At 45.4% G+C, this 488,650-nt stretch overlaps 1 protein-coding gene across 3 annotated transcripts; it reads right to left on the reverse strand.

The window, feature by feature from the left end:
• Positions 1–17,833: 17,833 nt before the first annotated feature.
• tulp4a (TUB like protein 4a) lies at positions 17,834–486,844 on the reverse strand. 3 transcript variants are annotated; one of them, XR_013499659.1, is made up of 15 exons: positions 484,829–486,844; positions 384,383–384,511; positions 344,349–344,510; positions 317,115–317,295; positions 239,504–239,638; positions 196,763–196,929; positions 180,218–180,442; positions 155,642–155,876; positions 121,402–121,546; positions 118,915–119,059; positions 114,485–114,578; positions 106,092–106,235; positions 48,757–51,245; positions 21,255–21,935; positions 17,834–21,119 (listed from the first exon to the last, which is right to left on the reverse strand). XR_013499659.1 is itself a non-coding variant. In XM_078229991.1 (14 exons), the coding sequence occupies exons 1-14, from the start codon at positions 485,078–485,080 to the stop codon at positions 21,819–21,821; spliced, it is 4,620 nt and encodes a 1,539-aa protein (XP_078086117.1). In that variant the 5' UTR covers positions 485,081–486,844; the 3' UTR covers positions 17,834–21,818. The 3 variants fall into 3 exon arrangements, 2 of the variants coding, with proteins under 2 accessions (XP_078086117.1, XP_078086119.1); XM_078229991.1 differs by having other exon boundaries at positions 17,834–21,935; XM_078229993.1 differs by lacking the exons at positions 17,834–21,119; positions 21,255–21,935 and adding an exon at positions 78,207–78,300 and having other exon boundaries at positions 51,056–51,245.
• Positions 486,845–488,650: the final 1,806 nt, after the last annotated feature.

A 488,650-nucleotide genomic window follows, 5' to 3' on the forward strand; every position in this document is an offset into this window, starting at 1 on the left:
GTGCTTGATGATGATCAGAACCCAATCCTTGTCACTAATGACATTCAAACAGGGCTGCATGCTAGCCCAACCTTCCTCACATGTTCCTCCCCACTATTTTCTCTCCAATGCCTTCCATGATGGTGACCTTTGCATTGAAATCAGAAATTGCATTGACAGGAAGCTATTCAATCTGGGAAGACTCCAGGCAAAAACCAAGCTCTCTAATTAGCTATTTCCTGTTTGCCAAAGAATGTGCATTCATTGCTGGTTTTGGACTGGTGATGCAATGACTTTTTCAATTCACGCAACAATTTTGGCCTTCTGATAGCACAAAGAAACCTGAAGTAATGTACAAGTCTGCTCCAGGAAATCCCTGTCCACTCTGCTTTACATGGACTGTCAAACTAAGATGTTCAGCCACTTTCACTTGAGTTGCCTTTGGAATAATAGCAGACGAAACACTGAGGTGCTCATCTGAGCTGGCATGCCAGACATCTACACCATAATGAGACAGTCGCAATTGAGTTGGACTGGTCATTAGCCAGAGGGCCTTTTTAATAACATGGTACTCATTTGCTGGTTTACTTGGAGTTTACAAGTAAGCATCACTTGCACTAGTTGCCTCAGGGCAAACCAATGTTGCAGCAGCAACCAGACACCTTATGTGCATATGGAAACAAACAACATCTGGTACATACATAGTTAAAAAGCATCTTTGGCATTGTCCACAACACAAGGAGTACACTAGGAAGTTCTGAGGAACAAAGGGACCTTGGCTTGTTTGTCCATAGATCTCTGAAGGCATGTTAGTGGGCATATGGGATATTTGACTTTATCAATCAAGGCATTGATTACAAAAGCAGGGAGATCATGTTGGAGTTGTATAGAATTTTGATGAGATTACAGATGGAGTACTATGTGCAGTTCTGGTCACCACATTATAGGAAGGATGTGATTACACTGGAGGGGGTGCAGAGATGATTCACCAAATTGCTGCCTGGGATGGAACATATAAATTATGAAGAGAGGTTGGATAGGCTTGGATTGTTTTTGCTGGAGCAGAGAAGACTGAGGGGTGACCTGATTGAGGGGCATGGACAGGGTGGATAGGGAGCAGCTGTTCCCCTTAGTTGAAGGGTCTTTCAAGAGGGGACACAAGTTCAAGGTGAGGGCCAGGAGGTTTAGGGGGATGTGAGGAAAATCTTTTTTACCCAGAGGTTGATGATGGTCTGGAATATGCTGCATAGAGAAGAATTGTCTCACATCCTTTAAAAAGTACCTGAACACTTGGGGTCAACCCCTTAGCTCCAGCCTGAGCTGCCTCAACCCCCAGGTCCCTTGGTGGACCCTCCCTCTGCAGCCTGGCAGTGGCAGAGAGGGGAACTTGGGCAGAGCACTTCCTTTCTTGACCTTGCTCGGTGTCTTAACGCAGTTGGTCCTTTGTTGTCAGGACCATCACCAAAGCCCACATGGTGCAGTTCCCGCTTTTGGGGTGGGGGTGGGGGGATGCACCACGGGAGGACTTTGAATCGGGCTTCAGGCCTGCTGATTACATGTAAAAGAGGGGATTTCCATAATTATCAGTTTCCCACCCACTGTAGGCGGGAACCTGATCAGGACCAGTGGGTTGGGTGAATAGCATTGAGTTTGCCGCCAGCAGGAATCCCGATTTAGCCCAGATGCCCGGTTCAGCAGGCCATCAGGATTCCCAACAGCGGTGACCTGGGCGGATGAATCCTGGCCTTAGCCTTTCTGGCTGAATGTTCCTAAGTCGTGATTTGCCTGTCCCCTTCATCACTGTGGGTTAAGAAAACTAATCCAAAGCAAAGGTGGGATATAAATGGGTATTATTCAACCAGGTTTAAAACATCTGGTAGAAATACATCATTTATTCATCTTTTGGATCCTTACAGAGGGTCTTTTGAGAACATTACAAAAATTATATATGCACAGAGGAAAAAGTTGTGAGGTACATTTAGTCTTTACAAAAACAACAAAGAAAGCAATTACATCAAAGACTGAAAATTTTAATTAGTAAGCAACAATAAGTTAGTGTACATTGCTTACACAATTAAAAAAAAAGGGCAGTTTATTGTTTCGCTAATAAACTTGTACCAGGAAAGCCCACTGCAGGGGCAGGGTTCTCTGCAGGACATATTTCAAAATGTTGCATTATAACAAGATTTAAACATTATTTGCAGGGATTGAGCTTTATAACTGGGAAATATTCCAACACAATTTCAATATCAACACAAGTGCAGTTTTTATAATAAAAATAAAATATTAATACAGCAAATTAAAAAGAACCTTAAAGTACCAGGTCATTCTGTTTTTTTAATTTTAGTTTCCAGCACACACTTCTAATTACAAAGTTGTCTCTGAGGCAAGCTGCACTGTGAAAGCTAACTCTCAAAAAGCCTTTAAATCAATGCCCAATAATATAAATATCAAAAATACCGATAAAAAATCACAAAGTAAGAAACTGATAGGATGCAAAGGTTAAAGATTTTAAAAAAATTCTACATTGGACAATAAAGTGAAGGAAGGCTGTGAAAACAGAAAGGAGAAAGAGAAACAAGTAGAAATGTTAAGACCCATACAAATATTACAACCAATCTGTACAATTCTAACAAACTACATAATCAGTAATAACCTGCCTAGGAATGCAAATGCATTCTGCATCTTTGTAGCATATAACCCTTCAGCTTATATCAAAGCATCAACAATAACAAATCTAAAGAATACCGAAAAATCTCTAAACAACATTAGTTACATAAACATTCTTTATAAATAATAAAATACAGAAAATGTATATAAAACCACCAATATTATAATGTAAAAAAATCCCTTAACCACTTGCTGTAAGCAAACTACAGTTTATATTCATGACAATGTACACTTGAATGAGAAAATAACGTAGGTTTAAAGATATTGCACACCGAAATAAAAGGAAACATGCTATTGATGCAGTGCACAGAAATCTGTGTAACATAAAACCAACACTTTTTATTATGTCTAATCAACTCAGAGTTAATCAACATAATCAAAATAAAAAAAGGCCTCAAATGTTTTAAAAACATATTTTAGCCATGATGAAATATTAATTTCAAAGTTAGTGTGTTATTTTAAGATATGCCAAAAGAGAAGTATTCTTAAAACGTTAAAAGCCGAGCAAGTTATATTTGATAGTTTTGAAATTCAAATTATCGGGAAAACACAGATATTTTTTCATTTAATGAATAAAGGCTACACTGTTTGTAACTCACCTTCGTACAGATGGCTGAGAAAAAGTAATTTCTGTACCATATAGTAATCTTCTAAAGTGGGCAAGTTAACTGTTGTAAGCAACTAGTGGAAACATTACAAAACTTAATGATCTTCATGTATCATCTGAAAGCAAACCCAGTAACTTCGATTTTACTCAAGTTGTTTTGATAGCTATAATAATTTATTTTTAAAGCTCATGGTCTGGTCTTTTTATTAGTATCCTTACTTGCCACAGCATTTAGCTTGAAGAGAGGAACACTATTTTTTATACAGAGTAAGAATATGGATTATTTGACCAATGGTACCAAAATTAGCATGTTATCCAGGAACACTGAGGTGTATGGTGTTCAAATGTGCACTTGCTAAGCTGTGGTGTAGATATAAAAGTTCTAGCAGCCTGAAATTCAAGTTTAGTGCATAATCAGAAATTGTGCGAGTCCTGAATTAACAGAGAATTGTTAAAATGGACCATCAGTTCAAGCCACAGATACTCAATCATCCATTAATTAAGCCTATTCTTGCAAGCTATTTTGTTTCCAAATTCCTCAGCTTATAAAACACCTGGTTCTTCTGAACCTGAAAATTTTTAAATAACAAATTTCTCTTGCTGTACTTCTGATTTCAACATATAAAACTTGGATGACCTTTGTACTAAATTTTAAACCTCTGATTTCAGATACGCACATAACCCTTGCTTAAAAAGAATGCTTCATCAGTTTGAACTTTGGCAATTTTACAAGATGAGATATGATTGATGTGCAGCTAATGTAAAATATTTGTTAAATTAAAAGCATAATATTACAGATGCTGGAAATCTGATATACAAGCAAAAAGTGCTGGAAATATGCAACACGTCTGGCAGCCTCTGTGGAGAAAGGAACCGAGTTAATGGTTCAAGTCAAATATAATTTATTCAGCACTAAAGGAAGGCAGGAATGTGATGGGTTTTATGCTGTTGTAAAAGGGAGGAGGAGCAAGAACAAAAGGTAAGGTCTAGGGCAGGAATGATTTAATCACAAAGATGTCCTGGAACAAAAGGCAAAGGGTAATGGTTGTGGTAAAGAAACAAAGGTTTTGTGGCAGTTGGCCATTGGCTGGCGGCAGAAACGGGGTTTCCCATTCTATACAGTCCCTCCTGCCAGGAAAACTGCAGCTGGGGTTTGTTTGCCATCAGCAGGACCGGGAGATTCTGCTGGCAAGAACAGTCAGAAAATTCCAACCAAAGCATATGTCCAGCGTAAACTATGGAAGAATAATGAACAGCTCTGTCTGAAAGCAAAAAGGCTGCGTTTAATTGTGCCATCACATTAGGGGAAGCTTCTTGCATGTCAGTCTCAGCTGCTGTATTAAAACAAACAAGCTGGCTTGACAGAAACTAACAATACTATGTAAACCAGAGTTGTCTTTCATATGGTCTATGGGCTACTGTCCGGCCCACCAAAGTTTTGTATTCAACCCACCAACCACTGTGGTGATCCCTTTAAAAATGATTTAAAATGTTAAATGCTGCTGTCACCTTAAAATTTGTGTCTTTCTTAATGGATTTTCCCACCAGCTTTTCTCAACACCAATATTTAAAAATGGAGGGCGTGCCACGCTCCCGCTGTAATGTGAGCAGAGAATTTGGCACCCAACCAGATCTGTTCACTGCAGCAGGATGGAAAAATCTCACCGGCACGAATGGTGGTAACATTCTGGTCCGAGAGTGGGCTTGGGGGCTGAGTCTGTGTTGCTGGGACAAGGTTAGTGACCGAGTTAGGGATTGGGAACTAGGAATGGAAAATAGCTGCCACAAGTAGCAGCGAGAATGTGTGAGATAAAAGAGAGGGACTGGAGAGAGAGATAAAGGTTGAAACAGAGAGTTAGGGGAAGAGTCATCATCACCTACTCCTATGATCTCTTCAGCAATCCCTCCTACCAACGATCCTCCTGACTGGCCCCTCCCACATTTCATGGAACCAACAACAACCCCTGGTGCTTCACTGGCACCCCACCTCCCCCCAGAGGAAAAATGTGAACTTGTCCACTTTGGCAGGAAGAATAGAATAGGAGCATTTTATTTAAATAGAGATTGCAGAATTCTTGAGGTACTGTGGGGATCTGGCTGCTTTGGTCATAGAGTCAGAGAGGTTTACAGCATGGAAACAGGTCCTTCGGCCCAACTTGTCCATGCCGCCCCTTTTTTGTTTAAACCCCAAAGTTAGTCCCAATTGCCCACATTTGGCCCACATCCCTCTATATCCATCTTACCCATGTAACTGTCTAAATGCTTTTTAAAAGACAAAATTGTACCCGCCTCTACTACTACCTCTGGCAGCTTGTTCCAGACTCGAACCACCCACTGTGTGAAAAAATTGCCCCCTGCACACTTTTGTATCTCTCCCCTCTCACCTTAAACCTATGCCCTCTAGTTTTAAACTCCCCTACCTTTGGGAAAAGGTATTGACTATCTAGCTGATCTATGCCCCTCATTATTTTATAGACCTCTATAAGATCACCCCTCAGCCTTCTATGCTCCAGAGGAAAAAAGTCCCAGCCTCTCCTTATAACTCAAACCATCAAGTCCCGGTAGCACCCTAGTAAATCTCTTCTGCACTCTTTCTAGTTTAATAATATCCTTTCTATAATAGGGTGACCAGAACTGTACAAGTGTGGCCTTACCAATGTCTTGTACAACTTCAGCAAGACGTCCCAACTCCTGTATTCAATGTTCTGACCAATGAAACATAGAAACATAGAAAACATAGAAAAGCAACAGCACAAACAGGCCCTTCGGCCCACAAGTTGTGCCGAACACATCCCTACCTTCTAGACCTACCTATAACCCTCCATCCTATTCAGCTCTATGTACTCATCCAGGAGTCTCTTAAAAGACCCTATTGAGTTCGCCTCCACCACCACTGACGGCAGCCGATTCCACTCGCCCACCACCCTCTGTGTGAAAAGCTTACCCCTAACATCTCCCCTGTACCTACCCCCCAGCACCTTAAACCTGTGTCCTCTCGTAGCAGACATTTCCACCCTGGGAAAAAGCCTCTGAGAGTCCACCCGATCTATGCCTCTCAACATCTTATACACCTCTATTAGGTCTCCTCTCATCCTTCGTCTCTCCAAGGAGAAAAGACCGAGCTCCCTCAGCCTATCCTCATAAGGCATGCCACTCAATCCAGGCAACATCCTTGTAAATCTCCTCTGCACCCTTTCAATCTTTTCCACATCCTTCCCATAGTGAGGCGACCAGAACTGAGCACAGTACTCCAAGTGGGGTCTGACGAGGGTCTTCTATAGCTGCATCATTATCCCCGGACTCCTAAACTCAATCACTCGATTGATAAAGGCCAGCACACCATACGCCTTCTTAACCACCTCCTCCACCTGCGGGGCCGATTTTAGAGTCCTATGGACCCGGATCCCAAGGTCCTTCTGATTCTCTACCGTACTAAGAGTCTTTCCCTTTATATTGTACTCCTTCATCCCATTTGTCCTACCAAAATGGGCCACGACGCATTTATCTGGGTTGAAGTCCATCTGCCACTTCTCCGCCCAGTCTTGCATCCTATCTATGTCCCTCTGTAACTTCTGACATCCCTCCAGACTATCCACAACCCCACCAACCTTCGTGTCGTCGGCAAACTTACCAACCCATCCCTCCGCTTCCTCATCCAGGTCATTTATGAAAATGACAAACAGCAAGGGTCCCAGAACAGATCCCTGGGGCACACCACTGGTGACCGACCTCCATTTAGAAAAAGACCCATCTATACCCACTCTCTGCCTCCTTTGGGCAGAGAGTGAAGAAGGGGCTTGGAGCTCCGAAAGCTTGTGTGGCTTTTGCTACCAAATAAACCTGTTGGACTTTAACCTGGTGTTGTTAAACTTCTTACTGTCCTTTGGGCAAGCCAGTTCTGGATCCACCAGGCAGCAGCACCTTGGATCCCATGCACTCTCACTTTTTCTAGAAGCCTTGCATGGGGGACCTTATCGAACGCCTTGCTAAAATCCATATAAAACACATCTACCGCCTTCCCTTCGTCAATGTGTTTAGTCACATTTTTGAAGAACTCCACCAGGCTCGTAAGGCACGATCTGCCCTTGACAAAGCCATGCTGAGTATTCTTGAGCATACTAAACCTCTCTGAATGCTCATATATCCTGTCCCTCAGGATCTTCTCCATCAGTTTACCAACCACTGAGGTTAGACTCACCGGTCGGTAATTACCTGGGCTATCCCTATTCCCCTTCTTGAAACCAAGCATCCTTAATGCCTTCTTCACCACTCTGCCACCTGTGACTCCACTTTCAAGGAGCTATGAACCTGTCCCCTAGATCTCTTTGTTCTGTAACTCTCCCCAAAGCCCTACCATTAACTGGGTAAGTCCTGCCCTGGTTCAATCTACCAAAATGCATCATCTCGCATTTATCTACATTAAACTCCATCTGCCATTCGTTAGCCCACTGGCCCAATTGATCAAGATCCTGTTGCAATCCCAGATAACCTTCTTCATTGTCCACCAGGCCACCAATCTTGGTGTCATCTGCAAACTTACTAACCTTGCCTCCTATATTCTCATCCAAATCATTAATATAAATGACAAATAACAATGGATCCAGCACTGATCCCTGAGGCACACTGCTGGTCACAGACCTCCAGTTTGGAAAACAACCCTCTACAACCACCCACTGACTTTGTCATCAAGCCAATTTTGTATCCATTTAGCTACCTCACCTTGGATCCCGTGAGATTTAACCTTATGCCACAATCTACCATGCAGTATCTTGTCAAAGGTATATGAATCAGAAAAATTTAGTATGCAGACAGCAAGTGATTAGGAAGACAAATGGGACATTATCATTTATTGCAGGAATTTTGAGTATGTACGTTTTTCTACAGTTGTACGGACTGTTCGTGAGACTACATCTAGAGTACTATATGATGTTTTGGTCTCCTTACTTAAGATTGGAGAAGGGATCATATAGGATGTGTTGGAAATGTCGAGGGATGATCCTTTCTATGCAGAGGCTGCTGGTGGAGAAAGTGAAGGGTTATGGGAGAGTGTTTTTGGAAGGAGGGGAAGGAGTGAGAGCAAAAAAGTGGGAAATAGATCAGACAGGGTTGAGGGTCCTGTCAACTCCATTGAGGAAAAAGGAAGATATAACAGATTGTTGTGGAAAGTTGCATCATCAAAACAGATGTGTTGGAGACAGAATGGAAAGGACAGCAGAGTGTGATTAAGTATAGTTGAGGTAACTATGGGATTCCACAGCCCATTTCCAACCTATCTACAGAAATGAGCCATGTAAAGGTGAGAGGGTGTAATTGGAGTCCTTTGATGCCTGGGATTTTCTGGCTCCACTGCAAGCCAGCAAGTTGGCTTCAGCGGGACTGGAAAATCCCAGCCAATTATTTTTTCCAGTTCCAAGTGAGAGCAGGAAAGGATATTGATATAGTCATCAATCTACCAGAAACAGAGTTAGAGGGGGAAACCTGAGAAGGGCTGGAACAAGGAATGATGCACTGATCCTATAAAAAGACAGAAATAACTAGGAAGATGATGGCATAATGGCATTGTCACTGGCCTATCAACCAGAGACCCGGGGTAATGCCTGGGAACCTGGGTTGGACTCCCTCCATGGCAGATGGTGAAATTTGAATTCATTAAAAATCTGGAACTAATAAATCTAATGATGACCATTGTCATAAAAATCCATCTGTTTCACTAATAGAAACATAGAAGATAGGAGCAGGAGGAGGCCATTTGGCCCTTCGAGCCTGCTCTGCCATTCATTATGATCATGGCTAATCGTCCAACTCAGTAGTCTAATCCTGCTTTCTCTCCAATGCCCTTTATGGAAGGAAAACTGCCATTCTTGTCTGGACTATGTGTGGCTCCAGATCCACAAATAATGTGGTTGACTTTTAAATGCCCTCTGAATAAGCCTAACAGGCTTCCAATTGCTTGTAATTTTAATTCACCACCTTGCTCACATTTCTGTCTGCAGCCTGTTGCAGTCTAACCGTGAAGCAAAGTGCAAGCTTGAGGACAGAACTTCATCTTCCCCATTTACTTTACAGCCAATAAATGCTGGCTCAGCCAGTGAGGCCCACATCTCATGATTAAATAATGAAATACAAAGACATACAGCAACCCCTCTTATTCTGAGGAAATGAACAATGGAGAAGTTGTTCACTGACTAAACATGTTCAGCCAGACGTAGGAAGGTGATGTTGATAAATTGGATATCCCTAATGAAGAGGTAGTTAGGGCGAGGAAACAAAATTGCTGAAATGACATAGGGTGTCAGAAGAGCAATGTATGCAGGTGGGAAGAGATTGGACAAGGGGAAGAAAAATACAATCAAGCTAGGAAGTGGGGCAGTAAGCTTAAATGATGGGTCTACCTGTTCATGGATTTTGGGAAGGAGGTAGAAGCAGGCTTGGACATCCAATCTCTCTACACCTTCATCTCCCACCAGGACAGTCTTGAGGGTTCTCCATTTCTTCCTTGACAGTGGTCGACTCATCCACATCCGCCTACTTCCATTTGGCTGAATTTGTTCTATCATGTGGAATATTCTTTGTTCCAGTCCTACCCAGGCCCCCTTTCAACAACTTGTTTTCCAATGATAATTGTTTTGGTATCATTCCTGCAATTGCCCAGACTCGGAAAACTTAATCAACACAGTGTTCAATTTATTTCACTAACATGTCTCCCTTTTTACAGATATTCATTATGAGCCCACTAACTCCCATTGCTACCTTCGTCTCCATCGCATCTGTTCCAATGATGTAACCTTCCACAACAGCTTGTCTTACTTTTTCCTCAAACGAGGATTGTTCCCACTGTGGTTGACAGGACCTTCAATTGTATCCGACCCATTTCCTGTACTTCTGTTCCCTTGTCCTCACTTTCCACCTCATCAGCTTCCATATTCTAAGGATCATCCTCCACTCCAGCACGATGACACCATCAAACACATCCACCCACCCCCCTCCTTTTTCAGCATTTTGAGGGACTGCTCCTCCCCAGAATATCCTGGTCAACTCCTCAAACATCCCAACACATCCTTCCTGTACACCCCCCTTTCCAGGCAATTGCAGGAAGTCTAACACCTGCCATCTGAGAACCATAGAACATTACAGCACAGAAACAGGCCTTTTGGCCCTTCTTGGCTGTGCCGAACCATTTTTCTGCCTAGTCCCACTGACCTGCACCTGGACCATATCCCTCCACACCCCTCTCATCCATGTACCTGTCCAAGTTTTTCTTGAATGTTAAAAGTGAGCCCGCATTCACCACTTCATCTGGCAGCTCATTCCATACTCCCACCACTCTGTGTGAAGAAGCCCCCCTTAATATTCCCTTTAAACTTTTTCCCCTTCACCCTTAACCCATGTCCTCTAGTTTTTTTCTCCCCTAGCCTCAGTGGGAAAGGCCTGCTTGCATTCACTCCATCTATACCCATCATAATTTTATACACCTCTATCAAATCTCCCCTCATTCTTCTACGCTCCAGGGAATAAAGTCCTAACCTATTCAACCTTTCTCTGTAACTCAGTTTCTCAAGTCCCGGCAACATCCTTGTAAACCTTCTCTGCACTCTTTCAACCTTATTAATATCCTTCCTGTAATTAGGTGACCAAAACTGCACACAATACTCTAAATTCGGCCTCACCAGTGTCTTATACAACCTCACCATAACATTCCAACTCTTATACTCAATACTTTGATTTATAAAGGCCAATGTACCAAAAGCACTCTTTACGACCCTATCTACCTGTGATGCCACTTTTAGGGAATTATGTATCTGTATTCCCAGATATCTCTGTTCTACTGCATTCTTCAGTGTCCTACCATTTACCTTGTATGTTCTACCTTGGTTTGTCCTGCCAAAGTGCAATACCTCACACTTGTCTGCATTAAACTCCATCTGCCATTTTTCAGCCCATTTTTCTAGCTGGTCCAAATCCCTCTGCAAGCTTTGAAAACCTTCCTCACTGTCCACTACACCTCTAATCTTTGTATCATCAGCAAATTTGCTGATCCAATTTACCACATTATCATCCAGATCATTGATATAGATGACAAACAACAATGGACCCAGCACTGATCCCTGTGGCACACCACTAGTCACAGGCCTCCACTCAGAGAAGCAATCCTCCACTACCACTCTCTGGCTTCTTCCATTGAGCCAATGTCTAATCCGATTTACTACCTCTCCATGTATACCTAGCGACTGAACCTTCCTAACTAACCTCCCATGAGGGACCTTGTCAAAGGCCTTACTGAAGTCCATGTAGACAACATCCACTGCCTTCCCTTCATCCACTTTCCTGGTAACCTCCTTGAAAAACTCTAACCTCCTTACCTCCTTTCTCCTCATTGCTCCGGGCCCCAAACACACTTTGCAGATTAAGCAAAGCTACTTAAGTACTTGCACTTCCTTCAATTTAATATATTGTGTTTGCTGCTTACAATGCAGTCTCCTCTATACAGGGGGAGACCAACACACCTTGGGTGACTCCTTTGTCCTCTCAGTACACTAGCATGACCCCACATTCCCAATTGCTTGTCATTTTAATTCACCACTACCTAACTCACATTTTTGTCCTTGGCCTGCTGCAGTATGACTATGAAGCTCAAGGCAAGCTCAAGTTCCCTATTTTGATTTTTTTTCATTCTGACAATCTGAATCTTGGTCTTCACGTTTTTGCTTTTAACATAGAACATAGAACAGTACAGCACAGAACAGGCCCTTCGGCCCACGATGTTGTGCCGAGCTTTATCTGAAACCAAGATCAAGCTATCCCACTCCCTATCATCCTGGTGTGCTCCATGTGCCTATCCAATAACCGCTTAAATGTTTCTAAAGTGTCTGACTCCACTATCACTGCAGGCAGTCCATTCCACACCCCAACCACTCTCTGCGTAAAGAACCTACCTCTGATATCCGTCCTGTATCTCCCACCATGAACCCTATAGTTATGCCCCCTTGTAATAGCTCCATCCACCCGAGGAAATAGTCTTTGAACGTTCACTCTATCTATCCCCTTCATCATTTTATACACCTCTATTAAGTCTCCCCTCAGCCTCCTCCGCTCCAGAGAGAACAGCCCTAGCTCCCTCAACCTTTCCTCATATGACCTACCCTCCAAACCAGGCAGCATCCTGGTAAATCTCCTCTGCACTCTTTCCAGCGCTTCCACATCCTTCTTATAGTGAGGTGACCAGAACTGCACACAATATTCCAAATGTGGTCTCACCAAGGTCCTGTACAAAAAACAAAAGAACAAAGAACAATACAGCACAGGAACAGGCCCTTCGGCCCTCCAAGCCCGCGCCGCTCCCCGGTCCAGGATTGAATCCTGAATCCAGGATCCCCGCCCAATTTTCCAGCCTATCTACATACCAATATCCTATCCACCGAGCTGTCCCTCACAGCTACGATGCTTTGTTCATTACAACCTATTAACTCACCCCCACCCCCCTATTCCAGACCATGTGATCCCCAGGGAGAGGCGAAAACCCAGAGTGAAAAACCCCAGGGCCAATATGGGGAAAAAAAAAAATCTGGGAAATTCCTCTCCGACCCCCTGAGGCGATCGAAACGAGTCCAGGAGATCACAATGGCCCTGATCGGAAAATGCTTCCCAACCCTAGTCATTTCCACTTCTGCTTTACGAACACCATCTGAATTCCCTGCCCCCGAGACAGGTTCCCAACTATCCGCAGTCTCGCTCTGTACTGGCACCAGCAAGATGATCATAGAATGAAGCCTTGAAACGAGAAACAAGGAACAATTAGCCCGCGCCGCTCCCTGGTCCAAACTAGACCACTCTTTTGTATCCCTCCATTCCCACTCCGGTCATATAGCTGTCTAGATAAGTCTTAAACGTTCCCAGTGTGTCCGCCTCCACCACCTTGCCCGGCAACACATTCCAGGCCCCCACGACCCTCTGTGTGAAATATGTCCTTCTGATATCCTACAACAGCCCTCCACCTCATCCACTACTCCACCAATCTTGGTGTCATCAGCAAATTTACTGATCCACCCTTCAGCCCCCTCCTCTAAGTCATTAATAAAAATCACAAAGAGCAGAGGACCAAGCACTGATCCCTGCGGCACACCGCTAGCAACCTGCCTCCAATCCGAAAATTTTCCATCGACCACCACCCTCTGTCTTCGGTCAGACAGCCAGTTACCTATCCAATCGGCCAACTTTCCCTCTATCCCACACCTCCTCACTTTCATCATAAGCCGACCATGGGGGACCTTATCAAACGCCTTACTAAAATCCATGTATATGACATCAACTGCCCTACCTTCATCAACACACTTAGTTACCTCCTCAAAAAATTCTATCAAATTTGTGAGGCACGACTTGCCCTTCACGAATCCGTGCTGACTATCTCGGATTAATCCGCATCTTTCTAAATGGTCGTAAATCCCATCCCTAAGGACCCTTTCCATCAATTTACCAACCACCGAAGTAAGACTAACCGGTCTATAATTACCAGGGTCATTTCTATTCCCTTTCTTAAACAGAGGAACAACATTCGCCATTCTCCAGTCCTCTGGCACCATCCCCGTGGACAGCGAGGACCCAAAGATCAACGCCAAAGGCTCTGCAATCTCATCCCTTGCCTCCCACAGAATCCTAGGATACATTTCATCAGGCCCAGGGGACTTATCGACCTTCAGTTTATTCAAAACTGCCAAGACATCCTCCCTCCGAACATCTATTTCCTCCAGCCTATTAGCCTGTAACACCTTCTCTTCCTCAAAAACATGGCCCCTCTCCTTGGTGAACACTGAAGAAAAGTATTCATTCATCACCTCGCCTATCTCTACTGACTCCATACACAAGTTCCCACTACTGTCCTTGACCGGCCCTAACCTCACCCTGGTCATTCTTTTATTCCTCACATAAGAGTAAAAAGCCTTGGGGTTTTCCTTGATCCGACCCGCCAAGGACTTCTCATGTCCCCTCCTAGCTCTCCTAAGCCCCTTTTTCAGCTCATTCCTTGCTAACTTGTAACCCTCAATCGAGCCATCTGAACCTTGTTTCCTCATCCCTACATAAGCTTCCCTCTTCCTTTTCACAAGACATTCCACCTCTTTTGTGAACCATGGTTTCCTCACTCGGCCATTTCCTCCCTGCCTGACAGGAACATACCTATCAAGGACATCCAGTATTTGTTCCTTGAAAAAGTTCCACTTTTCATTAGTTCCTTTCTCTGACAGTTTCTGTTCCCAACTTATGCCCCCTAATTCTTGCCTAATCGCATCATAATTACCCCTCCCCCAATTGTAAACCTTGCCCTGCCGTACGGCCCTATCCCTCTCCATTGCAATAACAAAAGACACCGAATTGTGGTCACTATCTCCAAATTGCTCTCCCACAACCAAATCTAACACTTGGCCCGGTTCATTTCCCAGTACCAAATCCAATGTGGCCTCACCTCTAGTCGGCCCATCCACATATTGTGTCAGGAAACCCTCCCGCACACACTGCACAAAACCTGCCCCATCCAAACTATTTGACCTACAAAGGTTCCAATCAATATTTGGAAAGTTAAAGTCCCCCATGACAACTACCCTGTGACCCCCACACATATCCATAATCTGCTTAGCAATTTCTTCCTCCACATCTCTATTACTATTTGGGGGCCTATAGTAAACTCCTAGCAACGTGACCGCTCCTTTCCTATTTCTAACTTCAGCCCATATTACCTCAGTGTGCAGATCCCCCACGAAGTGCCTTTCCGCAGCCGTTAAACTATCCTTGATTAACAATGCCACTCCTCCACCTCTTTTACCAGCTTCCCTACACTTAGTGAAACATCTATACCCCGGAACGTCCAACAACCATTCCTGTCCTTGTTCTACCCACGTCTCCGTAATGGCCACAACATCGTAGTCCCAAGTACCAATCCACGCCCCAAGTTCATCTACCTTGTTCCGGATGCTCCTTGCATTGAAGTAGACACACTTCAACCCACCTTCCTGTCTACCAGTACCCACCCTTGACCCTGATACCTTCCCCAATACCTCACCACCCTCACTGACTTCTGGACTTTTGAACAGAGTTCTTCATTTATTGCCATTAAAAATCATTCTGGACAATGCTTTGCTTCCTTACTACAAACATTATTCTTTGCCTTTTTGTTCTAAAATACTTATTCTTCATTGCACCTCTATTTTTCAAGTAACAAATCCCCCCTAACAACTGGAAAAAGCAATGGCAGTATTGAAGAAGCTGTCACTAGCAAACTGTAGCTTGCTTATCTACTCAAGTATTTGGTGATTTTATAGAGAAGCAGGCCTGTAAAGGTTACTTTATATTCTGATAGTTTCTAATGAAATAGATTTTTATTTTTATTTTTTAAACTAATTTTCTTAGTTTATGCAGTCATTATTCTGAATTTTACTTTGTGGTGGCACTTAATTTAAGTGTCACTAAAATATTTTTGTTTCTTAAAAAAGACATTTTTAATGAATTCTGGAAATCTTTTGTGAAGAAATTTGCGGTATATTAACAATGTAAAATTTACTATCAATAAATTAAATTTATATTTTGACATGGAAAGAAAAGCAGCAGTAAATGGAAAGAGTGTGTTTGAACCTAGGACATACTTTTAAAGAACTAGGAACATATTTTAGTGCCTGTGCTTTTTGGTGTAGGCTGAATGTGGGAGTTTAAGCCAAAAATGTAGCACTTCCACATTAAGCTCCAAAAATCAGATTTGTGTTCCTGTAATCCTGATTACTGGTACGAAAAGTTGTTAAATATATATTTTTAGCTATTTTGCTTGAACAATGAAGATAACTTCACAATAAATGACAATTATAATGTTAGGTAAGGAAGCATCTTTGCTTAGATAAGGCATAGAATTTAGTTTATGCCGAAACTATATAAAACATTGGTTAGGCCACAGCTAGAGTATTGTTTAGAACATAGAACATAGAACAGTACAGCACAGTACACACCCTTCAGTCCACGATGTTGTGCCGAACCTTTTCCGAAACCAAGATCAAGCTATCCCACTCCCTATCATTCTAGTGTGCTCCATGTGCCTATCCAATAACCGCTTGAAAGTTCCTAAAGTGTCTGACTCCACTGTCACAGCAGGCAGTCCATTCCACACCCCAACCACTTTCTGAGTAAAGAACCTACCTCGTACATCCCTCCTATATCTTCCACCATGAGCCTTATAGAACCTTGCAGTTCTGGAATCCAAATTATAGGAATGATGTGATAGAACTGGGAAAGGGTGCAGAGGAGATTTACCAAGATGTTGCCTGGTAAACGAAGTTATGAAGAGAGATTGGATAGGCTGGGATTATTTTCCTTGGAGCAGAAGATACTGAGGGGGTCATGACTGAGATGTTTAAAATTATGAGAGACTTAGGAAAAAAAAAATTCTCCTTGTTGGAGGGATCAATGCCTAGGGGGAATAGATTGAAGGTTTCGGGGGGATGTCAGGAAAATCTTTTTCACTCAAAGGGTGGTGGGAGTCTGGAATTCACTGCATGAAAGGATGGTATAGACAGAGATTCTCATAATACTTGAGAAGTATTTTGATGTGCCAAGGCATACAAGGCTATGGGCCAAGTGCTGATAAATGGGATTAGAATGTTAGGTGATTTGTCTTTGATTGGCACAGACATGATGGACCAAACTGTGCAGTATGCCTTTATGACTCTAAATAGGTATTTTCTGATAGGAGTAATCTCTTAAATAACTATTATTTCACCTTCCATGTCCCAGACCTCTTAACATTGGACGCTTGCTTCTAGACTGAACTACTATGATGAAAAAGGGATCCAGCACCTCTTCTATGGTAAGAAAAATCACTATAAGTGCCCAGTCTCTTTGCTTGTTAATCTGTCAGGAAATACACTTTTAGAACTTATATTTTCTGACACTAGAAACACTGATGGATAGAAAATAGTGGATATACATGCCCACAAGTAATAATCTCCAATAAACAAGTTGGAGCATAACCACATACTACTACCTCAAATCACTCCATGAATTCATTACTTTTCATAATGCAGGACGCTGGTGGGATAGAGTCATAGAAGCAAACAGCGCAGAAAAGGCCCTTTGGCCATTAAATCTGCACCAACAATAACTACCACTAAAGGCACGCTGATTGGTTATTGTTTCGGTTATTGCTCCATTTGAAATAATAGCAATCTTGTTGTTCATGTGTGAGGAGATCTTCACCAAAAGATTGTGAAATCTTTTGTAAATTCATTAAGTAATAATCTGCAGTTCATTAGAAGAAAATAGTAGTGTGTGCATGTTATAATCATATATCTCCACCTATTCTCTCTGCAGGCTGCATTTTACCTACTGAGTAGGTAAAATGCAGTTGAAAGACGTAAGCCTGTACCAATAGCGAAGCTCCTTGTCAATAATACAACATCTTGCTTATATGAATCAGTAGTCCCCAATTTGCTGTGTTGATGTAGCAACTTAATTATTACTTATAATGCATGAATCATGAATAACATTTTGTTTCTCTTTTTATTGACAATGGATAATACCCCTCCTCTCAAATAAGAAAACTTCAGCTCAGAGAGAAAAACATTTTAATTCATTCAATCTGTGAGGTTAAGAACAGTGAAAGGACAGCCAGAATGCAGATCATGCTGTCCAAAGTGGAGGAGTGGAAAAGTGTAATAAGGATTTGAGAATTTAGAAGAATGACAGCATTCTTGGTAAGTAGATATAGAGCCCGACATGGTGTTGTAGGTGAGGGTCAACTTGAATCTGTTTGAAAGGATAATGGCGAGAAAAGGGAAGGAACCAGTTAACATCAGAGGAAAATATAAAAGAGGTCCTGTCTGATCAGCATCAGGAGCGAGGTTTCAAAGAATAGAACCTGAAGGGGAGTAATCTCTTGCTCATTATCATATGCAAATTGGAGTAGTGATAAATAGATTAGGGAGGTGAACACATGACTGAAGGGTGGTATGGGAAAGAAGGGTTCCATTTTCATGAGATATGGCACCACTATTCAAACAGGAAAGAACTGTACCATTGGTACAGGTTTCATTTGAACCAGACTGGGTCAAGGGTCCAAGCACACAGGATAAATGGGTTGCAAGGACATTAAACTGTTAAAGTATAGGGTGTGGGGGGGGGGGGGGGGGGTGTTCAAGTGGAAAAGGTGGTATGTCAAAGGTCTTGAGAGAAATTGGAAACGTGAAAATAAAATATTAATGCAAAAGAACAGGTGAGCATGTGCGTACAAATGTAAGGCATGTAAAGAACAAATTGAACAAATTGCAGGTGCAAATACAACTTGAGGACTATAACAAGATATCCATTACTAAGACAGTTTAACAGAGCACAAAGATTTATTTAATAATGACCACAATACAATGATCTTTCTGGGAAGATAGTGCACAAGGCTTTCGCGCCAGGCACAAACTGGTCTTGCGCCAAATACCATATACCCGGCTGAGTTTTGCCGGCATGATCGGCTTCGCGTCCAGAAAGGGCATGAAGCCAATTTAAATATTAATGACATGCTTAACATATCCGGCATGGCCATTTTCCCCCCTCGACGGCAAGAGGTCATGCTGATGAGAACCACAGCGGGTCCCCATCCAATGGGGATCAGATGCAATGGCCATGCCAGAATGATCGGAGGCCACTGAAGCCCCCAGGTGGTCGGGGCATAGCTGGGCTGTGCGCAAGGGGCATTGCCAGCCTTGCAGTGCCCACCTGACACTGTCCACCGGGCACCATAACTGTGTCAAGAGGGTGAGCCCTGAGTGGGAATGGGACTATGATGGGGGCAAGAGGGGAGCTCTGCAGGTGGGAAGCAGAGGGGTTTGTGACACTGAACTCATCAGGCAGGTCCTAATGCTCCAATGCCAGTGATCCATGTTGCTTTGGTTACACAGGTTACACTGCCACTGATGATGGCTTGGGAGGGGGGGGGGGGGGTGACAATGGCACAGGAGAGAATTGTGCCCATTTTATGGCACTTAGAAAAAATAAATGAGGCAAAATGTGATTCTTGCCTGTAGAGGGAGTGGGTGGAGCCTATTCTCACCAGGCAGCTGGCTGTTGAGCCCTCGGGGTGCCATTGCACAGGCACCCCAATCTCACGGTGCATTGTGTACACTGGGGGTTCTGTCACTCCTGTCATCACGGTAGGCAGTCTCAGGGTACCAGGCTGGCACTGCCAGCCCTTGCCCCCAACCATCCAGGGGCTGCAGTGGCTTCCAGTCCAACTGGCGGTGGTGGGGACTATACATGATCCATGCAGGATCACAATGGTAACTTAAGTCTTGCACCCTGCAAAGCTCTGGGAGAATGTGGTCTAATGTCTAGAAAGGTTCCCTGCAAGGAGAATATTGTTGCAATGCACAGTACCGATGAACCAGAGATTGTGGGGCTGACCCATGCGGATATGGACTCATCACTCTCACAATATCTTCCCAAGGGGCGAGGCTCCAGAATGCCTGTGAAAGATCAAGGACAGGTGGGGAAGTGCTAAACTTGGCAAGGAATGTCCTGTCCAAGAGGTAACCTGGCCAACAACGCCCACGTCCCATGAATGAACAAATAAATAAAAGTAAAGACGATGAATAAGTTCAACAGTAAATTGAAGGAAATAAGCTTGAAGGGCAAAGAGGCTACAGGTGAGGAATGATACTGATTGGATTCCACTGGAGAGCGCTGGCATGGATTCGGTGAGCCAAATAGCCTCCTTTTGTGTTGGCATGATTCCAAGACTAGTAAGGAGTCCAACGCTGGAGGCTGTAAATACAGGATAGTCAAATATATACCAATAAGGAACTCAGGAAAATCCTCTTTACTCAGAGAATAGTGGGAATCTGGAATCATAGAATCCATACAGCGCATAAGGAGGCCATTTGGTCCATCAAGTCTGCACCTACTCTCTAACAAAGCATCTTATCCAGGATCTATCTCCACAACCTCACATATTTATCCCGCTAATTCCTCTATTCTACACTTCTTGGGACACTCAGGTGCAATTTAGCACAGCCAATCAACCTAACCTGCACATCTTTGGACTGTAGGAGGCACCCGGAGGAAACCCAATGCAGACACAGGGAAACATTACACAGAAACCCAACACTGGAATTAAACCCAGGTCCCTCGCGCTGTGAGACAGCAGTGCTAGCCACTGTGCCAGTGCTGCCCATAAGTCACTGCAACATGAAGTCGATCAGGCAAATATCAAAGAGGCATTTAAATGGAACCTAGATAAGAGGGAGAAAATGCATACTGTTGATTAGTTGATGAAGAGGAACAAGACTCATCTGGGGCATAAACACTGATATAGCTCTGTTTGACCAAATATCTTGTTTCTGTGCTATAAAAGTTTTTGTAATTCTATGAACTGTTGCCGCTGCATAAAAATTCCTATTGTTAATGGGAAATATCAATACAAGTTCAATAAGGATACTAAAATGTTTGATCCAAATTTCTAAAAAAGCTAGTTTTATTCTTTCTTCCCAAGCATGTGCATTTGAATCTGAACTCATGATGTTGACTGGAAGCTATTTTTCAATATTAAAGTTTTCATGACTTTGCAATACAATAAACATTAACCATCTTCAAGTGCTTGCCTAGCACCTGTGACAGCAAACACTACAGCTTATAGTGACAACTACTACTTCCCCAATTGCCTCACACCTGCACCACTGTTGAAACCAACAGACAAGCTATGTTACAAAAACATAGAAAAATATAGTGCAGCCTAGCATTTTGTAGCAGGACACGTTTAGGTGCATTCGGTCCCTCTTCTGTCCAGATATGGTGGTTTGCTTATCATTTGGGAAGGCAATCCGCTATCAGGGATACATGTGCAATCAGCCTGTCATTAAAAATAAAAAAAATTTCAAAGTAATAAAAGTTGCTGGCACAATGACAATATGTCCAACTGAATGATAATTAGCACTATAATAGCTCAACAAAAATACAAAATATTAATTTCAAAGCAAAAACATACCACCTCAAAAGTGATGTTTTGAAGACTTCAGTCTTCTTGTAGTTGTAATTCAGAAGCTCCTTAAATTGTTCTTTCCAGTGCTTAACAGTATTGACACAACCTAGCTATCTATTAACACCATATTTAAAAGTCAGCATTTCATTCCGGTTCCCAGGAATCCTTTGTATTATTCAAGTATGATTAGTGTTATTAAAAACCGCAGAGAAAGCAAGTTTCTGTAACAGTTGCAGGGAGAAAAAAAATCACATCATAATATAAGGCCATCTAGTTAACAGGTAAACTTATTCTACTGGGTTATTCAGACAAGCATGGGGCAGCATGTACTCAGCTGCAAAAGTCTACAAAGCAGCAAGGTCTCTGAACTGTAATCATCCTAGCATGCATCATAGAAACATGCTCTTTCCCTTTCCTGTTACTCCAAGACCAAACAGGTGAACTGTGATCCTCTAAAGTGAAAGGCAGCATTGTAGCTACTTAGACCAACTCAGTCAGAGTGCACTCATCAATGTGAATTCCTGGCATCTTTTGATCCTCAGCTCCAGAAAGCACTTTGGTTCTTCCCATTCATTTCAGCCGCTGTGTAACATTTGCTAGTGCAACAGCAAAAGCCTGCACTGCAGAAAATGGATATTGAAAATCCAGGATGTATGCATTACCATCAATTCTTCCAAATTGCATCACCTGCAAAAGAAAATAAATTAAAGGCTATGAAAATAGAACACTCCTTTTTATTTGAACAGAATTGGAAGCGGATCAAAGTGCACTAAATGAACCATATCTGACATACTGTCTGTATCAAGAGTTTTCAAGGACATTACCAAGAACATTGTTTAGACACTTAGGCCTGGATTTTTCACTCCCATCTGTGGCGATTGTGTTGTCAAGCCTTCAACGGCAGGTATTTAGCATAAATGTATTAAGATTTACTTACATCAAGATGTATTAACTGTGGTAAACCACTGTTATCTGTCATCTGTAGTGGTTAACCACCGTAGTAGTATTTCTCAGTACCTGTATATGTGGCACATCCCTGTTGGTTCCGCCCAAGTCTCCTCCCCCTGGTCCGGGTATAAAGGCGGTGGCTCCTCCCCCTTGCCTGCAGTTCAGACCAGATCACCGACAGGGATGGCTCCAAGTTCTTGCTAATAAAAGCCTATTTGTCTTGCTCACAACTAGTCTTGACTCGATTGATAGTGCATCAATTTTATTAGCAAGTTTTTTTTGAAGAATGGAGCAGTTACTAAAACCCGAAAGGCTGAATCTGGACCCGCAAGCTGCTGGAGCTTCGAACACGTTTGACCACTGGCTGCAATGCTTCGAAGATTACATCGAAGCCTCCGCTGCCATCAGTACAGATGCTGACAAACTGCGGGTGCTCCGTGGCCGGGTAAGCGACGTAGTATAGGCTACGATCCGAGACGCGGAAAATTACACGACTGCTATCGAACTGTTAAAGGGCCTGTATAATAAACAGCCTAATGAAGTCTATGCGAGACACCTCATCACTACGCACAGACGACAGCCAGGTGAATCAGTCGACGAGTTCCTGCGCGCGTTGCGTCTGCTTGCCTGGAACTGTAACTGTAGGTCTGTGACTGCCGCCCAATATACAGACGACTTAATCCGGGATGCCTTTGTCACGGGCATCGGAACTACTTATATCCGGCAACGGCTGCTGGAACAGGGTGTGCTGGACTTAAAGAAAACGGTGCAACTGGCTGAATCCTTAGAGGTGACCTCACAATACCTCGAAGCCTACTCACCTGACCACATGGACGCATCGTGGACACCGCGGCCGTTGCTACCGGGAGGACCACAGCCCTACGCCGCCCCACGCCTCACCGGTGACCTGACCACTGCAGCAACCTCTGGAGGCCTGAAATGCTACTTCTGCGGCCTGGGTAAGCACCCCTGACAACGCTGCCCGGCGAGGGAGTCGTTCTGCTCTGCGTATGGGAAGAAGGGTCACTACGCCAAGTCCTGCCGTAAGTCTACCCCCAAATCCACGAGCGCCGCTTGTGACCCGTGGGGGCCGCCATCATGGACGCCCCCGGCCGCGTGCGACCCGCGGGGGCCGCCATCTTGGACGACCCCGGCCACGTGTGACCCGCGGGGGCCGCCATCTTGGATGACTCTGGCTGCGTGCGACCCGCGGGGGCTGCCATCTTGGATGACGTCATGGTCCGTCGGCGACCCGCGGGGGCCGCCATCTTGGACGGCAACGGCCGTGAGTGACCAGCAGGGGCCGCCATCTCCTATCTCATCAGCCCCCTACGGCTACCTGCAGGATTCAACGGTGGCATCGGTGAACCTGGATCAGACGAAGCCTCATCGTTTCACTGAGTCCATGATGGACATTGAGGTAAACGGGCATAGGGAGCATTGTTTGTTTGACAGTGGGAGTACGGAGAGCTTCATTCACCCTGATACGGTGCGCCGATATGCCTTTTCCTTGCGGCACGTCAAGCAGACGATCTCCATGGCATCGCAATCCCGCTCCGTGAATGTCCTCGGCTGCTGCGTGGTGACCCTGAAGGTGCGGGCCACGGTATACAATGACTTCAGGCTCCTCGTGCTGCCACACCTCTGCGCTTCCGTACTCCTGGGGCTAGACTTCATGACCCATCTGAAGAGTGTCACTATACAGTATAATGGGCCTTTTCCACCGCTCTCCGTCCACAATCAGCAGCGTCTAAATTGCCCACCGCGCACCACCTGCAGTCTCTCAACTCTTAAGATCGCCCCTCCCTCCTTGTTTGCGAATCTCACCCCCGACTGCAAGCCCATCGCCACCAAGAGCAGGCGGTATAGTGCTGGAGACAGGGCCTTTATCAGGTCCAAAGTCCAGCGGCTCCTCAAAGAGGGGATCATCGAAGCTAGTACCAGCCCCTGGCGAGCACAAGTGGTAGTCGTTAAGTCCGGGGAGAAACACAGAATGGTCATTGACTACAGTCAGACCATTAATCGATATATGCAGCTGGATGCGTACCCCCTTCCCCGCATATCTGACATGGTCAATCAGATTGCACAATATCGGGTGTTCTCCACCATTGACTTGAAGTCGGCGTACCACCAGCTCCCTATCCGCCCGGAGGACCGCCAATATACGGCGTTCGAGGCGGATGGTCGCCTTTATCACTTCCTTAAGGTCCCCTTTGGCGTCACCAATGGGGTCTCAGTCTTCCAGTGCGAAATGGACCGAATGGTAGACCAGAACGGGCTGCGGGCTACCTTCCCGTACCTGGATAACGTCACCATCTGCGGCCATGACCAGCAGGACCACGATGCCAACCTCCACAGATTCCTGCACACGGCTAGTCTCCTTAACCTGACCTACAATAAGGAGAAGTGCGTGTTCAGTACACACCGCCTCGCCATCCTCGGCCCCGATCCCGACCGTATGCGTCCCCTCCTGGAACTTCCCCTTCCCACTAGCCTCAAAGCACTGAGAAGATGCCTGGGTTTCTTCTCGTACTATGCACAGTGGGTCCCCAACTATGCGGATAAAGCCCGTCCGCTCATAAAATCCACCCTTTTTCCCTTGACGGCGGAGGCCCGGCTGGCCTTCGACCGCATTAAAGCTGACATCGCGAAGGCCACGATGCACGCTACAGACGAATCCATCTCATTCCAGGTGGAGAGTGATGCGTCTGATTTCGCCCTAGCCGCCACCCTTAACCAGGCGGGCAGACCCGTGGCCTTCTTTTCACGAACCCTCCAAGGCCCCGAAACTCGACACTCCTCTGTCGAAAAGGAGGCCCAAGCCATAGTGGAAGCTGTACGGCACTGGCGCCACTATTTAGCTGGTAAACGGTTCACCCTACTCACGGACCAACGATCCGTTGCCTTCATGTTCAACAACATGCAGCGGGGCAAGATCAAGAACGACAAGATATTACGGTGGAGGATCGAACTCTCCACCTCCAATTACGATATCTTGTATCGGCCCGGGAAGCTCAATGAGCCACCTGACGCCCTGTCCCACGGAACATGCGCCAGTGCACAGGTGGACCGGTTACAGGCTCTCCACAACGACCTCTGCCACCCGGGGTCACCAGGTTTTTCCACTTCATTAGAGCCCGAAACCTGCCCTACTCAGTTGAGGATGTCCGATCCATAACTCGGAACTGCCAGGTCTGCGCGGAATGCAAGCCGCACTTCTACCGGCCATTCAGGGCCCACCTCATAAAAGCCACCCGCCCCTTTGAACGCCTAAGCATCGACTTCAAAGGCCCCCTCCCCTCATCTGATCGCAACATATACTTCCTCAATGTCATTGACAAGTACTCACGTTTCCCCTTTGCGATTCCCTGCCCAGATATGTCCTCGGCCACAGTCATTAGGGCCCTGTGCAGCCTCTCCACTCTGTTTGGTTACCCCAGCTATATCCATAGCGACCGGGGATCCTCCTTCATGGGTGAGGAACTGCGACAGTACCTGCTCTCCAAAGGCATAGCCTCAAGTAGGACTACTAGCTACAACCCCTGGGGTAACGGACAGGTGGAGAGAGAGAACGCCACTGTCTGGAAGACCGTTTTACTAGCACTATGGTCTAAAGGCCTTCCAGTCACCCGCTGGCAAGAGATCCTACCAGAGGCACTACACTCCATTAGGTCCCTCCTATGTACAGCAACCAATGCCTCCCCCCACGAACGGATGTTCGTGTTCCCCAGGAAGTCTTCCTCAGGGACTTCACTACCATCGTGGCTGGCATACCCGGGCCCTGTCCTGCTTCGGAAGCATGCCAGGACCCGTAAGTCTGACCCCCTGGTTGAAAGGGTACAACTCCTCCACGCCAACCGCCAGTACGCCTACGTGCTGTACCCCGACGGGCGGGAGGACACAGTATCTATCCGTGACCTAGTGCCAGCAGGTGACTCAGGGATCTCTATAGCCCCCAACCCCTCACCCCCAACCCCCGACTTTGTCCCTACCATGTCAGAACCACTACTCACTCCTCTTGCCCCCGTGTACAGCTCGCCTGAGCCCCAGGAGTCGTCACCACGCACCCGATGGGCGGACGAGACCGTGGATGACAGCTACGTTCCGGCGCTCGAAACGACACCGCGACCTGAAACCACGTCGGAACCGGCACTACGGCGATCGCAGCGGAAGAGCAAGCCTCCGGATAGACTAAATCTGTAAATATTGTTCACTCTGCCTCAACCCCGACGGACTCTTTTTTAAACAGGGGGTGAATGTGGTAAACCACTGTTATCTGTCATCTGTAGTGGTTAACCACCGTCGTAGTATTTCTCAGTACCTGTATATGTGGCACATCCCTGTTGGTTCCGCCCAAGTCTCCTCCCCCTGGTCCGGGTATAAAGGCGATGGCTCCTCCCCCTTGCCTGCAGTTCAGACCAGATCACCGACAGGGATGGCTCCAAGTTCTTGCTAATAAAAGCCTATTTGTCTTGCTCACAACTAGTCTTGACTCGATTGATAGTGCATCATTAACATCATGAATACTCATTAAAAGGCATGGTCGCAGGAATCATCCCCTGCGCTGAATCAATAAGACTGATAAAGAACAAAGAACAGTAGAGCACAGGAACAGGTCCTTTGACCCACCAAGTTTGTGCTGACACAGATGCCTCTCTAATCTAATATTTTCTCGTCTCTACATGGTCCATATCCCTCTATTCCCTGCCTATTCATATATCAATCCAGATGCCTCTTGAACGTTGTTATAGAATCTGTTTCCACCACTTCCTCCGGCAACGTGTTTCAGGCATTCATCACCCTGTGTGTGAAAACTTGCCCCTTACTTCTCTTTTAAACTTTCCCCCTCTCACTTTCAACCTATACCCTCTAGTAATTGACCCTTTGACCCTGGGAAAAAGACTGACTATCCACTCTATCCAAGCCTGTCACAATCTTGTAAACCTCTATCAGGTCCCCCCTCGTCCTCTGATGCTCCAATGAAAACAATCCAAGTTTGTTCAATCTTTCTTCATAGTCCATATCCTCCAGATCAGGCAACATTCTGGTAAATCTCTTCTGCACCCTTTCCAATGCATCAACATCCTTCCAGTAGTGTGGTGACCAGAATTGTACACAATACTCCAAATGTGGCCTAACCAAAGTCGTATACAGCTGCAACATAATTTTCCAATTCCTATACTTAACGCCCTGACCGATGAAGGCCAGCATGCCATACGCCTTCTTGACCATCTTGTCCACCTGAGTTGCCACCTTCAGGGAATTATGGATCTGCACGCCTAGATCCCTCTGTTTGCTAATATTTCTAAGGACTTTACCATTTACTGTATACTTTCCTTCTGCAATAGACCTTCCAAATCGCATCACCTCACATTTGTCCGGGTTAAATTCCATCTGCTACCTTTTGGATCAGGTCTCCAGCCGATTTACATCCTGCTGTAGCCTCCCTGTGCACTGTAGGGATTCTATGATTCTATGATATATATTACAAACAACAGAGGCCTAGCATTGATCCTTGTCACAGACCTCCAGTTAGAAAAGTACCCTTCCACTGCTACTCTCTGTTTTCTATGCCCAAGCCACTTTTGTATCCATCAGTTCACCTTGGATCCCATATGACTTCACCTTCTGTAACAGCCTTCTGTGAGGAACCTTGTTGAAGGCTTTACTAAAGTCCATGTATACAACATCTACTGCCCTGCCCTGGTCAATTTTTCTTGTCACTTCCTCAAATAACTCAATCAAGTAGCAACAGTTGGATGCACTTAGATGCAGGTGGCGGAAAATGTCATAGACAGGAGTTACAGAGATGTGGTCACACCCAAGGTGCAGGCAGATAGATGGGTGACCGCCAGAAAGGGCAGGCAGTCAATGCAGGAATCCCCTGTGGCTGTCCCCCTCTCTATCAGGTATACCGCTTTGGATACTGTTGGGGGGGGGATGGCCTATTGGGGGAAAACAGCAGCGGCCAGTGAGTGGCACCACAGCTGGATCTGTTGTTCAGCAGGGAGGGTCGAGGCACAGAAGAACAATAGTCATAGGGGACTCCATAGTCAGGGGTGCAGATAAGCGCTTCTGTGGTCATGTAAGAGACTCCAGGATGGTGTGTTGCCTCCCTGGTGCCAGGGTCTGGGATGTCACTGAACGGCTGCAGGGCATCCTGAAGGGGGAGGGTGATAAGGCAGAGGTCATGGTACATGTTGGTACCAATGATTTAGGTAGAAAGAGGGATGAGGTCTTGCACCAAGAATTCAGGGAGTTAGGCAATAGACTAAGAAGCAAGACCTCTCGGGTTGTAATCTCTGGATTACTCCCAGTGCCACGAGCTATTGAGTACAGAAATAGGAGAATAGCACAGATGAACGCGTGACTTAAGAGTTGGTGCAGGAGGGAGGATTTTAGATTCCTGGACCACTGGGACCATTTTTGGGGAAAGTGGGACCTGTGCAATCAGGACGGTCTACATCTGAACAAGAGCGGGACTACCATCCTTGCTGGTGGGTTTGCCAGTACTGTTGGAAAGAGTGTAAACTAGTTTGGCAGGGAGAAGGGACCCAGACTGTTAGCAGAATATGGACACAGTATAACAAAGAGAAGCAACCAAGTCAGAAGGAATACAGCAGTAGTAAGTTCCAAGGGAGTAAGACAAGGCTGGAGGGCCTCTACTTTAATGCCAGGAGTATTAAAGTTAAAACAGATAAGTTAAGGGCAAGGATTGACACTTGTGATTATGATATAATAGGCATCACAGAGACGTAATTGAGTGCGGGGCAGGATTGGCAGCTCAACGTCCCGGGATATAGAATCTTCAGGTGAGACAGAGGAGGAGGCATTGCATTATTAGTTAAGGAGACAGTTACTGCAGTAAAGAGAGATGATATCTTGGAGGGGGCATCAAATGAAGCTTTGTGGTAGAATTTAGGAATAAAAAAGGGACAGCTACGTTGCTAGGTGTTTATTGTAGATCCCCAGGTAGTCAGCGGGAAATTGAAGAGCAAATATGTGCGCAATTCGCAGAGGGATGTAAAAATAGTAAGAGGGTAATTATATTAGGCGATTTCAACTTTCCCAATATTAATTGGGATAGCCATCATGTTAAGGGCTTAGATGGAGCAGAGTTCTTAAAATGAATACAGGAAAACTTCTTAGGTCAATATGTGGAGGATCCAACAAGGGAAGGAGCTGTGCTTGACCTAATTCTGGGGAATGAAGCCGGACAGGTGGTTGATATATTGGTGGGGGAGCATTTTGGTGATAGCGACCTCAACATGGTTCAATTCAAATTTGTTATGGACAAAGAAATTGACAAGTTGCAGAAAAAGATTTTGGATTGGGGGAGAGTAGATTTTTAAAAAATTAGGCAGGATCTGGCCAAGGCAGACTGGAACGAGTTACTGTGGGGAAATCTATGGAAGAGCAGTGAGGGCTGATCAAAGATGAAATGGGTACAGACCCAACATGTTCCCTCTAGGGTAACAGGAAGCTGTAACAAACCCAGAGAACCATGAATGACCAGAGACATTCAGGATACAATGAGAAGGAAAAGAGAGGCTTTTAACAAGTCTAAGGGGTAAGGGGAGTAAGTCTGTGGAGGCATTAGTGGAGTACAGAAAGTGCAGGATGGAGCTTAAGAAATCAATTAGGAGAGCAAAGAGGAGGTATGAGAAAGCATTGGCTGGTAAAAGTAGGGAAAATCCTAAGATATTCTATAAGTATATCAATGGGAAGAGGATAACCAAGGAAAGAGTAGGGACCACTAGGGACCAGGGGGAAATCTGTGGGTGGAGGCAGATGTAGGGTGTTAAATTAATATTTCATATCTGTCTTCACCTATGAGAATGGGAAGGTAGTTATGGAACTTGGGAAGAGAGGCTGTGAGGCTCTAGAGAAATTATCATAGGGAATGACAGGTATTGGAGGTACTGGCGGGCTTAAAAGTGGACAAATCTCCAGGTCCAGATGAATTGTGTCACAGACTGTTGTGGGAGGCAAGGGAGGATATTGCAGGGGCTCTGACCCAAATTTCTAATTCTTCCCTGGCCACCCGGGGAGGTGCCAGAGGACTGGAGACCAGCTAATGTGGTCCCACTATTTAAGAAAGGTTGTAGAGACAAGCCAGGGAACTACAGACCAGTGAGTCTCACGTCTGTGGTTGGGAAACTACTGGAGAAGATTCTGAAGAGAGAATCTATCTCCATTTGGAGAGGCAAGGTTTGATCAGGGATAGTCAGCATGGTTTTAGAACATAGAACATAGAACATTACAGCGCAGTACAGGCCCTTCGGCCCTCGATGTTGCGCCGACCAGTGGAACCAATCTAAAGCCCCTCTAATCTACATTATTCCAATATCATCCATATGTTTATCCAATAACCATTTGAATGCTCTTAATGTTGATGAGTCCACTACTGCTGCAAGCAGGGCATTCCACGCCCTTACTACTCTCTGAGTAAAGAACCTACCTCTAACATCTGTCCTATATCTCTCACCCCTCAATTTAAAGCTATGTCCCCTCATGCTAGCCATCACCATCCGAGGAAAAAGGCTCTCACTATCCACCCTATCTAATCCTCTGATCATCTTGTATGCCTCTATTAAGTCACCTCTTAACCTTCTTCTCTCTAACGAAAACAACCTCAAGCCCCTCAGCCTTTCCTCATACGATTTTCCCACCATACCAGGCAACATCCTGGTAAATCTCCTCTGCACCCTTTCCAACATTTCCACATCTTTCCTATAATACGGCGACTAGAACTGTACGCAATACTCCAAATGCGGCCGCACCAGTTTTGTACAGTTGCAGCATGACCTTCTGGCTCCGAAACTCAATCCCTCTATCAATAAAAGCTAATACACTGTACGCCTTCTTAACAACCCTATCAACCTGGGTGCCAACTTTCAGGGATCTATGCACATGGACACCCAGATCCCTCTGTTCATCCACACTACCAAGTATCTTACCATTAGCCCAGTACTCTGTATTCCTGTTACTCCTTCCAAAGTGAATCACCTCACACTTTTCCGCATTAAACTCCATTTGCCACCTCTCAGCCCAGCTCTGCAGCTTATCTATGTCCCTCTGTAACCTGCCACTTCCCTCCGCACTGTCTATAACTCCACCGACTTTAGTTTCATCAGCAAATTTACTAATCCATCCTTCCACGCCCTCATCCAGGTCATTAATAAAAATGACAAACAGCAGTGGCCCCAAAACAGATCCTTGCGGTACACCACTAGTAACTGAATTCCAGGATGAATATTTCACATCAACCACCACCCTCTGTTTTCTTCCAGCTAGCCAATTCCTGATCCAAACCACTAAATCACCCTCAATCCCATGTGTCCGCATTTTTTGCAAAAGCTTACCATGGGGAACCTTATCAAACGCTTTGCTGAAATCCATATACACCACATCAACCACTTTACCCTCATCCACCTCTTTGGTCACCTTCTCAAAGAACTCAATAAGGTTTGTGAGGCACGACCTACCCTTCACAAAACCGTGCTGACTATCCCTAATCAAATTATTCCTTTCTAGGTGATTATAAATCCTATCTCTTATAATCCTTTCCAATACTTTGCCCACAACAGAAGTAAGGCTCACCGGTCTATAATTACCAGGGTTGTCCCTACTCCCCTTCTTGAACAAGGGGACAACATTTGCTATCCTCCAGTCTTCTGGCACAGTTCCTGTAGACAATGACGACACAAAGATCAAAGCCAAAGGCTCTGCAATCTCCTCTCTAGCCTCCCAGAGAATCCTAGCATAAATCCCATCCGGCCCAGGGGACTTATCTATTTTTACCCTTTCCAGAATTGCGAACACCTCCTCCTTATGAACATCAATCCCATCCAGTCCTACAGCCTGCATCTCAGTACTCCCCTCGACAACACTGTCCCTCTCCAGTGTGAATACCGATGAAAAATATTCATTTAGTGCCTCTCCTATCTCTTCAGACTCCACGCACAACTTCCCACTACTGTCCTTGACTGGCCCTAATCTTACCCTAGTCACTCATTTACTCCTGACATACCTATAGAAAGCTTTAGGGTTTTCCTTGATCCTACCTGCCAAAGACTTCTCATGTCCCCTCCTGGCTCTTTTTAACTCTTTCTTTAGGTCCTTCCTGGCTAACTTGTAACTCTCAAGTGCCCTAACTGAGCCTTCACATCTCATCTTAACATAAGTCTCTTTCTTCCTCTTCACAAGAGATTCAACCTCCTTAGTAAACCTGTCTGCTTCCTCCCTGCCTGACAGGTACATACTTATCAAGGACGCGTAGTAGCTGTTCCTTGAACAAGTTCCACATTACAATTGTGCCCATCCCCTGCAGTTTTGTCAGAGGGATTGAATTTTTTGAGCATGTAACCAAGTCTGTGGATGAGGGTAGTGCGGTTGATGGATTTCATCAAAGTCTTTGACAAAGTCCCACATGGGAGACTATTAAGAAGGCCAATGCACATGGGATACAGGGTGATCTGACAAGGTGGATTCATAATTGGCTTAGCAGTAGGAGACAGAGGGTGGTGACAGACAGCTGCTTTAGTGACTGGAGGCCAGTGACCAGTGGTGTACCACAGTGATCCGCGCTGGACCCCCTATTGTTCATCATTTATATAAATGACACAGATGACTATGTGGGGGGTAGGATCAGTAAGTTTCCCGATGACACAAAGATTGGCCAGATGGTTAACAGTGAGGTTGAGTGTCTTGGGTTACAGGAAGATATAGACGAGATGGTCAAATGGGTGGATAAGTGGCAGAAAGAATTTAACCATGAAAAGTGTGAGGTGATGCACTTTGGAAGGAATAATTTGACAAGGAAGTATATTATAAAAGGTCTGATACCGGGAAGTTCCGAAGAACAAAGGGACCTTGGCATGTTTGTCCATAGATCTCTGAAGGTGGAGGCAGGTTAATAGGGTGGTGAAAAAGGCATAAGGCACATTCGCCTTTATTAACCGGGGTATAGATTACAAAAGCAGAGAGGACATGATGGAGTTGAAAAGAACTTTGGTGAGGCCACAGCTAGAGCACTGTGTGCAGTTCTGGTCGTCACATTATAGGAAGGACGTGAACGCACTGGAGGGGGTGCAGAGGAGATTCACCAGGATGCTGCCTGGGATGGAGCATTTAAGTTATGAAGAGAGGTTGAATAGGCTTGGGTTGTTTTCGTTGGAGCAGAGAAGACTGAGGGGCGATCTGATTTTTTTTCTTTATTCTTTATACATGAATAGGATAGGAATAGAGGGATATGGTCCCCGGAAAGGTAGGGGGTTTTAGTTAAGTCGGGCAGCATGGTCGGGACAGGCTTGGAGGGCCGAAGGGCCTGTTCCTGTTCTGTAATTTTCTTTGTTCTTTATAGAAGATTACGAGGAGCATGGACAGAGTGGATAGGGAGCAGCTGTTTCCTTAGTTGAAGAGTCAGTTACGAGGGGACACAAGTTAAAAGTGAGGGGTGGGAGGTTTAAGGGGGATTTGAGGAAAAATCCTTTTACTCAGAGGGTGGTGATTGTCTGGAATGCATTGCTGGAGGGGTGGTGGAGGCCGGATGCATCGCATCCTTTAAAAAGTACCTGGATGAGTACTTGGCATGCCATAACATTCAAGGTTATGGACCAAGTGCTGGCAAGTGGGATTAGGTGGGCAGGTCAGGGCCTCTCATGCATTGGTGCAGACTCAATGGGCCGAAGGGCCTCTCTGCACTGTAGTATTCTGTGATTCTGTGAAGTTTGTGAGACACAATCTCCCCTTCACAAAACTATGCTGCCTATCGCTAATAAGCCTATTCTCTTCCAGATGTGAGTACATTCTGTCCCTAAGAATCTTCTCCAATGGTATATAAGTAACATGCACCTGGAAACATGCACTTCACTTGGGACTTCAAGCCTTGCATCGTGCACTGTGGCACCTCAGTTTCAGGCTTTGCTACTAGCAACAGAATGCTTTGGGGTGGGTGGGGGACGGGGGTGTTAATCGTCAAGACTCTACCTAACACACCAGTGCTAAGGCAGGGGTGGCTCAGAGTCTGCTGCAGGGTTAGGGTTGCACAGCCAGAGATGGGGTTTGGGACAGGGAAGAATGGAGAAGGTAGGACTTATGCAAGACTGGGGCAAATAGAAACATAGAAACATAGAAACCCTACAGTACAGAAGGAGGCCATTTGGCCCATCGGGTCTGCACCGACCACAATCCCACCCAGGCCCTACCCCCACATATTTTACCCGCTAATCCCGCTAACCTACGCATCTCAGGACACTAAGGGGCAATTTTTAACCTGGCCAATCAACCTAACCCGCACATCTTTGGACTGTGGGAGGAAACCGGAGCACCCGGAGGAAACCCACGCAGACACGAGGAGAATGTGCAAACTCCACACAGACAGTGACCCGAGCCGGGAATCGAACCCGGGACCCTGGAGCTGTGAAGCAACGGTGCTAACCACTGTGCTACCGTGCCGCAGTGTGATGGGGAGGGGGCGGTCAGTGTCCTCTGTACTTGATTGGGAAGAGTGTCTCTAACAGAGTGACATTTGTGACTTGGGGTTAGATCGGGAGGCTGGTAAACTGAAGAAGCACTTCACTTTATATTACTTATCTTGCCAAGATCACCTTGTTTCAGTCTAGGAGCCTAGAATGTTGTATAAAGGCACATAGACATCACGGGGGGAAAGGAGGAGGAGTACTCAAGCCACAGATGGCACACTCAGTCCAGAGAGGCATCTGCAGTCTAAAGATGGGAAATAGGTAGTGAGAGGTATTCGAAGGTCTCATAGCAGGAGGGAATATAATTTGAGGCTTTGTAAATCTTTGTAAATCTTTCCATGTTCCACCCCTCGCCCACTACTATTTCTGTGGCGGGCGGGTAGTAAAATTTCAGCCTGTGTCTTTATTCGCTATTAGAGGTCAAAACACATAGGTTTGTACAGCATTAACGGTGCCCGAACAGGAACCCAATCAATGGTAACTGTAAAGGTTGCTCCAGGTTGGACTCTTAAAGCCTTTAAGCGATTCTGAACAAACCTGATGTTTATACTGAGCAAATAAATGCAGTATAGCGAATCGTAGTTTAAACAGGGTGGTGGTAACCCTATAGCCAGCTACGAGAGAGGCTTAGACCTATCTTCTGGATTGATTTACATTCCTGATACATGAGGCGTAGGGGGAGTAGGAACTAATCTTTCAGCGTAAGCGAGTTCCTGGGCTAAATTGCCTGTCTTCCTTCCATTAATTTAATCTAGAAGCAACAGGGAAAAGGGCAGAAGAGTTAAGAAAGTATCCAAATTAGAAATGGCCCAAATGGGCAGAACATTATAATAAGTTACTGGGTATGGGAGCTGCAGGTCAGAGTGGAATGAGGGATATAAAGCTCCAGATAAGCGCACTTCAAAAGTGAGTAAAGCTATTGCGATAGCTAGTCCGTTAGAAGACTTACACAGTGATAAATCAGAGAAAATGAAGTTAAAGGATGAGTTAGAGAATATGATAGAGAATATGAAGTTATGAGAAGTGAATGAGAAGTTAAGAGAAAAAAATGAGAAGTTACGTGGGAAAGTAGTGGAGCAGGAACAAAAGAATCAGATAAATTTATTATACATGAATTAGTTTCAAACTCAATGTGGGAAAGCATATCAAGAAATTAAACTTGTCAACAGCAATCAAGACGCTGCCAAAAGGGCTGTGACTGAGCTGAGTGAAAAGTGCATGAATTTGCAGGCTGTGTTTAATGTTCTGCCTCAAGTTAGTAAAGGGAATGGAAGCTCCGGCGCTGAACACTTAAAGTGTCAGCAGGAGACTAATAAATTAAAATCTACATTGTTGATAGTTTTTTTTATAGGCATGATGTCTGTTGACTGGGATCCCCCACCTCCCTTTCGGAGGCACCTCAGCACCCTTAGAAGTTGCCCCTGTTCCGATGTATCCTGTGACTTCTAGTCGCAAGGTAGGCAAGGAATTACCAGGAGATGCTGTTGATTGGGAAGAAATGAATGCCTTAAAGAACCCCACCTCCATATGCAGTTCCGAGGGCAGACTTAACTGCGCCCCTCCCCGACCAATGGATAGTCTTGCATAATTAGAAAATGCTATGCCCATGAACCCCATTAAAACAGACCATATGGGGCAAGGAGCAGGAGCTCAAACTCTCACTTATATTGCAAAGAACTTCAAGGGATCCTTTGTAAATTAATTGCCAAGATGCAGAAACTGCATATAGCGGCACGGTAGCACAGTGGTTAGCACTGCTGCTTCACAGCTCCAGGGACCTGGGTTTGATTCCCGGCTTGGGTCACTGTCTGTGCGGAGTTTGCACATTCTCCTCGTGTCTGCGTGGGTTTCCTCCGGGTGCTCCGGTTTCCTCCCACAGCCCAAAGATGTGCGGGTTAGGTTGATTGGCCGTGCTAAAATTGCCCCTTAGTGGCCTGAGATGCATAGGTTAGAGGGATTAGCGGGTAAATATGTAGGGATATGGGGTTAGGGCCTGGGTGGGATTGTGGTCGGTGCAGACTCAATGGGCCAAATGGCCTCTTTCTGCACTGTAGGGTTTCTATATAGATTCACTTCTGTGCAGTAGACATAGTGAGAAACTCAGTTCAGTTACAAAACAGACAACACGTGCTTGGGAAAAGCTAATTAACAGCCTAGGGAAGATTTTTGAATTGTTTCATTCTGAGTGCACAAAAGGAAATATCCACTCCACATCCACCATGTCAAGAACCCTTAGGATCTTAGGTTTCAATCAAGTCGCCGCTTACTTTTCTAAATTCCAGCAGATGCAAGTCTAGCCTGTCTAACCTATCCTCATAAGACAGCCTACCCACTCTAGGTATTAACCTGGTAAATCTTCTCTTAACTGGTTCCAACGAATTTACATCCTTCCTTAAAAAAGGTGACCAATACTGTACAGAGCATTCCAAATGTGGTCTTATTAGTGCCCTGTGCAACTGAAACATAGTAAGAAGTCTCACAACACCAGGTTAAAGTCCAACAGGTTTATCTGGTAGCAAATACCATAAGCTTTCGGAGCGCTGCCCCTTCGTCAGAAGGGGCCTCCTGATCTCCTGATCTTGCAGAATCTTACTAGCTGTTCTGTCTGGAGACAATACACATCTCTTTAACCTGTGTTTAATGTTCCCTCCACCCACATTATCTGTACCTTTAAGAACTGGCTGGCTGTAGAGATTTGCATTCTAATTAGTATTCTGTAACTTGATGTTGTGTCTCTGTGCACTGTTGGAGAACAGATTTTCACTCCATCTGACGAAGGGGCAGCGCTCCGAAAGCTTATGGTATTTGCTACCAAATAAACCTGTTGGACTTTAACCTGGTGTTGTGAGACTTCTTACTGTGCTTACCCCAGTCCAACGCCGGCATCTCCACATCACAACTGAAACATACCCTCCCTACTATTGTGTTCAATCCTCTCACAATAAATTATAACATTCTATTAGCTTACCCAATTACTTGTTGTACCTGCATACTAGCCTCTCACACACTCATCTCCACCCACCCCCCTACATACACAGTCTATCTCCCCTCACACACACACACACACTTACTTCTCTCTCTCACACACACTTACTTCACACACACACACTTACCACACACACAGTAGGACACCCAGATCTCTTTTACACTTCTGCAATCTCTCACCATTTACATAATTTGTCTCTTTTATTCTTTCTGCCAAAATTGACAATTTCATATTTCCCCACATTATACTCTATTTGCCAGATCATTGTCTGGTCATTTAACACACACATATATATATATATATACATATATATACTATCTCCTCTTCACAACTTACTTTCCTACCTATGTTTGTGTCATCAGCAAATTTGGCAACCATCCCTTCAATACCTTCATGCAAGTCATTTGAATGAATTGTAAACAGTTGCAGTTCCAGCAGTGATCCCTGTGGTACACCACTCATTACATTTTGCCAACCTAAAAATGACCCATTTATGCCTACTCTCTGCTTTCTGTCAGTCAGCCAATTTTCTATCTATGCCAGCATATCAACCCCCTATACAAGGGTTTCCCAAACTGAGATCCTTGGAACCCAGGGATTCCATGGATGCCCCCAGGGGGTCTATGGCATGATAGACAAATTTGTAAAAGTTGAAAAATGCTGCAGAGCTGCTTGTCCAATCAGAGGCTGGCTTCTGGAGAAGCATATAGTGGGTGAATATGTGTGTGTGTGTGTGTGTGTGTGTGTGAGTGGGGGCGGGGGGGTGCTGAGTGCATGAGTGAGAGGAGAGTGTTTGAGAGAGGGGATGAGTATGAGAGAGAAGAGGAACATGTGTGTGTGTGGGGGCGGGGGAGGGGGGGTTAATTGCATGAGAGAGAGGAGAGTGAGTGTTTGAGAGAGGGGATGAATATGAGAGAGAAGGGGAACGTATGTGTGTGTGTGTGTGAGGGAGAGAGGACATGTGTGTGAGAGGGGAGCGTTTTTGTGATGCCAGATGTTAAGCTAACTGGCATGCTTTTTCTTGATTTCTGTCTCCTTCCCTTTTAGAATAATGGAATTACATTTGTTGTCTCCCAATCTAATGGGAACTTCTCTAAATCTAGGAAGTTTTGGAAAATTAAAACCAATGTATTAACTATCTCACTAGACACTTCTAAGTCCCTAGGATAAAGTTCAGCTGGACCTGAGCACATGCCAGCCTGTGTCTGCAACAGTTTACTGAGTGCCACTTATAGAATCATAGAAACTCTACAGTACAAAAGAAGGCCGTTCGGCCCATCGAGCCTGCACCAGTAACAATCCCAACCAGGCCCTATTCCTGTAACCCCATGTATTTATCCTGTTAATCCCCCTGACCCTAAGGGGCAATTTAGCATGGCCAATCCACCTAATCTGCACATTTTTGGACTGTGGGAGGAAACCGGAGCACCTGGAGGAAACCCATACAGACACGGGGAGAATGTGCAAACTCCAGACAGACAGTGATCCGAGGCCAGAATTGAACCCGGGTCCCTGGCGCTGTGAGGCAGCAGCGCTAACCACTGCGCCACCGTGCTGACTTTCTCTACTATTTTTTTCCGAGTTCCCCCTCTCTTCCATTTCCTAGTTTAAAGCTGATTCTGGGATGTTACTTGAATCCGCGAAAGCGAAGACAGATGCAAAATACCTGTTCAATTCATCTGTCATCTCCTTCTCTTCCATGATCAATTCTCCGAAAATCACTTTACATCGAACTAGCACTCACTTTAGAACTCGTTTATATTCATAAAAACTCTTATTATCTGTTTTTATGTGCTTGGCTAGCTTTCTCTCCTTTTTAATCTTTTAGACATATTTTGCTGTTCCTTACATTCTGTCCTATATGCATCAGGTACCACCTGTCTTTGCATAATTATATGCTTTTTCTTTAAGTCTGAGACAATCTTTAACCTTTCTAGTTAATCACAGATGGGGGTGGGCCTGTCCCATGGATGACTTCTTATTCGTTGGAATGTATCTATTCTCTACATTCTGAAATACCCCCTTAAATATTTGTCACTGCCTCTCTATTGACCTATCCCTTAAGCTAATTTGCCAGTTCAATTTAGCCAGCTCTGCTTTCATGCCCTCATAAATGTCCTCATTTAAGCTTAAAAACATAAGCCGGGATTTCCACCCCACCTTCTGGCGGCAGAGGTAGCTGGCCATTGGCCGGTGGTGGGATCTTTTGGTCCCCGCCAAAATTTAAGGTGTTTTGTATGGCTCTCCTGCCCTGTCACCCGGGAACCCACCACAGGAGATTGCCTTTCGCAGGACCGGAAGATCCAACTGATGATAAAGGCCCGGAAGTCCTGTCCATTGACTCAGATCCACTCCTTTTGCTCTCAAATTGAATGTAAAATCATGCTAACTAGGGGCGCTTTCACTATGAAATCAGTACTTACTCCCACAATACCAGGTCTGGTTTAGCCAGCTCTCTGATTGGCTCCAGATTAAGCTGTTTTAAGAAATTATCCTGAAAACATTAAATTTTCCTCTTATCTAAGCTACCTTTGTGCAATTGACTTTTCCAGTCACTGGGTAGGATTTTTCTCCCACTGCAGCAGCAGCAGAAGGCAGCACAAGCTTGCTGACAGCGGGATCTTATGGTCCTGCCGTTGTCAACGGGATTTCACATTGAACGCAAACCTTGCCATTAGGAAACCAGGGTTGTATCATAGGTGGAACTATAAGATCTCACCAGCATGAATAGGAGCAAGATTTTGGCATGATGTAATTCCCAAGGTCCAATTATTTCTTCCTTTATCTTCCACCGTACCAGGTGTACTGTTAAGGGGCCTGTACACGATTCCCACAAGTGACTTCTTGCCTTTACCATTTCTCATCTCCGCCCAAACTGTTTCCACATCCTGGTTTCCTGAACTTCCCTCTCTATTGTGCTAATACTATCATTAATTAACACAACCATCCCTCAACCATTTATTCCTTTCCTGTCTTATAAATATCCTTCAAAATTTAGGTCCCAGTCCATGATCTGCAGCCATATAATGGCTATCAAATCATATCTATTTATTTTTATGTTCTCTCAGTTCTTCTGTTTTGTTTCAACTTCTACATGCATTCAGATACAGAGCTTTTAGTTTCATCCTTTTATTCTTTTCATAACCTTACAGCACTTAAAGTGCAGGTCCAGGCATTTTTTAAAGGTCTCTGCCTCCACCACCAACCCGGATAGCGAATTCAAGACACCCACTATCCTCTGCATACAAAAGTTCTTCCTCATGTCCCCCCTACACCTTCTGCCACTTATCTTGACTCTATGTCCCCAAGTTCTAGAATCCTCCACCAAGGGAATCAATTTTATCCTGTCCACTCCATCTTGTCCCCTCATAATTTTGTACACTTCAATTAAGTCACCCCTCAGCCTTCTTTGTTCCAAGGAAAATATCCCTAATTTATTTAATCTCTCTTCATAGCTACACTTTTTTACTCCTGGCAATATTCTTGTAAACATCCTCTGCACTGCCTCCAGAGCAATTACATCCTTCCTGTAATGTGGTGTCGAGAACTACACAAAATACTCCAGTTGTGGCCTCACCAGTGTTTTATACAATGCTAACATTAGAGCGTCATAGAGATTTACAGTATGGAAACAGGCCCTTCAGCCCAACTTGTTCATGCAGCCCTTTTCTTGAACGACTAAGCTAGTCCCAATTGTCCGCATTTGGCCCATATCCCTCTATACCCATCTTATCCACGTAACTGTCTAAATACTTTTTAAAAGATAAAATTGTAGCCGCCTCTACTACTACCTCTGGCAGCTCATTCCAGATACTCACCACCCTTTGTGTGAAAAAATTGTCCCTCTGGACACTTTTGTATCTCTCCCCTCTCACCTTAAACCAATGCCCTCTAGTTTTAGACTCCCCCACCTTTGGGAAAAGATATTGACTATCTAACTGATCTATGCCCCTCATTATTTTATAGACCTTTATAAGATCACCCCTAAGTCTCCTACGCTCCAGGGAAAAAAGTCCCAGTCTATCCAGCCTCTCCTTATAACTCAAACCATCCAGTCCCGGTAGCATCCTACTAAGTCTTTTTTGCACTCTTTCTAGTTTAATAATATCCTTTCTCTAATAGGGTGACCAGAACTGTACACAGTATTCCAAGTGTGGCCTTACCAATGTCTTGGACAATTTCAACAAGACGTCCCAACTCCTATATTCAATGTTCTGATCAATGAAACCAAGCATGCTGAATGCCTTCTTCACCACTCTGTCCACCTGTGACTCCATTTTCAAGGAGCTACGAACCTGTACTCCTACATTTCTTTGTTCTATAACTCTCCCCACGCCCTATCATTAACTGATCTGGTTCGGTCTATCAAAGTGCATCACCTCACATTTATCTAAATTAAACTCCATCTGCCATTCATCAGCCCACTGGCCCAATTGATCAAGATTCCATTGCAATCCTAGATGACATTCTTCACTGTCCACTATGGGAGGAGCTATTCGATAAATGGCAGAACCATAAAGGGTGTAGATACGCAGAGGGACCTGGGTGTGCAAGTCCACAGATCCTTGAAGGTGACGTCACAGGTGGAGAAGGTGGTGAAGAAGGCATATGGCATGCTTGCCTTTATAGGACGGGGCATAGAGTATAAAAGTTGGGGTCTGATGTTACAGATGTATAGAACGTTGGTTCGGCCGCATTTGGAATACTGCGTCCAGTTCTGGTCGCCACACTACCAGAAGGACGTGGAGGCTTTGGAGAGAGTACAGAGGAGGTTTACCAGGATGTTGCCTGGTATAGAGGGGCTTAGTTATGAGGAGAGATTAGGTAAACTGGGGTTGTTCTCCCTGGAAAGACGGAGGATGAGGGGAGACTTAATAGAGGTGTATAAAATTATGAAAGGCATAGATAGGGTGAACGGTGGGAAGCTTTTCCCCAGGTTGGTGGTGACGTTCACGAGGGGTCATAGGTTCAAGGTGAAGGGGGGAGGTTTAACACAGATATCAGACGGACATATTTTACACAGAGCGTGGTGGGGGCCTGGAATGCGCTGCCAGGCAAGGTGGTGGAGGCGGGGACACTGGGAACGTTTAAGACTTATCTAGATAGCCATATGAACGGAGTGGGAATGGAGGGATACAAAAGAATGGTCTAGTTTGGACCAGGGAGCGGCACGGGCTTGGAGGGCCGAAGGGCCTGTTCCTGTGCTGTATTGTTTTTTGTTCTTATGACACCAATCTTGGTGTCATCTGCAAACTTACTAACCATTCCTCCTAAATTCTCATCCGAATCATTAATATCAATGACAAATAACAGTGGAGCCAGCACCGATCCCTGAGGCACGCCGCTGGTCACAGGACTCCAGTTTAATAAAACATAAGAACTAGGAGCAGGAGTAGGCCATCTGGCCCCTCGAGCCTGCTCCGCCATTCAATAAGATCATGGCTGATCTTTTCGTGGACTCAGCTCCACTTACCCGCCCGCTCACCATAACCCTTAATTCCATTACTGTTCAAAAATGTATCTATCCTTGCCTTAAAAATATTCAATGAGGTAGCCTCAACTGCTTCACTGGGCAGGGAATTCCACAGATTCACAACCCTCTGTGTGAAGAAGTTCCTCCTCAACTCAGTCCTAAATCTGCTCCCCATTATTTTGAGGCCATGCCCCCTAGTTCTAGTTTCATCCACCAGTGGAAACAACTTCGCTGCTTCTATCTTATCTATTCCCTTCATAATCTTATATGTTTCTATAAGATCTCCCCTCATTCTTCTGAATTCCAATGAGTATAGCCCCAGTCTACTCAGTCTCTCCTCATAAGCCAACCGTCTCAACTGCTCCATGTGTGCTGAGTTTCTGTAGGAAGTCCGTAGTGTCGCGACAGAAGCTGGGGTTCTTTGTGCAATGGGTTTCAGGATGCCCTCGATGTAGCTGGAGAGGTTCTCACACAGGGTCCCACTGCCTGATACGATGGGACGGCCGGGTGTGTTGGCCTTGTGTATCTTTGGTGGCAGTAGAGATCTCCAATGCGGGGAGTAGGGATGAGAGCACGGAGGCTGATTCATCGCCTGATGAATTCCTCTGTGTCTGCTGCGAGACTAATGGGGTCCATTTTGGTGGTGGGGCAGAAATTGAGCCTTTGGCTGAGAACTTCGATTTCGTCTGGTTGAAGTGTGTAATCCAACAAGTTGACAATGGACCTCCCTGCAGTGGTACTGTTTTCTACTGTGGTACCGGGGGAGGCTTGGTTGCTGTTGGTCGTGATGCCGAGTTTCTCAAGTTTCCTGTTCTTGGTGTGCATGTAGATGGCGTAGTTCCGTTGTCTCGTCTGCTTGGCAGTATTTCGCAGCTGGTCTGCGTCCTGAGCGCAAGTTGAGAATATGGACTCTATCTTGGTTTCCAGGTTGCGGTATCTGCTGTAGAGCTGGTGTATGAGGTGGTTGAGGAGTGTGAGGCAGGTGCGACGGCAACGTGTCTCAGCGTAGTCTGTGTTATAGGTTGACCTGAGTGGGTTTGAGATCTGTAGTCCTTTTGGTATCTTGTCTGCTTTCTTGCATCTTTGTAGAAACTTGATGTCTGTGTCGATATGCACGATCTTCTTAGAGATCCTCTCCACTTGGAGCCGGCGGTTTGCGGTGTTGATGGTAGCCATGATGTGGAGATGCCGGCGTTGGACTGGGGGAAGCACAGTAAGAAGTCTCACAACATCAGGTTAAAGTCCAACAGGTTTATTTGGTAGCACAAGCTTTCGGAGTGTCGCTCCTTCTTCAGGTGAGTGAAGAGCTGTGTTCACAAACAGGGTATACATAGACACAGACTCAATTTACAAGATAATGGTTGGAATGCAAGTCTTTACAGGTAATCAAGTCTTTACAGGTACGGACAATGTGAGTGGAGAGAGGGTTAAGCACAGGTTAAAGAGGTGTGAACTGTCTCCTGCCAGGACAGTTAGTGAGATTTTGCAAGCCCAGGCAAGTCGTGGGGGTTATAGATAGTGTGGCATGAACCCAAGATCCTGGTTGAGGCCGTCCTCATGTGTGCAATGGGACCCTGTGTGAGAACCTCTCCGGCTACGCCGAGGGCATCCTGAAACCGATTGTACAAAGAACCCCCAGCTTCTGTCGTGATACTACGGACTTCCTACAGCAACTCAGCACACATGGAACAGTTGAACCAGGAGCACTCCTAATCACAATGGATGTCTCGGCACTCTACACCAGCATCCCCCACGACGACGGCATTACTGCAACTGCCTCTGTACTCAACACCGACAACTGCCAGTCTCCAGATGTAATTCTGCAACTCATCTGCTTCATCCCGGACCACAACGTCTTCACCTTCAACAACCAGTTCTTCATCCAGACACATGGAACAGCCATGGGGACCAGATCCGCATCTCAATATGCCAAAATCTTCATGCACAGGTTCGAACAAGACCTCTTCGCCGCACAGGAACTTCAACCGACGCTATACACTAGATACATCGATGACATTTTCTTCCTTTGGACTCATGGCGAACAATCACCGAAACAACTATATGATGACATCAACAAGTTTCATCCCACCATCAGGCTCACCATGGATTACTCTCTGGAATCTGTTGCATTCTTGGACACATGCATCTCCATCAAGGATGGTCACCTCAGCACCTCACTGTACTGCAAGCCCACGGATAACCTCACGATGCTCCACTCCTCCAGCTTCCACCCTAAACACGTTAAAGAAGCCATCCCCTACGGACAAGCCCTCCGTATACACAGGATCTGCTCAGATGAGGAGGATCACAACAGACACCTGCAGACGCTGAAAGACGCCCTCATAAGAACAGGATATGGCGCTCGACTCATCGATCGACAGTTCCGACGCGCCACAGCAAAAAACTGCATCAACCTCCTCAGAAGACAAACACGGGACAAAGTGGACAGAGTTCCCTTCATCGTCCAGTACTTCCCCAGAGCGGAGAAGCTATGGCATCTTCTCCGGAGCCTTCAACATGTCATCGATGAAGACGAATATCTCGCCAAGGCTATCCCCACACCCCCACTTCTTGCCTTCAAACAACTGCACATCAAACAGACCATTGTCCGCAGCAAACTACCCAGCCTTCAGGAGAACAATGACCACGACACCACACAACCCTGCCACAGCAACCTCTGCAAGATGTGCCGGATCATGGACACGGATGCCATCATCTCATGTGAGAACACCATCCACCAGGTACATGGTACATACTCTTGCGACTCGGCCAACATTGTATACCTGATACGCTGCACGAAAGGATGTCTCGAGGCGTGGTACATTGGCGAGACCATGCAGACCCTACGACAATGAATGAATGAACACCGCTCAACAATCACCAGGCAGGAGTGTTCTCTTCCTGTCGGGGAACACTTGAGCGGTCACGGGCATTCAGCCTCTGATCTTCGGGTAAGCATTCTCCAAGGCGGCCTTCACGACACACGACAACGCAGATTCGCCGAGCAAAAACTGATAGCCAAGTTCTGCATACATGAGAACGGCCTCAACCGGGATCTTGGGTTCATGTCACACTATCTGTAACCCCCACGACTTGCCTGGGCTTGCAAAATCTCACTAACTGTCCAGGCTGGAGACAATTCACACCTCTTTGACCTGTGCTTAATCCTCTCTCCACTCACATTGTCTGTACCTGTAAAGACTTGATTACCTGTAAAGGCTCACATTCCAACCATTATCTTGTAAATTGAGTCTGTGTCTATGTATAGCCTAGTTGTGAACATAACTCTTCACTCACCTGAAGAAGGAGCGACACTCCAAAAGCTTGTGCTACCAAATTAACCTGTTGGGCTTTAACCTGATGTTGTGAGACTTCTTACTGTGCTTACCCCAGTCCAACGCCGGCATCTCCACATCGTGGAATTGCGGATAGTGAAGAGGATTGTCAGAGGATACAGCAAGATATAGGCCGGTTGGAGACTTAGGCGGAGAAATGGCAGGTGGAGTTTAATCCGGACAAGTGTGAGATAATGCATTTTGGAAGATCCAATGCATGTAGGAATTATACAGTAAATGGTAGCACCCTTCGGAGTATTGACAGGCAGAGAGATCTGGGCGTACATGTCCACCAATCATTGAAAGTGGCAATGCAGGTGGATAAGTCAGGGCACTGAGTATAACAATTGGCAGGTCATGCTGCAGCTGTACAGAACCTTAGTTAGGCCTCATTTAGAATATTGTGCGCAATTCTGGTTGCTAAGTGTAGCAGCCAGAAGGATGTGGATGCTTTGGAGAGGATACATTGCCTCGTCTGGAGGGTATTAGCTATGAGGAGAGGTTGGATAAACTCGGTTTGTTCTCACTGGAACGAAGGAGGCTGAGGGATGACCTGATGACCTGGAGGTCTATAATGGCATGGACAGAGTGGATAGTCAGATACTTTTTCCTAGGGTAGGAAAGTCAAGTACTAGGGGACATAGGTTTAAGGTGCGTGGGGAAAGGTTTAGAGGAGATGTGCGAGGCAAGTTTTTTACACAGAGGGTGGTGAATGTCTGTAACGTGCTGCCCGGGGAGGTGGTGGAAGCAGGTACGATTGCGGCATTTAAGCGGCAACTAGATGAATACATGAATAGGATGGAAATGGAAGGATATGGACTCTGTAAGTGCATACGGTTTTAATTTAGGCAGGCATCATGTTCGGCACAGGGCCGAAGGGCCTGTTCCTATGCTGTACTTTTCTTTGTTCTTTGTTCTAGTCTCCACTGGAATGTCACACATTTTCTTCTAAGATTCTAAGATTTTTCCTACGTTGTTCACTCGAATTATTAGTAAAAGATGATGGTATACTGCTTGTCTGTTTATTGCATGTGCTTTATAAGGTTACGATACCAAAATGTGAACAGATCTTTTAATTATTAATTTTTGTAAATATGAAAAATAGATTCAAGAACCTATATAATTAGCTTGAAAAATGTTAGTGATACACTTAGCAATTTACTAAACTTAGTTCTTGTGACTTTGCTATTTAAGATGGCAGAAATTATCAAATAATTATTAAATAACAAACATTCAAAATGTCCTCAGCAATTAAATGACCTGTAGAGCCACATAGGCCATTGATATCTTATTTAATTCCTTGGAAACCTTAGATGACTTCAGCATTGATAAAGATTTATTACTGAAAATGGCTATTTTAACTTGCTTACAAACTGCAGTGATTGAGAAAACATCTAGAAAAAAATAAAGATGTTGCATTTTGGAATTTTCAATCTTTTACCACCTAAACGGTAGCACAGTGAGGGCGGCACGGTAGCACAGTGGGTAGCACTGATGCTTCACAGCTCTAGGGACCTGGGTTCGATTCCCGGCTTGGGTCACTGTCTGTTTGCACATTCTCCTCGTGTCTGCGTGGGTTTCCTCCGGGTGATCCGGTTTCCTCCCAAAGTCCACAGTCCAAAGATGTGCAGGTTAGGTTGACTGGCTATGCTAAAATTGCCCTGAGTGTCCTGGGATGTGTAGGTTAGAGGGATTAGTGGGTAAAATATGTAGGGATATGGGGGTAGGGTCTGGGTGGGATTGTGGTCAGTGCAGACTCGATGGGCCGAATGGCCTCTTTCTGTGCTGTAGGGTTTCTAAGATTTCTAAAGGGACAGAATTTTTTCGAAGAAAGGATTATATCTAAAAGTTAAGAATTATGATTACGATATTTTCATTTAAACTGCCTGTTTTTGTACGTGCCAGCAAATTGGATGTTAGAAAGTCTGGACATGCAGGAAAATACAGTTGTTGAATACAGTTCATTTTGAAGCACCCTCACATTAAGGAATACATCTCTATAAGTATTCCTTCCACTTGTAACCTTCAGTGCCTTGTTCAAACCATAAACCTTCTTGTGTTTCATGAACACCAAACCAGCACCCTCTTATGGATCATAAGCACCATGCCAGAACTCTCCCATAGATATTATGAACAGCAAACCAGTACCCTCTCATGGTTCGATGTGTACTAATAATTTTGAAATAAAAATCAACAAATGAATAGACCATAATATGTCATAGCATCACGTTGACTGTGATGTGTTGCAGCAATTGATTTTATACACATTATTTTACAATACCTGTCGGCCTTCCAACTCGATTTGGAAGTTTTTTGCTGATTCTTGTGTCACTCTTCCTCCAAAGTCCAACTGATATACTTGTGTTGCCTCATTCCAGAGTGGTTGCTTGTTAGCCATTACATACACAAACCCTTGATTTCCCAACTTTCCGTCCTCTTTTTCATTTGCTCTTCGACTTTTCAGCTCATCAATTTCATTTGCTGTCCTTAGGTTCCTCTTAGTTTTCCAAACCTTTTTGGTGCTCTGGCTCTGATTCATTAACTCATCTCCACTAATGAATAACTCTGGCTCACTTTCTGAACTGTCTTGAAACTCACTTATTTTATTCAACTTTTTGGATTTTATCTGATCCTTTTGGCTTTTGATTTTTTTCTTTTCTCTTCCGAGTCTAGGGCTAGAAATGAGAGAGTTGAAGTCTGTAAGTGCCTTCGCCTCCTTTTTTATTTTTCCTTCAGTTACTGCTTGCATATTTGTCTCCTCTGGTCTGCTGTCTAACCGTTTACGGCTTTTCTTATCATATTTATCAGTTCGCTGGGGTACAGGAGATTCTGTCAGAGAGAGAACCTCTTGGAAGCTATTTGCTGTTTCCACAATCACCTCAGTTCCTGTGTGATCTTGATGCTCTGCTGTAAATGGGGGCATTCCAGGTTTCTCAACAAGTAGGTCTGGCTTTGAATTCAAAGTTCCCGGTGAACTATGCATTGGAGAACAAGCACTGTAGGCATTCCATTGGTGTAAAGTAATCTGGGGAAGTTGTAAACTAGAAAATGTATTATTGGTTGGATACATTGGTGGCAATTGGCAACACCCAATGTTAGCTGTATAACCAGATTGGACAACTACAGAAGGGTCCTGCTGTGGGTATGGTGGCGGGCCTATAGCATCTGAAGAAGGAAATGAAGTTTGAAATGCTGCAATAGGAGATGCACTGTAACTTACTGGATATGGTAAAGTAAATCCAAAATTTGACTGGAAAGTGACTGTTGGGCTGGTGGGAGATTTAATAGGAATAAACGGTACATGAGCTATTTCCACATGCGATTGCTCCAGGATGAGACTTGGCGGTTTATGACTCCCTGTTGCAGAAATCTGAGTTGGACGTTCTTGTGGGATCCAAATCTCCTCACTTCCTGCTGGGTCCCACTGATATGGAGGTGGCCGCTTCATACTCATGTTGATTTCATTATTTAGTGCAATATGCCTAATGGATTTCTCAATTTGGCAATGCTGCAAAATAGATTCATCCTCACTGAAAGCATTATTAACATATTCAGTTCTATCATGACAGCTGTCTGGGGGACTGAGGAGATTATAAGATGACTGAGAAGAGAGGGGTGATGTACTAGTTGAGTGGACAATTACAGTGCTATGCTGAGAACCACTCCCATTAGGTAGTTCTGATCTAGTATTAATGTTAGTATTGTTGCTTCCATTGTTGATGCACTGACTGCAGGTATAGAGAGCAGGAGGAGACCTGAGAGAAGTTTGTTGGTACTGTGCAGACACTGAGCTGCTTTTTGATTTGTGACCATGTTGAACAACTCTATGGGAATCTAACAGTTGAGATACCTTCGCTGTGGCATCTTTGCTATCACTCCGCAATGGCATTTGTATAGTGTTACTGTCAACACGCTGACTTCTATTAGTTGCATCAGGATAAGGTGGTGGATCCCCACTAGGAATAACACAGTGAGCTACACTTAGCCTGTTCATTGTACCATATACCTGTTGTATCTTCTTAACATCTGCTGAAGGCAAGCGTAATGATGATTGTCCTGGGCCTGGAAGGGTGCACATATTTTGATTGCTCAATATTCTCATGCGAGGCCTGCACACTTCTTCAACATTTCCACTGCTATCAAATGTTGTGATTCTTTCATAACCTAGTGGGGTCTGAAGATGTCCAGTAGGAAAGAGGGAAAAATCTGTTTTTTTTAGACAAATGTCCACTGGTGGAGCAGTGGCAGAGGAGATGGCTGAAGCTGTTGTAGTTCCTGGATATGGAGGGGGTGGATGTGCATTTATTTTAGCTAACTGCATTTCAGGATTTGTGCAGAATGCCACCGTGTTGCCTTCAATCAACTGTGGCATTGTTCGCATCGGTTTGATTTTTTGACAAAGTTCAGGTTCTCGTTCCACAAGTTCCACAGCAGCATTCTGTACCATCCCTGAGATCTGTGGTGATGGCTGTTGTGATCCACCAGTCATTCGGCCAGTTTCCAAGCTTCCAAAGATTGCCTGACCTGGATTAGAAAATCTACTGGAAATTGCATACTGGTTGGCACTGTCCAAAGTGCGTTCCCCTGCTCCTGCAGCAACTGTTTGATTAGTTAAAACATCAAGTTGCACATTCTGGTTGGCTAGTAAAGACTGGACAAGTCCAATACTTTGAGTAGGGGACATTGCTTGAGCAGAACTATGGATTGGTGCAATGGGAATGTTGACAGTGCAAGGAGGGTTGTTTTCTGGAGCTCCAGATGTTCCATTCACTGTGGGAGAGAGGGAAAAAAAGAAAACAACTTTTAAAAACTCAAAATATTTGTCATGCTCTTGGTATACCCCCCCAAAAAGCAGACAATTGTGTTTTTCTAATGATCTTCAATTGCATTGTACACAACAACCACTTTGTACAGTTTTAAGAGGAAATTTCTTTTAGTTTGCCTATTAACAGTGTCTATGCTTAAAACAAATGAACATGTGAAGAGGTGGTATAATTAAGCCCTGGTTTGATGCAATATTTAAATGAATTATTTATTATAAATATATTTATTATAAATTTATTATAAAGTATAATAAATTATAAAAGGTAATTTTAGATGCCACAGCGAAGACAATAACGACCTGATAGAGGTGTATAAGATGTTGAGAGGTATTGATAGAGTAGATTCTCAGAGGCTTTTACCCAGGGCTGAAATGGTTGTCACGAGAGGCCACAGGTTTAGGTTGCTAGGGAATAGGTATAGAGGAGATGTTAGGGGTAAGTTTTTCACTCAGAGGGTGGTGGGTGCGTGGAATCGGCTGCCGGTGGTGGTGGTGGAGGCGGATTCAATTGAGTCTTTTAAGAGACTTTTGGATAGGTTCATGGAGGTCAGTAAGATAGAGGGTTATAGATGAACCTAGAAGGTAAGGAAATTGTTCGGCGCAACTTGTAGGCCGAAGGGCCTGTTTGTGCTGTAGCTTTTCTATGTTCTATGTTTTAATTTGGAAGCTATAGTACTGCATCATACCACTGGGCACCGGGGAGATTGGGAGGCGGGCGATGGGGGAGGGTGCCAGTGCGCATGTGCCGATCTCCCCACTAACAGATTGGCGCATGCACAGTGGCCTGCTCAGCGCACGGATGCTGGCCCTCTTGGGTGGGATTATGCCCTATGAGACAGGAGTGCTGACCACTGTGCCACCATGCCAAATTTACAATGCTCTGTGAAGTGCTTTATGACTGCAATAAATTGTGCTATATTTCTCCTTCTAGTTAATTTCTTCTAAGGAACCTAAAATGCTTCTCAATAATTAATAATTTTGGTGAATATTGGTCCTCCAGTCTCTTAGTTAATTCTTGTTATGTTTTGCTACCAGGTTTCTCAGGCTGGACCAGACTTTGGAGTAGATTAAAAGTTTTATTGCTTATGGTGCTAAGAAAGGAGGGACCATGATATCATCATAAGTCTTGTCATCTAAGATATAGTAATGAAATCTTTCTGTACAGGACTTCCAATTCTCAGGTTCTTCCTTGAATGGGCCAATGGCACCAAACTATCCCACCATTTTATGGTGATACCGGGATCTGCTCAGCAACTTCCCTTTAGGAGCTTTCTTTAATGTAAATGGTCCAGGTTATTTTGTAATGTAAATTGTAATATAAGCCAATTCTAGCAGCTTGTCTTGGTTTTAATGTGCTGCAAGAAATTTCTCTGTCTCACTCTACCTCCATGCCTTAATCTAACTGCACACATTGCGAGTTCTGCAGCCTGAACTCTTCAGGGTGTCAGTTTTAATTTTAGGTATAGACCTTTTTTTTTCTGCCTAACAACCCGACTGATCTGATACCAGGGGGATTTGGCTGACCTGATGCTGATTCTGCTCCAAAGTTCAAAGTTTCATTGGTATAAGTTCAGCTTTGACTTTCTTGCCTGAAAATAATTTAACCTGTTCCCTGTCGCCAGTATTCTTTTGCATCCTGTTATGTATGCACTTTCAGGATAAAAGAATGTGCAGTTCTAGCACGTGGAGTTGAATGCAAACAACAACACGGGTTTATTGAACAGCTGTTAACTCTAAAAGGTTGTCTAGACTAGAAAGCAGCCGATGACATCATAAACTATACATGTGACTAGACACTTGAAGACACTGTGCAACAACATAACAACAATAACTCCAAATATATAACATACTTCATCTCATATTCTCAGGTTAAGGCCAATTAAGACCGAGATGAGAAAGAATTTCTTCACTCAGAGGGTGGTGTGCCTTTGGAATTTTCTATCGCAGAGGGTTGAGGAAGCTTAATCATCGAGTATATTCAAGACAGAAACAATAGATTTCTGGAGACTAATGACATCAAGGGATATGGAGAAAGTGTGGGAAAACGCCATTGAGGTAGATGATCAACGGTGCTTTAATTGAATAGCGGAGCAGGCTCGATAGGCTGAATGACTTCTCTGGGTGCTCTGGTTTCATCCCACAGTCCAAACATATGCAGGTTAGGTGGATTGACCATAGTAAATTGCCCATTAATGTCCCTAGATGTGTAGTTTAAATGGGATTAGCCCCCAGGATAAATGTGTTATGGGGATAGGGCAGGAGAGAGGGCCTGGGTAATATACTCTGTCAGAGAGTCGGTGCAGACTCGATGGGCCAAATGGCCTCCTTCTGCACTGTAGGGATCCTATAATTGATTTACACACTGCAACTAGTGTAAGCATTCACCTTTTGCGATCCCTCAACCACCCTTCCATTCTTGTCCTTTCAGATCCCCAAATACTGCCATCTGGCACCGCAGCCTGAAGGTCTAGAAGTGCAGAAAATTGAAGATGAAGAAACACTGTCATTTGACTGCACACTCTTAGCCAGATACTGGTACTGTGCATACTTCAGAAAATAGAGGGAAGATCATTCATTGCAGCCAGGGAAAGAAGCCTGGAGACTATCCTTTCCAACACAGTAGTGATGGCCAGTTTCATTAGAACATTTGTGGACCTGACAACAATGCTGCACCTGATTGATGGCTGATGTCTCAGCTTCACCTGCAGCACAAGCAAATTACTCATTGCCTGAAAACTGCAGTGGAAATTCAGACTGAAGGCATGAAAACCTCACCTGGCTTCCAAGCAGGCTTGGATTACTACCATAATTTATTTTTTGATTTTATTTCTATAGGAGGAGGCCATTTCACCCATAGAGTCTGCACTGACACTTCTAAAGAGCATTTTACACTAGCCCAACCCCCCTGCCCTATACCCGTAACCCCGCGCATTTACCATGGCTGATCCACCTAACCTACAGGAAATTTAGCATGGCCAATCCACAGAAAGTGGCTAGTTGGCCTATTGAGTCCATGCTAGTTTTCTGTGGAGCAACCAAGTTAGTCCCATGAACCAACTCTCACTCTGTATCCTTGCTATATTTCGCCCCAAGTGCCTTTCGAGTTTTCTTTTGAAATCGTTAATCATCTCCACTTCCACCACCTTTATAGGTAAGGGATTCCAGTTTATTACCACTCCCTGCTATGTTCTTCCTCACATCCCGTCTGTATCTCAAAGGGGTAGTTGGGGGATCGCAAAAGGTGAATGCTTACACTAGTTGCAGCGTGTATATCAATAACAGAGTCCTAACAGTGTAGAAGGAGGCCATTTGGCTCATTGAGTCTGCACCGACTCTTGCCAAAAACTTTAACTCTATGTCCTGTAGGCCTGTTACTTTCTGATAATTGGAACAGCCATTCTTTATTTACTTTAGTCAAATGTCATAATCTGGTACACTCCTCAGATCTCCCTGGAGAATAACTGTAGCTTCTCAATGTAGCTAAATTCCCTCATCTCTGGAAGTATTCTGGTAAATCTCATTTGCATACTCTCAAGGACCCTCACATCCTTCCTAAAGTGTGGTCACTAGAACTGGAGGCAATACTCTAGCTGTGGCCTAACCAAAGGTTCAGCATAACTTCCCTGTTTTTGTTCTCTATTTATGAATACCTCTATTTATGAAACCCAAGATCCTATGAATTTTCACATCCCTTTATCCCTGTGCACTCTTTTTGAACTGTTATCAATTATATATATGGCCTCTTCTAGCACTTCTCACTTCCCTGTATCAAATCCCATCTCCTTACTTTCTGCTCATTCTGTCAACCTCTTGTCCTGCTGCAGTTGATTATCATCCTGACTGCATCACTGAAAAATTTTGAAATTTTACTCTGTATTCTAATATTCAAGCCGTTAAAAAGCAGTGCTCCGAACATGGAATCCCTACAGTGCAGAAGGAGGCCATTCAACCCATTGATCTGCACTGACTCTCCAAAAGAGCATCTTACCCAGGCCCACGTCCCTTGCCCTATCCCTGTAGCCCCATGCATTTACCATGGCTAATCCACCTAACCTACAAATCTTGGGACACTAAAGGGCAATTTAGCATGGCCAATCCACTTAACCTGCACATCTTTGAACCGCGGGAAGAAACCGGAGAATCTGGAGGAAACCCACACAGACACAGAGAGAATGTGCAAACTTCACACACAGTAACAGAAGGCCAGAATTGAACCCAGGTCCCTGGCACTGTGAGGCAGTAGTGCTAACCACTGTGCCATCATGCTGTCCCTTGAGAAACATCACCGTCGATCATCAGCCAGCCTGAAAAACAACCATTTATCATGGCTCATTGTTTTCTGTCATTAAGTCATTATTTTTATACACAGGCTGACACTGACCCCCCAATTCCATGAGGCTCAATTTTGTCAAATCAGCCTTTTAAGTGGCACTTTGCCACAGTATTCCATCACACTCCTGATTTGTGCCTTGTAGATAGAGGACAGGCTTTGGGGAGTCAGGAGGTGACTTATTCTTTGCAGAATTCCCAGCCTATGATCTGCTCATGTTGCCACAGTATTTAGGTGGCTAGCCAAGGTTAGTTTCAGATAAATAGTAACCCCGAAGATTTTGGTAGTGGTAGGATTAAGCGATGGTAATATCATTGAATGTCAAGGGGCAATGGTTTGATTCTCTCTTGTTGGAGATGGTTATCACCCGGCACTTACGTTACTTGCCATTTGTCAGCCCAAGCCTGAATATTGTCCAGGTCGTGCTGCATTTGTACATGGACTGCTTCAGTATCTGGGAGTCAGGACTGTCATCAGAAAACATCCCGGCTTCTTGACCTTATGATGGAAGGAAGATCATCGGCAAAGCAGCTGAAGATGGTTGGGCCTAAAACACTATCCTGAGGAACTCCTGCAGTGATGTTTTCCTCATGATTTCCATTAATTCCAGTTTTGCTAGGGCTCCATGATGTTACAATCGATCAAATACTGCCTTGATGTCAAGGGAAGTCACTCTCATCTCACCTCTGGAATTCGGTAATTTTGAACAAGGCTGTAATGAGGTCAGGAACTGAGTGACCCCGACAGAACCCAAACTGAGTGTCAGCAAGCAAGTTATTGCTAAGCAAATGCCGCTTGACAGCACTGTTGATGACCCTTTCCATTACTTTACTGATGATCAAGAGTAAACTGATGGAGCTGTAATTGGCTAGGTTGGATCTGTCCTGCTTTTTGTATACAGGTCATACCTGGGCAATTTTCCATATTACCAGGTAGATGCCAGTATTGAAACAGTACTGGAACAGATTGGTTAAGAGTGCGGCAAGATCTGGAGCATAAGACTTCAGTACAATTGCCGGAATGTTATCAGGACCCATAGCGTTTGTAGTACTCAGTGCCTTCAGTCGTTTCTTGATATCATATGGAGTGAATTGAACTGGCTGAAGGCTGGTTTCTGTGATGCTGGGGTACAGGAAAGGATGTCCCAAGGCATGGTACATTGGGGAAACCATGCAGACGCTACGACAACGGATGAATGAACACCGCTCGACAATCACCAGGCAAGACTGTTCTCTTCCTGTGGGGGAGCACTTCAGCAGTCACGGGCATTCAGCCTCTGATCTTCAGGTAAGCGTTCTCCAAGGCGGCCTTCACGACACACGACAGCGCAGAGTCGCTGAGCAGAAACTGATAGCCAAGTTCCGCACACATGAGGACGGCCTAAACCGGAATGTTGGATTTATGTCACATTATCAGTAACCCCCACAGCTTGCCTCCTGGACTTGCAGGCTATCCTGTCTGGAGACAATACACATCTCTTTAACCTGTGCTTAATGCTCCCTCCACCCACATTGTCTGTATCTTTAAGATCTGGTTGGCTGTAGGGATTCGCATTCTAATCAGTATTCTGTAACTTGATTTTGTGTCTCTATGCCCTGTTTGAGAGCACATTTCCACTCCATCTGACGAAGGAGCAGCGCTCCGAAAGCTAATGGTATTTGCTACCAAATAAACCTGTTGGACTTTAACCTGGTGTTGTTAAAACTCTTACTATGCTGGGGTACTCCAGAGGAAGTGAAGATGCATCATCTATTCAGCAATTCTGGCTGAAGATTGCTGCGAATGCTTCAGCCCTATCTTTTGCGCTGATGTCCTGAACTCTTCCATCATTGAGGATGGGGATACTTGTGAAGCCTCCTTTTTTAGTGAATTGTTTAATTGTCAACCACCATTCACAACTGGACGTGGCAGGACTGCAGAGCTTAGACTTGATCCATTGGTTGTGGAATTGCTTAGCTCTATTACTTGCTGTTTATGCAGTTTGGCTTGCAAGTAGTCCTATGTCAGAGCTTCACCAGGTTGACAACTTATTTTTAGGTATGCCTTGCCCTGCCTCTTGCATGTCCTCCTGTACTCTTCAGTGAACTAGAGTTGGTCCCCTGGCTTGGTCAGGGGATATGTCAGCCATGAGGTTACAAATTGTGCTTAAGTACAATTCTGCTGCTGATGGCCTACAGCATCTCATGGATGCCCAGTCTTGAGTTAGTAGATCTGTTCTAAGTCTATCTCATTTAGCATGGTGATAGTGTTGCACAACATGTTGGAGGGCATCTTCAATCTGAACTTAATCGGGCACAGGGATTGTGCGGTGGTTAGTCCTACCGACACTGTCATGGACAGATGCATCTGCATAGGAAGGTTGATGAGGATGAGATCAAGTATGTTTTTCCCTCTTACTGGTACCCTCACCACCTGCTGCAGACCCAGTCTCTCAGCCTTTAGGACTCGGCAGGCTTGGTCTGTGGTGGTGCTATTGAGTGATGAACATTGGTGATGAACATTGAACTCACCTACCCAGAGTACATTTTGCATTCTTTCCATCCTTGGTGCTTCTTCCAAGTGGTGTTTAACATGGAGAATTACTGATTCATCAGCTGAGGCATTATGTAGTTATCTTGCCCATGTTTAATTCCCTGGGCAACTCTACCTCTGCTGGGTCTGTCTTGCTGGTGGGACAGGACATACCTAGGGATGGTGATGATGGTGTCTGGGACATTAGCTGTAAGGCATGAATCTGTGACTATGTATGTCAGACTACTGCTTGACTAGTCTGTGAGATAGCTCTCCCAAGTTTGGCACAAGTCCCCAGATAAGGAGAATTATGCAGGATTAACAGGACTAGGTGTGCCGTTTTCACTTCTGGTGCCTAGATCAATGTTGGGCGGAGGAGGGATGGGGGTGGGTGGTCTGTCTGGTTTTATTTTTTTCAAGATACGCAGTGGTTTCATACAACTGAGTGGCTTGCTAGGCCATTTTAGAAGTCATTTAAGGGTCAACCATATTAGTGAACTAGATGGTTATTATGATAATCATTTCATGATCATCATTAGACTTTTAATTCCAGATTTTTACTGAATTTGAATTCTACCATCTGCTGTGGTGGGATTCAAGCACGGATCCCCAGAACATTACCCTGGGTCTCTGGATTCCTAATCCAGTAATAATATCACTACACCACCGCCTCCCCATTCAATCTTGGGAGTGAAGGGGATGGTTATCAGAAGTCCCCTTCTGACTGGGGTCACCTCATAGCCCACTGCCTCCTGGACTCCCTCCCCACCTCCAGCCTATCCTCTGGGACCTTGATCATCCCCTCATAACTCCCTAGGCCTTCCCTACCCTCCCTGCCCCAGTACCCTTGCCACTTACCTTTCCCCCGGTTACCAGGACCTCCAGGTATCTCACTGCAGTTCCTCTTTCAACCACAGCAGAGCTACTCCTGGAGAGACTGGAGGAATTGGCTGGCAATTCTCCAAGGCAGGACTTCCCCGCAGGGATGGGTGGAAGCCCCACCTTATGCTAATCAACGCTTGTTACTGAGTGAAATGATATTGGGCCTGTTGGAGTCAGCAGAGATGTATTGCCTGACAACTCTTCGATAGTAAGAAGTCTCACAACACCAGGTTAAAATCCAACAGATTTATTTGGACAGGTTTATTCCAAATAAACCTGTGGGACTTTACCCTGGTGTTGTGAGACTTCTTACTGTGCTAACCCCAGTCCAACGCCGGCATCTCCACATCAACTCTTCGATAGGCAGGGGCCTAGTCCCTTCCACTGGTAGATCAATGTTATTGCACCGTTTCCATTCCTTACCTCTAATCATGGTGATTTTGTTCTTGACTGCTCTGGACCATCCTCTCTTTCCAGTACTGTAATACCATCTTTAATCAATGCTGTCACTCCCCCACCCTCCCCTTTTCTTCTTTTCCTGTCTTTACTAAAAATCTTTTACCCACAGAATCACAGAATCCCTACAATGCAGAAAGAGGCCATTCAGCCCAACGAGCCTGCACCGACAATAATCCCACACAGGCCCTATCCCTGTCACCCCACGTGTTTTCCCTGTCTACCCTGCTAATCCCCCTGACACTAAGGGACAATTTAGCATGGCCAATCAACCTAACATGCGTATCTTTGGGGTGTGGGAGGAAACCGGAGCACCAGAGGAAACCCACGCAAACATGGGGAGAATGCGCAAACACCCAAGGCTAAAATTGAACCCGGGTCCCTGGAGCTGTGAGGCAGCAGTGCTAACCACTGTGCCACCATGTCGCTCCAGGGATACTTAATGCCCAGTCCTGCACTTCTTTGTGCAAGATCTCTGTTATAGAAACATATATTCTATTTATCAACCTATGCTTGTAGTTTACCAATCTTATTAATCACATTCTGTGCATTCATATACACATTTTTAAGTTTTTTACTTGTCCCCCTTACTTTGACTTATTATTGCCTAATCTAATTCTATCAAATAGTCCAAGTATTCTATATACCCTGATACTTGCTCCCTGGAATATCTTCCTTATCAGTTAATATTTCTCTATTTTCCAATGCCAATTTCTCCCCTCTCCACATTGAAGTTCCCCTCAGGTTCACACCTCCCCATCAATTTAGTTTAAATCTTCTCAACAGCACGAGCAAACCTGCCCACAAGGACATTAGTCACAGTCTCCTGATTTTGAGGTGAGTGCAACATGCGAAGCCTACATGTTACAGCACTTAGGGTTGCTTTACTCATTTCCTCCATTTTCCCAGAACATGTTCCCTGCAAGGCTGTGGCAGGGCTGCATATGAGACAGAGATCAACATGGGAGTGGGAGGTGTATGGAATGGTTGGGTTAGAAAGGGGGAAGGAAGACAGAGACATGGGAGGGACAATAGGCAATGGTGGGGTTAGAGAGAGTGGAGAGAAGATGGAGGCACAAGGGAAATGGGCAATGATGGAGTTGGCAAGGGGAACTCGAGGATGATGATAGACAGAAACAAGACTGAGGATGGGAGAACTGCAGCCTAACAATAAAGACTGGAAATAGAAACATTATAGGTAGAATAGGAACAGATCAGCACTAACTGAATGGGATGCTCGCAGACTCCAAGGGGGGATTATCATAGAAATCATAGAAACCCTACAGTGCAGAAGGAGGCCATTCGGCCCATCGAGTCTGCACCGACCACAATCCCACCCAGGCCCTACCCCCACATATTTACCCGCTAATCCCTCTAACCTACGCATCTCAGGGGCAATTTTAACCTGGCCAATCAACCTAACCCGCACATCATTATGACATGAAAGGGTAAGCTGGACAGAAACTCGTACAAGGGAATGGGTGGGGAGAGGAAAGGTTTGCACATGAGAGCGGTGTTGCACAGAGACTCATAGGGGAGGGGCATAGGGGGAAAGGATACACCGTTGTCAGCAGGGGTGAATGGGGGAGATCACTGAAAGGCCCTGATCTAAAGCAAAGTGAAAGGTAAAAAGTAAAATTGCCATAGTTCCAGATGACCATAGGCTCCTTTCCCCTTGAGGTGGAGAGCTGACCGGTGGTGGTTTAACCTCAGGATCACCACACCTCAGGCGAGAGGCAGGGTTGAGCAGGTGGGCCTTCATGAATAATCTCATGCCAGTGTGGGAATTGAACCTGCGCTGTTGCCATCACTCTGCATCATTAGCCAGCTGTCCAGCCAGCAAAGTACCAAGGTACAAAAGTAAAGTTAATCCTGGTGCTTTGCAGGCATGCTCCAGAGCTATGCATGCACAACAAGTTCCCGCTCCATGAAGGGGCAAGGCTGTGTGCTTATTTGGGATAAGGCACAAAGAGAACAAAGAACAAAGAAGAGTACAGCACAGGAAACAGGCCCTTCGGCCCTCCAAGCCTGTGCCGCTCCTTGGTCCAACTAGACCAATCGTTTGTATCCCTCCATTCCCAGGCTGCTCATGTGACTATCCAGGTAAGTCTTAAACGATGTCAGCGTGCCTGCCTCCACCACCCTACTTGGCAGCGCATTCCAGGCCCCCACCACCCTCTGTGTAAAAAACATCCCTCTGATATCTGAGTTATACTTCGCCCCTCTCACCTTGAGCCCGTGACCCCCCGTGAACGTCACTTCTGATCTGGGAAAAAGCTTCCCACCGTTCACCCTATCTATCCCCTTCATAATCTTGTACACCTCGATTAGATCTCCCCTCATTCTCCGTCTTTCCAGGGAGAACAACCCCAGTTTACCCAATCTCTCCTCATAGCTAAGACCCTCCATACCAGGCAACATCCTGGTAAACCTTCTCTGCACTCTCTCTAACGCCTCCACGTCCTTCTGGTAGTGCGGCGACCAGAACTGGATGCAGTACTCCAAATGTGGCCTAACCAGCGTTCTATACAGCTTCATCATCAGACTCCAGCTTTTATACTCTATACCCCGTCCTATAAAGGCAAGCATACCATATGCCTTCTTCACCACCTTCTCCACCTGTGTTGCCACCTTCAAGGATTTGTGGACTTGCACACCTAGGTCCCTCTGTGTTTCTATACTCCTGATGACTCTGCCATTTATTGTATAACTCCTCCCTACATTATTTCTTCCAAAATGCATCACTTCGCATTTATCCAGATTAAACTCCATCTGCCACCTCTCCGCCCAATTTTCCAGCCTATCTATATCCTGCTATATTGCCCGACAATGCTCTTCGCTATCCGCAAGTCCAGCCACCTTCGTGTCATCCGCAAACTTGCTGATTACACCAGTTACACCTTCTTCCAAATCATTTATATATATCACAAATAGCAGAGGTCCCAGTACAGAGCCCTGCGGAACACCACTGGTCACAGACCTCCAGCCGGAAAAAGACCCTTCGACCACTACCCTCTGTCTCCTATGGCCAAGCCAGTTCTCCACCCATCTAGCCACTTCTCCTTGTATCCCATGAGCCTTAACCTTCTTAACCAACCTGCCATGTGGGACTTCGTCAAATGCCTTACTGAAATCCATATAGACGACATCCACGGCCCTTCCTTCATCAACCGTTTTTGTCACTTCCTCAAAAAACTCCACCAAATTTGTAAGGCACGACCTCCCTCTTACAAAACCATGCTGTCTGTCACTCATAATGAGATTGTTCCTTTCTAAATGCACATACATCCTGTCTCTTAGAATCCTCTCCAACAACTTCCCTACCACGGACGTCAAGCTCACCGGCCTATAATTTCCTGGGTTATCCCTGCTACCCTTCTTAAACAACGGGACCACATTCGCTATCCTCCAATCCTCAGGGACCTCACCCGTGTCCAAAGAAGCGACAAAGATTTCCGTCAGAGGCCCAGCAATTTCATCTCTCGTCTCCCTGAGCAGTCGAGGATAGATGCCATCAGGCCCTGGGGCTTTGTCAGTTTTAATGTTCCCTAAAAAACCTAACACTTCCTCTCTTGTAATGGAGATTTTCTCTAACGGGTCAACACCTCCCTCCGAGACACTCCCGGTTAACACGCCCCTCTCCTTCGTGAATACCGATGCAAAGTATTCATTTAGGATCTCCCCTATTCCCTTGGGTTCTAAGCATAATTCCCCTCCTTTGTCCCTGAGAGGTCCGATTTTCTCCCTGACAACTCTTTTGTTCCTAACGTATGAATAGAATGCCTTAGGATTCTCCTTAATCTTGCCTGCCAAGAACATCTCGTGACCTCTTTTTGCCCTTCTAACTCCCCGTTTGAGATCTTTCCTACTCTCTCTGTATTTCTCCAGAGCTCCATCTGTTTTCTGTTGCCTGGACTTAACGTACGCCTCCCTTTTCATTTTAATCAGATCCTCAATTTCCCTGGTTATCCACGGCTCTCGAATCCTACCTTTCCTATCTTTCCTTTTTACAGGCACATGCCTATCCTGCAACCTTATCAATAGTTCCTTAAAAGACTCCCACATGCCAGGCGCGGACTTACCCTCGAAATCCTCTCCCAATCAACATCCACCAATTCCTGCCTAATCCGGCTATAGTTAGCCTTCCCCCAATTTAGCACCCTGCCCGTAGGACAGCACTCATCCTTGTCCATTACTATCCTAAAGTTAACAGAGTTGTGGTCACTATTTGCCACATGTTCCCCTACCGAAACTTTGACGACCTGACCGGGCTCATTTCCCAGAACTAGGTCCAGTATAGCCCCCTCTCTAGTCGGGCTATCTACATACTGTTCCAAAGAACCTTCCAGTACGCATTTTACAAATTCCTCCCCGTCCGGACCCTCAGCTCTAAGCACTTTCCAGTCTGTGCCAGGGAAATTAAAGTCCCCCACTACAACAACCCTATTTTTTCTGCACCTATCCAGAATCTCCTGACATATCCTTTCCTCCACTTCCCGTGGGCTGTTGGGTGGTCTGTAGTACACCCCCAGCATAGTGACTGCACCCTTCCTGTTTCTGAGTTTCACCCACAGCGACTCAGTACATGACCCCTCTAAGTTGTCTACCTTTTGCACCGCGGTAATATGCTCCTTAACTAATATCGCTACTTCCCCACCTTTTTTAGCTCCTCCTCTGTCTCGCCTAAAACACTTATACCCCGGAATATTCAGCTGCCAACTTGGCACAGCTTGGTATGATGGACAATGTCATGGCTTTACTGTCGCTGGTCTTGGTTCTATCTGATTTGATAATGGACTGCAGTTGGGATGGTCAGGGTTAGCTGCTGCCCTGATAGATAGATAGATACCCTACAGTGCAGAAAGAGGCCCTTCGGCCCATCGAGTCTGCACCGACCACAATCCCACCCAGGCCCTATCCCCATATCCCACCCACTAATCCCTCTAACCTAGACATCTCAGGACTCGAAGGGGCAATTTTTTAGCATGGCCAATCAACCTAACCTGCACATCTTTGGACTAAAAGGGAAGCCTGTAAAAGGGAATAAGTAATACAAAGGGGGGTATTCAAAACCTTACGGAGCAGAGGAAATGGGGGTGGGGTAAATCTTCTCTGTATATGACTGTGCACAATAGCTTCGAGATGAGGAGGGGTGAAGTTCACAGTGGGCATAAGGACATCAACAATTATGGGTTCAGGTGGGAGGGTTGAAATTTTAACCATAATTACTATGGGATCCAGGATTAGAATCATAGAATTATACAGTGCAGAAGAGGCCCTTCGGCCCATCAGGTCCGCACCGACACATTAGAAACACCTGAACTCCCACCTAATCCCATCTGCCAGCACTTGCCCCATAGCCCTGAATGTTATGATGTCCCAAGTGCTCATCCAGATAATTTTTAAAGGATGCATGCGACCCGCCTCTATTACCCTCCCAGGGTAGCGCATTCCGGACTGTCACCACCCTCTGGGTAGAAAAGGTTTTACTTCACATCCCCCCTCACCTTGAACCTATGCCCCCTCCTGACTGACCCTTCAACTAAGAGGAACAGCTGCTCCTTATCCACTCTGTCCATTTCTCTCATAATCTTGTACACATCGATCAGGCCACCCTTCAGTCTTCTCTGCTGAAATGAAAACAACCCAAGCCTACGCAACGTCTCTTCAAAACTCAAATGTTCCATCTCAGGCAGCATTCTGGTGATTCTCATTTACGTCCCCCTTCAGTGCAATCACATCCTTCTGATAATGTGGCGACCAGAACTGCACTCACTACTTTAGCTGTGGCCTCACCAAAGTTCTACACAACTCCAATATGACTTCCCTGTTTTTGTAATCTAAGCCTCGATTGATAAAGGCAAGTGTCCCACATGTCTTTTTCACCATCCTACTAACATGCCCTTCCGCTTTCCAAGATCTGTGGACAAACACACCAAGTTCCACAGAACTTCCTTGTGTCCTATTATTCATTGAGTACTTTCTTGTCAAATTACTCCTTCCAACGTGTATCACCTCACACTTTTCAGGGTTAAATTCCATTTGTTAGACTATTCCCTCTATACCTTCTTGTAGTCCAAGACACTCCGCCTCACTGTTTAGCACCGGCCAATCTTTGTGTCATCCGCAAACTTACTAATCCCATAGTCATCAATGTCATTTATATAAATGGTGAATAACAGGGGGCCCAACACAGATCCCTGTGGTATGCCACTGGACACTGGGGAAACCATGCAGACGCTGCGACAACGGATGAATGAACACCGCTCGACAATCACCAGGCAAGACAGTTCTCTTCCTGTTGGGGAGCACTTCAGCGGTCACGGGCATTCGGCCTCTGATATTCGGGTAAGCGTTCTCCAAGGCGGCCTTCGCGACACACGACAGCGCAGAGTCGCGGAGCAGAAACTGATAGCCAGGTTCCGCACACACAAGGACGGCCTCAACCGGGATATTGGGTTTATGTCACACTATTTCACATAAATATTTCTGCTTTTTTCCTCCTGAGTCTTTATCATGCGATCCTAGAATCAGAATTTATGTCACACTATTTGTAACTCCCACAGTTGCGTGGACCTGCAGAGTTTCACTGGCTGTCTTGTCTGGAGACAATACACATCTTTTTAACCTGTCTTGATGCTCTCTCCACTCCCATTGTTTTGTTTCTTAAAGACTGGATTAGTTGTAAGTATTCGCATTCCAACCATTATTCATGTAAATTGAGTCTGTGTCTTATAAGTTCTGTTTGTGAACAGAATTCCCACTCACCTGAAGAAGGGGCTCAGAGCCTCGAAAGCTTGTGTGGCTTTTGCTACCAAATAAACCTGTTGGACTTTAACCTGGTGTTGTTAAACTTCTTACTGTGTTTACCCCAGTCCAACGCCGGCATCTCCACATCATTCCAGTCACTAAAGCAGCTTTCTGTCATCACACTCTGTCTCCTACAACTGATGTGGAGATGCCGGCGTTGGACTGGGGTAAACACAGTAAGAAGTTTAACAACACCAGGTTAAAGTCCAACAGGTTTATTTGGTAGCAAAAGCCACACAAGCTTTCGAGGCTCTGAGCCCCTTCTTCAGGTGAGTGGGAATTCTGTTCACAAACAGAACTTATAAGACACAGACTCAATTTACATGAATAATGGTTGGAATGCGAATACTTACAACTAATCCAGTCTTTTTTTTAGCCTGTCTTGATGCTCTCTCCACTCCCATTGTTTTGTTTCTTAAAGACTGGATTAGTTGTAAGTATTCGCATTCCAACCATTATTCATGTAAATTGAGTCTGTGTCTTATAAGTTCTGTTTGTGAACAGAATTCCCACTCACCTGAAGAAGGGGCTCAGAGCCTCGAAAGCTTGTGTGGCTTTTGCTACCAAATAAACCTGTTGGACTTTAACCTGGTGTTGTTAAACTTCTTACTGTCCTACAACTGAGCCAATTTTGAATAGACTTTTGTCAAATTACCCTGTTTCCCGTGTGAATTTACCTTCTTTACAAGTCTCCCATGTGGGACCTTGTCAAAGCCTTTCCTGAAATCCATATAAACTACATCGACTGCAGTACACTCATCGGCACACCTGATTACTGGAGGATGTTGGAGAAAATGGGTGAGAGCTCTACCTGGACAAGAATATTTACATGAGGAAGGTCAAACCTGGTTTCAAAATTAACCATCCTACTAACAAGAAACAATGATGTAGTAACAATACAAAAGTGGAAAAGAATCTGGACAGGAGGGATCGGAGTCAGTGTGGAAGAAGCCTGAGCTGTATTCAGGGGGCCATTTTAGGAAGCAGCCTCAACCAGCCTGCACTCAAAAGATGGAAATGGAGTCAGGGCTGATGAGAAAAGATTTCCTTGAGAAGGTTCCATAGGAGGCATTGCCTTTTTTTGCACTTTAGGGAGACAGCCTTGTTGCTCCATTTGAGTTTTAATAGAGAGGTATGAGAGAATGTTAATGAGGGCAAACATATAGGAAGCACAACAGCTACATATGTGCCAGGTCAGTGAAAGCCTATAATGTGTTTTATTCAATTGGCATGGATAATGGGACGAAGGGCATGCAGCCATTGCTGAAGTGCAAGTTAAGCTTGATCAACATACAAGATTGCAGGAATGCTTTTGGTAAGGTCACACATATCTTATAAATGTTCAAAATGCTCACAGATTTTGTGAGATTGAGATGCAAAGTTTCAGGTTTGGCATTGTGGTCTCCCAGATATGTGAGTGAGCGCTCCAGCTGCATCAGCAAAAATCTATTAGCGCAGAGGCAGCTCTGGTGCAAGGCATTGGCTGCGATCCTTCCAAACAAATTGTGTTTAATTAGCGAGAAATTGGGGGTTATTCATACTAGTTTTTTCAGTGAGCCATGGACCACAATTTTTCGACACTTAGTGCAATGAAGGAGCCACTAGGCGATTCTCGCTGGAATGGACCCTCCGGGCATGTGACCCGCCCAAAGTGGCTGTCGTTTTATGGCAGTAACAAGGGAGAGCTGCATATAAGCGCTAACGATGGGCACGAAGGCGATCACATCAGAAAGATAGCCAAAAGAAGTGCCTCATGATTCACTGATGGAGAGCTGGGTTGTCTGCTGGGCACTGAGGAGGAGAGGCAGGCAATATTCTTCCCCCCAGATGGGCAATGACCCAGGGGTCATGCAGTCAATGGGAGTCCGTGGCAGCATCTGTCAGTGCCCATGCGCTGGCACAGGGGACCTGCGACTAGTGCCGAAAGAAGATGAACAGGCTCCTTCGGATAGGAAGGATGAGTGTCCATCCCATCCTGATATCAGTCCCATCTGTCACGCCTGCAATGTCGATCCACCCCCTGACACCCCGCAGTGTTCCAGCACCCGGTCCCCAGAACCTACATCGAACCCCTTATTTTGAGTTGATTTATTATTGTTGTTTGTATTAATATACAGTGAGAAGTATTGTTTCTTGCACACTGTACAGACAAAGCATGCCATACATAGAGAAGGAAAGGATAGAGTTACAGTCATAGCTAGGGTGTGGAGAAAGATCAGCTTAATATGTTGGTGGACTTTCTTAACTATGGCGTCGGCATGGAGAGACCAGGACAGGTTGTTGGTGATCTGGACACCTAGAAACTTCAAGCTCTCAACCATTTCCACTTTGTCTCCGTTGATGTAGACATGGGCTTGTCCTCCACTACGTTTCCTGAAGTCAATGACTATCTCATTCATTTTGTTGACGTTGAGGGAGAGACTATTGTCATTGCACCAGTTCACCAGGTTCTCCAGCTCCTTCCTATACTCCATCTCATAATTGTTTGAGATTTGACCCACTGCAGTGGTGTCATCAGCAAACTTGAAAATAGAGTTGGAGGAGAATTTGGCCACACAGTCATAGGTGTATAAGGTGTATAGTAAGAGGCTGAGGACACAGCCTGGCAACATCTGTCACAACCCCGGCCTGCCGAGGCACAGCCTTAACAAACCCCACCAACCAATGCCACCCCCGACACCCCTGGCCCTTTCAGGCATCAGGTTTCAATCTCCCCTTCTGACCCTGCAGGATAAGAGGGCCCATAACTGCTGAGGGCAGGAGAAAACTGGAGATGGGGTCCCTGAGCTGCATCTCCTCACTGCCTTTGAGGAGCATGCACTGGAGCTGGCAGGGTGAGTGAGAAACGATGGGTCAATGACAGCCAGGTCAGCGTGCGACTTGGCAGTGAGCATCTGCAAAACCTTAACTCATATGATATATCTCAAATAAGTGGCATGCTGCCCAGACCTTTGCACTGAGCCTTGTGTCCTACGTTGCAGAAAATGACCCCAATGCCTCCAGCCTGTCTGGAGTTGCTGCACCCTCTGTTGCTCCCACTGAGATGCCCCACGACAGCTTGAAGGAAACCTTGGAGGAAGGCCCCGAGGAATCCATCGAGGCCAGCACAATCCATTCGACACAATCAACTTGCACAGATATTATCACCACAGTGGGACAAAGTTAATGGCGAGGCTTCTCGATCACTTATTGGTGCACACGACACAACCGTAGATGCACATCGGGTGGAGGCAGGCATGTCCAAGACCTTAGGCTTGCAGAGGTCTGTCAGAGGCAAGGAATCAGCTGGCCCCAAGCCAGGTGCCAGGCCGCTCAGATTGGTTATCCAAAAGCTGCTGGAGATGCATCGATGCGTGGAGATGCCCACTCACCTGAAGAAGGGGCTTGGAGCTCCGAAAGCTTGTGTGGCTTTTGCTACCAAATAAATCTGTTGGACTTTAACCTGGTGTTGTTAAACTTCTTACGGAGATGCATCAGCAGTACCAGGGAATACAGGAGGGGCTGTCAGGAACTCTGCAGCAACTGGAGGCTTTTTGGAGGAGTTCAACAGATTTCTGTCGCAGGAGGGTAGTACCGACACTGCATGGTATCCAGACTAACACTGCAAGGGCGGCATCTGCAGTGGAAAGCCTGGGGCAGGAAATGGACTCCATGGGTGACAGGGTCCAGGGCATCCTGGAGACACAGCGGGCTATGGCGGAGACACAGCAGCTCATGGCCAAGGGTGTTGCTGGCATTCTGGAGGTACAGCGGGCCATGTCCATGGGTCTCAGGGGCATTCTGGAGACACAGTTGGCCATAGCTGGGGCTCTCACAAGCATTCTGGAGACACAGCAGGCCATGGCAGCGGGCCTCGAGAGCTTGGCCCTGTCTCATAGGAGTAATGCTGAGAGGCTGCAAAGCTTGGCTTGGCCACAGCTGAGGGGCTCCGAAGTCTCAAAGGACTATTGCAGAGGGCTTGCACACCAGAGCCAGGTGACACTGAGGCCTCTGGAGCTTACGCCAGCTGCCTCACTGTTCAAGGAGTGTCCCCAGGGCTAACGGGAACCCCGGGAAGGAGGAAATGCTGGAGCCCATGCTGGGTCTTTCCAGCCAGGAGGCCCCAGACATCCCCAGGCCTTCCCCCTTTCCTGCTACCGGAGCATCTCACGGGCAATGGGATGAACAGGATGGAATGGCTATATCACTGTCACCCGTAAGTTGGCCGGGGTCCTCCAGGTCTCAGCCTCCCATTCTGGGGGGGAAGATGGGGGGGGGGATCCGTGAGGTATGAATAGGCCTCATAAGATTAAGAAATTGTAGGGTCACCAAGAGGGCACGGGTGAAGGACTGCATTAATTAGATTTAGGAAAAAAGGCACTGTTTAGAATCACACACACCTGTTTTATTGCATGGTTAAATATCTCCACTTGATGTAACTGCGCTTAGTTTCACCAATAAATGTTATTGCACCCCACAGCTGTGACTAATCTGTTTAATTTAGCCTTGAATATATTCAATGACCCAACCTCCACTGCTGTATGTGGAACTGCAAAGATTAACTACCTTCTGAAAGAAGAAATTCTTTTTCATCTCTGTCTTAATGGATGATCACAGTAAGAAGTTTAACAACACCAGGTTAAAGTCCAACAGGTTTATTTGGTAGCAAAAGCCACACAAGCTTTCGGAGCTCTAAGCCCCTTCTTCAGGTGAGTGGGAATTCTGTTCACAAACAGAACATATAAAGACACAGACTCAATTTACATGAATAATGGTTGGAATGCGAATACTTACAACTAATCAAGTCTTTAAGAAACAAAACAATGTGAGTGGAGAGAGCATCAAGACAGGCTAAAAAGATGTGTATTGTCTCCAGACAAGACAGCCAGTGAAACTGCAGGTCCACGCAACTGTGGGGGTTAGAGCTCCGAAAGCTTGTGTGGCTTTTGCTACCAAATAAACCTGTTGGACTTTAACCTGGTGTTGTTAAACTTCTTACTGTGTTTACCCCAGTCCAACGCCGGCATCTCCACATCATTAATGGATGATCCCTTATTCCAAACTGACACCCCTCGTTCAAGACTCCCCCATAAGGAGAAACATTCTCTCAGCATCTTCTGTGTCATGCCCCCTCATAATCATATGTGTTTCAATAAGATCACATCTCATTCTTCTAAACTTAACAGAGTATAGACCCATCATCACCATCTCCCATCTCTGGTTATATCCTGAGTAACTGACAGGATAGACTCACCAAAGGGGTGAGAAAGTAGTACACAGAAGGGAGTTGTCCTGGGAATCCTCAATATCGACTCTGGACTCCATGAAGTCTCATGGCATCTGGTCAAACGTTGGCAACAAAACCTCTTGCTGTTGACCATCTGCCATGCCCTACTCAGCTGATGAATCAGTACTCCTCCATGCTGAACACCACTTGAAAGCTGCACTGAGGGTGGAAATGGGTGGGGAACTTCATTGATCTTCACCAAGAATGGCTCGGTACTACCACTCCTGACCGAGCTAGCCGAGTCCTGGAGAACATAGCTGCTAAACTGGACCTGTGGTCAGTGGTGGGGGAAGAATCTACTTGATCTCGTCCACACTAACCTACCTGTCACAGATGCATCTGTCTATGACAGCACTGGTAGGAGTGACCATCTCACAGTCCTTATGGAGACAAAATGCTGTCTTCACATTGAGGGTATCCTCTAACATGTTGTATGGCACTACCAACATCTAAATGGGATAGATTGCGAACAAATCAAGCAACACAAAACTGGGCATCCATGAGGTGCTGCAGGGCCATCAGCAGCAGCAGAATTGCACTCAACCACAATCTGTAACCTCATGGCTAGCATCTTCACCACTCTACCATTATCATCAAGCTGGGGGATCAATAAGGAGTGCAGGAGAGTATGTCAGTAACAGCACCAAGCATATCAAAAAATGAATTGTCGAACTCATGAAGCTACAACACAGTACTATTTGTATGTCAAACAGTGGAAGAAGCATGCGCTAGACAAAGCTAAGCAATCCCATAATCAACAGATCAATCCAAGCTCTGCACTTCTGCCACATCCAGTCATGAATGGCGATGGACAGTTAACAAGTGGAAGAGGAGACTCCACAAATATCCCCATCCTCAATGAGGAGGAACCCAGCACATCAGTGTAAAAGACAAGGCTGAAGCATGAGCAACCACAAGTGCCAAGTGAATGATCCATCTTGGTCTTCTCCTGAAGTCTCCAATCATCGCAGATGCCAGTCTTCAGCTAATTCAATTCACTCCATGTGCCATCAGGAAATGGTTGAAGGCACTGGATCCAGCAAAGACAATATTCCAGCAACAGTACTCAAGGCTTGTGCTCCAGAACTACCTGCACCCAATTGGCAATGTAGAAAATTGTTCAGGTATATATTGTACACAAAAGTCAGGATAGATCCAACTAGTCCCATTAGTCTACTCTCGGTCAACAGCGAAATGCTGAAAGATGACAATGCTATCAAGTGGCATTTACTCAGTTATACCTTGCTCGCTGAAGCTCAGTTTGGTTCTGCTATGGTCACTTAGCTCCTGACCTCATTACAGGCTTGGTCCAAATATGGACATAGGAGATGAACTCGAGAGGTAAGGTGTGAATGACTGCCCTGACATAAATGCAGCATTTGACCAGGTATGGCATCACAGAGCCAAACCTCCAGTTATTCGAGTCATACCTAGCACAAAGGATGTGGCTGATGGAGGTCAATCATTTCAGTCAGAAAACAACACTGCAGGAGTTTTTCAGGGGAGTGTTCTAGGCCTGAACATCTTTAGCTGCTTCATCGATGAAGGTGCGGCACGGTGTCACAGCGGCTAGCACTGCTGCTTCACAGCTCCAGGGACCGGGTTCAATTCTGGTCTTGGGTGACTGTTAGTGCTGAGTTTGCATGTTCTCCCTGGTCTGCGTGAGTTTCCTCTGGGTGCTCCGACATGCAGTGAATTGAATTATCCCACAGACCAAAGATGTGCAGGTTAGTTGGATTGGCCATGCTCAACTGCCCCTCAGAATCCCAAAATGTGTAGGTTAGGGAATTAGCCATGGTAAATGTGTGGGGTTACGGGGATAGGGTGAGGAAGAGGGCCTGGGTAAAATACTCTGTTAGAGAGTCGGTGCAGACTAGATGGGCTGAATGGCCTCTTCTGCATTGTAGGGGTTCTATGACCTCTATCAGCCTCCCTCCATAATAAGGTCTGAAACACGAATATTAACTGATGATTTCATTGAATCATAGAAACCCTACAGTGCAGAAGTCTGCAGAGAGATTCGGCCCATCGAGTCTGCACCGACCACAATCCCACCCAGGCCCTACTCCCATATCCTATACATTTACCCGCTAGTCCCTCTAACCTATGCATCTCAGGACACTAAGGGGCAATTTTAGCATGGCCAATCAACCTAACCCACACATCTTTGGACTGTGGGAGGAAACTGGAGCACCCGAAGGAAACCCGCGCAGACACGAGGAGAATGTGCAAACTCCACACAGACAGTGACCCAAGCCAGGAATCGAACCCAGGTCCCTGGCGCTGTGAAGCAGCAGTGCTAGCCACTGTGCTACCATGCCACCCCGGACTTGTCAGATTAATGGCCAGCCAGCATTGAACGCATGGTGTAAAATACTGAATGCTGCTGGGAAGGAGGGTACCAAGAAAAGGGAGGATGCTGACTGGCATTTCCAATGTGAACCCTCAGGGGAACAGCTGCTGCAGGGCTGTCAAGGGAACTGCTGATCCATAAAAAATAAATATTGAAGAAAAAACTGTGCCATGAGTATCTAGGCAGCACAATCATACACAAACCTCAGTCCCTGGACACATGTGTTAACTTTATTTGAGCCCTAAACTTTCATCCTGCGCTGGATCGAGTTTGCAGCTTAAATGTAAATGGCACCAACCTTAAAGGTACAGGGGCAACATAGAATTCCGGTCAATGGGAATTTAATTAATTAAATCGGCTTCTTAATTGTTAGCAGGCATTCTTCCAACACATGCACGCATCTGCCGACCAAAATATTGCACAAGTGCACAATGACATTGGGACATATGCCCAACGACTTCACGCTTGATTTCTCACGCTTCCTGGATTTTTATGAAGATGTCACTAGTGCGGTTGACAGAGGGGAACCGGTGGATGTGGTGTTTTTAGATTTCCAGAAGGCATTCGATAAGGTGCCTCACAAAAGGTTGCTGCAGAAGATTGGGGTACACGGAGTTGGGGGTAAGGTGTTGGCGTGGATTGGGGATTGGCTATCTAACAGGAAGCAGAGAGTTGGAATAAATGGGTCTTTTCTGGTTGGCAGTTGGTGACCAGTGGCGTGCCGCAGGGATCGGTGCTGGGGCCTCAACTGTTTACCATTTACATAGATGATCTGGAGGAGGGGACCGAGTGTAGGGTATCAAAGTTTGCTGATGACACGAAGATGAGTGGGAAAGCGAATTGCGTGGAGGATGTGGAAAGTCTGCAGAGAGATTTGGAAAGGCTGAGCGAGTGGGCGAGGATCTGGCAGATGGAAAATAACGTTGGCAAATGTGAGGTTATCCACTTCGGAAGAAATAATAGTACATTGGAATATTATTTAAATGGAGAAAAATTACATCATGCTACTGTGCTGAGGGACCTGGGGGTCCTTGTGCACGAATCGCAAAAACTCAGTCTGCAGGTGCAGCAGGTGATCAAGAAGGCGAATGGAATGTTGGCCTTTATCGCGAGCGGGATAGAATATAAAAGCAGGGAAGTCTTGCTGCAACTATACAAGGCACTGGTGAGGCCGCAACTGGAGTACTGTGTGCAGTTTTGGTCCCCTTATTTGCGAAAGGATATATTGGCCTTGGAGGGAGTGCAGAGAAGGTTCACCAGGTTGATACCGGAGATGAGGGGTGTAGCTCATGAGGAGAGATTGAACAGATTGGGTCTGTACTCGTTGGAGTTCAGAAGGCTGAGGGGTGATCTTATAGAGACATATAAGATAATGAAGGGGCTGGATAGGGTAGAGGTAGAGAGATTCTTTCCACTTAGAAGGGAAACCAGAACTAGAGGGCACAGCCTCAAATTAAGTGGGGGCCGGTTCAGAACAGAGTTGAGGGGGAACTTCTTCTCTCAGAGGGTAGTGAATCTCTGGAATTCTCTGCCCATTGAAGTGGTGGAGGCTTCCTCGTTGAATATGTTTAAATCACAGGTAGATAGATTTCTGATCGATAAGGGAATTAAGGGATATGGGGAGCAGGCGGGTAAGTGGAACTGATTCGCCTCAGATCAGCCATGATCTTGTTGAATGGCGGGGCAGGCCCGAGGGGCTAGATGGCCTACTCCTGATCCTATTTCTTATGTTCCAGGTCAGGCACTCTCCCAACCTTTGACGTAAAGTTCTGGCCCTGAACAATATCCAAGCTTGGGCTGATAAGTGGCAAGTGACATTCCCCCACACAAGTGCCAGGCAACAATCATTTCCAAAAGGATCAAATATAATCATGTCCCATTAACATTCAATGGCATTATCATCACTGAATCCCCCACTGTCAACATCCTAACAATTACCATTAACCAGAAATTGACCTGGATGAGATGTATATATATAATTACTGTGGATACAAGAGCAGGTCAGAAGCTGGGAATTCTGCTGTGAGTAACTCACTTCCTGACTCCCTCCACTACCTACAAGGCGCAAATCAAGATTGTGATGGAATATTCTCCATATATATGGATGAGTGCAGCTCCAATAATACTGAAGAAGTTCAAATACCAAACACAGCGGCAGCTGTATGTACCCTCTACAAAATGCACTACAGCAACTCACCAAGGCTCCTTCAATAACACCTTCCAAATCCCCAACTTCTACCACTTAGAAGGATGAGGGCAGCAAGTGTATGGGAACACCATTGTCTGCAGGTTCCCCTCCAAACCATAAACCATCCTAACTCGGAAATATGTCGCCGTTCCTTCAGTCGCTGGGTCAAAATTCTGGAACTCTCTTCCTGTGAGCACTGTAAGTGTACCTATACCACATCACAGAATGATGTGGAGATGCCAGCGTTGGATAGGGATAAGCACAGTAAGAAGTCTCACAACACCAGGTTAAAATCTAACAGGTTTACTTGGTAGCACAAGCTTTCGGAGTGTTGCTCCTTCCTCAGCTGAGTGAAGAATTGTGTTCACCAGCAGGGCATACATAGACACAGACTCAATTTACAAGATAATGGTTGGAATGCGAGTCTTTACAGATAATCAAGTCTTTAAAGATACAGACAATGTGAGTGGAGAGATGGTTAAGCACAGGTTAAAGAGATGTGAATTGTCTCCAGCCAGGATGGTTAGTGAGATTTTGCAAGCCCAGGCAAGTCGTGGGGGTTACAGATAGTGTGACATGAACCCAAGATCCCGGTTGAGGCCATCCTCATGTGTGCAGAACTTGGCTATCAGTTTTTGCTCAGCGATTCTGCGTTGTCATGTGTGTGTGTGTGTGTCTCTGCAAGACGTGCCAGGTCATCGACACAGATGCCATCATCTCACATGAGAACACCATCCACCAGGTACACGGTACATACTCTTGTGACTCGGCCAACACTGCCTACCTGATACGCTGCACGAAAGGATGTCCTGAGGCATGGTACATTGGCGAGACCATGCAGATGCTACGACAATGGATGAATGAACACTGCTCGACAATCACCAGGCAGGAGTGTTCTCTTCCTGTTGGGGAACACTTCAGTAGTCACGGGCATTCAGCCTCTGATCTTCGGGTAAGCGATCTCCAAGGCGGCCTTCACGACACATGACAACGCAGAGTCGCTGAGCAAAAACTGAGAGCAAGTTCGGCACACATGAGGACGGCCTCAACCGGGATCTTGGGTTCATGTCACACTATCTGTAACCTCCACAACTTGTCTGGACTTGCAAACTCTCACTAAATGTCCGGGCTGGAGACAATTCACACCTCTTTAACCTGTGCTTACCCTCTCTCCACTCACATTGTCTGTACCTGTAAAGACTTGATTACCTGTAAAGACTTGCATTCCAACCATTATCTTGTAAATTGAGTCTGTGTCTATGTATACCCTGTTTGTGAACAAAACTCTTCACTCACCTGAGGAAGGAGCAACACTCCGAAAGCTTGTGCTACCAAATAAACCTGTTGGACTTTAACCTGGTGTTGTGAGACTTCTTACTGTGCACATCACAGAATCCTGCAGTGCAGAAGAGGCCCTTCGACCCATCAAGTCTGCACCAATGCATGAAAGGCCCTGACCTGCCACCTAATCTTACTTGCCAGCACTTGGCCCATAGCTTTGAATGTTATTGCATGCCAAGTACTCATCCAGGTACTTTTTAAAGGCTGTGAGGCATCCCACCTCCACCACCCTCCCGGGCAGTGCATTCCAGACTATTACCACCCTCTGAGTAAAAAGGTTTTTCCTCAACTCCCCCCAAACCTCCCACCCCTCACTTTTAACTTGTGTCTCCTCATAACTGACTCTTCAACTAAGGGGAACAGCTGCTCCCTATCCACCCTGTCCATTCCCCTTATAATCTTGAACACCTCAATCAGGTCACCCATATAGACTGCAGCAGTTCAAGAAGGTGGATCACCACCATCCTCTAAAGGGCAAACAGAGATGGGAAATCAGTGCTGGCCTGGCAGAGACAATCACACCTTGTTAAAGAAATTTTTAAAAATCATCCCCAAAATCTAGTTGTACTTTGCTAAATTCTGAACCACAACAGTGCCACACAACAGACATGTGAGCAAAATTCTAGCCCATGGAATAAAAGGGAAGAAATGGTCTGAGTGACAAGAAAGAGTTGTGATAAATAGTTTTTTTTCAAATTGGAGGAAGGTTTTCAGTGGAGTTCTGCAGGGATCAGTTTTGGGACCCTTGTTCTTCCTCATATATATTAATGACTTAGACTGTGGTGTTTCTGTGGCTGCGGACGAGATTCTAGGATGATGTTTTGCCTCCCTGGTGCCAGGGTCCTGGATGTCTCTGAGCGGGTATCCTGAAACGGGAGGGTAAGCAGACTTATGTCATTGTCCACTTTGGCACTAATAACATAGGCAGGAAGAGGGAAGAGGTCTTGCAAAGATAATTCAGGGAGTTAGGTAGGGAGCTAAAATGCAAGACCACCAAGGTAGTAATCTCAGGATTACTCCCCGTGCCAAATGCTAGTGAGGCTTGGAACAGGGAGATAGTACAGTTGAACACATGGCTAAAGAGCTGGTATAGGAGGGAGGGCTTTAAGATATATGGATCACTTGGGTGTCTTCTGGGGAAGCTAAGACCTGTACAAGAAGGATGAGTTTCACCTGAACAGGAGGGGCACCAACATCCTGGGTGGGAGGTTTGCTAGTGCTGTTCCAGAGTGTTTAAAACTAGTGTAGCATGGGGGTGGGTACTGGACAGCAGGCCAACAAGTGTAGGGACTGGGGAAAAAAATGAGACTGAGATAAACATAACGCAGAGTAAAAGCAGGCGAGGGTAGCCACGGGGCTCAGGGGGACTGGAGGTCTGAAGTGCATTTGCTTCAATGCAAGAAGTATAACAGGTAAGACAGATGAACTGAGAGCGTGGGATTATGATTTCATTGCAATTACAGAGACATGGTTAAAGGAGGGACAGGACTGTCAGCTTAACGTTCCAGGGTATCGTTGTTTTAGATGGGACAGAAGGGGAAACAAAAGGGGTGTGGGAGTTGCATTGCTGATTAGGGAGCACAGCACATCTGTGTTGAGGGAGGACACATTGAAGGGATTTTGTAGTGAGGCATTATGGGTGGAGCTCAGGAATAAGAAGGGTGAAATCACAATGTTGGAAGTGTACTGTAGATCTCCCAACAGCCTGCAGGAGACAGAGGAGCAGTTGTGTAGTCAGATACTGAAGAGGTGTGAAAAAAGCAGAGTAGTTGTGGTGGGTGACTTTAAGTTTCCCATGTTGACTGGCCTCTCCCTTAGATGTGGAGATGCCGGCGTTGGATGGGGTAAACACAGTAAGAAGTCTCACAACACCAGGTTAAAGTCCAACAGGTTTATTTGGTAGCACAAGCCACTAGCTTTCGGAGCACTGCCCTTTCATCAGGTGAGTGGGAGTTCTGTTCACAAACAGGGCATATAAAGACACAAATTCAATTTACAAAATAATGGTTGGAATGCGAGTCTTTACAGTAATCAAGTCTTAAAGGTACAGACAACGTGAGTGGAGAGAGGGTTAAGCACAGGTTAAATAGATGTGTATTCTCTCCGGCCAGGACAGTTAGTGAGATTTTGCAAGACCAGGCAAGTCATGGTGGTTACAAATAGTGTGACATGAACCCAAGATTCTGGTTGAGGCCGTCCTCATGTGTGCAGAACTTGACTATCAGTCTCTGCTCAGCGACTCTGCGTTGTCGTGTGTCGTGAAGGCTGCCTTGGAGAACGCTTACCCGAAGATCAGAGGCCGAATGCCCGTGACTGCTGAAGTGTTCCCCAACAGGAAGAGAACACTCTTGCCTGGTGATTGTCGAGCGGTGTTAATTCATCCATTGTCGTAGCATCTGCATGGTCTCCCCAATGTACCATGCCTCGGGACATCCTTTCCTGCAGCGTATCAGGTAGACAACATTGGCTGAATTGCAAGTGTATGTACCGTGTACCTGGTGGATTGTGTTCTCACGTGAGATGATGGAATCCGTGTCGATGATCCGGCATGTCTTGCAGAGATTGCTGTGGCAGGGTTGTGTGGTGTCGTGATCACTGTTCTCCTGAAGGCTGGGTAGTTTGCTGCGGACAATGGTCTGTTTGAGGTTGTGCGGTTGTTTGAAGGCAAGAAGTGGGGATGTGGGGATGGCCTTGGCGAGATGTTCGTCTTCATCAATGACATGTTGAAGGCTCCGGAGAAGACCGGGGAGGTTTTGATTGGGGAGGCCATGCTGACGCTACGACAACGGATAAATGAACACCGCTCGACAATCACCAGGCAAGAGTGTTCTCTTCCTGTTGGGGAACACTTCAGCAGGCATTCGGCCTCTGATCTTCAGGTAAGCGTTCTCCAAGGCAGCCTTCACGACACACGACAACGCAGGGTCGCTGAGCAGAGACTGATAGCCAAGTTCCACAGACATGAGGACGGCCTAAACCGGGATCTTAGGTTCATGTCACACTATTTGTAACCCCCACGACTTGCCTGGTCTTGCAAAATCTCACGAACTGTCCTGGCTGGAGACAATACACATCACTTTAACTTGTGCTTAACCCTCTCTCCACCCACATTGTCTGTACCTTTAAGACTTGATTACCTGTAAAGACTTGCATTCCAACCATTATCTTGTAAATTGAGTTTGTGTCTTTATATGCCCTGTTTGTGAACAGAACTCCCACTCACCTGATGAAGGGGCAGCGCTCCGAAAGCTAGTGGCTTGTGCTACCAAATAAACCTGTTGGACTTTAACCTGGTGATGTGAGACTTCTTACTGTGCTGTCCCTTAGAGTCAGGCACTCAGATGGAGGGCAATTTGTTAGATGTGTCCAGGAAGGCTTTCTGATACAGTATGTTGACAATTCAACCAGGGAGCGGGGCGTACTAGACTTGGTATTGGAGAGTCAGGTGTCAGGTCAGGTGATCGATGTTTCAGTGGGGGAGCATTTTGGGTTTAGTGACCATAATTCCATAAGATTTCGGGTAGTCATGGATAAGGACAAGAGTGGCTCTCGGGTGAGGGTGCTTAATTGGGCAAGGGCCAATTACATCCAAATTAGACAGGAACTGGGGAATGTGTATTGGGAGTGGCTACTTGAGGGCAAATCCACGTTGGTATGTGGGAGGCTTTTAAAGGCCAGTTAATTGAAGTGCAGGACAGGCATGTCCCTTGAGGGGGAGGGGTGATTCAGTGGTAGGGGAAATTAGAAAACCCAAATTGAAGGAAGAGGTAAGAGTGCAGGTTAGCGATGTGGCGGATGGTTACCAGACAACAAGAGAGGGACAGAACGGGTGAATGTCTTTATGCACCAAGGAATTATAGAAGAGTAGGGAAATTTACCAGTAGAACAAGTTTAAAAGCTTTGTATCTAAATGCACGAAGCATTTGGAACAAGATTAATGAGTTAATGGCGTGAATAGAAACAGAAGGGTATACACACAACAGACATAAGATCATACATACAATCCCTACAGTGCAGAAGGAGGCCATTCGGCCCATCAAGTGTGCACCGACCACAATCCCACCCAGGCCCTATTCCCATAAACCCACATATTTACCATGCTAATCCCCCTGACACTAGGGTTAATTTAGCATGACCAATCCACCTAACCGGCACATCTTTGGAGTGTGGGAGGAAACTGGAGCACCCGGAGGAAACCCACGCAGACATGGGGAGAATGTGCAAACTCCGCACAGACAATGACCCAAGGCCGGAATTGAACCCTAGCACTGTGAGGCAGCAGTGCTAACCACTGTGCTACCATGCCGACTTATTTAAAGTTTATTTATTAGTCACAAGTAAGGCTTACATTAACACCGCAATGAAGTTACTGTGGCATTCCCCTAGTCACCACACTCCAGCGCCTGTTCGGGTCAATGCACCTAACCAGCACGTCTTTCAGACTGTGGGAGGAAACCGGAGTATCCAGAGAAAATCCACGCAAACATGGGGAGAACATGCAGGCTCCGCACAGACAGTGACCCAAGCCGGGAATCGAACCCAGGTCCCTGGTGCTGTGAGGCAGCAGTGCTAAAATTGATTTGGTGATGATTACTGAGACATAGTTACAAGGAGACCAAATCTGGGAATTGAATATCCAAAGGTACTCAGCATTTCGGAAAGATAGACTGAAAGATAGACTAAAGGAAAAGGAGGTGGTGTAGCTTTGCTGGTGAAAAGGATCAGTGCTGTAATGAGAAATGACATAAGCACAGGAGATCAAGATGTGGGGGGGAATTTTATCATTTTGAGTCTAAGTGCCGGATCTGGGCGTCAAATAGATCCACGCCTGGAATCCTCTTTCTAGCGCGCCCATACACGTTTTGCTGGCTCCAGCGCGATCCGCGCTGTGTGCGGGCCTTAGCGCTGGTGGACCGATCGGAGCTCTGAACTGCGCATGCGCAATTTGAAAAAAAATCTGACAGCGCACCCGGGCATGGAAAAAAAGCAGACAGCGGAGAGAGCGGCTCTCTGACGGTCATCCTCTGGTCGGGGGTGGGGGGGGAAGGGGCTGTGATGTCTCATCCCCTGCGGGGGGTGGGAGGGGAGGGGGTGTGATGTCTCATCCCCTGGGGGGGGGTTGGAGAGGGGGTGTGACCGATCATCCCCTGGGGGGAGGGTGTGACATCCTCTGGCCAGGGGGGGTCCGCTGTCTGTCTGTGGCCGATCCCTCCTGGCACCATCACTGGTACACTACCAGCCACAGCCATCTCTCCCGCTCTCTTGTACCTGCAGGGAAGAGTAATCTGTGGCTGGAAAATATTTCAAAATATGGATGGGGGGATATATATTTTGAAATATTTTCCCAAATTTTTGATTGTCAGGATTATAATTTTGACACTATCTTCCAAAGGGAATTCCTCTAATTCTGTGCAATGTTCAGATGAAAACAAGATGAAAGGATCCAAGGCTGCTCCAGAGGCAGATTAGCTGCACCCAACGTTGCCCATGCAAATCACATTCATAAGTAGAGGCACATCTGCCATTGAATGTGAGAGAAGAGTTGCCAATACAAACTTCTTTTCACTATGGTTGATTTTCCAGATGTAGTAATCTTGAATCTTATTTTGAACCAAGTTCCACCACGGGGACAATTCTTCCAAGTTCACCACATGACTCTGAACATTTGCGCATCAACAATCCAGTTACAGATCACAAATGTATTATACAGGTCACTAATTGCTCACTAGGACACTGTAGTTTAACTACCTTTCCCATAGATAATTAGGCAGCACAAAGAAGATGCTACATTATTTTCAGTTTGCAAGATTCTCCCAAGTCCATCCTCCCCCCTCTCTGCTCTCTCTGCTGTATTTTTCTTTCGCGCCTGGGCACGCTGCTTTGGATTTTTTTTCGAACTGCGCATGCGCAGTTCAGAGCTCCGATCGTTCTGGCAGCGCTAAGCCCCACCCACAGCGCGGATCGGACTGGAGCCGGCAAAAAGCGTATGGGCGCGCTGCAAAGAGGATTCCGGGCTCGGATCTGCATTACGCCCGGATCCGGCCCTTAGACTCCAAATGGTAAAATAGGGCCCATAGTGTTCAATTGTGATCGCCACAATACTAGAAGGATGTGGAGGCTTTGGAGGGGGTACAGAAAAAATTTACCAGGATGTTGCCTGGTATGGAGGGCATTAGTTATGAGGAGAGGTTGGAGAAACTTGGTTTGTTCTCACTGGAATGACAGAGGTTGCGGGGCGACCTGATAGAAATCTACAAGATTATGAGAGGCATGGAAACAGTGGATAGTCAGAAGCTTTTTTCCAGGGTGGAAGAGTCAATTACTAGGGGGCACAGGTTTGAGGTGTGAGGGGCAAGGTTTAAAGGAGATGTACGAGGCAGATCTTTTACACAGAGGGTGGTGAGTGCCTGGAACTCGTTGCCGGGAGAGGTAGTGGAAGCGGTAGTGACTTTTAAGGGGCGTCTTGACAAATACATGAATAGGATGGGAATAGAGGGATATGGTCCCCGGAAGGGTATGGGGTTTTAGTTAAGTCGGACAGCATGGTTAGTGCAGGCTTGGAGGGCCGAAGGGCCTGTTCTTGTGCTGTAATTTTCTTTGTTCTTTGTTGAAATGTTTTTTTTTTGGATGGCAACAAGTAACTCGTGGGGTGCCACAGGGTTCGGTCCTTAGGCCTCAGCTATTTACAATCTATATTAATGACTTGGATACAGGGATAAAGGCTCTCGATCCAAATTTGCAGATGACACAAAAATAGGCGGGACAGTAAGTTGCAATGACGAAATAAGAATCTTACAAATGGATATAGATAGGAGAGTGGGCCAAAATGTGGCAGATGGAGTTCAACGTGGATAACGCAGCAGGTGGATGCACTGAGGAGCATACAGGAGGCAGAGAGTGTGATAGACACTAGTTACAGGGAGGTTGCCACACCACAGGTTCAGACAGGTAGATGGGTGACCGCCAGGAGAGGCAGGTAGGTAATGTAGGAGGCTCCTGTGGCTATTTCCCTTTCAAACAGGTATACCGTTTTGGATACTGTTAAGGGGGATAGCCTGTCAGGGGGAGATACCCGCAGCAGCCAGGCCTGTGGCACCACACCTGGTCTGCTGTAGAACAGGGTTGGGCAAAGAGCAAGCGAGCAGTAGTAATAAGGGACTTGCTAGTTAGAGGCACAGACAGGCGTTTCTGTGGCCGCGATCGAGACTCCAGGGTGGTGTGTTGCCTCCCTGGTGCCAGGGTCAAGGATGTCTCTGAGCAGTTGCAGGACATTCTTAAGGGGTGGGGGTGAGCAGCCAGAGGTCGTTGTACATTTTGGTACCAACGACATAGGTAGGAAAAGGGATGAGGTCCTGAAATGTGAATATAGAGAGTTAGGGAGAAAACTAAAGTGCAGGACCTCGAAGATAGTAATTTCTAGACTACTACCGGTGCCACGTGCTAGTGAGAGTAAGAATAGGAAGATTAGGCAGATGAATGTGTGGCCTGAGAGCTGGTTCAGGGGGCAGGGATTTAGACTTTTGGATCATTGGGATCTTTTCTGGGGAAGGGCTGACCTGTTCAAGAGGGACGGGTTACACCTGAACTGGAGGGGGACTAACATCCTGGCGGGGATTTGCTAGAGCCACTCTGGAGGGTTTAAACTAGTTTGTCAGGGAGGTGGGATCCAAAGCAGTAGGGAGACAGAAGAGAAGATTGAGGACAGCACAGAAGTTAAAAAACAAAGAACGAAGAAAATTACAGCACAGGAACAGGCCCTTCGGCCCTCCAAACTTGCACCGACCATGCTGCCTGACTTAACTAAAACCCCCTACGCTTCCGGGGACCATATCCCTCTATTCCCATCTCATTCATGTACTTGTCAAGACGCCCCTTAAAAGTCACGACCGTATCCGCTTCCACTACCTCTCCCGGCAACGGGTTCCAGGCACCCACCACTCTCTGTGTAATAAATCTGCCTCGTACATCTCTTTTAAAACTTGCCCCTTGCACCTTAAAGCTATGCCCCCTAGTAATTGACTCTTCCACCCTGGGAAAAAGCTTCTGACTATCCACTCTGTCCATGCCCTCATAATCTTGTAGACTTCTATCAGGTCTCCCCTCAACCTCCGTCGCTCCAGTGAGAACAAACCAAGTTTCTCCAACCTCTCCTCATAGCTAATACCCTCCATACCAGGCAACACCCTGGTAAATCTTTTCTGTCCCCTCTCCAAAGCCTCCACATCCTTCTGGTAGTGTGGCAACCAGAGAGCACATTAAGTAGTAAAGGCAGTGTCAGTAATCCTAGCACCAGACAGATCAGACAAAAGCAAGACAGAGAGCAAGGGAAGTCCAGATTAAACTGCATTTATTTCAATGCAAGAGGCCTGACGGGCAAGGCAGATGAACTCAGGGTATGGATGGGTACGTGGGACTGGGATATTATAGCAATTACTGAAACATGGCTAAGGATGGACAGGACTGGCAGCTCAATGTTCCAGGGTACAGATGCTATACGAAAGATAGAACAGGAGGTAAGAGGAGAGGGGGAGTTGCACTTTTGATTCAGGAAAACATCACAGCAGTACTGAGAGGGGATATGTTCGAGGGTTCGGCCACTGAGTCTATATGGGTAGAAATAAGAAGGGGGAAATCACTTTGATAGGGTTGCACTATAAGGCCCCCAAATAGTCGGCGGGTAATTGAGGAGCAAATATGTAAAGAGATTACAGATAGCTCCAAGAAAAACAGAATGGTAATAGTCGGAGATTTTAACTTTTCCAAATTGACTGGGACAGCCATAGTATTAGAGGGTTGGATGGAGAGAAATTTGTTGAATGTATTCAGGAGGAATTTCTCATTCAGTATGTGGATGGCCCGACTAGAGAGGGGGCAAAATTTGATCTCCTCTTGGGAAATAAGGAAGGGCAGGTGACAGAAGTGTCAGTGAGGGATCACTTTGGGACCAGTGACCAAAATTCTATTAGTTTTAAGATAGCTATGGAGAATGATAGGTCAGGCCCAAAAGTTAAAATTCTAAGTTGGGACAAGGCCAATTTTGATGATATCAGGCAGGAACTTTCAAAAGTTAATTGGGGGTGTCTGTGGGAAGGCAAAGGGACGTCTGGTAAGTGGCACGCTTTCAAAAGTGTGTTAACCAGGGTTCAGGGTAAACACATTCCTCTTAGAATGAAGGACAAGGCTGGCAGAAGTAGGGAATCCTGGATGACTCGGGATATTGAGACCCTGGTCAAGAAAAAGGAGGAGGCACATGACATGCATAGGCAGCTGGGATCAAGTGATTCCCTTGAAAAGTATAGTGGGTGTAGGAGTAGAGTTAAGAGAGAAATCAGGAGGGCAAAAAGGGGACACAAAATTGTTTTGGCAGATAAGGCAAAGGAGAATCCAAAGAACTTCTACAAATACATAAAGGGCAAAAGAGTAAGAAGGGAGAGAGTAGAGCCTCTTAAGGATCAACAAGGTCATCTATGTGCAGATCCACAAGAGATGGGTGAGATCCTAAATGATTATTTCTCAACGGTACTTACTGTTGAGAAAAGCATGGATGTTAGGGAACTTGAGTAAATAAATAGTGATGTCTTGAGGAATGTACATATTACAGAGAAGGAGGTGCTGGAAGTCTTAAAGCGCATCAAGGTAGATAAATCCCTGGGACCTGATGAAGTGTATTCCAGGACATTGTGGGAGGCTAGGGAGGAAATTGCGGGTCCCCTAGCAGAGATATTTGAATCATCGATAGTCACGGGTGAGGTGCCTGAAGATTGGAGAGCGGCAAATGTTGTGCCTTTGTTTAAAAAGGGCTGCAGGGAAAAGCCTGTGCCAATTACAAGGGGGCACAGTTTCAAGGTGAGAGGGAGAAAGTTTAAGGGAGAAGTACAGGGGACGTTTTTCATGCAGAAAGTGGTGGATGCCTGGAACGCACTGCTAGAGGAGGTGGTAGAAGCATGCACATTAGCAACATTTAAGAGGCATCTGGATGGGCACATGAATAGGGAGGGAATAGAGCAATACGGACCAAGTAAGGGCAGGTCTTTTTTGTTTAGTTAGGGCATCATGATCGGCACAAGCTTAGAGGGCTGAAGGGCCTGTTCCTATGCTGTACTTTTCTTTGTTCTTTGTTTGGAAGTGTTGTCAAATGTGATGAGGATAGGCTTGAACTTCAAGAGGACATATATATTGGTGGATTGGGCAGAAAAGTGGCAGATGAAGTTCAATGCAGAGAAGTGTGAAATGTTTCATTTTGGCAAGAAGAATGTGGAGAGACAGTATAAAACAAAAGGGAGAAATTTTAGAAGAGGTGCAAGAAGAAAGGGACCTTGGTGTATATGTACGTAAGTCATTGAATGTGGCAAGGCATTTTGAGAGAGCAGTTAATAAAGCAAATGGTATCCTCGGTTTTATTATTAGGGGCGTTCAGCACAAAAGTAAGGAGGTCATGTTGAACTTGTATCAAACACTAGTTAGGCCTCATCTGAGATACTGCGTCCAGATCTGGGTGCCATTCTTGAGGAAGGATGTGAAGGCATTGGAGAGAGTACAGAGGAGATTCACAAGAATGATTCCAGGGCTAAACAACTGTAGTTATGAGGATAGATTGGAGAGGTTGGGTCTGTTTGCCTTGAAGAAAAGATGACTGAGTGGAAACTTGATAGCGGTATTGAAAATCCTAAGGGGTATGGGCAGGACAAATAATGATAAGCTGTTCTCTCTCAGGAGTACATCAAGAGCAGATTCAAAATATGAGATAAAAGGAGTCTAAAGCCGAAGGTGAGTTAACTGTGGAGCATCTGCGAAGGTGAGCAAGTCGGGGATAGCATGTTTAGTGAGGTGATCACACCGCTGATGAACACTGAGCAGGCAGAAAGGGCATGGGTGACCATCAGGCAGAGTAGAGGAAGGCAGGTAGTGCAGGAGTCCCTTTCTAACAGATATACCGTTTTGGATACTGTTGTGGGAGATGATTGTACAGGGGAAAGCAGTGACAGCCAACTTCATGGCACCATGGGTGGGTCTGCTGCACAAGAGGGGAGGAGGAAAAAAGTAGGGCTATTGTGGAATCGGATTCAATTGTAAGGGGAACAGACAAGCGTTTCTGTGGCTGCAAAAGGGACTCCACCATCGTATGTTGCCTCCCTAGTGCCAGGGTTAGGGATGTTGAATGGTTGCCAGGCATTCTGAAGGGGGAGGGCAATCAGACAGAAATCATGGTACATATTGGTACCGACGATAGCGATAGAAAAAGGATGAGGTCCTGGAGCAGAATTTATGCAGCTATGAATTTAATTAAAAACAGGACTCTGAAGGTAATAATCTCTGGATTACTCCTGGTGCCACTTGCTAGTGAGTTTAGCAATAGAAAGTTAGTTCAGATGAATGCGTGGCTGGAGAGATGGTGCAGGGGGAAGGGCTTTAGATTTTTGGAACATTGGGACCATGTTTGGGAATGATGAGATCTATACAAGATGGATGGGTTGCACATTAACTGAAATGGGACCGGCGTACTTGCAGGGAGGTTTGCTAGTGCTTTTGGAGAGGATTTAAACCAACTAGGCAGGGGGGATGGGATCCTGAAAGAAGGATCAGCAGCAGGAAGATGAACAGCCAAAATTAGAAGAGACACCAAATGAGTCAGGAAGACATAGGCCAGTTAAGGCACAAGGGACTTTAGCAAGATTGGGTGGTATTTATTTTAATGCAAGGAGTCTGACGAACAAGGCAAATGTGTTGTTAAACATGGGGATATGATGCCATTGCTGCCTCTGAGACATGATTGTGAGAGGGACAGAATTGGCAGCTCAATATTCCAGGATATAGGATCTTCAGGCGAGACAGGGTAGAAGATAAAAGAGGAGGGGGTTTTGTAATTTTGATCAGGGAGTCAATTGCAAGAGTAAGGAGGGACAGCATTTTAGAATTTTCTTCTAATGAAGTTTTATGTGTAAAAGCACAAAGGAGCAATCACATCTCTGGAAGTGCTCTATAGACCCTCTAACAGTCTGAGGGAAATAGAAGAACAGATATGTAGGCAAATTTCAAAGAAGAGGACAAGTAATAGGATAGTGATAGTGGGGATTTCAACTTCCCCAACATCAACTGGGGTAGTTATAGTGTGAAAGGTTTAGAGGGAATGGAATTCTTATAAATCAGCCAGAAATCAAAGTTCTAAACTGGGGGAAGGCTGATTTTAATAAAATCAGATATGATTTGGCCAGAGTGGAATGGGAGTAGACATTTTCAGATTAATATGTGACGAAACAGTGGCTACACATGCTTAAAACTTTCATCTAAAACTCCTCTGCTTTTTCAGCAGAAGTGTTAAATTATTTTAAATGCATTAGTATTTCAACTAGCACATAGAGAAAGATAAAAGTTTAAGATTATTCAAGAAGGAAATAAGGGGAACATAGAGCCAACGTGTTCCAATAAAGAGAAAGGGTGGGACCATCAAATCCTGGAAATTGAGGGATATATAGCATTGGATAAAGGGGAAAGGGCTCAAAACAGCAGGAACCCTAGAGGAGTATAGAATGTGCAAGAGGGAACAAAAGAAGGAAATTAGGAGAGCAAAAAAGGGACATGAAAGGATACTGGCAAGTAGAATAAAGGAAAATTCTAAGTTGCTTTACAAGTATATTAAGGGTAAAAAATAAATAGAGAAAGAGTAGGGCTCATAAAGGAGCACAGTGGTGATATGTGCGTGGAGTCGCAGGATCTAGATAAGGTTCTAAATGAATACTTTATGTCAGTGTTCACTAGTGAGAGAGACGATGTGGGTATAGAAATCAGGGAGGGTTGTGATACTACTAAACAAATTAACATAGACAAAGAAGAGGTTCTGAGTGGACTGAAACACTTCAAAGTAGATAAATCTCCAAGGCTGGATGAAATGTATCCCACGCTGTTGAGTGAGGCAAGGGAGGAAAAAGCAGGGGCGCTGGCAATAATTTTCTACCAGAGAGGTGCCGGAGAAGTGGAGAACAGCCAACGTGGTTCCATTATTTAAAAAGGGAGAAAGGGATAAACCAGGAAACTATAGACCTGTCAGTCCAACCTTAGTAGCAGGGAAACTATTGGAAAACATTCTGAGAAACAGAATTAATCTGCATTTGAAAAGGCAGGGATTAATTAAGAACAGTCAGCAGGTTTTGTTAAGGGGAGCTCATCACTGACCAACTTGACTGAATTTTTCGAAGAAGTGACCAGGTGTGTAGATGAGATTAATGTATTTGACGTAGTCTTCTTAGACTTCAAGAAGACTTTTGACAAGGACCCACATGGGAGACTGACACCATGGGATCCAAGGAAATTTGACAAATTGGATCCGGAATTGGCTGATTGGCAGGATGCAAACAGTGATGGTTGAAGCCTGTGTCCAATTGGGTCCTGCAGGGATCAGTGTGGGAGCTCTTGCTGTTTGTGGTTTATGTAAATGATTGAGACTTGAATGTAAGAGGGATGATCAATAACTTCAGGTGTTATAAAGGGGAGGGTGATCCACTCTCTGAGAGCTAACACCAAATCACACCTCACTTTATAATCTATTAAAAGTGTGTAAGAAATAGTACAATCTGCTTTTCAGCAAATTTTAGTGGTTAAATCAAAATAACTACCTGAGACTCTGTAAAATCAACAAAATAACACTTTGTTTATCTAACCAACAGTGAACAGGTTAACTAAACTATTAACTAACCAAATAAAACACTATTCTAATGGGATGCAGTTTAAATATAATTCCACTTATTAACAAAGAAAATAGAATGTTATTTTTGTCACTCTCAGAAAACAACCAGGTTTCATCTCCTGGAATCTTCTGTCTTCTTTCTTCTGCCTTCACTATCAAGATGAGCCTTTCTTTTGGTACTTTTTCTATTCAGATGAGGCTTTGAGCTAAAAGCTATTAGCTGTGGCAGAGACAGTTGCTATGTCAGAGAGCAGTTGCTGTCTCTCTCTCTCTCTAAAGCTGTGAGCTGTGGCATGATCAGTTGCCGGCTGGCTCTTATACCCCTGATACATACCAATATCCCCACAATAGGATTGGTTCTCAGGTTGCCAAAGCATCAAATTTAAATCTTGTTAGCCAAGTGCCTAATTTAAACTGATTCAGCAAAATTCAAAAAAAGCAACCTGTTATCTTGGCAACACTACTGCCTGGCCCCTCGATACAATATTTCAGTCTGTGTATTGCATGCACCTGTATCTCTTTTAACTCTCTAAGCACAGCAAAAACATTTTTCTTAACAGAACTATGCAATGCTTTCTCCTCTTAGCATTTTACAATTTTTAATAATCTTACAAACACCAAATTCTAACATTCTACTCAACTACGCAACACCTCCCTCTTAAGAAACAAAATGAACCATCATCATGGCTTTACTTTCTTTCTTTTAAACTCGCAATAAAGCATCCGCAATAACATTTTCACGACCCGCAACATGTACAATCTGTAAATTAAATGTAACATAAAACTCCAATTAAATAATCTGGTGTCCTTGTCCTTAAATCTTTCCAGAAATGTCAAAGGATTTTGATCAGTATACACAATCGTCTCTGATGCGTTGTTTGTAACATAAACATTAAAATGTTGTAAGGTCATTACTAAACTCAATAACTCAATTTTCAATTGTGGAATATTTTGTCTGGTGGAATTGGGTTTTTCGAAAAATAACCGATTGGCTTTTCAATTCCACAATCATCTTCCTGAAAAAACACAGCTCCAACCCCTACATCGCTGGCGTCAATGGCGACTTTAAAGGGTTTCAAAAAGTTTGGTGCGGCTAAAACAGATGCGGTGGTTAACACTGCTTTCAAATTCTCAAATGCCTCCTGCATTGTTCTGTCCACCAAAATTTCATGTTGCTTTTTAACAAGCCTGTCAACGGTGCAACTACACTACTAAAGTTTGGTACAAATTTTTTGAAGAATCTGCTCAATCCTAAAAATTGTAGCACTTCCTTCTTCGATGATGGTCTTGGAAATTCCTTGATGGCCTTCGTCTTCACGTTTCTCTGTGTCATCCGTCCGTATTCGATGTCACTTCCGCTTTTGCAAATTCTGTTTTGGCCAAGTTTATGACCAACTTTGCCTTCCGTAGTCTCTCGAAGAGCTCTGCCAAATGCTCCATGTGATCTTTCCATGAATGACTAAAGATCACTAAGCCTTCTATGTAGACAGCACAATTAGTCAATCCTGTCAAGTCTTTGAAAAGCAGCTGGTGCGTTTTTCATCTCAAAGCGCACAATTTTAAATTGATATAGCCCATTTGGGGTTACAAAGGCAGAAACTTCTTTGGCTCTCTCTGACAAAGGTGCTTGCCAGTAACCGCGAAGTAAGTCCAACTTTGTGATGTAAGTAGCTTGCCCGACTATTTCCACACAATCCTCCAGCCTTTGAATTGGGTATGAATTGGATTTAGTCACAGCGTTGACCTTCCGATAATCATGGTATTCTGATCATCTTCTGCAGAATCGTTGAGTACAATCAGGTTTGGAGACCAACATGATCGGTGAACTCCACTAGCTTTGACTTGACTCTATGATGTCTTCTTGTAGCATCACTTCCACTTCCTTCTGAATCTGTGCTGTTTTGGGAGGATTAAGTTGATAGGGGTGTTGTTTTATCGGAACAGCATTCCCTACGTTACCCTCATGTACAATGGCATTAGTCCTCCCCATTCTATTTCTACATAGGTCCTCATAGCACTGTAACAAGTCTTTCAATTCAGTTCTCTGTTCTTGGGACAGATAGCTCACTATCCTATTCCATTCCTTATGGACTTCTTCATTATTCAATTTATTCTGAGGCACATCAAAATCCAAAACATCTGGATTTGATTCCGCACTCTGAGTGGCAGTAACTAATACCTGGTTCTCTGGTTCCCTTTCCCTGTCATAGTACTGTTTTAACATGTTCACATAACATACCCTACACAAATTTTCTCTATCTGGCATCTTTACCAGATAATTCATGTGACTTAACTTCTTCTCAATCTGATAGGGGCAAGTAAACCTTGCTTTGAAGGGATCTCCAACCACCGGTAATAGCACCAATACTTTATCCCCACGGACAAACGTATGAATTTTAGATTTCTTATCTCCTTCATTAGGTGCTGTGCCACCTTCAAATGTTGTCTAGCTAATTCACCCACTCTGTTTAATCTTTCTCTCACCTCAGATACATAATCCAACTGTGAGATCTCTGACTTTGGACCTACCAACTTTTTCTTAATTAATTTTAAAGGTCTTCTTACTTCTTGTCCGAATATCAATTCAAATGGAGCAAATAGAGTCGATTCATTTGGAGCATCTCCAATAGCAAATAATATAAACTCTTATCCCAATCAGTTGGGTAATCCTAGCAATAAGCCCATCAAAATGGTCTTTTGGGTTTGATGCCACCTTTCCAATGCACCCTGGGATTCAGGATGGCACGCACTCCATGTAAAGTGTCTGATGCCTAAACTATCCATGACCTCCTTAAATAATTTGCCAGTAACATTTTTGGGGCAGGTGTGACCTGTACAATAAGGACGGGTTGCACTTGAATCCCAGGGGGACCAATATCCTGGCGGGGAGGTTTGCTAAGGCAACTGGGGAGAGTTTAAACGAGAATGGTTGGGGGGTGAGAATCAAATTGAAGTGACTGGGAGAGAGGAGGTGAGCTCACAAATAAAGAAAGCTTGCCGACAGTGTGAGAGGGAGAATAGGCAGGTGATAGAGAAGGGGAGCGCTCAGACTGAAGGTTTGAGATGTGTCTATTTTAATGCAAGGAGTGTTGTGAACAAAGTGGATGAGCTTTTAGAGCATGGATCACTACTTGGAAATATGATGTGGTGGCCATTACAGAGATTTGGATGACTCAGGGACAGGACAGGTTACTTCAAGTGCCGGGTTTCAGATGTTTCAGAAGGGACAGGAAGTGACAAAAACGGTTGACGAAGGAAGGGCCGTGGATTCAGTAAGGCATTTGACAAAGTCCCTCATGGCAGGTTGGTTAAGAAGGTTAAGGCTCATGGGATTCAAGGGAGAGGTGGCTAGATGGGTAGAAAACTGGCTTGGCCACAGGAAGAAGTTTAACAACACCAGGTTAAAGTCCAACAGGTTTATTTGGTAGCAAAAGCCACACAAGCTTTCGGAGCTCCAAGCCCCTTCTTCAGGTGAGTGGTGTTGTTAAACTTCTTACTGTGTTTACCCCAGTCCAACGCCGGCATCTCCACATCATGGCCACAGGAGACAGAGGATAACAGTCGAAGGGTCTTTTTCCGGCTGGAGGTCTGTAACCAGTGGTGTTCCGCAGGGCTCTGTACTGGGACCTCTGCTATTTGTGATATATATAAATGATTTGGACGAAGGTGTAACTGGTGTTATCAGCAAGTTTGCGGATGACACGAAGATGGCTGGCCTTGCGGATAACGATGAACATTGACGGACAATACAGCAGGATATAGATAGACTGGAAAATTGGGCGGAGAAATGGCAGATGGAATTTAATCCAGATAAATGTGAAGTGATGCATTTTGGAAGAACGAATGTAGGGGGGAGTTATACAATAAATGGCAGAGCCATGAAGAGTATAGAAACACAGAGGGACCTAGTTGTGCAAGTCCACAAATCCTTGAAGGTGGCAGCACAGGTGGAGAAGGTGGTGAAGAAGGCATATGGTATGCTTGTCTTTATAGGACGGGGTATAGAGTATAAAAGTTGGAGTCTGATGTTGCAGCTGTATAGAACGCTGGTTAGGCCACATTTGGAGTACTGCGTCCAGTTCTGGTCGCCGCACTACCAGAAGGACGTGGAGGCTTTAGAGAGAGTGCAGAGAAGGTTTACCAGGATGTTGCCTGGTATGGAGGGTCTTAGCTATGAGGAGAGATTGGGTAAATTGGGCTTGTTCTCCCAGGAAAGACGGAGAGTGAGGGGAGACCTAATAGAGGTGTACAAAATTATGAAGGGTATAGATAGGCCTCAACGTTGAGGCCGTCCTCGTGTGTGCGGAACTTGGCTATCGGTTTCTGCTCAGCGACTTTGCGCTGTTGTGTGTCGCGAAGGCCGCCTTGGAGTTTGTGTCTTTATATGCTCTGTTTGTGAACAGAATTCCCACTCACCTGAAGAAGGGGCTTAGAGCTCCGAAAGCTTGTGTGGCTTTTGCTACCAAATAAACCTGTTGGACTTTAACCTGGTGTTGTTAAACTTCTTACTGTGTTTACCCCAGTCCAACGCCGGTTTCTCCACTTTGTTCTTATGACAGGGAGGGAGGCAAAAGAGGTGGGGGAGTGGCACTGTTGATCAGAGATAGTGTCATGGCTGCAGAAAAGATGGACACCATGGAGGGATTGTCTACAGAGTCTCTGTGGGTGGAGGTTAGGAACAGGAAGAGGTCAAAATAACTTTACTGGGTGTTTTCTATAAGCCACCCAATAGTAACAGGGATGTTGAGGAGCAGATAGGGAAACAGATCCTGGAAAGGTGTAATAATAACAGAGTTGTCGTGATGGGAGATTTTAATTTCCCAAATATTGATTGGAATCTCCCTAGAGTAAGGGGTGTAGATGGGGAGGAGTTTGTTAGGTGTGTTCAGGAGGGTTTCTTGACACAGTATGTAGATAAGCCTACAAAAGGAGAGGCTGTACTTGATTTGGTATTGGGAAATGAACCTGGGCAGGTGTCAGATCTCTCAGTGAGAGAGCATTTTGGAGATAGCGATCATAATTCTATCTCCTTTACAATAGCATTGGAGATAGGATCAGACAACTTAGAAAAGTGTTTAATTGGAGTAAGGGGAATTATGAGTAAGGGGTGTAGATGGGCAGGAAATTGGAGGCTTAAATTGGAAAGAGGTTTTCTCAGGGAAATGTACGGAAGAAATATGGCAAATTTTCAGGGAATATTTGTCTGGAGTTCTGCATAGCAATGTTCCAATGAGACAGGGAAGTTATGGTAGGTTACAGGAACTGTGGTGTACAAAGGCTGTAATGAATCTAGTCAAGAAGAAAAGAAAAGCTTACAAAAGGTTCAGGGAGCTAGGTAATGTTAGAGATCTTGAAGAGTACACCGCTAATAGGAAGGATCTTAAGAAGGAAATTAGGAGAGCCAGAAGGGGTCATGAGAAGGCCTTGGCAGGCAGGATTAAGGAAAACCCCAAGGCATTCTACAAGTATGTGAAGAGCAAGAGGATAAGACGTGAAAGAATAGGACCTATCAAGTGTGACGGTGGGAAAGTTTGTATGGAACCGGAAGAAATAGCAGAGGTACTTAATGAATACTTTACTTCAGTATTCGCTATGGAAAAGGATCTTGGTGGTTGTAGTGCAGACTTGCAGCGGACTGAAAAGCTTGAGCATGTAGATATTAAGAAAGAGCATGCTTTTGAAAAGCATCAAGTTAGATAAGTCGCTGGGACCAGATGAGATATACCCCAGGCTACTGTGGGAGGCGAGGGAGGAGATTGCTGAGCCTCTGGCGATGATCTTTGCATCATCAATGGAGACGGGAGAGATTCCGGAGGATTGCGGATGTTGTTCCTTTATTCAAGAAAGGGAGTAGAGATAGCCCTGGAAATTATAGACCAGTGAGTCTAACCTCAGTGGTTGGTAAGTTGATGGAGAAGATCCTGAGAGGCAGGATTTACGAATATTTGGAGAGGTATAATATGATTAAGAATAGTCAGCATGGCTTTGTCAAAGGCAGATCATGCCTTACGAGCCTGATTGAATTTTTTGAGGATGTGAATAAACACATTGATGAAGGAAGAGCAGTAGATGTAGTATATATGGACTTCAGCAAGGCATTTGATAAGGTGCCCCATGCAAGACTTATTGAGAAAGTGATGGGGCATGGGATCCAAGGGGACATTGCTTTGTGGATCCAGAACTGGCTTGCCCACAGAAGGCAAAGAGTGGTTATAGATGGGTCATATTCTGCATGGAGGTCGGTCACCAGTGGAGTGCCCCAGGGATCTGTTCTGGGACCCTTACTCTTTGTGATTTTTATAAATGACCTGGATGAGGAAGTGGAGGGATGGGTTGGTAAGTTTGCTGATGACACAAAGGTTGGAGGTGTTGTGGATAGTGTGGAGGGATGTCAGAAGTTGCAGCGAGACATTGATAGGATGCAAGACTGGGCGGAGAAGTGGCAGATAGAGTTCGACTCAGATAAGTGTGAGGTGGTTCATTTTGGCAGGTCAAATAGGATGGCGGAATATAACATTAATGGTAGGACTCTTGGCAGAATGGAAGATCAGAAGGATCTTGGGCTCCGAGTTCATAGGACGCTCAAAGCAGCTGTGCAGGTTGAGGCTGTGGTTAAGAAGGCGTATGGTGTACTGGCCTTCATCAATCGAGGAATTGAGTTTAGGAGCTGTGAGATAATGTTGCAGCTACATAAGACCCTGGTCAGACCACACTTGGAGTACTGTGCTCAGTTCTGGTCGCCTCATTACAGGAAGGATGTGGAAGCCATAGGTAGGGTGCAGAGGAGATTTACAAGGATATTGCCTGGGTTGGGGAGCATGCCTTATGAGGATAAGTTGAGTGAGCTCGGCCTTTTCTCCTTGGAGAGACGAAGGATGAGGGGTGACCTGATAGAGGTGTATAAGATGTTGAGAGGTATTGATCGAGTGGATAGTCAGAGGCTTTTTCCCAGGGCTGAAATGGTTGCCACAAGAGGACACAGGTTTAAGGTGCTGGGGAGTAGGTACAGAGGAAATGTCAGGGGCAAGTTTTTCACTCAGAGTGTGGTGGGTACGTGGAATGGGCTGCCAGCAACGGTGGTGGAGGCGGATTCGATAGGGTCTTTTAAGAAACTTTTAGATAAGTACATGGAGCTTAGTAAGATAGAGGGTTATAGGTAAGCCTAGTAATCGCTAAGGTGGGGATATGTTCGGCACAACTTTGTGGGCTGAAGGGCCTGTATTGTGCTGTAGTTTTTCTATGTTTCTATGTTTCTAAAATTGGGCCCTTAGTCTGATTGAATCTCCCTGGGTAATCCATACCAGATAAAGAAATCAAGCAACTCCTCCACAATTTTTTTTGCCTTGATATACTGTAAAGGAATTGCCTCTGGAAACCCAGTGGGCACATCCATTACAGTTGGCAAATGCAGTTTCCCACTTTTGGTTTTAGGGAGGGGTCCTACACAATCAATTATAACCCATGTAATAGGTTCTTCAAATGCGGAAATTGGCATCAAGGGCACTGGTTTTATCACTAGTTGTGATTTTCCTACCATCCGATATGTATGACAGGTATGGCAAAATTCAACATCTTTATGTAATCCAGGCCAATAAAAATGCCTGGAGCATTTTAGCCTGAGTCTTCCTCACTCCTAGATGACCAACTACTGGTAATTTATGTGCTACCTGCAATACTACCTGTCTGTTTTCTACTGACAACACAATCTGGTGGACTTTCGCCCATTTCTCATTTGCACTAACCTGCCAAGGTCTCCATTTCTGCCTTAAGATTTTATCCTTAACGTAATAGCAATTTGGAATAGACTATGATTCCTTTTCTGTATAGGCTTTTCTGGTATAAATCCTTTATTGTCTCATCTTTCTGTTGTAACTCCATTAGGAAGTTCATTAGGAACTCCATGAGGAAGGAAGAGTAGTAGATGTAGTATATATGGACTTCAGCAAGGCATTTGATAAGGTGCCCCATGCAAGGCTTATTGAGAAAATGAGGGGACATGGGATCCAAGGGGACATTGCTTTGTGGATCCAGAACTGGCTTGCCCACAGAAGGCAAAGAGTGGTTATAGATGGGTCATATTCTGCATGGAGTCGGTCACCAGTGGAGTGCCCCAGGGATCTGTTCTGGGACCCTTACTCTTTGTGATTTTTATAAATGACCTGGATGAGGAAGTGGAGGGATGGGTTGGTAAGTTTGCTGATGACACAAAGGTTGGAGGTGTTGTGGATAGTGTGGAGGGATGTCAGAAGTTGCAGCGAGACATTGATAGGATGCAAGACTGGGCAGAGAAGTGGCAGATGGAGTTCAACTCAGATAAGTGTGAGGTGGTTCATTTTGGCAGGTCAAATAGGATGGCGGAATATAACATTAATGGTAGGACTCTTGGCAGAATGGAAGATCAGAAGGATCTTGGGCTCCGAGTTCATAGGACGCTCAAAGCAGCTGTGCAGGTTGAGGCTGTGGTTAAGAAGGCGTATGGTGTACTGGCCTTCATCAATCGAGGAATTGAGTTTAGGAGTTGTGAGATAATGTTGCAGCTATATAAGACCCTGGTCAGACCACACTTGGAGTACTGTGCTCAGTTCTGGTCGCCTCATTACAGGAAGGATGTGGAAGCCATAGGTAGGGTGCAGAGGAGATTTACAAGGATGTTACCTGGGTTGGGGAGCATGCCTTATGAGGATAAGTGAAACTAGAGGACATGGGTTAAGGGTGAAGGGGGAAAAGTTTAAAGGGAATATTAGGGGGGGCTTCTTCACACAGAGAGTGGTGGGAGTGTGGAATGAGCTGCCAGATGAAGTGGTGAATGCGGGCTCACTTTTAACATTTAAGAAAAACTTGGACAGGTACACGGATGAGAGGGGTGTGGAGGGATATGGTCCAGGTGCAGGTCAGTGGGACTAGGCAGAAAAATGGTTCGGCACCGACAAGAAGGGCCAAAAGGCCTGTTTCTGTGCTGTAATGTTCTATGGTTCTATGAGTTCTTATCACTCCTCCAGCAGAATATCTCTAATAGCCTCATATGTCTTTAATGCTCTCACCCATCTATCGAAATTGCTCTGTTTAATTCTTTCAAACTTGATACAAGTCTGACCTGGTTCCTTTCTTACATTTCTGAACCGTTATCTATATGCTTCTGGTGCCAATTCGAAAACACTCAAAACAACTTTCAACTTTCTTTAATTCTTCATACCTTTCTGACACCTCCTCTGACAGCGCTGCAAACACCTCAGTAGCCCTGCCTACCAACTTGGTTTGAATTAACATTACCCATGGCTCCTCTGGTCATTTCATCTGTGTAGCCTATTTCTCAAAGAAAATGGAAAAGGTTTTTGTGTTTTTTCATCAATTTTTGGTAATGTTTGGACATATTTGTATATATCCCTACCAGGTGGTTGGCTATGCTGAGCTTGCTTACCATCACTTCCATCTTGTACTTTTACTTCTGTAATTTGAAGTATTTTTGCTTCCAATTCCAACTTTATCTTTTCCAACTCTCTTTTTTTCTCACTCCAACCTTTTAGGTTCACTTTCTAATTCCAATGGTCTCGTTTGTAATATAATTTTTTCTAACTCCACTGCACTTGACTATTTTTCTAATATATATATAGAAATGCTTGGCTATCTCCGTTACAATTACAGCTTTCCAATAATCCCTGGTTAAACCCAATTTTAGCCTATTTGCCAATTCTACAAGTGTTATATTTTTCTGTCTTTCTAAACTTTCTTGGCAAATTTGGGAAGCATCTTCAGCCCCCAGAACCTCTTTAGCAATGTTAAGAGCCGTTTCCCCACTTTTGATTTAACCGGCTTGTTGTCGGTTAACAGATCTTCCACTTCTCACTTAATGTTCATTTAAAGATCTCAGATGGTTCAAATCCAGGACACGAGCCCCCAATCTGTTACAAAGGGGAGGTTGATCCCCTCTCAGAGACCTAACACCTAACCACTCAAAGAGAAGTACAAAGAACAAAGAAAAGTACAGCACAGGAACAGGCCCTTTGGCCCTCCAAGCCTGCGCCGATCATGATGCCTACCTAAACTAAAACCGTACGCACTTACAGAGTCTGTATACTTCCATTCCCATCCTATTCATATATTTGTCTAATTGCCCCTCAAATGCCACTACTGTACCTGCTCCCACCACCTCCCCAGGCAGCGCGTTTGTAATAACTCCACAGAGGCAAAAGTCCCGTCACCAAGTTACTTTATTTACACCATACATCTGTACACAGCCAACTCTCCAGTTGCTCCCTGCTGAATGCAGGCTGGGAGTCGGACACACCTGCTTTAAATGGGGAGCATGAGACTCTTTGATTTAACCATCAATTAAGACTCATCAAGTATGTCTTTTGATACCAACCAAAAGACTCATCAAGTAGTTCATACTCTAGCAAGCCAACCTCATTAGCCTGGCTGAAGTCATCACATTCCTCCCCCGCAAAGTCCGAGGACTCCCCTCGGTTTGCTTCCCTCAGGGATCTTTTCCTCCGCTTCAGCGCCGGGTCAGGATCCTAAAACTCACCCTCTGATGTCAGCGGTGTGTAATGGTTGGGCGCCCGTCTTTTCTGCAGCGAACGCAGGAGGTCTGGTTCCTCGTCCACTTCAGGTGGTAGAGGAATCGCTGCAGCTTCGTCCCGTGTCCATTTCGGACCTTGAGGTCCCCATCAAGGGTGCAGGGGAGGCGGTACTAGCTTGTCGAGGGGGACTCTGCTCGTCCCTAGGGCTGCAGGATGGACTCGGCTCCGGAACGGGTGGAGGGCTTGAGGCCTGGATCTAGTCCAGGTGTTTCCTTACCACTGCCTCGCCTACGCCTACTCAGTAGGATACCGGTCCGGTTCTGTACTCGACTGCCCTTCCTTTTCAATCTGGGCATATCTTTGCTCTGCCATTGCCAGAGTCCCGGAGGCATACACTATTGGCCGCTCTTGGCCGTTCTGCCAGCTGTGTGCCAGGACTGCGCCAATTCCATATGGGGACACGTTACAGGTGAGTACCAATTCCTTCTTGGGGTCATAATGTACCAATACATTTTCGGATCAGAGTTGTTGTTTAATTTTCTTGAAGGCCCTGTCCTGATGAGCCGACCATTCCCAAGTTTGTCCCTTTTTTAGCAACTGGTGGAGGGGATCCAGAATGGAGGCCCTATTCTGTATGAATTTCCTGTAGTATGTTACCAGTCCTAAAAATGACCGTAGCTCCTGGATGGTTGTGGGAGCCTTTTATTGTCTTTTATTGCTTGCACCTGATCTGCCAGAGGATGTAGGTCCGATTTATCCACTTTGTACCCGAGATAGGTTCCTTGTTGTGCTAAAAAGACGCATTTCTCCCCTTTCAAACGCACTCCCGCTGCTGCAAATCTCTTGAGAACTTCCTCCAGGTTCTGCAGATGTTCCGCTCTTGTTTTACCCGTAATGAGGACATCGTCTAGGTAAATTGCAACCTGTGGTAACCCCTGTAGGATGCTCTCCATGGTCCTTTGGAATATGGCACAAGATGATGAAACCCCGAAAGGCAATCTTTTATTCTGGAAGAGGCCTTCCAGCGTATTTACTGTGGCGAATTTTTACGAATCCTTGTCCAGCCGTAGTTGCAGGTATGCGTGGCTCACGTCCAGTTTTGTGAATAGGAGTCCTCCTGCCAACTTTGCGTACAGGTTCTCAATCCAGGGAATTGGCTATTTGTCTAGCTGAGAGTAACGATTTATCATCTGTTTGAAATCGCTGCAAAGGCGCACTGAGCCATCCGGCTTTAAGATAGGAACCACGGGTGCAAAAAAAACTTTCTTTTGTCACTCTCAAAATACAACCATGTTTATCTTCCAGAATCTTCTGAAAGCATTTCATGGTTCTGTTAAAGAAAGGTGTTTTTTTTTGCTGTACTTAGAGGTGGGCAGCACGGTGGCACAGTAGTTAGCACTGCTGCCTCACAGTACCAGGGACCCAAGTTCGATTCCCGACTTGGGTAACTGTCTGTGTGGAGTCTGCACCTTCTCCCCGTGTTTGTGTGGGTTTCTTCTGGGTGCTCCGGTTTTCTCCCACAGTCCGAAAGATGTGCTGATTGGGTGCATTGGCCATGCTAAATTCTCCCTCAGTGTACCCGAACAGGCGCCGGAGTGTGGTGACTAGGGGATTTTCACAGTAACTTCATTGCAGTGTTAATGTAAGCCTACTTGCGACTAATAAATAAACTGTAACTTTAACTTTTAAAAGAGATGCAGGTGCATGCAGTACACAGACTGAAACATTGTAGCGCGAGAGGCCAGGCAGTTGCCAAGACAACAGGCTGTTTTTGAATTTTGCCCAATCAGTTTAAATTAGGCACTTAACTAACAGCAGCCTATTGGACCCCAGAACCAATCCTGCTGTGGGGATGTTGGTATGTCATCAGGGGTATAATAGCCAGCTCCCAGCTCCAGAGAGCCAGCCAGCAACTGTTCTTTGAAGATAAAATCTGGCTGTATTTTGAGAGTGACTAAGAAAAGTATTTTTTTGTTAATAAGTGGGAAATTGTATTTATCTAAACAGCATCCCATTAGAATCTTCTGTCTTCCTTCTGCCTTCACTATCGAGATGAGGCTTTCTTTTGGTACCTTTTCTATTCAGATGAGGCTTTGAGCAAATAGCTATTAGCTGTGGCAGAAACAGTTGCTGCGTCAGAGAGCAGTTGCGGTCTCTCTCTCTCTCTCTAGAGCTGCGAGCTGTGGCAAAGAGCAATTGCTGGCTGGGTCTCTGTGTCCAGCTAGTCTGAAAATGGAAGAGTTCCAGATCCTTTTTTCCGGTGAGTTTTCACGCCCAACCTTATGCATTCTGTCTCTGAAAAGATGGGCTAGTCAGTTTCTAGCCACCGAGGCTGTGGGTGGGGCTTAACTTGCCAGACAGCCTGTAGAGGGAGGTATTGCGCATATGCAGACCTCTCATGCTGCACATGCACATTAGCAGGGGTCTGACAGACAGAGAGCTGTCAGGCCCTTGTTACTGCAGACAGCCTCAATTAGCTCCCCACCTCCACCCCCCCCCTCCCCACCCCGCAGCCTGAGATGCAGACCCTGCCGCCCAGAGTCCCTCCTTCCCTCATCGATCACAGGCAGAGTGACAGCAGGTCCCCTCCCCTCATTTGGCCCGCCCCCACATTCCCCAACCCCACACTGATTTTGATTTGTCATATGTATTAGTATACAGTGAGAAGTATTGTTTCTTCTGCACTATACAGACAAAGCATACCATTCATAGAGAAGGAAAGGAGAGAGTGCAGTATGTAGTGTTACAGTCATAGCTAGGATGTAGAGAAAGGTCAACTTGGTACGAGGTAGGTCCATTCAAAAGTCTGATGGCAGCAGGGAAGAAGCTGTTCTTCAGTTGGTTGGTATGTGACCTCAGACTTTTATATCTTTTTCCTGACGGAAGAAGATGGAAGAGAGAATGTCCAGGGTGCATTGGGTTCCTTAATTATGCTGGCTGCTTTCTGAGGCAGCAGGAAGTGTAGACTGAGTCAATGGATGGGAGGCTGGTTTGTGTGATGAATTAGGTTACATTCACGATCTTTTGCAGTTTCTTGCGCTCTTGGGCAGAGCAGGAGCCATACCAAGCTGTGATACAACCAGAAAGAACGCTTTCTATGGTGCATCTGTAAAAGTTGGTGAGAATCATAGCTGACATGCCAAATTTCCTTAGTCTTCTGAGAAAATAAAGGCGTTGGTGGGCTTTGCTAACTATAGTGTCGGCATGGAGGGGACCAGGGCAGGTTGTTGGTGATCTGGACACCTAAAAACTTGAAGCTCTCGACCATTTCTACCTCATCCCCATTGATGTAGACAGGGGCATGTTCTCCGTTACATTTCCTGAAGTTGATGACAATCTCCTTCATTTTGTTGACATTGAGTGAGAGATTATTGTCATCCCACCAGTTCACCAGATTCTTTATCTCATTCCTGAACTCTGCTTCGTCATTGTATGAGATCCAATCCACTATGGTGGTGTCATCAACAAACTTATAAATCGAGTTGGAGGGGAATTTGGCCACACAGTCATAGTGTATAAGGGGGCTGAGGACACAGCCTTGTGGGTTCTGTCCCTGGCCCCGCATGGCATACCCCATTGGCCCCACATCCTGGCACTGTCCCAACAGGCCCGACCCCTGGCACTGCCCAGTGGGCATTGCCCAGGTACCTGATGGACATTGTCCTGGTACCAGGCTGGCATTGCCCTGGTGCCAGGTTGGCACTGCCAATCTGGCACTGTCCAAGGGGCACCCCTGCCTTGCACTCAATGGCCTCCAATTCCACCGGCAAGGCCAACACGACTGCTCCCCATTCATGGAGAGCAGGTGTTTTCCTTCCTTATGAGAGAACCTCTCATAAGGGCCATGAAGCCATAAAGGCAAACAAGTCCAGATGATTGAGTGCCGGGCTCGCTAAATACATGAAATTCAACATTTAAAATGTTAAAAAAATCAATCAGCCTCTCACCCATTTCTGGCGAGAGGCTGACTGCGCTGGAAATCTGGGTGTCTTAAAATCGCGACAGGCATGGAAATGGGTGCCATTCGCGCTAGCCGCTTTACGCCTGATTTTTATGACATTTTCCTACTGCAAAATGGGCGTAAAGAAGTTGTAAAATTCTGCCCAATGGGTCGAATGGCTCCTTCTGCACTGTAAGGATCTGTGAATCTGTGACCCATTGCCATAATAAAAGTGAATGCTGCTAAAACAAAAACTTGCCCTTAGCTTGGGGCAAGTTTAAAGACATATCTGTCTTTATATGTGCCTAGTGTTATTGGAAATATTTTGAGAAATTCTGCAGGTATAATGAACATTAAATGATCTAAGCTGTATTTGTATGGAGAGCAGGAGGATGTGTACAATTGCCTGTACACTAAGAAGCTCAATTCAGGATTCAATCTATGCAATCAAGGAATAAAACAGGTTGAGCCTAATCTTAGTTTAAATATATCTATATAAATATAGATAAGACTCACCCGCAAGATCGTCCTCATCTTCACTGAAAACACTGGGATTGAATATAGACATATTGATGAAGTCCATTGTGAGCTTCCGTACTTCTGGTAAGTAAATTGTCATTTGTCTGGGCTGAAGGTGGAGCAAGCTGGTTTTGTAGATTACTAAGAATGACAAAATAATTTTTGTTAATTATATGCAATTCTAAATATGCTAAAACATAAATGAATAAATGAAGCTGAAAATAAACAGAAAAATATTTATGCCTTATCCAAAGCGATATAAACAATTTATCTCACTTGCTGTTTTTGGTGACTTTTCTGTAGAAATTTGCCTACCCAACAACAAAAACTACAATTCAAAAGTATGAGTAATTTTTGAGAATGGAAAAAATTTTGTATTAAAAAATGGGTAACACACATGCCCATAAAGTAGAACCTTAATGCATACTTGAGACCATCTTTCAGGAAGTTACTTGCGGTAATTAGCTTCATTTTTTAAAATACAGAAGGTAGATTAGCTCAGTTTTTGAGGAAAATTGGGTCTATGTTAAAATAGTCAGTCATTTGTGGCAAGAAGGCCATTTGGCCATTATGCCGGCTCTATGTAAAGCAATAATTCGATCCCCATAGCTCTGCAAGTTTATTTCCTTCAAGAGTCCATCTAATTTCTTTTTTAAGTCATTTCCACTTCACCATTCTTGTTGCTGGACCCACTGATTTATTGTGAAATTGTTCAGTTGCATTTACCTATTCTCACTGGTGGTGAACAGAAACTCTCCTTGCTAAAAACCTCCAAATGAAGTGTCTCAGTAAAATTTTCCCTGTTCCACACCTTCCCAAACGGTCATGGGAAGGTAGTAGAGCAGATATGTGGACAAATCTCAGAGAAGTGTAAAAATAATAGGTAATAATAGTATTGGATTTCAACTTCCCCAATATTAATTGGGACAGGCAAAATGTGAAAGGCTGAGAGGGGGGCGGAATTCTTAAAGTGCATTCAAGTGAGCTTTTTGAGCCAGCACGTCGAAAATTCCCCAAGAGAGGGGAATGTTACTTGACCTAATTTTAGGGAATGTAGCCAGGCAGGTGTGAGAGGTGTCAGTGGGGGAGCATTTCAGTGATAGTGACCATAGCTCGGTAAGATTTAAGGTAGTTATGGCAAAGGACAAAGATGGACCAGAAATAAAGGTTCCAAACTGGGCAAAGGCTGAATTTAATAGGATAAGACAGAACCTGGTCAAAGACTTGTAAAAAGATCCACATCAGAGCAGTAGGAGTCTTTTTCCCAGGGTGGAAAAGTCAATTACTAGGGGGCATAGGTTTAAGGTGCGAGGGGCAAGGTTTAAAGGAGATGTACGAGGCAAATTTTTTACACAGCGAGTAGTGGGTGCCTGGAACCCGTTGCTGAGGGAGATAGTGGAAGTGGATACGGTAGTGACTTTTAAGGGGCATCTTGACAAGTACATGAATGGGATGGGAATAGAGGGATATGGTCCCCGGGAGGGTAGGTGGTTTTAGTTAAGTCGGGCAGCATGGTCGGTGCAGGCTTGGAGTGCCGAAGGGCCTGTTCCTGTGCTGTAATTTTCTTTGTTCCTTGAGTCATTGAAAAATTAACTAGAGTACAATGCCAACATGTTTCCGTAAAAGTAAAGGGTGGGAGCAACTTGTCCAGAGAACCCTGGACATCAAGAGATATGATGTGGAGATGCCGGCGTTGGACTGGGGTAAGCACAGTAAGAAGTCTCACAACACCAGGTTACAGTCCAACAGGTTTATTTGGCAGCTGCAAATAAGGTGTATAAGATGTTGAGAGGCATAGATCGGGTGGACTCTCAGAGGCTTTTTCCCAGGGTGGAAATGTCTGCTACGAGAGGACACAGGTTTAAGGTGCTGGGGGGTAGGTACAGGGGAGATGTTAGGGGTAAGTTTTTCACACAGAGGGTGGTGGGCGAGTGGAATCGGCTGCCGTCAGTGGTGGTGGAGGCGAACTCAATAGGGTCTGTTAAGAGACTCCTAGATGAGTACATGGAGCTTAATAGGATGGAGGGTTATAGGTAGGTCTAGAAGGTAGGGATGTGTTCGGCACAACTTGTGGGCCGAACGGCCTATTTGTGCTGTAGTTTTTCTATGTTCTATGTTCTAAGATACGCTGCAGGAAAGGATGTCCTGAGGCATGGTACATTGGGGAGACCATGCAGATGCTACGACAACAGATGAATGAATACCGCTCGACAATCACCAGGCAGGAGTGTTCTCTTCCAGTCGGGGATCACTTCAGCAGTCATGGGCATTCAGCCTCTGATCTTCGGGTAAGCAATCTCCAAGGCGGCCTTCATGACAACTCAGAATTGCTGAGCAGAAACTGATAGCCAAGTTCCGCACACATGAGGAGGGCCTCAACCGGGATCTTGGGTTCATGTCACGCTATCTGTAACCCCCACAACTTGCCTGGGCTTGCAAAATCTCACTAACTGTCCTGGCTGGAGACAATACGCACCTCTTTAACTTGTGCTTGGCCCTCTCTCCACTCACATTGTCTGTACCTTTAAGACTTGATTATCCAAGTGTATTGTCTCCAGACTGGCTGTCCTGTCTGGAGACAATACACATCTCTTTAACCTGTGCTTAATGCTCCCTCCACCCACATTGTCTGTATCTTTAAGACCTGGTTGGCTGTAGAGATTCGCATTCTAATCAGTATTCTGTAACCTGATTTTGTATCTCTGTGCCCTGTTTGAGAGCAGATTTCCACTCCATCTGACGAAGGAGCAGCGCTCCGAAAGCTAATGGCATTTGCTATCAAATAAACCTGTTGGATTTTAACCTGGTGTTTACCCCAGTCCAACGCCGGCATCTCCACATCACAGGAGAGGTGCCAGAGGACTGGAGAACAGCTAATGTGGTACCATTATTCAAGAAGGGAAGAAGGGAAAATCATGTAATTACAGGCCAGTGAGTCTAACATCAGTGGTAGGGAAATTATTGGAAAAAAATTCTAAGGGACAAAATTAATCTCCACTTAGAGACATAAGGATTAATCAAGGATAGTCAGCATGACTTTGTCAGGGGGATATCATGTCTAACAAATTTGATTGAATTTTTCGAGGAGGTAACTAGGAATGTAGATTACGGCAGTGCAGCTGATGTAGTCTACATGGACTTCAATAAGGCTTTTGACAAGGCCCCGCATGGGAAACTGATCAAGAAGGTAAGAGCTCATGAGATCCAGGCAATTTAGCAAATTAGATCCAAAACTGGCTTAGTGGCAGGAGGCAGAGAATAATGGTCCAAGGTTGTTTTTGTCTCTGGAAGCTTGTGTCCAGTGGGATACCGCAGGGATCGGTGCTGGATCCTTTGCTGTTTGTCATATACATTAATGACCTAGGCATGAATGTGAGGCATATGATCCGTAAGCTTGCAGATGACACAAAAATTGGTGGTGTGGTAAATAGCGAGGAGGAAAGCCTTAGTTTACAGGATGATATAGATGAGCTAGTCAGATGGGCAGAACAGTGGCAAATGAAATTTAAGGTGATGCCTTTTGAGACGACTAACAAGGCAAAGGAGCATACAATGAATGGTAGGATGCTAGGAAGTACAGAGGATCAGAGGGACCTTGGGGTGCATGTCCAAAGATCCCTGAAGGTAGCAGGACAGGTAGATAAGGTGGTTGAGAAGGCATATGGGATACTTGCCTTAATTAGCTGATGATGTGAAGATGCCGGCGTTGGACTGGGCTAAGCATAGTAAGAAGTCTCACAACACCAGGTTAAAGTACCATAGGTTTATTTGGTAGCACAAACCACAAGCTTTCAGAGCGCTGCTCCTTCATCAGGTGAGTGGGGGTTCTGTTCACAAACAGAGCATATAAAGACACAAACTCAATTTACAAAATAATGTTTGGAATGCGAGTCTTTACAGGTAATCAAGTCTTAAAGGTACAGACAATGTGAGTGGAGAGAGGGTTAAGCACAGGTTAAAGAGATGTGTATTGTCTCCAGCCAGTATAGTTAGTGAGATTTTGCAAGCCCAGGTAAGCCGTGGGGGTTGCAGATAGTGTGACATGAACCCAAGATCCCGGTTGAGACCGTCCTCATCTATGCGGAACTTGGCTATCAGTTTCTGCTCAGCGATTCTGTGTTGTCATGTGAAGGCCGCCTTGGAGAACGCTTACCCAAAGATCAGAGGCTGAATGCCCGTGACTGCTGAAGTGTTTCCCAACAGGAAGAGAACACTCCTGCCTGGTGATTGTCGAGCGGTGTTCATTCATTCGTTGTCGTAGTGTCTGCATGGTCTCCCCAATGTACCATGCCTCGGGACATCCTTTCCTGCAGCATATCAGGTAGACAATATTGGCCGAGTTGCAAGAGTATGTACCGTGTACCTGGTGGATGGTGTTCTCATGTGAGATGATGGCATCCGTGTCAATGATCCGGCACGTCTTGCAGAGGTTGCTGTGGCAGGGTTGTGTGGTGTCATGGTCACTGTTCTCCTGAAGGCTGGGTAGTTTGCTGTGGACAATGGTCTGTTCGAGGTTGTGCGGTTGTTGAAGGCAGGAAATGGGGCTGTGGGGATGGCCTTGGCAAGATGTTCGTCTTCATTGATGACATGTTGAAGGCTCCGGAGAAGATGTCGTAGCTTCTCCGCTCTGGGGAAGTACTGGACGATGAAGTGTACTCTGTCCACCATGTCCCGTGTTTGTCTTCTGAGGAGGCCGGTGCGGTTTTTCGCTGTGGCGCGTCGGAACTGTTGATCAATGAGTCGAGCGCTATGTCCTGTTCTTATGATGACATCTTTCAGCATCTGGAGGTGTCTGTTGCGATCCTCCTCATCTGAGCAGATCCTGTGTATACGGAGGGCTTGTCCGTAGGGGATGGCTTCTTTAATGTGTTTAGGGTGGAAGCTGGAGAAGTGGAGCATCGTGAGGCTATCCGTGGGCTTACAGTGAAGTGCTGAGGTGACCGTCCTTGATGGAGATGCGTGTGTCCAAGAATGCAAACGATTCCGGAGAGTAGTCCATGGTGAGTCTGATGGTGGGATGGAACTTGTTGATGTCATCATATAGTTGTTTCAGTGATTGTTCGCCATGAGTCCAAAGGAAGAAAATATCATCGATGTATCTAGTTTATAGCATCGGTTGAAGGTCCTGTGTGGTGAAGAGGTCTTGTTCGAACCTGTGCTCATCCGCTTCATCCTGGACCATAATGTCTTTACCTTCAACAACCAGTTCTTCATCCAGACACATGGAACAGCCATGGGACCAAATTCGCACCTCAACATGCCAACATCTTCATGCACAGGTTCGAACAGTACCTCTTCACCGCACAGGATCTTCAACCGATTCTATACATTAGATACATTGATGACATTTTCTTCCTTTGGACTCATGGCGAACAATCACTGAAACAACTATATGATGATATCAACAAGGTCCATCCCACTATCAGACTCATCATGGACTACTCTCCGGAATCGATTGCATTCTTGGACACACGCATCTCAATCAAGGATGGTCACCTCAGCACTTCACTGTACCCCCAAGCCCATGGATAACTTCACGATGCTCCAGTTCTCCAGCTTCCACCCTAAACACGTTAAAGAAGCCATCCCCTACGGACAAGTCCTCCATATACACAGGATCTGCTCAGATGAGGAGGATCGCAACAGACACCTCAAGATGCCCTCATAAGAACAGGATATTGCACTTGACTCATCGATCGACAGTTTCGATGCGCCACAGCGAAAAACCGCACCGACCTCCTCAGAGGACAAACACGGGACACGGTGGACAGAGTACCCTTCATTGTCCAGTACTTCCCCGGAGTGGAGAAGCTACGACATCTTCTCCGGAGCCTTCAGCATGTCATCGATGAAGACGAACATCTCGCCAAGGCCATCCCCACACCCCTCCTTCTTGCCTTCAAACAACCGCACAACCTCAAATAGACCATTGTCCGCAGCCTTCAGGAAAACAGTGACCACGACACCACACAACCCTGCCACAGCAACCTCTGCAAGACGTGCCGGATCATCGACACGAATGCTTTCATCTCACGTGGGAACACCATCCACCAGGTACACGGTACATACTCTTGCGACTGGGCCAATGTTGTCTACCTGATATGCTGCAGGAAAAGATGTCCCGAGGCATGGTACACTGGGGAGACCATGCAGACGCTACAACAATGGATGAATGAACACAGCTCGACAATCACCAGGCAAGAGTGTTCTCTTCCTGTTGGGGAACACTTCAGCAGTCACGGGCATTCAGCCTCTGATCTTCGGGTAAGCGTTCTCCAAGGTGGCCTTCACGACAACGCAGAATCACTGAGCAGAAACTGATAGCCAAGTTCCGCACACATGAGGATGGCCTCAACCGGAATCTTGGGTTCATGTCACACTATCTGTAACCCCCACGGCTTGCCTGGGCTTGCAAAATCTCACTAACTGTCCTGGCTGGAGACAATACACATCTCTTTAACCTGTGCTTAACCCTCTCTCCACTCACATTGTCTGTACCTTTAAGACTTGATTACCTGTAAAGACTCGCATTCAAACCATTATTTTGTAAATTGAGTTTGTGTCTTTATGTGCCCTGTTTGTGAACAGAACTCCCACTCACCTGATGAAGGAGCAGCGCTCTGAAAGCTTGTGGCTTGTGCTACCAAGTAAACCTGTGGGACTTTAACCTGGTGTTGTGAGACTTCTTACTGTCCTTAATTAGCTGAGGCATAGAATATAGGAGCAGGGGGATTATGATGAGATGTATAAAATGCTTGTTAGGCAGCTAGAGTAGTGTAAGCAGTTCTGGTTCGCCATGCTACAGGAAGGATGTGATTGCACTAGAAAGGGCGCAGAGGAGATTCACCAGGATGTTGCTGGGCTTATAGTGTTCCAGCTACGACTAAGAGATGCTGGATTGGTTGTTTTCCTTACAACAGGAAAATTTTAAGTCACCTAATCAGGCTGTACAAAATTATGAGGGAGATAGATAGGGAAGATAGCAAGAAACCTTTTCCCTTAGTAGAGGTCAATAACCTATGGTCAATAACCATAGGTTTGAGGTAAGAAACAGGAGATTTAGAAGGAATTTGAGGAAAGATTTTTTCACCCAGAGTGGTGGGAATTTGGAACTCTGCCTGAAAGGGTGGTAAAGGCAGGAATCCTCAGAACATTTAAGAAGCATTTAGATGAGAACTTGAAAAGCCATAGCATACAGGGTTACGGACCAAGTGCAGGAAAATGGGATTAGAATAATATGTGTTTGATGACTGGCATTAACACGATGGGCCAAAGGACCTCTTTCTGTACTGTTAAACTCTATGACTATATGTGATCCACCCCTCACTGAAGACCCTTTTATCTCATGGTGAAACGGTGGAAAGGGGTCATATATGAACAGGTGTCCCTTGTAGCCAAGTAGCCTGTTGTAAGTTTTGGAGGCTTGAAGAAGGGTTAGAATTGCTGACTGCTGCAGGATAAAAGCATCATGGATGTTGCAACAATAACAGGTTTTCACTTAGATGAGTTTCTTGCTATGGGTCACACACCAACTGTGTAGCCCTTATTGCTTCCTTGGGGAACGTCAGAACCATGTACAATTATGTGCCTTTTCATCCCGGATTTCCCTCCTTTGTAGTTAGGGTTAGGGGGGAGGAGAGGTGGGGTGTAGACGCCCACGGCCTCTCCCGGATATTTCTGCAAATTATGGCATGTTGTTAATGTATCAATCTGCTGCTGGAAAGCAATCAATTGCAAACTATGAAAGGATAGCTGTATATTTAAAGAACTGGGAAGGCTGTCCTTACTGATTTGAAGATCCAAGATTTTGTAAAGGGGGTGCCCTAACTTAGTCATAATCTCCTTGGTGAAGCAAAGCCACCTGAGGCTCCTGTCTCATCCCAATTTAAGATTGATGCTCCTGGATGGGCTTTCTAAAGACTGCCCTTTTTCTCGCTCTTCCCATAGATTTCTCTTTCGACCTCTGCACATGTTGCAGAGCAAGTGGCACTGCAACTCTGCCTATATACTTATGCAAGGCAATGTATTCGTGCATTATGTCAGCCCATTGATGTCTATAATGTCACAATCTTGCTCATGTGACCTCTGCAGACACTTGCACGGTATGTATCTGCACGCTCCATTCCAGTCACAACCTCGCCAGAAGGAAGTGACCAGTGGCACTTTAACTCTGTAGGTATGTCTGCATAGTGTTGTTACAAGCACATTATGAGAATTAATTTACTAGCCATTAGGTCTTATTGTGTTTTATGAGCCATGTAATTTAGAGTAATGTCATTAATTCCATTAAGCTATTTGTTCATAAATGCTGGCCTATGCCCACATCCATGAAAGAATTAATAAAAATTCCAAACCTGCTCCTATGCAGCCTGTTAATTTTGAATTCCTACCTGCACCCAGATTACTTGGTAGAAATGAAGCCAGTCCCACAATCTTGAATTTTGTCCCCCAGATGTTAGATGTGACCTGAGCAAGATAGTTGTGCTGAAAAAAAACAAGTACATTTTCTTTCAAAATGCCACTTTATTGTATTGTGAGCTGGTTATCAAGCAGATGCAGGAAAAGGTACTAATTTGAACTTGATATTAAGGTACACGGTTGGGACAAGGTCAGAGTTTTAGCTAATTCATGCTTGCAACTTATGTGGAATAATTAACACTCATGCTGGATTTAAAGAGAATAATGTTCACTCTCCAACACAAACAGCCATCATCTTAACATACATTCCGAAACACAAAATTAGACAAATCTCCAATATGTTGAACTAGTGTTGAACTTGCAGGGGCCCTGGCAGACATATTAAAAATGTCAGTATTCACGGGGGAGGTGCCGGATGATTGGAGGGTGGCTCATGTTGTTCCGTTGTTTAAAAAAGGTTCCAAAAGAAATCTGGGAAATTATAGGTCAGTAAGTTTGACGTCAGTGGTGGGCAAGTTATTGGAAGGTGTGATAAGGGATAGGATCTACAAATATTTGGATAGACAGGGACTTATTAGGGAGAGTCAACATGGCTTTGTGCGTGGCAGGTCGTGTTTGACCAATCTATTAGAGTTTTTCGAGGAGGTTACCAGGGGCAGTTTTTGTGCAGTGTGTGCGGGAGGGTTTCCTGACACAATATGTGGATGGGCCGACTAGAGGTGAGGCCACATTGGATTTGGTACTGGGAAATGAACCGGGCCAAGTGTTAGATTTGGTTGTGGGAGAGCAATTTGGAGATAGTGACCACAATTCGGTGTCTTTTGTAATTGCAATGGAGAGGGATAGGGCCGTACGGCAGGGCAAGGTTTACAATTGGGGGAGGGGTAATTATGATGCGATTAGGCAAGAATTAGGGGGCATAAGTTGGGAACAGAAACTGTCAGAGAAAGGAACTAATGAAAAGTGGAACTTTTTCAAGGAACAAATACTGGATGTCCTTGATAGGTATGTTCCTGTCAGGCAGGGAGGAAATGGCCGAGTGAGGGAACCATGGTTCACAAAAGAGGTGGAATGTCTTGTGAAAAGGAAGAGGGAAGCTTATGTAGGGATGAGGAAACAAGGTTCAGATGGCTCGATTGAGGGTTACAAGTTAGCAAGGAATGAGCTGAAAAAGGGGCTTAGGAGAGCTAGGAGGGGACATGAGAAGTCCTTGGCGGGTCGGATCAAGGAAAACCCCAAGGCTTTGTACTCTTATGTGAGGAATAAAAGAATGACCAGGGTGAGGTTAGGGCCGGTCAAGGACAGTAGTGGGAACTTGTGTATGGAGTCAGTAGAGATAGGCGAGGTGATGAATGAATACTTTTCTTCAGTGTTCACCAAGGAGAGGGGCCATGTTTTTGAGGAAGAGAAGGTGTTACAGGCTAATAGGCTGGAGGAAATAGATGTTCGGAGGGAGGATGTATTGGCAGTTTTGAATAAACTGAAGGTCGATAAGTCCCCTGGGCCTGATGAAATGTATCCTAGGATTCTGTGGGAGGCAAGGGATGAGATTGCAGAGCCTTTGGCGTTGATCTTTGGGTCCTCGCTGTCCACGGGGATGGTGCCAGAGGACTGGAGAATGGCGAATGTTGTTCCTCTGTTTAAGAAAGGGAATAGAAATGACCCTGGTAATTATAGACCGGTTAGTCTTACTTCGGTGGTTGGTAAATTGATGGAAAGGGTCCTTAGGGATGGGATTTACGACCATTTAGAAAGATGCGGATTAATCCGAGATAGTCAGCACGGATTCGTGAAGGGCAAGTCGTGCCTCACAAATTTGATAGAATTTTTTGAGGAGGTAACTAAGTGTGTTGATGAAGGTAGGGCAGTTGATGTCATATACATGGATTTTAGTAAGGCGTTTGATAAGGTCCCCCATGGTCGGCTTATGATGAAAGTGAGGAGGTGTGGGATAGAGGGAAAGTTGGCCGATTGGATAGGTAACTGGCTGTCTGACCGAAGACAGAGGGTGGTGGTCGATGGAAAATTTTCGGATTGGAGGCAGGTTGCTAGCGGTGTGCCGCAGGGATCAGTGCTTGGTCCTCTGCTCTTTGTGATTTTTATTAATGACTTAGAGGAGGGGGCTGAAGGGTGGATCAGTAAATTTGCTGATGACACCAAGATTGGTGGAGTAGTGGATGAGGTGGAGGGCTGTTGTAGGCTGCAAAGAGACATAGATAGGATGCAAAGCTGGGCTGAAAAATGGCAAATGGAGTTTAACCCTGATAAATGCGAGGTGATTCATTTTGGTAGGACTAATTTAAATGTGGATTACAGGGTCAAAGGTAGGGTTCTGAAGACTGTGGAGGAACAGAGAGATCTTGGGGTCCATATCCACAGATCTCTAAAGGTTGCCAGTCAAGTGGATAGAGCTGTGAAGAAGGCCTATAGTGTGTTAGCTTTTATTAACAGGGGGTTGGAGTTTAAGAGCCGTGGGGTTATGCTGCAACTGTACAGGACCTTGGTGAGACCACATTTGGAATATTGTGTGCAGTTCTGGTCACCTCACTATAAGAAGGATGTGGAAGCGCTGGAAAGAGTGCAGAGGAGATTTACCAGGATGCTGCCTGGTTTGGAGGGTAGGTCATATGAGGAAAGGTTGGGGGAGCTAGGGCTGTTCTCTCTGGAGCGGAGGAGGCTGAGGGGAGACTCAATAGAGGTGTATAAAATGATGAAGGGGATAGATAGAGTGAACGTTCAAAGACTATTTCCTCGGGTGGATGGAGCTATTACAAGGGGGCATAACTATAGGGTTCGTGGTGGGAGATACAGGACGGATATCAGAGGTAGGTTCTTTACGCAGAGACTGGTTGGGGTGTGGAATGGACTGCCTGCAGTGATAGTGGAGTCAGACACTTTAGAAACATTTAAGCGGTTATTGGATAGGCACATGGAGCACACCAGGATGATAGGGAGTGGGATAGCTTGATCTTGGTTTCAGATAAAGCTCGGCACAACATCGTGGGCCGAAGGGCCTGTTCTGTGCTGTACTGTTCTATGTTCTATGTTCTAAAGTGGATGAAGGAAAGGCGATGGATGTTGTCTGCCTGGATTTCAGCAAGGCCTTTGACAAGGTCCTCATGGGAGGTTAGTTAGGGAGGTTCAGTCACTGGGTATACATGGGGAGGTAGTAAATTAGATTAGACACTGGCTCAATGGAAGAAGCCAGAGAGTGGTTGTGGAGGATTGCTTCTCTGAGTGGAGGCCTGTGACTAGTGGTGTGCTGCAGGGATCTGTGTTGGGTCCATTGTTGTTTGTCATCGAGATCAATGATCTGGATGATAATGTGGTAAATTGGATCAGCAAATTTGCTGATGATACAAAGATTGGAGGTGTAGTGGACAGTGAGGAAGGTTTTCAAAGCTTGCAGAGGGATTTGGACCAACTAGGAAAATGGGCTGAAAAGTGGCAAATGGAATTTAACGCAGACAAGTGTGAGATATTGCACTTTGGAAGGACAAACCAAAATAGAACGTACAGGGTAAATGGTAGGACTCTGAAGAGTGCAGTTGAACAGAGGGATCTGGGAATACAGGTACAGAATTCCCTAAAAGTGACGTCACAGGTGGATAGGGTCGTAAAGAGTGCCTTTGGTACATTGGCCTTTTATAAATCGGAGTATCGAGTATAAAAGTTGGAGTGTTATGGTAAGGTTATATAAGGCATTGGTGAGGTCGAATTTAGAGTATTGTGTACAGTTTTGGTCACCTAGTTACAGGAAGGATGTAAATAAGGTTGAAAGAGTGCAGAGAAGGTTCACAAGGATGTTGCTGGGACTTGAGAAGCTGAGTTACAGTGAGAGATTGAATAAGTTGGGACTTTATTCCCTGAAGCGTAGAAGAATGAGGGGAGGTTTGATAGAGGTGTATAAGATTTTGATGGGCACAGATAGAGTGAATGCAAGCAGGCTTTTTCCACTGAGGCTAGGGGAGAAAAAAACCAGAGGGCATGGGTTAAGGGTAAAAGGAGAAAAGTTTAAAGGGAATATTAGGGGGGGCTTCTTCACGCAGAGAGTGGTGGGAGTGTGGAATGAGCTGCCTAAGAAAAACTTGGATGGGTTCATGGATGAGAGGGGTGTGGAGGGATATGGTCCAAGTGCAGGTCAGTGGGACTAGGCAAAAAATGGTTCGGCACAGACAAGGGCCAAAAGGCCTGTTTCTGAGCTGTAATTTTCTATGGTTCTATGTAGATATGTTAAATGCAATTTGTTTTGTAAACCCATAATTATTTCTGTTTTTCTGAATAATGACATGATTATTTGCAAAAAATATGAATTTAAATGTCAATTTGAACTAATTATTTAATTTTAGAAAAGTAACAAGAACTACAGTAAAGAATCAAACAAACGCATCTGGCATCATACCTGTGTGATATCTTCTAAAGGAAATTCTTTGCGAGTTAAACTTGGGGAACCAATAGAAGGTTTTCTAATTGGTAATCGTGGAGACTTTGATATCTCCTGGCTAGCCCTTGAGAGTTTGGGTGATTTTCTAGCATCGAGATTGATTCTGGTGAGAAATGCACATGAATTAGCATGATGCTTGGGCAATTATGACAATTCACTCAAGTTCCTCAAGTCCCTCACTAATTAGGGCTAATTTTAGCAGACTTGTGCTCTTCTGGTTGAAATGAAATAATTTAGAATCACACTTGGGACATGGTTCAATAGTCAAATACTAAACAGGACAAAGGTCTTTCAAGTTATTGGGGGGTATATAAAATGTTTTCCGAAGCATTAGGTGCTTTTTAATTTAGTTTTATTCTGTAATCAATCTTCTGAAAAGTGGCACTGAATTTCACTAGACTTAAGGGCACAATCTGCTGTGATAAAATAAGGATGGATATTCAACTGGAGCCAAGAGTGCATAGTATTTCAAATTCTGGAGTCCCCTCCTACTTGTCATTCACATGCTGCCCCTTGGTGTGAGTTCCTACATGTACCTTGCTATGCCTAGCCCTACTGCATTAAAACCACTATCAATCCTTCCATAATCGAGATTTGTCACCCTACTTGTCTGACATCCATCATTTCACAAGTAGAAATTTTCTCCAACTAAATACTTCGAAGGCACTGTTTTTGAACACCACCGAAATCTCTGTTCCCTAGCTACTGAATCCACACTTTCATAGCCACTGTCTAAGGCTGATCTAGGCTGTTAGCAATCTTGACATTCCATTTGATCGGGATAAGCTGGCAAACACATATTCTTGCCAACCACATCCACCTCCATAATTGTCATCTGTCACCACTCGACTCAGATTATGCTGCAGAAACCATAATACTCCATTACCTTGTACCTTCCAAGCTGATTCAAAATACTGATCCCCACACCCTCACATTAAATTTCACACATCTATTACCCCATCTGCTTGTTGACATACATTGGCTGACAATGCTTTGATGTTAAAATTTACATCCTTGAATTTCAAATCCTTTTATGGCCTTGTCTTTCCCTGTATCTGTAATCTCCTCTAGTCCTGAAAGCCTTCATTCTCTCTATTTCTGGTCCTGTACGCCCTCCCAATTTTGATCATTCCATGATGCTGCAGTTCTGAAATTTCCTCCCTCCCTCTCTTTATCATCACCGACCCTACTCCTCTTTTAAGGAACTCCTAACAACTGATCTCTGACCAACACTTCAGTTACTTATCCTATTATCTTCTTATTTGGTTAAGTGTTAAATTTTACGAATGCCTCTGTTAAGTGCCTAGTAACTAACATATAAAGAACAAAGAACAATACAGCACAGGAACAGGCCCTTCAGCCCTCCAAGCCCGTGCCGCTCCCTGGTCCCAACTAGACCATTCTTTTGTATCCCTCCATTCCCACTCCGTTCATGTGGCTATCTAGATAAGTCTTAAATGTTCCCAGTGTGTCTGCCTCCACCACCTTGTCCGGCAGCGCATTCCAGGCCCCCACCACCCTCTGTGTAAAATACCTCCTTCTGATATCTGTGTTAAACCTCCCCCCCCTCACCTTGAACCTATGACCCCTCGTGAACGTCACCACCGACCTGGGAAAAAGCTTCCCACCGTTCACCCTATCTATGCCTTTCATAATTTTATACACCTCTATTAGGTCACCCCTCATCCTCCGTCTTTCCAGTGAGAACAACGCCAGTTTACCCAATCTCTCCTCATAACTAAGCCCTTCCACACCAGACAACATCCTGGTAAACCTCCTCTGCACTCTCTCTAAAGCCTCCACGTCCTTCTGGTTGTGTGGCGACCAGAACAATATACATATACAAGTACTATATATTTTTGAATAGTTGAAATAGGCCATAATTTTTTCATGGGATAGGGGCGTCACTGGCTGCCCAGCATTTATTGCTCATCCCTAATTGCCCTTGAGGGAACATTCATGAATCTACCAATTGCTATGGATCTGGGGTCACATGTAAGGTCACCTAGTAACGACAGCAGATTTCTTTCCCTAAAGAACATTAGTGGACCTGATGGGTTTTTACAAAAATCAACAATGGTTTCATGGTCAGCATTAAATTCTAGACTTTTATTCAATTCGAATTTCATCGTTTGTTGTGGTGGGATTTGAAACTGAATCCCCGGAGTTTTACCCTGGGTCTCCGGAATACTAGTCCAGTGACTATCCCACTATAACACTGCCACCCATTTAAATCATGATCTGATTGAATGACAGAACAGGTTCAAAGGGCTGAATAGCCTACCCTCGCTCCAATTCCTTATGTTCTTAAACTTCATATTTACCAGCAACAATGATAACAATAAAGCAAGACCAAGACTAATGGGAAAATGTTTTTTTAAAAAACTGTTTCATTTTAAAAGAACCCAAGTTATCAAATTTGTTAGTCCTGAGTAGTTTGTGTACCTGGGTAGTTTGGGGGATTTGCTAGCTCGAGAGATCTTTGGAGATTTCTTGCCAATCCAGTCATCACTTAGTTCTATATCACTGGAGTCAGAACAGTTACAACTATCAATCACTGCTGACATCAAGTTGTTTCCATAGATTTCATCTAGTAAAAGCATACAAGAAAAAAAAATTAACATCTGGCCCAAAAGCACATCCTATATACTTTTAAAAGGCATGCTATTATAAAAGTCATGAATGTTTTGTATTGCATGAATAATAGAGTTCAAGTTTTCAAATATAATTTGAGAAAATGTCTCAATTAAAAGAGTTAGAAATATAATTTAGAGATACATATAATGGTACAATAAATGCTTGGTTGCACCATTTTGAGAAAAGTCCAATTAAAAACTGAGCATTTGCCCCCCCAATTTACGAGTACAGGACCTTTTCACATGAAGGAAAATAAAACATGGTCACGGTTCCAGATGTGGCCAGCTATCACGTCACATGCATTTCAAAAGCCATGTTTCTTCATCTGGCTACTATTGGTGACAGGAGAAAAAGCACACAACCTTCTGCTGGGGCTGCAACAAAAATTGACGTTTGTCACTTCTGTTGTATTAGCATAACATTCTGTCTTAATTATGATTGGACAAGAGAAATAGAAGCCAAAACCAAAAACAGATTGAATGCAAAGAACAGTAGAAATTACTGTTGTCAAATGAACTTAAAGCATTTCTGAAAGACAATTCAACGGTTGTAAAACAAACAAAGACATTTTTTTTTACAGATGTTTTTTAAATGTGTTAACCGCTAATATCATCGAAGGTAGCTTGGACTAAAGTTACAGTCATGTAGTGACGTGCAAAAGACTTATTTTATCTGCATTGTTTGGGGTAAAAAAACATTGCCTGGAGAGTGCATCAAATGGAAAATCAGACTGTAGATGTATTTTTAAAAAATCGCACATGGTTTTCTTAATTATAATGACTGTAAGGATCCCCCCATCCTGCTCTCTGCCCTATTGGCAATTCATGCTCAGAAAGTATAACTAAAAATCTACACATATTCAAACTGCCATATTGGGTATTGTTAATTTTAGAAAAATCAAGTAGTTACAATAAATAGTGAGATAATAAGTAAATTATGATACTACCTTGAATTAATAGGCTAGATCTTCTGGCCTCTGGATGGTCATACATTGGAGGTATTCTGTCTCCAAAGTCCCAACACAAGGATCCCATGGGAATTGATAGAAAAGTTACAACTTCCCCTGCTTCTGGAACCCTCAGATGAAGTCTCCAACTCAAGGTACCAAGGAAAAGTTGGACTGAAAAAAACAGGTCCAACTCCTGGGTAACTATACAACTGAACACCACCATCCTCCCTGCAACCCACTAGCCCAACAACCCCTAACTCCCATTTCTGACCCACTAACACTCCAAGTCTCCCTCCCCGACCTTCCGACCCGCTGACTCTCCAACAACCCTGACTCTCCCATGACCCTCACCCACCCCCGACTCGCCCCAACCCTCCGAGCGGCATCAACCTGATAATTATGCTAAACCCCTCATTGAAATATCATTAGTGGGCTGGATGGCCCATTTGGCAGTGCAGCTGACGAACCAGCAAAGGCTGGTACCTCTCTCTCAGTATCTCTCTCTGAACAAAATCCTTGGTATTTGACCACTTCAGCTTCTTCAGAAGGAAACATTTGCCTGCATACAATTAACATCCAGTACACACAAACAGCTGTTACAGCTCAGACATGCAGCCACAATGGTCCCTCATTGAGAAAGTCCCCTTGGAGTCTCCAAGAAACCCAGGAAAAAGGCCACAGCGCATTTTGCTAACATCCACTGTTCTGCCCACAAGCTCCTTATGTGTCAGGGAGGGATTGTGAGGAGTGAAGCGTTTCATAACAAGGGGCGGTTGGCAACTCTCTGAAGGCTATATGGTTGTACTGTTAACTGCCGTCACTGAAAGGGGCAGGGAGTTTGGGGGGGTGGGGGTACAGTCTACTGCCAACTAAATGTAATGTGTCGGGTCATACTGTGGTTGCCCAGTTCTTTGGAGTCTGTCAACCTGCCTGGAAGAAGGTGGCATGATGCTCATTCAGGAGGTTCCACCAAGCCTCCTTCCTCCCTGTGAGACCAAAATGCTGCTTCTCTCATCCATGCTAGCCCTGATCTTCCTTTCAACTGTTCCTCATCATTGATTAATCAGCTATCTCTCAGAGGTTACACATAATCAGATGTTAGAGGAAGAGGCAATGACAATGAAGGTCATGAAGCTCATGGGCATGGGGCCACCGAGTGACATCCACTTTCACCCTATCATGATGCACTCCATAAGTGTTGAGGTGAAGGAAAGGAAGATGCAGACATGAGGCCATGTTGCAAGATGAGGGAACATGGGGCTGTGTCAGTGACAGTGCAAGCTATCTGGTGTGAGCGGCAGCTCCTGTAAAGCAGCACTGTGTGGGGGAAATGCTGAGGGTTGGTCAGTCCTCAACTGTTGGATCACAATGGGATTAGGGAGGATGTTAAAGTGAAAGGATGGATGGATTACATTGCTGACTGTGCCTCTAGCTCTTTTCCACATCCTCAGTTCGAAGATGATTTTGGTTTGGAGCCAGGCCAGCTTGCATTATAACTGCTGACTGGCACTGAGGCACACAGGAGGTAGCGAGAGCACTGGAGCCAGCCCAGGCATGACCAAGCACCACAGGAGCTGGCCCCAGAACATCAGAGGGCTGCCACAGAGGCTCAAGTGCCAGACGCCCATCAGGCTGAGGTGCGGATAAGAAGACAGCGATACTATAGGCCACTTGTCATAGAATCCCTACAGTGCAGTAGGAAGCCATTCAGCCCATCGAGTCTGCACCGACAACAATTCCACGGGGACCTGTGTGGGATCTCTCAATCTTTCTCGCACAGGTGCATCCGTGAGTTCACAAATGCCCTGTATGTCAGGGCATCAGACTACATCACCTTCTACCTGGATCAGGATGCCTGGGTTGCAGGACTCAGTACCATCGCTAGTAACACTCCAACACTCCAAGTCTCCCTCCCCGACCTTCCGACCGCTGACTCTCCAACAACCCTGACTCTCTCCCCTGACCCATGACCCTCACCCACCCCCGACTCGCCCCAACCCTCCGAGCGGCATCAACCTGATAATTATGCTAAACCCCTCATTGAAATATCATTAGTGGGCTGGATGGCCCATTTGGCAGTGCAGCTGACGAACCAGCAAAGGCTGGTACCTCTCTCTCAGTATCTCTCTCTGAACAAAATCCTTGGTATTTGACCACTTCAGCTTCTTCAGAAGGAAACATTTGCCTGCATACAATTAACATCCAGTACACACAAACAGCTGCTACAGCTCAGACATGCAGCCACAATGGTCCCTCATTGAGAAAGTCCCCTTGGAGTCTCCAAGAAACCCAGGAAAAAGGCCACAGCGCATTTTGCTAACATCCACTGTTCTGCCCACAAGCTCCTTATGTGTCAGGGAGGGATTGTGAGGAGTGAAGCGTTTCATAACAAGGGGCGGTTGGCAACTCTCTGAAGGCTATATGGTTGTACTGTTAACTGCCGTCACTGATGGCAAGTCCAGGGGGCAATCGATGGCAACAACGTCACCCTTAAAGCAGCGTATCAACAGGGAGTGCCCTTCATCAACAGAAAGGGATTTCACTCCCCGAATATACAGCTGGTGTTCAACCACCAGCTCAACATCATGCATATCTGTGCACGGTTTCCTGGGCGCATTCATCCTAGCAAACAAGCCTTCAAGGGTAACCCTCAGTTGAGGGGTTGGCTAGAGGGGGACAAGGGTTACCCGCTAAGGTCATGGCTAATGCTGCCTGTGTAGAGGCTGGAGACCGAGATGGAGACCCACTACAATGAGGCTCACTCTGCCACCAGGAGCATCATCAAGCGGTGCATAGTCCTTCTAAAGACGCGATTCTGCTGGTTGGACTGCTCTGGCAGGATTCTTCACTGTAAGAAGTCTCACAACACCAGGTTAAAGTCCAACAGGTTTATTTGGTAGCAAAAGCCACTAGCTTTTGGAGCGCTGCCCCTAAGGGGCGTTGGACTGTGTTTACCCCAGTCCAACGCCGGCATCTCCATATCAGGATTCTTCAATACAGCCCCCAGAGGTTTGCAAAGATCAGTCGCTTGCTGTGTGCTCCACAATCTTGCCCAGTAGCAAGGCAACATGTTGGAGGAGGAAGATGAAAAGGCGGTCTCATCAGACGAGGAAGAGGAGGACAGTTTTGAAGAAAAGCATGAAGAGGACCCGGAGAATGCTGGACAGGCGGTGGCAGCCAGGTGCTATAGGTCCAGACGACCAGGGTGACCTTCATAGCCTCCAGATTTTCCAGCTGTCAGGCAAAGATGGGAAAATCTGATGCCCGAGCAGGAGACAGAAGTCCCCTGCAGCCCATGCCCCCATTACCTTGTGATTTCTAGCACCCGCACCTCAAAGTGGGTGTGGACCTACAGCTTGGTCCATCGAGGCAGCACTGACCACAATCCCACCCAGGCCCTACTCCCATAACCTCATGCATTTACCCCAGCCAGTCCCCCTGACACTAATGGGAAATTTAGCATTGCCAAACCACCTGACCTGCACATCTTTGGACTGTGGGAGGAAACCGAAGCACCTGGAGGAAATCCACGCAAACATGGGGAGAATGTGCAAACTCCACACAGACAGTGATCCAAGCCGGGAATCAAACCCGGGTCCCTGACACTGTGAGGCTGTGCTAACCACTGTGCTACCCCCATGGGCACTGGAACAAGCCTGTTAGGGGAGGTAATGGGGGATGGTGGTGGTTTGGAGGGAGATGCTGGTAGCTGGGGTGATTGAAGGTTGCAAAGGTTTCTCTTTAGATGACAGAGGTTATGGACAGGGCCTGATGCCAGGGGAAGACAGGTGGGTACTCACCCTTGAAGCAGGTCATTCATCATCTTCTTGCACTGAAGTGAGGTCCTCTTGGTAAGGCTGTTGCAAGTCATTGGCTGAGCCACTGCATCCCAGGCATCTGCCACCACATTGGCATGAGGTCTCCTGCCAACCCTTGGGAACACGGTGCCCCTCCTCACGACAACATCCTGCCGTTGTCCGCATCAAGGAAGCGAGATGCAGCTCTTTTTGTTTCCATGTTGATTGATGAAGTGAGAGTGGAGGTTGCAGGGAGCATTTATGTACTGTTCCTGCTTGCAACAGCTAGGAATGATTCTGGACGCCAGCAAATCAGGTGCCGCTGGAGTCAGAGAATCCACATAATTCATGTGGGGGTCAGTTTGGTCTATTTGAGAAGGCTGAATCATATCTGTCCAGCTCTGTCAGTGAGAACATGAAACACGGGGAATATTGTGAACGTGAAGCTGGGAAAGCTGATCTGCTGAGATCTAGGGGCGGCATTGTGTAGGTGCCCAATGACCCAGTGTACTAGGAGATCTCCTGCCATCTCCAACACCCCCCCCCCCCCCCCCCCGCCAATCGTACCCCCCTCCCTCGCACCCCTGCAGAGCACCCGTTCTCTCCACCCTGTCATAGCTCTATACCTACTCAGGCCCCATCCCCTCAGCACTTCCCCGTGACAGGTATGGTGCCTGGTGGGCACCATGGACACTGCCCTGCCCTGCCGTTGACCATCCAGGGGCTTCAATGGCCGCTGATGCCCCCAGCGAGGCCATCATGTCTGGCCCCACTGGTAGAAACCAGCTGTGATTCTTGCAGGTAAGGTAAATGAGACTGAACGAGAGCATCCAGGACTCGTTAATGACATGCTAAACATGTCAGGGCGCAAAGCCGATTTCGCCTGCAATACAGGTACTTTCAGTAAGGCAAGAAACAAGGTGTGTTACTAATTTTTCGTCTCCCACCCAATCTTATCACTTTGCCTCGCCGAAAGCTGGATGGGATGAGGTCATAAGATCACACCCCAGGTGTGGTGGTGCGCGGCTCCGGTGATTCCTTTCCCGCTGGCCATAATAGCAGGCTCCTGTGCCAGATTCTTTTTTGGTAGCCTCATTAATTATGCATAGGCACGACGCCTCTGAATTTTCTGGACAGCAGGTATCCAATTGGTCCTCCGTTGTCAGCAGGTGAGTTCGAAGGTTCCAGCGCAATATGCAAAGACTAGTCCAGCACGCTCTCCAGCTTCTCTGCCTTCACCAGACTGTGCAGGATGTCCGGAACCAGAATCATAGAATCTCTACACTGCAGAAATGTCATTTGGCCCAACAAGTCTGCACCGACAAATTTGATTGAGTTTGTTGAAGGGGTAACCAAGAAAGTCGATGAGGGCAGTGCAGTTGATGTTGTCTACATGGACTTTAGCAAGGCCTTTGACAAGGTACCACATGGTAGGTTGTTGCATAAGGTTAAATCTCATGGGATCCAGGGTGAGGTAACCAAATGGATACAAAATTGGCTGGATGACAGAAGACAGGTGGTTGTAGAGGGTTATTTTTGTAGAGGCCTGTGACCAGCAGTGTGCCTCAGGGATCGGTACAGGGTCCACTGTTATTTGTCATTTATATTAATGATTTGGATGAGAATTTAGGAGGCATGGTTAGTACGTTTGCAGATGACACCAAGATTGATGGCATGGTGGACAGTGAAGAAGGTTATCGAGGATTGCAGCAAGATCTTGATCAATTGGGCCAGTGGGCTGACGAATGGCAGATGGAGTTTAATTTAGATAAATGCAAGGTGATGCACTGGTCAATCGAACCAGGACAGGACTTACTCAGTTAATGGTAGGGCGTTGGGGAGTGTTATAGGACAAAGAGATCTAGGGGTACAGGTTCATAGCTCCTTGAAAGTGGAGTAACAGGTGGACAGAGTGGTGAAGAAGGCATTCAGCATGCTTGGTTTCATTGGTCAGAACATTGAATACAGGAGTTGGGACATCTTGTTGAAGTTGTACAAGACATTGGTAAGGCCACATTTGGAATACTGTGTACAGTTCTGGTCACCCTATTATAGAAAGGATATTATTAAAGTAGAAAGAGTGCAGAAAATATTTACTAGGATGCTATTGGGACCTGAAAGTTTGAGTTATAAGGAGAGGCTGGATAGACTGGGACTTTTTTCTCTGGAGCGTAGAAGGCTGAGGGGTGATCTTATAGAGGTCTATAAAATAATGAATGGCACAGATCAGCTAGATAGTCAGTATCTTTTCCCAAAGATAGGGGTGTCTAAAACTAGAGGGCACAGGTTTAAGGTGAGAGGGGAGAGATACAAAAGTGTCCAGAGGGGCAATTCTTTCACACAGAGGATGGTGAGTGTCTGGAACAAGCTGCCAGAGGTAGTAGAGGCGGGTACAATTGTGTCTTTTAAAAAGCATTTAGACAATTACATGGGTAAGATGGGCATAGAGGGATATGGGCCAATTGGGACTAGCTTAGTGGTTTTTTAAAAAAGCGGCAGCATGGACAAATTGGACTGAAGGGCCTGTTTCCATGCTGTAAACCTCTATGACTCTCTGAAGAGCAACTTACCCAGGCCCACCATCACCCCCGCCCTCTCCCCGTAGCACCTTGCATTCACCATAGCTAAATCATCTAACCTACACACCTTTGGACACCAATGGGCAATTTAGCATGGCCAACACCCTTGGAGGAAACCAGGACACCCGGAAGAAACTCATGCAGACACGAGGAGAACGTGCAAACTCCACAAGACGGTCACCCAAGGCGAGAATTGAACCTGGGTCCCTGGTGCTGTGAGGCAGAAGTGTTAACCACTGTGCCATGATAGCAAAAACCAAAAGCAAGAAGCAAAAGGCAAATGGCCTCAAGAAAAAGGCAGTATCGGTTTTCATAGTCACAACCCTTGAGGCTCTTATTCGAGGAGTCTGGGCCCACCAGCAGGTGCTCTACCCCAGGGACGGCTCAATGAAGCACATGGGCAGCACGGTGGCACAGTGGTTAGCACTGCTGCCTCACAGTGCCAGGACCCGGGTTCGATTCACGGCTTGGGTCATTGTCTGCAAAATTTGCACGTTCTCCCTGTGTCTGCATGGGTTTCCTCCGGGTGCTCCGGTTTCCTCCCATAATCCAAAGATGTGCTGGTTAGGTACATTGGCCATGCTAGATTCTCCCTCAATGTACCCGAACAGGCACCGGAGTGTGGCGACTGGGGGATTTTCACAGTAACTTCATTGCAGTGTTGATGTACGCCTACTTGTGACACTATTAAATAAACTTTAAACTTTAAAACTTAAAAACCTCACCTTTCCCGCCTGAGAGGCTGTTGCCCAGGAAGTCAGTGTGGCTGCCACCCACCTGCGAAGTGTCGATCAGTACTGGAAGCGAGCGGATGGATGAATTATCTGCTCCGCCAAAATTCTCTCTCAGTTCCCTTGACTACCAAATTCTCAACATGGCATCATGCACTCAAATGAGCACTCTCTTCACAGATCTCACACATTCAGTCATAGAGGACACATCAACACTTACTCTCTCGATAAGACTTTCAAAACATCACCATCCCAACTGTCCTGCTGTTCACAATTCATTCTCTGTCCCTTCGGGGTAGCGCACCATACACAGGGTACATGCATTTCACCCAACCTCCACCCCAGCCCTTCTGATCACATCTTTCTTTTGTCTCCAAGCAAGCCAAAGTTGTGCACAAGCAAGAGTGAGCCCAGGCCGGGATAGGGACAATTAAGATGCTCATCCTCAGCGAGCTCGAGGAGGCTGCTGCAGAACTCACTGGAAGACAAGGGATAGCTCCTGTGCCAATGCAGAGTTGATCTCTCACATCAATCTAGTACAGATCTTAGCCCTGTCACTTCACTGAATTCTGCAGTTTACACTTGTACGCAGAATTAGCTTCAGTGCATTCACAAAAACTGTCCTTTTATATATTTCAGGTATCAACAGATCATGGCCAGCAAGCCAGCCCAGCCCAGCTCCGAGCCCCCAGAGAACACCTCAGAGGTATCACGGCGCTCGCCTCCACTCACCACCAGTGGAGAGACGCACACCTCATGGGGATAGCTATACATCACATTTGGGGTCACATGCTTGAGAACACCTCACAGACACTCCCCTGCAGCAGTCTGAGGTAGGAATAGCCCAGGTATCCGGCACTCAGAGAGCTGGTGGAGACCAGTCACTTGCTCAATCTCAGTCAGGCGAAGAGCCTCGAGAATCAGCTGTCCGCTCACTGATGGAGATGCAAAGTCAGAGAACGGAATATTGGACAGAGATTCAATAGTCATTCAGCAGACTAGATCACACAATGGAGGAATTCCCATCCATGTTCCGGCTGATGTTGTGGCTCCAACATGTGAGCATCTTGAGGCCACCATGGGAAAGTCTGCAACCACCATGGCGACCTTGGTCCAGCAGATCCTCCTGGATTTGTGCTTGGCCATGCACTCCATGGCCACACACTCTGGTGAACACCATCAGGATGTAGGTAGGTTACATCGGAACGAGGCACATTGATCTCCCTCCAGGTGCCCCATCTCCTGCAGGAATCATGCTGGGGCCCTCTGGAAACCCACAAGGAGGATGAGTGTCAGCAGGACACCCTGGGACCTCCATCCAGGACACTCCAAGGGTGTTCATTTGCTCAAAGTTCCCTCTGTCTGTGCCCACACCAACTCCAGCAGTGCCAAGGGTGCTCCTGCCCAAGCAAGAGATCCTAATCAGACTGAGGCCCTCTTGGGCTTGGACCACCAGTCAGCAGGCTGTTCGCAGACCTGCTCTGGATGTCGGGACTGCACCAAGATGTACTGGTAAGGTTAGAAAAGTTATAAAGTTTTGATGCCCCCTCAGGGTCACAGGACCTCTATCAATGTAAATAAATTACTCATTTTTAAAACAATTATATGGATACAATAGATGATAATGTGGTCAATTGGATCAGCAAGTTTGCTGATGATACAAAGATTGGAGGTGTAGTGGACAGTGAGGAAGGTTTTCAAAGCTTGCAGAGGGATTTGGACCAACTAGAAAAATGGGCTGAAAAATGGCAAATGGAATTTAACGCAGACAAGTGTGGTTATTGCACTTTGGAAGGACAAATCAAAGTAGAACGTACAGGGTAAATGGTAGGACTCTGAAGAGTGCTGTTGAACAGAGGGATCTGGGAATACAGGTACAGAATTCCCTAAAAGTGACGTCACAGGTGGATAGGGTCGTAAAGAGTGCCTTTGGTACATTGGCCTTTATAAATCGGAGTATCGAGTATAAAAGTTGGAGTGTTATGGTAAGGTTATATAAGGCATTGGTGAGGCCGAATTTGGAGTATTGTGTACAGTTTTGGTCACCTAGTTACAGGAAGGATGTAAATAAGATTGAAAGAGTGCAGAGAAGGTTCACAAGGATGTTGCCGGGACTTGAGAAGCTGAGTTACAGAGAGAGATTGAATAGGTTGGGACTTTATTCCCTGGAGCGTAGAAGATTGAGGGGAGATTTGATAGAGGTGTATAAGATTTTGATGGGTATAGATAGAGTGAATGCGAGCAGGCTTTTTCCGCTGAGGCGAGGGGAGAAAAAAACCAGAGGGCATGGGTTAAGGGTGAAAGGAGAAAAGTTTAAAGGGAATATTAGGGGGGGCTTCTTCACGCAGAGAGTGGTGGGAGTGTGGAATGAGCTGCCAGATAAAGTGGTAAATGCGGGGTCACTTTTAACATTTAAGAAAAACTTGGACGGGTTCGTGGATGAGAGGGGTGTGGAGGGATATGGTCCAAGTGCAGGTCAGTGGGACTAGGCATAAAATGGTTCGGCACAGACAAGAAGGGCCAAAAGGCCTGTTTCTGAGCTGTAATTTTCTATGGTTCTATGGTTCTAATGGTCAGATGAAAGCATTTAAGTTTGGATCTTTGCAACCCTCTTATTCTGAGGTCCAGTGTGCCTCATTCCCTTTTAAGATCAACATTCATGTGATGTCAATCTGAGTGCAACTTGCTACCAGATCCTTGTGTGTTGTCAAGCAGAAGTGTTTAACTCTTTATTTGGAGTGCATGATGGATGATTATCAGCCCTTAATCCTCAAAAGATATCAATGGCTGAGGAGTGTGCATCAGATATCTCTGGGCATCTGGAGTATCCTAAAGCAAGAAATGCACTTCAGGATGCGAACACTACAGTAGTCAACATTTCCTTTGTGACAGTGTTTCCATCCAGGAAGCGTCTAACCTCGACTCACATTGCTTTCTTCCTTGCTGGACTTTAAGTCAACACAGTGAGCACATTAGCAGGACACCAACAACCACAGCAACAATCTAATTCTAATGACTCGTGAGCTCTTAAGGCCCCAATGTGATTGCAGGACCCATCTTCTCAGTCGTGGTTTGGTTATTCTCTCAGAAGTCACAAAATGGCTTGGAGGTCTACAGGAGATGTCACCTGATAACTTTATTTGTCTTGGAACCTTTCAACTATGAGGATATCACAGGCACACCTCCAATATCTCAGAGTGCCTCAGCGGGATTTATTCTGGAAAGTGGGGGATGTGGGGGGGGAAGAGAGAGAGAGCTCTCCTTACCCCCACCTCCGGGGCACAATTTCCTCCAATGGGGTCAGGCCGCCAGTACCCCATTAGTGGGGAGAATTCAGTCCCAGACTCACTAATGATATGGAATGGAGATTTCTGTATGATAAGCAGCTCCACGCCGATTTCCTGCGTGAAGCAGATTACGCCAAAAAAACCTAGTCTCGGAGACGTGCGGAGCTCATGATGTCCAGCGGGAAGCCCGCGGAATAACCTCTGCTGATGTCTCCCGGCCTGCTGTGCTACTTGAGCAGCCCAGCAGGCTGGGAGAATCGCCCCCACAATGTTTTGGCCTTAACTGCTTTCTGGGATAGCAAATTCCACAGGCTCACCACTCTCTGGGTGAAGACATTTCTCCTCATCTCAGTCTTAAAAGGTTTATATCTTATCCTTAGACTATGACCCCTAGTTCTGGACACCCCACCATTGGCATCACCTTTCCTGTATCTACCCTGTCTAGTTCTGTTAGAATTTAGAGGTTTCTATGAGATCTCCCCTCATTCTTCTGCACTTCAGCGAATATAATCCAAACTAAATCAATCTCTCCTCATACGTCAGTCCCGCCATCCCAAGAATCTGGGAGAAGTCGGACTAGCAACATCTACCAAGAAGTGGGAAGCGGAAGAACACCTCCAGTGATAAACAAGAGTTACAGCATCAGGTAGAGGCGGCTGAGGGACTTCACTGGTGCATTCTGGGAGAAGTCAGACCAGCAACATCTACCAAGAATTGGGAAGCGGAACATCTGGTGTCAAGGAGCGGTAAGCCCGAAACACTACATTAGAGTTTCCCTCTCTCCCTCCTCCTCTGACCAAAAAAAAGGCCACTGTGAGGAGGTAAAAGTGAAGGTAAGAGTTTTATAAATTTTCTTAAATAATTGAATTGGTGCTCGAAATGTCGGTAAGTGGGGTTAAGGGCTGCACTTGTGAGGTGTGAGAGATCCGTGACGCTTCCAGCATCACGGATGACTACGTCTGCAGGAAGTGCACCCAATTGCAGCTCCTTAGACCGCATGGATAGGTTGGAGCAGCAGTTGGATGCACTTAGGAGCGTGAAGGTGGCGGAAAGCGTCATAGATAGGAGCTTTAGAGACATGGTCACACCCAAGGTGCAGGCAGATAGATGGGTGACCGCTAGAAGGGGCAGGCAGTCAGTGCAAGAATCCCCTGTGGCCATCCCCCTCTAGCAAGTATACTGTTTTGGATACTATTGGGGGAGATGGTCCATCAGGAGATAACAGTAGCAGCCAGAGCAGTGGCACCACGGCTGGCGCTGTTGTTAAGCAGGGAGGGACAAAGAGGACTAGAGCAATAGTTATAGGGGACTCAATAGTTAGGGGCAGATACGTGCTCCTGTGGATGTGAGAGAGGCTCCAGGATAGTATGTTGCCTCCCTGGTGCCAGGGTCCAGGATGTCTCTGAATAGGCAGAAAGCATTCTGAAGAGAGAGGGTGAACAGCCAGAAGTCATGGTTCATATTGATACGAACGACATTGGCAGAGAGAGTGATGAGGTCCTGCAGCAGCAATTTAGTGAGTTATGTAGAAAGTTAAAAAGCAGGACCTCGAGGATTGGGCGGCACGGTAGCACAGTGGTTAGCACTGCTGCTTCACAGCTCCAGGGTCCCGGGTTCGATTCCCGGCTCGGGTCACTGTCTGTGTGGAGTTTGCACATTCTCCTCATGTCTGCGTGGGTTTCCTCCGGGTGCTCCGGTTTCCTCCCACAGTCCAAAGATGTGCGGGTTAGGTTGATTGGCCAGGTTAAAAATTGCCCCTTAGAGTCCTGGGATGCGTAGGTTAGAGGGATTAGCCGGTAAATATGTGGGGTGGGATTGTGGTCGGTGCAGACTCGATGGGCCGAATGGCCTCCTTCTGCACTGTAGGGTTTCTATGATTTCTATGATTGTAATCTCAGGATCTTTTCGTGGACTCAGCTCCACTTACCTGCCCGCTCACCATAACCCTTAATTCCTTTACTGTTAAAAAATCCTGTGCCACGTGCTGGTGAGGCTAGGAATAGGAAGATAGTGCAGCTCAACACGTGGCTAAACTGCTGGTGTAGAAACATAGAAACATAGAACAGTACAGCACAGTACAGGCCCTTCGGCCCGTGATGTTGTGCCGAGCTTTGTCCGAAACCAAGATCAAGCTATCCCACTCCCGAGCATTCTGGTGTGCTCCATGTGCCTATCCAATAACCGCTTGAAAGTTCCTAAAGTGTCCGACTCCACTATCACAGCAGGCAGTCCATTCCACACCCCAACCATTCTGAGTAAAGAACCTAACTCGGACATCCCTCCTATATCTCTCACCATGAACCTTATAGTTATGCCCCCTAGTAACAGCTACATTCACCCAAGGAAATAGTCTCTGAACGTCCACTCTATCTATCCCCCTCATCATCTTATAAACCTCTATTATGTCGCCCCTCATCCTCCTCCGCTCTAAAGAGAAAAGCCCTAGCTCCCTCAACCTTTCCTCATAAGACCTACCCTCCAACCCAGGCAGCATCCTGGTAAATCTCCTCTGCACTCTGTCCAATGCTTCCACATCCTTCTTATAGTGAGGTGACCAGAACTGCACACAATATTCCAAATGTGGTCTCACCAAGGTCCTGCACAGTTGCAGCATAACCCAACGGCTCTTAAACTCAAACCCCCTGTTAATAAACGCTAACACACTATAGGCCTTCTTCACGGCTCTATCCACTTGAGTGGCAACCTTCAGAGATCTGTGGATATGAACCCCATGATCTCTCTGTTCCTCCACATTCCTCAGAACACTGCCGTTGACCCTGTAATCTGCATTCAAATTTGTCCTCCCAAAATGAATCACCTCGCACTTATCAGTGTTAAACTTCCATCTGCCATTGTTCGGCCCAGCTCTGCATCCTGTCAATGTCTCTTTGCAGCCTACAACAGCCCTCCACCTCATCCACTACTCCACCAATCTTGGTGTCATCAGCAAATTTACTGACCCACCTTCAGTCCCCTCCTCCAAGTCAATGATAAAAATCACAAATAGCAGAGGATCCAGCACTGATCCCTGTGGTACACTGCTGGTAACTGGTCTCCAGTCTGAAAATTTTCCATCCACCACCACCCTCTGTCTTCTATGAGACACAGTAAGATGTTTAACAACACCAGGTTAAAGTCCAACAGGTTTATTTGGTAGCAAAAGCCACACGAGCTTTCGGAGCGCTGCTCCTTCGTCAAGTGGGTGGGAGTTCTGTTCACAAACAGGGCTCAGAGACACAAACTCAATTTACAGAATAATGATTGGAATGTGAGTCTTTACAGGTCATCAAGTCTTAAAGGTACAGACAATGTGAGTGGAGAGAGGGCCGAACACAGGTTAAAGAGATGTGTATTGTCTCCAGACAGGACAGTTAATGAGATTTTGCAAGTCCAGGCAAGCTGTGGGGATTACAAATAGTGTGACATGAACCCAATATCCCGGTTGGGGCCGTCCTCGTGTGTGTGGAACTTGGCTATCAGTTTCTGCTCAGCGACTCTGCGCCGTCGTGTGTCACGGGCATTCGGCCTCTGATATTCGGGTAAGCGTTCTCCAAGGCGGCCTTCGCGACACACGACGGTGCAGAGTCGCTGAGCAGAAACTGATAGCCAAGTTCCGCACACACGAGGACGGCCTCAACCGGGATATTGGGTTCATGTCACACTATTTGTAACCCCCACAGTTGCGTGGACCTGCAGAGTTTCACTGGCTGTCTTGTCTGGAGACGGTACACATCTTTTTGGGCTGTCTTGATGCTCTCTCCACTCACGTTGTTTTGTTTCTTGAGGACTTGATTGGTTGTGGGTATTCGCATTCCAACCATTGTTCATGTGGGTTGAGTTTGTGTCTTTATGTGCTCTGTTTGTGAACAGAATTCCCACTCACCTGAGGAAGGGGCTTGGAGCTCCGAGGGCTTGTGTGGCTTTTGCTGCCGGATGGACCTGTTGGACTTTGACCTGGTGTTGTTAAACGTCTTGCTGTGAGGCAGCAGTGCTAACCACTGTGCCACTCCTGTTCACACTGGCATGGAGAAGCTGAGCTGAATGGCCTGTTTCTGTGCTATACAGTAAGAGGTCTGACAACACCGGGTTGAAGTCCAGCAGGTTTATTTGTGGCGGATGCCACTGGCTTTCGGAGCAGGCTGTTCCTTCGTCGGGTGGGTGGGAGTTCTGATCACAAGCAGGGCACGGGGACGCAAACTCAGTTTGCAGAGTAATGATTGGAATGCGAGTCTTTGCAGCTCGTCAGGTCTAGGGGGTACAGACAATGTGAGTGGAGAGAGCGTTGAGCACAGGTTGGGGAGATGTGTGTTGTCTCCGGACAGGACAGCTAGTGGGATTTTGCACATCCAGGCAAGTTACATCTGAGGCATGGTACATTGGGGAGACCATGCAGACGCTGCGACAACGGATGAATGAACACCGCTCGACAATCACCAGGCAAGACTGTTCTCTTCCTGTGGGGGAGCACTTCAGCGGTCACGGGCATTTGGCCTCTGATCTTCGGGTAAGCATTCTCCAAGGTGGCCTTCACGACACACGACGGCGCAGAGTCGCTGAGCAGAGACTGATACAGTAAGAAGTTTAACAACACCAGGTTAAAGTCCAACAGGTTCATTTGGTAGCAAAAGCCACACAAGCTTTCGGAGCTCCAAGCCCCTTCTTCAGGTGAGTGGGAATTCTGTTCACAAACAGAGCATATAAAGACACAAACTCAATTTACATGAATAATGGTTGGAATGCGAATACTTACAACGAATCAAGTCTTTAAGAAACAAAACAATGTGAGTGGAGAGAGCATCAAGACAGGCTAAAAAGATGTGTATTGTCTCCAGACAAGACAGCCAGTGAAACTCTGCAGGTCCAGGCAACTGTGGGGGTTACAAATAGTGTGACATGAACCCAATATCCCGGTTGAGGCCGTCCTCGTGTGTGCGGAACTTGGCTATCAGTTTCTGCTCAGCGACTTTGCGCTGTCGTGTGTCGCAAAGGCCGCCTTGGAGAACGCTTACCCGAATATCAGAGGCCGAATGCCCGTGACCGCTGAAGGCCAAAGATGTGCGGGTTAGGTTGATTGGCCAGGTTAAAAAAATTGCCCCTTAGAGTCCTGGGATGCGTAGGTTAGAGGGATTAGCGGGTAAAATATGTGGGGGTAGGGCCTGGGTGGGATTGTGGTCGGTACAGACTCGATGGGCCGAATGGCCTCCTTCTGCACTGTAGGGTTTCTATGATTCTATGAAACCTGTTGGACTTTAACCTGGTGTTGTTAAACTTCTTACTGTGTTTACCCCAGTCCAACGCCGGCATCTCCACATCAGAGACTGATAGCCAAGTTCCGCACACACGAGGACGGCCTCAACCGGGATATCATAGAAATCATAGAAACCCTACAGTGCAGAAGGAGGCCATTCGGCCCATCGAGTCTGCACCGACCACAATCCCACCCAGGCCCTACCCCCACATATTTACCCGCTAATCCCTCTAACCTACACATCTCAAGACTCTAAGGGGCAATTTTTAACCTGGCCAATCAACCTAACCCGCACATCTTTGGACTGTGGGAGGAAACCGGAGCACCCGGAGGAAACCCACGCAGACACGAGGAGAATGTGCAAACTCCACACAGACAGTGACCCGAGCCGGGAATCGAACCCGGGACCCTGGAGCTGTGAAGCAGCAGTGCTAACCACTGTGCTACCGTGCCGCCCTACCACTGTGCTACCGTGCCGCCCTTGGGTTCATGTCACACTATTTGTAATCCCCACAGCTTGCCTGGACTTGCAGAGTCTCACTGGCTGTCCTGTCTGGAGACAATACACATCTCTTTAACCTGTGCTCGGCCCTCTCTCCACTCACATTGTCTGTACCTTTAAGACTTGATGACCTGTGGAGACTCACATTCCATTCATTATTCTGTCGATTGAGTTTGTGTCTCTGAGCCCTGTTTGTGAACAGAACTCCCACCCACCTGACGAAGGAGCAGCGCTCCGAAAGCTCGTGTGGCTTTTGCTACCAAATAAACCTGTTGGACATTAACCTGGTGTTGTTAAACTTCTTAGTGTGTTTACCCCAGTCCAACGTCGGCATCTCCACTTCGATGAGACAGCCAGTTACTTATCCAATCAGCCAAATTTCCCTCTATCCCACACCTCCTTACTTTTTTCATGAGCCTACCATGGGGAACCTTATGAAAAGCCTTACTAAAATCCATGTATACGACATCAACTGCTTTACCTTCATCTACACACTTAGTTACCTCCTCAAAGAATTCAATCAAATTTGTGAGGCAAGACTTACCCTTCACGAATCCATGCTGACTATCGCGGATTAAGCTGCATCTTTCCAAATGGTCATAAATCCTATCCCTCAGGACCTTTTCCATTAACTTACCGACCACCGAAGTAAGACTAACCGGCCTATAATTATCAGGGTCATTCCTATTTCCTTTCTTGAACAGAGGAACAACATTCGCCACTCTCCAGTCCTCTGGCACTATCCCCGTGGACAGTGAGGACCCAAAGATCAAAGCCAAAGGCTCTGCAATCTCATTCCTTGCCTCTCAAAGAATCCTAGGATATATCCCATCTGGCCCAGGGGACTTATCGACCCTCAGGTTTTTCAAAATTGCTAATACAGCTTCCCTCGGAACATTTGCCTCCTCCAGCCTAACAGCCTGTATCCCACTCTCATCCTCAAAAACATGGTCCCTCTCCTTGGTGAACACTGAAGAAAAGTATTCATTCATCGCCTCTCCTATCTCTTCTGACTCCATTCACAAGTTCCCGCTACTGTCCTTGACCGGCCCTAACCTCACCCTGGTCATTCTTTTATTCTCACATAAGAGTAAAAAGCCTTGGGGTTTTCCTTGATCCGACCCGCCAAGGACTTCTCATGCCTCCTCCTAGCTCTCCTAAGCCCTTTTTTTTTAGCTCATTCCTTGCTACCTTGTAACCCTCAAGCGACCCAACTGAACCTTGTTTTCTCATCCTTAGATACGCTTCCTTTTTCCTCTTGACAAGACATTCAACCTCTTTTGTGAACCATGGTTCCCTCACTCGGCCATTTCCTCCCTGACAGGGACATGCCTATCAAGGACACGCAGTATTTGTTCCTTGAACAAGCTCCACTTTTCATTTGTGCCTTTCCCTGACAGTTTCTGTTCCCATCTTATGCTCCCTAATTCTTGCCTAATCGCATTATAATTACCCCTCTCCCAATTATAAACCTTGCCCTGCCGTACGGCCCTTTCTCTCTCCATTGCAATAACGAAAGACACGGAATTGTGGTCACTATCTCCAAAGTGCTCTCCCACAACCAAATCTAACACTTGGCCCGGTTCATTACCCAGTACCAAGTCCAATGTGGCCCCCACCTCTTGTCGGCCTATCCACATATTGTGTCAGGAAACCCTCCTGCGCACACTGTACAAAAACTGCCCATCCGAACTATGCAACCTATAAAGGTTCCAATCAATATTTGAAAATTTAAAGTCACCCATGACAACTACCCTGTGACCTCCACACCTATCTGCTTTGCAATTTCCTCCTCCACATCTCTATTACTATTTGGGGGCCTATAGAAAACCCCCAACAACGTGACCGCTCCTTTCCTATTTCTAACTTCAGCCCATATTACCTCAGTAGGCAGATCCCCCTCGAAGTGCCTTTCAGCAGCCGTTAAACTATCCTTGATTAACAATGCTACTCCTCCACCTCTTTTACCACCTTCCCTACTCTTACTGAAACATCTATACCCCGGGACTTTCAACAACCGTTCCTGTCCCTGTTCTAACCATGTCTCCGTAATGGCCACAACATCGTAGTCCCAAGTACCGATCCACGCTCCAAGTTCGCCTACCTTATTCCGAATGCTCCCTGCATTGAAGTAGACACACTTCAACCCACCTTCCTGTTTGCCGGTACACTCCTGCGACCTTGTTACCCTCCTCAGTAACTCACTACACTCAACACTGGCTTCTGGGCTACAGCTCATTTTCCCAACCCCCTGACAAATTAGTTTAAATCCCCCCGAAGAGCTATAGCAAATTTCCCTCCCAGGATATTGGTGCCCCTCTGGTTCAGGTACAAACCGTCCTGTTTGTACAGGTCCCACCTTCCCCAGAATGTGCTCCAATTATCCATGTAACTGAAACCCTCCCTCCTACACCATCCCTGCTGCCATGTGTTTATCTGCACTCTCTCCCTGTTCCTCAACTCACTATCACGTGGCACCAGCAACAAACCAGAGATGACAACATGGTTTGTCCTGGCTCTCAGCTTCCACCCTCGCTCCCTAAATTCCTGTTTTAAATCCCCGTCCCTTCTCTTACCTATGTCGTTGGTACCAATGTGTACCACGACTTGTGACTGTTCCCCCTCCCCCTTAAGGATCCTGAAAACACGGTCCAAGACGTCATGGACCCTGGCACCCGGGAGGCAACATACCATCCGTGAGTCTCTTTTGCTGCCACAGAACCTCCTATCTGTCCCTCTAACTATCGAGTCCCCAATAACTATTGCTCTCCTGCTCGCCCCCCCTTCCCTTCTGAGCCACAGGGACGGACTCAGAGCTGGAGATCCGGTCACCGTGGCTTACCACTGGTAGGTCGTCCCCCTCAACAGTATCCAAAGCGGTATACTTGTTGCCAAGGGGAACGACCACAGGGGATCCCTGTACTGACTGTTTCCTCCCAGCCCCTCTCACCGTCATCCATCTATCTTCATTCTTTGGAGTAACTACATCTACATCTAAGTGAGTGAGGCCGGCGGGGGCCGGGGAAGGGGCCCCCGGGGGCGGGCAGAGGAGGACAACGCGAGCCTGGGACTTCCCCGCGGCCTCCGGGAGCCTCGATCCCCGCTCCGCCGACCCGGCTGCTCCCACTAACGGCAGCGGGCATCGAGCTCTCGCGGATTCAAAAAGTAACGGCGGCCCCCAGGGCGGGGGCGGCCTCGTCTCGGGGCGGAGGGAGCAGGATCCGCGCCCACCCGGCCCGGGGGAAGTGCGGCGGGAATCCCGCTCCCCACCCCCCCCCCCCCCCCACCTCGCCTGCCCGCCCCCGGGGGCGATCCCATTGTGCCTGGCCCGAGTGGGATCCCCGCGGCCACGTGTAGCCGCCTCTCCCCAGCCCTGGGCCTGTCCGGCTGGCTGGCCACATGTCAGCAGCGTGCCTGGGCCCAAGGCCGCCCGGGGCTTTGGAACCCGTGCTCGGGACCCGCCTCAAACTCAAACCGCCGCCCGGGAGACGTTGGCGCGGCCGTGGAATGTGGTTCAAACGGCCCGAGTGGAACCCCGGGGCCCCCGGCCGCTAACCGCCTCCTGGGCCCTGGCTGACTGGCAGCTTAATCCGCATGGTGGTGCGCTCTTCCCCCTCCCCTCTCCCTCTTTATCCTGTGACAGCTCCGGCACTCTCTCTGATCTGGATTGTGCAGCTTTGTTGCCATGGCAATGTGCCAGCAACATTTCACTGGACACTCCAACTTGGCCAAGAACAAAGCACAGGACTCAGTGTGTTCCCCTTGCTGTCAGGGGGCAGCTCCCCTTCCCCTCCTGGGGCTCCCATCCATGCCACAAAGTTTCAGGCACTCCTGGGGCTGTTCAGGCTCTAGCTCCAACTATCTCAGCCTAATTTCACAGCAGATAAAAATGCCCAGGGATAATGGTGCCACCCAGCTTTTCAATGTGTTGAGTGGTCCTTTCTGCCAAATGGATATTGCCGGTTCCCTGGTCACCTCCACTTTGAATAAACACCACCACCACCTTGGGCTACATGAGGGGCAGTTTAATTGTTCACTGACATGTGGGGAGTTCACGTGGAACAAGCAGTCAAATCATGTGGTGTGACTGAATTAAACCAAAATAACAAGTTATTATGACAAGTCAATTGACTTGGCGCTCTCTCTGCTGAGCTCAGTAAGCCCTTTACACCAGTACTGATGTCAGAAAACATCAAAAAACATGTTTTTTATGTCAAAAAACAGAAACCCACTTCTGCATCATTGGTCTTTTTCATTATAAGTCTTTTTGGTTTGGAGGTCTGTTAATAAATTTTTGAGTTGAATTCTTATGCAGTTAACAAAGAATAAATGTTTATTGCAGCATGCAACTTATCATAATTTAATCACTAAAATAATTTGTGCTCTAAGCACCATACTATAATTAGTCATAGCTATTCGACCCATAAAATCTATGTTGACTCTTTGTAGAGCAATTCGATCCAGTCTCATTCCCATGCTCTGTGCCTATAGACACTCACCCTTTATTTCACTTAAGTGTCGATGCAATTTCCTTTTGAAATCATTGAGCAGCTCTCACCACTCACATAGTTCCAGATCTTCCTCATATCTCCCCTACATCTCTTGCCCATTACCTTATATCTGTGTCTCCTATTCATTATACTATCAACTAATGGCAACTGCTTTTCTTTGCCTCACCTAAACCTGTAACATGTTGAATTGCTAAGGACAGGAAATGAGCATTGGATCAAGAAGTTATAACTTTACTGAGCTATTTTAAGAATAAACTTGCTAAATGTAATGAAAAGCTTTTATATCATTCCTCCACCATATGCTATTAGTGGGTGGAGCTCAGGAATAGGAAGGGCATGGTGGCTAGCACTGCTGCCGCAGTACCAGGGACCTGGGTTCAATTCCCGGCTTGGGTCACTGTCTGCATGGAGTTTACACATTCTCCCCATGACTGCGTGGGTTTCCTCTGGATGCTCCAGTTTCCTCCCACAGTCCAAAGATCTGTGGGTTAGGTTGATTGGCCATGGTAAATTGCCCCTTAGTGTTAGTGGGGTAAATACGTGGAGTTACGGGGATAGGGCCTGGGTGGAATTGTGGTTGGTGCAGACTTGATGGGTCAAATGGCCTCCCTCTGCACTGTAGGGATTCTATAATTTGATGAAATCACAATGTTGGGAGTGTACTAAATACCTCTCAACAACCCACAGGAGACAGGAGCAGATGTGTAGTCAGATACTGGAAAGGTGTGAAAAAAAGCAGGTTAGGTGTGGTGGGTAACTTTAACTTCCCCAATATTGATTGGGACTCCCTTGCCAGGGGCTCGGATGGAGAGCAATTGGTTACATGTGTCCAGGAGGGCTTTTTGATACAGTATGTTGACAATCCAATCCGGGAGGGGGCTATACTAGACTTGGTATTGGAGAATGAGCTGGGCCAGGTGATCAATGTTTCAGTGGGGGAGTATTTTGGGCTTAAAATCATAGAATCTACAGCACGGAGACAGGTCCTTCGACCAGAACTGGTTCATGCCAACCAAAATGCCCACCTAAACTAACCCCATTTGCCTGCATTTGGCCCATATCCCTCTAAACCTTTTCTGTCCATATCTGACCAAATGCCTTTTAAATGTTGTTAACGTCCCTCCCTCAACCACTTCCTCCGGCAGCTCATTCCACATGCATACCACCCTCTGTGTAAAAAAAAAGTTGCTCCTCAGGTTCCCATTAATTTTTTCCTCTCTTAACTTAAACCTATGCCCTCCAGTTCTCCATTCCCCGTCCCTGGGAAAAAGACCGTGCCTATTCATGCCTCTCATGACGTTATACATCTCTATAAGATTACCCCTCAGTCTCCTACACTCCAAAGAAAAGAATCCTAGCCTGTCCAACCTCTCCCTATAACTCAGTCTCTTGAGTCTTGGCAACATCCTTGTAAATTTCTTCTGCACTCTCTCCAGTTTAATAACATTTTTCTATAGCAAGGCGACCAAAACTGAACACAATACTTCAGTTGCAGTTGTACAGGACACCAACGTCCTGTACAACTGCAACATAACTTCCCAACTTCTATTCTCAATGCCCTGACTGATGAAGGTCAGCATGCCAAAAGCCTCCTTCACTGCCCTATCAACCCGTGACTCCACCGTTAGAGAATTATGCACCTGAACTCCAAGGTCCCTCTGTTCCACGATACTCCCTAAGGTCCTACCATTCACCGTGAAAGTCCTACCTTGATTCGATCCTCCTGCAAGTTTTGATAACCTTCTTCACTGTCTACAATACCACCTATTTTAGTGTCATCTGCAAACTTACTGATCATGCCTTGTACATTCTCATCCAAATTGTTGATATAGATAACAAACAGCAATGGGCCCAGCACCGACTCCTGAGGCACACCACTAGTCACAGGCCTCCAGTCCAATAAACATCCTTCCACCATAATCCTCTGCTTCCTACTATCAAGTCAATTGTATATCCAATTTGCCAGCTCTCTGGATTCCATGTGATCTAGCCTTCATCAACAGCCTACCATGTGGAACTTTATCAAAGGCATTACTAAAGTCCATATAGACGACATCCATGGCCCTTCCCTCATCAACCATTCTGGTCACTTCTTCAAAAAACTCCACCAGGTTAGTGAGGCATGACCTCCCTCTCACAAAACCATGCTGACTATCGTTAATGAGTTTATTCCTTTCTATCTCTAAGAATCTTCTCCAACAACTTCCCCACCACGGACGTCAAGCTCACCGGCCTATAATTACCTGGGTTATCCTTCCTACCCTTCTTAAATAACGGGACCACATTAGCTATCCTCCAATCCTCTGGGACCTCACCTGTGTCCAGTGACGAGACAAAGATTTGCGTCAGAGGCCCAGCGATTTCATCTCTCATCTCCCTACATATTTACCCACTCATCCCTCTAACCTACGCATCTCAGGACACTAAGGGCAATTTTTTTTTTAGCATGGCCAATCAACCTAACTCGCACATCTTTGGACTGTGGGAGGAAACCGGAGCACCCGGAGGAAACTCACGCAGACACGAGGAGAATGTGCAAACTCCACACAGACAGTGACCCAAGCCAGGAATCGAACTCAGGTCCCTGGAGCTGTGAAGCAGCAATGCTAACCACTGTGCTACCGTGCCGCCCAATTCTTAGGGGGCCCTATTTGCAGTGAAGTCGAGTAGAGTAATTGTAGATTGAGGAGTAGAATATTAGAATTTGGTGTTTGTAAAATTATTTTAAAATTGTAAAATGCTAATAGAAGAAAGCATTGCATGGTTCTGTTAAAAAGGTGTTTTTTTCTGTGCTTAGTTTTAAAAAAATGCAGGTGCATATGGGGTCCCAGAATGAAACATTGGAAGGGCCAGGCAGCAGTGTTGCCAAGACAACAAACAGGCTTTTGGTTTTTTAAAAATTCAGCCAATCAGTTCAAATCAGGCACTTGGATACCAGCAACCCATTAGATTTGAATTTGATGGATTTAGCAACCGGGGACCAATCATATTGTGGGGATATTGATATGTCATCATAGGTATAAAGGAAGGAGGCAGTGAGACAATAAACAGAGAAAACAGAAGTTCTAGACAGAAGAATTAACAGAGAAAGCCAAGAATATTCCGGAAGACTCATTGTTCCACAGGACCAGGCTGAGGAGAAGGCAGTTGGTTTGTTCACTACATTTATTTATTTATTTTAAGTTAAATTTGTGTAAAAAAATCGGAGGTTTTTTTTTAAAACAGGAAGTGGGCCCAGCAGGAGTCTGGGAAGGTTTTTGGAGGGTTTAAAAGTAGGCCGCACTTTTGAGCGGGCAGCGTCGTTAGCGGGCAGCAGAGTGAGCAGGAGGCAGAGTGAAAGCAGTAGGGCTTTGGCTCACAGGGCTTGGGCGAGCAGGGGTGAGTTAATTCATTTTTTGCTGTTTCTACCTGGTACTGGCAGGGTATCTAGAGAGGATGGGTGTGAAGGCAGTGCAATGTTCCTCTTGCACTATGTTCGATGTGAGGGACGACGACAGTGTCCCTGCTGATTACACCTGTGAGAAGTGCATCCATCTGCAGCTCCTCCAAAACCGTGTAAGGGAACTGGAGCTGGAGTTGGAGGAACTTAGGATCATTAGGGATGCAGAGATGGCCATAGACAGAAGCTTCAGGGATACAGTTACTCCGAGGAATGAAAATAGATGGGTGACGGTGAGAGGGGCTGGGAAGAAGCAGTCGGTGCAGGGATCCCCTGTGGTCGTTCCCCTTAGCAATAAGTATTCCGCTTTGGATACGGTTGAGGGGGACGACATACCAGTGGTGAGCCGCAGTGAGAGGATCTCCGGCACTGAGTCCGTCCCTGTGGCTCAGGAGGGTAAGGAGGAGAGCGGGAGGGCAATAGTTATTGGGGACTCGTTAGTTAGAGGGATAGATAGGAGGTTCTGTGGCAGCAAAAGAGACTCGAGGATGGTTTGTTGCCTAGCGGATGCCAGGGTCCGTGACGTCTCGGACCGTGTTTTCCGGATTCTTAAGGGGGAGGGGAAACAGTCACAAGTCGTGGTACACATTGGTACCAACGACATAGGTAAGAGAAGGGACGGGGATTTAAAACAGGAATTTCGGGAGCTGGGCTGGAAGCTGAGAGCAAAGACAAAACATGTGGTCATCTCTGGTACGCTACCGGTGCCACGTGATAGCGAGTTGAGGAACAGGGAGAGAGTGCACTTAAACATGTGGTTGCAGGGATGGTGCAGGAGGGAGGGTTTCAGATACGTGGATAATTGGAACACGTTCTGGGGAAGGTGGGACCTCTACAAACAGGACGGGGTGCATCTGAACCAGAGGGGCACCAATATCCTGGGAGGGAAATTTGCTACGGCTCTTCAGGGGGATTTAAACTAATTTGTCAGGGGAGTGGGAAAAGGAGTTGTAGTCCGGAAGTCAGTGTTGAGGGTGGTGAGATATTGGGGAAGGTATCAAGGTCAAGGGTGGGTACCGGTAGACAGGAAGATGGGTTGAAGTGTGTCTACTTCAATGCAAGGAGCATCCGGAACAAGGTGGATGAACTTGGGGCGTGGATTGCTACTTGGGACTACGATGTTGTGGCCATTACGGAGACGTGGGTAGAACAAGGACAGGAATGGTTGTTGGACGTTCCGGGGTATAGATGTTTAGGGAAGCTGGTAAAAGAGGTGGAGGAGTGGCATTGTTAATCAAGGATAGTTTAACGGCTGCGGAAAAGCACTTTGAGGGGGATATGCACACTGAGGTAATATGGGCTGCAGTTAGAAACAGGAAAGGAGCGGTCACGTTGCTAGGAGTTTACTATAGGCCCCCAAATAGTAATAGAGATGTGGAGGAAGAAATTGCTAAGCAGATTATGGATACGTGTGGGGGTCACAGGGTAGTTGTCATGGGGGACTTTAACTTTCCAAATATTGATTGGAACCTTTGTAGGTCAAATAGTTTGGATGGGGCACTTTTTGTGCAGTGTGTGCAGGAGGGTTTCCTGACACAATATGTGGATAGGCCGACAAGGGGTGAGGCCACATTGGATTTGGTACTGGGAAATGAACCGGGCCAAGTGTTAGATTTGGTTGTGGGAGAGAACTTTGGAGATAGTGACCAGAATTCGGTGTCTTTTGTTATTGCAATGGAGAGGGATAGGGCCGGACGGCAGGGCAAGGCTTACAATTGGGGGAGAGGTAATTATGATGCGATTAGGCAAGAATTAGGGGGCATAAGATGGGAACAGAAATTGTCAGGGAAAGGCACTGATGAAAAGTGGAACTTTTTCAAGGAACAAATACTGGGTGTCCTTGATAGGTATGTCCCTGTCAGGCAGGGAGGAAATGGCCGAGTGAGGGAACCGTGGTTCACAAAAGAGGTGGAATGTCTTGTGAAAAGGAAGAGGGAAGCTTATGTAGGGATGAGGAAACAAGGTTCAGATGGCTCGATTGAGGGTTACAAGTTAGCAAGGAATGAGCTGAAAAAGGGGCTGAGGAGAGCTAGGAGGGGACATGAGAAGTCCTTGGCGGGTCGGATCAAGGAAAACCCCAAGGCTTTTTACTCTTATGTGAGGAATAAAAGAATGACCAGGGTGAGGTTAGGGCCGGTCAAGGACAGTGGTGGGAACTTGTGTATGGAATCAGTAGAGATAGGCGAGGTGATGAATGAATACTTTTCTTCAGTGTTCACCAAGGAGAGGGGCCATGTTTTTGAGGAAGAGGTGTTACAGGCTAATAGGCTGGAGGAAATAGATGTTCGGAGGGAGGATGTATTGGCAGTTTTGAATAAACTGAAGGTCGATAAGTCCCCTGGGCCTGATGAAATGTATCCTAGGATTCTTTGGGAGGCGAGGGATGAGATTGCAGAGCCTTTGGCTTTGATCTTTGGGTCCTCGCTGTCCACGGGGATGGTGCCAGAGGACTGGAGAATGGCGAATGTTGTTCCTCTGTTTAAGAAAGGGAATAGAAATGACCCTGGTAATTATAGACCGGTTAGTCTGACTTCGGTGGTTGGTAAATTGATGGAAAAGGTCCTTAGGGATGGGATTTACGACCATTTAGAAAGATGCGGATTAATCCGGGATAGTCAGCACGGATTTGTGAAGGGCAAATCGTGCCTCACAAATTTGATAGAATTTTTTGAGGAGGTAACTAGGTGTGTTGATGAAGGTAGGGCGGTTGATGTCATATACATGGATTTTAGTAAGGCGTTTGATAAGGTCCCCCATGGTCGGCTTATGATGAAAGTAAGGAGGTGTGGGATAGAGGGAAAGTTGGCCGATTGGATAGGTAACTGGCTATCTGATCGAAGACAGAGGGTGGTGGTGGATGGAAAATTTTCGGACTGGAGGCAGGTTGCTAGCGGAGTGCCGCAGGGATCGGTGCTTGGTCCTCTGCTCTTTGTGATTTTTATTAATGACTTAGAGGAGGGGGCTGAAGGGTGGATCAGTAAATTTGCTGATGACACCAAGATTGGTGGAGTAGTGGATGAGGTGGAGGGCTGTTGTAGGCTGCAAAGAGACATTGACAGGATGCAGAGCTGGGCCGAACAATGGCAGATGGAAGTTTAACACTGATAAGTGCGAGGTGATTCATTTTGGGAGGACAAATTTGAATGCAGATTACAGGGTCAACGGCAGTGTTCTGAGGAATGTGGAGGAACAGAGAGATCATGGGGTTCATATCCACAGATCTCTGAAGGTTGCCACTCAAGTGGATAGAGCCGTGAAGAAGGCCTATAGTGTGTTAGCGTTTATTAACAGGGGGTTGGAGTTTAAGAGCCGTGGGGTTATGCTGCAACTGTACAGGACCTTGGTGAGACCGCATTTGGAATATTGCGTGCAGTTCTGGTCACCTCACTATAAGAAGGATGTGGAAGCGCTGGAAAGAGTGCAGAGGAGATTTACCAGGATGCTGCCTGGTTTGGAGTGTCGGTCTTATGAGGAAAGGTTGAGGGAGCTGGGGCTGTTCTCTCTGGAGCGGAGGAGATTGAGGGGAGACTTAATAGAGGTTTATAAAATGATGAAGGGGATAGATCGAGTGAACGTTCAAAGACTATTTCCTCGGGTGGATGGAGCTATTACAAGGGGGCATAACTATAGGGTTCATGGTGGGAGATATAGGAAGGATATCAGAGGTAGGTTCTTCACGCAGAGAGTGGTTGGGGTGTGGAATGGACTGCCTGCAGTGATGGTGGAGTCAGACACTTTAGGAACATTTAAGCGGTTATTGGATAGGCACATGGAGCACACCAGGATGGTAGGGAGTGGGATAGCTTGATCTTGGTTTCAGATGAAGGTCGGCACAACATCGTGGGCCGAAGGGCCTGTTCTGTGCTGTAATGTTCTATGTAAGACACAAAACCTGGTTGTAATTTAGACAGTGACTGGAATTCTATTTTTTTTTTTTGTTAATGAGTGGGAATTGTATTTATCTGAACAGCATTCCATTAGAATCGTGTTTTATTTGTTTTGTTAATAGTTTAGTTAACTTGTTCACTGTTAGTTTGATAAATAAATTGTTAGTTGTTGACTTTAGAGAGTGTGTCAGGTAGTTGTTTTGATTTGACCACTAAAAGTTGTGAAGTGCAGATAGTGCTACTTCACACTCACTTTTACAGATTATGAAGTGAGGTGCTCCTCTTTGAATGGTTAGGTGTTAGTTCTCAGAGGGGATCCACCTCCGCTTCATAACGTACTCTCTCTCTAGTTATTCTTTTTCCTTTAATATACTTAAAGAATCCCTTTGGATTCACCTTAATGCTCTCAGCCAAAGCTACCTCATGCCCCCTTTTAGCCATAATTCACCCTTAATTCCATAAGATTTCGGGTAGACGTGGATAAGGACAAGAGTGGCCTTAGAGTGAGGGTACTTGATTGGGCCAGGGCCAAGTACATCCAAATTGGACAGGAACTGGGGAATGTGGATTGGGAACGGTTATTTGAGGGCAAATCTATGTCTGGCATGTGAGAGACTTTTTAAAGGCCAGTTGATTGAAGTGCAGGATAGGCATGTCCCCACAAAAATGAAGGATAGAAATAGCAGGATTCGGGAACCATGCATGACAAGGAAAATTGTAACCTTTGTCAAAAGGAAACATATAATAGGTCTAGGCAACTAAAAACTGACGATGGCCGAGGAGTATAACGTAGGAAGGAACTTAAACACGGAATTAGGAGGACTAAAAAGGACCATGAAATGTCTTAAGCAAACAGGATCAAGGCTTTTTAGGCCACTCAAGGACAATGGAGGGAAGTTATGTACGGAGCTACAGGAAGTGGGTGAGATCCTTAATGACTATCTACAGGCATTTAGAGAGGCAAGGATTGATTAGGGACAGTCAGCATGGCATTGAGTGGAAAATCATGTCTCACAAATTTGAGTTTTTTGAAGGGGTAACCAAGATGGTAGATGAGGGCAGTCGATGTTGTCCACATAGACTTTAGCAAGGCCTTTGACAAGGTACCACATGGTAGGTTGTTGCATAGGGTTAGTCTTATAGAGGGTGATCTTACAGAAGTCTATAAAATAATGAGGGGCATAGATAAGGTGGATAGTTAACATCCTTTCCCAAAAGTAGCGGAGTCTAAAACTAGAGGGCGAAGGTTTAAGGTGAGAGGGGAGAGATACAAAAGGGTCCAGAGGGGCAATTTTTTCACACAGAGGGTGGTGAGTGTCTGGAACATGCTGCCAGGGGTAGTAGTAGAGGTGGGTACAATTTTGTCTTTTAAAAAGCATTTAGACAGTTACATAGGTAGGATGGGTATAGTGGGATGTAGGCCAAACGTGGGCAATTCGGACTAGCTTAATGGTAAAACCTGGGCGGCATGAACAAGTTGGGCCGAAGGGCCTGTTTCCATGCTGTAAACCTCTATGACTCTATGAGTACTTTGTATCAGTATCCACCAAGGAGAAGGACATGACGGATGTTAAGGTCAGGGATGGGTGTGTGAACGCTTGAGAGAATGTCAATATATTGAAGGAGGAAGTGCTAGATATCTTGAATTGCATTAGAGTAGACAAGTCCCCAGGGTCGGATGGGATCTATCCCAGATTACTGAGGGAGGCAAGGGAAGAAACAGCTGGGGCCTTAACAGATATCTTCACATCCTCTTTGACCACAGGCGAGGTTCCAGAGAACTGGAAAATAGTCAATGTTTAAGAAAGGAACAGATATAATCCAGGAAATTATATGCTGGTGAGCCTGACATCTGTGGTGGGAAGCTTTTGGAGAAGATACTGAGGGACAGAGTGTATGCATATCTGGAAACAAATTGACGGTCGGTGCACATTTCTGGTCGGTGCAGACTCGATGGGCCGAATGGCCTCTTTCTGTGCTGTAGGGTTTCTATGATTTCTATGATGACTAGTTAGTGACAGGCAGCGTGGTTGTGTGCGGGGAAAGACGTGTCTCACTAACTTGACTGAGTTTTTTGAAGAGGTATCAAAGTTAATTGATGAGTGAAGGGCTGTAGATGTAGTTTATATGGACTTTAATAAGACATTTGACAAGGCCCCACATAGCAGATGGTACAAAAATGTAAATCACATGGGATTCGCAGTGGGTTAGCTATATGGCTTAGTCATAGAAGATAGAGAGCAGCAGTGGAAAGGTGTTTTTCAGAATGGAGATCTGCAGCTAGTGGTGTTCCGCAAGGATCAGTGCTGGGAACTCTGTTGTTTGTAGTGCATATAAATGATCTGGAGGAAAATGTGGGTGGTCTGATTGGTAAGTTTGTGGATGACATGAAGATTAGTGGAGTTGCTGATAGTGCCAGGGATTGTCAGATGATACAACAGGATATAGATAGATTGGGACTTGGGCAAAGAACTGGCAGATGGAGTTTAATCCGGACAATGTGAGGTGATGCATTTTGGAGGATCAAATTTAGGTGTGAATTATACTGTGAATGGCAGAACCCTTAGGAATATTAACATACAGAGGGATCTGGGCGTGCAAGTCCACAGTTCCCTAAAAGTGGCAACACATAAGACATAGGAGCAGAATGAAGCCACTCGGCCCATCGGGTCTGCTCCGCCATTCAATCATGGCTGATACTTTTCTCATCCACATTCTCCTGCCTTTTCCCCATAACCCCTGATCCCCTTATTAATCAAGAACTTATTTATCTCTGTCTTAAAGACACTCATTGACCTGGCCTCAACAGCCTTCTGTGGCAAAGAGTTCCACAGATTCACCACTCTCTGGATGAAGAAATTCCTCCTCATCTCTGTTTTAGAGGATCGCCCTTTAGCCTGAGGTTGTGTCCTCTGGTTCTAGTTTTTCCTACCATTGGAAACATCCTCGCCACATCCACTTTAACGAGGCCTCACAGTATCCCGTAAGTTTCAATAAGATCCCCCCTCATCTTTCTAAACTCCAATGAGTACAGACCCAAAGTCCTCAACTGTTCCTCATACGACAAGCTCTTCATTCCAGAGATCATTCTTGTAAACCTTCTCTGGACCCTTTCCAAGGCCAGCACATCCTTCCTTAGATACAAGGCCCAAAATTGCTCACAATACTCCAAATGATGTCTGACCAGAGCCTTATACAGCTAAAGTGTAGAGCCTTTTACACCCAACACAGGTGGCCAATCTGATTAACAAAGCATATGGCATGCTTGCCTTCATCAGCTAGGTCATTAAGTACAAGAATTGGGAAATCATGTTGCAGCTTTATAAAATCTTGGTTAGGCCAGATTTGGAGTACTACGTGCAGTTTTGGTCATCACACTACCAGAAGGACATAAAAGTTTTGGAAAGAGTGCAAAGAAGGTTCACCAGGATGTTGCCTGGACTCTTGGGCGTTGGCTATGAGAGAAGGTTGAATAAACTAGGATTATTTTCACAGGAAAGACGGAGGTTGAGGGGAGGCCTGATAGTGGTCTACAAAATTATGAGAGACATAGACAGGGTGGGTAGTTAGAGGCTTTTTCCTAGGGTGGAAGTATCAATTACAAGGGGGCACAGGTTCAAGATGAGAGGAGGAAAGTTTAAGGGAGATGTGCAGGGGACGTTTTTCACGCAGAGAGTGGTGGGTGCCTGGAACGCGCTGCCAGAGGAGATGGTGGAAGCAGGCACATTAGCAACATTTAAGAGGTACCTGGATGGGTACATGAATAGGGGGGAATAGAGGGATATAGACCAAGTAAGGGCAGAAGGTTTTTTTAAGTTTAGTTAGGACATCATGATCAGATGGACTTGGAGGGCTGAAGGGTCTGTTCCTGTGCTGCACTCTTCTTTGTTCTTTTTTCTCATGGAATTAACATCATAATCTTTCAGCAAATCTTCCTTGAACCTTCTTTGCTCCAAGGAGAACAATTCCAGATTCTCCAATCTAACATTGCCTAAAGTCCTTCATGCCTGGAACCAGTCCTGTAAATCTCCTCTGTAGCCTTTCAAGGTTTCTTCAGATCTAATTAATGAGCTTTAGGCAGAAGATACTGCCTGCTTTCTGACTCTGTACATAGTTCAAGTTCTACTCCAGCATAATGCCTAAGAAGGTTTCAAATCAAACTGTGCAAATGTTCTTGTAACAGCAAGAAGTTTGGAAAGATATGTTGTATCCCAATGGCTGCTGTACTTCGCTCTAACCTATCCCTCCCATTTTACAATCTTCCAAGTTACTGATCCAATAAGGAGTATTATTTGCTGAACACCCCTTTGTGCTCTAAGCAATTAGAAAAATACAAATATTTATTATTCATTGTTGATTGGGCAAGTCATTAATTTTAGCTTAGGACTAAAAAGGTAAAAATCCTAGCACACAAATAAATTTTCAATTCGATATCCAATTAATGGAAGATATTTAAATGCTATTTTAAACAAACGTTGTTGAAATTTATCAATGCCAATACATACAAGCTCAGTCCTTTTCGGTCTCCACTTTGCAATTTGAAATTATCCGATTTCTTATCCACTGATCAATATTTCTCCTAAAATAATTTTAGAAATGTTTTCAGTTTTAAAAAGTGGAAAATTAAGTCTAAAAGTCTAAATTAACTGATAAGTCTAAAAGTCTAAATTAACTGTTAAGTCTAAAAGTCTAAATTAAGTCTAAAAAGTAAAAGTACTCATATCCTTCCTGTAGTGACCAAAACTGGACGTAATGCTCTTTTTGTGGTCTAACCAGAGTTTTACAAAGGTTCAGAATAATGTACATGCTTTTGAAAGTAGAAACTGCAGGGACACTGGTCATAATCTTTCAGTCTTCCCTGGATTCTATTCCAAGGTGCCAGAGAACTGGAGAATTGCAAAAATTATGCACTTGTTCAAAAATGGTTGTAAAAATAAGCCCAGCAATGACTTCAGTGGTGGGGTAACTTCTAGAAACAATTATTCAGGTTTAATACCTCTATTTATGAAGTCCAAGATCCCAACATCTTTGCATATGAAGCCTATTGCAGATAAAATTATTCAATTCTAATTTTAATGTAAAATTCTAATTCAATTCTAATGTAAAATCTATTCATACCTGTTTTACCATCAGTTTTGGGGTCCATTATGACAAATTCTGGTCGAAGCTTGCTTATTCGCCTTCCTTTTAAAATTGGCACTAGTCCACCCAAGTATTCCAGGTACAGGGTGTAGCATGGTCCCCCAACCTCTGGATCATCTTCTGTACGTTTCATAGTGCAATGCAGTCTTTCGTTTCCTGCTGTCGGGTAACTGACAAAATCCCGCATATTATTTGGGTCTGGAATGGGAGGCTAAACAAAGATACAAGCACTGATTACTTAAATAATCAAATTAATTAATAAACATCATACTTGTATGACAGAAATAAACTTTCTATATAACAAAGCCAAATATAACTGATAAATTTCATCTGGCAGCTCAATGCCTATATCCAACACTTCCTAGGTTGTATCAGTAAAGCATACCTCCCTGTAATCCAAGGAAGCTGATGGTGATAGGTCATGGTGATAGAGGAGAAAATGGTTGTCACTAGAAGGCTTCAAAATTGATAAGGAGGAGATATTGGATAAAAGGTTGGTACTGAAAGTTGACAAGGCACAGGGACTGAATAAGATGCATCCAAGGGTATTGAAGGAAGTATGAGTGGAAATTGCAGGGGCGCAGGTCATAATCATTCAGGGGAGGTGCCAGAGAACTGGAGAATTTCAAAAATTATGCTCTTGTTCAAAAAAGGTTGTAAAGATGAGCCCAGAATTTACAGACTAGTCAGTAGTGGGGAAACTTCTAGAAACAATTATTCGGGTTAGAATTAATGTGGGTTGATTAGGAAGAGCCAGGACAAATTTCTGAAGGGGAAATTGTGTTTAACTAACTTGCTGATGTTCTTTAAAGAGACAACAGAGAGGGTTAATGAAGGTAATGGTGTTGATATGGGTACATGGACTTCCAAAAAACACTTCTTACAGTGCCAGACACCAGACATATGAGAATAGTTATAGCTCATGGATGGAATAAAAGGGACAGTAGGAACATGGACACAGAATTGACTAGGTAATAGGAAACAGCGAGTAATGGTTAATAGTTATCTTTCTGGTTGAAAAAAGGTTTATAGTGGAATTCTCCAAGGGTTGGCAGTCCAGAGGAAGTTCACTAGGTTGATCCTAGACATGGAGGAATGAGGAGAGGTTGAGTAGGTTGGGCTTACATCATTGGAGTTTAAAAGAATGAGAGGCGATCTTATCGAGACATATAGGATTCTCAAGGGCCTTGACAGGATAGATGCCGAGAGATTATTTTGCCTTGTGAGAGAGTCCAGAACCAGAGGGCATAATCTAAGAATAATAATCTAAGAGAATAAGCAATTAGATGGTAGATGAAGTTCAATGAAGAGAAGTATGAGGTGATGCATTTTGGTTGGAAGAACATGCAAAGACAATATGAAATAAAGGGCACAATTCAAAAGGGTGTATCGGACCAGGCGGACCTGGGTGTGAATGGTAGGACAGGTGGAGAGAGCAGTTAATAAAGCATATAGTATCCTGGGATTTATTAATAGGAGCAGAGAGTACAAAAACAAGGAGGTTATGCTGAGTTTTTATAAGACACAAATGAAGATTATTTATTAGTGTCACAAGTAGGCTTACATTAACACTGCAATGAAGTTACTGTGAAAATCCCTAGTCGCCACACTCCGGCGTCTGTTTGGGTACACTGAGGGAGAATTTAGCATGGCCAATGCATCTAACGAGCACATTGTTCGGACTGTGGGAGGAAACCAGAGCACCCGGAGGAAACGCACACAGACATGGGGAGAATGTGCAGTGAACCAAGCAGAGAATCAAACCCGGGTCTCTGGCACTGTGAAGCAGCAGTGTTAACCACTGTGCCACCATGCTGACCTCAGCTGGAGTGTTGTGTACTGTTATAGGTGCCATACTTTAGGAAAGGTGTAAACACATTGGAGAGAATCTATGTTTCTAGAATGCAGAAGAAGTTACAAGAATGATTCCAGGGATGGGATGAGAAACTTCAGTTATGAAGATAGTTTGGACTGTTCTCCTTGGAAAGTAGAAGGCTAAGAGGAGATCTGATAGAGGTATTCAAAATCATGAGGGGCCTGGACAGAGTAGATGGGGAGAAACTGTTCCCACTCATAGAAGGATTGAGAACAAGAGGAGTCAGGTTTAAAATGGTTTGCAGTAGAAGCATATGTGATGTGAGAAAAAAACTAGCATGTGGTTCAAATCTGGAATGCACTCTGGAAGTGTGGTGGAGGCAGGTTCAGTCAAGGCATTCAAGAACAATTAGATGGTTACTTGAATAAAATAATTGTAGGGTCGCAGGGAAAAAGCAGAATACGACTAAGTCATAATGCTCATTTGGCGAGCCGGTGCACAGATGGCCAAATGGCCTTCTTATGCACTGTAACAATTCTATGATTCATGTATAATTCCCTGAAGTAGTAAATGTCTTTTGAAACTCGCATGCTTGTCAACTGTGTTACGACGCGGAGGTGGTTTTTTCCCTCTGCTTGATTTTGGAACCACCCAAAGGGATATACCTCGCCTCGTAATCTTGTATGAGTGTGTGTGAGGTAGTAGGAAGTTACTGGTTTTGGTAAATTATAGCAGGATCTGACACTCTCTATCATAAACATTTAACAGGTCTTTATTTTTAAGCTTATTAAAATAATTAACAAACCGAATAACATCCCAATAGAATACTGTTCAAATATTACAAGACTCCTTCAGAAATAATGAGATAAATCATTACAGAATTCAGCCACTCTCAACTATTATACAACCAGACATCTTCTGGAAGTATCAACTTTCTCCGGTAATGCTCCCGTCTGGAATTCTGAGTTGGTCTCTCTCGCTCTATTTCGATGGTGATTTCATGAATACATAAAACTGCAGGATTTCCTGGCCTTCCCTCCTTATGACTCAAGAGGTGGCAAGCATACTTTGACAGTTAATGACGTCAGCGAGGCCCATGACTCATGGAGTATGAACTCCCTGATTGAGGTAATGATTGCCTGCCCAATCAGGGAGTCTCACCTCTCTATATAATGAGAAGTGTCAGATCTACTGACACTCTTGATTCTGACTTTGTATTTGATGAACTCTTAGGAGTGGAGATAAATTTGTAAATAAAGGGAATCTGGTGAAAGGACACTGGCCTCTGAGGAGTTATTTCAGTGGTGATGAGGAAAAAGAACAACCCTAAGGAATCTGCTCGCTAACAGCTGGCTTTGCTTGTGGGTAAGCCATTTTCAGGCATCATGCCTGTTTGGGAAACTGGAATCTTTTGATCCTGCTGTGGAGGACTGGGCCCAATATGTAGCACATGTTTTTTTTTTAGGGCTAACAACATTGTGGCAAATGAAAAGCAATGGGTCATTCTTCTGGCCGCTTGTGGACCATTGGCATTTGTCATTATTCGCAGCTTAACTTACCTAGAGGCACCAGATACCAAAACCTTCCAGGAATTGGCAGACCTAGTGAGGGAATATTATGACCCTAAGCCACCTCTGATCCTGAGAAGATACCGATTTTACTTAGCATTCTGGGAGATGGGGGAAATTTGTTACAGGTTTCTTAACAAGGTTGAGATGACTGGTGGAAACATGCAAATTCAAGTTGATGCTTAATGAGATGCTTACAGACCATCTGGCATGTGGGATAAATAACGCATCTTTCCAAAAATGCTTGTTGGCTGAAGCCCAACTGGACTTCAAACAGGTGCTACAGCTGGCCTTATCATTGGAAAATGCTGCAAGTGGAGCACATCAGTTGCAAGGTATCCTGATAAAAGTGGACACCCATGCCAGTTCAACTGAGTTCCGGGACCGCCACTTGAGTGCAAGCAATTACATAGCCTCCCTCGGGAAGTATCTGGATACAAGTAAACCCAGGTCTGGCCGCAGTACAGCCCCAAAACAAAGCCAAGCTTTGACCAGACAGTCCCTTCAGAGTCCTGCCCGGCAAGGCATTGTTGCCGGTATGGAGAGTCGGAAAAGCAAAACAAGCCTTCAAAATCTAGATTTAGGAAAACTACACATAGGCCGATGCCCAGGAGAGTACAAATCCATGAAGGTCTACCTACATCCGATGTGGAACAATTAAACTGCTAGCAGTGTCCAGATCAGACTCAACTAAGATAACGGTAAGATTAAATGGACATCCAGTATTAATGGAGTCAACACAGGTGTGGCCGTATCAGTGGTTGGAGAATCAGTGTTCAGTAAAATTCACACTGGATTCCAACCCTTAACTTTAATCAAGATTTCGGCAAGACTGAGAACTTATACAGGGGAACCTCTGAGCATTGTGGGTACAATCTTTCTTCCTGTCTCTTACGAAAGGCAACTAGTTTCGTTACCATTAATGGTAGTGGAAGGCTCGGGCCCGAGCCTAATGGAGCAAAACCCGTTGAGAGGTATTCACTTGGATTGGGTAAACATCATCCTGTTAGAAAATGATCGCTTAAATTAAGTCCTGCTCAAACACCCAGAAGTTTCTCGAGAAGGTCTAGGAACTATAAAAGGAACCAAGGTGACAAAGAACAATACAGCACAGGAACAGGCCCTTCGGCCCGCCAAGCCTGCGCAGCTCATGTGCCCACTAGACCATTCTTTTGTATCCCTCTATTCCCAGTCTGTTCATGTGGCTATCTAGATAAGTCTTAAACGATCCCAGCGTGTCCGCCTCAATCACCTTGCTTGGCAGTGCATTCCAGGCCCCCACCACCCTCTGTGTAAAATACATCCCCCTGACATCTGTATTGAACTTTGCCCCCTTCACCTTGAACCCGTGACCCCTTGTGTTCGTCACCTCCGACCTGGGAAAAAGCTTCCCACTGTTCACCCTATCTATGCCCTTCATAATTTTATACACCTCTATTAGGTCGCCCCTCATCCTCCGTCTTTCCAGGGAGAACAACCCCAGTTTACTCAATCTCTCTTCATAGCTAAGACCCTCCATATCAGGCAACATCCTGGTAAACCTTCTCTGTACTCTCTCCAAAGCCTCCACGTCCTTCTGCCAATTCCAGAACTGGACGCAGTATTCCATTATGACCGTATATGTCGACCAGGAAGCAGTCCCGCGATTTTGCGAGTCCCGCCCGGTATCTTTTGCTTTAAGGGAAAAAGTGGAAACAAATTAGACTAGAACAGGAAGGTGTCATAAAACCTGTCCATTTTGCGGAATGGGCAGCACCAGTCATGCCTATTTTGAAGTCAGATGGTTCAGTCCACCTTTGCGGGGACGCCAAACAAACAATAAATTATTATTCACAGCCGAACAAATATCTGATTCCCCGGGTGGAGGATTTATATGCAAAATTGTCAGGGGGACTCGTACTCTCGAAACGAGATATGAGTCATGCTTATTGCAGTTGCAGCTGGATGAGGATTCGCAGAAATACTCCACGATCAATACTCTAAAGGACCTCTATCAATACACAAGGTTACTTTTTGGGGTATCGTTGGCCTGCTCGAACTACCAGAGAACAATTAATGTGAAGTTGGGTGGAATAATTGTAGATTGAGAGGTAGGAAATTAGAATTTGGTGTTTGTAAAATTGTGAAATGCTAGAGGGGGAAAGCATTGCATGGTCCAGTTAAAAGATGGTGCTTTTTCTGTGCTTAGAGATTTAAAAATGTGAGTACATAGAGAGCCCAAACTGAAACATTTGTATCAAAAGGCCACGCAGCAGTTTTACCAAAACAACAGGTTTTTGAATTTTTTGAATTTAGCCAATCAATTTGAATCAGGCACTTAGATACCAAAAACCTATTAAATTTAAATCTGATGGTTTTGACAATCCTACTGTGGGAAATATTGATATGTCATCACGGTATAAAAGAAGGGGGCAGTGCTCTACTGCCACCTGCCAGAGCTAACATCTCTCAGCTCTCAACTCTCAAGAGAGAATCACTGGCTTTCATAACTTCATCTATGTCTTAGAGAAAGCACCATCTAGGTAGCAAAGGTACCAAAGAAAAAGGAAATTCCAGACAGAAGAATCAACAGAGAATATTCCAGAAGACACAAAACCAGGCTGTAATTTAGAGAGTGACTAAATTCTATTTTTGTTATCGAGTGGGAATTGTATTTATTGGAACAGGATACCATTAGAACCATAGAACCATAGAAAATTACAGCTCAGAAACAGGCCTTTTGGCCCTTCTTGTCGGTGCCGAACCATTTTATGCCTAGTCCCACTGACCTGCACTTGGACCCTATCCCTCCACACCCCTCTCATCCATGAACCCGTCCAAGTTTTTCTTAAATGCTAAAACGCATTTACCACTTTACCCGGCAGCTCATTTCACACTCCCACCACTCTCTGCATGAAGAAGCCCCCGCTAATATTCCCTTTAAACTTTTCTCCTTTCACCCTTAACCCATGCCCTCTGGTTTTTTTCTCCCCTAGCCTCAGCGGAAAAAGCCTGCTTGCATTCACTCTATCTATACCCATCAAAATCTTATACACCTCTATCAAATCTCCCCTCAATCTTCTACGCTCCAGGGAATAAAGTCCCAACCTATTCAATCTCTCTCTGTAACTCAGCTTCTCAAGTCCCGGCAACATCCTTGTGAACTTTCTCTGCACTCTTTCAATCTTATTTACATCCTTCCTGTAACTAGGTGACCAAAACTGTACACAATACTCCAAATTCGGCCTCACCAATGCCTTATATTAGAATCTTGTTTTATTCGGGAATAGTTAGAAGGGATTTATTCAGTTTGTTAATAGTTCAGTTAATTTGTTCACTATTAGATAAATAAATTGTTATGTGTTGATTTTTGACTGAGTGTCAGGGATTTATTCTGTCTTTAACCACTAGAAGTTGCTGAAGAACGGGTCACACCACTTCACACATGCTTTTTACAAATAAGGGCGAGTGTATCGGTGTTAGTTTTCAGAGGGAGGATCAATCTCTGCTTTATAACACAAGGTTTACCCCAAGTGACCATTTATCTGGATGATGTTCTCATCGCAGGTAAAACAAAGGCAGGACACCTGCAGAACCTGGAGGAAGTTCTTAGTTGATCACGAGCCACTACAGGGGCTACTAAGAGAGGACAAGTCTTATACACCTTTGACTTCCAAAAGGCCTTTGACAAGGTGCCTCACGGGAGACTGCTGAGTAAAATAAGGGCCCATGGTATTCGAGGCAAGGTACTAACATGGATTGACGATTGGCTGTCAGACAGAAGGCAGAGAGTTGGGATAAAAGGTTCTTTCTCAGAATGGCAACCGGTGACAAGTGGTGTCCCGCAGGGTTCAGTGTTGGGGCCACAGCTGTTCTCTTTATATATTAACGATCTAGATGACGGGACTGGGGGCATTCTGGCCAAGTTTGCCGATTATACAAAGATAGGTGGAGGCGCAGGTAGTATTGAGGAGGTGGGGAGGCTGCAGAAAGATTTAGACAGTTTAGGAGAGTGGTCCAAGAAGTGGCTGATGAAATTCAACGTGGGCAAGTGCGAGGTCTTGCACTTTGGAAAAAAGAATAGAGGCATGGACTATTTTCTAAACGGTGACAAAATTCATAATGCTAAAGTGCAAAGGGACTTGGGAGTCCTAGTCCAGGATTCTCTAAAGGTAAACTTGCAGGTTGAGTCCGTAATTAAGAAAGCAAATGTAATGTTGTCATTTATCTCAAGAGGCTTGGAATACAAAAGCAGGGATGTACTTCTGAGGCTTTATAAAGCACTGGTTAGGCCCCATTTGGAGTACTGTGAGCAATTTTGGGCCCCACACCTCAGGAAGGACATACTGGCACTGGAGCGGGTCCAGCGGAGATTCACACGGATGATCCCGGGAATGGTAGGCCTGACATACGATGAACGTCTGAGGATCGTGGGATTGTATTCATTGGAGTTTAGGAGGTTGAGGGGAGATCTAATAGAAACTTACAAGATAATGAACGGCTTAGATAGGATGGACGTAGGGAAGTTGTTTCCATTAGCAGGGAAGACTAGGACGCGGGGGCACAGCCTTAGAATAAAAGGGAGTCACTTTAGAACAGAGATGAGGAGAAATTTCTTCAGCCAGAGAGTGGTACGTCTGTGGAATTCATTGCCACAGAGGGCTGTGGAGGCCGAGACGTTAAGCGTCTTCAAGACAGAAATTGATAAATTCTTGATTTCTCGAGGAATTAAGGGCTATGGGGAGAGAGCGGGTAAATGGAGTTGAAATCAACCATGATTGAATGGTGGAGTGGACTCGATGGGCCGAATGGCCTTACTTCCGCTCCTATGTCTTATGGTCTTATGGACAAAGTGGTGCCACCGATAGCATTGGCCTGTATCCAGCAGTGGGTGCTATCATTGGACGCCTACAAATATCAGTTGGAACACTGGCCGAGAGGCCACGTGGCAAACATGGATGCTCGAGTAGACTGTCTTTAGCAGATGCCCCATCAATGGGTACCACAAGTAGAAGAGATGGTAAAGACTATGAATTTTCTGGATACCCTTCCAGCAGTCGCACATAATATGTCTTTGGATGCAAAAGGACCTTGTCCTCGCAAAAGTTAAACAATTAGTGCTGACGGGAGAAATGGAAAGACTAGTACTGCCCCAATTCCACCCATATTGGAATAGATGAGATCAGCTCACTGCAGAAGATGGCATACTGGCATGGGGGGGCATGATGGACACCCTGGAGTATCCAAAATGAAAGTGTTGGCAAGAAGCTTTGTTTGGTGGCCCGGAATGGACGCAGACATAGCAGCACTTGTGGATCGGTGCCAGCAATGCCATCAAAGACAAAAGTTGCCACCAGCAGTTCCCCGACAACCATGGGAATGGTTGGGTAGGTCATAGACTCAGCAGCATATGGATTATGCAGGCCCATTCTTGGGCTCAATGCTTCTAGTCATAGTGGACGCATACTCCAAGTGAATGGACATCCATATGCTGCATTCGAAGACCACAACAATAACAGTAGAGAAACTTTGCACCTCCTTTTCAATAGCGCTAGTCTCTGACAATGGGCCATCTTTTGCCAGTCAGGAGTGCACAAAGTCCATGAAGGTGAATGTGATTCAACATATCAGGACAGCATCATACCATCCATCATCGAACTGCCTCGAGGAGAGTTAAGACTTTAAAACCTGGGTTAAAAAAACAACTGGCAGCCTCAATGGACACCAAGTTCTCCCATTGGCTATTTGATTATAGGACAACCTCCCATGTCACTACAGGAATAGTGGCCACAGAACTGCTCATGGGCAGATGACCCCTCACTAGATTGAGTTTAATCATCTCGAACCTGGGGGAAAAAGCGGAAAGGCAAAGGGTATCCAGAAGTCCAATGCCGAGGCCACGGCAACAGCAGCCAGGAGAGACAGAATTGCAGAATAGTACAGTGCAGAAGAGGCCCTTTGGCCCATCGAGTCTGCACTGACACATGAAAGGCCCTGACCTGCCCACCTAATTGCACTTGGCCCATATCTTGAATGTTATAGCGTGCCAAGTACTCATCCAGGTACTTTTTAAAGGATGTGAGGCATTCTGCCTCCACCATCCTCCCAGGCAGCGCATTCCAGGTTGTCACCACCCACTGGGTAAAAACGTTTTTCCTCAAATCCCCCCTAAACCTCCCACCCCTCACTTTTACTTGTGTCTCCTCATAACTGACCCTTCAACTAAGGGGAACAGCTGCTCCCTATCTACTCTGTCCATGCCCCTCATAATCTTGAACACCTCAATCAGGTCACCCCTCAGTCTTCTCTGCTCCACAGAAGACAACCCAAGCCTATCCAACCTCTCTTTATAACTTAGATATTCCATCCCAGGCAACATCCTGGTGAATCTCCTCTGCACCCCTTCCAGTGTGTTCACATCCTTCCTCTAATGTGGTGACCAGAACCTCACAAAATTTCTATACAACCCCATCATGACCTCTCTGCTTTTGTAATCTATACTCCCATTTATAAAGGTGAGTGTGCCATTTGCCTCTTTCACCACCCTATTAACCTGCCTTTCCCCCTTCAGAGATCTATGGACAAACATACCAAGGTCCCTTTGCACTTTGGAACTTCCCAGTGTCAGACTATACTTCCTTGTCAAATTACTCCTTCCAAAGTGCATCAACTCACACTTTTCAAGGTTAAATTCCATCTGCTACTTATCCACCTGTAAGGGACTGAGGAAAATTTGTGGGGAAGACAGTTACCAGTGTTCTTTGTCCCTGGTGGGTTTCAGTGTCCTGTTTGCCGGACGGGTGCTGTGAACAGGATGCTGTTGGTTGAGTGATGTGGGCTGGGCCAATGGGATTGCTCTGGGGGCGGGAGGAAAAAAAGGCGCCAGGAAGTGAAGCAGCTGCAGAGAGAGAGCTTTTTCCAGGCAGTGAGAATTCGGTTTGGAGGGAGAGGCAGCCAGGCGTTCCCCTGCCTGTTCTTTTCATTACCGACGAGGAGGACAGCCTTCAGTGCACTCGACCTACGTTGCTGCACAGATAGCTCGCGGCACCTCTACCTCCTGCGGCATCATCTTCCACACGTCTGTCTCTCCTGGAGTGTGTGTGGGTGTCGTGAGTAACTGGTGGGGACTATACAGTCCAACTGGAACAGTATCTACAAATGTGTTACTGAGGATGAGTTTCCCCATATGTGCACCAACGGAGGGCCCCCAACGGTTATAGATCAGAGCTCACTGTTTTATGTCTGTTAATGATATGTGTTATTAAATTTATTTTTGATATTCCGATTACAGTACTGACATTTATGGGTAAACAGGGAATTAGCCAAATCAACATCAACCGCTAGGAATTCGGGATCCTGTTGATTGAATATTTAAATAGTAGCCCCATATAGTGGTCAACAGGGGGTTACACACCCATTTGACCATCTCATCTATATCTTCCTGTAACCCAAGACACTCAACCTCACTGTTAACCACTCGGCCAATCTTTGTGTCATCAGCAAATTTACTGATCCTACCTCCTACATAGTCATTTATATAATTTATATAATTGACGAACAATGGGGGGCCAGCACGGATCCCTATGGTACGCCACTGGTCACTGGCCTCCAGTCACTAAAGCAGCTGTCTGTCATCACCCTCTGTCTCCTACCGCTAAGCCAATAATCAACCTTATCAGATCACCCTGTATCCCATGTGCATTTGCCTTCTTAATAACTCTCCCATGTGGGACTTTGTCAAAGGCTTTGCTGAAATCCGTGTAAACTACATCAACTGCACTACCTTCATCCACACACTAGGTTATATGCTCAATCAAATTTGTTAGGCATGACCTCTCTCTGACAAAACCATGCTGACTATCCCTAATCAAACTTGCCTCTCCAAATGGAGGTAGATTCTCTACTTCAGAATCTTCCCCAGTAATTTCCCAACCACAGACATGAGACTCATTGGTCTGTAGTTCCCTGGCTTGTCTCTACAATCTTTCTTAAATAGTGGGACCACATCAGCTGTTCTCCAGTCTTCTGGCATGTTCCCGGTAGCCAGGGAGGAATTAAAAATTTGGGTCAGAGCCCCTGCAATTTCCTCCCTTGCCTCCCCCAACTGCCTCGGACACAATTCATCCAGACCTGAAGATTTGTCCACACTTAAGCCTGCCAATACCTTGTTAATTCCTATGAATTTCTCTAGAGCCTCAGTGTCTCTCTCCGAGTTCCATAACTACCTCCTCATTCTCATGGGTGAAGTCAGATGTTAAATATTCGTTTAATATCATACCAATGTCCTCTGCCTCCACCCACAGATATTCCCCCTTGGTCCTTAAAGAGCCCTGGTTATCCTTCCTGCTGATATACTTCTGGAATAAGACAACGGAAGGCCAGTGAAGTAATGGTAAATCATGATGCCAAGGGTCCCTCATGGCTACCAGGAACAGTTGACTCTAGGATGGGGTCGGTATCCAACAAAAGATGCATATGTGAGGCCATCTAGAAAAAACATCTGGGCCAGGTGTGGGCCCTGAAATCACAATTCATTTAAGAACCATCTATGCCCAGTGGGCCGAGATCTATGGAGCATCTTCAGGGCTGACCTACCCAGGCTCTCCGTCGTTCTTACCTGGATAGTCACATGAGCAGCCTGGGAATGGAGGGATACAAACGATTGGTCTAGTTGGACCAAGGAGCGGCACAGGCTTGGAGGGCCAAAGGGCCTGTTTCCTGTGCTGTACTGTTCTTTGTTTGTTTGTTCATAGTTAGGACTTCAGAGTTCAAAATGGACACTGGACGAAGCCAAGGTTACTCCTTTGCTTCCCGAGGAATGGAGTGAACTGGAACTCCAGCGCTCATGTCATAAGAGATGAGCACCTGTTTGATACATCCCGTACAAATCAGACACCGAGTTGAAGGAATTGGATTCGGCGCTAATATGCTGCAAGAAACCCCTGAGGGGCGTGAACTGCTGAGGTTCCTTGGACCTAAGAGCTTAGAAACAGGAAAGGCGCAGTCACTATGTTGGGGGTGTACTACAGGCCCCCCAACAGCCCAAGGGAAGTGGAAGAATGGATATGTCAGGAGATACTGGATAGGTGCAGGAAATATAGGGTTGTTGTAGTGGGAGACTTCAATTTCCCTGGTATAGACTGGAAATCGCTGAGGGCAGGGACTCTGGATGGTGAGGCATTTGTAAAATGTGTACAGGAGGGTTCGTTGGAACAATATGTGGACAGCCCAACTAGAGAGGGGGCTATACTGGACCTGGTGCTGGGGAATGAGCCCGGTCAGGTCTTCAAAGTTTCGGTTGGGGAACATGTGGCAAATAGTGACCACAATTCTGTTAGCTTTAGGATAGTGATGGAAAAGGATGAGTGGTGTCCCAAGGGTAAGGTGTTGGATTGGGGGAAGGCTAACTTTATTGGGATCAGGCAGAAATTGGCAGCTCTTGATTGGGAGAGGCTGTTTGAGGGTAAATCCACATCTGGTATGTGGCAGTCTTTTAAGGAACGGTTGTTAGGGCTACAGGACAAGCATGTGCCTGTAAAAAAGAAGGATAGGAAGGGTAGGATTAGAGAACCGTGGATAACCAGGGAAATTGAGGGACTGGTCAAAAGGAAAAGAGAGGCGTATGTTAGGTCCAAGCAGCTAAAAACGGAGGGAGCTCTGGAGGAGTATAATGAAAGTAGGAAAATACTCAAACGGGGAATTAGAAGAGCAAAAAGGGGTCACGAAATGTTCTTGGCAGACAGGATTAAGGAGAATCCCAAGGCATTTTATTCATACGTTAGGAACAAAAGGGTTGTTAGGGAAAAAATCGGACCTCTCAGGGACAAAAGTGGGGACTTATGCTTGGAGCCCAAAGAGGTAGGGGAGATCCTAAATGAATACTTTGCGTCGGTATTCACTAAGGAGAGGGATGTGTTGACTGGGAGTGTCTCAGAGGGGAGTGTTGAACCGTTGGAGAAAATCTCCATTACAAAGGAGGAAGTGTTAGGTTTGTTAGAGAATATAAAGACTGACAAATCCCCAGGGCCTGATGGAATCTATCCAAGGCTGCTCAGGGAAACGAGAGGTGAAATCGTTGGGCCTCTGACGCAAATCTTTGTCTCGTCACTGGACACAGGTGAGGTCCCAGAGGATTGGAGGACAGCCAATGTGGTCCCGTTATTTAAGAAGGGTAGGAAGGATAACCCGGGTAATTATAGGTCGGTGAGCTTGACGTCCGTGGTGGGGAAGTTGTTGGAGAAGATTCTTAAAGATAGGATGTATGCACATTTAGAAAGGAATAAACTCATTAACGATAGTCAACATGGTTTTGTGAGAGGGAGGTCATGCCTCACGAACCTGGTGGTGTTTTTTGAAGAAGTGACCAAAATGGTTGACGAAGGAAGGGCCGTGGATGTTGTCTATATGGACTTTAGTAAAGCGTTTGACAAAGTCCCTCATGGTAGGCTAGTGAAAAAGGTTGGATCCCATGGGATAAAGGGGGAGGTGGCTAGATGGGTGGAGAACTGGCTTGGTCATAGAAGACAGAGGGTGGTAGTGGAAGGGTCTTTTTCCGGCTGGAGGCCTGTGACTAGTGGTGTACCGCAAGGCTCTGTATTGGGACCTCTGCTGTTTGTGATTTATATAAATGATCTGGAAGAAGGAGTAACTGGGGTGATCAGTAAGTTTGCGGACGACACAAAACTGGCAGGACTTGCAGATAGTGAGGAACATTGTCAGAGGCTACAGAAGGATATAGATAGGCTGGAAATTTGGGCAAGGAAATGGCAGATGGAGTTCAATCCTGATAAATGCGAAGTGATGCATTTTGGTGGGAATAATGTAGGGAGGAGCTACACGATAAATGGAAGAACCATAAAGGGTGTAGAGACGCAGAGGGACCTGGGTGTGCAAGTCCACAGATCTTTGAAGGTGACGTCACAGGTGGAGAAATCATAGAAATCATAGAAATCATAGAAACCCTACAGTGCAGAAGGAGGCCATTCGGCCCATCGAGTCTGCACCGACCACAATCCCACCCAGGCCCTACCCCCACAAGGTGGTGAAGAAGGCATATGGCATGCTTGCCTTTATAGGACGGGGCATAGAGTATAAAAGTTGGGGTCTGATGTTGCAGATGTATAGAACGTTGGTTCGGCCGCATTTGGAATACTGCGTCCAGTTCTGGTCACCACACTACCAGAAGGACGTGGAGGCTTTGGAGAGAGTACAGAGGAGGTTTACCAGGATGTTGCCTGGTATGGAGGGGCTTGGTTATGAGGAGAGATTGGGGAAACTGGGGTTGTTCTCCTTGGAAAGACGGAGGATGAGGGGAGACTTAATAGAGGTGTATAAAATTATGAAAGGCATAGATAGGGTGAACGGTGGGAAGCTTTTCCCCGGGTCGGTGGTGACGTTCACGAGGGGTCATAGGTTCAAGGTGAAGGGGGGGAGGTTTAACACAGATATCAGAAGGACATATTTCACACAGAGGGTCGTGGGGGCCTGGAATGTGTTGCAGGGCAAGGTGGTGGAGGCGGACACACTGGGAACGTTTAAGACTTATCTAGACAGCTATATGAACGGAGTGGGAATGGAGGGATACAAAAGAGTGGTCTAGTTTGGACCAGGGAGCGGCGCGGGCTAATTGTTCCTGGTTTCTCATTTCAAGGCTTCATTCTATGATCATCTTGCTGGTGCCAGTACAGAGTGAGACTGCGGATAGTTGGGAACCTGTCTCGGGGGCAGGGAATTCATATGGTGTTCGTGGAAGTGGAAATGACTAGGGTTGGGAAGCATTTTCCGATCGGGGCCATTGTGATCTCCTGGACTCGTTTCGATCGCCTCAGGGGGTCGGAGAGGAATTTCCCAGATTTTTTTCCCCATATTGGCCCTGGGGTTTTTCACTCTGGGTTTTCGCCTCTCCCTGGAGATCACATGGTCTGGAATGGGGGGGTGGGGGTAAGTTAATAGGTTGTAATGAACAAAGCATCGTAGCTGTGAGGGACAGCTCGGTGGATAGGATATTGGTATGTAGATAGGCTGGAAAATTGGGCGGGGATCCTGGATTCAGGATTCAATCCTGGACCGGGGAGCGGCGCGGGCTTGGGGGGCCGAAGGGCCTGTTCCTGTGCTGTATTGTTCTTTGTTCTTTGTTCTTTTGTTCTAAGGGGGGAGGGCTGTGATGACCTCAACAAGACCATGAGGCTGGCTTCTTGGAGTATGAGCTCCCTGATTTAGGTAACGATTGCTTGCCCAATCAGGAAGTCTCATTTCTGTGAATAATGAGGAGTGTCAGGGCACTCTAGATTATGACTTTGTACTTGAAGCACATTTAGCAGTGGAGATAAGTTTGTAAATAAAGGGAATCTGGTGAAGGGACACTGGCTTTTGAGGAGTTATTTCACAGGGGAAGTTGAGAAAGTGCATATAGGCATTAAATAGAGGGCGGGAGTAAAATAGTCCCCCTTGGGAAATAAAAAAGGGCAGGTGGCAGAAGTGTTAGTGAGGGATCACTTTAGGACCAGTGACCATAATTCCATTAATTTTAGGATAGCTATGGAGAATGATAGTTCTGGCCCAAAAGTTAAAATTCTAAATGGTGCTGCGGGGGCAGATGGTTACAGACAGGAATTTTCAAAAGTTGATTGGGGGAGTCTGTTGGCAGGCAAAGAGATGTCTGGTCAGTAAGTGGGAGGCTTTCAAAAGTATGTTAACCAGAGTTCAGGGTAGGCACATTCCTTTTAGAGTGAAGGGCAAGGCTGGTAGAAGTAGGGAACCCTAGATGACGCGGGATATTGAGGCCCTGGTCAAGAAGAAGAATTAGGCATATGACATGAATACACAGCTGGGATCAAATGGATCCCTTCAAGAGGATAGAGGTTGTGGGAGTACAGTTGAGAGAGAAATCAGGAGAGCAAAAAGGGGACAGGAGAATGCTTTGGCAGATAAGGCAAAGGAGAATCCAAAGAGCTTCTACAAATACATAAAGGGCAAAAGAGTAATAAGGGAGAGAGTAGGGCCTCTTAAGGATCAACAAGGTCATCTATGTGCAGATCCACAAGAGATGGGTGAGATCCTAAATGAATATTTCTCATCAGTATTTACTGTTGAGAAAGGCATGGATGTTAGGGAACCTGGGGAAATAAATAGTGATATCTTGAGGAGTGCACATATTACAGAGAAGGTGGTGCTGGGAGTCTTAAAGCGCATCAAGGTAGGTAAATCCCCGGGACCTGAAGAAGTGTATCCCAGGACATTGTGGAAGGCTAGGGAGGAAATTGCGGGTCCCCTAGCCGAGATATTTGAATGATCGATTGTTGCGGGTGAGGTGCCTGAAGATTGGAGAGTGGCAAATGTTGAGCCTTTGTTTGAAAAGGGCTGCAGGGAAAAGCCTGGGAACTACAGGCCAGTGAGCCTCACACCTGCGGTGGGTAAATTGTTGGAAGGTATTTTGAGAGACAGGATCTACAGGCATTTAGAGACGCAAGGACTGATTAGGGACAGTCAGCATGACTTTGTGAGTGGAAAATCATGTCTCACAAATTTGATTGAGTTTTTAAAGTGGTAACCAAGAAGGTAGATGAGGTCAGTGCAGTCAACGTTGTCGACATGGACTTTAGCAAGGTCTTTGACAAGGTACCGCATGGTAGGTTGTTGCATGAGGTTAAATCTCATTGGCTAGGGTGAGGTAGCAAAATGAACACAAAATTGGCTTGGTGATAAGGCGTTAGGGAGAGTTGTAGAACAAAGAGATCTTGGGATACAGGTTCATAGCTTCTTGAAAGTGGAGCCACAGGTGGAGAGGGTGGTGAAGGCAACATAGGGCATGCTTGGTTTCATTGGTTAGAACAGTGAACACAGGAGTTGGGACGTCTTGTTGAAATTATACAAGACATTGGTAAGGCCACACTTGGAATACTGTGTACAGTTCTGATCACCCTATTATAGGATCACCCTATAGAAAGGATATTATTAAACGAGAAAGAGTGTAAATGGGGCAGCACAGTGGTTCGCACTGCTGCCTCACAGCGCCAGGGACCCGGGTTTGATTCCTGACTTGGATTACTGTCTGTGTGGAGTTTGCACATTCTCCCTGTGTTTGTGTGGGTTTCCACCGGGTGCTCCGGTTTCCTCCCATTGTCTGAACGACGTGCTGGTTATGTGCAGTGACCCGAACAGGCGCCGGAATGTGGTGACTAGGGGAATATCACAGTAACTTCATTGCAATATTAACGTAAACCTTACTTGTGACTAATAAATTGCCTTCGCGACACACGACAGCGCAGAGTCGCTGAGCAGAAACTGATAGCCAAGTTCTGCACACACAAGGACGGCCTCAACCGGGATATTGGGTTTATGTCACACTATTTGTAACTCCCACAGTTGCGTGGACCTGCAGAGTTTCACTGGCTGTCTTGTCTGGAGACAATACACATCTTTTTAGCCTGTCTTGATGCTCTCTCCACTCCCATTGTTTTGTTTCTTAAAGACTGGATTAGTTGTAAGTATTCGCATTCCAACCATTATTCATGTAAATTGAGTCTGTGTCTTTATAAGTTCTGTTTGTGAACAGAATTCCCACTCACCTGAAGAAGGGGCTCAGAGCCTCGAAAGCTTGTGTGGCTTTTGCTACCAAACAAACCTGTTGGACTTTAACCTGGTGTTGTTAAACTTCTTACATGGTGACAGAAGACAGAGAGGGTGGTTGTAGAGGGTTTGTTTTTCAAACTGGAGGTCTGTGACCAGTGGTGTGCCTCAGGGATTGCTGCCGGGTCCACTGTTATTTGTATTAATGATTTGAATGAGTGTTTAGGAGGCATGGTTAGTAAGTTTGCAGATGACACCAAGATTGGTGGCATAGTGGACAGTGAAGAAGGTTATCTAGAATTGCAATGGGATCTTGATCAATTGGGCTGATGGATGGCAGATGGACTTCAATTTAGATAAATGCAAGGTGATGCATTTTGGTCGATCGAACCAGGACAGAACTTACTCAGTTAATGGTAAGGCGTTAGGGAGAGTTGTAGAACAAAGAGATCTTGGGATACAGGTTCATAGCTTCTTGAAAGTGGAGCCACAGGTGGAGAGGGTGGTGAAGGCAACATAGGGCATGCTTGGTTTCATTGGTTAGAACAGTGAACACAGGAGTTGGGACGTCTTGTTGAAATTATACAAGACATTGGTAAGGCCACACTTGGAATACTGTGTACAGTTCTGATCACCCTATTATAGGATCACCCTATAGAAAGGATATTATTAAACGAGAAAGAGTGCAAATGGGGCAGCACAGTGGTTAGCACTGCTGCCTCACAGCGCCAGGGACCCGGGTTTGATTCCTGACTTGGATTACTGTCTGTGTGGAGTTTGCACATTCTCCCTGTGTTTGTGTGGGTTTCCACCGGGTGCTCCGGTTTCCTCCCATTGTCTGAACGACGTGCTGGTTATGTGCAGTGACCCGAACAGGCGCCGGAATGTGGTGACTAGGGGAATATCACAGTAACTTCATTGCAATATTAACGTAAACCTTACTTGTGACTAATAAATAAACTTTATAACTTTTACTTATAAAAGATTTACTAGGCTGCTACCAGGACTTGATAGTTTGAATCATAAGGAGAGGCTGGATAGACTGGGACTTTTCTCCGGAGCATAAGAGGCTTTGGGGTGATCTTATACAGGTTTATAAAATAATGAGGGGCATAGACAAGGTAGATAGTCAACATCTTTTCCCAAAGGTAGGGGAGTCTAAAACTAGAGGGCATAGGTTATGGTGAGAGGGGAGAGATACAAAAGGGTCCAGAGCAGCAATTTTTTCACACAGAGGGTGGTGAGTGTCTGGAACAAGCTGCCAGAGGTACTAGTAGAGGTGGGTACAATTTTGTCTTTTAAGAAGCATTTAGACAGTTACATGGGTATAGAGGGATATGGGCCAAACATGGGGAACTGGGACTAGCTTAGTTGTTAAAAAAAAGGGCAGTATGGACAAGTTGGGCAGAAGGGCCTGTTTTTTACATGCTGTAAACCTCTATGACTTTCTTTGATCTTATCATAAAATACTGATTCTGCCTCAGCTGGAATGCTGTGTCCAATTCTGGGCACCACAGTTTAGGAAGGAATGACTTTAGCATAATTATATCAGGGATAATGCTTTTCAGTTACACGGAAACACTGGAGAGGTTGTTCTCCTTGGAGAAGAGAAGGTTGAGAGGCAGCGCTCCGAAAGCTCGTGCTACCAGATAAACCTGTTGGACTTTAACCTGGTGTTGTGAGACTTATTACTGTGCCTACCCCAGTTCAACGCCAGCATCTCCACATTAGGAAATTTGATCGAGGTGTTCAAAATCACGAGGGGTCAAGACAGGGTAAATCGAAAGTTGGCAGATGGGTCAACTTGATTAAAAATGATTGGGGAAAGAAGTAACCATAGAATCCCTACAGTGCAGAAGGAGGCCATTTGGCCCATCAAGTCTGCGCCAACTCTCTGATGGAGTATTTTGCATAGGCCCTATCCCTGTAAGTCCACATATTTACTCCAGTAATCCCCCTAACCTACAGATTGTGTGATATTGAAGGGCAATTTCACATAGCCAATCCATCTAACATGCACATCTTAGGACAGTGGGAGGAAACTGGAGCATCCAGAGAAAACCCACGCAGACACCAGGAGAATGTGCAAACTTGCACATTTGCGGGCGGCACGGTAGCACAGTGGTTAGCACTGCTGCTTCACAGCTCCAGGGTCCCGGGTTCGATTCCCAGCTCGGGTCACTGTCTGCGTGGGTTTCCTCCGGGTGCTCCGGTTTCCTCCCACAGTCCAAAGATGTGCGGGTTAGGTTGATTGGCCAGGTTAAAAATTGCCCCTTAGAGTCCTGGGATGTGTAGGTTAGAGGGATTAGCGGGTAAATATGTGGGGGTAGGGCCTGGGTGGGATTGTGGTCGGTGCAGACTCGATGGGCCGAATGGCCTCCTTCTGCACTGTAGGGTTTCTATGATTCTATGATTTCCACACAGATGGTCACCTGAGGCTGGAATCGAACTTGGGTCCCTGGCATTGTGAGACAGCACACTAACCACTGTGTCAGCATGCCACTCCGAATGGCAATACTAAGAACTTTGTACAGCAAATGACTAGGTCTGAAATGCACAAAATCGTAAATAGCACAAAATCTAGCTCAAGAGAGTATATACTTCTGGAAATTTGGCAATTGCAGAAGGTGCAATACCTGCCCCTTTATTTCCTCTCTCCGCACCATTTAAGGCCCCAAATACTCCTTTCAGGTGAAGCAACATTTCACTTGCACCTCCTTCTATTTGATCTATTGTTACTAATGTACATACGAGGGACTAAACGCAGACTGGGTGACCGCTTTGCGGAATACCTTTGCTCAGCCTGCAAGTCATGGCCCCAACCTTCTTGTTGCTTGCCATTTCAACTCAGCATCTTGTTATCATGCTCACATGTCTGACCTTAGCCTGCTGAAATGTTTTAGTGAAGGCCAACCCAAACTGGAAGAGCGGCACTTCATTTTCTGATTATGCACGTTACAGCCCTCAAAACTCAACATTGAGTTCAACAACTTTAGACTCTGAACTTCCTCCTTCATCATAACCCTTTTTTCATATCAAAAACATTTTTTGACTCAATGTTACCCCCCACCTCTCCCCCAACCAACCATCTGTCACTTGTTCTTAAGTTTTGCTTTCACTGAGCTATTTTATTCACCTTTATTCTCCCATTAACACATTCTGTTATCTTACCTTTATGCCACTATCAGCACCTTTCATAGCTCCTCACACTGCTTTCTCTGTCGCCTGTTCTCCTAGCTCCCACCAATCACTGACCTCCTCTGCTCTAGCTGCTTCACCCTTTCTTACGCAGTATATAATCCATCACATTTCTCCCTCTCTATAATCCTGAAGAAGAGTCATTCGGCTTGAAATGTTAACTCTATTTTCTGTCTCCGTAGATGCTGTAGTAAGAAGTCTCACACCACCAGGTTAAAGTCCAACAGGTTTATTTGGTAGCACAAGCTATCAAGGATGGCTATCAAGGATCTCCAGGAAGATCGCGCATATCGACACAGACCCAGTCCAACACCGACATCTCCATTCCATAGATGCTGCCAGAGCAGCTGAGCTTTTCCAGAATTTTCTGTTTTTATTTTCAGAATCCAGCATCCACAGTATTTTGCTTTAATTCAGGAAATTTGGATTTGTTTTATTCTTTCATAGGATGTGAGTGTCACTGGTTGGGACAGCATTTTTACTTCCCATCCCTAAATGGCCTTCAGAAGGTGGCAGTGAGATGCCTTCCTAAACTGCTACAATTCATGTGGTAGATACACCCACAGTACTATTTGGGATGGGATAGGGAGTTTCACAATTTTTACTCAGTGACAATAAAGGAATGGCAATATAGTTCCAAGACAGTATGGTATGTGACTCAACTTCCAGGTGGTGGTGTTTCCATGTATCTGTTGACCTTGACCTTCTAGGTTGGGGTAGAGGTTGCGGGTTTGGAAGGTGCCAAAGGAGCGTTAGTGAGTTGCTGCAGTACATCTTGTAGATGGTGTACACTGCTGCCACGTGCGGCGGTGGTGCAGGGAGGGGAAGAGATGCCAGTCAAGTAGGTTTTGTCCTGGATGATCAAGCTTCTTGAGTATTGATGGATCTGCACTCATCTATGCAAGTGGAAACTATTCCATCACACTCCTGAGTTATGCCTTGTAGATAGTGGCCAGGCTTTGGGAAATCGGAAAGTGCATTACTCTTTGCAGAATTCCCAGTCTCTGACCTGTTCTTGTAGCCAGAGTATTTAAGTGGTTGTTCCAGTTCAGTTTCTGGTCAATGATAAGATTATACTGTGCCTTTAAGAAATGTATTTTAATCATGTTTCTTTGCAGGTTTTTTTCAAGCAACTCCTAGCACTTTATTTTTGGCACCGCTTTGTCTGTAGCCAGTGTCCTCTAGTTGTTACTAAAGCAATATAATGGACATCTTGTTTATTTTTAAGCTGGACTAATGCAGTGTCCTGGGGTTTTATGAGCCTTTTGGAATTGCTGAGTACAGCATGATTGATAGGCCAGGTGCTGTCAGGGGACGTTTTTTTTCACAGTAAAATCCAAGGTTTTAGTTTTGTTTTGCTCAGAAGCTGTTTGGACTTGAGGTGGAAAACAGTGTTTCTTGTTTCCCTCTCTATGGAGTTGAAAATTCTGCTGTCCTTGAGTTGCTGTTAGAAGCTAGTGGAGGAAGGCAGCAAATTTCTGTCTCTCTCTCTCCAGAGATGTGCAGAAGGTTCCTGGACTGGGAAGCCTCAATTCACAGCAGGTGTTAAAGTTGCAAAGTCAGCATCACGTGAGCTGTTTTTTTATGCCAAGTCTGGAAAGAGGTGTATGTTTGCTGGGGTGTTGTTTGACTGATTATTGTAATTGTTTTTTCTGATTATGTTTTAACTGTATTCTTAAATAAACTTTGTTTGATAAAAGCTTCCTAGTGGGTCACTTGAATCATACTGTATGCTCACCTGTGCCAAAATCAATTGTAAAACTTAGGGTCTAGGCTATTTTCATAAAACACCTTGGAGTTTGTGGCCTGGGTCCAGAATATTGATAGAGGGGATTCATCCATGGTAGCACCATTAAGTGTCAAAGGGAGATAATAGGATTCTTTCTTGTTGGAGATAGTCACTGCCATGTTACTTGCCACTTATCAGCCGAAATCTGAATGTTGTTCAGGTCTTGCTGCACATGGGCACAGATTGCTTCAGTATCTGAGGACTCGCGAATAGTGCTGAACAGTTTGCAGTCATCAGTGAACATCCCACTTACGATGGAGGAACGGTCATGGCTGAAGACAATTTAGGTGATGTTAGGGCCAGTGTGTGTGGGTGGAGGCCTTAGGTAGCATTAATACAGCATGGGAGTGGGTGTTGAGGTGTAAGGACTAGATAGCCTAACATTTAAAAAGACAACTGGGACAAAGTCCTAGAGAAAAAAAGGAAGGCCTTTTCACCAGCCTATCTCTGCACATGGCAGCCCCTATGGCTGCTTCTGACTTGCAACTGAGGTATTGGACCTGACTCTATTCCCCGCCTCCCCCTCCCCATGCTGGCAAACAAAAAATGTGGAGATGCCGGCATTGTCTGCTTTCTTGCATCTTTGTAGAAACCTGATGTCTGTGTCGATATGCACGATCTCCTTGGAGATCCTCTCCACTTGGAGCCGGCAGTTTGCGGTGTTGATGGTAGTCATGATGTGGAGATGCTGGCGTTGACAAAAAATGCACTGTTGAGGGCACGTTTTCTGAAGACGAGTATGCTGAAACCAACCCCCCCGCTCCACCCACCCACAAAAAAAAAGAAAACAATAAGCCGAGGTAATTTGATGTTCCCTGAAATCACCCTGGACAACAAATTGTGTCAGGATGATTTCCTATATCATAAGATCGCTCTGGGTTAAAAATGTAGAAACATAAAAAGATTTATGGGCCGTTTGGCCTATTGTATTCATGCAATCCAAAAAAATCAGTCTAATCCCATCTTCCAACTCTTTCTCTGAGTCAGCATGCAGCAACCATTAAGTTACATATTATTCATTAAGGGACAACAAACATTCAATTGTTCGAGTCATTATGAATGAGGGCGATTACTATACATCAATAGCCTCAATATATATAGGCCTAGCTAGGTAGGGACATGACTGGCGCAACTTGTGGGCTGAAGGGCCTGTTTGTGCTGTGGTTTTTCTATGTTCTGTGTTCTATATAGAAAAATGCTGAGTTATGATCTGAACAAACAAGCGAAAATTGAAATAATAACGCTGGCGAAGAGTATTTTTCTCTAGTAGCATATGGGAATTGCAAATGAGCACATAATACTGAGTATTAATCATAGAATCATAGAAACCCTACAGTGCAGAAAGAGGTCATTTGGCCCAGAAAGAGGCCATTTGGCCCATCGAGTCTGCACCGACCACAATCCCACCCAGGCCCTACATATTTACCCACTAATCCCTCTAACCTACGCATCTCAGGACACTAAGGGGCAATTTTAGCCTGGCCAATCAACCTAACCTGCACATCTTTGGACTGTCTTACCTTCATTTTCACAGCGGCTATGGATGTAACATCTTTTAATGTTGCCCTAATATTTAAAATATCTACCTTAATCTCATAAAATTCTTGATGCTTTAAAGTAAAAATCATAAATACCTTAATTGTTGATATAAATGCAGCAGTGAGGTATGAGCAAAGACGAGGTGGCAGTGTTAATTTACTGAAGTCTTTCTCATCACGCAAAGAAGTAGCTATAGCCTGTTGACATAATAATTGCAAGTTGGCAATCCTGTGCTCCACTCGAACAACATATAGTGCAGGTCCAGAAGCAAGAAACAAACGCGAGTCACGGTGACCCCAGCAGATGGCTGTAATGGGACGCTGGGAAGAGAAAAAAGGTACAATTTTGCTGATTTGTATAATTCAAGGCATTTAAAGAACTTTATCTTGCCTTTTTCAACATGCAGAATACACAGCAAGATGATAGGCAAAATGTACAAGATTGAGGGTTAACTAAAGAGTATGGGCAGCTCTACGGCTAAGCATGCTATACAGGGGCAAGTGAAGAGAAGGTGCTGGAGTTACCATCAAACTCTTAGGGCAGAAATTTCTCCAAAAAATACTAAGTGTAGGACGGGCGACAAAATTGTACATTTTCTCGCCTGCTTTTTCAGCGAGGTAGAAAATGGTAATTAACGGCATTTCGTGCAATACAGAGGTATTAATGTGAAACTCCCAGTAGGAAGGTGGGGTGAAGTCTCAGCTCGCCTATGAGGCTGACTGTTGAGCTCGAGGGGCGCCAATGTGCATGCGCCCTGATCTCCCAGTAAGCTGTGTACACAGTACACTGGGAGATCTGTTGCCCCCCCTCCCCCTCCCTCCAATCGCAGTTCCCCCCTCTTCTACAGATCTCCCCCTCGCCTCCCTCATCAGGCTCCGTCTCTGCCCACCCCCTTGGCACTACCAGGGCGCCATGCTGGCAGTGCCAGAGAACCAGGCTGGCACTTCCCCATGGGCACTGCCTGGCCCTGCCTCTGAAAACCCAGGGTGCTTCAATGGCCTCCGGTCCCACCGGTAAGGTCAACACATCTGGTCCCCATTGGTGCGGACCATCTGTGATCCTCATCTGGTGAAGGGACTAAGGTAAGTGAGCCCAGAAATTGTGCCCGGGGCTTGTTAATGACATGTTAAACATGTCAATAATATTTAAACCAGCCTCATGCCCTTTCTGGGCGCGAGGCTGGTTTCGCCAGCAGAATGGGGCTGGCAAGATCGTGAGAGGTGAGAAACAGGGCACGAGCCCAATTTTCTTCGCCTTTCACCCTATCGTACTGGCTCGCCACACTGATCGACTGGCCGGTAAGATCGTGCCCTTAATTTTTCAAATTAAATATTGGCAAAGCAGGTTTGTAGGCTAAGTTTCGAAAGTTCGTCAGGCTGTTGCTTGATTAGTCTGTGAGACAGCTCTCTCAATTTTGGCACTTGCCCTCAGATGTTAGTAAGGAGGACTTTGTAGGGTCGTCATGATGTGGAGATGCCGGCGTTGGACTGAGGTAAACACTTAATAGTGTTAATAGAGGTGTATAAAAGACTTAATAGAGGTGTATAAAATTATGAAAGGCATAGATAGGGTGAACGGTGGGAAGCTTTACCCCAGGTCGGTGGTGACGTTCACGAGGGGTCATAGGTTCAAGGTGAAGCGGGGGAGGTTTAACACAGATATCAGAAGGACATATTTTACACAGAGGGTAGTGGGGGCCTGGAATGCGCTGCCAGGCAAGGTGGTGGAGGCGGACACACTGGGAACGTTTAAGACTTATCTAGATAGCCACATGAACGGAGTGGGAATGGAGGGATACAAAAGAATGGTCTAGTTTGGACCAGGGAGCGGCACGGGCTTGGAGGGCCGAAGGGCCTGTTCCTGTGCTGTATTGTTCTTTGTTCTTTGTCCATCTGCCATATTCTTGTCCTCTCACTTAGCCTGTCCGAATGCGTTTGAAGCATCTTTGCATCCTTTTCACAGCTCATATTTCCCTACTTGGTGGAATCAGCAAATTTGGAAATATTATATTTGGTTCCCACATCCAAATCATTGGTAGATTGTGAATAGCTGGGGCCCAAACACTAAAAATCTGTGCAATAACCCACTGGTAAAAGCTCGGCCAGGTAACAGGAAACAAAGTTGGCATAAATGGGACTTTTATTGATTGGCAGGATGTGACAAGTGGTGTGCCACAGGGATTAACCCTGGACTATCTGGATAACAAAGACACTTAAATCAGACTCCTATTTATTGGCTACAGCTCAATCTTCAACATCATTATTCCAACAAAACTCATCTCCAAACTCCGTGGCCTAGGGCTTCGCTCCTCCCTCTGCGACTGGATCATAGACTTAACTCTTAGACTGCAATCAGTAAGGATAGGCAACAACAACACCTCCACGATTGTCCTCAACACTGGTGCCCCGCAAGGCTGCGTCCTCAGCCCCTTATTTTTTATACACCTATGATTGGTCAAATTTCCCTCCAACTCAATTTTCAAGTTTGCTGACGACACCACCATAGTCGGATCTCAAACAATGACGAGACGGAGAACAGGAAAAAGAGATAGAGAATCTGGTGTATTGGTGCGATGACAATAATCTCTCCCTCAATATCAATAAAACCAAAGAGATAGTCATCAATTTCAGGAAGTGTAGTGGAGGAGGTACCCTATCTACGTCAGTGGACTAAAGTGCAAATGGTCGAGAGCTTCAAGTTTCTAAGTGTCCAGGTCACCAACAACCTGTCCTGGTCCCTCCAAGCCGATGCCATTGTTAAGAATGCCCACCAATGCTTCTACTTAGGAGGCTAAGGAAATTCAGCATGTCCGCTACGACTCTCACCAACTTTTATAGATGCACCATAGAAAGCATCCTTTCTGGTTGAATCACAGCTTGATATGGCTCCTGCTCTGTCCAAGACTGCAAGAAACTACAAAGGGTTGTGAACAAAACCCAGTCCATCACGCAAACCAGCCTCCCATCCATTGACTCTGTCTACACTCCCCGCTGGCTCAGAAGGGGAGGTGATGACTTAGTGGTATTATAGGAGAGCGATGGTCTAGCAAGCCACTCAGTTGTACCAATCATTACAAAATCTCAACAAAGAAATGAAACCGGATAGACCACCTGGCATCAACCTAGGTACCGGAAAACACAGCGGCAAAACAAACAGCCCTGTCGACCCTACAAAGTAAGAAGTTTAACAACACCAGGTTAAAGTCCAACAGGTTTATTTGGTAGCAAAAGCCACACAAGCTTTCGGAGCTCTTAGCCCCTTCTTCAGGTGAGTGGGAATTCTGTTCACAAACAGAGCATATAAAGACACAAACTCAATTTACATGAATAATGGTTGGAATGTGAATACTTACAACTAATCAAGTCTTTAAGAAACAAAACAACGTGAGTGGAGAGAGCATCAAGACAGGCTAAAAAGATGTGTATTGTCTCCAGACAAGACAGCCAGTGAAACTCTGCAGGTCCAGGCAACTGTGGGGGTTACAAATAGTGTGACATGAACCCAATATCCCGGTTGAGGCCGTCCTCGTGTGTGCGGAACTTGGTTATCAGTTTCTGCTCAGCGACTCTGCGCCGTCGTGTGTCGCGAAGGCCGCCTTGGAGAACGCTTACCCGAATATCAGAGGCCGAATGCCCGTGACCGCTGAAGTGCTCCCCAACAGGAAGAGAACAGTCTTGCCTGGTGATTGTCGAGCGGTGTTCATTCATCCGTTTTCGCAGCGTCTGCATAGTTTCCCCAATGTACCATGCCTCGGGACATCCTTTCTTGCAGCGTATCAGGTAGACAACGTTGGCCGAGTTGCAAGAGTATGTACCGTGTACCTGGTGGATGGTGTTCTCACGTGAGATGATGGCATCTGTGTCGATGATCCGGCACGTCTTGCAGAGGTTGCTGTGGCAGGGTTGTGTGGTGTCATGGTCACTGTTCTCCTGAAGGCTGGGTAATTTGCTGCGGACAATGGTCTGTTTGAGGTTGTGCGGTTGTTTGAAGGCAAGAAGTGGGGGTGTGGGGATGGCCTTGGCGAGATGTTCGTCTTCATCAATGACATGTTGAAGGCTCCGGAGGAGATGCCGTAGCTTCTCCGCTCCAGGGAAGTACTGGACAACGAAGGGTACTCTGTCCACTGTGTCCCGTGTTTGTCTTCTGAGGAGGTCGGTGCGGTTTTTCGCTGTGGCGCGTTGGAACTGTTGATCGATGAGTCGAGCGCCATATCCTGTTCTTATGAGGGCATCTTTCAACGTCTGGAGGTGTCTGTTGCGATCCTCCTCATCCGAGCAGATCCTGTGTATTCGGAGGGCTTGCCCGTAGGGGATGGCTTCTTTAACGTGTTTAGGGTGGAAGCTGGAGAAGTGGAGCATCGTGAGGTTATCCGTGGGCTTGCGGTACAGTGAGGTGCTGAGGTGACCGTCCTTAATAGAGATGCGTGTGTCCAAGAATGCAACCGATTCCGGAGAGTAGTCTATGGTGAGTCTGATGGTGGGATGGAACTTGTTGATGTCATCATAGAGTTGTTTCAGTGATTGTTCACCATGCGTCCAAAGGAAGAAAATGTCATCGATGTATCTAGTGTATAGCATCGGTTGAAGGTCCCGTGCGGTGAAGAAGTCTTGTTCGAACCTGTGCATGAAGATGTTGGCATATTGAAGTGCGAATTTGGTCCCCATGGCTGTTCCGTGTGTCTGGATGAAGAACTGGTTGTTGAAGGTGAAGATATTGTGGTCCAGGATGAAGCGGATGAGATGTAAAATTGCATCTGGAAACTGGCAGTTGTTGGCGCTGAGCACTGAGGCCGTTGCAGCAATGCCATCGTCATGGGGGATGCTGGTGTAGAGTGCCGAGACATCCATTGTGACGAGGAGCGCTCCTGGTTCAACTGCTCCATGTGTGCCGAGTTTCTGTAGGAAGTCCGTCGTGTCGTGACAAAAGCTGGGGGTTCTTTGTACAATGGGTTTCAGGATGCCCTCGACATAGCCGGAGAGGTTCTCGCACAGGGTCCCATTGCCCGATACGATGGGACGGTCGTGTGTGTTTGCCTTGTGTATCTTTGGGAGGCAGTAGAGATCTCCAACGCGGGGAGTACGTGGGATGAGAGCACGGAGGGTGTTCTGAAGGTCCGGATCAAAGGTCTTGATCAGAGTGTTGAGTTGACGGATGTGTTCTTTGGTCGGATCTGCAGGTAACTGTCTGTAGTGTTCCTCGTTGTTTAGTTGTCGGTGCACTTCTTTGCAGTAATCCGTTCTGTTCAGTATGACGATGGCCCCTCCTTTGTCCTCTCGGAGCAGCCATTTCCACCCTGGGAAAAAGCCTCTGAGAGTCCACCCGATCTGTGCCTCTCAACATCTTATACACCACTATTAGGTCTCCTCTCATCCTACGTCTCTCCAAGGAGAAAAGACAGAGCTCCCTCAGCCTATCCTCATAAGGCATGCCACTCAATCCAGGCAACATCCTTGTAAATCTCCTCTGCACCCTTTCAATCTTTTCCACATCCTTCCTGTAATGAGGCGACCAGGACTGAGCACAGTACTCCAAGTGGGGTCTGACGAGGGTCTTATATAGCTGCATCATTATCCCCGGACTCCTAAACTCAATCCCTCGATTGATAAAGGCCAGCACACCATACGCCTTCTTAACCACCTCCTCCACCTACGGGGCCGATTTTAGAGTCCTATGGACCCGGACCCCAAGGTCCTTCTGATCCTCCACAGTACTAAGAGTCTTTCCCTTTATATCGTACTCCTTCATCCCATTTGACCTACCAAAATGGACCACGACGCATTTATCTGGGTTGAAGTCCATCTGCCACTTCTCCGCCCAGTCTTGCATCCTATCTATGTCCCTCTGTAACTTCTGACATCCTTCCAGACTATCCACAACCCCAACAACCTTCGTGTCGTCGGCAAACTTACCAACCCATCCCTCCACTTCCTCATCCAGGTCATTTATGAAAATGACAAACAGCAAGGGCCCCAGGACAGATCCCTGGGGCACACCACTGGTGACCGACCTCCATTTAGAAAAAGACCCATCTATACACACTCTCTGCCTCCTTTGGGCAAGCCAGTTCTGGATCCACAGGGCAACAGTACCTTGGATCCCATGCCCTCTCACTTTTTCTAGAAGCCTTGCATGGGGGACCTTATCGAACGCCTTGCTAAAATCCATGTAAACCACATCTACCACTTTCCCTTCGTCAATGTGTTTAGTCACATTTTCGAAGAACTCCACCAGGCTCGTAAGGCACGATCTGCCTTTGACAAAGCCATGCTGAGTATTCCTGAGCATACTAAACCTCTCCAAATGCTTATAAATCTTGTCCCTCAGGATCTTCTCCATCAGCTTACCAACCACTGAGGTTAGACTCACCGGTCGGTAATTTCCTGGGCTATCCCTATTCCCCTTCTTGAAAATAGGAACCACATCCGCAATCCTTCAATCCTCCGGCACCTCTCCCGTCTCCATCGACGACGCAAAGATCATCGCCAGAGGCTCTGCAATCTCTTCCCTCGCCTCCCATAGTAACCTGGGGTACATCCCATCCGGACCCGGCGACTTATCTATCTTGATGCCATTCAAAGATTCCAGCACAACCTCTTTCTTAAAGTCCACATACTCAATATTTTCAGTCCACCGCAAGCCCACAGTACATCCACCCATGTCCTTCTCCTCTGTGAAAACCGAGGCAAAATACTCATTAAGCACCTCTGCCATTTCTACTGGTTCCGTACTGATTTTCCCACTTTCACCTTTTATAGGCCCTATTCCTTCATGTCTCATCCTTTTACTCTTCACATATTTATAGAACGCATTAGGGTTTTCCTTAATTCTACTCGTGACCCCTTCTGGCTCTCCTAATTTCCTTCTTTAGTCCCTTCCTACAAGCCGTATACTCATCTAGATCCCTATCTTCGCCAAGCTCTCTGAACCTTTTGTATGCTTTCCTTTTCTTCTCGACTAGGTCCTGCACAGCTTTCGTGCACCACGGTTCCTTTAACCTATCAACTCCCCCCTGTCTTCTTGGAACATTGTCCTGTAGAACCCTAGACAGACATTCCTTGAAAAACTGCCACCTCTCTTCAGTAGATTTCCCCGAGAATACCTCCTTCCAATTTACTCCTCTAATTTGCTGCCTTATGTCTTCATATTTCCCCTTACTCCATATAAATGCTTTCCACGCTTGCCTGATCCTCTCTTTTTCCAATGCAAGCACAAAGGAGATAGAGTTATGATCGCTATCCCCAAGATGCTCTCCCACTGAGAGATCTGACACCTGTCCAGGCTCATTGGTCAGTATCAGATCACCTCTGAAATGATCCTCTGAAATGATCTAGCAAGCCGCTCACGTAGATCAAACTGCTTCAAAGGCACCCAAGAAGAATAAAACCAGACTACTAGGCTACATAGCAAATGACAAAGATCCACTCTGCCCAGTCAATTCTGCAAAGACCTACTCAGAAACATCTGAGGATTTGTGCCAAAATTGGCTGTGCCATAGGATCAGTCAAGTGACAGCCTGGCACAGTCATATTCACAGAATAATACCTTCCTTCAATTCCCTTCCTAACAGTACTGTAGGTATAGATAGACTGTAGCAGTTCAAGAAGGCAGCTCACCACCACTTTCTTAAGGAAAATTACGATTGGCCAATAAAGGTGTAACTGGGGTGATCAGTAAGTTTGCGGACAACACGAAAACGGCTGGACTTGCAGATAGTGAGGAACATTGTCAGAGGCTACAGAAGGATATAGATAGGCTGGAAATTTGGGCAAAGAAATGGCAGATGGAGTTCAATCCAGATAAATGCAAAGTGATGCATTTTGGTAGAACTAACGTAGGGGGGAGCTTTACGATAAATGGCAGAACCATAAAGGGTGTAGATACGCAGAGGGACCTGGGTGTGCAAGTCCACAGATCCTTGAAGGTGACGTCACAGGTGGAGAAGGCAGTGAAGAAGGCATATGGCATGCTTGCCTTTATAGGACGGGGCATAGAGTATAAAAGTTGGGGTCTGATGTTGCAGTTGTATAGAACGTTGGTTCGGCTGCATTTGGAATACGGCGCCCAGTTCTGGTCGCCACACTACCAGAAGGACGTGGAGGCTTTAGAGAGAGTGCAGAGGAGGTTTACCACGATGCTGCCTGGTATGGAAGGGCTTAGTTATGAGGAGAGATTGGGTAAACTGGGGTTGTTCTCACTGGAAAGACGGAGGATGAGGGGTGACCTAATAGGGGTGTATAAAATTATGAAAGGCATAGATAGGGGGTGAACGGTGGGAAGCTTTTTCCCAGGTCGGTGGTGACGTTCACGAGGGGTCATAGGTTCAAGGTGAAGGGGGGGAGGTTTAACACGGATATCAGAAGGACGTATTTTACACAGAGGGTGGTGGGGGCCTGGAATGTGCTGCCGGGCAAGGTGGTGGAGGCGGACACACTGGGAACATTTAAGACTTATCTGGATAGCCACATGAACGGAGTGGGAATGGAGGGATAAAAAAGAATGGTCTAGTTTGGACCAGGGAGCGGCGCGGGCTTGGAGGGCCGAAGGGCCTGTTCCTGTGCTGTATTGTTCTTTGTTCTTAAATGTTGGCATTGCCAGTGATGCCAAAATCCCAAGAATAAATAAAAAATATCCTCAGCCATTTTCTATCTTGATAAAAGGGTTCCAGCCAGTTAAATCTTTACTGGTATGTATAATGGCTCAATTCTGGTATAATTCTAGTAAAAGTTTTTTGCACCTTCTCTAGTGCTTCCGTATATGTTATTGTAATATGGAGGCCAAAACATTTCAGTTCACCAAGTATGGTATACCCATGATTCTATACAAGTCTAACATAACTGATCTGCTTTTTAGTTCTGTCCATCCAGAATGAACCCCAGTGCTTTGCTTGCTTTTCTTTTTATTGGCCTCAAAACCTATGTCACTACATAAATTATTTCTCTATATCCACATCTGGATCTCTCTGCCCCTTAACCCCATTTACAGATATTGGGCAAGATTCTTTGCTCTCCCCTCGCTGACAGCAGGATCTTTTGGTCCCGCCGCTATCAATGGAAATTCTGACTGAAGCCACCCCACGCCACTGGGCCAGCGGGACCAGAGGATCCTGCCAGCATGAACAGCCAGAAAATTCCAACCACTGTTCCTACCCAAATGTGCCACTGCAACTTAACTGACCTAAAATTGTTCATATCATTTGAGATCATTTGCTTTCAACAACTTTCGTTTGATGCCAACTGCACTCAATTGCAATCATTTTCACCATAGAATCATAGAATCATACAGTGCAGAAGGTGGCCATTCGGCCCATTGGGTCTGCACTGACCACAATCCCACCCAGGCCCACCCAGGGTATTAGCTATGAGGAGAGATTGAGTAAACTAGGGTTGTTCTCCCTGGAAAGACGGAAGTTGAGGGGCGACCTAATAGAAGTTTATAAAATTATGATAGGGTGAACAGTTGGAAGCTTTTTCCCAGGTCAGAAATGACCAACACAAGGGGTCACAAGTGCAAGGTTCAAAACAGATATGCGGGGGACGTATTTTACACAGATGGTGGTGGGGGCCTGGAATGTACTACCAAGCAAGGTGGTTGAGGCAGACACGCTAGGATCATTTAAGACTTATCTAGATAGCCACATGAACAGACTGGGAATAGAGGGATACAAACGGATGGTCTAGTTAGGAACACATGATCGGTGCAGGCTTGGAGGGCCGAAGGGCCTGTTCCTGTGCTGTATTGTTCTTTGGACAGAGATTGACAGTGTGGACAGAGACTGACACAGCCCTATCCCTATAACCCTATGCATTTACCCTAGCTAGTCCCCCTGACACTAAGGTGCAATTTAGAATGCCCAATCCAGCTAACTGCACATCTTTTGGACTGCGGGAGGAAATCAGAGCACCCAGAGGAAACCCATGAAGACACGGGGAGAACGTGCAAACTCCACACAAAGTGACCCAAGCCAGGAATCGAACCCGGGTCCCTGGCGCTGTGAGGCAGCAGTGCTAACCACTGTGCCACCGTGCCATCCATTTTCCTATTATCTGATGTCAATTGTTCTCATTTGCAGTTGCAAACAATTGTCTGGTTATCATTCTACTTCATTTTCTCTCAGAACTGACCATTTAGCTATCACTTTCACACAGAACTATACTTGTGATGTCAAATGATAGTTATCAACAGACATCAATTTGCTGTCCTGCAGTGACGATATACAGCCAAATTTTTCCCAAGTCCAAGTTGATTATGTACCATGTACACTCCATCTCCTTCCCCATCCCTAAACATCCCCCGTCTCTCCTTCATCTCTCTCCCCTCCTATCCTGGCTCCTCCCAACATTTTCCCTCCATCTCTCCCCCTCCCCTCCTCAGCTTTCTCTCCACCGGAGTTGTCTCACGGACTAATCAAGCAACAGCCTGACAAAGTGATACTCATGGAATTGTATCTTACACATAATGTCCCAGACACCACCACCATCATCATTCTTGGGTACGTCCTGTCTGATAGGCAGGATAGAACAAGTGAACAGTCGGGAGGGAGCTGCCCTGGGAGACCTGAACATTATTTTTGTGCCCATTCAGTCTCATGGTACCAGGTCAAATATGGACAGGGAAAGATTCTGCTGATTACCATGTACTGTCTCCCTTCAGCTGATGAATCAAGTACTCCTCTGTGTTGAAAACCATTTGAAGGAAGCACTGAGGGTGACAAGGGCACAGAATATATTCTGGATGGTGGTCTTCAATATTCATCACAAAAAGAATGCCTCAGTAGTACCACCACAGACTGAGCTGGCTGGGTCCTAAAGGCCATTGCTGCTGCACTGAGACTGCAAGGCGGCCTTCACGACACACGACAGCGCAGAGTCGCTGAGCAGAAACTGATAGCCAAGTTCCGCACACGAGGACGGCCTAAACCGGGATGTTGGATTTATGTCACATTATCAGTAACCCCCACAGCTTGGCCTCCTGGACTTGCAGAATCTCACTAGCTGTTCTGTCTGGAGACAATACACATCTCTTTAACTTGTGTTTAATGCTCCCTCCACCCATATTGTCTGTACCTTTAGGACCTGGTTGGCTGTAGGGATTCGCATTCTAATCAGTATTCTGTAACTTGATTTCTGTGTCTGTGCACTGTTTGAGAGCACATTTCCACTCCATCTGACGAAGGAGCAGCGCTCCGAAAGCTTATGGTATTTGCTACCAAATAAACCTGTTGGACTTTAACCTGGTGTTGTGAGACTTCTTACTGTGTTCACCCCAGTCCAACGCCGTCATCTCTACATCAACACTGATACTGCAGCAGGCAGTGAGGGAACCAACAAAAAAGAAAAACATAATTGACTTCATTCTCACTAACCTGCCTGTCACAGATGCATTGTCCATGACAGTATCAGTAGGAGTGACTGACCACCATACAGTCCTTGTGGAGACAAAGTCCTATCTTCACATTGGGGATATCCTCCATTATCTTGTATGGCACAACCATTGTGCTAAATGGGACAGATTTCGAACAGATCTAGCAACTCAAGACCAGGCATCCATGAAGCACTGTGAACCATCAGCAGTAGCTGACTTTCTGTCAACCACAATCTGTTATCTCTTGGCCTTACATATCCTCACTTTACGATTAGCAACAAGCCAGTGGATCAACCCTGGTTGAACGAAGAGTATAGGAGGGCATGACAGGAGCAATACCAGGCGCACCTCAAAATGAGGTGTCAACCTAGTGAAGCTACTACACAGGACTACATGCCAAATAGCATAAGCAGCAAGTAATAGACAGAGATAAGCAACTCCACAACCAATGGATCAGATCTAACCTCCGCAGTCCTGCCACATCCAGCCATGAATGGTAGTGGACAATTAAACAACTCACGAGAGGAGGAGACTTCACAAGTATCTCCATCCATAATGATGGAGGAACAAAGAACAAAGAACCGTACAGCACAGGAAACAGGCCCTTCGGCCCTCCAAGCCTGTGCCGCTCATTGGTCCAACTAGACCATTCGTTTGTATCCCTCCATTCCCAGACTGCTCATGTGACTATCCAGGTAAGTCTTAAACGATGCCACCACCCTACTTGGCAGCGCATTCCAGGCCCCCACCACTCTCTGTATAAAAAACGTCCCTCTGATATCTGAGTTATACCTCGCCCCTCTCACCTTGAGCCCGTGACCCCTCGTGATCGTCACCTCCGACCTGGGAAAAAGCTTCCTACTGTTCACCCTATCTATACCCTTCATAATTTTATACACCTCTATTAGGTCTCCCCCATTCTCCGTTTTTCCAGGAAGAACAAGCCCAGTTTACCCAATCTCTCCTCATAGCTAAGACCCTCCATACCAGGCAACATCCTGGTAAACCTTCTCTGCACTCTCTCTAAAGCCCCACGTCCTTCTGGTAGTGCGGCGACCAGAACTGGACGCAGTACTCCAAATGTGGCCTAACCACCGTTCTATACAGCTGCAACATCAGACTCCGGCTTTTATATTCTATACCCCGTCCTATAAAGACAAGCATACCATATGCCTTCTTCACCACCTTCTCCACCTGTGCTGCCACCTTCAAGGATTTGTGGACTTGCACACCTCGGTCGGTCCCTCTGTGTTTCTATACTCTTGATGGCTCTGCCATTTATTGCATACCTCCCCCCTACATTAGTTCTTCCAAAATGCATCACTTCACCTTTATCTGGATTAAATTCCATCTGCCATTTCTCCACCCAATTTTCCAGCCTATCTATATCCTGCTGTATTGTCCGACAATGTTCATCGCTATCCACAAGTCCAGCCATCTTCGTGTCATCCGCAAACTTGCTGATAACACCAGTTACACCTCCTTCCAAATCATTTATATATGTCACAAATAGCAGAGGTCCCAGTACAGAGCCCTGCGGAACAACACTGGTCACAGACCTCCAGCCAGAAAAAGACCCTTCGACTGCTACCCTCTGTCTCCTGTGGCCAAGCCAGTTTTCTACCCATCTAGCCACCTCTCCTTGTATCCCATGAGCCTTAACCTTCTGAACCAACCTGCCATGAGGGGCTTTGTCAAATGCCTTACTGAAATCCATATAGACGACATCCATGGCCCTTCCTTCGTCAACCGTTTTTGTCACTTCCTCAAAAAACTCCACCAAATTTGTAAGGCACGACCTCCCTCTTACAAAACCATGCTGTCTGTCACTAATGAGATTGTTCCATTCTAAATGCGCATACATCCTGTCTCTAAGAATCCTCTCCAACAACTTCCCTACCACGGACGTCAAGCTCACTGGCCTATAATTACCCGGGTTATCCCTGCTCCCCTTCTTAAATAACGGTACCACATTCGCTATCCTCCAATCCTCAGGGACCTCACCTGTGTCCAACGAAGAGACAAAGATTTCTGTCAGAGGCCCAGCAATTACATCTCTTGTCTCCCTGAGCAGTCTAGGATAGATGCCATCAGGCCCTGGGGATTTGTCAGTTTTAATGTTATCTAAAAAACCTAACACTTCCTCCCTTGTAATGGAGATTCTCTCTAACGGGTCAACACCTCCCTCTGAGACACTCCCAGTCAACAAGTCCCTCCCCTTTGTGAATACCGATGCAAAGTATTCATTTAGGATCTCCCCTAATCCCTTGGGTTCTGAGCATAATTCCTCTCCTTTGTCCCTGAGAGGTCCGACATTTTCCCTGACAACTCTTTTGTTCCTAACATATGAATAAAATGCCTTAGGGTTCTCCTTAATCCTGTCTGCCAAGAACATTTCGTGACCTCTTTTTGCCCTTCTAACTCCCCGTTTGAGTTCTTTCCTACTCTCTCTGTATTCCTCCAGAGCTTCATCTGTTTTCAGTTGCCTGGACCTAACGTACGCCTCTCTTTTCTTTTTGATCAGATCCTCAATTTCCCTGGTTATCCACGGCTCTCGAATCCTACCTTTCCTATCCTTCCTTTTTACAGGCACATGCCTGTCCTGCAGCCTTATCAACTGTTCCTTAAAAGACTCCCACATGCCAGACGTGGACTTACCCCCGAACAGCCTCTCCCAATCAACGGCCACCAATTCCTGCCTAATCCAGCTATAGTTAGCCTTCCCTCAATTTAGCACCCTACCCTTAGGACAACACTCGTCCCTGTCCATTACTATCCTAAAGTTAACAGAGTTGTGGTCACTATTTGCCACATGTTCCCCTACCGAAACTTTGACGACCTGACCGGGCTCATTTCCCAGAACTAGATCCAGTATAGCCCCCACTCTAGTTGGGCTATCTACATACTGTTCCAAAGAACCTTCCAGTATGCATTTTACAAATTCCTCCCCGTCCAGACCCCCAGCCCTAAGCACTTTCCAGCCTATACCAGGGAAATTGAAGTCTCCCACTACAACAACCCTATTTTTTCTGCACATATCCAGAATCTCCTGACATATCCGTTCCTCCACTTCCCGTGGGCTGTTGGGTGGCCTGTAGTATACCCCCAGCATAGTGATTGCACCTTTCCTGTTTCTGAGCTCCACCCACAGCGACTCATTACATGACCCCTCTAAATTGTCCACCCTCTGCACCGCTGTAATATGCTCCTTAACTAATACCGCTACTCCCCCACCTTTTCTAGCCCCTCCTCTGTCTCGCCTAAAACACTTATACCCCGGAATATTCAGCCGACAGTCCTGTCCTTCTGTTAACCACGTCTCCGTCACCGCAACCACATCCAAATTCCGCGTAAGCATTAAGGCCCTGAGTTCGTCTGTCTTACCCGTTTCGCTACTTGCATTGAAGCAGATGCACTCCAGACCTCCAGGCCCACTCAGGCCATCCTGCTCCAGAATGCTCTTCTTCTTAGCTAGCCTTGCCCTGGCCCCCAGCTCGACCCCAGCCTCAGTACTTACTGACCTACTGTTTTGATCCCCACATTGAGCCCAGCACATCAGTGCAAAAGATAAGGCATTTGCAATAATCTTGAGCCAGAAGTACCGGGTGGATGATCCATCTCGACCTCCTCCGGAGGTTCCCAGCATGATAGATGTCAATCTTCAGCCAAGTTGATTCACTTCATGTAATATCAAGCAACATCTGAAGGCACTGGCTATGGGCCCTTACAAATTTCCAGGGAAGTAATGGCTGCTGCCAGAAGGACAGCCACCAAAGACACAGGATTAAGGAGCAACCTTGGCCACAAGTAATGCCAAGAAGACAGCCTCTGAATGAGGATCATTCTCTCCTCCTTCCCTACCCCCACTCCCACCTGCGAAGACCCACAAGCAACACATAAAGGATTACAGAATTGGTCATCATGTTCCTCGTATAACAACAAGCCTGCCCACTACTGAATTAATATCAACTCCAGAGAGATAGTTGGTCATCAGTTGTTCACACAAGGGCCTCAATTGGCGGCGGAGTGGGAAGTCCAACCATGGACCTTCCTGCCCGTGACTTAATTTTTCCAGAAGCAGGAAAGTAGCGTGGTGTTCACATGTACCCTCCTGACTGGTTAAGTGCCCTTCCTGTCTCCAAACATGCCAAAAGAGGGCATAAATTATGCCACTCTGTGAACCTTGCCATGGTTACAGTCAGCCACACCCACCAACCCCCTGAACATAATAAAATGTTGCAAGGCATTCTGAAGGGGGAGGGTGAATAACCAATGGTTGTGGTACATATCGGTGCTAACGACATAGGTAAAGAACAGGATGCAGTTCTACAAGCAGAATATTGGGAGTTAGGACATAAATTGAAAAGTAGGACCTCAGGATTACTACCAGTATCACATGCTAGTGAGAGTAAAAATAACAGGATATGCCAGATGAATACGTGGCTGCAGAAATTGTGTAGGAGAGAGGAACTCAGATTCCTGGGAAATTGGGGGCAGTTCTGGGGAAGGTGGGACCAAGACAAGCATGGTTGCATCTGGGCAATACCAGGACCATTGTACAAAGCAAAAATGGAAGGCAGAAAAAACAAGAGCAAGAAACAAATGCAGCCAGAATGCAAAATAAAGCTAAGATGACTAACAAGGAGGTTAAAAAGACAAGTCTTAATCTGCGGAGCATTCACAATAAGGTAGATGAATTAACAGCGCAGACAGATGTAAATAATTGTGATATAGCTGCAGTTACAGAGACAAGGCTGCAGGGTTTCCAAGGATGGGAACTGAACATCCTGGGGCATTATCATTATTTCCCAAAATAGGATTGGTTTCTGGTTGCAAAACCATCAATTTCAAATTCAATAGGTGCCTGGTTTAATTTAAGTTGATTGGCTAAAATTCAAAAACAGCCTGTTGTCTTGGCAACACTATTGTCTGACCTCTCGATACAAATGTTTCATTTGGGCTCTATGTACTTGCATTTTTTTTTACCACCTTTTTAAATAGACAATTTTACAAACACCAACTTCACAACAATAGGCAATGGTTCATATATAAAGAACTTGTGCATGAGTTACAACAATTATTTGTCTATTGCATCATTTTTAGAAAATTATCATGACTATACTGAATTACATTATCAGATCATTCTGAGTTTGGTAAAAGTATATCTCTATAAGCAATATTTTTACTTTAAATCAATTTTCTGATATATAACTATTATAATGGAGTTGCTTTTTGAAGCAATTTTATTAAAGTCAAAATTACTGACCCAATTTCTATACCTGAGTGGGACTTTCCAGTGTGTAAATATGTTCTCCATGATTATTATAGAACTTAACAGCAGTATTTTTCACGACCGGAAGACCTCCTGACTCGTAAGGTTGACTTTGCTTTTCCATGCCTGCTACTGCAAGTAAGTCCCCCTGGGTGCTCCACTGTACAACTGCATCTAGAATAATAAGGCAGACAAATAATTAATTTACTACAACTAATTAACAATATATCAGTAATCTTTTTAAGTTTTCAAAAGTACACAAAACTGTAGCATGTAGCATCTCAAAATAATTTTTAAAGGTTAAGTTTCTTATTAATAATTTAGCTTATTTGGTATTGAAAAATAGACTTGAAACTTAGGTGTTCATTCTAAACTTACATGCAGAAAGTATTCTGAAAGTAAATATTCAAGTGAAAACATAAAAACTGACAAGTTATTATGGAAACCAATCCTCAAAGAATAACTTAGTATGCAGAAAATGTTTAAACTTCATGGAAAATGTCACTAATTTTTTCAGCATGAGTATACAACAATGGTGTTGACGTAAGTTCGCTTCTGGTTCATGTGTATGAAATGTATTCTTCCATTTTGTGAGGCTATCAAAGTACATGGTTAGCAGAGACCCCAACTCCAGCCTAGGTCCAGCAGTACAGATGGTGAAGAGGGTTGGTTCCAAAAGCGACGTCAGATCACGTGTCATCTGAGAAAAGGGTAATTGAAGGAAGAACCGTTCCCAGTTACTTCATACAAATGATACTAATAACAATACAGATAACCTACAGCAATCAAGTTAAGCGGCACGGTGGCATAATGGTTAGCACTGCTGTCTCACAGGGACCTGGGTTCAATTCCTGGCTTGGGTCACTGTCTGTGCAGAGTTTGTACATTCTCCCCATGTATGCGTGAGTTTCCTCCGGGTCCTCTGGTTTCCTCCCACAGTCCGAAAGACGTGCTGGTTAGGCATATTGGCCGTGCTAAATTCTCCCTCTGTGTACCCGCCGGAGTGTGGCGACGAGCAGATTTTCACAATAACTTCACTGCAGTGTTAATGTAAGCCTACTTGTGTCTAATAAATAACTAAATAAACAAGAGTGTGAATCCATATGTTGCAACACAAGGAAGAATATCTTGAACCAATCCAGCACTTCATGTGACTTATTCCAATTAGTCATATTGGGCCAACGAGGGAATTGTTTAGAATGTTTCAACTTCTGAAGAGCAATTCCCCTGAGCCCTGGGACCCCCTGTGGAAAGCTCTAACTCTACTTTGGACAGTTCCATGGCACTCACCAGAATAGTTACCCAGGAAATGTTAGACAGGTCCATCGCCTAGGTAACTCCAAAACTGACCCCCATCACCCACATCTTCTTCACCCCCCACAACCCCCGGCCGCCTTCCCAATTAGCCTGGACCCAACTACCACCAACTGACCCTGCCACTCGTGACCACCTGACTGACTCCTGATCCAAACCAACTATCCCCAATGAGTCTTACTACCTGCCTGACCCGATCATCCCCCATGATGATTACTCACTCACCTACCTACCAACTCACCCTCCTCACCTATCCACTTAATATATCACCTACCCTCCTCCCCACCTACGATCTCACCTACCTTATCCACCCATTCATCAACTCCCTCATTCACTATCACTAAAACTGGATTTTTAAACTTACCATATGGCAGCTAGTGCCATAAAAAGGGGAGCTGTCCTGTCTTCCCCACTCTACTCCGCTTCAACATAATTAGCTGACAGATGCTGCACAATGGAAAACCCCGGAAGAAAGGCACAGCAGTGCTGAGTTAGGGAAATTTCCAAGTGCAGTGACAATCATTGTTACTACGCAGAAGATTCATGCATTCCTTTTCCATGCGCTGATTTAAAATCTTCAAATCTTGTTGCATGGCTGTGGTTCTTCTGGGTTTGCAGTCTCAAACTTGTCGATCATCGTTTAAGCCTTCTGTGCATATCAAAGCTTTTGCCTTGCGCAGTCTGCCATAATGACCAATCCTGTTGAATTGGAAGCATTGGACTGCACTTTTCATAAAATCATATCATAGAATCCCTACAGAAAGAGGCCATTCAGCCAATCAAGTCTCCACTCTTCAAAAAGGCATCCCACCTAGCCTTCCCTGCCACTCTTTCCCCTTGACCCTGCATATTTACCATGGCTAATCTACGTGACCTACACATCTTTGGACTGTGGGACGAAACCAGATTATCTGGGAGAAACCTACACAGACATGGGGAGAGCGTACAAACTCCACACTGACAGTCACTGAAGGCCGGAATTGAACCTGGGTCCATGGCACTGTGAGGCAGCAGTGCTAAAAAAAACTGTGCCGCCATGCCACCCGGTGGAAGACACTGGGTGACACTGATCTCACGTGTCAGGGCGCTTTGCTACTCAGTGATAGAATGGTCGCTGTGCTGGCCTGTTATGATATTGCTTTCTGTGACTAAGGGTGACTTTGGGCTTACATAGCTCAACGAGTTTTCTAAGGATTGGCCTCTATCATGTTTCATTTTCTCCCCTTAAATATTATTCTAACTATCTAAGTGTTAGATCTTCATTTGCCAATGGGTCTTTTGATTTTTCATTTAAGCCTGAAGCAATGCTGTATCAAGAATCACTTCCTCTAAATTACTCAATTTTGTGATTAGTCTGGGCCTTGACTTGTTTGTGTGGATTTGTGATCTATGTTAAAAAATTTTCAAAGTACATTTTCAGCTTTAGAACCTTTTGAATTTCAAGATGGCGAAGCACTTCACTTGGGGACAAAGGCACTCGCAGGTTTTGGTGGACTTTGTACAATGGTGATGCCGTTCTTTTTGAAAATAAAAATTTTAACGTCTGTCCGCAAACCTCTTTTGTTCAGCATTTTAACTTTTTAGACTCATGAGTCAAATTGGAGCTGCTTGCTTTTTACTGAGGTGGACAGTCGCAATGTTACTAAAATATTTAACTAGTTCTTTTTTTTCCAGATGAGCTTAAGATGCCACATGTTTACGCTGCGACTGGGGATTGAGTTTTAGCAACGGTTTCTTTTTAAAATGACACTTCTGACACTGAATTACTTCAAAGATATTTCAGGATTTACTACAGCCTAGAATTTTCTAAGATTTAGTTCAGCCTTGCAAAGTCTGCTGGTATGGCGTTCTAGGATTAGAAGTTGGCTTTTCATGTCTAAGTTTAAAGTTTATTTATTAGTGCCATAAGTAGGCTTACATTAATACCGCAAAGACGTTATTGTGAAAATCCCCTAATCACCACACTCCGGCACCTGTTCAGGTACACTGAGGGAGAATTTAGCATGGCCAATACACCTAACCAGCATGTCTTTCAAACTGCGTGAGGAAACTGGAACACGCTGAGGAAAGCCATGCAGACACGGAGAGAATGTGCATGATTTCACACATGCAGTGACCCAAGCTGGGAATCAAACCCGGGTCCCTGGTGCTGTGAGGCAGCAGTGCAAACCACTGTGCCATTCATGCCTGGGCCTGGCCATGCTGGCCAGCAACAGGTCCAAGTAGTGGGCAGGTGACAGGCTCACCCAACCTGACTGCCTGCCCCTCTACCACGGCTACATTTGTGGCAGGATTGCCCTGCAGAGGGAGCATATGGTGTCCATGCTTGAGGCATTCTGCAGCCGTAGAGTGCTGCAAGGCCTGGATTGCATCATTACTCCAGAATTGATATTTTGGTTTAATTAGTTAAGTTTCCTTTCACATTTTTGTTTCAGTTACATGCCTCACCAGGGCCTTCTCTCTTCAGCCAATTCTTGTTTAATGAATTAATTTTTGTTTTACTAAAAAGTTTACTAAAAACCTGTACTTAGGTTGAGAAGGGTTGCAGCCCCAGTTTGATTATTTTCAGGGGCTGCTCCTGAATTTTTAGTTGCACTTTGGCCCCACACTCCTGATCTTTGGTCACCCAATACGGAGAGGGAGCAGGGAGGGAACGTCAACCTGCTCCAGGACCAGATCATGGCAGTGGGCATTCCAGGGGATCATCCAATCCAATTGTCTATTCCTTTACCCTGGCTACATTCCAGCTGGGAGCCCTTGGAGAGGGACCACGCAGTGTCCACCAGTACACTTGAGCCCACCCACGACCGGTGGACTCTACAGGGGCTGGAATACATAATCAGCCCTGGTAGCATTTTAATTTGATTTGTAGATTTCCTTTGTAGCTTTTATTTTTTCCTACAGTATCCCATAAATGGTTGTCACCCTTTCTCATTTATTGATCTTTTGTTTAATTTATTGACTTTTTTGTATTATTAAAAGAGAACTTAAATAGGGGATAAAAAACATTTCAATTAAATTTAAGTTTCTTCCTAAAGTTTTGTTGTTTGTTACTGTACCTGTTTAAGGTGATTTCAATTAGTTTATTTGTTAAATAGTTTATTTTTAAATATTATTTGGGCAGCATGGTGGCACAGTGATTAGCATCGCTGTCTCACAGTTCCAGGGAGCTGGGTTCTATTCCAGCGTTGGGTGACTGTCTGTGTGGAGTTTGCACAATCTCCCCATGTCTCTGTGGGTTTCCTCCAGGTGCTCCAGTTTCCATGCCCCTCCCCCCCCGCCCCCCCAGTCCAAAGATGTGCAGATTAAGTGGATTGGCCATGCTAAAATTGCCTCTTAGTGTCCAAAGATATGTAGGTTAGATAGATTAGCCATAGTAAATGTGTGTGGTTACAGGGATTGGGCAGGGGAGAGGACCTGGATAAGATACTCTGTTAGAGTCGGCACAGACTCAATGGGCCGAATGGCCTCTTCTGCACAGTAGAGATTGAATGATTCTTTAATACCACATAAATAGGAACTAGCTGGAATACTGGGTGGAATTGGAGAAGAACACTGAGACTGAACAAGTTAATAAGCTCTCTTGATAACAAAAAGTTGTGTTTTGGTTTTGGCTTCACCAATCGGCGTGGTGAACATTAGTAATAGAGGATGGTGGCTTAAAGGTGAAGACTGGAAACAAACATTTCTTTTCAGACAGAAGTTTGTAATTGGAAGTACTTTGGAGAGGAATGACTGAACCAAAGTGTATGGTATCAGGGATTTCCACTATTCTTCTGCGAACTTGAACCTTATGATCAATCATTAGTGTGAGAAGTAATAATCAAACTAGGCAATAGTTTCCACATTGGCAAAATAGATCTCTCTGTGCCCTCCGCTGAATTTTGTCAGGGGGCAGTCTTCAATGATATGAGTCATTGATTGGGATGCACCACAGCTACAGTGTGGCTTCCCTGCAAGTCCCCGCTTCTGCCGATTTGCAGCACAAAGGCCTTGGCCAGTGCGGAAACTGCTGAGGCAGTTTGAAGTTGGATAGGCTTCTTTAATGAAGAACTGGTTTTTCGTGGTGGCATATTGATTCCATTCCTGCTGCCGTAGGGCCTCTTATTCCTTGGCATAGTGGCCTTAGCCACACAGGCTGGCAAGATGGGAAGAGAGCAGACAATGGATTGGTAAGGTTGGTAAGATTGGTAATGACAAGCCTGGATTGATGTAAACCTTCTTGTTGCAATCTCCCTCTTGATGTGAAGGATGTTGCTCAGGACTGGGAGGCAGGAGAGTTTAATTGGATGTTAGGATGAGTTGTGCCATACTGGTCAGCTTATGATGAAAGTAAGGAGGTGTGGGATAGAGGGAAAGTTGGCAGATTGGATAGGTAACTGGCTATCTGATCGAAGACAGAGGGTGGTGGTGGATGGAAAATTTTCGGATTGGAGGCAGGTTGCTAACGGAGTGCCACAGGGATCAGTGCTTGGTCCTCTGCTCTTTGTGATTTTTATTAATGACTTAGAGGAGGGGGCTGAAGGGTGGATCAGTAAATTTGCAGATGACACCAAGATTGGTGGAGTAGTGGATGAGATGGAGGGCTGTTGTAGGCTGCAAAGAGACATAGATAGGATGCAAGGCTGGGCTGAAAAATGGCAAATGGAGTTTAACCCTGATAAATGTGAGGTGATTCATTTTGGTAGGACTAATTTAAATGTGGATTACAGGGTCAAAGGTAGGGTTCTGAAGACTGTGGAGGAACAGAGAGATCTTGGGGTCCATATCCACAGATCTCTAAAGGTTGCCACTCAAGTGGATAGAGCTGTGAAGAAGGCCTATAGTGTGTTAGCTTTTATTAACAGGGGGTTGGAGTTTAAGAGCCGTGGGGTTATGCTGCAACTGTACAGGACCTTGGTGAGACCACATTTGGAATATTGTGTGCAGTTCTGGTCACCTCACTATAAGAAGGATGTGGAAGCGCTGGAAAGAGTGCAGAGGAGATTTACCAGGATGCTGCCTGGTTTGGAGGGTAGGTCTTATGAGGAAAGGTTGAGGGAGCTAGGGCTCTTCTCTCTGGAGCGGAGGAGGCTGAGGGGAGACTTTATAGAGGTTTATAAAATGATGAAGCGGACCGATAGAGTGAACGTTCAAAGACTATTTCCTCAGGTGGATGGAGCTATTACAAGGGAGCATAACTATAGGGTTCGTGGTGGGAGATATAGGAAGGATATCAGAGGTAGGTTCTTTACGCAGAGAGTGGTTGGGGTGTGGAATGGACTGCCTGCAGTGACAGTGGAGTCAGACACTTTAGGAACATTTAAGCGGTTATTGGATTGGCACATGGAGCACACCAGGATGATAGGGAGTGGGATAGCTTGATCTTGGTTTCAGATAAAGCTCGGCACAACATCGTGGGCTGAAGGGCCTGTTCTGTGCTGTACTGTTCTATGTTCTATGGTGCACTTGAGATAATATGCATTGTTGTGCTGAATGGGGCTATCTACATTACTGATATGGGATGAGTGTACCATACTGGTGCACAGTGCTCTGCAATCACCTCGGCAATGGCAAGACCTGAGTTCCTTAAGATTTCAGCTCTGGACCCCACAAAGAGCCAACAAGATGTTGCTCAGGACTAGGAGCCAGGAGAATTGAGTTGGTTGGAGGGTACTCAAGATGATGCGCATTGTTGCGTTAACTGGGTTATCTATAAAGTTGCTGTGGGATGAGTTATGCCATACTGGTGCACAGTTGTCTGCAATCGAGTAAACAATGGCAAGAGCTGAGATCCTTAAGGTTTGAGCATCTGCATCCCACGAAGAGCCAGCAGGTTTGCTGAGGAGATTGTTTCACATTTTGATCTTTACTCCTGTCTTGCTCAGATGTTCTTTGTATGTCACTGTTCGGTCATGAGTGTCACCAAGATAAAAGGGATGTTGTTTGTTATTCTGTCTCTTGCCATTCAAGGAAATGTTAAGTTCCCTTTTGGTGCTGGCAGTGTGGAGGTGGAACATACTTGAGACAGTCTGAGCTGCTGGATTGAAGGCACCATGTCCTAACAGTATTGGCTGGCTTTGCAACATCATTGTTTCGTGTTGCCTCTAATGTATAAAATGTCTGAGCCTGGGGCATAGCAGGTATCATCAGAATAGATGAAATTCCAAGGGTTGAGACTAGAACAAATCTCTTGGGAAGTCCATGGGGCTACTTTCTCCAGTCTCGTCCTACAAAGACAAGATGGACTGAAAGGCCACCTTCTGTGCTGTATCATTTCTATGGTTCTATGTGCACCCTGAACCATCTAACATGGAGTAAGAGTTCAATGGCATCCCACAGAGAGAGGACTCTGAGATTTTGACAATAAGACCAGTATTATGGTCCTGGACCAGAACCCCACGGTATATTATGAAGCCAGATTAGAGACCTCAATTTTTCTTTCTTGGCATAAATGTGAAGAAAGGATGCTCCACCCCAAGAATAATTCCATTGATAAATCAGGGATCTTTTTATCAAAACAAGCTTCATTCACAACACAATTAAGTACAACTCTAACAAAATGAAACAGCTTAACTCACAACAGTTAATAATCTTTAATCATGAAAAGAAACAACACTCATTTGAAATTTATCACTGTTTCAGTCCCAAATAAGCAACATTCTTCTTACAAACTTAAAACCCACTTCGAGTATTGTTGCCAATCACAAACATACTTGCTATAATGAGTGTAGACAGCCTTGGAGTTTTCAGAGAGATAAAGAGCTTCGAGAAGCCTGGAAAGATCTAACTTTAACCAGAATTCCCACTTGGAAATAAGTGGACGTATTAGTGAGAGGTAACATGGTTTTGTGAAGGGGAGGTCGTGTCTCACGAACTTGATCGAGTTTTTCGAGGAAGTGACGAAGATGATTGATGAGGGTAGGGCAGTGGATGTGTCTACATGGACTTCAGTAAGGCCTTTGACAAGGTCCCTCATGGCAGACTGGTGCAGAAGGTGAAGTCGCATGGGATCAAAGGTGAGCTGGCAAGGTGGATACAAAACTGGCTCGGTCAAAGAAGTGGAGATGCCGGCGTTGGACTGGGGTAAACACAGTAAGAGTTTTAACAACACCAGGTTAAACCTGGTGTTGTTAAAACTCTTACTCGGCCAAAGAAGACAGAGGGTAGCAGTGGAAGGGTGCGTTTCTGAATGGAGGGCTGTGACAAGTGGCGTTCCTCAGGGATCAGTGCTGGGATCTTTGCTGTTTGTAATATATATAAATCATTTGGAGGAAAATGTAACTGGATTGATTAGTAAGTTTGTAGACGACACAAAGGTTGGTGGATTTGCGGATAGCAATGAGGACCATCAGAGGATACAGCAGGATATAGATCAGTTGGAGACTTGGGCAGAGAGATGGCATATGGAGTTTAATCCGGACAAATGTGAGGTAATGCATTTTGGAAGCTCTAATACAGATAGGAAATATACAATAAATGGCAGAACCCTTAGGAGTATCGATAGGCAAAGGGATCTGGGTGTACAGGTACACAGGTCACTGAAAGTGGCAATATAAGTGGAGAAGGTAGTCAAGAAGGCATACGACATGCTTGCCTTCATCGGCCGGGGTATTGAGTTTAAAAATTGGCAAGTCATGTTGCCGCTTTATAGAACCTTAGTTAGGCCGCACTTGGAATATAGTGTTCAATTCTGGTCGCCACACTACCAGAAGAATGTGGAGGCTTTGGAGAGGGTACAGAAAAGATTTACCAGGATGTTGCCTGGTATGGAGGGCATTAGCTATGAGGAGAGGTTGGAGAAACTTCATTTGTTCTCACTGGAGCGACGGAGGTTGAGGGGAGACCTGACAGAAGTCTACAAGATTATGAGAGGCATGGACATGGTGGATAGTCAGAAGCTTTTTCCCAGGGTGGGAGAGTCAATTACTAGGGGGCATAGCTTCAAGGTGCGAGGGCAAGTTTTAAAAGAGATGTACAAGGCAGATTTTTTACACAGAGAGTGGTGGGTGCCTGGAACTCGTTGCCAGGGGAGGTAGTGGAAGAGGATACGGCAGTGACTTTTAAGGGGCGTCTTGACAAGTACATGAATGAGATGGGAATAGAGGGATATGGTCCCCGGAAGCGTAGGAAATTTTAGTTAAGACGGGCAGCATGGTCGGTGCAGGCTTGGAGGGCCGAAGGGACTGTTCCTGTGCTGTAATTTTCTTTCTGAAAAAGCCTGTTTCTTTCTGTTACAGTTCCAGGACTGCACAAAAATCACAACATCATATGGCCTTGTCAAATACTTTAATCTGAAATCCCTGGGGAACTTAAGTAAACAAAAGTTCATTAATTCCACTTAATATAACCACTTGCAAAGTGATATTTATTCTGCTCTCCCAGCATCTGAGTTGTATTCCTTCAAGACTTTCTGACTACCTGGAGAAAAAAGTTGAATTTCAAAACATTATCCAAAAACATAAAAAAAGTCAAAAAAATGTATTGTGCCGGATTGTGTTGAAGGCTGTAGTGAGATTGAGAATGACAGCACTTGTTTTGAATTATTTTCAATAAAACTTTTATTTTCAATAAAACTTTCATTTTCAATAAAAGTGGTGGGGCAAGGACGTGGTCTCAGGTGCTTTGGCCTTGCCAAAAGCCAGAAAAAATGGAATAATGAAGTGGATATGTGGACACAGGTTATATCCTTAATCAAGGACACTTCCACTTCGCACCAGAAGCAAGGTATTGTTACGATCTCAGCTGATGTTCCTTGTGGACAAGTCACATTCCAGGGCGGAACCTGGCTTTTTACTTTTTGTTTAGATATGTTGATGAAGAGTCACAGGATTGCCAATGAACTTTTATCAAAAGAATAAACCGTTTATGCAACAAGAAAGAATTAGCTATAATACACTACTCCTTCATCGCAGCTGTTCCAGCAAAGCTTTTGACAAGGTCCCATATGGGAGACTTATAAAGAAGGCATGGGTTACAGGGTAATTTGATAAAGTGGATTCAAAATTGCTCAATAGAGGAGACAGAGGGAGGTAACAGAAGGCTGCTTTAATGACTGGAAGCCAGTGTCCAGTGGCATACCACAGGGATCTGTGTTGAGTCCCCTATTATTTGTCATTAATATAAACAACATGACTATGTAGGACACAAAGATTGGCCGGGTGGTTAACAGTGTCTTGGGCTACAAAAAGATATAGATGGGGTGGTCAAAAAGACAGATAGGTGGCAGATAGAATTTAACCCTGAAAAGTGAGAGGTGATACAATCATAGAAGGTGGACCACCTGTCCCTTCACTGCTTACCATCTCTGGGCCAAGCACTCTTTTCAGGTGAAGCAGCCCTTCACTTGCTTCCCCTTTAATCTGGTCTACTGCAATCGCTGCTCCCAATGTGGTCTACTCTACATCGGAGAGACGAAATGCACACTGGGTGACTGCTCTGCAGAACACCTTCAGTCCATCTGTAAGCAGGACCCAGGCCTTCCTGTCGCTCTGCACCTTTGTTCTGCCATTTACACATTCCAATCTCTTAATGGACACTCTTAACACCATTTTCAGCTTTTATCATCACCATTTACATTCCCGTTGTCTTTTTGTCAATGCCAGTTAGAGCCCCGCACCCCCCCGCCCCCCAAATCCTCACAATGTAAATTTTGTCCAATTTCCCTTGTCTTCAGCTCTGACAAAGGATCATCCTGACTTGAAACATTGGTTCTATTCTCTTTCCACAGATGCTGTTAGACCTGCTGAGATTTTCCAGCATTTTCTGTTTTTGTTTCAGATTCGAGCATCTGCAGTATTTTGCTTTTATATTATATGGATAGCCTTGGGTTGTTTTCATTGGAACAGAGAAGACTGAGGGGCAACCTGATCAAGGTGTACAGATTATGAGGGGCATGGAAAGACTGGATAAGGAGCTGCTCTTCCCCTTAGTTGAAAGGTCAGTCATGAGAGGACATAGGTTCAAGGTGAGGGGCAGGAGGTTTGGGAGGGGGGGGGGATGTGAGGAAAACCTTTTTACCCAGAGGATTGTGACAGTGTGGAATGTGCTGCCTGGGAAGGTGGTGGAGGCAGTTTGCCTGACATCCTTTAAAAAGTACCTGGATGGGCACTTGGCACATCATAACATTCAAGGCTTGGGCAACATGATGGCACAGTGGTTAGCACTGCTGCCTCACAGTTCGATTCTCAGTTTGGGTCACTGTGTAGAGTTTGTACGTGTCCCGTGTCTGCGCGGGTTTCCTCTGGGTGCTCCAGTTTCCTCCCACAGTCCAAAAGACATGCTGGTTAGGTGCACGCTAAATTCTCCCTCAGTGCACCCGAACAGGCGCTGGGATGTGACGACTAGGGGGTTTTCACAGTAACTTCATTGCAGGGTTAATGTAAGCCTACTTATGACTAATAATAAATACATAAGATCATGGGCCAAGTGCTGGGTTAGGTGGGAGGTCAGGTGTTTCTCACATGTCAGCGTAGACCTAATGGGCTGAAAGGCCTCTTCTGCACTGTGTGATTTTATGATACCTTTCCAGATATATACAGATTTGTAAAGATAACACAAGTTAGAAAAGCTATCTTATATTTTAATTTTCTCAGTAAGTACACAATCCATGTAAAGCAATAGGCAAGAAGTGGTCGCACGTCCCACATTCTGAAGCCATATGACAGATGCCACCCAACACAACTTCTGCAAATTTCTCATCAATTTCCCCCAGATGTTAATCACACTTGTGAATCAACTGGTCTCATTACACATGAAGGTTTCCAAACTCCACTTTTGAAGAACACGCCTTGGAAACGTCTCCCAATCAATGCTTTTAATTGGATGTCTTCACCAGGGATCCACATCCAGGGTTTCAAACTTTTCTTTTGGTCCAGTAACAGCAATGAGTTGGACAACGATTACAGTCTGTATTCACCTGATGTGAATACAGTGAATACCGCTCAATGATGTCTATTCCAAACAAAAAGATTTCCATTGGCTTCCTGCCTCACTTTTTTTTACTCTTTAACCCTTGCACCCAACTCATGGTGAGGCTACCTCTACCTCTACAATACTTCCAGAGGTGGCCATCTGGCCTGCGGCTCTCCAGGGTGGAAATCTGAACATCCAGTCCATCCCACATTCGCCACAGTTCAATTTGAGAAGTTTAGAAATTCCTGACTCAGGAGAGAAAACCCGGGAGATGTGTCGGACAGGGTTAAGAAATAAGAAAGGGGAACCAATACGAGAGGAAGGGAGTTAGAAGAGCAAATATGTAGAGAGATTTGAGAGTGCAAAAACAATAGAGAATAGTTTTAGACTCCAACTACCCTAACTTCAATTGGGATACAAACAATGTGAAGGGCACAAAGAGCACAAAATTCTTGAAGATAATTTTTTTAGCCAGGAGAGCGGACCAGGGAGGGTAACAGATCGCTAGGAAGAGCGAGACTGAGATCTAAGCCGTGGAGATAAAAGAGCACGAGAATGAATGAGATGGAGAGTGGAGCCAGAGTGATAAAAGAACATGAGAAATAGTGAGACAGATTGGAGACAGAGCGATAAAACAGCAGGAGAAAGAGCAAGTTTAGGAGCAAAGTGTGGAGGATAAAGGAGCATGAGAAAGAGCGAGATTGAGAGTGGAGCTGGGAAGTTGAAAGAGCAAGATTGGGAACCGTGTGTGGAGGATTAAAGAGCGTGAGAAAGAACAAGACTGAGAGCTGAGCCAGGTGGATGAAAGAGTGAGACTGAGAATGGCCAGGAGGATAAAAGAGCGCAAGAGCAGCTGCTAGCTTGGAGTTCAGAACTCCTGAGGTGATGTCTGGATTCTAAAGTGGAAGCAGCTGACTGGGTGAGTACAGTTGAGTAAGTATTTATTACTTTCATCACTTATAGTTTATAAGGTCTATGCTTTGTGTTCTATAGTTTGTAAGGGCTATATTCTGTAGTAACAAGGATCAGGAAAGACAGGTCCTAGAGTAATGGATATTATTTGATTTTAAGTATCTTCCAAAATATTTAATTTAAAGTAGTAAGTAATGTCAGGAGAGCTCAGGTCAGGGAGAGTTTAAACTAAAATGGCAGGGAGATGGGTCCCTATGCAAGCAGTCGGAGAAGGGGGAAACACAGACAAGAACCAAAGTCAGAAACAGAATAAGCAAAGTGATAGGCAGAGAAATCAAGGGTAGGAATCAACAGGCCACAGTGGAAAAATAAGGGGAATAGGACAAGGAATGCTAAAAAGTCAAGCCTTAAGCCTCTATGCCTTAATGCATAGAGCATTTGCAATAAAGTGTTTGAATGAATCGCACAAATAGATGTAAATGGGTATGAAAAAGCCCGGAATATGGATAAATGGCTTCCGAGTGACCAAGGATGGGAAGTGAACATCCAGGGATATTCAATATTTAGGAGGAACAGACAAAAAAGAAAAGCTGGTATGGTTGTAATGCCAGTTAAAGAGGAAGTTAATGCAATAGTGAGGAAGGATATTAGCTTCAACAGTGTGGAATCTGAATGGGCAGTGAGCTGAGAAACACTAAGGGGCAAAAAATGTGTAGGGGTTGCTTATAGACCTCCAAACAGTAGTGGTGATCTTGGGAATGGCATTAAACAGGAAATTAGAGGCACATGCATTACATCTGTAATTGAGGGTGGTTTTAATCTGTATGTAGATTGGGCAAATCAAATCAGTAACAATACAGGAGAGGAGGAATTCCTGGAGTGTATACAGGGTATTTTGCTGGACCAGTTTGTTGAGGAACCAACTAGAGAGCAGGCCAGGTGGAGTATTGTGTAATAGAACATAGAACATAGAACAGTACAGCACAGAACAGGCCCTTCGGCCCACGATGTTGTGCCGAGCTTTATCTGAAACCAAGATCAAGCTATCCCACTCCCTATCATCCTGGTGTGCTCCATGTGCCTATCCAATAACCGCTTAAATGTTTCTAAAGTGTCTGACTCCACTATCACTGCAGGCAGTCCATTCCACACCCCAACCACTCTCTGCGTAAAGAACCTACCTCTGATATCCGTCCTGTATCTCCCACCACGAACCCTATAGTTATGCCCCCTTGTAATAGCTCCATCCACCCGAGGAAATAGTCTTTGAACGTTCACTCTATCTATCCCCTTCATCATTTTATACACCTCTATTAAGTCTCCCCTCAGCCTCCTCCGCTCCAGAGAGAATAGCCCTAGCTCCCTCAACCTTTCCTCATATGACCTACCCTCCAAACCAGGCAGCATCCTGGTAAATCTCCTCTGCACTCCTTCCAGCTCTTCCACATCCTTCCTATAGTGAGGTGACCAGAACTGCACACAATATTCCAAATGTGGTCTCACCAAGGTCCTGTACAGTTGCAGCATAACCCCACGGCTCTTAAACTCCAACCCCCTGTTAATAAAAGCTAACACACTATAGGCCTTCTTCACAGCTCTATCCACTTGAGTGGCAACCTTTAGAGATCTGTGGATATGGACCCCAAGATCTCTCTGTTCCTCCACAGTCTTCAGAACCCTACCTTTGACCCTGTAATCCACATTTAAATTTGTCCTACCAAAATGAATCACCTCACATTTATCAGGGTTAAACTCCATTTGCCATTTTTCAGCCCAGCTTTGCATCCTATCTATGTCTCTTTGCAGCCTACAACAGCCCTCCACCTCATCCACTACTCCACCAATCTTGGTGTCATCAGCAAATTTACTGATCCACCCTTCAGCCCCCTCCTCCAAGTCATTAATAAAAATCACAAAGAGCAGAGGACCAAGCACTGATCCCTGCGGCACACCGCTAGCAACCTGCCTCCAATCCGAAAATTTTCCATCGACCACCACCCTCTGTCTTCGGTCAGACAGCCAGTTGCCTATCCAATCGGCCAACTTTCCCTCGATCCCACACCTCCTCACTTTCATCATAAGCCGACCATGGGGGACCTTATCAAACGCCTTACTAAAATCCATGTATATGACATCAACTGCCCTACCTTCATCAACACACTTAGTTACCTCCTCAAAAAATTCTATCAAATTTGTGAGGCACGACTTGCCCTTCACGAATCCGTGCTGACTATCTCGGATTAATCCGCATCTTTCTAAATGGTCGTAAATCCCATCCCTAAGGACCCTTTCCATCAATTTACCAACCACCGAAGTAAGACTAACCGGTCTATAATTACCAGGGTCATTTCTATTCCCTTTCTTAAACAGAGGAACAACATTCGCCATTCTCCAGTCCTCTGGCACCATCCCCGTGGACAGCGAGGACCCAAAGATCAACGCCAAAGGCTCTGCAATCTCATCCCTTGCCTCCCAAAGAATCCTAGGATACATTTCATCAGGCCCAGGGGACTTATCGACCTTCAGTTTATTCAAAACTGCCAAGACATCCTCCCTCCGAACATCTATTTCCTCCAGCCTATTAGCCTGTAACACCTTCTCTTCCTCAAAAACATGGCCCCTCTCCTTGGTGAACACTGAAGAAAAGTATTCATTCATCACCTCGCCTATCTCTACTGACTCCATACACAAGTTCCCACTACTGTCCTTGACCGGCCCTAACCTCACCCTGGTCATTCTTTTATTCCTCACATAAGAGTAAAAAGCCTTGGGGTTTTCCTTGATCCGACCCGCCAAGGACTTCTCATGTCCCCTCCTAGCTCTCCTAAGCCCCTTTTTCAGCTCATTCCTTGCTAACTTGTAACCCTCAATCGAGCCATCTGAACCTTGTTTCCTCATCCCGACATAAGCTTCCCTCTTCCTTTTCACAAGACATTCCACCTCTTTCATGAACCATGGTTCCCTCACTCGGCCATTTCCTCGCTGCCTGACAGGAACATACCTATCAAGGACATCCAGTATTTGTTCCTTGAAAAAATTCCACTTTTCATTAGTTCCTTTCTCTGACAGTTTCTGTTCCCAACTTATGCCCCCTAATTCTTGCCTAATCGCATCATAATTACCCCTCCCCCAATTGTAAACCTTGCCCTGCCGTACGGCCCTATCCCTCTCCATTGCAATAACAAAAGACACCGAATTGTGGTCACTATCTCCAAATTGCTCTCCCACAACCAAATCTAACACTTGGCCCGGTTCATTTCCCAGTACCAAATCCAATGTGGCCTCACCTCTAGTCGGCCCATCCACATATTGTGTCAGGAAACCCTCCCGCACACACTGCACAAAAACTGCCCCATCCAAACTATTTGACCTACAAAGGTTCCAATCAATATTTGGAAAGTTAAAGTCCCCCATGACAACTACCCTGTGACCCCCACACATATCCATAATCTGCTTAGCAATTTCTTCCTCCACATCTCTATTACTATTTGGGGGCCTATAGTAAACTCCTAGCAACGTGACCGCTCCTTTCCTATTTCTAACTTCAGCCCATATTACCTCAGTGTGCAGATCCCCCACGAAGTGCCTTTCCGCAGCCGTTAAACTATCCTTGATTAACAATGCCACTCCTCCACCTCTTTTACCAGCTTCCCTACACTTAGTGAAACATCTATACCCCGGAACGTCCAACAACCATTCCTGTCCTTGTTCTACCCACGTCTCCGTAATGGCCACAACATCGTAGTCCCAAGTACCAATCCACGCCCCAAGTTCATCTACCTTGTTCCGGATGCTCCTTGCATTGAAGTAGACACACTTCAACCCACCTTCCTGTCTACCAGTACCCACCCTTGACCCTGATACCTTCCCCAATACCTCACCACCCTCACTGACTTCTGGACTACAACTCCCTTTCCCACTCCCCTGACAAATTAGTTTAAACCCCCCTGAAGAGCCGTAACAAATTTCCCTCCGAGGATATTGGTGCCCCTCTGGTTCAGGTGCACCCCGTCCTGTTTGTACAGGTCCCACCTTCCCCAGAACGTGTTCCAATTATCCACGTATCTGAAACCCTCCCTCCTACACCATCCCTGCAACCACATATTTAACTGCACTCTCTCCCTGTTCCTCAACTCGCTATCACGTGGTACCGGCAACGTACCAGAGATGACCACATGTTTCGTCTTGGCTCTCAGCTTCCAACCCAGCTCCAGAAATTCCTGCTTTAAATCCCCGTCCCTTCTCTTACCTATGTCATTGGTACCAATGTGCACCACGACTTGTGACTGTTTCCCCTCCCCCTTCAGAATCTGGAAAACACGGTCTGAGACATCACGGACCTTGGCATCCGGTAGGCAACATACCATCCGTGAGTCTCTTTTGCTGCCACAGAACCTCCTATCTATCCCTCTAACTAACGAGTCCCCAATAACTATCGCCCTCCCGCTCTCCCCCTTTCCCTCCCGAGCCACAGAGACGGACACAGTGCTGGAGATCCTCTCACTGCGGCTCCCCACTGGTATGTCATCCCCCTCAACCGTATCCAAAGCGGAATACTTGTTGCTAAGGGGAACGACCACCGGGGATCCCTGCACGGACTGCTTCCTCCCAGCCCCTCTCACCGTCACCCATCTGTTTTCAATCCTCGGAGTAACTGTATTCCTAAAGCTTGTGTCTATGGCCATCTCTGCGTCCCTGATGATCCTAAGTTCCTCCAACTCCAGCTCCAGTTCCCTAACACGGTTTTGGAGGAGCTGCAGATGGGTGCACTTCCCACAGGTGTAATCAGTAGGGACACTGTCGTCGTCCCTCACCTCAAACATAGTGCAAGAGGAACATTGCACTGCCTGCACACCCATCCCCTCGAGATACCTTGCCAGTACCAGGTAGAAAGTGCAAAAATGAATTCAACTCACCCCTGCTCGCCCTTTCTGCCTAAGCCCTGTGAGCCAAAGTCTTATAGCTCACACTCTGCTTCCCACACACTACACTGCCCGCTCCCGACGCTGCCCGCTGTATACTGCAGCCTACCTTTTATACTTCACGCGCTTTAAAAACCCTTCCCAGACTCCTTTGCTGCCCACTTCTAGTTTTCACTTTAAACTTGAAAAACTGCTGTTAAAGTAAAGGCCAAAAAAATACACACACTAGCTGACTAATTAAATAAATAAACAATTCAATTAATCCAATTAATCTCTTACCAGCACTGCTGCTTTTCAATCACCCCTCTCAGCTTGCTCCAGTGGATCAATGAAAAAGGAATAATTGGCAAACTAATTGTGTGAGGCCCCTTGGGGATGAGCAATCATAATATGACAGAATTCTTTATTAAGAAGAAGAGCAAGATGGTTGATTCGGAGACTAGAGTTCTGAATGTAAATAAAGGAAACTGCAATGGTATTAGGCACAAATTGGTTATGATGGATTTGAGAATAGTACTTGCAGGGATGACGGTAGATAGGCAATGGCAAAATTTAAAAGAGCGCACAGGTGAACTACAATGACTGTTGATTCCGGTCTTATGCAAAAATAAAGCAAGAAAGGCAGCAAACTAAGCAAAGGCTTGCTAGGGAAATAAGAGATAGTATTAGACCAAAGGATGAGGGAAAGAAATTGGCCAGTAAAAACAACAAACTTAAGAATTGGGAGCAGTTCAGAATTCAGCAAAGGATGACCAAGGGATTGATTAAGAAGGGGAAAATAGAGTGCAAGAGCCAGCTTGTAGGAAACATAACAAAAAACTGTAAAAGCTTCTATTGGTATGTGAAGAGAAAAAGATTGGTGAAGACAAATGTATATCCCTCACAGTCAAAAACTGGGGGAATTTATAATCGGGAACAAAGAAATGGCTGACCAATTAAATACATACTTTGGTACTGTCTTCAGAAAGGAGGATACAAATAACATACCAGAAATGTTGGGGAACATATGGTTTACTGAGAGGGAGGAAAGGAAATCAGTGTTCGAGAAATGGTGCACGGGAAATTTATGGGATTGTAAGCCGATAAATCCCCAGGACCTGATAATCTACATTCCAGAATACTGAAGGAGGTGGTCCTAGAAACAGTGAATGTATTGGTGGTCATCTTCCAAGATTCTACAGGCTCTGTAATAGTTGCTACTGATTGGAGGGTAACCCCACTATTTAAAAAGGGAGGTAGAGAAGAAAAAGGAATTAGAGACCAGTCAGCATGACATCAGTAGTGGGGAAAATGCTGGAGTCAACTATAAAAGATTTAATAGCAGAGTACTCGCAAAACAATGGCAGGATCGGACAGAGTCAGCATGGATTTACGAACGGAAAATCATGCTTGACAAATCTACTGGAAATCTTCGAGGATGTAACGAATAGAATTGATGACGGGTAGCCAGTGGATGTGGTTTATTTGGAAGGCTTCGACAAAGTCCCACATAGGAGATTAGCATGTAAAATTAAAGCGCAGGGGATAGGGTATTGAGATGGATAGAAAACTGGATATGCGGGTTAGGTGGACTGGCCATGCCATCTTGCCCCTTAGTATCAGGGGGTCTAGCTAGGATAAATGCATGGGGTATGGAGATAGGGCCTGGGTGGGATTGTGGTTGGTGCAGACTCGATGGACCGAATGGCTTCCTTCTGCACTGTAGGATTCTATGATTCTATGGATGGCAGACAGGAAACAAAGAGTAGGAATAAACAGGTCTTTTTCCAACTAGTAAGATAATGTAGGGATCATGTAAGGACCCCAGCTATTCACAACATATATTAATGATTTAGAGGAGGGAACTACATGTAATGTCACAAAATTTGCAGATAACACAAATCTAGGTGGATGGGTGAGCTGTGAGGAGGATGAAGAGATGCTTGGGATTTGGCAAAGTTGAGTGAGTAGGCAAATGCAAGGCAGATGCAGTATAGTGTGGGTAAATGTGCGGTTATCCACTTTGGTAGCAAAAACAGGAAGGCAGGTTATTATCTGAATGGCTATAGATAAGGAGAGGGGAATGCGCAATGTCCTCATACACCAGTCACTGAAAATAAGCATGCATGTGCATCTTACGGTAAAGGCAGCAAATAGTACGTTACATTGTGAGAGGATTTGAGTACAGGAGCAGGAATGTCTTGCTGTAATTATATAGGGCCTTGGTGAGCCAACACCTGGAATTTTGTGTGCAGTTTTACTCTCCTTATCTGAGGAAGGATGTTCTTGCTGAAGAGGGAGTGCATCGAAGGTTTACCAAACTGATTCTGGGACAGTGGGAGCGATACATGAGGAGAGATTGAGTTCATTAGGATTATATTTGCTGGAGTTTAGAAGAATGAGGGAGATCTCATAGAAACCTATAAAATTCTAATAGGGTAGATACAGGAAGGATGTTCCCGATGGCAGGTGAGTCCATAGCCAGGGGTTACAATCTTACAATAATGGGTAAACCATTTAGGACTGAGCTGAAGAGAAATTTCTTCGCCCAGAGAGTGTTGAGCCTATGGAATCCTCTGCCACAGAAAGCAGTTGAGTCCCAAACATTGTATGTTTTCAAGGAGTTGGATATAGCTCTTGGGACTAAAGGGATCAAAGGATATGGGGGAAAACAGGAAAATGTTACAAAGTTTGATCAGCCATGAATGGCGGAGCAGGCTCAGAGGGCGGAATGGCAAAAAGAACAAAGAACAATACAGCACAGGAACAGGCTCTTCGGCCCTCCAAGCCCGCACCGCTCCCTGGTCCAAACTAGACCATTCTTTTGTATCCCTCCATTCCCACTCCGTTCATGTGGCTATCTAGATAAGTCTTAAAACATTCCCAGTGTGTTCGCCTCCACCACCTTGCCCGGCAGCGCATTCCAGGCCCCCACCACCCTCTGTGTAAAATATGTCCTTCTGATATCCGCGTTAAACCTCCCCCCCCTCACCTTGAACCTATGACCCCTCGTGAACGTCACCACCGACCTGGGAAAAAGCTTCCCACCGTTCACCCTATCTATGCCTTTCATAATTTTATACACCTCTATTAGGTCACCCCTCATCCTCTGTCTTTCCAGTGAGAACAACCCCAGTTTACCCAATCTCTCCTCATAACTAAGCCCTTCCATACCAGGCAACATCCTGGTAAATCTCCTCTGCACTCTCTCTAAAGCCTCCACGTCCTTCTGGTAGTGTGGCGACCAGAACTGGGCGCAGTATTCCAAATGCGGCCGAACCAACGTTCTATGCAACTGCAACATCAGACCCCAACTTTTATACTCTATGCCCCGTCCTATACAGGCAAGCATGCCATATGCCTTATTCACTACCTTCTCCACCTGTGACATCACCTTCAAGGATCTGTGGACTTGCACACCCAGGTCCCTCTGCGTATCCACACCCTTTATGGTTCTGCCATTTATCGTAAACCCCCCCCCTACGTTAGTTCTACCAAAATGCATCACTTCGCATTTATCTGGATTGAACTCCATCTGCCATTTCTTTGCCCAAATTTCCAGCCTATCTATATCCTTCTGTAGCCTCTGACAATGTTCCTCACTATCTGCAAGTCCAGCCATTTTCGTGTCGTCCGCAAACTTACTGATCAACCCAGTTACACCTTCTTCCAGATCGTTTATATAAATCACAAACAGCAGAGGTCCCAATACAGAGCCCTGCGGAACACCACTAGTCATGATGTGGAGATGCCGGCGTTGGACTGGGGTGAACACAGTAAGAAGTCTCACAACACCAGGTTAAAGTCCAACAGGTTTATTTGGTAGCAAATACCATAAGCTTTCGGAGCGCTGCTCCTTCGTCAGACGGAGTGGAAATGTGCTCTGAAACAGTGCACAGCGACACATCATCAAGTTACAGAATACTGTTTGAATGCTAATCCCTAAAGCCAGCCAGGTCTTAAAGGTACAGACAATGTGGGTGGAGGGAACATTAAACACAGGTTAAAGAGATGTGTATTGTCTCCAGACAGAACAGCTCGTGAGATTCTGCAAGTCCAGGGGGCAAGCTGTGGGGGTTACTGATAATGTGACATAAATCCAACATCCCGGTTTAGGCCGCCCTCATGTGTGCGGAACTTGGCTATCAGTTTCTGCTCAGCGACTCTGCGCTGTCGTGTGTCATGAAGGCCAGGTAAGGGTTCTCCAAGGCGGCCTTCACGACACACGACAGCGCAGAGTCACTGAGCAGAAACTGATAGCCAAGTTCCGCACACATGAGGACGGCCTAAACCGGGATGTTGGATTTATGTCACATTATCAGTAACCCCCACAGCTTGCCCCCTGGACTTGCAGAATCTCACGAGCTGTTCTGTCTGGAGACAATACACATCTCTTTAACCTGTGTTTAATGTTCCCTCCACCCACATTGTCTGTACCTTTAAGACCTGGCTGACTTTAGGGATTCGCATTCTAATCAGTATTCTGTAACTTGATGTTGTGTCGCTGTGCACTGTTTCAGAGCACATTTCCACTCCATCTGACGAAGGAGCAGCGCTCCGAAAGCTTATGGTATTTGCTACCAAATAAACCTGTTGGACTTTAACCTGGTGTTGTGAGACTTCTTACTGTGAACACCACTAGTCATAGGCATCCAGCCGGAAAAAGACCCTTTCACTACCACCCTCTGTCTTCTATGACCAAGCCAGTTCTCCAACCTACCATGAGGGACTTTGTCAAACGCTTTACTAAAGTCCATATAGACGACATCCACGGCCCTTCCCTCGTCAACCATTCTAGTCACTTCTTCAAAAAACTCCACCAGGTTAGTGAGGCATGACCTCCCTCTCACAAAACCATGCTGACTATTGTTAATGAATTTATTCCTTTCTAAATGCGCATACATCCTATCTCTAAGAATCCTCTCCAACAACTTCCCTACCACGGACGTCAAGCTCACCGGCTTATAATTTCCCGGGTTATCCTTCCTACCCTTCTTAAATAATGGGACCACATTAGCTATCCTCCAATCCTCTGGGACCTCACCTGTGTCCAGTGATGAGACAAAGATTTGCGTCAAAGGCCCAGCGATTTCATCTCTCGAAATCTCCTGCTCCTATTTTCTATGTTTTTATGTTTATGCAACAAGCCCAATGAAAGGCAGCACAATTCTAGGTTTCGTCTTCAGAAATGAAGCTGGGCAAGTGGATGAAATAGCAGTGGAGGACCGTTTTGGAGATAGTGACCATCATATAGTTAGATTTAGCATCATTATGGAAAAGGACAAAGATAGTAATAAAAGTTCTTTATGGGGGTGGGAGTGGAGAGGAGACAAATTATACAAATGTGTGCAATGGGCTGGCATGAATGGACTGTGTACAGCTATTAGGCAGGAAAACTGTGTCATCTCACTGGGAGGCATTCAAAGGGGAAATTCTATATCGCAATGTAGGCATGTTCCCACAAACAAAGAACGTGGTACTGCCAAATCTAGAGTTCCTAATATCTGGATGCATACAGCCAAGATAAAATAGAAAAAAAAGCTATGGCAGTCACAAAAAGCTTAATGCTGTAGGAAGCCTAGAATAATGTATCAGACGGAGGTCTTTTGGCTTAGTGGGTAATGTCCCTGCCACTGAGCCAGATGTTCTGGGTTCAAATCCCACCCGAGGACCTTATGACCAAGGTAGGTGTGTTCATAACGTGGTCATACAGGTTGAGTATGTCAACCTTTCCAAACATGTCGATGGCTGGTGATAAGAGTTGGAGGGACTCCTGGTCAGCCTTGATGTGCAGCGGCGCCCCTCAAACTATAAGCCTCTGGCGACAGACCAGCAACCTGTTCCGGGAATTACTAGTTATGGAAACAGACAAAGTCTGCCTTTGTACACCATTAAGTGCAATTCTAAGAGAATTGGAATGGAATGCAAAAGGTACAGGGATAAAGTAAAATGAAAATTAGGAAAGCAAAGTGAGGACAGGAAAAAATATTGGCAGGCAAAATCAAAGAAAATCTTAAGATGTTTTGTCAGTAGGTTAAGGGCAAAAGAATAACCAAGGAAAAGGTAGGCCTACCAGAGATGTACTTGTGGGTTGACATACGAGATGTGGACAGGTGCTCAGTGTACTTTGTCCTCACTAAGGGAGGACGATGCAAACATTCGACTGAAAGAGGAGAGTGAAATATTAGATACAATAGAACATAGATATAGGAAGTACTGGAGGGACTGGCACCATGAAGGTGGATAAGTTACCATGACCAGATGGACTGTATCTCAGGTTGTTGAAGGAAGCCAGTGAGGAAATAGCAGATGTTCTAGAATCATTTTCCAAACTTCACTACATACAGGTAAGATGCGAGATGATTGAAGGTCTGCGAATGTTGTACCATTATTTTAAAAGTGTGTGAGGAAAAGAAAAGAAAATTATAACTATCACTTCGAAAGACACAAATTATATGGGGTAGTCAGCATGGTTTTGTTCAAGGAAGAATGTGTCTTACTAACTAAATAGAGTTTAATTAAATAATGAGGGCAGTGAATGTTGTCCATATGGTATTTGACAAAGTCCTACATGTCAGACTGATCAGAAAAGTGAGACCCCATGGGATACAGGGGCAGATTCGATCCAATCTTGGCTTAGCGACAGGAAAGAAAGTATAATGGCTGAAGGATGTTTCTGCAAATAGAGTAAGAAGTCTCACAACACCAGATTAAAGTCCAACAGGTTTATTTGGTAGCACAAGCCACTAGCTTTCGGAGCGCTGCTCCTTCAACTTACCTGATGAAGGAGCAGTGCTCCGAAAGCTAGTGGCTTGTGCTACCAAATAAACCTGTTGGACTTTAACCTGATGTTGTGAGACTTCTTACTGTGTTTACCCCAGTCCAACGCCGGCATCTCCACATCACTGCAAATAGGAATCATAGAAATCATAGAAACCTTACAGTACAGAAAGAGGCCATTCGGCCCATCGAGTCTGCACCGACCACAATCCCACCCAGGCCCTACCCCACATCCCTACATATTTACCCACGAATCCCTCTAACCTACGCATCTCAGGACACTAAGGGCAATTTTTAGCATGGCCAATCAACCTAACCCGCACATCTTTGGACTGTGGGAGGAAACCGGAGCACCCGGAGGAAACCCACGCAGACACAAGGAGAATGTGCAAACTCCACACAGACAGTGACCCAAGCCGGGAATCGAACCCAGGTTCCTGGAGCTGTGAAGCAGCAGTGCTAACCACTGTGCTACCGTGCCGCCAGTTTCCACAGGGCTCAGCCTTGGGAACCTTGCTGTTTGTTTTATCCATGAATGATTTAGACTTGTGAAAGGCATGATTGGGAAATTTGCAGATGACAAAAATTGGCTATGTAGTTGACATTAGAACACAGAACATAGAAAAAATACAGCACAAACAGGCCCTTCGGCTCACAAGTTGCGCCAGTCATGTCCCTACCTACCTAGGCTATATATAGGCTAACCTATAACCCTCAATCCTATTAAGTTCCATGTACTCATCCAGAAGTCTCTTAAAAGACCCTATTGGGTTTGCCTCCACCTCCACTGACAGCAGCCGATTCCACTCACCCACCACCCTCTGAGTGAAAAACTTACCCCTGACATCTCCTCTGTACCTACTCCCCAGCACCTTAAACCTGTGTCCTCTCATAGCAGCCATTTCAGCCCTGGGAAAAAGCCTCCGAGAATCCACCCGATCTATATCTCTCAACATCTTGTACACCTCTATCAGGTCACCTCTCATCCTTCGTCTCTCCAAGGAGAAAAGACCGAGCTCCCTCAACCTATCCTCATAAGGCATGCCAACCAATCCAGGCAACATCCTTGTAAATCTTCTCTGCACCCTTTCAATAATTTCCACATTCCTCCTGTAATGAGGGACCAGAACTGAGCACAGTACTCTAACTGGGGTCTGACAAGGGTCTTATAAAGCTGCATCATTATCTCCCGACTCCTGAACTCAAAGCCTCGATTGATGAAGGCCAGCACACCATACGCCTTCTTAACCACCTCCTCTACCTGCGAGGCCGATTTAAGAGTCCTATGGACCCGGTCCCAAAGGTCCTTCTGATCCTCTACACTGCTAATAGTCTTACCCTTGATATTATACTCCTTCATCCCATTTGACCTGCCAAAATGGACCACTACACATTTATCCGGGTTGAAGTCCATCTGCTACTTCTCCGCCCAGTCTCGCATCCTATCTATGTCACGCTGCAGCTTCTGACATCCCTCCAAACTATCCACTACACCACCAACCTTCGTGTCGTCGGCAAACTTACCAACCCATCCCTCCACTTCCTCATCCAGGTCATTTATGAAAATGACAAATATCAAGGGTCCCAGAACAGATCCCTGGGGCACTCCACTGGTGACTGACCTCCATTCAGAAAAAGACCCATCTACAACCACTCTCTGCCTTCTGCAGGCAAGCCAGTTCTGGATCCACAAGGCAACAGCCCCTTGGATCCCATGCCCTCTCACTTTCTCGAGAAGTCTTGCATGGGGGATCTTATCGAACGCCTTGCTGAAGTCCATGTAAACCACATCTACCACTTTTCCTTCGTCAATGTGTTTAGTTACATTTTCAAAGAACTCCACCAGGCTCGTAAGGCACGATTTGCCTTTGACAAAGCCAATTGATGGGGACAGCTATCGACTCCAGAATTATATCAATGGTTTGGTTGAGTGTGCAGAGAAGTGGCAAATAGAATTCATTACAGAAAAGTATGTGGTACTGCATTTGAGAGAGCAAACAAAGCAAGAGAATAAGCAGGAGAAACAGGAAGATATTGAGAAGGGTTAAGGAAGTGAGATTTTGGAGTGCATGTCCACAGGTGGACAAGATGGTCAAGAAAGCAAATGGAATGCTCTGCTTCATTGGGCAAGATATTGAATACAAAAGCAGGAATGTAATGATGGAACTGTATAAAATGCTGGTTAGGCCATAGACCTGGAGTAGCACTGGGGTGCTACTTTGGGCTGCAGTAGAGTACTTTCGAGTTTGATGACTGAGGGAGTTCAGCAAGGACAGCGTGAGATATGCTTTTCCTGAGAAAGGCAAGCAGCAGCTTTGCAGCAGGGACCATCTGGGCCACTAACAGCAGCTTTCGGAAGTGGCATCACAGTTCAGAAAGTGACATGGTAACCAATAGAGACAGCCAATTAGTAAATGATACCAGCAGAGTACTTTCTTACAACTTTTAAATGTATATTAGCTGAAATAAAGGTATGAAGTTTTGATTATAACAGAAGTGTTTGAAACAAAGGAAGGTCCCTAGCTTAATTAAATTCTCTGAAAGGGAGTAACTAGCTTAATCTAGAGAGAAGTCATGGCAGGGTTCCTCATACCTGCAGTGTGCTCCTCTTGCACAAGGTGGGAAATAAGGGATGCTTCCAGTATCCCTGATGATCACACATGCAGGAAGTATGTCCAGCTGCGGCTTCTGGCTAACTATACTTGGGAGTTGGAGCTGCGAGTGGACTCACTGAGCACGTCGTGGATAGCACTTTTAGCAGACAGAAAAGGAATGGGTGACCATAAGGCAAAGCAAAAGGCTCAGGAAAGAAGTGCAGTAGTCCCCTCTGGTCATTCCTTTCTCAAACAGATATACTGCTTTGGATATTGTTGGGGGGGTGGCGATAGTTTCTCAGGGGAATGCAGCAAAAGGCAAGTTCATGGCACAACAGGTGGCTCTGCTGCACAGAGGGGAGGAAAACAAATGGCAGGGGTATAGTGATCTGGGCTTCAATAGTAAGGGCTACAGATAAGCGCTTCTGTGGCTGCAGGTGTGAATCCAGAGTGGTATATTGCCTTCCTGCTACCAGGGTCAGGGATGTCACTGAGCAGCTGCAGGACATTCTGGAGAGGAAAGGTGAACAGCCAGTGGTTGTGATACACATAGGGACCAACAACAAAAGGGATGAAAGCAAGCTGTAAACTGCAAATAAATATAGACAGATTGAAGTGAGTGGGTAACAAATGGCAGATGGAGTATAAGATGGGAAGTGTGAAATGATTTATTTAAATCCTAATAAGAAGAAAGCTGAATACTTTCCTAAAACATGTGAAACTTGTAAATGCTAATGTTCAGAGACTTGGGTGCGTCCTTACAAAGAACACAGAATACTGGTTTGCAGATGAGTAAGCAAAAAGGAAGACAAATTGCATGTTTGCCTTCATTACAAGGGGATTGGAGCACAGGAATAGTTTTTCTACAATTGTATATTTCTTTGGTGAGAACACATCAAGAATACTATGAGATGTTTTGGGCTCAATATTTCACCAAGGTTATACTTGCTTTGCAGGTAATACAATAATTGGGTCCGTGGGAAGAGGGGACTGCCCTGTAATGAGAGGTTGTGTAATCTGGGTTTATATTTCAGGAGTTTAAACAAATGAGTTTAAGCCCATTGGGATTTATTTGGGTACATGCCAAGAGGCACAGTGTCAGGATAAGGGTACTGAGATGAGGAGGAATTATTTCACTTAAAGGGTCGTGACTCTTTGGAATTCTCTACCACAGACCAAATGCTCCATTGTTAAATACATTTAAGGCTGGGTATAACGTCCTAACAACGTTAGCGGTTGTTGGCTTTAAACAAAAAGAAAAGACATGAATTGCATACTAGATTAAAACCAACAAGAACAGATTTATTCCATGAGCTTTTGCCCATAGAGGCAAACTGAAACTGAAAGCAGCAGCCTCTGCAACACCCAAATGACATCACCAACCCATGTGATCAGCTCTTAAAGCAATCATGCAACCAATCAAATATATAACATCCCTCCCCCTCTACTTCTGTGGTTATGACAACAAATTAAGATATTACATAGGATCAATAATACTCTAGACAAACTACTGTGCAACATTACTCATTATACACAGTTATAGAATAGAATCACGAAATCCTTCCAGTGCAGAAAGAGGCCATTTGGCCTATTGAGCCTGCACCGATAACAAACCCACCTTGGTCCTATCCCCATAACCCCACATATTTACCCTGCTAAGGGACACTAAAGAGCAATTTAGCATTGCTAATCAACCTAACCCGTACATCTTTGGAGCGCCCAAGGAAACCAGAGTACCCAGAGAAAACCCACATAGACGTGGAGAACGTGCAAATCCACATAGAGTGACCCGAGACCGGAATTGAATCCGGATCCCTGGTGCTGTGAGGCAGCAGTGCTACCACTGCACCACCATGCCTTCAATAAAAAAGTTGATTAGAAGGACATCTTTTCCTCTTTGGTTGTATACGACATTTTGAAATTTGGCTGTCCTTGAGTGTGATTTGGAACTTTAGTAGACACTTCTTCCCATGGAACTAATTCTGCATCATTCTCCATGGTATAGTAGCTGATCATCAGGCAACTCAGATTTAACTAAGTCTTCCGTAGTTCTGTTCACAACACTAAGGACTAAAGAAGTTGCTACTTATAAAGATGATTCTGAGAAACCATTTTGAGATGAAATCAACTGGTCAGCATGGTGTTACCAAAATAGTTCACCTTCATTTTGAACTGTGTAAGAAATTGGACCTGTTATTGCTAAAACTATGGCTCGCACCCAATTCTCATTTATGGCACGTGCTAGCATTCGATCTCCTTGTTGAAATGAACGTTGGTTTATCATCACTTCTCGTCTAGCAACTTGAGATTGTTGTTGACGCTACGATCTCAGAAGTTTCTGGGGAAAATAACAAATCAAACGTAGTTCTTAACTATCTCTTTAAAGAGTAATAATGCAGCTGAATAGTTGCATGAGGATTATTTCACAAGATGCCAAAAAGCTCTTTACATGACATGATAATGAACCTTGCTCTTTTGAAGCTTTGAAAGAATGTTTCAAGGATTGTATGAATATTTCAGCTAATCCATTGGTTGATGGATGTTACGGTGCAGATTTTAAATGCTGAATACCATATACTTTGAGATCATTCTCAAACACTTGTCAAGTAAACTGTGAATTATTATCGCAAGCAATGGATCCATTGACAAAGGGTCATCTGGACTCGAAACGTCAGCTCTTTTCTCTCCTCACAGATACTGCCAGACCTGCTGGGATTTTCCAGCATTTTTTCTTTTGGTTTCAGATTCCAGCATCCGCAGTAATTTGCTTTTATCGCAAACAATCTGTTCTGATTTACCAAATTCTGCAAAATGTTCGTCAAGTTTTTCAATGCCTTGTTCAGGTGTAGTAGATCTCATGATAACAATTTTGAGCCATTTGAGTGTGCATCAATTATGACTAAGAACATGTAACCCATTGCCATGGAATTTTAGGCCTCTCCCTAGGGTGTAAATGAAACAAACGGGTGGTGTAATTCTTATTTGAGCAACCAGACCCAGGTGCCAAAAATGCTAATTCCCTCATCCATGCTATGCAAGGATGTCCTTCAAGTCGTTCAAAAATTCTTCTACGCAGACTAGAAGGAATGATCATTCGGTATCCCCACAATAGACACCCACCCTGGACGATCAACTCAAGGTTTCTTGACACATATTGTTTCAAATCGGAATGCATACAATGCATTCCAGCTATCATTCCTTTCAATGCCATATTCATCACCTTTCCCAACATGGACTAATTTCTGGTATGTCTCTGAACTGGAGAAGCTGTCAAAGACAAATGACCTACTAGCAAAAATAAAGAATATGAACAAAAGCAGTTGGTGGCATCTGTGCTCAATATGTAAAGGTAAGCGTGATAATGATTCAGCATTAGCATGGCACGCAGTAACCATCTTTGCAATCGACTAGCTGCTAACAATGGTATGTCTTTATACGGTTCAACCAATAATGTGAAATGACGACCATATGAATAATGATGAAACCTCTGTATGCCAAATATTTTACTCAATGCTTCTTTTTCTAGATGAGCATAGTTTTAAGAACATAAGAACTAGGTACAGGAGTAGGCTATCTGGCCCTCGAGCCTGCTCCGCCATTCAATAAGATCATGGCTGATCATTTCGTGGACTCAACTCCACTTACCCGCCTGCTCACCATAACCCTTAATTCCTTTAATGTTCAAAAATTTATCTATCCTTGCCTTAAAAACATTCAATGAGGTAGCCTCAACTGCTTCACTGGGCAAGGAATTCAACAGATTCACAATCCTTTGGGTGAAGAGGTTCCCCCTCAACTCAGTCCTAAATCTGCTCGCCCTTATTTTGACGCCATGCCCCCTAGTTCTAGTTTCACCTGCTAGTGGAAATAACCTCCCTGCTTCTATCTTATCTATACCCTTCATAATCTTATATGTTTCTACAAGATCTCCCCTCTTTCTTCTGAATTCCAATGAGTATAGCCCCAGTCTACTCAGTCTCTCCTCATAAACCAACCCTCTCAACTCTGGAATCAACCTAGTGAATCTCCTCTGCACTCTCTCCAGTGCCAGTATATCCTTTCTCAAGTAAGGAGACCAAAACTGTGCACAGTACTCCAGGTGTGGCCTCACCAGCACCTTATACAGCTGCAACATAATCTCCCTGTTTTTAAACTCTACTCCCCTAGCAACGAAGGACAAAATTCCATTTACCTTCTTAATTACCTGCTGCACCTACAAACCAACCTTTTGTGATTCTTGCACAAGGACACCCAGGTTCCTCTGCAGAGCAGCATGCTGTAATGTTTTACCATTTAAATAATAGCCCATTTTGCAGTTATTCCTATCAAAATGGATGACCTCACATTTGCCAACATTGTACTCCATCTGCCAGACCCTTACCCACTCACTTAGACTATCTATATCCCTTTGCAGACTTTCAGCGTCCTCTGCACACTTTGCTCTACCACTCATCTTAGCGTCATCTGCGAATTTTGACACACTAAACTTGGTCCCCAACTCCAAATCATCCATGTAAATTGTAAACAATTGCGGTCCCAACACTGATCCCTGAGGCACACCACTTGTCACTGATTGCCAACCAGAGAAACACCCATTTACCCCCACTCTTTGCTTTCTGTTAGTTAACCAATCCTCTATCCATGCTAATACATTACCCGTAACACTGTGCACCTTTATCTTATGCAGCAGCCTGTGGTGCAGCACCTTGTCAAATGCCTTCTGGAAATCCAGATACACCACATTCACAGGCTCCCCATTGTCCACCTCACACATAACATCCTCAAAGAATTCCACCAAATTTATCAAACATGACCCGCCCTTCATGAACCCATGCTATCTTCCCATTGGGACAATTTATATCCAGATGTCTCACTATATAGAAACTTAGAAACATATAAAACTACAGCACAAAACAGGCCCTTCGGCCCCACAAGTTGTGCCGAACATATTCCTTGACGATGGATTCAAGCATTTTTCCTACTACAGAAGTTAAGCTAACCAGCCTATAGTTACCCGCCTTTTGTCTACCTCCTTTTTTAAACAGTGTCACATTTGCTGTTTTCCAATCTGCGGGAAGCACCCCAGAGTCCACCGAATTTGGTAAATTACCACTAGTGCATTTGCTGCCATCTCTTTCAGTACCCTCGAATGCATTCCATCGGGGCCAGGAGACTTGTCTACCTTTAGCCCCATTAGCTTGTCCAACACTACCTCTTTAGTAATAATGATAATTTCTAGGTCCTCACTTGCCACAGCCTTCTTGTCATCAATTTTTGGCATGTATATTCAGCATAAGTCAAAGTACGTGAAGCAAAAGCTATTGGTCATTCTTCTCCCGATTGCTTGCTATGTGAAACTACTGCCCCAATCCATAAGGTGAAGCATAAGGTCAAGCAATGGTAGCTTTGGATTAAAATCAACCAAGGTTTTCAGACTTTTGCAAAGCATTATTGACATCCTTGTATGCATTCTCATATTCTATTCAGTCCCATGACTGTTTCACACACAGTAAATTAAGGGATTTTCACAGTAACTTAATTGCAATGTTAATATAAGCCTGCTTGTGACGCTGATAAATAAACTAAATTATGCAATGGCTTCAATAATGTAGCTAAGGACCTCAATTGCATCACATTCATTGGATGTGGTGCTTCCAACTTTTAGGTGCCTTATTTCAGCCTTTATTTTCAAAAATGTGACCAAATACTGGACTGAGGCCTGGAAAAAGTCACACTTTTTTTCTTGATATGTAGACCATATGCTTGAAAATATCCCAATGTTGCTTCTAAACTATTCAAATGCTCTTGTTCACTGGACCCTGTAATAAGAATATCATCCAGGTAACACTGTATACCAGAGCTACCACTTAAAATCTGATCCATCGATCTTTGAAATAGTTCTGGTACAGATGTTATTCCAAAAGGCAATCTTTTATATAAAAAAATACCTTTATGAGTAACGATGGTAAGCAGTGGTTGGAATTCAGCAGCTACATTTCATAGAATCCCTTCAGTGCAGAAGGAGGCCATTCGTCCCATTGAGTCTGCACCGACAACAATTCTACCTAGGCCCTATCCCTGTAGCCCTACATATTTATCACGCTAATCCCTATGCATCCCAGGACATTAGAGGGCAATTTAGCATGACCAATGCACCTAACCTAACCTTTGGACTGTGGGAGGAAACCCATGATGTGGAGATGCCGGTGTTGGACTGGGGTAAACGCAGTAAGAGTTTTAACAACACCAGGTTAAAGTCCAACAGTTTTAGCTAATGGTATTTGCTACCAAATAAACCTGTTGGACTTTAACCTGGTGTTGTTAAAACTCTTACGGAGGAAACCCACGCAGACATGGGATAAACGTGCAAACTCCACACAGACAGTGACCCAAATCGGGAATCGAACCCAGGACCCTGGTGCTGTGAGGCAGCAGTGCTAACCACTGTGCCACCCTTTCATTTGTAAATATACTTATGAAACATCAATATTGCTAAATTTCCAGATAACCTAGTGAAAAATTCAATTAAAGAAAGTGGATATTGATCAGCACACAACGCTGGATTTAAGGATCGTAGGTTCAAGGTGAAGGGGGGGAGGTTTAACACAGATATCAGACGGACAAATTTTACACTGAGGGTGGTGGGGGCCTGGAATGCGCTGCCAGGCAAGGTGGTGGAGGCGGACACACTGGGAATGTTTAAGACTTATCTAGATAGCCATATGAACGGAGTGGGAATGGAGGGATACAAAAGAATGGTCTAGTTTGGACCAGGGAGCGGCACGGGCTTGGAGGGCTGAAGGGCCTGTTCCTGGGCTGCATTGTTCTTTGTCCTTTGTTATTTTCAAATATAAACGGAACCATCTGGTTTCATGACAGTACGATGGGGGTAACCCAGTCACTCATTGTAACTGGCTCTAACACACCAATGTTAACAAGTCGTACTAATTCTTCTTCGACCTTGGGACAAATTGCATATAGCACCTTTGAGGCTTTTCTTATTATGCTTTTTCTTACGTTTTACTTGAACTCCCTCTATTGAGCCAAGTGACTCTTCAAATACACTCCTGTATTCAGAAGAAAAGGAGTTGTAGTCCAGAAGTCAGTGTTGAGGGTGGTGAGGTATTGAGGAAGGTATCAAGGTCAAGGGTGGGTACCGGTAGACAGGAAGGTGGGTTGAAGTGTGTCTACTTCAATGCAAGGAGCATCCGGAACAAGGTAGATGAACTTGGGGCGTGGATTGGTACTTGGGACTACGATGTTGTGGCCATTACGGAGACGTGGGTAGAACAAGGACAGGAATGGTTGTTGGACGTTCCGAGGTATAGATGTTTCACTAAGTGTAGGGAAGCTGGTAAAAGAGGTGGAGGAGTGGCATTGTTAATCAAGGATAGTTTAACGGCTGCGGAAAGGCACTTCAAGGGGGATCTGCACACTGAGGTAATATGGGCTGAGGTTAGAAATAGGAAAGGAGCGGTCACATTGTTAGGAGTTTACTATAGGCCCCCAAATAGTAATAGAGATGTGGAGGAAGAAATTGCTAAGCAGATTATGAATATGTGTGGGGGTCACAGGGTAGTTGTCATGGGGGACTTTAACTTTCCAAATCTTGATTGGAACCTTTGTAGGTCAAATAGTTCAGATGGGGCAGTTTTTGTGCAGTGTGTGCAGGAGGGTTTCCTGACACAATATGTGGATAGGCCGACAAGAGGTGAGGCCACATTGGATTTGGTACTGCGAAATGAACCGGGCCAAGTGTTAGATTTGGTTGTGGGAGAGCACTTTGGAGATAGTGAGCACAATTCGGTGTCTTTTGTTATTGCAATGGAGAGGGATAGGACCGTACAGCAGGGCAAGGTTTACAATTGGGGGAGAGGTAATTATGATGTGATTAGGCAAGAATTACGGGGCATAAGATGGGAACAGAAACTGTCAGGGAAAGGCACTAATGAAAAGTGGAACTTTTTCAAGGAACAAATACTGGGTGTCCTTGATAGGTATGTCCCTGTCAGGCAGGGAGGAAATGGCCGAGTGAGGGAACCATAGTTCACGAAATAGGTGGAATGTCTTGTGAAAAGGAAGAGGGAAGCTTATGTAGGGATGAGGAAACAAGGTTCAGATGGCTCGATTGAGGGTTACAAGTTAGCAAGGAATGAGCTGAAAAAGGGGCTTAGGAGAGCTAGAAGGGGACATGAGAAGTCCTTGGCGGCTCGGATCAAGGAAAACCCCAAGGCTTTTTACTCTTATGTGAGGGATAAAAGAATGACCAGGGTGAGGTTAGGGCTGGTCAAGGACCGTAGTGGGAACTTGTGTATGGAGTCAGTAGAGATAGGCGAGGTGATGAATGAATACTTTTCTTCAGTGTTCACCAAGGAGAGGGGCCATGTTTTTGAGGAAGAGAAGGTGTTACAGGCTAATAGGCTGGAGGAAATAGATGTTCGGAGGGAGGATGTACTGGCAGTTTTGAATAAACTGAAGGTCGATAAGTCCCCTGGGCCTGATGAAATGTATCCTAGGATTCTTTGGGAGGCAAGGGATGAGATTGCAGAGCCTTTGGCTTTGATCTTTGGGTCCTCACTGTCCACGGGGATGGTGCCAGAGGACTGGAGAGTGGCGAATGTTGTTCCTCTGTTTAAGAAAGGGAATAGAAATGACCCTGGTAATTATAGACCGGTTAGTCTTACTTCGGTGGTTGGTAAATTAATGGAAAAGGTCTTTAGGGATGGGATTTACGACCATTTAGAAAGATGTGGATTAATCCGGGATAGTCAGCACAGGTATTGTGAAGGGCAAGTCGTGCCTCACAAATTTGATTTAATTTTTTGAGGAGGTAACTAAGTGTGTTGATGAAGGTAGGGCAGTTGATGTCATATACATGGATTTTAGTAAGGCGTTTGATAAGGTCCCCCATGGTCGGCTTATGATGAAAGTAAGGAGGTGTGGAATAGAGGGAAAGTTGGCCGACTGGATAGGTAACTGGCTATCTGATCGAAGACAGAGGGTGGTGGTGGATGGAAAATTTTCGGACTGGAGGCAGGTTGCTAGCGGAGTGCCACAGGGACCAGTGCTTGGTCCTCTGCTCTTTGTGATTTTTATTAATGACTTAGAGGAGGGGGCTGAAGGGTGGATCAGTAAATTTGCTGATGACACCAAGATTGGTGGAGTAGTGGATGAGGTGGAGGGCTGTTGTAGGCTGCAAAGAGACATAGATAGGATGCAAAGCTGGGCTGAAAAATGGCAAATGGAGTTTAACCCTGATAAATGTGAGGCGATTCATTTTGGTAGGTCTAATTTAAATGTGGATTACAGGGTCAAAGGTAGGGTTCTGAAGACTGTGGAGGAACAGAGAGATCTTGGGGTCCATATCCACAGATCTCTAAAGGTTGCCACTCAAGTGGATAGAGCTGTGAAGAAGGCTTTTATTAACAGGGGTTGGAGTTTAAGAGCCGTGGGGTTATGCTGCAACTGTACAGGACCTTGGTGAGACCACATTTGGAATATTGTGTGCAGTTCTGGTCGGGGGAGTTATGCTGCAACTGTACAGGACCTTGGTGAGACCACATTTGGAATATTGTGTGCAGTTCTGGTCACCTCACTATAAGAAGGATGTGGAAGCGCTGGAAAGAGTGCAGAGGAGATTTACCAGGATGCTGCCTGGTTTGGAGGGTAGGTCTTATGAGGAAAGGTTGAGGGAGCTAGGGCTGTTTGTTCTCTCTGGAGCGGAGGAGGCTGAGGGGAGACTTTATAGAGGTTTATAAAATGATGAAGGGGATAGATAGAGTGAACGTTCAAAGACTATTTCCTCGGGTGGATGGAGCTATTCCAAGGGGGCATAACTATAGGTTTCATGGTGGGAGATATAGGAAGGATATCAGAGGTAGGTTCTTTATGCAGAGAGTGGTTGGGGTGTGGAATGGACTGCCTGCAATGATAGTGGAGTCAGTCACTTTAGGAACATTTAAGCGGTTATTGGATAGGCACATGGAGCACACCAGGATGATAGGGAGTGGGATAGCTTGATCTTGGTTTCAGATAAAGCTTGGCACAACATCGTGGGCCGAAGGGCCTGTTCTGTGCTGTACTGTTCTATGTTCTATGTAGAAGCTGCTGTAGGTATGTTTTGGCATCAACCAATTTACTGACAGCACTCCATTTAAGTTTTATCTTCTCTAACCAAATCGTCCAAATAGAGCAGGAAAATTACCATATATCACGTAGTCATAGAGTCACAGAGGTTTACAGCATGGAAACAGGCCCCTCGGCCCAACTTGTCCATGCCGTCCTTTTTTTAAAATCCCTAAGCTAGTCCCAATTGCCTGTATTTGGCCCATATCCCTTGATACCCATCTTAGCACATGGAGAGGCAACTCTCAGCAAGTCTAACAGCATCTGTGGGGGGAGAGTGTCTGACGAAGGGCCATCCAGACTTGAATAGTTGGCTCTATTCTCTCTCCACAGATGCTGTCATAACTGCTGAGATTTTCCAGCATTTTGCGTTTCTGTTGTGGTGGCGAGGCAACTCTCCACTGTTTGTCTACTTATCTCTACATTGACCATAATGTAACCTTTTAATGGCACAATCTCGTCCATGTATGTCCTAAAAATCAGATGAGCTGGTTTTAAAGGAAGTTGCTTCAGCTTTTGTTGGAAGGTAGTCTCAGGAATTAAAGATACAGCAGCATCAGTATCAATCTCCATCCTAATAGGCTGTCCACTTAACTTGGGAATCTCTCAGAATCTACATGATCCACCCTGTATAGATAAGACCATAAGATATAGGAGCAGAATTAAGCTATTTGGTCCATCAAGTCTGCTGCGCCATTCAATCATGGCTGATAAGTTTCTCAACCCTATTCTCCCACCCTTTTCCCCTTACCAATCAAGAACCTATCTCTCTCTGTCTTAAATATACTCAATGGCCTGGCCTCCACAGCCTTCTGTGGCAATGAATTCCATAGATTCACCATCCTCTGGCTGAAGAAATTCCTCCTCATCTCAGTTCTAAAGGGTCAACCCTTTATTCTGAGGCTGTGCCCTCGGATCCTAGTTTCTCCTACTAATGGAAACATCTTCCCCAAGTCCACTCTATTCAGGCTTTTCAGTATTCTGTAAGTTTCAATGAGGTCCCCCTCATCTTACTAAACTCCATCGAGTACAGACCTAGAGTCCTCAAATGCTCTTCATGTATCAAGCTTTTCATTCTTAGAATCATTCTCATGAACCTCCTCTGCACCCTCTCTAGCACCAGGGACTCAGCTTCAATTCCGGCCTTGGGTGACTATCTGTGTGGAGTTTGCACATTCTCTCCGTGTCTGCATGGGTTTCCTCCAGGTGCTCCGGTTTCCTCCCACAGTCCAAAGACATGCGGGTTAAGTTGACTGGCCATGATAAATTGTCCCTTAGTGTCAGGGGATTAGGAGGGTAAATATGTGGGGTTACAGTGATAGGACCTGGGTGGGATTGTTGTCGGTGTAGGCTCAATGGGCCAAATGACCTCCTTCTGCACTGTAGATTCTATGATCAACAGCAGTAGTAATGTACTCCAGCACAATCTGCAACCTCATGGACCGGCATATCCCTCACTCAACCATTACCATCAAGCCAGGGAATCAACCTTGGTTCAATGGAGAGTGCAGGAGGGCATGCCAGCAGCAGTGCCCGGCATACCTAAAAGTGAAGTGTCAACCTGGTGAAGCTACCAAACAAGACTACTAGCATGCCAAACAGCATAAACAGCAAGTGATAGAGCTAAGTGATCCCACAACCAACAGATCAGATCCAAGCTCTACATTCCTGCCATATCCAGTCGTAAATGGTGGTGGACAATTAAACAACTCACTGAAGGAGGAGGCTCCACAAACACCCCATCCTCAATGATGGAGGATCCCAGCACATCAGTGCAAAGGATAAGGCTGAAGCATTCGCAGAAATCTTCAGCCAGAAGTACTGAGTGGATGATCCATCTCGGCCTCCTCCAGTGGTCCCCAGCATCTCAGATGCCAGTCTCCAGCCAATTCGATTCGCTCCACGTGATATCAAGAAACGGTTGGAAGCACTAGATATGCAAAGGCAATGGACCCTGATAACTTTCTGGCAATAGTACGGAAGACTTGTGCCCCAGAACTTGCCACTCCCTCGCCAAGCTCTTCCAGTACTGTTACAATACTGGCATCTACCTAACATGTGGAAAATTGCCCAGGTATGTCCTGTACACAAAAAGCAGGACAAATCCAACCTGGCCAATTACTGCCTCATCAGTCCACTCTCAATCGTCAGTAAAGTGATGGAAGGTGTCATCAACAGCTATCAAGCAGCACCTGCCCAGTAATAACACCCAGTTTGGGTTTCGCCAGGGTCACTCAGCTCCTGACCTCATTACAGCTTTAGTTCAAACATGTTTGAACCAAGGTTAGCATTGCTGCCCCTTACAGTGCCCTGGCCCCGGGTTCAATTCTGGCCTCGGGTCACTGTCTGTGTGGAGTTTGCACATTCTCCCCTTGTCTGCGTGGATTTCCTCAGGGTACTCCGGTTTCCTCCCACAGTCCAAAGATCTGTGGGTTAGGTTGATTGGCCATGCTAAATTAACCTTAGTATCAGGGGGATTAGCAGGGTAAATATGAGGGGTTAAGGGAATAGGGCCTGGGTGGGATTGTGGTCAGTACAGACTCGATGAGCTGAATGGCCTCCTTCTGCATTGTTGGGATTTTATGGACAAAAGAGCTGAATTCCAGAGGTGAGGTGAGAGTGACAGCCCTTGACATCAACGCTGCATTCGACCGAGTGTGGCATCAAGGAGCCATAGCAAAACTGGAATCAATGGTACCAGGGGGCAAACCCTCCATTGGCTGGAGTCATACCTGTCACATAGGAAGATGGTTGTGGTTGTGAAGGGTCAGTCATCTCAGCTCCAGGACATCTCTGCAGGAGTTCCTCAGGGTAGTGTCCTAGGCCCAAACATCTTCAGCTGCTTCATCAATGACATTCGTTCCATCATAATGTCAGAGTGGGGATGTTCGCCGATGATTCCATAATGTTCAGTACCACTTGCGACTCCTCAGATACTGAAGCAGTCTATGTTCAAATGCAACAATATCCAGGCTTGGGCTAACAAGTGGCAAGAAACATTCTCGCCACAGAAATGCCAGGCAATGACCATCACCAATAAGAGACACTCTAACCAGCACCCCTTGACATTCAATGGTTTTACCAACACTGAATCCCCCACTGTCAACATCCTTGGGGTTACCATTGACCACAAACTCAACTGAATTCACCACATAACCACAGTGGCTACAAGAGCAGGTCAGAGGCTAGGAATACTGCAGTGAGTAACTCACCTCCTGATTCCCCAAAGCCTGTTCACCATCTATAAGGCACAGGTCAGGAGTGTGATGGAATACTCCCTGTTTGCCTTGAAGGGTGCAGCTCCAATAACACTCAAGAAGCTTGACACCATCCAGGGCAGAGCTGCCTGCTTGATTGGCACCACATCTACATACATCCATTCCCTCCACCACTGACGCTCAGTAGCAGCGGTGTGTACTATCTACAAGATGCACTGCAGCAATACATCAAAGATCCTTAGGCAACGCCTTCCAAACCCACGACTACTTCCATCTAGAAGGACAAGGGCAGCAGACACATGGGAACATCACCACCTGCAAGTTCCCCTCCGAGCCACGCACCATCCTGACTTGAAAATATATTGCTCTTCCTTCACAATTGTTGGGTCAAAGTCCTGGAATTTCCTTCCTGACGGCATTGTGGGTCAACCCACAGCACATGGACAGCAGCATTTCAAGAAGGCAGCTCACCACCACCTTCATGAGGGCAACTAGGAATGGGCAATAAATTCTGGCCAGCCAGCAATGCCCATGTCCCACGAATGAATATAAAAAAGCTAGATACTGCCTGGAATCACACACTTCTCTAATCTGAAAAGCCCCCTCTTTTAAAACCACACAGAATCTCCTGCTCTGCCACTACACACTGCAACACGTGCACAGGCCTTGCACCTTAGAGGAGTCTACCTTCAATCTTTGATCCTATTGTTGATTGTCCCCAGCCATTTTCGTGGCATGGTGGCACAATGGTTAGCACTGCTGCCTCACAGCGCTAGGGATCCGGGTACAATTCCGGCCTCGGGTGACTGTTGTGTAGAGTTTGCACGTTCTCCCAATGTCTGTATGGGTTTCCTCTGGGTGCTCCGGCTTCCTCCCATGGTCACAAAGATGTGCAGGTTAGGTGGATTGGCTATGCTAAATTGCCCCTTAGTGGCAGGGGCAATCAGTAGGGTAAATATGTGAGGTTACAGGGATAGGGCCTGGGGGGATTGTTGTCAGTGCAGGCTCGATGGGTTGAATGGCCTCCTTCTGCACTGTAGCGATTCTATCTAATATTCGAAGTGTGATCACCCACAATGTTTTTTTCCTACTTAGGATCTTTCCTCGATGTTCTTGACGAAACAAAATCCCAACTTCTCGCCAATTTTCTTTTTCTAATGTCCTAACTATGTTTGGGGCTATAGGTTTTAAACAAAAAGGAAAAATGTGGTTTGCCCACGTTGATTCAAAATAACAATACCAGATTTATTCCATGAGCTTTTGCTGGGACAGAGTACAAACTGAAACTAAAAGCAGCAGTGTGTGCAACATCCTAATGACATCACCATCAAATCATGTGATCAGCTCTTGAAGCAATCATGCAACAATTCTAAATTAACATATAATACCGGGATAGATAGATTTTTGGTCTCTCAGGAAATAAAGGGATATAGGAACGGACAGAAGAGTGGAAATGAAGCCCAAGATCAGCCATGATCATACTGAATGGTGGCGGAACAGGCTCGGCAGGCCATATTGTTTATTCTTGCTCCTTTTTGTTGTTCTTACATGAGGTCAGAACATCTTTTCCATCACCAAATCCAAACCACAGACATTCCTTACACCCTCTTTTTTTATTTGTCATGTTGGTGTGATTTTGTCTTAACTTCAAATGATGCGCAAGCCAAAGATTTAAGAAAGCACACTAGAATGGTTTGGAGAAGTTAACTTTGATCTTCTACTCTTCCCTTAATCTCAGTTTTGGGTATTCCCCCTTTCTGATAACTCTAACTTTATATTAAATATAGATTTGAAAGTCATAAAGGAGTGATATCCCATGAATATACTTTTGAAACCCATTTGTTTGGAGAGGGAAAACAGTGCTACATCATCTTAGTTACAAAGGAATTAAAATAAATTTTATGTCATGTTATTTCATACATGTAAATGAAAGAAAAGTTTAAATACTTTTGATAAACACACTCAGCTACCATCTCACACTTTGCAAAAAAAATTAAACAGCATTTCTCACCTTTTAAACCTGAGTGAATAACAGTAGGTGATAAATCATCATAGTTATTCATCATGCTAATATCCCCAGATGTGAAGCTAACAGTCAGCAGCGGCTTGTTGTTCTGAATTGGTAAAGGGTATACTGGTGGGCCATCTGCAACAAAAATACATAACCATGACTTACATTTTGAAGGTTTAGTTAAATATAGACTTATTTCTGAACACAAGAACCATTTCTGTATCACAGTAAGAAGTCTCACAGCACCAGGTTAAAGTCCAACTAGTTTATTTGATATCACGAGCTTTCCAAGCGCTGCTCCTTCATCAGGTGAGTGGAGAGTTGGGTTTACAAACACGTCATATATAGACAGAGACTCAATTGCAAGATAATGGTTGGAATGTGAGTCTTAACAGGTAATCAAGTTTTTACAGGTACAGACAGTGTGAGTCGAGGGAGGGATATACACAGGTTAAAGAGGTGTGAATTGTCTCAAGCCAGGACAGTTAGTAGGATCTTGCAAGCCCTGTGGTGGGGGTTACACGTAGCATGATATGAACCCAAGATCTCAGTTGAGGCTGTCTCATGCATGCAGAACTTGGCTATCAGTTTTTGCTTGGCAATTCTACGTTGTCATATGTCTTAAGGCCGCCTTGGGGAACGCTTAACCGAAGATCGGAAGCTGAATGCCCTAGACTGCTGAAGCGTTCCCCGACAGGAAGGGAACACTCCTGCCTGGTGATTGTTGCGACAATTGTGACAGCATGACAATCATCAGGCAGGAGAGTTCCCTTCTTGTCGGGGAGTACTTCAGCAGTCAAGGGCATTCAGTTTCCGACCTTCGGGTAAGCGTTCTCCAAGGCGGCTTTCATAGAAAGAATCATAAAAACCCTACAGTGCAGAAAGCGGCCATTTGGCCCAACGAGTCTGCACCGACCACAATCCCACCCAGGCCCTACCCCCATATCCCCACATATTTTACTCACTAATCCCTCTAATCTACGCATCTCAGGACACTAAGGGGCAATTTTAGCATGGCCAATCAACCTAACCATCTTTGGACTGTGGGAGGAAACCAGAGCACCCAAGGAAACCCACGCAGACACGAGGAGAATATGCAAACTCCACACAGACAGTGATCCAAGCCGGGAATCGAACCAAGGTCCCTGGAGCTGTGAAGCAGCAGTGCTAATCACTGTGCTACCGTGCCGCCCTATCAGTGCCGTGCCGCCCAGGCCTTCCAAACATACAACGCAGAATCGCCAAGCATAAAAACATAAGAACATAAGAAATAGGAGCAGGAGTAGGCCATCTAGCCCCTCGAGCCTGCCCCGCCATTCAATAAGATCATGGCTGATCTGAAGTGGATCAGTTCCACTTACCCGCCTGATCCCCATAACCCCTAATTCCCTTACCGATCAGGAATCCATCTATCCGTGATTTAAACATATTCAACGAGGTAGCCTCCACCACTTCAGTGGGCAGAGAATTCCAGAGATTCACCACCCTCTGAGAGAAGAAGTTCCTCCTCAACTTTGTCCTAAACTGAACCCCCTTTATTTTGAGGCTGTGCCCTCTAGTTCTAGAAACTGATAGCCAAGTTCCGCATGCATGAGGCCAACCTCAACCTGGATCTTGAGTTCATGTCACACTAAGTGTAACCCCCACCATTTGGCCTGAGCTTGTAAAATCCTACTAACTGTCCTGGCTTGAGACAATTCACACCTCTTTAGCCTGCGAGTATCCCTCTCTCCACTCACATTGTCTGTACCTGTAAAGACTTGATTACCTGTAAAGACTCGAATTCCAACCATTATCTTGCAATTGAGTCTCTGTCTATATATGTCGTGTTTGTGAACCCCAAACCCAACTCTCCACTCACCTGATGAAGGAGCAGTGCTCCAAAGCTCGTGATACCAAATAAACCTGTTGGGCTTTAACCTGGTGTTGTGAGACTTCTTACTGTGCCCACCCCAGTCCAACTCTGGCATCTCCACATCATTTCTGTATCAATCACTCAAAATAGCCAAGACCATTTTAAATTAGTTGACCACCTTAATAGATTTAAATGGGAATTGGAATTTAAAATAAAGTACTTAGTTTAAGAAAGAACACAAATACAGGTGCATAAAATTATTCATGATTGTTATAAGACCATAAGACATAGGAACAGAATTAGGCCACTCGGCCCATCGAGTCTGCTCCTCCATTCAATCATGGCTGATATTTTTCTCATCCTCAGCCTTTTCCCCATAACCCCTGGTCCCCTTATTAATCAAGAACCTATCTATCTCTGTCTTAAAGACACTCAATAATGCTCTGTAATCAATGAGGAAATGCACTGAAAAGAGTCAAATACTGTTGACTGCAAACTGGGAAAATTTGTTAATGGTTAAAATTGCAGGCCATTGGAGGTGTTGAAAAATAATTTAAGGTGATACTGAATCAGCTGGTAGCCTCTAAAAGGCTATCAATCCACAAAGTAACAAAAAGAAAAAAGAAAAACATGCAATTAACATTAATTAGCTTAGATCCTGGCAAATGGGAAAGATACAATAGGTGACAAAGAGTTACAAAAGGAAACATGAGAAGAAACTTGCAAGGGATATCAAGATCAACATCACATACTTTCAATTACATTTAGAAGTAAGTGGCCAGATGTTATATCAGCCCCTTGAAAACTGATAATAATGATGCTGTCAATGAAAATAAGGAAATGACACATATACAGAATTGTGGGCAGGATATGTTAAACGTTTTGCTAAAGAGAATTACCATAGTGCTGATCTCCATAAAACAAAGTTCTGAGAAGATTTATAAGGAAGTTATCAGAATTGTGAGGATGTAATCATTAGGACAGATTGAACAGGCCATGTCATAAGAACATTAGAACTAGGAGCAGGAGAAGGCCATCTAGCCTCTTGAGCCTGCTCCGCAATTCAAAACAATCATGGCTGATCATTTCGTGGACTCAGCTCCATTCACTCACCCGCTCACCATAACCCTTAATTTCTTTACTGTTCAAAAATGTATCTATCTTTGCCATGAAAACATTTAACGAGGCTAATGGGCCAAGTGCTTGCAAGTGGGATTAGGTGGGCAAGTCAGGGCCATTCATGCGTCGGTGCAGACTCAATGGGCTGAAGGGTCTCTTCTGCACTGTAGTATTCTGTGATTCTGAGGTAGCCTCTACTGATTCACTGGACAGCTCCTCCTCAACTCAGTCCTAAATCTGTTCCCCCTTATTTTGAGGCTATGCCCCCTAGTTCTAGTTTTACCCTCCAATAGAAACAACCTCCCTGCTTCTACCTTATCTATTCCCTTCATAATTTTATATGTTTCTATAAGATCCCCCTTCATTCTTCTAAATTCCAATGAGTATAGTCCCAGTCTATTCAGCCTCTCCTAAGCCAAACCTCTCAACTCCAGAATCAACCTTGTGAATCTCCTCTGCACCCCTCCAGTGTCAGTACATCCTTTCTCAAGTAAGGCGACCAAAACTGTACACAGTACTCCGGGTGTGGTTTCATCAACACCTTAGAAAGCTGCAACATAACCTCCCTGTTTTTAAACTCCATCCCTCTAGCCATGAAGGACAACATTCCATTTGTTTTCTTAATTACCTGCTGCACCTACAAACCAACTTTTTGAAATTCATGCACAAGGACACCCAGGTCCCTCTGCACAGCAGCATGCTGCAATTGTTTTACAATTTAAATAATAGTCCATTTTGCTGTCATTCCTGCAAAAATGGATGACCTCACATTTACCAACATTGTACTCCAACTGCCAGATCCTTGCCCACTCACTTAAACTATCTATATCCCGCTACAGATTTTCAGTGTCCTCTGCACACTTTGCTCTATCACTCATCTTAGTGTCATCTGCGAACTTTGACACACTGCATTTGGTCCCAATTCTAAATCATTTATGTAAATTGTAAACAATTGCGGTCCCAACACTGATCCCTGAGGCATACCACTAGTCATTGATTGCCAACCAGAAAAACACCCATGTCCCACTAAAAAGATTTGTGAAATCTTTAAAATTTTGAAGGGGTTCTAAAGGTTCGATGCAGAGAAACAATTTCCACTTATGGGCAAGATTGATCAGTGTAACTGCCTTTACAGATATGAATGACTACAAGATGACAATAGCAAAACAATAGAAAGAGTTCAAATCTTCTAGGATAAGCAAGACTGCACAACTGTAGTTATCTGACCTGTACAAATCAACTTTCAGCTTTTCAGTTTTTAATTTTCTAATAAGGACTTTTTAACCATACAAATACTATCTGGTTTCTAAATCAATTTTGAATCAATTTTGGCAATTACTTTTTTAAGTCTCATAATTTGAAGAGGCATGCAAGTTGCAGCAAAGTACAGGATGACTAGGATTTAAAATAAGCTAAGCAGAGTTGTATTTAGCCACCTGGAATACATTCTGTTGGTTAATTTGTTTTTCTGAACTATACATGCATGGGAAGCCATTTAATATTTCCATCAATCTACCATCTAAATTATCATGACCATCCCCCAAGCAATAACTAACTGCAAATTACTGAAAAGTACAAGCAGTGATTAAGGATTGAAGAGACAAATATTTCATGAAAAGTTGGTTTGTAGATGAAGATTTTGTCACACATACTGAAATGACAACTGCAACAAAAGTCATACTCTGTCACTTGTAACAGTGTCATTACAGGGAAAATAATGCAGGCCTCTGTGGCTTATTTCAAAGAGGAGGCTTGCCGAGCACATCTCCATGAAGACAGTGCCCATTATACATTGGCTTCAAATACTAATTGCACTTTCTAAAATTCTTAGCTTCATGACAGACACCAAATCCTCAAAAACATAGCCCTTTTCTAGATTGGCCACTGTTCATCATGTGGCAAGAAAATCCCTTTTAAATTCAGTTATTTACATCAGGGTCAAAGATCTTTTTATCCCTCCTTGTATTGTGAGCGTCGTTGGCATTAATACATGAAAAGTTGTCACTGAAAACTGAAAAGGCAGTGACAAGCTGTCTTCTTGTACTACTGTAGTCTATGTGGTTACAAGTACACCTACAGTACTGTTTGGGGAGAGAGTTCCAGGATATTTACCCAAGAACAGTGAAGGAATGGAGATATAGTTCCAAGCGGCACGGTGGTACTGGTTAGCACTGCTGCCTCACAGCGCCAGGGACCTGGGTTCGATTCCCAGCTTGGGTCACTGTCTGTGTGGAGTTTGCATGTTCTTCCCATGTCTGTGTGGGTTTCCTCCAGGTGCTCCACTTTCCTCCCACAATCCGAAAAATGTACTGGATTAGGTGGATTGGCCAGGCTAAATTCTCCCTCCGTGTACCCGAACAGGTGCCGGAGTGTGGCGACTAGGGGATTTTCACAGTAACTTCATTGCAGTGTTAATGTAAGTCTACATGTGACTAATAAATAAACTTTAAGTTAGGATGATATGTCACTTGCTGGGAATTTGAAGGTGGTGCCTTAGGTTCCTCTGCTGCCTTTGTTTTGGAGTTGGTAGATGTTCTTGGTTTGGAAGATGCTGTTGAAGTTCCCGCAATGCATCTTGTAGTTGGTGCGCATCGGAAAGTTTCTGCAGTGCATTTTGTTGGTACACACTGTTGTCACTGTGCAGCATGGTGTAGGAAATGATTCTTTAAGGTGGCAGAGAGGGCACTGATCAAACCAACTGCTTTGTCTTCGATGGTGAGCAAGCATCTTGACTGTTGTTGGAACTGCAGTCTTTTGACAAGTGGGGAGTATTCCATCACAATCCTGAATTGTGGTGGACAAACAGGAGGCGAGTTACTCACTGCAGAATTTCAAGCCTCTGACCTGCCCTTGTTGCCAGTGTACGTATGTGTGTGTAAAAATATATATATATGTATATATATATGGCTGGCCCAGTTAAGTAACTAGCGAATGACCACCAGGATGTTGCTGGTGGGGGATTCAGTGATGGTAATGCCAAGATGGGGGATGGCACCTTGTTAGAGTTATTTTGTTGCATGGACCCTTTGAGGATTTGGTTGTGTGGTTAGTTCATGATGTTATTGTCTACTTCATAGGCTTTATTCAGTCTAAATCCAGCCACCGTGGAGTAAACAGCTATCTAATAAATCTGTTCTGTTGTTACACCCAAAACCCATGTGCTATTATCCTGCAGCAAGTGCTACAAATGTAACAGGATCAAAAAAAAACAGGTGACTAAAAAAGGCAAGAAAAATCAAAATAGCACTTAACATCGGAAGATGGTGGAAAGTCCCAACATTGGACAAAATCAATGACAGGTTCGGCCAGATTGGACAGGTAAAATATGGACAGAAAAGAAGATCCCTAGTTAATTAAACTGGTACCCTGAGGAGTTCAGGCTGAAGAGCTTGCCACGTATACTACTAAAATAGGCATGGAGGTGGAGTGGGAGAGAAAAGATGTTTTGCACTGCAGCAAGTCTTTGGGGAAAAATAATGGCTACACACTGTTATTTATTAGTCACAAGTAGACTTACATTAACACTGCAATGAAGTTACTGTGAAAATCCCCTAGTTGCCACACTCCACACCTGTTCAGGAACACTAAGGGAGAATTCAGCATGGTTAATCCACCTGACCAAATAGTTGGCTCGCACTGTCATAGAATCCAAACCATTTTTTTATCCAAGGCACTGTTGCACAGTTTACAGTGTTAGTGAAAAATGGTGGGAAATTTTGGCGCCATTGGGCCATTCAAGGAAGAATCTGAGAATCTGAGAAGACCAGTGAGTCTAACCTCAGTGGTTGGTAAGTTGATGGAGAAGATCCTGAGAGGCAGGATTTATGAACATCTGGAGAGGAATAGTATGATCAGAAATAGTCAGCACGGCTTTATCCAAGGCAGATCATGCCTTACGAGCCTAATTGAATTTTTTGAAGATGTAACTAGACACATAGACGAGGAAAGAGCGGTAGATGTAGTTTATATGGATTTCAGCAAGGCGATGATAAGGTGCCCCATGCAAGGCTTAGTGAGAAAGTGAAGGGGCATGGGATACAAGGGGACATTGCCTTGTGGATTCAGAACTGGCTTGCCCACAGAAAGCAAAGAGTGGTTGTAGATGGGTCTTTTTCAGCATGGAGGTCGGTCACCAGTGGAGTGGCCCAGGGATCTGTTCTGGGACTCTTGCTCTTTGTGATTTTTATAAATGACCTGGATGAGGAAGTGGAAGGATGGGTTGGCAAGTTTGCTGATGACACAAAGGTTGGTGGTGTTGTGGATAGTGTAGAGGGATGTCAGCAGTTGCAACGAGACATAGATAAGATGCAAGACTGGGCGGAGAAGTGGCAGATGGACTTCAAACCCAGATAAGTGTGTGGTAGTTCATTTTGACAGGTCGAATAGGATGAAAGAATATAATATTAAGGGTAAGACGCTTGGTAGTGTGGAAGATCAGAAGGATCTTGGGGTCCGGGTTCATAGGACCCTCAAAGCAGCGTCGCAGGTAGAGGCTGTGGTTAAGAAGGCGTATGGAATACTGGCCTTCATTAATAGAGGAATTGAGTTTAGAAATCAGGAGATAATGCTGCAGCTGTATAGGACCCTGGTCAGACCCCACCTGGAGTAGTGTGCCCAGTTCTGGTCGCCTCATTACAGAAAGGATGTGGAAGCCATAGAAAGGGTGCAGAGGAGATTTACAAGGATGTTGCCTGGATTAGGTGGTATGCCTTATGAGGATAGGTTGAGAGAGCAAGGTCTTTTCTCCTTGGAGAAACGAAGGATGAGAGGTGACCTGATAGAGGTGTATAAAATGTTGAGAGGTATTGATAGAGTGGATTCTCAGAGGCTTTTACCCAGGACTGAAATGGTTGCCACAAGAGGTCACAGGTTTAGGGTGCTGGGGAGTAGGTACAGAGGAGATGTTAGGAGTAAGTTTTTCGCTCAGAGGGTGGTGGGTGCATGGAATCGGCTGCCGGTAGTGGTGGTGGAGGCGGATTCGATTGGGTCTTTTAAGAGACTTTTGGATAAGTTCATGGAAGTTAGTAAGATAGAGGGTTATAGGTAAACCTAGTATGTAGGGACATGTTCGGCGCAACTTGTGGGCCGAAGGGCCTGTTTGTGCTGTAGCTTTTCTATGTTCTATGTTCTAATTGGAAGCTTTATACAGAAAAATTTCATTATTACATCCAAACCAATAAAATACCCATGGATATCGTAGTGCCTGTTTTCCTAATGGTTCTTGGTCATAAAATCTTCAATGTACTAAGAAGTTTGGTTTAACCTGAGAAACCTGGTAGCAAAACTCATCAAGAACTAACCAAAATTTCAGAAGATCATTATGTCCCAAGACCATTGATCACAATGGAGCGTTCTCATAAAATAAATCAGTTAGATGGAGAAAATATTGCGCAGTTCGTCATGACCCTGAAGCGCCTCAGAGCATTGTAATTTGGTGACTATCCGAGACAAACTTATTTGTGGCCTTAGAAATGAAGCTATACAGTGAAGATTATTAACAGAATGGAATTTTGGATTAGAAATGAAACTATACAGTGAAGATTATTAACAGAACAGAATTTAGGGTTAAAAAAGCCTTGAAGATAGCCGTTTCAATGGAGTTTGCTGCAAAAGAGGCTTCTGAGCTCGGAGCAGGCCTGGGGGTCCATAATCTGGGCACCACCTAAAGGAAGTCTACCCAGCAACATGCATGTCATCATTGTGTGAAAATGGGCCATTCACTAGCTAACTGCTGGAACAATAACAGCCAATGCAAAAACTGTGACAAAATTGGTGACACGATGTTGAGATGCCAGCGTTGGACTGGAGTAAGCACAGTAAGAAGTCTCACAACACCAGGTTAAAGTCCAACAGGTTTATTTGGTAGTACAAGCCACAAGCTGCTCCTTCATCAGGTGAGTGGGAGTTGTGTTCACAAACAGGACATATAAAGACACAAACTCAATTTTCAAGATAATGGTTGGAATGCGAGTCTTTACAGTAATCAAGTCTTAAAGGTACAGACAATGTGAGTGGAGAGAGGGTTAAGCACAGGTTAAAGAGATATGTATTGTCTCCAGCCAGGACAGTTAGTGAGATTTTGCAAGCCCAGGCAAGTTGTGGGGGTTACAGGTAGTGTGACATGAACCCAAGATCCCGGTTGAGGCCGTCCTCATGTGTGCAGAACTTGGCTATCAGTTTCTGCTCAGCGATTCTGCGTTGTCGTGTGTCGTGAAGGCCGCCTTGGAGAACGCTGACCCGAAGATCAGAGGCTGAATGCTCATGACTGCTGAAGTGTTCCCCAACAGGAAGAGAACACTCCTGCCTGGTGATTGTCGAGCGGTGTTCATTCATCTGTATTCATTGTAGAGTCTGCATGGTCTCCCCAATGTACCTTGCCTAGGGACATTCTTTGCTGTAGCGTATCAGGTAGACAACGTTGGCCGAGTTTCAAGAGTATGTACCGTATACCTGGTGGATGGTGTTCTCACGTGAGATGATGGCATCGGTGTTGATGATCCGGCACGTCTTGCAGAAGTTGCTATGACAACCCTGCCACAGCAAGCTGATAGCATCCTTTGTAAGTGGATCATGGGCCCCGCATGGTATGTTGCCCGCCCGGTGCCAGGGTGAGGGCTGTCTCTGACCAGCTTGAAAGGATACTGGAGTAGGAGGGGGAGAGTACAGTTGTGGTGGTCCACATTGGGACAAACAATATAGACAAGACTAGGAAAAAAGGTCCAGTTTGGGGATCATCAGGAACTAAATTAACGAACAGGTCCTCAAGGGTTATAATCTCTGGATTACTCCTCGAGCCATGTGCAACTTGGCATAGAGGTGAGGAAATTAGGGAAGTAGACACGTGGCTACAGGAGTGGTGCAGGAAAGAGGGGTTTCATTTCATAGGGCATTGGCATCAGTATTGGAACAGGAGGGATCTGTACCATTGGGACGATCTTCACCTGAACTGAACTGGGACCAGTGTTCTAGCGGAAAGGATAAATAGGGTGGTCACAAGGACTTTAAACTAGCAAGTGGGGGAGGAAGGGAAGGGTAAAATTATGGGAAGTATAATGGTTAATGGGAAGCAAAGCAGCAGGTTAGCATGTGGGGAGGAGGTTTCAACTACATGAAAAAAGTTAAAAGGAAGGAGAACTCAGAAGATGTTATGAATTGAGGTGATAAGATTCAAAAGGTATAAAAACTAGCATTAGGGCACTTTTGTAGCATTTGAAACAAGGTAAATGAATTGACAGCACAAATCATCGCAAATGAGTATGATTTAGTGGCCATTACAGAGACTTGGTTGCAGGGTGGTTACGACTGGGAGTTAAATATCCAGGGTGTCAAACTCTTCAGAAGGACATAGAGGAAGGTAAGGGAGGTGGTGTAGCTCTGATATTTATGAATGACATCAGGGTAGTGGTGTGAGATGATATAGGGTCTATAGAGAAAATGGTTGAATCCATTTGGGTGGAAATTAGAAATAGTGAGAAAAAGTCACTGATAGGTGTAGCCAATAGGCCATCAAATAATAACATCCTGGTGGGGTGGGCAATAAACAAAGAAATAACTGATGAATGTAAAAATGGTACAGCAATTATCATGGGGAATTTAAATCTACATGTCGATTGGTCAAACCAGGTCGGTCAAGGCAGCCTTGAGGAGTTCATAGAATGTGTCCGTGATAGTTCCCTCAAACAGTGTGAAGTCTCACAACACCAGTATGTATGTATGAACAATATGTAATGGAACTTACAAGGGAGTGAGCCATCCTAGATCTGGTCCTGTGTAATGATACAGGAATAATTAATGATCTCATAGTTAGGGATCTTCTCGGAAGGAGTGATCACAGTATGGTTGAATTTAAAATACAGATGGAGGGTGAGAAGGTAAAATCCAATACCAGTGTCTTGTGCTCAAACAAATGAGACAACAATGGGATGAAGGAGGATTTGGCTAAGGTAGACTGGCAGCAAAGACTTCATGGTGGGACAATTGAGGAACAGTGAAGAACTTTCAAAGCGGTTTTTCACAGTATATATCAGGGAAAAAGAAGGACTGTAGGAAAAGGGATAATCAGCCATGGATATATAAGGAAATAAAGGAGGGTATCAAATTGAAAGAAAATGCTGACAAAGTGGCAAAGATTAGTGGCAAACTAGAGGATTGGGAAATATTTAAAGGTCAAACAGAAAGCCACGAAAAAAGCTATAAAGGACAGTAAGATAGATTGAGAGTAAACTGGCTTAGAATATAAAAAAGATAGCAAAAGTTTCTACAAATACATAAAATGAAAAAGAGTGGCTAAGGTAAGCATTGGTCCTTTAGAGAATGAGAAGGGGGATTTAATAATGGGAAATGAGGAAATGGTCAAGACATTGAACAGGTATTTTGTGTCGGTCTTCACAGTGGAAGACATAAATAACATGCCAAAAATTGACGACAAGGAGGCTATGACAGGTGAGGACCTAGAAACGATCATTATCACTAAAGTAATAGTGTTGGGCAAGTTAATGGGGCTAAAGGTAGACAAGTCTCCTGGCCCTGATGGAATGCATCACAGGGTACTAAAAGAGATGGTCGGGGAAATAGCAAATGCGCTTGTGGTAATTTACCAAAATTCACTGGACTCTGGGGCGGTTCCAGCAGATTGGAAAACTGCAAATGTGACGCCACTGTTTAAAAAAAGAGGTAGACAAAATGCGGGTAACTACAGGCCAGTCAGCTTAACTTTTGTAGTGGGAATCTATCATCAAGGAAGAAATAGCAAGAAATCGGGATAGAAATTGTCTCATTGGGCAGAGGCAGCATGGGTTCATGAAAGGCAGATCGTGTTTAACAAAGTAAGAAGTCTCACTACACCAGATTAAAGTCCAACAGGTTTATTTAGTTTATTACCAAATAAACCTGCTGGACTTTAACCTGGTGTTGTGAGACTTCTTACTGTGCCTATCCCAGTCCAACACCGGCATTTTCACATCATGTTTAACAAACTTCGTCGTCCAGTACTTCCCCGGAGCGGAGAAGCTACATCATCATCTTCGGAGCCTTCAACATGTCATCGATGAAAACAAACATCTCGTTAAGGCCATTCCCACATCCCTACTACTTGCCTTCAAACAACCGCGCAACCTCAAACAGACCATTATTCGCAGCAATCTATCCAGCCTTCAGGAGAACAGCGACCACGTCACCACACAACCCTGCAACAGCAACCTCTGCCAGACATAGAAAGAAAGAAACCCTACAGTACAGAAAGAGGCCATTCGGCCCATCGAGTCTGCACCGACCACAATCCCACCCAGGCCCTACCCCTATATCCCTACATATTTACCCACTAATCCCTCGAACCTACGCATCTCAGGACACTAAGGGCAATTTTTAGTGTGGCCAATCAACCTAACCCGCATATCTTTGGACTGTGGGAGGAAACCGGAGCACCTGGAGGAAACCCACGCAGACACGAGGAGAATGTGCAAACTCCACACAGAAAGTGACCCAAGCCGGGAATCGAACCCAGGTCCCTGGAGCTGTGAAGCAGCAGTGCTAACCACTGTGCTACCGTGCTGCCCCTACATGCCAGATCTTCGACACGGATGCCATCATCACACGTGAGATCATCCACCAGGTACACGGTACACACTCATGCGACTCGGCCAACATTGTCTACCTCATATGCTGCAGGAAAGGACGGCCCGAGGCATGGTACATCGGCAAGACCATGCAGACGCTACGACAACGGATGAATGCTCGACAATCACTAGGCAGGAGTGTTCCATTCCTGTCGGGGAACATCTCCACATCAGGGGAACACTTCAGCAGTCAAGGTCATTCAATCTCCGATCTTCGGGTAAGCGTTCTCCAAGGCGGCCTTCAAGACACATGACAATGCAGAATCGCCGAGCAGAAACTGATAGCCAAGTTCCGCACGCATGAAGACAGCCTCAACCAGGATCTTGGGTTCATGTCACACCTCACACCATTTTGCCTGGGCTTGCAAAATCCTGCTAACTGTCCTGGCTTGAGACGATTCACACCTCTTTAACCTGTGATTATCCCTCTCTCCACTCGCATTGTCTGAACCTGTAAAGAACAAAGAACAGTACAGCATAGGAAACAGGCCCTTCGGCCCTCCAAGCCTGTGCCGCTCCTTGGTCCAACTAGACCAATCGTTTGTATCCCTCCATTCCCAGGCTGCTCATGTGACTATCCAGGTAAGTCTTAAACGATGTCAGCGTGCCTGCCTCCACCACCCTACTTGGCAGCGCATTCCAGGCCCCCACCACCCTCTGTGTAAAAAACATCCCTCTGATATCTGAGTTATACTTCGCCCCTCTCACCTTGAGCCCGTGACCCCTCGTGATCGTCACCTCCGACCTGGGAAAAAGCTTCCCACTGTTCACCCTATCTATCCCCTTCATAATCTTGTACACCTCGATTAGATCTCCCCTCATTCTCCGTCTTTCCAGGGAGAACAACCTCAGTTTACCCAATCTCTCCTCATAGCTAAGACCCTCCATACCAGGCAACATCCTGGTAAACCTTCTCTGCACTCTCTCTAACGCCTCCACGTCCTTCTGGTAGTGCGGCGACCAGAACTGGACGCAGTACTCCAAATGTGGCCTAACCAGCGTTCTATACAGTTGCATCATCAGACTCCAGCTTTTATACTCTATACCCCGTCCTATAAAGGCAAGCATACCATATGCCTTCTTCACCACCTTCTCCACCTGTGTTGCCACCTTCAAGGATTTGTGGACTTGCACACCTAGGTCCCTCTGTGTTTCTATACTCCTGATGACTCTGCCATTTATTGTATAACTCCTCCCTACATTATTTCTTCCAAAATGCATCACTTGCATTTATCTGGATTAAACTCCATCTGCCACCTCTCCGCCCAATTTTCCAGCCTATCTATATCCTGCGGTATTGCCCGACAATGCTCTTCGCTATCCGCAAGTCCAGCCATCTTCGTGTCATCCGCAAACTTGCTGATTACACCAGTTACACCTTCTTCCAAATCATTTATATATATCACAAATAGCAGAGGCCCCAGTACAGAGCCCTGCGGAACACCACTGGTCATAGAACTCCAGCCGGAAAAAGACCCTTCGACCACTACCCTCTGTCTCCTATGGCCAAGCCAGTTCTCCACCCATCTAGCCACTTCTCCTTGTATCCCATGAGCCTTAACCTTCTTAACCAACCTGCCATGTGGGACTTTGTCAAATGCCTTACTGAAATCCATATAGACGACATCCACGGCCCTTCCTTCATCAACCGTTTTTGTCACTTCCTCAAAAAACTCCACCAAATTTGTAAGGCACGACCTCCCTCTCACAAAACCATGCTGTCTGTCACTAATGAGATTGTTCCGTTCTAAATGCACATACATCCTGTCTCTAAGAATCCTCTCCAACAACTTCCCTACCACGGACGTCAAGCTCACCGGCCTATAATTTCCTGGGTTATCCCTGCTACCCTTCTTAAACAACGGGACCACATTCGCTATCCTCCAATCTTCAGGGACCTCACCCGTGTCCAAAGAAGCGACAAAGATTTCCGTCAGAGGCCCAGCAATTTCATCTCTCGTCTCCCTGAGCAGTCGAGGATAGATGCCATCAGGCCCTGGGGCTTTGTCAGTTTTAATGTTCCCTAAAAAACCTAACACTTCCTCTCTTGTAATGGAGATTTTCTCTAACGGGTTAACACCTCCCTCCGAGACACTCCCGGTTAACACGCCCCTCTCCTTCGTGAATACCGATGCAAAGTATTCATTTAAGATCTCCCCTATTCCCTTGGGTTCTAAGCATAATTCCCCTCCTTTGTCCCTGAGAGGTCCGATTTTCTCCCTGACAACTCTTTTGTTCCTAACGTATGAATAGAATGCCTTAGGATTCTCCTTAATCCTGCCTGCCAAGAACATCTCGTGACCTCTTTTTGCCCTTCTAACTCCCCGTTTGAGTTCTTTCCTACTCTCTCTGTATTCCTCCAGAGCTCCATCTGTTTTCTGTTGCCTGGACTTAACGTACGCCTCCCTTTTCATTTTAATCAGATCCTCAATTTCCCTGGTTATCCACGGCTCTCGAATCCTACCTTTCCTATCTTTCCTTTTTACAGACACATGCCTATCCTGCAGCCTTATCAATAGTTCCTTAAAAGACTCCCACATGCCAGACGCGGACTTACCCTCGAACATCCTCTCCCAATCAACATCCACCAATTCCTGCCTAATCCGGCTATAGTCAGCCTTCCCCCAATTTAGCACCCTGCCCGTAGGACAGCACTCATCCTTGTCCATTACTATCCTAAAGTTAACAGAGTTGTGGTCACTATTTGCCACATGTTCCCCTACCGAAACTTTGACGACCTGACCGGGCTCATTTCCCAGAACTAGGTCCAGTATAGCCCCCTCTCTAGTCGGGCTATCTACATACTGTTCCAAAGAACCTTCCAGTATGCATTTTACAAATTCCTCCCCGTCCGGACCCCCAGCTCTAAGCACTTTCCAGTCTGTGCCAGGGAAATTGAAGTCCCCCACTACAACAACCCTATTTTTTCTGCACATATCCAGAATCTCCTGACATATCCTTTCCTCCACTTCCCGTGGGCTGTTGGGTGGTCCGTAGTACACCCCCAGCATAGTGACTGCACCCTTCCTGTTTCTGAGTTCCACCCACAGCGACTCAGTACATGACCCCTCTAAGTTGTCTACCCTCTACACCGCGGTAATATGCTCCTTAACTAATATCGCTACTCCCCCACCTTTTTTAGCCCCTCCTCTGTCTCGCCTAAAACACTTATACCCCGGAATATTCAGCTGCCAGTCCTGTCCTTCTTTTAACCAAGTTTCCGTCACCGCAACCACATCCAAATTCCGCATAAGCATTAAGGCCCTAAGTTCGTCTGTTGAAGCAGATGCACTCCAGACCTCCAGGCCCACTCAGGTCATCCTCCTCCAGAGTGCTCCTCTTCTTAGCTAGCCTTGCCCTGGCCCCCAGCTCAACCCCAGCCTCAGTATTTACTGACCTACTGTTTTGTTCCCCACCCCCCTGCCACACTAGTTTAAATCCTGCCGAAACACTCTAGCAAAACTCCCAGCCAGGATATTTGCTCCCTTCCAGTTAAGGTGTAACCCATCCTTTCTGTACAGTTGCCATCCTGACTTGAAGATTTCCCAGTTATCTATGAATTTAAAACCCTCCCTCTTGCACCAGTCCTTTAGCCACGCATTCAACTGTAGAATCTCCCTGTTCCGAGCCTCACTTGCACTAGACACCGGGAGCAGTCCAGAGATTGCTACCCTGGAGGCTTTACTTTTTAGCCTAGCACCCAACTCCCTGAATTTCTCTCGTATGACCCCCCTGCTCTTCCGACCTACATCATTTTCACCAATGTGTATAATCACATCCGTTTGACTACCTTCCTTTTTAAATATGCTTCCTACCCTCTCGGAGACATCCAGTACCCCGGCACCAGGGAGGCAGACTACCATCCTGGATTCTCGTTCACTCCCACAGAACCGCCTGTCCGTGCCTCTAACCATTGCTTCCCCCACAACTATCGCTCTCCTAAACCCCTTCTTTCCCTTCCGGACCCCTGAGTCTGTCTCCGTGGAGGCGATCTGGTCCTCGTGGCTTACCCCTGGAGGGTCATCCCCCTCCACAGAATCCAAAACAATATACCTATTTTGGAGGGGGACAACCACAGGGGATCCCTCCACAGACTGCTCACTCTCTTCCCTTCTCCCATCTGTTGCCCATCCCTTTCTTTTATGGGAGACTGCCACTGGGGTACTTTCTGGCACATCACCCTTCTGACTATTACCCCTCCTAACTGTGAACCACGTGTCTTCCTTCCGAGACCCTGGTGTCACTACCTGACTATAACTTTTATCTATTAATCTCTCATTTTCCCTAACTAAACTGAGTTCATCGAGCCTCAGCTCCAGCTCCCTTACACGACCCTTCAGGAGTTGCAGTTCCACACATCTGGCACAGATATGGACTTCCGGGAGGCAAGTTGTCTCCAGGAACTCCCACATCCCACACCGAATGCAGTATACTGGCCTCCCACTCATACCAGCCATGTCCTTTTTAGTTTTTGGGAGATAAAACAAAAAAAGGGGGTGTAACAGAAGAAAAGCAAACAACCTTCCTCGCCTTCGCCGAAGCCCTGTGAGCCAAAGCCCTTACAGCTCACACTCTGCTCCCTGCTCACTCCGCTGCCCGCTCTAGACGCTGCCCGCTCAAAAGTGCAGCCTGCTTTTAAACCCTCCAAAAAACCTTCCCCAGGCTGCTCCTGGGCCTACTCCCGGTTTTGAAACAAACCTCCGATTTTTAAGCCAAATTTAACTGAAAAATAAATAAATAAAATGCAGACACAATCTTTCTTACACTCAGCCTGCTCCTGTGGAACAATGAGGCTGAAACCTCCAAGGTAAGCCCTTTTTAAACCTTCCCCAGGCTGTGACTTGAGACTTGTGACCCCAACTCTCCACTCACCTGATGAAGGAGCAGTGCTCCGAAAGCTTGTGATATCAAATAAACCTGTTGGACTTTAACCTGGGTGTTGTGAGACTTCTTACTGTGCCCACCCCAGTCCAACGCCGGCACCTCCACATCATGTTTAACTAATTTATTGGAATTCTTTGAGGACATTATGAGCACAGTGGGCAATGGGGAGCCAGTGCATGTGGTGTATCTGGTTTTCCAGAAGACATTTGACAAGATGCCACACAAACGCTGCTGCATAAGATAAAGGTGCATGGTGTTACGGATAATGTATTACCACGGATAGAGGATTGGTTAACTAACAGAAAGCAAAGAGCTCGGATAAATGGCTGTTTTTCTGATTGGCGATCAGTGTCTAGTGTTGAGTATAATGTTGGTATATGTGAGGTCATCCATTTTGGCAGGAATAACAGCAAAATGGACTATTATTAAATGGTAAAACAATTGCAGCATGCTGTTGTGCAGAGGGACTTGGGCGTCCTTGTGCATGAGTTGCAAAAAGTTGGCTTGCAGGTGCAGCAGGTAATTAAGGCAAATGGAATTTTCATAGAATCATAGAATCCTACAGCGCAGAAAGAGGCCATTCAGCCCATCGAGTCTGCACCAACCACAATCCCACCCAGGCCCTATCCCCATATCCCTACATATTTACCCACTAATCCCTCTAACCTATGCATCCCGGGACACTAAGGGGCAATTTAGAATGGCCAATCAACCTAGCCCACACATCTTTGGACTGTGGGAGGAAACCAGAGCACCCGGAGGAAACCCATGCAGACACAGGGAGAATGTGCAAACTCCACACAGACAGTGACCCGAGCTGGAATTCAGACCCAGGTCACTGGAGCTGTGAAGCAGCAGTGCTAACCACTGTGCTACCGTGCCGCCTATTGTCCTTCATTGCTAGAGGGATGGCGTTTAAAAACAGTGAGGTTATGTTGCAGTTGTATAAGGTGCTGGTGAGGCCACACCTGAGTACTGTGGACAGTTTTGGTCCCCTTAGCGGAGAAAGGATGTACTGGCACTGGAGGGGTTGCAGAGGAGATTCACTAAGTTGATTCTGGAGTTGAAAGGGTTGACTTATGAGGACAAACTGAGTAGACTGGATGCTGTTGGGGGGGACGGCCTATCAGGGGAAAACAGCAGCAGCCAGGGCAGTGGCACCACAACTGCTCTGTTGTTCAGCAGGGAGGGTCAAGGCAGAAAAGCAATAGTTATAGGGGACTCTATAGTCAGGGGTGCCGACAGGCATTTCTGTGGCCGGGAAAGAGACTCCAGGATGGTATGTTGCTCCCTGGTGCCAGGTCCAAGGATATCTAGGCCAAGGGTGGCACGGTGGCACAGTGGTTAGCACTGCTGCATCACAGCGCCAGGGACTCGGGTTCGATTCCCGACTTGGGTCACTGTCTGTTCGCACATTCTCCCCGTGTCTGCGTGGGTTTCCTCGGGGTGCTCCGGTTTCCTCCCACAATCCAAAGATGTGCGGGTTAGAAACATAGAAAGATAGTAACATAGAAAAACTACAGCACAATACAGGCCCTTCAGCCCACAAAGTTGTGCCGAACATGTCCCTACCTTAGCGATTACCAGGCTTACCTATAATCCTCTATCTTACTAAGTTCCATGTACTTATCTAAAAGTCGCTTAAAAGACCCTATCGAACCCGCCTCCACCACCATTGCTGGCAGCCCATTCCACGCACCCACCACCCTCCGAGTGAAAAACTCCCCAGCACCTTAAACCTGTGTCCTCTTGTGGCAACCATTTCAGCCCTGGGAAAAAGCCTCTGACTATCCACTCGATCAATACCTCTCAACATCTTATACACCTCTATCAGGTCACCCCTCATCCTTCGTCTCTCCAAGGAGAAAAGGCCGAGTTCACTCAACCTATCCTCATAAGGCATGCTCCCCAACCCAGGCAACATCCTTGTAAATCTTCTCTGCACCCTTCCTATGGCTTCCACATCCTTCCTGTAATGAGGCGACCAGAACTGAGCACAGTACTCCAAGTGTGGTCTGACCAGGGTCTTATATAGCTGCAACATTATCTCACGACTCCTAAACTCAATTCCTCGATTGATGAAGGCCAGTACACCATACGCCTTCTTAACCACAGCCTCAACCTGCACAGCTACTTTGAGCGTCCTATGAACTCGGACCCCAAGATCCTTCTGATCTTCCACTCTGCCAAGAGTCCTACCATTAATGTTATATTCCGCCATCCTATTTGACCTGCCAAAATGAACCACCTCACACTTATCTGAGTTGAACTGCATCTGCCACTTCTCCGCCCAGTCTTGCATCCTATCAATGTCTCGCTGCAACTTCTGACATCCCTCCACACTATCCACAACACCTCCAACCTTTGTGTCATCAGCAAACTTACCAACCCATCCCTCCACTTCCTCATCCAGGTCATTTATAAAAATCACAAAGAGTAAGGGTCCCAGAACAGATCCCTGGGACACTCCACTGGTGACCGACCTCCATGCAGAATATGACCCATCTATAACCACTAACCACTTCTGTGGGCAAGCCAGTTCTGGATCCACAAAGCAATGTCCCCTTGAATCCCATGCCCCCTCACTTTCTCAATAAACCTTGCATGGGGCACCTTATCAAATGCCTTGCTGAAGTCCATATTTCCTACACCTACTGCTCTTCCTTCATCAATGTGTTTAGTCACATCCTCAAAAAATTCAATCAGGCTCGTAAGGCATGATCTGCCTTTGACAAAGCCATGCTGACTATTCTTAATCATATTATACCTCTCCAAATGTTCATAAATCCTGCCTCTCAGGATCTTCTCCATCAACTTACCAACCACTGAGGTTAGACTCACTGGTCTATAATTTCCAGGGTTATCTCTACTCCCTTTCTTGAATAAAGGAACAACATCCGCAATCCTCCAATCCTCCGGAACCTCTCCCGTCTCCATTGATGATGCAAAGATCATCACCAGAGGCTCAGCAATCTCCTCCCCCGCCTCCCACAGTAGCCTGGGGTACATCTCATCCGGGTTAGATGGATTGGCCATACTAACACTAAATTGCCTCTTAGTGTCAGGGGGTCTAGCTAGAGTAAATGCATGGGGTTATGAGGATAGGGTCTGGGTGGGAATGTGGTCGGTGCACTCGATGGGCCGAATGGCCTCCTTCTGCACTGCAGGAATTCTATTTTATGACATCTCTGAACGGGCATGGGACATTCTGAAAGGGGAGGGCAAACTGCCAGAGGCCGTGATACACATTGGTACTAACAACATAGGCAGGAAGAGTGACAAGGTCCTGCAAGGGGACTTAAGGGAATTAGATAGTTAGTCAAAAAAAAGAGGACCTCTAAGGTTGTAATCTCAGGATTACTTCCTGTGCCATGTGCCAGTGAAGCTAGGAACAGGAAGACAGTGCAGCTAAACACGTGGCTAAAGTGCTGATGCAAGAGAGAGGGGTTCAGATATCTTGATCATTGAGATCGCTTCCGGGAAAGGTGGGACCTTTAGGTTACACCTAAACTGGAGGGTCACTTGAGAGGTTTAAACTAGTATGGCAGGGGGGTGGGAACTAGAGTGGTAGGACAACAGGAGAAATAACTGAGGGAGAGCTACAGACTAAGGCCAGTAAGATTAAGGGGAAGAACAGGCAGGGAGTGTTTATTGAACACAGCAGGACTGATGGTCTCAAATGCATTCTTTTCAATGCAAGGAGCATAACAGGTAAAACAGATGAACTTAGAGCTTGGATTAGTACTTGGAACTATGATGTTGTTATTACAGAGACTTGGTTAAAAGATGCACAGGATTGGCAGCTAAACATTCCAGGATTTAGATGTTTCAGGCAGGATAGAGGGGGATGTAAAAGGGATGGGAGGAGTTGCATTACTGGTTAAGGAGAATATCATAGCTGTACTGTGGGAGGACACCTTGGAGGGTTCAGGTTGTGAATGTGGCCCATTCCATCACGCAAATCAGCCTCCCATCCATTGACTTTGTCTACACTTCCTGCTGCCTCAGCAAAGCAGCCAGCATAATTAAGGACCCCACGCACCCGGACATTCTCTCTTCCACCTTCTTCCATCGGGAAAAAGATACAAAATTCTGAGGTCACATACCAACCGACTCAAGAACAACTTCTTCCCTGCTGCTGTCAGACTTTTGAATGGACTTACCTTGCATTAAATTGATCTTTCTCTACACCCTAGCTATGACTGTAACACTACATTTGGCACTCTCTCATTTCCTTCTCTATGAACGGTATGCTTTGTCTGTATAGCATGCAAGAAACAATACTGTTCGCTGTATGTTAATACATGTGACAATAATAAATCAAATCAAATCAAAATCAAATCAAATCAGGCAGTGAGGCAATATGGGTAGAGCTCAGGAACAAGAAAGGTGCAGTCACAATGTTGGGGGTTTGTTACAGGCCTCCCAATAGCCAACGGGAGATAAAGGAGCAGATCGGCAGACAGATTTTGGAAAGATGCAAAAACAATAGGGTTGTTGTGGTGGGTGATTTTAACTTTCCCTATATTGACTGAGACTCATTTATGGCTAGGGGCTTAGATGGGGCAGAATTTGTAAGGTGCATCCAGGAGGGTTTCTTGAAACAATATGTAAATAGCCCAACTTGGGAAGAAGCCATATTATACCTGGTATTGGGGAATGAGCCCGGCCAGGTGATCGAAGTTTCAGTCGGAGAGTATTTCGGGAACGGTGATTATAATTCCATAAGTTTTAAGGTGCTTCTGGATAAGGACAAGAGTGGTCCTCGGGCAAAGGTATTAAATTGGGGGGAAGACTAACTACAACAATATTAGGCAGGATCTGGAGAATGTTTTGAGATCAAAAAGGAGGAGGTATTGGAGTTCTTGAGAAACATTAAGGTAGACAAGTCCACAGGGCCTGACGGGATATACCCCAGAATACTGAGAGAGGCAAGGGAGGAAATTGCTGGGGCTTGAGAGAAATCTTTGTATCCTCATTGGCTACAGGGGAGGCCACAGTAAGAAGTCTCACAACACCAGGTTAAAGTCCAACAGGTTTATTTGGTTGCAAATACCATAAGCTTTCGGAGCGCTGCTCCTTCGTCAGATGGAGTGGAAATGTGCTCTCAAACAGTGCACAGAGACACAACATCAAGTTACAGAATACTGATTAGAATGCGAATCCCTAAAGCCAGCCAGGTCTTAAAGGTACAGACAATGTGGGTGGAGGGAGCATTAAACACAGGTTAAAGAGATGTGTATTGTCTCCAGACAGAACAGCTAGTGAGATTCTGCAAGCCCAGGAGGCAAGCTGTGGTACATTGAGGAAACCATGCAGACGCTACGACAACGGATGAATGAACACCGCTCGACAATCACCAGGCAAGACTGTTCTCTTCCTGTGGGTGAGCACTTCAGCAGTCACGGGCATTCAGCCTTGGATCTTCAGGTAAGCGTTCTCCAAGGCGGCCTTCACGACACACGACAGCGCAGAGTCGCTGAGCAGAAACTGATAGCCAAGTTTCGCACATATGAGGACGGCCTAAACCGGGATGTTGGATTTATGTCACATTATCAGTAACCCCCACAGCTTGCCTCCTGGGCTTGCAGAATCTCAGTAGCCGTTCTGTCTGGAGACAATACACTTCTCTTTACCCTGTGTTTAATGCTCCCTCCACCCACATTGTCTGTACCTTTAAGACCTGGCTGGCTTTAGGGATTCGCATTCTAATCAGTATTCTGTAACTTGATGTTGTGTCTCTGTGCACTGTTTGAGAGCACATTTCCACTCCATCTGACGAAGGAGCAGCGCTCCGAAAGCTTATGGTATTTGCTACCAAATAAACCTGTTGGACTTTAACCTGGTGTTGTGAGACTTCTTACTGTGTTCACCCCAGTCCAACGCCGGCATCTCCACATCATGACTACAGGGGAGGCCCCAGAGGATTGGAGAATAGCCAATGTTGTTCCTTTGTTTAAGAAGGGTAGCAAGAATAATCCAGGTAATTACAGGCCGGTGAGCCTTACATCAGTGGTAGGGAAATTATTGAAGAGGATTCTTCGAGACAGGATTTATTCCCACTTGGAAATAAGTGGACGTATTAGTGAGAGGCAACATGGTTTTGTGAAGGGGAGGTCGTGTCTCACTAAGTTGATCCGAGTTTTTCGAGGAAGTGACGAAGATGATTGATGAGGGTAGGGCAGTGGATGTTGTCTACATGGACTTCAGTAAGGCCTTTGACAAGGTCCCTCATGGCAGACTGGTGCAGAAGGTGAAATCGCATTGGATCAGAGGTGAGCTAGCAAGGTGGATACAAAACTGGCTTGGTCGAAGAAGACCAAAGTAGCAGTGAAAGTGTATGTTTCTGAATGGAGGGCTGTGACAAGTGGCGTTCCTCAGGGATCAGTGCTGGGACCTTTGCTGTTTGGGATATATATAAATGATTTGGAGGAAAATGTAACTGGTTTGATTAGTAAGTTTGCAGACGACACAAAGGTTGGTGGAATTGCCGATAGCGACAAGGACCATCAGAGGATACAGCAGGATATAGATCGGGGTTGGAGGCTTGGGCGGAGAGATGGCAGATGGAGTTTGATCCGGACAAATGTGAGGTAATGCATTTTGGAAAGTCTAATGCAGGTAGGAAATATACAGTAAATGACAGAACCCTTAGGAGTATTGATAGGCAAAGGGATCTGGGTCTACAGGTACACAGTTCACTGAAAGTGGCAATGCAAGTGGAGAAGTTAGTCAAGTAGGCATACGGCATGCTTGCCTTCATCAGCCGGGGCATTGAGTTTAAAAATTGGCATGTTACAGCTTTATAGAACCTTAGTTAGGCCGAACTTGGAATATAGTGTTCAATTCTGGTCGCCACACTACCAGAAGGATGTGGAGGCTTTGGAGAGGGTACAGAAAAGATTTACCAGGATGTTGCCTGGTCTGGAGGGCATTAGCTATGAGGAGAGGTTGGAGAAACTTGGTTTGTTCTCACTGGAATGACGGAGGTTGAGGGGTGACCTAATAGAAGTCTGCAAGATTATGAGAGGCATGGACAGAGTGGATATTCAGAAGCTTTTTCCCAGGGTGGAAGAGTCAATTACTAGGGGGCACAGGTTTAAGGTGCGAGGGGCAAGGTTTAAAGGAGATGTACGATGCAGATTTTTTACACAGAGGGTGGTAGGTGCCTGCAATTCGCTGCCGGGAGAGGTAGTGGAAGCTGATACGACAGTGAGTTTTAAGGGGCATCTGGACAAGTACATGAATAGGATGGGAATAGAGGGATATGGTCCCCGGAAATCATAGAAACCATAGAAACCCTACAGTGCGGAAGGAGGCCATTCGGCCCATCGAGTCTGCACCAACCACAATCCCACCCAGGCCCTATTCCCGCTTTTTTTTTTTTGGTGCCACTCCACCTGACGAAGGAGCAGGGTAGGGGCTTTCAGTTAAGTTGGGCAGCATGGTCGGTGCAGACTTGGAGAACCGAAGGGTCTGTTCCTGTGCTGAAATCTTCTTTGTTCTTTGCAGACTGGGGGAGGCTGTTTGAGGGTAAATCAACATCCGACATGTGCGAGTCTTTCAATTGTCAGTTGATTGGAATTCAGGATCGGCAAGTACCTGTGAGGATGAAGGATAAGTGTCGCAAGTATCAGGAACCCTGGATAACGAGGGATATTATGAGCCTTGTCAAAAAGAAAAAGGAAGCACTCATTAGGGCAGATGAAGCCCTTGAAGAATATAAAGAACATAGGAAGGGACTTAAGGAAGGAGTTAGGAGGACTAAAAGGGGCCATGAAAAGTCCTTGGCAAACAGGATTAAGGAAAATCCTCAGGCATTTTATACATATGTAAAGAGCAAGAGGGTAGCCAGGGAATGGGTTGGTCCACTCAAGGATAGTGGAGGGAATCTATGCATATAACCAGAGGAAATGGGCGAGATACTAAATGAATACTTTGCGTCAGCATTCACCAAAGAGGGCTTGGTGGATGATGAGTCTGGGAAAGGATGTGTAGATAGTTTGAGTCATGTTGAGATCAAAAAGGAGGTGGTATTGGGGTTCTTGAGAAACATTAAGGTAGGGCTTGATGGGATATACCCCAGAATACTGAGAGAGGCAAGGGAGGAAATTGCTGGGGCCTTGAGAGAAATCTTTGTATCCTCATTGGCTACAGGAGAGGTCATGATGTGGAGATACCGACGTTGGACTGGGGTAAACACAGTAAGAAGTCTAACAACACCAGGTTAAAGTCCAACAGGTTTATTTGGTAGCAAACGCCACTAGCTTTCAGAGCGTGCTGCTCCTTCGTCAGGTGAGTCCTGGGAGATCTGCCACTCCACCTGACGAAGGAGCAGCACGCTCCGAAAGCTAGTGGCGTTTGCTACCAAATAAACCTGTTGGACTTTAACCTGGTGTTGTTAGACTTCTTACAGGAGAGGTCCCAGAGGATTAGAGAACAGCCAATGTTGTTCCTTTGTTTAAGAAGGGTAGCAAGAATAATCCAGGTAATTACAGGCCGGTGAGCCTTACATCAGTGGTAGGGAAATTATTGGAGAGGATTCTTCGAGACAGGATTTATTCCCACTTGGAAATAAGTGGACGTATTAGTGAGAGGCAACATGGTTTTGTGAAGGGGAGGTCGTGTCTCACAAACTTAATCGAGTTTTTCGAGGAAGTGACAAAGATGATTGATGAGGGTAGGGCAGTGGATGTTGTCTACATGGACTTCAGTAAGGCCTTTGACAAGGTCCCTCATGGCAGACTGGTGCAGAAGGTGAAGTCGCATGGGATCAGAGGTGAGCTGACAAGGTGGATACAAAACTGGCTCGGTCAAAGAAGACAAAGGGTAGCTGTGGAAGGGTACGTTTCTGAATGGAGGGCTGTGACAAGAGGTGTTCCTCAGGGATCAGTGCTGGAACCTTTGCTGTTTGTAATATGTATAAATGATTTGGAGGAAAATGTAACTGGATTGATTAGTAAGTTTGCGGACGACACAAAGGTTGGTAGATTTGCGGATAGAGATGAGGACCATCAGAGGATACAGCAGGATATAGATTAGTTGGAGACTTGGGCGGAGAGATGGCATATGGAGTTTAATCCGGACAAATGTGAGGTCATGCATTTTGGAAGGTCTAATACAGATAGCAAATATACAGTAAATGGCAGAACCCTTAAGAGTATTGATAGTCAAAGGGATCTGGGTGTACAGGTACACAGGTCACTGAAAGTGGCAATGCAGGTGGAGAAGGTAGTCAAGAAGGCATATGGCATGCTTGCCTTCATCGGCCGGGACAGAGTTTAAAAATTGGCAAGTCATGTTGCAGCTTTATTTAGTTAGGCCGAACTTGGAATATAGTGTTCAATTCTGGTCGCCACACTACCAGAAGGATGTGGAGGCTTTGGAGAGGGTACAGAAAAGATTTACCAGGATGTTGCCTGGTATGGAGGGCATTAGCTATGAGGAGAGGTTGGAGAAACTTGGTTTGTTCTCACTGGAGCGACGGAGGTTGAGGGGAGACTTGATAGAAGTTTACAAGATTATGAGAGGCATGGACAGAGTGGATAGTGAGAAGCTTTTTCCCAGGGTGGAAGAGTCAATTACGAGGGGGCATAGGTTTAAGGTTCGAGGGGCAAGGTTTAAAGGAGATGTACGAGGCAGATTTTTTACACAGAGAGTAATGGGTGCCTGGAACTTGTTGCCGGGGGAGGTAGTGGAAGCGGCTGTGCTAGTGACTTTTAAGGGGCGTCTTGACAAGTACATGAATAGGATGGGAATAGAGGGATATGGTCCCCGGAAGGGTAGGGGGTTTCAGTTAAGTTGGGCAGCATGGTCAGTGCAGGGGCTTGGAGGGCCGAAGGGCCTGTTCCTGTGCTGTAATTTTCTTTGTTCTTTGTTCAGTATTCACCAAAGAGGGGGAATTGATGGATGAGGAGCCTAGGGTAGGGTGTGTAGATATTCTGGATCATGTCGATGTCAAAATGGAGGTATTGCATTAAAGTAGATAAGTTCCCAGGGTCTGATGGGATCTACTCCAGAATACTGTGGGCGGCACGGTGGCACAGTGGTTAGCACTGATGCCTCTCAGCGCCAGGGACCCGGGTTCGATTCCGGCCTCGGTCACTGTCTGTGTGGAGTTTGCACGTTCTCCCTGTGTCTGTGTGGGTTTCCTCCGGGTGCTCCAGTTTCCTCCCACAGTCCAAAGATGTGCAGGTTAGGTTGATTGGCCATGATAAATTGACCCTAGTGTCAGGGGATTAGCAGGGTAAATATGTGGGGTTATGGGAATAAGGCTTGGGTGGGATAGTGGATGGTGCAGATTCAATGGGCTGAACGGCCTCCTTCTGCACTATAGGGATTCTATGAATCAAGGGCGGAAATTGCTGGGGCCTTGACAGAAATCTTTGTATCCTCATTGGCTACAGGTGAAGTTCCAGAGGACTGGAGGAGAGTCAATGTTGTTCCACTGTTTAAGAAGGGCAGCAGTGATAATCCAGGAAATTATAGGCCGGTGAGCCTTATGTCAGTGGTCGGGAAATTATTGGAAAAGATTCTTAGGGGCAGGATTTACTCACATTTGGAAACCATAAGACATCGGAGCAGAATTAGGCCACTCGGCCCATCGAGTCTGCTCCACCATTCAATCATGGTTGATTTTTATTCTCATCCCCATTCTCCTGCCTTTTCCCCATAACCCCTGATCAATCAAGAACCTATCTATCTCTGTCTTAAAGACACTTAATGACTTGGCCTCCACAACCTTCTGCGGCGAAGAGTTCCACAGGTTCACCACTCTCTGGCTGAAGACATTCCTCCTCATCTCTGTTTTAAAGGATCGTCCCTTTAACCTGAGGTTGTGCCCTCTGGTTCTATTTTTTCCTACTCGTGGAAACATCCTCTCCACGTCCACTCTATCCAGGCCACACAATATCCTATAAGTTTCAATAAGATCCCTCCTCATCCTTCTAAACTCCAACGAGCACAGACCCAGAGTCCTCAATCGTTCCTCCTATGACAAGCTCTTCATTCCAGAGATCATTCTTGTGAACCTTCTCTGGACCCTTTCCAAATGGACTTTAGTGATAGACAGCATGGTTTTGTGAAGGGGAGGTCGTGCCTCACTAACTTGATCGAGTTTTTTGAGGAAGTGGCGAAGATGATAGATGAGGGAAAGGCAGTGGATGTTGTATACATGGACTTCAGTAAAGCCTTTGACAAGGTACCTCATGGTAGACTGGTACGAAAGGTGAAGTCACACGGGATCAGAGGAGAGCTGGCAAGATAGATACAGAACTGGCTTGGCCATAGAGACAGAGGGTAGCAGTAGAGGGGTGCTTTTCTGAATGGAAGGCTGTGACTAGCAGTGTTCACAGTAAGAAGCCTCACAACACCAGGTTAAAGTCCAACAGGTTTATTTGGTAGCAAAATCCACCTAGCAAAATCCAAACTAGCAGTGTTCCACAAGGATCAGTTCTGGGACCTTTGTTGTTCGTAGTATATGTAAATGACTTGAAGGAAAAGGTAGCTGGTCTGATTAGTAGGTTCGCAAACAACACAAAAATTGGAGTTACGGATAGTGAAGAGGATTGTCAGAGGATACAGCAAAATATAGACCGGTTGGAGACTTGGGCGAGGAAATGGCAGATGGAGTTTAATCCGGACAAGTGTGAGATAATGCATTTTGGAAGGTCGAAATGTAGGGATTATACAGTAAATGGTAGAACCCTTAGGAATATTGACAGGCAGAGAGATCTGTGCGTACATGTCCACCGATCACTGAAAGTGGCAACGCAGGTGGATAAGATAGTCAAGAAAGAAGTCTCACAACACCAGGTTAAAATCCAACAGGTTTATTTGGCGGCACAAGCTTTTGGAGTCTCGCTCCTTCTTCAGGTGAGTGAGGAGTTGTGTTCACAAACAGGGCATATAATGACACAAACTCAATTTACAAGATAATGGTTGGAATGCGAGTCTTTACAGGTAATCAAGTCTTAAAGGTACAGACAATGTGAGTGGAGAGAGGGTAAAGTGCAGGTTAAAGAGATGTGTACTGTCTCCAGCCAGGACAGTTAGTGAGATTTTGCAAGCCCAAGCAAGTCATGGGGATTACAGATAGTGTGACATGAACCCAAGATCTCATACGGCATGCTTGCCTTCATCGGTCAGGGCAATGAGTATAAAAATTGGCAGGTCATGCTGCAGCTGGACAGAACCTTAGTTAGGCCTCACTTAGAATACTGTGTGTAATTCTGGTCGCCACACTACCAGAAGGATGTGGATGCTTTGGAGAGGGTACAGAAGAGGTTTACCAGGATGTTGCCTGGTCTGGAGGGTATTGGCTATGAGGAGAGGTTGGATAAACTCGGTTTGTTCCCACTGGAATGACGGAGTTTGAGAAGTGACCTGACAGAGGTCTACAAGATTATGAGTGGAATGGACAGAGTGCATAGTCAGATGCTCTTTTGTAGGATAGAAAAGTCAAGTACTAGGGGACATAGGTTTAAGGTATGTGGGGAAAAGTTTAGAAGGGGCAGGTTTTTTTACACAGAACATAGAACGTTACAGCACAGTACAGGCCCTTCGGCCCTTGATGTTGCGGCGACCAGTGAAACCAATCTAAAGCACATCTAACCTACACTATTCCAATATCATCCATATGTTTATCCAATGACTATTTGAATGCCCTTAATGTTGGCGAGTCCACTATGCTGCAGGCAGGGCATTCCACGCCCTTACTCCTCTCTGAGTGAAGAACCTACCTCTGACATCTGTCCTATATCTATCACCCCTCAATTTAAAGCTATGTTCCCTCGTGCTAGCTATCCCCATCCGAGGAAAAAGGCTCTCACTATCCACCCTATCTAATCCTCTGATCATCTTGTATGCCTCTATTAAGTCACCTCTTAACCTTCTTCTCTCTAACGAAAACAACCTCAAGTCCCTCAGCCTTTCCTCGTACGATCTTCCCACCATACCAGGCAACATCCTGGTAAATCTCCTCTGCACCCTTTCCAAGGCATCCACATCCTTCCTATAATGCGGCGACCAGAACTGTACGCAATACTCCAAGTGCGGCTGCACCAGAGTTTTCTACAGCTGCAACATGACCTCCTGGCTCCGAAACTCAATCCCTCTACCAATAAAAGCTAACACTCCGTATGCCTTCTTAACAACCCTATCAACCTGGGTGCCAACTTTCAGGGATCTATGCACGTGGACACCGAGATCTCTCTGTTCATCCACACTACCAAGTATGTTACCATTAGCCCAGTACTCTGTATTCCTGTTACTCCTTCCAAAGTGAATCACCTCACACTTTTCCGCATTGAACTCCATTTGCCACCTCTCAGCCCAGCACTGCAGCTTATCTATGTCCCTCTGTAACCTGCAACACCCTTCCGCACTGTCCACAACTCCACCGACTTTAGTGTCATCTGCAAATTTACTAATCCATCCTTCTACGCCCTCATCCAGGTCATTTATAAAAATGACAAACAGCAGTGGCCCCAAAACAGATCCTTGCGGTACACCACTAATAACTGAGCTCCAAGATGAACATTTCCCATCAACCACCACCCTCTGTCTTCTTACAGCTAGCCAATTCCTGATCCAAATCACCCTCAATCCCATGCCTCCGTATCTTCTGCAATAGCTTACCGTGGGGAACCTTATCAAACGCTTTACTGAAATCCATATACACCACATCAACTGCTTTACCCTCATCCACCTCCTTGGTCACCTTCTCAAAGAACTCAATAAGGTTTGTGAGGCACGACCTACCCTTCACAAAACCGTACTATCCCTAATCAAATTATTCTTTCTCGATGATTATAAATCCTATCTCTTATAATCCTTTCCAAACTTTTGCCCACAACAGTAGCAAGGCTCACTGGTCTATAATTACCAGGGTTGTCCCTACTTCCCTTCTTGAACAAGGGGACAACATTTTCTATCCTCCAGTCTTCTGCACTATTCCGGTAGAGGTCGGTGAATGTCTGGAATGCACTGCCTGTGGAGATGGTGGGGACAGGTACAATTGCGGCATTTAAGGGGCAACTATACGAATATATGAATAGGATGGGAATGGAAGGATATGGACTCTAAGTGCATATGGTTTTAGTTTAGGCAGGCATCATGATCGGTGCAGACTTGGAGGGCCGAAGGGCCTGTTCCTGTGCTGTACTTTTCTTTGTTCTTTGTATACTCTTTGGAATTTAGAAGAATGAGGAGGATCTTAGAACATAGAACATAGAAAAACGACAGCACAAACAGGCCCTTCGGCCCACAAGTTGTGCCGAACACATCCCTACCTTCTAGACCTACCTATAACCCTCCATCCTATTATGCTCCATGTACTCATCCAGGAGTCTCTTAAAATACCCCATTGAGTTCGCCTCCACCACCACTGACGGCAGCCGATTCCACTCGCCCACCACCCTCTGTGTGAAAAACTTACCCCTAACATCTCCCCTGTACCTACCCCCCAGCACCTTAAACCTGTGTCCTCTCATAGCAGACATTTCCACCCTGGGAAAAAGCCTCTGAGAGTCCACCCGATCTATGCCTCTCAACATCTTATACATCTCTATTAGGTCTCCTCTCATCCTTCGTCTCTCCAAGGAGAAAAGACCGAGCTCCCTCAGCCTATCCTCATAAGGCATGCCACTCAATCCAGGCAACATCCTTGTAAATCTCCTCTGCCCCTTTCAATCTTTTCCACATCCTTCCTATATTGAGGCGACCAGAACTGAGCACAGTACTCCAAGTGGGGTCTGACGAGGTCTTATATAGCTGCATCATTATCCCCGGACTCCTAAACTCAATCCCTCGATTGATAAAGGCCAGCACACCATACGCCTTCTTAACCACCTCCTCCACCTCCGGGGCCGATTTTAGAGTCCTATGGACCCGGACCCCAAGGTCCTTCTGATACTCTACAGTACTAAGAGTCTTTCCCTTTATATTGTACTCCTTCATCCCATTTGACCTACCAAAATGGACCACGACGCATTTATCTGGGTTGAAGTCCATCTGCCAGTTCTCCGCCCAGTCTTGCATCCTATCAATGTCCCACTGTAACTTCTGACATCCCTCCAGACTATCCACAACCCCACCAACCTTCGTGTCGTCGGCAAACTTACCAACCCATCTCTCCACTTCCTCAACCAGGTCATTTATGAAAATGACAAACAGCAAGGGTCCCAGAACAGATCCCTGGGGCACACCACTGGTGACCGACCTCCATTTAGAAAAAGACCCATCTATACCCACTCTCTGCCTCCTTTGGGCAAGCCAGTTCTGGATCCACAGGGCAGCAGCACCTTGGATCTCATGCCCTCTCACTTTTTCTAGAAGCCTTGCATGGGGGACCTTATCGAACGCCTTGCTAAAATCCATATAAACCACATCTACCGCCTTCCCTTTGTCAATGTGTTTAGTCACATTTTCGAAGAACTCCACCAGGCTCGTAAGGCACGATCTGCCCTTGACAAAGCCATGCTGAGTATTCTTGAGCATACTAAACCTCTCTAAATGCTCATATATCCTGTCCCTCAGGATCTTCTCCATCAGTTCACCAACCACTGAGGTTAGACTCATCGGTCGGTAATTACCTGGGTTATCCCTATTCCCCTTCTTGAAAATAGGAACCACATCCGCAATCCTCCAATCCTCCGGCACCTCTCCCGTCTCCATCGACGACGCAAAGATCATCGCCAGAGGCTCTGCAATCTCTTCCCTCGCCTCCCACAGTAACCTGGGGTACATCCCATCCAGACCCGGCGACTTATCTATCTTGATGCCATTCAAAGATTCCAGCACAACCTCTTTCTTAAAGTCCACATACTCAATCCTTTCAGTCCACCGCACGCCTGCAGTACATCCACCCAGGTCCTTCTCCTCTGTGAAAACCGAGGCAAAATACTCATTGAGCACCTCTGCCATTTCTATCTTGTAGAAACATATAAATTATGAAGGGAATAGATAAGATAGAAGCAAGGTGGTTGTTTCCACTGGACGGTGACACTAGAACTATGGGGCATAGCCTCAAAATAAGGGGGAGCAGATTTAGGACTGAATTGAGGAGCAACCTCTTCACCCAAAGGGTTGTGAATCTGTGGAATTCCCTGCACAGTGAAGCAGTTGAGGCTATCTCGTTGAATGCTTTTAAGGCAAAGATAGATAGATTTTTGAACAGTAAAGGAATTAAGGGCTATGGTGAGTGGGCAAATAAGTGGAGCTGAGTCCACGAAAAGATCAGCCATGATCTTATTGAATGGCAGAGCAGGCTCGAGGAGCCAGATGGCCTGCTCCTGCTCCTATGTTCAAACCAATAATAAAGATATTTGCCTGTCTTTTGTGTATATAGAGTCATATAGCAATGCAGCACGTAAACAGGCCCTTCAACCCAACCTGTCCATGCTGCACTTCCAGCTAGTCCCAATTGCTTGCGTTTAGCCCATATCTCTCTAATACTTTCCCATCCCATGTACTTATCCAAATGCTTTTTAAGTGTTGCTATTGTACCTGCCTCAACCACTTTCATTGGCAGCTCATTCCATATGGGATTGAGGGTGATTTAGTGGTTTGGATCAGAAATTGGCTAGCTGTAAGAATGATGTGGAGATGCCGGCGTTGGACTGGGGTAAACACAGTAAGAAGTTTAACAACACCAGGTTAAAGTCCAACAGGTTTATTTGGTAGCAAAAGCCACACAAGCTTTCGGAGCTGCAAGCCCCTTCTTCAGGTGAGTGGGAATTCTGTTCACAAACAGAGCTTATAAAGACACAGACTTAATTTACATGAATAATGGTTGGAACGCGAATACTTACAACTAATCAAGTCTTTAAGAAACAAAACAATGTGAGTGGAGAGAGCATCAAGACAGGCTAAAAAGATGTGTATTGTCTCACATCGCAACCTTCGCGACACATGACGGCGCAGAGTCGCTGAGCAGAAACTGATAGCCAAGTTCCGCACACACGAGGACGGCCTCAACCGGGATATTGGGTTCATGGCACACTATTTGTAACCCCCACAGAGTTTCACTGGCTGTCTTGTCTGGAGACAATACACACCTTTTTAGCCTGTCCTGATGCTCTTTCCACTCACATTGTTTTGTTTCTTAAAGACTTGATTAGTTGTAAGTATTCGCATTCCAACCATTATTCATGTAAATTAAGTCTGTGTCTTTATATGCTCTGTTTGTGAACAGAATTCCCACTCACCTGAAGAAGGGGCTTGCAGCTCCGAAAGCTTGTGTGGCTTTTGCTACCAAATAAACCTGTTGGACTTTAACCTGGTGTTGTTAAACTTCTTAGCTGTAAGAAAACAGAGGGTGGTGGTTGATGGGAAACGTTCATCCTGGAGTTCAGTTATTAGTGGTGTACCGCAAGGGTCTGTTTTGGGGCCACTGCTGTTTGTCATTTTTATAAATGACCTGGATGAGGGCGTAGAAGGATGGATTAGTAAATTTGCGGATGACACTAAAGTCGGTGGAGTTGTAGACAGTGCGGAGGGAAGTGGCAGGTTACAGAGGGACATAGATAAGCTGCAGAGCTGAGCTGAGAGGTGGCAAATGGAGTTCAATGCGGAAAAGTGTGAGGTGATTCACTTTGGAAGGAGTAACAGGAATACAGAGTACTGGGCTAATGGTAAGATACTTGGTAGTGTGGATGAACAGAGGGATCTGGGTGTCCATGTGCATAGATCACTGAAAGTTGGCACCCAGGTTGATAGGGTTGTTAAGAAGGCGTACGGAGTGTTAGCTTTTATTGGTAGAGGGATTGAGTTTCGGAGCCAGGAGGTCATGTTGCAGCTGTAGAAAACTCTGGTGCAGCCGCACTTGGAGTATTGCGTACAGTTCTGGTCACCGCATTATAGGAAGGATGTGGATACAGAGGGGATTTACTAGGATGTTGCCTGGTATGGTGGGAAGATCGTACGAGGAAAGGCTGAGGGACTTGAGGTTGTTTTCGTTAGAGAGAAGAAGGTTAAGAGGTGACTTAATAGAGGCATACAAGATGATCAGAGGATTAGATAGGGTGGATAGTGAGAGCCTTTTTCCTCGGATGGGACGAGGGAACATAGCTTTAAATTGAGGGGTGATAGATATAGGACAGATGTCAGAGGTAGGTTCTTTACTCCGAGAGTAGTAAGGGTGTGGAATGCCCTGCCTGCAGCAGTTGTGGACCCGTCAACATTAAGAGCATTCAAATGGTTATTGGATAAACATATGGATGATATTGGAATAGTGTAGATTTAGATTGGTTTCACTGGTCGGCGCAACATCGAGGGCCGAAGGGCCTGTACTGTGCTGTAATGTTCTATGTTCTATATACACAGATGTTGCTCCTCAGGTCTCTTTTAAATCTTTCCTCTCTCACCTTAAACTTTTGCCCTCTAGTTTTCAATTCCTCTTGCCTGGGAAAAATACTATGTTTGTTCATCCTTCTTAGAATCTTAGAAACCCTACAGCACAGAGGAAGGCCATTCGGCCCATTGAGTCTGCACCGACCACAATCCCACCCAGACCCTACCCCCATATCCCTACATATTTACCCACTAATCCCTCTAACCTACGCATCCCAGGACACTAAGGGCAATTTTAGCATGGCCAATCAACCTAACCAGCACATCTTTGGACTGTGGGAGGAAAGCGGAGCACCCGGAGGAAACACACGCAGACACGAAGAGAATGTGCAAACTCCACACAGACAGTGACCCAAGCCGGGAATCGAACCCAGGTCCCTGCAGCTGTGAAGCAGCAGTGCTAACCACTGTGCTACCGTGCCGCCCTTATGCCCCTCATGATTTTATATACCTCAGTATGGTCACCCTCATTCTCCTTTGTTCCAAGGATTAAAGTCCTTGCCTGGCCAACCTCCCCCTGTAACTTAGGCTCACTAGTCCTGGCAACATCCTCGCAAATCTACTTTGCATTCTTTCCAGTTTATCAATGTCTTTCCTATAACAGGATGACCAAAACTGTACACAATACATGGAAAAATGATTATAAGTACTGTACCAATCCTTGAGGGTTTGTTATGTTGTTTGTTAAAATGGTGAGAAAACTTCAATAAAACAATATATTTTTTTAAAATCCAAATGAAAAGCTGCCCAGTGTTGCCTGCCGGTGTATGCAGTCTGAGAGAACAAGTGCTGTAAGTTTGACATACAAATAAAAGTCAATAAACACACTCTCAGAACCCCTGCAAATAGTCATTTTGCAGATGTTTCTCAATCTGTCTGACTGTGGAAGTCAGCCAAGTCAGTAAAGACCGCAGCTGAAAAAAGAGCTGGGAAGCTTCTCCGCCAAACTACAGAACCCTTACTTTCAATTATTTGCCTTAACTCAACCGGAACAATCGAAACTGATGTTTGTTTCCTGAAGTCAACTCAACTGGAATTGCAAATCACAATGGCTGCAGCGCTTAATCATCTACTCTTCGTGAGTCAAAGACTGTTCCATATACTTTTAAAATAATATTCCTTTACTTTGAACTCAATTATCCCTTGTAATCTATGTATGCATGTGTTTTACCATGTACTCGCCTTTAGTAATTAATGAATTCACTCTCTAACTTCGAAAAAAAAACTGGTAAAATTGGCTCCTTTTAAAATCTAACTGTTGGGTCTGAGAGAACAGTACCTGTGAAAGGTGATCTTTTTTAGATTAAATTTTGTTGCAATCAGCAGAAAAGCAAATAAAGACAGGGAGCCAGTTCATCCATCCTCATCTTGGATTATAACAAGTTGCAGGTATTCCAGCCATGACAAATCCAGGGCTCTTACACAGACCAACAACTTTGGGTAACCTCACTTGGAGTGACATAACAAATTGGGGCTCGTCATCCAGGACTTGTGGTCTGGAATTTGTTCCCACAGACTAAATGATCGAATTAGAGTGCAGAAAGTAAATTTTCCTTCAAACCAATATCAAGAAACTGCAGAAAGGCTTTCTTGAGTCAGTAATGTTACTACTATTAAAAATACCACTTTTGATGACAGTACTTTTCTAGCAGTACCAGAGAAATTTACTTTTCATAGAAACCCTACAGTGCAGAAGGAGGCCATTCGGCCCATCGAGTCTGCACTGACCACAATCCCACCCAGGCCCTACCCGCTAATCCCTTTTTTTTTAACCCGCTAATCCCTCTAACCTACGCATCCCAGGACTCTAAGGGGCAATTTTTAACCTGGCCAATTAACCTAACCCGCACATCTTTGGACTGTGGGAGGAAACCGGAGCACCCGGAGGAAACCCACGCAGACACGAGGAGAATGTGCAAACTCCACACAGACAGTGACCCGAGCCGGGAATCGAACCCGGGACCCTGGAGCTGTGAAGCAGCAGTGCTAACCACTGTGCTACCGTGCCGCCTTTTGAGGATTTAAAAGATCTGTTCCTCAGTTCCTCACTTTTGAGGATTTAAAAGATCTGTTCCTCAGTTTAAAAGAGAACATGGGATTAGAATTTCAGCTGAAAGTCAGAGAATCAATGGTCTGCAGAAATTGAGGACAATGATGCAATGGTACGGCAGTAGGGATTAAAATTGGAGAAATGGAAATTAGAATATCAGGAGAGAGAAAAGGAAAGTGAATTTCAGGGAAGGGCACAAAGGGAAGAGGACAGAGAAAAGGGAAGAGGAAAGAGAAAAACAAAGGGGAGAGAATTTTAGGAGAGAGAAAAGCAAAGGGGAAGAGAAAAGAGAAAGAAGAAAGGGAGTTTCAACTAAAACAGCTTGAACAAAGGAGCAGGAATCCTGCAATATCCCTTGAAGATGTTACTAGATCAGACTTGAGGGTTGAGGTAAACCGGTTTGCTCAATTAAGCCTGAACTTTGATGACAGAGGTAGAAGCCGCCTTTACCTGTGGCGAACACTGCTACCTCACAGCACCAGGGACCCAGGTTCGATTCCAGCCTTGGGTGACTGCGTAGTTTACACATTCCCCTAGTGTCTGCATGGATTTCCTCCAGGTGCTCCGGTTTCCTCCCACAGTCCAAAGATGTGCTGGTTAGGTGGATTGGCCATGCTAAATTGCCCCTTAGTGTCTCAGGATGTGTAGGTTAGTTTATTTATTAGTGTCACAAATAGGCTTACATTAATACTGCAATGAGGCTACTGTGAAAATCCCCTAGTCACCACACTCCGGCGGCTGTTTGGGTACACCGAGGGAGAATTTAGCATGGCCAATGCACCTAACCAGCACGTCTTTTGGACTGTGGGAGGAAACCGGGGTACCCGGATAAAACCAACGCAAACACAGGGAGAACATGCAAACTCCATACAGACAGTGACCCGAGCCAGGAATCGAACCCGGGTCCCTGGCACTGAGGCAGCAGTGCTAACCACTGTGTCACCGTGGTTAGGGGGGTTAGTGGGGTAAATACGTGGGGTTACAGGGTTAGTGCCTTGGTATGATGCTCTGTCAGAGAGTCGGTGCAGATTCGATGGCTCGAATGGCCTCCTTTTGCACTGTCGGGATTCTATGATTCTACCTCTTTTGACTGGTTAGCACAGCAGTTGAAGCAGCCTTCCCACAGTTGTCCTTATTACAGCAGAGTAAACTTTCAGGGAAAAGCTATGTTTATTCCCACTTACCTGAGGAAAATATCACTGACTATGAGGCAGTGAAAAAGGTTACTTTAGCATGTCCTCATTAGTGCTAGAGGCATACTGTCAGAAATTCCGTACTCTCAGGAAACAGCCTGACCAGATGTACCTGGAGTTTGAAAGGTTTAAGCAGCTTGCTTCTGACCAGTGGGTATGGGCAATTAAAACAGAAGCAAATTACGAAAACATCTCGAGGACTTTTAAAAATTTCATACCCTATTCAATAAAAACACACCTAGAGCAAAGGGTAATAGGGGCCAGGCAGGCAGACACTGGCGAACAACTATGAGCTGATCCATAAACCTTTGTTCCAGAAGAGAACGATAGAGGGGGAAAGATTGATAGGAAACTGAACACCCACAGAGGATGGGGAAATTCTAGGGGCTCCTCTCAGGACAGAAAGGGTGGTGCTAAAATGAAAAGTGAGGCCAAAAAACCTGTGTTTTAACTGTCAAAAGGTAGGTCACATCGAGGCTACCTGCTGGAAGCTATGGGGAAGAAAAATAATGGGATTAATCAGAGGATGGGAGTCAGGCAGATAGCACAGCAGACCAGGCTATGGCTCCCACTGCAACTGTAAATCCCTGTAGGAGCACTCTTGAGTGCGCGGATGAGGTTATACAAATCTGAGTGTTACTGGGATTTTGTATCCAAAGGAAGGGTGACTGCATTTCTCCTGGGTGAGGCAAATAAGCCTGTAGTAATACTGAGGGACAAGGCCTTGTCAAAACTAACATCTTGTTCCATCAGTAAGACAAGTACAATGCCTCATGGCAACATCCTCACTCCAAGCACTGGCACCTGCTCAACCACGTGATCATCCAAGTGAGGGACCGCAAGGATATGCACATCACCCATGCCATGTCAGGGGCCGACGACTGCTAGATGGACCACAGTCTAATCCGCTCTGTCATCAACATCAATGTAGCCCCAAAGCAGTGATGGCAACAGAAACAATACTCTTGCAACTCGGCCAACGTTGTCTACCTGATACGCTGCAGGAAAGGCATGGGACATTGGGGAGACCTCGCAGGCGCTACGACAATGGATGAATGAACACCGCTCGACAATCACCAGGCAGGAATGTTCTCTTCCTGGTGGGGAACACTTCAGCGGTCACGGGCATTCGGCCTCTGATCTTCGGGTAAGCGTTCTCCAAGGCGGCCTTCACAACACACGACAACACGAAGTCGCTGAGCAGAGACTGATAGCCAAGTTCCGCACACATGAGGACGGCCTCAACCGGGATCTTGGGTTCATGTCACACTATCTGTAACCCCCACGACTTGCTTGGGCTTGCAAAATCTCACTAACTGTCCTGTCTGGAGACAATACACATCTCTTTAACCTGTGCTTAACGCTCTCTCCACTCACATTGTCTGTACCTTTAAGACTTGATTACCTATAAAGACTCGCATTCCAACCATTATTTTATAAATTTAGTTTGTGTCTTTATATGCCCTGTTTGTGAACAGAACTCCCACTTACCTGACAAAGGAGCAGCGCTCCGAAAGCTAGTGGCTTTTGCTACCAAAATAAACCTGTTGGATTTTAACCTGGTGTTGAGAGACTTCTTACTGTGTTTATCCCAGTCCAACGCCGGCATCTCCACATCACAACAGAAACAATGCCACAGGAAAATCAACATTGAGGCACTCGGAGACCCTGATAAGAGAACCCTATTCAGCTAGCGCTTCACTGCCAACCTGACAAGTCCCAGTGACCCAAAGACACAGACTGCTGGTCTGCCCTCAAGGCCTCCATAGAACATAGAACAGTACAGCACAGAACAGGCCCTTCGGCCCACGATGTTGTGCCGAGCTTTGTCTGAAACCCACATCAAGCTATTTCCTCCCTATCATCCCGAAGTACTCCATGTGCCTATCCAATAGCTTCTTAAATGTTCCTAAAGTTTCTGACTCCACTATCACTGCAGGCAGTCCATTCCACACCCCAACCACTCTCTGAGTAAAAAAACCTACCTCGGACATCCTTCCTATATCTCCCACCATGAACCCTATAGTTATGCCCCCTAGTTACCGCTCCATTCACCCGAGGAAATTGTCTTTGAACGTTCACTCTATCTATCCCCGTCATCATCTTATAAACCTCTATCAAGTCTCCTCTCAACCTCCTCTGCTCCAAAGAGAAAAGCCCAAGTTCCCTCAACCTTTCCTCATAAGACCTACCCTCCAAACCAGGCAGCATCCTGGTAAATCTTCTTTGCACTCTTTCCAGTGTCTCCACATCCTTCTTGTAGTGCGGTGACCAGAACTGCACACAATATTCCAAATGTGGTCTCACCAAGGTCCTGTACAGTTGCAGCATAACCCCATGGCTCTTAAACTCAAACCCCCTGTTAATGAACGCCAACACACTATAGGCCTTCTTCACGGCTCTATCCACTTGAGTGGCAACCTTCAAGTCTTTGGGTCACTGGGACTTGTCAGGTTGGCAGTGAAGCGCTAGCTGAATAGGGTTCTCTTATCAGGGTCTCCGAGTGCCTCAATGTTGATTTTCCTGTGGCATTGTTTCTGTTGTGATGTGGAGATGCCGGCGTTGGACTGGGATAAACACAGTAAGAAGTCTCTCAACACCAGGTTAAAATCCAACAGGTTTATTTTGGTAGCAAAAGCCACTAGCTTTCGGAGCGCTGCTCCTTTGTCAGGTAAGTGGGAGTTCTGTTCACAAACAGGGCATATAAAGACACAAACTAAATTTATAAAATAATGGTTGGAATGCGAGTCTTTATAGGTAATCAAGTCTTAAAGGTACAGACAATGTGAGTGGAGAGAGCGTTAAGCATCTATGGATATGAACCCCAAGATCTCTCTGTTCCTCCACATTCTTCAGAACCCTACCTTTGACCCTGTAATCCACATTTAAATTTGTCCTACCAAAATGAATCACCTCGCATTTGTCAGGGTTAAACTCCATTTGCCATTTTTCAGCCCAGCTCTGCATCCTATCTATATCTCTTTGCAGCCTACAACAGCCCTCCACCTCATCCACTACTCCACCAATCTTGGTGTCATCAGCAAATTTACTGATCCACCCTTCAGTCCCCTCCTCCAAGTCATTTATAAAAATTACAAATAGCAGAGGACCAAGCACTGATCCCTGTGGCACTCCGCTGGTAACCTGTTTCCAGTCCGAAAATTTTCCATCCACCACCACCCTCTGTCTTCTGTTAGATAGCCAGTTACCTATCCAATCGGCCAAACTTCCATATTCAGAACCCCTGAAGTGACACTTGGTCTCCCGACCAGGAAACACCAAGACTGGTTTGATGAGAACAATAAGAAGTTTAACAACACCAGGTTAAAGTCCAACAGGTTTATTTGGTAGCAAAAGCCACACAACCTTTCGGGGCCCCAAGCCCCTTCTTCAGGTAAGTGGGAATTCTATTCACAAACAGGGCATATAAAGACACAGACTCAATTTACATGAATAATGGTTAGAATGCGAATACTTACAGCTAATCAAGTCTTTAAGATACAAACAATGTGAGTGGAGAGAGCATCAAGACAGGCTAAAAAGATGTGTATTGTCTCCAGACAGGGCAGCCAGTGAAACTCTGCAGGTCCAGGCAGGCTGTGGGGGTTACAAATAGTGTGACATGAACCCAATATCCCGGTTGAGGCCGTCCTCATGTGTGCGGAACTTGGCTATCAGTTTCTGCTCAGCGGCTCTGCGCCGTCGTGTGTCGTGAAGGCCGCCTTGGAGAACGCTTACCTGAATATCAGAGGTCGAATGCCCGTGACCGCTGAAGTGCTCCCCAACAGGAAGAGAACAGTCTTGCCTGATGATTGTCGAGCGGTGTTCAATCGAAAAGCGCAGGACATTGAGCAGTTAGTCGACAATGATGATGCACAACATTTCTTTAGCACAGTCAAGATCACCTATGGCCCAACACTCAAGGCCCCACCTCACTGCTGGCCAAGAACAGAGAGGTGCTCATCAAGAACGGGGAGGGAGTCTGTGTCTGTTAGAAGCAGCACTTTGATGACCTCCTTAACAGAGACTCAGTCTTCAATGCAAGTTTCCCTCATTCCGTTCAGTAGCATGCTACCCGGCACCATCTCAGCACAACCACAACCTGGCATGAGGCAGAAAAGGCCACTGGTCAGCTACAGAATAAGCATCTGGAATCCCCACCAAAGCACTGAAACATGATGGAGAAGCACTGTTGGCCTCATTCCCCTTATCTGTAAGGATGAGAACATAGTAAGAAGTCTCACAACACCAGGTTAAAGTCCAACAGGTTTATTTGGTAGCAAATAAAGCTGTTGGACTTTAATCTAGTGTTGTGAGACTTCTTACTGTGTTTACCCCAGTCCAACGCCAACATCTCCACATCAGGATGAGAACATGCCAGGAGATCTGAGAGATGCCATAATCATGACCATCCTCAAGAAAGGTGATGGGTCCGACTGCAGTAACTACAAAGAACAAAGAACAAAGAACAGTACAGCACAGGAAACAGGCCCTTCGGCCCTCCAAGCCTGTGCCGCTCCTTGGTCCAACTAGACCAATCGTTTGTATCCCTCCATTCCCAGGCTGCTCATGTGACTATCCAGGTAAGTCTTAAACGATGTCAGCGTGCCTGCCTCCACCACCCTACTTGGCAGCGCATTCCAGGCCCCCACCACCCTCTGTGTAAAAAACGTCCCTCTGATGTCTGAGTTATACTTCGCCCCTCTCAGCTTGAGCCCGTGACCCCTCGTGATCGTCACCTCCGACCTGGGAAAAAGCTTCCCACTGTTCACCCTATCTATACCCTTCATAATCTTGTATACCTCTATTAGATCTCCCCTCATTCTCCGTCTTTCCAAGGAGAACAACCCCAGTCTACCCAATCTCTCCTCATAGCTAAGACCCTCCATACCAGGCAACATCCTGGTAAACCTTCTCTGCACTCTCTCCAATGCCTCCACGTCCTTCTGGTAGTGCGGCGACCAGAACTGGACGCAGTACTCCAAATGCGGCCTAACCAGCGTTCTATACAGCTGCATCATCAGACTCCAGCTTTTATACTCTATACCCCGTCCTATAAAGGCAAGCATACCATATGCCTTCTTCACCACCTTCTCCACCTGTGTTGCCACCTTCAAGGATTTGTGGACTTGCACACCTAGGGCCCTCTGTGTTTCTATACTCCTGATGACTCTGCCATTTATTGTATAACTCCTCCCTACATTATTTCTTCCAAAATGCATCACTTCGCATTTATCCGGATTAAATTCCATCTGCCACCTCTCCGCCCAATTTTCCAGCCTATCTATATCCTGCTGTATTGCCCGACAATGCTCTTCGCTATCCGCAATTCCAGCCATCTTCGTGTCATCCGCAAACTTGCTGATTACACCAGTTACACCTTCTTCCAAATCATTTATATATATCACAAATAGCAGAGGTCCCAGTACAGAGCCCTGCGGAACACCACTGGTCATAGACCTCCAGCCGGAAAAAGGCCCTTCGACCACTACCCTCTGTCTCCTATGGCCAAGCCAGTTCTCCACCCATCGAGCCACTTCTCCTTGTATCCCATGAGCCTTAACCTTCTTAACCAACCTGCCATGTGGGACTTTGTCAAATGCCTTACTGAAATCCATATAGACGACATCCACGGCCCACGGCAAGGAAATTCTGTACTGTCGGTCACAAGAAAGTTCATCACAAGAGTCTTCCTTAATTGCCTTCTCCTCGTGACTGAAGAATTCATCCCAGAGTTGCAATGCAGATTCCGCACACCAAGGGGCACAACTGACATGCAACTACAAGAGAAATGCAGGGAACAGCACCAACATTTGTACATGGCTTGCTTTACTTCATAAGGGCCTTCAACACTGTCAAACGTGAGGGGGTATGGAGCATCCTCCTCCGTGTCAGTTGCTCCGGAGTTTCACCATCCTCCACTTATTCAATGACTTGCATGTTGTCATGATCCTGACCAACAGCTTCACTGCAGACCCTATTCACGTTTGGACTAGGGTCCAGCAATTCCACCAACACTCTTCTTGATGTTCCTGGCTGCAATGCTCCATTACGCCCAGCAAGCTACCTAAGCAAGCTGGAGCAGAACTAAACTACAGAACAAAAGGGAATCTGTTCAAATTCCAATGTTTGTAGGCCAGATCCAAAGTTGTCTCATCCTCTGTTATTGAACTACAGTATGAAGATTGATGCGCTATCAATAAGGCGAAAGACTACCGGTGTGCCAATACAAGTGTAGGCTTTTATTCACAACAGAATCAGGAGCACATCCCAACAAATACCCGACCTGGACTGAACAAGGGGGAGGAGACAGCCACCTTTATACTAGGTGCCGGGGGGAGGAACCAAACCGGGAGGGGATGTGTCCAGGTATGACAAACACACAACGGTGGTCCATATAGGACAAAGGCACAACTGAGGTCCACCACATTCACCCCTTCCTTTAAAAAACATGGGGGTGAAGCGGAAACAATATTACAAGTCCAGACGAACCGGTGGCTTGATCCGCCGTCGCGATCGTCGTAGTGCAGGTCGCAGAGCTGTCCGAGCAGGGAGCGATGTCGGCCCAGGCTCCGTACAGTGAGCGTCGAGAGAAGGCGCCAGGTGGTGTGAAGCGGACCGATCCGTCGTCCCGTCCAGTCGTCGGGTACTGCGTGGCGACGGCTCCGGCGACTCAAGCGAGCTGCACATAGGGGCGAGAGGAGTGAGCAGTGGCCCTGGTGGCGTATGGAGAACAGTGGGAACGGAGCTGGGAGGTGGGGGGCCACAACAGGCTCTGGGCACACTACATTGGAGACAGGGACTGAAGGAGAGAGAGGCGCAGCAGTCTCCGAGTGGACAACACCGGGAACCGTGGGGCGGAAGGATGTGGTGGCCTCAGGGGCAACCGCGGGTGCCAAGTCACGGACAGAAACCGTGTTCTCCCGCCCATCAGGGTACGCTACATAAGCGTATTGAGGATTAGTGTGGAGCAATTGGACCTTCTCGACCAAGGGATCTGCCTTATGGGTCCGGACATGCTTCCGAAGCAGAACGGGCCCCGGGGACATCAGCCAACCCGGGAGCGAAGTACCCAAAGAGGATTCCCTGGGAAACAAAAACATCCGCTCGTGAGGGGTCGTAATGGTCGCTGTGCACAAGAGTGACCTAATCGAATGTAATGCGTCCGGAAGGACGTCTTGCCAACGGCTGACTGGAAGGCCCCTAGACCGTAGCGCTAATAGAACGGCCGTCCAGACAGTTGCGTTCTCCCGCTCTACTTGACCATTTCCCCTGGGGTTATAGCTAATGGTGCGGCTGGAGGCAACGCCTTTGGCGAGCAGGTACTGCCTCAGCTCGTCACTCATGAAAGAGGACCCACGGTCGCTATGAACATAGGCTGGGAAGCCGAACAGGGTGAAGAGTGTGTTCAGGGTCCGAATCACTGTAGCCGTGGTCATGTCCGGGCAGGGGAAGGCAAAAGGGAAACGTGAGTATTCATCAATGATATTCAGGAAATAAACATTGCGGTTAGAGGAGGGGAGGGGGCCTTTAAAATCAATGCTAAGGCGCTCAAACGCGCGAGTGGCCTTCACCAGGTGCGCCCTACCTGGCCGGTAGAACTGCGGTTTGCACTCTGCGCAGACCCTGCATTGCCTGGTAATCGTCCGGACTTCCTCGAGGGAGTAAGGCAGGTTACGGGACTTGACAAAGTGGAAAAATCTGGTGACACCTGGGTGACAGAGGTCGTTATGGAGGGACTGTAGACGGTCTAGTTGGGCGCTGGCACATGATCCACGGGACAGGGCATCTGGGGGCTCATTGAGCTTCCCAGGCCGGTACATGATGTTGTATCTGTAGGTGGAGAGCTCAATCCTCCACCGCAAGATCTTGTCATTCTTAATCTTGCCCTTTTGCCTGGTGTTAAACAGGAAGGCAACTGACCGCTGGTCCGTAATTAAGGTGAATCATTGGCCCGCAAGATAATGGCGCCAGTGCCGGACGGCTTCCACGATGGCCTGGGCCTCCTTCTTGACCGAGGAGTGTCGAATCTCAGGGCCTTGTAAGGTCCGGGAAAAGAAGGCCACCGGACGGCCCCTCTGGTTAAGGGTGGCGGCTAGGGCAAAGTCAGACGCATCACTTTCCATTGGAATGGGATGGATTCGTCCACAGCATGCATCGCGGCCTTCGCGATGTCCGCTTTGATGTCGTCGAAGGCCCGACGGGCCTCCTCCGCCAGGGGAAAAGAGGTCGATTTTAGAAGTGGACGGGCTTTATCCGCGTAACGGGGAACCCACTGGGCATAGTAGGAGAAGAAGCCCAGGCATCTCCTCAGTGCTTTGAGGGTAGTAGGGAGGGGAAGCTGCATAAGGGGACGCATACGGGCTGGGTCGGGACCAAGGACACCATTTTCTACCACATACCCAAGGATGGCGAGGCGGCGTGTCCGAAAAACACACTTCGCCTCATTATATGAGAGGTTCAGGAGAGTGGCCGTACGGAGGAATTTTTGTAGGTTGGCATCATGGTCCTGCAGGTCATGGCCGCAGATGGTGACGTTATCCAGATACGGGAAAGTGGCCCGTAGCCCGTGCTGGTCCACCATTTGATCCATGGCCCGCTGGAAGACTGAGACCCCATTGGTGACGCCAAAGGGGACTCGGAGGAACTGGTAGAGGCGGCCATCCGCCTCAAAGGCAGTATATGGGCGATCCTCCGAGTGGATAGGGAGCTGGTGGTAAGCTGATTTTAAATCGATCGTAGAGAAAACCCTATAGTGCGTGATGTGGTTGACTATGTCCATGATACGGGGAAGAGGATACGCATCTAGTTGTGTATACCTGTTGATGGTCTGGCTGTAGTCAATCACCATGTGGTGTTTCTCCCCCGATTTAATTACGACCACTTGCGCCCTCCAGGGGCTGGTGCTGGCCTGGATAATCCCTTCCCTGAGCAAACGTTGTACTTCGGACCGAATGAAGGCCCGGTCATCCGCACTATAGCGCCTACTTTTGGTGGCTATAGGCCTACAATCCGGGGTGAGGTTATCAAATAAGGGGGGGGGTAATCTTGAGGGTCGAGAGACTGCAGGTGGTGCGCGAGGGGCGCTGTAATGACGGCGCCTTGCAGACAGAGAGCGGGGGATAAGGGCCATCCTACTGCAGGGTGACGCTCCTATGATGGCTGAGGAAATCTAACCCCAGCAGTACAGCTGCGCAGAGTCGCGGCAGCATGAGGAGCTGAAAAAGCTCGTAGACTGTGCCCTGTACCGTCAGCGTCACCAAACAGCACCCGAGGACCTCCATTGAGTGGGAATTCGAGGCCATGGAGATGGTCTGGCTCCAGGGTCGCACGGGAAGGGCATATCGACGCACTGTGCGAGGCTGTATAAAACTCTCTGTGCTCCCACAGTCGAACAGGCAGTTTGCTGCATGGTCATTTACCTTGATCTCCATTATTGACTTGGAGAGTTGATGAGGCTGTGACTGGTCCATGCAAATCGATGCCACCGTCGAATCCATCTTCGTCCGCGTCTGATGACGTCATGGATAAAGCTTCCTGCTCGGCGTGTCTTGATGCCAGTCTCAAAGATGGCTATTCCCGCGCATCCGGTGACCGCATCAAAGATGGCGATTCCCGCACTTCCGATGACCGCATTAAAGATGGCAATTCGCGCGCAGCCGCTGCCTGCATTAAAGATGGCTGCGCCCGTGGAACACACGTGGCGCCACGAGCCTTCGGAAGCGGCTTCGCCCGGCAGACTTTAACGAAGTGGCCTAGCTTACCGCATCCGGAGCAGATCGCATCCTTCGCCGGACAGCGACGCTGAGGGTGCTTGGATAGGCCACAAAAGTAACATTTGGGCCCTGCCGGAACAGCCGTCGCGGTGGAGCCGTCGATAGAACGTGATGCAGGGTAGGACCCGAGGTTGTGAGAGGCCGCTTCTAGCGTTTCAGCCATCGTGGCCGTTCTTCGGAGATCTAGGCCATCTTGTTCAAGCAGGCGCTGCCGAATGTATGTAGACTCAATGCCCGCAACGTAGGCATTGCGGATCAGGTCCTCCGTGTTCTGAGCTGCTGTAACAGCCTTACAGTCGCAAGCTCGAGCTAGGACCCGCAGGGCGCGCAGAAATTGGGCGCATGATTCTCCTGGCTGCTGCTTGCGGGTAGTTAGGAGATGTCTGGCGTAGACCACGTTAGGGGTCTTTCGGAACTGCCCTTTTAGGAGTTCGATAGCGTCCGCGTATGTAGCAGCGTCCCAGAAGATACCGTAGACAGCTTCGCTTACCCGGGCGCGGAGCACGTGGAGTTTAGCATCGTCGGTGTCGATGGCCGTAGCGGTGTTGACGAATGCTTCGAAGCAGTCCAGCCAATGATCAAATTTATCAGAGGCTCCGACCTCTTGAGGGTCTAATGTTAACTTGTCGGGTTTTAGAAACTGCTCCATGTTGGTCAACTGTTGTGAATAAAATTGATGCGCTATCAATAAGGCAAAAGACTACCTGTGTGCCAATACAAGTGTAGGCTTTTATTCACAAAAGAATCAGGAGCAGATCCCAACAAATCCCCGACCTGGACTGAACAAGGGGGAGGAGACAGCCACCTTTATACTAGGTGCCGAGGGGAGGAACCAAACCGGGAGGGGATGTGTCCAGGTATGACAAACACACAACGGTGGTCCATATAGGACAAAGGCACAACTGAGGTCCACCACACAGATGATGTTTACGTCTGCACACGCTCGGAAGATAATCTCCAAGCCATTGTAAACATCTTCACCGAGGCGTACAAGAGCCTGGACCTTACATTAAACATATGTTAAGATAAAGGTCCTCTACCAACATACCCTGCCACAGAACACTGTCCCCAGTTATCAAAATCCACGAAAAGGCCTTGGACAACGTGGACCACTTTCCATACCTTAGGAACCTACTGTCAAGAAGGGCAGAAATTGACAATGAAGTTCAACACTGCCTTCAGTGTGCTAGCGCGGCCTTTGGTTGCCTGAGGAAGTGTGTGTTTGAGGACCGAGACCTCAGTCCCAGCAGCAACCTCCATGGGCTACAGAGCTACCAGGGCTACCCACACTTCTGTATGGCTCAGAGATGTGGAGTATGTACAGCATGCACCTCAAAACTCCAAAGAAGTACCACCAGCGCTGCTATTGCAAGATTCTGCAAACCCATTGCCAGTCTAATGACTCAAACCAATATCTTCAGCATCAAAGCACTCACCACACTCGATCAGCTTCGCTGAGTGGCCATACTGTTTGCATGCCTGACATGAGATTCTAAAACAAGCCCTCTACCTCAAGGCTTCGACACATTCAGCAAGCCCAGGAGGGCAGAGTAAATGCTTCAAGGACACCCTCAGAGCTCCCTTAAAAAATGCAACATCCCCACTGACATCTGGGAACCCGTAGCCCCTGACTGCCCGAAGTGAAGTAAAAGCACCTGGGAAGGAGCTGAACACCTCGAATTTAAACGCCAAGAATAAGTTGATACCAAGCATCAACAGCAAAAGGGGCATATGGAAACCTGGGCACCTCAACCACTTGGTCCTCCAACCACCATTTGACCCACCAGTGACAGAAACCGTAGGTCATGCGTTGGGCTCCTCAGTCATCTGATAATAGACATAGAACATAGAACAGTACAGCACAGAACAGGCCCTTCGGCCCACGATGTTGTGCCGAGCTTTATCTGAAACCAAGATCGTGCTATCCCACTCCCTATCATCCTGGTGTGCTCCATGTGCCTATCCAATAACCGCTTAAATGTTCCTAAAGTGTCTGACTCCACTATCACTGCAGGCAGTCCATTCCACACCCCAACCACTCTCTGAGTAAAGAACCTATTTCTGATATCCTTCCTATATCTCTCACCACGAACCCTATAGTTATGCCCCCTTGTAATAGCTCCATCCACCCGAGGAAATAGTCTTTGAACGTTCACCCTATCTATCCCCTTCATCATTTTATAAACCTCTATTAAGTCTCCTCTCAGCCTCCTCCGCTCCAGAGAGAACATTCCTAGCTCCCTCAATCTTTCCTCATAAGACCTACCCTCCAAACCAGGCAGCATCCTGGTAAATCTCCTCTGCACTCTTTCCAGCGCTTCCACATCCTTCTTATAGTGAGGTGACCAGAACTGCACACAATATTCCAAATGTGGTCTCACCAAGGTCCTGTACAGTTGCAGCATAACCCCACGGCTCTTAAACTCCAACCCCCTGTTAATAAAAGCTAACACACTATAGGCCTTCTTCACAGCTCTATCCACTTGAGTGGCAACCTTTAGAGATCTGTGGATATGGACCCCAAGATCTCTCTGTTCCTCCACAGTCTTCAGAACCCTACCTTTGACCCTGTAATCCACATTTAAATTTGTCCTACCAAAATGAATCACCTCACATTTATCAGGGTTAAACTCCATTTGCCATTTTTCAGCCCAGCTTTGCATCCTATCTATGTCTCTTTGCAGCCTACAACAGCCCTCCACCTCATCCACTACTCCACCAATCTTGGTGTCATCAGCAAATTTACTGATCCACCCTTCAGCCCCCTCCTCTAAGTCATTAATAAAAATCACAAAGAGCAGAGGACCAAGCACTGATCCCTGTGGCACTCCGCTAGCAACCTGCCTCCAATCCGAAAATTTTCCATCCACCACCACCCTCTGTCTTCGATCAGACAGCCAGTTACCTATCCAATCGGCCAACTTTCCCTCTATCCCACACCTCCTCACTTTCATCATAAGCCGACCATGGGGGACCTTATCAAACTGCCTTACTAAAATCCATGTATATGACATCAACTGCCTTACCTTCATCAACACACTTAGTTACCTCCTCAAAAAATTCTATCAAATTTGTGAGGCACGACCTGCCCTTCACGAATCCGTGCTGACTATCCCGGATTAATCCGCATCTTTCTAAATGGTCGTAAATCCCATCCCTAAGGACCTTTTCCATCAATTTACCAACCACCAAAGTAAGACTAACCGGTCTATAATTACCAGGGTCATTTCTATTCCCTTTCTTAAACAGAGGAACAACATTTGCCATTCTCCAGTCTTCTGGCACCATCCCCATGACAGCGAGAGACCAAAGCCAAAGGCTCTGCAATCTCATCCCTTGCCTCCCAAAGAATCCTAGGATACATTTCATCAGGCCCAGGGGACTTATCGACCTTCAGTTTATTCAAAACTGCCAGGACATCCTCCCTCCGAACATCTATTTCCTCCAGCCTATTAGCCTGTAACACCTTCTCTTCCTCAAAAACATGGCCCCTCTCCTTGGTGATCACTGAAGAAAAGTATTCATTCATCACCTCGCCTATCTCTACTGACTCCATACACAAGTTCCCACTACTGTCCTTGACCGGCCCCAACCTCACTCTGGTCATTCTTTTATTCCTCACATAAGAGTAAAAAGACTTGGGGTTTTCCTTGATCCGAGCCGCCAAGGACTTCGCATGTCCCCTTCTAGCTCTCCTAAGCCCCTTTTTCAGCTCATTCCTTGCTGACTTGTAACCCTCAATCGAGCCATCTGAACCTTGTTTCCTCATCCCTACATAAGCTTCCCTCTTCCTTTTCACAAGACATTCCACCTCTTGATAACTCATTTTTAATGTGAAAACAAGTCATCCTTGACTCTGGGGACTGGCAAAGAAAACTGGCCACCCTTCTACAGCGAGGTAGTAAAGTTTTGCAGAACTTGCCTTACGTGCCAGGTTGTGGGAAAACCTCACCCTGCACTATAATTCCAATGTTGGTTTCTGGGAAACCATTCAGCAAAGTAATAGTGGATTGTTTAGGGCCCGTACCTAAAACAAAAGGGGTCACAAGTATATCCTTATCATAATGGATGTGGCTACCCATTTCCCAGAGGACCTTGAGAATCATATCTGCCAGAACAGTGGTGAGGGAACTTACCCAATTCTTTACCAGGTATGATTTACCCACCGAGATCCAGGAAGGTTCTGGGACCAGATCAGTAGAGTCTGACAGGTGGCCTGAGAATACTTGAAAGTCTCCCAGACAGCTATAAAAAAGCAGGTCACCAAACATGCCAAGGCCCAAACCTTTTAGCCAAGACACCATGGGGGAACTTTCCTGTCCCACCAGCCTGTGCAAAGGGCCATTGACCTCGGAAGGGATTTTTCAGTTTTGGGGCAAGCATGGCCAGAAAATCCTGCCTTGTGTTTGTGCTCTTATCAATACCAGATGAAACTTTCCAAGCCCAGTTCAGTGGCCCATACAGATTAGCAAAGAAGCTTGGGGAAATAAACTATCTAATTGAGACCCCAGATCCGGGCAAAAAGCAAAGGCTATGTCATGCCAACATAATACAGCAAGATAACAGCTGAGAAGGGGACAAGCAAGTAACCACTGTATCACTGCTACCGACCTGAAGGTTGAGCGTAACAGTGGAGAGAAATTGGAAGGAGACCTTGGTGAGGCTCACATTGAACTTCCTACTGCCTAACTGATATGGAAATACGAGCCAACTTGGACTCTTTGTTCTCCCACCTGGGTGCAGAACAGCGTGCAGACTTCAAGGCTGCTCACTGCATTTAAAGGTTTACAAGTAAGGCTGCACTACCCTAGCCCTACATGATGTGGTTGTGTGAGAGGGACCCTCCAATAAGGCAAGTCCAGGAAGAGATTAAATACATGTTAGAGCATTAATTAATATCACCTAAAAACACTGGTTGGAGCTCCCTACTTGTGCTCATGTCCAAGACTGATGGCTCCACAAGGCTGCCTAGGCAAAAGTTAATGTAGTAACCCATGTTGACTCCTACCCTATACCCAGCTGGAAGACTGCACAGAAATGGCAAGTAAAGCAGCCGAAAGAGAGGTTTACTCAAGGGACACTGGCAAGATCCCTTGACAGCCTACATGAGGGAAATCTCCACCGTAGAACTCTAGACAAGTTGAGTTATGCCCGTTGGACTCCAAAATGCCCCGGCCACCTTCCAAAGTCTTACGAATCAGTTGGTGGTGGACGTATCTGTTATATATTTAAAAGGGTTGCAGGTTCTTTCAGAGGTGCACATGATTTCATGGTGACATCATTAGGGTGTTTGCAGAGGCTGCTGTTCTACATTAAATTTGTACTTGGTGCAGAGAAGAGAACAGCTCTTCAATAAGCCTGTTGTATGTTAGTTTGAATCCAACTGTGCAAAACACATTATTTTTCTTTCTGTTAAAACCCACATCCCTATCATAGTTAGGACATTATTGAAACAGAATTGGTGATGATTCATAACTTTGTTCCAGCGAGAATAGATCCTAAGAGAAAAATGTGGGTCCTCACACTTCGAATATTAGAAAGCTGGGGAAAAGCAACAGCATGTTAAAAAATTAAAGTCCCAGTGCAGGAAGACAATTAAGTTCCCTGAAAATGGCAACACAAGCACATAAGCTAGTCAAGAAGGCATATGGCATGCTTGCTTTCATTGCCTGGGATATAGAGTATAAAAATTGGCAGGTCATGTTGCAGCTGCATAGAACTTTAGTTAGGCCACATTTTGAATACTGCGCACAGTTCTGGTCACCATACTACCAGAAGGATGTGGAAGCTTTTGAAAGGGTGGCACAGTTGTTAACACTGCTGCCTCATAGTGCCAGGGAACCAGGTTCAATTCCGGCCTTGGGTCACTGTCTGTGTGGAGTTTGCATGTTCTCCCCGTGTCTGTGTGGGTTTCTTTTGGGTGCTCCAGTTTCCTCCCACAGTCCAAATCTGTGCAGGTTAGGTGGACTGGCATGTTAAGTTGCCCTTAGTGCCAGGAAGATTAGCAAGGTAAATGTGTGGGTTACAGGGATAGGGCCTGGGTGGGATTGCTGTCAGTGCAGGCTCGATGGGCCGAATGACTTCTTTTTGCACTGTAGGGATTTTATAATTCTACAGAAAAGATTTACCAGGAAGTTGTCTGGTTTGGTGGAATTCGCTATGAGGAGAGATTGGACAAACTTGGTTTGTTTTCACTTGAACATCAGAGGCCGAGGGCGACTTGATAGAAGTTTACAAAATAATGAGAGGCATGGATAGAATGAACAGTTGAAGATTTTTTCCCCAGGGTAGAAATGACAATTAGTAGGGGACATAGGTTTACGGTGAAAGGGGGAAAGTTTAAAGCAGATGTGAGGGGCAAGTTTTTTTTTTACAGAGGGTGGTCAATACCTGGAATGTGCTGCCAGAGGAGGTGGTAGAAACAGATACAATAGCAATGTTTAAGAGGCATCTTGACAGATACATGAATAGGCAGGGAATAGAGGGATACGGATCAAGTAGAGGTAAAAGGTCTTTAGTCGGAAAGGCAGCAAGTTTCGGTGTAGACCAAAAGGCCTGTTCCTGTGCTGTACTGTTCTTTGTTCTAAAAAGCTCTCTGTGTGGTTTTAAGAGGGGTGAGATTCCAAGCAGTATCTGGTGTATCTGAAATGAGGGATGAGGGATGATTTGTTGTACGGCTGGGGTCATTTAAAAAAAAACTCATCAAGTCAACTGTCTCCAGGGTAAAAAGGGAAGTACTAGGAAAACAGTACAAAAAAAATATACTGAGCAGTCTCGAGTCGCTAGTGCCTGCAAGATGAACTGCGCATCAATTAGGATCCACGGGCCCTTTAATTAAAGAAAATGAATCATGTAGCACCTATGCAGAGCATTTTCAGTACTTTGTACAAGTGAATAAAATTGCAAACGAATTGCTTGTACCAGCTTTTCTTATCATGTAAAATTTTTAATTTGCACGGGAACGTGGTTCATCCAATGAAGCCAGGAATCAAATCTTATGATAACTTGACAAAGATCCTCAAAGAGTATTACTCTCCAAAGCCATTGATCATTACAGAACTGTTCAGGTTCCATCAAAGGAATCAAGTGGAAAGCAATAGCATTGCTCAGTTTGTGGCAACCTTAAAAAGACTGGCACAACACTGTGTGTTTGGTGGGTCATTAGAAGATTCTCTTCAAGATTGTCTAGTTTGTTGTCTCCGAAATGACACTATCCAAAGAAGATTGCTTACTGAATGTGCTTTGACTTTAAAAACGACAGTAGAAATTGCAGTGTTAATTAAACGGGCTGCTAAAGAGGCTTCACAATTTGGTGCAGGAATGCAAATCCAAAGTTAGGAACTGCCCATAAGAAGTCAAAACAGCAACAAACATGTCACAGCTATGCCAAAATGGAACAGTGAATGGATGCCAGAGCAAGAATAGACAATGCAAGAATTGTGGCAAAATGGGTCACATAGCAAAGGTTTGTTGGGATGGACCAGCTTCCCTCTAGAGGAATATTCAGAAGAAGAATCTGGGTACTTCCAAGAAGAACAAGTTGCATCTACAAAAAGAATTTTCAACATGGAAGAATTACCACTGTGAAGAGGAGAATGTCCAAAAATATGAAGAACTCCAACTGAATGCCTCATACATACAGGGTGAATCATATAGATTCTGGGTGATTGCGAAGTTAAGTGGACAACCTATTAGGAAGTTGGAACTGGTGCTGTATGTTTAAATCCTGAGACTACATGCCACCAAAAGCTGAAACATCTTCCTTTAAAACCAGCTGATGCGATTTTAAAGGCATACACGGAAGAGATCGTGCCATTAAAAGGTTACATCATGGTCAACATAGAGTTGACTGGACAAACGATGGAGCTGCCACTCCATGTGGTCTGTGGTAATTTTCCAGTTCTATTCGGGATCAGGGAGAAGATAAACTTAACTCGAGTGCTGGCAACAGATTGGTGAATGCCAAAACAGATCTATAACACATTCTGTATCAATACAAGAGCAAGTTCAAACAGACACTTGGCTCAATTAAGGGAGTACAAGTGAAACTAAGATAAAGCCTAATAGTCACCGAAAAGCCCCAAAACAAGAGCGGTGCCGTATGCAAATTGTCCCATGGTTGAAGAAGAATTAGTACAACTTGTTAACACTGATGTGTTAGAGCCGGTTACAATGAGCAACTGGGCTATCCCCATCATAACTGTCATGAAATCAGATGGTTCAGTTCATATTTGAACTGAACAAACATAAATCTAGTGTTGTGTGCTGATCAATATTTACTTCATTTAATTGAAGATTTGTTTGCTGGCTTATCAAGTGGGCAGAAATTCAGTAAGATTTACCTTTCACAAGCATACTTACATGCATATAGTTGCTGAATCAGAACAATTACTTCCCATATTTGCTTATGGGGGTCTTTGTTGTTATAAAAGATTACCTTTTGGAATAACACCCGCACCAGATCTATTCCAAAGATCGATGGATCAGATTTTAAGTAGTCGCCCGGTGCAATGTTACCTGGATGATATTCTAATTACCAGGTCCAATGAACAAAAATAATTGAATAATTTAGAAGCAACATTACAATGACTTCAAGCAAATGGTCTGTGTATCAAGGAAGGAAAGTGTGATTTTTCACAGACGTCAGTCTAGTATTTGGGTTACATTATTGATTGTAAAGGCTTACATGAAGCACCTAAAAAGATGGACACTGTTTAAGAAACACCACATCTATTCAATTGACACAATTGATTTCCTTTCTAGGATTAGTAAATTACAATAGCAAATTTGTCCCTAACTTAGCTACATTATTGAAGACATTGCAAAATTTACTATATGTGAAACAGTCATGGGACTGGACAACAAAAGGTGAGGAAGCATACAAGGATGTCAAAAATCATTTTCACAGTAACATTTCACAGTAACTTCATTGCAGTGTTAATGTAAGCCTAACTTGTGGCTAATAAATAAATAAATTTACGGAAGTCAGAGTCATAGAGGTTTACAGCATGGAAACAGGCCCTTTGGCCCAAATTGTCCATGCGACCCAGATTTTACCACTAAGCTAGTCCCATCGTCCGCATTTGGCCCATATCCCTCTATACCCATCTTACCCATATAACTGGCTAAATGCTTTTTAAAAGACAAAATTGTACCCATCTCTACTACTGCCTCTGGCAGCTCGTTCCAGACACCACCCTCTGTGTCAAAAATTGCCTCTCTGGACCCTTTTGTATCTCTCCCCTCTCACCTTAAACCTATGCCCTCTAGTTTTAGACTCCCCTACCTTTGCGAAACGATCTATAGCCCTCATTATTTTATGGACCTCGATAAGATCACCCCAAAGCCTCCTACGCTCCAAGGAAAAAGTCCCAGTCTACCCAGCCTCTCCTTATAACTCAAACCAACAAGTCCCGGTAGCATCCTAGTAAATATTTTCTGCACTCTTTCTACTTTAATAACATCCTTTCTATAATAGGGTGACCAGAACCGTTCACAGTATTCCCAGTATGGCCTTACTGATGTTTTGTACAACTTTGTACAATGTGAGGTATTGGGGAAGGTATCAGGGTCAAGGGTGGGTACCGGTAGACAGGAAGGTGGATTGAAGTGCGTCTACTTCAATGCAAGGAGCATCCGGAACAAGGTAGATGAACTTGGGGCGTGGATTGGTACTTGGGACTACGATGTTGTGGCCATTACGAGACGTGGGTAGAACAAGGACAGGAATGGTTGATGGACGTTCCGGGGTATAGGTGTTTCACTAAGTGTAGGGAAGCTGGTAAAAGAGGTGGAGGAGTGGCATTGTTAATCAAGGATAGTTTAACGGCTGCGGAAAGGCACTTCAAGGGGGATCTGCACACTGAGGTAATATGGGCTGAGGTTAGAAATAGGAAAGGAGCGGTCACGTTGTTAGGAGTTTACTATAGGCCCCCAAATAGTAATAGAGATGTGGAGGAAGAAATTGCTAAGCAGATTATGGATATGTGTGGGGGTCACAGGGTAGTTGTCATGGGGGACTTTAACTTTCCAAATATTGATTGGAACCTTTGTAGGTCAAATAGTTCGGATGGGGTAGTTTTTGTGCAGTGTGTGCAGGAGGGTTTCCTGACACAATATGTGGATAGGCCGACAAGAGGTGAGGCCACATTGGATTTGGTACTGGGAAATGAACCGGGCCAAGTGTTAGATTTGGTTGTGGGAGAGCACTTTGGAGATAGTGACCACAATTCGGTGTCTTTTGTTATTGCAATGGAGAGGGATAGGGCCGTACGGCAGGGCAAGGTTTACAATTGGGGGAGAGGTAATTATGATGCGATTAGGCAAGAATTAGGGGGCATAAGTTGGGAACAGAAACTGTCAGAGAAAGGAACTAATGAAAAGTGGAACTTTTTCAAGGAACAAGTACTGGATGTCCTTGATAGGTATGTCCCTGTCAGGCAGGGAGGAAATGGCCGAGTGAGGGAACCATGGTTCACAAAAGAGGTGGAATGTCTTGTGAAAAGGAAGAGGGAAGCTTATGTAGGGATGAGGAAACAAGGTTCAGATGGCTCGATTGAGGGTTACAAGTTAGCAAGGAATGAGCTGAAAGAGGGGCTTAGGAGAGCTAGGAGGGGACACGAGAAGTCCTTGGCGGGTCGGATCAAGGAAAACCCCAAGGCTTTTTACTCTTATGTGAGGAATAAAAGAATGACCAGGGTGAGGTTAGGGCCGGTCAAGGACAGTAGTGGGAACTTGTGTATGGAGGCAGTAGAGAGAGGTGAGGTGATGAATGAATACTTTTCTTCAGTGTTCACCAAGGAGAGGGGCCATGTTTTTGAGGAAGAGAAGGTGTTACAGGCTAATAGGCTGGAGGAAATAGATGTTCGGAGGGAGGATGTCCTGGCAGTTTTGAATAAATTGAAGGTCGATAAGTCCCCTGGGCCTGATGAAATGTATCCTAGGATTCTTTGGGAGGCAAGGGATGAGATTGCAGAGCCTTTGGCTTTGATCTTTGGGTCCTCGCTGTCCACGGGGATGGTGCCAGAGGACTGGAGAATGGCAAATGTTGTTCCTCTGTTTAAGAAAGGGAATAGAAATGACCCTGGTAATTATAGACCGGTTAGTCTTACTTCGGTGGTTGGTAAATTGATGGAAAAGATCCTTAGAGATGGGATTTACGACCATTTAGAAAGATGCGGATTAATCCGGGATAGTCAGCACGGATTCGTGAAGGGCAGGTCGTGCCTCACAAATTTGATAGAATTTTTTGAGGAGGTAACTAAGTGTGTTGATGAAGGTAGGGCAGTTGATGTCATATACATGGATTTTAGTAAGGCGTTTGATAAGGTCCCCCATGGTCGGCTTATGATGAAAGTAAGGAGGTGTGGGATCGAGGGAAAGTTGGCCGATTGGATAGGTAACTGGCTGTCTGATCGAAGACAGAGGGTGGTGGTGGATGGAAAATTTTCGGATTGGAGGCAGGTTGCTAGTGGAGTGCCGCAGGGATCAGTGCTTGGTCCTCTGCTCTTTGTGATTTTTATTAATGACTTAGAGGAGGGGGCTGAAGGGTGGATCAGTAAATTTGCTGATGACACCAAGATTGGTGGAGTAGTGGATGAGGTGGAGGGCTGTTGTAGGCTGCAAAGAGACATAGATAGGATGCAAAGCTGGGCTGAAAAATGGCAAATGGAGTTTAACCCTGATAAATGTGAGGTGATTCATTTTTGTGGGACTAATTTAAATGTGGATTACAGGGTCAAAGGTAGGGTTCTGAAGACTGTGGAGGAACAGAGAGATCTTGGGGTCCATATACACAGACCTCTAAAGGTTGCCACTCAAGTGGATAGAGCTGTGAAGAAGGCCTATAGTGTGTTAGCTTTTATTAACAGGGGTTGGAGTTTAAGAGCCGTGGGATTATGCTGCAACTGTACAGGACCTTGGTGAGACCACATTTGGAACATTGTGTGCAGTTCTGGTCACCTCACTATAAGAAGGATGTGGAAGCGCTGGAAAGAGTGCAGAGGAGATTTACCAGGATGCTGCCTGGTTTGGAGGGTAGGTCTTATGAGGAAAGGTTGAGGGAGCTAGGGCTCTTCTCTCTGGAGCGGAGGAGGCTGAGGGGAGACTTAATAAAGGTTTATAAAATGATGAAGGGGATAGATAGAGTGCACGTTCAAAGACTATTTCCTCGGGTGGATGGAGCTATTACAAGGGGGCATAACTATAGGGTTCGTGGTGGGAGATATAGGAAGGATATTAGAGGTAGGTTCTTTACGCAGAGAGTGGTTGGGGTGTGGAATGGACTGCCTGCAGTGATAGTGGAGTCAGACACTTTAGGAACATTTAAGCGGTTATTGGATAGGCACATGGAGCACACCAGGATGATAGGGAGTGGGATAGCTTGATCTTGGTGTCAGATAAAGCTCAGCACAACATCGTGGGCCGAAGGGCCTGTTCTGTGCTGTACTGTTCTATGTTCATTCTATGTTCAACAAGATGTCCCAACTCCTGTATTCAATGTTCTGACCAAAGAAACCAAACATGCCCTATGCCTTCTTCACCACCCTGTCCATCTGTGACTCCACTTTCAAGGAGCTATGAACCTGTACTCCTAGATCTCTTTGTTCCATAACTATCCCCAACACACTACCATTAATTGGGGCGGCACGGTAGCACAGTGGTTAGCACAGCTGCTTCACAGCTGCAGGGACCTGGGCTCGATTCTCGGCTTGGGTCACTGTGTGGAGTTTGCACATTCTCCTCGTGTCTGCGTGGGTTTCCTCCGGGTGCTCCGGTTTCCTCCCACAGTCCAAAGATGTGCGGGTTAGATTGATTGGCCATGCTAAAATTGCCCCTTAGTGTCATGAAATGCATAGGTTAGAGGGATTAGCGGATAAATGTGTAGGGATATGGGAGTAGGGCCTGGGTGGGGTTGTGGTCTGTGCAGACTCGATGGGCCGAATGGCCTCTTTTTGCACTGTAGGGATTCTATGATTAACTGAGTAGGTCCTGCCCTGATTTGATCTACCAAATTTATCTAAATTAAACTCCATCTGCCATTCATCGCCCACTGGCCCAATTGATCAAGATCCCATTGCAATCCTAGATAACCTTCTTCACTGTCCACTATGCCACCAATTTTGGTCTCATCTACAAAGTTACTAACAATACCTCCTAAATTCTCATCCAAATCATTAAAATAAATAACAAATAACAGTGGACCCAGCACCGATCCCTGAGACACACCACTGGTCACAGGCCTCCAATTTGAAAAACAACCCTTTACAACCACCCTCTTGTCTTTTGTCATCAACCAATTTTGCATCCAATTGGTTACCTCACCTTGAATCCTGTGAGATTTAACCTGATGCAACAAGCTACCATGCGGTACCTAGACGACCTTGACTGCACTGCCCTCATCTTCTTTCTTGTAGAAAGTCTGAAGTATTGGTTAGTTTAATTCAAAGCTTGACTGTGGAGGAACAGAAAGATCTTGGGGTCCATATCCACAGATCTCTAAAGGTTGCCACTCAAGTGGATAGAGCTGTGAAGAAGGCCTATAGTGTGTTAGCTTTTATTAACAGGGGGTTGGAGTTTAAGAGCCGTGGGATTATGCTGCAACTGTACAGGACCTTGGTGAGACCACATTTGGAATATTGTGTGCAGTTCTGGTCACCTCACTATAAGAAGGATGTGGAAGCGCTGGAAAGAGTGCAGAGGAGATTTACCAGGATGCTGCCTGGTTTGGAGGGTAGGTCTCATGAGGAAAGGTTGAGGGAGCTAGGGCTCTTCTCTCTGGAGCGGAGGAGGCTGAGGGGAGACTTAATAGAGGTTTATAAAATGATGAAGGGGACCGATAGAGTGAACGTTCAAAGACTATTTCCTCAGGTGGATGGAGCTATTACAAGGGGGCATAACTATAGGGTTTGTGGTGGGGGATATAGGAGGGATATCAGAGGTAGGTTCTTTACGCAGAGAGTGGTTGGGGTGTGGAATGGACTGCCTGCAGTGATAGTGGAGTCAGACACTTTAGGAACATTTAAGCGGTTATTGGATAGGGACATGGAGCACACCAGGATGATAGGGAGTGGGATAGCTTGATCTTGGTTTCAGATAAAGCTCGGCACAACATCGTGGGCCGAAGGGCCTGTTCTGTGCTGTACTGTTCTATGTTCTACCATTAATGCTTCCTTACGACGTTTCACCGTATGGAGTAGAGGATTTCACATATTATGCCTACGGGAAAAGAATGACCAATAGTGTGGCACGGTGGCACAGTGGTTAGCACTGCTGCCTCACGGAGCCAGGGACCCGGGTTCAATTCCAGCCTCAGGTGACTGTCTGTGTGGAGTTTGCACATTCTCCCCATATGTTCCCCGGGTGCTCCGGTTTCCTCCCACAGTCCAAAGATGTGCGGGTTAGGCTGCTTGGCTATGCTAAATTGCCCCTTAGCGTCAGGGGGATTAGGAGGGTTATGGGAATATGGGGTTATGGGAATAGGACCTGGGTGGGACTGTCAGTGTAAAATGGCGTCCTTCTGCACCGTAGATTCTATGGTTCTTTTGCTTTGTGTACTCTGACCAGGACTGAATCTAACAATGCTTAGCTAGAAAAAGGAAGCACTGAGTAGAATTTTTGGCATACAAAGGTTTCATCATTATTTATATGGTCATCATTTCATATTATTGGCTGATCATACAAAATACACCCCATTGTCTCCTTTACACCCTTGGGAGTGACTTAAAGTTCCATGCCAATGATTGCATGTAGATTTTGCTGGTCTGTTCGAGGGTCACATATTCTTAGTCATAATTGATTCATAATCCAAGTGGGCAGAAGCTGTTATCATGAGATCAACTACATCTGAACATCTGAGGATTGGAGGATAGCTAATGTGGTCCCGTTATTTAAGAAGGGTAGGAAGGATAACCCGGGTAATTATAGGCCGGTGAGCTTGACGTCCGTGGTGGGGAAGTTGTTGGAGAAGATTCTTAGAGATAGGATGTATGCACATTTAGAAAGGAATAAATTCATTAACGATAGTCAGCATGGTTTTGTGAGAGGGAGGTCATGCCTCACTAACCTGGTGGAGTTTTTTGAAGAAGTGACCAGAATGGTTGACGAGGGAAGGGCCGTGGATGTCGTCTATATGGACTTTAGTAAAGCGTTTGACAAAGTCCCTCATGGTAGGCTGGTGAAAAAGGTTGGATCTCATGGGATAAAGGGGGAGGTGGCTAGATGGGTGGAGAACTGGCTTGGTCACAGAAGACAGAGGGTGGTAGTGGAAGGGTCTTTTTCCGGCTGGAGGCCTGTGACTAGTGGTGTTCCGCAGGGCTTTGTATTGGGACCTCTGCTGTTTGTGATTTATATAAATGATCTGGAAGAAGGTGTAACTGGGGTGATCAGTAAGTTTGCGGACGACACAAAATTGGCAGGACTTGCAGATAGTGAGGAGCATTGTCAGAAGCTACAGAAGGATATAGATAGGCTGGAAATTTGGGCAAAGAGATGGCAGATGGAGTTCAATCCTGATAAATGCGAAGTGATGCATTTTGGTAGAAATAATGTAGGGAGGAGCTATATGATAAATGGCACGACCATAAAGGGTGTATATACGCAGAGGGACCTGGGTGTGCAAGTCCACAGATCCTTGAAAGTGACGTCACAGGTGGAGAAGGTGGTGAAGAAGGCATATGGCATGCTTGCCTTTATAGGACGGGGCATAGAGTATAAAAGTTGGGGTCTGATGTTGCAGAGGTATAGAACGTTGGTTCGGCCGCATCTGGAATACTGCGTCCAGTTCTGGTCGCCACACTACCAGAAGGACGTGGAGGCTTTGGAGAGAGTACAGAGGAGGTTGACCAGGATGTTACCTGGTATGGAGGGGCTTAGTTATGAGGAGAAATTGGGTAAACCGGGGTTGTTCTCCCTGGAAAGACGGAGGATGAGGGGAGACTTAGAACCATAGAAGATTACAGCTCAGAAACAGGCCTTTTGGCCCTTCTTGTCTGTGCCGAACCATTTTTTGCCTAGTCCCACTGACCTGCACTTGGACCATATCCCTCCACACCCCTCTCATCCATGAACCCGTCCAAGTTTTTCTTAAATGTTAAAAGTGACCCCGCATTTACCACTTTATCCGGCAGCTCATTCCACACTCCCACCACTCTCTGCGTGAAGAAGCCCCCCCCCTAATATTCCCTTTAAACTTTTCTCCTTTCACCCTTAACCCATGCCCTCTGGTTTTTTTCTCCCCTAGACTCAGCTGAAAAAGCCTGCTTGCATTCACTCTATCTATACCCATCAAAATCTTATACACCTCTATCAAATCTCCCCTCAATCTTCTACGCTCCAGGGAATAAAGTCCCAACCTATTCAATCTCTCTCTATAACTCAGCTTCTCAAGACCCGGCAACATCCTTGTGAACCTTCTCTGCACTCTTTCAACCTTATTTACATCCTTCCTGTAACTCGGTGACCAAAACTGTACACAATACTCCAAATTCGGCCTCACCAATGCCTTATATAACCTTACCATAACACTCCAACTTTTATACTCTATAACCTTACCATAACACTCCAACTTTTATACTCCAACTTTTATACTTAATAGAGGTGTATAAAATTATGAAAGGCATAGATAGGGTGAACGGTGGGAAGCTTTTCCCCAGGTCGGTGGTGACGTTCACGAGGGGTCATAGGTTCAAGGTGAAGGGGGGGAGGTTTAACACAGATATCAGACGGACATATTTTACACAGAGGGTGGTGGGGGCCTGGAATGCGCTGCCAGGCAAGGTGGTGGAGGCGGACACACTGGGAACTTTTAAGACTTATTTCGACAGCCATATGAACGGAGTGGGAATGGAGGGATACAAAAGAATGGTCTAGTTTGGACCAGGGAGCGGTGCGGGCTTGGAGGGCCGAAGGGCCTGTTCCTGTGCTGTATTGTTCTTTGTAAACCATTGGAAAACTTAAATGAAATTTTTTCGAGATTTGGTAAACCAGAACAGATAGTTGGAATTTGCACTTTTCATGGCCAGGTATGGATGCTCAGTTTGAAGCAAAGGTAGGACAGTGCATGAATAAGAAATACACCTTCATTATCTCCTTTACACCCTTCAGAGTGGCCTAACATGACATGGCAATTATTGCATGTAGATCTTGCTGGTCCATTTGAGGGTTACATGTTCTTAGTCATAACTGATATAAAGTGGCCAAAAGTTATGATACCTATTACATCTGAATGAACCATTGACAAACTTGATGACATTTTTGCATGATTTGGTAAACTGGAACAGATTGTTAGCGATAATGGTTTGCAGTTTACTTCAGATGAGTTTGAGGATTATCACAAAGTAAAAGGTATTCAGCATATAAAATCAGCACCATACCATCGATCAACCAATAGATTAGCTGAAAGATTTGTATAATCATTCTTTAAAAGCTTCAAAAGAGCAAGGTTCATTATTGTTGCAAAGTTGAGTAGAATGTTAAAATTGGGTGTTCGTAAACTTAAAATATTGTAAAATGCTGAGAGGAGAAAGTTCTGTTAAATAAATGATGTTTTTTTGGTACGTTAAGTTTAAAAAAAAAGAGATGCAGATGCAAATGTAAGTACACAGAGAATATAGAGTGAAACATTGTATCGAGAAGCTAGGCAGTACAACAGTAGTACAACTAGGCAGTAGTATTGCCAAGGCAACAGGCTGTTTTTGAATTGTAACCAATCAATTTAAAATAGGCATTTGAATTTGATGTTTTGGTAACCCGAGAACCAATCCTATTGTGGGGATGTTGGTATGTCATCAGGGGTATAACAGTTAGCTCACAGCTCGAGAGAGCAAGCCAGCAACTGCCTCTGCCACAGCTCACAGCTTTAGAGAGAGACACACAGCCAGCAACTAACTGCCTCTGCCACAGCTAATAGCTTTTAGCTCAAACTCTCCTCTGAAGAGAAAAGGTACTAAAAAGATGCCAGAGGTTCCAGACAGAAGAAATTAGCAAAGAAGGTAGAAGATCTGGAAGATAAAAGTTGGTTGTATTTTGAGAGTGACTAAAAATTCTATTTTTTTTGTTAATAAGTGGGAATTGTATTTATCTAAACAGCCTTCTGTTAGAAAGCATGGATGTTAGAGAACTTGGGGAAATAAATTGTGATGTCTTGAGGAGTGTATATTTTACAGAAGAGGCGGTGCTGGAAGTCTTAAAACACATCAAGGTAGATAAATCCCCGGGACCTGACGAAGTGTATCCCAGGACATTGTGGGAGGCTACGGAGGGAATTGCGGGTCCCCTAGCAGAGATATTTGAATCATGATAGTCACAAGTGAGGTGCCTGAGGATTGGAGGGTGGCAAATATTGTGCCTTTGTTTAAAAAGGGCTGCAGGGAAAAGCCTGGGAACTACAGGCCAGTGAGCCTCACATCAGTGGTGGGTAACTTGTTGGGAGGTATTTTGAGAGACAGGATCTACAGGCATTTAGAGATGCAAGGACCGATTAGGGACGGTCAGCATGGCTTTGTGAGTGGAAAATCATGTCTTACAAATTTGATTGAGTTTTTTTGAAGGGGTAACCAAGAAGGTAGATGAGAGCAGTGCAATTGACATTGTCTACATGGACTTTAGCAAGGCCTTTGACAAGGTACCACATGGCAGGTTTTGCATAAGATTAAATCTCATGGGATACAGGGTGAGTTAGTTAAATGGATACAAAATTGGCTTGATGACAGAATGTGGAGAAAGCCAGAGGGTGGAGGTAGAAGATTGTTTTTCAAACTGGAGGCCTGTGACCAGCGGTGTGCCTCAGGGATCAGTGCTGGGTGCACTGCTATTTGTCATTTACATTAATGATTTGGATGAGAATATAGGGGGCATGGTTAGTACGTTTGCAGATGAAACCAGGATTGGTGACATAGTGGACAGTGAAGGTGGTTATCTCAGATTGCAACGGGATCTTGATCAATTGGGCCGGTGGGCTGACGAATGGCAGATGGAGTTTAATTTAGATAAATGCGAGGTGATGCATTTTGGTAGATTGAACCAGGGCAGGACTTACTCAGTTAATGGTAGGGTGTTGGGGAGAGTTACAGAATAAAGAGATCTAGGTGTACAGGTCATAGCTCCTCGAAAGTGGAGTCACAGGTGAACAGAGTGGTGAAGAAGGCATGCTTGGTTTCATTGGTCAGAACACTGAATACAGGAGTTAAGACGTCTTGTTGAAGTTGTACAAGACATTGGTAAGGCCACACTTGGAATATTGTGTACAGTTCTGGTCACCCTATTATAGAAAGGATATTATTAAACTAGAAAGAGTGCATAAAAGATTTACTAGGATGCTACCGGGACTTGATGGTTTGAGTTATAAGGAGAGGCTGGATAGACTGGGACTTTTTTCTCTGGAGCGTAGAAGGCTGAGGATTGATCTTATAGAGGTCTATAAAATAAGAGTGGCACAGATCACCTAGATAGTCAATATCTTTTCCCAAAGGTAGGGGAGTCTAAAACTAGCAGGCATAGGTTTAAGGTGAAAGGGGAGAGATACAAAAGGTCCAGTGGGGCAATTTTTCACACACTGGGTGGTGAGTGTCTGGAACAAGCTGCCAGAAGTAGTAGGAGAGGCGCGGGTACAATTTTGTCTTTTAAAAATCATTTAGACAGTTACACAGGTAAGGTGGGTATCGAAGAATATGGGCCAAATGCGGCCAATTGGGACTAGCTTAGGGGTTTAAAAAAAAGGGCGGCATGGACAAGTTGGGCTGAAGGGCCTGTTTCCATGCTGCAAACCTCTATGACTATGAATAGTGCTTTATTCGGTGAGTTAATAGTTTAGTTACCCTGTTCACTGTTGGTTAGATAAATAAAGTGTTACTTGTTGATTTTACAGAGAGTGTCTCAGGCAGTTATTTTGATTTAACCACTAAAAGTTGCTGAAGAGCAGATCATACTATTTCTCTCACAATTTTATGAGGCTAGATACTCCTCTTTGAGTGGTTAGGTGTTAGTTCTCAGAGCGGGGATCAACCTCCCTCTTCATAACATTATCACATCATGTGAATAGCTTTTTGGCATCTTATAGAATCATTACTCATGGTTATCCAAGGTTATTACTACTCTTAAAAGAGAAAGATGAGAACTACATTGGATTTGTTATTACCTCCTAGATAAGAGGTGCAAAATAATGCTCATTTCAAGAAGGAGATCAAGTGTTAGCACATAACGTGAGAGATAAAAATGCATCAACAACAATCTCAGGTTGTTAGATGAGAAGAGAGAGTAAAACAATGCTCACTTCAAGAAGGAGATCGAGTGTCAGCACGTAATTATGCCACAAATAAGAAATGGGTACCAGCCATAGTTTTAGCAAAAACAGTTAAATTGCTTATACAGTTCAAACTGCAGATGAAATAGTTTGGCGACATCATGGGTTGGCACGGTTGCACAATGGTTAGCACTGCTGCCTCTCAGCGCCAGGGATCTGAGTTCAATTCCAGCCTTGGGTACTGTCTGTGTGGAGTTTGCACATTCTCCCATGTCTGCGTGAGTTTTCTCCAGGTGCTCTGGTTTCCGCCCATAGTTCAAAGATGTGTAGGTTAGGGGGATTAGCAGGATAAATACGTGGGTTTATGAGGACAGGGCCTGGGTAAGATGCTCTGTCGGAGAGTCGGTGCAGATTTGATACAGTGCAGGAGGAGAGCATTCAATGTAAGGATTCTATGATTAATGCTGTTTTTTCTGTAGTAGGCCTTTGAGCGGGTCAGCTACTGTGCTAAAGTTTGGGACAAACTTGCCAAAGAAATAAGAACTGCATGATTGCCTGCTTGTGTCGGAATAGGGAACTGGGCTGTGGCTTTTACCTTGGTAGCCCTGGGTAGTATCTGCTCATGACCCACTATGTGTTCTAGATAATGCATTTTAGCCTTAGTGAACTGGCTCTTTGCGAGATTGACCAGCAAATTAGTTGGCTGGAAGAGGGCTTCCAGTTGCTGTACGTGGTTTTGCGAATTATTGCTGTACACTAGGATGTCATCCCGGTGCACAACAAAATTGGATACTGTAATGTCCTAACCATGCTAGGGGTGTCAGTTTCAACGAAAAAAGAATGTGGTTTACACACATAAATTGAAACCAACATACAACAGGTTTATTGCGCAGTTGTTCTCTACTCTGCAGAGTACAAAATTGAAAGCAAATCAGTAGCCTCACCCCGTATTGACATCAACAAATCATGTGATTAGCTCTTAAAGCAACCTGCTATCCTTTTATATATATAGAAACATAGAAACATAGAAACCCTACAGTGCAGAAGGAGGCCATTCGGCCCATCGAGTCTGCACCGACCACAATCCCACCCAGGCCCTACCCCCACATATTTACCCACTAATCCCTCTAACCTACGCATCCCAGGACACTAAGGGGCAATTTTAGCATGGCCAATCAACCTAACCCGCACATCTTTGGACTGTGGGAGGAAACCGGAGCACCCGGAGGAAACCCACGCAGACATGAGGAGAATGTGCAAACTCCACACAGACAGTGACCCGAGTTGGGAATCGAACCCGGGACCCTGGAGCTGTGAAGCAGCAGTGCTAACCTGAAGCCGGAATTGAACCTGGGTCCCTGGCGCTGTGAGGCAGCAGTGCTAACCACCGTGCCGCCCATAATCTCCAAAAAGAGAGAATCTAGCCATCACTCCTTGACATTCAATGTTCAATGCCATTAACATCACTAAATCCCCCACTATCAACATCCTGGGGGTTACCACTGACCACAAACTGAACTGGACCAGCCATATAAATACTGTGGCTACAAGAGCAGGTCAGAGGCTAGGAATCCTGTGGTGAGTAAATTACCACCTGACTCCCCAAAGCCTGTCCACAATCTACAAGCCCAAGTCAAGAATGTGGTGGAATAGTCTTCATATGCCTGGATGAGTTCAGCTCCAACAACATTTCAAGAAGCTTGACACCATCCAGGACAAAACAGCCTGCTGAGTTGGCACCCTCACCACATTCACTCCTTCCGCCATCGACATATAGTAGCAGCATCTACAAGATGCAGGAAATTGCCAATGCTCCTTAGACAGCACCTTCCAAGCCCACAACCACCACCATCTAGAAGGACAAGGGCAGGAGGTACATGGGAACACCACCTCCTCTCCAGGCCACTCACCAATCCTTCATTATCACTGGGTCAAAATCGTGGACCTTGATCCCTAACATTGTCAGTGTACCTACACCACGGACTGCAGTGGTTCAAGAACGCAGCTCATCCGCACCATCTCAAGGGCAATTAGAGATGGGCAATAAATATTGGCCTAGTCAATGACACCCACATCCCTTGAATGAATAAAAATTCTCAAGCATCTTTGTTATCAGGTCAAGTTAAAAGAAATTGGACTCCAAGCTGTAGAGAAGTGTAGACTTAGGGGTAGGTTTATATCATGGAAGGAGTTAGATTGTCCTTGAATAGACAGTTTGTTCCAATTAAACTTGTTATGGAGGACAAGGGGGTCACAAAATTTTGTATCAGGCCAAATCTAGCTTAGATCCCTGAAAATAGTCGACCTCTGGAACAGGTTGCCATCTCACGTAGTGGACACTGATTCATTCAATTCCTTCAAACAAAAGCTGAGCCTGTTTCTGGCTGGGTGGAGATCATCTTGTACAAAAGGTCGGTACTGTATAACATTATATAACATCCTTTTTCCTTTATTTGTATACAAAAATTACTACAACGTTATACATAGGATCAGTAGTAATACTCTAGACACAATACTATGCATCATTAATCATTATACACAGTCAATGAGAAAGCTGATCAGGAGGATGTCTTTTCCGCTTTGGTTGTATATGATGTTCTGGAATTTGGCTGTGCTTGACCCTAGAAGTATGATTTGGAACTTCTTTTCTTGGAAATAATTCTGCATCATTCTCACTTGGTATAGTAGCATAGAAACAATCAGGCAACTCAGTTTCAACTAAGTCTTCCTCGTGGCATTCATAGAATTCCTACAGTGTAGAAGGAGGCCATTCAGCCCATCAAGTCTACAACAAACACAATCCCACGCAGACCCTATTCCCGTAACCCCACCCTGCTAATTCCTGTCACTAGGGTCAATTTAGCGTGGCCAATCTCCCTAACCTGCACATCTTTGGACTGTGGGAGGAAACCGGAGCACCCGGAGGAAAACCATGCAGATACGGGGAGAACATGCAAACTCCACACAGACAGTGACCCAAGGTCGGAATTGAATCCGGGTCCCTGGCACTGTGATGCAGCAGCGCCATCATGCCGCCCAAATGGTTGGGGAAAATCAATAATAGGATCAAAGATTGAAGGGGATGCTCTCTCAGGGGAAAACAGCAACAGCCACAGTTGGCTCTGTTGCACAATGGAATAAAGTTTTAAATTTATTTATTAGTGTCACAAGTAAACTTACATTAACACTGCTACTAAATTACTGTGAAAATCCCCTAGTTGCCACATTCTGGTGCCTGTTCGGGTACACTGAAGGAGAATTTAGCATGGCCAATGCACCTAACCAGGAGGGCAGGGATGTCTTGATGCAATTATATAGGGCCTTGGTGAGGCCACAGCTGGAATATTGTGTGTAGCTTTGGTCTCCTTATCTGAGAAAGGATGTTCTTGCTGTGGAGGGAGTAGATTGAAGGTTTACCAGACTACTCCCTAGGCTGGTGAGACTGACATATGAGGAGTTTGATTCGATTAGGATGAGGAGAGAGAATTTACCTATAGGACTAGACAGGGTTGATGCAGGAAGAATGTTCCCGATGGTGAGGGGGGGTGGGGTTCCAGACCAGGGGTCATAGTCTAAGGATAAGGGGTAAACCTTTCAGGACTGAAATTAGGAGAAATTTCTTCACCCAGAGAGTGGAAAGTCTGTGGAATTCGTTATCACAAAAAGCAGTTGAGGCCAAAACATTGTATGTTTTCAAGAAGGAGTTAGCTATAGCTCTTGGGGCAAAAGGGATCAAAGGATGTGGGGGGGAAGGCAGGATCAGGCTATTAGTTGGATGATGAGCCATATTCATACGGAATGGCAGAGCAGGCTCAAAGGGCTGAATGGCCTATTCCTGTTCCTATCTTCTATGTTTTTATTAACTAGGGTCCCAAGAGCATTACCCTGGGTCTCTGGATTACTAATTCAGCGGCAATATCAATGTGCCACTGCCTACCCCTTACTGGGCTTATCATTTCAACCATTTTTGAACAAGGGCATAATGTTTACTGAGTTTTAATTAAAAAATGGACACAGAAAGCCACTGTCTGAATAACGGCAGGGGATTAGCTAAGAGGCAATGTAACCCCATCCTGTTAACGGACACGTATTACCATTTCTGGTGGGGACAATGGGACATAATAGCCATTTTATCAAGAGATTCCCCAAGTAATGCCCAGATTTGCCTTTCCACTTGGAATATACAAAGAATTAGTTAAAAACCAGCTGAAAAGCTGCCTCAGGTTGTCTGTCGGTGTGTGCACTCTGTGAGAACAAGTGCTGGAAATTTGACAGAAATAAAAGCCAGCAAGGACGCTCAGCACCCTGTAAATAGCCATTTTTGCAGGTAAATCTCCATTTCTCTCTCTGTCTGATTGTGAAAGTCTGAAAGGGCCATTGCTGAAAAGAGAACTGGGCAGTTTCTCTACCAAACTACAAGGTTTAAAGGAGATGCACGAGGCAAGTTTTTTTATACAGAGGCTGGTGGGTGCCTGGAACTTGCTGCCAGGGGAGGTAGTGGAAGCATATACGATAGTGACTTTTAAGGGGTGTCTTGACAAATACATGAATAGGTTGAGAATAGCGGGATATGATCCTGGGAAGGATAGGGAGTTTTAGCTCAGTCGGGCGTCATGGTCGGTGCAGGCTTGGAGGGCCAAAGGGCCTGTTTCAGTGCTGTAGTTTTCTTTGTTCTTTGCACAGAAACCTGGAATTGCGAAACCTACTGAAGTCAACTCAGCTACAATCTCGAATCGCAACAGCTCAATCATCTACTCTTCATTAGTCAAGGACTGTTCTGTATACCTTTCTAAATATTTACTTAAAATTCTCCCTTCTCATCTGCATGAACATAAATGCATGTATTTTACCATTTTCTTGCCTTTAATAATTAATAAACTCATTCTATCCTTAACTTTAAAAAAATGGTTAAATTGGCTCTTTTTAAAATCTAACTATTGGGTCTGGTAGATAAGTGTTCATGACCTCAGGTCCCCCATGCAAGGCTTCTAGAAAAAGTGAGAGGGCATGGGATCCAAGGGGCTGCTGCCCTGTGGATCCAGAACTGGCTTGCCCAAAGGAGGCAGAGAGTGGGCATAGATGGGTCTTTTTCTAAATGGAGGTCGGTCACCAGTGGTGTGCCCCAGGGATCTGTTCTGGGACCCTTGCTGTTTGTCATTTTCATAAATGACCTGGATGAGGAAGTGGAGGGATGGGTTCGTACGTTTGCCGACGACACAAAGGTTGGTGGGGTTGTGGATAGTCTGGAGGGATGTCAGAAGTTACCGAGGGACATAGATAGGATGCAAGGCTGGGCAGAGAAGTGGCAGATGGACTTCAACCCAGATAAATGCGTAGTGGTCCACTTTGGTAGGTCAAATGGGATGAAGGAGTACAATATAAAGGGAAAAACTCTTAGTACTGTAGAGGATCAGAAGGATCTTGGGGTCCGGGTCCATAGGACTCTAAAATCGGCCCCGCAGGTGGAGGTGGTGGTTAAGAAGGCATATGGTGTGCTGGCGTTTATCAATCGAGGGATTGAGTTTAGGAGTCCAGGGATAATGATGCAGCTATATAAGACCCTCGTCAGACCCCACTTGGAGTGCTGTGCTCAGTTCTGGTCGCCTCATTACAGGAAGGATGTGGAAAAGATTGAAAGAGTGCAGAGGAGATTTACAAGGATGTTGCCTGGAGTGAGTGGCATGCCTCATGATGATAGGCTGAGGGAGCTCGGTCTTTTCTCCTTGGAGAGACGTAGGATGAGAGGAGACGTAATAGAGGTATATAAGATGTTGAGAGGCATAGATCGGGTGGACTCTCAGAGGCTTTTTCCCAGGGTGGAAATGGCTGCTCCGAGAGGACACAGGTTTAAGGTGCTGGGGGGTAGGTACAGGGGAGATGTTAGGGGTAAGTTTTTCACTCAGAGGGTGGTGGGCGAGTGGAATCGGCTGCCGTCAGTGGTGGTGGAGGCAAACTCAATAGGGTCTTTTAAGAGACTCCTGGATGAGTACATGGGACTTAATAGGATGGAGGGTTATAGGTAGGCCTAAAAGGTAGGGATATGTTCGGCACAACTTGTGGGCCGAAGGGCCTGTTTTGTGCTGTAGTTTTTCTATGTTCCTAAAAGGAATCGTTTCCAGATTAAATTTTGTTGCGACTAACGGAGGGGTTGAATAAAGACAAGGAGCCAGTTAATCCCTCCTCATCCAAGATTATAACAATTTGGGGGTATCCCAGCCAGACAGTGACAAAAATTGAGGTATCTCACCCGGATTAACAATTTTGGGGAACCTCACCTGGGCTGGGTCGTAACAGCCATAATGAGATCTGCAGCTGAAAGGCCTGGGAAAAATCCCAACTGAGCATCGGCAAGCTGATGTTGCTGAGTAAGTTATGCTTGATAGCAATGTCTATCACACCTTCCATCACTGTGCTAATAATATAAAGTCGGCGGGACAGTGGTAATTACCTAGTTTGGATTTATCCACTCTTTGTGGGCGGTTATGCCTGGATAATTTTACGCATTGTGGTAAATATTAATGGTATAAGTGTACTGGACCGGTTTGGCGAAGGGCACATCTAGCTTTGAGGCACAAGTCTTTAATACTACAGCCAGAATGTCGTCTGAGCCCATATCATTTGCTGTATCTGTTGCCTTCAACTATTTCTGGATATTTCATGCAGTGAAATGAATTGATTGAAGACTAGCATCTGTGATGGTAAGAGACCTCAGAAAAAGCTCAAGATAGATCAGCCACGGCACTTCTGATTGAACATGATTAAAAATGCTTCAGCCTTATTTTTTTACAATAACATGCTGTGAACACAATCATTGGAGATCTAGATGTTCTGGGAGCCTTGTCCTCCATTTAGTTCTTTAACTGTCCACCACCAATCACAATGTGGTGTAGAATTTTGATCTGATCCATAGGTTGTGGGATTTCTTAGTTCTATCGATTACATATTGCCATTTAGCAAGCTTGCAACCCTGTTTTGTAGCTTCACCATCATCTCTTTCTTAGTTTATGCCTGGTGCTGCTCCTACACTCCTTATTGAACTAGAGTTGTTGGTAATTGATGGTAAGCGATATGGTGGGCCTTGAGGTTACGCATTGTGGTTGAATACAATTCTACTGTTGCTAATGGTCTACAGTATCGTATGAAAACTCAATTTTGACCTGCTTGATCTACACTGAGTTTAAAATGGTAGTTGTACACCACACAATGGAGATTGCCATCAGAGTGAAAATGGGACTTCGTCTCACAAGGACTGGGAGCTGCTCACCCTTATTGTCGTCATAAACAGGTGGTAGATAGGTTTCTTTTTTAGCATGTGCAGTAATCACCAATGTGGAGATGCCGGCGTTGAACTGGGGTAAACACAGTAAGAAGTTTAACACACCAGGTTAAAGTCCAACAGGTTTATTTGGTAGCAAAAGCCACACAAGCTTTCGGAGCTCCAAACCCCTTCTTCAGGTGAGTGAAGAAGAAGAAGAGTGAAGTGAGTCACCTGAAGAAGGGGCTTGGAGCTCCGAAAGCTTGTGTGGCTTTTGCTACCAAATAAACCTGTTGGACTTTAACCTGGTGTTGTTAAACTTCTTACAGTAATCACCAAGCCAGGCTATAACTTCTGCAGTGGCTAAACAGAGCTCTCTGAGCCCTCTACTGAATTTTGGCAGGGGTCATTGATTGAGGTGTATCACAACTGCAGTCTGGGTTCACTGCAAGGCCGCACTTGTGCTGATTTGCTGCATAAAGGCATTGGCCAATGCGCAAACAGTTGAGGAGTGTCCAATGTTGGCATGGCATGTTGAAGCTGGGTGAAAGGGCTGTTGGATCTGTGACGAGGGTATGGTGTGCTTATGGATCAGTGTTCACATTGTGCCATCTTTCAGTACCCAGTAAAACCTGAGGAAGCCAATGATTCTACAAGCAAACCAAATTCAGCAAGCTCAAGCTTCAAGAATCCTGGTAGTACATCTAAACCCACCAGCAATATAAAGTACGGAATATAGGCAAGAACAAATCAAGTAGGTCTTTCTTTCGTGTTGTTTCTCTCACCACCTGCTGCAAGTCCAGCCTGGCAGATTTGCCCTTCAGGACTTGGTCAGCTTGGTCATTAGTGGTGCAGTTTGGTGATAGATATTCTATAGTACACTCTTTTTTATTCTCAGTGCTTCTTCCAAGTGTAATAAACTAGGAGAAGCGCTGATCCATCAACTGAGGGAGGGCAGGTGGTGGTAATATCAGATGATTCCCTTGCCTGTGTTCGACCTGAAGCAATGAAACTTTAAGAGTTCATAATAAATGCTGATGACTTCCAGGGCTAATCTTTCCTGACTGCAAATTATTATTCTGCCACCCATATTGGTCTGTCATGCTGGTGGGACAGGTCATATCCAGGAATGGTGACAGAAAAAGTTGGGACAAATACAGTGTAAATACTGGGTCAAAGCAAGTACACAATTAAATGCCAGTAAAATATTTAGAAACCAAGATTTTATTTCTAGAATTTCCCAACCGTAAGTAACTTAGACATATGAATAGGTACCTTGTGGTGGCGAGTAATCATCAGAGTCTGTGTCACTCTCGCTACTGTCCTCCACAAGAAAACTGGGATAATTCCAAGACATTCCCAGGATACCATCAGATTCATGAAGTAAAACATGAGCCAGCATACGTCCATGACAGTCCATGACTATCACTTGTCCATCAGCTGTACCAAACAGCACCTACATAAAAAATAAAAGTCAGACAGCAAAATACCAAAGAACCAGAATTTTTTGTTGTACATCAAACCACTTAAAACAAACTACTGAAGCAACAATGGAACTGAAATTGAAGATTCAAGAGTAAGTATGGAATTCCTAAGTCATTAATCATTGCTTTACAAGGATTTGGTTCAAAACAATTAAATTGTTGTTCTCCCCATCATTTGTCAGTTATTTATTTTGCCTTTACTAGGTTTTCCAGTTTGACATTATGCAAGTCCAGGAACAATGTTGTTGTTCCCTACAGTGTTATTGAGTCCAAAATTCTCTCTGGTACTGTACTTGCCAGGATGGCCTCAAAGTAATCCAGAGCAGAATTTTACACTCCCTGTTGGTGGGTTTGATGGGTGGGTTGGTGGGGCAAATGAAATGCAGCCTGTGGCCTGCCCACTGCCTACCAATCCACTCCCAACCTGTTGTGATTTGTAGGGGGGCAGTTCAAACCCAATCTGCCCTTTTGTTTATTGAGGTCCTTAACTGGCCAATTAATGGCCCTTTAAGTCATAGAGGTTTACAGAATGACAGAATACAAGCAAGCTCAGAGGAACCGATGGATCTTGGGGTAGTTATTCACAGATCCCTGAAGGTGGCAGAACAGGTGAACAGGATAGTTAAGACGACATATGGGACACTTGCCTTTATCATACAGTCATAGAATCATAGAGAGTTAGAGCATGGAAACAGACCCTTCGGCCCAACTTGTCCATGTCGCCCTTATTTTTTTAAACCTCTAAGCTAGTCCCAATTGCCCACATTTGACCCATATCCCTCTGTACCCATCTTACCCATGTAACTGTCTAAATGCTTTTTAAAAGACAAAATTGTACCCGTCTCTACTACCACCTCTGGCACCTGGTTCCAGACACTCATCACTCACTGTGTGAAAAAATTGCCCCTCTGGACCCTTTTGTATCTCTCCCCTCTCACCTTAAACCTATGCCCTTTAATTTTAGACTCCCCTACTCTTGGGAAAAGATATTGACTATCTAGCAGATCTATGCCCCTCATTATTTTATAGACCTTTATAAGATCACCCCTCAGCCTTCTACACTCCAAAGAAAAAAGTCCCAGACTATCCAGCTTCTCCTTATAACTCAAACCATCAAGTCCCGGTAGCATCCTAGTAAATCTCTTCTGCACTCTTTCCAGTTTAATAATATCCTTTCTATAATAGGATGATCAGAATTGTACACAGTATTCCAAGTGTGGCCTCACCAATGTTTTGCACAACTTCAACAAGACATCCCAACTCCTGTATTTAATGTTCTGACCAAGCATGCTGAATACCTTCTTCACCATTCTGTCCACCTGTGACTCCACTTTCAAGGAGCTATGAACCTGTACCCCTAGTTCTGTAACCCTCCCCAACGCCCTACCATTAACTAAGTCCTGCCCTGGTTCAATCTACCAAAATGCATCACCTCGCATTTATCTAAATTAAACTCTATCTGCCATTCATCATTTGCCCAATTGATCAAGATCCTGTTGCAATCCGAGATAACCTTCTTCACTGTCCACTATGGCACCAATCTGGGTGTCATCTGCAAACTTACTAACCATGCCTCCTATATTCTCATCCAAATCATTAATATAAATGACAAATAACAGTGGATCCAGCACCGATCCCTGAGACACACCGCTAGTCACAGACCTCCAGTTTGAAAAACAACCCTCTACAACCACCCTCTGGCTTCTGTCATCAAGCCAATTTTATATCCATTTAGCTACCTCACCCTGGATCCCATGAGATTTAACCTTATGCAACAACCTACCATGCGGTACCTTGACAAAAGCCTTGCTAAAGTCCAAGTGGACAATATCAACTGCACTGCCCTCATCTACCTTCTTGGTTACCCCTTCAAAAAACTCAATCAAATTTGTGAAACATGATTTTCCACTCACAAAGCCATGCTGACTGTCCCTAATCAGTCCTTGCGTCTCTAAATGCCTGTAGATCCTGTCTCTCAAAATACCTTCCAACAACTTACCCACCACAGATGTGAGGCTCACTGGCCTGTAGTTCCCAGGCTTTTCCCTGCAGCCCTTTTTAAACAAAGGCACAACATTTGCCACCCTCCAATCTTCAGGCATCTCACCTGTGACTATCGATCATTCAAATATCTCTGCTAGGGATCCACAATTTCCTCCTTAGCCTCCCACAATGTCCTGGGATACACTTCATCAGGTCCCGGGGATTTATCTACCTTGATGTGTTTTAAGACTTCCAGCACCTCCTTCTCTGTAATATGTACACTCCTCAAGACATCACAATTTATTTCCCCAAGTTCCCTAACATCCATGCTTTTCTCAACAATAAATACTGATGAGAAATATTCATTTAGGATCTCACCCAGCTCTTGTGGATCTGCACATAGATGACCTTGTTGATCCTTAAGAGGCCCTACTCTCTCCCTAGTTACTCTTTTGAACTTTATGTATTTGTAGAAGCACTTTGGATTCTCCTTTGCCTTATCTGCCGAAACAATCTCGTGTCCCCTTTTTGCCCTCCTGATTTCTCTCTTAACCGCCTATACTCTTCAATGGATTCAATTAATGGCCACTTAAATGTGTCATCCTATACCCATGAGTGTGAGGCCAGTTTGTTGTTCTTGGTGTCGGATGTGGGAGGTCCTGGAGTCTCCTAGCCTGCCGGACGTCCATATCTGCGCCAGGTGCGTCGAGCTGCAGCTCCTAAGGGACCGTGTTAGGGAACTGGAGCTGCAGCTTGATGACCTTTGTCTGGTCAGGGAGAATGAGGAGGTGATAGAGAGGAGTTACAGGCAGGTGGTCACACCGGGGCCACGGGAGGCAGACAAGTGGGTCACGGTTAGGAAGGGGAAGGGGAAAGGTCAGGTACTAGAGAGTACCCCAGAGGCTGTGCCCCTTAACAATAAGTACTCCTGTTTGAGTGCTGTTGGGGGGGGGAGAGACAGCCTACCTGGGGGAAGCAACAGTGGCCGTGCCTCCGGCACAGAGTCCGGCCCTGTAGCTCAGAAGGGTAGGGAAAGGAGGAGGAAGGCAGTAATGATAGGGAACTCTATAGTGAGGGGGTCAGACAGGCGATTCTGTGGACGCGGTCAAGAATCTCGGATCCTATCCTAAACTGCTCAAGGAGACGATGAAATTGCTGGGCCTCTGGCGGAAACCTTTGTCGCTTCTTTGGACACATAAGGAACAATCTCATTAGTGAGAAACAGCATGGTTTTGTAAGAGGGAGGTCATGCCGTACAAATTTGGTGGAGTTTTTTGAGGAAGTGACAAAAATGGTTGACGAAGGAAGGGCCATGGATGTCATCTATATGGATTTCAGCAAGGCATTTGACAAAGTCCCACATGGCAGGTTGGTTAAGAAGGTTAAGGCTCATGGGACACAAGGAGAAGTGGTTAGATGGGTGGAGAACTGGCTTGGCCATAGGAGACAGGGGGTAGCGGTCGAAGGGTCTTTTTCCGGCTGGAGGTCTGTGACCAGTGGTGTTCCCCGCAGGGCTCTGTACTGGGACCTCTGCTATTTGTGATATATATAAATGATTTGGAAGAAGGTGTAACTGGTGTTCTCAGCAAGTTTGCAGATGACACGAAGATGGCTGGACTTGCGGATAGCGATGAGCATTGTCGGGCAATACAGCAAGATATAGATAGGCTGGAAAATTGGGCGGAGAGGTGGCAGATGGAATTTAATCCAGATAAATGCGAAGTGATGCATTTTGGAAGAACTAATGTAGGGAGGAGCTATACAATAAATGGCAGAGCCATCAAGAGTATAGAAACACAGAGGGATCTAGGTGTGCACGTCCACAAATCCTTGAAGGTGGCAGCACAGGTGGAGAAGGTGGTGAAGAAGGCATATGGTATGCTTGCCTTTATAGGACGGGGTATAGAGTATAAAAGCTGGAGTCTGATGATGCAGCTGTATAGAATGCTGGTTAGGCCACATTTGGAGTACTGCGTCCAGTTCTGGTCGCCGCACTACCAGAAGGATGTGGAGGCATTAAAGAGAGTGCAGAGAAGGTTTACCAGGATGTTGCCTGGTATGGAGGGTCTTAGCTATGAGGAGAGATTGGGTAAACTGGGCGTGTTCTCCCTGGAAAGACAGAGAATGAGGGGAGATCTAATAGAGGTGTACAAGATTATGAAGGGGATAGATAGGGTGAACGGTGGGAAGCTTTTTCCCAGATCAGAAGTGACGATCACGAGGGGTCACGGGCTCAAGGGGCGAAGTATAACTCAGATATTAAGGGATTTTTTTTACACAGAGGGTGGTGGGGGCCTGGAATGCGCTGCCAAGTAGGGTGGTGGAGGTAGACACGCTGACATCGTTTAAGACTTACCTGGATAGTCACATGAGCAGCCTGGGAATGGAGGGATACAAACGATTGGTCTAGTTGGACCAAGGAGCGGCACAGGCTTGGAGGGCCGAAGGGCCTGTTTCCTGTGCTGTACTGTTCTTTGTAGTTTGCCTCCCTGGTGCCAGGATTCGGGATGTTTCTGATCACATCCAAGATATCCTGAAGTGGGAGGGAAAAGAGCCAGAGGTCGTGGTACATATTGGTACCAATGACATAGGTAGGAAAAGGAAAGAGGTCCTGAAAGGAGAATATAGGGAGTTGGGAAGGAAGTTGAGAAGAAGGACCGCAAAGGTAATAATCTCGGGATTGCTGCCTGTGCCACGCGACAGTGAGAGTAGGAATGGAATGAGGTGGAGGATAAATGCATGGCTGAGGGACTGGAGCAGGGGGCAGGGATTCAGGTTTCTGGATCATTGGGACCTCTTTTGGGGCAGGTGTGACCTGTACAATAAGGACGGGTTGTACTTGAATCCCAGGGGGACCAGTATCCTGGTGGGGAGGTTTGCTAAGGCTACTGGGGAAGAGTTTAAACTAGAATGGTTGTGGGGGGTGGGAATCAAATTGAAGTAACTGGGAGAGAGGAGGTTAGCTCACAAATAGAGAAAGCTTGTCGACAGTGTGAGAGGGAGGATAGGCAGGTGATAGAGAAGGGGAGCGCTCAGACCGAAGGTTTGAGATGTGTCTATATTAACCCAAGGAGTGATGTGAACAAAGTGGATGAGCTTAGAGCATGGATCACGACTTGGAAATATGATGTGGTGGCCATTACAGAGACTTGGATGACTCAGGGACAGGACTGGTTACTTCAAATGCCGGCTTTCAGATGTTTCAGAAGGGACAGGGAGGGAGGCAAAAGAGGTGGGGGAGTGGCACCGTTGATCAGAGATAGTGTCACGGCTGCAGAAAAGATGGACACCATGGAGGGATTGTCTACGGAGTCTCTGTGGGTGGAGGTTAGGAACAGGAAGGGGTCAATAACTTTACTGGGTGTTTTCTATAGGCCGCCCAACAGTAACAGGGATGTTGAGGAGCAGATAGGAAAACAGATCCTGGAAAGGAGTAATAATAAGAGTTGTCGTGATGGGAGATTTTAATTTCCCAAATATTGATTGGAATCTCCCTAGAGTAAGGGGTGTAGATGGGGAGGAGTTTGTTAAGTGTGTCCAGGAGGGTTTCTTGACACAGTATGTAGATAAGCCTACAAGAGGAGAGGCTGTACTTGATTTGGTATTGGGAAATGAACCTGGGCAGGTGTCAGGTCTCTCACTGGGAGAGCATTTTGTAGATAGTGATCATAATTCTATCTCCTTTACAATAGAAATCATAGAAATCATAGAAACCCTACAGTACAGAAAGAGGCCATTCGGCCCATCGAGTCTGCACCGACCACAATCCCACCCAGGCCCTACCCCCATATCCCTACATATTTTACCCGCTAATCCCTCTAATCTACGCATCCCAGGACACTAAGGGGCAATTTTAGCATGGTCAATCAACCTAACCCACACGTCTTTGGACTGTGGGAGGAAACCGGAGCAACCGGAGGAATCCCACGCAGACACGAGGAGAACGTGCAGACTCCACACAGACAGTGACCCAAGCTGGGAATCGAACCCAGGTCCCTGGAGCTGTGAAGCAGCAGTGTTAACCACTGTGCTACCGTGCCGCATTGGAGGTAAGACAACTTAGAAAAGTATTCAATTGGAGTAAGGGGAATTATGAGGCTATCAGGCAGGAAATTGGAGGCTTAAATTGGAAAGAGGTTTTCTCAGGGAAATGTATGGAAGAAATATGGCAAATTTTCAGGGAATATTTGACTGGAGTTCTACATAGCAATGTTCCAATGAAACAGGGAAGTTATGGTAGGTTACAGAAACCGTGGTGTACAAAGGCTGTAATGAATCTAGTCAGGAAGAAAAAAGCTTACAAAAGGTTCAGGGAGCTAGGTAATGTTAGAGATCTTGAAGAGTATACGGCTAATAGGAAGGATCTTAAGAAGGAAATTAGGAGAGCCAGAAGGGGTCATGAGAAGGCCTGGGCAGGCAGGATTAAGGAAAACCCCAAGGCATTCTACAAGTATGTGAAGAGCAAGAGGATAAGACGTGAAAGAATAAGACCTATCAAGTGTGACGGTGGGAAAGTTGTACGGAACCAGAAGAAATAGCAGAGGTACTTAATTAATACTTCACTTCAGTATTCACTATGGAAAAGGATCTTGGTGCTTGTAGTGCAGACTTGCAGCGGACTGAAAAGCTTGAGCATGTAGATATTAAGAAAGAGGATGTGTTGGAGCTTTTGAAAAGCATCAAGTTAGATAAGTCGCCGGGACCGGATGAGATGTTCTCCAGGCTACTGTGGGAGGCGAGGGAGGAGATTGCTGAGCCTCTGGCGATGATCTTTGCATCATGGAGACGGGAGAGGTTCCGGAGGATTGCGGATGTTGTTCCTTTATTCAAGAAAGGGAGTAGAGATAGCCCTGGAAATTATAGACCAGTGAGTCTAACCTCAGTGGTTGGTAAGTTGATGGAGAAGATCCTGAGAGGCAGGATTTATGAACATTTGGAGAGGTATAATATGATTAAGAATAGTCAGCATGGCTTTGTCAAAGGCAGATCATGCCTTACGAGCCTGATTGAACTTTTTGAGGATGTGACTAAACACATTGATGAAGGAAGAGCAGTAGATGTAGTACATATGGACTTCAGCAAGGCATTTGATAAGGTGCCCCATGCAAGGCTTATTGAGAAAGTGATGGGGCATGGGATCCAAGGGGACATTGCTTTGTGGATCCAGAACTGGCTTGCCCACAGAAGTGGTTAGTGGTTATAGATGGGTCATATTCTGCATGGAGGTCGGTCACCAGCGGAGTGCCCCAGGGATCTGTTCTGGGACCCTTACTCTTTGTGATTTTTATAAATGACCTGGATGAGGAAGTGGAAGGATGGGTTGGTAAGTTTGCTGATGACACAAAGGTTGGAGGTGTTGTGGATAGTGTGGAGGGATGTCAGATGTTGCAACGAGATATTGATAGGATGCAAGACTGGGCGTAGAAGTGGCAGATGGAGTTGAACCCAGATAAGTGTGAGGTGGTTCATTTTGGCAGGTCAAATAGGATGGCGGAATATAACATTGATGGTAGGACTCTTGTCAGAGTGGAAGATCAGAAGGATCTTGGGGTCCGAGTTCATAGGACGCTCAAAGCAGCTGTGCAGGTTGAGGCTGTCTATCCAGCCTCTCCTTTTAACTCAAACAATCAAGCCCTGGTAGCAGCCCAGTAAATCTTTTCGGCACTCTTTCCAGTTTTAATAATATCCTCTTACTCCTTTAATAATAGATTCCTACTCCTTTTGCAAATTATTCTGAATCTATGCCCTCTAATTCTCGATCCTGTCTTGAGAGGGAACTGTTTCTCACTATTTACCCTGTTCATATCCCTCAGGATCTTGATTACCTCTATCAAGTCTCCTTTTGAGCATTTTCCCAAAAGAAAACAGACCCAGCATTTGCAATCTCTTCTTGTAGCTACAGTTCCTTATCCCTGGAATCATTCTTGTGAATCTCCTCTGTACTCTCTCCAATGCCTTCACATCCTTCCTCAAGTATGCCTAGAACTGGGCGCAGTACTCTAGATGAGGCCTAATTACTATCATGTACAAGTTCAACATGAATTCCTTACTCTAGTACTCAATGCCTCTGTTAATAAAAGCTCAGATGCTATATGCTTTATTAACGGCTCTGTCAACATGCTCTGCCACCTTCACTGACTTACAAACATATACACCGAGGTCCTACATTCCTCACCTGCTTTAGAGCTCCCCTCCTTTATTGTATACTATCCCTCCATATTTTCCAGCCAGAATGAATCACCTCACACTTCTTTGCATTGAACATCACTTGCCACTTGTCTGCCCAATCCACCAAAATGTCTACATCCTTTTGAAGTTCAAGGTTATCCTTAACATAGCTGACAATGCTTCCAATCTTTGTATCATCCACAAATTTTGAAATCATGCATACCACACATGAATATATAACAGGAAGAACAAGGATCACAACATGGGCAGCACGGTGGCACAGTGGTTAGCACTGCTGCCTCACATCTCCAGGGACCTGCGTTTGATTCCCCGGCTCTGGTCACTGTCTGTGTGGAGTCTGCACGTTCTCCCTGTGTCTGCGTGGGTTTCCTCTGGGTGCTCTAGTTTCCTCCCACACCCCAAAGATGTGCGGGTTAGGTGGATTGGCAAAGCTAAATTGACTCTAGTGTCAGGAAATTAGCCGGGTAAATATATGGGGTTACGGGAATTAGGCCTGGATGGGATTGTGGTCAGTGCAGACTCGATGGGCCGAATGGTGTCCTTCTGCACTGTAGGTATTCTATGAAACATGATTTACCCTTAATTCCCCGGCTCTGGTCACTGTCTGTGTGGAGTCTGCACGTTCTTCCTGTGTCTGCATGGGTTTCCTCTGGGTGCTCTGGTTTCCTCCCACAGTCCAAAAATATGCGTGTTAGGTTGATTGGCCATGCTAAATTGCCCCTTAATGTCCCGGGATGCGTAATGTTAGAGGGATGAGCGGGATAAATATGTGGAGTTACAGGAATAGGACTTGGGTGGGATTGTTGTCGGTGCAGACTCGATGGGCTGAATGGCCTCCTTCTGCACTATAGGGATTCTATGATGCTAACATCCACTACAAATCTTCCTCCAATCTACGCTGGCTTTCCTTAGTTACTTTGCTCTTGTCTAAGTGACAATTGATATTGTCCTGAACTATAATTTCCAGAAATGTCCCTACCATTGCCTGGTATGAGGAGAGATTGGGTAAACTGGGGTTGTTCTCCCTGGAAAGACGGAGAATGAGGGGAGATCTAATAGAGGTGTACAAGATTATGAAGGGGATAGATAGGGTGAACGGTGGGAAGCTTTCCCAGATCAGAAGTGATGTTCACGAGGGGTCACGGGCTCAAGGTGAGAGGGGCGAAGTATAACTCAGATATTAGAGGGATGTTTTTTACACAGAGGGTGGTGGGGGCCTGGAATGCGCTGCCAAGTAGGGTGGTGGAGGCAGGCACGCTGACATCGTTTAAGACTTACCTGGATAGTCACATGAGCAGCCTGGGAATGGAGGGATACAAACGATTGGTCTAGTTGGACCAAGGAGCGGCACAGGCTTGGAGGGCCGAAGGGCCTGTTTCCTGTGCTGTACTGTTCTTTGAAGTCAAACTGACTGGTCTGTAGTTCCCAGCATTACCCTTGAACCCCTTTTTGAACATTTGAAATTCTCCAGTCCTCCAGCATCTAAGGATGGTTTGAAGATTATCACTAGTTTCCACTCTCACCTCCCTCAGTGTTGTTGGATGCATCCCACCAGGTCCTACACCTTATCAATTTTAAGTAAAGATAGCCCAAAAGTCCTCCCTCTCAATTGCAAATTCTTCTAGTATATGAGTTACCTCCTCGTTTGCCTCAGCCTGGTAGCATTCTCTTCCTTTGTAAAATCAAATGCAAAAGTACTCATTTAATACCTCCACTATTTTTCCTGTCTCCAACTGCAAGTCCCCTTTTTATCCCTAATTGGCCTCACTCTTTCTTTCACCACCCTTTTATTATTAATATGCTTAAAGACCTTGTATGTTAGCTGTCAGTCTCTTTTTATGCTCTCTCCTTATTATTTTTTTCATTTGCCCTCTGGTCCTATATTCAGCCAGATTCTCCACTGTATTTTCTACTTGACATCTGTTAAACAAGCTCTTTCTTCCTTTTCATCTTCACCACTATATCATCCAGGGGGCTCTACATTTATTTGTCCTACCTTTCCCCTTCAAGGAAATATACCTTGACATTACCTGTGATTCTATCTCTTTAAAGGCAGCCCATTGTTCAGCCACCATTTTTTTCACCAACATTTCATTCCAACTCATGGCATGTTGGCACACTGGTTAGCACTGCTGCCTCACAGCTCCAGGGACCTGGGTTCAATTCCCGACTTGGGTCACTGACTGTGTGGAGTTTGCACATTCTCCTTGTGTCTGCGTGGGTTTCCTCCGGGTGCTCCAGTTTCCTCCCACACTGCAAAGATGTGCAGGTTAGGTTGATTGGCCATGCTAAATTGTCCCTTAGTGTCTCAAGATGTGTAAGTTAGAGGGATTAGTGGGGTAAATATGTGGGGTGACGGGGATAGGGCCTGGGTGGGCTTGTTGTTGGTGCAGACGCGATGGGCCGAATGGCCTCCTTCTGCACTGTAGGGATTCTATGAACTTCTTTGAACTCACTTGAATCAGATGCATTCTCATTGGGCTTTCCTGCAATTAATTAACCCTGTTCTGGATTGCTCCTTGTCCTTTTTCAATGGCCAACCTAAACCTTATGATAAAATAGTCATTGTCCCCTAAATGGTCTCCCACTGTTACCTGATCCACTTGGGCCAACCAGGTCCAACAGTGCCGTTCATTTTGCTGGACCAGAAACATACTCCTGCAGAAAATTATCTTGAACGAACTCCAAGAACTCTCTCATCCTTCTGGTCTCTTTGCACTATTTCTATCCCAGTCTATATTTGGATAACTGAAGTCCCCTATTATAATTACTCTATATTTTTGCATCTCTCTGCAATTTCTTTGCAGATTTGTTTCTCTTTGTGAATTGGCCATGCTAATTGTCCCTTAGTGTCCCAAGATGTGTAGGTTAGGGGCATTAGTGGGGTAAACACATGGGGATATGAGAAAAGGGTCCGGAGAGTCGGTAAAGACATGATGGGCCAAATGGCCTTCTTCTGCACTGTAGGGATTCTATGATTCCACTAGTTGGTGATCTATATACTACATCAATTACTGTTACTGCACCTTTTTCATTTCTAACCTCTAGTCAGAGAGATTCCGTCATAGACCCTCTGGATCCCCTCTCTCTAGTACTGTAATGCCACCTATAATCAATACTGCATTTCCCCTCCCCTTTTCTTCCTTTCCTGCCTCTCCTAACACCTTGTATCCAGGAATATTTAGTGCCCAGCCCTGCTCTTGTTTGAGCCAGGACTCTGTTACAGCAATAATGTGGAGATGCCGGCGTTGGACTGGGGTAAACACAGTAAGAAGTTTAACAACACCAGGTTAAAGTCCAACAGGTTTATTTGGTAGCAAAAGCCACACAAGCTTTCGTAGCTGCAAGCCCCTTCTTCAGGTGAGTGGGAATTCTGTTCACAAACAGAGCATATAAAGACACAGACTCAATTTACATGAATAATGGTTGGAATGCGAATACTTACAACTAATCAAGTCTTTAAGAAACAAAAAGCGGTCACAGGCATTCGGCCTCTGATATTCGGGTAAGCGTTCTCCAAGGCGGCCTTCGCGACACACGACGGCGCAGAGTCGCTGAGCAGAAACTGATAGCCACGTTCCGCACACACGAGGACGGCCTCAACCGGGATATTGGGTTCATGTCACACTATCTGTAACCCCCACAGAGTTTCACTGGCTGTCTTGTCTGGAGACAATACACATCTTTTTAGCCTGTCTTGATGCTCTCTCCACTCACATTGTTTTGTTTCTTAAAGACTTGATTAGTTGTAAGTATTCGCATTCCAACCATTATTCATGTAAATTGAGTCTGTGTCTTTATATGCTCTGTTTGTGAACAGAATTCCCACTCACCTGAAGAAGGGGCTTGCAGCTCCGAAAGCTTGTGTGGCTTTTGCTACCAAATAAACCTGTTGGACTTTAACCTGGTGTTGTTAAACTTCTTACAGCAATAATGTCAGAGTTTCATTTGCCAATCTATGCCTGTAGTTCATCAATCTTATTAACCACACTCCATGCATTAACCACATGTAAGTTAATCTTGATTTAGGCTTTTTTACTTTCCCCCCTTACTCTGACCCCATCTGTGACTTATTATTGCCCACTCTAGTTCTATTAAACACTCCAAGTATTCCATTTACCTTGATATTACTGTCTGGTATATCCTCATCCTCAGCTAATACTGCTCTACTTTCCACTGCCAGGTAGGGTGGCACGGTGGCAGAGTGCTTAGCACTGCTGCCTCACAACGCCAGAAACCAGGATTCAATTCTGGCCTTGGGTAACTGTGGATTTTTCAAGTTACCTCTATTGTAGAGGATCAGAAGGACCTTGGGGTCCGGGTCCATAGGACTCTAAAATCGGCCCCGCAGGTAGAGGAGGTGGTTAAGAAGGCGTATGGTGTGCTGGCCTTTATCAAGCGAGGGATTGAGTTTAGGAGTCCGGGGATAATGAAGCAGCTATATAAGACCCTCGTCAGACCCCACTTGGAGTACTGTGCTCAGTTCTGGTCGCCTCACTATAGAAAGGATGTGGAAAAGATTGAAAGGGTGCAAAGGAGATTTACAAGGATGTTGCCTGGATTGAGTGGCATGCCTCCTGAGGATAGACTGAGGGAGCTCGGTCTTTTCTCCTTGGAGAGACGAAGGATGAGAGGAGACCTAATAGAGGTGTATAAGATGTTGACAGGCATTGATCGGGTGGACTCTCAGAGGCTTTTTCCCAGGGTGGAAATGGCTGCTACAAGAGGACACAGGTTTAAGGTGCTGGGGGGTAGGTACAGGGGAGATGTTAGGGGTACGTTTTTCACACAGAGGGTGGTGGGCGAGTGGAATCGGCTGCCGTCAGTGGTGGTGGAGGCGAACTCAATAGGGTATTTTAAGAGACTCCTGGATGAGTACATGGAGCTTAATAGGATGGAGGGTTATAGGTAGGTCTAGAAGGTAGGGATGTGTTCGGCACAACTTGTGGGCCGAAGGGCCTGTTTGTGCTGTAGTTTTTCTATGTTTCTATGTAGCCTATGGCTACATGGGCTGAATTTTTCCCACAGGCATCAGGAACCCAATACCATGGCCCAGGTTCTGACCCTACACATTTCTGTACCATGTCTAGTAGAGATTTAATCTAAGGGGTGGCACAGTAGCACAGTGGTTAGCACTGCTGCTTCACAACTCCAGGGACCTGGATTCGATTCCCGGCTTGGGTCACTGTCTGTGTGGAGTTTGCACATTCTCCTCGTGTCTGCGTGGGTTTCCTCCGGGTGCTCCGGTTTCCTCCCACAGTCCAAAGATGTGTGGGTTAGGTTGATTGGCCATGCTAAAATTGCCCCTTAGTGTCCTGAGATGCGTAGGTTAGAGGGATTAGTGGGTAAAATATGTAGGGATATGGAGGGTAGGGTCTGGGTGGGATTGTGGTCGGTGCAGACTCGATGGGCCGAATGGCCTCTTTCTGTACTGTAGGGTTTCTATGATTTCTATGCTTTCTAAGGTGGCCATAATTGGCAATTTAGAGATGATGGGCAGGAAGGGCCAAAGAGAAGGCAAACATGCAGCTCCACTGAGCATTGCTTAAATAGGTGGCAAGCAAGAGGTTGCCATAAGTTGAAGGTGTCATCTAATGGTGGAAACTGCATCCTATAAATAGTAGGCAGAATCATCTTGGGAATCAGTCCTCATGAGAATGCTTCCAAATAACTTCCATTTACATGCAGATGTGTTGCTTTGAACACAAGTCTGTAAATTTAGAATATAACGCTGTGACCTGCCATTGTATTCACATCTCCTGTCACCAGGGGTCCTGTTCAATTCCAGCAAACTCCCATCGTACTGTGAAATTGCTGGTTATTTGGTCCCTCAATGGCCTGAGTTGGCATCTGCCTCTGCCAGACAGGATTCCATTCACACACCCCACCCACACTTGGGAAGAATTACCAGACTGGAGAGCAATGCAACCATTTCAGCAACCTCCAAACCTGCCTCCAAAAGGTTCTGAAAATTCCTGCCATTGATTCTATAAGTTTTGTAAATAATTGCAAACTGTATTACAGCCATATCTGGAAAGCAGTGGTATAATCAGACAAAGTCAGCGTGCATTTACGAAAGGGAAATCATGCTTGACAAATCTACTGGAACCAGGGAGACCCAGTGGGTGAGGCTTTTGACAAAGTCTCACATAGCAGATTACTATGTAAAGTTAAAGAACATGGGTTTACGGGTTGTGTCTTGAATCAGAAAATCCCTACAGTGCAGGAAGAAGCCATTCGGCCCATCGAGCCTGCACTGACAACAATCCCACCCAGGCCCTATCCCCTTAACCCCATATATTTATCTTGTTAATCCTGGGGGCAATTTAGCATGGCCAATCAACCTAGCCTGCATATCTTAGGAGTGCGGGAGGAACCCAGAGTACCCGGGGGAGGAAACCCTTGCAGACACGGAGAAAGAGCAAACTCCACACAATCACCTAAGCAGGAATTGAACCTGAGTCCCTGCCACTGTTAGACAGCAGTGCTGGCCACTGTGCCACCATGTTTCCCTGAGATGGATAGAAAGCTGGTTAGCAGTCAGGAAGCAAAGAGTTGGAATAAATGGGTCTTTTTCCCGATTGGCAGGCAGCGACTAGAGGGATAGATGCTAGGACCCCAACTGTTCACATCAGATTTTAATGATTTGGAAGAGGGAACTAAATGTATTATATCCAAATTTGCAGATGATATAAAGTTGAGTGGTAGGATGAGCTGTGAGAAGAATGAGAGATGCTTCAGCATGATTTGGACAGGCTGAATGTGTGGGCATATGGTCGCAGATGCAGCATATATAACGAGGATAAATGTGAGGCTATCCACTTTAGTAGAAAAAATAGGAACGCAATTATTTGAATGTGTGTAAATTGAAAGGGGTGGATACTCAGCGCGACTTTGGTGTTCTCATGTTGAAATCAATCGCTGAAAGTAAGCACGCAGGTACAGCAGGCAGTAAAGAAAGCAAATGGCATGTTCACTTTCGTAATAAGATGATTTGCATACAGGATTAGTAATGTTTTACAGCAATTGTATAGGGCATTGGTGAGGCCACACCTGGAGTAATGTTAAGATTTTGATTTTGGCATTGGTGAGCATAAGGTGTTTCATTCCTCGTATGATTCAAGTGACACACGAGAAAGCTTTTATCAAACAAAGTTTATTTAAGAACACAGAATATAACAAAAACAATTAGCATAACTTTTACCAATTGTAAGCCTTAGATATGTTACAGTATAATTCCTAACAGCTAGCTTTCTCTGTTGCACCAAGGTAAAGCAACATCCCACAAACATACATCCTTCTTCAGACTTAATTAGCACAAAACCAAATATGATCACGTGATGCTGGATTTTCAGCTTTGGAACACCTATGGACATACGAGAAGGTCCTGGCAGGTAGGATTAAGGAGAACCCTAAGGCGTTCTATAAATATGTGAAGAGAAAAAGGATGAGACGTGACGGAATAGGGCCTATAAAAGGTGAAGGCGGGAAAGTCTGTACGGAACCAGTAGAAATGGCAGAAGTGCTCAATGAGTATTTTGCCTCGGTTTTCACAGAGAATGACCTGGGTGGATGTACTGTGGGCTTGCGGTGGACTGAAAAGATTGAGTATGTGGACTTTAAGAAAGAGGTTGTGCTGGAATCTTTGAATGGCATCAAGATAAATAAGTCGCCGGGTCCGGATGGGATGTACCCCTGGTTACTGTGGGAGGCGAGGGAGGAGATTGCAGAGCCTCTGGCGATGATCTTTGCGTCGTCGATGGAGACGGGAGAGGTGAGGTGCCGGAGGATTGCGGATGTGGTTCCTATTTTCAAGAAGGGGAATAGGGATAGCCCAGGTAATTACCGATCGGTGAGTCTAACCTCAGTGGTTGGTAAACTGATGGAGAAGATCCTGAGGGACAGGATATATGAGCATTTAGAGAGGTTTAGTATGCTCAAGAATACTCACCATGGCTTTGTCAAGGGCAGATCGTGCCTTACGAGCCTGGTGGAGTTCTTCGAAAATGTGACTAAACACATTGACGAAGGGAAGGCGGTAGATGTGGTTTATATGGATTTTAGCAAGGCGTTCGATAAGGTCCCCCATGCAAGGCTTCTAGAAAAAGTGAGAGGGCATGGGATCCAAGGTGCTGCTGCCCGGTGGATCCAGAACTGGCTTGCCCAAAGGAGGCAGAGAGTGGGTATAGATGGGTCTTTTTCTAAATGGAGGTCGGTCACCAGTGGTGTGCCCCAGGGATCTGTTCTGGGACCCTTGCTGTTTGCCATTTTCATAAATGACCTGGATGAGGAAGTGGAGGGATGGGTTGGTAAGTTTGCCGACAACACGAAGGTTGGTGGGGTTGTGGATAGTCTGGAGGGATGTCAGAAGTTACAGAGGGACATAGATAGGATGCAAGACTGGGTGGAGAAGTGGCAGATGGACTTCAACCCAGATAAATGCGTCGTGGTCCATTTTGGTAGGTCAAATGGGATGAAGGAGTACAATATAAAGGGAAAGACTCTTAGTACTGTAGAGGATCAGAAGGACCTTGGGGTCCGGTCCATAGGACTCTAAAATCGGCCCCGCAGGTGGAGGAGGTGGTTAAGAAGGCGTATGGTGTGCTGGCCTTTATCAATCGAGGGATTGAGGTTTGGAGTCCGGGGATAATGATGCAGCTATATAAGACCCTCGTCAGACCCCACTTGGAGTACTATGCTCAGTTCTGGTCGCCTCACTATAGGAAGGATGTGGAAAAGATTGAAAGGGTGCAGAGGAGATTTACAAGGATGTTGCCTGGATTGAGTGGCATGCCTTATGAGGATAGGCTGAGGGAGCTCGGTCTTTTCTCCTTGGAGAGATGAAGGATGAGAGGAGACCTAATAGAGGTATATAAGATGTTGAGAGGCATAGATCGGGTGGACTCTCAGAGGCTTTTTCCCAGGGTGGAAATGGCTGCTCCGAGAGGACACAGGTTTAAGGTGCTGGGGGGTAGGTACAGGGGAGATGTTAGGGGTAAGTTTTTCACACAGAGGGTGGTGGGCGAGTGGAATCGGCTGCCATCAGTGGTGGTGGAGGCGAACTCAATAGGGTATTTTAAGAGACTCCTGGATGAGTACATGGAGTTTAATAGGATGGAGGGTTATAGGTAGGTCTAGAAGGTAGGGATGTGTTCGGCACAACTTGTGGGCCGAAGGGCCTGTTTGTGCTGTGGTTTTTCTATGTTTCTACAGAGCCAAGCCAGCAATTTTCAGAGAAGGATATATCCTCAAAACAGTCAAACTTCAGAGAGGTAAACCTAGTCTCTGACAGCCTCGAAAAACAGTCACCCAGACAACAGAATCTCCAACTCCAGAGAGAGAGGGAAATGCATTGCTGTCTGTCTCAGCTTCAAGCAGATTCTGAAAGCAAAACTAAAACTGGAATGTTCTGTGAAAAATAGCTGTCCCCAGTCACAGAATCACAGAAACCCTACAGTGCAGAAGAAGGCCATTCGGCCCACCGAGTCTGCACCGACCACAATCCCACCCAGGCCCTACCCCCACATGTTTTTACCCGCTAATCCCTCTAACCTACGCATCTCAGCACTCTAAGGGGCAATTTTTAACCTGGCCAATCAACCTAACCCGCACATCTTTGGACTGTGGGAGGAAACTGGAGCACCCGGAGGAAACCCACGCAGACACGAGGAGAATGTGCAAACTCCACACAGACAGTGACCCAAGCCGGGAATCGAACTCAGGTCCCTGGAGCTGTGAAGCAGCAGTGCTAACCACTGTGCCGCCCATATTTCAGTCATATCACCTAACCTCTCAATTATCCCCAATCAAGCGGGTTAGGTGGATTGGCCATGTTAAATTGACCCTAGTGACAGGGGTTAGCAGGGTAAATATGTGAGGTTATGGGGATTGGGCCTGGGTGGGATTGTCGGTGCAGATTCAAAGGGCTGAATGGCCTCCTTCTACACTGTAGGGATTCTATGAATTTTGTTAGAATTTGGTAAGTTTCTATGAGAACCCCTCTCAGTCTTCTAAATTCCAATGAATATAATCCTAACTAATTTAGTCTCTCCTCATATGACAGTCCTACCATTCCAGCCTGGTAAACCTTTGCTGCACTCCCTCTATAATGACACCAAGACTGCACACAATACTGCGCCTTCAAGAAATGTATTTTAATTATGTTCCTCTGCAGGATGTTTTAGCAGTTCCTGGGATTTTATCGGTGCCGTGAAGCTTGAGTTTCAGAGCTGGAGCGGCGACTGGCGACACTGTTGAGCATCCGCGAGTCAGAGAGTATTGTGGATAGCATGTATAGAGAGGTGGTCACACCGCAGGCTCAGACTCCGCAGGGAATGGGTGACCACCAGACAGAGCGAGAGAGATAGGCAGGTAGCGCAGGAATCTCCTGCGGCCATTCCCTTGCAACACAGATATACTGTTTTGGACACTGTTGGGGGGAATGACCTCTCTGGGGAAAGCAGCAGCCAAACTCATTGCACCATGGTTGGTTCTGCTGCAGAGGAGAGGTAAAAAATGTGCTAGTGCAGTAGTTATAGGGGATTCATTTGTAAGGGGAATAGGCAGGTGTTTTTGTGGCTGCAAATGAGACTCCAGGATGGTACGTTGCCTCCTTAGTGCTAGGGTCAAGGATGTCTCGGAGCAGGTACAGGACATTCTGAAGGGGGAGGGTGAACAGCCTGTGTTTGTGGTACATATCGGTACAAAAGGCATAGGTAAAAAAAGGGATGAGGTCCTAAAAGCAGACTACAGGGAGCTGGGAAGAAAGTTAAGAAATAAGACCCCAAAGGTAGTGATCTCAGGTTTACTACCGGTGCCACGCGCTAGAGCAGAAATGACAGGATATATCAGATAAATACGTGGCTGAAGAGATGGTGTCGGGGGAGGGCTTCAGAATCCTGGGGCATTGGGACCGGTTCTGGGGGAGGTGGAAGGGTTATACTGGGCAGGACTGGGACTGATGTCCTAGGGGGACTGTTTGCTAGAGCGATTGGGGAGGGTTTAAATTAATATGCCAGGGGGTGGGAATCTCTGCAAGGAGTCAGAGAAGAAGGGAGCAAGGACAAAAACAAAAGGTAGAAATGGGAATAAGAAAAGTGATAGGCAGGGAACCAAGACAAAGTTCAAACAGGACTATAGAGAAAAATATTGGGAGCAAGGCAAACAATGTTAAAATGACAAGCTTAAAGGCTCTGTGCCTTAATGCGTGGAGCATTTGCAATAAAGTGAGTGAACTAATCGCCCAGATAGATGTAAACGGGTACGATATAATTGGGATTACAGAGATATGGCTGCAGGGGGACCAGGGGTGGGAATTGAATGTCCCAGGGTATTCAATATTTAGGAAGGATAAGCATAAAGGAAAAGGTGGGGGAGTGGCACTGCTGGTTAAAGAGGAAATTAACACAATAGTGAGAAAGGTATTAGCTCTGACAATGTGGTGTCTGTATGGGCAGAGTTGAGAAATACCAAGGGGCAAAAAACATTAGTGGATGTCATACATAGACCCCCAAACTGCAGTGGTGATGTTGGGAATGGCATTAAACACGAAATTAGAGATGCATGTGATCATGGGTGATTTTAATCGAATAAACCTGTTGGACTTTAACCTGGTGTTGTTAGACTCCTTACTGATTTTAATCTGCATATAGATTGGGCAAATCAAATTAGCCACAATGCCGTTGAGGAGAAATTCCTGGAGTGTATACGGGATGGTTTTCTTGACGAATATGTGGAGGAACTAACTAGAGAACAAGCCATCTTAGACTGGGTACTGTGTAACGAGAAGGGAATCATTGCGACTCTATGCTACTCTAGCTGTACAAGACCCTTTGCGGATGAGTGACCATAACATGATAGAATTTTTCAAAAAATCAAGGTGGAGAGTGAAGTAGTTGATTCAAAGGGTAGACTAATGGGACTGAAGGTGGACAAGTCCCCGGGTCCGGATGGAATGCATCCCAGGGTATTGAAAGAAATGTCAGAGGTAATAGTGGATGCGTTAGTGATTATTTATCAAAACTCGTTGCATTCTGGGGTAGTGCCGGTTGATTGGAAAACGGCTAATGTTACGCCGCTGTTTAAAAAAGGAAGGAGACAAAAGGCGGGTAACTATAGGCCGGTCAGCTTAACGTCTGTAGTAGGGAAAATGCTGGAATCCATTATTAAAGAGGAGATAGCAGGGCATCTGGATAGAAATGGTTCGATCAATCAGACGCAGCATGGATTCATGAGGGGAAAGTCGTGCTTGACGAACATGTTGGATTTTTATGAAGATGTGACTAGGGCGGTTGATGGAGGAGAACCGGTGGATGCGGTGTTTTTGGATTTCCAAAAGGCGTTTGATAAGGTGCCCCATAAAAGGCTACTGAAGAAGATTAGGGCACACGGAGTTGGGGGTAGTGTGTTAAAGTGGATTGGGGACTGGCTATCCGACAGGAAGCAAAGAGTCGGAATAAATGGGTGTTTTTCCGGTTGGAGGAAGGTAACTAGTGGCGTGCCGCAGGGATCGGTACTCGGGCTGCAACTATTTACCATTTATATAGATGATCTGGAGGAGGGGACGGAGTGTAGGGTAACGAAGTTTGCAGACGACACAAAGATAAGTGGAAAAGTGAATCGTGTGGAGGACGGAGAAGATCTGCAGAGAGATTTGGACAGGCTGAGTGAGTGGGCGAGGATATGGCAAATGGAGTATAACGTTGATAAATGCGAGGTTATACACTTTGGAGGAAATAATAACAAATGGGATTACTATCTCAATGGAAACAAATTAAAACATGCTACCGTGCAAAGGGACCTGGGGGTCCTTGTGCATGAGACGCAAAAGCCCAGTCTGCAGGTACAACAGGTGATCAAGAAGGCAAATGGGATGTTGGCCTATATTGCGAAGGGGATAGAATATAAAAGCAGGGATGTCTTGATGCACCTGTACAGGGTATTGGTGAGGCCGCAGCTGGAATACTGTGTGCAGTATTGGTCCCCTTATATGAGGAAGGATATATTGGCATTGGAGGGAGTGCAGAGAAGGTTCACCAGGTTGATACCGGAGATGAGGGGTTTGGATTATGAGGAGAGGCTGAGGAGATTGGGTTTGTACTCGTTGGAGTTTAGAAGGATGAGGGGGGATCTTATGGAGACTTATAAGATAATGCGGGGGCTGGATAGGGTGGAGGCGGAGAGATTCTTTCCACTTAGTAAGGAAGTTAAAACTAGAGGACACAGCCTCAAAATAAAGGGGGGTCGGTTTAAGACAGAGTTGAGGAGGAACTTCTTCTCCCAGAGGGTGGTGAATCTCTGGAATTCTCTGCCCACTGAGGTGGTGGAGGCTACCTCGCTGAATATGTTTAAAGCGCGGATGGATGGATTCCTGATCGGTAAGGGAATTAAGGGTTATGGGGATCAGGCGGGTAAGTGGTACTGATCCACGTCAGATCAGCCATGATCTTATTGAATGGCGGGGCAGGCTCGAAGGGCTAGATGGCCTACTCCTGCTCCTATTTCTTATGTTCTTATGTTCTTAAAGACTAGGGTGCTAAATCTTGATAAACGAAACTATGAGGATATGAGGCGTGAGTTTGCCTTGATAGATTAGGGATAGTTACTTAAAGGGATGACAGTGGATAGGCAATGGCAAACATTCATGGAATGCATGGGGGAATTGCAGCAGCTGTTTATTCTTGTCTGGCACAAAAGCAAAATGGGTAAGAGGGCCAATCCATGGTTTACAAGGGAAATGAGAGAATATCCAAAGAAGAAGCATACAGATTGGCCAAGAAAAATAATAGGTCTGAGGATTGAGAACAGTTTAGAATTCAGCAAAGAAGGATCAAGGGATTGATTAAGAGGAAAATACAGTACGAAAGTAAGCTTGCAGGGAACATAAAGACTGACACTAAGAGTTAGCATCATAGAGTCATAGACGTTTACAACATGGAAACAGGCCCTTCAGCCCAACTTGTCAATGCCGCCCCTTTTTTTAAACCACTAAGCTAATCCCAATTGCCTGCATTTGGTCCTTAACCCTCTATAGCCATCTTACCCATGTAACTGTCTAAACGCTTTTTAAAAGACAAAATTGTACCCGCCTCTCCTACTACCTCTGGCAACTTGTTCCAGACACTCACCACCCTCTGTGAGAAAGAATTGCCCCTCTGGACCCTTTTGTATCTCTCCCCTTAAACCAATGCCCTCTAATTTTACACTCCCCTACCTTTGGGAAAAGATATCGTCTATCTAATTGATCTATGCCCCTCATTATTTTATAGACCTCTATAAGATCACCCCTCAGCCTTCAACGCTCCAGGGAAATAAGTCATAATCTATCCAGCCTCTCCTTATAATTCAAACACAAATCCCGGTAGCATCCTAGATCTTTTCTGCACTCTTTCTAGCTTAATAATATCCTTTCTATAATAGGGTGACCAGAACTGTACACAGTATTCCAAGTGTGGCCGTACCAATGTCTTGTACAACTTCAACAAGACCTGTATTCAATGTTCTGACCGATGAAACCAAGCATGCTGAATGCCTTCTTCGCCACTCTGTCCACCTGTAACTCCACTTTCAAGGAGCTATGAACCTGTACCCCTAGATCTCTTTATTCTGCAACTCTCCCCAATACCCTACCATTAACTGAGTAAGTCCCGCCCTGGTTCGATCTACCAAAATGCATCACCTTGCACCCTAGGTCTCTTTGTTCTATAACTCTCCCCAACGCCCTACCATTAACGGAGTAAGTCCTGTCCTTCTATAGACACGTGAAAAGAAAGAGGTTGGTGAAGACAAATGTAGGTCCCCTATAGACAGAAATGGGCGAATGTATAATAGGGGACAAAGAAATGGCCAAGCAACTGAATACATACTTTGGTTCTGTCTTCACAAAAGAGGACACAAATCAAATGCCAGAAATGTTGGAGAATGCAAGATTTAGTGAGAGGGGAGAACTGAGGGAGATCAGTATTAGTAGAGAATTGGTGCTGGGAAAATTGATGGGATTGAAGGCGGATAAATCCCCAGGGCCTGATAATTTACATCCCAAAGTACTTAAGGAAGTCACTCTAGAAATAGTGGATGCATTGGTGGTCATCTTCCAGGATTCTAGAGACTCTGGAACAGTCCCTGCAGATTGGAGGGTAGCTAATGTCACTCCAATATTCAAAAAGGGAGGTAGAGAGAAAAAAAGGAATTATAGACCAGTAAGTTTAACATCAGTAGGGGGGAAAATTCTCAAATCCATTCTCAAAGACTTTATAGCAGAGCATTTAGAAAGCAGTGGCAGCATCAGACAGAGTCAGCATGGATTGAAGAAGGGGAAATTATGCTTGAAAAATCGGTTGGAATTCTTTTGAAAATGTAACTAGTAGAGTTGACAAGAGGGAAACCAGTCAATGTAGTATATTTGGACTTTCAGAGAACGTTTGACAAAGTCCCACACAAGAGATTATCATGCAAGATTAAAGTGCATGGATTGGGGGAAGAGTATCAAGATGGATAGAAAACTGGTTGGCAGAGAGGAAACAAAGAGTAGGAATTAATGGGTGCTTTTCAAATTGGCAGGCAGTAACTAGCGGGGTGCCACAGGGATCGGTGCTGGGATCCCAGCTATTCACAATATATATTAATGATTTGGACGAGGGAGCAAAATGCAACATCTCAAAGTTTGCAGGTGATACCAAGTTGGGTGGGAGGGCAATCTGTGGCGAGGATACAGAGATCCTTCAGAATAATCTGGACAGGTTGGGTGAGTGGGCAAATCAATGGTAGATGTAGTATAATTTGGATAAGTGTGAGGTTATTCACTTTGGAAGCAAAAACAAGGCGGCAGATTACTACCTGAATGGCTGTAAATTGGGAGAGGGGAGTGTGCAACGGGACCTGGGTGACCTTGTGCACCAGTTACTGAAGATAAGCATGCAGGTGCAGCAGGCGGTAAAAAAGGCAAATGGCATGTCGGCCTTCATTGCGAGACGTTTCGAGTACAGGAGCAGGGATGTGTTGTTGCAATTATACAGGGCCTTGTCGAGGCCACACCTTGAGTATCGTGTGCAGTTTTGGTCTCCTATTCTGAGGAAGGATGTTCTTGCTCTCGAGGGAATGCAGCGAAGGTTTACCAGGCTGATTCCGGGGATGGCGGGACTGATGTATGAGAACAGGTTGGCTAGATTAGGATTGTTTTCGCTGGAGTTCAGACAAATGAGGGGGGATCTCATACAGACATATAAAATTCTAACAGGACTAGACAGGGTAGATGCAGGAAGGATGTTCCCGATGGTAGGGCTATCCAGAACCAGGGGTCTCAGTCTAATGATTTGGGGCAGACCATTTAGGATGGAGATGAGGAGACATTTCTTTACCCAAGGAATGGTGAGCCTGTGGAATTCATTACCACAGGAAGTAGTTGATGCCAAAATATTGAATGTATTCAAGAGGCAGCTAGATATAGCACTTGGCACGAATGGGAACAAAGGCCATGGGGAGAAAGTAGGATTAGGCTATTGAGTTGAACGATCAGCCATGATCGTGATGAATGGCGGAGCAGGCTCGAAGAGCCAAATAGCCTGCTCCTATCTTCAATGTTTCTATTCCCCATATTTGGGATTTTGTGCTAAAATGGTTCCTAAAACCCCATTACCTTTTTACCTTCAGAATCAACTAGGATTGAGTAGACATTTCCTGTTTTTGCATGCATATTTGGACTACAAAGCTAAATAGGTCCCTAAAAATCTCTTCCACGTTTGGAGTGAATAATAAATATTGTTGAAAGAGAAGTTGAAGGTAATCTCTGACATATGTAACATCTATACAGCGTTTTAATGTATAAAACCTCCCGAGGCTTTTCATAAGTGATCAGTCAAAAATTTGGTACCAGGCTACAGGAGATTGGGGCAGATAATAAAAAACTTGGATAAAGCGAGAGGTTTTAATGAACACATTAAAGGAGGGAGGTTTAGCGAGAGCATTGCAGGGCCTAGGCAATTAAAGGCACACCACCAATGGTGGAGTGATTAAAATCAAGGGTGCACAAGAAGCTATAATTTTGGAAGACCATAGAGATCTTGAAGGGCTGGAGAAGGCACCAGAATTACAGATAGCAAGGCCACAGAAGGATTTGAAAACAAAAATGAAAATGTTATGCGTATGGTGCTGCCAAATCTGAAGTTGATGTAGGTCAGCGAGCACAGGAATAACAGGCAAACTGGATTTGCTGCAAGTTGAGATAGAGGGATCAGAGTTTTAGATAAACTCAAGTCTTCTGTAGGGTGGAAGATAGAACAGCAACCAAAAGAGCACTAGAACAGTTACGTCTAGAGGAAACAAAGGCATAGTTGAGGGTTGCAGCTGCAGTTGACCCAAACTGATGAACAGCAGAGTCAGACAGCGTTACAGAGATCAATGTAGGCAGCCTTGATGATGGAATGGTTATGTAGTCCGAAACTTATTTTGCTATGACAAAAAAGTTGCAAAATATCTGGTTTAGCTTGGGGAGAATTGAGTTGGTTGCTAGGAAACAGTTTGTGGCAGGGACAGATGTTGATGGCTTCAGTCTTCCCATTATTTAGTTGGGAGAAACTTTCTACTCAGCCATCACTGGATATTAGATGAAAAGCGTAACAAGAGACAGTGGAGAGACTGAGGGAAGTGGTGAGCTAGAGCTCGTTGTCATCAGCATATTATGTGGAACTTGATGGATGATGTCTCCGAGGATAAACATATAAATGACACATATATAAGTTCATTTATTAGTCACAAATAAAGCTTACATTAACACTAGAATGAAGTTACTGTGAAATTCCCCTAGTCACCACACTCCGGCGCCTGTTTGGGTCAATGCACCTGACCAGCACGTCTTTCAGACATGGTAGGAAACCAGAGCACCCGGAGGAAATCCACACAGACACAGAGAGAACGTGCAAACTCCACACAGACAGTGACCCAAGCCAGGAATCGAACCCGGGTCCCTGGCGCTGTGAGGCAGCAGTGCTAACCATTGTGCCACCGTGCCGCCATATATAGAACATAGAACATAACAGCGCAGTACAGGCCCTTCGGCCATCAATGTTGCGCCGACCTGCGAAACCAATCTAAAGCCCATCTAACCTACACTATTCCAATATCATCCATATGTTTATCCAATGACCCTTTAAGTGCCCTTAATGTTGACGAGTCCACTACTGTTGCAGGCAGGGCATTCCACGCCCTTACTACTCTCTGAGTGAAGAATCTACCTCTGACATCTGTCCTATATCTATCACCCCTCAATTTAATGCTATGTCCCCTCGTGCTAGCCATCACCATCCAAGGAAAAAGGCTCTCACTGTCCACCGTATCTAATCCTCTGATCATCTTGTATGTCTCTATTAAGTCACCTCTTAACCTTCTTCTCTCTAACGAAAACAGCCTCAAGTCACTCAGCCTTTCCTCATAAGACCTTCCCACCATACCAGGCAACATCCTGGTGAATCTCCTCTGCGCCCTTTCCAATGCTTCCACATCCTTCCTATAATGCGGCGACCAGAACTGTACGTAATACTCCAAGTGCGGCCGCAGCAGAGTTTTGTACAGCTGCAACATGACACCATGGCTTCGAAACTCAATCCCTCTACCAATAAAAGCTAACACACTGTACGCCCTCTTAACAACCCCATCAACCTGAGTGCCAACTTTCAGGGATCTATGCACATGGACACCGAGATCTCTCTGCTCATCCACACTACCAAATATCTTACCATTAGCCCAGTACTCTGTATTCTTGTTACTCCTTCCAATGTGAATATATAGAATTATAAACATTAATGCTCTCTATTGGGAAACCCATAGAACCCAGTAAAACACTCAAATTAAATACTGATACCTGTTGATCATCAGGTGTCCATATTCCACATGTAATCTGGCTGTCCAAATTAATCTCAGAAGACCAATGTCGCTGCCCACTGACAGATCCAACTAGCACAAAACCATCTCGATAAGAGATGAGTGCCTGAGTACCATCATGGCTCCAGGTAAAGTCACTAACCTAAAAAGCAGAAAGGGAAAAAGGTTGATTGCTGGAAAGTAACAATTCATTTTATTTCCTTTTTTTTTCTCCTTGTGCCTTCTATATATCTATGCCTCACCTAAGTAAGTTATTTGATCATAGGAGGCTTCACAGCTGTCAGGTTTACTCAAACATCCTCATATAATCAATAACAGCAGGGCTGCTGGATCACAGCCAGGAACAAGACTCCCCTTCCTATTTAGAGGCCAATTGCAGTGTTCCAACCACCACCGTTTGAAAACTGCTAACACAGCACAATAAACATTTTCAAAAGTTGCCCAAATATTTCAATTGCAAAAATGAATATAAATTCAGCAAATCATTCAGTGAATCAGGGATCATTAGTTCTTGATCATCCTGACACCATGTTCAACCTGACATACTTTCATTGGTGGTGCCTCTTCTAGAGGCGTCTAATAGGATTCTTAGTGAGAAAACAGTTATGTTGGTGAACAAATCATCATTTGCATCAATTGACACAAAGACTCATGAGAACCTAAATGCCTGGATACAAATTGTGGATAAATGGGAGAAGCTGGAGGTTGTTCTCCTAAGGGAATGAAAGTCGAGAGCAGATTTGCTAGAACACAGATTTAAAATGATTGGGGAAAGAATCAAAAGTGGCACAATGAAAGCTTCTAACAAGTTACAATCTGGAAAGCACTGTCTGAAAGAGTAGTGGAAGCAGATTCAATCATGGCTATCAAAGGGAACTGGATAAACACCTGTAAGAAAACAAAATACAGGACTCCAGTGTAGGGGCAGGGAGCAAGACAAGTTGAAGTGCTCTTGCATAATGCTGGAATGGGCTTAATGAGCTAAATGATCTACTAAATGATCTGTTCCACAACTATTCCATGATTCTAAGAAAACCAAAGCTACAATTGGCTTTACATGTCACTATGTCCTTTATCATATCATAGAATCCCTACGGTGCAGAAGAGGCCATTTGGCCCATCATGCCTGCACCAACTTTCATACAGAGTATCTTGCCCAGGCCTTCTCCCCCACCCTATCCCTGTAACCATACAGATTTACCATGGCTAATCCACCTAACCTGCACATCTTTGGACTGTGGGAAGAAACCGGAGAATCTGGAGGAAACCCAAGCAGACAAGGGGAGAATGTGCAAACTCCACACAGATAATCATCCAAGGCCCGGATTGAACCCTGGTCCTTAGAGCTCTGAGGCAACAGTACTAACCACTGTGTCATCGTATCGCCCACCTGTCCTATCACTATTTATAGTCAGCTAGCAACAATGTACACAACAACCCCTCAGTTAGCTGGATGTATGGTTAGTGATGCTGACTAATGCCAAAAGCACAGGTTCAATTCTCATACCGGCTGAGGTTATTATGAAGGCCCATCTTCTCAACCTTGCCTGAGGTGCAGTGATCCTTAGGTTAAATCACCACCAGTCAGCTCTTCCCCTCAAAGAAGACATTATGATTCATATGGCAACTATACCTTTTCACAATGATCATTTTTCATATCAGACACTGCATGAATCAGTTTCTGATTCTTTCTCGGGCAAAGCATCTGATCAAATTAAACAAATGAAGGGTATGGCTATTTACTTCCAAATTATTGGAAAATGCATCAGGATGCAAACCAGATACACTACTGGCAAGACAAATCTGCACCCTAGTTAAGAAAACAGGCAGCTCAGTTAACATGGCTCTGTCAAACAGATGGTCCATGATAACTGTATTTCATTTTCTTTTGTAGGGAGCAAATACCCAGCATTCACACCCCATTATATAGCTAAGAGAAAATGAATAGCCGTACTCCACACACAGTAACACTACACAATAGAGTCCCAAAGCACTGTATCATAATATTATCCACATCATATATATGATATGATATCCTGGTATTGTTACTTTGCCAGAATTCAGGTTCTTCTCTTTTTATTCGCAAACTTATTCATGTAAAGATGCACATCCTACTTTTCCTTTCTTGTTTCTATCATCACACCATTTATAAAACATTGAAACAACTTCACATAATCAGCATTTTGTTCAGAATTTTCTCAGAGGAATCTATCCTGAAGACCATTTCATAAAATGATCAGTTGTGTAAATAATTCTTCCATAGAACTATAGGATAGTTACAGTGCAGAAAGAGACATTTCAGCCCATCATGTCTGCACTGGCCAAAAACCCACTTTCCAGCAGCTAGTCCATAGCTATCATGTTTTAAACCCACTTTGCAGTAGCTGGTCCATAGCCTTTCAGGTTATAGCACTTCAAATGCAGATCCAGGTACCTTTCAAGTGAGTTGAGTGTTTAAGCCATATCCACCAACTTAGCCAGTGAATTCCAGATGCCCACCACCCTCTGGATAAAAAAGTTTCCACTGATCTCCCCTCCAATCCTTCTACCAATCATAATTGATCTTTCAGCTAGGGGAAAAAAGTCTCAATGTCTACCATACCTAGGTTCCTCAATTTTGTACACTTCAATTAGGTCACCCCTTAGACTAGTCTGTGCTAAGGATAAGGCCCCAGCCTATCCAATCTTTCCCCTCAGCTACAATGTTCAAGCCCTGGCAATACTCTTGCAGATGATTGCTACATTTTCTCCAGAACAATTATGTCCTTTCAGCAATGTGGTGACCAGAACTGTACACAAAATTCCAGCTGTGGCCTAACCAGCATTTTATTTATTTCCATCATTACATCCCTGCTTTTGTATTCAATGTCTCACTCACCATAGAAAGCATTCTTTCTGGTTGTATCACGGCTTGGTATGGCTCCTGCTCTGCCCAAGACCGCAAGGAACTACAAAAGGTCGTAAATGTAGCCCAATCCATCACACAAACCAGCCTCCCATCCATTGACTCTGACTACACTTCCTGCTGCCTCGGCAAAGCAGCCAGCATAATTAAGGACCCCACGCACCCTGGACATTCTCTCTTCCACCTTCTTCCGTCGGGAAAAAGATACAAAAGGCTGAGGTCACACACCGACTCAAGAACAGTTTCTTCCCTACTGCCATCAGACTTTTGAATGGACTTACCTTGTATTAAGTTGATCTTTCTCTACACCCTAGCTATGACTATAACACTACATTCTGCAAAGAACTCTCGTTTCCTTCTCGATGAATGGTATGCTTTATTAGAATAGCGCGCAAGAAACAATACTTTTCACTGTATGTTAATACATGTGACAATAATAAATCGAATCAAATCAATAAAAGAAAGCATTTCCTACCAGGGCTTGAACACCCTGTCCTACCAGGGCTTGAACACTCTGCTTTGACAAATTGTCGCCTGGACTCGAAACGTCAGCTCTTTTCTCTCCTTACAAGTGCTGCCAAACCTGCTGAGATTTTCCAGCATTTTCTCTTTTGGTTTCAGATTCCAGCATCCGCAGTAATTTGCTTTTACCCTGTCCACCTGTCCTGCCACTTTCAAAGATTTATGGACAAGGCATCTCACTCCCTCAACACCTCTCAATAATCTTCCTATTTATTGAGTATTCCCCTGTTTTGTTTGCCCTCTCCAAATGCATTACCTCATACTTTTCCAGATTGAATTCCATTTGCCATTTCTCTGTCCACTCAGCCAAACCATTGATATCATTCCGGAGTCGACAGCTATTCTCTTCACTCAACCACATGCCAAGCTGTGTGTCATCTGCAAATTTCCCAATCTTGCCTCCCACATTTAAATCTAAATTATTAATGTATACAACAAACAGCAAGGGCCCAAGACTATGGAACATCATGGAAAACATTTTCCATTCACAAAAACATCCATCGACTATTATCCTTTGTTTCCTGTCATTGTGTCAATTTTGGATTCAACCTGACCTCTTCCCCTGTATCCCATGCGATCTCACTTTTCTAGCCAGTTTGTCCTGTCAAATTCCTTTCTGAAAGCCATATAGACAACATCTACTGCACTACCCACACCAATCCTCCGTGTTACTTCCTCAAATAATTCTATTAAGTTAATAAAACATTATCTTCCTCTAACAAAACCATGCTGACTATCGCTGATCAATCCATGCCTTAGAGACAGTTATCCTGTCCCTCAGATTAGTTTCCAATAATTTGCCCACCACTGAAGTCAGACTGATTGCCTATAATTGTCTGGCTTATCCTTCACTCCCATTTTAAAAAGGGCAGCACAGTGGTTAGCACTGCTGCCTCACAGTTGCAGGGACGCGGATTTTATTCGAGCCTTGGATGACTGTGTGGAGTTTGCATGTTCTCCCTGCATTACCATGGGTTTCCTCTGGGTGCTCCTATTTCCTCCCTCAGTCCAACGATGCGAAGACGAGGTGGATTGGCCATGCTAAATTGCCCCTTAGTGTCTGAAGATGTGTAGGTTAGGTGGATTAGCGGGGTAAATACATGGGGTTACAGGAATAGGGTCTGGGTGGGATGCTCTGTCGGCAAGTCGGTGTAGATTCGATGGGCCGATGAGGATTCAAATCCAATGAGAATTTGAAAATGATCCTCAGAGCATCCACTATTTCCTCCCTGGCTTCCTTCAACAATAGGATGGGATACAATCCTAGTGATTTCCCCACCTTCAAGGATGCCAGCCCCTCCAGTACTTCCCCTCTCACAATGTTTACACTTTTATATCTAATATTTCACACTCTTATAACTAGAATGTCTGCATCATCCATCTCCTTAGTGAAGACAGACAGAAGTGCTCATCGAGAACCCAGTCCACATTTTCTGAATCAACCCACAAATTACTAAGCACATTTCTGATAGACCCTAACTATTCTCTTGCTCTAATGTCTTGTTAAACATTTTGGAATTTTCTCTTATTTTACCTGCCAGTATTTTTTCATATCCTTTCTTTGCTTTCCTGATTTTCACTTTTACTTAATCCTGTACCTTCTATATTTCTCAAGGTTTTCAATAGTATTAAGCTTCTTGTGGCTATTAAAAGCCTTCTTTTTCTGTTTTATCTTAGCGTATATTCATCTGGATAACCAGAGGGTTCTAGATTTGGCTGTATCACCTTTTTTCCATGGAGACACAGCAATGCTATGCCTGTAAAATTTCACCTGTGAATTTTTAGTAGTATTTAGTAGTAGTATTTTTCTGAAGTTTAAAGTGAAAACCGGAAGTGGGCTGCTAAGGAGTCTGGGAAGGGTTTTTTAAGCGCGCGAAGTATAAAAGGTAGGCTGCAGTATACAGTGGGCAGCGTCGGGAGCGGGCAGTGGAGTGAGTGTGTGGGAAGCAGAGTGTGAGCTATAAGGGCTTTGGCTCACAGGGCTTCGGGGGACAGGGCGAGCAGGGGTGAGTTGAATTCATTTTTGCTGTTTCTACCTGGTACTGGCAAGGTATCTAGAGGGGATGGGTGTGCAGGCAGCACAATGTTCCTCTTGCAGTATGTTTGAGGTGAGGGACGCCGTCAGTGTCCCTGCTGATTACACCTGTGGGAAGTGCACCCATCTGCAGCTCCTCCAAAACTGTGTTAGGGAACTGGAGCTGGAGTTGGATGAACTTAGGATCATTAGGGACGCAGAGGTGGCCATAGACAGAAGCTTTAGGGATACAGTTACTCCGAGGAATGAAAATAGATGGGTGACGGTGAGAGGGGCTGGGAGGAAGCAGTCAGTGCAGGGATCCCCTGTGGTCGTTCACCTTAGCAACAAGTATTCCGCTTTGGATACGGTTGAGGGGGACGACATACCAGTGGTGAGCCGCAGTGAGAGGATCTCCAGCACTGTGTCTGTCTCTGTGGCTCGGGAGGGTAAGGGGGAGAGCGGGAGGGCAATAGTTACTGGGGACTCGTTAGTTAGAGGGATAGATAGGAGGTTCTGTGGCAGCAAAAGAGACTCGAGGATGGTATGTTGCCTACCGGATGCCAGGGTCCGTGACGTCTCGGACCGTGTCTTCCGGATTCTTAAGGGGGAGGGGAAACAGTCACAAGTCGTGGTACACATTGGTACCAACGACATAGGTAAGAGAAGGGACGGGGATTTAAAACAGGAATTTCGGGAGCTGGACTGGAAGCTGAGAGCCAAGACAAAACATGTGGTCATCTCTGGTACGTTACCGGTGCCACGTGATAGCGAGTTGAGGAACAGGGAGAGAGTGCAGTTAAACATGTGGTTGCAGCGATGGTGTAGGAGGGAGGGTTTCAGATACGTGGATAATTCGAACACATTCATAGAATCATAGAAACCCTACAGTGCAGAAGGAGGCCATTCGGCCCATCGAGTCTGCACCGACCACAATCCCACAAATTTACCCGCTAATCTACACATCCCAGGACTCTAAGGGGCAATTTTTAACCTGGCCAATCAACCTAACCCGCACATCTTTGGACTGTGGGAGGAAACCGGAGCACCCGGAGGAAACCCACGCAGACACGAGGAGAATGTGCAAACTCCACACAGACAGTGACCCGAGCCGGGAATCGAACCCGGGACCCTGGAGCTGTGAAGCAGCAGTGCTAACCACTGTGCTACCGTGCCGCCCTTCTGGGGAAGGTGGGACCTGTACAAACAGGACGGGGTGCACCTGAACCAGAGGGGCACCAATATCCTGGGAGGGAAATTTGATACGGCTCTTCAGGGGGGTTTAAACTAATTTGTCAGGGGAGTGGGAAAAGGAGTTGTAGTCCAGAAGTCAGTGTTGAGGGTGGTGAGGTATTGGGGAAGGTGTCAAGGGTGGGTACCGGTAGACAGGAAGGTGGGTTGAAGTGTGTCTACTTCAATGCAAGGAGCATCCGGAACAAGGTAGATGAATTTGGAGCGTGGATTGGTACTTGGGACTACGATGTTGTGGCCATTACGGAGACGTGGGTAGAACAAGGACAGGAATGGTTGTTGGACGTTCCGGGGTATAGATGTTTCACTAAGTGTAGGGAAGCTGGTAAAAGAGGTGGAGGAGTAGCATTGTTAATCAAGGATAGTTTAACCGCTGCGCAAAGGCACTTCGAGGGGGATCTGCACACTGAGGTAATATGGGCTGAGGTTAGAAATAGGAAAGGAGCGGTCACGTTGTTAGGAGTTTACTATAGGCCCCCAAATAGTAATAGAGATGTGGAGGAAGAAATTGCTAAGCAGATTATGGATATGTGTGGGGGTCACAGGGTAGTTGTCATGGGGGACTTTAACTTTCCAAATATTGATTGGAACCTTTGTAGGTTAAATAGTTCGGATGGGGCAGTTTTTGTGCAGTGTGTGCAGGAGGGTTTCCTGACACAATATGTGGATAGGCCGACAAGAGGTGAGGCCACATTGGATTTGGTACTGGGAAATGAACCGGGCCAAGTGTTAGATTTGGTTGTGGGAGAGCACTTTGGAGATAGTGACCACAATTCGGTGTCTTTTGTTATTGCAATGGAGAGGGATAGGGCCGTACGGCAGGGCAAGGTGTACAATTGGGGGAGAGGTCATTATCATGCAATTAGGCAAGAATTCGGGGGCATAAGATGGGAAAGGCACTAATGAAAAGTGGAACTTTTTCAAGGAACAAATACTGGGTGTCCTTGATAGGTATGTCCCTGTCAGGCAGGGAGGAAATGGCCGAGTGAGGGAACCATGGTTCACAAAAGAGGTGGAATGTCTTGTGAAAAGGAAGAGGGAAGCTTATGTAGGGATGAGGAAACAAGGTTCAGATGGCTCGATTGAGGGTTACAAGTTAGCAAGGAATGAGCTGAAAAAGGGGCTTAGGAGAGCTAGGAGGTGACATGAGAAGTCCTTGGTGGGTCGGATCAAGGAAAACCCCAAGGCTTTTTACTCTTATGTGAGGAATAAAAGAATGACCAGGGTGAGGTTAGGGCCGGTCAAGGACAGTAGTGGGAACTTGTGTATGGAGTCAGTAGAGATAGGCGAGGTGGTGAATGAATACTTTTCTTCAGTGTTCACCAAGGAGAGGGGCCATGTTTTTGATGAAGAGAAGGTGTTACAGGCTAATAGGCTGGAGGAAATAGATGTTTGGAGGGAGGATGTCCTGGCAGTTTTGAATAAACTGAAGGTCGATAAGTCCCCTGGGCCTGATGAAATATATCCTAGGATTCTTTGGGAGGCAAGGGATGAGATTGCAGAGCCTTTGGCTTTGATCTTTGGGTCCTCACTGTCCACGGGGATGGTGCCAGAGGACTGGAGAATGGCGAATGTTGTTCCTCTGTTTAAGAAAGGGAATAGAAATGACCCTGGTAATTATAGACGGGTTAGTCTTACTTCAGTGGTTGGTAAATTGATGGAAAAGGTCCTTAGGGATGGGATTTACGACCATTTAGAAAGATGCGGATTAATCCGGGATAGTCAGCACGGACTTATGAAGGGCAGGTCGTGCCTCACAAATTTGATAGAATTTTTTGAGGAGGTAACTAAGTGTGTTGATGAAGGTAGGGCAGTTGATGTCATATACATGGATTTTAGTAAGGCGTTTGATAAGGTCGGCTTATGATGAAAGTAAGGAGGTGTGGGATAGAGTTAAAGTTGGCCGATTGGATAGGTAATTGGCTATCTGATCGAAGACAGAGGGTGGTGGTGGATGGAAAATTTTCGGATTGGAGGCAGGTTGCTAGCGGAGTGCCACAGGGATCAGTGCTTGGTCCTCTGCTCTTTGTGATTTTTATTAATGACCTAGAGGAGGGGGCTGAAGGGTGGATCAGTAAATTTGCTGATGACACCAAGATTGGTGGAGTAGTGGATGAGGTGGAGGGCTGTTGTAAGCTGCAAAGAGACATAGATAGGATGCAAAGCTGGGCTGAAAAATGGCAAATGGAGTTTAACCCTGATAAATGTGAGGTGATTCATTTTGGTAGGACTAATTTAAATGTGGATTGCAGAGTCAAAGGTAGGGTTCTGAAGACTGTGGAGGAACAGAGAGATCTTGGGGTCCATATCCACAGATCTCTGAAGGTTGCCACTCAAGTGGATAGAGTGTGAAGAAGGCCTATAGTGTGTTAGCTTTTATTAACAGGGGGTTGGAGTTTAAGAGCCGTGGGGTTATGCTGCAACTGTACAGGACCTTGGTGAGACCACATTTGGAATATTGTGTGCAGTTCTGGTCACCTCACTCTAAGAAGGATGTGGAAGCACTGGAAAGAGTGCAGAGGAGATTTACCAGGATGCTGCCTGGTTTGGAGGGTAGGTCTTATGAGGAAAGGTTGAGGGAGCTAGGGCTGTTCTCTCTGGAGCGGAGGAGGCTGAGGGGAGACTTAATAGAGGTTTATAAAATGATGAAGGGGATAGATAGAGTGAATGTTCAAAGACTATTTCCTCGGGTGGATGGAGCTAATAAAAGGGGGCATAACTATAGGTTTCATGGTGGGAGATATAGGAAGGATATCAGAGGTAGGTTCTTTACGCAGAGAGTGGTTGGGGTGTGGAATGGACTGCCTGCAGTGATAGTGGAGTCAGACACTTTAGGAACATTTAAGCGATTATTGGATAGGCACATGGAGCACACCAGGATGGTAGGAAGTGGGATAGCTTGATCTTGGTTTCAGATAAAGCTCGGCACAACATCGTGGGCCGAAGGGCCTGTTCTGTGCTGGACTGTTCTATGTTCTATGTTCTATGAATGCCTCCCACTGATTTGACAGTTTTTTTCTCTAATAGCTGCAACTAGTCCACTCTTGCCAGCTCACCTCTCAGCTTTGTAAAATTTGTCTTCCCCCAATTTAGAATCTTTACTTTTGGCCTATCATTGTCTTTTTCCATAATGACACTAGATCTAACTATAGGATGGTCACTATCTCCAAAATGGTCCCCACTGCTATTCCATTCACTTGCCCAGCTTCATTTCTGAAGACTAAATGTCGAATTGTGCCCCCTCTCAAGCTTCCTAAAAAGTTGTCTTGAAAGCAGACCAAGAATTTTGCACCCTCTGTGCCCTTCGCACAGTTCACATCCCAAATATTAGGGTAGTTTAGTCCTCAACAATTACTTCCCTGTTGCTTTTGCACTCAGAAATATCTTTACATATTTGCTCTTTCAACTCCCTTCCACTATTTGGGGTCTAAAGTACAATCCTCGCAGCGTGGCTCCTTTTTTTAATTTCTCAACTCAACACACAAGGTCTCATTTGATGTTTCATTTAATAAATTATTCACACCCACATTTCTTTTATTCTCCTTCCTATCCTGCCTGAAAACTCTTACATCCAGGGATGTTAAGTTGTCATTTTTGCCCTCCCTAAGCTACCTTTCCTTTATAGCGATGATACCATGCTGCTATGTGTCTATCTGTGCCTTCAGCTTTGTTTATTATGCTCCTCGAATTTACATATATACCTTCTAACACTCTCAAAAACCTCTGCTGTACACTTTTTAACCTGAGATTACTGTTTTTGAGGTCCTGTTTTACAATTCCTTCCGAGCTCCCCAAAGTCTGCTTTCAGGATCTCATCCACTTTCTTATCTAAGTCATTGGTACCACAACCTCTAGCTGATCATTCCCCCCAGAAGAATGTTCTGCAGCTGCTGTGTGTCAATGTTAACCCCAAGACCAGGGAGACAACATAACATCCTAGAGTCATGTCTATAGCCACAGAAACAGCTGTCTATTCCCCTAACTAATGAATCCCCAATCACTCTGCTCTTCCTCTCTTCTTTCTATCCTCCTGTACAATGACAAACCTGGCTCTGACTGCATTCCTTCGTGGAACCAACATTTTCACTGGTATCCAAAGTGGAAAACCAATTGGTAAGTGAAAGATCCTGCTCTACCTGCTTAGTTTCCTTCCGTGGCCGAACGATCAGGTTCCTAAGCTGCAGTATGACCACCTCTCTGAACATGCTATTCACGTAGCTTTCAGCTTCATGGATGCACCACTGTGACTCCAGCTGCCAATTGAGCTCTGAAACCTCAAACTCACATTTCTGACATATGTGGTCATCCCCTTCATCAGGCAAATTCATGACTTCCCACATGTTTTGGATTGATTGAGCCGGTATTGGTTGAATCTAATTGAAATTTATAAAATTCTGACAGGGCTGGACAGACTGCTTGCATGGATGTTGCTTCCTCTGGCTAAGGGGACTAGAAGAAGGTGGGTCACACAATCTCAATACACTAGGTAGGCCATTCTCTACCACAGAAGGCGCTGTGGAGCCCAAGTCACTGAATATATTGTTGATGGGAGTATGTAATTGAAATACAGGATTAGCAAGGATCACATATGAATGGCAGAGGAAGCTTGAAGAGCTGAATGGCCTGCTCCTGCTCCTATTTCTTATACCTCTGTGTTATGTTTCTATATCACCAGACACATTCTACATGACTGAGCTGCGCTACCATGGCTTCAAGTTACTTCCCTTAATTTAAATTTATTTTACTTTGATTTACTTATACAATTTAATATTACCTAGCCTTGACTCAACTCCATTTCACTTTTGAACTATTTTCTTAATTAAATGCAAATTAATTAAATGGTCGATGGATGTTTTTCTTTTAAAAATGTTTTTCTAATTCTCAGCTACTTGATGACCCTCCCTAAAGCAGTTTCTCATCAACTTATGATTTTCTTGTGATGTTAGGTGCTGACTGCTTATCTCAAGGTTCCCCTCTTGCACTCTCCTCTCGGTGCTGCTGACTGCCTGTCCCAAGGTCCTCCTTTGCACTCTTTCAATCTTGAACCCTTCATTCCTTCCAACCTATATTCTCATATTCGACTGTCAATCACTTATCTTGAAATAGTGCTCTTGTATTACCTTCCTGGTACAATTTTAGATACCTTTCTTAATACAGTTAGGCTTCAAAAAGAAAAGAGAGGCGTACGTTAGGTCCAGGCAACTGAAAACAGATGGAGCTCTGGAGGAATACAGAGAGAGTAGGAAAAAACTCAAACGGGGAGTTAGAAGGGCAAAAAGAGGTCACGAAATGTTCTTGGCAGACAGGATTAAGGAGAATCCTAAGGCATTTTATTCATATGTTAGGAACAAAAGAGTTGTCAGGGAAAAAGTCGGACCGCTCAGGGACAAAGGAGGGGAATTATGCTTAGAACCCAAGGGAATAGGGGAGATCCTAAATGAATACTTTGCATCGGTATGCACAAAGGAGAGGGACTTGTTGACTGGGAGTGTCTCAGAGGGAGGTGTTGATCCGTTAGAGAGAATCTCCACTACAAGGGAGGAAGTGTTAGGTTTTTTAGGTAACATTAAAACTGACAAATCCCCAGGGCCTGATGGCATCTATCCTAGACTGCTCAGGGAGACAAGAGATGTAATTGCTGGACCTCTAACGGAAATCTTTGTCTCTTCATTGGACACAGGTGAGGTCCCTGAGGATTGGAGGATAGCGAATGTGGTACCGTTATTTAAGAAGGGTAGCAGGGATAACCCAGGAAATTATAGGCCAGTGAGCTTGACGTCCGTGGTAGGGAAGTTGTTGGAGAGGATTCTTAGAGACAGGATGTATGCGCATTTAGAATGGAACAATCTCATTAGTGACAGACAGCATGGTTTTGTAAGAGGGAGGTCGTGCCTTTCAGATTTGGTGGAATTTTTTGAGGAAGTGACAAAAACACTTGACGAAGGAAGGGCCATGGATGTCGTCTATATGGATTTCAGTAAGGCATTTGACAAAGTCCCTCATGGCAGGTTGGTTAAGAAGGTTAAGGCTCATGGGATACAAGGAGAGGTGGCTAGATGGATAGAGAACTGGCTTGGCCACAGGAGACAGAGGGTAGCAGTCGAAGGGTCTTTTTCTGGCTGGAGGTCTGTGACCAGTGGTGTTCCACAGGGCCCTGTACTGGGACCTCTGTTATTTGTGATATATATAAATGATTTGGAAGAAGGTGTAACTGGTGTTATCAGCAAGTTTGCAGATGACACGAAGATGGCTGGACTTGCGGATAGCGATGAACATTGTCGGACAATACAGCAGGATATAGATAGGCTGGAAAATTGGGCGGAGAAATGGCAGATGGAATTTAATCCAGATAAAGGTGAAGTGATGCATTTTGGAAGAACTAATGTAGGGGGGGAGTTATACAATAAATGGCAGAGCCATCAAGAGTATAGAAATACAGAGGGACCTAGGTGTGCAAGTCCACAAATCTTTGAAGGTGGCAGCACAGGTGGAGAAGGTGGTGAAGAAGGCATATGGTATGGTTGCCTTTATAGGACAGGGTATAGAGTATAAAAGCTGGAGTCTGATGTTGCAGCTGTAGAGAATGCTGGTTAGGCCACATTTGGAGTAGTGCGTCCAGTTCTGGTCGCCGCACTACCAGAAGGACGTGGAGGCTTTAGAGAGAGTGCAGAGAATGTTGCCTGGTATGGAGGGTCTTAGCTATGAGGAGAGATTGGGTAAACTGGGGTTGTTCTCCCTGGAAAGACGGAGAATGAGGGGAGGCCTAATAGAGGTGTACAAAATTATGAAGGGGATAGATAGGGTGAACAGTGGGAAGCTTTTTCCCAGGTCGGGGGTGACGATCACAAGGGGTCATGGGCTCAAGGTGAGAGGGGCGAGGTATAACTCAGATATCAGAGGGACGTTTTTTACACAGAGTGGTGGGGACCTGGAATGCGCTGCCAAGTAGGGTGGTGGAGGCAGACACGCTGGCATCGTTTAAGACTTACCTGGATAGTCACATGAGCAGTCTGGGAATGGAGGGATACAAATGAATGGTCTAGTTGGACCAATGAGCGACACAGGCTTGGAGGGCCGAACGGCCTGTTTCCTGTGCTGTACTGTTCTTTGTTCTCTTTGTTCCTTTTAATGTTGAACAGCCTCAATATCTCCAGTCTTTAATGTTAGCTTTAAACATCAATCTTATGGTTTTTCCAAGGTTTGAATTGTTTCCTTTCTGCCTTGATAACAAAAGCAGTCTGGCAAGAATACCTCAACAGTTCTGGTGTTAATTGCTCTGATTTATACCTCATTGATTTATCAATATAATTTAACATTCATTCACTTTGTTTGTTGCCACTCTCTAAAGTGAGTTGGAAAGTTAAAGGCCTAATTTATTACATTTTATCTTTCTGTTAGAAGGCAACCAATTTTTCCTATCAATTTAAGAGTATTTTACATTTACTTCTACTAAATTTTATTTATTTGGCTTCTTACAGATCTCCCTTTGTAAGTAGTTTCTTCAACTCAGCATCAATCTCCCCAGACAATTTTAACAATATTTGTCAATTTACCATTCTGCATTGACAACTTGAATTCAGGAAGTCAATGTTGATTATAAATTGTAAAGACCCCAGAGATGAGGAAATGGACATCAAATATTGCTCTTCTAACAAGGTCCTTTCATGAAATCTTATCCCCTTCCAAGTTCTTTTGAATTTCCAGTGCTTTTGGTTTCTTTGCCGATTTGAAAACTTCAAAGATTTCTGGAAACTTGTCACACCAAATTGGTTATCTCAGTCCATCGAGATTTTACACCACAAATGTCAATTAGCTTGTCAAGCAGGAATTCCCACATTCACTCAATTTTCTTGAAACAACTGACCTCAAGTTTGATCCTGATCATTGATTCAAATTTTTACACCAGGGAGAGTTATGCCTGTTCCCTCACATACTAATAAATACAACGGTTTCTAATTTTGGCTTTCCAAGTATTTATCCATGTCATTTTGAAAGTTACAAATAAATCAAATTAAGAAAAATCACAAGATATTTAAGGGAAAGAGGTTAACCAGGGCTAAAGTTTATAAAGCTAAAGTATATTTATTAGTGTCACAAGTAGGCTTACATTAACACTGCAATGGAGTTACTGTGAAAGTCCCCTAGTCGCCACACTCCAGCACCTGCTTGGGTACACTGAGGGAGAAGTTAGCATGGCCAATGCAGCTAACCAGCACGTCTTTTAGACTGTGGGAGGAAATCAGAGCACCTAGAGGAAACCCACACAGACACAGGGAGAATGTGCAGACTCCACACAGACAGTGACCCACACCAGGAATCAAGCCCGGATTCCTGGTGTTGTAAGGCAGTAGTGCTAACTACTGTACCACCTCTTAGAGCGCCATTAGAGACCAATGGGGCTGTGCGTGAAGCCACAGGACATTGGAAGGGTATTAAATGAATACTTCTCATTGGTCTTCACTCAGGAAAAGGAGAATTTAGGAAAAGGGACTGTGAGGAATTTGCACAGTTTGACGTAGGAAATGAAGAGATATTAGAGGTTCTGACAGGCTTAAAAGTGGATAAATCCCCAGGCCCTGATGAATTGCATCCCAGGTTGCTATGGGATGCGAGGCAGGAAATTGCAGGGGCTCTGACACAAATTTTTAATTCCTCTCTGGCCATGGGGGAAGTCATGATGTGGAGATGCCGGCGTTGGACTGGGGTAAACACAGTAAGGAGTCTAACAACACCAGGTTAAAGTCCAACAGGTTCATTTGGTAGCAAACGCCACTAGGTTTTGGAGCTCTGCTCCTTCATCAGGTGAGTGGGAGATCTGCTCATACACAGCAAACAGCACACAAAGACACTCAAGTTTGTGTCTTTATATGCCCTGTTTGCTGTGTATGAGCAGATCTCCCACTCACCTGACGAAGGAGCAGCACTCCGAAAGCTAGTGGCGTTTGCTACCAAATAAACCCCTGTTGGACTTTAACCTGGTGTTGTTAGACTCCTTACACGGGGGAAGTGCCAGAGGACTGGAAGATGGCTAACGTGGTCCATTTTTCAAAAAGGTTGGTAGAGATGAACTAGGAAATTACAGACCAGTGAGTCTCATGTCAGTGGTAGGGAAACTATTGGAGAAAATTCTGAAGCAGAGAATTAATCTCCACTTGGAAAGGCATGGGCTCATTAGGGATAACCATGATGTGGAGATGCTGGTGTTGGACTGGGCACAGTAAAAAGTCTCACAACTCCAAGTTAAAATCCAACAGGTTTATTTGGAATCCTTCATCAGGTGAAGGAGCAGTGTGATTCCAAATAAACCTGTTGGACTTTAACCTGGTGTTGTGAGACTTCTCATTAGGGATAGTCAGCATGGCTTTGTCAGGGAATGTTCATGCCTAACAAATTTGGGAGAATCTTTCGAAAATGTGATCAAATGTGTGGTTGAGGGAAGCACAGTTGATGTGGTTTATATGGATTTTATCAATGCCTATGACAAGTTCCCACATGGGGGACTGACTGAGAAGGTTGAAACACGTGGAATTCAGGGAAACATGGTGAGATGGATCCAAAACTGGCTTAGTGATAGGACACAAAGGGTGATGGTAGAGTGATTGGAGGCCAGTGTCCAGTGGTGTACCACAAGGTTCAGTGACGGAACCCTTATTGTTTGTTATATACATAACTGAGATAAATATTAATGCGGGGGAATGATAAGCAAATGTGCAGATGAAACCAAAATTGTTAGGGTCGTGAACAGTGAAAAAGAAAGTTCGAGGTTACAGGAAGATATAAATGGGTTGGTCAGATGGGCAGAGCAGTAGCAGATGGTATTTAACCCTGATAGGTGCAAGGTGATGCACTTTGGAAGAAGTGACAAGATGGGAGTATTTAATGAACAGCAGGACACAAGGAAGCTCAGAGGAACAGATGGATCTTGGGGCAGCTATTCACAGATCCCTGAAGGCAGCAGAGCAGGTGAACAGGATGGTTAAGAAGGCATATGGGACACTTGCCTTTATCATATAGTCATAGAGGTTTACAGCATGGAAGCAGGCCCTTCAGCCCAACTTGTCCATGCCGCCCTTTTTTTTTAAAACCCCTAAGCTAGTTCCAATTGCCCGCATTTGACCCACATCTCTCTATACCCATCTCACCCACGTAACTGTCGAAATGCTTTTTAAAAGACAAAATTGTGCCCGTCTCTACTACTACCTCTGGCACCTGGTTCCAGACACTCACCACCCTGTGAAAACATTGCCCCTCTAGACACTTTTGTATCTCTCCCCTCTCACCTTAAACCTATGCCCTCTAATTTTAGACTCCCCTACCTTTGGGAAAAGATATTGACTATCTAGCTGATCTATGACCTTCATTATTTTATAGACCTCTATAAGATCACCCCTCGGCCTTCTACGCTCCAAAGAAAAAAGTCCCAGTCTACCCAACCTCTCCTTATAACTCAAACCATCAAGTCCCGGTAGCATCCTAGTAAACCTTTTCTACACTCTTTCTAGTTTAATAATATCCTTTCTATAATAGGGTGACCAGAACTGCACACAGTATTCCAAGTGTGGCCTTACCAATGTCTTGTACAACTTCAACAAGACGCCCCAACTCCTGTATTCAATGTTCTGACCAATGAAACCAAGCATGCTGAATGCCTTCTTCACCATCCTGTCCACCTGTGACTCCACTTTCAAGGAGTTAGGAACCTGTACCCTTAGATCTCTTTGCTCTATAACTCTCCCCTACCATTAACTGAGTAAGTCCTGCCCTGGTTCAATCTACCAAAATGCAAACCTCGCATTTATCTAAATTCAACTCCATCTGCCATTCGTCAGCCCACTGGCCCAATTGATCAAGATCCCGTTGCAATCCGAGATAACCACCTTCACTGTCCACTATGCCACCAATCTTGGTTTCATCTGCAAACTTACTAACCATGCCTCCTATATTCTCATCCAAATCATTAATATAAATGACAAATAACAGTGAACCCAGCACTGATCCCTGAGGCACACCGCTGGTCACAGGCCTCCAGTTTCAAAAGCCATCCTTTACAACCACCCTCTGGCTTCTGTCATCAAGTCAATTGTGCATCCATTTAGCTACCTCACCCTGGATCCCATGAGATTCAACCTTATGCAACAACCTACCATGCGGTACCTTGTCAAAGGCCTTGCTAAAGTCCACGTAGACAACATCAACTGCACTGCCCTCATCTACCTTCATGGTTACCCCTTCAAAAAACTCAATCAAATTTGTGAGACATGATTTTCCACTCACAAAGCTAATCAGCCCTTGCATCTCTAAATGCCTGTAGATCCTGTCTCTCAAAATACCTTCCAACAACTTACCCACCACAGATGTGAGGCTCACTGGCCTGTAGTTCCCAGGCTTTTCCCTGCAGCCCTTTTTAAACAAAGGCACAACATTTGCCACCCTCCAATCTTTAGGCACCTCACTTGTGACTATTGATGATTCAAATATCTCTTCTAGGGGATCTGCAATTTCCTCCCTAGCCTCCCACAATGTCCTGGGATACACTTCATCAATTCCTGGGGATTTATCTACCTTGATGCGCTTTAAGACTTCCAGCACCTCCTTCTCTGTAATATGTACACTCCTCAAGACATCACAATTTATTTCCCCAAGTTCCCTAACATTCATGCTTTTCTCAACAGTAAATACTGATGAGAAATGTTCATTTAGGATCTCGCCCATCTCTTGTGGATCTGCACATAGATGACCTTGTTGATCCTTAAGAGGCCCTACTTTCTCCCTAGTTATTCTTTTGGCCTTTATGTATTTATCAGTCATGACAGAGTATAAGAGCAAGGAGGTAATGCTGGAGCTGTACAGATGTTTGTTAGGCCACAGCTGGAATGATGTGTACAGTTCTGGTCATATCACTAATTGCAAGGATGTGATTGCATTAGAGGGGTACAAAGAAAATTTACCAGACTGGTGCCTGGGATGGAGTATTTGAGCTATAAACAGAGACTGGATAGGCTTGGATTTTTTTTTTCTAGAGCAGAGAAGGCTGAAGGGATATGATTGAGATGTATGAGATTATGAGGGGTTTGGACAGGGTGAATAGGAAGCAGCTGTTCGCCTTGGTTGAGGGGTCAATCACGAGGGGACATAGTTTTAGGGTGAAGGGTAGGAGATTAGTAGGGGATTCGAGAAAACATTTTTTAACTCAGCAGGTGGTGGGAATCTGGAGTGCACTGTCTGGAAAGGTAGTGGAGGCTGGAAACCTTACAACCTTTGAAAAAGATTTGAATGAGCACTTGAAACATCATAACTTTCAAGGATATGGGACAAGTGCTGGATAATGGAATTAGTGTGACTTTAATGGTAGTTATTGTCGGTGCAGACAAGTCAGTCCAAAGGGACTTTTCTGCGCTGTATGACTCTATGATACTCTTTCAGGCAGTGCATTCCAATTCATAAGAACACACTACATGTTTTTATTTCCTCATGTGACATCTGATACTAATGCTAATTGCCTTAAATCTCTGTCTTATCGGGTCATCGGCCCTTCTGCTACTTGTAAGGATTTCTCATTTTTCATCCAACCCATCCAGTCAAAAACCCTTCGAAATTTTGAACACCTTGATCAAATCATAGAAGAAATCATAGAAATCATAGAAACCCTACAGTGCAGGAAGAGGCCATTCGGCCCATTGAGTCCTCACCGACCACAATCCCACCCAGGCCCTACCCCCATATTCCTACATATTTTTACCCGCTAATCCCTCTAATCTACAAACCTCAGGACACTAAGGGGCAATTTTACAATGGCCAATCAACCTAACCCGCACATCTTTGGACTGTGGGAGGAAACCGGAGCACCCGGAGGAAACCCACGCAGACACGAGGAGAATGCGCAAACTCCACACAGGCAGTGACCCGAGCCAGGAATCGAACCCAGGTCCCTGGAGCTGTGAAGCAGCAGTGCTAACCACTGTGCTACCGTGCCGCCCTCATCTTGACCTTCTCTGTTCCAGGGAGAAAAACCCCAGTTTCTCTATTCCTCCCCATCTTTCATTCATAGAATCATTGAATCCCTACAGTCAGAAGGCGGCCGTTTGGCCCATCGAATCTGCACCGACCACAATCCCACCAAGGCCCTATCCCCATAACCCTACCTATTTACCTTACTAACCCCGTGACATTAAGGGGCAATTTAGCATGGCCAATCAACCTAACCCGCACATCTTTGGGGTGTGGGAGAAAACCACAGCACCCTGAGGAAACCCACGCAGACACAGGGAGAATGTGCAAACTCCCCAAGCCAGGAATCGAACCCAGGTCCCTGGCGCTGAGAGGCAGCAGCGCTAACCACTGTGCCGCCCCATTCATTGGTACGATTCTAGTAAATCTCCACTGCACCCTCTCTAAAGCCATCCTTCTAATGTGTGGTGCCAAGAACTGGCTACAATAGTCAAGCAGGAATTTGACCAGCATATTATGAATGCTTATCATAACTTTCTTGGTTTTGTGCTCCATGCCTCCTTCTACAAAACAAAGGATCCTGTCTGCTTTATCAACAATTTTATTGAATCCTTCAGCACTGAAAGAGGCCATTTGGCACATCAGCTCTTGGATACAGCTGTCCAATTAATCCCACACCCCTTTAATTTTATTCTTCACAAAGTGCTTATCCAATTCCCTATTGTGTATGCTTCCAGCAAGTTAGAAGAATGAGAGGTGATCTTATTGAAACATAGAAGATCTCAAAGGGGACTGACACGATAGACACAGAGAGGACGTTTCCCATCACAGTGTAATCTAGAGCTGGTGCACAGTTTCAAAATAAGGGAAGCGCCCATTTAAAACAGAGATGAAGAGGAATTTCTTGTCTCAAAGAAATTCTCTACACCTGAGAGCAATGGAAGTTGCATCAGTCCCTGAAATGAGAAGAAAATTGTAATATAGCTCCTCCCGTGAAAAGGTTGGAGAAGCCTGATCTAGAAACGCAAGGGCAGCAGACACATTGGAACACCGCACAAGGAGGTTACCCTCCAAGTCACCCATCATCCTGACTTGGAACTATATCACCATTCCTTCATTGTCACTTGGTCAAAATCCTAGAACTCCCTCCCGAACAGCACCTACACTCCATAAGCTGCAACAGTTCAAGAAGGCAGTTAGTCCATCACCAACAGCTCAAGGGCAATTAGGGGTGGACAGTAAATGCTGGCATAGCCAGTGATGCCCACATTCCAAGAATGAATAAAAAAACCCTCCTTGTACCACCTCTTAAATCACATTAGTCAGACATGACCAATCATTAACAAATTAATGCCTTTGATTAATCAGTGGATAAAAGCAATAAATAAAAGCTTTGACAAAGGGTCATCTGGACTCCAAACATCAGCTCTTTTCTCTCCTTACAGATGCTGTCAGACCTGCTGAGATTTTCCAGCATTTTCTCTTTTGGTTCGATTAATTAATGTTTTTCTAAATGAAGATTCATCCTGTCCCTCCAAATTTTCCAATAATTTTCTCATACCACGGTTAGGCTGGCTGCTCTATAATTACTTGGTTTTTCTCTGTCTCCTTTTTTAAACAAAGATGCAAAGTTGGCTGTCCTCCAGTCCTCGAACACCACGGAGAGCTCCCATTGCGTACAGGCCTGGGGATTCATCCATGTTCAGATGTTTAACCTCTTAATGCTTTATCTCTCACTATGTTAATTTCATTTCATTTTTCACACTTCCCCTCCCTGATTGCATGATTTGTGCTGTCCCTCTGTTAGTAAAACACACAAAGTATTCATTAAGAACCATAGCAATGTCCTGCAACTCCAAAGAAGCTCAACAGAGTTCAGGGCAAAGCATCCCATGTAAACCACCATCAACACACTGTGTAGCATATACAAGATGCACTGCAGTAATCTGTCAAACCTCCTCCGACAGCAACGTCCAAACCTGGGAGCTCCACCACCTAGAAGCACAAGGGCAACAAATGCATGGGAACACCACCACCTGCAAGCTCCCCTCCAAGCTACACACCTTTCTGTCTTGCAACTCTGTCACTATTCCTTCACTGATCAGATCAAAATCCTGGAACTCCCTTCCTAAAAGCAGCACAGGCGTACCGACATGATCTGCAATTGTTCAAGGAGACAGCACTCCACCAGCTTGTCAAGGGGAATAGGAATGGGAAACAAGTGCTGGCCTAACCAGTGATACTCAAATCCCCTGAAAGAATAAAGAAGCCAGAGTATTACCGAAAAAGACACAGGTTTTCAAAGCTTTCCGTCTTGCATTAATCAAGACAATTCATAATACCAAACATAAAATGAACAATGTTCCTGCAGGAGAAAAAAGTGCTGATTGGTTGGCAAGTGGATTCTGATTTGGCAAGGCATTGTCCTGGGGAATGAACCAGAATGGCTCTTGCATAATTTGTTTAGTTGAAAAGGTACAATGTGTGGACGTGGCTCTGTCTGTAAATGACAGGGTCCAATAAATTAAGATATGTAGCTCCTATCACATGTAAGTGAGCCACACTGAAAGCCCAACTGATAATGTACATTGGTGGTCAGTGTGATTCTTATCAATTTCATGCAAATTTATAATGCAAATGCTGTCCAATTGTGAATCTCATTGAATGTTGGACATTATGTTTCGAGCTGGGCTGGTTGGGCATGGTTAGTACCTTGCCTGTGCAAACAGCTGAAGGGTCATGCTGTTTGATAAGATGTGTGTCACAGGCAAATCATCCTCTTGGCTTGACAGTAACACACTGTTAGTGGCAAACACTCCTTGTGTTGCTACTGCATTGGCTTGGTTCACCTTTTGCTCAAATTGAGATACCTTACCCTTCTAGGGTAATCTGAGATTGCCTGGGCACTTTTCAAGACTCAAGTGCAACCTTAAGCCCATTCATGAGTTTGCACAATATGCTGTGAGAAATCCTCTGATCAGGATAGCCATCATTTAGCAGTATGACTTTAATGCACTCTATTTCAGCACAAAGCATGCAGATAGCTCAGGCCCTACCAGGTTGCCAAAAAGTCCAATCTTATAGCACATGGAACTGCAGAAATCCCAATGTGTATGTTGACCAGTGAAGATAGGCTTGCTGCAGAGAGTAACCCTTGCAGGTTTCTCAACTAGCACATCACGTGCGCGCAAACACACACTCACGAACACACACACACACACACACACACAAACACACATTACCCTTATGGGCCTTAATAAAATCATATAATTCCTAGAGTGCAGAAGACGGCCATTCGGTCCATCAAGTATGCACCAACTCTCTGACAGAACATCTTACCAAGGAATCCTATAACCCCATGTATTTGCCCCACTGATCCCAATTTATATATCTTGGGACACTAAGGGACAATTTGGGACAATTTAGTATGGCCAATCCACCTGACCTGCACATCTTTGGACTGTGGGAGGAAACCAGAGCACCCGGAGGAAACCCACACAGACACGGAGAACATGCAACCTTCACACAGACAGCCACCCAAGGCTGGAATCGAACCCGGGTTCCTGGTGTTGTGAGGCAAAAGACCAATTCTATAGCACATAGCTAACTACTTTACCACCCAAGTTCTTTCTTTGTTATCTTACTCTTTATTCATTCCAAAAAAATCTTTGGGTTTTCCATTACTTTTCCTCGTCAATACTTTTTCAATATGCCATCTCTTTGCTTTCTTAATTTTCTTTCTAATTTCACTCCTACACTTTTCATATTCCTGTAGGTTCTCTGCAGTATTATGTATTTAAGCCAAGCAGCATGCCTTAATGACCATCGTCCAGTGGCTCTGACATCTGTCATTCTGAAGTGCTTCAAAAGCTAGTCATGGCACAAATCAATTCCAGCCTCCCGGACTGCCTAGATCCACTACAGTTCGCCTACTGCTGCAACAGGTCCACAGCAGACGCCATCTTCCTGGCCCTGCACTCAATCCTGGAACACCGAGATAACAAAGACACCTATGTCAGACTCCTAGTAATGACTACAGCTCAGCCTTCAACACCATTATTCCTACGAAACTCATCTTCAAACTCTATGACCTGGGCCTCAGCTCCTCCCTCTGCGACTGGATCCTGAATTTCTTAACCCACAGACAACAATCAGTAAGGATAGGCAACAACACCTCCTCCACGATCATCCTCAACACCGTTGCCCCACAAGGCTGTGTTCTCAGCCCCCTACTTTACTCCTTATTCACCTATGACTGCGGCCAAATTCCCCTCCAACTTGATTTTCGAGTTTGCTGACGACACTACCATGAAGGCGGTAATTTAGATAAGGGAGTAGAGGGAGAGGGTGTTCGCGACTCATCAAAGCGGGTCCAGATAAAAGCTGGAATAAGGACACTTTGCCTGAATGCACGAAGCATTCGGAACAAGGTAAATGAGTTGATGGTGCAAATCAGCACAAGTGGGTACGATCTAGTGGCCATTACAGAAACGTGGCTGAAAGGTGACCAGGACTGGGAGATGAATATCCAGGGGTATCAGGCGTTTAGGAAGAATAGACAGGAAGGAAAAGGTGGCGGGGTCGCGCTATTAATAAGAGATAATATCAGGGTAGTACTGAGGGATGACATAGGCTCTGAGGAACAAAACGTGGAATCATTATGGGTAGAAATGAGGAATAGTAGAGGGAGAAAGACACTAGTAGGTGTGGTATATAGGCCCCCAAATAATAATGTTGAGGTAGGGAGGGCTATAAACAAGCAGATAAGGGATGCGTGTAAAAACGGAACGGCAATAATCATGGGGGACTTCAACATGCACATTGACTGGCAGACTCAAGTCGGTGAGGGTGGAATGGAGGAAGAGTTCTTAGAATGCTGTCGGGATAGTTTCCTTGAACAGCATGTTACGGAACCGACGAGGGAACGAGCTATTTTGGATCTGGTATTGTGTAACGAGGTAGGTAGAATTAAGGATCTTATTGTGAAGGACCCTCTTGGGTCTAGTGACCACAATATGGTCGAATTTCTGATTCAGATGGAAGAGGAGAAAGTTTGGTCCCAAACCAGTGTCCTCTGTTTGAACAGAGGGAAATATGATAGGATGAGGGATGAATTGGCTAAGGTAGACTGGGAGAGCAGGCTGGCAGGTAGGATAGCTGAGGAACAGTGGAGGATTTTTAAGGAGATCCTTTTCAGTTCTCAGCAAAAATATATTCCAGCAAAAAACAAGGATTGTAAGAAAAGGGAGAACCAGCCGTGGATAACGAAGGAAATAAAGGAGAGTATTAAAATAAAAACAGCTGCGTACAGAGTGGCCAAAAATAGTGGAGAAACAAGTGATTGGGAAAAATTTAAGAAACAACAAAGAGAGACTAAGAAAGCGATAAAGAAAGGAAGGATAGACTGTGAAGCTCGGCTAGCAATTAATATAAAAAATGATAGTAAAAGTTTTTATAAATATATAAAAAGGAATAGAGTGGCTAGAGTGAATGTTGGACCCTTGGAGGACGAGAGGGGGGAGTTAATAGTGGGAAATGAGGATATGGCTGAGTCTTTAAATAAGTTTTTTGTGTCGGTCTTCACGGTGGAGGACACAAATAGTTTGCCAAATATTAACGATAGAGGGTTGGCAGCAGGAGAAATACTTAATACAATTAATGTTACCAGAGAGGCAGTGCTGGGTAGACTAATGGGACTGAAGGTGGACAAGTCCCCGGGTCCGGATGGAATGCATCCCAGGGTATTGAAAGAAATGTCAGAGGTAATAGTGGATGCGTTAGTGATTATTTATCAAAACTCGTTGCATTCTGGGGTAGTGCCGGTTGATTGGAAAACGGCTAATGTTACGCCGCTGTTTAAAAAAGGAAGGAGACAAAAGGTGGGTAACTATAGGCCGGTCAGCTTAACGTCTGTAGTAGGGAAAATGCTGGAATCCATTATTAAAGAGGAGATAGCAGGGCATCTGGATAGAAATGGTTCGATCAATCAGACGCAGCATGGATTCATGAGGGGAAAGTCGTGCTTGACGAACATGTTGGATTTTTATGAAGATGTGACTAGGGTGGTTGATGGAGGAGAACTGGTGGATGCGGTGTTTTTGGATTTCCAAAAGGCGTTTGATAAGGTGCCCCATAAAAGGCTGCTGAAGACGATTAGGGCACACGGAGTTGGGGGTAGTGTGTTAAAGTGGATTGGGGACTGGCTATCCGACAGGAAGCAAAGAGTCGGAATAAATGGGTGTTTTTCCGGTTGGAGGAAGGTAACTAGTGGCGTGCCGCAGGGATCGGTACTCGGGCCGCAACTATTTACCATTTATATAGATGATCTGGAGGAGGGGACGGAGTGTAGGGTAACGAAGTTTGCAGACTACACAAAGATAAGTGGAAAAATGAATCGTGTGGAGGACGGAGAAGATCTGCAGAGAGATTTGGACAGGCTGAGTGAGTGGGCGAGGATATGGCAAATGGAGTATAACGTTGATAAATGCGAGGTTATACACTTTGGAGGAAATAATAACAAATGGGATTACTATCTCAATGGAAACAAATTAAAACATGCTACCGTGCAAAGGGACCTGGGGGTCCTTGTGCATGAGACGCAAAAGCCCAGTCTGCAGGTACAACAGGTGATCAAGAAGGCAAATGGGATGTTGGCCTATATCGCGAGGGGGATAGAATATAAAAGCAGGGATGTCTTGATGCACCTGTACAGGGCATTGGTGAGGCCGCAGCTGGAATACTGTGTGCAGTATTGGTCCCCTTATATGAGGAAGGATATATTGGCATTGGAGGGAGTGCAGAGAAGGTTCACCAGGTTGATACCAGAGATGAGGGGTTTGGATTATGAGGAGAGGCTGAGGAGATTGGGTTTGTACTCGTTGGAGTTTAGAAGGATGAGGGGGGATCTTATGGAGACTTATAAGATAATGCGGGGGCTGGATAGAGTGGAGGCGGAGAGATTCTTTCCACTTAGTAAGGAAGTTAAAACTAGAGGACACAGCCTCAAAATAAAGGGGGGTCGGTTTAAGACAGAGTTGAGGAGGAACTTCTTCTCCCAGAGGGTGGTGACTCTCTGGAATTCTCTGCCCACTGAGGTGGTGGAGGCTACCTCGCTGAATATGTTTAAAGCGCGGATGGATGGATTCCTGATCGGTAAGGGAATTAAGGGTTATGGGGATCAGGCGGGTAAGTGGTACTGATCCACGTCAGATCAGCCATGATCTTATTGAATGGCGGGGCAGGCTCGAGGGGCTAGATGGCCTACTCCTGCTCCTATTTCTTATGTTCTTATCTCAAACAATGACGAGACAGAGTACAGGAATGAGATAGAGAATCTGGTGAACTGGTGCGGCAACAATAATCTCTTCCTCAATGTCAACAAAACGAAGGAGGTTGTCACAGACTTCAGGAAGCGTAGAGGAGAACATGCCCCTGTCTCCATCAACGGGGACGAAGGAGAAAGAGTCGGGAGCTTCAAGTTTTTAGATGACCAGATCACCAATGACCTGCCCTGGTCCCCCCATGCTGATACTATAGTTAAGAAAACCCATCAACGCCTCTACTTTTTCAGAAGACTAAGGAAATTTGGCAACTATGACTCTCACCAACGTTTACAGATGCACCATAGAAAGCATTCTTTCTGGTTGTATCACAGCTTGGTATGGCTCCTGCTCTGCCCAAGACCGCAAGAGACTACAAAAGGTCGTAAATGAAGCCAATCCATCACGCAAACCAGCTTCCCATCCATTGACTCTGCCTACACTTCCCACTGCCTCGGCAAAGCAGCCAGCATAATTAAGGACCTGGACATTCTCTCTTCCATCTTCTTCCGTCGGGAAAAAGATACAAAAGTCTGAGGTCACGTACCAACCAACTCAAGAACAGCTTCTTCCCTGCTGCCATCAGACTTTTGAGTGGACCTAGCTTGCATTAAGTTGATCTTTTGCTACACCCTAGCTGTGACTGTAACACTACTTTCTGCACTCTCTTGTTTCCTTCTCTATAAACAGTATGCTTTGTCTGTATAGCGCGCAAGAAACAATAGAACATAGAACATTACAACGCAGTACAGGCCCTTCGGTCCTCGATGTTGCGCCGACCAGTGGTACCAATCTACTTTTCACTATATGCTAATACATGTGACAATAATAAATCAAATCAAAATATTGAGTTAATTTCTGCCTTTTTAAAATTTATCCTTTCTTTTAAGCCACTTGACATCCAGCAGGTTTTGTATTTGCTAGTCCAACCTTTTTCGTTAAGGATCATACTTGCTCTGAACCTGAACATTAACTCTTTCTTCAATGTCTCCCACTGATATGATTTACCGTTCAAGGTCAAGGCACCGATTCACCTTTGACTAGCTGTTTTCAGTCCATTTGAGCTAAATCACCTCTCAATTTAGTAATATTAGCAATTTGCCAAATTGAGAGCATTTATTCCTCGTCTATTTATGTCCTTTTCCATAACTACCTAAAATCGAGTTGAATTATTATTACTTCCTCTACCTGATTAGGTGAATTCTTATTTTCCAAGTAGCTTGTGGCCTCCTTTTTCTTCCCATCAACATACACCAAATTACACTTACCCCAATTGAATTTGCACCACCGTTCTATAAGTTTATTGGTGTGTTCATTTCTCAGTATTTACTATACCTCCATTCGCAAATGTTGAAAATGTACTTTGTCTCAATCGTGGAATACCAGTTCCCACCTTTTCATAGATGTCCTACAGTGCAGAGGAGGCCATTCGACCCATCAAGTCTGCACGGACTCTCAGAGTATTTTACCCAGACCCTCGCCCCGCCCTATCCCTGTAACCCTACACATTTATCATGGTTTAACCATCTAACTTGCACATCTTTGGACAATATGGTACAAGTTAGATGGCCAAATCCATCTACCTGCACATCTTTGGACTGTAGCCTGAATAGCTAGTTTTAACCCTTATTTTTTGTTTTGCATCCATTTTGCTAGCCAAACTGCAACGTGTCCCCTAACTCCACATGCTTTGACCTTAGCCAAGGTACTTAGTTTGGCAAAATAATTTTGAAAATCCAAATCTTATATTGCTCTTGTGTTACTTCTTTAAAGAATTCAATAAATTGACTGGAGAGAAGAGACTTTTATAGTATTTAACTGGGTATTTTATACTTTTATTAAATAACAAACAAGCATTATGGATTAAGTAAGAATGTTTATTAATAACTGGCTAAAAGGGTAAGAATAATTGGAACAAATTCTGAAGAAGTGCAATTGATGTTTGGGCAATGATTCATTATGTTACAATGAGTAAGTTTGGAATTCTGGAACTGAGAGATCAAATAGAAAGAAGATTCTGTCAAACCCAACTTCTGACTATTAGCCGCTTGATTTCAAATTAACTAATTGCTTAGCGATCAAAAATAACTGTGTTTTAAGTGAAAAATAGAAGGAATATAACAACAGAGATTCAGATTTTTTGGGGTACAAAATCAGATCAGGATCAATAAAAAGGGGTATATCATTTTTCAATAGATGACAACCAGAATGATTATGAGGATGAGAATTATGCGGAGTGATTATGTAAACTAGAAATGTTCTCACTGAAAGCTGAGAAGTGATGTCATTACTGTTTTTAAAACTCTAATCTAGATTATGTTTCACTTAAGCGACAACAGCCGAGTTATTTTTGATGGCTAAGCAATTCAAGTTGATCTGAAATCAAACAGCTAGTAGTCAGAAGATGATTTTGGCAAAATCTTCTTTCCATTTGATCACCTAAGCGACAACACCAGACGTATAGATGGCCTGTTTGAAACGCGTGTCAAGTATAAATCAAGAATTAGTGATTTGCCAAATTGGATAAGATTTCGTTCCAAAAGTAATGTTTTAGAAAAGAGTATACGAGTAATCTGAGACATGAAATATGGTAAGTCTGTGAGCTTGAAAGAAAAAATTGGTGTTAGGCATTTCTACCACTGGGATTTCCTTACATCATGTTTGTTGTAAACTAATTGAAAGAGACTGATTGCCAGGGCAGTACCGCAGTTCAGATGGGAAGGAAAATATAAACACATATCTATGTCAGTCAGGCCTCTCTAAAATTGCCACTTAATTTTTAAAAATGGACAAGGCTTTATCATGACTATCTATGAGAGGAATGTATAACCTTCAGACAAACCAGCAGAACCTCATTATCTTTTAAAACAAAATACACTAATGCCCCTTCTTGGAGCTGCACAAAGTTTCTCTGCTTTTCTCAAGAATAATTCTGGCCATCAAAGTTTCCAAGGACAACAGTAGCTGTTTGTGATGCTTAATATGCCTCCAAAGAGAACAGTAACTTCAGGCTGCAGCTTGTGTCTTGTCTACCATCTTACCATTGAACAAATAAGGAGCTTCTACTGGAATATTGGAACTAGGTAAGATGCCCTTTCAGAGACTCGGTGCAGACTTGATGGGCCAAATGGCCTCCTGCTGCACTGTCTCCTACCACCCCCGCCCTGTGGAAATTCTCATGTCTGGAAGGACACATGACCCTGCAACAGTCAACCAACCTCCCTCCCTCTGAAGAAACCCTTCAATAGACTTTTGATTCTGGACTCACATAAAACTGTAACTTGTACTTGTGTTCTGGTCGTACCCCCTTCTTTCTCTTGTCCCTCTTTTAGCGTATAAGTGCACAAGGGGCAGACATTGCAAAACCCCTTTCCCACATTGTGTGTGTGTGAAATAAACGAACCCTTTAATTTTAACTTATCTCGAATTTGCTGCGCAAGTAGTTCTAATGATTGGAACATTTCAAATGTAAGGGTTGAGAAGCTATGCCTCCATTTATCAAGGGGAAAGCAAAACACCTTTTTGTTTACTTACAGGTAGTGAAAGGAGGAATCAAGGTTGTTTAAATTAATCCCCCTGCTGTCCATGACTCATTGTTGTTGACTTGTGTAGATATCAAAATGATAGGTGAATTCGATGATATTGATATTTTTTAGTCTAGCAATTTTCATGTTTCTATTTGTGAATGGACAAATTTTGTAGATGGATAATCTCAGATGATTTCACAAAACAAACACGGACCTTAAGATTATGCTAATGAATACGGGCTTGGGAGCAGAGGAGGCCATTCAGCCCCTCAAGCCTGCTCTACCATTCAATAAGATCATGACTGGTATACTTGTGATTCGAATTCCATATTCCCATCTATAACCTTTGATTCCTTTACCGAATAAGAATCTGCCTACATCCTCCTGTTCATATCCCGGCTGATATTACTACTGGAAAAGTCAGATCCCAGGTTTGAACATGGCTTGATAGATCCTAACTTTTATTTTTGTTTAAAAATGTGGTGGACAGCTACTGAATAAAGTCACAGGGCTGATGTACTTTTAACAAAAAAAATGTATTAAACAAGAAAAGACTAACTGTAACACAATACTTAACTATATATTTACAGATACACACAGATTTAAAGGATAAGACCATAAGACATAGGAGCAGAATTAGGCCACTCAGCCTATCGAGTCTGCTCCGCCATTCAATCATGGCTGATATTTTTCTCATCCCTATTCTCCTGCCTTTTCCCAATAACTCCTGACCCCCTTATTATAACACGAGCCACAATATCTATCTTATACTCTAATATTCTCAGTAGTGCACAAGTGCATGTAAACCAATAGGTGCACTGTGGTCAGACACACCACACTCAGAAAAAAAGTGACAATGCTACTCAAACAACCTTTATGGATTTCTCATGAACTCCCTCCACCAAATGCTTGTCACCCTGTGAGCCAACTAGTCTTACTGCAACTCTGCTCTCTTGGAATCTTCTCCCAAACAATGCTTTCTCTTGGATGTTTTCACCAAGGATCCATCTCCAGAGTTACAATCTCTCCTTCCAGTATTCCTCGAGTATGCGCTCGACATGCATTCCATTCAAGCTTCCACTTCCACATAATCTCTCAGGTACCCAGCCATGCCAACAGAACACCACTGCTTCACAGGCCCGTAGCAGGGATTCATCAACCTTCGGGTTTCCTTGGATCTCTGGCCTTTCGCAAGCCCACGTTATCCCAGGTTTGCACCTTACAGCCTTGTCTCTTAACTTGAAGCTTCTAGCCCTTATTCTTAACTGTACTCAATCAGCCTTTTTCCAGATTCCAGTTCCTTCCTTTTGACTAGGTGGTCTTTTAGGAACTCTTTTCTGTCCCTCTTCCTGGTTTTGGGATCTTTCTGTTCTTTAGTTTGGGGCCTTTTCTGTATTCCCCCTTCATGCCTGAAGAATTAATGAAAAGCTGCTTATTATTGGGTTACATTCTTTCAGTTAAACTAAAACTGATCTCTGTTCCTGTGGCCTCTCTGTTACTAGACAACAGCCCCATATTTATATACCCGGCATTTGCTTTAGATTTGTAAAACCTCATTAAAAAATACATCTTTTAAATTGGAATTAAAGCTCCAGTTTCCATAACACACAACTGCAGAAATACAAATAAAGCTTAAACTTAAAGTCATATCGTATTTCTAAACCCCACAAATGCAAATATGACCTAAAACTGTATATATTTCCCAACTCCTCAAAAATATTCAATGACCCCATCCCCACTACCTTCTGAGGCAGAGAATTCCAAAGTCTCAAGTCTCAGAAAAAAAATCTCATCTGTCCTAAAAGTGCAACCTTTAATTTTAAACAAGTGTGCTCTAGTTCTGACTCACCCAGAAGAGGAAACATCCTTTTCACATTCACCTTGTCAAGACCATTCAGGATCTTATATACTTCAATAAAGTCACCCCTCACTCTCCTAATCTCTAGTGGAAACAAGCCCAGCCTGTCTGGCCTTTAAGACAACCCGTTTATTCCAGCCATCAATTCAGTAAACTCCTCTGAACCATCTCCAATGCATTTACATTCCTCCTTAAATAAGGAGACCAAAATAGCACAGAGTATCGAAGATGTGATCTCACCAATGTACTATATAACTGAAACATAACATACTTACTTTTATGTTCAATTCTTCTCATAATAAAGGCTAGCATTCTATTACTTACTGTACTTGCATACTGAATTTTTGCAACTCGTGCACAACATCCAAATTTCTTTGCAACTCTGAATTCCACAGTTGTTCTCTATTTAAGTAGTACGCTGCTTTTCTACTCTTCCTGCCAAAGTGAACAACTTCACATTTTCCCATATTATACTCCCTCTGTCAGATTTTTCAATCCCTCAAACTACCTATATCCAACTGCAACCTCACGTCCTCATACCAAGTGTCATCTGCAAATTTAGCTATCATGCCTTCTCTCCCCTCATCCAAGTCATGATATAAATTATGAAAAGTTGAGGCCCCAACAAAGCAGAAGTCATCCATCAGGACCCTAGACTTGTCAGCCAACAGCTCTTTTAGTTTGCTCAGTACCGCATCTCTCGTGATAGTAATTTCACCAATTTCCTCTCTCCCTTCCACCTCCTGATTTACAGCCATTACCGGAATGTTTTTTCTATCTTCTTTAGTGAAGACAAAAGCAAGATATTTGTTGAATTCATCTGCCATTTCTTTATCATCCACTATTAACTCCCCATTATTACTATCTCAAGGACCACTCACTTTACATACTCTCTTCCTTTTTAAATACCCACAGAAACTCTTACGACGATCTGTTTTCACATTTCTAGCTAGCTTCCTCTCATACTTCTTTTCTCATTTCTTTCTTCTAATTCATCTTTCAGTCATTCTCTGCCATTCTTTTAATTCTGACCAATCATCTAACCTGCCACTCACCTTTGCATTCAAAATTCACTATTCAAAAAGGGAGGTAGAAAGAAAACAGGGAACTCTAGACCAGTGAGCCTAATGTCGGTACTTGGGAAGTTGCTGGAGTCTATTATCAAGGATTTCATAACTCAGTACTTGGAAGGCAGTGGTATAATCAGACAAAGTCAGCATGATCTGGGTTTCAGACAAAGCTCGGCACAACATCGTGGGCCGAAGGGCCTGTTCTGTGCTGTACTGTTCTATGATTTACAAAAGAAAAATCATGCTTGACGAATCTACTGGAATTCTTTGAGGATGTAACTAGTTGGCCGAGGAGAACCAGTGGATGTGGTTTATTTAGACTTTCGACAAGGTCTCATATAACAGACTACTATATAAAGGTAAAGCACATGGAATTGCAGGTAATGTCTTGAAATGGATAGAAAGCTGGTTAGCAGATAATAAGCAAAGAGTTGGTATAAATGGGTCTTTTTCTCACTGGTAGTCAGTGACGAGTGGGGTTCCTCAGGGATCTGTGCTTGGACCCCAATTGTTCACATTATATATTAATGATTTGGAAGAGGGAACTGTACATTTCTGGTCAACTGTGTACAGTTCTGGTCACCCTTTTATAGAGAGGATATTATTAAACTAGGACTACTACCGGTACCACGTGCTAGTGAAAGTAGGAATAGGAGGATTAGGCAGATGAATGCCTGGCTTGAGAGCTGGTGTAGGGGGCAGGGATTTAGATTTTTGGATCATTGGATCTTTTCTGGGGAAGGGCTGATCTGTTCAAGAGGGATGGGTTTCATTTGAACTGGAGGGGGACTAACATCCTGGTGGGGAGATTTGCTAGAGCCACTCGGGAGGGTTTAAACTATTTTGGCAGGGGGGTGGGATCCAAAGCAGTAGGGAGACAGAAGAAAAGTTTGAGGATAGCATGGAAGTTAAAGACAGCACATTAATTAGTAAAGGCAGTGTCAGTAATCCTAGTACCAGACAGATCAGACAGAAGCAAGACAGAGGGCAAGGGAAGTCCAGATTAAACTGCATTTATTTCTATGCAAGAGGCCTGACGGGCAAGGCAGATAAACTCAGGGCATTGATGGGTACGTGGGACTGGGATATTATAGCAATTACTGAAACATGGCTAAGGGGGGGACAGGGCTGGCAGCTTAATGTTCCAGGATACAGATGCTATAGGAAAGAAAGAACAGGATGTAAGAGAGGAGGGGGAGTTGCACTTTTTATTAGGGAAAGCATCACGGCCATACTGAGGGGGGATATGTCTGAGGGTTCGGCCACTGAGTCTATATGGGTAGAACTGAGAAATAAGAAGGGGGAAATCACTTTGATAGGGTTGTACTATAGGCCCCAAAATAGTCAGCGGGAGATTGAGGACCAAATATGTAAGGAGATTACAGATAGCTCCAAGAAAAATAGGGTGGTAATAGTCAGAGATTTTAATTTTCCCAACATTGACTAGGACAGCCATAGTATTAGAGGGTTGGATGGAGAGAAATTTGTTGAGTGCATTCAGGAGGAATTTCTCATTCAGTATGTGGATGGCCCGACTAGAGAGGGGGCAAAACTTGACCTCCACTTTGGAAATAAGGAATGGCAGTTGATAGAAGTGTTAGTGAGGGATCACTTTGGGACCAGTGACCATAATTCTATTAGTTTTAAGATAGCTATGGAGAATGATAGGTCTGTCCCAAAAGTTAATATTCTAAATTGGGGCAAGGCCAATTTTGATGGTATCAGGCAGGAACTTTCAAAAGTTAATTGGGGGAGTCTGTAGGAAGGAAAAGGGATGTCTGGTAAGTGGCACACTTTCAAAAGTGTGTTAACCAGGGTTCAGGGTAAACAAATTCTTCTTAGAGTGAAGGGCAAGGCTGGCAGAAGTCGGGAACCCTGGATGACTAGGGATATTGAGGCCCTGGTCAAGAAGAAGAAAGAGGCACATGACGTGCATAGACAGCTGGGATCAAGTGAATCTCTTGAAGAGTATAGGGGGTGTAGGAGTAGAGTTAAGAGAGAAATCAGGAGGGCAAAAAAGGGGACACGAAATTGTTTTGGCAGATAAGGCAAAGGAGAATCCAAAGAGCTTCTACAAATACATAAAGGGCAAAAGAGTAACAAGGGAGAGAGTAGGGCCTCTTAAGGATCAACAAGGTCATCTATGTGCGGATCCACAAGAGCTGGGTGAGATCCTAAATGAATATTTCTCATCAGTTTTTCCTGTTGAGAAAAGCACGGATGTTAGGGAACTTGGGGAATTAAATATTGATGTCTTGAGGAGTGTACATATTACAGAGAAGGAGGTGCTGGAAGTCTTAAAGCGCATCAAGGTAGATAAATCTGCAGGACCTGATGAGGTATATCCCAGGACGTTGTGGGAGGCTAGGGAGGAAATTACGGGTCCCCTAGCCGAGATATTTGAATCATCGATAGTCACGGGTGAGGTGCCTGAAGATTGGAGAGTGGCAAATGTTGTGCCTTTGTTTAAAAAGGACTGCAGGGAAAAGCCTGGGAACTACAGGCCAGTGAGCCTCATATCTGTGGTGGGTAAATTGTTGGAAGGTATTTTGAGAGACAGGATCTACAGGCATTTAGAGATGCAAGGACTGATTAGGGACAGTCAGCATGGCTTTGTGAGTGGAAAATCATGTCTCACAAATTTGATTGAGTTTTTTGAAGGGGTAACCATGAAGGTAGATGAGGGCAGTGCAGTTGATGTTGTCTACATGGACTTTGGCAAGGCCTTTGACAAGGTACCGCATGGTAGGTTGTTGCATAAAGTTAAATCTCACGGGATCCAGGGTGAGGTATCTAAATGGATACAAAATTGGCTTCTACACAGTGTAGAGAGTTGTTTTTCAAACTGGAGGCCTGTGACCAGTGGTGTGCCTCAGGGATCAGTGCTGGGCCCACTGTTATTTGTCATTTATATTAATGATTTGGATGAGAATATAGTTAGTACGTTTGCAGATGACACCAAGATTGGTGGCATGGTGGACAGTGAGGAAGGTTACCTCCAATTGCAGCGGGATCTTGATCAATTGGGCCAGTGGGCTGATGAATGGCAGATGGAGTTTAATTTAGACAAATGCGGGGGTAATGCATTTTGGTAGATTGAACCAGGGCAGGACTTACTCAGTTAATGGTAGGGCGTTGGGGAGAGTTACAAAACAAAGAGATCTGGGGGTGCATGTTCATAGCTCCTTGAAAGTGGAGTCACAGGTGGACAGAGTGGTGAAGAAGGCATTCGGCATGCTTGGTTTCATCGGTCAGCACATTGAATAGAGGAGCTGGGACGTCTTGTTGAAGTTGTACAAGACATTGGTAAGACCACACTTGGAATACTGTGTGCAATTCTGGTCACCCTATTATAGAAAGGTTATTATTAAACTAGAAAGAGTGCAGAAACGATTTACTAGGATGCTACCGGGACTTGATGGATTGAGTTATAAGGAAAGGCTGAATAGACTGGGACTTTTTTCTCTGGAGCGTAGGAGGCTGAGGGGTGACCTTATAGAGGTCTATAAAATAATGAGGGGCATGGACAAGGTCGATAGTCAATATCTTTTCCCAAAGGTAGGGGGTCTAAAACTAGAGGGCATAGGTTTAAGGTGAGAGGGGAGATACACAAAAGTGTCCAGAGGGGCAATTTTTTCACACAGAGGGTGGTGAGTGACTGGAACAAGCTGCCAGAGATAGTAGTAGAGGCGGGTACAATTTTATCTTTTAAAAAGCATTTAGACAGTTACATGGGTACAATGGGTATAGAGGGATATAGGCCAAATGCGGGCAATTGGAACTGGCTTCGGAGTTTAAAAAAAGGGCGGCATGGACAAGTTGGGCCAAAGAGTCTGTTTCCATGCTGTAAACCTCTATGACTTTATAATGTATCATCTCCAAATTTGCAGATGATACAAAATTGGGTGGGAAGATGAGCTGTGAGGAGGATGCAGAGAAGCTTCAGCGTGATTTGAGCAGGCTGTGTGTGGGCATATGCAATATAATGTGGGAAATGTGAGGTTATCCACTTTGGTAGCAATAATAGGAAGACACAATATTACTTGAATGTGTGTAAATTGAGACAGGTGAATACTCAGCGAGACCTTGGTGTCCTCGTGCATCAGTCGCAGAAAGTAACCCTGCAGGTACAGCAGGCAGTAAAGAAGTTAAATGGTATGTTGGCCTTCATAACAAGAGGCTTTGAGTAAAGGGATAGGGATGTTTTGCTGCAATTGTACAGGGCGTTGGTGAGGCCACACCTGGAGTATTGTGTGCAGTTTTGGTGCCCTTATCTGAGGAAGGATGTCCTTGCTATAGTGGGAGTACAGCGAAGATTTACCAAGCTGACTCCTGGGATAGCAGGTCTGTTATATGGACAGACTAAATGGACTATTATTTAAATGGTAAAAAAATGGCAGCATGTTGCTGTGCAGAGGGATCTGGGTGTCCTTGTGCAAGAATCACAAGGAGTTGGTTTGCAGGTGCGGCAGGTAATTAAGAAGGCAAATGGAATTTTGTCCTTCATTGCTAGAGGAACGGAATTTAGAAACAGCGAGGTTATGTTGCAGTTGTATAAGGTGCTGGTGAGGCCACACCTGGAGTACTGTGTACAGTTTTGGTCTTCTTACTTGAGAAAGGATATACTGGCACTGGAGGGGGTGCAGAGGAGATTCACTAGGTTGATTCCAAAAGTTGAGAGGGTTGGCTTATGAGGAGAGACTGAGTAGACTGGGGCTGTACTCATTGGAATTCAGAAGAATGAGGGGAAATCTTATAGAAACATATAAAATTATGAAGGGAATAGATAAAACAGAAGCAGGGAAGTTGTTTCCACTGGCAGGTGAAAGTAGAACTGGGGGGCATGGCCTCAAAATAAGGGGGAGCAGATTTAGGACTGAGTTAAGGAGGAACTTCTTCACACAAAGGGTTGTGAATCTGTGGAATTCCCTGTCCAGTGAAGCAGTTGAGGCTACCTCATTGAAAGTTTTTAAGGCAAGGATAGATAAAGTTTTGAACAGTAACAGAATTAAGGGTTATGGTGAGCAGGCGGGTAAGTGGAGCTGAGTCCATGAAAAGATCAGTCATGATCTTATTGAATGGCGGAGCAGGCTCGAAGGGCCAGATGGCCTACTCCTGCTCCTAGTTCTTATGTTCTTATATGAGGAGAAACTAAGTTGGTTAGGATTATATTCATTGGGGTTTAAAAGAGTGAGAGGGGATCTCATAGAAACTTATAAAATTCTAACAGGGTTAGACAGGGTAGATTCAGAAAGAATGTTCCCAATTGTGGGGGAGCCCAGAACTAGGGATCATAGTTTGAGGATAAGAGGTAAACCTTTTAGAACTGAGGTGAGGAAAAAGTTCTTCACCCAGAGGGTGTTGAATGTGTGAAATTCATGACCACAGAATGTAGTCGAGGCCAAAACGTCATCTGATTTCAAAAACAAATTAGATATAGCTCTAGAGGTTAAAGGGATCAAGGGGTATGAGGGGAAGGGATTGATCAGGATATTGAATTCAATGATCAGCCATGTAGGGAGGAGTTATACAATAAATGGCAGAGTCATCAGGAGTATAGAAACACAGAGGGACCTAGGTGTGCAAGTCCACAAATCCTTGAAGGTGGCAACACAGGTGGAGGTGGTGGTGAAGAAGGCATATGGTATGCTTGCCTTTATAGGATGGGGTATAGAGTATAAAAGCTGGAGTCTGATGATGCAGCTGTATAGAACGCTGGTTAGGCCACATTTGGAGTACTGCGTCCAGTTCTGGTCGCCGCACTACCAGAAGGACGTGGAAGCATTAGAGAGAGTGCAGAGAAGGTTTACCAGGATGTTGCCTGGTATGGAGGGTCTTAGCTATGAGGAGAGATTGGGTAAACTGGGGTTGTTCTCCCTGGAAAGACGGAGAATGAGGGGAGATCTAATAGAGGTGTACAAGATTATGAAGGGCATAGGGTGAACAGTGGGAAGCTTTTTCCCAGGTCGGAGGTGACGATCACGAGGGGTCACGGGCTCAAGGTGAGAGGGGCGAAGTATAACTCGGATATTAGAGGGACGTTTTTTACACAGAGGGTGGTGGGGGCCTGGAATGCGCTGCCAAGTAGGGTGGTGGAGGCAGGCACGCTGACATCGTTTAAGACTTACCTGGATAGTCACATGAGCAGCCTGGGAATGGAGGGATACAAACGATTGGTCTAGTTGGACCAAGGAGCGGCACAGACTTGGAGGGCCGAAGGGCCTGTTTCCTGTGCTGTACTGTTCTTTGTTGTTCTTTGTATGATCAAAATGAATGGTGGAGCAGGCTCAAAGGGGCCGAATGGCCTATTCCTGCTTCTAGTTTCTAGTTTCTATGAATCCAACAGATACCGCAAATTAATCTCTGCACTACTTTAGTGAAGACATTAGTTCAAAATAAATGGTTTAACATATTAATGGAAAAAAATCAAATGAATAAATTAAACTTTTGCACCTATTATTCCACCATATAATTTAAAACACTATGAAACCAATCAACAGAATTTGAACTGAATGAGCAAAGTTTGATGTTTTTCAATATAACCATGATCAATCAGAAAAGGCAAGATGTTCAAAATTTTCATTTAATGAATATATTTACCTGTGCTCCACGATCATTGACCAGCTCAACTGACCACCTCCCTTCATACTGAATCCACACAAAAATACCTCCATCAGCATCACACGTTGCAAGTTTCTGAAATGGCTCATTCCATCGCACGAGTATCACCTAAATACAAATCAGCAAAAGTTAAGTACATGATGAATTAGAGCAATGGGGAAGAAAATTAACTATGCTCAGTTGCAAGAACCATAAAAGGATTTTAAAAAACGAAGGGACGTGATTGAAGAATTTAAAATTCTGAAATCCCAGCAAGTTAACTTTTAATACAGCACATCTTCATATCTAGAAATCATATTGTGTAAATAGATGCAAAATAACTAAGCATTTCTTAAATGTGTTCGGGAAAACGTGCTTGACCAGTTATGCTCCTGGCCCATCTAGGAAGGAGGTATAGCTGGATCTGGTTTCCAGGGGAATGAGGTAGGCCATGTAAGAGAGAGATTATTGTTGCAGAAGATTTAGATCAACAATGGAAACGAACAAGGAACGATCCAAAGTAGAATTTCTAAATCAGAAGATCACTAACTTCAATGGGATGGGAGGGGATCTAATCTAGCAGGAAAAACTGTAATGGAACATTGCTCGGTTTAATCTATGGGCCACCAACTGGTGAAAAAGATGTAGAGGAGTAAATTTGCATAGAGATGCAAGCATTACAGAAGAGTTATAATGGGGGACTTTAATTATCCAAATATAGACTGGGATAATAAGTAATATAAAGGACAGAGTGTGACTGGAGTGTGTTGAGGAAATTTTCTACAACAGTATGTTTCCAGTCCAAACTTAAACCTTTGTTGATCACAACCGAAAAAGAAAACACTGCTCGAAGATCTAGTTCTTGGGAATGAGAAATGTATCAAGTTGCAATAGTACAGCATCTAGGGACAATGATCATTGTAAAATATGGTTTAAGTTGCCTATGGTAAAGGGTAAGGGACAGTCCAGAGTAAAAACTTGGGGAAAGCCAACTTCAACCGGATAAGAATTAATCTGACCCAGACGAATAGAAATCAAAAGTTGGCAAACAAAACTGTAACTGGACAGAGGAGATAGTTTGGGCACAGTCACGATGTATTCTCATAAATGGGAAAAATTTATGGTAAACAAATCCAGAGCTCCCTGGATGACAAAGAGATAAAGACTGAGATGAAGAAGAAAGTGTACATGTGACACAGGTCAAGTAGATGATACCAGGTAGAACCAAGCTGAATACTGAAGATTATGAGGGGAATTGACGAAGTAAATATGAGAAGTAAAGAGGCTGTGTGAAACAGCTAACTTTTTTTCATTTATGGGACGTGGGTGTCGCAGGTTAGGCCAGCATTTATTGCCCATCCTTAAATATAAAAGTGCATCTATTACAAGACTATGCTCCTTCATTTTTGAAAATCTGATTGTTCAATTTTCAACCCGGAAATTTTGCAGTTTGAAATGAGACAGAACAAACTACTTAAAAATGCAAAGCCACCTTCTAAATTGAAGTTGAAAGACAAACAAACTTTCAGAGACCCATCAAAACTCAGCACTGTCTAAGGAAGACTCGTTACATGCAAAATGCTGGATATTGAAACAATGACTGCCACAGATAGACCTATCCAAAAAAACCTAACAAAATACACAATGGATGAAGTATAATAGGCCAGGCTACAGCCACTGCAGAAAAGACTGCAAGAAAGACTTTGGTAAAAGAGACAGCCTGAAGACTCTCTCTCTCCCACTCTTTCTTTTCAAACAAGTGTATTCCTTCGTTCGAAAACAACCTTACCAGCTAACTAAAATCTTGTAATATTATCTTGTCTTCTGAAACTCACATTGACAAAACCAGCTGATACAAATTGGTTGCAAGGTTTAAAAATCTATGCCTCCAGGTCAAAGGAAACTTAAACTATATTTTATTAATGTTAATTGGAGGCTAGCTTCCCTTACTTATGATATATGTGTGTGTCACATTCTTATAATTTTCTCTCAGGTTTAGTGGATCATAAATTTGCTCTAACTCAAGAAAACCTACTTTGATTGGCTCCTCATTGTATAAATACTTAAATACATTTTGATTCGGAAAAAGTACATGCTCATGAAAAAGAAACTTAAACTTTGTTGTGAGCAACCAAGGTGGTTGAATCAAGGGGAGCCAGTTCACTCTTTCTCAACTGGTCATTACAAATCCAAAAGTCTATTATAAGCATGTAAATAGTTTGATAAGAGGAGTGAAGCCAATTGGGGACCAAAAAGGGGATTTACACAGGGAGGCTGGCATATTAAATGAATATTTCACATCTATCTTTACCAAGGAAGATGTCACTGTGCATGGTGAAAAAGCAAGCAATCACTACAATGGAAGGATTTAAAATTAATGAGACCAAAGGTATTAATTAGACCATCTATATTTCAAGTTGGTAAAGTGAGGACGGAGTAAGATGCATCCAAGGATATAGGGGGAAATGAGAGTGGAAATTGTGGAGGCACTGGTTATAATTTTCCAGTCTTCCGTAGACTCAGGGGTGGTGTCAGAGGACTGTGAATTGTAAATGTTACCTCTTTTTTGAACAAGGTGTAAAGATAAGCCCAGCAACTACAGGCCAGTCTGTCAGTGGTTGGAAAGCATCCAGTAACAACTGTGACAATACTATGTCTTTTAGAAATGTATTTTATATTATGTTTCTGGTGAAGGTTGTGTTTATACTTCAACTCTGTTTAACGATGCGTGACCAAGGATGGGAACTAAACATTGACGGCTATTCAGTGTTTAAGAAGGACAGACAAAAGGAAAAGCTGGTGGAGTTGCATTGTTGATTAAAATAAATATTGATGTGAAATTGAGGAAAGATACTAACACAGATGATGGGTTGAGTTAAGAAACACCAAGGGGCAAAAAACATTTGCGGGATGGTATACAGACCACAAAACTGTAGTGTAATATTGGGAATAGCATTAGACAGTAAATCATGCATTAATGCATGTGTTAAAGGAGCATCCGTGATTATGGGTGACTGTAATTTGTATATGGGAAGGTTTTCTGGACAATACGTTGAGGAACCAACAAGGAACAGACCATCTTGAACTGGGTATTGTGCAACGAGAAAGGATTACTTGGTAACCTAATTATGAAAGAACCCTTGGGGATCAGTGAACATAATGATAGAATTCTTTGTCAAGGTAGATAGTGACATAGTTGATTCTGAGAACAGGGTCCTGAATCTCAATAAAGGTAACTATGATGGTATGAGGCATGCGTTGGCTATGATGGACCTAAGAGTCCATTGGGGGGGGGGGGGGAAGCCTGTGCCAGGCAGGGTCGGGAGCCAGAACCCAGGGAATGCTATATATTTAAAGAGGTTGCAGGTTGCTTTCAGAGTTGAGCACATAATTTGATGGTGTTGTCAGTAGGCTGCTGTTGTACTTTCAGTTTGTACTCTGTACCTGAAAGAGCTGCTGGGAAAAATCTGAGTTAATTTGAATCTACATGTGCAAACCACAGCTTTTCTGTTAAAGTCCACAATCCTTAACGTAGTTAGAACATTACAGAAAGGAAATTGGCGGCAAGTTGGGATTTTGCTTCATTGAGAACATCAAGGAATGATCCTAAAAAGAAAAATATCATTGTGGGACCTCAAACTTAAAATATTTGAAGATTGGGGAGAAGCAACAGCAGGATTAAAGATTGAACTGCAGGAAGGCCAAGTAAAAAAGTACTCTTGCGTGGTTTTAAAAGAGGATTTTTTTCCAATCAGAGAAAGGTGAGATTCCAGGCAGTATTTGGCATGTTTGAAAAGCAAGGAATGTTTTGTTGTATAGCTGGGGCAGTTTGAAGAAAAAAATATACAGCAAGTCAACAGTCTCGCGGGTAAAATGGGGATTACTGGGAAGACAGTAAAAATACATATACTTAGCAATCTTTCTCACTAGTGCCTAAAAGAGGTCAATTAGGATTTATGGGCCCTTTTAATGAATCATGGAGTTTCTAGGCAGAATGTTTTCAGTACTCCGTACAAGTGAATAAAATTGCAAATGAATTGTTTGTAACAGTTTTTCTCAGTACATTAGAAAGTAAAACCATTAATTTGCTCTGAAGTTTGATTCATCCTGCAAAGCCAGGAACGAAAACTTATGATGCCTTGACAAAGATCCTTGAAGAGCATTACTCTCCAAAGCCATAAGACCATAAGACCATAAGACATAGGAGCGGAAGTAAGGCCATTCGGCCCATCGAGTCCACTCCACCATTCAATCATGGTTGATTTCAACTCCATTTACCCGCTCTCTCCCCATAGCCCTTAATTCCTCGAGAAATCAAGAATTTATCAATTTCTGTCTTGAAGACGCTCAACGTCTCGGCCTCCACAGCCCTCTGTGGCAATGAATTCCACAGACCCACCACTCTCTGGCTGAAGAAATTTCTCCTCATCTCTGTTCTAAAGTGACTCCCTTTTATTCTAAGGCTGTGCCCCCGCGTCCTAGTCTCCCCTGTTAATGGAAACAACTTCCCTACGTCCATCCTATCTAAGCCGTTCATTATCTTGTAAGTTTCTATCAGATCTCCCCTCAACCTCCTAAACTCCAATGAATATAATCCCACGATCCTCAGACGTTCATCGTATGTCAGGCCTACCATTCCTGGGATCATCCGTGTGAATCTCCGCTGGACCCGCTCCAGTGCCAGTATGTCCTTCCTGAGGTGTGGGGCCCAAAATTGCTCACAGTACTCCAAATGGGGCCTAACCAGTGCTTTATAAAGCCTCAGAAGTACATCCCTGCTTTTGTATTCCAAGCCTCTTGAGATAAATGACAACATTACATTTGCTTTCTTAATTACGGACTCAACCTGCAAGTTTACCTTTAGAGAATCCTGGACTAGGACTCCCAAGTCCCTTTGCACTTTAGCATTATGAATTTTGTCACCGTTTAGAAAATAGTCCATGCCTCTATTCTTTTTTCCAAAGTGTACAACCTCGCACTTGCCCACGTTGAATTTCATCAGCCACTTCTTGGACCACTCTCCTAAACTGTCTAAATCTTTCTGCAGCCTCCCCACCTCCTCAATACTACCTGCCCCTCCACCTATCTTTGTATCATCGGCAAACTTGGCCAGAATGCTCCCAGTCCCGTCATCTAGATCGTTAATATATAAAGAGAACAGCTGTGGCCCCAACACTGAACCCTGCGGGACACCACTTGTCACCGGTTGCCATTCTGAGAAAGAACCTTTTATCCCAACTCTCTGCCTTCTGTCTGACAGCCAATCGTCAATCCATGTTAGTACCTTGCCTCGAATACCATGGGCCCTTATTTTACTCAGCAGTCTCCCGTGAGGCACCTTGTCAAAGGCCTTTTGGAAGTCAAGATAGATAACATCCATTGGCTCTCCTTGGTCTAACCTATTTGTTATCTCTTCAAAGAACTCTAACAGGTTTGTCAGGCACGACCTCCCCTTACTAAATCCATGCTGACTTGTCTTAATCCGACCCTGCACTTCCAAGAATTTAGAAATCTCATCCTTAACGATGGATTCTAGAATTTTGCCAACAACTGAGGTTAGGCTAATTGGCCTATAATTTTCCATCTTTTTTCTTGTTCCCTTCTTGAACAGTGGGGTTACAACAGCGATTTTCCAATCCTCTGGGACTTTCCCTGACTCCAGTGACTTTTGAAAGATCATAACTAACGCCTCCACTATTTCTTCAGCTATCTCCTTTAGAACTCTAGGATGTAGCCCATCTGGGCCCGGAGATTTATCAATTTTCAGACCTTTTAGTTTCTCTAGCACTTTCTCCTTTGTGATGGCAACCATATTCAACTCTGCCCCCTGACTTTCCTGAATTGTTGGGATATTACTCATGTCTTCTACTGTGAAGACTGACGCAAAGTACTTATTAAGTTCCTCAGCTATTTCCTTGTCTCCCATCACTAGATTACCAGCGTCATTTTGGAGCGGCCCAATGTCTACTTTTGCCTCCCGTTTGTTTTTAATGTATTTAAAGAAACTTTTACTATCATTCCTAATGTTACTGGCTAGCCTACCTTCATATTTGATCCTCTCCTTCCTTATTTCTCTCTTTGTTATCCTCTGTTTGTTTTTATAGCCTTCCCAATCTTCTGACTTCCCACTACTCTTTGCCACATTATAGGCTCTCTCTTTTGCCTTGATGCATTCCCTGACTTCCTTTGTCAGCCATGGCTGCCTAATCCCCCCTCTGATAACCTTTCTTTTGTTTGGGATGAACCTCTGCACTGTGTCCTCAATTACTCCCAGAAACTCCTGCCATTGCTGTTCTACTGTCTTTCCCATTAGGCTCTGCTTCCAGTCGATTTTTGTCAGTTCCTCCCTCATGCGCCTGTAATTACCTTTATTTAACTGTAGAACCTTCACATCTGATTCTGCCTTCCTTCTTTCAAATTGCAGACTGAATTCTACCATATTATGATCACTGCTTCCTAAGTGTTCCCTTACTTTAAGATCTTTTATCACGTCTGGCTCATTACATAACACTAAGTCCAGAATAGCCTGTTCCCTCGTGGGCTCCATCACAAGCTGTTCCAAAAAGCCATCCTGTAAACATTCAATGAATTCCCTTTCTTTGGGTCCACTGGCAACATTATTTACCCAGTCCACCTGCATATTGAAATCCCCCATGATCACTGTGACCTTGCCTTTCTGACATGCCCTTTCTATTTCGTGGTGCATTTTGTGCCCCTGGTCCTGACCACTGTCAGGAGGCCTGTACATAACTCCCATTATGGTTTTTTTGCCTTTGTGGTTCCTCAACTCTACCCACACAGACTCCACATTGTCTGACCCTATGTCGTTTAGTGCTATTGATTTAATTTCATTTCTAATTAACAAGGCAACCCCGCCCCCTCTACCCACCCCTCTGTCTTTTCGATAGGTTGTGAATCCCTGGATGTTTAACTGCCAGTCCTGAACCCCCTGCAACCACGTCTCTGTGATGCCTACCACATCATACCTGCCAGTCACAATCTGGGCCACAAGCTCATCTATCTTGTTCCGGACACTGCGGGCATTTAAATATAGCACCTTTAATTCCCTATTGACCGTCCCTTTTTGTTTTCGTAGTGTGGTGGACCTTGGTCTACTGAGCCTTTCCAGACACTGTGTCATATTTTGTGAGATGGGGACTATCGTAACCTCTCCTGAGTGCTGTCTTTTCGTGATTTTTTGTAATCCTAAGCAGCTACGCTTCCCACTGATTCCTTCACCTCTTGGTTCCCTGACTTTCCCTTCCCCCCCAATCTCTAGTTTAAAGTCCTATTGACCACCCCATTTACTCTCTTCGCCAGAACACTGATCCCAGCCATGGATCATCAAGGAATGGTTCAGGTTTCACCAAAGGAATCAAGTGGAAAGCAAAAGCATTCCTCAGTTTGTGGCAACTTTAAAAAGGCTGGCACAACATTGAGTTTGGTGAGACATCAAAAGATTCTCTTCGAGATCGTCTAGTTTGTGTTCTCCAATATTAGGCTATCCAAAGAAGATTGTTCACTGAACATGCCTTGTCTATGAAGACTGCAGTAGACATTGCCGTATTGATGGAACTAGCTGCTAAAGAGGCTTCACAATTTGGTGCAGTAATCAAGATCCAGAAATTGGGAACTGCCCATAAGCCAAAACAGCAACCATTATGTCACAGATGTTCCAGCGAGTGAATATTGGGGCAAGGATAGTCAACACAAGAATTGTAGCAAAATATGTCATGTTGCAAAACTTGTTCGGCGAAACCCTTGACAAGAATATTAAGAAGAATCGGGTACCTTCAAGAAGGTGAACAAGTTATAGAGTCATAGAGGTTTACAGCATGGAAACAGGCCCTTCAGCCCAACTTGTCCATGCCGCCCTTTTTTTGTAAAACCCCTACACTAATCCCAATTGCCCGCATTTGGCCCATATCCCTCTATACCCATCGTACCCATGTAACTATCTAAATGCTTTTTAAAAGATAAAATTGTACCCGCCTCTACTACTACCTCTGGCAGCTTGTTCCAGACACTCACCACCCTCTGTGTGAAAAAATTGCCCCTCTGGACACTTTTGTATCTCTCCTCTCTCACCTTAAACCTATGCCCTCTGGTTTTAGACTCCCCTACTTTTGGGAAAAGGTATTGACTATCGACCTTGTCTATGACTCTCATTATTTTATAGGCCTCTATAAGTTCACCCCTCAGCCTCCTACGCTCCAAAGAAAAAAGTCCCGGTCTATTCAGCCTCTCCTTATAACTCAATCCATCAAGTCCCAGTAGCACCCTAGTAAATCTTTTCTGCACTCTTTCTAGTTTAATAATATCCTTAAATTGAATTCTGCAAAAAAAACTTAAAACGATTGAGAGCACGCCAGTTAAGGGTTATTCTCCAATCATGATCTTCCAAATAGAACTAGAAAATTACCATTTTGATTTCATTTGATTTATTGTCACATGTATTGGGATGCAGTGAAAAGCATTGTTTCTTGTGCTATACAGACAAAACATACCGTTCATAGAGTACATAGGCGAAAAGAAAGGAAAGGGTGCAGAACGTAGTGTTATAGTCATTGCTAGGGTATGGAGAAAGATCAACTGAATACAAAGTGGCACGATGGTTAGCACTGCTGCCTCACCGCTCCAGGGACCTGGGTTCGATTCAAGCTTAGGTCACTGTTTGTGTGGAGCTTGCACATTCTCCCCACGTCTGTGTGGGTCTCCTCTGGGTGCTCCGGTTTCCTCCCACAGTCCAAAGATATGCGGGTTAGGTGCATTGGCTATGCCAAATTGCCCCTTAGTGTCTCAGGATGTGTAGGTAAGAGGGATTAGAGGGGTAAATATGTGGGCATAGGTGGGATTGTTGTCAGTGCAGAACCAATGGGCCGAATGGCCTCCTTCTGCATTGTAGGGTTATGATTCTATGATTCATTCAAAAGTCTGATGGCAGCAAGGAAGAAGCTGTTCTTGAGGCAATTGGTACATGACCTCAGACTTTTGTATCTTTTTCCCGACAGAAGAAGGTGGAAGAGAGTATGCGCCCTGGGTGCGTGGGGTCCTTGATTATTCTGGCTGTTTTTCCGAGGTAGCGGGAAGTATAGACGGAGTCAATGGATGGGAGGCTGGTTTGTGTAATGGACTGGGCTTCGTGCACAACCCTTTGTAGTTTCTTGCAGTTTTGGTCAGAGCAGGAGCCATACCAAGCTGTGATACATCCAGAAAGGATGCTTTCTATGAAGCATCTGTAAACATTGGTGAGCGTCGTAGCGGACATTCCAAATTTCCTTAGCCTCCTGAGAAAGCAGCTTTCTTGGGCTTTCTTAATTATAGCGTTGGCGTGGAGGGACCAGGACAGGTTGTTGTTGATTTAGACATGTAGGAACTTGAAGCTCTTGACCATTTCCACTTCATCCCCATTGACGTAGACAGTGGCATGTCCTCCAAAATGCTTCCTGAAGTTGATGACTATCTCCTTCACTTTACTGACACTGAGGGAGAGATGATTGGCATCGCACCATTTCATCAGATTCTCTTATCTCTTTCCTGTACTCTGTCCCATCATTGTTTGAGATCCGACCTACTACAGTGGTATCATCAACAATCTTGAAAATGGAGTTGGAGCAGAATTTGGCCAAACAGTCGTAAGTGTAAAAATTGTACAGCAAGAAGCTGAGGACACAGCCTTGTGGGGCACACCGTGTTGAGCATAATCCTGGAGGAGGAAAGAGGGTGGTGTTAGGGTGGGGAGGAGGAAAGCAGCGGCGGGATGGGGGGGAAGGGGAGAGAGAGAGAGGCGGGGGGGGGGAATGGGGAGAGAGAGAAAGAGAGAGAGAGAGAGAGGCGGGGGGGAACGGGGGGAGAGAGAGAGAGAGGCGGGGGAACGTGGAGAGAGAGAGAGGGGTGGGGGGAAATAGGGAGAGAGAGGCGGGGGAAGCGAGGGAGGGTCGGAGAGAGCGGGGGGCTGGGGGGGTCGGAGAGGGTGGGGGAGGGGGGGTCGGAGAGGGTGGGGGAGGGGGGGTCGGAGAGGGCGGGGGGGGTCGGAGAGGGCGGGGGAGGGGCCAGAGAGGGCAGGAGACGCAGGGGTCGGAGAGGACAAGGGGGTCGGAGAGGGCGAGGGGGACGCGGGGGACGGTGAGAGCGGGGGACGCGGGGTGGCGAGAGCGGGGGGTGTGGCGAGAGCGGGGGGGGCAGCGAGGGCGGGGGGGGACGCGGGGGCGGCGAGAGCGGGGGACGCGGGGGCGGCGAGAGCGGGAGCGGCGAGCGGGGTGAGGGTGGGGGACGCGAGGGCGGGGGACGGCGGACGCAGGGGTGGCAAGAGCGGGGGACGGCGAGAGCGGGGGGCGGCGAGAGCGGGGGACGCGGGGGCGGCGAGAGCGGGGGACGCGGGGCGGCGAGAGCGGGGGACGCGGGGGCGGCGAGAGCGGGGGACGCGGGGGCGGCGAAAGCGGGGGAGGCGAGAGCGGGAACGCGGGGGCGGCGAGAGCGGGGGACGCGAGAGCGGGGGACACGGGGGCGGCGAGAGCGGGGGACGCGGGGGCGGCGAGAGCGGGGGACGCGGGGGCGGCGAGAGCGGGGGACGCGGGGCCGGCGAGAGCGGGGGACGCGGGGGCGGCGAGAGCGGGGGACACGGGGGCGGCGAGAGCGGGGGACGCGGGGGCGGCGAGAGCGGGGGACGCGGGGCGGCGAGAGCGGGAACGCGGGGGCGGCGAGAGCGGGGGACACGGGGGCGGCGAGAGCAGGGGACACGGGGGCGGCGAGAGCGGGGGACGCGAGAGCGGGGGACGCGGGGCGGCGAGAGCGGGGGACGCGGGGGCGGCGAGAGTGGGGGACGCGGGGGCGGCGAGAGCGGGGGACGCGGGGGCGGCGAGAGCGGGGGACGCGGGGGCGGCGAGAGCGGGGGACACGGGGGCGGCGAGAGCGGGGGACACGGGGGCGGCGAGAGCGGGGGACGCGGGGTGGCGAGAGCGGGGGACGCAGGGGCGGCGAGAGCGGGGGACGCGGGGCGGCGAGAGCGGGGGACGCGGGGGCGGCGAGAGCGGGGGACGCGAGAGCGGGGGACGCGGGGGCGGCGAGAGCGGGGACGCGGGGGCGGCGAGAGCGGGGGACGCGGGGGCGGCGAGAGCGGGGGACGCGGGGGCAGCGAGAGCGGGGGACGCGGGGCAGCGAGAGCGGGGGACGCAGGGGCGGCGAGAGCGGGAACGCGGGGGCGGCGAGAGCGGGGGACACGGGGGCGGCGAGAGCGGGGGACGCGAGAGCGGGGGACGCGGTGGCGGCGAGAGCGGGGGACGCGGGGGCGGCGAGAGCGGGGGACGCGGGGGCGGCGAGAGCGGGGGACGCGGGGGCGGCGAGAGCGGGGGACGCGGGGGCGGCGAGAGCGGGGGACGCGGGGCGGCGAGAGCGGGGGACGCGGGGGCGGCGAGAGCGGGGGACGCGAGAGCGGGGGACGCGGGGGCGGCGAGAGTGGGGGACGCGGGGGCGGCGAGAGCGGGGGACGCGGGGGCGGCGAGAGCGGGGGACACGGGGGCGGCGAGAGCGGGGGACGCGGGGGCGGCGAGAGCGGGGGACGCGGGGGCGGCGAGAGCGGGGGACGCGGGGGCGGCGAGAGCGGGAACGCGGGGGCGGCGAGAGCGGGGGACACGGGGGCGGCGAGAGCGGGGGACGCGGGGGCGGCGAGAGTGGGGGACGCGGGGACGGCAAGAGCGGGGGACACGCGGGCAGCGAGAGCGGGAGACGCGGGGGCGGCAAGAACGGGAGACACAGGGACATTATGTATATGGCAAACCTGTTAGTCTCGTAGAGATTAAGGAGGATGCTGGGATGTCAGGCTTTAGAACAAGATAAAATGATCAGATTTGTTCAAGTAGAGAAGCGAGCATAAATATTAGCCAAAGATGAGAAAATGCGTTCGCAGCCTGTTCAAAGGAATTTCAATGTCAGATTGGAGGTATGTTTAAACATACTATCAGTGAGGGTGAGGTCTTTTCATGTGTAAAAGATGGGAGTGGCAAAGATATTCAAATCTTGAGAAATGCCAGAGCCAATCAGTCCTTAAATGTTTGGAATAGGGGTATTTGTGGTCTGGAGGGAATTTTGTAATAATTTTAATAAAGGGAATTCACAGAAAAACAAAGAATTCCACAGTCAGGTGAATTTGAAAAGTAGCTTGGAGTTTGGTGAAGCGATTGTAAAAGTAGTGGAGAAATTGCCTCTTTCAGGGGTGCAATTTATCCGAGGAAATTATATCGCTGAGTCACGCATGTTGGTGATACCTACTGTAGTTGAACAACCTTTGGTAAAGCAATCCACAGAAGTGTTGCAGTTGGAACATCCGTGTTTGTTTCCAGACTGTGCGTTAACAAGATTGCAGATGCACAAGTTGAGACAGGAGGAGGAGGGGTCTAGAAGACAGGGCAGACTGAATTGCAATTAGCCAACACTATATTTGAAAAGATTGTTCAGAAAGAGAGACTGTAGGAGAATGAAGCCGAAGTGTTCGGCTCAAGTAAATTGATATAGATCCAAAGATAAAGCAAATATATGGAACGGCTTACTCAGAAACAGAGGCAAAGTGTCTACGTGGCCTGTGTCCCTCTATTCCCTGCCTATTCATGTATCTGTCAAGATGCTTCTTAAACATTGCTATTGTACCTGCTTCCACCACTTCCTCTGGCAGCGCATTCCAGGCACTTACCACCCTCTGGGTAAAAAAACTTGTCCCTCGCATCTCCTTTAACCTTTCCCCCTTTTATCTTAAACGTACATTCCCTCGTAATTGACATTTCTACCCTGGAAAAAAGACTCTGACTATCCATTCTATCCACGTCTCATAATTTTGTAAACTTCCATCAGGTCACCACTCAGCCTCCAATGTTCAAGTGAAAACAAACCAAGTTTGTCCAATCTCTCCTCATAGCTAATACCCTCCAAACCAGACAACATTCTGGTAAATATTTTCTGTACCCTCTCTAAAGTCTCCGCAACCTTTTGGCAATGTTTCAACCAGAACTGCATGCCTCACTATTCTAAATGTGGCCTTAATTTCTATATAGCTGCAATATGACTTGCCAATTTTTATACTCTATGCCCCAACCAATGAAGGCAAGCATGCCATATAACTTCTTGACATCTTATCCACTTGTGTTGCCACTTTCAGGGAACTGTGAACCTAGATCCCTCAGTATGTTAATGTTTCTAAGGGTTCTGCCATTTACTGTATACTTCCCTCTTGCATTAGATTGTTCGGAATATTATCTTAAGGATACTGTATTAATGAGGAAGCAGCAACGTCTTCATAGGTCCGAGTTCATAGGACGCTCAAAGCAGCTGTGCAGGTTGAGGCTGTGGTTAAGAAGGTGTATGGTGTCCTGGCCTTCATCAATCGAGGAATTGAGTTTAGGAGTCATGAGATAATGTTGCAGCTATATAAGACCCTGGTCAGACCACACTTGGGAGTACTGTGCTCAGTTCTGGTCGCCTCATTACAGGAAGGATGTGGAAGCCATAGAAAGGGTGCAGAGGAGATTTACAAGGATGTTGCCTGGGTTGGGGAGCATGCCTTATGAGGATAGGTTGAGTGAGCTCGGCCTTTTCTCCTTGGAGAGACGAAGGATGAGGGGTGACCTGATAGAGGTGTATAAGATGTTGAGAGGTATTGATCGAGTGGATAGTCAGAGGCTTTTTCTCAGAGCTGAAATGGTTGCCACAAGAGGGCACAGGTTTAAGGTGCTGGGGAGTGGGTACAGAGGAAATGTCAGGGGTAAGTTTTTCACTCAGAGGGTGGTGGGTGCGTGGAATGGGCTGCCGGCAACGGTGGTGGAGGTGGATTCGATAGGGCCTTTTAAGAGACTTTTAGATAAGTACATGGAACTTAGTAAGATAGAGGGTTATAGGTAAGCCTAGTAATTGCTAAGGTAGGGACGTGTTCGGCACAACTTTGTGGGCTGAAGGGCTTGTATTGTGCTGTAGTTTTTCTATGTTTCTATATTCAGGGGATGAGAAGTGAACAGAAATATATCAGGTAGTAATACTACCTAGATACAGGGAGGATAATCTGTGAGTAGCTCATGATGTATAAAGACGTAGTCAGGTTCTGTCAAATATGTCACGTCAGTGATAGGCAAACCTTGTGCAGTAATAAAACTTGCAACTTTAATTCCTATTCGAGCATTTGAGGAATCTTTTACCAGGATCATAATTGATTGTGTGGGGCCCCTCACTCAGACAAAAAGTGGAAATCAGTACTTGCTGATATCATGGATGTATTTATTAGATTCCCAAAAGCTCCCATTGAGAAATATTATATCAAAACGATTGTCGAGGAAATCACCAAATCTTTTACCAGATATGGTTTATCAAAAGAAATACAGTTGGATCAGGGTTTAAATTTCATGTCACAATTGTTTAGGGAAGACATGAACAGCCAAGGGATAAAGCAGTTTAAAACTGTCAGCTTATCATCCAGAATCACATGGGGGATTAGAGAGATGGCATCAGACTCTAAAGACAATGATGACAGCACATACTCAGGATTACTAAGATTGGGATAGAGGAATTCCATTCTTATCATTCCTATTAGAGTTGCACCTAATAATTCAACAAAATTTAGTCTTTTTGAATTGGTACATGGACAAGAATGAAAGGACCACTCAAACTAATTCAAGAGAAGCTAGTGAGTAAGAATTCAGAAACCACACTTTTGGATTATGTATTAAAGTTCAGGAAAAGATTAAATAGAGCATGTGAATGAGGGAGAGGGCATTTAACAATATCACAGCAGGTGAAGAAGACAGAAACAGATAGGAAAGTAAAGCTTTGTACTGAGGAGAAAGTGCTGGTTTGGTTGCCATTATCAGGAGAAGTGCTTCGAAAGGTTAGTCATGGCATGAATCAATTCCAGCCTCCCGGATTACCTGGATCCACTACAGTTCGCCTACCACCACAACAGTTCCACAGCAGACACCATCTCGCTGGCCCTGCACTCAAGCCTGAGACACCTAGTTAACAAAGACACCTATGACAGACTTCTATTTATTAACTACAGCTCAGCCTTCAATGCCATTATTCCAATGAAACTCATCTCCAAACTCCATGGCCTGGGGCTCGGCTCCTCCCTCTACAACTGGATCCTGAACTTCCTAATCCACACACCGCAATCAGTAAGGATAGGCAACAATACCTTCTCCATGATCATCCTCAACACTGGTGCCCCACAAGGCTGTGTCCTCAGCCCCCTACTATACTCCTCATACACCTATGACTGAGTGGCCAAATTTCCCTCCAACCTATTTTCAAGTTTGCTGATGACACCACTGTAGTGGGTCGGATCTCAAACAATGACGAGACAGAGTACAGAAATGAGACAGAGGATCTGGTGAACTGGTGCAACGACAATAATCTCTCCCTCAATGTCAACAAAATGAAGGAGATAGTCATTGACTTCAGGGAGAGCAGTGGAAAACATGCCCCTATCTACATCAACAGGGACAAAGTGGAAATGTCCAAGAGCTTCATGTGTCCAGGTTACCAACAACCTGTCTTAGTCCCCTCATGCAGACACTACAGTTAAGAAAGCTTACCAATGCCTCCATTTTCTCAGAAGACTAAGGAAATTTGGCATGTCAGCTACAACTCTCACCAACTTTTACAGATGCACCACAGAAAGCACTCTTTCTGGTTGTGTCACAGCTTGGTGTGACTCCTGCTCTGCACAAGACCGCAAGAAACCACAAAGGATCATGAGTCTCCTGTGCTTCATTCACGACCTATCCTTACCGATTGCGGTCTGTGTGTTAGGAAGTTCAGAATCCAGTCGCAGAGGGAGGAGCCAAGCCCCAAGCTACAAAGTTTGGAGATGAGTTTTGTAGGAATAATGGGGTTGAAGGCTGAGCTGTAGTCAATAAATACAAATCTGAATTGGTGTCTTCGTTATCTAGGTGTTCCAGGGTTGAGTGCAGGGCCAGGGAGATGGTGTCTGCTGTGGAGGCGAGCCAACCTCCCATCCATTGGCTCTGTCTACACTTCCCACTGCTTCAGAAAAGGACCTCACACACGCCAGGCATATACTCCCTTCCACCTTCTTCCATCAGGAAAAAGTTACAAAAGTCTGAGGTCACGTACCAACCAACTCAAGAACAGCTTCTTCCCTACTGCCATCAGACTTTTGAATGGACCTACCTCACACCAAGTTGATCTTTCTCTACATCCTAGCTCTGACTGTAACACTACATTCTGCACTCTCTCCTTTCCTTCTCTGTTTACGGTTTGCTTTGTCTCTATAACATGCAAAAAACAATACTTTTCACTGTATACTAATACAGTGTACTAATATACTGTACACTAATACATGTGACAATAATAAATCAAAAAGCCAGGTTTGGCGGGCCTGAACTTCAGGTAGAAGAAAAACCCAGGGCGTGTGTCACAAAAATATGCTTGATATGGAGGATGATCAAAAACAAGTAGAAGTGGTGAATCAGATTCCGAAATTCTGAAAGCGACTTTCCTTAAATTTGATTGGATAATGAAGAGGTGTTTAAATATTTGAATTAAATTCTGAGTTACCTTTGAGAAAAAAATTGAAAGGAGTTGAGAGAGTTCTTGTAGTTCCATAGAACTTTGGGGCATAGATAAGGTAGATAGTCAACATCTTTTCCCAAAGGTAGGGGAGTCTAAAACTAGAAGGCATAGGTTTAAGGTGAGAGGAGAGGAGATACAAAAGGGTCCAGAGGGGCCATTTTTTCACTTAGAGGGTCGTGAGTGTTTGGAACGAGCTGCCAGAGGCAGTAATAGAGGCGGGTACAATTTTGTCTTTTAAAAAGCATTTAGACAGTTACATGGGTAAGATGGGTATAGAGGGATATGGGCCAAATACAGGCAATTGGGACTAGCTTAGTGGTAAAAACTGGGCAGTATGGACAGGTTGGGCTGAAGTGCCTGTTCCCATGCTCTAAATTTCTATGACTCTAACTGACGGTGGGGATAAATTGGGAAAAACGAATGTTGTCATATATGACATAGTTGTGGGAAATTCTGTTCCAATTAAGCAACATCCTTTTAGATTGAATCCAGTAAAATTATCCTAAATGAGATTGAATTCATGCTCAAAAATGACATTCTTGAATTGAGTTGCAGTAACTAGTGTTAATGCTTCTAAGGGTTCTGCCATTCACTTCCCTCCTGCTTTAGATTTTGATAGAACTGAAGTCAGATGGACTGTGTGTGGATTATTGAAAGATGAATACATAGTGACTTATTCATACCCTATTCCAAGTTTGGAAGGCTGCATTGCAAAAGTGGGACAATTAAAGTTAATTACAAAGATTGACTTGCTAAAAGGATATTTTGCAAATACCTGAATCAGAAAGGGTGAAAGAGGTTTCAGCATTTGTGATAAAAGCAAATTACTGCGGATGCTGGAATCTGAAACGAAAAGAGAAAACGCTGGAAAATCTTTGACAAAGGGTGATCTAGACTCGAAACGTCAGCTCTTTTCTCTCCTTACAGATGCTGCCAGACCTGCTGAGATTTTCCAGCATTTTCTCTTTCAGCATTTGTGACACTGAATGGGCTTCACAGTTCTGTTGGCCAGGGTCTGAAAAGAGGCAGCTAAAGTCTGCAAACTCGGCTTGAACTGCAATAACCTGAAACTGGCTTGAAATGGTTAAGCTTACTTAGTTACAAAGGAAATGTTGTGAGGCATAAGCCCTTATTTAGCCAGAGGGCGATGAGATAATCCTACCTAAGACTTTGGACTGGAGCCAATGAGGGAAAAATACAAAATAAACGAGGAAGTTTGAACCAACAATGAATTGGCAGCATATCTTGGAAGAGATAAAGAATAGGATAAAGAATGTAGATTCAGAACCAGCAGCAGCGAAATTCCGGAGACTAACCGCGTAGAAGAGGAAAAACCTACGTTGGAAGATGTGGAGATGGCATCCAGAGGGAAGACGAACGCCTGGCCAGTATAGCTCTTTTTCTCGGGTAACATCTCTCATTTTCTGAGATTATTCAGGAATTGCCATGGAAACCAATGGGAATGCATATTAGACTGCATAGTTTTGATACAAACTGCATGCTTATGTTCTAACCAGAGTATGATTTATATGTAGTCTGCCTAACAAGATAATAAAGTGAATTACTAATAGAAACAGGACTGCTTCCTCTTCTCTTTGCACCAAGCTGATAATTGTTGCCGGTAAGATACAGACAACAGTTCAAAATCACCAGCAACGTTCCAGAGACTAATAAATAAGATTACAGGACTGAGCCACTGAGTTGTGTACATTGATGATTTGGTGGTGTTCAGTCAAAATTGGGAAGAGCGCTCACAGCGTCTGAAGGAACTGTTCAATCGCCTACAAGAAGCTAATTTGGTGGTGAACTCAGTTAAAAGTGAATTTGCAGAAGCACAAATCAGATATATTAAGCTGATCTTTCTCTACACCCTGTTACTGTAACACTATAATCAGCACCGTCTCCTTTCCTTCTCTCCTATATACTCTATGAATGGTATGTTTTGTCTGTATAGCGTGCAAGAAACAATACTTTTCACTGTATCCCAGTACATGTGACAATAATAAATCAAATCAAATATTTAGGCCACGCTGTTGGACATGGACACATGGACCTACAAGATGCAAAAATAAGGGCAATTACCAAATTCCTGGTGCCAATGTAAAGGCAAATTTTGCGATTTTTGGGCATGAGCGGATACTACTGCAAATTTGTACCAAATTTTAGCAACGTGGTTGCTCCATTCATCGAACTCTTAAAGAGAACATGAGGTTCAATTGGACATTAGAACTCCAAAATGCATTCAGAAATCTCAAACTGCGTTAACAGCATCAATCTTTGCAACACTGAATTATGCCAGAAGTTTAAATTGACTTTTGATACAAGTGATATTGGTATTCATGATGTATTATTGCAAGAAGACAACACAGGCATTGAAAAGCCTATGGGATATTTTTCAAAGAAGCTAAATGTTCATCAACAGAAATACTCTACCATCAAGAATGAAACACTGATTTTGGTATTGGCAATGCAACATATTGAAATTTATGTTGCCGACATTTCATAATAAAGCATCATTAACACTGACCACAATCCATTACAATTTTTGGAAAAATTTCAAGACCAGAATGCCACTTGCTGTGATTACTACAACCATTTAGCTTAAAAAGTATACATGTGGCTGAATTAGGAAACATAATTATGGAAGAATTGTCAAGATTTAAGATGTAAAAAAGATTGCACTTTTAAACCAGTGGAAAAAGAACTGACACGGACTCTTTTTAACTGAAGCTTTGGATATATTGTCCAGTTAATGTTAATAGGGTCAGTTTAGCTCAATGGTTGGATGGCTGGTTCATGATGCAGAGCAATGCCAACAGTGTGGGTTCAATTCTCGTACTGTTTGAGGTCATTCATGAAGATGCCACCTTCTCAACCATCCCTCGCCTGAGGTGTGGTGACCCTCAGGTTAAATCCTCACCAGTCAGGTCAGGTCATCTGGGACTATAGCAACATTACCTTTACTTTCACTCTAATAGTATATAAGCTAGAGATAAATAGGGAGCAATGTGAAAAGGTTGAAAACTGAAAGTGTCCTTTTGAATTATGACAGTTCAATTTTCAAAAAGGGGCTGGTGTCAAGAAACCCAAGAAATAATATTTTTCTGGTGGTAATACTGTTGTTATTTTTAAAACTGATGGGGTATGAGTGTTAATTAAAACAAGGGACAGAGTGACTGTGACTATAAACTGTAGGTTTGATATGATAAAGAGCATAGAAATGCTTCAAACAGATGTTTACATAGAACATACATAGAACATTACAACGCATACAGACCCTTCGGCCCTCGATGTTGCGCCGACCAGTGAAACTAATCTAAAGCCCATCTAACCTACACTATTCCAATATCATCCATATGTTTATCCAATGACCATTTAAATGCCCTTAATGGCTAAACGGTTACAGTGGTGGATCGGGAATTAATCAAGTAATCTGATATGTCCTGCACTTGAGCTTCGAGTATTATTGGAGCTACACACTGCCAGGTAAGTGCAGCGTTTTTCCATCACACTTCTGACTTATGCCATTAATGTGGTGGTTGCTTCTTGCACAATTTCAGACATCTGCTCTGTTTTTATAGCCACATTATTTATGTAGCTGCCTAGAAGTGTGGAGTGACAAGATGTTGGAAGAAAGTTTAGGGAAAGGCAATATATATTTAATGACATGGTTCTAAAAGGTGTACATGGACATAGTGCATGAGCCCTCAAATCCTTTACAGTTTGGAGTCCCAGAATCATCTCTAAAGATGGCAGGATGTAATGAGTAGTTAGTATATGGGGGCTTGGGCTTCATAGAGGTATTGAGTACAGAAAAGTGCTGGTTAGGATGCAACTAGAATATTATATCCAGTTTTGGTCACCACGCTTTAGGAAGGATGCGAATTTCCTGTGTGTGTGTAGTGTAAGGTCCCATGGATGAGGAAATTTAAGTAAAAGGTTTAGATTGGAGAATTGAGGCTATTCTCCTTGCAGTGAAGGAAGTTGAGGAGAGAGATTAGAGTATTGAAGATTATGACAGGTTTAGATAAGGCAGACAAAAAGAAATGAATCCATTAACCGACGGCACAAGGACAAGTGGACACAGATTTAAAGTTTTTGACAAGATCTTACACAATAACGGCTTGGAACTTGCTGCAATGGTGGTGGAAACACAGACATCCAGGCATTTAAGCGAAATAAACTTACAAGGTCAAGGGAATAAAGTGGAGAATGGAACCTATTAGGATTAAGAGTAAGCCAACATAGACTTGATGAGGGATTGCGCCATCTAGGACTTCAGTAAGTGAAGAATATCCTCATTAATTTCAATTACTTGAATTCTACTAAGGGCATGCCAATGCTACACTTGGTCAAATGTTGCCCAAGGGGGAATAGCAATCTGGAATTGAGCTCTGATGCCCAGCTTGGCGAAGACAGGGATCTAGATGAGTATACGGCTTGTGGGAAGGGACTAAAGAAGGAAATTAGGAGAGCCAGAAGGAGTCACGAGAAGGCCTTGGCAGGTAGGATTAAGGAAAACCCTAAGGCATTCTCTAAATATGTGAAGAGTAAAAGGATGAGACGTGAAGGAATAGGGCCTATAAAAGGTGAAGGTGGGAAAATCTGTAAGGAAACAGTAGAAATGGCAGAGGTGCTTAATGAGTATTTTGCCTCGGTTTTCACAGAGAAGGACCTGGGTGGATGTACTGCGGGCATGCGGTGGACTGAAAAGATTGAGTATGTGGAATTTAAGAAAGATGTTGTGCTGGAATCTTTGAATGGCATCAAGATAGATAAGTCGCAGGCTCCGGATGGGATGTACCCCAGGTTACTGTGGGAGGCAAGGGAAGAGATTGCCGAGCCTCTGGCGATGATCTTTGTGTCGTCGATGGAGACGGGGGAGGTGCCGGAGGATTGCGGATGTGGTTCCTATTTTCAAGAAGGGGAATAGGGATAGCCCAGGAAATTACCGACCGGTGAGTCTAACCTCAGTGGTTGGTAAGCTGATGGAGAAGATCCGGAGGGACAGGATTGATAAGCATTTAGAGAGGTTTAGTATGCTCAAGAATACTCAGCATGGCTTTGTCAAAGGCAGATCGTGCCTTACGAGCCTGGTGGAGTTCTTCGAAAATGTGACTAAACACATTGACGAAGGGAAAGCGGTAGATGTGGTTTATATGGATTTTAGCAAGGCGTCCGATAAGGTCCCCCATGCAAGGCTTCTAGAAAAAGTGAGAGGGCATGAGATCCAAGGTGCTGCTGCCCTGTGGATCCAGAACTGGCTTGCCCAAAGGAGGCAGAGAGTGGGTATAGATGGGTCTTTTTCTAAATGGAGGTCGGTCACCAGTGGTGTGCCCCAGGGATCTGTTCTGGGACCCTTGCTGTTTGCCATTTTCATTAATGACCTGGATGAGGAAGTGGAGGGATGGGTTGGTAAGTTTGCCGACAACACAAAGGTTGGTGGGGTTGTGGATAGCCTGGTGGGATGTCAGAAGTTACAGAGAGACATAGATAGGATGCAAGACTGGGCAGACAAGTGGCAGATGGACCTCAACCCAAATAAATGCGTAGTGGTCCATTTTGGCAGGCCAAATGGGATGAAGGAGTACAATATAAAGGAAAAGACTCTTAGTACTGTAGAGGATCAAAAGGACCTTGGGGTCCGGGTCCATAGGACTCTAAAATCGGCCCCGCAGGTGGAGGTGGTGGTTAAGGCGGCGTATGGTGTGCTGGCCTTTATCAATCGAGGGATTGAGTTTAGGAGTCCGGGGATAATGATGCAGCTATATAAGACCCTCGTCAGACCCCACTTGGAGTACTGTGCTCAGTTCTGATCGCCTCATTACAGGAAGGATGTGGAAAAGATTGAAAGGGTGCAGAGGAGATTTACAAGGATGTTGCCTGGATTGAGTGGCATGCCTTATGAGGATAGGCTGAGGGAACTCGGTCTTTTCTCCTTGGAGAGACGTAGGATGAGAGGAGACCTAATAGAGGTATATAAGATGTTGAGAGGCATAGATCGGGTGGACTCTCAGAGGCTTTTTCCCAGGGTGGAAATGGCTACTACGAGAGGACACAGGTTTAAGGTGCTGGGGGGTAGGTATAGGGGAAATGTTAGGAGGAAGTTTTTCACACAGTGGGTGGTGGGCGAGTGGAATCGGCTGCCGTCAGTGGTGGTGAAGGCAAACTCAATAGGGTCTTTAAAGAGACTCCTGGATGAGTACATGGGACTTAATAGGATGGAGGGTTATAGGTAGGCCTAAAAGGTAGGGATATGTCCGGCACAACTTGTGGGGCCAAAGGGCCTGTTTTGTGCTGTAGCTTTTCTATGTTTCTATGTTTGTTCCACTGGAGCAAGCTGAGAGGGAGTGATTGGAGGCAGCAGTGCTGGTGAGAGATTAACTGAATTGTTTATTTATTTAATTAGTCAGCGAGTGTGTGTGGTTTTTTTTTTGGCCTTTACTTTTGCAGTAGTATTTTAAGTTTAAAGTGAAAACTGGAAGTGGGCTGCTAAGGAGTCTGGGAAGGGTTTTTTAAGCGCGTGAAGTATAAAAGGTAGGCTGCAGTATACAGCGGGCAGCGTCGGGAGCGGGCAGGGGAGTGTGTGGGTAGCAGAGTGTGAGCTATAAGGCTTTGGCTCACAGGGCTTAGGCAGAAAGGGCAAGCAGGGGTGAGTTTAATTCATTTTTGCTGTTTCTACCTGGTACTGGCAAGGTATCTAGAGGGGATGGGTGTGCAGGCAGTGCTATGTTCCTCTTGCAGTATGTTTGAGGTGAGGGACGCCGTCAGTGTCCCTGCTGATTACACCTGTGGGAAGTGCACCCATCTGCAGCTCCTCCAAAACCGTGTTAGGGAACTGGAGCTGGAGTTGGATGAACGTAGGATCATTAGGGACGCAGAGGTGGCCATAGACAGAGGCTTTAGGAATACAGTTACATAGAACATAGAACATAGAACATAGAACATTACAGCGCAGAACAGGCCCTTCGGCCCACGATGTTGCACCGACCAGTTAAAAAAAAAACTGTGACCCTCCAACCTAAACCAATTTCTTTTCGTCCATGAACCTATCTACGGATCTCTTAAACGCCCCCAAACTAGGCGCATTTACTACTGATGCTGGCAGGGCATTCCAATCCCTCACCACCCTCTGGGTAAAGAACCTACCCCTGACATCGGTTCTATAACTACCCCCCCTCAATTTAAAGCCATGCCCCCTCGTGCTGGATTTCTCCATCAGAGGAAAAAGGCTATCACTATCCACCCTATCTAAACCTCTAATCATCTTATATGTTTCAATAAGATCCCCTCTTAGCCGCCGCCTTTCCAGCGAAAACAATCCCAAATCCCTCAGCCTCTCCTCATAGGATCTCCCCTCCATACCAGGCAACATCCTGGTAAACCTCCTCTGCACCCTCTCCAAAGCCTCCACATCCTTCCTGTAATGTGGGGACCAGAACTGCACACAGTACTCCAAGTGCGGCCGCACCAGAGTTGTGTACAGTTGCAACATAACGCTACGACTCCTAAATTCAATCCCCCTACCAATAAACGCCAAGACACCATATGCCTTCTTAACAACCTTATCTACTTGATTCCCAACTTTCAGGGATCTATGCACACATACACCTAGATCCCTCTGCTCCTCCACACTATTCAAAGTCCTCCCGTTAGCCCTATACTCAACACATCTGTTATTCCTACCAAAGTGAATTACCTCACACTTCTCCGCATTAAACTCCATCCGCCACCTCTCGGCCCAACTTTGCAACCTGTCTAAGTCTTCCTGCAAACTACGACACCCTTCCTCACTGTCTACCACACCACCGACTTTGGTGTCATCAGCAAATTTGCTAATCCACCCAACTATACCCTCATCCAGATCATTAATAAATATTACAAACAGCAGTGGCCCCAAAACAGATCCCTGAGGTACACCACTTGTAACCGCACTCCATGATGAATATTTACTATCAACCACCACCCTCTGTTTCCTATCCGCTAGCCAATTCCTGATCCAATTTCCTAGATCACCCCCAATCCCATACATCTGCATTTTCTGCAGAAGCCTACCATGGTGAACCTTATCAAACGCCTTACTAAAATCCATATATACCACGTCCACTGCCTTGCCCCCATCCACCTCCTTGGTCACTTTCTCAAAAAACTCAATAAGGTTAGTAAGGCTTACTCCGAGGAATGAAAACAGATGGGTGACGGTGAGAGGGGCTGGGAGGAAGCAGTCCGTGCAGGGATCCCCGGTGGTCGTTCCCCTTAGCAACAAGTATTCCGCTTTGGATACGGTTGAGGGGGATGACATACCAGTGGTGAGCCGCAGTGAGAGGATCTCCAGCACTGTGTCCGTCTCTGTGGCTCGGGAGCGTAAGGGGCAGAGCGGGAGGGCAATAGTTATTCGGGACCCGTTAGTTAGAGGGATAGATAGGAGGTTCTGTGGCAGCAAAAGAGACTCACGGATGGTATGTTGCCTACCGGATGCCAAGATCCGTGACGTCTCAGACCGTGTTTTCCGGATTCTGAAGGGGGAGGGGAAACTGTCACAAGTCGTGGTACACATTGGTACCAATGACATAGGTAAGAGAAGGGACGGGGATTTAAAGCAGGAATTTCTGGAGCTGGGCTGGAAGCTGAGAGCCAAGACAAAACATGTGGTCATCACTGGTACGTTGCCGGTGCCACGTGATAGCGAGTTGAGCAACAGGGAGAGAGTGCAGTTAAATATGTGGTTGCAGGAATGGTGTAGGAGGGACGGTTTCAGATACGTGGATAATTGTAACACATTCTGGGGAAGGTGGGACCTGTACAAACAGGACGGGGTGCACCTGAACCAGAGGGGCACCAATATCCTGGGAGGGAAATTTGATACGGCTCTTCAGGGGGGTTTAAACTAATTTGTCAGGGGAGTAGGAAAAGGAGTTGTAGTCCAGAAGTCAGTGAGGGTGGAGGTATTGGGGAAGGTATCAGGGTCAAGGGTGGGTACCAGTAGACAGGAAGGTGGGTTGAAGTGTGTCTACTTCAATGCAAGGAGCATCCGGAACAAGGTAGATGAACTTGGGGCGTGGATTAGTACTTGGGACTACGATGTTGTGGCCATTACGGAGACGTGGGTAGAACAAGGACAGGAATGGTTGTTGGACGTTCCGGGGTATAGATGTTTCAGTAAGTGTAGGGAAGCTGGTAAAAGAGGTGGAGGAGTGGCATTGTTAATCAAGGATAGTTTAACAGCTGTGGAAAGACACTTCGAGGGGGATCTGCACACTGAGGTAATATGGGCTGAGGTTAGAAATAGGAAAGGAGCGGTCACGTTGTTAGGAGTTTACTATAGGCCCCAAATAGTAATAGAGATGTGGAGGAAGAAATTGCTAAGCAGATTATGGATATGTGTGGGGGTCACAGGGTAGTTGTCATGGGGGCTTTAACTTTCCAAATATTGATTGGAACCTTTGTAGGTCAAATAGTTCGGATGGGGCAGTTTTTGTGCAGTGTGTGCAGGAGGGTTTCCTGACACAATATGTGGATAGGCCGACAAGAGGTGAGGCCACATTGGATTTGGTACTGGGAAATGAACCGGGCCAAGTGTTAGATTTGGTTGTGGGAGAGCACTTTGGAGATAGTGACCACAATTCGGTGTCTTTTGTTATTGCAATGGAGAGGGATAGGGCCGTAAAGCAGGGCAAGGTTTACAATTAGGGGAGAGGTAATTATGATGCGATTAGGCAAGAATTAGGGGGCATAAGTTGGGAACAGAAACTGTCAGAGAAAGGAACTAATGAAAAGTGGAACTTTCTCAAGGAACAAATACTGGATGTCCTTGATAGGTATGTCCCTGTCAGGCAGGGAGGAAATGGCCGAGTGAGGGAACCATGGTTCACGAAAGAGGTGGAATGTCTTGTGAAAAGGAAGAGGGAAGCTTATGTAGGTATGAGGATACAAGGTTCAGATGGCTCGATTGAGGGTTACAAGTTAGCAAGGAATGAGCCGAAAAAGGGGCTTCGGAGAGCTCGGAGGGGACACGAGAAGTCCTTGGCGGGTCGGATCAAGGAAAACCCCAAGGCTTTTTACTCTTATGTGAGGAATAAAAGAATGACCAGGGTGAGGTTAGGGCCGGTCAAGGACAGTAGTGGGAACTTGTGTATGGAGTCAGTAGAGATAGGCGAGGTGATGAATGAATACTTTTCTTCAGTGTTCACCAAGGAGAGGGGCCATGTTTTTTGAGGAAGAGAAGGTGTTACAGGCTAATAGGCTGGAGGAAATAGATGTTCGGAGGTAGGATGTCCTGGCAGTTTTGAATAAACTGAAGGTCGATACGTCCCCTGGGCCATATGAAATGTATCCTAGGATTCTTTGGGAGGCAAGGGATGAGATTGCAGAGCCTTTGGCTTTGATCTTTGGGTCCTCGCTGTCCACGGGGATGGTGCCAGAGGACTGGAGAATGGCGAATGTTGTTCCTCTGTTTAAGAAAGGGAATAGAAATGACCCTGGTAATTATAGATCGGTTAGTCTTACTTCGGTGGTTGGTAAATTGATGGAAAAGGTCCTTAGAGATGGGATTTACGACCATTTAGAAAGATGCGGATTAATCCGGGATAGTCAGCACGGATTCATGAAGGGCAAGTCGTGCCTCTCAAATTTGATAGAATTTTTTGAGGAGGTAACTAAGTGTGTTGATGAAGGTAGGGCAGTTGATGTCATATACATGGATTTTAGTAAGGCGTTTGATAAGGTCCCCCATGGTCGGCTTATGATGAAAGTGAGGAGGTGTGGGATAGAGGGAAAGTTGGCCGATTGGATAGGTAACTGGCTGTCTGATCGAAGACAGAGGGTGGTGGTGGATGGAAAATTTTCGGATTGGAGGCAGGTTGCGAGCGGAGTGCCGCAGAGATCAGTGCTTGGTCCTCTGCTCTTTGTGATTTTTATTAATGACTTAGAGGAGGGGGCTGAAGGGTGGATCAGTAAATTTGCTGATGACACCAAGATTGGTGGAGTAGTGGATGAGGTGGAGGGCTGTTGTAGGCTGCAAAAAGACATAAATAGGATGCAAAGCTGGGCTGAAAAATGGCAAATGGAGTTTAACCCTGATAAATGTGAGGTGATTCATTTTGGTAGGACTAATTTAAATGTGGATTACAGGGTCAAAGGTAGGGTTCTGAAGACTGTGGAGGAACAGAGAGATCTTGGGGTTCATATCCACAGATCTCTAAAGGTTGCCACTCAAGTGGATAGAGCTGTGAAGGCGGCCTATAGTGTGTTAGCTTTTATTAACAGGGGGTTGGAGTTTAAGAGCCGTGGGGTTATGCTGCAACTGTACAGGACCTTGGTGAGACCACATTTGGAATATTGTGTGCAGTTCTGGTCACCTCACTATAAGGAGGATGTGGAAGCGCTGGAAAGAGTGCAGAGGAGATTTAGAAGGATGCTGCCTGGTTTGGAGGGTAGGTCTTATGAGGAAAGGTTGAGGGAGCTAGGGCTGTTCTCTCTGGAGCGGAGGAGGCTAAGGGGAGACTTAATAGAGGTTTATAAAATGATGAAGGGGATAGAGTGAACATTCAAAGACTATTTCCTCGGGTGGATGGAGCTATTACAAGGGGGCATAACTATAGGGTTCGTGGTGGGAGATACAGGAAGGATATCAGAGGTAGGTTCTTTACGCAGAGAGTGGTTGGGGTGTGGAATGGACTGCCTGCAGTGATAGTGGAGTCTGACACTTTAGGAACATTTAAGCGGTTATTGGATAGGCACATGGAGCACACCAGGATGATAGGGAGTGGGATAGCTTGATCTTGGTTTCAGATAAAGCTCGGCACAACATCGTGGGCGGAAGGGCCTGTTCTGTGCTGTACTGTTCTATGTTTGAACTAAAGTGGTGCCAAGACAGAACCCAAATTGAGCAGTTTATTAGCAAGTAAGCAAAGCTTGATAGCAATGTCACCGGCAGCTTCCATCATGAGAGTAGGCTGATTGGTAATAATTGCAGAATTGAATTTCTCCTTTTTTTGCAGACAGGACACATCTGGGCAATTTTTCAGTTTATTACCCAGATGCCAGTGTTGTTGCCATAACGGAATAGTTTGGCTAGAGGTCCAGCTAATTCTGGTTCACAAATCTTCCGCACTGCAGCCAGGTGCTTTCGGAATCCATGCCATTTCCTTTATCAGTGTCCTCAGCCTTTTTTGAGTGAACTGAACTGGCTGAAGACTGGTGTGTTGCCGAGATCAATTGTCTACTCAACATTTCTGGCTGAAGATGTCTGTAAATAGTTCAACATTTGTCTGCTGCACTTAATCTACAGCACAAGAGGCCCTTCAGCCCATTAGCTCCGTGTCAGCCATCAAACATCTATCTCTGTTCCAGCACTTGGCCCGTAGCTTTGTAAGTGCTCATCTAAATGCCTAAGAGTATCCTTTCAGCACTGAGTTCCAGATTCCCACTGCCCACTGGGTGAAAAAGTTCTTCCTCAAATCCCCTCAGAATCTCCTGTCCCTTACCTTAAATCTATGCCCCCTGATTATTGACCCCTCTACTAAGGGGAGAAGTTTATTTCATTTATTCTATGTCCCTCATAATTTTGTACACTTCAATCAGGTCCCCCCTCAGCCATCTCTGCTCCAAGGAAAATAATTCCAGCCTCACTAGCCTTTCCTCATAACTAAAATGCTCCAGGCCAGGCAACATCCTGGCAAATCTCTTCTGCATCCTTTTTAGTGCAATCATATCCTTCCTGGAGTGCAGTGGCCAGGACTGCACACAGTACTCTAGCTATGGCCCGATGTGTTTTTTATATAGCTCCATCATAACCTCCCTGCTCATACATTCTATGCTTTGGCTAATAAAGGCAAGTATCCCAAACACATTCTTAACCACTTTACCTATCCCTTACCTTTACAGGAACATGCCTGCACTGACAACAATCCCACCCAGGCCCAAACCCCTTAACCCACTACAAGTCCCCCTGATACTAAGGGGCAATTTAGCATAGCCAAATCAACCCAATCCGCACATCTTTTGACTGCAGGAGGAAACCAGAGGAAACCTATAGACACGGTGAGAATGTGCAAACGCCACACAGTCACCCGAAGGCAGCACTGAACCCAGGTCCCTGGTACTGTGGTGGAGACTGGTTGCCTTACATCCTTTAAAAAGTACCTGGATGAGCACTTGGCGTGTCATAATATTCAAGGCTACGGGCCAAGTGCTGGTAAATGGATATGGATTTTTCTACAAGCAGCTACTTCCAGTCCACTTAGGCCAGACCCTGTCTTATACTACCCTATTAAAATTGGCCTTCCCAATTCAGAACCTTTATTTCCGGTCATCTTTGTTTTTTTCCATAACTATCTTAAATTTTACCAAGTTATGGTCACTATCACCAAAATGCTCCCCCACTGACACTTCTATCACCTGCCTGGCTTCATTCCCTAAAATTAGGTCAAGTACCACCCATTCTCTTGTAAAACTTTCTACATGCTGGCTCAAAAAGCTTTCCTGGATGCACTTTAAGAATTTCGTACTCTAACCCCTTCACAATTTGCCTATCCCAATTAATATTGGGAAAGTTGAAATTCCCTTCTATTATTACCTTATTGTTTTTACACTTCTCTGCGATTTGCCTACATATCAGCTCTTCGATCTCTCCCAGAATGCTTGTACTTTATAGTACACTCCCAGCAACTTGATTGCCTTTTTTTTGTTTTTAAGTTTACCCATATGGCCTCAATTGAGGAGAATGCCAAGATATCATCCTTCCCCGCTGCAGCAATTGGCTTGAACAATATTGCAACACCACCTTCGCATTTACACTACCCTCCCCCATCTCACCTGAAGATTCTATATCCCAGAATACTGAGGTGCTAATCCTTCCTCAACCATGCCGCTGTGACAGAAATAACATCGTACTCTCATGTACTAAAGAAGGCCCTCAATTCATCGACCTTACTTGCAAGACTACTTGCGTTATTTAGTTGTCCTGTTCAACTCATGACTGGAAGTGGCAGAGTTCTGACCTGATCTCTGACCTAAGAATGCTTAGTTCTATGTAGAACATGCTGCTTCCCCTGTTTAGCATGCACATAGTCCTCCTGTATTGTAGTTTTACCAGGTTAGCACCTCATTTTTGTTGTGCCCCATGCTCTCCTACACTCTATTTAATGAGGATTCGCTCCCTAATTTGCTGATAATGACACACAATTACGAAGGGGAGGTTGATCTCTCTGAGAACTAACACTCAAATCACTCAAAGAGGAGTACCTCCCTTCATAATCTGTTAAAGTGTTTGTGAGAAGAAGGAGATTAGCTGCCCTTCAACAGCTTTCAGTGGTCAAATCAAAATAACTACCTGAGACTCTCTCTGTAAAATCAACAAGTAATACTTTATTTATCTAACTAAACAGGTGAACTAAACTATTAACAGACCAAATAAAACACTATTCTAATTGAATGCTGTTTAGATAATTACAATTCCCACTTATTAACAAAAAAATTAGAATTTTTAGTCACATTCAAAATGCAATCAGGTTTGTCGTCTTCTGGAACGTTCTTTCTTCTTTGCTGATTTCTTCTGTTTTTCACTATATTCTGGTGGTACCTGTACGATTAAGATGAGGCTTCCTTTTAAGACATCAATGTGGCTGTTACACTGGCAGACAGTTGCTGTCTGTGTCTCTCTCTCTGAGATCTGTGGCAGTTCTCTGGAGCTGGGAGCATATCCCTTATGACATACCAAAAACCCCCACAATAGGATTGTTTTACAGGTTATCAAAACATCAAATTTAAAACTGATAGGCTGCTGCTATTAAAATGCCTATTTCAAATTGATTGGTTAGAATTCAAAAACATGTTCTGATTCAAATGCTGAAAGCCTGTTACCAAAGCAACTCCGTTGTTTTTGCCTCTGATACATTGTTTCAGTCTGGGTACTGAATGCAGCTGTACCTCTTAACTCTGAAAGCATAGCAAAAAACTAACTGTTAAACAATTTTACAACCCTTAGCATTTTTACAATTTTTTATAATTTTACAAATACCAACTTCACAACACACACTAAGGCACATGTCAGGTGACAATGTGGTGGTCTACAATTCTGCTGCTGTTGATGAGCCACAGGACCTCATGGATGGCCCAGTTTTGAACCGCTATGTCTGTTTGAATTTATGCCATTTAACACAGTGGTGGTGTCATACATATAATAGAGGATATCTTTAACGTAAAGAAAGATTTCATCTCCACAAGAAGGGTAGTCACTCATCAGATTACATCAGCTATACAGAACAGAAAACACACCTTTGAAGTCAACAAGTGCATGCCAGTATTAATGCTCCACTCGAGCCCCCTCCCATCTATCCTCAACTAAATCTATCATAAACCTCTATTTCCTGCTTTCCTGTGGGAGGGTCAGTATCTTCATTTGCCCCCGCACATGACAAATTTGGTGGAGAGGAAGCGGCAGAGTAGCAAGTGGAGAACTGTTTCCTTCCAGTTTCCACCCCAATATGCTCAGGCCTTCCTTTCCCACCACCAACTGAAGGCCTTAAAGTATTCATTCAAATGTCCACCTAAAAGCCTCATCCCAACATCGATAGTATTAATCAAGTGGCTGCACAGGGTTCACCATGCTGGGAGTGCAACAACCTATGGCCAAATGACCCATGGTTTGAACAGCTAGGCCAGATACAGAATTGGACAATATAAATTAAACAGCAACCAAAAGCCTCCACAGCTAGGCCTGATGGAAATTTGGGCAGGTCAAGTTTAATACACAAACCAAGGTCAGAGGTGAACAATGGCAAGTCTGGACTTACCTGGGAGGCTGGAACCAGAGGTGCTCAGCCCTGACCAAATAAGTGTTTGTGTATTCCCCAGTTTCAACCAGACTCTCTGGCACTTTGAATTCCCACCATTACCTTATATGGAAAAGGGCTACGTGCAGCCGAGGATGGACACCTAGGGCATTCCAGCGCCTTCCATTTATGAAATTAGCAATCCCAGTGGGCACTGTAATCCCTGCCCAATAACCTCATTGGCTGGAAGCCAGAGAACCTTCCAAAAGGGCAAAAAGAACGGGGGGGTAAGAAGACTCAGTGTTGGCAGCAGAAACCCAGCAAGGATCCAGCGAGGAGGCAGCAAAGATTCGCATCCAACCTTCACAACGTGGAAGACCCTGAGTTGCAACTCAGCGAAGACCAAAGATCAAGATTCATACCTGGTGGAACGAGACTGGCCAGCTCAATCTCATGGGCAGTATCAAGTTCTCAGGTAAATTAAGACAGATGTCTATTTGAGTTGAAAGAGTATCGTAAGAAGTTTGGTACCAAAAAGTACTGTAATAACAACAAAGGTTATTGAAGTATAATCGAAAATTAACTCTTCACTTTTGTTCATCAAATGAGTAAAGGCGCCTGGGCAAACTGGTCGCAGTGTCTAACTTTCTAACCAATGTTTGAGGTGTACTGTTCTATGTCCCTGGGTGAGCTTCGATAAGAAGGGACCAAAGGTCACTCCAAAGTCAAACGCACTTTTCTTGTATTCGACAAAATCCAGCATGAGCCTGAAATAAGAGGGGAGTTGCATTACATGACATCCAGGATTCAAGTGGGTGAACAAGAGTATACGCATCGAACCAGTAATTGGGTCATAAACCAGGTGTCTGTAAAGTGAGATGAACAAACAGCAGATTCAAAGCTAGCTAGTCAAGGAGTAGGGTAGACTCTGCAAGTCAGCCCTGAGGGGTGCTAGGCATACCTCTTATACATTGATTCAGAGAGACTGGGCAGGGATTTAATCATTTTAGCGAAGGTCAGACCCCTAAGCTTGTTGACTCCCACATCTCTGTGATGAACCCGAGAGAGAGTAAGAGTAGAAAATGGCCAAAGTGGGAGGAGACTAAGGAAACATACAAAGAAGAATTGACCCAAGTTGGTCAATTACTGCAGTAAACCAGTATCGGGTCTGGAACCTGCAGGAAAAAGATGTTGGGAGGAGGCGCACAGAGACCAAGGGAAATGCACTTCCAAGTTTAGCAGGCTATAGAGATAGGCAGTTGTATAGAGCAGCTTTGTGGAAAGAAAACGGAGAATTTAAAACTAAAAAAGAGAAGAGAATACAAAGTTGAGGGTAGAGTTAGAAAACATGAAGCAGAAAATGGAAAAGATGAAAACAAAAGCAATAGAGCAGGAACAGAGAACTCAGGCGTATCTGTTGCATGTAAGCCAGGTTCAGGCCCAGTGCAAAAAGGCTGCGTATCAGGAAACACAGCGTGCGATCGATGATCAGAATGCACAAAAAAACTGGCCAAGCTGAGGTCAAAGTCCTGCACCATGGAGGCAAAAAAACCAAATCCATGCTACGGACCATTCAAAATATCAGCGTGAGATTAATAAATTAAAATCTCAGCTTTCAATACAAAAAGGGTTGATATGGTCTTTTGAGACAGTCGAGTCACAAGGGGACAGCGAGTCTGAATTGTTTTGTCACATGTATTAGGATACAATGAAAAGTATTGTTTCTTGCATGTCATACAGACAAAGCAAACCGTTCATAGAGTGCAGAATGTAGTGTTACAGTCATAGCTAGGGTGTAGAGAAAGATCAACTTAATGCGAGGTAGGTCCATTCAAAAGTCTGATGGCAGCAGGGAAGAAGCTGCTCTTCAGTTGGTTGATACGTGACCTCAGATTTTTGTATCTTTTTCCCGACAGAAGGTGGTGGAAGAGAGTACGTCCAGGGTGCATGGGGTCCTTAATTATGCTGGCTGTTTTTCCGAGGCAGTGGGAAGTGTAGACAGAGTCAATGGATGAGAGGCTGGTTTGCGAACACATCGAAAACTGGGGACACCCATCTCCCTTCTCCGGAACCCAGAACCTTCCCCCACCCCACTAAATCCTCTGACCACTAGACATCAGTACAGAGTAGCGCCAATCCTATTATTTATACAACCCCATTCATGGCAGCACAATTGGCCGAGTTAGCACAAAAGATCCCCACGTTCGAACCCACCACTGACCCCCATGTGTTCTTTGAGAATACCTGTCAACAAAGGGGCTCTACATGGGCTCAACGATGTTAGGGAAATAAAATTAATGTTAATGTGCTTGAGCCCCATGGTCCTTCTGCCTTACCCAATCCCTAAAACATTGGGAAGGGCAACTGCAGGACATGAAAGCAGCAATCCTAGCAGCAGCTGGTTACAATAAAGAAGTTCCAGTGGAGGGGTTAAACAAATGCAAGTAAAAAGGAGAGCATTGTTACGAAGTTGAGTAGAGTAATTGCAGATTGAGGAGTAGAATGTTAGAATTTGGTGTTTGCAAAATTATTTTTAAAATTGTAAAATGCTAAGAGGAGAAAGCATTGCATGGTTCTGTTAAAAAGGTGACGTTTTATTCTGTGCTTAGAAAGTTAAAAAAAATGCAGGTGCATATGGGGTCCCAGCCTGAAACATTTGTATCGAAGGCCAAGCAGTAGGGTTGCCTTGGTAACAGGCTCTCTTTTAATTTAGCTAGTCAATTTGAAACAGAACAGGCTTTTGAATTTAACCAGTTTAAATCAGGCACTTGGATACTTGCAACCTATTGAATTTGAAGGTTTTGGCAACCTGGGACCAATCATATTGTAAGGGATGTTCATATGTCATCTTGGGTATAAATGAAGAGGGCAGTGGGACAATAAGCAGAGAGAGCAACTGCCATTTGCCAGAGTAACAGCCTCTTCCATGTCTTAAGACAAAGCCTTATCTCGATAGCGAAGATATCAAAAAAGACAGATGTTCCAGACAGAAGAATAAACAGAGAAAGCCCAGAATATTCCAGAAAACAAAACCTGGCTGCAATTTGGAGAGTGACAAAAATTCAATTTTTTTATTAATAAGTGGGAATTGCATTTATCTAAACAGTATTCCATTAGAATTGTATTTTATTCGGTTTGTTAATAGTTTAGTTAACTTGTTCACTGTTAGTTAGCTAAATAAATTACTACTTGTTGATTTGAGAGTGTGTGTGGGTGTCAGGTATTTATTTTGATTAAACCATTAAAAGTTGCTGAAGCGCAGATCATACCACTTTACACTCACTTTTCCAGATTATGAGGCAAGGTGCTCCTCTTTGAGTGGTCCTCTTTATAACAGTATCTAACAGCATTTGCCAGGCACTTCACTGGAGTCTTTGAGGACATGAACCGAGCAAGGTTCGAGGGACAAAACCTCTCTAACTGGACCAGACTTCTGGTATCACAAGCCATCAAAGAGTTTAGGGGGGTGTGTGTGAATTTGGATCCCGCAGATAACATATGGAGACATGGGCATTGAGGAGGATGGCCCAAACCTAGGAAAGAACATGTTAAAAATGGATAAGGCAAAGGCGAATAAAACCAGGAAAATGAATCCAGTTAAGACAGGCCCAAACCCTCCCCAGTCTGGCCTAACAAGGAGAGTAAGGAGTCTAACAACACCAGATTAAAGTCCAACAGGTTTATTTGGTAGCAATCTCACCTGACAAAGGAGCAACGCTCCAAAAGCTAGTGGCGTTTGCTACCAAATAAACCTGTTGGACTTTAACCTGATGTTGTTAGACTCCTTACTGTGTTTACCCCAGTCCAACGCCAGCATATCCACATCATGACTAACAAGGACACGGGCGGCATGGTGGCACAGTGGTTAGCACTGCTGCCTCACAGCGTTCAATTCCAGCCTCAGGTCACTGTCTGTGTGGAGTTTGCAAATTCTCCCCGTGTTTGCATAGAATTCCTCCGGGTGCTCCAGTTTCCTCTGTGGCCAAATGGGCCATCTAAAATGGTGATTTGCAAAGCACTCTGGGACAATTGGGCAAGAACTAAAACGCTATGACAATGGATGAATGAACACCGCTCGACAATCACCAGGCAAGACTGTTCTCTTCCTGTGGGGGAGCACTTCAGCAGTCACGGGCATTCAGCCTTGGATCTTCAGGTAAGCGTTCTCCAAGGCGGCCTTCACGACACACGACAGTGCAGAGTCGCTGAGCAGAAACTGATAGCCAAGCTCCGCACACATGAGGACAGCCTAAACCGGGATGTTGGATTTATGTCACATTATCAGTAACCCCCACAGCTCGCCCCTGGTCTTGCATAATCTCACCAGCTGTTCTGTCTGGAGACAATACACATCTCTTTAACCTGTGTTTAATGTTCCCTCCAACCACATTATCTGTACCTTTTAAGACCTGGCTGGCTGTAGAGATTTGCATTCTAATTAGTATTCTGTAACTTGATTTCTGTGTCTGTGCACTGTTGGAGAACAGAGACCACTCCATCTGACGAAGGAGCAGCAAGCTCCGAAAGCTTATGGTATTTGCTACCAAATAAACCTGTTGGACTTTAACCTGGTGTTGTGAGACTTCTTAAAGAACTAAAACGACAGGCTGCAGCCTAAAAGACAGAGACAAACAGGCTGCAACCCAGATGAGTGAATGAACAGGATATGTTTCATCTCCAGGATGAAAGAGACTTTATGGTCACACTGGGTTGTTTCATCTCCAGGATAAAAGAGACTTTCTGGTCACACTGGGTTGTTTACCAGACATAAGGGCACCGTAACCCCTTATTTAGGAGGGAAGTATGTGACCTATGTGCCTCCAGCACCTACAAACATGGCCGTTGGGGACACACCCAGAGATCGGTGTGGCAGCCCCTGATTGGACTCTTATCGATCAGGGTGATCAAGTCCTGATCGACTGATTGGCAATGGCCAAAAGGGGCGTGAAACCCAACGGGGTATAAAGGGTGCTGCGCAACCAGGAATCTCTCTCGCGCTCTCACCCCACGAACGAGCTACAACAGTGAACATCGCCAGCGGTGACCAGCACGAGGAGAGCCACCACACCCGAGAAGGAAGGAAGACCAGAGCTAGAGTGCCAGACCAGACCACGCAGACGACTACTGAGACCAGCGCACAGATAAAGGCCAATATCTGCTTGGGTACTTGCCAGTCACGCAAAGTTAAGTCAAGGTCTTGTTTTGGACTTGAACTTTAGTATTTTCCTGCAAGATAACTTATCGTTTGGGGGGGGGGGGGGGGGGGGGGGGGGGTGATTATTGATTGTGTGGGTTTAAATAAATATTGGTTGTACTAATAAGACATCTACTCGTAGTTATTTGTCCACCGTAGAAGGGTTAAAACTGACTGTGCAGCAGATAGGAGGCAACATTGGCGTCCCTGGGTGGACTCGATAAGAAGTAACTTCGTTGCTCCAATATCGAACCCCGCAGAATTTGTATTGAACGGCTATTTAAAATTCAGAGCCGACAGGTGTAAACTCCTTATTGGACAAATAACTGTTAGAACATAGAACATAGAACATAGAACATAGAAAGTCACAGCACAAACAGGCCCTTCGGCCCACAAGTTGCGCCGATCACATCCCCACCTCTAGGCCTATCTATAGCCCTCAATCCCATTAAATCCCATGTACTCATCCAGAAGTCTCTTAAAAGACCCCAACGAGTTTGCCTCCACCACCACCGACGTCAGCCGATTCCACTCACCCACCACCCTCTGAGTGAAAAACTTACCCCTGACATCCCCCCTGTACCTACCCCCCAGCACCTTAAACCTGTGTCCTCTCGTAGCAACCATTTCAGCCCTTGGAAATAGCCTCTGAGAGTCCACCCTATCCAGACCCCTCAACATCTTGTAAACCTCTATCAGGTCACCTCTCATCCTTCGTCTCTCCAGGGAGAAGAGACCAAGCTCCCTCAACCTATCCTCATAAGGCATGCCCCCCAATCCAGGCAACATCCTTGTAAATCTCCTCTGCACCCTTTCAATGGCTTCAACATCTTTCCTGTAATGAGGTGACCAGAACTGCGCGCAGTACTCCAAGTGGGGTCTAACCAGGGTCCTATAAAGCTGCAGCATTATCTCCCGACTCCTAAACTCAATCCCTCGATTAATGAAGGCTAGTACGCCATACGCCTTCTTGACCGCATCCTCCACCTGCGAGGCCGATTTAAGAGTCCTATGGACCCGGACCCCAAGGTCCTTCTGATCCTCTACACTGCTAAGAATGGTACCCTTCATTTTATACTGCTGCTCCATCCCATTGGATCTGCCAAAATGGATCACTACACACTTATCCGGGTTGAAGTCCATCTGCCACTTCTCCGCCCAGTCTTGCATTCTATCTATGTCTCGCTGCAACTTCTGACATCCCTCCAAACTATCCACAACACCACCTACCTTGGTGTCGTCAGCAAACTTACCAACCCATCCCTCCACTTCCTCATCCAGGTCATTTATGAAAATGACAAACAGCAAGGGTCCCAGAACAGATCCCTGGGGCACTCCACTGGTCACTGACCTCCATGCAGAGAAAGACCCCTCCACAGCCACTCTCTGCCTTCTGCAGGCAAGCCAGTTCTGGATCCACAAGGCAACAGCCCCTTGGATCCCATGCCCTCTCACTTTCTCAAGAAGTCTTGCATGGGGGACCTTATCGAACGCTTTGCTGAAGTCCATATAGACCACATCCACCGCTCTTCCTTCGTCAATGTGCTTGGTCACATTTTCAAAGAACTCAACCAGGCTCGTAAGGCACGACCTGCCCCTGACAAAGCCGTGCTGACTACTTTTGATCATACTAAACTTCTCTAGATGATCATAAATCCTGTCTCTCAGGATCCTCTCCATCAACTTACCAACCACTGAGGTTAGACTCACCGGTCGGTAATTTCCCGGGCTGTCCCTGTTCCCTTTCTTGAATATAGGGACCACATCCGCAATCCTCCAATCCTCCGGAACCTCTCCCGTCTCCATCGACGATGCAAAGATCATCGCCAAAGGCTCCGCAATCTCCTCCCTCGCCTCCCACAGTAACCTGGGGTACATCCCATCCGGTCCCGGCGACTTACCAACCTTGATGCCATTCAATAGTTCCAACACATCCTCTTTCTTTATGTCCACATGCTCGATCCTTTCTGTCCTCCGCAATCCAGCAGTACAACCACCCAGATCCCTTTCCACCGTGAATACCGAGGTAAAGTATTCATTAAGCACCTCCGCCATTTCTAACGGTTCCGCACAAACTTTTCCCCCTTCACCTTTTAAGGGTCCTATGCCTTCACATCTCATCCTTTTACTCTTGACATATTTGTAGAAAGCCTTGGGATTCTCCTTAATCTTACCCGCCAAGGTCTTCTCATGACCCCTTCTCGCTCTCCTAATTTCCTTCTTAAGCTCCTTCCTACATCGCGTATACTCCTCTAAATCCTTAACACCTCCTAGCTCTCTGAACCTTCTGTACGCCTCTCTTTTCTTATTTACCAGGTTCATCACAACCTTCGTGCACCACGGTTCCCGTACCCTACCAACACCCCCCTGTCTCATCGGAACGTTGTCATGCAGAGCTCCAGACAAACATTCCTTGAAAATCCTCCACTTTCCTTCGGTACTTTTCCCCAAGAATGCCTCCTTCCAATTTACCCGTCTAATTTCCTCCCTGATGACACTGTATTTCCCTTTACTCCAGAGAAACACTTTCCTAGCCTGCCTGACCCTATCTCTTTCCAATGCTATCGTGAAGGAGATAGAATTATGATCGCTATCCCCAAGATGTTCACCCACCGAGAGATCCTCCACCTGTCCAGGTTCATTAGCCAGCACCAGATCAAGAACAGCCTCTCCTCTAGTAGGCTTATCCACATACTGTGTCAGGAAACTCTCCTGGACACACCTAACAAACTCCTCTCCATCCAAACCCCTAGCCCTAGGGATATTCCAATCTATGTTTGGGAAATTAAAATCTCCCATCACGACAACTCTGTTATTCCTACATCTCTCCAGGATCTGTTTCCCCATCTGCTCCTCAACATCTCTGTTACTATTGGGCGGCCTATAGAAAACACCCAGCAAAGTTACCGACCCCTTCCTATTCCTAACCTCCACCCACAGAGATTCCGTAGTCAGTCCCTCCACGGCGTCCACCTTCTCTACAGCCGTGACACTATCCCTGATCAACAGTGCCACTCCCCCCCCTCTCTTGCCTCCCTCCCTGTCCTTCCTGAAACATCTAAAACCTGGCACCTGAAGCACCCAGTCCTGTCCCTGAGACATCTAAGTCTCCGTAATGGCCACCACATCACAATTCGAAGCAGCAATCCACGCTCCAAGCTCATCCACTTTATTCACTACACTCCTGGCATTAAAATAGACACATCTCAGACCTTCAGCCTGAGCACTTCCCTTCTCCCTCACTCGTCTAACCTCCCTCTTACCCTGTCTACATTCCTTATCTATTTGCGAGCTAACCTCCTCGCTCTCAGTCCCCTCATTTCGATTCCCTCCCCCCAACCTTTCTAGTTTAAAGTCTCTCCAGTAGCCTTAGCCAGGAAATTGTGTATAGTGCATGTATTGTTACTAACAAGGAGGATAGGGTAAACTCTGTAGGTTTGTATTAAAACCCAGAGGGATTAGGACCGGAGCACAGCCCAAAGCCGTACCCGCAGTCCGATCGACTCCCTACCCCTTGTCGTTAAATATAGAATGGCAGGAAGCAGTATAGAGACAGAGAAGTGTCCCATATGGGAAAAAAGAATCAGGGAATATATTAAGAAAGGGTGGCCCCTATGGGCAGAATCTTGTGCCAATACTGAGACGGCACTGGGATCCCTAGGACAGAAGTACTGGGATGATCCTTAGTTAATCTAGAAGTGATATTTTGAAGTAAGGTTAGTCAAGGGGAAGGATGAACTCTATTGTCGACCATGAGGCAAGGCTCAAACCTAACTCTGGAGGAGAGGGGGTGTTCATCATACCCTTGATACCAACTGACTTCGAGGGACTGATTGGTAAATTAGCAGGCACTGTACCCTTTCAGTCACTTCTTGTTCTCCTGGGACTACGCCTAGACAAATGGGTAGAATACTACAGTGAGTTTTTGGATCTGGGATCTGTGAGTCAGAGATGTTTTAATGAGAGAAACAGAGAAAAATGAAAATGTTTGTTGAAATTGAGTAAAGTTATTGTGATTATTAGTTTAGAAGAGTTAGAGTGAGAAGTCAGAAAATGAAGTTAAAAGATAAGTTAGAAATTATGAGAGTTAGTTGAGAAGTTAAGAGAAGAAAAAAGTAATTTTGTGGAAAAGTAGATAAGCAGGAACAAAACAATGAGGTAAATATATTGTCTATGAGTCAGTTAAAGTATAATGAAAAGAATCAAAGTTCTGATTACTCCAAGTTCCAACAGGAGATTAATCAATTAAAATTGATGTTGTCTATATTTGGGACAGTTGAGTCTGAGGGAGATGGTGTTTATGGATTGGGTTGTGGATTGTATCTGGAAAAGAATTTTGCACGTGGCATTGACTGGGGACCCCCACCTCCTTTTCCGGAGGCCCCTAATTCATCAGTAAGTTTAGAATTTGCCCCTGGTCTGGTGAATCCTGTGACTTTTAGTTGCAAGGAGGGCACAGAATTACCAGGAGATATTGATTGAGAAGGATGCCCATGAACCCCATTAAACAGACCATGTGGGGTAAGGAGCTTACACCCTCACTATCACAAAGAACCCCAAGTGGTCTTTTGTTTTTTTTAAAGGAGGGAGTGTGCAGTGTGTGTTATAGAATTTTGAGTGAAAGGAACTATGTTCTCTCAACTTACTAGGGAAATATTATAAATTGGATGTTTCCAATTCCACAAGGTGGAAAATTGATTGGAGAAAAACTAAAGTTGAGCTAATAATTTGAGTAGTTTTTGTATTTCAGTGTGTTTGTGTGGTCTGGTTGCTTGTCGAATGTAGGTGGTTGTTTTTGCATTAGATTGAGAGCAGGAGTTGTTGAAGCCTTTGCTTTGTTCTTGTGGGGTATTTATTGCAGGCAATAAATGCAATGCTTTACACTTTGGTTTAACTTCAAAGGGGCTGAGGAAGTGTTAAAACTGTTAAAATTCAAGTATAAGATTTCTTGAATTTACTTCTGTTTGAGTTTAGTTACAGTTTGGAAGAAAGAAGAATGAAGGCGACTGTCTTAATCAATTTTCTGTATTTTCTTTTAATGTTTTATTTTCATCCCAGTTTAAAATGTTAAGTTTGAATGAAAGAGGAAGTACTGTGGAATGAATGTTGGAAACTTCCATGTGTGTCTGTGTGTGTTTAATAAAAAGTGGTTGCGTGGATGTTTGTTGTTGTTTGCTTTAATGTTTTAATATTCCTCCCCTAATTGTGATTTTACAACAGTGGGTTTGATACAAAGTTTAAATAAAAATTGGAAATTGGATTGGATTAAATTGAAATAAACTTTTGGAATTTCTGAACCTCTTGAGTATAATCAATGGTCATGATTATGCTCAAGAGATATAGGATATAAATACACATATGATATATATATGTGGGAAGTTACTTTGAGCATAATATTTTTTGGAAAGTAAATTGAAATTTTAAAATCAAAGTACATAAATTGGAGTTTGAATTTTGAACAATCCTGGGTTCAAATTTTGTTAAGAAAGGATTTAAACCTTGGAGGGAACCATGTGCTCTTTCCTTTGTCTTGAAGAAATCGTGACATCATCACGTTGGAATGTGTTTTATTTCTTGTGGTTTTTTTTAAACTGGCAGAGATTTCACCATCTTCTGTTCCTAATTTGGCAATTAAAAAATTATATACATTGGAGGTTGTAAATTTTAATTTTTGTTTTTGTTTTAATTTGACAGATTTTGAGACCAAATTAATTCATTTGGCTCCAAGCCGAATGGATTTTTGTGTTTTGTTTTAAATAGATGGCTCGTGACTAACAAGTCTAGCAGCTTCAAGACTCCAAGATTGTTTATCACAACCTAGTGATAATTGAGACTTGAAGAGTTTGGCTCAGTCAGATTTTCTCACTGTTAACTTTCAAATTATAGTGATTGGTTACGCTTAAGCGTTACAGTTTCTGACATTTAATTGATAGAATAAATTGAGCGCACAAAATAACCAACTTATAAATGGGAAGTTGCCTAAATTTTAAAGAGGTAAATAAGTTTAATTTTGACAAATAAAGGGTAATGGAAAGAGTGTCTGTCTGTGTTTTGTGTTTCAAAGAGGGATGCATTGAAACATATTCCCAGTTTATGATGTAACCATTTGAATGTGAGATAATTTTACAAAGTAATATCCGTTTGTTTTGTGACTTTCCTATACTGAGTAAATGTTATCTGTGGTAATCCTTCACATGTAAAGTTTGTTCGGTTCAATGTATGTAAATGCTAATAAGTTGGGAGTTAATTTTTCTGAAAAGTTAAGGGCTCTGGAGAGTGTCAATGACTTTACAACAGATGACAGGATTTTTCCTAGTCCTTAGTTATTTGGGGTTACAAGAGTTAAAATGCTTAAAAGAGGAACAAATAAACCATTTGTGCAAATCATGTTATTCATAAATAAAATTGGTAAAGTAGACAGAATGATGGAGGACTTTCCTCTATAATTTGTTAAACTGGTAGAAAATCATTTGAATTACCTCTAACTTGTACTTTGGTTACATTGTGTTAATTGGGTCATAAAAGAACATAGCATGTGGATGTTAAAAGGAGATAGATTTTGAGCTTTGTGGAAGTTTAAATCTAAAATGGTAACTGTGACAAAAAGTGTTTATTCTGCAAATTTGGATCATTTTTAAATAACAAATACTTTGGAGAGTTAAACCTACCTCTTCAGCACTTTTGGTGCATGACCCTCCAAAATCCAAATTTAAATGTTATTTCCCTTTTGCATCTGTATCAATGATTTATTATTGTCCTGTGCATAACTCTGAACCTAAAATGGGGTTTGGAATATCGGATTGTCTGTATTTGTGGGTAACTAGCTTATTGTAATAATGGTGTTTAGAATATGTGGTTGTTTGTATTTGTAGAGTGTTGTTGTCTGTAGCTTCTGGAATATGTTGTAGGAATGTATTATCACTGTGCATGCCAATGCCTGGGCCTTGCTTGACTGTTGAGTGACTGGGGAATTCCTGACAGATACTGGTCCTGAGTTTGTGATCCATCACGCTTCGCATTCAGGATCAAAGGGGGAACTGTGGCCAAATGGGCCATCTAAAATGGCGATTTGCAAAGCACTCTGGGACAATTGGGCAAGAACTAAAACGACAGGCTGCAGTTTAAAAGACAGAGATAAACAGGCTGCAACCCTGACGAGTGAATACACAGGATATGGGTCATCTCCAGGATGAAAGAGACTTTCTGGTCACACTGGGTTGTTTACCAGACATAAGGGCACCGTGACCCCTCATTTACGAGGGAGGTATGTGACCTATGTGCCTCCAGCACCTACAGACATGACCGTTGGGGACACACCCAGAGATCGATGTGACAGCACCTGATTGGACTCTTATCGATCAGGGTGATCAAGTCCTGTTCGATTGATTGGCAATGGCCAAAAGGGGCGTGAAACCCAACGGGGTATAAAGGGTGCTGCGCAACCAGGAATCTCTCTCTCTCTTTCGCTCTCGCTCTCTCTCTCTGACCCCACGAACGAGCTACAACAGTGAACATCACCAGCGACGACCAGCACGAGGAGAGCCACCACACCCGAGTAGGAAGGAAGACCAGAGCCAGAGTGCCAGACCAGACCAAAGGACCAGACTATGCAGACGACTACCGAGACCAGCGCACAGATAAAGGCCAATATCTGCTTGGGTACTTGCCAGTCACGCAAAGTTAAGTCAAGGTCTTGTTTTGGACTTGAACTTTAGTATTTTCCTGTAAGATAACTTATCGTTGGTTGGGTGGGTGATTATTGATTGTGTGGGTTTAAATAAATATTGATTGTACTAATAAGACGTCTACTCGTAGTTATTTGTCCACCGTGGAAGGGGGAAAACAGACTGTGCGGCAGATAAGAGACAACACCTCCCACAATCCAAACATGTGCGGGTTAGGTTGATTGACCATGTTAAATTGACCCTCTTGTCAGGAGATTAGCAGGGTAAATGTGTAGGGCTACAGGAAGAGGGTCTGGGTGGGATTTTGGTCGGTGCCGACTCGATGGGCCAAATGGCCTCTTTCTGCACTGTAGGGATTCTATGATTCTGTGACAGAGGCAAAGGGGGTAATTATCATCATAGAAATCACAGAAACCCTACAGTACAGAAAGAGGCCATTCGGCCCATTGAGTCTGCACCGACCACAATCCCACCCAGGCCCTACCCCCATATCCCTACATATTTTACCCGCTAATCCACGCATCCCAGGACACTAAGGGGCAATTTTAGCATGTCCAATCAACCTAACCCGCACATCTTTGGACTGTGGGAGGAAACCGGAGCACCCGGAGGAAACCCACGCAGACACGAGGAGAATGTGCAAACTCCACACAGACAGTGACCCAAGCCGGGAATCAAACCCAGGTCCCTGGAGCTGTGAAGCAGCAGTGCTAACCACTGTGCTATTACCACTAATAACCACTGTGCTATTATGGAGGTTTCCCACCTCCATATGCTCTTCCTGCACTTAGGGAGAGGTAGAGGTCAGCCCCGGGGAGACCCTAGACAACAGCAGGCGAGATGCTTCAATTGTAGCCGAACAGGCCTCTATGCCCGAGCATACAGAGCACCCTGCCAGCATCCGCAGGGAGAGGGACCAGAGCAGGGATATCAGACCCTGTCACCAGAGGGACCATTGCAGCAAGCCCCAGTAGGAGAGACCTGCAGCCCGTTCTCCCTGTACCCTCAGCTGGACATAGGTCCAAGGACATGATGGTGTCAAGCCTCACCGATTTGGGTGTGTAGCGCTAGGTGAGATAGTGTAGGACAGCCCCAAGTGGACAGCGAGGTAGGAGGCCAACACATCAAATTCCTGTTGGAGGTTCCTGCACAACCATGAAAATATCCAGAGAAACTGGTACATCGTGGTACACAAGGAAAACAATTTTATGTGACTTTACAGGAAACTCTCAGGAGGGATCCGAGACAGACCCATTAGAATTTAGGTTGGGAGACAGTATGCTATCACCTGGCCATATTTGTGGGCCTCCACTCAGAAGCAGAGCATATCTTGGGCTCTGGTTTTGTGTGCAGGTGTAACCTATCTTTTGACCGGGCAAAGTGTTGTGTATTGCTGGTGGCCCAGACAAGTGAGGCACCAATAGAGGTGCTTAGCACTGCTGCCTCTGCGCCAGGGACCTGGGATCAATTCCAGCCTCGGGTGACTGCCTGTGTGGAATTTACACATTCTCCCTGTGTTTGCGTACGTTTCCTCCGGGTGCTGGAGTTTCCTCCCACAGTTCAAAGATGTGTGGGTTAGGTTGACTGCCATGCTAAATTGACCCTAGTGTCGGGATTAGCAGGGTAAATACATGGGCCTACGGAGATAGGGCCTAGGTGGGACTGGCACTGGTGTAGGCTTTATGAGCCGAATGGCCTCCTTCTGCACTGTAGAGATTCTATGATTCTAAGACCCCGATCCAAAAGCAGTACAGTTTTCCCAAGCAAGCCGAGGGCAAGGTTGCGAAAGTAACCACAAGCCTACTGCAACAAGGAGTCTTGCATCCTGTGGCATCAAATTCCCCGATTTGGACAATTAAGAAACCAGACAGATCTTGGAGACTGACAATTGACTACCAGGAATTGAATAAAACAACCCCACTAATAGCACCAATGGTAGCAAGTAGTCCAAAGATAATGATGAAGCAAGGCTCAGAGCTTGCTCGATGTCAGCAACTGGTTTTGGCTCATTCCCTAAAAATCAGCAGTGCCATTACAAATTTGCCTTTACCTTTAAAGGTCAGCAGTAAATGTAGACCTGCTTTACCTCAAGGGTTTCACAACTCCCCATCTATATTTCCATCAGAAATTGGCTAAAGGGCTTGAAAGTTTTTCATGACCCGAATGCCTGATACAATACGTGGATGATCTCTCCTCCTTCAAACAAAACCAGAGGGGAACATCTAAAATTATTGAATGACTTTCTGACCCTCCTTACATCATTAGGATTAAAAGTCAATCTCAAAAAGACCCAGATCATTTACTCCTAAAACACATACTTGGAAACTGCAGTGACACACAGCAAACATGAAATTAAAGGGAAGCACATTCAATCCATAGCACAATTGCCCCTCCGTGATCCTTTCTGGGACTGGTGGGATACTGTAGGAACCACATCTTACTACCAAAGTCTTTCCATTATCAGACCTCTTAAAAAAGATTGCCCCATGGGATCTGATTATGCACAAGCTGTATCAAGAGTGAAAACATGCTCTAGCGAAAGCTCCCACCCTGCAAGTACAGACCCAGAATTCCCTTTTGCACGAGAAGTCACTGCAACAGATTCAACGACTGCGGCAGTACTTCTGCAAGAATGCCATGAGAGACTCGGACCGGTGGTGTATGCCTCGCCGGCTCCTAATCCCAGTGGAACAGGGATTCTCGGTATGCAAGCTACATCTCCTTGCAGTGTTCTGCGCGGTACAGCACTTCACCTGCATCATTGGACTCAATGACCTAACTATACTAACAGAGCATACTCCCATCCGGATGGACTACACCCCAGGGTTCTGAAGAAGGTAGCTGAGGAGATTGTGAAGACATTGGCGATGATCTTTTAGGAATCACTGGAGTCAGGGAAGGTCCCAGAGGACTGGAAAAAGGCTAATGTAACACCCCTGTTTAAGAAGGGAGGGAGGCAGAAGGTGGGAAATTATAGGCTAGTTAGCCTGATCTGTCGTGGGTAAGATCTTGGAGTCCATTAAGGATGAAATTGCAGAGTTCTTGGAAATGCATGGTAAAACAGGGCCGAGTTAGCACGGCTTTGTCAAAGGGAGGTCATGTCTGACAAATCTGTTAGAATTCTTTGAGGAGGTAACAAAGAAGTTAGACAAAGGAGAGCCAGTGGATGAGATTTATTTGGATTTCCAGAAAGCTTTTGACAAAGTGCCTTACAGGAGGCTGCTAAATAAACTAAGAGTCAATGGTATTAGAGGCAAGGTTCTGGCATGGATGACAGATGGAAGTCAGAGAGTGGGGATAAGGGGGTCCTTTAATGATGTTCCACAGGGTCAATGTTGGGACCACAACTTTTCACTATATACATTAATGGTCTGGAAGATGGAACTGAGAGCATGGTTGCTAAATTTGCAGATGATGCAAGGCTATGTAGAGGGACAGATAGTGATGAGAAAGTGGGGAGGCTATTGAATGGCTTGGACAAGCTAGGAGAGTGGGCAAAGAAGTGGCGGATGGAATACAATATGGATAAGTGTGAGGTTATGCACTTTGGTAGAAAGAAGAGGCGTAGACTATTTTCTAAATGGGGAAAGGCTTTGGAAATCTGAAGCATAATGGGACTCTCTTAAGGTTAACATACGGTTCAGTTAGCAGTTAGTAAGGCAAATTCAATGTTAACGTTCATTTCCAGAGGGCTAGAATACAAGAACAGGGATGTACTGCTGAGGCTGTAAAACGTTCTGGTCAGACCCCATTTGGAATATTGCAAGCAGTTTTGGGCCCCATACCCAAGGAAGGACGTGCTGGCCTTGGAGGGGGTCCACAGGAGGTCCACAAGAATGATCCCAGGAATGAAGGGTTTGTCATATGAGGAGCGGTTGAGGAGTCTGGGCCTATACTCGATGGCGCTTAGAAGGATGAGGGGGTGATCTAATTGAAACTTACAGAATACTGAGGCGCTTAGACAGAGAGGACATGGAGAGGGTGTTTCCACTAGTGGGAGAGACTAGAACTCGTGGGCACAACTCTTTTAAAACTGAGATGGAGGAGGAATTTCTTCAGCTAGAGGGCGGTGAATCTGTGGAACTCAATGCCACTGAGGGTTGTGGAGGCCAGGTCATTGAGTGCCTTTAAGACAGAGATAAATAGGTTCTTGATCAATAAGGGGATCAACGGTTACGGGGAGAAGGCAGGAGAATGGGGTTGAGAATCATATCAGCCATGATTGAATGGCGGAGCAGACTCAATGGATCAAGTGGCCTAATTCTGCTTCTATATCTTATGGTCATTTAACTACTACTGGATGGACGAATCAAAGATGGCACAATTAGCCAGAACTGTACATCACAGTGATCCTAATGCTACAGGGCTGCAATATAACAGTGAAATGTATTAAACCACACACCTTACTTGCTGACAACTTGAACTATGGAGGGGAACTCATCGAGTGCCAAATACTGGCAATAAATGATCCCAAGGGACCATTTGTGCCAAAACAAAGGGGGGCGGACCCAAGGAAGTCACAAATTAGCCCTTAAGAATTTTTGTAGATGGATCTTTTATGGCGGAGGATGGAAAAAGGAAGTGATGTGGAGAACCAGCAAGGCAAACCCTGGGGGAATTAGTTTTAAAGCTACCCAATAAAACAACTGCCTAGGCTGCTAAGCTAACAGCTGTGGCTTATGTGATCAGCCATCCTGATAAGCTCCCCCCACCTGCAGACATACATCAGACAGTATGCATATCTGCAACAGACTGATCGACCTCCTGTCACTGTGGGAAGAGAGAGGATTTATATCAGCAGATGGGAAATCCCTACTATCCACGCCCCTGTTGAAATATATTTTCCAAACTGCCAAGGACAGGAATATGGAATTCCTGTCCTTGGGCAGTTTGGAAAATATACTTTAGGTCAGGGCACACCATGAATCTGCCCAGCCAGGAATGTACAGGCAGGTGAATTTACCAAGCAGGGCACCCAAAAGAGGGAAACCATGGCAATGCGAGGTTAACGAGCAGATAAACACTGTCGCTGTTAATCAAACTAAGATTGAGGATCTTAAACAGGCTCAGAGCAACAACAAGGAATTAAAGTACATACAGGAAGGGGCACAGCCATCTTCCGCCAATAGGTGGAAAGATAAATTACAATTGAAGGACGGACTTGTCCTAAAGACAGACAGTGCATGGTGCCAACACAGGACTGGAATCAAATTATGTGTGATGCCCAAGATCATCAACGGCAGAACAAATTAAAGGGCTATGTTGGTGGCCAACTATGGATGAAGACATAAAGCACTATGTGGATAACTGCATAGCATGAGCATAAAACAATCAAAGAACAAAGAACAGTACAGCACAGGAAACAGGCCCTTCGGCCCTCCAAGCCTGTGCCGCTCATTGGTCCAACGAGACCATTCGTTTGTATCCCTCCATTCCCAGACTGCTCATGTGACTATCCAGGTAAGTCTTAAACGAGGCCAACGTGCCTGCCTCCACCACCCTACTTGGCAGAGCATTCCAGGCCCCCACCACTCTCTGGGTAAAAAACGTCCCTCTGATATCGGAGTTATACCTCGCCCCTCTCACCTTGAGCCCGTGACCCCTCATGATCGTCACCTCCGACCTGGGAAAAAGCTTCCCACTGTTCACCCTATCTATACCCTTCATAATTTTGTACACCTCTATTAGGTCTCCCCTCATTCTCCGTCTTTCCGGGGAGAACAAGCCCAGTTTACCCAATCTCTCCTCATAGCTAAGACCCTCCATACCAGGTAACATCCTCCACGTCCTTCTGGTAGTGCGGCGACCAGAACTGGACGCAGTACTCCAAATGTGGCCTAACCACCGTTCTATACAGCTGCAACATCAGACCCCAGCTTTTATACTCTATACCCCGTCCTATAAAGGCAAGCATACCATATGACTTCTTCACCACTTTCTCCACCTGTGCTGCCACCTTCAAGGATTTGTGGACTTGCACGCCTAGGTCCCTCTGTGTTTCTATACTCTTGATGGCTCTGCCATTTATTGTATAACTCCCCCCTACATTAGTTCTTCCAAAATGCATCACTTCACCTTTATCTGGATTACATTCCATCTGCCATTTCTCCGCCCAATTTTCCAGCCTATCTATCTATATCCTGCTGTATTGCCTGACAATGCTCATCGCTATCCGCAAGTCCAGCCAACTTTGTGTCATCCGCAAACTTGCTGATAACACCAGTTACACCTTCTTCCAAATCATTTATATATATCACAAATAGCAGAGTCCCAGTACAGAGCCCTGCGGAACACCACTGGTCACAAACCTCCAGCCGGAAAAAGACCCTTTGACTGTTACCCTCTGTCTCCTGTGGCCAAGCCAGTTTTCTAACCATCTAGCCACTTCTCCTTGTATCCCATGAGCCTTAACCTTCTTAACCAACCTGCCATGAGGGACTTTGTCAAATGCCTTACTGAAATCCATATAGACGACATCCACGGCCCTTCCTTCGTCAACCGTTTTTGTCACTTCCTCAAAAAAACTCCACCAAATTTGTAAGGTACGTCCTCCCTCTTACAAAACCATGCTGACTGTCACTAATGAGATTGTTCCGTTCTAAATGCGCATACATCCTGTCTCTAAGAATCCTCTGCAACAACTTCCCTACCACGGACGTCAAACTCACTGGCCTATAATTACCCAGGTTATCCTTGCTACCCTTCTTAAATAACGGTACCACATTCGCTATCCTCCAATCCTCAGGGACCTCACCTGTGTCCAATGAAGAGACAAAGATTTCCGTCAGAGTCCATCATACATGTACACAAGAGAGAGTTGAGACATACCCAGTCAATAGAGTGTCCTTGGACGAATTTACAAATCAATTACATCAACCCTTTAACACCCTGCATGGGAGGATGTAGATATATCTTAGTCATAATAGACACTTACAGCAAATGGGTCAAAGCATTCCCGACCTGGAACACAGCTAAAGTAACAGCAAATATTTTAGTGCAGCAAGTATTTACTATTTGGAGACTCCTGCGGAGCACAGAATCAGATCAGGGCACTCATTTCGTCGCTCAAGTAATGCAAGACAGTGAATTTGCTTGGAATCAAAGGTTCCATATTGCATACCACAACCAATCTAGTGGGATAGTGGAGAGGGTGAATTGAAATCATAGAAACCCTACAGTGCAGGAGGAGGCCATTCAGCCCATCGAGTCTGCACCAACAACAACCCCACCAACCCTATCCGCATCACCCCGCATATTTACCCTCTAACCTACGCATCCCGGGACACTAAGGGGCAATTTAGTACGGCCAATCAACCTAACCCGCACGTCTTTGGATTGTGGGAGGAAACTAGAGCACCCGGAGGAAACCCACGCAGACATGGGGAGAATGTGCAAACTCCACACAGACAATGACCCAAGCTGGGAATTGAGCCCAGGTCCTGGAGCTGTGAGGCAGCAGTGCTAACCACTGTGCCACCATGTCGAAAGTTTACTTATTTGTCATTAGTAGGCTTAGATTAACACTGCAGTGAACTTACTGTGAAAATCCCCTAGTCATCACACTCCAGTGCCTGTTCAGGTACACTGAGGGAGAATTTAGCATGGCCAGTGCACCTAACCAGTCTTTCAGACATTGGAAGGAAACGCACGCAGACACAGGAAGAATGTGCAGACTCTGCACAGACAGTGACTCAGGCCAGGAATCGAACCCGGTCCCTGGCACAGAGACAGCAGTGCTAACCACTGAATCGTACCCTAAAGGGTATGATTACAATGATTGCAGATGATACAAAGATAGGTGGAGGGGCAGGTAGTATTGAGGAGGTGGGGAGGCTGCAGAAAGATTTAGACAGTTTAGGAGAGTGGTCCAAGAAGTGGCTGATGAAATTCAACGTGGGCAAGTGCGAGGTCGTACACTTTGGAAAAAAGAATAGAGGCATGGACTATTTTCTAAACGGTGACAAAATTCATAATGCTAAAGTGCAAAGGGACTTGGGAGTCCTAGTCCAGGATTCTCTAAAGGTAAACTTGCAGGTTGAGTCCGTAATTAAGAAAGCAAATGTAATGTTGTCATTTATCTCAAGAGGCTTGGAATACAAAAGCAGGGATGTACTTCTGAGGCTTTATAAAGCACTGGTTAGGCCCCATTTGGAGTACTGTGAGCAATTTTGGGCCCCACACCTCAGGAAGGACATACTGGCACTGGAGCGGGTCCAGCGGAGATTCACACGGATGATCCCAGGAATGGTAGGCCTGACATACGATGAACGTCTGAGGATCGTGGGATTATATTCATTGGAGTTTAGGAGGTTGAGGGGAGATCTGATAGAAACTTACAAGATAATGAACGGCTTAGATAGGATGGACGTAGGGAAGTTGTTTCCATTAACAGGGGAGACTAGGACGCGGGGGCACAGCCTTAGAATAAAAGGGAGTCACTTTAGAACAGAGATGAGGAGAAATTTCTTCAGCCAGAGAGTGGTGGGTCTGTGGAATTCATTGCCACAGAGGGCTGTGGAGGCCGAGACGTTGAGCGTCTTCAAGACAGAAATTGATAAATTCTTGATTTCTCGAGGAATTAAGGGCTATGGGGAGAGAGCAGGTAAATGGAGTTGAAATCAACCATGATTGAATGGTGGAGTGGACTCGATGGGCCGAATGGCCTTACTTCCGCTCCTATGTCTTATGGTCTTATGGATTAGAAAGACTGTTCCCCCCCCCCCCCCCCCCCATGTCCTGATGACTGAACGCCGAGTGAAAGGAATTGAACCTCTGTTAGGACTAGAGATGATGTGGAGATGCCGGCGTTGGACTGGGGTAAGCACAGTAAGAAGTCTCACAACACCAGGTCAAAGTCCAACAGGTTTATTTGGTAGCAAATACCATAAGCTTTCGGAGCGCTGCCCCTTCGTCAGATGGAGTGGAAATCTGTTCTCCAACAGTGCACAGAGACACAGAAATCAAGTTACAGAATACTAATTAGAATGCAAATCTCTACAGCCAGCCAGGTCTTAAATGTACAGATAATGTGGGTGGAGGGAACATTAAACACAGGTTAAAGGGATGTGTATTGTCTCCAGACAGAACAGCTAGTAAGATTCTGCAAGATCAGGGGGAAAGCTGTGGGGGTTACTGATAATGTGACATAAATCCAACATCCTGGTTTAGGCCGTCCTCATGTGTGCGGAACTTGGCTATCAGTTTCTGCTCAGCGACTCTGCTCTGTCGTGTGTCATGAAGGCCGCCTTGGAGAACGCTTACCTGAAGATCCAAGGCTGAATGCCCGTGACTGCTGAAGTGCTCCCCCACAGGAAGAGAACAGTCTTGCCTGGTGATTGTCGAGCGGTGTTCATTCATCCGTTGTCATAGCGTCTGCATGGTTTCCCCAATGTACCATGCCTCGGGACATCCTTTCCTGCAGCGTATCAGGTAGACAACATTGGCCAAGTTGCAAGAGTATGTACCGTGTACCTGGTAGATGGTGTTCTCACGTGAGATGATGGCATCCGTGTCGATGATCCGACACGTCTTGCAGCCTGGAAACCAAGATCGAATCCATATTCTCAACTTGCGCTCAGGACGCAGACCAGCTGCGAAACTCTGCCAAGCAGACGAGACAAAGGAACTACACCATCTACATGCACACCAAGAACAGGAAACTTGAGAAACTCGGCATCACCACCAGCAGCAACCAAGCCTCCCCCGGTACCACAGTAGAAAACAGTACCACTGCAGGAAAGTCCATTGTCAACTTATCGGACTACACTTCGGCCAGATGAAATTGAAGTTCTCAGCCGAGGGCTCAACTTTTGCCCCACTACCAAAATAGACCCCATCAGTCTCGCAGCGGACACAGAGGAATTCATCAGGCGAATGAGGCTGCGGGAGTTCTTCCACAAACCCCAAGAGGCCAACAGCGAACACAATGAGACAGCTAATGAACCGGAACAGCAGACAGAGAGATCCGCAGTGCAACCGAAGAGGAAAGAGTCGAATTGGACTCCTCCGGAAGGCCGCTGCCCTCGACTTGACATGTATGCCCAAGCCGTCAGGAGGTGCGTCAACACCAAATTGATCAGCCGCACTCACAAGACAGCACCGAACATCATCCAAGCACAACGCAACGCCATCCACGCTCTCAAGACCAACCGCAACATTGTCATCAAACCAGCAGACAAAGGAGGGGCCATTGTCATACTGAACAGAACGGATTACTGCAAAGAAGTGTACCGACAACTGAACAACAAGGAACACTACAGACAGTTACCCACAGATCCGACCAAAGAACACACCCGTCAACTCAACACTCTGATCAAAACCTTCGATCCGGACCTTCAGAGCACCCTCCGTGCTCTCATCCCACGTTGGAGATCTCTACTGCCTCCCAAAAATACACAAGGCAAACACACCCGGCCGTCCCATCGTTTCAGGAAATGGAACCCTGTGCGAGAACCTCTCCGGCTATGTCGAGGGCATCTTGAAACCCATTGTACAAAGAACCCCCAGCTTTTGTCGCGACACTACGGACTTCCTACAGAAACTCAACACACATGGAGCAGTTGAACCAGGAGCACTCCTCGTCACAATGGATGTCTCGGCACTCTACACCAGCATCCCCCACGAGGATGGCATTGCTGCAACGGCCTCAGTACTCAATGCCGTCAACTGCCAGTTTCCAGATGCAATTTTACAACTCATCCGCTTCATCCTGGACCACAATATCTTCACCTTCAACGACCAGTTCTTCATCCAGACACACGGAACAGCCATGGGGACAAAATTCGCACCTCAATATGCCAACATCTTCATGCACAGGTTCAAACAAGACTTCTTCACCGCACAGGACCGTCAACCGATGCTACACACTAGATACATCGATGACATTTTCTTCCTTTGGAGTCATGGTAAGCAATCACTGAAACAACTATATGATGACATCAACAAGTTCCATCCCACCATCAGACTCACCATGGACTACTCTCCGGAATCGGTTGCATTCTTGGACACACGCATCTCTATTAAGGATGGTCACCTCAGCACCTCACTGTACCGCAAACCCACGGATAACCTCATGATGCTCCACTTCTCCAGCTTCCACCCTAAACACGTAAAAGAAGCCATCCCCTACGGACAAGCCCTCCGAATACACAGGATCTGCTCGGATGAGGAGGATCGCAACAGATACCTCCAGACGCTGAAAGATGCCCTCATAAGAACAGGATATGGCACTCGATTCATCGATCAACAGTTCCGACGTGCCACAGTGAAAAACCGCACCGACCTCCTCAGAAGACAAACACGGGACACGGTGGACAGAGTACCCTTCGTCGTCCAGTACTTCCCCGGAGCGGAGAAGCTACGGCATCTCCTCCGGAGCCTTCAACATGTCATTGATGAAGACGAACATCTCGCCAAGGCCATCCCCACACCCCCACTTCTTGCCTTCAAACAACCACGCAACCTCAAACAGACCATTGTCCGCAGCAAACTACCCAGCCTTCAGGAGAACAGTGACCATGACACCACACAACCCTGCCACAGCAACCTCTGCAAGACGTGCCGGATCATCGACACGGATGCCATCATCTCACGTGAGAACACCATCTACCAGGTACACGGTACATACTCTTGCAACTCGTCCAACGTTGTCTACCTGATACGCTGCAGGAAAGGATGTCCCGAGGCATGGTACATTGGGGAAACCATGCAGACGCTACGACAACGGATGAATGAACACCGCTCGACAATCACCAGGCAAGACTGTTCTCTTCCTGTGGGGGAGCACTTCAGCAGTCGCGGGCATTCAGCCTTGGATCTTCAGGTAAGTGTTCTCCAAGGCGGCCTTCACGACACACGACAGCGCAGAGTCGCTGAGCAGAAACTGATAGCCAAGTTCCGCACACATGAGGACGGCCTAAACCGGGATGTTGGATTTATGTCACATTATCAGTAACCCCCACAGCTTTCCCCCTGATCTTGCAGAATCTTACTAGCTGTTCTGTCTGGAGACAATACACATCTCTTTAACCTGTGTTTAATGTTCCCTCCACCCACATTATCTGTACCTTTAAGACCTGGCTGGCTGTAGAGATTTGCATTCTAATCAGTATTCTGTAACTTGATTTCTGTGTCTCTGTGCATTGTTGGAGAACAGATTTCCACTCCATCTGACGAAGGGGCAGCGCTCCGAAAGCTTATGGTATTTGCTACCAAATAAACCTGTTGGACTTTAACCTGGTGTTGTGAGACTTCTTACAGGACTAGAAATCACAGCTCTTAGCCATGAAAAAAAACAGTAAAAATACTATTGGACAATGTTCGAGCTGCGGATGATTGTTAAAATGGGCCAGAAAGAGAAACAGAGCAAGGCCTATTTCGTTGGCAAAGTAAACCCAGTAGAAAATGAGGTAGGACTAAAGATCATGCTCCAGGTTTTCCTGGCCCCCCCGTATTCTGGAGCCCATTCTGTGGTAGATAAGGCAAACCCATTGGTTTACAAAATTGTAGTGGACTCTGGGAAGACTGGATGGTCCCAGGTACATCAAATAAAGGCTCCTAAAACAACCACGAATTTAACATAGCCCTGGAGGGATGTGAAACACTGACCCAACATCCCGATCCCTTGCCACCAATTCGGATCCCACAGGTCAGGGAGGCAATGCCATGGCCACCCCAGCCACTGTCTCAAAACTGCACCAGAAGGGCAGCGCTCTGTTCACGGAGTGTCGATGAGTCATCATAGCTCCAAGGTTCATGGAAGCATTTAGATCAGCACTCCAACGGGGACGACGAGGCCGAGCAAATTCTCGTTAGCCATTTTCAGAAAGCATGCAAGCACTGCTACCCGCTAATTAACAGTCAGAGTCATACAGCACAAGAAAGCCCCTTCTGCCCATCGAGTCTGCACCAACAATAACTATCACTAATACCATTTTCCTGCACCTGTCGCATATTCTTGAATGTTATGATATTCTAGCGTTCATCCAAATATTTTTTAATGGTTGTCCACTACCGTCCCAGGCAGTACATTCTAGATTCTCACCAGCTGAGTGAAAAAATGTTTTCTCAAATCGCCTCTGAATATCCTGCTTATCCTAAATCTATACCCTCTCGTGATTGACCCCTCAACCAAGAACAGCTGCTCCATACTCACCCTATCCATACCCCTTAATCTTATACACCTCAAATCATGTCCCCCCTCAGCCTTCTCTGCTCTAAAGAGAACGATCCAAGCCTATCCAGGCACTCTGTATAGCTCAAATGCTCCATCCCAGGCAACATCCTGGTAAACCTCCTCTGTACGCCCTCTAGTGCTATCACATCCTTCCTATAGGGAGGTGACTAGGACTGCACACACTACTCCAGCAGTGGCCTAACCAGTGCTCTGTACAACTCCAATATGACCACCTTGCTCCCAAACTCTATGCCACGACTGATAAAAGCAAGTGTCCCATGTGCCTTCTTAACTACCCTATTCACTTGTTATGCCGACTTCACGGAACTGTGAATAATTACCCCAAGATTCCGCTGAGCTTCCCAGTGTCCTGCCATTCAATAAATACTCCCTCATCTTGTTTCTTCTTCCAAAGTGCATCATCTCACACTTATCACGTTTAAATACCATCTACCATTGCTCTGTCCATCTGACCAACCCATCTATATCTTCCTGTAAGCTACAACCATCTTCTTCACTATTAATCATCCCATCATTCTTGGTGTCGTCTGCAAACTTGCTTAACATTCCCCCCACATTTTCATCTACATCATTTATGTATATAACAAACAATAAGGGTCCCAGGCCTGAACTTACTGGTACACCACTAGACACTGGCCCCCAGTCATTCAAACAGCATTCTACCTTAGTATCCTATTACTAAGCCAGTTCCTAATCCATCTCACCAAGTTTCCCTGAATTCCATTTGCTATAGCCTCCTTAATTAGTCTCCCATGTGGGACCTTGTCAAAAGCTTTGCTAAAACCCATATAAGCTACATCAACTGAACTTCCCTCATTCACACACTCGATGACATTTCAAAAAGCTCTATCAAATGTGTTAGGCATAACCTCCCTCGAACAAAGCTATGCTGACTATCCCTAATTTATCCGTGCCTTTCCAAGTGGAGATTAATTCTTTCCTTCAGAATTTTCTCAATAGTTTCCCTACTACTGATGGGAGACTCACCACCGGTCTGTAATTCCCTGGTTCATCTCTACCACCCTTCTTGAAAATTGGAACCACTTAGCCATCCTCCAGTCCTCTGGCAATTCCCCATGGACAGAGGGGAATTAAAAATTTGCATCAGAGCCCTTACAATTTCCTGCCTCGCCTCCCCGGTGGTGCTAGAAAACCAACAAACCAAGTGCTTCTGTAGCCCCAGCCAAAAGCAAAATTTTGGTAAATCCCCCTCATCATACACATATGCTGGTAGCATTATAGAAGCAGCACGGCTTTTTCTTGTTTGTTTGCAAGAAACCAGCATGTTGAAAGCAGAAGGGTGTAGACCTTTCATTATAGCAGTTAAAAACACAAGTTTGTCTTTTTGAGAGTTTCACCGAGATAGTCTTGTTTCGTCATTAGTAGCACAACTTCTGAATCTGTGGATCTCTGCACATTATAGTGGTTAAAGACAAGTCCTTGGAGGAAAACTTCTTCCTGTTTTCAATCTCATCTTTCTGTATCTATGAAGTCCTGCACATCATCAGCTGCTACCTTTTTCCCAATTCACGCAGAATAGAGGAAGGACCAAATGAAGTGATCCTGATCCCATCAACAAGTTCAATTTTCCCAGGAAGCACCAACTTAAACATAGATGTATGATTGCATTTATGCTCACTTCAAATTTGAGTCAAACCCTCAAAACCTCTGGTCAGGCTGGAGTTCATATCTAACTTATGACATGGCAAAAGGAGCGGGAGATGGGAAAGTTGATTCTAAAAACTGTTTTCAACGAAAGGCTCGACAAATGAATACGAGCGGAAACATTCCACTGTAGTATCTCCACACCTGGAGAAGGGTTGGGGGGATACATATATCATAGACAGATATAAGCTGTAAGTAATAACAGATGCTGCCTTGATCTCTTGCAGGGTGAGTGAAGCATGGGCCATTTCCTGATCATCATCCTTGCCAGTCTGGTGACCATCACCCAATCGTCGGAGGAATCGATCAAATATGAACGCACCCCAAGCTACCCGGGACACCCATGATTCCCCCCCCCACCGGACGTGGGCAAATGAGGATGGAATCCTCTGGGTGGACCCTGATGAGACAAATCCATCACATCACACTGTATTGTTCATCATCTTAGTTTATCTGGTAGAGTTAGATGGAAAAGGGAATTGACTCAGCAGCCAAACACCAAGCTAATTTTGAACAGACAAGAGATCATTTACTGAAGAATTTATTAGATTTTGTATGTGTTTGGATTTTTGATAAACTATTGGCTTTTCATAACAGATTTTGGAAAATTATTGATTTTTGTAACATATATGGATTTTTGATAATATATTGGATTTCATATGAGGAATTGCTTTTATATTGAGCCATAAGTAGTAGATGCGATAGTATTAATAGTGGTAACTGTTTGAGACTTCGATACCTACCTGTGGGAGAGAATTTGTCAAGGTTTGTGATTCAATTTGCTCACACTCAAAGGATCAAGAGGAAGGGCTGTGGCCAAGTGGCTCATGGCCTGAACATCTAGGCTAGATACAGAATTGGACAATATAAGCTAAACAGTAGCCAACAGTTTCTGCAGCCAGGCCTGATAGGAATTCAGACAGGTCAAGTTTAATACACAAATAAAGATAAGAGGCAAGCAAGTCTGGACTTTGAAAGGCTGGAACCAGAGGTGCTCAGCCCTGACCAAATAAGGACAGTGTTTGTGGATTCCCCAGTTTCAGTCAGACACTCTGGTACCTCAAATTCCCGCCATTAGCTTATATGGTACTCCCGAGGATGAACACTGAAGGGGCCCCAGTGTCTTCCATGTACGTAATCAGCAATCCCACTCGGTGCTGCAAATCCAGCCCGATAACCTCAATGGCTCGAAGCTAGGAACCTTCCAGAAGGGCATGATGAGGGAGATAAGAGGAGACACCTGGAAGCCCCCGCCCCAAGTGAAAACTTGGTGCTGGCAGCAGAGATGCAGCGAGAATCCAACGAGGAGGGAGCAAAGACTCAAGAACAACCATTACTACGTGGAAGACCCTGTGTTCATAACTCAGCAAAGACCCAAGATCAAGGTTCACACCTGGTGGAGCAAGTCTGGCCAGTTCAATCTGATGTGGAGATGCCGGCGTTGGACTAGGGTGAACACAGTAAGAGTTTTAACAACACCAGGTTAAAGTCCAACAGGTTTATTTGGTAGCAAATACCATTAGCTTTCAGAGCGCTGCTCCTTCGTCAGATGGAGTGGAAATCTGCTCTCAAACAGTGCACAGACACAGAAATCAAGTTACAGAATACTGATTAGAATGCGAATCCCTACAGCCAACCAGATCTTAAAGATACAGACAATGTGGGTGGAGGGAGCATTAAGCACAGGTTAAAGAGATGTGTATTGTCTCCAGACAGGACAGCCAGCAAGTCCAGGAGGCAAGCTGTGGGGGTTACTGATAATGTGACATAAATCCAACATCCCGGTTTAGGCCGTCCTCATGTGTGCGGAACTTGGCTATCAGTTTCTGCTCAGCGACTCTGCGCTGTCGTGTGTCGTGAAGGCCGCCTTGGCGAACGCTTACCTGAAGATCAGAGGCTGAATGTCCGTGACTGCTGAAGTGCTCCCCCACAGGAAGAGTCTTGCCTGGTGATTGTCAAGCGGTGTTCATTCATCCGTTGTCGTAACGTCTGCATGGTTTCCCCAATGTACCATGCCTCGGGACATCCTTTCCTGTAGCGTATCAGGTAGACAACGTTGGCCGAGTTACAAGAGTAGGTACCGTGTACCTGGTAGATGGTGTTCTCACGTGAGATGATGGCATCCGTGTCGATGATCCGACACGTCTTGCAGAGGTTGCTATGGCAGGGTTGTGTGGTGTCGTGGTCACTGTTCTCCGGAAGGCTGGATAGTTTGCTGCGGACAATGGTCTGAGGTTGCGCGGTTGTTTGAACGCAAGAAGTGGGGGTGTGGGGATGGCCTTGGCGAGATGTTAGTCTTCATCAATGACACGTTGAAGGCTCCGGAGGAGATGCCGTAGCTTCTCCGCTCCGGGGGAGTACTGGACGAGAAAGGGTACTCTGTCCACCGTGTCTCGTGTTTTTCTTCTGAGGAGGTCGGTGCGGTTTTTCGCTGTGGCATGTCGGAACTGTTGATCGATGAGTCGAGCGCCATATCCTGTTCTTATGAGGGCATCTTTCAGCGTCACTATACTCCTTGTACGCTTATGACTGCGTTGCCAAATAGCACAGAAATTGGATTTTCAAGTTTGCTGATGACACCACTGTCGTGCGTCAGATTACAAACAATGACGAGACAGAGTACAGGAAAGAATCTGGTGAAATGGTGCGACGACAATAATCTCTCCCTCACTGTCAATAAAATGAAAGAGATAGTCAGACTTCAAGAAACGTAATTGAGGGCATGCCCGTCTACATCAAGGGTGAAGTAGAAATGGTTGACAGCTTCAAGTTTCTAAATGTTCAAATCACCAACAATCTGCCCTGGTCCCTCCAAGCTGACGCTATGGTTAAGGCGGCCCACCAATCTCTCTACTTTCTCAGAAAGCTATGGAAATTTGGCATGTTCACTCCGACTCCCACCAACTTTTAGATGCACCAGAGAGAGCATCCTTTCCAGATGTATCACAGCTTGGTATGACTCCTGTTCTGACTGAGACTGCAAGAAACTACAAAGGGTTGTGAACATAGCTCAGTCCATCACGCAAACCAGCCTCCCATCCATCGACTCCATCAACACTTCCGCTGTCTCAGAAAAGCAGCCAGCATAATCAAGGACCCCATGTACCTCAGACATACTCTCTTCCATCAGGGGAAAGATACAAAAGTCTGAGAACATGTACCAATCTATTGGAGATATTTTTGAGGATGCAACTAGTAGGATAAGGAAGAACCAGTGGATTGGTGTACTTGGACTTTCAGAAGACTTTAAAAGTCCCCCATAAAATGCTAGTGGGCAAAATTAAAGCACATTACCCCTACTCAATGTATTAGCATGGATCAAGAATTCGTTCATAGAAAAGAAACAGAACGGAAATAAATGGGTCTTTTTCCAAGTGGCAGGCAATAACTAATGGGTTTCCACAGGGATTGATTGGGCCGGTGTTCACTAGATTTTAGAAGGGTGAATGAAGATTTGATTGAAACATATAAAATTATAGCTGGGCTGGACAGACTAGAAGCAGCATGATTGGGGAATCTGTAACCAGGAGACAGTGGAGGTAGACCACATCTGGAGTATTGTGTCCAGTTCTGGTCTCCTTATTTGAAGGGTGTGGTGGGCATTGGAGTGAGTTCAGAGGAGGTTTACCAGATTGATTCCGGGGATGAAAGGGTTTTCATACGAGGAGAGATTAAACAGTTTGGGCTTATACTCACTGGAGTTTAGAAGGATGAGAGGGGATCTGATCGAGATGTATAAAAAACCAAAAGGGATTGATAAAGTAACAGCGACAAAATGTTTCCCCTTGTGGGGAAATCTAGAATAAAAGGTCAAAGGTATAGGTTGAGAGGCAGTAGATTTAAAACTGAGATGAGGAGGAACTACTTCTCGCAGAGGGTAGTAAATCTGTAGAACTTGCTGCCCCATAGCACGGTGGAGTCTGAATCTTTAAATCGTTTCAAAGAGATAGATATACTCATTTTAAAAACGGGTTAAAGGGATATAGGGAACAGGTAGGGAGGTGGATTTGAGACCAGGGAGAGAGCAGCCATGATCCGAAAGGTGGAGCACGGTCGAAGGGTTGAATTGCCTACATCTGCTCCTATCTGCTATTGGTCCTATGTTCCCAGACCATTTAGGACACTCTTCACGCAAAGGGGAGTGAACAGATGAAATTCTCCACCACAGAGCACTGTGGAAGCCAAGTCACTGAACGTAGTCAAGAAAAGACAGATAATTTTTTAGATTTTAATGACATCAAGGAGTATGGAGAGAAAGCGGGAATACGGCATGGAGATCAAGGATTAGCCATGATCGTATTGAATGGTGGAGCAGACTCAAATGACCGAGTGGCCTACTCCTGCTCCTAGTTTCTATATTTCTATAGTCTAACCAAGGTTCAATACAGGTTGAGCATAACTTCCTTACATTTCTGTCCATCCAGCAAAAAAGCCTAGTGCTTTGTTTTTATAGCCTTGCTAACCTGTAGGGTGACTTTAAATGATTGGGTATTTGTACTCCGAGATCTTTGCTCCTCTACACCTCCTAGATTTGCACCTTTCAAGTATTAACTGACTGGCAGATGATGCCCTTAAATTCCTATCAAAATATACTACCTTACATTTATTTGTGTTGAACTTAATTTGCATTCCTACTAATGTTGTCATGGACAGACATCTGCAACATAGACTGGCAAGGATGAGGACAAAAGTATGTTTCCCTTATGCTAGGGGTCTCACCGTGCCACAAACCCCATCTGGAAAATATCCATTTCAGGACTTGGCCAAATTGGTATTAGTGATGCTACTGAGCCACTCAGTGATGGACATTGAAGTTGTTTCACCCAAAGCTCACTCTGTGCCCTTGTCACCTCAGTGCTTCTTCTAAAGTGTGTTCAAGATGGAATGTTACTGATTAGTTGAATAGGCGGTAATTGTGGGAATGTGGATTTACATTATCCATGTAACTTAATATCATGGAATTAGCACACAAGGTGTCAGAACAGTTTTCAGTTCCACAGAATAAAAGTTAGTTTATTTATTAGTCACAAGTAGGCTTACATTAACACTGCAACGAAGTTACTGTGAAAATCCTCTAGTCGCCACTCTCCGGCACCTGTTTGGATACACGGAGGGAGAATTTAGTATGGCCAAGGCACCTAACCAGCACGTCTTTCAGACTGTGGGAGGAAACCAGAGCACCCAGAGGAAACACACACAGACACAGGGAGAACATACAGACTCCACCCAAGCCGGGAATTGAACCCGGGTCCCTGGCGCTGTGAGGCAGCAGTACTAACTTGTACCATCTTGCCACCCCATATAGAGATCAAAAGGTAAAATTAACATCCAAGTGTTTGAAATAAACCACTGCTTACTGTAACCACACTGGAATGGTGAAGCAAGCAATGTGATACAATTATGTAGCTTACAGAGGGCAGTTAAGAATCAGGCACATTTGATTTGAACTCACAGAAGCATTAATACAGGTCTCAGTCGCTTAATACAATCACTAAGCTCCCACCCGCTTTGGTATTTTTGCAATAAAATATCACAACTTGAAGAGATCAGTGTCCACTTCTACTTGCCAGGGGCCTAATTAAGAGTAGCCTCTGCCACAGGCCTCCTAGCTTTGCACTCCTGTCCTTTTGTTCTAATTCATGCAGTTCAGGACCTTATATCGGCATGTTGAGGTCCACACCTTTAGTCACTGCAAAGGTGTGCAGAGCACAGCATACTATAACAATCCTCTCTGCTTTTTCTTTGGAGAACACTAAAGTAGGCTCCAAAACTGCCCAGACTCCTGAAATAGTTCCTCAGCACAGTGGCAGTTCTTGGATTGATCTGCCTGCCACCAATTATCTGTCTTTCCACCAGACTCCATCCTCAAACATGCCATTACTGAGCTAAACAAAATGAGAGCACGGACATATGCCAGCCAGGTAGACCACCTGCACATTGAGGGACTGGAAGCCCGTCCCGTGCATTGACTTTTACAGTACAAAGAAGCCCTTCGGCCCACATATAGCAATGTGATTCTGAAGGAAATCTTTTGCATGCTGTGTTCCAGTCATTCGAAGCACTCTGGGAAAACCAGCAATTCTTTTAAACTCAGGGTCACTCTCCTTTGCTTCACTGCCCACATTACAAATTTAATGTATTGGCAAGATCAACGGAATAAGGTGTCCATCACCAATCAAATACTGTCCCTCACTTCACCATGATTCATGTGGAACAGGACATTGTGGATGGCCAGAAGAATTAATACTCTTAAAAGTTGAGGTCCTTGGTCATCTTTATTTACACCAAGAGGATTCTGCAGCACGTGGCCCAAAGTTTCCCAAGTCATCTCAGAGTAAGTTGCACAGTTAGCCGATTGAATCCTTTATTTGTACTCAGACACCTTTTGGAATGTCAGTTGAAGCCTGCACTCTCCGAGAAGTGTACCTGTCGATATGGTGCAATCCTTTCTTATAATGCTTCATTCTCTGGGGTTCCTGTCTCTGGTTCTCTCCCTTGACTTCCATCTCCGCCTGCAACATTACAAAAAATCAAGGATGCAGCTATAAAATAAGCCATCTCCGTTAATTTACAGAATCAGCTATAATACGCCTCCCTTCAGCAGCAAGAGATGAGGACGACATCAGCTTTTTCCAGATCAGTAGGTGCTTCGGGAGACCAAAGTGTCTGCACACCTGAAAGTTTGAATGTAATGTTAAGAGCAAGTGCAGTCAGAGGATATGTATATTTCAGAGTTGGGCCATTGCCAATTTAGTAGGCAGACTCATTCCAACACAGGACTTGATGGAGTCATACAAAACTTGGAATGCGTACCTGGGAATCAGAATTTTTGCAGAATCACACGTGCTTAAAATGTCATCTTTTAAGGCAAAACCACATGTATTCTTAAACTCAAAGGGCATAGATATGTAAACTAAAGAATTAAGTTGCTGGAAAAATGACTGGGTCTTCAATGAAACATCAATTGCATGCCTGAAGCTGTGTAAAGCATTATCCAAAATGTTGCAGTAAGACGCAGTGGTCTAGAAATTAGCGCATATGAGGGTCAGTTTGTGAGGCTCAAATAATTCAAGGTGGGTATGATGCAATTTTGGTATACCAACTCATTTCCCAGATTGTGATGCTGGGCCAAGCAGCAGGCCCACTGCTCCTCTAACCTCCAATGTGCCAGTGGAATATGCACAAAACAAGTCCCAGCAGCATTGTTTGCTGATTAGTGCTCTAAGAAGTCTTGAAGAGTGTCTGTCAAATGAAACCAAATTCCTGAAATTATGTCTGGCACAAAATCATTTGACTCAACAGGCACTGAAGAGGATTCACTAGTTCAGTGATACCACTCTGAAGATTCTAGTCACCACATTAGAATTCAGAAGAGAGGAAGTTATTTCTCTGGAGTGGATCAGTCTTCAATGCATAGCCAGGGGAAGTAATCAGAGTATGTCATCCAAGAGGTAAACGCCCGCGGTTTGGCACCATGAACAAGGTCAAAAAATACACTGACTCCAAATTGTCGAAGTATATCTCAATCCCACAAAACCAATGCACTCTCTCTCAGCTCCATGCACCACACTCCATCACTCACAGAGGTCCCTATTGGCGCTCAGAACCCATTCGTAACATTAAAAGCTGCAATAGATCAGATTGCAGAGCCACTGGCGATGATCTTTGTGTCGTCGATGGAGACGGGGGAGGTGCCGGAGGATTGGAGGATTGCGGATGTGGTTCCTATTTTCAAGAAGGGGAATAGGGATAGCCCAGGAAATTACCGACCGGTGAGTCTAACCTCAGTGGTTGGTAAGCTGATGGAGAAGATCCTGAGGGGCAAGATTTATGAGCATTTAGAGAGGTTTAGTATGCTCAACAAAACTCAGCATGGCTTTGTCAAAGGCAGATCGTGCCTTACGAGCCTGGCGGAGTTCTTCGAAAATGTGACTAAACACATTGACGAAGGGAAAGCGGTAGATGTGGTTTATATGGATTTTAGCAAGGCGTTCGATAAGGTCCCCCATGCAAGGCTTCTAGAAAAAGTGAGAGGGCATGGGATCCAAGGTGGTGCTGCCCTGTGGATCCAGAACTGGCTTGCCCAAAGGAGGCAGAGAGTGTGTATAGATGAGTCTTTTTCTAAATGGAGGTCGGTCACCAGTGGTGTGCCCCAGGGATCTGTTCTGGGACCCTTGCTGTTTGTCATTTTCATAAATGACCTGGATGAGGAAGTGGAGGGATGGGTTGGTAAGTTTGCCGACGACACGAAGGTTGTTGGGGTTGTGGATAGTCTGGAGGGATGTCAGAAGTTACAGAGGGACATAGATAGGATGCAAGACTGGGCGGAGAAGTGGCAGATGGACTTCAACCCATATAAATGTGTAGTGGTCCATTTTGGCAGGTCAAATGGGATGAAGGAGTACAATATAAAGGGAAAGACTCTTAGTACTGTAGAGGATCAGAAGGACCTTCGGTTCCGGGTCCATAGGACTCTAAAATCGGCCCCGCAGGTGGAGGAGGTGGTTAAGAAGGCGTATGGTGTGCTGGCCTTTATCAACCGAGGGATTGAGTTTAGGAGTCCGGGGATAATGATGCAGCTATATAAGACCCTCGTCAGACCCCACTTGGAGTACTGTGCTCAGTTCTGGTCGCCTCATTACAGGAAGGATGTGGAAAAGATTGAAAGGGTGCAGAGGAGATTTACAAGGATGTTGCCTGGATTGAGTGGCAGTGAAGCAGCAGTGCTAACCATTGTGCTACCGTGCCACCCAGGATGAGAGGAGACCTAATAGAGGTATACAAGATGTTGAGAGGCATAGATCGGGTGGACTCTCAAGAGGCTTTTTCCCAGGGTGAAAATGGCTGCTACGAGAGGACACAGGTTTAAGGTGCTGGGGGGTAGGTACAAGGGAAATGTTAGGGGGAAGTTTTCACAGAGGGTGGTGGGCGAGTGGAATCGGCTGCCATCAGTGGTGGTGGAGGCAAACTCAATAGGGTCTTTTAAGAGACTCCTGGATGAGTACATGGGATTTAATAGGATGGAGGCTTATAGATGGGCCTAGAAGGTAGGAATATGTTTGGCACAACTTATGGGGCCGAAGGGCCTGTTTCGTGCTATAGTTTTTCTATATTTCTTCTATGTTTCTACTTGGCCCCTTGAGTCTTCTCCATCGTTAAGATCATCTGATTGTGGGCTTAACTCCACTTTCCAGACTGCATCCCATAATACATCATTTTCTTGTAGATTAACAATATGTTTTAACTCAGCCAACTAATCTTTGTGGAAGAAACTTTCAAGGATTAATGACCAGAAATGAAATTCCTCCTCATCTCCACAAATTCGATCATACGAATTAGGAGCAGGAGGTCATCATCTGGCCTCTTGGACCTTTTGAGCTGATAAAATTACATGGCCTCAACTGCACCATGCTGCCTACCCCCAATTATCAACTCCCTTGTTAGTCAAGAGTCTACCTACTTTTGACTTTAAAATATTCAATGACCAGAAATTCATTGCTCTCTGGGGAAGGCAATGACACAGACTCAGCCCTCATTGAAGGTTTTTTTGCATTATCTTAATTGGGAGACTCCTTATGTCTCTCCTAATTCTAGTCTCTCCCACAAGGGGAAATATCCTTCCAACAGCCACCCTGTCAAGTACCATCGGGATCTTAATGTTTAAAAAAGATCACCTCTCATTCTTCTAAACTTCATTAATGCAGGCCCAACCTGTCCAACCTCACCTCAAGATTTCCGCCTCGACCCAGAAGTCAGTAAGCTTTAAGGTATTGACGGATAAAGATAAATGTAGTCCTCGGGTGAAGGTGCTAAACTGGGAGAAGGCTAATTACATTATTAGGCAGGAACTGAAGAATGTAGATTGGGGGCAGGTGTTAGAGGGCAAATCAACATCTGGCATGTGGGAAGCTTTCAAGTAAGTGTAAGTTGATAGGGATTCAGGACCGGCACATTCCTGAAAGGATGAAGGAAAATGTGGCAAATTTTAGGAACCTTGGATAACGAGAGATATTGTGAGCCTTGTTAAAAAGAAAAAAGGAAGCATTTGTCAAGGCGAGGAGGCTGGGAACACACGAAGCAAGGGTGGAATACAAGGAAAGGGGCAACTAGACGAATACGGACTCCACAAGTGCATACGGTTTTAGTTTAGGTAGGCATCATGATCGGCGCAGGCTTGAAGGGCTGAAGGGCCTGTTCCTGTGCTGTACTTTTCTTTGTTAGAAACATAGAAAAACTACAGCACAAAACAGGCCCTTCGGCCCCACAAGTTGTGCCGAACATATCCCTACCTTTTAGGCCTACCTATAACCCTCCATCCTATTAAGTCCCATGTACTCATCCAGGAGTCTCTCAAAAGACCCTATTGAGTTTGCCTCCACCACCACTGACGGCAGCCGATTCCACTCGCCCACCACCCGCTGTGTGAAAAACTTGCCCCTAACATCTCCCCTGTACCTACCCCCCAGCACCTTAAACCTGTGTCCTCTCGGAGCAGCCATTTCCACCCTGGGAAAAAGCCTCTGAGAGTCCACCCGATCTATGCCTCTCAACATCTTATACACCACTATTAGGTCTCCTCTCATCCTACGTCTCTCCAAGGAGGAAAGACAGAGCTCCCTCAGCCTATCCTCGTAAGGCATGCCACTCAATCCAGGCAACATCCTTGTAAATCTCCTCTACACCCTTTCAATCTTTTCCACATTCTTCCTGTAATGAGGCGACCAGGACTGAGCACGGTACTCCAAGTGGGGTCTGACGAGGGTCTTATATAGCTGCATCATTATCCCCGGACTCCTAAACTTAATCCCTCGATTGATAAAGGCCAGCACACCATACGCCTTCTTAACCACCTCCTCCACCTGCGGGGCTGATTTTAGAGTCCTATGGACCCGGACCCCAAGGTCCTTCTGATCCTCTACAGTACTAACAGTCTTTCCCTTTATATTGTACTCCTTCATCCCGTTTGACCTGCCAAAATGGACCACTATGCATTTATCTGGGTTGAAGTCCATCTGCCACTTCTCCGCCCAGTCTTGCATCCTATCTATGTCCCGCTGTAACTTCTGACATCCCTCCAGACTATCCACAACCCCAACAACCTTCGTGTCGTCGGCAAACTTACCAACCCATCCCTCCACTTCCTCATCCAGGTCATTTATGAAAATGACAAACAGCAAGGGTCCCAGAACAGATCCCTGGGGCACACCACTGGTGACCGACCTCCATTTAGAAAAAGACCCATCCATACCCACTCTCTGCCTCCTTTGGGCAAGCCAGTTCTGGATCCACAGGGCAGCAGCCCCTTGGATCCCATGCCCTCTCACTTTTTCCAGAAGCCTTGCATGGGGGACCTTATCGAACACCTTGCTAAAATCCATATAAACCACATCTACCGCTTTCCCTTCGTCAATGTGTTTAGTCACATTTTCGAAGAACTCCACCAGGCTCGTAAGGCACGATTTGCCTTTGACAAAGCCATGCTGAGTATTCTTGAGCATACTAAACCTCTCTAAATGCTCATAAATCCTGTCCCTCAGGATCTTCTCCATCAGCTTACCAACCACTGAGGTTAGACTCACCGGTCAGTAATTTCCTGGGCTATCCCTATTCCCCTTCTTGAAAATAGGAACCACATCCGCAATCCTCCAATCCTCCGGCACCTCCCCCGTCTCCATCGACGACTCAAAGATCATCGCCAGAGGCTCTGCAATCTCTTCCCTCGCCTCCCACAGTAACCTGGGGTACATCCCATCCGGAGCCTGCGATTTATCTATCTTGATGCCATTCAAAGATTCCAGCACAACCTCTTTCTTAAAGTCCACATACTCAATCTTTTCAGTCCACCGCAAGCCCGCAGTACATCCACCCAGGTCCTTCTCCTCTGTGAAAACCGAGGCAAAATACTCATTAAGCACCTCTGCCATTTCTACTGGTTCCATACGGATTTTCCCACCTTCACCTTTTATAGGCCCTATTCCTTCACGTCTCATCCTTTTACTTTTCACATATTTATAGAACGCCTTAGGGTTTTCCTTAATCCTATATCCCAAGGCCTTCTCATTACCCCTTCTGGCTCTCCTAATTTCCTTCTTTAGTCCCTTCCTACAAGCCGTATACTCATCTAGATCCCTATCTTCGCCAAGCTCTCTCAACCTTTTGTACGCTTTCCTTTTCTTCTCGACTAGGTCCCGCACAGCTTTCGTGCACCACGGTTCCTTTAACCAACCAACTCCTCCCTGTCTGCTCGGAACGTTGTCCTGTAGAACTCTCGACAAACATTCCTTGAAAAACTGCCACCTCTCTTCAGTACATTTCCCCGAGAATACCTCCTTCCAATTTACTCCTCTAATTTGCTGCCTTATTTAGAAGATTAGAAGATTAGAAGATTAGAAACCCTACAGTGCAGAAGGAGGCCATTCGGCCCATCGAGTCTGCACCGACCACAATCCCACCCAGGCCCTCCCCCCACATATTTTACCCGCTAATCCCTCTAACCTATGCATCCCAGGACTCTAAGGGACAATTTTTAACCTGGCCAATCAACCTAACCCGCACATCTTTGGACTGTGGGAGGAAACCGGAGCACCCGGAGGAAACCCACGCAGACACGAGGAGAATGTGCAAACTCCACACAGACAGTGACCCGAGCCGGGAATCGAACCCGGGACCCTGGAGCTGTGAAGCAGCAGTGCTAACCACTGTGCTACCGTGCCGCCCCATATGTCTTCATATTTCCCCTTACTCCATATAAACGCTTTCCTAGCTTGCCTGATCCTCTCCTTTCCCAATGCAAGCATAAAGGAGATAGAGCTATGATCGCTATCCCCAAAATGCTCTCCCACTGAGAGATCTGACACCTGTCCAGGTTCATTGGTCAGTATCAGTTCAAGTACAGCCTCTCCTCTTGTAGGCTTGTCCACATGCTGTGCCAGAAAACCCTCCTGAACACACCTAACGAACTCCTCCCTATCCAATCCCCTTACCCTAGGGATATTCCAATCTATGTTTGGGAAATTAAAGTCTCCCATCACAACAACTCTGCTATTACTGCATCTCTCCAGGATCTGTTTCCCTACCTGCTCCTCCACCTCCCTGTCACTATTGGGCGGCCTATAGAAAACTCCCAGCAAAGTGATCGACCCCTTCCCACTCCGAACTTCCACCCACAGAGACTCTGTAGACAATCCCTCCACAGCATACAGCTTTTCTACAGCTGTGACACTATCCCTGATCAGCAGTGCCACTCCACCCGCTCTCTTGCCTCCCTCCCTGTCCTTCCTGAAACATCTGAATCCCGGCACCTGGAGTATCCAGTCCTGTCCCTGAGACATCCAATTCTCCGTAATGGCCACCACATCACACTTCCAGGCATCGATCCACGCTCTGAGCTCATCCCCTTTATTCACTATACTCCTGGCATTAAAGTAAACACATCTCAATCCTTTGGTCTGAGCTCTCCCCTTCTCTATCCCCTGTCCATCCTCCCTCTTGAAAGTAGAAAGAAACTTAAGGGGTCAGGAAAAGTCATTGGCCAGCAGGATTAAGGAAAATCCCAAGGCTTTTTATACAGATATAAAGAGCAAGAGGGTAGACAGGGAGAGGGTTAGCCCACTCAAGGACAAGGGAGGGAATCTATGTGTGGAACCAGAAGAAATGGGCAAGGTATTAAATTAGTACTTTGCATCAGTATTCACCAAAGCGAAGGTCTTGGTGGATGATGAGACTGGGGAAGGGTGTGCAGATAGTTTGGGGCATGTTGAGATCAAAAAGGAGGAGGTATTGGGGAGTCTTGAAAAACATTAAGGTAGACAAGTCCACAGGGCCTGAAGGGATATACCCCAAAATACTGAGAAGGGCAACGGAGGAAATTGCTGGGGCCTTGAAATAAATATTTGTATCCTCACTGGCTACAGGGGAGATCCCAGAGGATTGAGGAATAGCCAACGTTGTTCCTTTGTTTAAGAAGGGTAGCAAGGATAATCCAGGTAATTACAGGCCAGTGAGCCTTATGTCAGTGGTAGGGAAATTATTGGAGACGTTCTTTGAAACATGATTGACTCCCACTTGGAAATAAGTGGACATATTAGTGAGAGGCAGAATAGTTTTGTGACGGGGTGGTCATGTCTCACAAACTTTGAGGAAGTGACGAAGATGATTGATGAGGGTAGGACAGTGGATGTTGTCTACATGGACTTCAGTAAGGTCTTTGACAAGGTCCCTCATAGCAGACTGGTACAGAAGGTGAAGTCACACGGGATCAGAGATGAGCTGGCAAAATGGTTACAGAACTGGCTCGGTCATAGAAGAGGGTAGCATTGGAAGGGTGCATTTCTGAATAGAGGGCTGTGACAAGTGGCGCTCCTCAGCGATTAGTGCTGGGACCTTTGCTGTTCATAAATGATTTGGAGGAAAACGTAACTGGTTTGATTAATAAGTTTGCGGACAACACACAGGTTGGTGGAATTGCGGATAGCGAAGAGGACTGTCAGAGGATACAGCAGGATATAGATCGGTTGGAGACTTGGGCGGAGAGATGGCAGAAGGAGTTTCATCCAGACAAATGTGAGGCAATGCATTTTGGAAGGTTTAATACAGATGGGAAATATACAGTAAATGGCAGAACCCTTAAGGAGTATTGATAGGCAGAGGAATCTGGGTGTGCAGGTACACAGGTCACTGAAAGTGGCAACGCAATTGGAGAAGGTAGTCAAGTAGGCATACAGCATGCTTGCCGTCATTGGCCGAGGCATTGAGTTTAAGAATTGATAAGTCATGTTGCAGTTTTATAGGACTTTAGTTAGGCAGCACTTGGAATATAGTGTTCAATTCTGGTCGCCATACTATCAGAAAGATGTGGAAGCTTTGGAGAGAGTACAGAAAAGATTTACCAGGATGTTGCCTGGTATGAAGGGCATTAGCTATGAGGAGAGGTTGGAGAAACTTGGTTTGTTCTCACTAGAATGACAGAGGTTGAGGGGCGACCTGATGGAAGTCTGCAAGATTATGAGGGGCATGGACAGAATGGATAATCAGAAGCTTTTTCCCATGGTGGAAGAATCAATTTAAGGTTTGAGGTGCAAGAGGCAAGGTTTAAAGGGGATGTACAAGGCAAGTTGTTTTTTTACACAGAGGGTGGTCGGTGCCTGGAACCCGCTGCCGGGGGAGGTAGTGGAAGCAGATACAATAGTGACTTTTAAGGGGCATCTTGACAAATATATGAATAGGATAGGAATTGAGGGATATGGTCCCCGGAAGGGTAGTGGGTTTTAGTTCTACTACATGGTCGGTGCAGGCTTGGAGGGCCGAAGGGCCTGTTTCTGTACTGTAATTTTCTTTGTTCAGTCAGCTGAACTTTCTCTGAACTATTTCTAATACAATTGTGTCTTTTCTTAAATAAGGAGACCAAAATAGTACAAAATACACCAGACTAGGTGACTCAAGTCATCTTGCAATAAATGACAACATTCCATTTGCCTTCCTAACCACTTGTACCTGCGTAATAACATTGTGATTTATGTACTAGGACCCAGATCTCTCTGTACTGCAGAGTTCTGAGTTCTCTTTCCAGTTAAATATTATGCTACTTTTTATTCTTCCTGCCAAATTGGTCCAGCTCATATTTTCCCACATTATACTCAATCTGTCAAACCTTTGCCCAATCTATTCCCCTTTGCAGACTCCTTATGACCTCTTCACAACATATTTCCTTCTAGCTTTGTGGCATCAGCATGTTCAACAACTATATATATTTTGTCCCTTCATCCAAGTCATTGATATAGATTGTAGATAGTTGAGATTTGGCAACACCAAAATGACCGAGTTATGCCTATTCTGCTTCCTGTCATCAAACCAATCCTCTATCCATGTTCATATGTTACCTCCATACACCATGAGCTTTGATTTTTTGTAATAACCTTTGACATAGCAACGTCAAATGTCTTCTGAAAAATTAATTACACAACCACCAGTTCAACATTGCTTATTACTTCCTCAAAATACTCAAATTAGTCAAATAATTTCCCTTTTACAAAACAATGTTGACTCTGCCTGACTGGGAATTTCTAAATGGCCTGCACAACCTCCTTAATAACAGATCCTAATATTTCCCCTGTGACATTTGTTAAGCATACAGTTTCCAGCTTTGTCGCCCTTTTTTGAATACAGGAGGCGCATTCACCATTTTACAATCCGATGGCGACAATAGTCCTTGCTAAACAGATTCAGGATTGGCCAGTGCCCCTGTGCAGCCAATCTCCACTGTTGGGGTCTCAGTACAAACCCCTTATGCTTTAGTGGAAAGACAAATAATGCTGCATACTACTGAGTAATGTCTCCTCTACAGACAAGGTGGCACACCAATTACCTTAAACTCAGCAATTGAGGTGGCTATTGCTTGGCTTCAAGGATTTGTATTCACCAAATAAAAAGGCTGGGCGAGCCACTTCCCCAAGGCACTGGATCTCAAGATCCAATAGGGTTCAGAGTAGGTAAAATCAGAGGCAACACCTGCTGCTGAGGGCAGAAGATGGCTGAGGCCACAGCCAGCTGGAATCTCCCTCCTAGTGTCAAAGCCTGAGGTTGAGCAGCATGCTGTGTTTCAGTCAGGGCCATATTGCTCCACCAGTAACAAGTCTTTAGACTGGACGAGAAGATTCATTCATCGCCACGTCAACAAAAGCAACTCCTGCAAGCACCAGGCAAATGGCCCATTGCAGGAAGACGCTCTACAGTTTGCACATGGGGGCAGCTGCTACGGAGGTCTGTTGCAATATAACTTTGAGAATATGCAAATTACACACAACTCTCATTGTAGAACTAGGATATAACGCAGCATGTAAACAACAATCTGCAACTGTCATATTGGAGGTGGTTGCTGTTGTTCCCTAGTACACCTCTTTGTTGAGCTCTCTAACATGATATACATTATAATTTTCAACTAAATTGGACCTACATAGGAGTTAACCAATCCTGAGAGATTAGTTGGGTTTGTGTAAAAAAGTTAGAAAAACAACATGGTGGCAGTGCTGAGTTTGAAGGCCACAGATGCGATCTGAAGCAATACAGACTACCTGTAGCAAAGGCAGAGGCTGTACATACACTGAAACCCTGGGAGGCAGAGTCCCTCTATAGACAGAACTTTGCAGAAGAACAATAACCTGATTTGTAGGATAGTCAGATTGGTGATGAGTGGGAGCAATGATGGTTCAGGATCTCACTTGCTTTGAGTCAGGCAGAAAAGACGTAGGGCCAGTGTGCCATTCCTGTGCAAAGGGCAAGAAGCGCAAAGCTAAAAAACAGTATCACTGGGATGAGTGTGCAAAAATCCTGAATCCCAAAAGAAAGCTGAAAACAAAGAGGAAAAAGAATTATAAAGACAGAAACGGCAATGCTGAATTTCTCCAGACTGCAGAGGTTATAAGTCCACTATAAATTGGGAGCATCTAAAAAAGACAGTTAATAATCAGGAGGGTGAACACTGAAATATCCAGCATGAATTGAAAGGCCACAGATGTCCTATCTGAATTTAGGCTTTTTAAGCCAAGGATGGAATAATGATTTTTAGATTTATTCATCACAGAACCAGATAAACAAGCAGTGAAAATAAAGAAAGCCATTAGAAACAAGGGCTAAATGGAGTCAACGTTTTGAGCCTAAGAAGAATCAAAAACCCTGTTACAATGTGGAGGAACAACTTTGAACAAAGGTGAATTTGAATACACTGAAGCCTTATTAACAATGACCACAAGTAGTAATTGGTCACTTCATCAACAGGTGCCTTAATAAAGGCAAGGACTACAGTTTTTCAGAAGTCAAGTTGTCTGAATCACTATTGGAGCTAATCATAACTTCACATTGCCCACTGAACCTTTCCAAAAATACCTTTTGGAGAAAAAAAGGTCATAATTTAAATACACTGAAGGTGGCAGAGAATTTTAAGTCATTGTAGCTGGACAACTACAACTGCAAGCACTGGATACGACTAACAGTATTGGCACGGTAGCCAAGACACAAAAACCATGCAAGATTTGTAAGAAGTGTGGTCGACTGCTACAAATGCAAAGTTGTCCCATGTTCCAAGACCTTTGCAAGAGATGCAGTGTATGAAAGCATTGAGCTCACTAATGCAGGAAATCTGGATGTGCGAACAGAGGATATAATAAGACCTGACCAAAGTATGTGCAGCAACAATGAGTGCACTAGACACCGACATAAATTATTAGTGGCAAGACAGATCAAGGTGAGGATTCAAAGTGGAAAAATCAAAGTAAACAGGCTTTCCACATTGTGAATGTGACATGATGCGTGGATGAAGTCAAGGAGTTAGAGGCTTTTGCCACTATCAGCCCGAAGAAAAGCGGGAAATACACATTGCCGAGGTCAATATTTTACTGGGTCAATATATTATTGGGGTAGTTTACCCCAGTCCAACGCCAGATTCTCCACATGAGGTCAATAGGGCCAGTGAGAACATCTTAACAGTAACATGGCAAGTGACACTACGTCAGACTGTTGCTTGACTAGTCTCTGAATCAGCTCTCCCAATTTTAACACAAGCCTCCAAATGTTAGTAAGGGGGACTTTGCAGGGTTGACAGGGCTGGATTTGCAATAGTAATTTCCGGTGCCTAGATCGATGCTGGGTGGTCCATCCAGTTTCATTCCTTTTGTAGTGATTGAATACAACTGAATGACTTGCTAGGCCATATATGAGTCAACCAAATTGTTGTAGGTCTGGAGTCACGTGTAGATCAGACCAGGTTTCCTTCCCTAAAAGACATTAGAGAACCAGATGGGGTTTTTTCTCCCTGACAATCAATAATGGTTTCATGGTCATCATTAGACTTTTAATTCCGGATATTTTACTTGAGTTTTTTTTTATTCTACTGCCTGCCATGGTGTGATTCAAACCCAGGTCCCCAGAGCATTATCTTGGGTCAAGCGACAATACCACTGTCAATACAATGGAAGATCAATGAGAATTCATTTACATTCACCTAACACACCAAGTTTGCAATACCTTTTATCCATGGTGAAACAAAAGATGATTTGACTGGAAAGTTAGCTGTGTTGTTGACAGTCCATTCTTAAACGAAGGGATCTGTGAATTCTCTGAATGGCTACAATTGTCCAATTAATAAGGTTCCCCGAGGACTGGACCTCAGAGATCGCACAATCTGCAGCAGCCATTAAGTATTTTTCATCAAAATTTTAAAGCATTCTCTGCAAGTACATAATAGACTGAAACAAGATACCTAACACTTTGCTTTTGCATTCTATGCTCCTATTATAAATTTAAGTAACACAAGTAGATGCATATGTTGGGGGGGGGGGCACGGTAGTTAGCACTACTGCCTCTCAGCACCAGAGACCCAAATTCCATTCCAGCCTTGGGTGACAAAGAACAAAGAACAGTACAGCACAGGAAACAGGCCCTTCGGCCCTCCAAGCCTGTGCCGCTCCTTGGTCCAACTAGACCAATCGTTTGTATCCCTCCATTCCCAGGCTGCTCATGTGACTATCCAGGTAAGTCTTAAACGATGTCAGCGTGTCTGCCTTCACTACCCTACTTGGCTGCGCATTCCAGGCCCCCACCACCCTATGTAAAAAACATCCCTCCAATATCTGAGTTATACTTCGCCCCTCTCACCTTGAGCCCGTGACCCCTCGTGATCATCACGACTGATCTGGGAAAAAGCTTCCCACCGTTCACCCTATCTATCCCCTTCATAATCTTGTACACCTCTATTAGATCTCCCCTCATTCTCCGTCTTTCCAGGGAGAATAACCCCAGTTTACTCAATCTCTCCTCATAGCTAAGACCCTCCATACCAGGCAACATTCTGGTAAACCTTCTCTGCACTCTAACGCCTCCACGTCCTTCTGGTAGTGCGGCGACCAGAACTGGACGCAGTACTCCAAATGTGGCCTAACCAGCGTTCTATACAGCTGCATCATCAGACTCCAGCTGTTATAGGCTATACCACGTCCTATAAAGGCAAGCATACCATATGCCTTCTTCACCACCTGTGTTGCCACCTTCAAGGATTTGTGGACTTGCACACCTAGGTCCCTCTGTGTTTCTATACTCTTGATGACTCTGCCATTTATTATATAACTCCTCCCTACATTATTTCTTCCAAAATCCATCACTTCGCATTTATCCGGATTAAATTCCATCTGCCACCTCTCCGCCCAATTTTCCAGTCTATCTATATCCTGCTGTATTGCCTGACAATGCTCTTCGCTATCCGCAAGTCCTGCCATCTTCGTGTCTTCCGCAAACTTGCTGATAACACCAGTTACACCTTCTTCCAAATCATTTATATATATCACAAATAGCAGAGGTCCCAGTACAGAGCCCTGCGGAACACCACTGGTCACAGACCTCCAGCCGGAAAAAGACCCTTCGACCACTACCCTCTGTCTCCTATGGCCAAGCCAGTTCTCCACTCATCTAGCCACTTCTCCTTGTATCCCATGAGCCTTAACCTTCTTAACCAACCTGCCATGTGGGACTTTGTCAAATGCCTTACTGAAATCCATATAGACGACATCCACGGCCCTTCCTTAGACAAGCGTTTTTGTCACTTCCTCAAAAAACTCCACCAAATTTGAAAGGCACGACCTCCCTCTTACAAAACCATGCTGTCACTAATGAGATTGTTCTGTTCTAAATTCTAAGAATCCTCTCCAACAACATAGACACATGGAAATATGACATTATAGCCCTTAGTGAAACTTGGCTACAGGAGGGGCAGGACTGGCAGCTCAATGTTCCAGGGTTCCAATGTTTCAGGCGGGATAGAGGCAGAGGGATAAAAGGTGGGGGGAGGGGGTGGCATTGTTGGTCAGGGAAAATGTTACAGCGGTACTCAGGCAGGATAGATTAGGGAGCTTGTCTACAGAGGCCCTATGGGTGGAGCTGAGAAACAGGAAAGGTATGACCACATTAATGGGCTTGTATTATAGACCACCCAATAGTCAGCGAGAATTGGAGGAGCAAATCAGCGGAGAGATAGCTGACAACTGCAAGAAACACAAAGTTGTGATAGTAGGGGATTTTAATTTTCCACATATAGATTGGGATTCGCATACTGTTAAAGGTTTAGATGGGGTAGAGTTTGTAAAATGTGTTCAGGAGAATTTTCTACATCAGTATATAGAGGTGCCAACTAGAGAGGATGAGATATTGGATCTCCTATTGGGAAATGAGTTAGGGCAGGTGATGGATGTGAGTGTGAGGGAACACTTTGGATCCAGTGATCATAATGCCATTAGTTTCAACCTGATCGTGGATAAGGATAGATCTGGTCCTCGGGTTGAAGTTCTGAACTGGAAAAAGGCCAAATTTGATGAAATGAGAAGGGATCTGGGAAGTGTGGATTGGCACAGGCTGTTCTCTGGTAAGGATGTAAATGGAAAGTGGGAGGCCTTCAAAGGAGAAATTTTGAGAGTGCAGAGTTTGTATGTTCCTGTCAGGATTAAAGGCAAAGTAAATAGGAATAAGGAACCTTGGTTCTCGAGGGAGATTGTAACACTGATTAAGAGGAAGAGAGAGTTGTATGAAATGTACAGGCAGCAAGGAACACATCAGATGCTCGAGGAGTATAAAAAGTGCAAGAAGCTACTTAAGAGGGAAATCAGGAGGGCTAAAAGAAGACATGAGGTTGCTTTGGCAGACAGAGTGAAGGAAAATCCAAAGAGCTTCTATAGGTATGTTAGGAGCAAAAGGATAGTGAGGGATAAAATTGGTCCTCTTGAAGACCAGAGTGGTAGACTGTGTATGGAATCAAAAGAGATGGGGGAGATACTAAATGGTTTTTTTGCATCCGTATTTACTGAGGAAACGGGCATGGAGTCTACGGAAATAGGGCAAACTGGTAGGGAGGTCATGGAACCTTTACAGATTAAAGGGGAGGTGCTCGCTATCTTGAGGCAAATCAGAGTGGATAAATCCCCAGGACCGGACAGGGTATTCCCACGGACCTTGAGGGAAGCTAGTGTTGAACTTGCAGGGGCCCTGGCAGACATATTTAAAATGTCAGTATTCACGGGGGAGGTGCCAGATGATTGGAGGGTGGCTCATGTTGTTCCGTTGTTTAAAAAAGGTTCCAAAAGAAATCTGGGAAATTATCGGCCAGTAAGTTTGACGTCGGTGGTGGGCAAGTTATTGGAAGGTGTGATAAGGGATAGGATCTACAAATATTTGGATAGACAGGGACTTATTAGGGAGAGTCAACATGGCTTTGTGTGTGGTAGGTCATGTTTGACCAATCTATTAGAGTTTTTCGAGGAGGTTACCAGGAAAGTGGATGAAGGGAAGGCGGTGGATGTTGTCTACCTGGATTTCAGCAAGGCCTTTGACAAGGTCCCTCATGGGAGGTTAGTTAGGAAGGTTCAGTCGCTAGGTATACATGGGGAGGTAGTAAATTGGATAAGACACTGGCTCAATGGAAGAAGCCAGAGAGTGGTTGTGGAGGATTGCTTCTCTGAGTGGAGGCCTGTGACTAGTGGTGTGCCGCAGGGATCGGTGTTGGGTCCATTGTTGTTTGTCATCTATATCAATGATCTGGATGATAATGTGGTCAATTGGATCAGCAGGTTTGCTGATGATACAAAGATTGGAGGTGTAGTGGACAGTGAGGAAGGTTTTCAAAGCTTGCAGCGGGATTTGGACCAACTAGAAAAATGGGCTGAAAAATGGCAAATGGAATTTAACGCAGACAAGTGTGAGATATTGCACTTTGGAAGGACAAATCAAAGTAGAACGTACAGGGTAAATGGTAGGACTCTGAAGAGTGCAGTTGAACAGAGGGATCTGGGAATACAGGTACAGAATTCCCAAAAAGTGACGTCACAGGTGGATAGGGTCGTAAAGAGTGCCTTTGGTACATTGGCCTTTATAAATCGGAGTATCGAGTATAAAAGTTGGAGTGTTATGGTAAGGTTATATAAGGCATTGGTGAGGCCGAATTTGGAGTATTGTGTACAGTTTTGGTCACCTAGTTACAGGAAGGATGTAAATAAGATTGAAAGAGTGCAGAGAAGGTTCACAAGGATGTTGCCGGGACTTGAGAAGCTGAGTTACAGAGAGAGATTGAATAGGTTGGGACTTTATTCCCTGGAGCGTAGAAGATTGAGGGGAGATTTGATAGAGGTGTATAAGATTTTGATGGGTATAGATAGAGTGAATGCAAGCAGGCTTTTTTCGCTGAGGCTAGGGGAGAAAAAAACCAGAGGGCATGGGTTAAGGGTGAAAGGAGAAAAGTTTAAAGGGAATATTAGGGGGGGCTTCTTCACGCAGAGAGTGGTGGGAGTGTGGAATGAGCTGCCGGATAAAGTGGTAAATGCTTTTAACATTTAAGAAAAACTTGGACGAGTTCATGGATGAGAGGGGTGTGGAGGGATATGGTCCAAGTGCAGGTCAGTGGGACTAGGCATAAAATGGTTTGGCACAGACAAGAAGGGCCAAAAGGCCTGTTTCTGAGCAGTAATTTTCTATGGTTCTAACATCCCTACCACGGACGTCATGACCATGTATGGAATTTGCACATTCTCCCCTTATCTGGGCTGGTTTCCTCTGGATGCTCCAGTTTCCTCCCATAGTCCAAATATGTGCAGGTCAGCTGGATTGGCCATACTAACTTGTCCCTTTTGTCCAATGTTTGCACCAAGGCTGTGGTAAGGTGGTCAGCGAGCAGGTTATTGCTGATAAAGTACCACTGATAGCATTGTCAATAATGTCACTTTGCTGGTGACTGTGAATAGATTGATGGGACCAGTTTCCCATATTGCTAAGAATATACCAATGTCATAGCTGTACTGGACAGCTGGGCTAGGGTAGACTAGTTCTGGAGCACAAGTCTTCAATATTTGGGCCGGAATGTTGCCGTAACCCTTGGTTGTGGGATTGCTACGCACGATCCTTCCACTGTTTGGCATGCAAGTCAGCTTGTGTTGTAGTTTCACCAATCTAAAGCCCTTCTAACCTACCCTATTCCAATGACCATTGAAATGCCCTTAATGTTGGCGAGTCCACTACTGTTGCAGGCAGGGCATTCCACGCCCTTACTACTCTCGAAGTAAAGAACCTACCTCTGACATCTGTCCTATATCTATCACCCCCCAATTTAAAGCAATGCCCCCTCGTGCAAGCCATCACCATCCAAGGAAAAAGGCTCTCACTGTCCACCCTATCTAATCCTCTGATCATCTTGTATGCCTCTATTAAGTCACCTCTTAACCTTCTTCTCTCTAACGAAAACAGCCTCAAGTCCCTCAGCCTTTCCTCATAAAACCTTCCCACCATACCAGGCAACATCCTGGTAAATCTCCTCTGCACCCTTTCTAATGCTTCCACATCCTTCCTATAATGCAGCGACCAGAACTGTACGCAATACTCCAAGTGCGGCCACACCAGAGCTTTGTACAGCTGCAACATGACATCATGGCTCCGAAACTCAATCCCTCTACCAATAAAAGCTAACACACTGTACACCTTCTTAACAACCCCATCAACCTGGGTGCCAACTTTCAGGGATCTATGCACATGGACACCCAGGTCTCTCTGTTCATCCACACTACCAAGTATCTTACCATTAGCCCAGTACTCTGTATTCCTATTACTCCTTCCAAAGAGAATCACCTCACACTTTTGCGCATTAAACTCCATTTGCCACCTCTCAGCCCAGCTCTGCAGCTTATCTATGTCCCTCTGTAACCTGCAACATCCTTCCGCACTGTCCACAACTCCACCAACTTGAGTCATCCGCAAATTTACTAACCCATCCTTCTACACCCTCATCCAGGTCATTTATAAAAATGACAAACAGCAGTGGCCCCAAAACAGATCATTGTGGTATACCACTAGTAACTCAACTCCAGGATGAACATTTCCCATCAACCACCATCCTCTGTCTTCTTACAGCTAGCCAATTTCTGATCCAAACCGCTAAGTCACCCTCAATCCCATGCCTCTGTATTTTCTGCAATAGCTTACCGTGGGGAACATTATCAAACACTTTACTGAAATCCATATACACATCAACTGCTTTATCCTCATCCAGTTCTTTGGTCACCTTCTCAAAGAACTCATTAAGGTTTGTGAGGCACGACCTTCCCTTCACAAAACCGTGTTGACTATCCCGATTCAAATTATTCCTTTCTAGATGCTTAAAAATCCTATCTCTTATAATCCTTTCCAAACTTTGCCCACAACAGAAGTAAGGCTCAGTGGTCTATAATTACCAGGGTTGTCTCTACTCCCCTTCTTGAACAAGGGGACAACATTTGCTATCCTCCAGTCTTCTGGCACTATTCCTGTTGACAATGACGACATAAAGATCAAAGCCAAAGGCTCTGCAATCTCCTCCCTAGCCTCCCAGAGAATCCTAGGATAAATCCCATCCGACCCAGGGGACTTATCTATTTTCACACTTTCCAGAATTGCTAACACCTCCTCCTTATGAACCTCAATCCCGTCTAGTCCAATAGCCTGTATCTCAGTATTCTCCTCGACAACATTGTCTTTTTCTTGTGTGAATACTGACAAAAAATATTCATTTAGCGCCTCTCTTATCTCTTCAGACTCCACGCACAACTTCCCACTACTGTCCTTGACTGGCCCTAATCTTACCCTAGTCATTCTTTTATTCTTGACATACCTATAGAAAGCTTTAGGGTTTTCCTTGATCCTATCTGCCAAAGACTTCTCATTACCCCTCCTGGCTCTTCTTAGCTCTCTCTTTAGGTCCTTCCTGGCTAACTTGTAACTCTCAAGCGCCCTAACTGAGCCTTCACATCTCATCTTTACACAAGTCTCCTTCTTCCTCTTCAGAAGAGATTCAACTTCTTTAGTAAACCACGGTTCCCTCACTCGACCACTTCCTCCCTGCCTGGCAGGTACATACTTAAGGACACGCAGTAGCTGTTCCTTGAACAAGCTCCACATTTCAATTGTGCCCATCCCCTGCAGTTTCCTTCCCCATCCTATGCATCCTAAATCTCTCCTAATCGCATCATAATTTCCTTTCCCCCAGCTATAACTCTTGCCCTGCGGTATATACCTATCCTTTTCCATCACTAAAGTAAACATAACTGAATTGTGGTCACTATCACCAAAGTGCTCACTTACCTTTAAATCTAACACCTGGCCTGGTTAATTACCCAGTACCAAATCCAATGTGGCCTCGCCTCTTGTTGGCCTATCTACATACTGTGTCAGGAAACCCTCCTGCACACATTGGACAAAAACTGACCCGTCTAAAGTACTCGAACTATAGCGTTTCCAGTCAATATTTGTAAAGTTAAAGTCCCCCATAACAACTACCCTGTTACTTTCACTCCTATCCAGAATCATCTTTGCAATCCTTTCCTCTACATCTCTGGAACTTTTCAGAGGCCTATAGAAAACTCCTAACAGTGTGACCTCGCCTTTCCTGTTTCTAACCTCAGCCCATACTACCTCAGTAGACGAGTCCTCATCAAATGTCCTTTCTGCCACCGTAATACTGTCCTTGACTAACAATGCCACACCTCTCCCTCTTTTACCACCTTTCCTGATCTTACTGAAACATCTAAACCCCGGAACCTGCAACAACCATTCCTGTCCCTGCTCTATCCATGTCTCCGAAATGGCCACTACATCGAAGTCCCAGGTACCAACCCATGCTGCAAGTTCACCCACCTTATTCCGGATGTTCCTGGCGTTGAAGTAAACACACTTCAAACCACCTTCCTGCCTGCTGGTACACTCCTGCGACCTTGAAACCTTATCCATGACCTCACTACTCTCAACCTCCTGTACACTGGAGCTACAATTCAGGTTCCCATCCCCCTGCTGAATTAGTTTAAACCCTCCCGAAGAGCATTAGCAAATTTCCCCCCCCAGGATATTGGTACCCCTCTGGTTCAGGTGTAGACCATCTCGTTTGTAGAGGCCCCACCTACCCCAGAATAGTCACATGTATTGGGTGTTTCAGTGATTGTTCGCCACGAGTCCAAAGGAAGAAAATGTCATTGATGTATCTAGTGTATAGTGTCGGTTGAAGGTCCTGTGCGGTGAAGAGGTCTTGTTCGAACCTGCGCATGAAGATGTTGGCATATTGAGGTGCGGATTTGGTCCCCATGACTGTTCCGTGTGTCTGGATGAAGAACTGGTTGTTGAAGGTGAAGACGCTGTGGTCCGGGATGAAGCGGATGAATTGTAGAATTGTATCTGGAGATCGGTAGTTGTCGGCATTAAGTACTGAGGCAGTTGCAGCAATGCTGTTGTCGTGGGGGATGCTAATGTAGAGTGCCGAGCCATCCATTGTGATGAGGAGTACTCCTGGTTCAACTGCTCCATGGGTGCTGAGTTTCTGTAGGAAGTCCATAGTGTCGCAACAGAAGCTGGGGGTTTTTTGTACAATGGGTTTCAGGATGCCCTCAACGTAGCTGGAGCGGTTCTCACACAGGGTCCCATTGCCTGATACGATGGGACGGCCGGTTGTGCTGGCCTTGTGTATCTTCGACAGGCAATTGAGATCTCCAATGTGGGGAGTACATGGGATGAGAGAGAGGAATGGCACATGTTCAGGAAACCAGGATATGGAAATGGTTTCGGTAGAGGAGAGAAAATGATAAAGGGAAAAAATTGCTTGCGAGAGTGGTGTACAGGCCCCTAACAGTAACCACGTGGTAGGACAAAGAATAACGGAAGAAATAATAGGAGCTCGTCAGAAATGTTCGGCAATAATCATGGTCAGTTTTAATCTATAGATAGACTGGAATAGTGCGGGCAATGGCCCCACTCCTCTCACACTCCCTCACTGTCCATGGCCCCAATCCAGTTTGGAGGAAGGTTTGTAGTGGAGCTCCCGGGACTGGTATTAGATACTTGCTTTTCCTGATCTCTATTAATGATCTAGATTTTGGGTGTGTTGAGGACAATTTCAAAGTTTACAGATGATACAGAATTTCAGTTGATTTATTATTGCCACATATATTGGGTGGGACAGAGTGAACAGTATTGGTTCTTGCATGGTATACAGACAAAACTTAACGTCCACAGAGTACATGGGGGAGAAGTAAAGGAGAGGGTGCAGAATATAGTGTTGCAGTTACAGATAGGGTGTAGAGAAAGATCAGCCTAATATATGTTAAAACCTGGAAGTATTGCAAGCTGTGAGGACTGTGTAGAACTTCAAAAGACATAAGCAAGTCAGTGGAGTGAGCACATAGACGGCAGATTAAATGCGAGGTGATGTATTTTGGTAGGAAGAACATGGGCAGACAATGGGCTTAAAATTACCTGCTTCAACACACCCCTCCCTGATGAGCTCAATGCATTCTATGCCTCCTTTGAGCAAGAGGTCAGTGAGAGCACACCCTCCACCCCAGAAACCACGGGTGAACCTGTATCTGAGGTCACCATTGCAGATGTCAGAGCAGCCTTCTCGAAGGTCAACCCACGGAAAGTGACTGGCCAGGATAGGGTACCCGGACGAGCACTCAGATCCTGCACAGATCAGCTGGCGGGGGTATTCGCAGACATCTTTGACCTCTCTTTCCAACAATCTGAGGTCCCTATCTGCTTCAAGAAGACGACCATCATCCCAGTACCAAAGAAAAACTAAGCAGCATGCATTAATGACTATCGTCTGGTGACTCTGACATCCATCATTATGAAGTGTTTCGAAAGGTTAGTCATGGCATGAATAAATTCCAGCCTCCTGGATTGCCTGGATCCACTACAGTTTGACTACTGCCGCAACAGTCCACAGCAGATGTCATCTCCCTGGCTCTATATTCAATCCTGGAACACCTAGATAACAAAGATACCTATGTCAGACTCCTACTTATTGACTACAGCTCAGCCTTCGACACCATTAAACCTACGAAACCCATCTTCAAACTCCTGGGGCTCAGCTCCTCCCTTTGCAACTGGATCCTGAACTTCCTAATCCACATAGTGCAATCAGCAAGGATAGGCAACAACACATCCTCCATGATCATCCTCAACAAGGGTGCCCCACAAGGCTGTGTCCTCAGCCCCCTACTATACTTCTTATACACCTATGACTGTATGGCCAAATTCCCCTCCAACTCTATTTCCAAGTTTGCTGATGACAATGCCATAGTGGGTCGGATCTCAAACAATGATGAGACAGAGTACAGGAAACAGATGGAGGATCTGGTGAGCTGATGCGGCGACAATAATCTCTCCCTCAATGTCAACAAAACAAAGGAGATGGTCATCAACTTCAGGAAGTGTAGTGGAAAACATGCCCCTGTCTACATCAATGGGGAGGAAGTAGAAATGGTCGAGAGCTTCAAGGTTTTAGGTGTCCAGATCACCAACCAATCCTAGTCCTGTCATGCTGACACTATAGTTAAGAAAGCCTACCAATGCCTCTACTTTCTCAGAGGGTTAAGGAAATTTGGCATGTCAGGTTTGACTCTCACCAACTTTTACAGATGCACCGTAAAACTTATTCTTTCTGATTGTATGATAGCTTGGTATGGCTCCTGCTCTGCCCAAGACCGCAAGAAACTGCAAAGGGTCACGAATGAAGCCCAGTCCATCACGCAAACCAGCCTCCCATCCACTGCCTACACTTCCCGCTACCTCAAAAAAGCAGCCAGCATAATTAAACACTCCACGTACCCCAGACATTCTCTCTTCCACCTTCTTCCGTCGGGAAAAAGATACAAACCAACTCAAGAACAGTTTCTTCCCTGCTGCCATCAGATTTCTGAATGGACCTACCTCGCACTAAGTTGATCTTTCTCTACACGCTAGCTATTACTGTAACACTACATTCTGCACTCTCTCCTTTACTTCTCTATGAACGGTATGCTTTATATAGCATGCAAAAAACAATACTGTTCACTGTATACTAATACATGCGACAATAATAAATCAAATCAAAGACAACATAAAACAAAGGGTACAATTTTTAAGTGGGTGCAGGAACAGAGGAACCTGGGTGCATCTGTGCACAAATCACTGAAGATGGCAGGATAGGTGGAGAGGGCAGTTAACGAAACAAGTAGTACCCTGGGTAATAGAGAAGTAGAGAACAAGAAGTAATAGAGGCATAGCGTACAAAGGCAAGGAGGCTATGCTGAACTTGTATAAGACACTAGTTGAGAACCTAACTGGAGTATTGTGAACAGTTCTGCACACCACACTATAGGAAGGATATGAACAGTGCAGAGACACAGAAGAGATTTACAAGGATGGTAGATGAGAAACTTCAGTTATGTGGTGAGGCTGGGACTGTTATCTTAAGAACATAAGAACTAGGAACAGGAGTAGGCTCATCTGGCCCCTCGAGCCTGCTCCGCCATTCACAAGAACATGGCTGATATTTTTGTGGACTCAGCTCCACTTACCCTCCCACTCACCATAACCTTTAATTCTTTTACTCTTCAAAAATGTATCTATCCTTGCCTTAAAAACATTCAATGAGGCAGCCTCAACTGCTTCACTGGACAGGGAATTCCACAGATTCACAACCCTTTGGGTGAAGAAGTTCCTTCTCAAATACCTGTTCAATGCCTCGGCCATTTCCTCATTCTCAGTTATTACATCCCCCAAAGGTCGAATGTTTACTTTAGCCACTCTTTTTCGTTTTATATATTTGTGGAAATTTTTTGCTATCTGTTTTTATATTCTGAGCTAGTTTACTCTCATAATCCATCTTACTTTTTTAAATAATTTTTTCGTGGCTTTCTGTTGACCTTTAAAGATTTTCCAATCCTCTAGTTTCCTACTAATCTTTGCCACTATATCTGCATTTTCTTTCAATTTGATCCCTCCTTTATTTCCTTAGATATCCATGGCTGATTATCTTTTTCTATAGTTCTTCCTGATCACTGGTATATAATTTTGCTGAGCACTGAAATATCATTTGAGAGCCCTCCACTATTCCGCAATTGTCCCACTATAAAGTTTTTGTTCCCCATCTACCTTAGCCAACTCCTCCTTCATCCCATTATAGTCTCCTTTGCTTAAGCACAAGACACTGGTAGTGGATTTTACCTTCTCATGTTCCACCTGTATTTTAAATTCAACCATATTGTGATCGCTTCTTCCAAGAGGACCCCTAACTGTAAGATCATTAATTATTCCTGTCTCATTACCCAGAGAAAACGAAGAGGAAATTTGATAGAGATGCTTAAAATCATGAGGGGAGTTGGACAGAGTAGGTAGAGAGAAATTGTTCCAGCTTGTAAAAGGATCGAGAACGAGAGAGCACAGATTTAAAAAATAAGAAGGGTGCAATCACTGCGATGGGATTATACTAAACCCCCCACAACCGCCACCAGGACATGAGGAACAAATATGTAGGCAGATTATGGAAAGATGCAATAACAACAGGGTTGTCATAGTGGGTGACTTTAACTTCCCCAATATTGATTGGGACTTCCTTAGAGCAATAAGCTGAGACGGGACAGAATTTGTTCGGTGTATCCAAGAGGGTTTCTTGAAACAGTATATGAATAGTCCAACTAAAGGAGAGGCCATTCTAGACCTTGTATTGGCAAATGAGCCTGGCCAGGTTATGGATCTATCAGTGGGAGAGCATTTTGGAAACAGTGATCAAAATTCCTAAGTTTTAAGGATAAGTTAGGGCCTTGTGAGAAAGTACTAAATTGGGGAAGGGCAAATTATGACAGCATTAGGCAAGAGTTGGGAGAGTAGATTGGGAGCAGCTGATATTTGGCAAGTCCACATTTGACATGTGGGAGTTGTTTAAAGATCTACTAATCAGAGTTCAGAACCAGCATGTTCTAGTAAGGAGGAAGGACAAGGATGGTAAGGTAAGGGACCCTTGGATAATGAGGGAGGTTGTGAATTTAGTCAAAAAGGAAAAAAAGCATATGTAAGGTTTAGGAAGCCAAAATCGGATAGGGCCTGTGAGGAATATAAATAAAGCAGGAAAGAACTCAAGCAGGGAATTAGGAGAGCAAGGAGGGGCCATGAAATGACCTTGGCAAGTAGGGTTAAAGAGAATCCCAAGGCATTTTATACATACATTAAAAACAAGAGGATAACTAGGGAGACGGTAGGACCACTCAAGGATAAAGGAGGGAACTTGTGCTTGGAGGCAGAGGATGTGAGCGAGATTCTAAATGAATATTTTGTATCACTATTTACCAAGAAGGATATGGAGAATAGCGGGATTAGTGTGGAGCATGCTAATATGCTAGGGCATTTTGAGATCAAGAAAGAAATGGTGCTGGATCTCTTGAACAGCATCAAGGCCAATAGGTCCCCAGGGCCTGATGTGATTTACCCCAGGTTGAGAGGGGCAAGAGAGGAGATTGCTGGGGCCCTGGCAAAAATCTTTGTATCCTCGCTAGCCGCTGGAGAGGTCCCAGATGACTGGTGAGTAGCTAATGGTGTTCCTCTGTTCAAGAAAGGAAATAGGGATAATCCATGAAATTATAGACTGGTGAGTTTCACATCGGTGGTTGGGAAGCTATTGGAGAGGATTTACACACATTTTGGAAAAGCATGGCCTAATTAGGGAAAGTCAGCATGGCTTTGTGCGGGGCAGGTCATGTCTCACTAACTTGATAGATTTTTTTTGAGATGGCGACGAAAGTAATCGATGAGGGTAGAGCAGTGATGTTGTCTACATGGATTTTAGTTAGGCTTTTGACAAGGTCCCTGATGGTAGGCTCATCCAGAAGATTAAGATGTATGGCATTCATGGCGACTTGGCCGCTTGGATTCAGAATTGGCTTGTCCATGGAAGTGAGAGAGTAGTGGTGGAAGGGTGTTTTTCTGGCTGGAGGTGTGTGACTCGTGGTGTTCCACAGGGATCCGTACAGGGACCTCTGCTGATTGTGATATACATAAACGACTTGGATGAAAATGTAGATGGGTGGGTTAGTAAATTTGCAGCTGACACAAAGATCGGTGGAGGTGTGGATAGTGTAGAAGGTTGTCAAAGGATACAGATCAGTTGCAAATATGGGCGGAGAAGTGGCAGATGGAGTTTAATCCAGGCAAGTATGAGGTGCTACACTTTGGGACATCAAATGTCAAGGGTAAGTATACAGTTAATGGCAGGACCCTGAACAGCATTGATGTACAGAAGGAACTTGGAGTTCAAGTCCATAGCTCCCTGAAAGTGGCTACACAAGCAGTTAAGGGTGATAAAGGCGGCGTATGGCATGCTTGTCTTTATTGGATGGGGCATTGAGCAAGAATCACGATGTCATGTTGGAGCTCTATAAAACTTTGGTTAGGCCACACTTTGCATTCAATTCTGATCGCCACATTACAGGAAGGATGTGGAGGCTTTGGAGAGAGTGCAGAAGAGGTTTACCAGGATGCTGCCTGGATTAGAGGAAATGAGCTACAAGGAGAGACTGGACAAACTAGAGTTGTTTTCTCTAGAGTGGCAGAGACCAGATCGAAATCTATAAAATTATGAGGGGCATAAGGTTAACAATCAACCTTTTTCCCCCAGAGTTGAAATGTCTAATGCTAGGAGGCATGTACGTAAGGTGAGAGGGGGAAGGTTCAGAGGAAATATGTGGGGCAAGTTGTTTTTTTTAAAAAACAGAGTAGTAGGTGTTTGGAACACGCTGACAGGGGTGGTGGTTGAGGCAGATACGATTGGAGCATTTTAGACAAGCACATGAATATGCAAGGAATAAAGGAATATGGACCAAGAGCAGGCAGAAGGAATGAATTTAATTAGGCATCATGTTCAGCACAACATCGTGGGTCGCAGAGCCTTTCCTGTGCTGTACCGTTCTATGTTCTAAAGTGATTTGCAAAAAAAGCAAACATGACGAAAAAAAATCTTTTCATACAATGGGTGGCTCGGGCCTGGAAGTGTGGTGGAGGCAGGTTCAACCAAGGCATTCAAGATGAATAGAAATAATGTGCAAGGATACAGGAAAAAGGCAGGAGAGTGGCACAAAGTCAATGCCTCTTTGGAAAGCTGGCGCAGACACAATAGGCGATCATAACAATTCTGAGATTGTTTTGATTGCATCAATGATAGCTGATCTACATAAAAAGAGTTAAAGGATTTAAGATAATGTTTACTTATCACTAATATGATGCAAAGGAAATAAAGGGTTCACTTAAGTAGTGAGGGATCAATATATTCCAGATATATTTCCTCTTCAATCTGAGGACAGTAAGTGGATATGGATAGCAATTTTTAGTAGGACTTGATCATTTTTAAGACTATAAAATGAAACTTAACTTTATTAAGCTAACAAGGTCAAGGAAGCGTTAATGAGTTATTAGAAATTTGCCCGGCTTGGAAAGGTTGTTAGTTGGTCAAAACATCAGATGCGTGTCCATACGAAACCATACTTAAGCCCGAATAAATATATTCAGGCTTAATTGTTGTTCCTCTGTTTAAGAAAGGGAATAGAAATGACCCTGGTAATTATAGACCAGTTAGTCTTACTTCGCCGGTTGGTGAATTGATGGAAAAGGTCCTTAAGGATGGGATTTACGACCATTTAGAAAGATGCGGATTAATCCGGGATAGTCAGCACGGATTTGTGAAGGGCAAGTCGTGCCTCACAAATTTGATAGAATTTTTTGAGGTGGTAACTAAGTGTGTTGATGAAGGTAGGGCAGTTGATGTCATATACATGGATTTTAGTAAGGCGTTTGATAAGGTCCCCCATGGTCGGCTTATGATAAAAGTAAGGAGGTGTGGGATAGAGGGAAGGTTGGCCGATTGGATAGGTAACTGGCTATCTGATCGAAGACAGAGGGTGGTGGTGGTGGATGGAAAATTTTCGGACTGGAGGCAGGTTGCTAACGGAGTGCCACAGGGATCAGTGCTTGGTCCTCTGCTCTTTGTGATTTTTATTAATGACTTAGAGGAGGGAGCTAAAGGGTGGATCAGTAAATTTGCTGATGACACCAAGATTGGTGGAGTAGTGGATGAGGTGGAGGGCTGTTGTAGGCTGCAAAGAGACATAGATAGGATGCAAAGCTGGGCTGAAAAATGGCAAATGAAGTTTAACCCTGATAAATGTGAGGTGATTCATTTTGGTAGGTCTAATTTAAATGTGGATTACAGGGTCAAAGGTAGGGTTCTGAAGACTGTGGAGGAACAGAGAGATCTTGGGGTCCATATCCACAGATCTCTGAAGGTTGCCACTCAAGTGGATAGAGCTGTGAAGAAGGCCTATAGTGTGTTAGCTTTTATTAACAGGGGGTTGGAGTTTAAGAGCCGTGGGGTTATGCTGCAACTGTACAGGACCTTGGTGAGACCACATTTGGAATATTGTGTGCAGTTCTGGTCACCTCACTATAAGAAGGATGTGGAAGCATTGGAGAGAGTGCAGAGGAGATTTACCAGGATGCTGCCTGGTTTGGAGGGTAGGTCTTATGAGGAAAGGTTGAGGGAGCTAGGGCTGTTCTCTCTGGAGCGGAGGAGGCTGAGGGGAGACTTAATAGAGGTTTATAAAATGATGAAGGAGATAGATAGAGTGAACGTTCAAAGACTATTTCCTCGGGTGGATGGAGCTATTACAAGGGGGCATAACTATAGGGTTCATGGTGGGAGATATAGAACATAGAACATAGAACAGTACAGCACAGAACAGGCCCTTCGGCCCACGATGTTGTGCCGAGCTTTATCTGAAACCAAGATCAAGCTATCCCACTCCCTATCATCCTGGTGTGCTCCATGTGCCTATCCAATAACCGCTTAAATGTTCCTAAAGTGTCTGACTCCACTATCACTGCAGGCAGTCCATTCCACATCCCAACCACTCTCTGCGTAAAGAACCTACCTCTGATATCCTTCCTATATCTCCCACCACGAACCCTTGTAATAGCTCCATCCACCCGAGGAAATAGTCTTTGAACGTTCACTCTATCTATCCCCTTCATCATTTTATAAACCTCTATTAAGTCTCCCCTCAGCCTCCTCCCTCCAGAGAGAACAGCCCTAGCTCCCGCAACCTTTCCTCATAAGACCTACCCTCCAAACCATATAGGAAGGATATCAGAGGTAGGTTCTTTACGCAGAGAGTGGTTGGGATGTGGAATGGACTGCCTGCAGTAATAGTGGAGTCAGACACTTTAGGAACATTTAAGCGGTTATTGGATAGGCACATGGAGCACACCAGGATGATAGGGAGTGGGATAGCTTGATCTTGGTTTCAGATAAAGCTCGGCACAACATCGTGGGCCGAAGGGCCTGTTCTGTGCTGTACTGTTCTATGTTCTTCATTCCATATTTTGATATGCACAAAATATCAACAAGTAATCTTTTAATAGACTTTTAATTTGCCATTCGAATCCGGTCTCATCTTACAGGTTAAAACCCTTGTTCAAACGGAGTTAAAATTAATTGTGGTCGAGTTGATTGCAATTGGGCTTAATTTCTATATAGTCTTTGACTAATCGAATTGAACTTCTATGAAGTAGTAACAAATAAGATTGATGAAGGGAATCAGGGTAATGTCATTTACATGGATTTTAAGAAAACATCTCTGATAGCATGACATAAAACATAGAACATAGAACAGTACAGCACAGAACAGGCCCTTCGGCCCACGATGTTGTGCCGAGCTTTATCTGAAACCAAGATCAAGCTATCCCACTCCCTATCATCCTGGTGTGCTCCATGTGCCTATCCAATAACCGCTTAAATGTTCCTAAAGTGGTGGTGGTGGTGGTGGTGGTGGTGGGGGGGGGGGGGGGGGGGGGGGGGGGGGGGGGGGGGGGGGGGGGGGGGGAGAGAGAGAGGAGAGGAGGAGGAGGAGGAGGAGGAGGAGGAGGAGGAGGAGGAGGGCTGCCGGACAAGGTGGTGGAGGTGGACACACTGGGAACATTTAAGACTTATCTAGATAGCCACATGAATGGAGTGGGAATGGAGGGATACAAAAGAATGGACTAGTTTGCGCCAGGGAGCGTCGCGGGCTTGGAGGGCTGAAGGGCCTGTTCCTGTGCTGTATTGTTCTTTGTTCTAACATGGAGGAATATTGATTCATCAAAACAGGAAGGAGGGGATAGCAGCAGGTGCTAATCAACAGGAGTTTTCTTTGTCCATATTTGACCTGATGCCATAAGACTTCATAGACTGCACAGTCAATGTTGGGGACTCCCAAGGCCCTCCCAACTGTATGCCAGTTTGCCTCCACCTCTGGTGCGTCAGGACATACCCAAGGACGGTGATGCCTGGAAGTTTGTAAAGTACGATTTGGTGAATACAAGGCTACCCGATTGACCATTTTGTGGAACAAATTTGCGGTTGAGGTGGCAATTTAGACATAATTTCACAAAAAAGCCGAAACTTCACTACAGATCAGTAGAGAACAATTTGTCAAATCATGCACATCTTGAATACGTACTTTGTAAAATGTCAAACAAAATTCAAATTCATGGTCATTTGACAGATTTTTAACAATAGTTAACAATCAGAATATATGATATTGCAGATGGTGTTTTCCCTTCCCGCCATCCGAGGTAGCAAAACATCGACACCAATACTGGCTGCCCCACAACCATTTCATGCTCAAGTGTTATTTGACTGGAGGCGAGACTAACTCCCCTCAGTCAAGAAGAGGTGCTGCTTCAGACAGCTACCAGCCAAACTACTTGCAGCCCAATTCTGAAGCTGCAATTGCCAGACTGGTATGCAAAGCAAGGTAAAAAATTTTGCCTTCCATTCAAAACCTAGATTTAATTTTGCAAGTGCAGCTTCTGCTGCACTACCCAGCCACAATTGTAAGCAAGAAATCAGATGTAGGCTCTCTCTTTCATTCACAATGGCTGGAGGATATTTAATGGTTGCTTTGGAAAAAAAATTGATCAACATTCTATGTTCATATGATGTTAATCAAAGTTCACATAAGGATTTATCATGTTGACAAACATTACAAAGTTGATGTAAACTCCAAGAAATCTATTTACTATATAGCAAAATCTTCCAGTCTGCAATTTTCTCAATAACGACATCACCTCAGATTCCTGACGGATATATTCTCTGGCTCAACCTATGCCCTGTCGTGAGTATAACACCTTCAAACAATGCTGACTAGCCTATAATCAGTTAAGTATCAAATACAGTAAAATCTCAATGAATACTAGGGGAACCATCTCAAAATATGTGTTAAACAGAGCTTTGTAATAGCCAAAAGAGCCTTATTCCCTAACAAATGCATCTCTATATATCCTGATAGGCTTACAAGCGTGATCCTTGTGAAAACAGATTTGTCAAATGAAAACAAAGTAGTAAATACAAGAAGAAAGGCTTTATTCAATTTGTTAACACCTTACAATGACTGGACCTTGCAAAACACTGCAGTTTTGCATTGAAAAGGGTCAGAGATCTAGGCAGTTTTGTTAGCCTTGTATCATGTAGAATCTACACAGTGTAGATAGTGTCTTGACATACGCAAATCAAGATGGTTTCTTGGAGTTGGCCATCATAAGAAGCAGACAGGAATTCCTCTTGCTCCACTTTCCAGCATTACATGTTTCACCTTTAAGCGTCAAAGTGTGGTCTGGCAAAAGACATCCACATTAAAAATGTCTCTTGGTGCATGTTCATTCAAGATGTGGGTGGGACCACTTTGGAGCCAATCATCTGACATTGCTGCTGTAACCGCGGCACCCTCGCCCTCTACCATACGCAGTGTCATCCCTTGAATCGGTCCAGCAATCCTTCACTGCAGTGAATTCCAGGTGACAGAGGAATGGACTAGAGATGGGCACATCCTCTGCTCAGGCTGCATTCAACCACGTTAGCAGGGATGGCAGTGGAACAGTGGTTAACACTGCTGCCTCACAGTGCCAGGGACCCAGGTTCAATTCCTCGGGCCACTGTCTGTGTGGAGTTTGCACTTCCTCCCCATGTCTGCGTGGGTTTCCTCCGGGTGCTCCGGTTTCCTCCCAGTCCAAAGATATGTGGGCTAGGTTGATTGGCCATGTTAAATTGACCCTAGTGTCAGGGGGATTAGCAGGGTAAATGTGTGGGGTTACGGGAATAGGGTCTGGGTAAGATCGTGGTCAGTACAAACTCGATGGGTCAAATGGCCTCCTTCTGTACTGTAGGGACTCTATGATTCTAACTGCTTCAACTTTGGGAAATGAAGCTTCTCACATCCACTTCCTTGCTAGAGAGAATGGCTGTACGTCCAACTGTTCCAAGATTTTCACTCCCATTTCATAATGGTGGACAAACTTGATAGCGGATTTTCCCATTCCTTTGCAATGCCCACTTTCCCCTTTACGCCAAGGTTTTCACTTGCTGAATCAACATCACCTTCTCTCCAAAACACAAACCTTGACTTTCTCACAGGTTTAGCACATCATTTCCCAAGATGATCTCGATGGCAAATGTTGGCTTCCTCAACTGTCCTTGGTTTCATGTTCTTTATGTCTAACTGATTGGAAGCGCAGGTCTTATGATAAGGTTAGAAAAGTTCAGCTAATCCAGAGTAATTAGTGCGGAATTTCAGCAAATCACGGGCATCATTCAATGGGATTTGCTATTCTGCTGGTGGGAACGGTTGACAACTTCGACATAACTGGAAATTTCTGTCATCTAAGTCTGACTTATCATAATTTCACAGTTTTTATTTGCGTGGTGTTGCAACCAAATTTTAAATATTGCACCCAAGGTAGATTTTCAGTTAACTTATGGCCTTTCTATTCTCTAGACAAAAACTCAACAGGCCATAATGAAAATTGAAACCATTTAAGTTATTTGATCAAACTCAAGATTGGAATAGGATTTTAAATTCACTCAACTATAATTAACTTTCTCTTGAAGCACTAAAACAGCCAATAGTGCAGTGACTAAAATAATGTTAAAGGCACCAACAAATGGAAGATCACAGGCAGCAAAAGGTTCTGCTGCAACATAATATAATAGCCCGAATGAGAACTCACTCCATCAGAATAAAATTCATGAGCCTCTATAAATTTAAGACTATTTCTGAACGTGGTCTGGGGGCCGATATTTTAGAATTAGAGTTGGTATCGCACTGGCGTTCTTCTGCTCTACATAAGCATCAACCTTCTCATTAACATGACCATATCCTCCAGAAGATCTCGTACCACCATCTCCAGAGACAAGCAAGGTGGCCATCCAAAGCTCTAATGCAAGGTGAAGTTATAATACAAATTAATCTTTAAGTCAATTCAAGTTAAATGTTCCAGTGGGGATAAAAGAAAATAAACGTGCATCTGAAGAGGGAAAAGACACGTAAAATACGTTTGAGCACTAGAAATACCAGACCAGCTTTCATGATCGCACCCGCTCTTCCATCAGCCGCGTCCATGTATGGTCCTGCACCATGATGTCGGTTTAAAGACCTGAAAGTCGCGCAATGAGCCGCGGCCTCGAATGTAGTTCTTTCAAAGTCTCACCTCGTTGTTGTGGCCTCGCAAGTTAAAGTTGATCCTCTGCGGAGTATTGCGCTCCCTCTTGCAGTGGCTCGCAGTGAAAGTCACGCCAACCACCCCTCTGCCGTTGCCAGTAGCCAGCCAGCCTTCCTCGTAACAGCGCCTCCGACAAACGGGCTTCTCCTTCTCACTCTTGGGCACACGGCCCTTCCAGGACATGCAGAGGATGTTGGAATCACTGCACAGCACCGAGCCCTGTTCCACCGCTGCGAACATCCCGCTGGGGCCGCAGCTGCAAATCAAATACACGCCGAAGGAGCGCGTTCCTAGGCGACTTCGAGTGACAGCATCGGAAGCCTGGGGCGGGGCGAAGAAGGGCTGGAAGTGGCCAAAGGAGGGGATGCGATTCGAAGCGGGGCGGGGGCGGCTGTTTATCCTGAACTGAACCTCCTGACTGTAGGCCAGCAAGGAAAGCAGCGACGGTTTGCCGCGGGGAGACCAGCAGCCCGGTCTGCTGTGGCGCGACTCCCGGGGGGGGGGGTCGTCGCCTCAGTCGTGATTATAACCGTTAACCCAGGAGCGCCCGCTTGGCTCGAGCTTGTGTGAAGGGAGACCTGGGAGTGTGCGCGCGCCTCCGCTCGCGCTGAGGCGCCACCGCCAACCTCTCGTCGTATGAAAAGGCTGCCTTTGGGTGAAGGGGACAGCGTCACCTGTCAGCACCATCAGTTTACTCATTCGGTTCCGCACGGGCACTACTGTGAAAACCCCAACAACCCCCTCCCCGCCTGATCCATCGATCCGGCTGATGCTTGGCTCCAGCAGACTCCCTCGCACACGCAGAATGCCGTTTAGCGTCAGGCTGCACGGAGCAGCTGCTTAACGTGATGAGGTAGTTCAGTCCCGCGCCAGCGTGCGCGTTCCCGCCGCGGCGTACCTGCAATGTTGTAGCAGTTTCAGGTGTTTTGCTACGAAAGGAACAACTTGAACAATGAGTGAGTGGTGATAGGGTCGGGCTCTGTAAAGCTGTTATAAATTATAAGAACAGGATATGGCGCTCGACTCATCGATCAACAGTTCCGACGCGCCACAGCGAAAAACCGCACCGACCTCCTCAGAAGACAAACACGGGACACGGTGGACAGAGTACCCGTCGTCGTCCAGTACTTCCCCGGAGCGGAGAAGCTACGGCATCTCCTCCGGAGTCTTCAACATGTCATTGATGAAGACGAACATCTCGCCAAGGCCATCCCCACACCCCCACTTCTTGCCTTCAAACAACCACGCAACCTCAAACAGACCATTGTCCGCAGCAATCTACCCAGCCTTCAGGAGAACAGTGACCACGACACCACACAACCCTGCCACAGCAACCTCTGCAAGACGTGCCGGATCATCGACACGGATGCCATCATCTCACGTGAGAACACCATCTACCAGGTACACGGTACCTACTCTTGCAACTCGGCCAACGTTGTCTACCTGATACGCTGCAAGAAAGGATGTCCTGAGGCATGGTACATTGGGGAAACCATGCAGACGCTACGACAACGGATGAATGAACACCGCTCGACAATAACCAGGCAAGACTGTTCTCTTCCTGTGGGGGAGCACTTCAGCAGTCACGGGCATTCAGCCTTGGATCTTCAGGTAAGCGTTCTCCAAGGCGGCCTTCACGACACACGACAGCGCAGAGTCACTGAGCAGAAACTGATAGCCAAGTTCCGCACACATGAGGACGGCCTAAACCGGGATGTTGGATTTATGTCACATTATCAGTAACCCCCACAGCTTGCCTCCTGGACTTGCAGAATTTCACTAGCTGTTCTGTCTGGAGACAATACACATCTCTTTAACCTGTGTTGAATGCTCCCTCCACCCACATTTAAGACCTGGCTGGCTGTAGAGATTTGCATTCTAATCAGTATTCTGTAATTTGATTTCTGTGTCTGTTTGCACTGTTTGAGAACAGATATCCACTCCATCTGACGAAGGAGCTGTGCTCCGAAAGCTTATGGTATTTGCTACCAAATAAACCTGTTGGACTTTAACCTGGTGTTGTGAGACTTCTTACCATAAATTATATTATCCACTGCAAGTTTATTATTATGTAAAATAAAAATGAACAGTTAATTATGAAAATATTCAGTAAGTCTGGCAGCATGAGAAATGTTCCTCTCCACTGATGCTGTCAGAGCTGCTTACATCTGTATCTTTAATTGTGTTTCCTTCTGCACGGATTCTGTCAGCTACGAATTTTCCACACTTTTTGTTTTATTCGGATTCCCACATCTGCAATATTTTACTTTTGAATTATGATTTCACTGAATCTTGACAGTGCAGAAGGAAGCTATGTAGCTCATCGAGTCTGCACAGGATCTCCAAAAGAATATTTTATCTAGTTCCATTCCCCTGCTTGATCCTCGGAACTGTGCACATTCTTTCTTCTCAGATAACAACCCAATTCCCTTTTGGTTACATCAACCGAAGCTGCCTTCGCCTCTCAGGAAGTTTTGTTCCAGACTCCAACCACCCTTTTTTACTCCTTTACTCCTTCTGCCAATTATTTTGAATCTGTGCCCTCCAGTACTCAATGCTCTCGAGTGGGAACAGTTTCTCACTGTTTATCCCGCCCACACCCCTCAGGTTCTTGAATATCTCTAACAAGTCTCCTCTCAACCTTCCTTTCTGCAAGGAAAATAGCCCCACCCGCTCCAATCTATCCTCATATCTACAGTTCTTTATGCCTGGGATCATTTTTGTGAATCACCTTTGTATTTTCTCCAATGCCTTCCTATCCTTCTTCAAGTAAGACACTCAGAACTGGATGCAGCACTCCAGCGAAAGCCTAACTAGTGTCTTATACAAATTCAACATTACTTCTTCACTCGATGCCCCTATTAATAAAGCCCAAGATATTATGGGCACGATTTAAGGGGGGAGGGAGGTGGAGGGAGGAGGAGGGGGTGGGAGGAGGGGGGGTGGGAAGGAGGGGGTGGGGGGGGAGGTGGGGGGGGGGAGGAGGAGGTGGGGGGGGGAGGAGGAGGTGGGGGGGGGGAGGAGGTGGGGGGGGGGAGGAGGTGGGCGGGGGGGGGAGGGTGGGCGGGGGGGGGGGAGGTGGGCGGGGGGGGGGGAGGTGGGCGGGGGGGGGGGGGAGGTGGGCGGGGGGGGGGGGGAGGTGGGCGGGGGGGGGGGAGGTGGGCGGGGGGGGGGGGAGGGTGGGGGCGGGGGGGGGGGGAGGTGGGCGGGGGGTGGGGGGGGGAGGTGGGCGGGGGGGGGGAGGTGGGCGGGGGGGGGGGAGGTGGGCGGGGGGGGGGAGGTGGGCGGGGGGGGGGGGGGGAGGTGGGCGGGGGGGGGGGGAGGTGGGCGGGGGGGGGGGGAGGTGGGCGGGGGGGGGGAGGTGGGCGAGGTGGGCGGGGGGGGGGGGAGGTGGGCGGGGGGGGGGGGGGAGGTGGGCGGGGGGGGGGGGGGAGGTGGGCGGGGGGGGGGGGAGGTGGGCGGGGGGGGGGGGGAGGTGGGCGGGGGGGGGGGGGAGGTGGGCGGGGGGGGGGGGGGGGGAGGTGGGCGGGGGGGGGGGGGGGAGGTGGGCGGGGGGGGGGGGGGAGGTGGGCGGGGGGGGGGGGAGGTGGGCGGGGGGGGGGGAGGTGGGCGGGGGGGGGGGAGGTGGGCGGGGGGGGGGGAGGTGGGCGGGGGGGGGGGAGGTGGGCGGGGGGGGGGGAGGTGGGCGGGGGGGGGGGAGGTGGGCGGGGGGGGGGGGAGGTGGGCGGGGGGGGGGAGGTGGGCGGGGGGGGGGAGGTGGGCGGGGGGGGGGGGGAGGTGGGCGGGGGGGGGGAGGTGGGCGGGGGGGGG

This window comes from Mustelus asterias, chromosome 15, assembly GCF_964213995.1.
Source record: "Mustelus asterias chromosome 15, sMusAst1.hap1.1, whole genome shotgun sequence".
NCBI lineage: Eukaryota > Metazoa > Chordata > Chondrichthyes > Carcharhiniformes > Triakidae > Mustelus > Mustelus asterias.

What these genes read in the sequence shown, in the direction of transcription:
- tulp4a (XM_078229991.1), bottom strand. Translation starts at nt 485,080, where the DNA reads ATGTTCGCAGCGGTGGAACAGGGCTCGGTGCTGTGCAGTGATTCCAAC. An exon ending in TGCGAGGCCACAACAACGAG is followed by an intron (nt 384,512 to 484,828) that starts GTGAGACTTTGA and finishes ATTTGTATTTAG; the next exon opens with GTGATACTCGTGCGATGGAA. An exon ending in CAAAACTGATGGTAAAACAG is followed by an intron (nt 121,547 to 155,641) that starts GTATGAATAGAT and finishes TGCTTTTACTAG; the next exon opens with ATGAAATCTATGGAAACAAC.